The sequence below is a fragment of the Ambystoma mexicanum genome, chromosome 3q (genome assembly GCF_040938575.1).
Source record: "Ambystoma mexicanum isolate Mex_15411 chromosome 3q, UKY_AmexF1_1, whole genome shotgun sequence".
Taxonomy (NCBI): Eukaryota; Metazoa; Chordata; class Amphibia; order Caudata; family Ambystomatidae; genus Ambystoma; species Ambystoma mexicanum.
Genome location: NC_090926.1, coordinates 1,263,069,359 through 1,263,646,074, shown reverse-complemented (window position 1 = coordinate 1,263,646,074; position 576,716 = coordinate 1,263,069,359). Strand labels below are relative to the sequence as shown.

The window sequence follows — 576,716 nt, the reverse complement described above, 5'->3', positions numbered from 1 at the left end:
AATTGCATGTAATCGATCCGGATTATCAGGGCTAATGAGGACCATAGGTATCACGAAATGCGAGGTCACGGAACTGGTTTTCACGCTCGGCAAGAGGACCTCTATTCTTGTCGGGCGAGGTCGTTTCCCTGCTCAGAGTTTGTAACTTTGGTAACTGCAGCTCCTACTGCCTTCTTGGCAGGTTTCACCGGACAGTCTCGAAGAAAGTGCCCTGAGTTTCCGCAATAGAGGCATAATTGCAACTGTTTTCTCCTTTCCCGCTCCTTTTGTGTTAGAGGACCTTTCAGATCCCCTATTTTCATGGGTTCCCCGGAGTCTACTCCTTTGGAAGGAGTTGGCGGTTTGGAAAATACTCGAGCATCAAACTTGGAACGATCGGCCTTCCTGTTCTGTAGTCTGTGATCTATTTGAACGACTAAGTCTATATAGTCCGAACAATCTTGTGGGGGATTCACTACTTGGGCTAAGACATCTTTGAGCTCTCCGCGTAGACCTCTATAAAACAGCGTAATCCTTTTGTCCTCAGGCCAGTGAGTTTCCACTATCAGTCTGTTGAAAGACGCAATATAAGCCAAAAGGTCTTGATTACCTTGTTGCAACGAAAGAAGCTCATTGTCCAAGGCCTGCCCCTGTGAATGTCTTGCGAACAGTTTTTCCATACTGAGCTGAAAAGCTTCAAAATCATGGAGGACCGGATCATCTTGATTTACTAGAGGGATCGACCAGTCTGCCGCATTGCCACTAAGGTACGAAAGCACGAAAGCTACTTTAGCTTGATCAGTTGGAAAGGCTGCTGGCCGGCATAAGAAATGCAACCGGCACTGATTGATAAATACTGCAAACCTCTTTGGGTCACCAGAAAATCGTTCGGGCGGAGCCAGAGGTACATTCCCAGGTAGGTTGATCTGCAGTGGATTCATAGAGGGTGTAGAAGGAAGATTTCCCCCAGATGCGGGTAACGGGGTCTGTCCAGCTTGTGACTGTAGCAATTGTCTAGCGAGATCATCTGTTCGCTCCTTGGAAATAATCAGTTCCCTTCTTAGAGCGTTAGTTTCCTGATGGGCTGCATGCACTTCTGCCCTTAGTTCCCCAAGTAACTGGGCTAGCTGGTCGGTATCCGAGGTTTCCATAGCGCCTGGACGGGAGTTTTGTGGTAGGCTTTGCGTTCTGTAACGCTCACCTGATTCCCGTAGAGGCGCCGGTCTTGACTGGGCGTATACCGTATCTTCAAAGGTGATGTGTAACACACGGCTGGCTATTTGGGCTGGACCTCTGTGCACTGTATGTCTGGCTCGAAGGGTAAGATGTCTGCAGATAGAAAATGTGGGATTAATGAACTGGGTTATTGAATGTCTCTCTCTTCTTCCCTTTCTCTTCTCCTGTAGAACCCCAAAGGTTAACGCTCTCACCTTAGGTAAGTGAACGCCGTGCTCTCCATCTGCCTCGAGGCAGGGTGCTGTAACCAGTTTCTTCACTGGATAAGGGGAGCAGGCCTCTTGACTTCAGAGGACTGCTGTCCGTCGTTTACTGCACGAACAGTAAGTTTCGAGTAATTCTAATGTCTTTAAAGTCTTTAGTAATGATGTCTCTTGTTTTGCAGGGTTCCGGCGATGGCGGATGGCGGGCTGAAGTGAGTTGAAGATGGAGCCCGTGTGATGAATAGAAGCGCCTGGAAGCACGTAAGTAAGCGCTTGTTGCCTGCTTCACGATGCGCTCTAACTGTCTTTTTATTTTGCAGGTAAAAGTTTGGGGGGGCCTGCGTGGTGCCGGAATACCCACTGGGTTAGATGTGGAAAGGGGTAATGGCACGTGAGTATTAAAGTTCCCCAATGTCTTTAAACGCACCTTGTTTTGTCTTTCAGATGCGGGATGCAGCGCCGAAGGCCTCCGGAGCGTGCGAAGAGTTGGTAAGCTTTTGACTTTCAGATGCCGGAATGCAGTGTGAAGACCTCCGGAGCGCACGAAGAGTAGGTAAGCCTTTGTCTTTCAGATGCCGGAATGCAGCGCGAGGCGTTGGTGACAGCCGATGGACCAGGTAAGTGAAGAGCTGTCACTGAAGACTGTAATGCTAACCTGTTCTTTCTTGTCTTTATAGGTGTTGCTGAAGACTGGATTCAGAATGGTAAGCCTTTTTCCTTAGGCCCAGGATCAGATGCAGAAGACACGATGAGCGTTCTGCTGCTGAGGATGCAGAATAACGCAAAGCAAGATTCATCCATCGGGTGTGGTTTAAATAGCCTCCTGTAGTGCTTAGGTGTCTCCTTCCACAGCCACGCCTAGGTAAGAAAAGAGTTCCTGCTTTCCAGAAGAGTTCCAATGTTCTGAATCTAGGGAGTGGCTCCTGCCCCACCCAACAGGAAAAGTAGTTCCAAACAGAAGAGGATCAGAGACTCAACTGGCAGGCAAGTAAGCAGCATGGTCTGCTGCAGGTAAGTCCACCCAAGCATTATGAGCCCGGCGCTTCCAGCGCTGGGACTGGGCATATTTATGAGCCTGGTGCCACTGGCGCCAGGACTGGGTCCAAAAGGTCCCAATAGGGACTGGTTGGCACTCGGAACCTGGGTTATGGATCTGCTTCCAAGGGAGTTGGGAAAACCCTGACCTTTTGGAAGCAGAGATCATGACAATAAGACCCTCAAAATCTCCAGCGGGTGCTTCGTTGTTCTTTGTTCCCAAGAAGGACACCAAGGAACTCAGACCTTGCCTCGACTATCGTGGCCTAAATCAATGCACCCTCAAAGATCGGTACCCACTGCCCCTGATCTCGGATATCCTGGAAGCTGTGAGAGGCGCCGTAATATTCACGAAGTTGGACTTCCGGGGTGCCTATCATTTGATCCGTGTCCGGGAAGGAGACGAATGGAAAACAGCCTTTAGAACACCCTTTGGTCACTATGAATATCTAGTCATGCCCTTTGGACTAGCTAATGCCCCCGCAGTTTTTCAACGTTTTATGGATAGGGTGTTTTCTGACATGTTATTCCTTTTCGTCATTGTCTATCTGGATGACATATTGATCTTTTCCAAGGATCCTCTAAAGCATGAAGAAATTGTAAAGGTAGTATTACAACGACTCCGTGAACACAAACTTTTAGCCAAGCCCGAAAAATGCTTGTTTCACGTTACTTCTGTTCACTACCTAGCATTCATCCTTAGCCCAGAAGGAATTGGTATGGACCCTTCAAAGGTAAAGGCCATACTGGCATGGCCCGCTCCCACATCCGTGAGACAAGTTCAATCCTTCCTGGGGCTTGCCAACTTCTACCGGAAGTTAATTTCTACCTTTTCCGAGATCGTTCAGCCGATCGTTGCCCTCTTGAAGAAAGACACCCCCTTTATCTGGTCTACACCGCAAGATAAGGCATTCCAATGATTAAAGACAGAGTTCACACAAGCCCCCATCCTGGCCCAACCCGACATAAATCGCTCATTCCTAGTGGAAACGGACGCCTCTAACTACGCCATAGGAGCGGTCTTGAAGCAGGAACTTGAGGATAAACTGGAACACCCCATTGCATACCTCTCACAAACCCTGACTCCCAGTGAGACACACTATTCCGTCCTGGAAAAGGAACTGTTAGCCATTCGCCAAGCCTTCACTGAATGGCGACATCTACTTCTGGGTGCTAGATATCCAGTTCAGGTCCGCACGGACCATTGGAATCTTCAAATTCTACAGTCGTTGGAGTGCCAGAATAGTCGTCAGGCGCGTTGGGTCTACTTCTTTGCCCAGTACCAATTCCAAATCACTCATGTCCCGGATCACAAAGCATGATTGCTGACGCCTTATCTCGACTTCCTGACTATGTAACTACTGAAGACAAGGCCTATCCTAAAATGTTTCCCCACACGATGTTTGTAGCTCAAGCAGTCAACCTCCTGGAAGAAATTTGAGTGCAAACCCAATCCTCTGACCTCTGGAAGGATATTTCAAGGAAGAATCCATGGAACCTAAGAGTTAAGGAGGGATATTTATTCAAGGACAATGCACTGGTCATTCCTGCACAGAAAGGACAACAAAGAATAATAAACCTCTGCCATGATACCCTTCACTCCGGACATCGTGGCATAACCAACACCCTCCGTCTCATACAAAGACAGTTTTGGTGGCCTGGAATGAAGACCAACGTACAGCAGTACATCAAAGCTTGTACTGTCTATAGTCAAAATAAACATGATAACAAGAGACCGGCGGTTCTTCTACTGTAACCTACACTGCCAACAAGGCCATGGGAATTCATTGCTACAGACTTCATTGTGGAATTACCACCTTCCCGAGGATACACGACCATCATGGTTACCATAGACTTGTTCACTCATATGGCTCATTTTACACCCATGTGTATGCTGCCATCCTCGTCTGAGCTTGCTGGAATGTTCCTGGAACACATATTCCGTTTACATGGACTTCCTTCCAAGATCATATCTAATCGAGGACCTCAATACGTCTCTCAATTCTGGAAACATCTCTGTCGCATTTTGGGAATCCAACGCGCCCCCTCGTCTGGTTATCATCCTCAAACCAACGGGACCACAGAACGTGCTAATCAGACCCTGGAGCAGTATCTTCGATGTTTCGCCACCAAGGTTCAGGATGACTGGTCGCTCCTGATACCCGTGGCTGAATTCGCCTACAACAATTCTGATCATTCAGCACTTAAGACCAGTCCCTTTTATTGTAGCCAAGGTTTCCATCCATCGGTTCTACCCTCTATTCTCCCTCATCCTACACCAGTACCTACTGTCGACTCCTGGATAGAAACCCTCATCAACATACCCCAGGAGGCCAAAGAAAACTTAGAGAGGGCCAGAACACAGACTAAGAGGTATGCTGATTTAAAAAGAAGACCAGGTCCTTCTTATGCTATCGGTGATCAAGTCCGGTTGTCCTCGAAATTACTACCCTGGCATCTACGGCCAAACAAGTTGGCCCCTCGGTACTATGGTCCATTTCCCATCAAGGAAATTATCAATCCAGTTTCATACCGGATCAGACTACCAGACTCTTGGAAGAAAATTCACCCAGTATTTCACACATCCTTATTAAAACCCTACACCCAATCCTCCGGGAAATCCTGCCGACCTCCTCCTCTACTAGTCGACAACCAATTGGAATATGAAGTATCCCGAATATGTGACTCCAGGTATAAACGTGGTCAGCTTCAATACCTGGTTGAATGGAAACGATATCCTCCTAGAGAAAGAACCTGGGAACTACTTTCTTATCTCAAGGCCCCTCGACTACTCAGAAGATTTCACCTTATACACCCGGGCAAACCCGGAGGAACGGGCCTTCGGAGGAGGCATGCTGTCATGAACTACAGAACACGCCCCTTTTGGACTTCCTGGTCCTCGTCTCAACGGGGCTTACACTCCCTTGTACTTCCAACATGGCCATCCACTGTGAAACACCTTCCTCGCTCTACACCTTGGACGTAGCGTGTTCTATTAATAGACCACGCCTCCCATGCGTCTCAATGCTATTGCGAAGTAGCGACCAGACGTGTGCTCCGTAGCTCGCGGTATTGTTTCCCTTGCTTCTTCCAGCCTACCCCTTTCCTAGTTCCTTTCCTTCCCTTCTTGACTCCTGGACTCGTGTGCTAGTTGCGCACTCAGTTTATTTCCCGGATTCCTGGATCCTTGCATCCCGGAACTTTGAACGCACGCTGGAGTCGGAAGAGACTTGTGCAGCCTTATTCAAGACTCGATCAGTCCGCAAGAAGGCATCGATCAAGAAATCCAGCAAAGACCGAACTCAGGTGAGAAGGGAGGAACTCCTTGACAGACACTAGGACTGCCTTATTTTCATTTGATGGTCGACGCTTGTTCCCATCTTAGATTTAGGTTTAGATTAGGCATTTTCCCATCCTGCATACAGAAACCATTGTTCAATAAATACCCTTGAACTGTGATCACTTGTGTCTGTTTTACTTGTTGCCACCAGGAGTTCCTTACAGCAGTCCACTCCATAGGGGATGTTAGGCCATTGGTCCCAGCTTTGTTGTCCATCGCCGTGGGTGCTACTGGGCTTGTCAACCACAGAAAAACAGAACTTAATAAGCAATTAGGTACCTTTTAAAAGAATGCTGCTCTATTATAGAAACGGTGCACCTGCCAGATACAGATATGCGCCCAGGGGGAGAGCCGAGGTCATACTAACTCGCATACTTCACTCATTCCCAGATGCGCCAACACCCTCCCAAGCTCTTCCACCCACGTTTCGGGCTATAATTTCACCCCCACCCCTAGAAATGAAGGAAAGATAGCCTTGCTTTCTGAACTCGTTGATTGATCGGGGTCTTACAGCTCTATGGCCGGTGGTCTGGGCCTGGCTGACACCGTGGTATGTGGGGATCTTGGCATCAAAGCATAGGAGGGCTGCTGCTCTGACACGGAGGGTTGTTAGGGCTGATGGGCCATGCTATCTGTATCGTGGGCTGGTAATTGCCAAGAGGCGCTCTGCCCGCTTCTCGTGGCTTTGCAGAGCACATTCTTACTGGGGCACGAAGGCCTACAGCCCCTGAGACAATGAAAGGCAATGTTGTGAAAATAGACATTGTTTTAAAGATCATTAACCTATTAATTGGCAAACATCAATGCACGTGCGCCAAAGGTGATTGTTGGCTATGTGCAGCAAATGCATGTAACCTATATAGAATGTCAAGGAAGTCACACAATTGAATGTCTGTATGATGCAATATTCCAAGTATAATACAAAATAAAACCAGACAAAGGAAATATACAATTCATGGTACAAATTATTTGCCAAGACACAACAAGACAACAATCGCAATATTGTGGGGGAGAACAACCATTTTGTACTATATTTCAATTTGACTGGTAAGGTGTTCCAGTCTTCTCCACACCTGCTGCAGACAGGTTAGTCCGGACACCAACAGACTCCGAAAACAGCTACATAGGATTGGCGCAATTACACCTGGCAACACAGACACATAACACCCTAATACTAACACGTTTGGTGCTTTCGCTGCGCTTGTGCCTACATTCCAAAATGGCCGGCAATAACTAAGATGGCATTTACACTTGCCTCTACTATATAGCTCCTAATGCATGCACTACGAGATTGTGCACTGCTGCGTGCATGCCCCTCTACCCCCTGCTCTCTCGAAGCACGGCCTATTGTTTGTTTCTCAGCCGGAATTGCCTAGGGGGGTGAAAGACTCTCTCGCCTTCCCAACAGGGCTTTAAGAATTCCTTCCCAAAATTGATCAGTCTGTAAACTTAGGACATTATGTACAAAGTGGAACAAGCACTCCCTTATTTTTTAAGACAAAATATGACATTCAATAAGCAAATGTTTTAAGGTTTCCACATGGATATTACCAAAACAACACATCTAGATGCTCTCAAGATATTGATTCTGGTGCCTACAATTTAATTTCTTAACCATAAATTCAGTGTATTTTTAACAAATGAAATTGTTACGAAAAGCTTGTGAGGGATACCACAATAGATAGCGAGAAATATTGTTAAAATATTTCACTTCGGCCAGAAAATAGAAAATCAAGTGATACTTCATAATGTACTCTCTGGTGTCAATCCAACCATAGGACCACAATATTATTTGAATTCCTCCTGGATTTTGGAGTAGATTAGATGTGTCGGATTCCAAGGATGCTAGCTCGTTTGAACAGGACAGTAGCCAGAGATTTAGTACCTAACAGGTTTTATTAATTGCAAGAGAGTGAAGCTCGGTAAAAAGGGATCTTGAAGCGGGCGATAAGATACGATTTTATAAAATAACTGCAGCCTTTTGCAATCTACTAGGGATTGAATTGATAAAAGACTCCATTCTTGTCTAATGACACTCATTGGCACCCCATTCGGGAGGGATAAACATCGCCTGCAAAGCGAAGCCTTTAGTTCGTCCCATTTCATGTCCAATAACAGATTCTCTGCTCCAAAAGTTAGACTCAGTAATACCGTAGATTTATAAAATCTCAACACCGGAAGTATAAAAACAAAAAGAACAAATCTCACATCAATTTTTTCTTTGTGCTGTCAAAACTCTAATAATTGGGTATAATTATTTTCCTGTTTATTGGCGGGTTTAGAAGTAATTCTGACCCCCAGTTATTTAAAGTCTTCAAGGATTTAGATTTTCTGGCCCTCTATAGGCCAGCTAAAGCATTTTATTTCCTTCTTCGTAACAAGCTTCAAAATCAATATTTCGGTCTTGGATAGATTGATTTCCAGATGCAAGTCCTCTGGGTATCTTTCTAGTATATACAGCCATCTCTGTAGATCTGTATGTGGGTCATCATGAATGAAAGCCGGACACAAAGGTGTCATGTTTTCTGTAAAAGGCAGTAATTAAACAAAATAGATTGGTAAAAACTAAAAACTAAGGATCTGTCTCTGTCAGGATGTCAGTAACTGAAAAGCCGTCCTTGTGTCCAAAACGACCTATCCTGACCCTCACACTATAAACAAAACAATAAAGGGTGCAAGGAAATGCCTTTTAACTTGGTGTTAGCAAAAGTGTTTGAAAACAAAAGTATAAGAATGACTCCCTTCCACTGGATTCTTAAATTGGATGGCAAAAATGTCCCTTTAGTTAACAGTTCCTTTATGTCTTCCTTGGACTGGTGTTAAAGCGTCACGAGGGCGCTGCGTACCTGTTCGTCCGGTTTGGGGTCTCGAGGATGATGCCAGACTGTCTGATGATCCGTGGAGATGTAACTGGTGACGCGGGAAACCAGCCCAGCCCCAGCCCGAATGGAACCGGATTGGAGGTGAACCGGCTCCCACCGCCACGGGTTCGCTCACCCCTGATTAGCGTGGCGTCGGGACAGTGCAAGCACTGACAGGGGGAGCCTCCTTGTCGATAGTTCTGGGTTCACAAATGGCAATAGGATCCGGATGGATGTAGACGAAGACCAGAAGGCTTGTGGTAGAATAGTTCTTCCAAGAATCAGCAACTGGCAGCAAGTGACAGAGGCAGGCAGGCAAGGAGAACCAGAAGGAGCAGTAGAACCCTGGACCAATAGGAAAAAGGCCTGCAGGGGGAACCACCCCAAAACCAGAATGAGAGCCAGGAAGAACAAGGGACCCAAACCCCAGGAATGAAAGGAGAAGGGAAAAGGGAAGGCAACAAGAAGGGAACCAGAAAGGATAAACAGGCTGGAACTGGGCAAGGCAGAAGGACTCAGGAAACAGGTAAGTAGAACAAGGAACCAGCGTAGACACGGTCCGAACCAAACCGCGTTGAGACGCGGTTTGAATAAGGGCCGGGGCTCCTTATATGTGGCCACCAACACCTGGGAGGCTTGCCACGCAAGCCGTGCTGTCTCCCAGGCATTGGTCTGCCCACAACGAGGCTTGGGCCGCAGGATCCCCCGAACCGAGCACTCTGCGCACTGCGCATGCGCGGAGAGCGGCCGCCCGCGCATGCGCCGAGCAACGCGTACAGAAGACCCGGAAGCGCCCGAAACCCAAGAGAGCCCCGGGCCCCGAAGACGGAAGCACGGGTACACCCTCCAGGACGGGGAGCACCGTAACAGGTAAGGAAGCCCCAAGACAGGCGGCGTGACAACTGGACTTACAAAGTTCTTGTTAAAGCAACACATTATGTAACAGTCTTTCTGTAGTATTTCTTGTACCTTTGCAGATTGTCTGGTATACTCCCCTGCCAGGAATATTTATACAATTTCAGCTGCCTGGTATACTCACGTGCCAGGACTTCTCTTATTGTTTTTCAGATCATCTGGTATACTCCCCTGCCAGGAATTTTGATACAATTTCAGCTGCCTGGTGTACTCACCTGCCAAGACTGCTTATGCGTTTTACAGTTCTTTGGCTATACCACAACAGCATGTACGGTGAGGTGCTTGGTATATCTTTCTGAGGTAGCATTTGCTCAAACTTCCCCCTCACACTGCCATTTCATGTATATGTACCTGATTGGAGTTTTCCTTTGCACTTTGCCTTGTCTGCATTCAAACATTCTTCTCAAACCTTTCCCCATAATGGCATCTCATGCATCTGTACTGAATTGGGGTTTGCCTTTGTACTTTTCTTGCCTGCATTCAAACATTCTTCTCATTGGGTGTTGACTTTGTACTTTTCGTTGACTGCATAAGCAACTTCGTACCATTCAAACACTTGTTGGCGTGTATGTCGGAATGCCCTGGGGTCTCCAGCTGCTTTAGGCAGACTCACTAGTATCTTCCTGCATCTTCGATTCTGCTTGCGCCTCTGCATTGTGGTTCCTTCATTCACTTTACTCTTTGGAGTGTGAAGACGTTATTCCAGCCTCCAGCGCGGCTCCACTGTCACACGTTCTCTTTCCTTTGGTGAATGCTGATTTTTCGAGGGGCCCAACATCCAGGATCTTCTGCGCGACTCCCAGCATTACCATGGCCATTCTTGCTCACAATCAGCACTTCTCCTTCCCTCCCGGTGGCCTTCTCAGTTCCACCACAGCAGTCTGTGTGCCTTGTGTTCCTGAGTCTCAGCATGGGGTTCAACGTCTTCTCCTGAACTGTCCGATAGTCCAGTTGCCATCTTTAACTGTCCCACGCACTGAAGACTTGGAAAAGAAACTGGCCTACATGTTGTACTTCAGGCTCCTGTCCCTTTGCACAAACTCCCTCCTCCTCGTCTCAGTAGCTGGGTGGTTATGGGAGTTGGAGTCCATGGAGTTTATTGGACTTTTAACTCTTAGATGGTTTTTATGACAGATTTCACATACAGGCACATCAGAAACAAAATATGTTATGTGTGAGCGGTGGGTGTTCGGGTCCAAGGTGAGGGCATGACCAGAATGACGATAGGTCATTAAGAACTCGGGTATTAGAGGATCTGCCTCATGGGAAAGGGAGGAATACTGCGTCTTCTCCAATGAAGCCAAAAAATCACTCTGGTAGTTTTCTCTTCCCATGTGATGTTCCCTCATATAACCGCCCCCCCAGGGTCAGGATCTGGTAGTGGCTGCTGTCCCCTGGCCACATGGGAGGAGGTCACAGCCGGGAAACCTGTGATGACCCCTGTGAGAAACCTGAAGGTGTCTTACCCGCCGGTCACCAGGGATCTGTCATCCAGGTGTCCAGGACACGGCCGTCGCTTTTGGATCCAGCTCCTGGGGGTGGACCAGTGCGGGAGCATCACCTAGATGAGGTGTCCTCGGGGAGTGGAAGTGGGACACCGGAGGGTAAGAGACGGTATCCCCTTACCAATAACACCTTATCCCCATCCTACCAGATAGGATACCTAGGACCTCAACCCCCCACCCCCTTTCCCTACACAAATACTTTCTCACAGACAGTTTACAGTGAGCGGAAACGGACTAAAACCAGAGCCGTATACCTGAGATGTCCCAACATGCTGGTCAGGCAACGTCAGGCAATTACGGATCATTACACACACCTGACTTCCATCACACTTCCCCACACGGATAAAAGGCGGAGCACGAAAGAACACTCTGAGCAAGGCAAAACACACAAAGAAACAGCAGTTCCAAGATGGCAGTTGAGTGCAAGGAGAAAGATGGCGAGACCGGAGAGGGTTTCAAGGAGGGCAGCACCCTTGATCTATAAGGACAGTTACTTCCAGGAACCTTGGAAAGTAAGAAACCGAAGACCAGGAACTAAGGCTGATCAAACCTGCACAGTGTGTCAGAGGTACCGGGGGCTCTCCTGTGTCGATAACCAAGTCGTGGTACTGTCCTTGGCTCCTACAACAAAGCAGCATCTGAAAGAAAGCACAGCCGGAGAGATTGATACCAAACCAGCTTGTGTTTTGAACAAAGGTTGCCTGACAGCAACATTTTATTAAGAGGACAGTGTGTGAAGCATTTGTGATAAGCAACGCTAATACAATTGAAAGCTGATAGAAACAGTTGAACTTTGTAACTGAACTTTGGGAAACCAAGGAAAGATACCGTACAAGGAGTGGTCCGGCACCACGTGCGTGCCCATTCGAAAGTCTCTGTCAGGTACCCAACTGATGCTGAGTGGGAGAGAAATATTGAGATTGAAGTGGTCATGCAACGGGTCCAGCTAAACCCTGTGGACATTCGAAAGCCTTTGATAGTTTAAAGTAAACTCAAATTGGTCCGAGCCTGGCTGAGGGAGACTAATTGAACCTTGTTTATGAAAAGGGATCTGAGCCCGGCAGAGGGGGATCCAACGTTGAACATTTGTTTTCTCTTATGAAAAGGATCTGGGCCCGGCAGAGGGGGATCCAACACTGAACTTTTGTTTTTGCTGATGAAAAGGATCTGAGCCCGGTGGAGGGGGATCCAGGGTGAACACCCAAGTTCAACATTGAAGAGAACATTTAAGTGTTGTTTCTGGCATAGCAGGCCCACTGCTTTTAATTTGACGAGACTCCACTAGGACTGCATTATTATTATTTAGATTTAGGTTTAGATTTGCGTTTATCACACCCTGGCAAAAGTTCAATAAACACCCTTGAACTTTTTGTCACTTGCGTCTGTCTTACTTTTGCCAGCATGCGTTAATGACACCCCATTGGATTCATCACATATAGGAGTCAAATCGAACAAGACTATGTCATCAGCAAAGCTATATAGTCAATCAAGATTGAACCCAGCCGTGGAGGGCAAGCATTTGCAGAAGATAAGGAACTATTCAAACCTGCAATATAAAATGTAAGTAAAAATGGTGCTAAAACACACTCCTGCCGAAGACTGGAAAACGCATTGCTAAAATGCGTTTCAGAGGTAGTCCGGACCAGGGGCCCTGCAGGGCTTACACCTATTACGTAAAGCTATGACGCCCTCTACAGAAAAGTCTAAGAACCACTCACCCCAGTATCAAGTATCAAGTGACAAACTATGGTCCATCTTATCCAAATTGCCATAGAGCATTTCAAAATGGTCCACCCATCACAACTCAGAAATAGACTGAAACCACATATAATGACTGTGAGGATGGCATTGCATTGATTTTATTTTTAATTATTTATTTGTACAATTTACATAATAACAATAAGCAGTCCATAAAAGCAAATGAACAAAAAAAAACAATGTAACAACATGCAGAATCCAATATACATATTTACAGATAAAGAACTGGCACAAATTCATAAAGTCATCCCAAATCTTTGCATGTAATGACAATTTCCCTTGTCTCTTGTAAATCATTCTTTCCATATTTGCAAGACTGGAAGTCCCTTCAATCCAATCCGCAGGAGTAGGTGCAATCGGAGATTTCCAGCCCCAAAATACCATCTTCTTGCCCACACCTGCCCCTCGGAGCAAGATATTTTCTGAGAGACAGAAAGGTCCTCAAGCAACTCACCACCTCCCAAGATCATTGTTTTGAAATCCAATGCAACATCCAAATTCAGAATAGGTAAACACATGCAACATACATCCTGCCAAAATCCCCATACTCGCACACAGTCCCATAGTAAATGTTCTAAACTACCCAATCCATTCCCACAACACCAGCATTCATCCGTATCCACCATACCTCTCTTGAACAATCGTTCTGGACTCCAAAACACTCTGTTGAGGATCTTCATTTGTCTCAAGCGTCCCTCCAAATTTATAGAACAAAGCTTGACATTAGCACACATCTCGAACCACATCTCAGGCGTAATCTCACACCCCAATCTCCTGCCACAATCGGCTCTCAGCTCAGAATTTTCGTTATATGTAGACACAATACGATTGTATATCCTGCTAGCAATTGAACCACAACCTGGCTCCCTCTCCTTAAGAAAGAGATTAATTATTGCACCCCCTTGCATTGATTAATGACCATAGGGCACAGGGATTCTTGCTGGCTAAAGCAATGACCATATTCTCTACATCGTGGTGCAAAAGGAGATAGTTATGGGTTTAGTCCAATTTTCATGGATATCCGTGAACATTTCAACAAAAAAAATGAATGTAGAAATGACCTAATTCTTTTGACAGAAAAACGAAAATTACTTTGTGCTTTTTGTACTTTTTTTATAATGTGGGGGGAGACGCCTGCACTCCCCTTTCACCCTCATAGCCTAACCTATCCCTTACCCCATCCCCCACATTTTATTTACTGTACATATACAAAAATACCTACTATTTTCCAGTAAAAATAATTTGGTCATTTCTCCTTCGGTTTATTTTTCATCAGTTTGTTTCTATGGATTCAAATTTTTATAGCCTTGTAAAAGTTTAACTTCCTTCATATAAAGTACCTAATCCTGATGAGGTAAATGTCTAAAATTGAACCGCAGCTTTTTTTTTCTTGCTTGTATATCAAAATCAAAACAATGATTATGGGTGTTCCTAGGATTAGTTCTCAAGTTCGAACTATCTAGACCCTGGGGTTCTCTTGCTCAGGGGGCCAGGGCACTGCCATTGCCTTTGGATTCAGACCCTGAGGGTAGACAAGTGCGGGAGTGGGGGTGAAACATCCAATGGCATGATGCAGTATCCCCCTATTCACAACACACCCCTAACCAACCCTTCCACCACCTTTTATAGGTTGTTGTAAGTCTTGTCCCGTTGTTCCCTCCCCAATTCCAACAGGTACCCACATAAAAGAGAGGCATAGGAGAACGAACACAACACCCTATATCTCACAACAGCAAAGTAATTCCCCTTCTTCTGAAATTTTTACCACCTCTCAAAAAACAACTCCCACAATTCCTACCTCCACTCTAGAAATCCCATTTACCAAACCACTGCGATGAAGAAGAGGTGAGAGGGAGCTATGAAGATTACCCATAGAACCCAATGCCCATGGGATTCCTATGGGCAGTCACTGTTTTGTCCTGGTAATGAGGCCAGGCAAGGTCAGGCCTCCCTTTACAATAATTCCCACCTGAAACCTGTTAACTCTCCCAGGAAGTATAAAAGGTGGAACATGCAGACACACTTTGAGCAAGCTGGATGGTTCACAGAGGCACAGAGGAAAGAATTCGAGCTGGAGAGGCCCTGGAAAGCCTGGAGGAAGACGGACTGCCTAATTGCTGGGCCTGTGAGTACAGGGGAGGCTGCAGTGTGGCGAGGGAGTTCTAACCCCAGGGAGCCAAACTAGGGTCACTGGGGTTACCTGGCAGTGCCCACAGCAGAGCTTCTCCCTGGGCAGAACAGGAAAGCCCAGGCCTTTGAGGGGCAGGTGGCAGGACCCTCAACAGGTTATCCCCTTTACCTCCTGCAGCTCCTAAAACCCCAGAATGCTGTGCAGGGGAGCTGACGAAATGGGAGTGAAATAAGAAAAGTGCATTCTGGGACATGAAGTTCAAAGACTTTAACACTTTGTAAATCAAGAAGGGCCTGAGCCCAACTGAGGGAGACCAGTGTGAGAAACTTTAAGGAGGGTACGAAGGCCGGCTGGGGGTGCCCTGAGAGGACAGAGAATATGGAGAACAGTGTCTCCAACATTGCATTCAAAATACCAGCAACCCTTTCGGGTGAGCGACAGAGTTGGGCTTGAGGCCAAGGCTGTGGTATTGTCCTGGGCTCCCAAATCAAGGATACGAACAAAGAAACCAACACAGCCAGGGCGTTGAAGCAAACAAGTGACGAATAACAGCGATATAGTATAATAGAGTGGTCCAGCATAGCGACAGTGCCCAGTCGAAAGTCTCTGTTGAGCGAGTACTGATGTGAGCCTAAAGGATGTGAACTGTGTTTGTTTTCAAGGTAAGAGAAGCCCAAGGAAAGTGAATCACTTTGAGTTGAAAAGTGAGAGTTCCGAGTCCGACTGAAGGAGTCCTGTGATGAACTGTGAGTGATTGAGAGGTCAGAGCCTGGCAGACGCAGACCTGTAACGAACTTTGAGAAAGTTGAAGTGGTCCTGCGGAGGTCTATAGTAAAAGCCTCACACATTCAAAAGTCTTCGACATCAGTAAAAGGTCTGAGCCCAACTGAGGGAGACCGGAAGTGTGATAAGTTAGGAAAATGGGATGTATGTGATTTCACCAAATTTACTTCACCTAAAGGTGAAATCTTCGAATTCTTTTTTTTTTGAATTTTTTCTTTATGCAGGGTGAGACCCCACGCTCTCCCACCACTCCCCCCTAACTTATCCTATCTCCTTACCCCACCCCATCCATGTCTTAAAATGTACCCACTTACCCAACCAAATTTGAAGAAGACATTTTGAAGATTTCACATAAGGTGAAAACGGATTTGGTGAAATGCACTGATACGAGGGGAAGGGAACCCCTCACAAATGTGAATTAAGCTCGGGGAAGGGAACCCTTCAAGTGCTGTGATTGCGAGGTCCGAGCCCGGCTGAGGGAGATCTGCATTGAACCAGGTACTCTCCCTCCAGATCTCTGCGTTCCTCCAGCACCAACTCACTGTGTATCAAGCCGGTCGCTAAACAGTGAGTTGATGACAACCGTTCTTTTTCCTCTGCGGGCTCCCTCCTATGGAATAGCCTCCGTCTTGAGTCAGATTTCCTGAAATTCCAGAAGCTACACAAGACCCTCATGTTCACCTCCTCCTTCCCTTCCTCCCTCTTCTGCTAAAACCTTACAGTTAATGAGATTGGTGACCATGGCCCTTATGTGTCCTCCTGGGTCCTGGCCTCCCACACCCAATCGCCTTCAGCCTCTGCCCTCTCCCAGCATTTGCCTTGGCCCCTTCCGGCCTACGCCACCACTGACCTGCACTTATTTATTGGCAGCTGACCACTCTCACCAATTCACTTAGCATCTGCTTACTCCCTAGCACTTCCCTCTTTGGTACACCTAGCACGTACCCCCCACTTCCTCATTCCTTCTCGCTCGCTCCACTTGCACGTACTGAATACTCACAATGCCAAGTAGGACCGCCTCTATCTTTCATTGTTATATTTGCTTCTAATTTCTGTGTTTCCTCCCTGCTGCCCTGTGGGCGCTTTGGAACACAATTTACTTGATGCACAGTATAACAAATAAAATAAAATAAGGGAAAGTAACTTATTGATCTCTGAATGAAACAAACCAAGTTACTTTTATTGAATATCGAACTAAATGAAACAAGTAAAATTAACTTTATTGAATACTGTATTGAATTAAATAAGTAAAAGTAACCTTTATTGAATGCTGCATTGAAGGAAACTAGCAAGGTGGTATTTAGTTGAATGCAGAATTGAAAGAAAGAAGCATAGGTATACTTAAGTGAAAGCAACATCTATGGAAAACTGAACTACTTATCTGAATGAAATGAAGTAAGATAAGTTACAATTGATGAACAATGAATTGAAATGAAAGAGGAAGCTAAACTGAATGAAAGACTTTACATAAAGTAGAATCCAGATTAAGAAACAACGCATGTGGTAAAGCTGTGAAGCTGCACTTTAAGAAACTGCTTGTTGAGCTCAAAAGTGAACTTTGAAAGAAACCTCGACGTTCCTGGTTGCGTGACCTAATGGGTGGACTCTGTGGTGTAAAACGGCACTAAAACCAGAGAACTACTACATGTGAAACGTAGGATGATGGAAAAGTTAATGCTAGGTTCCTGGTTGCGTGACCTGTAATGGGTATGTATGTATATATATGTATATATTTATATGTGCTGAAAACCTGCAGGCAGCAGGGTGCAGGTGCACACACAAACAAAACATAGACAGCCATCAGGCTAAATCAAGGAACAGAGAAAAGGCCCCAGCAAAAGAGCAGAGTTTTCAGTCTCCTCCTAAAGAGGGTCAGGTTTTCCTCTAGACGCATTCTTCTTGGTAGCCTCTTCCTGGCCAAAGCTGCTTTCAATGGGAAAGAACGATCCTTGCCCCTCCTACATTTACTTTTTGGACATATCAGCACCATTGCATCCATAGGTCTAGTAACATTATCCAAGTGCTGGATCACAATTCGATCACTCAGATAATTAGGTGCCTGTCCATACAGGCACTTGCGTGCCTTGGTGTTGATTTTGAAATGTATTCTGGCTTCTATTGGAAACCAGTGCAGCTCTTCTCTATAGTCTGAAATGTTTTTGCGTCTGGGAACATTTCTTATAACATGAATGGCATCATTGTGCAGAATCTGCAATTACCTGATACACGCCTTGTTGGCACTGCCCATCTGAGCATCACAATAATCTATTCTTGGTAAAATTAAAGGTCTAAGCAGTGTAGTACAGTTTTCTTCTGAGACATAAGGCTTAACTATGTGGATAAGTCTCATATAATATTGAGAGTTTTGAACTAAACTCACAGTTTGTAATTCCGCATTTAAGGATGCTTCAAGAATGCCACCTAGACTTTTCAGCTACTTTTATGGTGTGTTGATTTATACAGAACTCTACATATGATGCACTTAACTTCCCTCGTGCTTGGGCTGCCCCAAATACCAGGAACTCTGTCTTATTACCATTAAGACATCAACCATTTTCTGTAATCCAGGCCTGGATGACTTGATATGCAGACGAGATATATTCAGAATCTTTATCATAACCACTGCTTAGCTAGAAAATGAGCTGAGTATCGTCTGCATAACTAGTGAAATACATCCCTAAGGAGTCCAGGAGATCACATAAAGGCCGACCAAAAACGTTGAAGAGGGTGGGGGACAAGCAGGCCCCCTGCGGCACTCCACGCACCACAATTTCTGGTCTAGATGCAGCATTTCCCCATGCGATCTTTGCCATCTTGTCACTGAAGAAAGCCCTAAACCAAGCCGCTGCGCCTGTGGAACATGAACTAACTGTCCTCAATCTATCTACCAATCCTTCATGTTCCACAAGAACGAAGGCTGTTGAGAGATCCAAAAGCATCAGCAGCCCTGATTTGCTCTCGTCCATTATATCAGCATTTCCGTCTGCAGGTCGAGTAATGCAGTCTACGTGCCATGAAATGACCTGAAGCCAGATTGTCCGAGGTGTACAATCTATGCACTCTCAAGGTGTTTTTGAAACTGAATAGTAGCAACTTTATCCAAGACCTTTAAGAGTAGAGGAACATTCGTAATAGGTCTCAGGTTTGAGTGAATATTATGGTCTACGTTAGGTTTTATTATCAAGTGAGTAACCGTAACTCTCTTTATCCGATCTGATACCTTATTATTACGAAAAGACGCATTTATAAATTGCGTAAAGAATGAGGCAAACAATTCTGGATGCTCTAGGACAGTTTTTGATGGAATGATGTCGGTCTGGCCTGTTGTAATATGTATTCCTTTTAGGATTTTCAAAAGAAAATAGTTACAAATGAGAAAAGTCTTTTCGAGTGGCCAGTTGGTTTGTCTATCGTAGTCTTGAGTTGCCGGTTTGGTTCATCCTTTTAGACTATTGCCAATGCCAGACTGTGCTTTGCAGATTTTGTTGGCAGTGGACCATGTGGTCTAAAACGGCCCCTAGACCAGAGAACCTCTGTGTGCCAACAAGGGAGTTTGCTGTGGTGAAAGCCGGAAAACAACTATCGATGAGCAGCAGACTTCGGAGTTATACAGAATTGTAAAAATCCAGTTGAAAGACAAAGCCTCAAGATACTCCTTTTTGGTGTTGGCATTAAGCTTGGGGAAGGGAAGCCAAAGTTTTGTTGCCATGGAAATGTGTTACCCTGAAACTGTGTTGAACTTGGGGAAGGACATCCTGACCTTCACAAAGGTATGAAACTGCATTTCTTCTAATATTCAAAGACAGAAAAATTGAACCTTGTGGTTAACCTATTGACATTTGGGAAAAGAAGCGGAAGAGTAAGCCAGAGCTGGACAACAGCTCAGAACATTATGTTTGGAACACTGTTTGATTTATGGTTGATGTCCCTACACATTGTTTTGTATCAGTTGTGAGGGCAAGTATAGGGTTTGGACACAGACAGACTTCTTAGTTGAACACATTGACACAGACTTTCCTTAGTTTCTTTAGGTAGGGAAATCCCTCCTTGGTATAGGGCAATTTAGGCCTTACTCCATCCTGACATTTTCTTTAATAAAATACTATTGTTCAACTTTGAATCTGTTGTCTGTGTCTCCTTCCATGATGCCAATTTCACGTATAACCAGCTGTGTTTTCTAGCCAGACCATCTGAAGTGGTATCGTGCTATGCAACAACCCACGATTCACAAAGAAAAATGGTTCTCCTCTCTCACGGCCCTCCCCATCTCTCTGAAATCTTTGTCATGCATTTATGTTATTGCAAAACCTTAATACCAACAGCCAAGGTAAGTACAATCCACCAACCTGTAAGTCTTGCAATCCTGCTGCTGTGAGAATCTACCTGCTACGCTTCTGTGCCCCGAGTCTAACTTAGGAGCAGCAAGAGGTCGCCAGGGAAAACCTTGTGGGGGAGAAAACTCTGTGTGGCTTGGGAGCGTGGAATCAAGAAGTCAGGTGAGTCATCCGATGACTCGGTGAACTTCCCTTCAGAGCAGCGTGTTGTTACTAGAAAGAAATACACACAGTAAGTGGAGAACAGGACTTCAGTATTTAGCGTGTGTGCACTGTTCAGTAATTATGCTGCTAGTAGTCCTTCGTAGGTTGTTTCAGTATAGAAAGGGCTGGTGCATCGACTTTCGGTAGCAATGCCTTAATGAGAATTGGGAAGAGGATATAGATCAGTTTAAGTCTAGCTGAGTCTAAAGAAAGACAGAGAGTGTAGATAGATTTGTAGACCTACCGGGTGTTGAGTGCCGTACATGCCAAACAATGAAGCTTGTGTAAGTGAGCCTCGCGTAGAAATGAAGACCGCTGGGAAATATAGTCTGGAAATAGGTCTGCAGTGTTCCTGCGAGGGGCGAGGCTGAACTTAGTAAGTAAAGTATGTGTAAGTAATGAATGTATGTGATTACAGGCTAAATATGCCGAACCCCCTTCCTGTGAAGGGAAAATGTTCCGTTTCAGAAGCGTTCTGACGCGGAGTGGAGTGAGTCGGAGACGAATGTAAAGCCGTATCTACAGAAGGAAAGAATCAAAGAGGGGACAGATGTTGAAGCAGAGATCTACTGATGTACCCTGATGGAGATCTAAGAATCTATGGTAAGAGGCGATCACTTGCGTAGCGCGGCAACTATAGGTGTAGCAACGCACTGTTGCACTGGCCGCAGCACCTGAAGTACAGTCACCGGCAAAGGGGGAGGAGCCAAACCCGCTGGTCCGGGAGAGATGCATGGGCTGCTGAGTGGAAGATCCATCGCCATCTTGCGAGTGCCAAACTGTACACCCAAAACACGGCGCCAACGATGCCACAAAGACCAATGATGACGTCTCATCATCACACTCTGGAACAATCTGTAGGAAAGCTTCTGCTAACCAGGATCCCTAGCTTCCCCAGCTCACACAAGCTCTTCGGCACTTGCGCCTGTCTACCAAGTCACCTTCACTTAGCTCCTCTTTGTCAGCCTCTTGACTTTAGGTGTAGATTTACACTCCTCTGGCTTTTCCTTGTCAGCCTCTTGGCTCTGCCATCACGTGTCATACACCTCTTGCCAGTATTTGTCCTTGCCGCACTGCATTCACTCACAAAAGTTCACTTTGAGGGGATTTTGTTCACACCCCGCCTTACTATGACACTCGGTCACATTTGCACCCTTTTACATAGTTTGTTTTCATACCTTGGCTGTCCTCTTTATTTGCTTGGCCCATAAAGTTTTATTCCATTCAGTATTTAATATGCTTAACTTCAGGGTTTCATTAAATTTGGTGTTCAATATGCATTCATGTCGCTTAATTTTAAGTTTCCATTCAGATCAGTATTCAATATGCACTTGTTTTGCTTACTTTTGGGGACCAATACTTATTTGCGGTCTGCTATGTGCACCCCAGTGTTCAAGCGCCCTCCCAGACACTCACCGGTTCTTTGCGTCTCCTGCTACTTCTTCTCTGCTTCTGAAGTCGGGAAGTTCACCTTTTCAAGCCCTGCTCGCCAGCCGGGTGTTTCTCTCTGCACACAAGCAATATCAATGCCTCTTTACAGATGCCAGTGGTGTCCTGACGTCTTTGTGCTCTCTCGCAGCTCCTGCTGCTCGCTCTCTGTCACAGAAGCTCCCAGACCTGCGGCAAGTACACAGCCCACTTGCTTTGGAGCCTCCAAGTCCTCTGGGATATTTGCTGGCATCCTGGTTCCTTCTCCGCTCCCACCTCTCAAACAAGGTCCCCTTCTGTTCTCTCACACATAGGCCTCCCTGTTACTCCCTGGTCTCTGCTCCACTGGTCTCCCTTTATTAACCTGCAACTCCTTGCTAGGCCGCAGATGTGGATGCTTAACTAGACTTGCCTGACCATAATTAAAGGGACATGTCTGACCCTCACAGCACTTTGCAGACATCTTCTTCATCAAAGTTAAAGTGGTGAAATGGTGTAGTGTTTATTACTCTTAGTCGTCTTGTTTCTCGTCCCAGTACTTAAAGTAGTGAAATGGTGAATTGACCATTAATCTTATTCGCCTCTTCCTCGTCCCAGTGCTGTTAAGTGTCAAATGTGGGGAAATGTGGGAAACCTCTTCATAGAAACTCATAAAGGTCGGGCAAGGGTTTGGTTGGTCCTCAATAGGAAAAGTGGGATACCATGTCTCTCCTGTAGGCACCCCACTCCCAATCCCCAAGGACCCTCCACCCAGGTGATCATCCCTCGCTTCTCCACCCCAGGGTCAGGATCCAAGAGCGATGCCCTTTCCCTGGCCACCTGTGCAGAGGATCCAGGGGGTTTAGGAGTGAGAATACCCTCAGGTTCCTCACAGTGGATTGTCAGCTTCCCCAAAGCCCCAGTACCCCACTCTGTCACCTCTCTTCCGGCCTCTTCCTTTACCCTAAAACATTGCCCTCTCAATCACTCCTTGTGCAATACTGCCCCCTTGATGGATCTGAAAGGGTTCTTTCACGTGATTCTGCAGTAACACCTTTATGTCTCCTCTGATGTCCGTATCTATCACCCTGGCTAATACATCAATCCCAAACCTCCATGCTAACCCTGACTTACTCTGACTTGGGAGCCAGTCTGATGTATGTATGTGGGGGTGCAATCGAAACCAGGTCTGAGGGTATCAATCTTCCTTCACCTGGGGGAATTACTTCTTCCCTACTACTACAAATGTTAAACACAATAGAACCTTCTGTGGCTACTGAGGGGTCCGATGCTTTGGAACTCAATTTCTCAAACTTAACGGGTCCCCAACTTGTATCGGGTGAGCCGTATCCAACTCCTGACACCATTTGTGAAGGCAGCATGAAGCAGACACAGACAACAGAGTAAAGTGTTGGGCTACAAACTTTTATTAAAATCACAATGAGGTTAGGGTGAGGCCTACCTTGCCCTATGCTAATGTCAAGAAAAAGAGGATGGGGGCATATTTGAGTGTGAGTAGAGGTGGCAGAACCTTTGTGAACTACAATTCCCAGAGAGCCCTGGGAGAGCGTGATGCACTCACGCTATCACGGAACTGCTGTGGACATAAAAAACACTGTCCGCTCGTGCCAGGTGCAGATTATTGAAGTAGATTACTGCACAGGCAGATGCGGCATGAGCAGAAGATTCCAGGAGAGCAGATTACGGAGACCCATGGCACTGGCAGTGACTATAGTATGCTTCAGTGGGCCCAGGGACACAGCAGTGATGGCGTATGCCTCAGAGGTCTGATCGAGGACGACGTCAGCAGTGTCTGGCGGCCTTGTGAGCCTCCTGGACTTCACTGAAGTCATTGCGCTACCTTAAAGCATTCACATCTTTCCGAAAGGGTTCCGTATGTTCACACACGTGCAGTTATGGTTTTTCTGTGATAAACTCCCAAGGAAACTTTACATGTGGAACCTGTGGAACTACAGTGCTCTGGGGTTTTGAGTGAATCTGAACTTCACAGGCAACCGTGTGGAGCTACCATGGGTCTGGACGTGAGTGAGCGTCCCGGGAGGATAGCTCAGCGGCAACGTGCGCGCCTTGGAAGCAAGACGACACGAAGCAACACAGGTTCGATCCCCGGGTCCGCGCTTAAAAACCTCTGTGTGTTTAAGCGCGTTATAAATACACAACTAAGACGAAAAAAAAAAACAATTACGCAACAAAGCCAAAAACAATTCCTGTAACAGCGCCTCGATGCCCGCGTGCTGTGTGAGCGCTTTAAAAAAAATGTAAATAAATGAGTAACACCCTATCGGTGCTTCGGAAGGAGTGCTTGGGAACATTATTTGTTGTTTGCTACATGTTTTGTGTTGCATGTCCCCCATCGGTTCATCTTGCCTTTCAGGCCATTAGTCTTGTGAACACATTGGGGAGCAATCCCCCCATTTGTTTGTTCCATGGCACTAGCCATGTCCACGCCATGTCTATGTGCTCAGTATTTATCATGTGTCTATCATGCGTAAGGTCTATCAGGATGTCTGGAGATATGTTCAATTTAACAGGCATATGAGTTACTAGGTTAGGTGTGTGTTAGGAGGTTTTAGGCAGATTATCAGGGTGTAGGTCAGGCAGTAGAGTAGGGAAGCTTAATACAGTTAATGTATTCAAAGGTACTAGTGTGTGTTTTTCCCCAAACTCTCCTTACCAACCCAATCTTGTTTCCTTACCCCTCTTTCCAGTTTTCCTAATTCCCCCTTCCTATTCACAATCTCTCCCTAATCCCTCTTCCCCCGCACTGGCTACCACGTGGTCACCTGTAGGTTCTACCATTAGGAACCCGTGGCAACCATGGTGGGAGGGTCGGACTCAGTAGGCTTCTGTGGTTCGGGAGTGGGTGGCGATACCCTTCCCTTAAGTTGCGACAAGGATATTCCGTGTCAGGAAGTCCAGAGGGCAGACAGGCCCCTTATCGAGGACACCCTTGTTTCTTGTCAACCCTTCACTTTCTCCCTCTTCCCCCCAGACGGCTCCTGTTCTCCTCTCTGCCTTGATTCCCCTGCTTTACCCTGGCCTCTCTGTACTGCCCCCACTTGTCTCCCTCTCTCTCATGCCCCTGTGCACTCTCTCTCTATCTCTTGTGCCCCTGCGCTCTTTCGCTCTGTTGTGCCCTTGTGCGCTCTCTCCCATGCCCATGTGCTCTCTTGTGCCCCTGCCTCTCTCTCTATTTCTCTGTGCCTGCTCGCCCATCTCTCTCTCTCTCTCTCTCTCTCTCTCTCTCTCTCTCTCTCTCTCTCTCTCAGTGACTGTTCCCACTGCCTCCCTCACTATGTGCCTCTCTCTCACTGTGTGCCTCTCTCTCACTGTGTGCCTCTCTCTCACTATGTGCCTCTCCCTCACGGTGTGCCTCTCCCTCACTGTGTGCCCCTGACTGTGCACCTCTGGCTGTGCACCTCTCACTCACTAAGCCCCTCTCACTCACTATGCACCTCTCACTTACTATGCACCTCTCACTCACTGTGCACCTCTTACTGTGTGCCTCCCACTCACTGTGCACCTCTCACTGTGCACCTCTTGCCTCTCATTGTGTGGCTCTTGCCTCTCGCTGTGTCTCTCACTTCTCCCTGGGCACCTCCTTCACTGTACACCTCTCTCACGCTCCCCCCCTTTCTCTCTCCCTTTCTCTCCCTCTTCCTTTCTCTTTCTTCTACCCCCCTCTCAGCCCTCATTTTCTCTACCAGCCCCATCACCTACTCCCTCTCCAACCATTCCCCCTGCATCCAAGGGTACTACCCAGGCCCCCGGGTTCCATGCCAGTGGGTGTGCCTAGCTAGTATGCCTGCTATGAATGCACCATCCCAGTGCAGACAATCACCTGTGCCCAGTGTGTCTTGTTTACTCTGCTGCAATGAGTCTACTTCTCTACATGTAATAAATATGTTACTGATTTCTGCAAAGACTTTGGTGCCTTCATTTATGTTCCCACTTTTCCATGTGGCCTGCCTGCTATTTGCCAGAGGGGGGACCCAGTTCGCATACACAAGGCACCCGCACTGGGGTCTGTTAACTCCTTGGCCCAAAACTGTAGCCCTGCCTGGGGTCTCCCATATGGCCTTGCCACATTTTGGCCTGCCTCCCACTTCTGCAGTTTTTTGGTGCCTGGGACTCGGGTTCAGAACCAGGTCTAAGTCACTAATCACCGGAAGAGCATCTTAACCTCTGCACCTTCTCTGACTAAACTCACCCCAGCTCTGTGGCCTGCACTCCTATCCTCTGTCCATTTTCATGCCTTCAGCAACAGCAATTTCTACGTGGATTCTAACTTTTCTCCTCTTTTAGAATCTACAGACCAGTCCCAGAGAAGAGGAGTTCCTGCCCTAGGAGTTGCCTGCTCTTGTCCTGGCTGACGGACTCATTAGTAAGTGTGAGGGGTCAGAACTTTTGGATGACTTTTTGATCAAAATATGCAATTTTCCTAAATCATAAATGTCATCAAACACCTCACTATCCCTACTATGATTAGGATTTCCCTGCCTATCAAAACTAAAGGAAAACACTCTTATATAGGATGTCTGGCCCTCAACTGAAATATTAAATACATAAAGAAATATATGGCAATTCATAGTAGAATTAATGATGATATTCACAGTCTATCTTGGCAACCTGTGTGAACTCCCCTTACCCAGGTTTCAAGGTAAATTCAACTCCAAATGTTCAAAAAAAGAAGAAACAATAACATATGTATGTGTAATACAGTCTTAGTTCAGTTCTTGGTTCCTTCAGTGTCAAAGTTCAGTTCTGTCAACCAAAGTTCAAACAGAAAGGTTTCTCTTCTTGGTGAAATAAAGACTTTCCATTTTATTCAAATGCATCAAGGGCCTTACCAACCACAATGCTTTGCTACAACATACAGTTGTCCAAGAAGAAATACCACAGTTCTTTGTTTGTTCAAAGTAAATACAACATCTGCAAATGTTAATGAAATACGCTCCGTGGTTAACACTTAATATGTCTTTCTTCACAAGATTAGGAGTCATGGTAGGTATCTTTGTCAGGATAGTTTCACAGCACTTCTACTTCACTTCAACAACTCTCAACTTCGAGCAACTTCTACAGGAGTTCACCATGAGGGTCTACTCCTCTGCCCCATAGTAGTTCAACTTAATTTGTGCTATTGAAGTCTCAAATCTACTGACACCCAAATACACCACAGCTGCCCCAGTACTTTGTAACTCTTGGAACAATTGTCAGATAGTACAGGATTCACTTTCTGGTACTTCAACACCTTCAAGTAGGCAAGACACTCTTCCCCTGAACAGATGTGCAGCCTCTTTGCCTATTTTGTGTAAGGGTGTCCCTAATTACGCTCACACCAGAATAAATACACCCATCCGGGGAAATAAAACAAAAGAGCGATCTTGTAAGGATAACAAGTTTAATCTTACAAAATCAGGATGGTAGCAAAGAACTCTGTTGCCTGAATGGTCTTCTCATGTCCCTCTTCCGTTCCTTCCTGCCAAAGTGGTTTGAGGCAGGGGTTTATATAGGCCTGACTTGCTGTGGTGGCGTCACTGGATATGGATCATGGCTTCATCCCAACCTGTCCCTTTTCCATAATAGGGATGCTCCAAAGCCTTCTTTCTTCATTGTCAGCAGTTTTGTCAGAGCATGCTGTTCAACATTTTGCTACCTTATTCAAAAACACCCTGCAGCTCTGCAGATTTTCAGTCATTCTCTCCATATTCCACTCATCCTCCACACTTTACTCTTATAATTTGTCCCATTCCTCATTTTGTCGCACAGAACATGAAATTCCTATTTTTAACCTGCATGGACCCTTGACGGACAGGAGACAGCTGCTGAGTCAGTTCGTGCTGCTAGTGCTAGCCACCGTGACTAACATCGCATGAGCGCCTGTGATCAATTTTTAGAATCCCACAGGCCGCATTTCTTCTGGGAAGGAGCTTGACTCCTCTATAGTACTAAGATTTTACAATGCCTAGGGTCTGACATTACAAATCTATCCAGCTAATAGTTAATTGTGCCTTATATTTAGACAATAACTACCTTCTTCAGTGCTTGCCCATATCTGTGTATATGATTATATTTTCATAAGAGAGCCTTCACAGTGCCCCTCCTACTCCCTAGTCCATTATAGTGCGTGCAGGCTTATGGCGCGTTATAAGCCTAAAGACATAGACATAGACAAAGAGGTCTTGCCTAACTAGAAAGCGCTTTGGGGTTCGGGAGGACCCTGGTTCCTTCCCAACATTCCCTCCTTTCAATACTTCTACAGTAACAAACTCATCCCCACATGACATATCTACAACCCCAAAAATATTAGTTTAAGTTTCGCTGTTTATTGTATGGCAAGGTGCTTTAGAACCCCCAATTGATACCATCATCTTTGCACTACTAGGTACTACATTGACACAACATCGGAGAATCAATTGGCACATGCAGAAGAGGACCAAGAAAAATACAATAACAGGCACCAGTATGGTTACTGCTGCCCCCAGCCATGACGGGACCCGATTAAAAGCAAGCGATATCCAATCCGTTTTCTGAACTCTACCTTCTTTCTTCATTTGAAGACCTAGATTGTGCACAGCCTCGATGATGTGGGACAGTGACCCATTTTCAGCATCCGCCGAGGCTACAAAAGTGCTGCAGCTGCTTCCCAACTTTTTACACACTCCTCCTTATGGCTGTTAACAGATCCAGCATGTAGCGGTCCTGCACCGTCATGAGTCTCAATGCACGGAGCTCTACTTTGTGTGTTGAACCCATTCTCTGTATTATTGGGGAGTTGGACTAGCTCCCATCGAATGATCTGAACCCACTTAGCGTTAGCAGCTGCTTGTACCCCAGGAACCAAAGAATATGAAAAGAAAGTCTCTGCTAAGCTAAAACGTCGATACTCGTCAGGTATTCCTCTGAGCAGTGCGGAAGAGACTTTTGAGATATAGTTCGATCTCTTCTTTCTTTTCAGCTGTTGAAATTGTTCTTTTTCTGGTAGCATACGAAATTCTTAAGTGATCTGCAAGTCTCTCTCTGCTTCTTTGGGTGCTGGCGTGGGTGTTGGCACCTTGACAGGGATCACAAGAGTGTGGTTGCACTGTGCGTTTGCGCTAACAGGGACTGTTCCTTCATTGCTTAAACAAAGTTCATGGTCCATGTCTCTATGTATTCGCACTGGCTTCTCCATTGTTACAATCCATGCCAGCCTTGTGATGTATTGGGACCATATTTGTGCACACAGTCTCTACTTTGGCTATTATTTCTTTGCTGTACTCGATCAGTCCATCTGCCGGGCACATCACTGTGGTGCCCTGCCATTTGTTGTTGACATGTGAGTGACCTCTCAAGGGAAAATATGGTGCTTGTAGATACTTGCTGTATTTTGTACTGCCATTGCACAGCGCTGGTTATAGAGCAATGCTCCTCAACTGCACGCTGTGTGTCTGGAATGTGTCCATTATCCTACATAGTGTAGGATGTAACAGGCATTGTGCCTCTATAACTGGGACTGGATGTGGAACTAAAACCTTAGGAGCCCCTGACGCATGAGGGATGAATGCTGAATGTCAGAAATGGCATCAAAGCCCAAACCCTTATATAAATCATATTTCATTCGTACTTCCTGTTTTATTCCTCTAAGAATATCTGTTGGGGTGGCCGGCAAAAAGTGAGACATTGTTTGATTCTTTTTTATCATAGACATATTCATACTAGCATTATTATCCTTTATATGTAACTGTCCACCCCCCTTTAGTTGGCCACCCCATATAACAGACATACCTTCATACACTCCGACAACCATGACCAGTGTCACACAAAACAATATAATACCGAGAAAACATAATGCAAAATTCCTAGAACTAATTACATTCATTTAATCACTATCCCTACATAACAAAGAGGTTTGAACACACCAGTCAGGCATCCTTGCTTATCCCATGAGAGGAGAAAAAAAGTTACCAAGAAAGAGAGAAAGAGAGAGAGAGAGAGAGAGAGAGAGAGAGAGAGAGAGAGAGAGAGAAAGAGAGAGGTAGAGAGATAGAGAAAGAGAGAGGTAGAGATAGAGAGAGAGAGAGAGGGGCGTTTTGGGGAGAGAGGGAGAGAGAAAGTAAGAGACCCTTTTCCCACCAGGGCTGACTGGGTCCGAGACCTTCAAAAATAGAAAAAAAGATAAAAAAATAAAAGAACAATAAAAAATGAAAAAATGAAAAAAGAAAAGTAAAAAAAGAATAAGCAGGAGTGTGCCACTGCACACCACCCTGGCATGGATCATTTACTAAACATCTTTTTCATCAGTTATGCCCTTAATCTGTCAATTTGAGCTTTGCAAGCTCTCAAGGCCTCAATGAGAAGGACAGTTTCCGCTGCCTGAGCTGAATAGTGCCCCAGAAGAAGTCATCAAGCCAACCAACTCCAAGTACCCACTGTAAAAAGAGCCAAAGCCGGCGGCATTGGCTTCCCTCACATAGCACCTAAGCTCTGGAATGCCCTCCCCAACTCGCTCAGAGCAGAACCATCCCTGTATCTCTTTCGCAAATCCCTCAAAACCACGCTATTCAACTAACTCCACCTTCCCTTCACCCACTTCAGCTCGCACACATCTGATACGAAAAGTGTTCGACACGAAATGCTTCCTGTAATGAAAATTGCTTTGTAACCATCTTCCTTCCATTGTAACCAGACTATGTATGTATTCATGTAACAGCGCCACGATGCCCCCGGGCTGACGTGCGCTTTAAATAAATCCGAATAAATAAAATAAAATAAAATAGGTAATCTTTTCATGATCAGAACTTCATGCTCCCTCCCTTTACCATGCACCACTACCGCCCCTGTGTGCCTCCATCCCATCTCCTGGTCAATTGTTGATGATGGATCAACATATAGTATATCTCCTTCCATCTCTAGCTTTAGATTTACCCTCCTCTTGGTATGATATGATAGGTCATTTATAACGTGCTTAATACCCAGAGGTTTCTAAGCGTGGAGCCGGGGATCAAACCCATGTTGCTCCGTGTCGTCTTGCTTCCAAGGCGAGCACGCTGCCGCTGAGCTATCCTCCCTCGTATGTAGCACAGTTAAGCGTTTTCAGGTCATCATCAGTGGATGCCTCTGCCAAAAAATGTGGTGGGATTCACCGTCCTACACCTTCCTATATGAATATGAGGTTTGGCTATTATAATCTCATACGCAGAGAATCTCTGAGTCGTCAAGGTCGATATGGAACTTTCCAAAATGGCAAATAGTGAATGTTCAACAAACAATGTAACAGAGCACCCCATGACATCGTGGAACTTTTCTCTATTGCAAATGAAGCCGCTGCGAGTGCTTGTTCACACGCGACCTGTCCCTGCATGACCGAGTGGAGCGTCCCACTATAATAAGCCAATGGCTTGTGGCCCATTGTGCTCTTTTGGGTCAAAACTGCTGCCATGAGCCGTCCATCAGAGTGAGAAAATAAATAAAACTCCTGTGTATAATCCGGAGTTGCTAAATCAGGGGCCGTGCAAATAGCCTCTTTCAAGTCCTTAAATTGTCCATTCATTTCTTCAGTCTGTTCCAATTTACTGTTTTTTGTCTTCTGCCCTTCTCTAAGACTTTTTAACAGCAGCCTTGTGTAGCCTGCGTAGTCTAGGATTCATGCCCTACAATATTTACATAAGCCCAAAATCTGCTGCATTCCCTTGACAGTACTGGGCCTAAGGGTGGCGCGTACTGCCGCCGCCCTAACTGATAGCATTTTTTTCCTGTCTGCAGAAATAAGTTGCCCCAAGTATAGTACCTCCTGTTGGTAGTACTGTAGCTTCTTTGTACCCTTTGTGAGCCAGCAATTGCAATATCGCAATACAATCCCTCCTGCACCATTGACCATGCTTAAACGCAGTGACATACCATGAATCAGGGTGCAGTGGGATTGAGAAGAAGGCATTCTTCAGATCTACCACTGTGAAGTACGTCGCTGTCTTGGGAATGCTAAATAGGATCATTGCCGGATTTAGGACTACTGGAAACTCCTTCTGCACCATGTCATTAAGACAACGTAGATCCTGGATCATACTCAAACTACCCCATGTTGCTTTCTTGACTGGGTATATAGCTGTATTACATGTGGTCGTGGATGGCACAACGATCCCTTGCTCTACTAGAGCCTGTATAGTGCCTTTTATCCCTTTCTCTGCTTCCCTTGACAATGGGTACTGCTGCACCCTCGGAAGTACTGCTTCTGACTTCAACGTAATCTGTACTGGAGTCACATCTCTCAGTAACCCAACATCATGTGGATTAATAGTCCATAATTCTGCTGGCACATATCGCATGTCTTCTTCAAAAAATAAAGACGGGGTCACCACTTCCATCAGGGATCACCACTGCCACCAAAGGGCACTGTACCTTCCTGTACTGCACCATGATATCACAGGTGATGCAGATTTCATTTTGCTCACTGTCCTCAAATAACTCATCAGTCATTTCCTTCAATTGTACTGTCGGGTCTACACATTACTATGTGCGCCACTCGCACCCTTCCTGGTCTGTTCCAATCAGGACTACTCTTAGTCCTTTCAAACCTAATGACAATATTGTCTCAGCCACCACATTGGGTGGCACCATGGGTAAGAAAATTAAATCTGTGAGCACTCGCCAACATTTTGTTGCAATTTGAGGCACTGCTTTTGCTCGTACCTTGATGCCATAGAAAAATATGTCCGGGACCACAGGAGCTCCACGGACTACTGACTTCCTTGCCAATGCATTGATTATTACCATTGCTCCAGCTACACACATCCCTGGAGTGGAACACACTACCCATTGATCTGTGAATGATATAGTTACATTTAGTTTACTGAGCAGATCCCTAGCCAACAAGTTAACAGGGGAACTCTCTGAATATAACAAGAGGGCTCAAACTACCTTCCCTCCCACTTGTATATCCAGCTCCTCAGTGTATGGAACCGTAGAAATTGCCCCAGAGAATCCCTGCATGTCAAGAGTTTTACCTGCTAATGGAAAGTTCCCCTCCATAAGGCATGATTTGGTTGCACCTGAATCTACAATAAATATAAATTGCTTGTTTCCAATTTCTGCCTCCACCAAGGGCTCCTCTTCAGGGTGTGAGGTTGTCAATAGGATTGGACACGCAAGTGCTCTCTGTGGGCTGTCCTAATCAGAATATGTATTCATCCTGGGGAATGAAAAAGGGCCGCCTCCGCCATTGTAACTCCTTGGAACAGGGCACCTGTTCCCCCTGCCATCCTGTTAAACTGTGTTCCCTCACCCTGATGCGGTTGCTGCCCACATTGCCCTAGCCTGTCAGTCCCATAAGGGAGCTGATTTTGACCCCCTCGCCTAAATTGTGGGTGTCCCATTCCTTGAGGCCCTTGAAATCCCTGCCCTGGAGTTGATGACCCATAATTAAATCCCATCCCATCCCTGCTCCTGCATTCCCTTGCAAAATGCCCCGATCTCAAGCAATACCAGCTTGTGATGTTTCAAATCCTCCTCCCTGGGGCCCTATCCACCCCAAAGCCTCCTGTTCTTGCTCCTGGAAATCCTCCTCTTCCCCTTGGTGCTCCTTCATACTGCCACTGTGGGTTGGGTACTGTCCTCTCACACACCCCATTGTCCTTCTTTGGACCATAGTGCTGCAATTGTGGCATTTACAATTTGTTGAATATCTCCTGTCCTTTCCCCCTAAGCCAGTGCTGTCACCAGTGCTTGGGCGACAACCTTATTTAGATTCTTGACACTAGTTTTGCCTTGTTCGTCTGCCACTTCTGGGCAGTTTCCCTGTCCCGGTCCTTGATTCTCTTACAATGGTGGACTATTATACGTTGTATCTCCGCCCACCCTTTGGCTTCAACTCCCACAATTGTATCTAGTGCCTTCTGGACCTCTTTAATGTTGATGAAAGAAAGTGATCTGCTTTACTGCAACTGCTGCACACAATGCTGACATCCCATAGAGAGTTCTATGGACTGCTTTTTCCTGGACAAATCATTCCAGCTCTTCGTGAATTAGTCAAGATATCCTTGCCATGTGTCTTTCGCTTTCTCCATATTTTGCACTTTCAGCACCTTTCCTTTCCTTTGGCTTTGAAAATGCAGGGCCTTATATTGGACCTTATGTCTCGCATCCCAGGGCTGTTTCACCCCACAATCTCAGGTCCGGCCACTCAATTAAGGACCCCCCCTTCACAACCACTTCTCGCCACAGTCTCTGGCACGATCTTGCTGCGCAATCTCTGCAATCAGGCTCACATGTGGAAACGCCATCTTGCTGGACACCTTCCGCTGCTCAGCCTCTGCACATCAGAGTTTGGGGAAACAGGACCCTCAAAGGACAAGCAGGTGAATTTTGCAACAGAGTCCTGGTGTCCCTTTGGTTCTCCCCCTTCTGCCTGTATTACCAACACTGTGCCTTCTTCCTTCTACTTCTACTACTGCTTCATACATGCCAGCCGCAGTCCAGCTCCTTCCGATTTCCTGTACCTGAAGGGGCCTTTTAAGCCTCTCAGTGTCCCTCAGGTGTGGGCTATCAGGCTTAATTGCCTGACTACTACTACAACATGCCTCTTCAACCCCCTTCCTCGTGCCAGTATGTATGGGATTATGGGACTTGTAGTCCTCAAGTACAAAATCAGTTCTTTTTGGCAATTTCTGGTTTTCAATGGTAGATTTGTTTCCCTTAAAGGTATTCAAGGGTGAACCAATGGAATTCATTATTAAGGAGGAAGACAGTTTATTTACGGCAAAATTTTTAAATTCCCTTCCATTATACCTTTGGGAGTAAGGAGGATTTGTATCCTTAGCTGCCTTGAATGAGCTTTCTGTTCTTAGGGTTCATTCAGATTTTATGTTACCTATGTTTGTAGCCACAGATTTTATATGTGGTTTGGATACATCATGATGACAATAGGCAATTACATGCTTTGGCAACTGTAAACGGTTCTCCCTTTTAAAGGTGAAATACTGTGGGCTCATCCCATGGAATCTCCTCACCTCCCTAGGCCTTGTCTCCTCTCAGGTGATCCTCCTGCAGAACACCACCCCCAATGTCAGGATCAGGAAGCGTCTGCCATTCTCTGACCATCTGGGAGAATACTTTAGGCAGGGGTTTAGTGAGGGGCCTACAGAACTGAAGTATCAGTCACGTGCCCCGGAATTGCCAGCTTGTTGCTTGTGAGGCAGGCTCCTGGTCGCTGAGGGGGGTGGTAACACCGAGGGTAGGTCAGTGTACCGATCCAGTCAACCCAGGTCCCACTCCCACAGTGGCACAGTGCTAGTGTATTGCCACTGTCAGAGGAGGATCTGCAGACATACACAACATCACAGAATTCTACTGCCAACTTGTAGGGTGTACTTTTCCAGATAATCTACCCAACTAGTCATAGCCTCCAGTTCTCAACCCCTAACTGTATCCGGTGTTTGGTTTTAACACTGAGAGTTCCTCAGGAGAGGGGAGTCACCTACCCCTTAACAAACTCACCTTCTAGGCCCATACTGGAGGGTGAAGAAGGGTAGCTGAGACTCATTGTTCCCACAGAGAGTCTCCTTTTATAGAGCACTACCTGTCGTTTAATTCAGTTTACTAGTCTGCCTGAATCTGGGTACAAAGTGTACAAAGTGTGGTGAGGTGTCATCTTAATAGTAAGTCTTTCTGTAGATACCTTTGTGGAGTGTGCCCTGATACCCTTCAGTTTGCTTGTCTGGGCAGCTGGAGCCCTCACCCCACCAAAGCACCTAATTCAGTTTACTAGTACCAGAGCCTCCTGGTCTGTAACAAACTCATCTCCTAGACAATCACTAAGAGTGAACAAAGCTAGTAGAGGGCCCAACCTCACCCACCTACCCATTTTTATTGTGTCCATATCCTGGTTGTGAGAGCCGTGTATTTCTTTAGGAACACGAGAGTGGGTCTCTAGAGATCGTTTTTGCGTGGAACTCTTTTGTGCGAGGTGCCTGCCTGACCTGCCTGCCTGAATCCGAGTAATTTTCCAGGGACGCCTGGGAATTGTATTTCACACTCTTTTTGGAAGCGGACCAGTAGCTTGTCATTACCGTGCTCCCTGTCCTACAACAGGTTATCACCCGACCCCTTCCCTAGTTGAGCGCCTGTGAGTCTGCATCTGTGCGTGCTTGTGAGCGATTGTGAGTGTACTAGAGTAACCCAGGTTGACAGACCTGGATAGTAGGGACTTGGTGGTGCTTACCTACGCCCTGTAGTGATTTAGTATTTGTCAAGACATTTTAGTTTGTGTACAACATCTTTTTGACTGTCAGAATGGGAAATTCTGCAAGCCAGGAAGCCTGAGAAAGGGCAGGAGAAGGGAGACATTCCACCATCACTTGGTGAACTGTCCGAGAAGCCTGAGAAATGCCAGGAGAAGGGAGACATTCCACCATCACTTGGTGAACTGTCCGAGAAGCCTGAGAAATGCCAGGAGAAGGGAGACATTCCACCATCACTTGGTGAAGTGTCCGAGAAGCCTGAGAAAGGCCAGGAGAAGGGAGACATTCCACCATCACTTGGTGAACTGTCCGAGAAGCCTGAGAAAGGCCAGGAGAAGGGAGACATTCCACCATCACTTGGTGAACTGTCCGAGAAGCCTGAGAAAGGCCAGGAGAAGGGAGACATTCCACCATCACTTGGTGAAGTGTCCGAGAAGCCTGAGAAAGGCCAGAAGAAGGGAGACATTCCACCATCACTTGGTGAACTGTCCGAGAAGCCTGAGAAAGGCCAGGAGATGGGAGACATTCCACCATCACTTGGTGAACTGTCCGAGAAGCCTGAGAAATGCCAGGAGAAGGGAGACATTCCACCATCACTTGTTGAACTGTCCGAGAAGCCTGAGAAATGCCAGGAGAAGGGAGACATTCCACCATCACTTGGTGAACTGTCCGAGAAGCCTGAGAAATGCCAGGAGAAGGGAGACATTCCACCATCACTTGGTGAACTGTCTGAGAAGCCTGAGAAATGGCAGGACATTCCACCATCACTTGGTGAACAGGGTGAAGTGTCCGAGAAGCCTGAGAAATGCCAGGAGAAGGGAGACATTCCACCATCACTTGGTGAAGTGTCCGAGAAGCCTGAGAAATGCCAGGAGAAGGGAGACATTCCACCATCACTTGGTGAACTGTCCGAGAAGCCTGAGAAAGGCCAGGAGAAGGGAGACATTCCACCATCACTTGGTGAACTGTCCGAGAAGCCTGAGAAAGGCCAGGAGAAGGGAGACATTCCACCATCACTTGGTGAACTGTCCGAGAAGACTGAGAAAGGCCAGAAGAAGGGAGACATTCCACCATCACTTGGTGAAGTGTCCGAGAAGCCTGAGAAAGGCCAGAAGAAGGGAGACATTCCACCATCACTTGGTGAACTGTCCGAGAAGCCTGAGAAATGCCAGGAGAAGGGAGACATTCCACCATCACTTGGTGAACTGTCCGAGAAGCCTGAGAAATGCCAGGAGAAGGGAGACATTCCACCATCACTTGGTGAACTGTCCGAGAAGCCTGAGAAATGCCAGGAGAAGGGAGAGAGACATTCCACCATCACTTGTTGAACTGTTGGGGAAGATTGTGAACAGTAGACCAGAGGGTAGGGGATGGCGCCAGCCCCCTGGTCGAGATGATTAAGGAAAGCAATACATGAAGGGCCAGGGAAAGGAGGTCCTTACCCCTGGAGACTAGCCAAGAAGAACCCAATAGTGAAGACACCGATGGACAAGAAGGAATGCTGATGTTTCATTGAACTGTGCTTTGAGAACCTTGAAACCCGGAACTTTGTTTTTCCTCAAAACTTAATTGCAACCCGTGGAAGGGAGGCATTCCCTCAGGACACGGTCTCACTTTGGAACTCTTGGAGACTCGTCATTTCTTTAGTTTAGTATTTAGTGACACAGGATTGTGGACCCTTTATTGTGGCCATCCTGACAGACTCCGTAGTAGTTTTAGTTGAGGCAGGGAAACCCCTCTTAGAAATCGGGTAAGATAGGTTTTCATTTTATCCACTTAAATAAAGGTCTTTGGCAACCACCATGCCATTGTGTCAGACTCGTACTTCTGCAGCCTTACATTACTCAAAAAAGTATATCTTGTTGAGGGTCCTTTTGTCTTCCCCTGGATCAAAGACACTCCCAAACTCCATGTAACCTTCTCGAATACAACCAAGGAATGGGAACATTCCTTCGATGTGAAAGGGCCCATAAACTAGAAATCGCCCAGATAATGTAACAACTGCTGGAATACAGATACCACCCTAGCGACCCACTCTAGAAAGGTACTGAATATTTCAACGTATGCACAAGATACGGAACAGCCCATCGGCATGCATTTGTCATAATAGTAGTGCCCTCCAAAAGGAAACCGCAACAGGTGGTGATCCCGCGGATGTACCGGCAGTAACCTGAAAGCTGACTCTGTACCTGCTTTCGGAATCTATGCTCCTCAAACATTGCAGTGCCTGGTCACACGATGCATATCTCGCAACCCATGTCCTAGCATCCATTCCGTCATTCACTGACGCCGCCCTTGGAAATGATAGGAGGCGAATCAAGTGGAACTGGCCTTTCTCTTTTTTGACACCAAGCATAAAGGTCATCAAATGAAGTCCTGCAAAGGTGAGACTGGTAATGACCAGCCACCCTCCCAAGGACACTTCCTTACGCATCTTCCCTGCGACCACAGTGGGGATTACGAGCGCCATAGTCTGCTCACGCGGAAAGCATGACGCCTCAGCCCCCACCGCTAGGATGCAGGAAAACCTCCTACAAAAACTGCTCGGGTAAGTACTCAGCCGCTTCACTAAGACACTCAAACTTCCTGGTGGAGAGATCAGGCCTCCACTTTGCACTGTCACCCCCAACAATCTCCTCCTCATTTGTGCCCACTGTGTGCCCAGCCCCACTACTTCTGGTCCTTGTCTTTTGCTTTCCTATGGCATTGTGCCTCAGGATGAGATCCCAAGCCACAAAACGAACTCACGTGGCGAAACGTAGTGGTCGCTTCCGACCTAGAGCAGGCCGGCACTGGATTGGCAGGAATACTGGCACGGCGGAAGAGCGGGGGCAACTGCCCTCCTTCTGCTCCTTTTAAACCCTTGTTCCACTACACCACACCCCCAAATCTGTTGCTGCCAATCACCAAAGTTGCTTGGGTTGACGAGAGTACTTCACAACAGTCGAATGAGTGGAACTCTTTAATATGCCCTGTAGCGTTGTGGTATTTATTCTTGCAGTGCACCCCTTCTGCTGTTTTCATGGGTTCTTGGTGTTTTATGATCTGCAAGAGGTGGGGTGGGGGCCTGGCACAGGACTGGGGGAGCAGGCTACGGTGAATTGTAGCAATGTTGATACGTGCAGATCTGAACATATAGAACTTTCTCTGGTGTGCAAGTTTTAAATATTTTGCAGTTACCTGGAGCAGTTTTATGTACGCTTCAGGTTGCTAATGTAAATTGTGTGGCTATCTGTGGTGTCTGCTAGAGTGGTGTTTAAGGAGTGTGGACAGTTGTGATGGTCTATCTGTGGGGAGTCATTGTGCTGCATAGGGAAGGATAGACGCGGCGTGCCTTTAGGTGGCGTTCGTTCCATTCTGTAACCAGAGCCGTCACGAAGGGTCTGCGGGTGGCAAACTGCCCCGGGCCTCGCGCTTGTGGGGGGCCTCGCGTCACCCTCTCCCTAGTAGAAAGCAGCACAGTCCACCCATGTCCACTACTCAAACACGCAACTGTGTTGTCTCCTCTCTGCCCCAGCAATGATTTTCCTGTTTGTTGTGAAGCCATTTGGCTCCGCAACAAACAGCAAAATAATGGGAGGCAGCAGGGCCCAGAAGTGAGCTCTGCTGCCTCCCGTAATTCAGCTGACAACATAGACAGGCTGCATGACAAGAGAGGACTCCTCTCCTGCCAGTCAGTGTGTTCACGTTGCTCAGCGTGACCACGCGGACTGAGTCAGTGTGTTCACGTTGCTCAGTGTGACCACGCGGACTGAGTCAGTGTGTTCACGTTGCTCAGCGTGACCACGCGGACTGAGTCAGTGGGTTCACGTTGCTCAGCGTGACCACGCGGACTGAGTCAGTGGGTTCACGTTGCTCAGCGTGACCACGCGGACTGATGGGAGAGGACTCCTCTCCTGTCAGGCTGCCTGTCTGCGTGTTGGCTGCATGGATGCTTTTGAAGGGTGCATGGAGGTAAGGTAAGTGTTTTTCTATTTTAAATTGAATGTGTATGTATGTGTATTGAAATTGACTATGTATATGTGTATGAATGTATGCGTGCATGTTGATGGTTATGTTTGTGTCAATGCTGTTTTGGGTTTATGTATGCGTGCATGAAAGTTGTGTGACTGGTGGATGAATGCATGGGTGAAAGTGTTGAATGTGAGTGTGTGTGCCAGCCCACCCCTAATACAGGCTAAGGGGTAGGGTCATGGCAACAGAGGTGCACATAGGCTACAATTTTGGGGGGCCTGGAGGGGTGCAGGGGTGGGACTAACACTTCAAATGTTGACAGAGGCGCTAACTTCAGAGGCTATGGGGGAGGGGCAAACTTACTTGTGTTGCGGTATCTAACATCATTCCACATTCGAATGAGACTATTCTGGTGAAGCTTCAATGTTACAAGCAGCTAACTCTCTCCTTCATTTCTGAAACGTCACACTTAAGGACTGCTGTGAACATGAGAGGTCTCATGTCACCAATTTCCTTCTAATCACTCCCACGGCATGCAAGTGCTAACCCCATATCACAATTTCAATTGCCTAAAAATGTATGCATATGAATGCAGGTGCTAAACGTGAAATGTTTTATGTTAGTAATTGCAGGGCGTTCGTTAAAAGAGAATCCCAGGCACTGTTTAATGTCTGTGCCCTGTTCTGTCTGACCCACAACTCTGTTGGTCAGCCCAGCACGAGGTGGATGACTGTTTTGAAAGCAGATAGTGAGTGGGTCCAATAAACCCATTGCGCTGTCAGTCTCCCGACTGAGGGATGGAGTCTCGGTCTTTCACCGTTTGCAGTTGACATGCCCCCCATGTTGGCAGTCTTATGACGCAGAAACCTACTGATAATCTGCAGCTTTGAACCTCCTTGCTGCATTATTTTGACTTCATTATTGATTTGAGCACTCCACAGATGCCTTGGACCATTGTTCCAATCAGTAAGGGGTGCCCCAAGCATCAAAAAAATAAAATGGGACCCCACCAGCCCTGACACATCTTTACCCAGCCCTGCTCCCATTTCCCTCTGAATTCCCTGAGCCCAGCTAGGAATCCGAATAGCTATTGCGCCTTCCCTTTGGTCACTAGTCGTACCTTTCACCCCAATTCAGCAGCTGTTTACTTTCATAATGCTGTGCTAATCTCTGGAGAGGTGGGCCACCTAAAAGCTGAGACCAGAAGTTAAGAATTTGGGCCTCATTACACGTTAGGCGGTAAGGGAATAACGGTACCGGTAAGGGATTACCGGTATTGGTAAATTCCCTAGCTAATCACGACCCGGACTGGCCACTATTAGCGGCACCGCTAAGAACGGTGCCACTAATAGCGGCCAGTTCGTGGGCGCGTGACCCCTCAGGTCGGAAATAGCGGCATGGCGCTAATAGCACGCCATTACAAGGCATGCAGACATGCAAATAGCCGCATGGTATTGGCCGAAGAAGCCCATACCGGCATGGAGGAAATACCGGCATCGCGAGCCACACGTTAAGAGAGCTGAGTAGTGTCCCCACCTGCCACGGGTGGCCACAACAGCACAGGTGGAGGAAATGGAGACTGTGGCAGCACAAAAGGAGCACACCACACCCCTTCCCACACCGAGATGGTTCCAATACTTGCAGCATTACATGGGCTGGAGGACATGATTGCATTGCAGCACCAACAACAACAGGCAGCACAGAGGAGACGCAGGGGGAGGAGTATGGTGATACTGGCCCAGCAAGCCACACCAGTGCACCCAGTCATACCACAGAGGCAGCCAGCAATCCCCAGGTTTCTAGCCATTCCATTCATCCTAACCACTGAGCAGATACACACCCTGTGCCGCCTGGACCGGGATACCATCACCACCATGGTGGACATGAATCACAATGACATAGTGAGCCACATAGACATCCGTACTGCCATCCCCCCTCTACTGAAGGTGGTAACTGTGCTCCACTACCTGGCCACAGGCACCTACCAGCATACGGTAGGGCAGATGCATGGCATTTCACAACCAGTATTCACACGCACGCTGACCCAGGGGCTCGATGCCCCCCTGAAGCACACAAGTGAACACATCAAATGAACACATATCCCTGCCACGGACAGCCCAGGAGATCTCCAACGACAAAGTTGGCATCTTTTAACTGGCATGCATCCCAAGTAGCATCGGGGCAATCGACTGTACCCATGTGGAAATGGTGCCCCCACATCACAATGAGGCTTTCTACCAAAACAGAAAGCATTACCACTCCATCAATGTCCAAATGGTATGTGACTCAAAAAAGAGAATAACACATTGTCGTGACCAATACCCCTGATCAACCCATGAATCAATGGTCCTGCGGAACTCAATGATACCACGCAAGATGGAGCGCCATGCTGGACAAAGTTTGTGGCTACTTGGTGAGTAGCAGGGCAGGCACATGGCAGTGTGATGTGGGTTGTGTTTGGTGGGGGGGTAGAGATGCATACTCCAACTGGTTGTGGACTGTCGTCCGTACAATAAAGGGACATACAGATGTGCGCCAATGTCCACCAACGCAGCCCACAATGGAGAGGACACGAAACCACATGCAAGTAGTAAACTGCACAACAAAGACATCAATCCATAACGCAATGCATGACACATCTATCCACATGCACATTGCACATCATATCATACCCTACATGACACAAAACTGCTACATGCAGCCAATATGCATAATGTAAATGTGCGTTGAACAACATCACAACAGATATGCGCCCTTGTGTGCATGCAAATGGATCACATGTAGCCATTGTACAGAACCACACCCGTACACCACTACTGAGGTGCCGCTTCACAGCATGGGGATATTGGAATCCTAATGGCAGTACACTAGCAGTGTCGTACAAAGGTTGTCCTCGCCCATGAACACCTAGGACCTGTCCACACCCAGGACATGGGAAATACTGCCGGAGGCATGCATGCTGCACGTCCACTTGCGGGGACTAGCTTACCTTCTCACATTGCAGTTACACTGATCGTCTCCATGCATGCTGGGATTCGTGGATGCCAGTCAGAATGCTAACATGTCCCGGTTGCAATTGAGGTGACCAGTAACAAGGCCCCATTGTTCCACCCATGCATGTGATGCTGGCTATCTCCTGAAGAGGTAGCTCCTTACCCCTATATGGAACCCACAGAACAGGCACAAAGAGGAATACAACCTTGCACATAACCGTACCCGCGTCATGATTGAGCAGGCATTTGGCCTTCTGAAGACACGGCTCTGGTGCCTAAGCTGGCCGGGTGAGGCTCTCCTGTATGGCCATGACAAAGTGCCGAAGATAACCATGGCATGTGTCATGCAGCACAATATGTGTGTCAGACGGAATGTGCCTATGCCCCCTGACATTGACATGCAACCACCAGATGAGGATGATGTTGACGGGGATGAGGATGGGGGAAATGGGCCGGCAGGACATGCAAGAGGCGATGGCCAGGAGGGACACGATGTGCGTCAGCATCTGACAAATCAAATATTTTGAGAGACAAGGGTCAACTCTTTTGGATGGAGATGGGCATTGTTGCCCTGCTGTATGTGGTGAGGCGCACAATGGGCCCTGTCCGCAATAAAGTACACATACACAATGATGAAGACCAAGCCTGTGTTTCAACTTGCCAACAGTGTATTATGAATAATTTGTGAACAAAAAGTGTATGGCCCATCTGTGCAAACACCCTTTACCCCCTCCCCCAATACACTCCCAAAAACACCTTTGCCCCCTCCCCCAATACACTCCCAAAAACACCCTTTCTCCCCTCCCCCCACAACACTCCCAAAAACACCCTTTTCCCCCCTCCCCCACAACACTCCCAAAAACTCCCTTTCCCCCCTACCCCCACAACACTCCCAAAAACACCCTTTACCCCTCCCCCACAACACTCCCAAAAACACCCTTTCCCCCCTGCCCCCACAACACTCCCAAAAACACCCTTTCCCCTCTCCCCCACAACACTCCCAAAAACAACCTTTCCCCCTCCCCCCACAACACTCCCAAAAACACCCTTTCCCCCCTCCCCCACAACACTCCCAAAAACACCCTTTCCCCCCTCCCCCCACAACACTCCCAAAAACACCCTTTACCCCCTCCCCCCACAACACTCCCAAAAACACCCTTTCCCCCTTCCCCCACAACACCCCCATGTGTGGCTTGTAGTGCGTAGGTGTCCTGCTGAACATGTGCCAGCTAGTTCTTGCTGGCCCTACTTCTCATGGCCTCCACCGCCATTGGGAGGTTGGGATGGCGTGCGCCTAATGGTGCGCAAGGAGCGGCGGCGGGGGCTTGTCTGACGTGAACTCGCAGATGAGGAGGTGCCCGGTTGATCCTGTGGTGGGGGGGATATTGTCGCTCCATAGCGTCCGCTATGCGGGTGAGGACCTGCCTCAGTTGGGCCATCTCCTCGCACAGCCTGTTTGTGCAGGCCTCCATGCCCTCTCTTGTCTGGCTTGCATTCGACCTAACCTCCTCCCTCAGACAGGCTGCCTCTTCCACACGCTGGCCAACCAGCGCTTTAATTTCCACCTGCCTCTGGCTGATGGTTGACAGGTCATGGCGACTGCGTCCAGCTCTTTGGGTGGCTGCTTCGCCCTGGTCCATGCCTCGGCCATCAGGTGAGGACACCTGAGGGCTCCAGCGCCCTTCCACGGTGTCGTTGCCAGATTGTCCATGGCTACTTGATTGCGATGGTGGCCATGGGCTTGGCTCAATGGATTGCGGGGGGCTGGGAGTCTGCCTTTGCGTTTCAAGGTCAATGGTCTCCTCCACGTCCGACAGCGGCGCGGTGGCTGCTGCCTCACCAGTCGAACTGGTGGCAGCAGAGAGCGGGCCCTCCGTGCTTGTTTCCAATGACGGGGGGAACACTGCCGTGGGTGCAGCAATTGTAGCAGCCATGGTATCAGGCCGTGTTGAACTGGCGCTCTTGCTGCCTTTACCCCTCTGCTGGTGCTCACTCCATCCTGTGCCCCTTGAGGTGATGGCGGTGTCCCCTGTCTCCTGTGTCCTGGCCTTAGTCTTGTCTGGGGGAGCATGTGTCACAGTGCCCTGTTCATCACTGTCTGTCTGTGATCATGTGGGGGACAAAAATAGGGAATATCATCAGTGATGGTTCTATGTGCCTTATGCAGAATGATTACGTCATGCCGCTCTATGCATTGGGACCTCTTTAGTTGGGAATCCGGTAATGGGGGTGTCGGGTGGGTCATGCCTGAATGGGTCTGTGTTGCACGTGTATGTGGTGATGCGTGCATGTGTGTGTGTTGGGGTGTGACACTCACATTGGCAGGGTTGTGTGCATGTATGTTTGTGGCTGGATCCATGGGCTGATTCTGGACTCAGATTTGGGGGGCCCCTCACCCTTCACAGTGCATTGTTTAATGTGTACACTCACCTCCATCTCATGAAGTGGGCGCACCACGCTCCATGTCTCCGACTCCCTCGATGGATTCCACGCCAATTGTGCTGGCGCAGGTCTCCTCCCACTCCCGGAGTTTGATTGGTGAATCAGTGCCACCTCCTGTGGCCATGGCCAGGTTGCGATTTGCAGCCAGAATGCTGCGGACCCGGAGCCGTAGATCGTCCCACTGCTTTCTGCAGTCCTTGACAGTGCGGGTGGTGGTGCCCACCGCACTGACTTTGTGGGCCACCTCTGCCCAGATGGCCTTTTTCTTCACAAGGGTCTCACGCCGCATGTCATTGGCGAATACAACATTGGCATTTGCGGCAAGGGTCTCGGTTAACATGATCAGCTCCTCGCTGGTGAATTCTTCTTTGTGCTGCCGATCTGCGCTTTCTTGATGGCCTTTGGCATCGTCAGGGTATCCGGGATGAGTTGGTGTTGGAGTTGTGTGGAAACAGGTCCTGGGTGCTGAGTATGGCAATGGATTGTGTTTTTAAAGATGGCCACCGTGCTTTTTCCCGTTGCTGTGCGATGATGCTATTTCCAGTTCTGCAATTTTACGGTCACCGCTAATAGCTAATTTGGCTCTCCAGATACTTTGCACTACAAATACCGTCAGCCCTTGCTGGCTTACTCAATGGTGAGAGATTCTGGTAATCATAGATCAAAATATTTAGAGAGCCGCAGGTTGCAGACCCCTGGTTAAAGGAGATCTCAGGGTTTCCAATGTCAGTTGTGAAACAATTCACCACTCCTAGCTCTTAGCCTCATACAAGAGAAAACGAAGTATATGTTTAAAACGTGTGTTGTTGTGTATGCATTTGGCTGTGCATGTGTTTGGTGCAAAGATGCAGCCTGCGGCCAGTGAGAGCCAAATAGTGCACAACTTGGGCAGCAGTGGCATGTATTGAAACAGATTGCCGCACTTTATTTCACCACTAGAATGAAAGGTGGGCATTGCTGGCATATATTGTTAAGACGGGTCTTTTTTTGGGTACTGGCAGCATTTAGCCATGTATTTATTTTTGCATTTATAAAGCGCACTAAGCCCTGGGGCATCGAGGCGCTGGTGTGAACGTATTTCACAGAGGCAATGATGGCATGTACTAATTCAAGACCAGACTCATTCCTTTCTTTGGATACAGAACGCCTTAAGACGCTGCTTGAAATTGGGGCAATGCTGGCATATCTTGTTGGGAGAAGCCTCCTTTTTCTTTAGGGACAGCCAACAACATGGTCCTGAGTAGTGTTGAAGCGTTTCACGTGTTGCTCTGCAGAACGGAGCGTACATGCTACGTTGTTTCCACATTATTTTGAATTGTTTGCTGTGAAATGCACGGCTTCAATGCACGGCTGTCGGGCAATATTTTATAACATTTCAAATGGGAAGCAGCGACCAAAACCTCACTGTGTTGCTTTTAGGTGTGGATACTTGGTTAAATTCCAGGGGAACATTTGCACCCCTCTATTTACCAGCTGTAACTGCGCTAGACTGTAATGGATTCAGAGGATTGAGGCATGGAAGCCCATTAAGATGGCTAGTGAGCTCTTGCTACCTCATAGGATTGGGGCATAGAAGCCCAGGACGATGGCTAGTGAGGTCTGGCTAGCAAGGTCTTGCTACCTTATAGTATTGGGGTATGGAAGCCAATGAAGATGGATATTGAGCTCTTGCTATCTCATAGGTTTGGGGCATAGAAGCCCAGGACGATGGCTAGTGAGCTCTTACTACCTCAGAGGATTGGGGCATGGAAGCCCAAGAAGATGGCTGTTGAGGTCTGGCTAGTGATGTATTGCTACCTGAAAGGAATGGGGCGTGGGAGCCCATGAAGATGGCTAGTGAGCTCTTGGTACCTCATATGATTGGGACATGGAAGCCCATGAAGATGGCTATTGAGCCCTTGCTATCTCATAGGATTGGGGCATGGAATCCCATGAAGATGGCTAGTGAGCTCTTGCTCCCTGATAGGATTGGGGCATGGAATCCATGAAGATAGCTAGTGGGCTCTTGCTACCTCATAGGATTGGGACATTGAAGCCCATGAAGATGGCTATTGAGCTCTTGCTATCTCATAGGATTGTGACATGGAAGCCCATGAAGATGGCTAGTGAGCTCTTGCTACCTCATAGGATTGGGGCATGGAAGCCCATGAAGATGGCTATTGAGCTCTTGCTATCTCATAAGATTGGGGCATGGAAGCCCGTGAAGATGGCTAGTGTTGTATTGCTACCTGATAGGATTGGGGCATGGAAGCCCATGAAGTTGGCTAGTGAGCTCTTGCTACCTCATAGGATTGGGACATGGAAGCCCATGAAGATGGCTATTGAGCTTTTGCTACTGTCATGACCACTGGCGCCTGGAGGGTTTGGCGAGGGTGGAAGTTCCGCCGCCATTAGACTGTTCCGCCACGTTTTTGTTCCAACGTACGGCACAGTCTAGTGTTTCTCCAACATGGCTGCCCGCCGAGTATTTCACCATTCGAATCTCGGCGGGTCGGCGCGTTGTAACTTGCATTCCCGTTTGTTGCGTGCGCTCAGTAGCGTTATTCTTTTCTACGACATCCCACTCCCGTACCTTCCAGCTCTCTCTCTCTTGCTCTCTCCCCCCTATTCCTCTTCCTGCTTCCATCGTGGATTAACCCCCGCTGGCCGCCTCTCCTGTTTTGTTTTCCCGTGTGTTCCCCGCTCCGCAGCGTCCACTTATGCTAATTCTGTTTCTTCCTGTGACCTGCATTGTGTCATCTTGGAGTTGCTTTCCTGGATCCTGCTTTAGTATACTCCACACTTCTAAGGACCTGCTTCAGGAGTCATCCTTCATATTCATGGGGTTTTTTGTGCCTCGGAGGCTTTTTCCCCTATTAACAACTGGCTGAGCGCGAGGGGGTCATCGTGAGTTTACTCTGTAGAGATTCACGGTGGCTTCTTTCCGAGGCAGACCGTATCTGCTCTCCAAAAAGAAGTCTCAAGGGCTAACACCGCGACAAAGGAGAACCCACTACTCTTCTACATCAGGTGAGGAGGAGGAAGGCACTTTGGGGAACCCTTCGTATCAAGTGAGGTGGAGGACATTGCAGACCCTGTGGTCAATACTGTAGGGCAGTCAGTACTTCCTGATAGCTTGCAACGCCTAAAAGAGGAAGCCATGACCACGCCACAGCAGTTACAGGAGCTGGTGGCAGCAGTCCAGAACCTTAATGCTGAGGTCCAAAGACTCAAGACCGACAACGCAGCACTCCAACAGAGAGTAGCCGCTAGAGAACAACAGGCTAATGATCTACCCCCTTTACCTTTAGTGTCAGGGAAGTTTGATGGCACTGAGAGAAAGCTGAAGGAATTCCTTGAAGCCTGCAATATTCATTTCACCTTTAGACCCAATGCATTCTCCACAGATCATGCTAAAGTGGGTTTCATGATCACACACTTAACTGGGAACGCATTGGCATGGGCAACCCCATTGGCGTCCCAGTCCGATCCTGTGTTACAGGATTATGCTGCCTTTAAGGATCTCCTTAAACAGACCTTTTTACGGATGGAATGTGCCCACATTGCCAGTGAGGATTTACTGGATGTGCGGCAAGGAAACTCTGACCTATTGTCCTACATTTCTACATTCAAAAAATTGGCTACGGAAGCTGGGTGGCAAGAACAGGCTCAGTATACGATCTTCCGCAGAGGTTTACGAGAAGAATTAAAGGACGAACTCGCCAGGATTCCTCGTCCTGACTCCTTCTCGGATCTACTAGCAGCCGTACTATGAATTGATTTCTGCTTAACCGAACGAAAGAATGAAAGAAAGAAGAGCCGTAGTTCAAACCCGTTCTCGGACACTCACACCCCAGCCTCCTCACCTGCAACTCGAAATGTCCGAGACGAACCCATGCAAGTCGGGACACTAGGCCTCCCTTGACCGCCGAAGAGAAGAAGAAGAGACGTGATGAGAATCTTTGTCCGCATTGCGGTTCAGCTGCCCATCTGTTGAGGGATTGCCCTGATGTGCCCCCCAGAAGGTCGGGAAACGAGCGCCCTCGGTAGTTGGTAGGACGGACTACCGAGGGGCGCTTCCCTGTTCTTACACCACACTTTCCGTTACCTCTGCCAGAACGCCTGAAGACCTCCGCCTGATGGTGATAGGCATCACACTCCGCTTCATAGACAAGGAAATAGACACGCAAGCGTTGTTGGATTGCAGAGCCGCAGGAAACTTTTTGGACACCTTGTGAGCAGATAAGGTGGGTCTACTCAGAATTGCCAAGAAAGAGGACCAAAAGGTGGAAGGAGTGGACGGAACACCCCTATGTTCCAGACTCATAACTCATACCACTGAAGCAGTACAAGTATCTATACAGCAACACAAGGAGCAGATATTGTTTGACATAATCCGAGCTGCTCACTTCCCTGTCATCCTGGGTATCGGTTGGCTCCGGAAGCACAGCCCAACGGTGGATTGGACAAACAACCTGCTGAGCTTTCATTCCAAGTATTGTCAGAAGCAGTGTTTACCGGAACCCCAACATGAAATGGTAAAGACGGTATGTGCTATGGAACAGAATACCATTCATTGTATACCCAGTTGTTTTTCCAAATTTACAGAAGTGTTCCAAGAGCAGGTACCCATTGAACTTCCACCGCATAGACCCGAAGACTGTGGTATTGATCTGGTCCCTCAGGCGTTGGTTCCTTTCGGTAGGATGTATCCCCTCTCATTGTCAGAAAAGGCAGTCCTCAGGTGCTACCTTGACGACAATCTCGCCAACTGACTGATTCGCTCTTCTAAATCACAAGCAGGCGCCTCTTTGTTTTTCATTCCTAAGCGCAAAAGCAAGGAGTTGAGGCCGTGTATAGACTACACGGGTCTAAATAAAGTGACCGTCAAAGATAGTTACCCGATGCCCATCATCTCTGAGATTTTGGAAGCCGTTCAAGGCTCTGTAATATTCACCAAGCTCGATCTACGAAACGCCTACCATCTGCTTCGGATTAGAGCGGGTGATGAATGGAAAATGGCTTCCCGCACTCCTTACGGCCTTTACGAATATCAAGTGATGCCGTTTGGCCTAGTGAATGCACCCTCAATATTTCAAAGGTTCATGGACCATTTGTTTTCGGATCTATTGGGCCAGAATACCGTGGTTTACTTGGATGACATCCTGGTGTACTCTCGCAATCAAAAAGACCACGTTCCTCAAGTTGAAGAGGTCCTACGTAGACTACAACAACACCACCTTCTAGTAAAGCCAGAGAAATGTACCTTTGCCCAGTCTTCCTTATCCTATCTAGGATTCATTTTATCCGAGCAAGGGATTACTATGGACCCCAAAAAGGTCGAAGCCATTCTTGGTTGGCCGTCATCCACCTCCGTCAAAGAGATACAACGGTTTTTTGGACTGGCAGAATTTTATAGAAAGTTTATACCCAACTTCTCACAACTCACTCTACCCATAACTTCGCTGTTAAAGAAGTCTTCTGAACCCTTTGTCTGGTCAACAGCCGCTGAGGACAGTTTTCTCCGCCTGAAACAAAGTTTCTGTTCAGCACCAATACTTAGGCAGCCCGATCAGCTAAGTCCCTTTATTCTGGAGACCGACGCTTCAGCGGCAGCCGTAGGAGCTGTTCTTCTGCAATCAGACCAAGGCCAGGAACACCCTGTGGCTTACTTCTCAAAGACACTAACCACGAGCCAACAGAACTATTCAGTCATCGAGTGGGAGCTTATGGCCATGAAGCTGGCTTGCCTTGAGTGGAGACATCTACTCCAAGGAAGCTTTCATCCTTTCCAAATACGCACCGATCATAAGAACTTACAGGTCCTCAGACAACAAGAATGTTACAACACCAGACAAGCCAGGTGGGCTCATTTCTTTGCTCAATTTCATTTTTCCATTTCCTACATCCCGGGTACTCAAAATCAGATTGCTGATGCCTTGTCCCGCAGAGACGACTTGAACCTTACCTACAGAAAAGAGTTATTGTTCCCGCATACCAAAATTATCTCAACTGTGTCCTCTTTTATGCAGGAGGTAAGAGAAGCCTCTTTGGATGTTCCTGCTCTAGACGCCAGTAAACTGCCAGTCAGTATGAAGGATGGTCTATACTTCGTCCAGGGAAAACTGTTCTTGCCCGCGCAGAAACATCACCAACAGGTTCTTCGGTGCTGTCACGACTCCAAGACCGCCGGACATCAAGGAATTAGAGGAACATTGGAACTGTTAAAACGTTCATTCCATTGACCTAACATGAAGACAGATACGAAGACCTATGTACAGTCTTGTTTTGTGTGTCAACAGAACAAGTATTCTACCCAAAAACCGCTGGGATTGTTACAACAAGACTCTGTTCCTTCGGGTCCTTGGAAGTCCATCTCTACCGACTTCATTGTTGAACTACCTAGTTCCCAGGGTTGTACTTGCATCATGTTTACTGTAGACTCCTACTCCAAACTTACTCATTTCTCTCCCCTGTCCAAGCTGCCTGCAGCCTCCATCATGGCTGAAGTATTCCTCAAAGATATCTTTAGGTTACACGGCTTACCCCAGAAGATCGTGTCAGATCGTGGTACCCAATACACCTCCAAATTCTGGACGGCCTTGTGTAATCTCTTGGGCATGGAGAGGGCTCTCTCTTCTGGTTATCACCCTCAAACTAATGGCCAGACCAAAAGACTCAATGGTACGCTGGAACAGTATCTAAGATGTTTTACAAATCAACAACAAGACAACTGGGTAGCCCTGCTTCCCACAGCTGAGTTCGCGTACAATAATGCGTTACATTCCGCTACGGGCATCAGCCCTTTTTTTTGTACTTATGGGTTCCATCCTCAATCCATCATACCAACAGCCTGGAATGAGACCAACATCCCGTCTTTGGAGACCACTCTCAATCGACTGAAAGAAGCTCATGACACAGCGGAATAAAGTTAAAGTGAGACCAGCCGACGGTATAAGGAACTATCCGATAAGCACCGAAGACAAGTGCCTACCTGGGAGAAGGGTACAGAGGTTATGTTGTCCACCAAGTTCCTACCCCATTGGGTCAGCACTTCTAAATTGTCCCCTCGTTTCATTGGTCCTTTCAAAATAGAGTCAATGATCAATCCTGTTGCCTACCGTTTAAAGTTGCCAAAGACCCTCCGACGGATTCATCCGGTGTTCTATTCCTCCCTCCTTCGACCTTTTGTACCTGATGCCAGGATACAACCTGCTCCCAGGTTAGTGATCCAACCTACTTCTACCTCGGAGGAATACGAAGTCTCCCGAATTCGAGACTCTCAGTACCATCGAGGACGCCTTGAGTACCTCATACATTGGAAAGGCTACCCCTCTTCTGAGGATACTTGGGAACCAGCTACACAGGTTTTTGCCCCCGGTTACTTCTTCGATTCCACAGTCTTCACCCGGGTAAGCCTGGAGGAAGGGGTCTTCGAAGGGGGCATACTGTCACGACCACTGGCGTCTGGAGGGTTTGGCGAGGGTGGAAGTTTCGTCGCCATTAGACTGTTCAGCCATGTTTTTGTTCCAACGTACGGCGCAGTCTAGTGTTTCTCCAACATGGCCGCCCGCCGAGTATTTCACCATTAGAATCTCGGCGGGTCGGCGCGTTCCAACTTGCATTCCCGTTTGTTGCGTGCGCTCCGTAGCGTTATTCTTTTCTACGACATCCCACTCTCGTACTTTCCAGCTCTCTCTCTCTTGCTCTCTCCCCCTATTCCTCTTCCTGCTTCCATCGTGGATTAACCCCCGCTGGCCGCCTCTCCTGTTTTGTTTTCCCGTGTGTTCCCTACTCCGCAGCGTCCACTTACCCTGCTTCTGTTTCTTCCTGTGACCTCCATCGTGTCATCTTGGAGTTGTTTTCCTGGATCCTGCTTTAGTATACTCCACACTTCTACGGACCTGCTTCAGGAGTCATCCTTCATATTTGTGGGGTTTTTTGTGCCTCAGAGGCTTTTTCCCTTATTAACAACTGGCTGTCGCGCGAGGGGGTCATCGTGAGTTTTCTCTGTAGAGATTCACAGTGGCTTCTTTTCGAGGCAGACCGTATCTGCTCTCCAAAAAGAAGTCTCAAGGGCTAAAACCGCGACGAAGGAGAACCCACTACTCTTCTACATCAGGTGAGGAGGAGGAAGGCACTTTGGGGGAACCCTTCATATCAAGTGAGGAGGAGGACATTGCAGACCCTGTGGTCAATACTGTAGGGCAGTCAGTACTTCCTGATAGCTACCTCATAGGATTGGAGCATGAAAGCACATGGAGATGGCTAGTGAGCTCTTGCTACCTCATAGGATTGGGGCATGGAAGCCCATGAAGATGGCTAGTGAGCTCTTGCTACCTCATAGGATTGGAGCATGGAAGCCTATGAAGATGGCTAGTGAGCTCTTGCTACCTCATAGGGTTGGGGCATGGAAGCCAATGAAGATGGCTAGTGATGTATTGCTACCTCATACGATTGGGGCATGGAAGCCCATGAAGATGGCTAGTGAGGTCTTGCTTCCTCATAGGATAGGGGCATGGAAGCCCATGAAGATGGCTAGTGAGCTCTTGCTACCTCATAGGATTGGGACATGGAAGCCGATGAAGATGGCTAGTGAGCTCTTGCTACCTCATAGGATTGGGGCATGGACGCCAGTGAAGATAGCTATTGTGAGCTCTTGCTACCTCATAGGATTGGGGCATGGAAATCCATGAAGATGGCTAGTGAGAACTTGGTACCTTATAGGATTGGGGCATGGACATCCATGAAGATGGCTAGAGAGGTCTTGCTACCTCATAGGATTGGGGCATGGAAGCCCATGAAGATGGCTGATGAGGTCTTGCTACCTATTAGGATTGGGTCATGGAAGCCCATGAAGGTGGCTGGTGAGCTCTTGCTACCTTATAGTATTGAGCACCAAGCCAATGAATTTGGCCAGTGAGGTCTTGCTACCTCATAGGATTGGGGCATGGTAGCCCATGAAGATGGCTAGTGAGGTCTGGTTAGTGATGGCTTCTACCTTATAGGATTGGAGTATGCAAGCCCATGAACATGGCTGGTGAGCTCTTGTTACCTCATAGGATTTCGGCATGGAAGCCCATGAAGATGGCTAGTGTGATCTTGCTACGCTATAGGATTTGGGTATGGAAGCACATGATCTTGCTACCTCATAAGATTGGGGCATGTTAGCCCATGAAGATGGCTAGTGAGGTCTTGCTACCTCATAGGATTGGGGCATGGAAGCCCCTGAAGATGGCTAGTGAGCTCTTGGTACCTCATAGGATTGGGGCATGGAACCCCATGAAGATGGCTAGTGATGTATTGCTACCTCATACAATTGGGGCATGGAAGCCCATGGAGATGGCTAGTGATGTATTGCTACCTCATACGATTGGGGCATGGAAGCCCATGAAGTTATCTAGTGAGCTCTTACTACCTCATAGGATTGGGGCAGGGAAGCCCATGTAGATGCCTAGTGAGGTCTTGCTAATGAGGGCTTCTACCTTTTTTTTTTTTAAACAATTTTCTTTATTTTCATTTAACAACAAACAAACACAAAACAAATAAACAAAAACTCTCAACATTTGCTCTTGCACTTTCGGGTTTAAGTTCATAATGTACGTTATCCGCTTGGGTCACGGTTAGGCGCCCTCCTCCCCCGTCACGCTGTCCTCGTCCCTGTCTGCGTGCTGCGCACGGGTGCGGGCAGGTCAAGTCTCCTCTCCTCCTGGCTCACTCGAGTCAGTTGCGCTGTTTTCCTCGTCGCTCCCAAATAAGTCTTATACCAAGGTATCTCACGCTAGTATTCTGGCCCCACTGTTCTCTTCTCCCCTCTGCGAGGTTCTGGTCCAGACCGTAGTTTCTGCTATTGGCCATTTTTGTAGGTTCGCCCACCAGCCTTCTATCAATGGCCCTGCGCTTGCTTTCCATGCCATTGCGATGCAGCGTTTCGCCAGAATTGTCATCAGATCTATCATCTTAGCTATATGGATCCTTTGCTTCTCGCCCCTCGGGAACAGGCCCAGCATGTAGGACGCCGGCGACCAAGCTCACATATGGATTCCTGCCATCAACGCCCTTTCCTGTATCGTATTACAGAAGGCTGTCACACCCGGGCATGTCCAAAACATGTGTACCATATCTGCCTGTTCTTCCTGGCAGCGTGGACAACTCCGTATTTGACTGTCCCCCATATTTGACATTCTTTTAGGCATTAAATATGTCCTGTGCACTATGTAGAACTGTAGCTGTCTGAACCGTGCATTTCTGGAAACTTTCTTCGCATATTGAAGGGCTCTGTTCCATTCTTCGTCCCTGATGGGTCGCTGCAGTTCCTCCTCCCATTTTGTCCGGCTGTTCAGTGTCCGAGAATTGATGGTCCCCAACAATTGTTCGTAAAGTTTGGACACGGTGTGTCCCCCCTCCGATACATCATACCAGGCGTCCAGCGGCCCATCCACGTATTCCTCTTCCGGCAGGGTCTCCCACCTCTTCCTTATTCCTTGGACCATGCTATTATACAGCATGAATTGGCCACTGTGTATGTCCTGCTCCTCCGCCAGGGTCTGAAATTCTACCCAATGTCCTTCTTGCCACAGGTCACCTACTTGGGCCACTCCTTTGTCTTCCCACTGTGTTCTGAACGTTGCTATGCTTGCTATATGGGTGTCTACCAGTCCCGCCAGGGGAATGTGCCTTGAACAGGGGTCTTTTATGTTCTGCACTTTCCATGCTCTCTTCCACAGTGCTTGGCCTAGTTGGACTGTTCTGGGAAGGGTTTTTGCTTGGGTCTCGTTTATCCACAGTAGTTCTTTCAAATAGTATCGCTGGAGCGATGGTCGAAACAGTATTGCATCTATGGAGGTGTCTTCCCCCAGCCATCGGACCACGAATTGAAGTTGTGCAGCCAAGTAGTAACGCTCAAAGTCCGGGAGCTTGATCCCTCCCCATCGTAGCCCCTTTGTAATGTGCTCAGTGCTACCCTGTTGATCCCTCCCTCCCATAGAAAGGACCGTGTTATGGAGTGTAATCGTCTGAAGAATGACCTGGGGATGTTATAGGGGATATTGGTGAAATAATATAGGAGTCGGGGTAAAACTATCCTCTTCATTAGGGCCGCCCGGCCCACCATCCCCAGCGGTAGTGTTTTCCAGAACTGCATGGCGTTCTCTGTTTTGTCTAGGGCTGCCTGCGTATTGGCCATGTGTGTTTCCGCGGTGTCGTGATATATGTCTACCCCTAAATATCTGAAGGTGATTGGGGTCCATGTCAGGCCCAGGCGTGGCAGCTGGTCTGACGTCGTCGCCCTCAGGCGCGCCAGGGGGAACAGTGAGGACTTCCCCTTGTTGATGGTGATTCCTGATAGCCTGCCAAACGCTCCCAGTGCCTCCAATAGGTCTGGTAAATGGGTTTGTGAGTCCCGGACGTAAAGCAGTATGTCATCTGCATATATTGAAATCTGGTGTGTTTCCCCATCTATCACTATGCCGGTGTCTCCGTACTCCGCCCTTTGGAAGTCCGCGAATGGTTCCAGCACCAATATATATAGCATCGGAGACAGCGGACACCCCTGTCTCGTACCTTGCCCTATGCTCCACTCCCCTGAGACATGCCTCCCCGTCTTAACTCTGGCCCTCGGGTCGTTGTACAGCAGCCTTATCCAGCCTAGGAAACCCCCGCCTATCCCGAAGTGGGTGAGCGCCCCTAGTAGCCAGTCCCAGTTCACTGAATCGAACGCTTTAATTGCATCTAATGACGCCACTGCGTATTCTCCCTCCTCTTGGTTCGTCCTGTCAATGACGTGATGGAGTCTCTGGAGATTCCATGCCGTGTTGCGTTCTGGTACATACCCCATCTGGTCTGTGTGTACCAGTGTGGGTATCACCCTTTTTAACCGATTGGCCAATGCCGCTGTCAGTATCTTGGAATCCTGATTTATCAGAGAGATTGGCCTGTAGGACCCGCACTTGAGGGGCGGCTTAAGTATGGGGACTATTACAGATTCTGACATACTGCTCGGGAGTCGTCCGCACTCGTACGCCTCCTCCAGTGTCTCTAGTAACCTCAGAGCCAAGCTATCTTTGTATCTTTTGTATCTTTTATAGAATTCCCCTGGCAACCCATTGCACCCCGGGGACTTCCCTGTCGGCAACTGGGCAATAACCTCTGTCAATTCCTCCACAGTAAGGGGGGCGTCCAACATCTGGGCCTGCTCCTCTGACAGCCCTGGGAGTTTGATTTCCGCAAATGCGTCCTCAAGGTCTCCCTCTTCTGCTTCCTGTACTCTGGTATATAGTTCCTCATAGAATTGCGAGAACACCGTATTTATACCCTCCTGGGACCTTTCAATCACCCCCTGTTTGGTCAGCCAGGTGAGAAGTCTACCAGGTTTATTCCCTTCTGCGTGCAGCCTTTGTATGTACTTCCCATAGTCTAACCGCCTTAATCTCTCCCAGGCCGCCATACACTGTTGTCTCAGAGTGGTGGGGTGACCCGTTTCCCCCCCCTTGCCCTGCCTGTGCTTCCGCCCTCTCTATCTTGCCTTCTATCTCATCCAATTCAGCCAGGGTTTCTCTCCTAAGGCCTCCCGTTTTCCCAATTGCCGCCCCCCTGATCACCACCTTAAAGGCTTCCCATGTCGTTCCCGTACTGTCTACACTACCCGTGTTGTGCTCGAAGTAGTCGTCTATTGAAGTTTGGATATGGTCTTGGAAATCCCCCTCTAGGAGTGCTTCCACGCTAAGTCTCCACGTGGGTATGGGGGCTTTCCTGTATGTATGGGCCCATGTTGCTTCCAGTGGGGCGTGGTCATATAGGGTTCATGCGTGAATGTGTGCCCCAGTGAATTCGCCTAGTGTCTCTTTGCCCGTGAATAAATAGTCAATGCGGGTAAATGTCCCGTGTGGGGCGCTACAGTCCGTGTATCCCCTCTCACCCCCATGTACCTTCCTCCAGACGTCCTCCAGCTCGAGCTGGTCCAGTGTCTTCTGCAACATCCGCGCTGGTGGTGCGGCCCTTTTGTGTTTGTCGTCCGACCGGTCCAGCCTGGGATCCAGTGTGCAGTTCAGATCTCCGGGCCAGATGGTCCTGGCGTTCCTATATGGGGCCAGCCAGGGTGTGTGTGGTTTAAATAAATCTGTTGCATCGTGGTTTGGGGTGTAGGTGTTCACCAGACACACTTCCCGGTTCTCCAGCATTCCGTGCACAATGAGGACCCTGCCTTCGGCGTCTCTCTCCTGTTTGATGAGTTGGAATGGGATACCCGGGGCAATCCAAGTCGCTACCCCTCTCGCGTAGTTAGAGTATGTGGAGCTGTATGTCTGGCCGCCCCATTTCTTGGCCATCTTGGCTTGTTTTTCTGCCGTCAGGTGGGTCTCCTGCAGCATTGCGATGTGGACTTTCGCTTTGTTTAGCCATGCGTAGACCCTCAGTCTCTTCACGTAGGCGTTTAGCCCCCTGACGTTCCAAGTCACAACTTTTAGTTCATCTCGGTTCCTGTATCTACAGTTTCCTGCGGCCCGTTCGTTCCCATCGGCCTGTTTAGTTTTTCTTTCCTGGCCTGCTGGCCTGGGAGGTCTGTCTATCATCTTCTCCCAATTATTCCCATGGTAGCTTGCAGGTCCGCCTTCCCTCTTTACTTCCCCTGTCCTGGCGGACCGCCCTGCCACCCGTCTCCGCTTCTCTCCACCTCCGCTCTTTGGTGTTCCACGCCGGATTCCCGCACCTGAGTGCCGCCTCACTTGCGCCCTTGTGTTCTCTTTGCCGTGTCCGTGACCTCCTCGTTCATTATGTTTGACTCCTCTCGTGCCTTCTCTTAACAAACTTAACCACACTACTACAACTACTATAATCCAATGCCCAGCCTCCCTCCCCCTGCTCGGGCCCGGCCGCATTCCAGGTGCCACCTTCGATCCGTGGGCACACTCGCCGCGGCGTAGTGCCTTAAAAACTGACACGGCTAACTAGTCGCTACTTGGGGCCCCCTCTGTGGGTCTTGGCGGTCCAGTGCCGGAGGCCACAAGCTCCCGGGTTGATCCATTAATTTATGCCGCATCTCGATTCGGCATGTGTCTTCAGTGTTTTGTCCGCACCCTCATTCCCTTCCTCGCCGGGGTGCCTCACGATTCCCCTCGACCCTCTCTCTTCGTTGTGGGATCCCCTGCTGGTCCATCCACTCCTGGGCGTCTGCCGTGGTCTCAAAGATCTGTGTCCTCCCGTTGTGCAGGATTCCGAGCTTGGACGGGTAAAGAAACATGAATTTCACTCCCGCTGCCCGAAGGCGCTCTTTGGTCGACCAGAACTGGGCCCGCTGTCTTTGCACAAGTGCCGTATAGTCAGGGTAGATGGTTATCCTGGCTCCCTTGCACGTTATCTCCCCGCCTTCCCTTGAGAATGTCCGGATTTTCTCCCTGTCTTTAAAGTTCAAGATCTTCGCGATCATGGGTCCTGGTGGCGCGCCCGGGCGGGGTTTCCTGGTCAGTGCTCTGTGCGCCCTTTTCACCACAAAGCCCTGGGACAGGGTCCCTGCACCTACTTCCTGGATCAGTAAATTCTCTACGTAGTCTGTGGGGTCTCTGCCTTCCACCTCCTCCGGCAGCCCCACAATGCGCACATTGTTGCGCCTGGCCCGGCCTTCCGCATCTTCGGCCCTGCGTTCTAGTGTTTTAATCCGCTCCAGCGCATCCGACATTTGTGACTGAGAGGTGGTCACATTTGCTGTATTTCTCTGCACCTGTTGTTCCACCATTGTCACTCTCTCCGCTAGGTTCCTAGTGTCCTGCCTGAGGAGCCCCACATCCACGATCACTGCATCCAGCTTGGGCTCTATTGAGGCCCTTAGCCCTCTATGGCCTCTAGGATAGTGCCTTCCACTTGTTTCTTGTTTGAGCTCCCCTTGCATGGCGTATGATGTGGCCGTGTCCGCCGCCGCCATCCCAGGTTGTGAGTCCTCGCTCTTGCGGACAAATGTCTCCATGCTTGTTTGCCTCCCTCTGCTGCCTTTCTGTTTCTCAGGCATGCTGATGTTTGTGGCCTTGTATGTCTGTGCTTGGATAGGGATGTTGTGCCCCTGGGTGGCCTCCACTTTGTAGTCGGTGTTCTCCCTTCCCTGCGTGGGCCCTGCCGCTCCCCAGCACCTCCCTGGGCCCGGTGCGCAGCAGCTAAAGTCACTCTGTCCAGCTGCAGCCTCGCCGGGGCCAATACAATTTCCTGCCTCTGCTGTCTCGTCCTTACCGGGGGCTCCGGTTGCATCTCCGCTGGTTGCTGCTGCCCGCTGCGCTGCACCGCCGGTAGCCCGCTTGCCTTCTGCTGTCGAGGGTCTCCCCCTCCGGGCTGTTGCTGTGTGGGCGCGCTCCGGTAGGACTTCTGTGTCGGCCCTCCGCTCTCCTCTGCCGCTATCTCGGTTGCCAGCTCCCCCTGCACGCTGCGTGGTGGTATGCGCCTCGTTCCACATCCCAGTCAGGGAGGGCGGTCGGGTTTGGGGCCACTCTCGATCTTCCACGGGTGGTGTGTGGGTATCCGGTGGGCAGACGTCCGCACCCCCGTGCCCAGCCATCAGCGTGCTCAGCTTCCACTGCCTTTCGGAGCGCTGGCGGGTCCTCAGTGGGCCGCCATTTTGTGTGGTGGCCCCGCGCCTCCACTTCACCTCGTTTCTGGTCTTTCTGACCTCCGATTTTGTTCGGGCTTTCGCCCATACGTGCCCTGGACCCTCCAGGTGCCGTTCCTTCGATTTGTTCAGGGTCTCCTGCCGTTTTTCTGCCGTTTTATAAGGATCGTGTAGCGGATCACCTGTGAGCTTTCGATGACTCGCTCACGCTCGCATGGTCGCCAAGCCACGCCCCCCGAGGGCTTCAACCTTATAGGATTGGGGTATGGAAGCCCATGAAGATGGCTGGTGAGCTATTGCTACCTCATAGGATTGGGCATGGAAGCCCATGAAGATGGCTAGTGAGGTCTTGCTACCTCATAGGATTGGGGCATGGAAGCCCATGAAGGTGGCTAGTGAGGTCTTGCTACCTCATTGGATTGGGGCATGGAAGCCCATGAAGATGGCTTGTGATGTCTTTCTACCTCATAGGAGTGGGGCATGGAGGCCCATGAAGATGGCTAGTGAGCTCTTGCTACCTCATAGGATTGGGGCACGGACACGGAAGCCCATCAAGGTGGCTGGTGAGGGCTTGTACCTTATAGGATTGGAGTACTGCTGCTCCTGACTCCGGTGATTCTAACACACGCTGCAGTGCCGCTCGGTGAGGCTTGAGCCTTCTCTGTGCCTTTCTTCACCTTTTGGCACCGTGGCCTTGTGGTAGGTGAAACCTCCCGCATTCCTTCGTGTGTGCTTGTTTATTTTATTGTTCCCTCTTCCCCTGTTTTGTTGCCCCTCCAATCTCCTCTCCCTGTCCCCTCTTAACCCGCCTCCCATCCCGCCCAGCTCCTCCCATTGGCCTGTTGGGCCCTCTTAGGAGCCCTTTCAAAGCAGCCCTCTTCCCGGCAGCCCCTGTGGCTAAGGGCCCCTAGGCAAAGGGCGGCTCCATCAGTGGCAGCCCCAGCTTGCTTCTGCAGGTGTCAGCAGGGGAAGCCAGTGGCCAGCCGCCCCTCCCCTCCCGGCAGCTAGTCATGAAAGTAGTAGTGGCCTGTGTTAGGCCAAGACCCTCCTCTACCAACAATCCTGTCCTAATAGTTAACTCTCAAACTTGGGTGTGTTTTTCCCCTGTTTGAAATGGCATTGTGTAAGTACTCAAATCTTAGTGCCAGCTATCTTGCTCATTGTGAACTTTCTCTTCTGTTCTGACTGTCTCGTCTGCGTGCTCTCTGACCATGTTTCCTTTCCTAGTGTTCTCCCCTTCTCACTCCCTTCCTCTTCTCTCCTCTCCCTACCTACTTTATGGTGCTCTCTGTCTCTCCCATCTTTTCCAACTGCTTCTCTATCGACTATCCTGCTCTACTTACTAAATCTGGTAGGAAGAAGTTTAAAAAGGACATCCTGGTCTCCAACCCAAGCCTCCCAATCGCTGACACCTATACCAGTGCCTCCTCCAGGCAAACTTTCACAGACATCGTCTTTGTTGTTCCCTCACCAGACCTATGGACTTTTCATATAGTCTCTGTGCTCTCTCCTTTCTCTTCCTCTCCCATTAATGGAGGCACCCAGTGGGAGGCCCTCCTGTCCTCCTTCCACTCCTCTAAGGTCATCATTAATGTTTATGTGAATGGCACCATCTTGGTCCAAGCCCCTCAAGCCAACCTTCTCCTCTTTGATAGACGCTTCCCACGTCTCATCAATTTCCTTTCTTCTCCTGCTGTCCCCACTGCCCCCTCCATGGCTTCTTTGCCTGCTCCCTCCTCCGCAGGGCGTACCTCTGATATGTACCCCCCCCCGGAAGTCTTTTTCTCCATATTGCCACCCTCAACTCTCGCTCAGTTGCCAAACACTCCTCTGACATTTGCCGCCTCCTGGAAGAACTTGACCTCAATGTCCTCGGTCTCACTGAGACATGGTTCGAGGCCAGCTCTGTCACAAGCTTTGACACTCTTCTCCCTGGCAGTTACATGATCCTCTCCATGCCCAGGTCCAACCGTCCCGGAGGGGGTGTAGCCCTGATCTTCCCCGAGTGGATACCTGCCTCTGTCATTCCTACGCATGCTTACTCCTCTTTCGAATGCCTCGTCTGCAGGCTCTATCCCTCTCCTAGCCATTCCCTTACTGTGGCTACTATCTATCTGCCACCTGGTCAGATCTCCTCCGTCCTCTCTGAGTGGGCGGACCTCTCCTCTTCCCTCATGGTCTCTCTCACAGAACTCCTCCTTCTTGGAGACTTCAACATCCATATGGATGCTCTCTGTCCTTCCTCTGGACTCTTCCGCGACCTTTGCGACTCTCTCTCACTCAATTCTCCCCTCTGGTCCGACTCACTCTGCAGTGCACACTCTGGATGCTCTGATCTCCTCAGACCTTCTCCTTTCTATCCCTCTCACCACTCCTCTCTCCTGGAGTGATCACTTTCTCCTTTCCTCCCATCTCACCCTCTCTACCCCTCAGGCCAAGCCAATTCCAGCACTGCTACCTACCTTCTCTGTTATCCGACCCATGAAACGCGTGTCAGTTGAGGCTTTCACCGCCACTTTCTTACCCCCCATTCCCCTTTGGCTGACTCACACCGTGACAAAGCCCTTTCCATGATCCACTCTGCTGTATCTGATACTCTCGATGTTCTTGCCCCTGTCAGAGGATCCGCCTGAAGCCCACAGCCAGTAAAATTTGTTTACCAGAGGTGTCAGTGGTGGGATTCTAATAAGGGATCTTCATTGGGAAGAAGGGAGATAGATACAGCACAACCTACAAAGGTTTCAAAGATCTCATTCTCATCTCCTTCTTCCTCAGTGTAATACCACGTTTCACCTGGGGCTTTTTCCAAAGCACAACCCCGGGCTCCCCTACCCAGGTGATCCACGCTCGCTCGTCCACCCCCAGGGTTGGGATCTGGCAGCACCAGCCATCCCTGGCCACCTGAATAAGGGATTCCCAAGGTTTACTTGGGAGAATACCCTCAGGTTTCTCACTCCGCATTATAAGGTTTAGGAAAATTATAGCAGGCCCCAAGCCAATAAACATGATACGAGCCGAGCTGACTCAGGGTGCACCAAAAGCAAGACGTGCAAGACAAGCTCATAGCCAAGGTCAGAGATACAAGGACACATTCCAATCCCCTGACGACAAATGGACCAGCTGCAGAGAAACAGAATAAATCCTCAGAAATGGGAGCTGCAGAGCTCAATTTTGTGGTCTCCAAACATGTGGTACAGCCGACTGAGACAATGGACAGTCTTCTGTGGTGCGAAAGAGCCGAACCCAGCAAGCCAGAAGCAGATGCAACAAGTGTTGCGACGTAAGGAGCGTATTCTCATAGGCAAAGGTGGTACACACAAGTTACAACACAGGCACATAACCGTTCACATCACCTTGAAGAGGTGCACAGCGAGCTGAGAACTTGATCGAGTCACAGGCTTGGGGGACCATTGGTAGGCCCACTACTCCACTACTAGTCCTTGGTCTCAAGCCCTGGGATCATATCTCTCCGCTCTGAAATCTCTCCATTGGCTCCCAGTGGATGCAAGGATTAAATTCAAAACCCTCTGCATTGTCCACAAGGCTTTTTGGGGCCTGGGTCCAAAATACCTTCAGCTATCCCTCTGCAAATACCTCCCCTCTAGAGCTCTTCGCTCCTCTACCTCTAACTCCCTCAGGGTGAGTTGTTTTTCAAAGAAACGAACTGGGGGTAGATCCCTGTCTTTGGCTGGGGCCTCCCTCTGGAACAGCCTCCCTGCCACTCAAAAAAACTCAAACTTGAGGAGAACCATCTCTGGTTCCAGAAGCACCTCAAGACCTTCCTCTTTTCTTCTGCCTTCGCTCCCCCTCTCCCCTGCTGATCTGTTATCTCTTGGCACCGTGCACCTGGCCACCCTCTGTCCTCCAGGCCCAGGTAACTTTTCCCCCTGCCACCCTCCCGCACTGCCTCCGGGCCACCCCTTGCACTGGGGTCTGTATCTGTACCCATACAGCTCCCCCTTTATCTTCCTGCACTTTTCAGACCTACCCTGTCTGCTGCCTTAAACCTAGAACTTGCAAATTGCTGGCTGTGCTACCACGGTTTGTTGCCTTTATTATTTATTTATTTATTTATTTATTATTATTTATCTGTTTCTCCTCTGCTTCGCACTTTCCACCTCTCCCCCATCCATGCACTTTTCCCCTTCCCCTCTACCATGCACTTGCGCATTCTCAATGTCACAGGTCCTAGTAAGATCATTGTTGTTCTCCCCTGTTCCCCTCCTTTGCCTTGTCGCGCTCTGAAACACTTGTGTACGAGCGCGATAGAAATAAAATATCAATATCAATACTCTGCAACAATGTAATAGATAGTTGCTTGGGGATGGGACAGGCCAGCCAGCTGAAATTTGAGCACCAGTAGGATAACTTCTATAGGAGACTGTATAGGTTATACAACTCTCGATACCCAATCCCTCATGTTCAGGTTTTTTGGAGACAGGCCCAAGTGATGATGCCAGAGTCGTACAAAACCGGCCTGCGCGCTGTGGAACATTGAGATGTACCAGCATTTTTCTGAGTTCTTGTATTGAACTCTGTTGGTTTTATTTGCAATAAACCGCAGTTTGTATTTGCTGTTGACTGAGTCCTCCGTTTGGTCTGGGAGGGTGTTGGGCCTTCGATATTTGCAGAATATTTTGTTAGACCAATTAAGATACTCTACTTTAGCAAAGGGTTGTGGCAATATTTTCCGCTAACGCTAAAACAGCCACAAACACTTTGTATGTTTTACACCACGATTACCATTTTTACGGTATAATGAATCTGAAAGGGTTCCTGGGGGCTAAACATCTCTGTCAGCACCGCCACCACATTTACAAAAACAAACACAGACACAGTTGTCAGTATCATGGTTGCCTGTGTTTAAGAGAGAAATGTTAACCGCTTAACGAAGAACCTGCAAAATGTCCCAGTCTCTCACGTTCAAGAGGGCTCGGGTCTGTCTAGACATAGACATTCAGAAAGCAGCATCTGAGTCGGTCACGTGCAAACTGCCCATTGACTGCCCTGCCTGCAAAACATTTCTCCCCGAGAGTCACAAATGTAACGGGGCAATCTGTCGAGTGTGTAAAGCTTCGGTTGTCAACACGGAGGAGCGCTTGTGTTACATGTCGGCCGGTAGACCTCAAGGTAAAAGTGAGGACTACATAGTGTATGATATCGATGCCCATCAAGAGAATGTAACACGTGACAGCTATTGTGGATTTACAGGTGACTCTTGTGCGGCGACCTTTTTCATCACTTTGATAACAAGCAAATAGCACATAATTACAAATGCTATGATGGCTACTTTGTGTTGCGACAACTGGTTCTGGTGTAAGGCTCGTGGCTGTCTTTGTGGTACCTCTGCAGATCTGCTTTATTTTAATTTTTTTTTAATTTTATTTTGGTTGGTTAAATTAAATTAACCTTTCAAAACAAATTTTTTCATAGAACTTCAAATTACAAATCGCATCACATCGCATTAGGAAGAGACAAATGACAACTTAAAAAAGAATAAGGATATGCTTTATTGACTCCTTGAACTTTTTACCCATGAAACTCCCAAGAGCTTTTAGCTTCCCTTGTTCAAAGGGTTTCTTTCTCCATCTTTTCAACACAGCGGTTAACCAGAACTACATAGGCTCGGTTCCACCCCCAGACCAATACGGCGCTCAATACATGATGCCTAGCGAGAAATATCAGTTCATGGCGTGGTACAAGGCGAATGAACACGCTGTGTTTGATGTTCGCCAGGAGTTAAGGGCCTACTGTCAAGAAGGTGTCAATATTTTAAGACATGCTTGTAATTTGTTCAGGGACGGATCATTAAGATGACTCGTTGTAAAACACCTAAAAAGGGTAGGACACACGTGTCATAAATTGATCCTTTTCAAAGCACGACGTTGGCTAGTTGCTGTATGCAGATCTACAGACAACTATATTTAAAAACTGAAACAATCTCGCTGCTCCCCCAGGAATCATACCATGAACGACAGAAATGCTACTGCACGGCATCAATTCAATGGCTCTTATACATCTCAGAGACCGAAAACATCTCTATACTACACGCCATAACCGGCGGCAGTGAGAAACGCTTCGGCAATATTGGTTGGATGGCTATGCAATGGTTCAGGGGGTGGAAACAGTCTACGAATTCAGTGGCTGCTTTTATCACGGTTGTCTCAATTGTTACCCCGCTGAGGGTTTCAATACTTTGATGTGCACTGCTTATGAACAGCCGAGGTGTTCGCAGCATCAGTATCTAGGAACACGAGTGGCATGCGATGGTGCAGAACAATCTTGATGCTCCATTTTCTCAAGGAGAGAGATTTTATTTATGTATTTATTTAATTTATTTATATTATTTATAATACGCTAAAAACGAGCCCAAAGGCATGGCAGAACCAACAGGACACAGCAAACACACAACAGAGTATCCGTGGGAAGCAGAAGACGGAAAGATCGGTCATGCGGACATGCAGTGTCAGATTATTGAGCAGCATTTATTCAAATAGATGAGTTTTCAATCTGCACTTGAAGAGCTGCAGGTCGGTACATGACCTCAATTCTAGTGGCAGCAGGTTTCACAACCGTGGAGCAGCATGTGGAAAAGAACTATGCACCACATAGGACAAACGCGCTCTCAGCGTCTCTAGTAAACCGGTATTATTTGACCTCAGAGTACTCTGCGCACCGATAAACCCTGTAAACTCACAAGATGCGGCATACAGCAGCAACATGCTTTAAAGCTGCATCATTGTATCTCAGAGGGTGAGAAAATACAGTAACTAGATTTTACCAGTCTATACCCCTCTGTGAATAATGACAAAGCCTATCCTGTGGACACCCCTGAGATTATCTATAGGAATGTTGGCAATATCGACCAGTATTTCGGACTAATCAGGTGCGAGCTCTACCCACTCGTGGCCTTTACATACCCGTGTTACTCTATATATGCAACGGTAAACTAAAGTTTCCACTGTGCCGTACATGCGTCAAGCTAAAACAGACTGGGTGCGGCGCACAGATGAAGGGCTGCGGCTGACATGGACTTGGTGCACAATCGAGAAACAGGTGGCTTTGAAACAGGGATGTCGAGCATATACGCATATACGCATATACGAAATATGGCATTTTAAAACAATCACTCTCGATCTCTTCTGTGATTCTGTGATTATGTCCACATGTTCTTACAGCTGAAATAGGAAGCCTCTGGCTTTCCTGTCGGTTGTGTGGATGATGCTGCTAAACAGGCCTACATAGATGATTATTTAAAACATCAGTCAGTATGAAGGTAAAAGGTATAATGCTGAACATTAACAACACTGTTGCAATGCATTTTGACAGTTTGAAAGATCTGGTGCACCCTTTTGTACAGGAAGCCACGTGTAACAACCCCCAATCTATCATCGTTACACACCTGGGTATAGTGCACGCGTTACACACCCGGGTATAGTGCGCGATGAGAAACAGTGGGAAATTAGCACCGTCACTCTACATGAGATGCTCAGTGTTGTGTTTAATAAAAAGAACACTGGCACCGGACGGATTGACGCACCCTTATGGCTTTGGCTATTGAATATTTGGGATATTAATCTCTTACCCACTGTCAGGATCGGTGGGTGGAAAGCGTGGGATTACTGGCGGCATTAATTCTACGCTTTGGTTAGCGCTCTAGTCCTCATCCAATATGGTGGCCTGCACTATAACTTCCGACTCCTCCCCTTCAGCCGGTGCGTTGTATCTGTGTTTCTCTTGCTACTTCGCTCGCGCTCCGGTGCTACTCCTGTGCATTTATCTTACGATTATTCCTTTGAATCCCGGACCCTCTTGGGTCCATCTGATTCGGTATCTGTGTTTTCTATTCTTTGTTGCCTTTTGTACGTACTTCTTCCTGTTCTACCGCTACCCTTGTTTCTGTTGCTTCTGTTGCCTTTCTTTCTTCCGCCTTGCTGTAACTCACGGTGCTCTGCCATTCTAACCCTGCCGCTTTTATTTCCTATTCGGGACGCGAACAACTCTCGCGACTTCCATTTCATTTTTTCTTACTTGCTTTCGGCAACTAGCCGTTCCAGCTTATCTTAGTATTTCTTCGGTATTGGGGAATTCTTTACCACGGATTATACTTTTCCATTTCCTGTCAGCTCCAGTACTTGTTCGGTTCATAACATTCTTCTGTGTGATTGAGCCATTCACATCTTGCAGTATTTGGAAACAACATCTACGTTCTTCTGCAAGACTTCAATACCAGGGTTTTTTCTGCCTACGGGCTTTTTCCCTGGGGCGAGGCTGGCCCTCCTGGGGGCCTCTCTGGGCAGTATCTCATCTCTGTCACGGTGGCCTCTGGAGGGGCCAGACCTTATTTACACGAAAGAAAAGGTCGGAAACTGAAGGAAAACCCACCCAAGGATAAGAAGAAGGTCATTAAGAAGTCCGAAACTGTACATAAGGATCGTTCCTCTAAGGACTCAGGTGAGGAGAAGGGGGAGTTTGAACCTGAACCTGACAGCATACAACGCCCTACTCCCACTATGGCATCTTTGGAGCAATACCAAGAACTGTTTGCGGCTATGCAGAATTTAACTGTGGAGGTTCAAGCTCTGAGAACGGAGAATATTGCACTCCGACAACAGGTTGTTTTACGTAGGGAGGATCATGGTGACTTGCCCGCTATGCCACTCTCCTTCGGCAAGTACAACGGGGACCCTGGAGGGCTTAAGGACTTCTTGGATGCATGTGAGGTGTACTTTGCCTTCAGGACCCATGCGTATGAAACGGCCAGATCAAGAGTCGGTTTCATCAACGCAAACCTTTCCGGAAACGCATTATCCTGGGTCACACCGCTGGTTACAAATAATGACCCATCCCTAGATGATTATGACCGTTTTATGGAACTGTTCAAGGAAAGGTTTGACCGACCGGAGGTTTTCTACTCCTCCTTGGAAGCCATGCTGGATGTTTGTCAAGGCAACTCGGATCTTCAGACCTACGTTTCCCGCTTCCAGAAATTAGCAGCTAAGGCAGACTGGCCAGATTCAGCCCAACAGACCATTTTCAGACGAGGTCTTCACGACGAAATCAAGGATGAGCTGGCTAGAGTTGCCAGACCAGCATCCTTCCGAGATTTGGTAACATTGTCTCTCCAGATAGATTTCCGCCTACAGGAAAGACGACAAGAAAGAAGAGAAAGAAGACGAACCTATGGAACTCCTCAGACCATGAGTCTCCCTTCCCCTTCTCCTCAAACACGAACCTCAGCCGGGGCAGAAGAACCCATGCAGATTGGAGCCACGCGAGGTCCCCTGACTCCAGACGAGAGAAGAAGACGACGGGACACAGGATTGTGTATGTACTGTGGGTCTTCCAAACATTTTTTGAGAGACTGCCCGGAGGTACCCCCTCGACGGAAGGGAAACTTCAGCCCCCGCTCTGCTGCAAGGGAAGTGTCGGGGCACGTGATAAATACCCTTGCAACAACTCAAGAACCTTAGACAACACGGAAGAAAACAGTCTGATGGTGTTCAAGGTGAAACTGTGGCTGTCTGATTCGGTTCCCATTGAGGTATTAGCCATGTTGGATTGCGGAGCAGCAGGCAATTTCATGGACCTTAGATGGGCCAAAGAACACCAGGTGGCTACGAGACTCAAGTCAACTCCTATTCCTGTAGAAGGGGTTGATGGCAGGCCTTTATCATCTGGACCCATCACCTTAGAGACTTTCCCGCTGAAGATGGAGATGGACCACCATGAAGAAATTTTGGTGTTTGATCAGATCAGAGCCGCTCATTTTCCTGTGGTTATAGGGATCCCGTGGTTAAGAAGGCATAACCCGCAGATTAACTGGACAGAAAATAAGGTGAGCTTTGATTCACTGTTTTGTAAGACCAACTGTATGGACCCACCCATTACCCAAACCACCCACGCCAGATCGGAAGAAGGAGGATCTACCCACAATTCCAGAATCATTTCTTCTATCCCTCTTCAATATCAGGCGTTTTCTGAAGTATTCCTGGATACCATACCCAAGATTCTGCCTCCTCATAGGGCAGAGGACTGTTGCATCGATTTGACACCTGAAGCAATAGTTCCCTTCGGACGCATGTATCCGTTATCGCTTCTTGAACGGAAGGCTCTTAGGGAATACTTAAATGAAAATCTACAGAATGGCCTTATCCGAGAATCAAGGTCTTCTTGTGGGGCTTCGTTATTCTTTATCCCTAAGAAGGATACAATAGAGTTACGTCCTTGTATAGACTATCGAGGCTTGAATAAGGTTACTATTCGTGACAGGTATCCCATGCCACTCATAAGGGATATATTAGAAGCAGTACAAGGATCAGTCTATTTCACTAAACTCGACCTAAGAGGTGCCTATCACCTATTGCGGATAAGACAAGGAGACGAGTGGAAGACGGCATTCCGCACCCCATTTGGTCTATATGAATATAGGGTCATGCCATTTGGCCTTGTAAACGCTCCAGCGATATTCCAAAGATACATGGACAAGGTATTTTCCGATATGTTGTTCATATCAGTGGTGGTTTACCTTGATGACATCTTGATATATTCCAAGACACTTTCTGAACACAGAAGACTGGTGGTACAGGTGTTGCAGCGCCTTAAGTTCCATCAGCTGCTGATCAAACCGGAAAAATGCCAATTTGAAGCTACATCAGTATCCTATTTAGGATTCATCCTATCTAAGGAGGGTATAGAGATGGACCCTATCAAGATCAAGGCTATCAGAAGTTGGAAGGAACCTACCAATATAAAGGAGCTACAGAGTTTCCTGGGTTTAGCAAACTTTTATCGGAGATTTATACCCAATTTTTCTAATACTGTCCTTCCGCTTACCTCTCTGTTGAAGAAGGGTGTAAGATTTGTCTTTGATGAGGAACCCAGAAGAGCCTTTCTAACACTCAAGGAATGCTTCTCTAAGGCGCCTATACTTATCCAGCCAGATCCCACTAAACCATACATTTTGGAAACGGATGCTTCCGTAGGTGCTGTTGGGGCTATTCTTCTACAGAAGTCAGAGGACGAAGTGGAACATCCTGTGGCCTATTTTTCAAAGACCCTTACAACTAGTGAGCGCAACTATTCAGTACTGGAAAGGGAACTGTTGGCAATCAAGTTAGCCTGTCAAGAGTGGCGTCATCTGTTGCAAGGGGCCGCTCACAGCTTTGATATCAGAACTGACCATCGTAATCTTAGGGTCTTACAACAAATGGAATGCACCAATGCACGCCATGCCAGGTGGGCCTATTTCTTCCTGCAATATGATTTTAACATTACCTACATTCCGGGTACAGAAAATTTAAGGGCGGATGCCCTGTCTCGAAGTCAAGGGGAAGGCTCTGGAACCTACAGGGGACACGAACTGGTCTTCCCAGGGCTTAGGATTGTTGCATCCACTCTATCCTTTCTTCAAGATTTGATACCTCAATATCAAACAGGCTCAGATCCTCCATCCTCTATCGTCCAAGGCAAGGATGGGTTATATTATCAGGGTGATGCCTTGTTCATTCCCACCAAGAAACTTCAGACTCTAGTCCTGTCTTGGTGCCACGACTCCTCTTTAACAGGACACCCTGGAGTCAGGAAGACTTATAACTTGCTACGCAGGGGTTTTTGGTGGCCTACACTGCGGAACGATGTTTGCCGGTATGTTTCTACCTGTTCGGTTTGTGCCTGCAACAAACATCGAACGGGAAGACCGCTAGGATTACTACAGCAAGAAGCCTTACCTGAACGGCCCTGGGAACATATTTCCACTGATTTTATCGTGGATCTCCCTCCTTCGGAGGGCATGTCAGTGATCATGGTAACGGTCGATTCTTTCAGTAAGTTGGCTCACTTCTCCGCTTTCAAACAGGTGCCATCTGCCTCAGAGACCGCAGCTGTATTCCTTCGGGATATAGTCCGCTTACATGGGCTGCCTCGGACAGTGGTTTCAGACCGAGGACCTCAATTTACCTCAAAATTTTGGGCTTCTCTTTGCCAGTCACTGGGAATACACAGGGCGCTTTCCTCGGGTTACCATCCCCAGAGTAATGGACAGACCGAGAGATTGAATGCCAGTCTGGAACAGTATCTAAGATGTTTTTGTAGTCCCCAGCAGGAGAATTGGTATCGCTTCCTCCCACAGGCAGAGTTCGCCTACAACAATGCCCTTCATACTTCCATCCAGATGAGTCCTTTTTTTTGTACCTATGGGTATAATCCCCAACATTTGCCCTGGCTCAGTACCCCTTCCACCAAGATTCCTGCGGTGGACGGGGTTCTGAAGGACTTACATGAGGTACATGAACTTGCGAAAAGAGCACACCTGGTCAGTCAACAGGCTCAAAAGAAGTGGGCAGACAAGAGTAGAAGCCCCAACCCTACGTGGCAGGTGGGACAATTAGTCTGGTTGTCTACCCGTTTCCTGCCCAGGTGGGTCCATTCTGGTAAATTTTCCCCCCGATTCCTCGGACCTTTCCCCATTGTCCAACGGATTAATCCTGTTGCTTTCAAGATCAAACTCCCTGATTACCTCAAGAAGGTACATCCGGTCTTTCATGTCTCCTTACTCAAAGAATACAAGGAGGATCCTTTCAAAAGACCAGTCCACAGGGTACGGGCTCAAGTTAAATCAACACCTGAAGAATATGAGGTGGCCTATTTGGTTGATTCCAGGTACCGCCGGGGTAAGTTACAATACCTAGTGCATTGGAAGGGTTATCCGTTGGATGAGAGATCCTGGGAACCGGTGAGCCATATACATGCACCCCGATTGGTTAGGAGGTTTCACCACTTCCACCCGGGCAAACCAGGGGGACCCCCGAGGAGAAGGGGGTATACTGTCAGGATCGGTGGGTGGAAAGCGTGGGATTACTGGCGGCATTAATTCTACGCTTTGGTTAGCGCTCTAGTCCTCATCCAATATGGTGGCCTGCACTATAACTTCCGACTCCTCCCCTTCAGCCGGTGCGTTGTATCTGTGTTTCTCTTGCTACTTCGCTCGCGCTCCGGTGCTACTCCTGTGCATTTATCTTACGATTATTCCTTTGAATCCCGGACCCTCTTGGGTCCATCTGATTCGGTATCTGTGTTTTCTATTCTTTGTTGCCTTTTGTACGTACTTCTTCCTGTTCTACCGCTACCCTTGTTTCTGTTGCTTCTGTTGCCTTTCTTTCTTCCGCCTTGCTGTAACTCACGGTGCTCTGCCATTCTAACCCTGCCGCTTTTATTTCCTATTCGGGACGCGAACAACTCTCGCGACTTCCATTTCATTTTTTCTTACTTGCTTTCGGCAACTAGCCGTTCCAGCTTATCTTAGTATTTCTTCGGTATTGGGGAATTCTTTACCACGGATTATACTTTTCCATTTCCTGTCAGCTCCAGTACTTGTTCGGTTCATAACATTCTTCTGTGTGATTGAGCCATTCACATCTTGCAGTATTTGGAAACAACATCTACGTTCTTCTGCAAGACTTCAATACCAGGGTTTTTTCTGCCTACGGGCTTTTTCCCTGGGGCGAGGCTGGCCCTCCTGGGGGCCTCTCTGGGCAGTATCTCATCTCTGTCACGGTGGCCTCTGGAGGGGCCAGACCTTATTTACACGAAAGAAAAGGTCGGAAACTGAAGGAAAACCCACCCAAGGATAAGAAGAAGGTCATTAAGAAGTCCGAAACTGTACATAAGGATCGTTCCTCTAAGGACTCAGGTGAGGAGAAGGGGGAGTTTGAACCTGAACCTGACACCCACTGTGAGAAACCTGAAGGTGTCTCCCTGGCTAGTCCACAGGGATCTGTCATCCAGGTGGCCAGGACACGGCCATCGCTATTGGATCCAGTTCCTGGGGACTAGTGAGGGAGGATCATCTGGATGGGGGGGTCCTTTGGGAGTGGGACACCGACAGGGGAGGCACAGTATTCCCCTTCTTTCAACACCGTTTCCCCATCCTACCACGTAGGGTATTCTAAAACACTGCCCCACCCCTTTCCGACATGAACACTTTCGCACAACAAGAAAGACAATGGACTAACGCCAGAGCCGTTTACCTGACATGTCCCAAAACAACGGTCAGGAAAAGTCAGGCAATTGACCAGAAGCACACACACCTGACGGCCCTTTCCCTTCCCCACAGGGATAAAATATGGAGCACGAGGGCACATGAGGAGCAAGGCAGACCGCACAATGTTAGAGCTAACTCAGCACAGCAGTTCAGGAGGACAAGAAGGATGGCGCATACTGTGAAGGTGACAAGGAGATAAGTGACTTTGCCCTTTCTGACCAAGGGCTGTGAAACCTCTGCAGAAGGAATTATAAGACCGCAAACAATAGCCAGCATGTGTTGCAGCAGAGGTCTATGGTACGCGAGAGCCTCCTCGGCTGATAACCAAGATGGAGAAGGATGCTGTTCTCAGTGGTACAAACCTTGACTCCAAGGATAAAAAAGGCAAGCGATTCATCACAGCCGGTGAGTCAACTGGAGAATCGTTAAGAAACCAAAATGTGTTGAACAAAAATATATGATTGAGGAAAGAGGGGAAAAACCAGCAACAGAGGAGGCCGGCACCACATGGGTGTTCTGGCTGGAAACTCTGGGCAATTACCCGATGGTAGAAACTACCGTAACTACCGTAACCAGTATAGGCCCTTTTATTTTGCCACGACAACACTATGACTGCCTTATTTTTATTTTTATGGTCGACGCTTACTCCCATCTTAGATTTAGGTTAGGCGTTTTTCCACCCTGCATTTATAGTTCAATAAACACCCTTGAATTGTGATCTCTTGTGTCTGTCTTTACTGTTGCCACCATGAGTTCCTTGCACCACCCCCAAACTATTCCACAGCGCCGCTGACATCTCTCGACCTCTAAATCATCCATGCCACACAGGTGACGCATCCGTTCTACCTGAATGTCTGAGAGTTGGGCATTTGAATGTGCATATTTATTTTTTCCTTTTGTATTAAATTGCTTTTACACATAACATGTTCCTATTTGCACTGAACTGTTTCTGCATAAGCTTTTTTTGTTCCATTATGTGTTCCTTTTTATTATGTATAATAACACCCATTGCTGGTTGGTTTTAAAAAAATGTTATTTTATTCAGAAGTGTAAAGCTGGGCTGTGACGATGCAACCTTTTTTCATAGAAATAGTTTCTATGTTTTTAATCACCCATTGTAAATTAATACACAGAGTAGAGCTATGTTGCTGTTCCAGAGGCAGGCTTTTTTATTTTCACAAATGTTGCCACAAGCCCTTAACGGCCCTTTGTCTTAGTATATTTCCAACAACTTCATGGCCGGGCATGTGCGCCCCATAACCATTGAACATAAAGACACGATTGTGTATTATAAACAACACATTTTCATTAACATTTAAAACAGTGATTTTTATTCTGATTTTGTTCACAATAGTTATCAGATGCTGAACGATGATCCTATTGGCTACAAATTCCAATGTATCAGCAATTACTTTATAGACACACTGTGCCTCATTTTAAATTTGCTGGTCCGGAAACAACGGTGTCGGTAAGGTTACTGGCACTCATGTTTCCAGACTGGAAAACTACGGGTTTGCCTGACGGAGCCGCTGTGCCCGACAGGTCTGACCCTGCAGGGCACAGCGGTCAGGGCAGGCAAAGCCGTCACGGAAGCACCGGCACAGTTAACAACGGTGCCAGTGCTTCTGTGTCCCCATTCCCATAGAGTCCTACTGGAGTCCTACTGGACTATATGGGAATGGTGATTAACAAAATTGCTGGCCGCCAGACTTGGAAAAGCCCGGTGGAGTCAGGCACCAGTAATTTATTACGGGTCCGGTGGCAACCCACCGGTAGCACTGACACAGTTACCACCGGACCCGTAATGAGGCCCACCGTCTTTCTCTGTGTCGATAAGCAAACATACATAACAGAGAAATGGTTGACAAACCATTCCTAAAGTTTCCCATCAAACAGCCAGTGTCCTTCAACGCATCGAAAACTCTGTTGCAGGTTGGCCAGCTTCAATCGCATTGAGGGCCCACCAGTGACCTTAAAATGCATAAAAGAACCTTTGTGTTGCTTTTGCTAATAGTTGTCCATTAGCGGGGGCTGGTGTTGGCGCCTATATTTGCTGTACATAAAAGATTGTTACATTCCCTTCTGTATATCTCTGTTGAAGCTTCCAGATAACACTGCAGCCTTACATATAGTTACAAATGTTCCTTAAGTAAATCCAGCAATAATCGTTGGACACATCCAATGGCGGGTTTCATATTAAATTGGTCACTTTCCAACAGGTGTTCATTTTTTGTTTCCTGCAAATAAGCGCAAATACATATAAAAACATCTACAATCTCAATCCTCGTAGGTCAGTTTACGGGGCCCCATGAACGTTGCTCTACCATACTGTTCTTGATATACTTTATCCCCCCGCTTGAGAACTGTTTTCTCAACGATGCTTCTAACACACAACGGCCACCCTTCTAAACTACTTCATTTTCAAAAGGAGCTTACGCGCCGATTGTATAGCCCATAATGTTTGTAGATACGCATCGTTCCGTCCCTACACCGACCCTTAGCTGTGTTAGCGGCTGTGTCACTTGCATCATTTCTACAAGGTGTTTAGATCTCAACATGTGGCATATGTTATGTAGCAAATTATCCATATAAGATATTTCCAAACATTCATGAGCATCCTGTTGGGGGTCATCAATTTTATGTCCTATGAACCATCTGTAAAAGTGTTATTTTAAACACGTTTTCACCATAATGGCCATAAAACCTTGTATGGACAGAATATAAATCCAGGTCACAGCCGATGTGACTGTGTCATCTTTAATGCTGCCTGTCTCCATTAGTGAAACACAAGCCTTACACAGGCTATTAACGTGATCCCCTGGGTTTTCAAATTGGATTAAGCAGCAAACACAATAAATATTGATAGTTTCTGCTACAGCTTCGTTCTCCTCTACGCCGTCCACTTTATCGGTTAGCGGCTGTAAACAAAACAGAGACACATATAGTTAGTTCTTACGCCCGGCAAAATAAAAACTCTTGCTTTAACCCCTTAAGTGCCAAGGGAGAGCTATCTCGTCCTTGACATCACTCTGTGTTGCCAAGGACGAGATAGCTGGTCCTTTTTGGCACCTTGTTTTGAACGATTCCTACAGAGCAGGGATCACTCAAAACAGTAATCCAACCCTATGTGCTATGTGATGGGGAGGTCCCTCCTCATTGCCCGGGGGCTGCACGCCGACGTGAAAGTAATTTTCACCGCGGCAGCCATTTCGGGCTGCTGCAGTGAAAATGAAAGGTGAGTCTCCACCTTTCTCCCCTGTATTTCTTCCGGCTGTATTTCAAGCCGGAGATCAAGGGAGGTGTTGTTGGAAAGGGGAGATTCTCCCCTTTCCAACAACACCTTTTGTGAAAGCATTGCTGGGCGCGGATCGGGCACAGAACGCTCGATCCCTGCCCAGCAAGGCTCACTAGACCACCAGGGATTTGTTTTGAAAGTGGGGGGGAGGTGGGGGCTGCTTACAGTAAGCAGCCCTCTCTGCCCCTTGGCCCCCAAAGCATGGGGGCACTTATGGATAACCCTGGGGGCAGATGGCTGATCATCTGCCCCCAGGGAAGGGAGCAAAATAAAAACTAAAAAATAATAATGAAACGCAACAGGGATGGGGGTGGGGGTTGGAGGGGCACTAGGCACCAGGGATTTTTTTGCCCCCCAAAAGATTGGTGGCCCTCTCCCTCCCACACCAAGTGGAAAGGGGGGCCACCCCTTGTAGCCCTCCCTGGAGGCAGATTTCTGCCCCCAAGCAGGAGTACATCAGGTGGCCCTCCATCCAATTGGGGGAGGGCTACCAGGAATAAGTGTGCAGGCCCCCCAAAGGATGGGGCCTGCAGGTGAGGGCCCCCTGGGGGCAAATGGCTGATCATCTGCCCCCAGGGAAGGGGGCAAAATCAAAAAATAAATAAAACAAAAACAAAAAATCAAAAGGGAGATTTGGGTGGTGGGCCACTAGCCACCAGGGATTTATTTTATGGAAAAGGGTGGTGGTCCTCTCCCCATCACCCCAAGGGGAAATGGAGACACCCCTTGTAGTCCTCCCTGGGGGCCGTTATCTGCTCCTAGGAAGGGATACCTTACCCCAGGGCAGAGGGCATGACAGCCCCCTTATCTGCCCCCAGGGAGGGCTACTCCATTTGGGGTGGGGGTGGAGAGGTGCACCCCCATTACATTTCAAAATGTTCTGGCGGTTTAGGGTGCCCCTCAGCCCCCCCTAAAGTGCAGCCTGACATTTTCAATTTGTTTGTTTGTTTACAAAACTTGCCTTGGCGCAGATGGGCACATTGGTGTGCCAATCTGCCCCCAGGGTGCCCAAACCTTACTGCCCCACCCACTGGAGGGCCTGTTATGTTATGTTATGTTATGTTAGCGGTACTTGTATAGCGCACCGTCACCAACGGAATTGATCCCCAGGTGCTCTGGTGGATCTGTAAACAAGAAGGGTGGGGTTAGGGTTAGTCGGGAGGATGGGAGAAGGAGAGTGGGAGAAGTGGTGTGCTGTTGGCAGCTTCAGCTCGGTATACACCGAGTGCTGGGCTTTTGTGCCTGTCGCACATTTTTTGGTGGCCCTCTCCCTCCACACCCCAAATGGAGGTTGGGCGTACCTCACACAGCCGTTCGTAGGAGGCCCAGGGAGGTCTGCATGAGTTGCCTCACCCATTTGGGGTGGGGGTGAGACGGCCACCACAAAATGTTAGACAGGCCCCCCAATGGGTGGGTCAGTAGGTTTTAGGCACCCTGGGGGCAGAATGGCACACTATTGTGGCCATCTGTGCCAAGGGGAGTTGGGTAAACAAAGGAAAAAGTGAAAATGGTAGACAGCATTTTAGGGGGGCTCTGGGGCACTCTGGCTGTGCTACGTTACAGGTGTCACCTCCGGGGAGGAATGGAGATCCTGTCGGGGATCCCTGGAGCTACCGCTGTGCTTAGGGGACGGTACACCCAGATGGTACATGGATGTCCAAGGCCGGGGACATCACCTCCAACCGTCTTGGAGTTGCGGCTGGGCTGCATTACATCTTTTCCCTTCGGTGAAGTATTGGCACACTGCCAGGACTCCCTGGTGTGGAGAAGCTGTAACGCAGGCCAGCCAGAGCTCCAGCAAAGTCGGCGGTAATATCCCTGGCCTTGGGCACCCTTCTCCCATGTGGGTCTTTGGCGGGGCTTGTGGGTAATATATTCTGGGGAGATTTGCGCATGTCAGACATCTTTGGATTCCCACGGGTGTCTTCTTTTCAGAAATGCATGGGGTTCCCTGTTTTCCTTGGTGGCTTGGACACCCAAGGCCCAAATCTGTATGAACCTTACTCTCCCTGGCTGGTGCTTGGGAACGGAGGTATAAGTTTACCTGGGAAGACCATCAGTATAAGAACCACACCATCCCCATTCCAGGGCGCCATTTCCAGATTAGCAACTGTTATGGGCACATGCTCCTTAATGTTTTGAATGCAGTCTCCAACAGAGCGCCCCACAACCGCAACAGTGAACGGTGGCTCTCTGCCGATAGTGAGTGTAGACATGTTCTCACAGATGCTCACCGGCCTCGTGTTGCACCATCAAGTCCTGCACATCTTCCAGCTCATCACCCCCATTAGACAATAAGGGGTATAACTATCCTCTGAACCCCTGGGTCTTCAGGGGGTGTTTTCCCCTCGTCGTAACTGTAGCAGTTATAATTGTTGTTTCCTGGATAGCCCCTGCCAAGCTGAAGGAGTGCCCATGATTCCCAGACCTACCACAAAAACTAAATATCCGGGTTGTAAGCCCCTCCCCACCACGCCATCCTAGTATTAGGGCCGTCCCTTAAAATCATATTATATATCAAACATTCTTGGAATTGTTGAAATATATCAAATGTATATAAAAATTATTGGGGTTCAATAAAATAGCTATCAAAAACATTGGGGGGCTTGATATAAAATGTAGAAGCACTTCCTATCACACCAGGGCGGAACCCCTCTGTGACGTCATCACTGCGTCACTCTGCAAAACCCTAGATGCACAGTCCCTGTCTTTAGAGCTCACTTCGCATTCGGCGCTCGAACAAGAAACATCGGTGAGCGCCTCTCCCAGCCGCTACCATCTATATATAGATTTTATATCAAATGTACATTCACTTTATATAAAACATTATATAAAATAGAAAACACTTTATAGCCAATAAACATTTGATATAAAATCACTATCAAACATTTTTTATATCCTTTGTGAGAAACCTAAGGGTGTTCTCCTGATTAGACCCTGAGAATCCCTTATTTAGGTGGCAGGGAAGGGCTGGTACCCTCAGATCCCAACCCTGGGGGTGGACAAGCGAGGGGGGAATCACCTGAGTAGGGGAGCCCGGGGTTATGCTTGGGGGAATGCCGCAGACGATACGCGGTATGGCACCAGGGAAGAGGACGAGAAGGACGAAGTCCCTGAGGCTTTTATAGGTGTTCCAAATCAACATCCCTTCCACCCAATGAATCTCCCTTACCAGAATCCCAAAACCCCTCCGCATCTGGTAAACCAATTAGGAACCCAAACCCTGTTGCAGTGGGAAACTACATCTCACAGACTCCCTATTTTCCAATTGCCTAACGTAGTACTCGCAGTCATTCTTCTCCCCGTCCCTCTGATTTGTATTTCCCAAACTCCCAGGCTGCTTTGACAAAACACTATAGTTCCCACAATCACCCCTATTCATTTCATGTCAATAATCCCGGTCATTCCCACAACAGACCTCCAAACTATTATTTTTCAGATGCTTCCCATTCATTCCACAAACCCTACGATTCTCACCCTTCCGGGTTTACCAACCACCCTAGGATGAGGGTTGATGAACTAGAAGGTAGAAAGAATCCCCATGGGAATATGAGGACTATAATGCCCTATGAAAGCCTGCCAGGTTGTCCCAGTTTTGAGGCCAGGCAAGACCAGGCAATTGCAGATAACTACACACAACTGACTTCTCTTCTGTTTCCGGATAGGGATAAAAGGCAGAGCACAAGAGCACACAGGGAGCAAGGCCAAATGCATGAGGAAGCAGCTATTCCAGGATGGCAGTTCAAACGGAGGAGAAAGGCGGCGAGACCTGAAAGGAGGACGAGAAGGGAATTGTCCTTGCCCTTTTCACCCCAAACCCACACAGCCTCCGAGAAGGGAAATGTAAGACCGGGAATCGCAGCTGGGAAATGATGTGAAGGATGTCAGCGGTACATGGGACCCTCCTGCACTGATAGCAATGGCGGGGAGAAGCGATTGCCATCGCGGTACCATCCTTGACTCCAGAGGCAGGAGATGCCAACAGAGTTTGACACAGCAAGTGAGTCGGAAAGTACAGATAATAGACCGGACAGGGTTGGGCTCAAAATTGCGAAGAGTAACATTGTATGAAGAAATATGACTAAAGTACAGAGGTCTTTTATGAGCAAAATTGGTTTTAGAGTTAGAGTGGTCCGGCGCCATGCGGACGCTCATTCGAAAGACTCTGACTGATGCCCGCTCCCAAATAAGGAGAATGTGTTGAACTGGGAAATCAAAGTGTTCTTGCAGCGGGTTATGTTGAATCCCATGCATAGTCGAAAGTTGTTGTAGAAACTACAAGTACCAAGAGGCCTTAGGGGAGGCTGGCAAAAGGTGTCAAAGTGGTCATACGAGGTTCAAGCCAAACCCCTTGTACACTCAAAAGTCTTTGGCACGTTGTGGAAGCAAATTTGACCCGACTAAGGGATGCCCGTGAACGGTATTAACCCCGAGAACCTTGGTGATACAATGTATGAAGCCTGACTTGAGGCCTTAGGGAAATCCTGACTGGGGGCTGAGACCCAGACTTGGGTAAGGGAAGAACCCAAGGAGTATAGAATGACTTTCTTTTGAACTGCATTAAAATGGCAATGTGAACCCAACGGAGGGATGCCAGGGGAAAGCTAAGGGAAATTAATCCTGCATTGTTAGAAAACTAAGTAAACTGTGTATCTTGGCAAATGTGAACCCGACTGAGGGATATCAACAGTGAGTGGTTGGTCTGAGCAAGACTGAGGAAGGCTAAAGACTGAGAGAAGGATTGGAGCCCAGCTGATGGGTCTCCAAGGGTGAAGAGTAATCCCCTGACATAAAGATTAGCAGAAGGAACTTTTGTTTTGTGGTTAATGTGGCGTTATGTACCCGTTCCACGGGCAACACTGGGGGTAAAGGCCTGCGGCATTAACGTGGGCCCAGGGCTTTTACCCCCGGTGTTGCCCATGGAACGGGTACATAAGGCCTTTAGCACACCATGTTACCAAAGTGGCAGCCCAGGGTGCTAAAAGAAAGGATTTTCCTTCCTACAACGGGACACCCCTGCGCATTCCATTGTAGCAAGAAACATCCTTTACCAACATGGCCACCATGGAAAGGGAAGACGGGGCCCCATTGGGAGTCCCTTTTCCCTTTCCATGGTGGCCGTGGAAAGCTGGGAGGAAGGTGCGGCTGTGAGGGCCGCCACAGCCAGAATAAGGTAAGTAGGGGTGCAATGGGTTAATACAGGAAAAGAAAAAGGGGAAAGAGGGTGGGGGAAAGATGGTGGCGGGGAGATCCGGCCATCAGGCAGCTTGGAACGCGGGCTTGTACTGGTGGTTGAAGCCTGCGTTCCTAGCCACCTGATTGGCTGCCTCCCCCGCCCAAGGTGCTAATGGAATATCAGGCCCTCTGAAGCAAGAGACTTTGCATGAAAGAGACTTGGACACAGAAGGTACTGATATTGAGAAAAGGAACTGTAACCTCGGGCCGCAGAAGCCCAGGAGTGACTCCCTGGCAATGACTGTGAGAGAGCAATACCTGTGATAGGTTTTATATTAACATATCCAGCCGAAACCTATGCAACGATGGTAACTTGGACATGCGATCCCAACATCAGGCAAACCAGGTGTGTACATAGGCCTGTGATCCTAGTACCTACAGTAGCAAGAAAGAAAACCCTTACACTAGACACAGGTCAACACTGTTGGCTTTGCCATTCATTGTTGCTACAATGTTGTTTTCTACACTTTTTCACAGTAAATAAAACACACACACACACCATTAAAGAAAGGAAGTAATTCCCTTAAGTGCAATGTCCTCAGCTTTCAAGCCTAAAGGGCAGCAACAAACATAAGGTTTATTATTGCTTGTATCCATAGTCACTCAAACCAGTAAAAAGTATAGACTCCATGTCACCCTAGCATGTGTTATCCAGTCCTGGGCTTTGTGCAACATATTAATGCATTCTGGGAGGTGTAGTCTCGTTTCAACTGGAGTACCATTCTAGAAAACAATGATTTTCAAAAGAAACCCCGTTGGTGTTGAGATGACATGGAGTAACTAATATGATCGCCCGAAAACATCCCACAAAGAACATGAGCCTCGCCACCTGCTACACGACCATAAATGAATGCCAATATCTAACCTCGTCATATTACTTGGGTCCCCCACTCCAGCCCCCCACAGCCACCTACTCCCACAGGCTATCTCTGGCCTTTTCGATTAAGTCGGCAAAATAGCGGCCCTTTCAGTCCACGGTACCCCAACCCTCTATTCTGGCAGCCAGAAAAGCAGCTCTTTCAGTCCACCATACCCCAACCCTCTATTCTGGCAGCCAGAAAAGCAGCTCTTTCAGTCCACCATAACCCAACCCTCTATTCTGGCAGCCAGAAAAGCAGCTCTTTCAGTCCACCATAACCCAAACTTCTATTCTGGCAGCCAGAAAATCTGCCCTTTCAGTCCACCGTAACCGAACCCTCTATTCTGGCAGCCAGAAAATACACCCTTTCAGGCCACCATAACCCAACCATCTATTCTGGCAGCCAGAAAATCCGCCCTTTCAGTCCACCGTACCCCAACCCTCTATTCTGGCACCCAGAAAATCCGCCCTTTCAGTCCACCGTACCCCAACCCTCTATTCTGGCACCCAGAAAATCCGCCCTTTCAGTCCACTGTACCCCAACCCTCTATTCTGGCACCCAGAAAAAGCAGCTCTTTCAGTCCACCGTACCCCAACCCTCTATTCTGGCAGCCAGAAGCGGGACAGTTCACAAAGAGATGCCAGCTTGGAAAGTGGGGGGACTTGTTATAAAAACCTCTCAGCAGAGTATTCATCCATGGGATAAGGGCGGGCCCGGATTCTCTCCAGTGCCACTATCCATGCAGTGCTCAAGGTAAACAGGCTGCCAGTTGTGCCCCGGGCGCCGCCCGGTCTGCACGCCCGTAGAAACATGCCCTTCAGGGGAGACTTTTCCGGGCAGTTTCTGGGGCAGATTCGAAGCTCTTGCTTAGTGAGCTTCCTGGCTGAGGCCGGCGACACCGCAGCTCAGTGCTCCCCGCCAGATATCAATTATGCACACGAGGTAATCGCTGACGGAACTAGATCTGTTGGCACTGAGCCCGAGGGCTCCTCTGGGCACCCGCCAGCACCACACCTTGCCGGGAGCCAAGGGGAGCCGACAGGCCGGGACCTGGGACTACTGGCCTTTCAAGAGTACTTACCGAGCCGCAACAGCTCACGTTTTCCTCGCTCAGTGGCATTCAGACGTTTCCGTACCGAGCCCTCACTTGAATGAACATAATGTTTCTGCCCACTCCCCCTCCCCCTCACCCAAGGGTTGGAACCCCCAGGGCGTCGTCCCAGAGGATGTCCAGGGGGAGTGAGGGGAGCAGGCTCTCTAAAATATAACCAGATGTGTAATGCTTGCTTTCTATTAAAAGCAGCGCGCATCGCGGAGTGCATGTCGAGTGCTGTTAGCTGTGGGGTACTTCCTTGCATCGACGTTGCTTCTGTGAAGTTTCTGCACTTTTGGCAGCCTCTACCTGCTATTGCCGTGAGAGGACTTACTTTGCTGATTCTGTCGCCACAAGAAGCCACACCCCAGCAACCCGAAACAGCCTTAAGCCTGGGACACGCGCATCGCGGAGTGCATGTCGAGTGCTGTCAGCTGTGGGATAATGCCTTGCATCGACGTTGCTTCTGTGAAGTTTCTGCACTTTTGGCAGCCTCTACTGCTATTGCCGTGAGAGGACTTGTTACTCTGCTATTTCTGTGGCCAAGGGAAGCCAAACCCCCAGCAACTCTGAACAGCCTTAAGCCTGGGACGCATGCATCGCAGAGTGCATGTCGAGTGCTGTTAGCTGTGGGGTACTGCCTTGCATCGACGTTGCTTCTGTAAAGTTTCTGCACTTTTGGTAGCATCTACCTGATATTGCCGTGAGAAGACTTACTTTTCTGATTCTGTTGCCACTAGAAGACACACCCCCAGCAACTCGGAACAGCCTTGAGCCTGGGAGGCATGCATCACGCAGTGCACATCGAGTGCTGTCAGCTGTGGGGTACTGCCTTGCATCAACGTTGCTTCTCTAAAGTTTCTGCACTTTTGGCAGCATCTACCTGCTATTGCCGTGAGAGGACTTGTTGATCTGCTGATTCTGTCGCCACGAGAAGTCACACCCCCAGCAACCCGGAACAGCCTTAAGCCTGGGACGCGCGCATCGCGCAGTGCACATCGAGTGCTGTCAGCTGTGGGATAATGCCTTGCATCGACGTTGCTGCTGTAAAGTTTCTGCACTTTTGGCAGCATCTACCTGCTATTGCCGTGAGAAGACTTACTCTGCTGATTCTGTCGCCACGAGAAGCCACACCCCCAGCAACCCGGAACAGCCTTAAGCCTGGGACGCGCGCATTGCGCAGTGCACATCGAGTGCTGTCAGCTGTGGGATAATGCCTTGCATCGACGTTGCTTCTGTAAAGTTTCTGCACTTTTGGCAGCATCTACCTGCTATTGCCATGAGAAGACTTACTCTGCTGATTCTGTTACCACAAGAAGCCACACCCCAGCAACCCGGAACAGCCTTAAGCCTGGGACGCCAATCGCAGAGTGCATGTCGAGTGCTGTTAGCTGTGGGGTACTGCCTTGCATCAACGTTGCTTCTGTGAAGTTTCTGCACCTTTGGCAGCCTCTACTGCTATTGCCATGAGAGGACTTGTTATTCTGCTGATTCTGTGGCCAAGAGAAGCCAAACCCCCAGCAACTCTGAACAGCCTTAAGCCTGGGATGCGCGCATCGTAGAGTGCATGTCGAGTGCTGTTAGCTGTGGGGTACTGCCTTGCATCGACGTTGCTTCTGTAAAGTTTCTGCACTTTTGGCAGACTCTACTGCTACTGCCGTGAGAGGACTTGTTACTCTGCTAATTCTGTGGCCAAGAGAAGCCAAACCCCCAGCATCTCTGAACAGGCTTAAGCCTGGGATGCGCGCATCGTAGAGTGCATGTAGAGTGCTGTTAGCTGTGGGGTACTGCCTTGCATCAATGTTGCTTCTGTAAAGTTTCCGCACTTTTGGCAGCCTCTACCTGCTATTGCCGTGAGAGGACTTGTTACTCTGCTGATTCTGTGGTACGCTTTCCTCTTGGACTGCTGAAACTATTTGAGCCAATACTGTAACTCTTTTCCTTTTGCCATTAAACTTCCATCTATCTCCTTTAGACCACGAGAAGCCACGTCCCAGCAACCCAGAAAAGCCTTCAGCCTGGCCTGCGCACATCACACTTGCCCATCACAGAGTGCATATCGAGTGCTGTTAGTTGTGGGATACTGCCTTGCATCGATGTTGCTTCTGTGAAGTTTCTGAATTTTTGGCAGCCTCTACCTGCTATTGGCCTGAGAGGACATGTTACTCTGCTGATTCTGTGGTACCCTTTCCTCTTGGACTACTTGAACTATTTGAGCCAATACTGTAACTCCTTTCCTTGTGTCATTAAATGTCAATCTATCTCCTTTAGGCCCCCGAGAAGCCACGCCCCCAGTGTTAAGATGGATTTCTGAACTCTGACCTGGTGGGCAGAGGTTCAGAAGGCCAGCCTAGTTTCTTGGAACAGGGTAACCTTCTGGACAAGCCAGACCAATCAAGGTAGCATTGGCGGCGGTCAAGACAGACAAGGTCGCAGGACGGGTGAGGGTGACTGAAAGACCTCAATGAGCACACAGAGTAAAGGACACTTACAAATCACTCCCAGACAGGTTTATCTATATAAAAAATATAAGCACATTTATTCAAGGCCTTCGAAGTTCAACACACAGTACTAATCACAGAAATACGTTTAAACCAACACAATCCTACTAAAATACATATACACAAGATCAAGTGGCCTAAAGGGTTAAATGCACAGAATGCGTCCACATGCTAAACAGGGAATGAAGCAGGCAGCGCAAAGAGCTCTTTAGGCAATTCTGCAGTAATCACAATCCTAACTAGAGGCAGTCCAGTCCCTAAGAGGAGGGGGGCCTATTGCTCAAATGTACTTGCAATGCTGGCGAGCGCGGTAGTAGGCCAAAATGGGGTCTCTTGTAGGGTCTGTAGCAGCTCAGGAAGGTGGGTGAGATGATGCAGAATAAGTTCCCACTTTTCATGGAGGGTCTCCCTGAGAAGGCAGAACAGGTTCCAGGAGTTGGGAATAGCTTGATGGCTCAGGCTATCTGTGGAAAGGAGAGTGGCCCTCATGGGACACTCGTGCGTGAAAATGGATGGATGCGCTAGGGGCCACCGGTAAGGGTTGCAAGTACACACCGACCCCCGGCGCACTCCGGACCAAACTTCGGCAGTAGACTCCACTTTGGTTGCAGGTTCGAATGCAGCAGTTGTGCGACTCTGCGGCTTTCAGTGGCGAAGATACAGTGATGATTCCCCCATGGGACAGTGGCGATTTCTCCGCTCCTGGTGGATGGATCAGGCCAATTTCACTGTGGCAGGTTTCAGGGCAAAAGGGGCACAGCAGCAAGGCACCTGCGAAGTTCGTCACCACGGCTGGGTGACACAGTAAGCGCATGCCCTTGGGTTCAAGCGCTCTCTCTTTACTTCAGACCTGGGAATGCCAAGTATATGAAATTCGGTGTGAGTGCCCTGAACACAGAGCTTGGGATGTACCAATTTTTCAAGGGTCTCTGCAAAACGGCGGCAGTGTCAGAGCAAGGTTCCTGCGCAAACTGGTCTGCCCACTGATTGGCCCAGGGACACTTCCCAGAAGGCTTACTTGCAGGGTTTGATGAAGGTGACGAGAATAGTTGATCCCACTATTCCAATGGGTCGAAGCGTCTTCGCAGATCTTCTAGTTCGATCAGATGCAGAGGGGTCCAGCAGGTCGACAGCGGTGTGGGCTCAGGGTGCCAAACCTTCCAGCGGGTCACCAGCGGTTCCTCGACTCGGCTTCTTAGTTTCAGGATACTTGGATGCTATCCTAAGTTCAGCGAGAACTCCAGAGATCGACATGGTATGGGTGATTGGAGCCTTCTCTTATCCAGAATCTCCTTCATGCCAAAACTAGGAGGGCCCAATGGGAGATCTGATCACATAGAGGCACACTATACGTGGACCAATAACGGACCACGGTGGTCCCACTCATTCACAGCATACCAGACTTTCTGGCACCCAGGATGTGTATTGGAACCAGACAGTCCAGCCCACATCCCGGGGGCACACACACAAGGCATGCAGAAGCCTGCGAAAGCTTGGCATTTTGTGGGAGAATGCATGCCCAAATAAGGACTCACCTGGGTCGGCTCGACCTGGGGAAGGTGAAGGGGCAAGATGGCCAAAGGACAGGACAAAGAACCTCGTGGCATGGCCATTTTGGAGCCAGGCCACCTTTCTGTCCAAACGCGGTAAACGTGGTTTGCATGGCAAGAAAGTGTTAAAAATAGTTGAAAAGATAAGCTGCCAACTGACCTGTCCATGGCACATCTGCACTTCTCCTTACAAAATCGTTTGAGGGGGCTAAGGCCCTGGAAAATGACAGGAGGACCCAAGCGCACTGTATTGTAACGTGCATTGTGCACTAGTAACATTTTGCAGAAAAGTTGCAACATTGGAAAGGACTAAGGGAAACAACGTCTCCTAGTACTGACTGTCTTTAAGGGCATATCAGTTTCCTCATAACAAAATGAGCAAAAAAGCCCAGGGGAGTGCAGCTGAAGGCTGTGCTCCACTGGCAAGGTCAGACAATGGTGTAAAACAGCAGCAAAAATTTGGGGTGTTACACAACTGGAGGGAAAACTTCACATAATTGTGAATCTTTCCTAACACCCAGCAACCTGGAACAGCCTTAAACCCGGGTTGCGTGCATCGCGCTCGCGCATCGCTGAGTGCCCGTCGAGTGAGGTTAGCTGTGCAGCTGGAAGCACTCACTGTACAACCGACTATCACACAAGCTCATTAGCACATAGCATTCTATACGCTTAAAACAGCAATGCCGGAATCTGCGGGCTCCCTAAGGAGCGATTCTCCATATATACCAACCTTAGCTGTCACCGCGGGCTGTACAGCCTCTCCTGAGATCACACTCAGGAACACACAGTTTCTTTAATGGGGTGGGTTAGGAAGAGTACAAATCTTTTTCTGAGCTTACAAGTGCATGTGGGTGTACTCCAGCGTGCTAAAACCACATTTTTGGCCACTCCGGGCTGCTTATGTGTCTGCACCGCTCCCGACCGCTCCCGCTCACTTCGACCACTGCCCTGCTCACCTGACAACAAGATTTGGTGTGAAAACGTCTGTGTGCAGCGTCATCCACAAGCGGCTCAGGCTTGCATCAGACCTCATCATCCAATGTACAAAAGCCAAAGCCGCAAGCAATGACAGTACCGCCTATTTGTCATACGGCGGAATCGGCTGTGAATGTGGGTCCGGATGCAAATGTTAGTAACACACAGAAGTAAGATCACTCAGTTCGACAGGGCCTGCAGGTACCCTTCCATAAGATCTCTCGATCAATCTTATCTCAGTCCTCTTTATCGTATCCTGATTCAGTGGAATCCTTGCCGAATTAAATAGTTACATTGCAAATGTCATTTAACAAACCCACTGCGAGACCCTCTTTTGGCTTCCAGCCGCATGCTCCCATAGCGTGGGAAATATCTTTGGGTGCTTTTATTACTGGAATTCTGACCTTAATAATGAAACACTAGAAAAATAAGTGGATTCCCAAACACATTTGCTTAATCTGGTAACAGCCAAAGTGCACTGGGTGGCCTGTAAATTACAACAATATCCGTCACCAGCAGTGCCTGGCGTGATTAAGCTACAGCATCTCCCACCCACCCCATCTCCAGCAAAGATTTTGAATGAGGAGGAACCAACTGAGGTTATCGCGGTGGGTAAGATATATTTGGCAGAAATGGTTGTTGATCCAGATCGGTCAAACTCTGCCCATGATATGCCTAATTTGAATGACCCAACAGTGAATGCTGTCGATGTGATTGTATCTTCAGTGTACAAAATTTTTCAAGCTAACAAAAGAAAAAAAGGAAAAAAAGACCAACAAAGGTTTAAGCAGCCAAATTACAACCAAAAAAACAAAAAATCTAACTATTTGCAAGAAGGTTGCAACAAATAAGTCAAAAGATGTGTAGGCAGCTTAACAATGCCCACCCAACACAAACAACCTCCTTTGAAAATACAAAAAGTCATCTCTAAGGCTCAACACAATGAGAAGGAATCATTGAAGGGACATCACCAAGTCTCTGAGAAGTCATTGATGTGCGAGAAAGCGATAACATCACCAAACCATGCTTGCCCAGTAGACTTAGACGAGCTAATGAACCAGTCCACTAACTCTATGACGTCCCTAACAGAAGACGTGATCCCTTGCGATACTCCGACACCAGGTAACTTATTGCTACTAACCGAGTGCATTAATCAGGAGCATAATAATAGCGACTAGTGACATTTTATAACATTAGAAGAAAAAAGATCTCAGGAGGCAGTGAAAATAAATAATTCCAAAAGTGCACACCCTAACGTTGACAAACACGCCAGAGTGCATGACAGCACAAATAATCATAGAAAAAGCTCAACAAATAAGAATGCAAATTCACTTAATGCAAACGATGATCTCAACAAAAAGGCAGACCTTACTACAGATGACATCTTAAGCCTAAAAATGTTAGATAGACAATGTTACAATCCCTTTCCAAGCAGAACCCTTACAAAATATGAATGATACGCATATGGACACAGTTGAGATAAGGATCACCTTCATTGATCATTAAAGACATCATTTGGACGTCCAAAGAGAAAGTAAAGGAGCATGGACTGACAGTTGATAGAAAAATTAGATATACTCCTCATATTCAGAGAACCAGGGTACGATCAGAAATCGAACCAGAAGCTACATCCAATAATTTGCACTTTCAGGCTATGACAATCAAGTGTCCGGGTGACCTGGTCGCTTGAATAGAGAAGTTCTAATAAAACTATCTGAATCCGGGTCTAACACATCCAAATGGGCTTGGCTACACAAAAACACCAAGGATCCAAAGCAATAGATGAATATTAATGCTCGAAGACTCCGGACAAGCCACGTAGGAGGATGGCTATACGGAACACTAGGGGTTTTAACCTTTTAACTTGCATGGGTCCCCCCCTCCCCCCAGTGCCAAGGCCTTTTTTGGTGATTTCAGTATTTCACCATGCAAAGCCTTCTAACATTTTCTCCTTCATTAACCCCTTAAGTGCCAAGGACGAGCTATCTCGTCCTTGGCACTGGGGAGGTAATCCCAAGGACGAGATACCTCGTCCTTGGCACTTAAATGCACAGAAAATCCGCTAAATGATTTTGATATATCAGCTCTCCAAGAAACATGGATAAAGAATCAACCTACTTTGCCTTGCTGTGAGATATGCCGGTGTCGGCTGCCAAACATCAATAAGGGCGACCATCGGCAGGGATGTTAACGGCAATTCAATTATCCACTCGCGCGACCCTGTGCCCTTGGGCGTCCCCCTGTTCAGGCATACAATTGACCAAATTAAGCTTGCCAGATGACGGTACTTTCCCTGGACACAATATAGCTATTCTCAAATTGTACTGGAATACAAAAGTTATACGTGATGATGTGTTCATAGGATTGGTAAATTATATATATGCTAGACTTCGTAGCTAGTCATATCGTGATTGTAACAACACTAATTGTGGGTGACTTCAATGCTAAATGTTTGGTCTCAAATGAATGTATGATGTTAGATCCAGGGAAACACCAGATGCTCACAATGGATAGTAGAGATTGTGTCATGTCAAATGGCACAATCAAAGGGGATGTGCCTCCGGCCTCCATGTGGCATAGGGAGCAATCAGCATCAGTCCTAGCTTATGCATTCATATCTCATGACAATCTGAACATAATAGACAATTTTCCAATAATACCCACAGCTCAAAGTGACCCCAATATTCTAGAGGTGTGCATAAAGTTGGGAGGGACACAAGTGGGTGAATATTATAATCCCCAGATCCCCCTCACTGAAGGATGTAATCGAATAAGAACGTCCGCACAATATGTGTGTCGTGCCTGTGCCACTGGCGCACACATTGGCGACCGTCATGGACGATTTGGTACTCATTTATCTTCATAATACTCTTTAAACAACCCTTATTCACAATTTGGTCCTTAATTTCCATTTGTACGACTTTGGAACTTTCTTATTTAATTCAGCTAACTACATGTACCATAATGCACCTTGCTAAAGCTATCAATTCCTGGCTATTCCCATTCGTCTGTATTGGAGGCATAATCCCCAGGAGCCCTAGCGATCAGTGCTGCTTCCACCATCTCGGGACCAGAGAGGGAGGAGGCAGATTACCTTCAGGTGTGCTGCTCCAGGTGCTGCCAATTAGCCTGCCTCAGTACAGGGCAGTGCTGTATTTAAGCAGCTACCTGCAGGAGCTCAGTCTCTTGCAACAAGAGTTCTCCCAGCCCCTTTTTGCCTTGAGCCTATATCTATTTGCTGTTCCTGTTGCTGAATCATCCTGCTTCTGATCCAGTGCCTCGCTGCCCTGCTCCTCTGGGCTCCCTGTCTCGCTGCCCTGCTCCTCTGAGCTCACTCCTTGCTGCCCTGCTCCTCTGGGCTCCCTGCCTTGCAGCCTGCTACACTCTGCTGCCTTCAGCCCTGGTCCTCTGGGCTCCCTGCCACGCTGCCCTGCTCCTCTGGGCTCACTCCTTGCTGCCCTGCTCCTCTGGGCTCCCTGCCTTGCAGCCTGCTACACTCCGCTGCCTTCAGCCCTGGTCCTCTGGGCTCCCTGCCTTGCTGCCCTGTTCCTTTGGGTTCTCTGTCTGCCGCCTACTACAGCTCTCTGTCCTGCTCCTCTGGACTCCCTACCTTGCAGCCTACTACAGTCCTCCGTAGTCCACTACAGTTGCCTGCACCTTGTGTCATCCATTACTGCAGCCTTTCTTCCCTGTGTGCAGCCCCCCTGTTTCCTGGATGCTGCTCCTTTGCTCTCTTCCTTGTTTACAACCCCCTGTTCTTGATCCCTGTCTTTCTCTTCCTTGAGTCCTCTGTCCTCCCCTTAGGTTAACCATTTCAGTTATACTGTTTTTCCTTCATTTCCTTCTGCTAGTTTGCTCATTGACTTCCTTTTCTCTGGATATTTTTGTTCTTGTCTTCTCTTGCGTCTTATGTAAATCCCTTTGTACAGAGCTTGACTGTTGGTTTCCGGCAGGCAACCTCTGCCCTTTCCCTCGTCACGTTTTCAGTGTTACAGACACCCACTGCTGTTGTTCCCAGCCATGAGCATACAGCGTGGGCCCATGTAATAGCAATCTGTGCAGAAGGCTGGAGTTTCCTAAGGTTCGTGGAACACTCTTTCCCATTTCTGCATACACCACCAGAAGGGAATCCAGTTTGTTTGTACCTTTTGTATTTCTGCTACAGTTACCTACTCTTCTTTCTTGTTGAGCTTCCCGCTGTGTGTGCTTATCTGTCACCTTACATCAGCACAGCCACCCAAAACATACCTGGGGGCCCTGTGCCACTCTTGACAGAGTGCCATCCCTGACAATGTGCAAAGAATGTTACATCATTTTCAAGATGTAGACATCTCTGGAAATAATGTAGTAGAATACAATGAGACATTGCAATTCTATAACGAACCGAAACCATCCATGAGGAGCTTGACAATAATCAATACATTTCCTTTAGATGGAATAATTAAAAACAGGAGATTAGCCAAAAAGAGGCACGTTTAAGTAACAATGAGGATAGAGGTAAGTTAATAAGATTTATACAGACAAGATATCAAAATCGCATAAAACAATATAAAATTTTAAAAATCCAAATTGATGCAGAACGCATGCTAGCCGCAATTAGATCTGAATCGAGTTGTGATGTATGGAAATGTTTAAAACACACCAACAATAATCTAACCGCAACGCGACTGGTTAGCATTAGCGAATCCACGTGGATGATACACTTCTCTACGCTATATGCGAAAGTGAAGAATGCGCCCAGAAGCCCCAAGTCTAGCAACATAAATGGCCATCTAAGATTTGATTGTGCAGAGATAGTTGCACTAATTAAGAAATTGAGCTCCTCAAGTGGCCCGGGCCCTGACAGGTTGGCCATTTCCACATTGAACGCACATACAAACTCCTGGGCCAGAATTTTTGCAGTAGATTTAAAAAAATGATTAAGACAGAAGAAATTCCAGCGACTTGGAAAAGATCAATAATTATACCAATATTTAAAAAAGGGCAATAGGGAAGATCCAGTCAATTACAGACCTATCGCTCTCCTTGACATACCGGGTAAACTTTTTGCATGTATGATTCTTCGAGATTTCTGTAACGCTCACCTGGTTCCCACGGGGGCGCTGGTCTAGTCTGGATTGCTGTGGCCTCTTCTTGCGTGATGCGCAGGACCCGGAACACCGATTGGACAGGACCTCCAAATCGTGCTTGCCTGGCCCATAGGAATATCCTTCTGCAGATGAGAAAGGGGATTAACAGTCTGCAGAATAGTGTGCTAGCTCCCCCCTTTCCCCCTTCGTTCCTCTCTAACTTCCTCCAAACCCCGGTTTAAGCTCACCTTATGGTTTGGAAGGATGAACTCTCCATCCTGCTTCCGGTGCAGGTGCGCACGTTCGTCCAGTTACTTCACTGGTTTTCAGAATGGCGCTGGCAAAATCCACTTGACTTTCCTGAGCGATGTGCCGTAAGTATAAAAGTTCAAAGTTCAAGTGAGGCCCCCTTTATGTTGTCTTTCTAACCTGTGATCTGTCATTTATTTCAGGTGCAGAATGAAGGCGATGCGTCGAGGGGTTAAACTGCCGAGGTGAGTAGTGATGAGGGCGATCCCTCTAAATGTCCTTATCATTCCCCAGAAATGTCTCTTGTCCTTTCCCCATAGGGGCCGGAGTACGGTACCTGCCAACGGAGCGGCGCCGACCCGAAATGTGGAAGAAAAGCCGGTAAGTATTATGGCTGTTAATCAGGCTTTCCTTCTGTGTTCCTTCTGCTCACCTTTTGTTTCTTCCTCTCTCCCCCAGGTGCAGAGATGTGGCGTCCGATGCTGACAGCCGCGATGGAGCCGGGAGATGTCTCGAGGACAGGTGAGTGAAGCGTGGCGCTGCAGCGAGCAACGCAATGCTTTTAAATGGAAGTCTTTCTTCAGGGATGCTGGCGAGAAGATTCCGGATGCAGGTAAGAAGTTTGAAATAGTCCTTGGTTTTCACCTTTCTCTTCTCTTCCTCCCTTGCAGGTCTTCCAGGTTCGAGGCGGGCGTGGCTGGAGTCCAGGAGCAGGAGCAGACACGGTGAGCGTTAAGCTGCAGGAACCAGAACAACGCGAAGCATGAGGTGCTGTCTGGGCGTGGCTTAAATAGCCTCCAAAGAAGTCCCAGGTATGTATCCTTCCCCAACTAGGTATGTATCCTTCCCTGGCCACGCCCAAGTGAAAAAATAGTCCCTATGAAAAAATAGTCTCTTTCAGGTCTCAGGGAGGCCTGAAGCGTGCAGCATGGTCTGCATCAGGTAAGTGCACAAAACACCTCCCTTTATGAGCCTGGCGCCTATGGCGCCAGGACTGATGTCCAACATGAGCCTGGCGCCAAAGGCGCCAGGGCTGAGTCCAAAGAGCCCCTATAAGGGGCCGCTGGGCTTTTACCCGAGGGCATGATGCCTGCTTCCGGGGGTGCTGGGCCTGGCCTGGTGCTCCGGGGGTAGGCATCATGACAGCACTCCCCCCCCACGGCCCCTCCCAAGGTCGTTCCTTCTGGAGGTTTCGGTTTGTTTGGGAAATTCTGATGGAACCTTTTTACCAGCCGAGGTGCATGTACGTGATCACTGGGTTCCCAAGACCTTTCCTGAGGCCCGTACCCTTTCCAATCAATTAGATAGAAAAGTTTTGATTTTGAGATCTTAGAATCCAAAATGTTCTTCACCTCGAATTCAGGCTCCCCATCTATCTGAATCGGTTCTGGTGGCTTTGTTAATCTGGTTCCTGGGTGCACTGGTTTCAAAAGTGACACATGAAAAACGGGGTGAATCCGCATGTTTGCTGGTAGATCGAGCTTGACTGCCACTGGGTTGATTATAGCTTTGATCGAGTAAGGGCCTAAATACCTTGGATTAAAAGTTCGAGGCCCCTTGAGTGATAGGTGTCTGGTAGCCAACCATACTTGATCCCCTATTTGGTATGGAGGCGCCTCTCTTCGATGCAGATCCGCATTCTTTTTGTATTTCCCTTTCGCATGTTGCAAATGTGCAGTTGCATCCTTGATGGCTTGAGTAATCGTAGAATGCAAATGGTCCACTGCCGGCATTTCAAGGCTCAGAGGTGAGTCCAAGTCTGAAGTACGAGGGTGATGTCCATAGGGTATAAAAGGGGCTCTGAACAGTTCCAGAGTGTATCGAGTTATTGTATGCATATTCAGCCACCCATAAAATGTCCTTCCAATTACCCTCCGATTGGTGCAACATACATCGTAGATATTGTTTAAGGGTCTGGTTCGTTCTCTCCGTCTGACCATCGGTCTGTGGGTGGTGGCTGGTCGAGAGTCTTACGTCGATTTGGGCCAGTTGACAACACTTTTTCCAAAAATGAGCAATAAACTGGCTTCCCCGATCGGAGACTAGTATGGACGGGAATCCATGCAAACGGATGATATTTTCGAGGAATTCCTTGGCAAGGACAAAGGCTGAAGGTAATCCTCTCAACGAAATAAAGTGGGCCATTTTGGAAAATAAATCCACCACGACCAGAATAGTATTGTAACCATTACAAGAGGGCAGGTCCGTGATAAAATCTAGTGACAGGGTGTGCCAAGGTGCTGGTGGAATGTCTAAGGGCTGAAGAAGACCGGCGGGTCTTGTCTTTTGACCTTTGTTTTGGGCACAAACTCCACAGGACATCACGAAAGATTTAATATCCTTTCACCAGGAAGGCCACCAGAATTGTCGTTTAACCTTTTCCTCTGTTTTGGCAATGCCAGGATGTCCTTCCATCAGGGTATCATGATGACGGGAAATAACCAGTTCTTGCAATTCCTTTTCTGGCAAAAATAAGCGTCCTTGGAAGTAAGGTAAGCCATCCTTGACTGAAAATTTAGACCCTCTTTTGATCCAATCCTGCAAGGTTTGTAAAGTGGTTATCCCCAAAATCCTTTGTTCGGGAATTATCGGCACAGGTTCTGAGTTTGGGTCTATTTCTTCCATTCCAATTCGGGATAGAGCGTCCGCCTTACCATTCTTATAGCCGGGGCCGTAGGTGATTACAAAATCGAACTCAGCAAAGGACAATCGGAGCTGTCGAGACGATTGAGCCTCGGCAGTTTTTAAATATTGTAAATTTCGGTGATCAGTGATCACGGTGATGGTATGCCGGGCGCCGAGGAGATAATGCCGCCAAGCCTTAAAGGCGGACTTAATGGCTAATAGTTCCTTATCGGTGATCGCATAATTTATCTCCGGCGGCGAGAACTTTCTGGACCAAAATGCTATGGGGTGCAGTTGGTTGGTTTCAGGGTCTCTCTGAGACAGGACAGCTCCCATGGCTAAGCTGGACGCATCGGTTTCGACTATATATGGGAGATCGGGACGTGGGTGCTTCAAAATAGGTGCGGACGTGAACTTAGCTTTCAACTCCTGAAAGGCCTGTTCGGCTTCCTCGGTCCATTCAAAACGTTTATTTTTTCGCAAGAGTGCAGTGATGGGTTGCACCACACGTGAAAACTCCGGGATAAACCTGCGATAAAAGTTGGCAAAACCAAGCATGATTTGGACACCTTTCACCGAACTAGGTGATGGCCATTTGAGGATGGCATCCACTTTCCGTGAATCCATTCGGACCCCTTTAGGTGTCAGGATGAATCCGAGAAACTCAACCTCGGTGGTATGGAAAACACATTTTTCCAGCTTGGCAAACAGTTTTTGCTGGCGCAGTTTCTCTAGGACGGCCCTGACATGCTTTCTGTGATCAGATTCCGAAGAGGAGTACACAAGAATGTCATCGATATACACGATAACACAGACATCGATGAGTTCCTGAAGGGCATCGTTCATGAAGAATTGGAAGGCTGCAGGCGCGTGCACAACCCGAAAGGCATCACCTGGTATTCGAATAGTCCATATTTTGTACGGAAGGCCGTTTTCCATTCGTCGCCTTCTTTTACTCGTACCAGATGATAAGCCCCCCGGAGATCTAACTTGGTGTATACGCAAGCGTCCTTCACCTGGTGAAGGAGTTCAGGGATCAGAGGCAGAGGGTAACGATTTTTAACAGTTATCTGGTTCAATGCGCGGTAATCGATACGAGTTCTAAGGTCGCCTTCTTTTTTAGGCACGAAGAACAAAGCTGAGGATGCCGGGGTCTTTGACGGGCGAATGAAACCATTGGCGAGGTATTGATCTAAATATTGTCTCAAATGCAGATTCTCTGGTTCAGTAAGGGCGTAAATCCTGCTACAAGGGGGTTGTGCACCGGGCACCAGATCGATTTGGCAATCGTACGATCTGTGGGGAGGTAACGTGATGGCCTGTTCCTTTTGGAAGACGTCCTGAAAGTCTTGGTTCTCTGGAGGTAGTTGCACGGGGACAGAGGTTACTGATGCCAGATTAATCTTTGGATTTTCTGGGTAGCAGGTTTGTGCACAATCCGGGAAGGTTATTCTCTTCGCTCGCCAATCAATTCAAGGATTATGTCTCTCTAACCAAGGGATTCCGAGAATAAGATGAAACTTTGGAGCCTTGATTACATCAAACACAACTGCCTCCCGATGGCCATCCGGACCTACAAGTGTCACCTCAGCTGTGGAATGTGTTACCGGTCCAGAGGCAATTTCGGTTCCATCTACTGTGGTGATGACATCTTTGTTGGTTTTAGGATGCAGAGGGAGGTTTATCCTAGAGACCAATTCTCGATCCACATAGTTTCCTATAGCCCCACTATCGATGTATGCCTTTATAGCATGCAACAGTTTAGGCTGTTCCGGATCTACGAGGACCATTGGCACAATGAAATGCGAGGTCTGAGAGTTCGTTTTCAAGCTCGGCAAGCGGACCCCTACGCTTGCCGGGCGTGGTCGTTTCCCGATACAGAGTTTCCATGGATTTTATCAGCGGCTCCTACCACCTTCTTGGGTGGCTTAACCGGGCAATATCGTAGAAAGTGTCCAGAGGACCCACAATAAAGGCATAATTGCATCTGTCGTCTTCTTTCCCGTTCTTTTTGAGTTAGGGGTCCTTTAACCCCTCCGATTTGCATAGGCTCCGAGCCATCAGCCCCCTTGGGGTTAGCGTGGGTCTTGGCCAAAACCCGGGTTTCAAACTTGGACCGATCTGCTTTTCTGTTTTGCAGCCTGTGATCCAATTGGACCACTAAGTCTATATATTCAGTGCATTCTTGGGGCGGATTTACAACTTGTGCCAGGACATCTTTAAGTTCTCCGCGTAGACCTCGATAGAATAACGTGATTCTTTTATCCTCTGGCCAACCAGTTTCCACAATTAGTCTATTGAAGGTTGCAATGTAGGATAGAAGGTCTTGATTGCCCTGTCGCAGAGATAGAAGTTCGTCATCCAGAGCCTGTCCCTGGGAGTGTCGAGCAAATAACATTTCCATGCTTGTTTGAAATCCTTGAAAATCACGAAGAATCGGGTCATCTTGAGTTACCAGTGGGACTGACCAATCGGCAGCACAGCCGCTGAGATATGACAACACAAACGCTACCTTGGTCTGATCATTAGGGAAGGCCCCAGGTCTGCCTAGGAAGTGCAAACGACACTGATTCATGAATACGGCGAATCGTTTGGGGTCCCCAGCAAAGCGTTCAGGTGGGGCCAGCGGCATGTTTCCAGGTAGATTAATCTGCACCGGGTTACTGGAAACCACAGGAGCGGGGTTCCCCCCGGAACCGGGTAAAGGAGTTTGTCCAGCTTGACCTTGCAAAAGCTGTCTAGCCAGGTCATCATCTCTATCCTTTATTACAATCACTTCCCTCCTGAGGGCACTAGTCTCTTGACGAGCGGCGTGTACTTCAGCCCGTAATTCCCCCAGTAATTGGGCCAACTGGTCAGTTTCGGAAGTTTCCATAGCGCCTGGGTGGGAATTTGTAGGAAGGCTTCGCGTTCTGTAACGCTCACATGGTTCCCACGGGGGCGCTGGTCTAGTCTGGATTGCTGTGGCCTCTTCTTGCGTGATGCGCAGGGCCCGGAACACCGATTGGACAGGACCTCCAAATCGTGCTTGCCTGGCCCGTAGGAATATCCTTCTGCAGATGAGAAAGGGGATTAACAGTCTGCACAATAGTGTGCTAGCTCCCCCCTTTCCCCCTTCGTTCCTCTCTAACTTCCTCCAAACCCCGGTTTAAGCTCACCTTATGGTTTGGAAGGATGAACTCTCCATCCTGCTTCTGGTGCAGGGGCGCACGTTCGTCCAGTTACTTCACTGGTTTTCAGAATGGCGCTGGCAAAATCCACTTGACTTTCCTGAGCGATGTGCCGTAAGTATGAAAGTTCAAAGTTCAAGTGAGGCCCCCTTCATTTTGTCTTTCTAACCTGTGATCTGTCATTTATTTCAGGTGCAGAATGAAGGCGATGCGTCGAGGGGTTAAACTGCCGAGGTGAGTATTGATGAGGGCGATCCCTCTAAATGTCCTTATCATTGCCCAGAAATGTCTCTTGTCCTTTCCCCATAGGGGCCGGGGTACAGTACCTGCCAACAGGGCGGCGCCGACCCGAAATGTGGAAGAAAAGCCGGTAAGTATTATGGCTGTTAATCAGGCTTTCCTTCTGTGTTCCTTCTGCTCACCTTTTGTTTCTTCCTCTCTCCCCTAGGTGCAGAGATGTGGCGTCCGATGCTGACAGCCGCGATGGAGCCGGGAGATGTCTCGAGGACAGGTGAGTGAAGCGTGGCGCTGCAGCGAGCAACGCAATGCTTTTAAATGGAAGTCTTTCTTCAGGGATGCTGGCGAGAAGATTCCGGATGCAGGTAAGAAGTTTGAAATAGTCCTTGGTTTTCACCTTTCTCTTCTCTTCCTCCCTTGCAGGTCTTCCAGGTTCGAGGCGGGCGTGGCTGGAGTCCAGGAGCAGGAGCAGACACGGTGAGCGTTAAGCTGCAGGAACCAGAACAACGCAAAGCATGAGCTGCTGTCTGGGCGTGGCTTAAATAGCCTCCAAAGAAGTCCCAGGTATGTATCCTCACACACTACCAGCTGCACCTCCTCAGAGGTATTCTTCCCTTCCTCTCCTTCCCCCAGATGCTCACTGTCTCCCGAGCCCTGGTTCTCTCGAAGCTGGATTACTGTAACAGCCTCTACCTTAATCTGCCTGCCTCCACTCTCCGCCCTCTGCAACTCATACAGAACAGAACTGCGAGACTTGTCCTTGGCCTCAAGCCCAGGGACCGTATCTCTCCAGGACTGAAATCTCTACACTGGCTCCCAGTAGCTGCGAGGATAAAGTTCAAAACCCTCTGCATTGTCCACAAGGCCTTCTGGGGCCTTGGTCCTATATACCTTCAACTCTCTCTTCCCAAATATCTTCCTTCCCGAGCCCTTCGCTCATCCGCCTCCAACTCCCTCAGGGTCAGCCGCTTCTCGAAGCAACGAGCTGGGGGTAGATCTCTCCCCGCGGCAGGGGCCTCCCTCTGGAACAGCCTTCCTGCCTACCTGAAACTTGAGGAGAACCATCTCCGGTTCCGGAAGCACCTCAAAACCTTCCTCTTTGCCTCTGCTTTCTCTCTCCCTCTCCCCTGCTGAACAGCCAATTATTCCTCACTGATACTGCACTGATTCTGCAACTGGACCACTCTTAACGGCCTCGGTCCTGAGCCCAGCCACTCTCCACTTGCACTGATGCCCTGGAACCCCTCTGCACTGCGGGACTGTCTCTGTATCCCTACAGCCCCCCCCCTTTTCCAGCACTTGTTCTGCACTTACCTTGCACTTGCCACCAGCTGGCCCTATTTATTTATTACTTTACGCCACTTACCTTTACTGCACTTCCCCCCCCTCCCCTTCCCCTTGCACTTTTCCCCCTCCCCCACCCATGCACTTGCGCGATCTGAATGACACCTGGCCTAGTAGGATCGTTGTCTGTTTCCCCTTGTTTCCTCCCCCCTCCCTGCCTCGTCGCGCCTTGAAACACCTGTGTATAGGCGCGTTACAAATGCCATATCATATCATATCATATCATATCCTTCCCTGGCCACGCCCGAGTGAAAAAATAGTCCCTATGAAAAAATAGTCCCTTTCAGGTCTCAGGGAGGCCTGAAGTGTGCAGCATGGTCTGCATCAGGTAAGTGCACAAAACACCTCCCTTTATGAGCCTGGCGCCTATGGCGGCAGGACTGATGTCCAACATGAGCCTGGCGCCAAAGGCGCCAGGCCTGAGTCCAAAGAGCCCCTATAAGGGGCCGCTGGGCTTTTACCCGAGGGCATGATGCCTGCTGCTTCCGGGGGTGCTGGGCCTGGCCTGGTGCTCCGGGGGTAGGCATCATGACAATTTCCAAATATGGTTAAGAAACACCTCTCAGGCGGACAAATATCAAGCTGGCTTTGTTGCAGGTCTTGGGACCACTGTAAACATATTAATACTAACGCCCATAAAACATCAGTCCTTCATTTCCAATCAATTGGCTTATTTTGCATTTATTGACTTCAAACAAGCCTTTGATTCAGTCTCTAGAGGGTTACTATGGGCTAAGTTATCTGATGCATGGTGTCCATCGTATCTGCTTACATTAATGCACCAATTTTACCAGACACATCAATTCAGATAACATTGCACCAGCAAGGACTGCTTTCTCAACCTATATCAACGTTTAGAGGCCTTAAACAAGGGTGAATTTTAGCTTCTACACTTTTACATTTTTACATAAAAGACATCATCTGTGCCCTAGAAACTACTGGAAGCTTCCCGCCCAATGTTGGAGGCCAACCTATCTCATGGTTACTTTTCGCTGATGACCTTGTTTTAGTTGATCTAACCCCGATAGGCTTACAGAGGGAACTAAAAGCATGGCAAGTCTCTGCAGAGCAGAATTTCCTAACAATTAACATAAGGAAATCAACCACTTTCGTGATCTCCAACACCAAACGGAAAACTCCCGCCTTCCAATGGAGCATAGGTAATATACATCTTGAAAGAGTCCTCGAGTTCAAATATCTTGGACAAATCATTCACAACAATGGAAAAGAACTTGCATATAACAGTGAAATAAGACACAAAATGGAGACTTTAACATCGCAAGCGAAAATAATACATGAGAAATATGGCAAATTACGTGCAAACCAATTTGAATGTTTTCTAAACAGAAAGTTATTCCCATTGTGACATATGGCAACCAGACTAAGGAGGCAGCTGACCAACCCAATTGGAATTTATTAGAGGGAATTTATTGGAGATCACTTCTAGCCTTACCGAAAGGTTTTCCTATCAAAATAATTAGATTTGAATTGGGTTTCACTTCCATTCAAACAATAGTCACCTGGCAGTATTTAGCGCTATATAGGAAATCCTTACTAACTGATGCTGAAGCTCCCACATTACTTACGGTACTTGCTAAAGCCCTAATTGAAAAGCATGAGAAAGCACTAAAAAACTGGTAAAATGAGGGCAGAACCCTGTCGAAAATTGCCGATATAGAACCCTTACTCCTCCTGCAGAATCCAAAGCTAACTTTTGGAACACGATTGGATTGAGCTATGGGAAACATTCCTAAAGTATAAAACCTTCAAGGACGGTAAATTTAACATGAAATTAATGCATCAGGTACCAACATATATCTCTCAATTCCCAGATCAGAAACTTAATGCGGGTGCATTTTGACCGATAGCCAACTAGAGCCACCGAGGCTCGGAGGAATCCATCTGGCAATGGTCATGGTGCATACCAGCTGCAGATACTAAAGCTCTTGTGATCACAATGAAACCTTAGAACATCTCTCAACAGAATGTACGAATCTCGCCGTCTGGAGGAAGGAGTGTTTCTATAAACATCTAGGGAAGCTAAGAATATTTAGCCCAACAGACATCTGGTGCATGATATTTAATGCCGAGCATATTTCTCTAAATATAGCAACAATCACATTTCTACTCAAATGAAACCTGGAATATGACCTATACCCAGAGGAAGTGCAGTCGGCAGTAAAGCAATTGGGTGGAGCAAAGGCTAGTAAATTCCAATCACCATAAAAGAAAATCAACTTAGTGATGCTGTAAATATGTGGTTGACGTAAGCCTGCTAATTTGGCAAATGTCCATCTTCATTGATGCAATCATTGAAGGGCTTTGCACCTACACTTTAGGGTAATGGATGATTCATCATTATCATGGAAGATTATAATCATTTGAATGCAATATTTGTGTAAATGCATGTAATGATCCAGGTTTATGTAATTTTGTATAATCTCATTTAATGCATGGCACTGGTTGCACAGATGTTGTATGTATGTATGCACCTGTAGTGTATTTTATGTATGTTATGTAATGTCATGTAATGAATTGCACTGGTAGCACATATTTAGTATGTATGTATGGACATGTAGTGTGTGTTATGTATGTTATGTAATCTCATGTATTGCATTGCAGTGGTTGCACAGATTTAGTTTGTATTCACCTGTAGTGTATGTTATGTATGTTATCTAATCTCATGTAATGTTTTGCTCTGGTTGCACAGATGTAGTATATATGTATGCACCTGTAGTGTATTTTATGTATGTTATCTAATCTCATGTGATGAATTGCTCTGGTTGCACAGATGTAGTATATATGTATGCACCTGTAGTGTCTTTTATGTATGTTATATGATCTCATGTAATGCATTGCACTGGTTGCACGGATTTAGTATGTGTGCATGGACATGTACTGTGTGTTATGTATGTTATGTAATCTCATGTAATGAATTGCACAGGTTGCACAGATTTACTATGTGTGTATGGACATGTAGTGTATTTTATGAATGTTATATAATCTCATGTAGATTTAGTATGTATGCACCTGTAGTGTATTTTATGTATGTTATCTAATCTCATGTAATGAATTGCTCTGGTTGCACAGATTTAGTATGTGTGTATGGACATGTAGTGTATTTTATGAATGTTATATAATCTAATGTAGATTTAGTATGTATGCACCTGTAGTGTATTGTATGTATGTTATCTAATCTCATGTAATGAATTGCTCTGGTTGCACAGATTTAGTATGTGTGTATGGACATGTAGTGTATTTTATGAATGTTATATAATCTCATGTAGATTTAGTATGTATGCACCTGTAGTGTATTGTATGTATGTTATCTAATCTCATGTAATGAATTGCTCTGGTTGCATAGATTTAGTATGTATGTCTGCACCTGTATTGTCTTTTATGTATGTTATGTAGTCTCATGTAACGCATTGCACTGGTTGCACAGATTTAGTATGTGTGCATGGACATGTACTGTGTGTTATGTATGTTATGTAGTCTCATGTAACGCATTGCACTGGTTGCACAGATTTAGTATGTGTGCATGGACATGTACTGTGTGTTATGTATGTTATGTAGTCTCATGTAACGCATTGCACTGGTTGCACAGATTTAGTATGTGTGTATGGACATGTAGTGTATTTTATGAATGTTATATAATCTCATGTAGATTTAGTATTTATGCACCTGTAGTGTATTGTATGTATGTTATCTAATCTCATGTAATGCATTGCACTGGTTGCACCTATCTAGTATAAATGTACCTGTGGTGTATTTTATGTATGCTGTTTAATCTCATGTAATGCATTGCACCGTTGCACAGATTTAGTATGTGTGTATGCACCTGTAGTGTGTGTTATGTATGTTATTTAATCTCATGTAATGAATTGCACTGGTTGCACAGACTTAGTATGTATGCGCCTGTAGTGCATGTGTCATGACCTACAGAACGCGCCCCTTTTGGACTTCCTGGTCCTTGTCTCAACAGGGCTTCACTCCCTGGTACTCCCAACATGGCCGTCCAGCGTGAAACACCTTCCTCGCTCTACACGTTGGACGTAGCATGTTCTATTAATAGACCACACCCCCGCGGCTCTGCGCGTCTCAATGCTATTGCGAAGTAGCGACCAGACGTGTGCTCCGTAGCTTGCGGTATTGTTATCCTTGGTTCTATCCCAACCAACCCCATTCCTAGACCCTTTCCCTTCTTTCTTGCTTCCTGGACTCGTGTGCTGAGTAGTGCACTCTCTTAATTTCCCGGATTCCTGGATCCTTGCATCCCGGAACTTTGAACACACGCTGGAGTCGGAAGAGACTTGTGCAGCCTTATTCAAGATGCGATCCGTCCGCAAGAAGGCATCGACCAAGAAATCCAGCAAAGATCGGACTCAGGTGTGAAGGGGGAACTCCTTGACAGTTTGAGACGCCACCCGACCGAACTCGATATGGACATGGAAGCGGCCGTTCAGGACCTGATGCGTGGCATGCAAAAGCTATCAACCGAGGTACAGAATCTAAAGGCGGAAAACGCCACTCTCAAACAATTAGTTCTATCCCGTGATTCTGCCACAAAAGAAAGTGTCTTGCTGGGCGACATAGTGGACAAATATGATGGGTCGGCAAAAACCCTTCGTGGATTCCTGGATTCATGTTTGGTCCACTTTACTTTTAAGCCCTACTACTTTTCGACTCCCAGTGCTAAGGTGGGTTTCATAATTTCTCACCTTTCTGGAAATGCCTTAACCTGGGCTACGCCCCTCGTTAATTCTGGCGATGTTCTCCTAGATGACTATGATGGGTTCATACAGGCCCTGAAAACCATGTTTGACTGCCCAGAGCAGGTCTATAGTGCCCAGGAACGCCTGTTAGACTTTCAGCAGGGATCCCAGGATAGGCTCACCTATGTAACCCGATTCAAGCAATTAGTCAAGGAAGCTGATTGTCCCCTGATGCGAGTTTTAACCTTTTCAGGAGAGGACTGAATGAGGAGATTAAGGATGAGTTGGCCAGAGTGGCTCACCCAAACCCATTCCAGGCACTAGTGGACCTTGCCATGCAAATAGACTTTCGTATCCAGGAAAGGAAGGCAGAGAAGAAGAAATCCAGAGGAACTCCTCCGAAGGTGTCCTTTGAGAGAACCACCAAGACGGACACAAACCCAGGCTCAGTCACTGAACCAGAACCCATGCAGATAGGAGCGTTCCGTGGACCTATATCCCCGCAAGAAAGGATGAGAAGGATTCATACGGGGTTGTGCATGTATTGTGCCTCAGAAAAACACTTGGTTAGGGAGTGTCCTCTAGCCCCTCCTCAGCGTTCGGGAAACGCCAGCTCCCGATCCTAGATGGAACAGAGCTTCGGGAGAGAGATGTTTGCTCCACATCAATTCCAGCCTTGAACTCTCCTAGACAAAACAATTTAGTGATACTACAGGCCTCCCTATTGCCCTCCAAGAATAAGACCTATTCCATTCTGGCCTTGGTAGACTGCGGAGCTATGGGAATTTTCATTGATCAAGATTGGGTTGTTAGTCATCATATTCCATATGAGACACAAAGCACCATGCAGCCGGTGGAAGCAATTGACGGAAGACCCCTCACTTCAGGACCCATAAGCCTGCAGACAAAAGAGATCCAGCTTTCTATAAACCATCACCAAGAGCGGATTAGATTCAACATCATTAAGTCAGCTCATTGCCCCGTGGTATTGGGTATGCCCTGATTACAGAAGCACAATTCGTATATCAATTGGACAGCAGGATCACTATTCCTAGGCTCAGAGTTTTGTATGTCTCACTGTCTATTCCTGGATCACTCCTTGACACCCCCTAAAGAACCACCAAGAGACCAGCAAACACCACTCATGGTTTCCAATATCATACAAGTCTCCGAGGCCTATCAGGGATATGCTGATGTATTTTCAACTGCCATAGTCCAGGCCTTACCCCCTCACAGACCTGAAGACTACGCCATACATACAGATCCCTCAGCAGTGATTCCCTTCGGCAGAATGTTCATCCTTTCCGAACCTGAGAAAAAGGCCCTCCGAGAATACCTGGATACCAACCTTGAAAATGGCACCATAAGACCTTCAAAATCTCCAGCATGTGCTTCGTTGTTCTTTGTTCCGAAGAAGGACACCAAGGAACTCAGACCTTGCCTCGACTACCGTGGCTTAAATCAATGCACCCTCAAAGATCGGTACTCACTGCCCTTGATCTCGGATAGCCTGGAAGCTGTGAGAAGTGCCGTAATATTCACGGAGTTGGATCTCCGGGGTGCCTATCATTTGATCCATGTCCGGGAAGGAGACAAATGGAAAACAGACTTTAGAACACCCTTTGGTCACTATAATATCTAGTCATGCCCTTTGGACTAGCTAATGCCCCCGCAGTTTTTCAACATTTCATGGATAGGGTTTTTTCTGACATGTTATTCCTCTTCGTCATTGTCTATCTGGACGACATATTGATCTTTTCCAAGGATCCTCTAAAGCATGAAGAACATGTAAAGGCAGTATTACAACGACTCTGTGAACACAAACTTTTAGCCAAGCCCGAAAAATGCTTGTTTCACGTTACTTCTGTTCACTACCTAGGATTCATCCTTAGCCCAATAGAAATTCGAGTGCAAGCCCAATCCTCTGATCTCTAGAAGGATATTTCAAGGAAGAATCAATGGAACCTAAGAGTCAAGGAAGTATATTTATTCAAGGACAATGCACTGGTCATTCCTACACAGAAATTACAACAAAGAATAATAAACCTCTGTCATGATACCTTTCACTCCGGACATCGTGGCATAACCAACACCCTCCGCCTCATACAAAGACAGTTTTGGTGGCCTGGAATGAAGACCATCGTACAGCAGTACATCAAAGCTTGTACTATCTGTAGTCAAAATAAACATGATAACAAAAGACCGGCGGGTCTTCTACTGCAACCTACACTGCCAACAAGGCCATGGGAATTCATTGCTACGGACTTCATTGTGGAATTACCACCTTCCCGAGGATACACGACCATCATGGTTACCATTGACTTGTTCACTCATATGGCTCATTTTACACCCCTGCGTAAGCTACCATCCTCTCCGAACTTGCTGGAATCTTCCTGGAACACATATTCCGTCTGCATGGACTTCTTTCCAAGATCATATCTGATCGAGGACCTCAATATGTTTCACAATTCTGGAAACATCTCTGTCGCATTTTGGGAATCCAACATGCCCTCTCGTCAGGTTATCATTCCCAAACCAACGGGGCCACAGAACGTGCTAATCAGACCCTGGAACAGTATCTTCGATGATTCGCCACCAAGGTTCAGGAAGACTGGTCGCTCCTGATACCCGTGGCTGAATTCGCCTACAACAATTCCGATCATTCAGCACTTAAGACCAGTCCCTTTTATTGTAGCCAAGGTTTCCATCCATCGGTTCTACCCTCTGTTCTCCCTCATCCTACACCGGTACCTACTGTCGACTCCTGGATCGAAACCCTCATCGACGTACACCAGGAGGCCAAAGAAAACTTAGAGAAGGCCTGAACACAGACTAAGAGGTATGCGGATTCCAAAAGAAGGCCAGTGCCTTCTTATGCAATTGGTGATCAAATCTGGTTGTCCTCGAAATTATTACCCCTACATCTACAGCCAAACAAATTGGCCCCTCGGTACTATGGTCCATTTCCCATCAAGGAAATTATAAATCCAGTCTCATACCGGATCAAACTACCAGACTCCTGGAAGAAAATTCACCCAGTTTTTCACACATCCTTATTAAAACCCTACATCCAATACTCCCGGAAATCCTGCAGACCCCCTCCTCTGCTGGTCGACAACCAACTGGAATATGAAGTGTCCCAAATTTGCGACTCCAGGTATAAACGGGTCCAGCTTCCATACCTGGTTGAATGGAAGGGATATCCCCCTAGTGAAAGAACCTGGGAACCACTTTCTAATCTCAAGACCCCTCGACTGCTCAGAAGATTTCACCTCATACACCCAGGCAAACCTGGAGGAACGGGTCTTCGGAGCAGGCATGCTGTCGTGACCTACAGAACACACCCTTTTTGGACTTCCTGGTCCTTGTCTAAACGGGCTTGCACTCCCTGGTACTCCCAACATGGCCGTCCAGCGTGAAACACCTTCCTCGCTCTACACGTTGGACGTAGCGTGTTCTATTAATACACAACAGTAGAGCTGAGGTGTACCAGAAAAGTGGAAGCGCTTGAGCTGTTATTATTGAAACAATGACCTTAATTAAACTCAAAGGACAGGCTGCTGCACCCTGGGGGAACAAGCGGGCACCTCAAACCCACTTAACAAAGCAAATAGAGCACTGGGTATTCCACCATTTGGATGCGCTGCCGTCTCACAAAGTTAAGACAACTTAATAGCACAAAGTCCTCATGCACAATCAATGTGCAATATATGTTACAAATAACACGCAAGTGAAAATTGTGTAATTTAATGATCTTCGTATCCAATATGAAGTAGCAAATGATAGAGTGATGTGCCAACACGTGTTTCGACCTCTCTCCTTCTTCAAGGCAAAACTCTGTTCAACAGTTATTGTGTACAATTTTTCAATGCATGTTAGTATCCCCATGTACAAACCAGGGTGCATGAAATACAGGAAACACAACAAACAAGAATTTTTTTGTGTAGGTATACATTACCAGATGAATTAGTAAATCAACATGTCATCGGCAGCACATGGAAAAAATTGAAATAATAAGAGAAATAAAAATATACATGTTACAACAATAAACAAACTCAAAAAGTACACAAATTGTACAATAAATGTGCTGATACTCATCCAGTGGATTCACACGTGCTACCGCCCGAAACCCTGTGTCACCAACAACAGCAATTGTCACACATGGAGTGAATATGATGTGCACGGTGATCTCCGTGAACTATTTGCAATTGCTGCCTATTCTATGTTTAAATTCATGTGTGCCACCGCCAGGAGCCAAAAGTCACCAGTTCAGCACCTCTCACCGAACCCATTGGGTCAAAACTTATAAATATGTCAAAGCAACATTTGAAAAATCAATGTGGAACCAATTAAATCTAGTGAGCGCAATATGATTCCAGCACCACATCAACATCGTGCAAAGTTGCCAAATTGCAATTTAGCAAATTACCGTTTGTTTAGGATCCCACTAATTAGGTGTCTAAAGGTGATAACCAACAGATTGATGTTCATCGTAACATTACCGTAATTTATTACTCCAACTCGGAAAATCTGGTGAAACATATAGTGAATAGATCCCAGTTATGAAGTGCCACTAAAAACATATGTAGGAAGTGAGATCCCTGATAAAAGGTAAGACATTACCTTCCTATTCGAAACTGTAAAATTGGTCTAATCAGACATTCTGATTCAGTTTAACATCCTGCCTTGATTGGCATACCTATTAAAGAAACCGATACATATTTAGGGTAAAACAAATGTCCAGTACAGAAGCCCATAAGTAGTGTAAAATAACCCATATATAGTGAAAAAATCACTTACAACCATAATATGCCGTCTGCATCCATCCGTTATAATCGAAACATGTCTAAACGCGGTTCAGCCCGCGAACCGTATAAGAAGATAAAGAAAGACACCTCACGGTCACGTGATAGTTAATCACGTGTTCGACGCCGATCAGATGAAACGCGTGCAAGGAAGTGGAGAGTATGCTGTGGTCACGTGATAATTAATCACGTATTCAACACCAATCACATGAGAGGCGGACAAGTAAACAAGAAAATACTATCTGTCAATCGACCATGTCAATCTGAAATGCGACTGCTTCAGCATGTATAAATGTAAACGCCCGGAATACTGAACCGCACATTTTAGAATCGCTTTATTCGTTCTTCCATGAAAATAGCAGTTAATTGGCAATTATTCTAAAACCAGCCCAATTATAGTATTTGTGTTAAAAGAATAGATACCAATCTGCCAACGTGTTGTGGTATATGACAAATCGAAATTAGTGATTGTTGTGACATTGAACCTAGTGCAATGTAATGGCAGTGTCAACTCTAATCCTGATTAATCTATACCTGGAAGCACCAGATCGATAACTGCCACTATAAAGAATGGAGTATTATATAGATAAGTCGATTACCTAGACAGGGAACCAATGATCAAGAAAAAGTCAAGGCATGTGCAGGAATATGGATTAAGTAAAATTGAAAATAAACAAGATGAAATGAGAAATATGGCTGTAATTGAAATTGTATTATTACTAATGAATTTGGCCCATGGATACTGCGACGGCGCCTTGCCGGTCCGCTCAACTCCTGCAGTGACACACATGAAAAATGCATCCAACGATTGACACATTTTGCCTGACCATCTACAAGAAAACATGTAATTCCGTGTCACTATTGAGTCCCAAAGTGGTGCAACGTAACCTGCAGATGATTCGTACTTCTAATTGTCGCAATAATGCAGAACGGTCCCCACCTCTAGGGAGAGGTCTCGCTTGCATTAAGCCTATAAACCTAATGTCACTCACATTTTAAATTTGATGATGTTTCCTGCAAATGTATTGCTAGGGGTAATTTGGAATCAAATTTTCTAAGACTTGCGAGATGTTCCCTGATGCGTATTCGTAATTCCCTAATGGTCGAACCCACATACACTCTACCACAAATACAGCGAATAGCATACACCACAAATTTCGTCTTGCAGTTCAAAAAATCACATATTTGGATTGATAAACCATTATGACAGGCAAGAATATCAGACTGAATAGCGAATTGACAGAAATTACACGTCCCACATTTGAAAAAGCCCTTTGGCTTAAGAGGTAGCCACGATATGGAGTTGGCCGAATTAATTGATGGAGCTAAAAAAGAAGGACACAGATGCCCCTTAAGTGTGCGATTCCGCAAAAAAATAAATCTAGGTTGATCAACTATATAAGGTGTGATATTAGGATCAAGTTGAAGTACATGCCAATGCTTATTCAGTAGTTTGTATAGCATCTCCGAGTTATGAACATATTTAGTGATAATGCGTACATCAGAGAAACCAGTAGGCCTTTTCCTCCCCTGATCCATCAACATATCCTTGCGTGATATAGCACTCGCCAGTTGTATACCATTTTGAATACTGCGATTAGAATAACCTCTCCATTTAAACCTTGCTCCAATCTGTCCCACTTCATTAGTGAAGTCCACCAAATTACTGCAGTTGCGTCGGGCACAATAAAATTCCACGAACGGTATATTCTCTATCACTGAACGTTTGTGGCAACTTGTGGCTTGTAAAATGGAGTTCACAGCTGTTGGTTTTCTGAATGTTTGAGTATGTATTTGACAATTTACAATACTAATGACGAGATCCAAAAATTCCATTCTAGTGGGGCTCATATGTCCCACAAATTCAATGCCAAATGTGTTACTGTTCAAATATTCTGTAAATTGTTGAAAAGTTTTTGGAGACCCACTCCAAACCAACAAAACATTGTCAATATATCTCTTCCATACTACAATATGATCTTGAAATATATGAGTACTGTATATGTAATGATGTTCAAAATAACCCATGAAGAGATTGGCCAATTAGGGGGCATACTTAGCCCCCATGGCCACTCCTCTAGTTTGTGCATAATACTGACCATTGAATAGAAACTGGTTATGTTGAAGTGTGAAAGCCAAAAAATCCTTAATCATAGATATGTGATCTGCATAAGAGGCCGAATGATTTCTGAAGGAAAAATCAATGGTATCGAGCGCTAAGTTATGCTGAATAGCAGTGTATAGTAAGTTGCTAACGAAAAATGTTCTAACCACTTAATGAAGGTTAAAGTCTGGAGAGTGTGTGTAGTATCTCGTAGATAGGCAGGCAGTGTGGTGACCAAGCTTTTAATGGCAGTGTCTATATACTGTGAAAGCCCTTCTGTGGCCCATCCTAAACCACTTAGAATCGGTCTGACCTGTGGTAGCTGAGCATATTCTTTATGAATTTTGGGTAAAAAATACATGGTGGGCATAACTGGAGCCGTCCGGTACAAAAAACGTTGTTCATCATCAGTAATAAGTCCACGTGAGTGCCATTTTTGAATAAGGTTAGATAAATTAGAGACCGTTTGAAGAGTTGGATTCCCTGGCAATAATTGATAACAACCTGGAGTAGCAAGATGATCATTTGCCATCTGAATATAATCGTCTCTGTTGAGTAGAACTATATTTCCGCCTTTATCGGCTTCCTTAATAACTATACTCAAATCCATCATCAAAATGTTTAAAGCTTGTTGTTCTGCGTGAGAAAGATTATTGTAATGTCGCAGTCCATTCTTCGGGTGATCAATAAGATAGTGTAGATCTTGTATAACAGCCTGGTGAAAAGTGTCTATTACACTTTCATTATGAGATGGCGGTACAAATTTGGATGCCTTCTTGTGTTCTACGAGTTTAAGATTTAATTGTTGTATACCCAGTTCCTGTTGTAATTGACCTTCCTGATAGCCTGGTGCCTCTGACAAGGACAACAATAATGCCGTATCTTCTATATCCGATATCGTAAGCTGACTGGGAGAACTGGGAATACTCCTGGGTATAAATTGCTTTACCTGTGTATGAAAGAATTTTTTAAGCTTCAACTTGCGTATGAATTTGAACAAATCTATTTGGAAATCAATAAAGTCAGGTTGGCGACTTGGTGCAAATGACAAACCTTTATTCAAAAGTGACAACTCAGCCGGGGTAAGAACTCTAGAAGATAGATTATGCACTACGTTTTCAGAATCGATTTAGCTTGAAGATTCCTGAGACTGGCCCTTGTTTGGCGTTTGTTTGAATTGTGCCCTGTATCTAGCCCTGGATCCTCTTCCTCTTCTTCCTCAGATGATGTGTCCGGTGTTGCAGTAGCTCCCCCTAAAGGGACAGTGAATCTAACGTGTTTATTTGCAGGAGCATTGTAGTTCGAGAAGTTACCTTTCTTATACTTTTTAATTTCTGCCATGAAACCCCTTCTGCGATGGGTTGAAGAAGTTACCGGATTCTCTCCCACTGTACCCTCTGTTCTGTTCATGGGTTCTTCCTCAGAATCAACCTCTGAGGAAGCCGGACTTCCAGTCGGTGTTTTGACTGATGGACCTGTATTGTCTTTATCATACTTGACCTGAAACATGTATACCCGATCATTATTATAATCTCGCTCGTCCCGGAAAAATTTGCAAAATTTGCGAATTTTAATCTCATCATGGTAGTCTTTCAATATACTATGCATTGTGGTGTAATTCTTTTCTTTAACTGCCGCTGGATTACCCATTGCTTCTATTTCTTTATGTAAAGTCTCAATTTGAGTTGAAACTCTTTCATGTTCACGTTCTGCCTGTGTTATCAAATGTTTTAACTTTTTATCTGAACTGACCGTGAGATTTTCTTCCCACTCTCGAGCAAGATCCTGGTCAGCATCATTGGTAAAATCAGGAAATATGAGAATTCTCAGTCCTCTGGGTACCATATTGTGCTCTAAATAATTAACAAGTGAGACTTTTTCCCAATACTTATTAGTTCTCGCTTAGCTAATCTCTCTAATTTGACAAATGTATTGACTAAGGTCTCTGCCTGTGGGCTGCTGCCCGTAAAGGCATTACCTGGGGTACCCTTGGGGGAGAACAATGCCACCCTATCTCTTTCTCGGTTAACTAAGTATTCGGCCATGTTAAAGTATATTTAAAAGAAAATAGCAAATCGCAACGTTGCTCAGCTGTGCCCCACCTGGTCTAATGCAGAAAACACAACAGTAGAGCTGAGGTGTACCAGGAAAGTGGAAGCGCTTGAGCTGTTATTATTGAAACAATGACCTTAATTAAACTCAAAGGACAGGCTGCTACACCCTGGGGGAACAAGCGGGCACCTCAAACCCACTTAACAAAGCAAATAGAACACTGGGTATTACACCATTTGGATGCGCTGCCGTCTCACAAAGTTAAGACAACTTAATAGCACAAAGTCCTCATGCACAATCAATGTGCAATATATGTTACAAATAACACGTGAGTGAAAATTGCGTAATTTAATGATCTTCGTATCCAATATGAAGTAGCAAATGACAGAGTGATGTGCCAACACATGTTTCGACCTTTCTCGGTCTTCTTCAAGGCAAAACTCTGTTCAACAGTTATTGTGTACAATTTTTCAATGCATGTTAGTATACCCATGTACAAACCAGGATGCATGAAATACAGGAAACACAACAAACAAGAATTTTTTTGTGTAAGTATACATTACCAGATGAATTAGTAAATCAACATGTCATCGGCAGCACATGGAAAAATTTGAAATAATAAGAGAAATAAAAATATACATGTTACAACAATAAACAAACTCAAAAAGTACACAAATTGTACAATAAATGTGCTGATACTCATCCGGTGGATTCACACGTGCTACCGCCCGAAACCCTGTGTCACCAACCACAGCACTTGTCACACATGGAGTGAATATGATGTGCACGGTGAGCTCCGTGAACTATTTGCAATTGCTGCCTATTCTATGATTAAATTCATGCGTGCCACCGCCAGGAGCCAAATGTCACCAGTTCAGCACCTCTCACCGAACCCATTGGGTCAAAACTTATAAATATGTCAAAGCAACATTTGAAAAATCAATGTGGAACCAATTCAATCTAGTGAGCGCAATATGATTCCAGCACCACATCAACATCGTGCAAAGTTGCCAAATTGCAATTTAGCAAATTACTGTTTGTTTAGGATCCCACTAATTAGGTGTCTAATTTCATCTTGTTTATTTTCAATTTTACTTAATCCATATTCCTGCACATGCCTTGACTTTTTCTTGGTCATTGGTTCCCTGTCTAGGTAATCGACTTATCTATATAATACTCCATTCTTTATAGTGGCAGTTATCGATCTGGTGCTTCCAGGTATAGATTAATCAGGATTAGAGTTGACACTGCCATTACATTGCACTAGGTTCAATGTCACAACAATCACTAATTTCGATTTCTCATATACCACAACACGTTGGCAGATTGGTATCTATTCTTTTAACACAAATACTATAATTGGGCTGGTTTTAGAATAATTGCCAATTAACTGCTATTTTCATGGAAGAACGAATAAAGCGATTCTAAAATGTGCGGTTCAGTATTCCGGGTGTTTACATTTATACACGCTGAAGCAGTCGCATTTCAGATTGACATGGTCGATTGACAGATAGTATTTTCTTGTTTACTTGTCCGCCTCTCATGTGATTGGTGTTGAATACGTGATTAATTATCACGTGACCGCAGCATACTCTCCACTTCCTTGCACGCGTTTCATCTGATCGGCGTCGAACACGTGATTAACTATCACGTGACCGTGAGGTGCCTTTCTTTATCTTCTTATACGGTTCGCGGGCTAAACCGCGTTTAGACATGTTTCGATTATAACGGATGGATGCAGATGGCATATTATGGTTGTAAGTGATTTTTTCTCTATATATGGGTTATTTTACACTACTTATGGGCTTCTGTACTGGAAATTTGTTTTACCCTAAATATGTATCGGTTTCTTTAATAGGTATGCCAATTAAGGCGGGATGTTAAACTGAATCAGAATGTCTGATTAGACCAATTTTACAGTTTCGAATAGGAAGGTAATGTCTTACCTTTTATCAGGGATCTCACTTCCTACATATGATTTTAGTGGCACTTCATAACTGGGATCTATTCACTATATGTTTCACCAGATTTTCCGAGTTGGAGAAATAAATTACGGTAATGTTACGATGAACATCAATCTGTTGGTTATCACCTTTAGACACCTAATTAGTGGGATCCTAAACAAACAGTAATTTGCTAAATTGCAATTTGGCAACTTTGCACGATGTTGATGTGGTGCTGGAATCATATTGCGCTCACTAGATTTAATTGGTTCCACATTGATTTTTCAAATGTTGCTTTGACATATTTATAAGTTTTGACCCAATGGGTTCGGTGAGAGGTGCTGAACTGGTGACTTTTGGCTCCTGGCGGTGGCACACATGAATTTAAACATAGAATAGGCAGCAATTGCAAATAGTTCACGGAGATCACTGTGCACATCATATTCACTCCATGTGTGACAAGTGCTGTTGTTGGTGACACAGGGTTTCGGGCGGTAGCACGTGTGAATCCACCGGATGAGTATCAGCATATTTATTGTACAATTTGTGTACTTTTTGAGTTTGTTTATTGTTGTAACATGTATATTTTTATTTCTCTTATTATTTCAATTTTTTCCATGTGCTGCCGATGACATGTTGATTTACTAATTCATCTGGTAATGTATACCTACACAAAGAAATTCTTGTTTGTTGTTTTTCCTGTATTTCATGCACCCTGGTTTGTACATGGGGATACTAACATGCATTGAAAAATTGTACATAATAACTGTTGAACAGAGTTTTGCCTTGAAGAAGACCGAGAGAGGTCGAAACACGTGTTGGCACATCACTCTGTCATTTGCTACTTCATATTGGATACGAAAATCATTAAATTACGCACTTTTCACTCACTTGTCATTTGTAACATATATTGCACATTGATTGTGCATGAGGACTTTGTGCTATTTTTTTTTTTTTTATTTAATTAAAGTGTTTATTGGTTAATTAAAACCTTATACACTACAAAAGAACAAATGTTATATCAACCAAACACAAATACATATTACACATACAAAAGGCATACATCATATTACTCGCTTCCAAATATAAAAGGCTGCCCCAATAAAAACCTTAATCTCTCCATCATAGATAACTGACCAAAATTGGTCAGTTTCAATCCTTTGCATGTCCTCTACGAAATGTGCATACCCTTTAAAATAATATTCCCTTAGTTTGGTGCATAAAGTTAAAATATGTCTTGCTGTCTCCACCTCTATATTACAGTGCCTACACAATCTTTCTGCACGGGGAATATTTGTTCTTGCCCCGATAATATCATTACACGGGAGAGTGTTCAGACGTAATTGCAGGATAAATCTTCTCAGAGCTCTGCTTCCCCTGTTTAGCAGATATTGTCTTGGGGTGGCAGGTTTGAGGCCTTGGAGAGCATAAACAGAGTATCTAGACTTATTATAGAGATAGGATTGATTTTCACATAGATCCCAAATAAAAGCCTTGTCTTTAAGACTTTTCTTAATACATATTCTATTATCTTTTTCCATGCATTCATTATAGCCAAAGGCTTCTAGACAAGACAATACTGTTTTTTGGAGATTAAGCATATAAGAATTCTTAAATCTGCCTTCGCTTTTATTTTGTCTTATAAGGTTAAGCACGCTACCTTCATCCCCATCCCTGAAATTATTCTAAAATAGAGTTTACAACATTCGATTTTCCACAAAGTCGAAAGGGATATAAGACCCAGTTCGCACCTTATAGCTTGTATTGGTACTGAGTTGGGGAGTCCTAAGGCTGGTCTCCAGATATTCCCTTCTAGTAAGTGTAGTTTACTCAGATATTTACTTTCTACTGTTTCCAGCGCATACAGAATACCAGGTATAATGCAGCTTTTGTATATCTCAAGTAAACCTTCAATTGAGTGGCCGCCTTTACTGGTCATATATTTCCTTATGACTTTCCATTTCTTTAGTACTTTTAGATTAACCGCCTCCTGGAAAAAATGTATGCAGGGATTGCTCAGAATAGGCATCCCCAAATAAGGATAGGCGTCAACAACCTCCAATTTAATAGAGTTTATCTGCCATCTTGAGGAAAGTTTTTTCTTTTCTAACTTTGTGGCTCCGAATACCATTACCTTAGTCTTATTAATATTAATACTAAGGTTATTTGCTTCAGAGTAAGCTAGTAGGCCATTCAACATTCTTTGTAACCCTATCGGAGTCTTATCCAAGAGGACGGTGTCATCTGCATACATAAGGCCACATATGGGTTTCCCCGCCACTATTGGTGGAAAGTTATTTATGGTGGTGAAGCTTTCCCACATATCTGAAACATACAAGTTATACAATATAGGCGATGTAACACATCCCTGCTTCAGTCCAGTATTTGTAGCGATCTCCGGTGATAACATCCCTCCTTTGCCCAGGCATATGGAGACAGTAGTTTCCCTATACATTTCTTCCAAAAAATGCAAAATGTTGGGACAAATCTTTTTCTCTCTTAATTTCTTCCACAGAAGTCCCCTATTAACACTGTCAAAGGCTTTCGAATAATCAACGAAACACACATAAAGTTTTTCCCCCTTATCCTTAGCCCCTGCTATAATGTGTTTCAACATTATTATATTATCGATGGTTCTATATCCTTTACGGAAGCCAGTTTGGAAAGCAGACAGAAGCCCCTTTTCCTCTATCCAGTTATTTAAGCTGTCAACTAACAATGAACAGAAGATCTTACAGCTACTGTCTGCCATGGCCAGTAATCTATAATTATCGGGCAATTTTCTGTCCCCTTTTTTAAAAATAGGGACTACTATAGCTTTCCTCCAGCTATCCGGTATACGGCCTGTTTCCCATATAGCGGAAAATAGCTGGAGCAGAGTCATTGCCCATTTCATGGGATTTTATTTTATGACAGCATTGGCTAACCCGTCTGGGCCGGGGGCACGTGATGCTTTCATTTTAGAGATCATTTTAATTATATCCCGAATACCAAAGGGAAATGTATTATAGCTATATGGATTTATACCAGTAGGGATAGCAGGCATATAACTAATCTTGAAGTAGAGCTCAGTAATATACTGTTTCCAAGCCTCCTGGCTCACATTAGTATTTTCCCTGCAATCTTCCTCCATCAGGAATTGTCGGTATAAGTACCAACATTTTTTTGAGTCATGGGTTTTGCATATCTTATATAAGCACCTCCAATTGACATTATTAGTACTATACTTATAATCCTTTAGCCAGTTTTTATATTGTGTCTTTATATTGCTGATTCTCTTACTTCTTTCTTCGTCATCTGAGTCACATGTCTGTTTTAGTTTACGGATCTCACCCATCATTTCTTTTTTCCTGTCTTAAATCACTTGATCAAATTTATGGGAATGTTTTTTCCCTTTTTATTTTTCACTATGAGGTTACTCTTTGTCCTCCGTCTAATTTCCCAACAAGTACGTTATCAAATTGAGGCCGTGACGCGCAATAGCCAGGTCATCAATGATCAGGCGATCAAACAGCTCATTAAAGATAATTAAATTTTTATCCGACCAAGTGATCCTATTTCCACCTGCAGAAAATTGAATATCCATCACTTTGCCCACATCCCAGCTTTGCTTTATCGGGCCATTGTTGAATTTACCCCTAATGGGTGTGTGGTCACTCAAAAAGATATCTATATGTTCAAAATGGATCATAGATTGGCTTAGTTTTTTATTTACAAACATATAGTCTAACCTATAGCCTACCTTCCCATTAGTCCAGGTTGCCCCAGTGCCTGGTCCTATATTAGGTTCCAAATATTCTAACCCCCAGCTAGACATAAGGTTCATCCACCGGCATCCGTGCACGGAGTGGGTATTTAATCCATCAACCAGGTTACCCTCCTGTGTTACCAATGATGCGGTAATGAACGTTTCATCCCACAATTCTTTGCACCTATTCATCTCCCTTACAGCAAAGTCACAGTGGGCGTTAAAATCGCCCACTATACAAATTTCGGACTGAGGAAAGTCCAGGGTCCAGCTTTCAATGGTGTGATTTAGAAACTCCCCAATCTCATGAAAATTATCCCCCCCTGGTTGAGAGTAGATGTTAATGAGAAGGAGGTTCCCTGATGGCCTTCCCCTATCTATGATTGCACACATAACATTAGGTAGGCTCCCATGCTTTTCATAAGGTTTAAATGAAAGATGGTTTTTTACCCCAATACATAGCCCTCCATACGGCCGGCCCTTTTCACCTTTGGAAGCAATTTTACTCCAAATATTATATCCATCGAGTAGAATTTCCCCAGTTACCCAAGTTTCTTGTAAGACAAAAACATCACTCTCCATCAGCAATTGGATACCATCCTTGTGTAATAGGGAATTAAAGCCTCTTCTATTCCAAGAGAGGAGATTGAATTCATTAATACACACCTCATCTCAATTTTGAACAGTAGTATTTCTCTCCAAAGAATTTGCTTCTACATTTTTATTTCTTAATTCCATAGTAGAAGGTGAAGCTCCCACCAAATTCATATTTTTATTTTTCCGATCATTATGAGTTGCGGAGTGGCATATCACAATTTCATAGTTATTGCCCCATATTCCATTAGAGTATTCCCTAATGAGGTCAACAAAAACTGCGGATCTAAAATGGACAATGACCCAGTTATCCCAGCTTCCATATTCCGGCAGGATAATAGATTCAATATCCCCTGAGTTAATATTTTGTAGCTGTGGAATGTGTGACAGTTTATTCAGTAGCCAAGTCCGATTTAAAAATGGGCTTTCATCCAAAGTGGATTTTTCTATAATTTTAATACTTTTCCCCACTATAAGTTGGGGTTCTTCATTAAATCCCACAGAATTTGCCATACTTGTTTTTTGGTTACTATGCATAGCCAATCGCTCCATCTCTTTAATATATATTTCCCTCTCCCTTTTTGTGAGAGGCATGATATTATTATTATATGGAATTTCAACATATTTAAAATTATTTTCTATAGATACCATGTCCTCACAGTCACTTTCTTCTATTATATTATCCTTACCATTTAGCCAGTTTTCTAGTCCCTTACTTTTAGTTACCACTTTATTCCCACTGTCCGACTTCCGCTGGTGTTCAATAATTTCATAGTGGTTCCCCACTTCAACACATTCAGAGTCTAAAGGTGCTGTATTTGCTAAGGCCAGGGAATTTTTCTTAGCAGTCTTAGTAGTTTTGGTCTTGTCCATCACCATCCTCTTACGGGTGGATTTTTTATTTTTTCTATTTCGCCTAATGCGCCTCCTAGAGCCTTGAGCTGCCCTTATTTCTACCTCTCTCTCACTAATACTAGTCTTATCAGCCGAGTTTTCCCTTAGGTTAAGTTGTTCCGTGGGGGAAGTATTAGTTTGTACAATGGTATTCTCATTTTCTTTTTCAACCGCCAAAACCAACTCACTCAAGTCTCCTAACACCTCATTAGACCCCATAGTATGCCTTTCCCCCTTTTTAAATTCATTTCTACAGCAATCTTCTATCATAATCCCAAGAGATCTTGTATTATCAATATTCTGCAATACCAATAATTTTGTGTCACTCTGTTCTTTAAGCAATTTAGTACAAATGGTCAAGACGACATCCATCATGGTAGTAAGGGCATCCAATTTCTCGCCGGATTTAAGTGAATATTCAATTACCCTACTTCTATCACTGTTGGCAGAGATTTCAGAGAGGTTACCCATAGAATTATAAGACTCATCGCTCGAATTAAGTTCCAATTCTCTCTCGGCAAATTTATCCAAATCTGGAGAAGCTGACAAATTTGTACCGATAATATTATTCATATTGGTATCCTCAACTGCAGAAATTTCCAGATTTGTTCCTGTTCCCATAGATTGACGCCTGAATTTATGTACTAATGTCAAAAGCGAATTATTATCACTCATAGAGCTATTAACGGAAAGAGGGGGAGGTAATAGATTGTCAATCCTCGAGCTATTAAGGGGGGGAGGGAGGGGGAGTACATTGTCAGCTGCCGATACTTTTTCTTTTATAGTAAAAAAGCTGGGTATCTTAGGTTGTTCCAATACACCATTAGTCTCACATATAGGCTCATTCTTACTTCCCTTTTTTTTGTTTTTTTGTTTTTTCCCTTTACCAGGCTTCTCGATTCCTAATTTGATATTAGATGTGGATACGCTTTTCTTCCCCTTTTTAGATCTCAGATTGTGTGAGCATGGACTTTGGGCCATGGTAATAGAGTGTTAGGGGGGATATATATTAATAAAATGTGAAGGATTAGTACATAGGATTAACTATTAATCCCTAAGGAGGCAAATCACCCAGAGATTAAAGCAGTCCTATCACCAAAAAATCTATTATAAATGTACCTAGGGCCTAATCAGTTCAGTAGTTAATATACACTCCGTTTCTCAGAAATAGACGGGGAGAAGAAACCTTCTCAGCCCCTCAGATAAATTAAGCTAATATCAGGGATCAGCAAATGATAAAACTACAAAATGAGCAGCCAATACCTTCAATTAAAATGGGAGCGAATAAAAACCGAAGGTATACAATTTCGTAAGAAGAATAGTTAGTTTGTTAAGTTAAAATTATCATCATAAGTCATATGAAAAAAGGTTAGTTAATGGTTGAAAAATAGAGTTAAAATATCAATAAATGTAATATCAGAGTGTCAATCCAAACGAACCGCCCGGAATGGGAACGCCCGACAGCTTGAGGAGCGGCCTTAGTCCGACTCTCCCCCCCAGCCAGGTGGTAACAATGAATATTACACTGAGATAGCTGGTTAGCTTACTTAGGATCCTGCAGATTAATCTTCCTTCGGCAACTTCGGCACAACACGCACAACAGCCGTATAACAGCCAGAGGGCTTAACTCCACAGGGCTTTACGCCGCAAGGGTGGTTTAGGGTTGATTTTGATGCCCGGTGGGTGTCACGTGATTCGTCACGTGAGGCTGCAGCGCCCCGCCTCCTCCAGGAAGCAGGCACCAATGTAGCAAGAGCAAGAGGCTCGCAGTGCTACTCAAGCGCAATGTTAGGCAGCGGAACGTTGGCGTTTGAAGAAACGCTTCCACACAATTCAAGCAGCACTATATTGTGCTATTAAGTTGTCTTCACTTTGTGAGACGGCAGCGCATCCAAATGGTGGAATACCCAGTGTTCTATGTTCTATTAATAGACCAGGCCCCCGCGGCTCCACGCGTCTCAATGCCATTGCAAAGTAGCGACCAGACGTGTGCTCCGTAGCTCGTGTTATTGTTATCCTTGGTTCTATCCCAACCAACCCCATTCCTAGACCCTTTCCCTTCTTTCTTGCTTCCTGGACTCGTGTGCTGAGTAGCGCACTCTCTTAATTTCCCAGATTCCTGGATCCTTGAATCCCAGAACTTTGAACGCACGCTGGAGTCGGAAGAGACCAGTGCAGCCTTATTCAAGACCCGATCCGTCCGCAAGAAGGCATCGACCAAGAAATCCAGCAAAGATCGGACTCAGGTGAGAAGGGGGGAACTCGTTGACAGTATGTTATGTATGTTATCTCATCTCATGTAATGAATTTCTCTGGCTGCACAGATTTAGTATGTGTGTACGTACCTGTAGTGTATTTTATGTATGTTATGTAATCTCATGTATTGCGTTGCACTGGTTGCACAGATTTAGTATGTGTGTACGTACCTGTAGTGTATTTTATGTATGTTATGTAATCTCATGTATTGCATTGCAGTGGTTGCACAGATTTAGTTTGTATATACCTGTAGTGTATTTTATGTGTGTTATGTAATCTCATGTATTGCATTGCAGTGGTTGAACAGATTTAGTGTGTACGTACCTGTAGTGGTAGTGTATTTTATGTATGTTATGTAATCTCATGTATTGCATTGCAGTGGTTGCACAGATTTAGTGTGTACGTACCTGTAGTGTATTTTATGTATGTTAGGTAATCTCATGTATTGCATTGCAGTGGTTGCACAGATTTTGTTTGTATGTACCTGTAGTGTATTTTATGTAATCTCATGTATTGCATTGCAGTGGTTGCACAGATTTAGTTTGTATGTACCTGTAGTGTATTTTATGTATGTTATGTAATCTCATGTATTGCATTGCAGTGGTTGCACAGATTTAGTGTGTATGTACCTGTAGTGTATTTTATGTATGTTATGTAATCTCATGTATTGCATAGCACTGGTTGCACAGATTTAGTTTGTATGTACCTGTAGTGTATTTTATGTATGTTATGTAATCTCATGTATTGCATTGCAGTGGTTGCACAGATTTAGTGTGTATGTACCTGTAGTGTATTTTATGTATGTTATGTAATCTCATGTATTGCATTGCAGTGGTTGCACAGATTTAGTATGTGTGTACGTACCTGTAGTGCATTTTATGTATGTTATGTAATCTCATGTATTGCATTGCAGTGGTTGCACAGATTTAGTGTGTACGTACCTGTAGTGTATTTTATGTATGTTATGTAATCTCATGTATTGCATTGCAGTGGTTGCACAGATTTAGTGTGTACGTACCTGTAGTGTATTTTATGTATGTTATGTAATCTCATGTATTGCATTGCAGTGGTTGCACAGATTTAGTTTGTATGTACCTGTAGTGTATTTTATGTATGTTATGTAATCTCATGTATTGCATTGCAGTGGTTGCACAGATTTAGTTTGTACGTACCTGTAGTGTATATTATGTATGTTATGTAATCTCAGATTTAGTGTGTACGTACCTGTAGTGTATTTTATGTATGATATGTAATCTCATGTATTGCATAGCACTGGTTGCACAGATTTAGTTTGTGTGTACCTGTAGTGTATTTTATGTATGTTATGTAATCTCATGTATTGCATTGCAGTGGTTGCACAGATTTAGTGTGTGTGTACCTGTAGTGTATTTTATGTATGTTATGTAATCTCATGTATTGCATTGCAGTGGTTGCACAGATTTAGTGTGCGTGTACCTGTAGTGTATTTTATGTATGTTATGTAATCTCATGTATTGCATTGCAGTGGTTGCACAGATTTAGTGTGTACGTACCTGTAGTGTATTTTATGTATGTTATGTAATCTCATGTATTGCATTGCAGTGGTTGCACAGATTTAGTGTGTATGTACCTGTAGTGTATTTTATGTATGTTATGTAATCTCATGTATTGCATTGCAGTGGTTGCACAGATTTAGTTTGTATGTACCTGTAGTGTATTTTATGTATGTTATGTAATCTCACGTATTGCATTGCACAGGTTGCACAGATTTAGTTTGTATGTACCTGTAGTGTATTTTATGTATGTTATGTAATCTCATGTATTGCATTGCAGTGGTTGCACAGATTTAGTATGTGTGTACGTACCTGTAGTGTATTTTATGTATGTTATGTAATCTCATGTATTGCATTGCAGTGGTTGCACAGATTTAGTTTGTATGTACCTGTAGTGTATTTATTTGTATGTTATGTAATCTCACGTATTGCATTGCACAGGTTGCACAGATTTAGTTTGTATGTACCTGTAGTGTATTTTATGTATGTTATGTAATCTCATGTATTGCATTGCAGTGGTTGCACAGATTTAGTATGTGTGTACGTACCTGTAGTGTATTTTATGTATGTTATGTAATCTCATGTATTGCATTGCACTGGTTGCACAGATTTAGTATGTGTGTACGTACCTGTAGTGTGTTTTATGTATTTGTATTGATTCATAATAATTATAATCAATTTGTGTAAGGTTGCTTTGCAACTAATATCACAATAAAAAATAAATATATTAAAAGCAGTCACCTTAATCCTTTTTATATTAAAAGCAGTCATCTTAAATGCTGCTTTAAAGGGTCTGGGCCTCCCCTGGACATCCTTCGGGCCCCCAGCTCGAAGGCCACTGGCCTAGTTTAATCAGACTGGTTGTCTGCTCTTGTCTCCCCTTCTTTGTGCTTGGACAGGGAGGGATCAGAGAGACGAGCACAACTAGCCCAAAATTCATCAAGCAGCAACATGGGACTGCGGCACAAGGCTGTCCCCATCACAATTCTGCCACCGTCACAATGCTGCCACACAATACTGATGCTGTCACAATGCTGTCCCTATCACAATGCAGACCCTCTCACCGTGCTGAGCCTCTCACAATGCTGACCCTGTCACAGTGCTGCCACTGTCACAATACTGATGATGTTACAATGCTGCCACCGTCACAATGCTGAGCTTGAGGCTGTCACAATGCTGCCACTGTCGCAGTGCTGCCACTGTCACAATACTGATGATGTCACAATGCTGCCACTGTCACAATGCTGAGCTTGAGGCTGTCACAATGCTGCCACTGTCGCAGTGCTGCCACTGTCACAATACTGATGATGTCACAATGCTGCCACTGTCACAATGCTGAGCTTGAGGCTGTCACAATGCTGCCACTGTCGCAGTGCTGCCACTGTCACAATACTGATGATGTCACAATGCTGCCACGGTGACAATGCTAACACGGTCACAGTGCTGTCCCTGTCACAATGTAGACCCTCTCATAATGCAGACCCTCTCACCGTGCTGAGCCTCTCACAATGCTGACCCTGTCACAACGCTGCCACCATCACAATGCTGACCCCGAGGTTGTCACAATGCTGTCACCATTACAGTGCTGACCGTCTCATAATGCTGACCCTCTCACAATGCTGACCCTGTGACACTGTTACCACCATCCCAATGCTGTTGCCATTACAGTGCTGACCCTCTCTTAATGCTGACCCTCTCACAATGCTGACCCTGTCACATTGTTACCACCATCCCAATACTGGCACTGTCACAATGCTGTCCCTTTCACAGTGCTGATCCTGAGATTTCCACAATGCTACCACCGCATAATGCGGTCCCTGTCACAATGCTGTCCCTGTCACAATGCTGTCACCATCACAATGCTGACACTGAGACTGTCGCAATGCTGCCACTGTTACAATGTTGACCCACTGACAATGCTGACACTGTCACAATGTTGTCACTGTCACAATGCTGGTCCTGAGACTGTCACGATGCTGCCACCGTCACAATGCTGATCCTGAAACTGTCACAATGCTGCCACTGTTAGAATGCTGACCCACTCACAACGCTGTCACTGTCACAATGCTGTCGCTGTTACAATGCTGCCACTGTCACAATGCTGGCCCCAAGACCATCACACTGCTGACCCACTCACAATGCTGGAACTTTCACAATGCTTCCATCGCCACAATGCAGACTCACTCACAGTGCTGACCCTCTCACAATGCTGACTCTGTCACAATGCTGGTCCTGAGACTGCCACAATGCTGCCACCATCACAATGTTGACTCCGAGGCTGTCACAATGCTGCCACCATTACAATGCTGAGCCCGAAGCTGTCACAATGCTGCCACAGTCTCAATGCTGCCACTGTCACAATGCTGTCCCTGACGCAATACTATCGCTGTCACAATGCTGATCCACTCACAATGCTGGCCCTGAGACCATCACAATGCTGTCCCTGTCACAATGCTGCCCCTGTCACAATGCTGCCACCGTCACAATGCTGAGCCCGAGGCTGTTACAATGCTGCCACCGTTATAATGCTGACCCACTCACAATGCTGTCCCTGTCACAGTGCTGACACATTGTGTCTGTTATTTGTAAGATAATTATATATGTGGATATAAGAGAAGGTTATAGCCCCTTAACAGCAGAAGAGGCTTTGCCAGAAGTCAGAAGGTGCGGCCTTTGGCTTCTAGGGAGAGCTTGACTGGGCTGGGCTGGGAAGAAACACAGGGAGGACACTTCTGCCTCTTGTGAAACATCCTTTTCTAAGAACAGTGTTGAAAGAATGTTTGTGTACTACAGAAGCAAGGTGAGTGTGTATCTCTGTAATACTTGCTCTTAGCGACACATTTTGTTATTCTAATAACATACACGCCAGCATGCACATTCCATTCCGGTGATATGAGTCCAGTCCGGGTATTTGCAATAAATTATGGGGCTTCCAGTACTAGATTTATACTGGCCAAATGCAGGACTACAAGTCCCACAATGCAACGAAAGAAAACAGGACTTGGCAAGCACCTCCGGAATGGAATGAGGTATGCTGGCATGTATGTAAACATGACAATGGTTTTCCAAAGGAATTACGGTGTCTGTGGCATAAGAGCAAAGACAGAGCTGAAGACTATGCAGAGTCCTCCTACTTGCAGTAGGCCGAAAAGAGGTTGCCTGGATGCCTGTGGGATTGTCGGGGGGGGCGCCTTGTGCGTGGTCAGTGTTTGTGGATCCATATATCGCGACATGCGCGCAACTGCTGTCTTGCACGGTTTCCAGCAAATCTGCTCCTTGTAACAGTGTCTCCGCTTATAAGGGGCATGTCAGACACAGCCCCACTGTCCTCGCAGCGGCCTCCTTCATGGTTTCGCCTTCTTTTGTGTTTGTAGGAAGCTGCTGTCTGTGCTCTTTGGATGTTCGCTCTTTGATGTTCATAGGAAGCTGCTGTCTGTGCTCTTTGATGTTCATAGGAAGCTGCTGTCTGTGCTCTTTTATGTTCATAGGAAGCTGCTGTCTGTGCTCTTTGGATGTTCGCTCTTTGATGTTCATAGGAAGCTGCTGTCTATGCTCTTTGATGTTTATAGGAAGCAGCTGTCTGTGCTCTTTGATTTTCATAGGAAGCTGCTGTCTGTGCTCTTTGGATGTTAGCTCTTTGATGTTCATAGGAAGCTGCTGTCTGTGCTCTTTGGATGTTCGCTCTTTGATGTTCATAGGAAGCTGCTGTCTGTGCTCTTTGATGTTCATAGGAAGCTGCTGTCTGTGCTCTTTGATTTTCATAGGAAGCTGCTGTCTGTGCTCTTTGGATGTTGGCTCTTTGATGTTCATAGGAAGCTGCTGTCTGTGCTCTTTGATGTTCATAGGAAGCTGCTGGCTGTGCTCTTTGGATGTTCGCTCTTTGATGTTCATAGGAAGCTGCTGTCTGTGCTCTTTGGATGTTTGCTCTTTGATGTTCATAGGAAGCTGCTGTCTCTGCTCTTTGGATGTTCCCTCTTTGATGTTCATAGGAAGCTGCTATCTGTGCTCTTTGATGTTCATAGGAAGCTGCTATCTGTGCTCTTTGATGTTCATAGGAAGCTGCTGTCTGTGCTCTTTGATGTTCATAGGAAGCTGCTGTCTGTGCTCTTTGATGTTCATAGGAAGCTGCTGTCTGTGCTCTTTGGATGTTCGCTCTTTGATGTTCATAGGAAGCTGCTGTCTTTGCTCTTTTATGTTCATAGGAAGCTTCTGTCTGTGCTCTTTGGCTGTTCGCTCTTTGATGTTCATAGGAAGCTGCTGTCTGTGCTCTTTGGATGTTCGCTCTTTGATTTTCATTGGCAGCTGCTGTCTGTGCTCTTTGGATGTTCGCTCTTTGATTTTCATAGGAAGCTGCTGTCTGTGCTCTTTGATGTTCATAGGAAGCCGCTGGCTGTGCTCTTTGGATGTTCGCTCTTTGATTTTCATAGGAAGCTTCTGTCTGTGCTCTTTGGCTGTTCGCTCTTTGATGTTCATAGGAAGCTGCTGTCTGTGCTCTTTGGATGTTCGCTCTTTGATTTTATAGGAAGCTGCTGTCTGTGCTCTTTGATGTTCATAGGAAGCTGCTGTCTGTGCTCTTTGGATGTTCGCTCTTTGATGTTCATAGGAAGCTGCTGTCTGTGCTCTTTGATGTTCATAGGAAGCTGCTGTCTTTGCTCTTTTATGTTCATAGGAAGCTTCTGTCTGTGCTCTTTGGCTGTTCGCTCTTTAATTCTTATATCCATTTGCTGTCTGCCATCTTTGCATTCTCCACTTTCTTTTTGAACAGCCAGCTGCGGGCTGTACTCTGCACTTTCTTCTTTGTCCATAACCACTAGCTGGTCACTGCTCGTCTTAGGCAGGGGGGCACAAGGGGGGCACATGTTTTCTCAGAGGGGGCCTGGCCCCCAGACCCCTCCTAGCGACGCCACTACCCCGACATGGAGTAGCCTGCCAATGCACACCAGATTGCCCCCCTCAACACCCTGCTCTTCAGGGGGCGCCCCATCGCCCTCTGATTCCCCAGACTACTCGCCCCTCTACTTCACCTTCTTTCGCCATACTCACCCCTTCTTGTGCTGTACTCAGTTGCTTCACAGCTAGGTTTGCGCCATGCAAACTCCGAACATTTATAGGGGTGAAATGCTACCCCTCGGCTCAGCAGAGCACCCCAAGCTAGCCCTTAGCCACTGTCTTCAAACAGCACTACAAGCGCTGCTGCTCCCAAGGAGGGGGGCACACCTTGAGTCTGAGGAAGGTGTTTCATGGGCCCTCGCCAAGGCGTTTCCCGCCTCACTGCCACTCTCGGTGATACAATCTCACACGATTTCACGGCCACGAGCCCTAGTGCCCAAATCGCTAACTACCCCCCTGCCCCCCATCTCTACACTCACATGCCCTCCACCTCACCTCTTCCTACCCAGGGCCCGATTCCGAGCACATGATGAAAAGTGTGTGGCAATGCGACACTCTCCCCTCCAGTGTCCAGCACCACAGCAGTGGCTGGAAGGATTGGCGGAGAGATGTGCTTCCCAGCAGCAAAAGCTGCTAGAATCACACGGTGTTTGTGCTTCAGTGACATTGCGAGCATTTCCCAAGAGACTGATACTTTTCTAGTTTAAGAAAGTTTTCTTAAACTTTCATTAAACTGTAACAGTGGTGCTGCAGTCTAAGAAATGCTAGGTTTATAAAGGAGAAAAGTGTGCAGAGGAGTTTAACGCCACCTCAGAGGTGCCCTTTATTGACGTGTTACACCAGTGCTGCTGGGGGAATCCCCGCCACGTGGCTGCCCGGAGCTTTCATGCCCCTACACCACAGGCTTTCTTTATCAGTATACGGTGTTTGTGAGGAAAATGTTCCTCCTTGATGGTTGAACACTTTCCGACGTTTACACGCACCTCTCGGCCATCGTCCTCTCTCTCTCCCTGGACACAGAGAGTTTCGCTATCACAGGTAATGGGTGCTTCCCACCTGCACTCATCCACGTGACCTTTTTCTTCACCCACTCTCCCTCTATCCCACTAACAGTCTCCCCTGCAAGTCTTTTTTTACAGAGCCACGCGTAGTGAGATCAAACATGTTTGGCAGGAGGGTGGTTTACAAGAGTACTTGCCTTGCACATGCCAACAACCACGATTCCAACCTGTGGTTCGGAATCTATTCGCCGGCCTTTGCAGAAGGTAAGGTAACCCGCCGAGCTATCTTTCCGCCTCCGGAGACAAATGTTCCATTTGCGAAAGTCATTGTTCCATTCCCTGTCTGTTATCACCCAAAAAAGCGCGCCCACCCGTATGTATTCCAGAAACGCCGTTCTGCTGATTAAATCCAAAGCATGGAAAGTTGTCCTCATCAGAGTGGAAAGTTGTCCTCATCAGAGTGGAACGTTGTCCTCATCAGAGTGGAAAGTTGTCCTCATCAGAGTGGAACGTTTTTCTCATCAGAGTGGAGAGTTTCACCAGGCAGGTCAGTAAAGGGGGTGCTAGCACATATACGGCGCACACCATGATGTTGGGCTAGTAAGATAGGGCCGTAGGTCAGCGCACCTGCTGCGGAGAGCTGTCACAACATGTTAGTGTGAGAGCACGCAGGCGACAGGATTGAACAGTTGTCATGCGGTGTCCCTGGCCTAAATAGAACCCGAGAGGATCAGGAGAGCAGCCAACATTTGCCCCAAAAAAGGCAGGTACTAATAACATTTTTGGCAGACTCAGAATGTATTTTATTTCCAGATGTTTTCAATTTTGGTCAGGATAAAAGGTACGCACCTTTTATTCCGAATATGAAGTATCTGATGAATAGAGCAGTGTTTAGCAAAAAGGAAAACGTGTGTGTGGTAAGGGGCCGAGGGTGGACTAAAGAGAGCACAGGGTGGGGTGAAACATGGCATCCAGTCCGTTTTAGGGTGGCGCTGTCACTTTAAACGCCTGCATCCTGCCTGGCCACGGCCCAGGCTTGCCCGGAGTAGCCTAGCAGTCGCCAGCCCCCACCGCCCTGCCATTGGCAGGCGGGCCCTTCAGTCTCTCTTGCCTGCCATAGCGTTGGCCTGTGCGTGCGCCTTATCCCGCCCCCTGTCTGCTCCTCAGTGCCTGGGGCTGTGGATCCTCAGACAGGCTGCTGGGCAGGAGGGGAGCTGCTGCCCTGGACTCCGCGCGAGCACTGCCCTCTGTCCCGGGAGAGCCATGGTGGGGGATGAGATGAAGAGCCTGGAACTGCAGGGGGTGCACGGTAAGGAGCTGGGGGTCCTGGGGAGGGGTCGGGGCTGGTCGGGGCAGTGATGACATAGCTGCTAGAGTACAGATAGCATGGTAATGCACTTCTACCCTGTTGCACCGAAGCTGGAAAGCATGTTGTGGGGAATAGGAGCGAGAAAGTCGTTGGAAATGAAGTTATCTAGCGGTCTGCGTAAGAGGGGAGCCCAGTACAGTTATGTCAGCTCGGGGAATCACGTGCGGCTGTCTCGAGGCAAGCAAGGATCTGTAGCCTGTGAAGAATGTGTTGGCATCCAGAGAGGGAGGACTGCCACGCAGTGTGCAGTGTGTGTACAGGCAGCAAGGGGAGGGTGTGGGACTGTTCTGTGGTCCCTGCCTGCGCTCCACTGATAGGAAGGGGCAGGATGGGGTGGCGAGGTCAGGGTGAGGTGGCGAGGGTAGGAGGAGGTGGCAGGAACAGGATGGAGTGGTGAGGGCAGGATGAGGTGGTGGGGGCAGGATGGAGTGGTGAGAGCAAGATGAGGTGGTGGGGCAGGATGGAGTGGTGAGGGCACATTGAGGTGGTGGGGCAGGATGAGGTGGTTGGGGCAGGATGTGGTAGTTGGGGCAGGGTTGGGTGGCGAGGGTAGGAGGAGGTGGTGAGGGCAGGATGGACTGGCGAGGGCAAGATGGAGTAGTGAGGGCACCATGAGGTAGTGAGGGTGGGGATCATGTGGTGAGAGCAGGATGAGGTGGTGGGGCAGGATGAGGTGGTGGGGGTGAGGACAGGATGGAGTGGTGAGGGCAAGATGAGTTGGTGGGGGCAGGATCGAGTGGTGAGGGCACGATAAGGTGGTGAGGGCAGGATGAGGTGGTAGGGCAGAATGGAGAGTGGTGAGGGCGGGGTGGAGTGGTGAGGGCAGAATGGAGAGTGGTGAGGGCAGGATGAGGTGGTGGGGGCAGGATCGAGTGCTGAGGGTACGATAAGGTGGTGAGGGCAGGATGGAGTGGTGAGGGCAGGATGAGGTGGTGGGGGCAGGATCGAGTGGTGAGGGCACGATATGGCGGTGAGGGCAGGACGGAGTGGTAGGGCAGAATGGAGAGTGGTGAGGGCGGGGTGGAGGGGTGAGGGCAGGAAGGACTGATGAGGGTAGGATGGAGTGATGAGGCAGGATGAGGTGGGGGACAGGATGGAGTGGAGAGGGCAGGATGAGGTGGTGGGGCAGGATGAGGTGGTGGGGGCAGGATGAGGTGCTGGGCAGGATGGAGTGGTGAGGGCAGGATGAGGTGGTGGGTGCAGGATGGGTGGAGAGGGCAGGATGAGGTGGTGGGGCAGGATGAGGTGGTGAGAGCAGGATGAGTTGGTGGGGCAGTATGGAGCGCAGTGGTGGAGGATGAGGTGGTGGGGGCAGGATGTAGTGGTGAGGGGAAGATGAGGTGGTGGGATCAGGATGGAGTGGTGAGGGCAGGATGAGGTGGTGGGGGCAATATGGAGTGGTGGCGCAGGATGAGGTGGTGGGGGCAGGATGGAGTGGTGAGGGCAGGGTGAGGTGGTGGGGGCAGGATGGAGTGGTGAGGGCAAGATGAGGTGGTGGGGAGGATGGAATGGTGAGGGCACAATGAGGTGGTGGGGGCAGGATGGAGTGGTGGGGCAGGATGCGGTGGTGGGGGCAGGATGGAGTGGTTAGGGTAGGAGGAGGTGGCAGGGACAGGATGGAGTGGTGAGGGCAGGATGAGGTGGTGGGGCAGGATGAGGTGGTGGGGGCAGGATGTAGTGGTGAGGGCATGATAAGCCATGGGGGCAGGATAGAGTGGTGAGGGCAAGATGAGGTGGTGGGGGCAGGATGGAGTGGTGGGGCAGGATGAGGTGGTGGGGGCAGGATGGAGTGGTGAGGGCAAGATGAGGTGGTGGGGGAGGATGGAGTGGTGAGGGCACAATTCGGTGGTGGGGGCAGGATGGAGTGGTGGGGCAGGATGAGGTGGTGGGGGCAGGATGGAGTGGTGAGGGTACGAGGAGGTGGCAGGGACAGGATGGAGTGGTGAGGGCAGGATCAGGTGGTGGGGCAGGATGAGGTGGTGGGGGCAGGATGTAGTGGTGAGGGCATGATGAGCCGTGGGGGCAGGATGGAGTGGTGAGGCCATGATGAGGTGGTGAGGAGTGGATGGAGTGGTTTGGCAGGATGAGGTGGTGGGTGCAGGATGGGGTGGAGAGGGCAGGATGAGGTGGTGGGCAGGATGGAGTGATGAGGGCACGATGAGGTGGTGGGGGCAGGATGGAGAGTCGTGAGGGCAGGATGGAGAGAGGTGAGGGCAGGATGAAGTGGTGGGCACAGGATGAGGCGGTGAGGGGAGGATGGAGTGGTGGGGCAGGATGAGGTGGTGGGGGTGAGGGCAGGATGGAGTGGTGAGGGCAAGATGAGGTGGTGGGTGCAGGATGGTGTGATGAGGGCACGATGAGGTGGTTGGGGCAGGATGGAGAGAGGTGAGGGCAGGATGAAGTGGTGGGGGCAGGTTGGAGAGTGGTGAGGGCAGGATGGAGAGAGGTGAGGGCAGGATGAGGTGGTGGGGGCATGATGGAGTGGTGAGGCCACGATGAGGTGGTGAGGGGTGGATGGAGTGGTGGGGCAGGATGAGGTGGTGGGTGCAGGATGGGGTGGAGAGGGCAGGATGAGGTGGTGGGGCAAGATGGAGAGTCGTGAGGGCAGGATGGAGAGAGGTGAGGGCAGGATGAGGTAGTGGGCACAGGATGAGGTAGTGAGGGGAGGATGAGGTGGTGGGCACAGGATGAGGTGGTGAGGAGAGGATGAGGTGGTGGGGCAGGATGGAGTGGTGGTATTTTACGATACAAGTAGGTGCATTCCCCCTATCCTTTGAGGCTGGTCCTTGGGCGGGGGCTTCCTGTACACCTGCAGGCGACAGTAAGTATCGTGGGCGGGTAGCATGTATATTTGGCAGCTCGGGTTCTATTTTTGGAGCTCTTTGGCGACATAGGTCCCTTCTCCATGGGTTATTCCCATATCTAAGGCCATTGCTGTTTTTGAATATCAATAAACATAGCTCTTGTGCCAGACTGACCCCACTTCTAAACGCTGCTCTGGTGTGTGCTTCTATCGCTCCAGAGGTGCTGAAAAATTGCCTCTGCCGGGGCCACTGCGGTTGATGCATGAGGGGTAGCTCTGTATTCCCTCAGGAATTGGTACAGTGCCCCCTGATGACATTGGCCCTGTCCGTGAGCAATTCTGAAGACTTTGTTGAGGGTCATCATAAATCGGTCTGCATGGCCGTTCGCACGCGGCCAGACGGGTGTGATCTTCCAATGACGGATCCCATATTCCTCCATGAGCTGTGCAAAACTGTCCCCTTGGAATTGTGGTCTGTTGTCCGAGAACAAGGTCTGGGGCAGCTCATGGGTGGCAAAGATCTTCTTGAGAGCTACAGCTACCTTGTCAAATGACACTGACTTGACAAACTCGACTTCGGGGTACCGGGACCACTCCTCCATCATCAACACAAAGAAATGAACGTCTGAGCCAGTGGACCCAAAGTCTGCAAGTATGATTTCCCAGGGTTGTGTTCCTTGGGGCATGGCTTCAATTAGGGGCTCCCGCTGTGCTGGGGAGGCTGCTTTGCACCACACACAGGCTGAGACAAAATGTTCCACCTGCTTTTCGATATCAGGGAACCACACCCTCTGCCGCAGCCTGGCGTTTGTCTTAGCCATACCTTGGTGTCCCTGGTGTGCCAACTCGATGACTTGCTGAATCTTGATTGCCGGCACCACAAAGCGGTACCCACAGAGCAGAAGCCCTGAATCTACGAACGTTAGTTCATCCCTCACTCTCCATATATGTTCTAATGTTGTCCGCGCCTCAAGGGTTCTTCTCCCTAGGGTTTCCACCACAGACCTCCATTCACCCTTTCAAAGTGCCTCCTTGAGGACCTGGAAGCACTCATCCGCCTCTGCAGCCCTCTCCAATTCGTGCAAGGGCATGGAGTTCGGGGTCACAGATTCAGTGAGCAACTGCACATGCTCGTCAGCCTCGTCTACACTGATGTTATCTCCTTCTTTGACCACACACTGCGGATGTCTTGACAGGTAGTCAGCCGCATTGTTGGTACCAGGGCGATATACCAATGACAAACCGTATTTGAGGAGCGCCAGCATCCACCTCTCAATGCATGCCAGGGGCTTTGAGGAGGATCCAGCAATGATCGGCAGTAATGGCTTGTAGTTCTGTCACCACAGTCACCGGTGGCCCAGCACATAGAGCCAACAATGCCGACATCTCCATAGCACTGCCAGAGCTTCCCGTTCTATCTGAAAATAACGTTGCTCAGTCTTCGACAGGGTTCTACTCGCATATGCAATCGGCCTGACCTCCCCTTGGGCATCCTTTTGGGTGAGGACCATGCCTAGACCGAATGGGCTGACGTCCACTACCACCTCTGATGATAGAGAGGGGTTAAAAAAGGCCATGGTGTCCTCTGCCGTGAGGGCCCCCGTCACATCCTCAAACGCAACCTGTTCTAGTGGGCCCCGCTGCCACATGGCATCCCTTCTGGTGAGGCTCCACAGGGGTCTCGACCTTGAAGCCAAATCCCTGATGAATTGTCCATAGTAGGTCACCATCCCTAAAAAGCTGCAGACTTCAGTCACATTTTCCGGTGGTCTCACTTCCATAATGTCTTTGACTTTGCGATGATCTGGGGACATCCCTCTTTCCTTAAACACGAACCTGAAGAATTTGATATTAGTCTTCAAGAAGTTGCAATTATGCTTGTGCAATGTCAGTCCAAGCTCCTGGAGTCGCTCTAGGGTCTTCATCAGGCATGCCATATGTTCCACCTCTGTTCTGGCGAATACCAGGATGTCATTGCTGATATTCAGAATGCCGTCTAGATTTGCCAGGGCTCCTCGGATGATGTTCTGAAAAATGTCTGCTGCCGAGGACACACCAAAGCTCAGACGCTTATACCAGTACAACCCTCGATGTGTAGTGAAGGTTGCAATGTACCTCGAGTCAGGATGCAGCACAACCTGGTGGTACACTGCCCTCAAGTCCAGTTTCGAGAAGAACTTGGCACCTTGCAGCTCTGCAATTATGTCATCGATCGTGGGTGTGAGGTGTCTCTCGCACTTGATCGCCTTGTTCGGTAGCCTCATATCTACACATATTCTCACTGAGTCAGGTTGCTTTGGCTTGCGAGCGATGACTATGGGTGACACCAAAGGCGTGGGCCTATCGACCTTCTCTATGATGTCCAAAGACACCAAACTGTCCAACTCCTTGTCCACAAGATCTTATAACTGGAACAGGGCTCTGCAGTGCTTGAGGGCTATCAGTTGAATGGACTTGTCGATGTGTAGCCTCACTGGCTCACCAGCGTTCTGTCCAATTCCTTCGAACAGCCGACCATACTTCTTGAGAAACTCTTGCACATCCTTTACACACACCCAATAGGCAAAACTGACAATGCCCAAGGCTTCAGCTGCTGCACAGCTCAGTAGGGTGTTATTGATTATGTCAGGCACGTAGAAACAGACCTTGACAGAGGTGACGCCATGCTCCAACCTTGCTACGAACGATCCAGCCAATGGGATGGGCTGCTCACCCCCAAATGTGAAGATGCGCGCCTTTGGCTTGTGCAACATGGGCGGCACGGCCATGGCGTCATAGTGCACTCTGGCCATCACATTTACCGATGCACCCATGTCTACCAGCACCGCCACTGTCGATTCATTTACATGGACCGGGCATTTCAGTTGTCTTTGGGTGCTGGCATGCAGTGCACTTACAATGGAGATGAAAGAGATGTTTTCCTCATCGTCCTCCTCTTCCACTTCCTGAGCTAGCCTTTCTTCCTCCTGTTCCACCAAGGCTATGTTGGGCGGGTGTTGTTGCCGGAAGAATCCTGCCCGGATTGGTTCTCTTTGTACCACCCCTCATATTTGTGCCCTGCACATGTGTACATAGTGGTCCACTGTTCTGCACCTTCCACACGCCTTCCCTTGTGTGAGACATTCCGCAGGATGTGGGAGGTCGTACCCACTGTTCAGACATGACATGGGCCACCTCTCAACCGACGAGCACCTCTCCCCACTTGTGCTCGTACAACGGCACACACCTCCTCTGTCTTTCATGGCCGAAAAGCGCGTCCATCTTTGGCGCCCTTACTTCTGCCACCTCATGAGAGCGACCCAACTCCAGTATGCGAGGTAATGTGAGACCAGGTTCACGCAGCACCTGACTTATGAGATTCCAAGATGAACAGCCCGGTATAAGCTGGTTCCTGATCATGAACTGTTAGTTATCCCACTCTCTCGAGACGGCCATGTGCCAGAGGCGGCCATAAAATGTGTCCAGGGCTTCATCGTCTTTTTTGTGTTGCACTGCACATGATGAAACGCTCGTAGTTCGAGTTGGCAGGGGCCGTAACAAGTTTGCGCAAAGCATTCTTGGCCTCTACATTGGAGTCATTGACTGGTGGCAGCGACTGATAAATTTGATGAGCCACCGGGCTGCAGAGTACAGCTCTCCTCATCCGTCTCACCCATGGCCCTGAAATACATGTCCAGATGTTCAATCCATAGTTTCCACCTTGGCCCTAGAGTCGCTGGGTCCCCAGAAACGTCAGGTTCGGAAATCAGGGTTAGTGCCCTCTGCTGGCATGGGACACGGCCTCCGACTAGGGCTACTGGTCCTGGCTGCGCATTTCTGCCAGCTGCACCACCATCTTGCTGCACCACCATCTTGCTGCACCACCATCCTGCTGCACCATCATGTTGGAGTTAGTGCACGAGCAGCGCTCGTAGCCACCGGGGCAGCAAGTCACACTGGAGTCCCAAAGAGTTCAAGAAACTCCCACAACAAAATTGAGCGTGATGACAAGCCACTCTCCAAGCAGTGTTCAAAAAGAGACCAGTAACCTTGCTCTTCCCAGTCCACTGGTCACTTTGAAAGAAGAAGAAAATATCTATATATTTTTTTCTTACTATGCCTCACCCCTTCCCCTGTCATCTGATGAGTAATGGTCCAGAAAACACCAGTCCCTCCTCTGCAGGTGAACAAAATAGCTGCAACCTTCTCCACCATGTGTTCACAAAATGGCGGCCGTCCGCGTTATGTTCGCCGACCCCACAGCATGATGCTAACAAAAATCACAGCTGCACTGGTCCCGCGGTTTCATTCAGCAGAGCGACCTCGTTGCCAATGCTGTGTTGTGCCGTGATTCTTCTCAGACACCCCGTTACCCCCCAGCCAACAGAGCACACAGAACCCACTGCTTCTTGTCCGGTCTCCATGGGCGCACTAGTGCTCACAAGACACGCAGCCCTTGTTAACCCACACGCGGTGGAGTTACGTAACTCCGCCGCGTACGTAACTCCTCCGCGTGTTTCTCCTTAAAGGTACAGACACCACACCAACGACCGTGGGGTGAGATGAGAAGGGCACAGCTCACATGGTGCCCTGCCTGGCACTCGGCTCTGAGAATATAGAATGGTGGTGTTTGCCACACAGAGGATAAATCGAGCCAGGCATGCGGTAGAAAACCCACAATATTGCCCATGTTGTGCCCAAAACACCCTTGTTGTCTGAAGGGGTGTCTTAGACTTGTTATTTATTCAATATTTTCAATTTAATAAAGTTACTAATATCTTTTATTTGCCCATACAAAAAGCAAACACAGCACCTCCTGTTTATGTGGCTCCCTGAGTGACTGTTCTCATACTTGGGGGCAAACATGTGTGTGCGTGTTTGTGTAAAGTAACAAAGGAAGAAAACAGTTTGCGCTGTGTTGGTGCACAGAGTTTAGACAGGACTTGTGCAGCGTTTGTGCACTGTTTGTGCTATGCATGTGCAGTGTATGTGTAGGTCCCTTGATATGCGGTGCAGTGGTGTCTAGAGTCTGTGCAGTTATGCAAATGTTTTGTTTTTATGGAATGCGTGCACAGTGGGGTGTGTGTGTGTGTGTGTGTCCGTGACTTTCTAAAGCCTGTCTTTTATCTGTAGACTCTCTGAGCCGTGACTATGCTGTGCCTAAGCATGGCCAATGCAGTGCTGTAGGAGGGCCTGAGCATTGCCTATGCTGTGCCCTAGGAAGGTCTGTGCAGTGCCCTAAGAAGGTCTGTGCAGTGCATATGCAGTACCCAATTAGGGCCCGAGCAGTGTCTATGTGGTGCCCTTGGAAGGCTGAGCAGCGACTATGCAGTGCACTAAGAAGGCCTGAGCAGTGCCTGTGCGGTGCCCTTGAAAGGCCTGCACAGTGCCAATGCTAGAAATCTACAGAAGCTCACCCCGGAGGCCCTCAAACCATGACGTTCAACTCTTGTTCCTGAACAGGAGAGTGATATGGCATCCCGCCGAAGGATGCCGCCTGGCGGTGTGCATTCATCCAGGATGCCATGATGGGCATCCTGGAGAGCATCAAAAAAAAAGATATTGGGCCTCATTACGACCCTGGCGCTAAGTGACCGCCATCGTTTTCCGCCAGGTCCGATCATGACCCGTGACCGTTAACTATGATGCCATTAGCGGCATCGTAGTTAACGCTGCCGCTAACTGCGCTAAGGGTGCACGCACGCGACCGCCCACACCGTACTTAGCGCCATGGTGGAAAGGTATGCAAATGCCGACCCAAGCGGACATGCACCTAACGCCATCACCCAGCCCGTTAAGTACCTTACCACCATGGTGCTAATAACGCCATCGCGAACCAACCGTAAAGGGCCATGTTAAGTGAATGCAGCTGCCACAGGTGCACAGAAACAGCACAGGTGAAGGCAATACAGACTCAGGAAGTACAAAAAGAGCACACCCCACCCCTTCCCACACCCAGTCACACTCCACAATGATACCAATACGACTAGCAATGTTGGGGCTGGAGGACCTGATAGCAATGCATGTGCTACAACAGCAACAACAACAACAGGCAGCACAGAGGAGACGCAGGAGGAGAAGGAGGGCAAGGCAGGTCCAGCAAGCCCCACCAGCACAGCCAGTGCCACCACGCAGGCAGCCCCCAATCCCACGCATCAGAGCCAATCCATTCAACCTCACTGCTGAGCAGATCCACACCCTGTACCGTTTGGACCGGGACACCATCACCGCCATCGTAGACATGACACACGACGACATCGTCAGCATGATAGAAACTCCAACCGCCATCCCCCCCCTACTGAAGGTAGTGTCTGTACTCCACTTCCTGGCCACAGGCACCTACCAGCACACAGTGGGGCACCTGCATGGCATTTCACAACCATTATTCTCACGAACACTCATCCAAGTGCTCGATGCCCTCCTCAAGCACACAGATGACCACATCTCATTACCACGGACTGGCCAGGAGATTGCAAACACCAAAGTGGGTTTCCATGCACTAGCCGGCATACCCGGTTGCATTGGTGCCATCGACTGCACCCATGTGGAATTGGTGGTTCCACGTGCCATGGAGGTACCGTACCGCAACCGGAAACAGTTCCACTCAATCAACGTGCAAATGGTCTGTGACTCCAACAAGATCATCACACATTGTTGTGCCCGATTCCCCGGATCAACCCATGATTCTATGGTCCTGAGGAACTCCACAATACCACGCTACATGGAGCGACATGCAGGGCCAAGATCCTGGCTACTCGGTGAGTCCAATGTCATGGAAGTGGGCAGGTGAATGACGTACCGATGCATACTCCACCTGGCTGAAAGGGGGGGGGGATGATGCATACTCCACCTGGCTGAAAGGGGGGGGGGTGATGCATACTCCACCTGGCTGAAAGGGGGGGGATGATGCATACTCCACCTGGCTGAAAGGGGGGGGATGCATACGCCACCTGGCTGTGAGTAACACAGAGAACGGAGACAGAGGATGGGCACTCACAATGCACACAACCCCTCTGCATACATTGGGTGATGGCATGCAAAACAGGCCATGGGAGCCATGAGCATATACTGGTTGCATTGTGTGAATCAATTAGTGCATGTAGAAGTGAGCCAAAGTAACAGTTGGATGCAAGCCATGGTGGAACATCATGTTCTTGATCAGACAACATGACTGACACATACATTCTCGCCTACATACAGGTGATGCAGGCTATCCCCTGAAGAGGTGGCTCCTTACACCAGTCCGGAACCCGCAGAACCAGCACGAGGAGGGCTTCAACCGTGCACATACACGTACTCGTGTGGTCATAGAGCAGACATTCGGCCTATTGAAGGCACGGTTCCGAAGCCTCAGCAGGTCTGGTGGGGCACTCCTGTATGGCCATGAGAAGGTGGCAAAGATCGTCATGGCATGTGTCATGCTACACAATATGTGCGTCAGACGGAATGTGCCCCTGCCCCCTGACGCAGAACTGCAACCACCTGACGATGAGGATGAGGAGGGTGCAGATGGGGCGGCACCCCATGGAGGAGGCGATGCACAGGAGGGGCGTGCAATGCGCCAAAGTATCATCGACCACTGCTTCTAGCACACACGGCTGGTGTGTATCACATGGTGACTGCACTTGGGGCACTGTGTGGCTCTGGGACATGCACACTGTGGACTGTACACCAATAAAGCACACATACGCAATGAAAATGTCCACACATTTCTTTTTCGGAAAGAAAAAAGTGTATTCAAACTATGAAACGTCGTGACACACCCCCTCCCACCTCCCCCCTGCACACCCCAACACACCCCTTCCCACCTCCCCCCTGCACACCCCAACACACCCCCTCCCACCTCCCCCCTGCACACCCCAACACACCCCATGTAGGTGTCAACAGATGCCTGTGACAGTGGCCACAGGCTGTTACAAGCCCCCTCTCCCGGCCCCCGGGGCACCGCTGGCTGTGGAGCGCAGGTTACGTCCAGAACGTCGGACGGGGCTGCTCTGTTCAGAACTGGCAGTGGAGGATGTCCCTGCCTGCCCCCGTGCATGCACGTCCTGTAGGGTGTGGGTGAGCTCAGTGAGCGCACGACGCAAGCCGGCAAGTTCAGCACAGATGTCCCTGGACATGGCCTGCATGGCATCCCTCAGGGTGGCAGTGCTCTGCGCTACTTCGGCCCTTAGGGTCTCCGTGGCCTGTTCAATGGTTGCCCTAGCCCCCACACATTCCGCGGCATGCTCAGTCACCATCGTGGACAGTTGTTGCTGCCGTTCTGTGATGTCCTCGAGGGACTGCTGCCCCTGCTGGCCCATGGCCAGTGCTGGTGGTGTGATGGAGGGGCTGCTCCCCTCCTGTGGAGTGAGGACTGGGCATGGGGTGGAAGGCCACTCCTCTACCTCTGTGTCCCCCTGTGTGTGATCCTCATGGGGGCTGGCGTCTGAGAAACAGGGGGAATGTAGTAGGTCAGTGGGGCTTCTGACCTCGGGCTCCATGTCTGAGTCTGAACATGCAGCTATTGCAGCTGTCTCACCGATGTTGCTGCTGGCCGCTGACCCGGTGCCTTCTGTGGCAGGCAATGTCGGTAGAGGTGGAGCAGCTGCTGCTGCCCTGCTGCCTACAGGGGTGCTTGCAGGTGGGACGTCCGGTATGCTCGCAGTGGGTCCTGCTTGTTGTGGGGTCTGCCTCACTGCAGCTGAGGTTGAGGGTGCGGGGACGGTATTGATGGCCTTCTTGGCTCTCTTCGTCGCAGGGGTGTCCTGGTCCTCGGGGTGTGAATCTGTGCCTGTGGTGGAGCAAAGGAGGGAGGGCGTTATTGATGGGTCTGCGGACTTTGGAATGACAATGATTGACATTATTCTGGTCAGTAGATGAGGCAGATTTCAGGCAGGGCCATGCAGGTTGTCTCCTTTTAGTGTGGTATGTGGATGCAGGTATGCGGGTGCCAGCAGTGTATACAGGGTGGTGCTCGCATGTGGCTATGGGCAGTGTTGAAATGTGTTGCATTTAAAGTGTAGGGCAACCTTGTGCTACACATGAATGGACTGCAGTGACTATGGCATGTCTTGTTTGAGGCACCTACCTTCATCGCCTGATGTCGGAGCTCCCCTTTCCATCCCTCCGACGCCTTCAATGGATTCCATGCCAATCGTGGTTGCACAGATCTCCTCCCACGGTTGGAGTTTTAGTGGAGATTCCGACCCTCCACCGGTACCCAGGGCAAGGTTGCGGTTTGCAGAGATGACGCCTCTGACCCGTATGCGTAGGTCATCCCAGCGCTTCCTGCACTGCTGTGGGGTGCGGGGTACGGTCCCCACCGCGCTGACGCGCTCGGCCACCAGGGCCCAGATGGCCTTCTTCTTCGCTATCGCTGTCCTGGTCATTTCCGGGGAGAAAACGACACCTGCGTTGTCTTGCAGGGTCTCCGCAAGCATGCAGAGTTCCTCCCGGCTGAATCTCTCCTGGCGCTGGCGGTCACATGCCTTCTTTACAACTTTAGGCATTTTCGGGTACTTGGATGGGTGGGTGATTGGTTGGGACAGGTGTCAGGGTTGGATCTGGTGTTGTTCTGCAGGATGGCAATGGATTGTGTTTTTAAAGATGGGCGACGTGCTGTTTCCCGTTCCGGCGTGATGACGCTATTTCCAGTCCTGCTTTTTACGGCCACCGCAAATTACGGTGGGCGCTAATTACGGTGGGCGCTAATTACGGTGGCCGCTACTTACGGTGGCGGAAGTGCATCTTGCTCGCTTTACGATGCCGGTAGGGGCCTTTTGCGCCATGGCGTTAATTGCATTACCGCCATGGCGTAATGCTCGTGCGCGATGGGTCGTAATGTGGCGCTCTTTACGCCATCGGCCCACGGCGTAAACGCTCATTACGCCATGGCGGTAATGACGGAAGATTACCGCCTGGGTCGTAATGAGGCCCATTGCATCTAAAAAATCAGTCTCAGGCATGCCAACGGGAGTGGGGAAATCAGAGATACATGGAGAGACAGTCTCACTGCAGCAGTTTAATGTCTCCCCAATATCAGAGACGGAGCTGGCCAGTGTTATTCAGCATCTTAAACCACAGGATGTTAGGGTGACCCCAGTTCAGCAATGATAATCACATCCTGCTGTCCCAGGTTCATCAATGCCTTGTGCAAATGTGTGAATGCCTCCTTCTTGGAAAATCTTGTCTCGGAAGGGATGAAAAGGCCTGGATAACTCCCCTACTATGGAAACTGGGATTATGCCCTAACACAGCTGCCAATACCGACCTATCACGAACACACCTTTCCTGCTAGAAATCCGGGATCGTGTGGCCTATGTTCAAACGTCAGCCCATGTGAATAAACACCTGATCTTAAACAAATACCAATCTGGTTTCAGACAGGGCCATGGGACGGAAACAGCGATTTTGGAGCTGAAATCTACGCGTCTTGACTCCATGGATAAACGCCGGGCATCGCTCCTCGTGCTGCTGGATTTATCTGCGGCTTTTGAATTAGTTGATCACTCCATTCTGATCACTAAGTTGAAGGAAGCTGCAAACTTTTCAGATCTCGCCGCTCGGTGGGTTGCCTCCTTTTTGAGTGAGAAGCAGTGTAGAGTGTATAGTGGAGCGGCGGAAGAGATGCCAGCTGATCTGGCTTATGGCGTCCCCCAGGGTGCGTTTGTGTCCCCTTCCCTCTACAATAGTGTGATCCATTGGAGCTGAATGATGTCACTTTCACAAACTATGCTGATGACACTCAATGTGTCATCCTGCTGACAGGACCTCACAGAGAGGACGAACTCAATATGAGTAAGGTATACAACCTCATGCAACCCTGGATGCTGCAGAATGGCCTGGTGTTAAATAAAGAAAAGACGGAACTTATGTTAGTTGGCACACAGCAAGATAAAGAAGTTGTGACCAACTGATGAATGCTCTTCGATTACAGAGTGCAACACTGCCACAAAAAAGAAAGTTAAAACCCTGGGCATAGTACTTGACCAGAATTTAAATATGAAGGCGCAGGTTAGTAGTCTGGTCTCCTCTTCAGCCTACTACATTAAACTGTGATCCCACCTCTGGCCATCTATCACGCAGACAAATGCCGAGATGATTGCAAGGGCCGTTGTAGGGTGGAAGATTGACTATTGAAGTGGTCTTTTGATTGGGATTCGGAAATCTGAGTGTAAGCGTCTTCAGGTGATCCAGAACAGCGCCGTCAGAGTGGTCCAATGCCTTAAATGGAGAAATCACGTTTCGGAGGCTAGACGGCGTCTATGCTGGCTACCAGTGGAATCAAGGGTACAGTATCGTCTGATGCTGGTCACGCACAGATGTCGGGTTGGACCCATGCCAGTCCACTTGAAGGAGTTACTCTGGGAGAAATCTAATGCCAGATCTCTTTGGTCTAATACCATGCATCAATTGACGATCCGCACAAGTAACACCAGTGAAGCATCGAAAGGGGCCTTTTATCAAAGCTGCCCCAAGGGCGTGGAAGCCCTTACGCTTGACTCACGAGAGACGAACTTAACAGAAATCTTCAAGAAAAAACTGAAAACGCTTCTATTCTGCTAGTTCCACTCTCTATTTTATTTTCACAGTCTGGCCTTAGGTGGTTCCGCGTCTAGGCTTTGTTTCTGTCCTTCATGTTTGTTTTTGTCTCATTACTGTGCGCCCTTAAGCCTCCGGGTTCCTGGTTGCGCGTTACAAATGTTATAAAGTAAAGTCAAGTATGCAGTGCCCTAGCAAGGCCTGAGCAGTGGCTATGCTGTGCCCTAGAAGGGCCTGAGCAGTGCCTATGCTGTGCCCTAGGAGGGCCTGAGCAGTGCCTATGCTGTGCCCTAGGAGGGCCTGAGCAGTACTGATGCGGTGCCCTGGGAAGGCCTGCGCAGTGCTTATGCGGTGCCCTAGGAGTGCCTGAGCAGTACCTATGCTGTGCCCTAGGAGGGCCTGAGCAGTGCCTATGCTGTGCCCTAGGAGGGCCTGAGCAGTGCTGATGCGGTGCCCTGGGAAGGCCTGCGCAGTGCTTATGCGGTGTCCTAGGAGTGCCTGAGCAGTACCTATGCTGTGCCCTAGGAGGGCCTGAGCAGTGCCTATGCTGTGCCCTAGGAGGGCCTGAGCAGTGCTGATGCGGTGCCCTGGGAAGGCCTGCGCAGTGCTTATGCAGTGCCCTAGGAGGGTGTGAGCAGTGCCTATGCTGTGCCCTAGGAGGGCCTGAGCAGTGCTGATGCGGTGCCCTGGGAAGGCCTGCGCAGTGCTTATGCAGTGCCCTAGGAGGGCGTGAGCAGTGCCTATGCTGTGCCCTAGGAGGGCCTGAGCAGTGCTGATGCGGTGCCCTTGGAAGGCCTGCACAGTGCCTAGGTGGTGCCCTAGGAGGGCGTGAGCAGTGCCTATGCGGTGCCCTAGTAGGGCCTGAGCATTGCCTATGCGGTGCCCTAGGAAGGCCTGAGCAATGCTGGTACAGTGCCCTTGAACGATCTGCACAGTGCCTATGCAGTGCCCTAGGAGGCCCTGGGCATTGCCTATGCAGTGCCCTAAGAAGGTCTGCACAGTGCCGATGCAATGCCCTAGGAGGGCCTGAGAAATGCCTATGTGGTGCCCTGGGAAGGCCTGAGCAGTGCCTATGCGGTGCCCTAAGAAGGTCTGCACAGTGCCTATGTGGTGCCCAAGGAAGGCCTAAGCAGTGCCAATGCAGTGCCCTAGGAAGGCATGTGCAGTGCCTATGTGGTGCCCTAGGAAGGCCTGAGCAGTGCCTATGTGGTGCCCTAGGAGGGCCTGAACAGTGCCAATGCTGTGCCGTAGGAGGGCTTGAGCAGTGCCTATGTGGTGCCCTAGGAGGGCCTGGACAGTGCCAATGCTGTGCCCTACGAGGGCCTGAGCAGTGCCAATGCAGTGCCCTAGGAAGGCATGTGCAGTGCCTATGTGGTGCCCTAGAAGGGCCTGAGCAGTGCCAATGCAGCGCCCTAGGAGGGCCTGATCAGTGCTGATTCAGTGCCCTAGGAAGGCCTGATTAATGCCTATGCGGTGCCCTAAGACGGTCTGCACAGTTCCTATGTGGTGCCATTGGAAGGCCTAAGCAGGGCTGATGCGGTGCCATAGGGAGGCCGAGCAGTGCATATGCGGTGCCCTAGGAAGGCCTGAACAGTGCCTATGCGGTGCCCTAAGAAGGTCTGCACAGTGCCTATGTGGTGCCCTAGGAACACCTGAGCAGTGCCGACGCGGTGCCCTTGGAAGGCCTGAGGAGTGCCAATGCGGTGCCCTTGGAAGGCCTGAGCAGTGCCTTTGCAGTGCCCTTGGAAGGCCTGAGCAGTGCCGATGCGGTGCCCTTGGAAGGCCTGAGGAGTGCCGATGCGGTGCCCTTGGAAGGCCTGAGCAGTGCCATTGCGGTGAGCTAGGAAGGCCAGAGCAGTGCCTATGCAGTGCCCTAAGAAGGTCTGCACAGTGCCTATGTGGTGCCCAGGAAGGCCTAAGCAGTGCCAATGCAATGCCCTAGGAAGGCCTGAGGAGTGCCAATGCGGTGCCCTTGGAAGGCCTGAGCAGTGCCATTGCGGTGACCTAGGAAGGCCTGAGCAGTGCCTATGCAGTGCCCTAAGAAGGTCTGCACAGTGCCTATGTGGTGCCCTAGGAAGGCCTAAGCAGTGCCAATGCAATGCCCTAGGAAGGCCTGAGGAGTGCCAATGCAGTGCTCTTGGAAGGCCTGAGCAGTGCCTATGTGGTGCCCTAAGAGGGCCTGAGCAGTGCCAATGCGGTGCCCTAGGAAGGCCTGAGCAGTGCCCATGCGGTGCCCTACGAAGGTCTGCACAGTGCCTATGTGGTGCCCTAGGAATGCCTGAGGAGTGCCTATGCGGTGCCCTAGGAAGGCCTAAGCAGTGCCAATGCAATGCCCTAGGAAGGCCTGAGGAGTGCCAATGCGGTGCCCTTGGAAGGCCTGAGCAGTGCCTATATGGTGCCCTAAGAGGGCCTGAGCAGTGCCAATGCGGTGCCCTAGGAAGGCCTGAGCAGTGCCCATGCGGTGCCCTAAGAAGGTCTGCACAGTGCCTATGTGGTGCCCTAGGAACGCCTGAGCAGTGCCGATGCAGTGCCCTTGAAAGGCCTGAGGAGTGCCAATGCGGTGACCTTGGAAGGCCTGAGTAGTGCCTATGCGGAGCCCTAGGAAGGTCTGCACAGTGCCTATGTGGTGCTCTAGCAAGGCCTAAGCAGTTCCTATGCGGTGCCCTAAGAAGGTCTGCACAGTGCCAATGCGGTGCTCTATGAGAGCCTGAGCAGTACCTATGCAGTGCCCTAGGAAGGCCACCAGGATCACCAGTCTCAGGTATGGTGGAGAGTGGACAGTGTATGGACCTAGTAACCAGGAGAGGAAACAGTGGGGATCAGATCACCCGTCTCAGGTATGGTGGGAAGTGGATGAGATATGGACCTAGGCGTTAGGGAGGAAACAGCTGGGATCAGATTACCCAGTCTCGGGTATGGTGGGGAGTGGACGGTGTATGGACCTAGGAATCAGGGGAGGAAACAGTGGGGGTGAGATCACCCATTCTCGGGTAGGGTGGGGAGTGGACGGTGTATGGACCTAGTAATCAGTGGAGGAAACAGTGGGGCTCACATCACCCAGTCTCGGGTCGGGTGGGGGGAGTGCACGGTGTTTGGACCTAGTAATCGGGGGAGGAAACAGTGGGGGTGAGATCACCCATTCTCGGGTAGGGTGGGGAGTAGACGGTGTATGGACCTAGTAATCAGGGGAGGAAACAGTGGGGGTCAGATCACCCAGTCTCGGGTAGGGTGGTGAGTGCACAGTGTATGGACCTAGGTGTCAGGGATGCATTTGTCCCGCTTTCGGTTTTTCAAATCTTAGAACAAATCATTAAATAGAGGACCAATTAGAGAGAGTCTCTGGGGGAATACAGTTTAACTGCTTAACTGAGGATATGGTCCACACAGGAAGTTCATCTATTTGCTGCTCCAGCTTTAAGTGTGGGATGCACTGAGCCCCATTTCAGATGCGTCTGTGGTGGTCCACCACTGGAAGGAGAATTTTAAGCACACTGCAATCTCTGGGAGCCTGTGACTGCCCGGCTCCTATCCTGTGAACATGTTGAGGCTTTTTTAGATTTAAATAGAGGTAGAAAAGGCACATGTGAAGTGGGGAGGGGGCACTGCCCACCCAGCGGTGGGAGCAAATGTGTGCAAAGTTGTGCTGCATAGCTGTTCACCAGTTTTCATGCGCTTTTATATCTATTGTATATGTGGGTTTTATGAGCAGGTGAGTGTGATCGCTCAGTGGGGTCGTGCACCTGATGTAGATCTGTGTGCAAACTTTTCTGCCACCGACATGCAAATTATATGTTTGAATCCTGGTAAGCTAGCTCAGCGGGTTCAATTGCTGGTGCAGGCCAACACATATATCCTGCAAGGTAGCGCCTTGAATCCTGCTAGGGCTGGCTCAGCCTTTCCTCCTTCTGAGGACAATAACTATAGTGCCATGAATATGGCTAATAACATGAATTGTTGTATAGGGCAAGCAACTATAGTTTGTCAGTAATCCGATATAAATCTTTTTTTGGTATTAGTAGTGTCATGGTGTAAAGCAAATCTTTCACTGTGTGAGGATGACATTAGAAGAATGATATATTACGCGCACTCCGTGCACGTAATGCACCTACATGAGTATGATACGTATTCAGAAGAGAAACTGGACAAGAACCTAAAAGTTGCCAACATAAAGGAGGGCCAGATTCCAGATTGCGACCTACGCCAAAACCCGCCAGAAGATCTAACAGGAGGGGTTCTGGACGGAAGGTCCAAGATCTACAGGCGTCAAAGCATCCACTTATTTGTCTGTTGAAAGCTCTCTGTGCGTGCATTGCCTTTACGAAGTCTACATGTGTGCGCCTGGCAATCTATGTTCAGTCGCGGACCAAGGACTTGGAGGGTTGGCAACAAATGAGTAACTATCTGAATAAATATCCAACTCGTGCACATTGGAGTGACTGTAAATAGGTGGGTGTAGTCCCTGGTGTCTTCTCTAAGTGGAGGAATTCTGAGTAAGAGTTATACCTCCTAGAGATGTTAGCCCTGTTTGGCACCAACTGTTCATCCAGAGAATTGTCTTCAGCAACTGGGTGTTGCCATAAACAGCAGGACCAGAATTCTCCATTAAAGCTCAGGTGGCTTCTCAATATTCTGCAGGTCTGTGTGCTTGATTCGATGTTCCTCCTTCAATGAGTCGCGTAGATTCAATATGCAGAGAGCTGGAAGGGGTATTCAGAATCTTAGAATAAACTAGAGGAGAGTCCTCCATGTTACTGTGGCTTGGATTGGGAGCAGCCCGTCTCTGGATGTAATCACTGATGACAACAAAATTCCATCCAGGCCCTTTCCATTCCAGGCCTCCACCACCTTGGGTCACCTTCATTTTGTAAAAAGTAAAAAACGTAAGAAGTAAGTGGCAAACAAGAAACCCTGCAGGAAATTTTCCTTTTTCTTTTCATTTGAGCAATTTCAATGAAAACCTTGAGTCATTGGGTCAATAGCCAAAAGCGAAGCCCAGGTAGGCGAACTGTTTCACTGTTTCACTGTTTCACTGTTTCACTGTTTCACGTAAGGGCAAATTTCTCTTCCACCTAAAGTTCATAACCTTTTAGGATTGCAAAACATTTCGAATGAGAGTTTTTGAAATGTTGATCATCAGGTTTTTTTCTCAACCGTAGCTGTTGAGCAAATGGGTTAGGCCTAAAGTCATAATGTCGTCCGCATAGGCTAACCAGCGAAGCTTTAGGATGCCCAACTTCAGAGGAAAGGACCGTACGGGCTCCAAAATCTCATCCGGGTCCAACAAGTAAAGGTCAAGGAGACAGGGCGCTAAGACACAACCCTGCCTGGACCCCCAGCGGGTTCTGTATCACATTGGTTATTAAGACTTTACTCTTCAATCTAACCCGAATTCTTGCATTGGAGTGTAAAACAATAATACATTTCTATACACCCTGTGGAACCACTTTAGGGTTGGTCCTTTAATCACCTTAACCCAAAACAGGCCCACCACTTAAGAAGTGAACAAGTGAGTACACAGTTGTACATAAAGCACGTTTGTTGTACAAAAGCTCAGAGGAGCGGTTAGATGGTGTTGCAGGACCAAACTAACCCAAGTCTCAATAATACATCAGTTGGCGGTTTATATATTTTTTGCAACCATTTAAAACACTCCCAGATACTTTTATTACCCTCAACCCTCCAAATATGATTGGACAAATCCTCTTCAAAGAAATCCCATCTTTCCCCAATTCTTCCATTTTCATTGGCCAGGCTTATCTTCAGTATTATCTTCAGATCATATTCAAAACGCACCTCTTCTTGGGATTGGTTTTAGTAGGGCCTGACGGTGAATGGTTTAAACAGTAGTACTGAAAATATATTTCATTGTTAGCAATAACTGGCAGAAGACCTTTAACTTCATGTATGATTGCACATGGTCTCGCTGGCGTATTTTAGCAAATAGATTAAACATGATTTTCCTTCAACTGTAGATGGCCACCTCCATTCCACAGACATCTGGTGCCTTAATCTAATTTACCCGGCCACATACAACCTCCAATGACCTGGAGAAATACTTAACCGTCAGACCCTGGCCTCGGGACTTGTTTACTACCACCAAACAAATGACTAATCCCTCCAAAGATTTTAATACAAAGTGCCAGATAACATCTGTTCCCTTGAATACACTTTGAACCTTGCCCTGTTCGTACAAACCTATTACTAGATAACCAATTCTATTTCCCATCAAGAATGTTCCTGCTACTTTTAGAATGCCTGTGTAACAACTAATCTTGGAAAAGAAAAACCCACCCCATTCTATGGACTTGTGTTTGTGTTGCATTCACAGCTTTAATATTGTATTTATCTACGTGCGTGAAGATCTAATGTGTATAAACTCTCAATGATTGCTCCCATCCACAATTAATGCAACTTGACACATATGGATTTGCAACCTTTCCCTAGTTTTGCTGTCATCTGCCTCCTGCCATCAGTATAGTGTGCGCAACACAAATCCCTCGCAATAAAGGGGTCCCTCCTTGACCACCACGACACTACTCGGACCTTTAATTCATTTCTCAAATTGGACCTGTCCATCCGGTCAATGTCTGCTGAAAGAGCTAAACGCACTGAGCAGACAGGCCCAGATTGTGGAATACACCTCTTTTGCTCACTGGCGTAACGGGGACCCCTGCAGCCTCCGCGGTGTGGGTGGCTCCTCCGTGCCATTCCCCGGGGGAGCGTCCAGCCTCCAGAGGCTTCTGAAAGAAATCATTTCTTTCAGAAAGAAATGTTCCGGTTGCACCACAGGGTGGAGGATCCATTCCCGCTGTGCAACTGGAATGTTTCTTTGTTATGGACAGGAAACCGTGGCTTCCTTGTTCCTGTGGTCATGGAGCTCGGCCAGATGCCTGCCTGGGAGAGGAGTCCCTCTTGCCAGCAGCAGGTAAGAAACAAAATGTTTTTATGTAAACATATGCGCAGGCGTGCCTGCCAGGGAGCGTGTTTTCATGTGTATGATGGATTTATGAATGCGTGCATGTATGGGTGAATTATGCAATGTAGTATGTGAGTGAGTGAGTGAGTGAGTGAGTGAGTGCATGCTGTACGGTGGCTCTATGCGTGCATGTATGGGTGAATTATGCAATGTAGTATGTGAGTGAGTGAGGGAGGGAGGGAGGGAGGGAGGGAGGAAGGAGGGAGGGAGGGAGTGCATGCTGTACGGTGGCTCTATGCGTGCATGTATGGGTGAATTATGCAATGTAGTATGTGAGTGAGTGAGTGAGTGAGTGAGTGAGTGAGTGAGTGCATGCTGTACGGTGGCTCTATGCGTGCATGTATGGGTGAATTATGCAATGTAGTATGTGAGTGAGTGAGGGAGTGAGTGAGTGCATGCTGTACGGTGGCTCTATGCGTGCATGTATGGGTGAATTATGCAATGTAGTATGTGAGTGAGTGAGGGAGTGAGTGAGTGAGTGAGTGAGGGAGTGAGTGCATGCTGTACGGTGGCTCTATGCGTGCATGTATGGGTGAATTATGCAATGTAGTATGTGAGTGAGTGAGTGAGTGAGTGAGTGAGTGAGTGCATGCTGTACGGTGGCTCTATGCGTGCATGTATGGGTGAATTATGCAATGTAGTGAGTGAGTGAGTGAGTGAGTGCATGGTGTACGGTGGCTCTATGCGTGCATGTATGGGTGAATTATGCAATGTAGTATGTGAGTGAGTGAGGGAGTGAGTGAGTGAGTGAGGGAGTGAGGGAGTGAGTGCATGCTGTACGGTGGCTCTATGCGTGCATGTATGGGTGAATTATGCAATGTAGTGAGTGAGTGAGTGAGTGAGTGCATGGTGTACGGTGGCTCTATGCGTGCATGTATGGGTGAATTATGCAATGTAGTATGTGAGTGAGTGAGGGAGTGAGGGAGTGAGGGAGTGAGGGAGTGAGTGCATGCTGTACGGTGGCTCTATGCGTGCATGTATGGGTGAATTATGCAATGTAGTATGTGAGTGAGTGAGGGAGTGAGTGAGTGAGTGAGTGAGGGAGTGAGTGCATGCTGTACGGTGGCTCTATGCGTGCATGTATGGGCGAATTATGCAATGTAGTATGTGAGTGAGTGAGGGAGTGAGGGAGTGAGGGAGTGAGGGAGTGAGTGCATGCTGTACGGTGGCTCTATGCGTGCATGTGACTGAACAAGTGTTTGGTTGTCGGTGCGAATATGAGAGACTGAATGTTGTGGGGGCGGCAGATTGTCAGTGCTGCATGCGGCTGGGACAGAGGGGCAGAGCTGGGTGTCCAAGAATGTGGGTGCCCCGAATATAGGATTGGAGAATGCCTCAATGCAGATGACATGCGGCATCCATAATGGAATAAGAAAACAAGCCCTCCAATTGAACTTTAACTGTCATTGTAACAAGCACATCTGAAAATATTTAAAAGAACATACACTAAAAACGGTTCAAATCCAAAACATGATTTGGGTGGAGGGATGTTCTCTCACCAGTCTAGTGGTATTTGTCAGTGGTGTGGCTGGGACTGAGGAGCGGAACTAGGTGTGAAATAATGTGGGTGCCCTGAATATAGGATGCTGGCTGCTTTGCATAAAAATCAAAGTGTATTCTGGGTACATAATAATGACCACCAATTTATCAACCATGCATGTGAAAGTTTATTAAAATGTGCATTCCTTCTGAGCATGCAATGCACACTGGGTATGGTGCTCATTTGATCTGTCAGAATAGTCACCCTGACAGTAAAAAGAGACGTATATAGAGCTTTGTACTGTTTCAATGTGTGAATTTGGCCTGTCCTGATGAGCAAAGGATGGCTTCCAGATGCAGGTTGTGAAGGCGGTATAGCTGCACGCATTGAGACTCCAAACGCACAGCGTTCAGGAGACTTGTGGCAGTCAGGGGCAGAGAACCTCCTCAACTTGGGGGCTTTGGGCCTCGGGTCTATACTGAATGGTGCTGCGGCAAGACAATTTTAACTGCAGCACAGCTCCGTTTTGTTCTGGCCCAATTAATTCCCTGCGTGCATGAGTGAGTTTTTGCTGGGATGGGCATTGAGGAGCTGATTTTGGTGGGTGGGGGGGGGTGAATGGGTAGGATTCGGTGGCAGGGAGGGGAGGAGTTGGTGGGTTGCAGGGGGTTTGTGCATTTTCGGGCATCCACCCATGAAAAGGTAAGCTTCAAGCATGATAAGTTATTACCTGGCTAGACTGGCATTTGAGTGAAGGCCGTCTAGCCATTTCTTACTGTGGCATGGCATTTCTTAATGGACAGCCATCCATGATTAAGCAAGCATGACATGTTATTACATGATAAATCTTATTACGTGAGTAGACAGAGAGACTGCACATTTTCTTTCTTTGGCATGGTATTTATTACTCACATCAGGGGCAAAGCCAACATGATGTGTGTTCTTACATGGGAAATTTGGGGGCATGTGTGCAGTCAGCAAGTACGTGTTTTCTTACTGTGCATTGCATGTTTTATTGGTGGTGCGGGGGTTGGGCAAGCAATTTGTGCTGTAGCAATAACATGTTTTCTTCTTGTGGCAGGAGAGTTTTACTGGCATTAAGGGCAATGCCAACAAGAGAATCTTCATACTACATGGGGATACTAGCAGAGCCAGCATAAGTATATTTTCTTACGGTATTATGACTGTGCATAACATAGAGTTGGCTGGTACATTTGGGAGCCAGGACTCAGGAGCCAGACGCAGCCCCCTTGTTTCTATGCTAGAGGAAAGATTTAAGGTGCGATGAAAACACATGCTTCCAACTTCCGCCTCGTGCAGTGCAGGGCATTTCCCTGCAGCAGCCCGATCAGCATGCACATTGCACATGCGTGGTGGTCCAGGCATGCCCGGGGTGTGGCGCAGCCCGTGCTTTGTTGCAGAGCTTGGGTGGGCCCTCAGCATGCTTCACAGGGGAGCCCCCACCTTTTCGGTGTTGCTGTGAAGAGGTATTAAGCCATTCGAAGAGGTCCCAGTAGGGTTATTTTACATACCTGTCTCGGCCGCCCAGGCTTAAGATGTTGACTACTTACATCCAGTAATTGGTTGATAATTCAATGGGTTAAGCTCATCCCCTTTTGTATAGATCGGTACTATATAAGCACTGTTCCAAGAAGATGGTATATTTGAGCACCTTATGGTCGGAAGAAATATGCCAGGGCTCAGGACTTTACCTTAACGTGAGTTAGAAAGGCCATCAGGCCCTGATGCAAGGGGTTTCTTTGAAAAATATCATGACGGTAGAAACATATCGACACTCCAGGAACACGAGTCCCCATTGACCTGCATAGGGGCATAAACAAGCTGTGCCCCCCCCTCAGCGGCAATGGGGGTCCAACCGAAGGCGAGGTGGATGCCTGTCTTCTTGTTGCTGACAGATTTTATCCATCAGCGGTGATTGTTAGATACCGCGGCTCGAGCCTCACTACGCCATCCTCTCGGGTTGTGATTATTGGATACCGAGGCTTGAGCCTCACTACTCCATCCTCTCGGGTCATGATTTTTGGATACCGAGGCTTGAGCCTCACTACTCCATCCTCTCGGGTTGTGATTCTTGGATACCGCGGCCTGAGCCTCATTACTCCGTCCCCTCGGGTTGTGTGTGTAGCTCTGGGTTTGGAATCGTCTTGGTCTGTGTGGACTTGTCACAGTAGAGCTGGTTTCACAGCCCCTTCGCCGTGATGGGGGCGGTGAGGTAGATGTTCACAAGCCTGAGACAGATAGGCCAGGAAGCTGTAAGCGCAGCTGTGCCCGCTAGCGTCCTTTTTCCGCTGGCTGTCCTGCATGTGCAGACGGTGTTTGTGGGCGGCCATCTTTGCTTAAGCGGCCATCTTTGTTTAAGCTTTCTCGTAGGAGGGCTCAGACTAAGACGCAAGTTCTGCTTTTCTAGCTGGAAGGGGGCCGAATGCAGGGCACCCCCCGCTTTCTGACTTAATCCTCTACTATGTAAACACATTATTATTGTTAAGCCCAAGACGCTGCTTTCTGAAATCTAGGTAAGTAGGTATGACGGTAAGTGCGGGCACTGGCCTTAGTTTTGTCCATTTTAAAACGCATATATATCTCTCATAGTTTCTGGAAGTACTTTTGGAAAAACAGTCCCTGAATAGTTTTGTGCTTTCTAACCACAGCAGATGGCGCCCTGCGGGAAGCGTAATTATAGTGGATTTTGTTTAAAACATGTGCTCAACAGTTTCAAGACCGAAATGCTGCTGAGCGTCTGGGAATAGAAGTTGCCCTGAGCAGGATGCCAAGGTGGCTGGCTGAGAGGAGCCCCAGAAATCTGTGTACCAGGTTTAGGTCACAGTTTTCAGGAATAATAATAATATATCTCTGCGGGTTAATGCACGTGCTGTAGAGACCTGTGTGCAAGCTGTATGCCAAAGCATCCAATCCTGGTGAGATAGCTCAGTGGGTGCATTTGCCTGCCAGAGAAACTTGCATATAATCTGCAGGTTAGAGGTCAAATTCCAGCTAAGGTAGCCCGTGGGGCTAATGCTCTCGGTGCAGAGATGTGTGTGTCGCCTGCAAGTGACAGGTTCCAGTCGTAATAAGATGTTCCCTTGGGTTTATACACAGGACCGTCCCAGGGACAGGGCGTAGCTTGTAGATGACAGACTGCAGTCATGGTAAGGTAAACCAGTGGGTTGTGTGTTTGCTTCATACATCCACGTGTGCCCAGCAGGTTACAGCATTAAACCCCTCTAGGACAGTCTGGGCTTACTTTTCATGCTGCAGATGTTTCTGACCCAGGAGAGCTGTGCCCCCTCCCTCCCCACCACACCCATTCCCTGTTCACGCTGCGCAGCTCACAGGCGTCAGAGTTGGAATTAGATGTAAAGCTATAAATGGAGTTATGATGCACGCGCTGCTTGCTTGGAGCTTTGCTCGATGTGCGCAGACGCTATGACCCGCTGCTTGCTGGAGGCTGGGGCCTGGGCACGCCCTGCCTGTGGTGAGGCTGCCACACTGGCTTAGGCCCAGGATGAGTTCCAATGACAGGCCTGCCTTCACTTAAGGCTAAATGCAGTGCTTAGAGCATTAACAGAAGAGTGAGTGGGGAGGGTGTACGGTCTCCCAAGTACATCCCGAGAAAACAGAACACACATCCGCACAAGAACAGATCTAGCTGCAGGGTGTTGCTAGGTCTGGAAAAGACCAGGGCCTACACTGATGTCGGAACTGTCGGGACTCGGGACGAGCTAGCCTTTTGGTTGTAGCTCCTGAGATTCTATCCGGGGCTACAACCAAAAGATCCGGGGCTACAACCAAAAGATCAGGGGCTATAGCCCCCCAGCGACGCCTCTGTCTAGATGTATTCCTCACACAGCGAATGTTTTGAATCTAGGGGCATTCCTCACACAGCAAATGTTTTGAATCTAGATGTATTCCTCACACAGCAAATGTTTTGAATCTAGATGTATTCCTCACACAGCAAATGTTTTGAATCTAGATGTATTCCTCACACAGCAAATGTTTTGAATCTAGATGTATTCCTCACACAGTGAATGTTTTGAATCTAGGTGCATCCACCACACAGTGAATGTTTTGAATCCAGGCGCATCCCTCACACAGCAAATGTTTTGAATCTAGATGTATTCCTCACACAGTGAATGTTTTGAATCTAGGTGCATCCCTCAGGTTGTAGGTCAAATGGTCGAATCTAAATGGTCGACAGGACAAATGGTCGACACCAAAAGGTTAACAGGTCAAATGATCTAAATTTATTTTTTTGTTTTTTCACATTTTTTTTTTGGGGGGGTCCCCCGCCAACCCCCCTTTTTTGCTAAAAACCCCTTTTTTTCCCTAAATGAAAACCTAAAAAAAATATATATAACTAACAAAAAAATTCGATCATTTGTCCTGTCGACCAAATTGTGTCGACCATTTGTCTGTCGACCATTTGACTAGACAGTCATCCCTCACACAGCAAATGTTTTGAATCTAGATATATTCCTCACACAGCAAATGTTTTGAATCTAGATATATTCCTCACACAGCAAATGTTTTGAATCTAGATATATTCCTCACACAGCAAATGTTTTGAATCTAGATATATTCCTCACACAGCAAATGTTTTGAATCTAGATATATTCCTCACACAGCAAATGTTTTGAATCTAGATATATTCCTCACACAGCAAATGTTTTGAATCTAGGCGCATCCCTCACACAGCAAATGTTTTGAATCCAGGCGCATCCCTCACACAGCGAATGTTTTGAATCCAGGCGCATCCCTCACACAGCGAATGTTTTGAATCCAGGCGCATCCCTCACACAGCGAATGTTTTGAATCTAGGTGTATCCCTCACACAGCAAATGTTTTGAATCTAGGCGCATCCCTCACACAGCAAATGTTTTGAATCCAGGCGCATCCCTCACACAGCGAATGTTTTGAATCCAGGCGCATCCCTCACACAGCGAATGTTTTGAATCCAGGCGCATCCCTCACACAGCGAATGTTTTGAATCTAGGTGTATCCCTCACACAGCAAATGTTTTGAATCTAGATGTATCCCTCACACAGCGAATGTTTTGAATCCAGGCGCATCCCTCACACAGCGAATGTTTTGAATCTAGATGTTTCCCTTACACACATGTTTTGAATCTAGGTGCATCCCTCACACAGCGAATGTTTTGAATCTAGATGTATCCCTCACACAGCGAATGTTTTGAATCCAGGCGCATCCCTCACACAGCGAATGTTTTGAATCTAGATGTTTCCCTTACACACATGTTTTGAATCTAGGTGCATCCCTCACATAGCGAATGTTTTGAATCTAGGTGTCGTAAATCTCCCCCGTCTCACCTGGGATCGCTTCTTGTTCTGTTCCGCGGGAGGATTCCTCTTGTGGACGGATCGGGTCTTGTATAGGCTCGCTTGAGTCTCGTCCGTCTCCAGCGCGCGTTCAGAGTTCCAGGAAGGTCGCAGTTCCAGGATGTCCAGGAAGAAAGTAGCGGTCGCTAGGTTTGAGGATTCCGGCAGCAGATTTAGAGGGGGAAAGGTGGAAGGAAGGAAGAAGGGACCAGGAAACTAGGAATAGTGGATTCGCTGAACAGCACACACACCAATCTTGGTGTCAGATGAGTACAAAGGCAGCGAATATGGCAAGGGAAATGTGCACAAAATCACACAGTGAACAGCCTTGAATCAAACAACTTGCACACAGGAACCAAGACTCATGTATGCTAAAACCCAGGAGTTCAAATAGAGTGTGACAACAATACAAATATAAAAAAGGGATGTGGGGTAAGCACTTAGAAACTCCTTATGACTGCAAGGAAAGTCGGCAAGCGCCTTACCCCTAATTGCTGTTACAGGTACTGACAGCGCTAAACCCACGTGGGGGGCAAGCAATGACAGGATCTGTGAACTAACACTCTTGAAGGTATAAAATAAGGGAACTTAAAAACAGTACTCACGAGGACGAGAAATACCTCTTGAATGTCGGCAAGCCCACGAACCCTGTTGATCGAACAGGGACCCAGAAAGGCTATAACAGCAATGGGAGGATAACTAAATACATAAGACTCCAGACAAGGGGCAAGTAGGAATAGTGATTACAGAATAGTGAGGAAAGCATAGGCATTCACACAGGAGCTAGCTACAACAGCACACCACACCTAATAATCAATGGGAAATAAATGCAGAAGTGCAAGGGAAAACATGGAATGTATTCCAGGAGAAAGTAAGGAACAGGAGCAGGGAAAACGAAATTACCAAGGCAAACGTCCCCCACCCATCCAAGGAAAAAGACAGGAAGCTAATCTATTAAGAGGAAAGACTAAAGCATCAAGGTTTACAGCAGCAAAGGACAAAGTCAAAGAAATATAGAACACAGGCAAACTGGGCTGCATCAAAAAGGGAAAGCACTGAGAAATGCTGCCTGCAAACAGAGGAAGTTAGAAAGGGAATCTAGGAAGCAAAAATCAATTAAGCACAATAAATTCGAAATCCAGGGTTAAGGAACAAGAAAATAGAAACTTGGAACTAGGCAAAAAGCTGAGCACCAGGAACAAGGGACCAGTCACAAACAGGGACACTGCATCAATGACCAGCGCTGTACAGAAGCAAACTGAGGCTTTTAAAGCTGCTAAACGAGCACACGCCTCAGGTGTGCTGATTGCTGCAACTGCAGCCACAGGTGTTGCCTATCCTCCACCCAACCTTGTCCTGCAAGGGTGGAGATGAAGCAGTGGGCCAGGCATTCTGGGAAGCATAGTCATTTGATTAAAGAAGCACGCTGGCTGCTGAAAACCTGGAATGGATCCGGAATGGAAGTAGCTTGGAAAATAGGGATTTAGCGCTCCCAATTCATGACAGCACTGTAGAATAAGGTTCGGAGGGAAAGTCCAGTAGGGGATAAACCCCAATTCATGCCCCCAAGTGGTGGGAACGGGAGCGAAGGGAGCGAGTCGTGACAGTATACCCCGTCCCACGGCCGTCTTCTGGTGCCCGCCACCCGCACGAGACATCTTCTTTCCATGATGGGAGTGCTTTTTCTTTAGAGGTGGCACTGATGGAAATGGTGGCCTGTGGGCAAAGGCAGATGGACAGGGATGCATAGAATCAGGTTGCAGTCTAGAAGAGTCATAGGCAGGCGTCTGGTGAGGAAGATACTCATGGGTCGAAGAAAGGCATGAAGGACTTGCAGGATCTGAAGCCGAGTTGGAAGGCCCAGGAAACTCAGTCACTGGGAGCGGACACTTATAAGTCTTTGAGGAGGGAGGCAGGCTAGTGCAACATGCATTAGACAATGGTAGAAGCTCTGTTAGCCTTTCTACCGAGAGCGGACATGCGGGAGGTTTCAGGAAATGTTTATGTTCGGCAATTAAAGAAGGTGGTGGCAGAAGTAGAGGTTCGGATTTTCTTCTGTCATCCATCTAGGAAAAGGCTTGTGGTTGAAAGTGACTAAGGTTTGACTGCACATGTTCTACGCCTTGGAGGCCTGGAAGTCTGTTAGGCAGAAACCTGTGCAGTTCCCTTAGGGAACACTGCAAAAGATTTAAGACTACAGATGTTAGCAGTAAACCCACTTGGTAGCAGTCTGTACCACCCAGATTTACCTGGTAGCTGTGGCTCAGCAGTCAGACTTCTCTCAAGAAGAGTTAGGCAGTATGCAAAGTATACACAATAGGCACTCGGACACACCAATACAAGCAAACACTGACCAGAGCTTTGCTATCAAAGTATATAATTATTTATTTAAAAACACACTGTTTGAAACACTCCAGCACTCTTATTATAAAATATTCTAAACACAGTTACTATTGTAATATATACACCCCTTTTCCCTTATCAGATAACTCACAGTAAAACACCACTTATTTTTATACAGAGGTGAGCGCTTAACTAGATGGCACTCCAATAAGTTTGTGAGAAAGGGAGGGAAAAAGACAGAATATGGAAAGGTACACCACTCTAAGATTCAGGAACCCTGTTAGCAAGGCAGAAGAGCAAAAAGTCACTGGTGAGCCAAAGTCCACAGGCTGGGCCCACTCTTGGAGAGAGCAGAGTACAAATGCGCCCAAGTTCACACAGTTACACTAGGCTTAGAAAGTCTTGCAGAGAGTTCCAAAAAGAGTTTAGAGAGGCTTAGGAAAGTTTAGCCAGGGTGTCACAGGCTAACCCAGGTTCGAAAGCCGGGGGCTAAATCTACCCCGTACAGTTGGTAGCAAGGGAAGCCAGGCGGGACACGGTACCTTAAGTGGGAAGGATCCTCCAGCGGTGGCAGTTGTTCCTGGCAGTGGGTGCAAGTCACGTCGTCGTCCAGGGGAAGAGAAGATCTCGACTTGGAGGAAAGATGAAGGCCGTTGCACTGCCAGGGAAGAAACCAGCTGCGGAGTTTTCCGGTTAAAGGTGGTACCTTTGTTTTGCGGTCGTGGTAAAACGTGCTATCCCGGTTGCCGGGGTGCTTGGCACAGGCAAGGCGGCCACGAGGTACGTCGGGAAGGCGAAAAGACGGTGAAACTGGTTATCCCCACCAGTCAAAGGAAGAAGACTCTCCGGCGGGAGATCTCCTCTGTCGTTGGGAAAAGTGGTGTGACGGTCCAGCAGGGCTCCACCGGTGGTGGTGTCGTGGCAGGTCGGCTCAGCTTCTCCCTCGTCGGATTCTTAGGTCCTGTGGCGACTTCTGAAGTTCCAGTCCCCAAAGCCCTGCTTTTATGCAGAAAACCCCCATTCACTCAGCCTAGCTGTCACTCAAACATGCTAAGTGGTGAGCCAGTCGGCTCACCACTTGCGCCAATCAGGACGGAGTGCGACTTGAGTTGCCTAGGCAACTCAGTCCAAGGGTGCCTAAATCCCCCTCCATCCCTCCTAAGTACCCCAGACAGAGTGGCACCACTTTGGAGGGCTTCTGTGGAGAAGCCCGCCAAAAAGTGGAACAAAGGGCTCGACTTGGGTTGGAGTCACAGAAGAGAACACAAATGCCATCTTAGAATCAGGTTTTGGCAAAAAATACCAACCAGAGAATTAATATTAATTAAATAAACCGGCGGTATATTCGAGGCTACCGTATATAATTAAATAAAGATAGTAGCCTAAAACAATGGGAAATCCCATAGGAAAATATTTGCGGTTGAATATAAAAAGTAGTATCCACTGCCACCAGCCAAAACTCGATCAGGGGGAACGGAGACGTGCCCCTTCGACTAACAGACCACGGAGCAATTGAATTGCCCCAACCAGTACGTCCACAATATGATGGTTTGTACTGGTTCTGTTCAGAATTTAAGACTAGTAAAGTCAATGGTGACTTTACATGCCCTGGGAGACAGTAGTCAGTCCCAGGGTATGGAGTCTATACTGGGGGGTCACTAAGACACCCCTGTGTTACTGCACTGAGGGTGCTGTGTAACACACATCACAAAAACACATGACGCCCTATGGAGTAAAAGACCCCATAGCCCATTAAACACATCTAGATTCAAAGAAACACACTCAAATCATGTCCAAGAGTGAGGGTAAAAGAGTCTCACTCTTGGCAGGAGAAAAAAATAAACCCCAAAAATCCAGCAAAGCTGCTGGGGGACTCACTAGGTTAGGAAATTCAGCCTAAACAGAGAATTCTCCCTAACAAAGTCCAATGGGTTGTACGAGGCTGGTACTCCTGGTGACAGCCATGCAGCCACTTTGTTGCACGTGGGATACAACAGCAGGGACGTTTGGAATACTGATAGGAGTGTTAGACGCAGTACTTGGTACATCAGGCACACTCGCAGAAGGAGCAATAACAGACACATCTTGAACTGCAGCAGTCATTCCCTTCCTTTGGCTACTAGCACCCGACTGGTGCTTCTTGGCGGAATTCTGTTGTACAAGTCCTGCAGGTAATACGCCAGTCTGCACCACCCCCTGTGCACACCCAGGTGAGTGGTTCTGACCCGTCACTTGGTCCAGCTTGATGACTCTGAAGTGGGAGCTGGCAAAAGTCTCAAACTGTGATGCTGCATATTCAGGAGGCTCTGGTGCTAAAGTGAAGCAGTTGGGAGAATCGTCTTGTGTAAAAGGCAGGCATTCTGGTGCTCCTCCTGAAGCATAATAAAGGGTGGCTGGACGTTCATCGGCAGTAAATGGTTGGGATTCAGGAGGAATCTCTAGAGCAGTAGAAAATACAGCAGGATCTGCTGGTGTAGACCGGTATCCCGCTGATATTGACAGCGAGGCTAAGCAGGATACCGGTGTCTCATGAACTGAAGGCAAACAAGCGATAGGCTCTGGGACTGAAGACATGCACTTATGATAGACTACCAGAGGCTCTATGGCTGAAGGATGATCTGCTGGATGAGTCACTGTAGCTGAAGACAGGCACTTAGGATGGACTACCAGAGGCTCTATGGCTGAAGGATGATCTGCTGGATGAGTCACTGTAGCTGAAGACAGGCACTTAGGATGGACTGCCAGAGGCTCTATGGCTGAAGGATGATCTGCTGGATGAGTCACTGTAGCTGAAACAGGCACTTAGGATGGACTACCGGAGGCTCTATGGCTGAAGGATGATCTGCTGGATGAGTCACTGTAGCTGAAGACAGGCACTTAGGATGGACTACCGGAGGCTCTATGGCTGAAGGATGATCTGCTGGATGAGTCACTGTAGCTGAAGACATGCACTTAGGATGGACTACCGGAGGCTCTATGGCTGAAGGATGATCTGCTGGATGAGGCACTGTAGCTGAAGACATGCACTTATGATGGACTACCGGAGGCTCTATGGCTGAAGGATGATCTGCTGGATGAGTCACTGTAGCTGAAGACAGGCACTTAGGATGGACTGCCAGAGGCTCTATGGCTGAAGGATGATCTGATGGATGAGTCACTGTAGCTGAAGACAGGCAGGCCAGAGGAAACTTTGAGGCTGAAGGCATGCAATCTGGAGCAATCTCGGTAGCTGTATACAAACATGTCAAGGTCTTTGGGACTGACCACGTGCATGGTGGAGGCTCTTGAGTAAATGGCAGACATGGCAGTGGTTCGTTGCTGGAAGACACGTGTGCCAAAGATGACTGCAGGGCTGTGGATTGGATCATAGAAGGGTCAATGGTTGTAGGAGGACAGACAGAAATCTCAGAAGTTGACAGACACATTTGTGGCTCAGGAATGGAGGGCACCTCTAGTGCAGTAGACTCCTTGGCACCAGTAACCAAAGACTGAGCTGTACCCTTGCAGTCATTTTCCTTAGTGGGTGACACAGAGTCTCTTTCTTTGTAGAAGTCAAATTCAACCAGTGGAATCACCATAGTAAAGTCTCTGTTAATCAGGATTTCGTCAATTGTCCATTCCTCTGTCTTAGCTTCTGAAAGTGGCAGATTAACAATCAACAGTTCAGGAATCGCCTACCGGGTTTTTGGTTCTGTATACTGTGGAATGAGTCCATCAGAACATGAAATCGGTACAGTCTCTGACCGTTCGTTGTGATCAGAATTGGCAGAAGGAAGAGTGAACCCAGAGGTAACATCGTTTTCCACATCAGCTTGAACCTCTACTTCAGTCTCAGCAGCTGGATCAAGAGCAGGGCCTAAGCCTACTGTAGTGACTGAATCTGTGTATGTCACCATTGTGGATTGTGTTTGGAAAGCAGAAGCTTGCATGTGTGCTAGCTCAGGGTTATGACGAGCTGCTACACTGGAAACCTTAGGTAAAGGAGTGGATTGTAAATCTTCAGCTAACTGCAATCCCTGACAAACAACAGAACCATTGTCAGAAACTGTGCCCAGATTAAGCGCTGTGCTAGAAGAAAGACTTTCACTCCCAATAGATCTAACATATTGACAAATATCATGGTTTACCAAAGTCTCTGCACTCAGGGGCTGAACAGTGTACACTTCATCAACATCAACAGATAAAGTCTGAGGTGTATTCAGTAAAGAGTGCAGGGTCTTATTCTCCTCAAGCTTAGCTCTTAGCATGCCCTGCATTAACTGTACATCACTATCAGTAGGCACAGGGGGAGGCATGGTGGCATCAGGGCTGGATCCTGCACTAGCAATCTGGATGTGCACCGACTGTACATTGTCATCTACTGCTTGCAGGTTCTGGGATTTATACTCTCTCTTACCAACTTGGTCTGTGTTTCCCTTAAGCAAACTATTGACATTAGACCTCTTGGCATTAGGGACTACAGTATGTACTTGTGCGAAGGATTATGCTCTAGACTGAGGGTAGAAAACAGAAGTTATGCAAGGAACCCCTCCATTCTTTATGTTTGTATCATGAATTTGTTCAATCTGAGGTAAAGCCCAACTGGAATCATGGGGTTCAACACCAGAGGTACTCTTGTGTAATAGGTCTAACCGTGTGTTGTTTTCTGCTGCTAAGGCGTGTGCTGACATAGAATCTGGATCAGAATAAAAGACAGAACTAGGATCAGGCAATTTAAGATGGGCCATCCTGTGGGAAAATACTCTGCACGTAAATGCCCATTCGTGACAAGGAGTTCATTTAAGTCAGGACTAGTGATTTGATTGTCACAGGTAAATGTAGGGGAAGCTTTCTGTACAGACTTGTTAGAGGCCTTGCTGCCTTTCTTTCTTAAACTTGCCATATTCAATGGGATAGTGGGCTGGTCATTCTGTCAGATGAGGGCTAAGGCAGCGAATATGACAAGGGAAATGTGCACAAAATCACACAGTGAATAGCCTTGAATCAAACAACGTGCACACAGGAACCAAGATTCATGTATGCTAAAACCCAGGAGTGCAAATAGAGTGTGACAACAATACAAATATAAAAAAGGGATGTGGGGTAAGCACTTAGAAACTCCTTATGACTGCAAGGAAAGTCGGCAAGCGCCTTACCCCTAATTGCTGTTACAGGTACTGACAGCGCTAAGCCCACGTAGAGGGCAAGCAACGACAGGATCTGTGAACTAACACTCTTGAAGGTATAAAATAAGGGAACTTAAAAACAGTACTCACGAGGAAGAGAAATACCTCTTGAATGTCAGCTAGCCCCCGAACCCTGTTGATCGAACAGGGACCCAGAAAGGCTATAACAGCAATGGGAGGATAACTAAATACATAAGACTCCAGACAAGGGGCAAGTAGGAATAGTGATTACAGAATAGTGAGGAAAGCATAGGCATTCACACAGGAGCTAGCTACAACAGCACGCCACACCTAATAATCAATGGGAAATAAATGCAGAAGTGCACGGGAAAACATGGAATGGATTCCAGGAGAAAGTAAGGAACAGGAGCAGGGAAAACGAAATTACCAAGGCAAACTTCCCCCACTCATCCAAGGAAAAAGACAGGAAGCTAATCTAAAGAGGAAGGCTAAGGCATCAAGGTTTACAGCAGCAAAGGACAAAGTCAAAGAAATATAGAACACAGACAAACTGGGCTGCATCAAAAAGGGAAAACACTGAGAAATGCTGCCTGCAAACAGAGGAAGTTAGAAAGGGAATCTAGGAAGCAAAAATCAATTAAGCACAATAAATTCGAAATCCAGGGTTAAGGAACAAGAAAATAGAAACTTGGAACTAGGCAAAAAGCTGAGCACCAGGAACAAGGGACCAGTCACAAACAGGGACACTGCATCAATGACCAGCGCTGGACTGAAGCAAACTGAGGCTTTTAAAGCTGCTTAACGAGCACACACCTCAGGTGTGCTGATTGCTGCACCTGCAGCCAAAGGTGTTGCCTATCCTCCACCCAGCCTTGTCCTGCAAGGGTGGAGATGAAGCAGTGGGCCAGGCATTCTGGGAAGCATAGTCATTCGATTAAAGATGCATGCTGGCTGCCGAAAACCTGGAATGGATCCGGAAGGGAAGTAGCTTGGAAAATAGGGATTTAGCGCTCCCAATTCATCACAGCACTGTAGCATAAGGTTCAGAGGAAAAGTCCAGTAGGGAATAAACCCCAATTCATGCCCCCAAGTGGTGGGAACGGGAGCGAAGGGAGCGAGTCATGACACTTGGTGTATTCCTGAACACAGCAAATAATTTGAATCTAGGTGCATCTCTCACACATAAAATGTTTTGACTTTAGGTGCATCTCTCACAAAGCGGATGTTTAAATCTAGGTGTATTCCTCACACAGTGAAAGTTTTGAATTTAGGTGCATCCCTCACACAATTAATGTTTTGAATCTAGGTGCATCCCTCACAAAGCAAATGTTTTGAATCGAGGTGCATCCCTCAAACAGCAAATGTTTTGAATCTAGGTGCATCCCTCAAACAGCAAATGTCTTGAATCCAGGCGCACTCCTCACACAGTGAGTGTTTTGAATCTAGGTGCATCTCTCACACAACAAATATTTTGAATTTAGGTGTACCTCTCACACACATGTTTTTAATCTAGGTGTATCCCTCACACACATGTTTTTAATCTAGGTGTATCCCTCACACACATGTTTTGAATCTAGGTACATCCCTCACACAGCACATGTTTTGAATCTAGGTGCATCTCTCACACAACAAATATTTTGAATTTAGGTGTACCCCTCACACACATGTTTTTAATCTAGGTGTATCCCTCACACGCATGTTTTGAATCTAGGTACATCCCTCACACAGCACATGTTTTGAATCTAGGTGTATTCCTCACACAGCAAATTTTTTGCATCTAGAGTGAATGTTTTAGATATAGGTGTATCCCTCACACTGGGAATGTTGTGAATCCAAGCGCATCCCTCTCACAGCAAATGTTTTGAATCTAGATGTTTCCCTTACACACATGTTTTGAATCTAGGTGCATCCCTCACACAGCAAATGTCTTGAATCCAGGCGCACTCCTCACACAGTGAGTGTTTTGAATCTAGGTGCATCTCTCACACAACAAATATTTTGAATTTAGGTGTACCCCTCACACACATGTTTTTAATCTAGGTGTATCCCTCACACACATGTTTTTAATCTAGGTGTATCCCTCACACGCATGTTTTGAATCTAGGTACATCCCTCACACAGCACATGTTTTGAATCTAGGTGCATCTCTCACACAACAAATATTTTGAATTTAGGTGTACCCCTCACACACATGTTTTGAATCTAGGTGTATTCCTCTCACAGCAAATGTTTTGAATCTAGGTGTATTCCTCTCACAGCAAATGTTTTGAATCTAGGTGTATTCCTCACACAGTGAATGTTTTGAATCTAAACATATTTTGCACACAGTGTATGTTTTGAGCTTAGTTGTATTCTGAGAGTATATGTTTGTATTCGGGTGTATTGTTCAAACAGTGCATATTTGAAGCTAGGTGCACTTCCACACAGTGCACGCTCCGAATCTACAAATCACAAACTCATGGTGTTCCCACTGTGCTCTGAAAGGCACTGGATTACGCCGTGCCACACGCGGAACTCTAGAGGGCATCCGAAGTATGGAATTAAGGGGTTTGCTGGGGCCTGCCAATGTACAGAATTTAAATGAACCTGATAGAAATGTCCACAAACCCACTAACAACCCTCAAATATTCTGCCTACTCACCCTAAAACAGGGAACAACATGCTACATACCTCTACCGCAACAAAATACAAGGCCAACACAAACCACAAAACCGAACAGAAAACTAAGCCACCCACACAAACTGCGCACACATCTGCACAACATGAAAACCACCAAACAACAAAAATCTGCACACAGTGACCATTATTTCCAAAGTGAAGCTAGCAACAGCACATCAAAGCTCTTGCGCTTTTCCCCCTCAATCCTACTAGCAAAGCCCCCTCCCACACCAGCCCTCCTTCAGTTTCAGATCCGCCTGGGTGCCAAGAGACCACACAAGTGGCAGTGGTACGCGGTACAAGAGCAAATAACATAACATAACAATCCCAACACCAAGGCCCACAATGGCACAGCACCAAAACGGATGCAGCGAGAAGTTGCTAATGACAGGCTTCGTCCAATCGTAACAAGAAGACAGGGCTGGCATGGGTGTTAGGGAAGAACCTTGAGCAAGACGTGGGCCGCAATTCCACCCCATCCCCCGAGGAACACAAAAAGATACACACTGGCAAATCCCAAAACCTCCTAGTCACGCACTAAGCTCTAAACACACGGCCAGATCGCTTTTCTCGTATTGTTATCAGGGTATTTATTCAGTGCGGGCCGAGCTTCAACAACATGGTGAGGGAAGCCGAGAAACAAGGGGGCGGGGAGTTACCACAGGGAGCGGGCACAGTCCGGAGTAGATCACCCAGTCTCAGGTAGGGTGGGGAGTGGAGGGTGTGTGGACCTAGGTGTTAGCCCCTAGCTACATCAGCCGGTCAGATAGCACAACGAGCTGAGCGCCCGTTTCTGACATCTGTGTGCAGCCTGCTGATGCAGGCCCGAATCCCGGCAGAATCAACTCAACCTTTCATCTTTCCGAGGTCGATAAATTGAGTACCACGCTGTGGGATAATGATATCAACTGTTATCTCAGCGCTCAGATGCCTGCGGGCTTGTAGCGCTATATAAAACCAGATATTATTATATTATTTATTAGTCCTCTTGTCAAGGTGGGACTGCACATTAAACACACGGATACAGGGCGGGCCCCACAAAACTAGGGGAGTTGTTATTATTTTAGTGGACTGCTTTCTATCGAATGAACTAGTTAAAAGACACAATTCAATCACATGCCTGTTTCTCTCGGTCTATAACTTAAAGCAATGTGGACCCCAAAAACAAGCTCCTCTAAAATTCTTGACCGTACTTTCAAGACACACAACAAAATACACTGCGTTGGAAGGATACCTGCGCGTAGTTATTGTTCAACAGGGGCATGCAGCTTGTTGTGGGAGATGTCCTGAAAATGTGTAGCTTTGGAAAATGAGTTTGTTCAATGGGGTGCGTGAGGGCTTTGAGGTCAGATGGACCTATTGCAGGGTGAAGGGCTCAAACATTCACACTTACCAGAAATAATTGTCACAGGCAAAGGAGTAAAATCAACTGCTGGACAGTGGCAGAGTGTGAGGGAGTGTTCCTTGTGTTCCAAACGCTACTGGATTGCCGTGCTGCGCTGAGGTTTGAGTACCTCTACTATCTCCATTGGGAAGAGTAGGAGTAATTCCAGTTAAGAACTCTCTACTCATGCGGAGCATCGCGGAGTGTGAGGGAGTGTTCCTTGTGTTTGGCGTGGGTGTTGAGAGCGGTGGAATGGAGACTACGCTTTCAATACACACTTTTGAGTCCCGCATCGCCTTTGACGCGAGCAAGATTACGGCGGTTGCAGTCAGCTCCTGCTGGGTGCCGTCATGAAAAGGCACCTGCAGCTAAAGACGCTACGGTATGTAGCCTATTTGAGGTGAAGAAAAACTGTTCTAAATCTCTGTGAGACCTTTGTTCTCACCCCTCCCCCCGCCCACACTACGGTACCATCATCGTTTTCTGCGCCGCAGGCGCCAGTTGACTTTGGTGACTTTGCCGTTCCGTGCGCAGATGCTCTGGCACCCCCGGCGTCTGCTGGAGTTGGTTTGTGGGGTAGCGCCGTTGCTCCAGTTGCTTCGGGCGCTCACCTTTCCCGAGTGGGCGGGCAGAGGTTGAGCTCTTGGGAGAGTGCGCATGTGTTTGGGCGGCCCGTGTGCATAGTGGCCGAGGCTGCCTGTGCTTCTGATGGAAGCAGGGCAGGGCAGGGCAGGCGGTACATTGGGGAGGTGCAAGTGCCTCCGAAATATCAATTCCTGGACAATTAGCTACAGAACAGATGGAGGGTTGCAAAAAGGTGGCAATGGTGGACTCCCACCTTAGAGAAGGTTATTTGCTTGAACAAGCTGAGACTGCGATCCCTCTAATAGTATTGTCCCCTTCACTGAGAGTACTCGCATGGCGGGTATTACAACTATATAACAAAACGCAAAGTAAAGAGAAAAAAAGAGAATGGAGAAATAAAGGATTTACTAACAACAGATCAGCAGAAATGTCCATGTGTAGAAACGGATGACTGTGCAGACAATAACTTAAGTGCACAGGTTTGCCCGGACCGACAAATAGTATGTCATGTAAATACCACCCCAGAATTAGACAAAGAGGTTTTTGCGGAAGCTAACGAGCACATTTTTGTTCACTGTGATCGAGCAAATTCAGCACTGCAACAGCCAAGGAAGCCCTTGATTGAAAAGCGAAATTCACTGTTTTTGGCAGATAAGCCAAAAAGGTTCAGTTTGAAAAAATGCCAAAGGATTCAGAAGGAGATTTTGATTTGAACTATGATGAAGTCAGGTCTGAACCAAAAAAAAAAAGATCAAAATCACGTTTGCATGTAAAGAAAAGACTGACTATACTCAAGGTTCCATCGGCAAAAGCGAGGGTAAACAGGATGATCCAAAAAGTTGGAGCTGGGTGTCGGCCTCACTGAACTCTCACATAACAAGTTGGAGCTGGGTGTCGGCCTCACTGAACTCTCACATAACAAGTTGGAGCTGGGTGTCGGCCTCACTGAACTCTCACATAACAAGTTGGAGCTGGGTGTCGGCCTCACTCAACTCTCACATAACAAGTTGGAGCTGGGTGTCGGCCTCACTGAACTCTCACATAACAAGTTGGAGCTGGGTGTCGGCCTCACTGAACTCTCACATAACAAGATGGAGCTGGGTGTCGGCCTCACTGAACTCTCACATAACAAGTTGGAGCTGGGTGTCGGCCTCACTCAACTCTCACATAACAAGTTGGAGCTGGGTGTCGGCCTCACTGAACTCTCACATAACAAGTTGGAGCTGGGTGTCGGCCTCACTGAACTCTCACATAACAAGTTGGAGCTGGGTGTCGGCCTCACTGAACTCTCACATAACAAGTTGGAGCTGGGTGTCGGCCTCACTCAACTCTCACATAACAAGTTGGAGCTGGGTGTCGGCCTCACTGAACTCTCACATAACAAGTTGGAGCTGGGTGTCGGCCTCACTGAACTCTCACATAACAAGTTGGAGCTGGGTGTCGGCCTCACTGAACTCTCACATAACAAGTTGGAGCTGGGTGTCGGCCTCACTGAACTCTCACATAACAAGTTGGAGCTGGGTGTCGGCCTCACTCAACTCTCACATAACAAGTTGGAGCTGGGTGTCGGCCTCACTGAACTCTCACATAACAAGTTGGAGCTGGGTGTCGGCCTCACTGAACTCTCACATAACAAGTTGGAGCTGGGTGTCGGCCTCACTCAACTCTCACATAACAAGTTGGAGCTGGGTGTCGGCCTCACTCAACTCTCACATAACAAGTTGGAGCTGGGTGTCGGCCTCACTCAACTCTCACATAACAAGTTGGAGCTGGGTGTCGGCCTCACTCAACTCTCACATAACAAGTTGGAGCTGGGTGTCGGCCTCACTCAACTCTCACATAACAAGTTGGAGCTGGGTGTCGGCCTCACTCAACTCTCACATAACAAGTTGGAGCTGGGTGTCGGCCTCACTCAACTCTCACATAACAAGTTGGAGCTGGGTGTCGGCCTCACTCAACTCTCACATAACAAGTTGGAGCTGGGTGTCGGCCTCACTCAACTCTCACATAACAAGTTGGAGCTGGGTGTCGGCCTCACTCAACTCTCACATAACAAGTTGGAGCTGGGTGTCGGCCTCACTCAACTCTCACATAACAAGTTGGAGCTGGGTGTCGGCCTCACTCAACTCTCACATAACAAGTTGGAGCTGGGTGTCGGCCTCACTGAACTCTCACATAACAAGTTGGAGCTGGGTGTCGGCCTCACTGAACTCTCACATAACAAGTTGGAGCTGGGTGTCGGCCTCACTGAACTCTCACATAACAAGTTGGAGCTGGGTGTCGGCCTCACTGAACTCTCACATAACAAGTTGGAGCTGGGTGTCGGCCTCACTGAACTCTCACATAACAAGTTGGAGCTGGGTGTCGGCCTCACTGAACTCTCACATAACAAGTTGGAGCTGGGTGTCGGCCTCACTCAACTCTCACATAACAAGTTGGAGCTGGGTGTCGGCCTCACTGAACTCTCACATAACAAGTTGGAGCTGGGTGTCGGCCTCACTCAACTCTCACATAACAAGTTGGAGCTGGGTGTCGGCCTCACTGAACTCTCACATAACAAGTTGGAGCTGGGTGTCGGCCTCACTGAACTCTCACATAACAAGTTGGAGCTGGGTGTCGGCCTCACTGAACTCTCACATAACAAGTTGGAGCTGGGTGTCGGCCTCACTGAACTCTCACATAACAAGTTGGAGCTGGGTGTCGGCCTCACTGAACTCTCACATAACAAGTTGGAGCTGGGTGTCGGCCTCACTGAACTCTCACATAACAAGTTGGAGCTGGGTGTCGGCCTCACTGAACTCTCACATAACAAGTTGGAGCTGGGTGTCGGCCTCACTGAACTCTCACATAACAAGTTGGAGCTGGGTGTCGGCCTCACTCAACTCTCACATAACAAGTTGGAGCTGGGTGTCGGCCTCACTGAACTCTCACATAACAAGTTGGAGCTGGGTGTCGGCCTCACTGAACTCTCACATAACAAGTTGGAGCTGGGTGTCGGCCTCACTCAACTCTCACATAACAAGTTGGAGCTGGGTGTCGGCCTCACTCAACTCTCACATAACAAGTTGGAGCTGGGTGTCGGCCTCACTGAACTCTCACATAACAAGTTGGAGCTGGGTGTCGGCCTCACTCAACTCTCACATAACAAGTTGGAGCTGGGTGTCGGCCTCACTGAACTCTCACATAACAAGTTGGAGCTGGGTGTCGGCCTCACTCAACTCTCACATAACAAGTTGGAGCTGGGTGTCGGCCTCACTCAACTCTCACATAACAAGTTGGAGCTGGGTGTCGGCCTCACTGAACTCTCACATAATAAGTTGGAGCTGGGTGTCGGCCTCACTCAACTCTCACATAACAAGTTGGAGCTGGGTGTCGGCCTCACTCAACTCTCACATAACAAGTTGGAGCTGGGTGTCGGCCTCACTGAACTCTCACATAACAAGTTGGAGCTGGGTGTCGGCCTCACTGAACTCTCACATAACAAGTTGGAGCTGGGTGTCGGCCTCACTGAACTCTCACATAACAAGTTGGAGCTGGGTGTCGGCCTCACTGAACTCTCACATAACAAGTTGGAGCTGGGTGTCGGCCTCACTGAACTCTCACATAACAAGTTGGAGCTGGGTGTCGGCCTCACTGAACTCTCACATAACAAGTTGGAGCTGGGTGTCGGCCTCACTGAACTCTCACATAACAAGTTGGAGCTGGGTGTCGGCCTCACTCAACTCTCACATAACAAGTTGGAGCTGGGTGTCGGCCTCACTGAACTCTCACATAACAAGTTGGAGCTGGGTGTCGGCCTCACTCAACTCTCACATAACAAGTTGGAGCTGGGTGTCGGCCTCACTCAACTCTCACATAACAAGTTGGAGCTGGGTGTCGGCCTCACTCAACTCTCACATAACAAGTTGGAGCTGGGTGTCGGCCTCACTGAACTCTCACATAACAAGTTGGAGCTGGGTGTCGGCCTCACTGAACTCTCACATAACAAGTTGGAGCTGGGTGTCGGCCTCACTCAACTCTCACATAACAAGTTGGAGCTGGGTGTCGGCCTCACTGAACTCTCACATAACAAGTTGGAGCTGGGTGTCGGCCTCACTGAACTCTCACATAACAAGTTGGAGCTGGGTGTCGGCCTCACTGAACTCTCACATAACAAGTTGGAGCTGGGTGTCGGCCTCACTGAACTCTCACATAACAAGTTGGAGCTGGGTGTCGGCCTCACTCAACTCTCACATAACAAGTTGGAGCTGGGTGTCGGCCTCACTGAACTCTCACATAACAAGTTGGAGCTGGGTGTCGGCCTCACTCAACTCTCACATAACAAGTTGGAGCTGGGTGTCGGCCTCACTGAACTCTCACATAACAAGTTGGAGCTGGGTGTCGGCCTCACTGAACTCTCACATAACAAGATGGAGCTGGGTGTCGGCCTCACTGAACTCTCACATAACAAGTTGGAGCTGGGTGTCGGCCTCACTCAACTCTCACATAACAAGTTGGAGCTGGGTGTCGGCCTCACTGAACTCTCACATAACAAGTTGGAGCTGGGTGTCGGCCTCACTGAACTCTCACATAACAAGTTGGAGCTGGGTGTCGGCCTCACTGAACTCTCACATAACAAGTTGGAGCTGGGTGTCGGCCTCACTGAACTCTCACATAACAAGTTGGAGCTGGGTGTCGGCCTCACTGAACTCTCACATAACAAGTTGGAGCTGGGTGTCGGCCTCACTGAACTCTCACATAACAAGTTGGAGCTGGGTGTCGGCCTCACTGAACTCTCACATAACAAGTTGGAGCTGGGTGTCGGCCTCACTGAACTCTCACATAACAAGTTGGAGCTGGGTGTCGGCCTCACTGAACTCTCACATAACAAGTTGGAGCTGGGTGTCGGCCTCACTGAACTCTCACATAACAAGTTGGAGCTGGGTGTCGGCCTCACTGAACTCTCACATAACAAGTTGGAGCTGGGTGTCGGCCTCACTGAACTCTCACATAACAAGTTGGAGCTGGGTGTCGGCCTCACTGAACTCTCACATAACAAGTTGGAGCTGGGTGTCGGCCTCACTGAACTCTCACATAACAAGTTGGAGCTGGGTGTCGGCCTCACTGAACTCTCACATAACAAGTTGGAGCTGGGTGTCGGCCTCACTGAACTCTCACATAACAAGTTGGAGCTGGGTGTCGGCCTCACTGAACTCTCACATAACAAGTTGGAGCTGGGTGTCGGCCTCACTGAACTCTCACATAACAAGTTGGAGCTGGGTGTCGGCCTCACTGAACTCTCACATAACAAGTTGGAGCTGGGTGTCGGCCTCACTGAACTCTCACATAACAAGTTGGAGCTGGGTGTCGGCCTCACTGAACTCTCACATAACAAGTTGGAGCTGGGTGTCGGCCTCACTGAACTCTCACATAACAAGTTGGAGCTGGGTGTCGGCCTCACTCAACTCTCACATAACAAGTTGGAGCTGGGTGTCGGCCTCACTCAACTCTCACATAACAAGTTGGAGCTGGGTGTCGGCCTCACTCAACTCTCACATAACAAGTTGGAGCTGGGTGTCGGCCTCACTCAACTCTCACATAACAAGTTGGAGCTGGGTGTCGGCCTCACTCAACTCTCACATAACAAGTTGGAGCTGGGTGTCGGCCTCACTGAACTCTCACATAACAAGTTGGAACTGGGTGTCGGCCTCACTCAACTCTCACATAACAAGTTGGAGCTGGGTGTCGGCCTCACTGAACTCTCACATAACAAGTTGGAGCTGGGTGTCGGCCTCACTCAACTCTCACATAACAAGTTGGAGCTGGGTGTCGGCCTCACTGAACTCTCACATAACAAGTTGGAGCTGGGTGTCGGCCTCACTGAACTCTCACATAACAAGTTGGAGCTGGGTGTCGGCCTCACTCAACTCTCACATAACAAGTTGGAGCTGGGTGTCAGCCTCACTGAACTCTCAACATAACAAATAATGCCGGGATAAAACTCCATTCCATGTGACATTGATGGGTACTTGGAACACAAGAGGCTTTACCCATCTATTTAACAATAGTCCTAGCGGCATTGGAAATCTGCACATAATCTGCCTCCAAGAAACGTGGCCTCTGACTCAACCTACAGTGGAAGGCTATGAAATAGCCTGGAATCCTGCCATCAAGCAGGCAAAAGGAAGACCGATGGCAGGCTTACTGACACTTGTAAAACTAGATCATGGTCTGAGAATAATAAATTCAATAAATCTGACACCATACATGCAACACGTGATCATTGCAATTACGAAAGAGAAAGCAGAAGATAACGTTAAGTTACACGTAATTAATTAATACACAATGCCTCAGATGAATGGCTATATTTGGATGCAATACGAGACCTAATGGACTCAATACTGTCTAGTGAGAAGAGGCCGCATATTATACTCTGTGGTGACCTCAACATGGAATGTCTAAGAGCACAAAAACCCACTGACTCATCATGCACAAAACCCGTCTCCAGGAAAAATCGTCTGATAACCATGTGGGAAGAGGAGATGGAAGCCCGAGGAATGTCTATGTTAAACGGAAATCTGAAAGGGGATATTCTGCCTAAATCAACCCGGCAAAATGAAAAATACGAAAGTACCCTTGATTATTTCTATGCTTCGGAAAACCTGCTGAGAAATATTACAGAGTTAAACGTAATTGACATGCAACACAGCGATCACGACCAGGTTAAAATTACTCTGCAAGGATTAAAGATGAGTGATGAGCAGACATGGAACTATGACATTTCTATTACCCCGAGAAGAAATCGCTTGAAGCTTGAAGAGAGACAGATCATGACAATGACAGAATTGTTGTCTGATGGGAAACCAAAGGAAGATTTGGATCAAATAGAAAATCCTGCTTTATTACAAGCCTATAGCGAAATTCCAAATGAGGGCAAGAACAAAAACTTTAAGAAAAAGCACGTGTATGATAGAGCAGTTGTTGAAGAAAAACATGAACTACGGAAAACCATCAGATTGTTGCAGAAACATCCGATGACAGATTATTTTGAACAGAAAATTAAAGGGCAAACATCTTATAAAAATTGGCTACGCTCGCATAAAAGTATTATGATCCAGAATGATGCTGAAAAAATGCTGCAAATTTTGTCAACTAAAAATGCCCGCTCATTCTGGCAAGTAATTAACACGTGGCAGTCCCACAACAAGCTATTCAAAATAATATGGTAACAGAAGCCAAATAGATAGAACATTTTGGAAAGCTGTTTACTAAAAGCATGGATAGTGTATTTCAGGAACAAAAAAATACTGATAACTTGGGACATTACCATTGCCAAGACAGATATCTTGGAGAACATCAAAAGATTGAGCTTGTCGAGAGCCCCTGGCCCAGACGGGCTCACAAACCAGATATTAAATCTCCATCCTGAAGCGTGGGCCGAATTTTGCTACATTTTGTTCAGAAATATCATCAAGGAAAAAAGAATTCCGGAGTCTTGGAAATCTGCTATATCCGTGCCTGTATTTAAAAAAGGAGTAAGAACTGACCCAACACAAAAATACAGGCTGATTGCCCTTTTGGATGTTGTGGGGAAAATCTTTGCTACACAACTACTGATACAACTGACACACTGGATGAAAGTGAAAGGAGTTGCTGATAAGCGACAAACCGGTTTTGTAAAAGGAGTCGGATGTGGACTAAACTTATTGCTAATCAATCTACTAAAGATGGAGGCCATAAGGAAAAAATCTAAAATATACTTGGCCTTCATAGATTTGGCCCACGCATTTGACACCATTGATCGTGAGCTGTTATGGATCAAATTTAGCAAATGGGGATGCCCAGATAGCTTGCTTGCTACAATTAAAGAACTGTACTAGTAGAATTGGACCTTACGGAGTCCTCCACTTCGCTTTCTGTGACTCCCCCACCAAAGAAAAAAAATTATAAATCAAGATCTGGACCAAAGGCATCTCACTCAGCAGCGTCAAAAAAAACAAAAACTACCGAACAAAATGCCCATAACAAAAAAAAGCATCTGCTCTGAAGACTTTGTCTAAAACAGTGATATGCAATTCCCTGAAGGAATACTTCATGAGCCAAGGGAAAAGAAAATATGATGTCCTAAAAGAATGCACGCAGACATACTAGAAGTTACCTTCGAGCACCCAACAGGTCCAAATCAAAGCCTGCCTGCTTTAACAGAATTCAGCGATCTCAACAAAGAAAAATGCCCTTTTAGTCTTCCGTGTTCAGGTGCTGTTAATCTGACGCCTTTGCGCCCGCTAACCCCACCAGCCCCCGAAAACGTACCATCTCCTACTAACTCTACAGATTACATTAACAGTAAAGACCTGGGGCACGCCTCTCCTAACCTCCCTATACAGAGCCCCTTGCCATTACCAACTCCTACACTGCCGTTGCTGCCGCAATCTATCTCGCCTAACATGGGACAAGCCGAGAGGGCGAGGGCACTTCAATCACAAGCAGAAGTCCCCTCCGCGTCCTTAATCCAGGGAATCGCAGAGGGAATCCAGACCAGTTCCCCTTTAAGCCTCTCACCACAAGAAGTGAATTTATCTCCAATCACTAAGGACTCAAGAAGGAGGGCAAAGAAAAAGAGTGGGGAGCAAAACCCCTCCCCCTTACCACTGCCCCTAGCGACACCAACACCAAAAAGAAAAAGTAAACCAGGTGAGCGACAGCAAGATGAAACTCAGAAAGATTCACCTCCAAAACGACTAGATATAGCAACCCTATTGTCTGCAATTACCATCGCTCTTGCCCCGTTCGGCAAACTATACGAGGCAATAAGTGACTCACTCATAGATCAAACAACCTTGCTTGCAATGACTCATACGAAATTGATCTATCTGGAAGGGTATATCGCAGCAAAAGAAAAACTGGACTCCGAACTGTTCAACAAAATTCTGCTTACGTCCACTAGATCGACCCTAACACCAAAGCAGTCAAGCCAGAGAACCATTGAGATCAAAGATTCCACAGATCAAGGGTCCCAAACAGAAACCGCCTTTTGTTTGGCCAACAGTTGCCATCCAACCAACGAGCGGCGGATAAAATGTTGCTTTTCGTCAATTCCCCTGATCTTCAGACCAAACAAAAAAAGAGCCTGTCTCTCCCTGCTCTCCCGGTCCTAACTGACCCACCTCTGATGGAAAATGGCTTACGGGGGTCCACTACCCCTCTCTTACAATCAAAAGGGCAACCCTCCAAGCAACTTGAAACCAAGACCCAGAGGAAGACCTTGGATGGAGTACCAACGGCTTCAAAGAGGATGGAGACAGTAAAGACGTCTCTACAGACCGACAAAACCACAGAGCACTGTGAAGGTAAGGATTCAAAACGCCAGTTCCTCCAAACGGGCCCCTCAGTCAGGCCTAAAATGAAAGAACCTAAGGAAAATGAACTTTTGAGACCAGTACCATCCAGTATTCCTCAAGAAGAAAACTTCAACCTGGTAAATCCAAGAAAGTCCCCAATCACAGCAGAGGACTTTATGAGAGAGGAAAACCTCATGAACTTAACCATCCACTTATCCCCGACGAGCGTTGTCGAACCACAGAACTGGCACTTTGGCAAGCAAACAACGCCAAATAAAAGTAACAAGCTCTTCTCTACTCTCCCGAAAAAACGCAGACGACAGAGTGTCCCACGCAAGGAAGAGGACCAAGCCGTCAACCCCAGACACCCGAGAGGCCCGCAAGCAACGAGAAACCTTCCCTCACCATCAAAAAATCAACAAAAAGAATTGGAACCAAAGGACTACGAGTACCAAAAGCAAAGAAGCAGAAGAAGTCTGGTTAGCCCAAGAAGACGCTATAGCCCGAAAAAGCAAAGAAGTCCTAACAGACAAAAATTCTCCTCTAAAATCCACAGGCCTCAGCAAAACTTGACTCTGTCTATTATTTTCAAGATAGAACAGAGTCCACAAAACTCAGAAGCAATAACTTTGAACAGAGACACTGTCTTAAAAATTCTGAAACTCACCAAAAACTTCAAACATTTGACAACAGGAGACTTAACACTAGTGGAACCTTACCACAAAGTACACAGGGCTAAGGCTTTTCTTCACGTCAAAGCTCACGCGGTGAGGAGGGACTCAAGAGATGACGCCAGTGACCTCTGCAAAAATGGGTACACCATCACAGAATGGTCAAGTTCAGCAGAAAAAGAAACCAACCACGCGTTGAACTTGCGGTCCACTCAAAATCAACATATAATGGAAACAAACTGGAGCACCCACGATCACGTTAAACCTACAAGCCACCGGACGGCCTCCTCCCACGACTTCGGCAAAGAGGACACAGGTTCAAAAAGAAAAGCAACCCAACACTCCTCGGGGAGGAAAAGAGAAAAAAAGAACCCAAGCCCAGTTCCACATCGATTACCTAAAACATCAAACAGCGACACAAATGTAAACTTAAATGAAGTGACGAGCGAGAGGTCACCGCCAGAATCCTCAAATATTTCGTCATCATTCGCTCCTATCAAACAACTGCTAGCGTGGCTGCCCAAAGCGCCAAAGTCCTCAACGAAAAAATAGCAATCAACATCAGTGAGTCTGCCAAAAAGAGAAACGATCCAACTTTCAACTTCAGCAGCCTCACATCACACAACGACTCAAGACCGCTCTGGTATCACAGTGATGTCGTGGAACACAAGAGGATTCAGCCACCTTACAAGACCAGGTGAAGTCAACCTTGCGGAATACAATATTGTAAAGCTGCAGGAAAGATGGCTCCTAGACAAACCAGGAATCGATGGCTTCTCAGTCATGGTTTCGCCTGCCAGCAAAGGACGACTGGGACGCCCGTCTTCCGGTCTTTTGGTTGCAGTCCAGAATGGAGTCGGTCTGTCAATCAATGAACGACCTGCCGCTACTCAAAACCACCTAGCAGTGCTAGTGGAATGGGCTCCCTCTTCTGAATCAAAGACCGAGAAACGCAAAAACAGAAAAAAAAAACAAAAGGAGTCCCAATGGCTGGCCATAATCACTACGTATTGGAACCCGCAGTCTATCACTGACGAGAAATTTCTTAAAATCATCGAAACAGAGATCGATGGAATCCTAGCAGCTCAAGAAGAAGTGCATATCAGAATAAGTGACGACTTAAACGCAATGTGCCCAAAAAATGGACAAAAAAAACATCCAGAGAGAAAATATTAAGGCCGAGTCTTGAGGGGAGAAATGGCAAACCCTAATGAACACCAGGAACCTTCATAACATCGAGGATGCCCTCCTCCCAGCAAACCTCATCCTGACTTGGGAAAGAGGCGCGCAAAAGGGAACTATCGACTACATCTTTATATCTGAGGGCATGTTAGCCCGGATTGCCTCATTCGAAATACTTCGGACCTCTGCCAGCGACCATAACATTCTGAAAGTCAGCTGGCCGTTGGAGTACAACACAAGAGCATTCCTGTCGGAAGTCCAGGAACCTACAGCTCAAGGAAACTGACTCAGACTGAAAGGATCAGAGAACTGAAGAGAAACTACGAAAGACAACAGTACAGGGAAACTGGGCCCTTAATCCATCTTGCAGATTACCAACCTCTGCTAATTCCATATTACTCAAAAACACAAATAAAAGCAGGGTTTTCAGTCAACCATTTGCACGAATACAACTTGGAGTTGGTAATCAAAAGGCGAGAACTGCGGAAATTGAAGAGACAAGCGACAAATTTAAAAACAACCGACGCAGTGAAAATCTACTTGGAAGAGCAAAAAAGCTACATGTCCTGGCTAAGATTCCACAGATCAGCCTTATACCAACAAGATGCCGAAGAAATGCTAAGGAAATTGGCAGACAAAAACTCGGGAGCCTTTTGGCAATTGATAAAAAAGAACGATAACCCTACGTCCTCCTCAACATCAAACTGTGTCGCAGAAGAGGCCTGGACAACTCACTTCTCTTCTATTTTCAAGCTCCCCAAGGCGAATTCTCTTACTACAGGCACGCATTCGGATCATACCGTTTGGGAGGACTTCTCCGACACTGAAGACATTATGTCAGCTATAAAAAGGCTAAAATCGTCAAGAGCTCCGGGTCCCGACGGAATTACCAACATCGACTTAAAAAACCATCTGCTAGAATGGGCCTCCTTCATCAGTCAAGTCTTTAAGAACTGTACCATGTCCAGATCAATTCCAGTTTCATGGTCCACCTCAGTGGTCGCCCCCATATACAAGAAAGGAGACAGGTCGGCTCCTGTAAATTACCGCCCAATAGCTTTGCTGGATACCATCGGAAAGATCTATGGTTCGTTTCTACAAAGGAGTTTCCAAACGTGGGCTAAATCGGCTGAATGCAATGACCTTTTCCAAGCTGGCTTTATGAAAAACTGCGGAACTCAAGTGAACATCCTGATCCTCAGTATCCTGAAGAGCAAACTCATGGAAGGGTCTGGGAAGATCTTCTTAGCCTTCATAGACCTTACCCAGGCTTTCGACCTAGTCGATAGAGAGATGCTATGGTCCAAATTGTCCTCTTGGAACTGCCCGACTGCAATACTAGAACCCATCAAAACTCTCCACACAGGAACCTCCATGAGAGTTAAACTGAACCATCAAGGCTTACTCTCTGAAGTCATACCAACATTCCGAGGGGTCAAGCAGGGATGCCCTTTTGCCCCGGCCCTGTTCATCTCTTTTCTAGGGGACTACAAAGAAAGTGCAAATCAAATAAGATCTTTTCCACCAGAAATTGGCCAAACACCACTAGCTCGACTCCTTTATGCTGATGACATTATCCTCCTTACCAGACAGAAATAGGTCTCCAAAGACAACTGGATAATCTGGCCTCCTACATATCAGCAAATAATCTGGAGATAAACAAGGAAAAAATGAAAATCTTGATAATGGAAAAACCACCTGGAAAGAAGTAAAAAACAAATCAGTTGGCACATCGAAAAAGCAGCCCTGGAGGTCATCAAATACTTTAAATACCTCGGTGTGATGATTGACAGCACCAAATCAGAAGCTGCAATGCAGAAACAAACACCTGTGGGAAAAAATACGAAAGCTAACAACCCAGACTCGGATCATCGACAGGAAGTATGGAAGATTTTCTTTGTTACCGGTCCTGAAATTCTATAAAGGAAAAGTGGTACCCTGCCTGGTTTACGGAGGAGAAGCCCTGCCCACTATCCCAATGAAAATATGGGAAAAATTGGAGGGGTACTTCTGGCGGAAAGTCCTCCAATTTCTGAACTCGACATCGATCGCAGGCATCAGACGAGAACTGGGGCTCCGATCCCTGAAAGCAGCAAAAGAGGCAGGAGAAATGTCACTCTTCAGGAAAATACTTATGCCTGAATCTCCTCTGCTATACAATCTGATAAACACAGAACTGAACAACGACAGCTGCAAGATGCTGACCACTTGGGCAACCAAACAAAGATCTAGCCTGGACAACATCGCATGCACAGAAGCAACACTGATCCAAAACCCAACAAAAGTAAAAAAGAAAATGGACCAAGAAGACTGGATTGAAACTCAAACAATTGCGGAAATAAAATAACCTCTAAAACACCTGTCTTCCCAACCGAAAAAATTGGACGCAACGTCAGAAATAATCAAAGGATTTCCAGATAGAGCGCTACGCTCAACCCTTCTTAGGGCAAGGCTTAACTTACTGCCAACTAACGAAGTCCGGGCCATAAGGGGCCTCTCTGCTACAAACCACTGTCGTCTGTGTAAATCTCAATCAGAAAAGGAGTCAGTGAAACATCTCCTCTTAAACTGCCCAAAGACCATCAAATGGGGCAGAGCATTTATCGGCCCCCTATTGGAACCATTTCCTCAGTTCGACGAAGAAGTGTGGTGGTCCCGTTTAATGAGTGGCTCAAGGACTTCATGGTCCCTAGCAATGGCAAAAATATTAAAAGCCGCCTTGGCTGAATGCGAAAAAAAAGAGATAGAACTTCTAACAGCAAACTCGGCCGCCTAAAGCAATGGTGACGAAACAACAACCAAAAAAAAAAAAAGAACACGGAAATGAAGAGTAAGGAGGAAAACGATTTTGCAAAATCATAAAATTGATAAAAGCAAAAAAAAAAAAACTGTACTCCGGTACCACGATAAAAGTCAGATTAGATCTGCTGGGGACCCTCTCATCAGCCATTATAACAACTAGAGGAGTGAAACAGGATTGCCCGTTAGGAGCAACTCTATTTAGTTCATTCATCTCTGATATTGAAAGATCTCTAGAAACAACAAGATCATTTGCTCCAAAAATAAATGGAAATAGACTTGGATATATCCTATATGCTGATGACATTGTGATAATTGACGTAACTCTGATTGGTCTGCAGAGAATATTGACTGCATTGAAAGAGTACACTGATGCTAATGGTCTCGTGATTAATCCAACAAAAACCCGAGATATTAGTCCTTCAAAATCTTGTGGGAGCAAGCAAGGTGTGGAAATTCACCTGGAAAATAGATACAAAACCCATTGGACTCACAATGGAAACGCAATATCTGGGAGTTATGATAAACTCTTAGATTAATGACGACAACATGGTTGAGAAAATCCGATGGAAATGCAAACTCTTCGCAGCCCAGGGGTATACTATAAATAAGAAATATGGGAAGTTGCTGATAAAACCGACAATTGAATTCTATAAGGCTAAAGTTATCCCTGCATTAAGCTTCGGTGGCGAAGCAATGTTGGGATGCCTGGCTGGGATAGGGCCTTGGTGTGAAAATACATTCTGGAGCAAAGGGCTATCCTTACCAAGAGGGACACCAACTGCTTGCATCAGATACGAGCTTGGACTTATTTCACTGAATGTAAATATTATATGGAACATGCTGACACAGGAAAGGATTGGGAGCAGACGACCTTCCACAATATCAAATCCTGCAGAGTGATGTAAATCACTCTGATGGTTCAATTTTGAGTATGTGGAAACAAAGTTGTGCGACTATATTGAAACAACTACAAGTGGACTATCTTCTACTGATCCAAAAGCCAAACGCAGTAAATAAGAAATTATGTAACCAGGATTGGTGTGGAAATCAGGCTCAAAGGTCACGTCACAGATGCATGGACCAAGTTGCTCCTGAGGTACGGGAAATGAATACCCCTCCCAAAATATTTCCAAAAATGTTCATGCAACAAAAAAAGGCATACTTTTTTGAAGTTTCGTATGAATCTGCGTCAAACAAAATCAATCATGAGCCTAAGAAATAAGGATAAAGATCTAGACGAAGAATGCAGGTTCTGTAAAACAGAAAAAGAAACGCTAAAACATCTGGTGTTATATATTGTAAGAAATGACGTGATCAAAGGACCACCCATTGGGACCGGAAATGTTAAAGAGACCACATCTAAATGGCGAAGATTACTGGATTGTATTCTCAGAGGGATGCGATCTGAAACTAACTTTTGCTTTAATATTTTATTTGGAAAAATTAGAAGCTATAATGGCTGAACACCATCGAGTCTGATATTGTTGAAGTCCTAAAAAAGTGGTATTGCACGCCACTGTGTGCTCCTGCGCCTATTGTACAGTTACATGTCATGATGATTCATAGCGCACACCACTGCCCTTTGCATGGTCTCCAGGCGCTCGCGACCGAAGAACTGATGAATTATTTCACACCTGACATGGCACAACTCGAGATCTCTCCAGACTGCCCTGTGTACGGCTGCACTGCATTCAGGCTTGCACACAACCCAGAGGAGGCTGTGTGATAGTCACCTGCTCTTAGTCATTGCTTGACACATGCAACCTTGCAATAAATTGCTCATCTAAGCCTTCTGCTAAGTTCAGAGCTGGGAAACACGACTATCACTTGGCTGTTTGTGTTCCTGCTGTGGCTCCCGGTGTTTTCCTTTATGGTTAAGGGCCCGATGGTGATCATGGGGCCTCTGGGAGTGGTCATGCAGCTGCTGGTCCGGTATCAGACCACCCAGGCCATCACGGCGGGCTTTCAGTCAACAGTCCTGTGCTCCTTCAATGTGGGTCCCAGTCACCCGTTATCACCTCAACCCACTGATCCAGGTTGATGCCCTCATGTAGCCCATCGGGTCCACTGGAGCCCTTCGATCACTACTCACAGCCCCCTCAGCTCACGTCTGTTGCACGCCTTATCTCCACCAAGGGAGCGCCCTCTCTCCAGTCTCTGCTCTGACTGTGGCCACTTAGCCCCCACCCCACATACCAAGTTCTTGCCAGTGTACGCCACAGCAACATCAATACGGGGCCACAGAGGCAGAGGTGAGGTCTCACATCCCAGACTTCCCTCATGGGGGCAATGTTACCCCAATCCAGAGTGGCTGCATTGCAACAGTCAGGTCACACCCCCGCCACCTTGTATGGTAGAGTCCTGACAAGCATCTGCGAACCTCTGGGTGGGTATCATTCATAGCACCACTCTATTGCAAGGCTCCTCACTTTGCCATGGAATGTGCCATCTTCTGGGCCGCACCATGGTCTGCCTCGCTCCGTGTGCCATTTTGCATGAAGGATCCGGGGTCTCCCGAATCGTGGAATGCGTGGCGGCCCGGGGTGCATGGCACATCCCTGATGGATGAGTAGATGTGGTTGCGATTGGCCAAGTCAGCAGCATAGTCTCCGTTCAGGTTCATTATGAGTTGGAAGACATCAGCATAGTTGGTGAACTGGAGGCCCTTTGTCTCCAGTTGTTCGCATGGGGGTTTAATATATATATATATAAATATATATATGAAAGAGTGCAGGTGAGATATAAGCCCCCTGCGGAGCTCCGCACTGAATAAGAACTGAGTCGGAGCATCCGTTACCCCAGTAGATCTTAGAACTTCTTCCACTCAGGAAGGAGCGTCTCCACTCAGTTCTGTGACTGGAGCAGTTCCTTGTATTAGCAAATGTTTTGAGAAGGCGTGTATGGTCTAACAAATCGAAAGCTGCTGAGAGGTCTAATAAAATCAGCAACGCCGTCTTGCTTTTGTCCAACCTCTCCAGCATTTGGGACTATAAGTCCAACAGGACCCTTTCTGTCCCCTAATTACTTCTAAACCCTGATTGCTTCGGGTGGATAGCCATTGACACCCCAAAATGGGTCTGTAGTTGAAGCATGGCCACCTTATCTAGGATCTCCAACGGGAAAGAAGTGTTGGTGATTGGCCTTCAATTTGCTGAATCCTTGTGGCTAAGCCCAGGCTTTATCCGAAGGGGGTTCACTGCAACTTCCCTAAAAGCAGTTGGAATATTTCAGTGTGATAAGGAAGCATTGGAATAATAAATCTAGTAAGAAAAGGAGCGAAATGCCTGCTGTTCTTTAGCCGAATCACTGATCGCTGAAGATGACATGATCGGCAGGGATACCAGCCGACCGCACCTAGACACCGCTCAATCCTCTGGTGGTTGGAGCACAATAAATAGGCCACTTAACCCTTTGCGGGACAGGACATGTGTTTGGCGGCTCCTTGGGCGTTGTAGCAAAAAAACAACCCTGTCAGGCTGAAAACATCTGGTATGAAGTCATTTAAATGACGTAGCTTTAACTGAAATTTCATATATGTTTACTCTGCATAATCCCATAGTGAAAGGATGACAAGCAAATGTTTGCAAATTTAGAAAGGTATATACAAAACAAACAGATTAACACATAACAAGGAAACACATTTGGAACATCCAACAATGGTGTTACAATTTGTGGCAAAACCAAAACATAACACTGATATTCTGAACAAAAATCACTGACACAATAGGGCCCAGCAGGGCTGCATATTGGGAATAAAGTAAATGTTATACATTTGAAACTAATATTGAGAACAAAGAACATACAGGAGGGTTCTAATAGAAAACGAGGCAGTTTATACATATATTTAATAATGGGGTGTCTACTTAAGACCTTAGGTTTCGGCTCTACAAGCCGGTGGGTTGGGGACGAGCCTTCATCAGGACACTTGAATAAGTTCATAGGCTCTCAGCAACCATCCACGAGTGATAGCTCCCAGCAGGGATGCATGAAGCAATTAATGTAATATGCGCTTCAGATCACCCAACGTAACTTCTGGTTCATGCCCAGAGTCTTGTAAGTTTCATTCAATGAAGACCCCCATGACGCCGTGCTGTTCTTCCTTCAGGCATGTGTAACACCGTGACTACGCCTGGAATACGTGTCAAAGCAAGCGGCGGCAGAACGATATCTCTCGCTGGTTTCCTTCCTTGCACCAGCTGCCTGCTCCTTGGCCATTACCTGGTGAATGCTGGAGTTGGGGTGGAAAACTATGGAGAAAAAAACTGGGTGGTTTTTATGGGGGAATCTGGCTCTCCCACCCAATATGTGGTCAAAGAGGGTAGCAAAACCTAACTAGCCATCATCACCATGCCTTGCTCCGGCAATATTACTACAGTCCAGGGCTGCGGCAGCTGGTGTAAGGGTGTAAAGGTTTTCCATAAATTAGACAGAGCAAGCACACCTGTACTAGGCCACTGAGGTCTTAGACTTAGAAAGGTTTGCAATAAAGGCCTGAAAACATGCATTTCTCAGCAGCAAATGTATGAGAAATTGGGTGACAATAGTCCCAACGTCACATGCCAGCACTGCCCTGCTTTAAAGCAAGTTCTACCCAACAAATAATGATATATTTCTTATATAGCGCTACACACCCGCAGGCCTCAGAGCGCTGAAATAACAGACGACCGTATTACCCCACAGAGCGGTGCTCGATTTATGGACCTCAGAAGGATAGAAGGCTGAGTTGACCCTGCTGGGATTCAAACCTGTAACGGCAGTCTGCACACAGATATCAGGGGTGAGCGCTTAGCTCACTGTGCTATCTGACCCGCTTATGTTAAGTCCCCCATTTGTGTGGCTGTGTCCAAAGAAAGTAATGAAGCTGGGCACAGTAACACATGCCAGCATTACAGTGTAAAACACATTTTCATTCTGCCAGTGGGCACAGAAGGCCTTTCTGAACTACAAATGCCTGCGCTGCCCACCGTCCTATGGCATGTCGCGCTCAGTGCTCACAAACTGCACCTTTACCCGTGATCCCCTTTGGATAGTGCCGGAATTAGACAAAGTCAAGAAGAGGAGACGCTGCACCCTCTCTATGGGAACCCCGGAAGCGGATTCGGGAGCAACTGAGGCTCCAGGCAAGTGTGACAGCAAAAGGTATTTGCTGACTCAGCATGGGGGAGGGGCGAACGCCGGATATTAGCATGGCTGTGGAAAACGGAGACAGGTGCCAGGGCCATTGCTGGAATCCAAGCGGAAGTAGCGCAGGTCGAATGACGACTCTTCAGGAATTGCGGCTGGCCACTGAGTCACTGGCAAGTGAAAGCCTTCCTTCCAGGGGCCTTGCTAGGTTTGTAAAAGACCCGGGGCTACGCTAATGTCGGGACTGTCGGGAATCAGGGCTTGCTAGCCTTTTGGTTGTAGCCCCTGAGCTTCTATCCAGGCTACCCGGAGCTATAACCCGCCCCCGCCCCCAGGCCACCCCGCAGCGACACCTCTGCTTCAGCAGAAACTTTACAAGGCATACGCCAATTTACTTGCCCTGCTATTGCTAGAGGTGTTTCCGGAAGCGAGAAAACAATGAGAACGGCCATCATAATAATGACAATAACAATGGCCTGACCTTGCGGATTAGTCTAGGCCATGGTCGCTCGGGCCTGTAACCTTGGGCCCCGGGGGCATTACCTTATGCAGTGATGGCCCACAGTTCGGGGCATATTGCCTAATTATTGCCCAGCGGATTCTGTCCATGATAGGCTCTGTGCTGCATTGGGACCAATGTGGCTTCGTTCATGAGCTCTCAGTACCAGTGTGCGTCTCTGCGGGCTGCCTGCAGTTCTGGAATGCAGCAGGGTGCCTGCCGGCTGCACCTACTGATGGCGCGAGCTAGTCAAGGTGCAGAGAAAGCAGCCGACTCCCAGAGCTGGGAGTTCTTGCCGCAAACACTCCTGACGAAGGGGATTAGGCTCCTGTATGTGAATCTACCGGCACGGGTGAGAACTGTGATAATATAGCCCCCGGAGTCGGAGATTGGAGGGAAATGAGCAAGGGGGGTCCCCTTTAGCCCCCTCCCAGGATTGGGCTGACTATAGGGCAATGCCCATACCAGAATACAAAATGCTGGTCTGAGCCAGTCTGTTTGGTGAAAGTGGCCCACTTTTTGGGCCAATGTGGGCCACTTTGATGAGTTACTTCACTCTGCGGCTAGTAGTTTTGACCAGTGTTGCTGACCAAATATTCTTTAAAATGCACAATTTACATTAAATTTCTATGAAAAAAATCTCCCTTGGGTAATATTCAAACAGTCTTTCACAAAAGGAATGAATTGCCATTTGCAACGGTGGGCCACTTTTTAATTGGTGCACAAGACACTTTTATGCCCCAGTGCGACCCTGGCCCTCCTATTTGCTCTGGCAATGGAGCCATTGCTTTGAGGTTGAAACTGCAGTACGCGGTATACGGTCGCCTCTTAAAGAGACCGCTCAGGAAACACTGCCTAGAGACAACCACAGGCCGCGCCAGAAGCAGGAAGTCGCGGGTCGCGAGGGAGCAGGAACTGCACGGAATGGCTGGCAGTGGGTGGTGCAATAACCAAGACAGATCAGAGGAGGGGTTGGAGCAGGAAGGCCGCGTAGAGTGGGTTCAGGGGTAAAAACCCCTGGATGGAGGCCAATATGGACAACTGGAGAGGCCATTGCCATGGGGGCTTCAGGAGGCGAAACCCCCCCGAAGGCAGCACGTTGGAGTCTTTTATGGAGTAGCCTCTAACGGGTGAGCTAATGACTCCAAACCCAGTTCACTTACAGAAGGCAGCATTATATGTACATGGTCCCTTGTTCTATACAAGGCCCCCGAAGTATACATTACCAGACATACCAGGGGACATACAGAATTTTGGAATCACAGATAGGCTGCATATTAATTGGGCCAAATCGTAGAGGTTACCGGTTGGTCTAGTTAGGACTCTGCCTCAGCTCCGAGAAGGGACACAGTGGACGGCGCTCAGCGTACTTGGTCCTCAATGTATACCATGACCCAACAGATCGTCTGCAATATAATCAACATCTATTCAAAAGCCTGGTGGAATTTGGGATTAGAATGCTGATGGTCTCAATAAAATGGGGCTCTTGCCCGTGTATTGTTCGCAGTCCAGCGCCATCCCTGGGTAGTGCCATCAAGGGGTAGTGCCATCCCGGGGTAGTGCCATCCCTGGGTAGACCCGCAGAGTTTTTTCAGGGAATTGGATAAGTTGTTCTCACGACCTTTCTGGGTTGGGAAGACAATGCAAATTCGCTCCCGGGGAGGGTGAGCCAACCAATCAGGTGGCTGGAACAGCGGACGAGAATACTAAATCCCCGCCCCCTGTTCCAGCCTCCCGAGGCCCTTCCTGGTGTGGTGCTTTTTTTTTTTCTAATGTGGGGAGGCACCACAGAGCCTCTCCTTGTTGCCACCCCTCTCACCCCCCACCCAATCACCCGATTCCCCTTACCCAACCCATATTACCTGCGGGACCGGAGCCTTGTGCTCCATCCCCTATCTCTTCCAGTCAGGCCGCCATTGAAATACAAAAGGGGCTAGGTTGCTTTTTGGATGACGGCAGCCATTTTGGAAAAGGCCAAACTCGAGCTGGCGGGCCGTTAAAGCCCATGTCCACTCCCCCAGCCGGCCGTGAAAGCTATATTAGTCTCGCCTCCAAGAAGCTGCCACGAGGCATGGAGGCCGGCAATAATTATACTGCGGCACAAGCACATTATACGGTTGAATGGTTATCGGTAGGGGCAACTTCTCTAGACAGGCACAGGGCACAGAGACTGGGCCATGGGTGGTGTCTGAGTAGGTCATTGAATGAGTCTGCAGGTCAAAGGGCGGGCATTCTGACCCCTCTCCAGTCTGAGTACCCATAAGAGACTGCATCTGCACCCTGTGGCTGTGCTACGTTTCCCTGAGGGCACGCTCCGGGGGTAGTCTGGGAGTGAGGGAAAATGCTCCCTTGGAAAATGGCCGAAAGGGGATCGTGGAGCGCTCTGTTTAGCAAAGGTCCATTTTTGGGGCTTCATGGACCTCTGGAGGAAAGAGAGGGTGCCAGCTGGTCACGTGTTGGTGTTTTGCAAGATAATGACAGGCATTATCAAAACCAACAGTCGCGTATTTTGTGTAGGCATTTGCCAGGAAATGCCATAATGAGCGCTAACCTGGCCAGGAGATGGTAACAGCTGGAAAATGGAGCGAGTGCCCGTGCATATGATGTCAGTGCCCGGCAAATGCCCATCTAATGTCTATACTGTTGTCAGAGCCAAAGCTTGTTTTTGACAGGCCTTCAATGAAATCACCAAATGTAAGCACACATTTAGTCAAGACATTTATTCACCAGGAGCTCGTTTTCAGCTGCGATTGCGCCACTTACTCTCAGAAGCTTGCTCGTTAATAACGCTGGCAGGCCTTACGCAGCCCAAAAGTTCAGGTTTCTGTACGATGGAGCTAGCTCAGATTGATCCCAGGAAGACGTGTTTTGGACAGGGAGGGGCAGGAAGTAGGTGAGGATGGCCATAGGGATTAGCATGGCCATGGGAGGTCAATGGGTGGGTAAATAACCAAGCACCGCCTGCAGGCTGAGCCTGTGTGCCCCTCCCTCCTCACATCCCATCTCCGCTGCCTGTTCACCAGTGCAATAGTTTCAGGTTATATGGATGCTGAAAGAGTTCAAAAAAGGATTGCCTGAGCAAGGGGTATGCAAAAAATGAAACTGAAGACAGACTGTGGGTACATCCCAGTCGTGTCCTTCTGAAATTGCAAATTGTAGTGGGTAGAATTTGTCGCACAAGCTTCTACCCCACGTAAGTGAGGACTGTGCCATACCTCGCCACTCACACGCTTTTGGCAGGTGTCACTAGCCATGTAATTGGCTCTCTTTCCAGCCATACAGGGCTGGACTGGCCTATAGGGAACTCTGGAGATTTCCTTGTGGGCCTCTGCGCCCTGGGCAGGAGTGGACTGGCCTACATCGAACTCTGGAGATTTCCCGGTAGGCCTCTGCACCCTGGGCTGGACTGGCCTATAGGGAACTCTGGAGATTTCCCCATGGCCCTCTGCACCCTGGGCAGTGGTGGACTGGCCTATAGGGAACTCTGGTGATTTCCACATGGCCCTCTGCACCCTGGGCAGTGGTGGACTGGCCTATAGGGAACTCTGCTCGCTGGTGTGGTGTCACGTGCCCTTACGCAGAGGGTCACGTGACACGAGCGAAATAAAGGAATCACCGGAACTGGCTGCGAGCGCCAGTCCGGGTTTAAGCACCGTATGAGTAAGTAGTGTCGTTCTTCGCGCTGCGGCCTCTCCCGCGCAGCGCACCCAACAGGCCCGCCCGCGCTCACTGCCTGAGGCCGGACGCGAGGGCAAACATCACAGCTGGTACTGTGGGGACACTTTGAACATTATTTCCAGGGCCTCTTTTATTTTCCAGTCCCCCACCCCCCCTGCCAGTCAATCCCCTTACACGCCTATATATGTCAATGGGCACTCGCTTGCAACAACAAAAAATGGAGTATTTTTACCCAGCATGGGATGGTTGAGAGTTCTGCTGTGACGAGGAAGATGAATTGGGAGGTAATGAAAAGTCTGGCGATTAAAAACAGCAACTACGTTTTTCAAAGCATATAAGAATGTGATTTTAATGGTAAACAGCGTGCACAGTTCCAGGCGCAGGCACTGGCAGGGGCTGGAAAGATCTAATATTGTAAATGCAGCTCGCATAAGGGGCCCCTTAAACCAAATGCATTCTGGGAATGAAATGTTGATGTACATTATGTCGTGTTTACATGACACGCGCCCCATGAGGCCTCAGGGAGGAAGCGGCCTGCTTCCGAGCCGCCTGTCAAGCTCCAAAGTGGCAGGTGTGGGTCGATGCAGCGATGGAGGAAGTTTCCAGAACTACTAATTAAACCCCCATCGAGTGAGAAGACAAAACGCTGCTGCGCCAGGCCCGCTGGGACCAATCGGCTGTCTCCCCGGGGCAGCGTGCCAACGTCTCCATTGATTGGCAGACCAGGAAGGGTGGGCAGCCATTGGGGATCCAGCAAGCCCTCAAGTACATCGTTGCTGTACTGCTGGGATCAGGGCGTCTGCCCCTCACCCTTTCTGCAATGGTTGGGGTTCTCTGCAGAGGGAGAGAAAGTGGTCATTTTTGCCGTACAAAATAAACCTTGCACTGACTTTGCACTGCAAAAATACACTTTGCACAGTTCCATGATTCAGGGTTTGTGTCGGCAGTGCAAAGTCACTTTTCAGCAGTGCAAAGTCACTTTGAACCGTGCAAAAAATTCCATGAATTGGGCGCCAAGAGCACTGCTGCCCGCGGTGCGCACGCGCCTCACAGCACTTACAAGCACTATGCATTTTGCCTTCGCCCCTAGGTTGAGAAAGGGGACATATACAGTCAACCACACTCATGCCTAAGTAACATTTAGTTTGCTGGAATCTGGGCATATATACTGCAATTGCAATTTAATATGAGCCTCTCTCATTTATTGCCATCTGTTTTATTAATGATTCAAAAAAACTGGACAAGTGTGTTCTGTTTAATTATTATATCATCTATTGAGGGGAAAAGCCGAGCCTACACTTTTTTCGTTAGAAATCCATAGATAAGGTACGGAGAGATAACATGATTTGCCCAGGATCGCACACTTTGGCAAGTAGTAAAGCCGGGATTTGAGACAGGTCTGCAGTTCAGCACTTGACCGCATTTCTTCTCAGGTCTAGTTGGTAGGAGCATGTGGTCATATTTGGCTTTGACGAATACTGCAACAAGATTACTTGTTTATTGACTTTACCCAAGCCTTCTGAATATTCAAATTGCGCATTCTCAATTCTTCATAAACGCAAATAATAATATTGTCTCAAATAAGAACACATAATAGAAAAGGAGCAATTAAATAGCTAATGTCCCCTCCGGTTTTACGGATATGAAGTACGATAGAGGCGACATATTGAGAAGGAGCGAGCACAAGGCTCGTGATTGTGAGCGGGGGAGAAGCAAGAGATTACATGAGTGGAGGCGAAGGGAAAGTTGAGGCATTTACAAAAACGGGTAGAGAGCGAGAGACCGGCACACCAGAGCCATGCAGAGCAATAGAGTTTGCTGCGCATGTGGCATCCAGTCCAGGCTTTATTCCTTGCCTACCGGGACCATTGATCTTGCTGGGAAGGAAACACCTGGACTGTATGACCTACTCATGGACTGCAGGGGGCAACGTCAGTGCTCTGGAGAAGGGGAGTAAGAGAGAGGAAATACAAAACAGGGGGTGAAAATAGAGCAGACCAAAAGCAAGAGAAAGGGGGACACAGAATGGGTGGAAGGGAGGAGAGAGGACATAAGAGAGTGAAACAGAAGGAACATGAGAGCTGGCCAGAAAGAATGCCAGGAACATGATACAAGCGATCGAGAAAGAGTGAGTGACGCGGCAGAATGGAAGTGAGGAAGAAACAAGAGACTGCGTAGGAGGGCGAGCCGAGGGAGTGGAAAGGGAGGAAACTACACACAATGGAAAGTCAAGATTGGAGGAAAAGGAGTGATACAAAAGCACCAGGAAGGAGCGACAAAGACAGAGGACACTAAATAGGAAGGGAACGGAGGTGAAAAATGACCAAGAACACAAAAGGGAGTGTGAAAGAGTGAGTAAGAGTACAGACGGGCCAGGAGGGGGCGAGAGAGAAGGGTGACAGAACATTGGACGGACAGAAAGAACAGAGGAGGGAGGGTGAAGAATTTAGAGATAGTGGAGACAGTGAGCAGGGGAAGGCGAGTGATGACGGAGAATAGAAAGCCTGTCGCATCATCAGTGGTCATCCTTTGGATCTTACACATTGGAGACATACACCCGGAGACCCCCCTCCCATCCATCTGCAATGGGAGACCCCCCTCCCATCCACCTGCAATGGGAGACCCCCCTCCCATCCATCTGCAATGGGAAATCCCCCTCCCATCCATCTGCAATGGGAGACCCCCCTCCCATCCACCTGCAATGGGAGACCCCCCTCCCATCCATCTGCAATGGGAAATCCCCCTCCCATCCATCTGCAATGGGAGACCCCCCTTCCATCCACCTGCAATGGGAGACCCCCCTCCCATCCACCTGCAATGGGAGACCCCCCTCCCATCCACCTGCAATGGGAGACCCCCCTTCCATCCACCTGCAATGGGAGACCCCCCTCCCCTCCACCTGCAATGGGAGACCCCCCTCCCATCCACCTGTAATGGGAGAACCCCCTACCATCCATCTGCAATGGGAGACCCCCCTCCCATCCACCTGCAATGGGAGACCCCCCTCCCATCCACCTGCAATGGGAGACCCCCTCTTCCATCCACCTGCAATGGGAGACCCCCTTCCATCCATGGGAGACCCCCCTCCCATCCACCTGCAATGGGAGACCCCCCTCCCATCCACCTGCAATGGCAGACCCCCTTCCATCCATGGGAGACCCTCCTCCCATCCACCTGCAATGGCAGACCCCCTCCCATCCACCTGCAATGGGAGACCCCCCTTCCATCCATGGGAGACCCCCTCTCCCATCCACCTACAATGGGAGACCCCCCTCCCATCCACCTGCAATGGGAGACCCCACTTCCATCCACCTGCAATGGGTGAACCTCCCTTCCATCCACCTGCAATGGCAGACCCCCCCCATCCACCTGCAATGGGAGACCCCACTCCCATCCACCTGCGATGGCAGACCCCCTCCCATCCACCTGCAATGGGAGACCCCCCGTCCATCCATGGGAGACCCCCCTCCCATCCACCTGCAATGGGAGACCCCCTCTCCCATCCACCTGCAATGGGAGAGCCCATCCCATCCACCTGCAATGGCAGACCCCCTCCCATCCACATGCAATGGGAGACCCCCCTCCCATCCTGGAGACCCCCTCTCCCATCCACCTGCAATGGGAGACCCCCTCTCCCATCCACCTGCAATGGGAGAGCCCCTCCCATCCACCTGCAATGGCAGACCCCCTCCCATCCACATGCAATGGGAGACCCCCCTCCCATCCTGGAGACCCCCTCTCCCATCCACCTGCAATGGGAGACCCCACTCCCATCCACCTGCGATGGCAGACCCCCTCCCATCCACCTGCAATGGGAGACCCCCCGTCCATCCATGGGAGACCCCCCTCCCATCCATCTGCAATGGGAGACCCCCTCTCCCATCCACCTGCAATGGGAGACCCCCCTCCCATCCACCTGCAATGGGAGACCCCCTCCCATCCACCTGCAATGGGAGACCCCCCTCCCATCCTGGAGATCCCCTTTCCCATCCACCTGCAATGGGAGATCCCCCTCCCATCCACCTGCGATGGGAGACCCCCTCTCCCATCCACCTGCAATGGGAGAGCCCCTCCCATCCACCTGCAATGGCATACCCCCTCCCATCCACCTGCAATGGGAGACCCCCGTCCCATCCTGGAGACCCCCTCTCCCATCCACCTGCAATGGGAGACCCCCTCCCATCCACCTGCAATGGGAGACCCCCCTTCCATCCACCTGCAATGGGAGACCCCCCTCCCATCCACCTGCGATGGGAGACCCCCCTTCCATCCACCTGCAATGGGAGATCCCCCTCCCATCCTGGAGACCCCCTCTCCCATCCACCTGCAATGGGAGACCCCCTCCCATCCACCTGCAATGGGAGACCCCCCTCCCATCCTGGAGACCCCCTCTCCCATCCACCTGCAATGGGAGACCCCCTCCCATCCACCTGCAATGGGAGACCCCCCTCCTATCCACCTGCGATGGGAGACCCCCCTTCCATCCACCTGCGATGGGAGACCCCCCTCCCATCCACCTGCGATGGGAGACCCCCCTTCCATCCACCTGCGATGGGAGACCCCCCTCCCATCCACCTGCGATGGGAGACCCCCCCTCCCATCCACCGGCCGCAGAAGCATACTATTCGATTCTCATGGAGTCCTCATTGGTATGCAGTTTCACCCTCCTAGCAAGGCAAATGTCACCTGGACCTCAATAGGATACCCCTCAAAGACATCCAAGCGCGTCCCCCCCTTCAAGGCTTAGCAGATTTACTGGCATGCATTAGTGTGGATGAAGGTGACATCCTGGCAAGGGGTCACCCACAGCCAAGCCCTTAGTAAGGTACCAGCTGACTCCAGACCAGGGATAGGTGGGGGCTGCAAACAATGCGTCTTCAATCGGCGTTGGCATAAAAAGGTGGGAGACCAGTGCCCTATGATGAAGCTAAAGGCTTAACTGTGGGCTCAGCTTTCAGAGGGTCCACGCCTCCCATTATTAGCATCTTTGTGAAACTAAATAGCCACGGAACTGGGGTGAAAGAAGCATTTAATGGGCTAAAGGAAGCTGACATAGCTGTTCAGACTCCGGGGAACAGAGGAAGGAGGGGCCAATAGCGCAATGGGTTCCCACTCACTACCAGCAGGGAGGTCAATTGGGTGTCGCCATTGTGACCCCTGACAATTCCTGTGCGGCCCCTGGCTCTGCCTCTGCGGCCCCTGGGGCCTGCAGAGGCAGAAAGAAACTGAAAGTAAAGAGGTTCATACATTTTTTCAGGCAGTCAGGCTTCTAAAAGAAATCATTTCCGTAACAGAAATGATTTCTTTTTGAGGTTTGACTGACTCAAAAAAGAACCCTGTCTCCCCACCCCCCACAGGCCATGGAAGGCTCTGCCTCCCCTGTCTGCGCCTGACAGGAGCCCGTGCTGGTTCCTTGTGTGCGGGGAGCATGGGAGAGAGGCCTGCCTGCAGAGGAGTTCCTTGGAGCAGCAATGGATTTGGAAAAATGTAAGAAAGTTTTTTTTGTGTAAATGTGTGTGTGTAGGTGCTTGAAAGAGGTGTGGGTGTGTGTGTGTGCATATGTGGGTTATGTGATCTGTGTGAGTGAGTGCATGATACATGGGTGGCTAAGTGAGTGAGTGAATGGTGGATGGGTGCCATGTAAATGAGCATGTGAATGGTGTGCTTGTTTTCAACACCTAGATTACTTACCTGTAATCTTCATTACTCCTAGTCCTACCCTTCCTCGTCCCAGTATCTGCGCACAAAGCACCTTGCTTCATACGCAAGTGCTGGGACGAGGAAGAAGGATGTGGAGGTAATGCTGGGCCGAAGAGCTGAGTTTGGGGTCAGAGGAGGAGAGTTGGAGGGATGGGGGCCGTTTCAGGAGGGTGGAGCAAGTGGGGGGGTGCACTATCACGTATTGGGCATCCATGATAACGTGTTATTAGTGCCTAGACTTGCATTTTGTTATAGTGAGTCTAGTCATTTCTTAATGTGGCATGACATGTTTACAGGACATCTATAATAAAGAATGCATGATAATTGTTATTACCTGTCTCGATTGACATTTGAGTTCAGCCAGTTTAGCCATTTCTCACTGCGTCATGGCGTTATTTTCTGGCCATCTATAATGACGTTAGCATCATAAGTGTTATTATGTGTCTAGACTAGCATTTTGCCGCTGCCAGACTAGCCATTTCTTACTGTGGCTTGACATTTTGTACTGGGCATCTCTGATAAAGCAATCATAAGTTTATTTACCTGGCTAGATTGGCATTTGGATGCAGCCAGTCCTTACTGTGGCATTGTATATTTTTCTGGAAAGTTATAAAAGAAAAAAGTAATCATGATAAGTGTTATTACGCAGTTAGATTGCCATTTTGTGCTGCCAGTCAATGTATGTGCATCATCAAGTCTACAGCAAACATGATAAGTGTTTTTACGTGTCTGGCCTACATTGTGCAGCCAGTCTTGACATGCTTTCTTATGGTGGTATTGCATTTTTAATAGTAAAGCAGTAAGATAGCTCAACGGGTTGGGCGCTTGCTGCTGCAGTTTGTGTGTGATCTGCAGGTTGCAGGTTAAATTCCTGGCAAGGTCAACTCAGTGTTTCATTCTTCCAAGGTTTATAAAAGAGTACCAACTTTGATTGGGATGATGTAAATGCATTATGTAAATATGAGCGATGTACAGCGCTTTGGCGAAAGTGCTATATAAATAAGAAATCATTATCATCAAAGCATTCATGCTCCTGTGCACGGAAAGTGACTTGCATCTATTGGATATTGGGATTCTGTATTATCACAACAACTGTCGATGCAGAGGATCTACTTTTCATATAATGATAATACCGGATATGCAGCTGTAACTGGCATAATATGGAAGTAACTGGCCATACAGTGCTGAAGTGGCATATCTATGGCAGTGCCTATTTCATTTTTTGTGTTTACGGTTTATTAAAAACTTTAACACATTTTTTATTATATCCTTCACAACACTTAGTTTATTACAAATGGCAATAAATTACTTCAGGCACAACATTCTAAAACAAACTTTACAGACATGAATTCATACAACACAATATAATATCATATCATATACTATATACCTGTCAGGGCCTCCCTTTCTAGCCCCCAAGATTACATTTTCCACCTATCCGACAAATTACTCCCTGTCCTACTTCATTATGGAGGACTAATCGAGAAAACAGTGTTATCCCCAACTTTTTGTGTATCACTATTAAAATATTCAATAAAGCAATGGTCATTGAGTATCCATACAAGAGTCTAGACCACATGACTTCACTCTTTAAATCCTCTAATCTCCTTATTAACTTTCCCAACCACATTTTCCATCAGCCAATGTTTAGTGTTTCTGCCTCCCCCGGCTTCTTACTGAGCCTATCATTTCTTTCTTTCCAAGCAGCGTAGGGAATGGGCCGGAACAAGACAGACCCGAACTCCGGCAAACCATTTCTTGCCGAAGCGCCACTCCATCCCCCAGACTCAGGGGCTAAAACATGACTGTCCCAGGTCCTGTCCTCTGAAAGTGGTCTGCTTGTCGAAGCACATGTTGCTCAACACACATATAACATGCTCTTCAACATGTTTTCAGAAGACTCTGCACTGGAGACTGCATACAGAAACTGTCTAAGCCTCACATACGGTGTTGCAATTTACAGGCATCTCTTTATTAGGGTGTATATTGTCACTAATCAAAACAGAAGTCCATCATTCGCTTAAAAGGGTTTCTTACTGAACCACTATAAAACATGTTTACCATTTAAAATTGTGGACATTATGATGTTCCCATAATGCTCTTTGCTTTTATGCAAATCGCCAGGATTGAGTTCTATGAAGAGACACTGCGTTGTGCAACCTGGCCAGTCCATGCGTCTTGGCCCCACCCCCTCCATCCAACAACACCACCGCTCCAAAGAGGTGAGAGCTCCACCAGTACATATTTTCTCTATTTTCAGCACTGTACGCCAAGGGGTCCATTTTATAGGACCCCACCTTTGATTGGAGCCGAGTAAGTTAAGACGAAAGCTCATATAAACGTAGCAATATTTGTGCCCTGGGAATCTCATCACGGAGGACTGCATCTCCTTTTGTGTCCTCGGGTGTCTGGTTGGCTCTCTTTGTAGTTTATACAATGACATTCTCTGTATATCTTTCCCCGTTTTACAATGTTCATTTTACTGTACATCTTCGCCTGGCTTTCCTTCAATGTAAGCTTGCCCAAGTCCATTTCAGCAAGAATCGGGTCACAGCACTTACCAAAATTGCTCAATTCTTCGTCATAATTATTGCTTAAAGATATATTCAAATCTTCAAATAGTGAATCTGATGGTGGAACCAACATTGCCTCGGCCTATGTTGTGCTATTGGGTCTAACCCTACTATATCGTGACCCCATCCATGGCATAGGAAGGCAGCACCCTTGTTAAAATGTTGTTGGTATCTAAAATATTCTTGTCTGCTTCAGTACGTAGGTGGTATTTTAAAATGTTTGCGTTTATGTACTTTGTTTACTCCCGAAAGGCACTTCCGGTGATGTCACCAGGGTTAAAGAGAAACTGATGCCACCCGGGTCAAACTCCAAGGGACATCCCTTCCTGTGATGTCATCAGGTCTGTGATGTCACTTCCACTGCCCCTGGCAGTGTTGCCAGGTCTGCTTATTATAAGCAATTTAGGGCTTGTTTTTGCCCAAAGTCACTTATAATGTTTTCAGGTCGCTTGTTGCAGTTTTTGTCTGCGTTTTCCCTTAATTGTGTGCCTATTGTTCTGCTTGTCTGCCAGTCCCTGTCCGATTTGGCCCCATTTACGAAAAAGAAAAAAATGCATATGAAAGGCGAACATCCTGTCTTCCCATAACCACTTAAGCACACGCCGTGAGGCTCGGGCTGATTGTCATTCTAATGCGAAGACACACGCATCGTCCTGGACTGGGCTGTCTGCATCCCCTTAACGACCTGCAAGTACTCCTATGTTTTATTACCAGTGCTCCCATTGTAGGTTGTGTGGAGGCATTTTGCATTGATGGGCTCTTTCAGTAAGAGAGATCCTTTGAAGACGCGTTACCTAGCAAAGAGGTAAACACAGGGTATGTCCGGCAACACTTAGTTTAGTCATGATGATGGAAACAAGCATTGGCAATGCCAATAGTTTGGGGTTTTGTGTAGGAATGGGAACAGCCCTTGGTAGGCACTGCTGTCTGTAGTGGTATGAACAGGTCTCCACTAGAGTGCAGGGTGGTTGTCGGAAGCGGCCAGTGTAGAGCATTGGAGTGTGGCTCTGAGTGATTGGAGCTGGTGCGGCTTGACGACCAGACGCTGACTGGGTCCCTTACTCTAACCGGTGGAAGCCGCTGCAGCTGCGGGCTGCGTGGCGAGTTGCGAGGCGCCGAGACTGTCTGCCTTGCCACGCCAAGTAAACGCTGAATACACCGGGGAAAACATTTGTGGACAGCCTGGGCGAGGACAATTGGGAGCCCTAAGACCCCCGGACCCACGGAGGCTTGGGAGCAGAGCCCGGAGAGCCGCCGACAAGGTTGGCGAAGACGCCTCGTTCACTTCGGCGTGAGTGACCGGTAGGCGGTGTGGCTGTGCTCGAGGAGCGGTGAAGGAGCGGAAGGCACGGGTGGGGGTTGGGGGGCAACGTTGCTGAATGGGAGTTTGATAGCATGCTCAGTGTTGGCGGTAATTTGGCTGCCTGCCTCTCTCCTCCCTTTGCCCATTCCATTTGCATTTTCTGGTGAGTGGGGGAAAGTAACTGGGAGACTGGGCGGAATGCCTTTGATCCCAGACTTATAACCTACCGTGCGTACCTATACCCCCTGGGGGGTAATTGTTGTGGGGTCTTGCTGCCCTGCTATTTTTTTTTTTCTCATTTTTTTAAAGTGGAAAGTAAAACTCTAAGTAATACTCCCCCCCTATTAGGGGCTGGGACTGTAATGCCAGTGGGAAGAGGAGCTCCTAAGAATCTATACCATCTCCGCAATTCACGAACACAGCTAGATAAGGAGAGGGTGGAGGAGATAACCACGACGAACAAGACCAAGACGAAAAAGAAAAATAGGAAACCTATGGCAGCAGGTTAAGGTACTATAACAGGTTTTTTTCCACCTAACCCTCCAGCTGATATCAATCTAACTATAATAGAGGAAGACGAGGTACTTGAAACTAGAAGCAGTGTGCTTATGAGCTCACTTAACCATGAGGATATTGACAACAACTCATTGTTGGAATTGTGTTTAGGCATACAAAAGGAGATGTCCTCACAAACCCGAATGACAGTAGGAAATGAAGGACGACATCAGACAGCAAGTGTAATAGGTGCGTCGCCTGACTTACCTATGTTTACCGAGAGTATAGGGAGACTATCAGCCTCCCGGAACCTCGTGATGTCCTCTATGGAGGATGCAGCTGATAAAGAAATAGAAGAGTTGGTCTGTCAAACAAATATGGCAAATGAGATTGCGGAGCTCCAGTCCTCAGTAGCGGCATTACAATTTGCACTTAAGATTCTTTTTCAAATGTCTGGACGTATCTTGGCTAATACCGAGTCCTTGACCGTGCTACATGAGCATAAGGTAAAGGAAAGTGAAGAGATTGAGGCCAGTTTGACGGAAGCAATACAGATAGCTAAAGAATATGAAGAACAACTAGTTAAAGAAACTGAAACAATAATCCCTACAGAGGTGAAGGAACAGCTAGATAAAGAGGTGGCGACACACTATGAGAATAGCCCACATGTCTTCTTCTCGCGGAAACAGCGAAGACTGGCAAAGAAAGCTCAAAAGCTCACCAAATTGAATACTCAACCAGTGTTGGTAGAAGATTCACCTGTTTACGAATTGCGTTCTAAAAAAGCAAGGAAAAGAGCGATTAAAGCTAGGAAAAAGAATCTATCAGCTAATGGTCAGCTCACTAGCTGGCTATGTAAGGAGTCAGAAATGATGCGAGCGCTGGATGAAAAAGATGAAGATCCAGAGACTGTCGACCAAGAAGAAGATGCGAGAGAAATAGGATCGCCCGAACAACTTATGAAAAATGTTGACGAAGGAAAAACGATGAGAACACCAGTTAAGTTGACTGAAAATCAGGAAGACCCCTCTGACAACAGGGTGTGCCTGATAAAGAACTTGTATCAAAGTGGTAAAAATAAATGGCTAACACGCTCAGAGCTATTAACTAGGCTCAACTGTGTTCCCCAACTTCGAGTGTTAACATCAGAAGATTTTCTATTTGTTGAGCCGTTAAGCGGTCTCAATCCCAATGTCTCTGCGCTACATTGCACATTTCTAGCTACAGCAAAGTTCATACGTAAATATAAAGAAGAACTGAGAACAGTGGATATTGAAATTGAAGTGGATCTGAACGAGAGAGATCCGAACGCTGTACAAGAACAATGGATTGCCCTAGAAAGTTTAACAGATAATGTTAAGACCTTGGAAGGGAATAAGCTTGGACTTGCTGATGCGCAATTAGTTTTAAAATGGTTGATGGATTCACTGCCAGGGGTTTTGAAGAACCATTGAGATTTTACTGTTTTGTCTTGGAATTGCCATGGTTTCACACATTTATTAAGAACTGAGGGATCTACTGCCCTTTTAGCAAATTATAGTTGTTTCTGTTTACAAGAGACATGGGCAGTTGACCCCTTGGTATTAGATGGCTTTGTGGTTCATCAAGCATTTGCAAAAAGGGGCACAAGAGGTCGCCCATATGGGGGATTACTGATAGGGGTGGCAAATGCATTAGTCTCCAAACGGCTACATGGTTACTTAGATGACTACCTTATTGCGGTGGAGGTGGAGACGGGGAGAGAGAGTAGCTTTGAAAGATTTCTACTCATTAGTCTCTACAATCCTCCGGGTGCGGTAGTTACGGATCAAATCCAAGAAGCACTCCATGAACTAATGACAAGCTGGATGTTACACTCAGGGAACGCAGCGGTAATCGTCTTGGGGGACTTTAATTGCCATATGAAGAGTGATGGAAGGGGTGTGCAGTATCCAAATCTAAAGGAGAAATGTATTGTGACACATGTGAAAAAGAGCGAGGAAGGACAGAGTTGGATTAGTCTGTTTGACTGTTGGGAATTAGAAATGATAAATGGACGTACTATTAGTGATTCCCCGGGTAAACATACTTGGTCCAATGGTGTCTCCGCGAGCACATTGGACTATATTTTTATGAGCCCAATATTATTACAACAGGTGATGGACATGGAAGTGATTAGTAACAGCTGGAGTGATCATGCGATCCTCCGGTGCGTGTTTAATATTACCAGGGATTTTACCCCTCAGTCCAATATGGGTAATATCAAAGTAAACAATGCTGGAACACGAATAAGCTGGTCAGATAAGAACATAAGATTAGCAACTGAATCTTTGATCCATTCTGATACTTTACATTCTTTGGATTTTGAGGGTATGAACATTAATGCTATTGAAGATTGGATCTTGGCCTTTTCTGGCAAACACGCCTCCAGCCCTATGGGAGCAATGCTAAGAACAGAAGGTAACATGAGAACCTTTAATAAAGAAATAAGAGATGCTAAGAGGGATCTCAGAGCCGAGCATTGTAGAATAAAGGTTTTGAAATTACCTATGCCTCAATTTGGCGAATTGACCAGGAAAATAAAAAACAGATATAGGTCAACTATTAAGAATATTAAAAAGGCTGAGGAAATCAGCTCATATCAACGAATGGTCCAGACAATTGGGTCTAGACATTCGCGTAGCATATGGGCATTGCTAAACGAGGCTAAGGCAAAGAGCAAAGGCCAACTAGTCAATCCCATAAGTGCGGCAGTATGGGTAGAATTTCTAGAAACCCGCAACTTAAAAAGACAGGTAGATAAAGTTACCCCAGAAAGACGGATCCCACCGGAGCCTCCGTTTGAATTATCATATGAGGTTATATATAGTAAAATCAAAGAGTTAAAAGTCTCAAGAGCCCCTGGCCCTAATGGACTGTCTAACGCCACTATTAAGAACTACCCAGAGTTCTGGACTACTTTGTTTATTATTTTGTTTAAGAAGATCTTGGCAGTAGGGGAAATTCCTAATACTTGGCAAACAGCGATCCTGATTCCTATTTTTAAAAAGGGAAACAGATTAGATCCCCATAACTATAGGTTATTGTCTATGTTAGACATTACCGGAAAACTGTTTGCTTCATTACTGCTTAGCGAAATCCAGAAGTGGGTAGATGAAGCTAACATTCTGTGTAAATTTCAGAGTGGATTTCGACGGGGCTATTCTACAACACATAATCTGATAATTAAGGACATTCTGCGGGCTAGAGCATGCATGAAAGGGCAGCCTCCTTTGTATGCATTATATATAGATTTTAAGGCAGCATTTGATACTATCCCTAGGGACCGGTTATGGGTGAAACTCAAAAGTATGGGCTGCCCAGAAAGGCTACTTTACTATCTTAGACTTTTGCACCTAAACACCTCAGTCCGACTTAAACTAGATCAGGAAGGCCATCTAACTAGTAGGGTGTCACAAAATAGGGGGGTGAAGCAGGGATGTGTCACGGCCCCATTGGTCTATAACCTGTATGTCCATGATATACCAATGGTTCTAGCTTCCGTGGTAAACTGTCCCCCCAAAGTTGGAGAATCCCCTTGTGTGGTCCTAGCCTACGCAGATGACCTGGTTATATTAGATAATACCATAAGCGGACTACGAAGGTCGCCCATAGCATTATGGGAATATGTTAATAATAATGGTTTGACCATTAATTTAGAGAAAACTAAAGTTTTAAGATATACCCATAAAAGAGTTTCTCGGGGCAACCTCGTGGTGGGTAATACTACTATTCAATACGCCCCTTCGTATCGTTATCTAGGGGTAGAATTTGAACCTGATGGGGATTATATATCTTGTAGGCAAATACGTACCAACAGAGCTGCCCAAATGACGGCTTTAATGGCCAACTTCACTCGGAAACGGGGTAACTTCACTCTGTGGGCAACACGTCAACTGTATGTACAAGTATTCATCCCTACGATTACCTATGGGCTGGAGGCTTTGTTAACCCTCAATTTGACTTGGTTACAAGTCATTGAAGGTAAATTTTGGAGACGGATATAAGGGCTCCCTCCTGGTGTACCGATGGCCATTGTAAGATTAGAACTAGGACTACCCTCTTTAAAAGCAGTGGTGCTAAAAAAGAGAGCCATGTTCTTTTTAAGAATGATGAGCAATACTTCTAATACCCTATTAACTGCTGTTCTCCAGGAATTAAATAAAAGCTATACTATTGGTAAATTATACAAACCTATGACGAAATATCTAGCTGAGATAGGTTGGAAACATAGAGGAGCTAGTATCTCAACACCGGTTATCAATGCATTGGGAAAGAAAATTGACAGGTAGGACGGGCTTGAGAACTTTACTCATTTAAGTACACTGAAGAACTATCATTTTGTTCAAAATAGAACCTATACCTTTAGGCAACCACAGACCTATCTGAATCTCTGTCCAGCTAGAAAACTTAGACGGTTCATCATTCTTCTTAGAATGGAACAGTTACCAACTATGATGACCCTGGGGAGCAGATTTAAGATACCTATTAAGGATCGTACCTGCCGTCTATGTAAACAAATGGACAAATTGGAAACAGCTAGACATCTATTAACTGCTTGCCAAGAAATGGACAATACTGTTCATCTACTGCTTGGTAAATATGTTCACAATTTGGAATTTTTGAAAGAGCCATCATTCTGGTATTATTGTATAAATTCAGGTAACATGTGTTTATTAATTGCCCTCTATAATGTATGGTTAAAGGTGGAATCTAAGATAGAAACGGTAAAGCGAGGCATGGATTTGAAGGAGACAAATACGACAAACATAGGGGATGAGAGATGGATCTGTGACAATGCTTGATGATGTGATGTTAACAAAAACTGTTGTTAGGGTGTAAACTTATTGGTGATTTAGTAGATGTTGGATTTAGTTATAAATGCGTGTGATATTTTTGTATAATATGTGTAAAGTTTGAGTTTTCTCAGACTAAATCACATTAAATAAATAAATAAATAAATAAGTAGTGGTATGAACAGTAGCAGGTCCAACATGGTGCAAGTACCTGGGCATCTAATGGCAGTGCCTGGCAAATGCCTGATACATTTACAAAAGCCATAAACTATTAACAGGACTTCACTGAAGGACACGCACAGTGCTTGTACCTTGATTGGCTGAAGGCAGACCAGGTTAAGACATTGTTATTATACCAGTAGAATTTACAGCTCAAATTAAGTCATCGTCGAGTGGAAAGTTTGATGTTAAGGCTTGCTTAAAGAGAGCTGAAAGAGTTCCCATGAGAAGGTGTTTTGGGCGGGGAGGGGCAAGAACGGGGTGGGGGATTAGCATGGCAATGGGCAGTCAGTGGGTGGGCCACCTACAAACTGCGTGTCCCGCATATGCGATTTCTCCCTATCTGTACTCTAATGCAATAGTTTTGGCTTATAATAAACGAAACTAAAAAGGACAGTTACCTTTTAAGCAGAGGAGGCTAAATGGGGGTTACAGCTTTACATGGGCATATGAGTGATGTAGCTACATTATGACGGTACCTGGGCATGGGAGACTTTCACTAGCATGTGAACCAGTACCAGGCACATGATGGCAAAGCCTGGGCGTGTGCCGCTGTAACAGGGCATACGGCAGTAGTACCTGTGCTTACTTATGTAACCAAGGGCTACACTTGGACGTTTGATGGGAACATCTGACCACACCAGAGCCATATAACAGCTTTACCTCTTCATGTGATGGCTGTGGCTGGACATGTGACAGTGTGCTGGGTTAAGATGCCAGTACATGGTACAAAAGGCCAATATCTGCCATAGGCCGCCCATGCATACAAGTCTACAGACGGCAATGTGACAATTCTTGTCCTACGGGCCGGGTATTATTCTATCTTCTTATGTGTGCGTGTGTTCATATCTTGTTATTTTTCCTGTAGGTTTAATCTTCCTTCTTGCTCAGCACATTGACGGGCCGACTCTGGCGTGAACCGGAAGACTGAGTCTGTTCACCAGTACTGCCATAGCACCTGGCTAGTGCACATGGGGAGTACAAGTCGACACTTTGCGAATGGCTATTCTTTTTCTTATTAGGCCAACAATTATCCTCGGTAACAACCCGTTCATTTTATCATTACATCAAAATGTAAGGAGTGATTTACTAGAGGAGCAACTCATGAGGGAGCCAGTGACCAGAGGTGCGATGGACCATATGAACTAAGGACCAGAGGAGAGCGATCAACCAGATTGCCCAATATCAGAATGAACAGAAGAACGACGGGGGCGGGAGGGGCATGTCGCGCGTGTCGCCATGAGCCAGTCCTGGATTTTGACTTTGTATACTGGTACTTGTAGGCCCATACTTATGATGGGGCGGAGTAAAATACCAGTCCTAGCATTTAACAGGAAATGGCTGGACTGGCTCAGTGTCCTGAAGGGCATGGGGCTACTCGGCAGGTACCAGCAAAGGAGTCAAGGCCCAGAGCAGCCAAGGATCCAAAAAGCCAATGATGTGGTTTTATAAGTCGCACACATACAAGAAATTAAAATACACACCAATTGTGCTTTTTCTTAGCATATTATGTTTGTGTTCTCTGTATGTATTCTTTGCGTTATAGTTATTTTTCAACTTCCGAGACCTGTCCACAGTGTTGTAGAGGGGTGCCTGTTTTTTCAGCTTATCTGGTTGGGAGGCAGCTTGTTTTGGGCTTGTTTTGAAGGGGCATTCCGCTTATTTGTTCCTTCTGACCTGGCATTTTGGTGAATCGAGGTCCCTGACTACCAGCTTTCAAAGTCCGGACCCCCACCCCCTAAATGCTGAAGCTGGCTCCGCCCCTGCAAGCAGTGCGCGCAATTATCCTGGTTCACTGGTAGGAGGATTCGAAGGCAGATGTGAAACCGCAGGAATCAGCAGTCAGGAGTCAGGGCATACCAACAGTCTGTCTCACACACACACAAGACCACGCATGACTCCCTGTGTGGGCCGGGGATCCTAGCAACGGGGCGCGGCCTGGTGGCTGGGGCACGTCTCGCGAGCGCGCCCTGAGCGGTCACCCGAGCTGAAATGGGACGGTTTCTAGAGAACTCTCTGCCGAGTCTATTCTTAGAGTCTATGCTAATCCTGGCAGGGTGTGGCCGCATGGCAGGCAGGCCAAGTGCCGCACTGAGTGCCAGCATGCACAGGCAGTGTGTGCTCACTGCACTCCTCCAGGAGTGCCAGCATGCACAGGCCATGTGTGCTCACAACTCCAGGAGTGCCAGCATGCACAGGCAGTGTGTGTTCACATCACATCTCCAGGAGTGTCAGCATGCACAGGCCATGTGTGCTCACAACTCCAGGAGTGCCAGCATGCACAGGCCGTGTGTGCTCACTGCACTCCTCCAGGAGTGCCAGCATGCACGGGCAGTGTGTGCTCACTGCACTCCTGCAGGAGTGCCAGCATGCACGGGCCGTGTGTGCTCACTGCACTCCTCCAGGAGTGCCAGCATGCACGGGCCGTGTGTGCTCACTGCACTCCTCCAGGAGTGCCAGCATGCACGGGCCGTGTGTGCTCACTGCACTCCCCCAGGAGTGCCAGCATGCACAGGCCGTGTGTGCTCACTGCACTCCCCCAGGAGTGGCAGCATGCACAGGCCGTGTGTGCTCACTGCACTCCTCCAGGAGTGCCAGCATGCACAGGCAGTGTGTGCACAGGCCATGTGTGCTCACAACTCCAGGAGTGCCAGCATGCACAGGCAGTGTGTGCTCACTGCACTCCTCCAGGAGTGCCAGCATGCACAGGCCCTGTGTGCTCACAACTCCAGGAGTGTCAGCATGCACAGGCAGTGTGTGCTCACAACTCCAGGAGTGCCAGCATGCACAGGCAGTGTGTGCTCACTGCACTCCTCCAGGAGTGTCGGCATGCACAGGCACTCTGTGTTCACATCACATCTCCAGGAGTGTCAGCATACACAGGCACTGGGTGCTCACTGCACTCCTCCAGGAGTGTCGGCATGCACAGGCACTGTGTGTTCACAGCACATCTCCAGGAGTGTCAGCATGCACAGGCAGTGTGTGTTCACATTACATCTTCAGGAGTGTCAGCATACACAGACACTCTGTGTTCACATCACATCTCCAGGAGTGTCAGCATGTACAGGCACTGTGTGTTCACATCACATCTCCAGGAGTGTCAGCATACACAGGCAGTCTGTGTTCACATCACATCTCCTGGAGTGTCAGCATGTACAGGCACTGTGTGTTCACATCACATCTCCAGGAGTGTCAGCATGCACAGGCATTGTGTGTTCACATCACATCTCCTGGAGTGTCAGCATGCATAGGCACTGTGTGTTCACAGCACATCTCCAGGAGTGTCAGCATGCACAGGCACTGTGTGTTCACATCACATCTGGTGTGTCAGCATGCACAGGCACTGTGTGTTCACAGCACATCTCCAGGAGTGTCAGCATGCACAGACACTGTGTGTTCACATCACATCTCCAGGAGTGTCAGCATCCACAGGCACTGTGTGTTCACATCACATCTCCAGGAGTGTCAGCATGCACAGGCACTGTGTGTTCACAGCACATCTCCAGGAGTGTCAGCATGCACGGGCACTGTGAGTTCACATCACATCTCCTGGAGTGTCAGCATGCACAGGCACTGTGTGTTCACAGCACATCTCCAGGAGTGTCAGCATGCACAGGCACTGTGTGTTGACATCACATCTTCAGGAGTGTCAGCATGCACAGGCAGTGTGTGTTCACATCACATCTTCAGGAGTGCTAGCATGCACAGGCAGTGTGTGCTCACAACTCCAGGAGTGCCAGCATGCACAGGCAGTGTGTGCGCACTGCACTCCTCCAGGAGTGCCAGCATGCACAGGCCCTGTGTGCTCACAACTCCAGGAGTGCCAGCATGCAAAGGCAGTGTGTGCACACTGCACTCCTCCAGGAGTGCCAGCATGCACAGGCACTGTGTGTTAACAGCACATCTCCAGGAGTGTCAGCATGCACAGGCATTGTGTGTTCACATCACATCTTCAGGAGTGTCAGCATAAACAGGCACTGTGTGTTCACATCACATCTCCTGGAGTGTCAGCATGCACAGGCAGTGTGTGTTCACATCAGATCTCCTGGAGAGTCAGCATGCACAGGCACTGTGTGTTCACATCACATCTTCAGGAGTGTCAGCATGCACAGGCAGTGTGTGCACACTGCACTCCTCCAGGAGTGCTAGCATGCACAGGCCCTGTGTGCTCACAACTCCAGGAGTGCCAGCATGCACAGGCCCTGTGTGCTCACAACTCCAGGAGTGCCAGCATGTACAGGCAGTGTGTGCTCACAGCACTCCTTCAGGAGTGCCAGCATGCACAGGCACTGTGTGTTCACAGCACATCTCCAGGAGTGTCAGCATGCACAGGCATTGTGTGTTCACATCACATCTTCAGGAGTGTCAGCATAAACAGGCACTGTGTGTTCACATCACATCTCCTGGAGTGTCAGCATGCACAGGCAGTGTGTGTTCACATCACATCTCCTGGAGTGTCAGCATGCACAGGCACTGTGTGTTCACATCACATCTTCAGGAGTGTCAGCATGCACAGGCAGTGTGTGTTCACATCACATCTCCTGGAGTGTCAGCATGCACAGGCACTGTGTGTTCACATCAAATCTTCAGGAGTGTCAGCATGCACAGGCACTGTGTGTTCACATCACATCTCCAGGAGTGTCAGCATGCACAGGCACTGTGTGTTCACATCACATCTCCAGGAGTGTCAGCATACACAGGCACTGTGTGTTCACATCACATCTTCAGGAGTGCCAGCATGCACAGGCACTGTGTGCTCACTGCACTCCTCCAGGAGTGCCAGCATGCACAGGCACTGTGTGTTCAGCATGCACAGGTACTGTGTGTTCACAGCACATCTCCAGGAGTGTCAGCATGCACAGGCACTGAGTGTTCAGCATGCACAGGCACCGTGTGTTGACAGCACATCTCCAGGAGTGTCAGCATGCACAGGCAGTCTGTGTTCACATCACATCTCCAGGAGTGTCAGCATACACAGGCACTCTGTGTTCACATCACATCTCCAGGAGTGTCAGCATGCACAGGCACTGTGTGTTCACAGCACATCTCCAGGAGTGTCAGCATGCACAGGCACTGTGTGTTCACAGCACATCTCCAGGAGTGTCAGCATGCACAGGCACTGTGTGTTCACAGCACATCTCCAGGAGTGTCAGCATGCACAGGCACTGTGTGTTCACATCACATCTCCAGGAGTGTCAGCATGCACAGGCACTGTGTGTTCACATCACATCTCCAGGAGTGTCAGCATGCACAGGCACTCTGTGTTCACATCACATCTCCAGGAGTGTCAGCATGCACAGGCACTCTGTGTTCACATCACATCTCCAGGAGTGTCAGCATGCACAGGCACTCTGTGTTCACATCACATCTCCAGGAGTGTCAGCATGCACAGGCACTCTGTGTTCACATCACATCTCCAGGAGTGTCAGCATGCACAGGCACTCTGTGTTCACATCACATCTCCAGGAGTGTCAGCATGCACAGGCACTCTGTGTTCACATCACATCTCCAGGAGTGTCAGCATGCACAGGCACTCTGTGTTCACATCACATCTCCAGGAGTGTCAGCATGCACAGGCACTCTGTGTTCACATCATATCTCCATGAGTGTCAGCATGCTCAGGCACTCTGTGTTCACATCACATCTCCAGGAGTGCCAGCATGCACAGGCACTGTGTGTTCACAGCACATCTTCAGGAGTGTCAGCATGCACAGGCAGTGTGTGTTCACATCACATCTCCAGGAGTGTCAGCATGCACAGGCACTGTGTGTTCACAGCACATCTCCAGGAGTGTCAGCATGCACAGGCACTCTGTGTTCACATCACATCTCCAGGAGTGTCAGCATGCACAGGCACTCTGTGTTCACATCACATCTCCAGGAGTGTCAGCATGCACAGGCACTCTGTGTTCACATCACATCTCCAGGAGTGTCAGCATGCACAGGCACTCTGTGTTCACATCACATCTCCAGGAGTGTCAGCATGCACAGGCACTCTGTGTTCACATCACCTCTCCAGGAGTGTCAGCATGCACAGGCAGTGCGTGTTCACATCACATCTCCAGGAGTGTCAGCATGCACAGGCACTGTGTGTTCACAGCACATCTCCAGGAGTGTCAGCATGCACAGGAGGTGTGTGCTGTGAGACAGGTGTGGTATCAAGAGAGATGACACAGACAGCAGAAGTGTAATTCTAAACATAATGCTATTAATGATCAGGGTGGTGTAACGTTAACTAACACTACACTATAGTGGGATTTTCCCTCCTTAAAGAAACGTAAAGGAAGTCTCTGTCTATAAATCCAAAATGAAAGTCTGTCTGTGTCAAAACCTACGGTTGTCCTCACAACTATAATAGAACACGATGTGGGAATCCTTCTCAACAAAATAAAAGTGTTCAAAAGTAAAGACTGAGTCACCCTCAGCTTGAGGTCTTCATGGGTTCCCTGTTTCAAGTTCAACACAGTTCCAATAAAGCTTCAATTCAATAATGTTTGATCAAGATCTGAAAGTGCCTTCTCCAGGCTCAAATGTATCACAGTTCATACACAACGAAGGTGCTGGGGCTCCCTTCCCTAAGACTTTAGCATAACACTCATGTTGTCGTTTTAGCAAGGCAGGAGTTGATCGTGGCGGGACTTCCTTTCTCCTGCGCACCTCCTCTTTTCTTGTTTCCGAATCTGACCAGCAGTTTGGGTCCTGGTTTGTCGAGGAACCAACTCCGGGGTTCCCATTTATTTGTAAGAATTGTGGGGATGACAAACTCTGGATCAGTTGGGCGCTGGTAGGGTATGGTGGTCCAATGGTCGCTGTTGAGCGATTTGATAAATTATATGGTCCAGTCAGGTCATAGTCATTAATGTGTTTATTTCTGGTTAGTTAGCACCAAAGAAAACATCATTGTAGAAATGAATGAATCCTTCAGCACACGGATTTCCGAGAACGCTTGCACGCAACGAACTCGCCGGACCCGGCCAACGATCGGCTATCCAGCCCCCCTGGAGCCCTTATCTGGGAGGACCAGCTTACAGCATTTTGAAGTCCACCCCTTAACTCAATTGGCCTTGAAAAAGACTTAGGTTGAAACGCGTGTCGGCTGTGTAGCAAGTTGCCATGTCAAAAACTTGTCATTCATTTCTACAAGGATGTTTTCTTTGGTGCTAACTAACCAAAAATAAACAAATTAATGACTATGACCTGACTGGACCATATAATTGATCAAATCGCTCAACAGCGACCATTGGACCACCATACCCTACCAGCGCCCAACTGATCCAGAGTTTGTCATCCCCACAAATATTAACACTTATGTTGGTTTCATCTGCTTGATGTCCAAAAGAAAACACTGGGTCCGATTGGCACCCCGTCGGGTTTGCGTCACCAAGTATTTGACAGTTCCCTGCAGCTGGTTCATTGTTCAGGGTTTCCTGGTCCAGGCGCAGTTGTCGGACTGCACGGTCCTCCCATCACAGGTCATGCAACCCTGCATATTAAGAGACTTTCTGGTCTAGGCGCAGTTGTTGGACTGCGCGGTCCACCTCTCACAGGTCACGCAACCCTGCATATTAAGAAACGTTATGGTCTAGGCGCAGTTGTTGGACTGCACGGTCCACCCATCACAGGTCACGCAACCCTGCATATTAAGAGACTTTCTAGACTACGCGCAGTTGTCGGACTGCACGGTCCACCCGTCACAGGTCACGCAACCCTGCAAATTAAGAAACGTTCTGGTCTGGGCGCAGTTGTTGGACTGCACGGTCCACCCATCACAGGTCACGCAACCCTCCATATTAAGAGACTTTCTAGTCTAGGCGCAGTTGTTGGACTGTACGGTCCACCCGTCACAGGTCACACAACCCTGCATATTAAGAGACTTTCTGGTCAAGGTGCAGTTGTCGGACTGCACGGTCCTCCCATCACAGGTCACGCAACCATAACTCCCCGAAGCTGTTGGATCCCTTTTGGATTTATACTTTCCACACTTGTCTTCCTTGTAACCTCTTGGAGCAGTCTTTATCATTGCACACATAACGCTCACCACAACTCTTCGTTCCTTCATATGCCTTTGATTCTGTCCATACTGCTCTTAAGTGACAGTGCTGATTGACATATCTATAAGAGCGTTCATTCACCCTTCAGCAGATCGTAGTTTATTCGTTGGGCAGTTTTGTTTCAGTGCGGCATTCATTATAGCCAGCATTTGCTTGTGTTTGATCAATTAGCGGCTTTACTTCAGTTCGGTATTCAATGTGGGTAGAATTCACTTGTGTTTACTTTATCAGCAGTTTTCTTTCAATTCGGCATTCCATACAGCTCGCATTTACTTAAATGTAGGAACCAACACTAATTTCCGAGTTCCTTCGGAGGGTCCGGTCTCCTCACTGTCTGCTGACACCTATAGGCTTTCACAGCTCTTCCCAGCAACTCTCTCAGAACGCGAAAAACTTCAGCTCGTTTGCTGGGCGCATTACCAGACACGGCCCGGCAATTCTGCTCTGCTCCACATGCGGACCGCGCCCCCGGGCGTCCTCTGCTGCCCAGCTGCACCCGGCCTGCACATGGACAGCTCAGCTCCGTCCTCTGCTCTCTGGCAGCGTCTGCTGCCTGCCTTCTCATTAGAGGGATCCCGGTCCTGCAGAGTCCCTCTGGCAGGTCTCAGGGAATCATTGCCGGCGTCTCTGCTCCTAGGGTTGATGCCAACACGGCATCTCCAGGAGTGTGAGCATGCACAGGCACTGTGTACTCACATCAGTGCCCACAGCACATCTGCAGGAGTGTATGCATGAACAGGCACTGTCTGCTCACATCAAATCTCCAGGAGTGTCAGCATACACAGGCACTGTGTGCTCACGGCACATCTCCTGGAGTGTATGCGTGCACAGGCACTGGGTGCTCACGGCACATCTCCTGGAGTGTATGCGTGCACAGGCACTGTGTGCTCACATCAAATCTCCTGGAGTGTATGCGTGCACAGGCACTGGGTGCTCACGGCACATCTCCTGGAGTGTAAGTATGCACAGGCACTGTGTGCTCACATCAGAGCCCACAGCACATCTGCAGGAGTGTATGCGTGAACAGGCACTGTGTGCTCACATCAAATCTCCAGGAGTGTCAGCATACACAGGCACTGTGTGCTCACGGCACATCTCCTGGAGTGTATGCGTGCACAGGCACTGGGTGCTCACGGCACATCTCCTGGAGTGTATGTATGCACAGGCACTGTGTGCTCACTTCAAATATCCAGGAGTACATGCATGCACAGGCAGTGTGTGCTCACAACTCCAGGAGTGCCAGCATGCACAGGCAGTGTGTGCTCACGGCACATCTCCTGGAGTGAATGCGTGCACAGGCATTGTGTGCTCATGGCACATCTCCTGGAGTGTATGCGTGCACAGGCAGTAGGTGCTCACGGCACATCTCCTGGAGTGTATGTATGCACAGGCACTGTGTGCTCACTTCAAATATCCAGGAGTGCATGCATGCACAGGCACTGTGTGCTCACATCAAATCTCCAGGAGGGTCACATCTTCACCAACCACATCCCCATAGATCTCCACAAGACTGCCCTGGCACTGTATGCGGACGATGTTGCAGTCATCTCCCAGTCATTCAGCGAAAAGCAACTGGCAAAGAACTTGCAAGCTTCATTGGAAACCATCTTGATGTGGTACAGCGACTGGTGGTTAGAACTCAACACCAGCGAGACAACTGCAACGCTGTGCACCAGAAAGAAGATCAAGGAGCACCCGCACATCAACCTCAACAGGGATACCATCAAGTGGGAGAGCAGCAGCCGCTACCCCTGTGTGACCCTGGACAGCAAACTCAACTGGGGAAGCCATGTCGAGAATACTCAGCAGAAGGCAACAGGAAAGATGGCAGCACTGTACCCACTCCTGAAGAGCAAGTCCATGCCCCTCCGGACAAAGATCAACGTCTACAAGGCGATCATCAGACCCACCCTGACGTATGCCTCCCCAGCATGGATGACCTGCCATGAGAGACACCGGAAGAGTCTTCAGATAGTCCAGAACAAGGCCCTGCGAATATCGTCTGGAGCTCCAACCTTCACAAGGATAGCAGACCTTCACAGAGACCTGGACATCGAGATGTTGGACGAACATCTAGCGAAGCTGAGTAAGAACTTCTGCCAAGGACTGGATCAAAACCCAAACCCTCTGATCAGAAGACTCCCTGCCACCACTGCAAAACCCTTCCACTGCTACCCATGGCCCATCACTGCAAAGACCCTGTGAAACCAGCCCTACTGTGACAAGACCACACAGACCAAGAAGAATCCTCACCCATGACTACATACTCAACCCGAGAAGATGGAGTAATGAGGCTCAAGCCTCGGTATCCAAAAACCACAGCTGATGGATACATTTTATCAGAAAGAAGAAGACAGCCAGCTGGGGCACCCTCCTTTGATCCCGCTTCCTATCGAGATGGTAAGGCTGAGAGGAAGGTTGATGCGGTGTGCGAGGGAGGGGTTGATCCTGCTTCCTATCGAGAGGGTGTAAGGCTGAGAGGAAGGTTGATGAGGTGTGCGAGGGAGGGGTTGATCCCGCTTCCTATCGAGAGGGTGTAAGGCTGAGAGGAAGGTTGATGAGGTGTGTGAGGGAGGGGTTGATCCTGCTTCCTATCGAGACGGTGTAAGGCTGAGAGGAAGGTTGATGGGGTTGTGCGAGGGAGGGGTTGATCCTGCTTCCTATCGAGACGATGTAAGGCTGAGAGGAAGGTTGATGAGGTGTGCGAGGCAGGGGTTGATCCTGCTTCCTATCGAGAGGGTGTAAGGCTGAGAGGAAGGTTGATGCGGTGTGCGAGGGAGGGGTTGATCCCGCTTCCTATCGAGAGGGTGTAAGGCTGAGAGGAAGGTTGATGAGGTGTGCGAGGGAGGGGTTGATCCCGCTTCCCATCGAGACGGTGTAAGGCTGAGAGGAAGGTTGATGAGGTGTGCGAGTGAGGGGTTGATCCCGCTTCCCATCGAGACGGTGTAAGGCTGAGAGGAAGGTTGATGAGGTGTGCGAGGGAGGGGTTGATCCTGCTTCCTATCGAGACGGTGTAAGGCTGAGAGGAAGGTTGATGAGGGTTGCGAGGGAGGGGTTGATCCTGCTTCCTATCGAGACGGTGTAAGGCTGAGAGGAAGGTTGATGAGGTGTGCGAGGGAGGGGCAGGGAACGGGCCTGTTCCTTGTAGTGTTGGCTCTTAACGTCCTTTGTACGGTTATGGGCGGCATTCCGAGGTGGCGAGATGTGGGTCTGGTCTGCCCGCGGACTCCGGGAAGGCCTGGCCCAGAGCCCCGTGTTGTGAAGGATTCACAGTTCCGGTGTTTGTAAAGCGCTTCCGCCCACTAGGCGCTGTGAATAATTGCAGAAGCAGCGCATGCATGGGTTGCTTTGGTGTTCCCGGGGTGGCCGCCGTGCCGTTGGGCGGGGGTTGTTGCAAGGCCTATGTACGTCCTAAACGCTAAGGTGGGGAGGGGGGTGGGGGGACTGCAAGTACCATCATGCACCGCAATGGGGCATAAAGTACCTCATCCCCCCCATTTCACAGTGGGCGCAGATCACCGAGGCTTCCTGCGGACACGGAGCACGGACCTGTTGTGGTTTGGTGGAGGGGACGCTGGCCTACCTCCCGGGCATTGCAAATGGCGGCCAGTGCTGGTGACCGTGGTGGGAAAAGCGTGGAGGGAACAATAAGCAGACATTCCCCCCAGCCTGGACCCGGAGAGACCCTTAGGGGGTGTAAGGGTCTAGTAATAATGAGGTCGCCGGGTGAGGGATCTTTGGTGTTGTGAGAAGGCTGGCAGCGCTTAGGCGAGCCTATGTGCAGAGGCATGAGGTGGGAGGGGCATCGCATCAGGGGTACTTTGTGGGCAAACTTTGCTCCTATGCGCTTAGAATAGTAACCCGTAGCAACCGTGCCAGGCATTAATGACGTGTCCCTGGGGTGATACTGCTGCTCTGGCCAGCACAGGGGGCCGGAGCAGTGTGAGGTAATGTTGCTGTTCTGGCCAGCACAGGGGGTTGGGCAGTGTGGGGTAATATTGCTGTTCTGGCCAGCACAGGGGGTCGGGCAATGTGAGGTAATGTTACTGTTCTGGGCAGCACAGGGGGTTGGGCAGTGTGAGGTGATACTGCTGTTCTGGCCAGCACAGGGGGCCTGGGCGGTGTGAGGTAATGTTGCTGTTCTGGCCAGCACAGGGGGACGGGCAGTGTGAGGTAATGTTGCTGTTCTGGCCAGCACAGGGGGACGGGCAGTGTGGGGTAATGTTTCTGTTCTGGCCAGCACAGGGGGTCCGGGCAGTGTGAGGTAATATTGCTGTTCTGGGCAGCACAGGGGGTCCGGGCAGTGTGAGGTGATACTGCTGTTCTGGCCAGCACAGGGGGCCGGGCAGTGTGAAGTAATATTGCTGTTCTGGCCAGCACGGGGGTCGGGGCAGTGTGAGGTAATGTTGCTGTTATGGCCAGCACAGGGGGGCTGGGCAGTGTGAGGTAATGTTGTTGTTCTGGCCAGCACATGAGTCGGGCAGTGTGAGGTAATGTTGCTGTTCTGGCCAGCACAGGGGGTTGGGCAGTGTGAGGTAATGTTGCTGTTCTGGACAGCACAGGGGGTCGGGGCAGTGTGAGGTAATATTGCTGTTCTGGCCAGCACGGGGGTTGGGCAGTGTGAGGTAATATTGCTGTTCTGGCCAGCACAGGGGGTCGTGGCAGTGTGAGGTAATGTTGCTGTTCTAGCCAGCACAGGGGTTCGGGCAGTGTGAGTTAATATTGCTGTTCTGGCCAGCACGGGGGGTCGGGGCAGTGTGAGGTAATACTGAGGTAATAAAGCTGTTCTGTTCAGCACAGGGGGTCAGGGTAGTGTGAGTTAATACTGAGGTAATAATGCTGTTCTGGCCAGCACGGGGGTCGGGGCAGTGTGAGGTAATGTTGCTGTTATGGCCAGCACAGGGGGCAGGGCAGTGTGAGGTAATATTGCTGTTCTGGCCAGCACAGGGGGTCGTGGCAGTGTGAGGTAATGTTGCTGTTCTAGCCAGCACAGGGGTTCGGGCAGTGTGAGTTAATATTGCTGTTCTGGCCAGCGCAGGTGGGCAGGGCAATGTGAGGTAATATTGCTGTTCTGGCCAGCACACGGGGCCGGGGCAGTGTGAGGTAATATTGCTGTTATGGCCAACACAGGGGGTCAGGCAGTGTGAGGTAATATTGCTGTTCTGGCCAGCACAGGGGGTTGGGCAGTGTGAGGTAATGTTGCTGTTCTGGCCAGCACGGGGGGTCGGGGCAGTGTGAGGTAATACTGAGGTAATAAAGCTGTTCTGGCCAGCACGGGGGCCGGGGCAGTGTGAGGTAATGTTGCTGTTATGGCCAGCACAGGGGGCAGGGCAGTGTGAGGTAATATTGGTGTTCTGGCCAGCACAGGGGGTCGGGGCAGTGTGAGGTAATGTTGCTGTTCTAGCCAGCACAGGGGTTCGGGCAGTGTGAGGTAATATTGCTGTTCTGGCCAGCACGGGGGTTGGGCAGTGTGAGGTAATATTGCTGTTCTGGCCAGCACAGGGGTCGTGGCAGTGTGAGGTAATGTTGCTGTTCTAGCCAGCACAGGGGTTCGGGCAGTGTGAGTTAATATTGCTGTTCTGGCCAGCACGGGGGGTCGGGGCAGTGTGAGGTAATACTGAGGTAATAAAGCTGTTCTGTTCAGCACAGGGGGTCAGGGTAGTGTGAGTTAATACTGAGGTAATAATGCTGTTCTGGCCAGCACGGGGGTCGGGGCAGTGTGAGGTAATGTTGCTGTTATGGCCAGCACAGGGGGCAGGGCAGTGTGAGGTAATATTGCTGTTCTGGCCAGCACAGGGGGTCGTGGCAGTGTGAGGTAATGTTGCTGTTCTAGCCAGCACAGGGGTTCGGGCAGTGTGAGTTAATATTGCTGTTCTGGCCAGCGCAGGTGGGCAGGGCAATGTGAGGTAATATTGCTGTTCTGGCCAGCACACGGGGCCGGGGCAGTGTGAGGTAATATTGCTGTTATGGCCAACACAGGGGGTCAGGCAGTGTGAGGTAATATTGCTGTTCTGGCCAGCACAGGGGGTTGGGCAGTGTGAGGTAATGTTGCTGTTCTGGCCAGCACGGGGGGTCGGGGCAGTGTGAGGTAATACTGAGGTAATAAAGCTGTTCTGGCCAGCACGGGGGCCGGGGCAGTGTGAGGTAATGTTGCTGTTATGGCCAGCACAGGGGGCAGGGCAGTGTGAGGTAATATTGGTGTTCTGGCCAGCACAGGGGGTCGGGGCAGTGTGAGGTAATGTTGCTGTTCTAGCCAGCACAGGGGTTCGGGCAGTGTGAGGTAATATTGCTGTTCACCGGAAGTGTACGAAAGTGTACTGTTGGACTGGCTGCTGTGTCGGCGTGCTCTGCTTTCAAGAGCTGCATTTTGGACTTTCTAGCGGTGGACTCGTGGACTTGACTTGCTGACAATCACTAGTCTGCAAGAGGAAGGGTTGTGTCCCTCCAAACACGCTGCCAGCGCCGTTAGTGCCCGAGGAAAAAAAGGAGAAAAAAAACACTGCCCCACACCGTCATCAGTCCCTCCTCCCTCCTGGATTTTGATTGGCTGTGACCATTACAACCACTCCGGTCACGCGCACCGCGCGCGCACCGGAAGTGTACGAAAGTGTACTGTTGGACTGTTTGACGGTGTGGCGAGTGTCGGGTGGACCTATATATAAGTACGTTGTTTGTTTGTTGTTTTTTTTTTTGTTTTCTTTTCTGCATTTCACATTATTGCAACTCGCACGTTGTGCCTTTGGGGTCACACTAATCCTGTTGTTAGACCATGGTTGGGAGCTTGCATAATGGAAAGAGTGTCTCTAGAGATAAAACAGATACTGCACTTGATGGTAATGCACCTATTCAATTACATGACTCTATACTAAACAAATCTGTTCCAATATTTTTCAAGGAACATGGGAGGAAAAGGGTGATGGATGTTAATACGGTACCCTATAGCCTCCAGTCTTTGTCCGTCGAACCTAATGATGATACGGACACAAGACTGGATGCAACCTCAGCAACCGCTTTTGGAACTGCACAAAAAGGGACAGCTCCTAAAATGCCAATATATGCGACTCCTTTTAAGGGGAAAAATCCCCCATCCTCATCTTTTAAGATAGCTAAAAATGAGCTGTCAGATGTTTCTATTATGGCACCAGCTTTAATGAATGAATGGGAAAAACGCTGTTGCATCTCCCTAGGGCCTTCTTCACCTGCATTAATGCATCCTGGGGACATCGAAAGCATCTATTTGCATAATGAGGAAAATATGTCACATGTTGCGTTCTCCTCTGAGCATGATATCCCGTTGATACCACCACTTATAGGCCCCTCCACTAGTTCACCAACAAACCAAACTATGGGGGAAATTTCTCGAATTGGGGTTTCGGGGGCTCATGAGCCCAGAACCCCACATGTGAATAGTGGAGGGGGCGTCGATGAAATCGGTCAACCAGCCGAAGATAAAATGAATAATCAGTCTGACACAGTTCCAAACAGTACTCTTAACTCACCAATTACAGGTAATGAAAATGCAGCATTTCCAGTGATCACCTCTATTTTGAACCTATTAGATAAGGGTCATGACCTTACACATGCTCATTTAAACACGATCAAGAATAATTTGGCAGATTTGTCGGGAAAAATATGTAAAATTGAGGGATTTATGTTGGCCTATGTTACGTGTCAAAACGAAAAAATTATGCTGATTGATTCTCAGCTAACAAATATGGCCAAACCCATACAGACACGAAAACAGGATACCTCCTCCCAGACTGAGGAAGCATCATATGCAAAGATTTTGACTTTAGGGGCAAATGTTCAAAATCTAGCACCTACAACATCTACTAATGTGCTTTTAAAACTAATCCAGGCAAACTCTGTAAAAATAGACGATGTGTTAGATCGTTTAACAGTACAACAATGTCTTGCGCGACAGGCCTGTGAAATGGATATTGGTGAGATATCCCCAACGATTACAGCTGAGGCAAATCACGATGTGGACGTTAATAGTCCTACGCCTCTTGTCGACCTGATAATGGGTGATGACTCAGATCATGGAGAGCTAGTGGGTGACAAATTGAGCACTGACACAATTGTATTTCGAGAAAATGACTTAATTAACCCGGAAAGCAAAACTAAATTCAGTGAAGAAAATCCAACAACTTTTATATCTCGAAAGATGAAACGTGCACAATTAAAAGCCCTAAGAAAAGTAAATAAAAAAAAAAAGAATTCTTGCCCAGACTATTCAAGAATCCGCTAAAGTGCAAAAAAAAAATAATTAAAAAAAAGAAAGCAATCAAGGACAACAGAATATTCCTAATGATGGCCAAGATGACATTCATGTGATGAATGAGAACGAGTCAGTCAACGAGTTAGTGATTGATCTATTACAACTGAACGATGAATCAAAAGCACTGCTAAATCTGGCGCTTCCAAATGAACAGAAATTAAAAGGTATGGGAGGGAAGAGTATTGAAAAAGATACGTATGGCCATACGGTGATGGTTTCTGACAAATCTAATGCTCAGAAGCAAGGGCTTCTCTCAGCTTTCTACCCTGTTATTGAAATAAAGACGAGCAGAATAGATTCTAATCATGATGTAGTAACCAACACACAACATAAAGAAACCTCATACTCGACTGTGAGTGAACTTGTTGCTAAGGAGCTGCAGAAAACTAGAGAGGATACTCGGATAATTACACAAAAGAATGATGCGGATAGTGAAATTAAGCAAAGTGATGAAAGAACTGAATTGGTCAATGCGATAACTAAAAATATTCTGGAAAGCATTGAAAACGCTCCCTCTCACCAAGAACAGATTACCCACAAATTGAGTAACATATTAACGAACAATATACAAGAAGAAACTGAGTTGGAAAACCAGGTACATCAGGCACATATAAAGTTAGAGGTAGCTAGGGAACAGTGTTCCTTTTCAAGGGACACACGCTACATATTGGGTTGGCAGAGCGATCCCCAGATGAATGGTCAGCAAAGATTAAACAGATCATTCATGTTTCATAACATATTCAAAGGGAGTCCGCAACTAAGAACCCTAAACTCTAACGACATTGAATGGATTAGGCTTGCACATCATAACAATTTGCGTATGATATGTGCTCCTCAGTCACAAATTATTACGAAGCTATTATGGGAACACAGGCAGGACTTTGAGCTGCGTGGTTTGGAACTATCCCTATTTCGATCTATTGAAGAAGCAGAGGTTTTTTTGGATGCGCCATCTGCATTGGATGTGAGCAAATCTGGTGATAAGAGTCCTGCTGGTAGTCAAGAGCAGGCAGCAGACCTTATCACACAGATCACTACACTTGTAGGTGTGGCTTCCAATATAACCTGGCTGGGGCCCCTAATGACATCTATCATCGACATGGCGACAAATAAAAAAAAATCCTAATGAGGATGAACTTAGATTCACCTCTTGGAATTGCTGTGGGATGAAAAACCTTGGCGATTGGCTTAAAGTGTCTGTGGGTATACAATCGCCTATGGTCATATTCTTACAGGAAACAATGTGTTTAGATACATTTTTTATTGATGGATTCAATACGATTAGTGTACCTGCTCGCAAAGGACTAGCTGGTCGTCCTTCGGGAGGCGTGGCAATCATGATTGGTAACTCTATTGATCATAATTCGAAAACCCTAACCTACTAGTAATTGAATTTTTTGTGTGTGAACACCCCAAGCATATGTATCTTTTGGTTTGTGTTTATTACAATCCTGCTGATTGTCTCTTAGAAACACTTTTGGAACTAATAGATGGGATCTTTTTGGCTGCTATGGAACGAAACCCGAATTATTCGATACTGATTGGTGGGGATCTTAATTCTATTTGCATTGATTCAGGGTTACTTGGCAGACAAATTTGCATTTCTAAGCATAAAACCACCCTAATTAATAGGGGTGATAAATTGTTGCAGTATTTTAAAGCGTGGAACATTATCCCGGTGGATTTTGAATCCGGGGTATTAAATGGTACCTGGAGGAGGGGCGGAGCTGAATCTTATCTTGACTATTTCTTGTCTCAGTCAACCTTATGGGGCGCGTGAGTAGGGTCACTATAACGGATACACCATATAGTGACCATGCGCCTATAAACTTGACAATTAAGTTAGCTTTTTCAACTCTGGAAACTAGTTCTATTCTTAAAATGATTAACATCAAGAGAGTCCAACACTCAGTCAGGTGGCATCCCTCCTTATGTAGAAGTTTGAACTTCTTGGTCCATAGGGACCTATGGAGAAGTCCCAAAGGAGAGGATGCAAAACAGAATGCCAGTCTTCGTGAGGGATGGAACAACTTGATCATAAAAAAACACCTTCAATCAATTATAAACGATGCAGGGACGCATAATCTTTGTAATCCATACACGTTTAATGTTGAAATTGCTTCTTTGAAACGTGAAAAAAACTGGTGTTTGAGAAAATTGCGTAAACTGAATTTAACTATCCATCTGCATTTACTATGCAAAAAAAAAATCTGTCTAAAATACACAAACAAGAACAAAAGTATTACATTTAGAACTAAGCTAATGGAGAATCAGCAAATCATGAAAGCTATTATTCGAAATGACACCCGTAGGCTCTGGTCTATTATTAATGATACCAATGGACGAGAGCAGCATGATTTAAGTTCCTCGGTTTCTTCTGAAACTTGGAAATCATTCATGATTGAGAAATTCAAATTACCACTAAAATTTCATAAAATCATCTCAAACATTCATACTGTAAAGTGCACTGATAATCTAGTACTAACTATGGATGAGATTCTGGATGCTATTAAATTACTTAAATCTTCAAAAGCTCCAGGTCCTGATGGGCTGCCTGCATGTGTTTTAAAGGATGATCCGACCTTCTGGGCTACAATCCTTTATACCAAATTCTCAAATATTTTGGAATCAAATTGCATTCCCAATTCTTGGCGGAATGCGATAATTATTCCTATCTATAAAAAGGGTGATCCGACCGACCCTGCAAATTTTAGACCGATTGCCCTTATGGATGCTTCCGCAAAGGTCTTCCCCATTTGTTTACTAAAAAGGCTACAATCTCATATTGATAATAATGATATTTACTCAAAGTTCCAATCTGGATTTAGAAAGAACATCGGAACATCCCTTAACGCTATTATTCTTGCACACTTTATTTCGAAATCTAAATTACCTGAGTCTGGACCAATATACCTTGCATCGCTTGACTTAACTAGTGCATTTGACTGTGTAATTCGCGAAGTGCTTTGGAAAAAACTGGTGAACTTAGGTTTTCCTTATCGACTTGTGCAACTTTTGGCAATGCTACACACTAACACGTCTTTCCAAATCAGAATAAACAGGGAAGGTGCTCTTACGTCCCCCATTAATACCGAGACTGGGGTAAAACAGGGCTGCAACTTAGCTGCAATCTTGTTTAACTTATACCTCTCCAATATGGATAGATTGTGGACAGGTAATGGCATATATCCGATAAAACTTGGTAGTCTTAAATTAAATTGGCTTTGTTTTGCCGATGATATTATTCTGTTTGACAGGACTCCCTCGGGACTACAGCAAAAATTAAATCTCTTTTATGGCTATGCTGCTGAACACAATCTCATGGCAAATTCTAAAAAAACTCAGATCATCATTTGCCATAATAAGAAAAGAATAAGATCATATTATTGGACTATTGCTGGTGGCAGGCTTGAAATGGCAAATTCGATTAAATATTTAGGATATCCTCTGACTAATAGTTATACCCTGAATTCATGGAAGGAGTTTTTAACTTTAAAATCTCGCTCTCTCCTATCAATGATGAAGATAATCCATGCTAAGCACTGTATGTTTTCGATCCTGCCCTTGTTGGATTTCTACTTGTTAAAGGTTGAACCTATCATTCTCTATAGTTTAGATATCTGTCTAATGAATATCGAACAGATTCTAAATGGGATTCAGGGATTTCTTTGGAAAAAAACTTTGTGCTTGTCACCATCAATACCAAATTCGATAATTTGCCATGAACTGGGGCTATCTACATTAGCGGCAAAATGGAGATGGCGTCAATTAATGAGTTATACAAAAATGCGACTGCCACCCAGAAACTCATTATATGTAGATTTGCACATCTTATTAAACAATGGTGGTGTTAAATTATTGGACTTGTTTAAAAAACAAATGAATACCCTTTTGGACACCATTGAAGTAACAATTGAGGATTTAGAAATTGGTTTAGCTAAAAATAAACGCAAAATGTATGAATGGGACTGGAGGATGATAATTGAAAAAAATCAGCAGTATGTCTCATTTACGAAGTGTGCAAGTAGACTCCGGAAGAGGGGCAATTGTCCCCTATATCTTTCTAAATGTCCTGATCACAGAATACGTAATATCTATCTAAGATTCAGATTAAATCAATTCCCTACTCTGGAACGCATTCATAAATGGAATCATGGTAGCAAACTGATTACTCATCCAAATTGTCGGTTTTGTAATCCGACTTCCCAAACTGAATCAATAAGACATCTGGTGGTATACTGCACATATTTTGAGGAAAAGAGATGCTTGTTATTAGGCGAATTTAATCCAGGCCTAACCTATATTGCACGGGCCGCCTTTTGGGAACGTAGCATGCAAGGGGATAGTATTCGTTTTATTCTTGCTTTATCAAGGTTACTATTTAACATTGATGAAGATTTGAAAATTAAAAATCTGGATTTAAATATGCCTGTAGTTGATGAATGACAGAAAAGTAATTGATATTGGTGAAAGTAGGATGCAATTGATGTAATATATATACTCTACTTATTCAACTGCATTACAATGCTACTTCAATTATTGTGTCTGAATGTTCTACCGATAAGAGTGACATGGGTGTTCTCTTTGGTCATGCATTAGGAAAAGGTTACCTGCAAGACATACAGTCATGGAAAGAAATCATGTAAACCTCAAAACGTTACCTTGTATGAACGATGAAAAATTACAAAATAGAAGTGAAATATGTTAATTCTATTATGAAGTGAACAAAGAAAGAAAATGACTTTTGTATGATGTTTTTAAGAAAACAAGTGTTTTAAAGTTGAGGAAATAATTGTAAAAGTTTATAAATTTGATGTAAACTATAAACAATTTTAATAAAAAAAAATATATATATATTGCTGTTCTGGCCAGCACAGGGGGTCGGGGCAGTGTGAGGTAATATTCCTGTTCTGGACAGCACAGGGTGTCGGGCAGTGTGAGGTAATATTGCTGTTCTGGCCAGCACAGGGGGTTGGGCAGTGTGAGGTAATGTTGCTGTTCTGGCCAGCACAGGGGGTCGGGGCAGTGTAAGGTAATGCTGAGGTAATAAAGCTGTTCTGTTCAGCACAGGGGGTCAGGGCAGTGTGAGTTAATACTGAGGTAATAATGCTGTTCTGGCCAGCACGGGGGTAGGGGCAGTGTGAGATAATGTTGTTGTTATGGCCAGCACAGGGGGCCAGGCAGTGTGAGGTAATATTGCTGTTCTGGCCAGCACAGGGGGTTGGGCAGTGTGAGGTAATGTTGCTGTTCTGGCCAGCACAGGGGGTCGGGGCAGTGTAAGGTAATGCTGAGGTAATAAAGCTGTTCTGTTCAGCACAGGGGGTCAGGGCAGTGTGAGTTAATACTGAGGTAATAATGCTGTTCTGGCCAGCACGGGGGTAGGGGCAGTGTGAGATAATGTTGTTGTTATGGCCAGCACAGGGGGCCAGGCAGTGTGAGGTAATGTTGCTGTTCTAGTCAGCACAGGGGTTCGGGCAGTGTGAGGTAATATTGATGTTCTGGCCAGCACATGGGGCCGGGCAATGTGGGGTAATATTGCTGTTCTGGCCAGCACAGGGGGCCGGGGCAGTGTGAGGTAATATTGCTGTTCTGGACAGCACAGGGGGTCGGGCAGTGTGAGGTAATATTGCTGCTCTGGCCAGCACATTGGTCGGGCAGTGTGAGGTAATATTGCTGTTCTGGCCAGCACAGGGGGTTGGGCAGTGTGAGGTAATGTTGCTGTTCTTGCCAGCACAGGGGGTCGGGGCAGTGTGAGGTAATACTGAGGTAATAAAGCTGTTCTGTTCAGCACAGGGGGTCAGGGCAGTGTGAGTTAATAATAATAATAATAATAATAATGTTGTTCTGGCCAGCACAGGGGTCAGGGCAGTGTGAGGTAATATAGCTGTTCTGGACAGCACAGAGGGTCGGACAGTGTGAGGTAATATTGCTGTTCTGGCCAGCACAGGGGGCCAGGGCAGTGTGAGGTAATGTTGCTGCTCTGGCCAGCACAGGGGGTCGGGCAGTGTGAGGTAACGTTGCTGTTCTGGCCAGCACAGGGGGTCGGGTAGTGTGAGGTAATGTTGCTGCTCTGGCTAGCACAGGGGGTCGGGCAGTGTGAGGTAATGTTGCTGGTCTGGCCAGCACAGGGGGTCGGGCAGTGTGAGGTAATATTGCTGTTCTGGCTGGCACAGGGGGTCGGGCAGTGTGAGGTAATATTGCTGTTCTGAACAGCACAGGGGGTCGGGCAGTGTGAGGTAATAGTGCTGTTCTGGCCAGCACAGGGGGCCGGGCAGTGTGAGGTAATGTTGCTGTTCTGGCCAGCACAGCGGGTCGGGCAGTGTGAGGTAATATTGCTGTTCTGGCCAGCACAGGGGGCCGGGCAGTGTGAGGTAATATTGCTGTTCTTGCCAGCACAGGGGGTCGGGGCAGTGTGAGGTAATACTGAGGTAATAAAGCTGTTCTGTTCAGCACGGGGGGGGGGGTCAGGGCAGTGTGAGTTAATACTGAGGTAATAATGTTGTTCTGGCCAGCACGGGGGTCGGGCAGTGTGAGGCAATATAGCTGTTCTGGACAGCACAGAGGGTCGGACAGTGTGAGGTAATATTGCTGTTCTGGCCAGCACAGGGGGCCGGGGCAGTGTTAGGTAATGTTGCTGTTCTGGCCAGCACAGGGGGTCGGGCAGTGTGAGGTAATATTGCTGTTCTGGCCAGCACAGGGGGTCGGGCAGTGTGAGGTAATATTGCTGTTCTACCCAGCACAGGGGGCCGGGCAGTGTGAGGGAATGTTGCTGTTCTGGCAAGCACAGGGGGTCGGGCAGTGTGAGGTAATATTGCTGTTCTGGCTGGCACAGGGGGTTGGGCAGTGTGAGGCAATATTGCTGTTCTGAACAGCACAGGGGGTCGGACAGTGAGAGGTAATATTGCTGTTCTGCCCAGCACAGGGGGCCGGGCAGTGTGAAGGTAATGTTGCTGTTCTGGCCAGCACAGGGGGTCGGGGCAGTGTGAGGTAATATTGCTGTTCTGGCCAGCACAGTGGGCCGGGCAGTGTGAGGTAATATTGCTGTTCTGGCCAGCAAAGGGGTTCGGGCAGTTTGAGGTAATGTTGCTGTTCTGGCTGGCACAGGGGGTTGGGCAGTGTGAGGTAATATTGCTGCTCTGGCCAGAACAGGGGATCGGGGCAGTGTGAGGTAATATTGCTGTTCTGGCTGGCACAGGGGGTCGGGCAGTGTGAGGTAATATTACTGTTCCGGCCAGCACAGGGGGTCGGGCAGTGTGAGGTAATATTGCTGTTCTGGCTGGCACAGGGGGTCGGGCAGTGTGAGGTAATATTGCTGTTCTGAACAGCACAGGGGGTCGGGCAGTGTGAGGTAATGTTGCTGTTCTGGCCCGCTTATGGGGTCGGTGCAGTGTGAGGTAATGTTGCTGTTCTGACCGGCACAGGGGGTCGGGGCAGTGTGAGGTAATGTTACTGTTCTGGGCAGCACAGGGGGTCGGGGCAGTGTGAGGTAATATTGCTGTTCTGGCTGGCACAGGGGGTCGGGCAGTGTGAGGTAATATTACTGTTCCGGCCAGCACAGGGGGTCGGGCAGTGTGAGGTAATATTGCTGTTCTGGCTGGCACAGGGGGTCGGGCAGTGTGAGGTAATATTGCTGTTCTGAACAGCACAGGGGGTCGGGCAGTGTGAGGTAATGTTGCTGTTCTGGCCCGCATATGGGGTCGGTGCAGTGTGAGGTAATGTTGCTGTTCTGACCGACACAGGGGGTCGGGGCAGTGTGAGGTAATGTTACTGTTCTGGGCAGCACAGGGGTTCGGGGCAGTGTGAGGTAATGTTGCTGTTCTTGCCAGCACAGGGTGTCGGGGCGGTGTGAGGTAATGTTGCTGTTCTGGCCAGCACAGGGGGTGGGGGGGCAGTGTGAGGTAATACTGCTGTTCTAGCCAGCACAGGGGGTCGGGCAGTGTGAGGTAATATTACTGTTCCCGCCAGCACAGGGGGTCAGGACAGTGTGAGGTAATATTGCTGTTCCGGCCAGCACAGGGGATCCGGCCAGCGTGAGGTAATATTGCGGTGTCGGGGCAGTGTGAGGGCGCACCATAGATGCAGCCTGCTGTGCAGTGGCTGGCAACCACTGGTGGAGCCGCATGGCGCCTAGGGCAGCCGCGGGCGGATAATACCCTGCGCCAGGAGCATTGTGCACGCTGCGTTGCAGTGCTTGCACATTCGTGCAGTGCAGTGTGTGCCCTTTTCGGTTGGTCCCGTGTGTTTGCTGCATTTGTGCAGTATCCGAATTTGGCTCATGCCGGAAGTTGGATGCATTTGACACATCAAAGCCGTTTTCCCGCCAAAATCTGGAGCCTCGGCACGTGAAAATAGTGAACGTGGTCGAGGCAGTGCTACAGATGAGGAGATGGAGTTGAGCGGTGGGGGTTGGAGTGAGGCGGGAGTGAGGCACGCGGGCACCGGCATTGAAACCGCGCGCCACAAAAGATGGAAAGGCAGCTCAGCTGGTTGGGTGTTGCTGCGGTCAGGGTGCAGGAGTCCCTGTGAAGCGCACTTGGGCCCGCCCTTCTTGTTTTGGCGCACTTCAGTTATCGCGTTGTTTGCAGCGCTTGCAAGTCAGATGTTTTCAACAGAGTACTGGCATTGCCAGTCTTGGTGGTGCTCACAACAGTAACAGTAATGGGTTATTTATAACACGCCTAATGCCCAGAGGGTTCTAAGCAGGACCCGGGGATCGAACCCGTGTTGCTCCGTCGTCTTGATGCTCTATCCTCCCGAGACAACGTGCCCATGTATGCGGCATTGCCACTTCATCCTGTGCATTCAGATGTGCAGTAAAACAGTGAATTGCTACAGAGCGCAGTTTATAGTCCACCAAAATCTGATGTTGGAAATATGACAATTCGTGATACAACTCGAGGAGAACACACATCTCCGGTTCCGGAAGCACCTCAAGGCCTTCCTCTTGGCTTCTGCCTTCTCTCCTCCCCTCCCCTGCTGATCTCTTGTCTGATACATGCACTGGTCACCTGGCTACCCTCTGAATTGGGGCTCAGGTCCCTGCCCGCCTAGTTGCACACCTGCACTGCCTCCTGGCACCCCCTGCACTTGTGGACTGTAACTGCCACCCTACAGTCCGCCTTCCTGCACTTTTAGACACCTGTTGTCTGCACTTCTAACACTAGCCACTTGCCTCCTGGCACCCCCTGCACTTGTGGTCTGTATCTGCCACCCTCCAGTCCACCTTCCTGCACTTTTAGACACCTGTTGTCCGCACTTCTAACACTAGCCACTTGCCCCCTGGCACCCCCTGCACTTGTGGTCTGTGTCTGCCACCCTCCAGTCCGCTTTCCTGCACTCGAGACACCTGTTGTCTGCACTTCTAAGAGTAGCCAGTTGCCTCCTGGCACCCCCTGCACTTGTGGTCTGTATCTGCCACCCTCCAGTCTGCCTTCCTGCACTTTTAGACACCCGTTGTCTGCACTTCTAACACTAGCCACTTGCCTCCTGGCACCCCCTTCACTTGTGGACTGTAACTGCCACCCTACAGTCCGCCTTCCTGCACTTTTAGACACCTGCTGTCTGCACTTCTAACACTAGCCACTTGCCTCCTGGCACCCCCTGCACTTGTGGTCTGTATCTGCAACCCTACAGTCTGCCTTCCTGCACTTTTAGACACCTGTTGTCTGCACTTCTTACACTCGCGCTTGCCTCCTGGCACCCCCTGCACTTGTGGACTGTATCTGCAATCCTACAGTCCACCTTCCTGCACTTTTAGACACCTGCTGTCTGCACTTCTAACACTAGCCACTTGCCTCCTGGCACCCCCTGCACTTGTGGTCTGTATCTGCCACCCTCCAGTCCGCCTTCCTGCACTCGAGACACCTGTTGTCTGCACTTCTAACACTAGCCAGTTGCCTCCTGGCACCCCCTGCACTTGTGGTCTGTATCTGCCACCCTCCAGTCCGCCTTCCTGCACTTTTAGACACCCGTTGTCTGCACTTCTAAAACTAGCCACTTGCCTCCTGGCACCCCCTTCACTTGTGGACTGTAACTGCCACCCTACAGTCCGCCTTCCTGCACTTTTAGACACCTGCTGTCTGCACTTCTAACACTAGCCACTTGCCTCCTGGCACCACCTGCACTTGTGGACTGTGTCTGCAACCCTACAGTCTGCCTTGCTACACTTTTAGACACCTGTTGTCTGCACTTCTTACACTCGCGCTTGCCTCTTGGCACCCCCTGCACTTGTGGACTGTATCTGCAACCCTACAGTCCGTCTTCCTGCACTTTTAGACACCTGCTGTCTGCACTTCTAACACTAGCCACTTGCCTCCTGTCACCCCCTGCACTTGTGGACTGTGTCTGCAACCCTACAGTCCGCCTTGCTGCACTTTTAGACACCTGCTGTCTGCACTTCTAACACTAGCCACTTGCCCCCTGGTACCCCTACTTCTAACACTAGCCACTTGCCTCCTGGCACCCCCTGCACTCGTGGTCTGTATCTGCAACCCTACAGTCTGCCTTCCTGCACTTTTAGACACCTGTTGTCTGCACTTCTTACACTCGCGCTTGCCTCCTGGCACCCCCTGCACTTGTGGACTGTATCTGCAATCCTACAGTCCGCCTTCCTGCACTTTTAGACACCTGCTGTCTGCACTTCTAACACTAGCCACTTGCCTCCTGGCACCCCCTGCACTTGTGGTCTGTATCTGCCACCCTCCAGTCCACCTTCCTGCACTTTTAGACACCTGTTGTCTGCACTTCTAACACTAGCCACTTGCCTCCTGGCACCCCCTGCACTTGTGGTCTGTATCTGCCACCCTCCAGTCCGCCTTCCTGCACGCGAGACACCTGTTGTCTGCACTTCTAACACTAGCCAGTTGCCTCCTGGCACCCCCTGCACTTGTGGTCTGTATCTGCCACCCTCCAGTCCGCCTTCCTGCACTTTTAGACACCCGTTGTCTGCACTTCTAAAACTAGCCACTTGCCTCCTGGCACCCCCTTCACTTGTGGACTGTAACTGCCACCCTACAGTCCGCCTTCCTGCACTTTTAGACACCTGCTGTCTGCACTTCTAACACTAGCCACTTGCCTCCTGGCACCCCCTGCACTTGTGGACTGTGTCTGCAACCCTACAGTCTGCCTTGCTACACTTTTAGACACCTGCTGTCTGCACTTCTAACACTAGCCACTTGCCCCCTGGCACCCCCACTTCTAACACTAGCCACTTGCCTCCTGGCACCCCCTGCACTTGTGGTCTGTATCTGCAACCCTACAGTCTGCCTTCCTGCACTTTTAGACACCTGTTGTCTGCACTTCTTACACTCGCGCTTGCCTCTTGGCACCCCCTGCACTTGTGGACTGTATCTGCAACCCTACAGTCCGTCTTCCTGCACTTTTAGACACCTGCTGTCTGCACTTCTAACACTAGCCACTTGCCTCCTGTCACCCCCTGCACTTGTGGACTGTGTCTGCAACCCTACAGTCCGCCTTGCTGCACTTTTAGACACCTGCTGTCTGCACTTCTAACACTAGCCACTTGCCCCCTGGTACCCCCACTTCTAACACTAGCCACTTGCCTCCTGGCACCCCCTGCACTTGTGGTCTGTATCTGCAACCCTACAGTCTGCCTTCCTGCACTTTTAGACACCTGTTGTCTGCACTTCTTACACTCGCGCTTGCCTCCTGGCACCCCCTGCACTTGTGGACTGTACCTGCAACCCTACAGTCCGCCTTCCTGCAATTTTAGACACCTGTTGTCTGCACTTCTAACACTAGCCACTTGCCTCCTGGCACCCCCTGCACTTGTGGTCTGTATCTGCCACCCTACAGTCTGCCTTCCTGCACTTTTAGACACCTGCTGTCTGCCCTTCTAACACTAGCCACTTGCCCCCTGGCACCCCCTGCACTTGTGGACTGTATCTGCAACCCTACAGTCCGCCTTCCTGCACTTTTAGACACCTGTTGTCTGCACTTCTAACACTAACCACTTGCCCCCTGGCACCCCTGCACTTGTGGACTGTATCTGCCACCCTACAGTCCGCCTTCCTGCACTTTTAGACACCTGTTGTCTGCACTTCTAACGCTAGCTACTTACCTCCTAGCACCCCCTGCACTTGTGGATTGTATCTGCCACCCTTCAGTCCGCCTTCCTGCACTTTTAGACACCTGCGGCTGCACTTCTAACACTAGCCACTTGCCTCCTGGCACCCCCTGCACTTGTGGACTGTGTCTGCAACCCTACAGTCCGCCTTGCTGCACTTTTAGACACCTGCTGTCTGCACTTCTAACACTAGCCACTTGCCCCCTGGTACCCCCACTTCTAACACTAGCCACTTGCCTCCTGGCACCCCCTGCACTTGTGGTCTGTATCTGCAACCCCACAGTCTGCCTTCCTGCACTTTTAGACACCTGTTGTCTGCACTTCTTACACTCGCGCTTGCCTCCTGGCACCCCCTGCACTTGTGGACTGTATCTGCAACCCTATAGTCCGCCTTCCTGCACTTTTAGACACCTGTTGTCTGCACTTCTAACACTAGCCACTTGCCTCCTGGCACCCCCTGCACTTGTGGTCTGTATCTGCCACCCTACAGTCTGCCTTCCTGCACTTTTAGACACCTGCTGTCTGCACTTCTAACACTAGCCACTTGCCTCCTGGCACCCCCTGCACTTGTGGTCTGTATCTGCCACCCTACAGTCTGCCTTCCTGCACTTTTAGACACCTGCTGTCTGCCCTTCTAACACTAGCCACTTGCCCCCTGGCACCCCCTGCACTTGTGGACTGTATCTGCACCCCTACAGTCCGCCTTCCTGCACTTTTAGACACCTGTTGTCTGCACTTCTAACACTAACCACTTGCCCCCTGGCACCCCTGCACTTGTGGACTGTATCTGCCACCCTACAGTCCGCCTTCCTGCACTTTTAGACACCTGTTGTCTGCACTTCTAACGCTAGCCACTTACCTCCTAGCACCCCCTGCACTTGTGGATTGTATCTGCCACCCTTCAGTCCGCCTTCCTGCACTTTTAGACACCTGCGGCTGCACTTCTAACACTAGCCACTTGCCTCCTGGCACCCCCTGCACTTGTGGACTGTGTCTGCAACCCTACAGTCCGCCTTGCTGCACTTTTAGACACCTGCTATCTGCACTTCTAACACTAGCCACTTGCCCCCTGGTACCCCCACTTCTAACACTAGCCACTTGCCTCCTGGCACCCCCTGCACTTGTGGTCTGTATCTGCAACCCCACAGTCTGCCTTCCTGCACTTTTAGACACCTGTTGTCTGCACTTCTTACACTCGCGCTTGCCTCCTGGCACCCCCTGCACTCGTGGACTGTATCTGCAACCCTACAGTCCGCCTTCCTGCACTTTTAGACACCTGTTGTCTCCACTTCTAACACTAGCCACTTGCCTCCTGGCACCCCCTGCACTTGTGGTCTGTATCTGCCACCCTACAGTCTGCCTTCCTGCACTTTTAGACACCTGCTGTCTGCACTTCTAACACTAGCCACTTGCCTCCTGGCACCCCCTGCACTTGTGGACTGTATCTGCAACCCTACAGTCCGCCTTCCTGCACTTTTAGACACCTGTTGTCTGCACTTCTAACACTAGCCACTTGCCCCCTGGCACCCCCTGCACTTGTGGACTGTATCTGCCACCCTACAGTCTGCCTTCCTGCACTTTTAGACACCTGTTGTCTGCACTTCTAACGCTAGCCACTTACCTCCTAGCACCCCCTGCACTTGTGGATTGTATCTGCCACCCTTCAGTCCGCCTTCCTGCACTTTTAGACACCTGCGGCTGCACTTCTAACACTAGCCACTTGCCTCCTGGCACCCCCTGCACTTGTGGACTGTGTCTGCAACCCTACAGTCCGCCTTGCTGCACTTTTAGACACCTGCTGTCTGCACTTCTAACACTAGCCACTTGCCCCCTGGAACCCCCACTTCTAACACTAGCCACTTGCCTCCTGGCACCCCCTGCACTTGTGGATTGTATCTGCCACCCTACAGTACGCCTTGCTGCACTTTTAGACACCTGTTGTCTGCACTTCTAACACTAGCCACTTGCCTCCTGGCACCCCCTGCACTTGTGGTCTGTATCTGCCACCCTCCAGTCCACCTTCCTGCACTTTTAGACACCTGTTGTCTGCACTTCTAACACTAGCCACTTGCCTCCTGGCACCCCCTGCACTTGTGGTCTGTATCTGCCGCCCTCCAGTCCGCCTTCCTGCACTCGAGACACCTGTTGTCTGCACTTCTAACACTAGCCACTTGCCTCCTGGCACCCCCTGCACTTGTGGACTGTATCTGCAATCCTACAGTCCGCCTTCCTGCACTTTTAGACACCTGTTGTCTTCACTTCTAACACTAGCCACTTGCCTCCTGGCACCCCCTGCACTTGTGGACTGTATCTGCCACCTTACAGTCTGCCTTCCTGCACTTTTAGACACCTGTTGTCTGCACTTCTAACACTAGCCACTTGCCCCCTGGCACCCCCTGCACTTGTGGACTGTAACTGCCACCCTACAGTCCGCCTTCCTGCACTTTTAGACACCTGCTGTCTGCACTTTTAACACTCGCGCTTGCCTCCTGGCACCCCCCGCACTTGTGGACTGTATCTGCAACCCTACAGTCCTCCTTCCTGCACTCGAGACACCTGTTGTCTGCACTTCTAACACTAGCCACTTGCCCCCTGGCACCCCCTGCACTTGTGGACTGTATCTGCCACCTTACAGTCTGCCTTCCTGCACTTTTAAACACCTGTTGTCTGCACTTCTAACACTAGCCACTTGCCCCCTGGCACCCCCTGCACTTGTGGACTGTAACTGCCACCCTACAGTCTGCCTTCCTGCACTTTTAGACACCTGCTGTCTGCACTTTTAACACTTGCGCTTGCCTCCTGGCACCCCCTGCACTTGTGGTCTGTATCTGCCACCCTACAGTCCGCCTTCCTGTACTTTTAGACACCTGTTGTCTGCACTTCTAACCCTTGCGCTTGCCTCCTGTTCGCTGCACTACCTGTTGTGATGATTCCTTGACCTGCACTTATCCACCCTCCCACCCACCCTCCTTTCCTGGCACTTCGCCCCTCCCCGCTCACCTGCACTTGTGCCATCACAATGTCACTAGGCTTACTAAGATGCTTGTTTTTTTGTCCCCCCTCTGTTTCCCCACCCTTGCCTCGTCGCGCCTTGAAAAACTTGTGTATAGGCGCCTTATAAATGCCATATCACATCATATCAGGACCCTTTAAATTGATCTTGACTTTCATACCCACCCCTTTTCATTTGGGGAATGTCTTTACCAGCTTGTGAGGCTTGGGTGCCCCTGCACGCTTGGTTCCCCCATTTCATGCTGACACGTTTGAAAAGACAAATAGTTATGCATGTTGTATGTTGGTTGTAACGTGTGTTGCTCTGTGTGGTCTTACTCCAAGTACAGGCGTGTTGCCCCTGAGCTACCCCCCACCCCCGGCCTCATAAGGTGTAACTGCTAATATCGGGCTCCCCGGCAGTGAATGGGGGCCATAAGAGAAGGCTTTAACAGTCCACACCTGGTACCGGTCCTTACCTAAAGTATATGAACATCTGTATTTTAGAGCCCCTTGTAATCCCCCTGGTTTATTTGTTGTGCTACTGCTTCAGAAAATCCACCATTTCAAGCTGGTATTCAAAAGGAGATCATTTCATTGTGGCGGGTTAATGATTCCCAGGGCAGTCCCTGCCCTCTCAGCAGATGGCGCAAAGGGGCGGGAAGGGCCTCATGGCGCACAGTAGGGTTGGGTTGCAGTGTTATATGGCAGCCCAGGTAAATGTGCAGCGGCAACACAGGAGATCCGGGCTAGACTCTTGGAAGGTGGTAGTGGTGGGGACAGAGAGTAAAGGGTGCTTAAGAACAAGGTGTTTAGTGTTTAGTCTCGGGTGGATAGCTCCGGGGCAATGTGCTCGCCTTGGAAACAAGACGACACAGAGCACCACAGGTTGGATCCCGGGTCCACGCTTAGAAGCCTCTGGGTATTAAGCGCGTTATAAATAACCTATCATATCATATCATTTAACAAGGTGTGCGTTGGGCCCAAAGAGCCCGGTAGCCAAACGAGGGGGGTTACACGCGGCAGCCTAGCCCTGATCTCCCCATGGAGACTACAAATACCAGAATGCAATGTGGGTAACTGTAGGATGGCCTTTTGGTTGGTTTCCTGACTGCATCAGCTGGTCTTCAGGATGGGTTGGTGTGGGAGGGGCAGTTAATGGCCAGTTCCTCGTACTCTCCGGCGCCCGCCCGGGTTTGAGCCGGTAGTGGTATGGGGTTTTGGGAGGGGGATCAGGCACGTAGGCGGGTAAAGTTGTGAGACCTTGTTCGGCCAGCCGCAAGGTGTTGCGATTGTTTACAGAGAAAAGAGTGCCTCTCAGTGGCCATTAACGTTTTTTGGCCACGGCTATTGACAAATGGGGAGCTGGTCCATGCATCCACGCCCCCCCACCCCCGCATTGCCGAAGACCCCGTTATAAATAGGAGCAGCACGGTTTTTCTTTAATGCCCGGCAAGGGGCGTGAGCTAGCGGTGCTCGCCATTTAGATTTCAGCCACCAGGGAGGCGCCGCCTGTGGATTTAGAATATCAGGGGCAGGGGAGTTGCTAGGTCTGGAAAAGACCCCGGGGCTAAGCTGATGTCGGAACTGTTGGGACTGGGGGCTAGCTAGTCTTCCTGCTGTAGCTCCTGAGATTCTATCCGGGGCTACAACCAAAAGATCAAGGGCTATAGCCCCCTAAGCCCCCCCCCCCTAGCAACGCCCCTGATCAGGGGTCATCGGCAACTTTAGGAGTAAGGAATGTGTGGGGCGGCGCAGGATGAGGTTCAGAGCAGCTGCGGGCTGCCCCGATTTAGGGGGTACTTATAATGCGCCTACACAACAAATGGCAGGCAGTAACCTCCAACGATGTATTTCCCGCCTACATGGGGTGATGCACGACTGGGGTAGGATGGAAGATTATCGGTTGCAGGCGGGAATTCGGGGGGAATCGGGTTAGGGAATAGGATAGTAAATGGTACAGGGAACCAAAGTGGGGGAATAGGATAGTAAATGGTACAGGGAACCAAAGTGGGGGAATAGGATAGTAAATGGTACAGGGAACCAACGTGGGGGAATAGGATAGTAAATGGTACAGGGAACCAACGTGAGGGAATAGGATAGTAAATGGTACAGGGAACCAACGTGGGGGAATAGGATAGTAAATGGTACAGGGAACCAAAGTGGGGGAATAGGATAGTAAATGGTACAGGGAACCAACGTGGGGGAATAGGATAGTAAATGGTACAGGGAACCAAAGTGGGGGAATAGGATAGTAAATGGTACAGGGAACCAACGTGGGGGAATAGGATAGTAAATGGTACAGGGAACCAAAGTGGGGGAATAGGATAGTAAATGGTACAGGGAACCAACGTGGGGGAATAGGATAGTAAATGGTACAGGGAACCAACGTGGGGGAATAGGATAGTAAATGGTACAGGGAACCAAAGTGGGGGAATAGGATAGTAAATGGTACAGGGAACCAAAGTGGGGGAATAGGATAGTAAATGGTACAGGGAACCAACGTGGGGGAATAGGATAGTAAATGGTACAGGGAACCAAAGTGGGGGAATAGGATAGTAAATGGTACAGGGAACCAACGTGGGGGAATAGGATAGTAAATGGTACAGGGAACCAACGTGGGGGAATGGGATAGTAAATGGTACAGGGAACCAACGTGGGGGAATGGGATAGTAAATGGTACAGGGAACCAACGTGGGGGAATGGGATAGTAAATGGTACAGGGAACCAACGTGGGGGAATGGGATAGTAAATGGTACAGGGAACCAACGTGGGGGAATGGGATAGTAAATGGTACAGGGAACCAACGTGGGGGAATGGGATAGTAAATGGTACAGGGAACCAACGTGAGGGAATGGGATAGTAAATGGTACAGGGAACCAACGTGAGGGAATGGGATAGTAAATGTTACAGGGAACCAACGTGGGGGAATGGGATAGTAAATGGTACAGGGAACCAACGTGGGGGAATGGGATAGTAAATGGTACAGGGAACCAACGTGGGGGAATGGGATAGTAAATGGTACAGGGAACCAACGTGAGGGAATGGGATAGTAAATGGTACAGGGAACCAAAGTGGGGGAATGGGATAGTAAATGGTACACGATAACGTAAATTGGAATGGCGGATTCCTAACGAGATTACGGACCTTCCGGTCGTAGCAAAACATGTAATAGGAGGGTTTTGCCGCCACTGAGTGTGGTTAGCTTGGGACAAACTGGTAGGGACATGCCCGACATTCAAAGAGCAACCTGAAGGTCGACACACATGAGGTAACGTGCTACACGGTGATGTTTAGGGTCTCGAGGCGCTAGAAAGGAATATTTATTCAGCAACAATGCAGGTCTAGAAAGGGAAACTATAAATTGCCGCGTGCAAGGGGGCGGGGGCAGTGGTAAGGGCAGCAGGCTCTGAAAACTGCTCTTCGCCTGACCAACCACTGTACTAACCACACATGTCTCCATACTTAAACATATAGAACCAGCAAATGTATATATAACCTGTGCCTAAACTGCATAAATGGAAGTCTTGTAAATGTATACTTAACCTGTAGTAACAACGCCACGATGGCCAAGGGCTGTTTGTGCGCTACACAAATGTAAAAAATAAATAAATAAAAATAAAGTACAGTGCAATATAGAGAATAAAAACATGGCTCTGGGGCATCTGTAAAAAGAAAGGCTTTGTAATAGGTGTCTGCAGACTAATGGCTCATTTAAACACAGGTTGGCCAGGAGGAACGCAGGGGATTAAGTAACAGGCACGCCATGAACACAATAACTTCCAAGGCGGAGTGTAAGGGTGTTCTCGTCAGAACCGAACAGGTACACCTGAAAGGAATGGCGGATCTACGGGCCTGGAGGAGGGGGGTAGACTTCGGCATGTATCTGGGGCTTTCGGTGGATTACACAATGGAAATGACCATTGCTTTCTTAACACGGTTCCATTGATGAGTCAAGATGCAGAAGGGCTCCTGATTTAAGGGCGGGCGTACGGACGAGGAAAGCGAGATTGGGGGGACAAGAATAACTGGGATGCCCACTGGATCGGGATTGCACAGGGCAGTGGGGCCATTGCGTTGTGAATTCCCCAAAATTGGCAGGCAAAAAAGACATTGAGATTAAATTAGGAACCCAAGCAATCCACACACGTCATGTCACCAAAATGTCAGGGGTAGCGGAAGTGACATCACACGACCCCTGAGCTCTGATGACATCCCACGAAGTGATGTCATTTGACCCCACCCCAAAATGGCATCACAGGAAGCACGGGACACACTTTTCACCCCTTGACCAAACAGGAAGAGACATCACATAGCATTGTTTCCAAGTACACTACGAAAAATATGGTTATGATATCAAAGTAAAGTGATATACATTTCATACGAGAATGGATCACCCGAAGTATCGTTAAGATCAGTGCGTATAGGCCCATATTACCAAATCACTGAATGCAGGCAGACGTCTAAGGCCAAATGATAATGATGTGCTATTATATAGCACTTACGCTTAAGCGCTTTATATAGAACAAATATTCATACAATGGACCTCATTATAATTTTGTCAGTCCAGAAACAAGGGGGCCGGTAATATCACCGGCACCCTTGTTTCTGGACCGGCAAACTATGAATCTGCATGCCGGAGCCGCTGTGCCCAGCAGGTCTGATCCTGTCGGGCGCAGCGGCCACGGCAGGTAGACCGGTCAGGAAAGCACTGGCGCCGTTAGCAACAGTGCCGGTGCTTCTGTGTCCCCACTCCCATAGACTCCTACTGGACTCTATGGGAATGGGAACTTACATTGTATCGGCGCTTGACTTTCCGGGCCGCCGGACTTGGATTCTCCCGGTGGTACCGGGAAGTCAGGCACCAGTAAAATGTTACGAGTCCGGTGGCAAACCACCGGCAGGGTTACCGCCGGACTCGTAATGAGGCTCAAAATCACTCAACCTGTGTTGGTACTCATTTATCAACCTCAGCAGGATGAAAGGCTGAGATAACCTTGCTGGGAGTCGAACCTGCAACCTACAGATCACACACACATTGCAGCAGCAAGCGCTCAACCCACTGAGCTATCATACTGGCTATAGCTATCAGAAAACCAGCCACTGCAGAAACAAAGAGCAACATGCTCCTAGCCACAGCCCAGGCATCTCAAAAGTTGTTTTCCCGTTTTTTGTAGGGGTAGCAAGGAAGACCACAGGAGTAGCAAGTGGGACCTCAGGGGTAGCATTCGCGACCCCTGGCGACCCTTAAATGACATCCCTGATTAGTAACGGCATGCCCCTGCACACTACAGCACGCCACCGTCCACAGACGGGGGCCCCTCCTAGTACGGGGCCGATTTTGTATATGGTCAAACATAGTCGGTTACGCTTCCGTGAAGGAGCTGGGAAGCCCCACTGAGCAAGTACATAATTGTAAGCTTTAGCACAGAGGGAGTGTACTGGTTTCACTGTCGGGGCATTACCTATGATTTTGAGTGGCAGCTCTCGTGTATCGCAGACAGCCCGGGATGGGTTTTACATCAGCAACTGGTACAGTAGTTGCCATGCGTTGTCAACTCCCAAAGGTTGCAGGCAATTAAACAGTGAGGTTAAAGTAGGAGCCCAAAATAACGATAATAATGAAATGAATGCATGATTTGCAATGACTGAACTTCAGACGCCCACCCCCTTGTGGGGTTCTGTGTCCCTCGATGTTGCAGCACACCACCGTCAACGGACGGGGGTCCCTCGGACTACGGAGCCTAATGGGTACAAGGTCAAACATAGTCCGTCACGCCACCGTCTGAGAACGGAGGGCCCTCCGCGTAAGGAGCCAAGTTGCATCAACGTCAGAATCAGAGACGCCTTAGCGCAGGGGTGAAGGCTGGGGACTTCGTTGCACATGTATGTTGTGAAGTGGTTGGTTTATCAAGAGTCCCTAGTGCTAGGCCGAGCCACGACCAGGTGTCTGGGGGGACCTCTCTGCCGCCGGCAACCAGCAGAGGGTCATGGCGGAGTCGCAGGTGATCCCCACAGAAAGCACTGGCAGATACCACAAGGGGACTGCGCAGCCATCAGCTTAGAAAGAACGGCACCCAGGAGTATTAGGCTCAGGGGAGAGCCCGCTTAAAGGGGAGGTCAAGGGGGCTTGGAAGACCTTCCACCCCAGCACGCGGGTGAGGGGTTTGGGGGTGTATCAGAAGGAGGATAAGAGAAAACAAGGAATCTGAAACAAGGGGAGACGAACTAAGGGGGATAGGGGAAAGAGGGCTCTGGGAAGTGGTGGGGAGCCTACGATTGGGGTAGGGATGGAATTGGGACTGGAACCTGGGAAAGAGGGACGGAAAGCATCGGGGATAGGAAGGAATTGGGGAACTGAAAGAATGGCGGTATTGGAATGCATTGGGAATTGGGCCAAAGAGGAGCAGGGATTGGGAAGAATTGGGGAGCACCATTAGGAACTGGGAAGGGGATGAAAATGGGGAAGGTGGTGGGTAACGGGAGTGTTGGGGGGCAGGACCAGAGTCGAAGGCCGAGGGAGTGGAGACAAGGGGGGGTAGACCGGGGAAGGGGATAGTAGTTGGAGGCTTCTCCAAGGCTAGATGGTAGGAAGGACTAGGGGAAGGGACAGAATTGGGGAAAGCAAATGGTTGGGGGGTAAATGAGGGGAAATGGACAGTACTGCGAGGAAAATCAACAAACGGGAAAAGAGGAAGTAAGAAACGTAAAGTCGAAAAAGTTAAGTTGAAAAAGGTAAAGTGAAAAATGGCCATGGGTAGAGAGGGACAGCTAGGGAGGGAAGGGGTCCCCAACAGGGTCCTCAAGGACCCTAAGGCGGGGGGGGTGTAGGCTGCCACATTCCGCGCAGAATCCTGAGCCGTGGTGGTGAAAAGGAGCACCAGTAAAATAACTCCTGGGTCTATGTATGTTCAATAAGCTTGCTGCAGCAATTTCAACGTGCACTCATCCAACCGGTCCAGCCTCTTTAGTTAGGGCACCGGTGGGTTTGTAAGGGGAAGGAGGGGCGGCGGGATAATGAAGTGTGGACAAGATGGCGTGGACACAGTATGTGTGGATGGGCCCCTGATGTGGGCTGGCGGCTTCCAGTCACTAGTCACCTCCTGAGACCACCCTCCTCGGATTGTCTGAACCCGCACTAGCTCCTCTGGCAGGCGCCCATAACGCAGCCCTTGAAATAAGACCCTCTGTCTAAGGCGCGCTGCCTAATCTACAAACGGAAATGTTGCGACTAAGCCAACAACAGACAAAACCAACAACGTACTGCTACAAATCAGCAAACAAAATACAAGAACAGTCCCGGGTCATGTAAATCACAGCGTATCACATCTCCCGCTACCCTGAACTGGCTAAAAAACGTCATTCCCACCCAGCGCACGCTAGGTAAAATAAACGGAAGCGCAACGTCTAATTGGCTTTTAGGAAGCAGGATTAGGCGTGGGATAAAACTGTTATATTCGTATACGTTTACGCAGAAATTGAGAAAACTTCAAAAAACCTGGCTCTTCAGCTCCCAACCGGATACAGATGACTGTACAATATCCACGCAACATAAAATGAGCACACAACTGAAAAGGAGCGGGGAGTAGGCCGGACCGGAGTGGAGGGCAGAGGAGAAGAGAGGCGCCTTAATGGGAAGGGTGGTTTGAGACCTGAATGAACTGATGGAAACAGGGCGGGGAGCGGTGTTTGACTTTACCTGACCACTGATAAAGGGCCTAAGGTCGGACGGAGAACTGCCCCACTTAATCAAGCCAATGAGCGTGTGAAACGCATCACACATCAAAAAATAGGCTTAGACGCAGAATCCAGGCAACCCACGGGCTGATCACAGGGCAAAGGGAACACACCTGCCCTGGAGGAAATCATGGGGGTGGTAATTGTTATAATCTAGAATGATCGACAGGGAAAGGGGTAGGAATCGCACTTGGTCAATACCGCATGGGTTGGTAATGTACTGTCACCAACATACCCGTACTAAAAACTCCCACTTCTGCAGACACCTCTCAAACTCTGAACTAAACACAACCATACGTCTATAGCACCACAAACTACACGTACTTCACAACACCACAACAACAAAACAAACCTCACATAATCTCCCCCAAAACCACACCTACGCTCGGTGAACGGTGTCACTGAAAGATGCCAACAGCACATCACAGCTCTCATGTTCCTTTTCCCGCTGAATCCTACTAATCCACCACCGCCCTTGCCCATTCTTGCATTACAGATCCGCCCGAGCGCCAAGAGACCAAGCGGGTGGCAACAGTGCATGGTATGAGAACCTTTACCATAACATAACAGATCCTAGGGTCGCATTGGCTGCCAGCTCGCAAAAACGTCCTCAACTTTCCTGAATGCATCAGGAAACTCTGCAGCACCCAGCAGGGCCTCGGTGGTCCCCAGGCTTGTCTGCCTTTTTTGAAAGTGCCTAATTCCTCGCTGCGCTCATTCATTCATCCCTTATTTCCAAAACCAAACAGGCAATCCATCACTTGTACCAGCCTTAGGCTCCCAAACGCAGATTGAACCCGCTTTGTGACCCATTACCGGTTTGACGGTATACACTGTTACCGCCACTTGTTCTGGTGGAATGACCGTATGGCGGTGTTAGTTCTCATTTATGGAGACTATAGGACTCTGTGGGGATTTCGGCAGAATTACCGCCAGCAGTAGTTCCACCTGTGGTAATTCAGCCGATTTGGGCTTTTTTCAGCGGTAAGGCAGCATTACCTGCAGCATTTTGCTAGAGGTTTTCCTTCAACCTCACCAGCAAAGTTGCAGTACGGCGGTGCAGTAATGCAGTGGTATCGTAGTTGGCAATACATTACCGCATTCCGGTACTCCTAAGTGGCCCTTTTTCTCCAAGTTTCCTTATTCTGTATTGTGAATGGTTTGGTCACAGGAATAGGCAATACATGTTTCCTGTCTGTGATTCCTTTTATTGACAACTGTAAAACTGCATAATAAATCCAGGACCACAAGTACCGCCACACAGTAGGATGCAAGACTGAAAGCCGGGACTACCGAATTACTTCATACCGCAGACGACACAATCAGGCCTCTCTGTAAACTGCCCCCAGAGTTTTCACACCACCACAGTCACTCTTCCACTCAATTATTCAAACCCTGACCACAATGTGCCACCGGCTCTGAGAAGCACTGCATGACAGACAGCACCGCATTCTCAAGGTGGCACCAGCTTTACCATGTTTATGGGCCCTTGCCAGTCATCTGAGACATGGCAGAGAAGCAACATGTTGCCACTCTGCCTTTCACAGGTGTGTAGACCCCACCCCCAAATGAAAGAAAAGGGAAATAGGCTGCTTAAAAGAAAGAGGCGCTGGTGGGGGAAAGAATCTGTACTGCTATGTGTTCTGTGACACCTCTCAATCAGTGCTGATCTGTAGCCAAAAAAAAGGAACAGCCCTTATTTGAGAGAATATGATGCAGGCAGCAGTGATTTGCACTTCAAAACGGTTTTCATCGATGCAGTACTTAATTTGTAAAAATATAAGTGCCAGGGCCCAAATATTTTCTAGTACTCCTGTGACACTGCGGATGGGCTGTTCCCCAGCACTGCTGCCACCACCCATAGCTGCTCCCCACAGTGTAGACCTATTTGGGGTTACGCAAACAGCTCGCACCTGCTCATTGTGGTTAATGGATGCACTAACTATCACCACTGAGTGTGAGGTCTGAGAAACCTGAATGTGTCTCACCCGCTGGTCCCAGGAGATCTGTCGGCCAGGTGGCCAGGACACAGCCATTGCTATTGGATCCAGTTCCTGCGTGTGGTGGAAAAGTGGGGAGGATCACCTGGGCGAGGGGTCTTCAGGGAGTGGAACTGGGACACTGAGGCTTGAGACGCGACATCCTCTTCCCTGTAATACCTTGTCCCACTCCTACCCTGTAGGATAATTAGAAGCTCTACCCCCGTTCCCCTTTTCTCACATGAACACTTTCTTGCACAGTAACAGACAACAAACTAATACCAGAGCCGTTTACCTGACGTGTCCCAGCACTCGGGGCAGGCAGAGTCAGGCAATTAACAGTAATCACACACACCTGACGGCCCTTCACCTTCCCCACAGGGATAAAAGGCGGAGCACAAAAGTACACTTTTCGAGCAAGGCCGAATGCACGAGGAGAACGCTACACCAAACCGGCAATACAAAGGGAGAAGAAAAGCAGCTAGATCTGAAAGGACAACAAAGGGGGAATTGCCCATGCCCTTTTCAACTCTCAGACCCTTGAAGCCCCCAGAAGGGAAATTGTAAGACCGGGAATGGGAACTACAGCTGTCGTGTGGAGCTACAGAGGTTAATGGTACACGAGGGCCTCCCGCTTTGATAAGGCAGGCGGAGAGGCAAGCTGGCTACCGTGGTACTATCCTTGACTCTAGAGAACAAAGAAGCCAAAGGGTTCAGCGCTGCCGGTGAGTCAGAGGAAGCTGATATCAAACCGAACTGTGTTAAGCCCACGGTTGCGAGTAGCAACATTTTGAATGTAAGAAGAAAGTACTTGTGTGTGTGTTTTAAACTTTAAAGAAAGCCCAGCTGAGGTCCAGGTACAGAAGGGTCCAGTGCCAAGTGGGAGCTCATTCAAAAGACTCTGACCAGGACCTGTTTTTGAAACTACAGCAACCAGAAGGCCCTAGGAAAGGGTGGCGTGAGGCCTCAGAGTGGTCGTACGAGGTTCACGTCAAATCCCTTGTGTATTGAAAAGACTCGGACCCGTTGCCAGAGGAAAGCTAGAGTAAGTGAACCCCACTTTCCACTACGATTGTGACATTTGATAATTGGACCCGACAGAGGGATGTTTAAAGAAAGCTAAAGAGAACGGAACCCTTCTTTCTGATAAAACTGAGCAATACATGAACTGTATTAGAAATGCATGAACTGTGTAGAAGAAAGGCCGTAGTGAACCCGACGGAGGGAGTCCCGTTTTTGTAAAGAGGATCCAAGCCCGGTAGAGGGAGAACCCAGAGGTGAAAAGCAATCACCCAAAGAACATTTGTTTGGTAATTTGTTTTCCATTCTACAAATAGGAGTGAAGAATGATACACCCGAATTAAGTGTCACCTTGTAGTTTGTTTAAACAGACAATAAGACTCCTAAAGATTACAAGCGATATCTGAGAGGCCGTAGTGAACCCGTCAGAGGGAGCCCCGGTTTTGGCAAGGAGGGTCTGAGCCCGGCGGAGGGAGATCCTAGGGGCGAAGAGCAATCGCCCAAGGTGCAAGAACACAGAGAGAACTTATGTTTGTTTGTTACTTTCAATCAACAAACCTTCTAAGGCGAGAGACTTTTACAGGAAAGAGACTTAGCCTCTGAAGGGATTTTGATATCGCTGAACTGAACTGTGAACCTCGTGCTGTCGAGGCCCAGGTGTGTGCTGTACTCGAGACTCCCGCCTCGACTTGTGCTTCCAACATGGGGAAGGGAGACCCAGCCTTACCATCCTGACTTATCACTTTGTGAACACTTCTTTCTTTTCTGGTGAACATTATCCCACGCTCAATTTAGTAGTGAGAATTGGCAATAGTTTTTTTTTTCGTATCGGCCCTTTTATTTTGACAAGACACCACTAGGACTGCCGTATTATTATTTGAAGGTCATAGCTTGCTCCCATCTTAGATTTAGGTTTAGAGTAGGTGTTTATCTTACCCATTATAAAGTGCAATAAACACCCTTGAACTGTGATCACTTGTGTCTGTCTTTACTGTTGTCACATGAGTTCCTTAAGAGGCAACACATTTAAAAGGACACAACTGATTCCTACAATAAAACATCGGTCCTTCCCATTTCCCCATCTCATCAGTCCTTAATAGCAGTGCTCTGTTCTCTGGCTCTGGATCTGTTCTATGTTATTACATCAACAGTCTTTTTTTCTATCAGTAGTGTTTTGAAAATCTAATAATTTTAAATTATTTTTGGTGGTCTTCCCCACATCCCCCTCGCCTATTGTTTTTTTTTTACCTATTCCCAACCCTTGCTACCCTGTATATGCCCTTTCCCACCCCCCCCCCACTTAAATTATTAGATGAGTTTTTTCATTAAAACGTTTTAAACAAAAAAACATCGCAAAAATGACCATCGCTGTAACACTGTTGTAACTACATTATACCCTAGAGATCACCAAGGAGGCCGTGCTGCGTCCCTGGTGGCTCTCCAAGCCGGTGAATGATGGGCATAGGGGAGGGATGAGGAGGGTCCCTGGTCACCCACCCTTGTACCCCATCGTGTGGTAGAGGACAGTCACAGAGTACCTTCTCTGGACTATCTTCCCGACTAAGTGATCCGAAAGCTCTCTCTAGCCAGACTGAAAGGCTTAGATAAGGCCGCCAATGTGTCTCTTTCACGCTAGACGCCCAGTGCCCACGAGGGGCTACAAGAGAAATAACCGCACGAGAGGGTGCCACACGGGCCTGAGAAGCCCAGAGCTGGTTAGGGGCTACGCAAGAGATACCCCCACGAGAGACGCCCAGAGCTGGCGAAGGGCTACACAAGAGATACCCCCATGAGAGACGCCCAGAGCTGGTTAGGGGCTACACAAGAGATACCCCCACGAGAGACGCCCAGAGCTGGCGAAGGGCTACACGAGGGATACCCCCACGAGAGACGCCCAGAGCTGGCGAAGGGCTACACGAGAGATACCCCCACGAGAGACGCCCAGAGCTGGTGAAGGGCTGCAAGAGAGATAATCCCATGAGAAGGTCCCACACAGGCCTGAGAAGCCCAGAGCCAGCGAAGTGCTACACAAGAGATACCCCCACGAGAGACGCCCAGAGCTGGCGAAGGGCTACACGAGGGATACCCCCATGAGAGAAGCCCAGAGCCGGCGAGGGGCTATACGAGAGATACCCCCATGAGAGACGCCCAGAGCCGGTGAGGGGTTACAAGAGAGATAATCTCATGAGAGGGTGCCACACGGGCCCGGGAAGCCCAGAGCTGGCGATGGGCTATACGAGAGATACCCCATAAGAGAAGCCCAGAGCCGGCGAGGCGCTACAAGAGAGATACCCACATGAGAGAAGCCAGAGCTGGCGAGGGGCTACACGAGAGCTACCCCCACGAGAGAAGCCCAGAGGCGGCGAGGCGATACACGAGAGATAACCCCACGCAAGGACCCCAGAGCCGGCGAGGCGCTACACGAAAGATACCCACAGGAGAGAAGCCCAGAGCCGGTGAGGGGTTACAAGAGAGGAATAACCCCATGAGAGAGCGCCACATGGGGCCAAAAAGCCACAGCGTCCAAGGCGTCACAAGAGAGAGAAGCCCAGGCATGGAGTAACTGATAGGGGTATTTTGGTCATTCCTACAGGCGGCGATAGGCTACACCAGAGAGATGACCCCAGGAGAGAGGCCCAGAGCCGGCGAGGGGCTACACGAGAGATACCCCCAGGAGAGACGCCCAGAGCAGGCGAGGGGCTACATGAGAGATACCCCCACGAGAGACACCCAGAGCTGGCGAGGGGCTACAAGAGAGATACCCCCACACGAGAGAAGCCAGAGCCGGCGGGGGTCTACAAGAGAGATACCCCCCTGAGAGAAGCCAGAGCTGGCGAGGTGCTACACGAGAGATACCCCCACGAGAGAAACCCAGAGCCGGCGAGGGGTTACACGAGAGAAATAACCCCACGAGAGAAGCCCAGAGCCGGTGAGGCGCTACACGAGGGATACCCCCACGAGAGAAACCCAGAGCCAGCGAGGGGTTACACAAGAGAAATAACCCCACGAGAGAAGCCCAGAGCTGGTGAGGCGCTACACGAGGGTTGCCCCCACGAGAGAAGCCCAGAGCCGGTGAGGGGTTACACGAGAGAAATAACCCCATGAGAGGGCGCGACATGGGGCCACAGCGTACAAGTGATCACAAGAGAGAGAAGCCCAGGCATGGAGTAACGGATAAGGGTATTTTGTTCATTTCTACAGGCACAGGGAGAAGGGACCGGGGCCCCTTATGCTCCCACACACTGCCTCTGGGGTAGAACTGGCCTTCCCCCCCCCCCCACAGGGAGAGATCCCTTGACCGGTCATGCCTGGCCATAGCCTGCTGCAATGAAGGGCTCCTTCATTTTATTGAAAGTCAATTATTCTGCACGCGGCACCGATAGCGCCTCCTGTGTTCTGAGGCACTAGCCACACTGAAAACTCTCTCCAACTGTACACTTGCGGGGGAGGGGGGGGCAGGTTAGTGATCCCAGTGAAACCCTCGCAAGTGCCGCCGGCCATACGTATGGCTTGCTGTTCAGGTATTGTAATGGGCAGCCATCCCTTCCTTCCCACAGGAGAAGCGCGCAAGATACCAGAGCCAGTGAGCGAGGAGAAGGGTGTTACATCCACCTTGCGTCCCGCTACGTGGTGACGCAAGGCGCATACAATAGAGGCCCCGCCCCCGCTCTGCGGGAGCAGTTCCGGGGCAGGACAGCACCGCACGAGCGTCCGTGTCCTTATTGCTCCTGTTGGAGCTGTACAGCTCGGCCCTGCAGTCTGGGCCTATTCTCCTGATTCCCCGCCGACCCATCGGACGGAATCAGGGGACATAACAAAGGGAGCCCTACGTCATTTCCTCTCCATGAGCTGGGCCTGCACTGGCCTGGAAGCTTTCATCTTGTGTCGGCGATGTGGGGGCCGTTGGTGCAGCCAAGCTGGGCATCCCTGGTGTTGTTGGCAGAGTCAGTGGTCCTTGCAGCTCTGCTTGCTGCCTGCGGTCTTCCTCCAGGCGAGGCTGCAAACCTTGTAGGAATGCACCCTTGCATGCTGTGGATGCTCACCCTCCTTTTGATACTTGTTGCAACCCCCCCACCCCACCTGCCAGAAGGTGATTTAAGGCACCTTACCCTTGAAATGTGGCTCTAGAAATGAAGCTCAAAGGTTCTTCATGTTATATTTTATTCCGTCAACCTGTGGATCACCATGCACGGTTGCAGGCCTTTCCTTCGCCAGTTGTGCCACCTTGTCGTCACCTGCCAAGTCACGGTCTGCCAGAAGGAGAACTTCACTGAGAACCTCGCTGAGTGACGCATTGCCATGGTTAACCCTCTCGGTAGCCTTCTCAAATCCATTGGCTGCCGTGGCTAAACCACAGCTACAAGTGACCAGGCCTTGGCCACTTTGCCTCCACCTTCTCTACCTTCTCCCAGATATCTACGCCCGAGGGGCTTCTATTTATTTATTTATTTATTTATCTATTACATTTGTATAGCGCACAAACAGCCCTTGGGCATCGAGGCGCTGATACTTGAAGGGAACTTCGTTGCAGGGACGGTGCAAGTGGGTTATGCATTTACATCTTGTACATTTATACATATTTGAGCATAGGTTATAAATACATTTTGCAGGTTAACAGGAGATGCAACACGCATCTGTCTTGCAATCCTTGCATGCTAAGTGTAGCCTGGTGTCCGGCGATCTTGTGCCCCTCCCCAGCATTATTCCGGGACCCCTCTATCCTGATGAATAATGGAACAGCCGCCCAGTGTGCACCAATGGCCATGCAGTGAAGGCTCTGACCACCGATCCACATGTTCATAGTAAGATGTAGTTATAGACCCTCTGGCTGATGTAATACCTCTCCCACTGTGGCCATAATGTGGTTGTAGAATTCAGGTACCACCTTGCTTGAGAAAAAACGACAGCTGGGAATTTCCCCGCGGTGATCGGCTATTCCCAAAAGCCGCCGGAATCGAGGTTCTTCAACATAAGAGCAGTGAAAGAGGTCGGTTAGCAACATAATGGCAGGTTTGCCTTCAGCAGGCGCTGTAAGTCACGTGACTGGTCATATTTGTATCCACGCTGAAATACTTCCACAACCCTAGCCTGATGTAATGGGGTGCTACTGGTTTGTATCAGTGGGGTCAAGCTTGGTGTTCCACTCCCAGGCAGAGCAACAGCAGGAGTCTTTTCCGGGGGTCAGTGTGCGGACTTGTGCTGGTATGCCGTTTGCCACTTGGTATGAGGAAGGATGCACTTCGGAGATGTGATGGAGCCGCATTAAATGGTCCGGAGAGATGAAGTGGCAACTCGGTCCCTGCCTTTGCATTTTATTCTGTGTGATGTACCGCCACACTTTGAATTTCTGTTGTCGAGTAACAACACGCAGGCTGGGTTTTTCTGAACGCAGTGCTGTGGTACTGATGGTAGGGGGTGGTGGCAGCGTTCCTGTAGGTGGCACCTGACGCAACGTTGCACTACCTGATCTTCTACTACTTCTGCCTCAGAGGCTGGACCGGCCCCGTATGTAATATGTGGCTGGGACCGTCCCAAGTTTATTGTTTGCTCCAAATAAACCTGTGACCTTGTATATTCCAAAGAACCTTACAAAAGTTGTCTGTGGTTATTTCATCATGTGTGTGTGTTATACTGGCTACAGGAGGTGGGGTCTCTCCGCTATGTGTCTGTGGTCACATTCTCCTCTGCTCATCTCCGGCTGGTGTCGCGGCTTTCCAGCAGCGATGCGCGTGCCTGTCCTGACACTGATGGATCGTCGCCTGTATCATGTCGTCCCAAACATCGTCATTTTCATCGGTCTCCTCCTCAGTGGATGGGAGTTGAGGAAACAGACCTTGGAACTTTCAATTTCAACCTGCAGTTCAAATGCACTCTGTGTTGTTCTGACCCAATGTCAGTTACATGAGATATGCTCCGCGGCCCTTGTGGTCTCGGGTGGATAGCTCAGGGGCGATGTGCTCGCCTTGGAGGCAAGACGACGTGGAGCAACACAGGTTTGATCCCCGGGTCCGCGCTTAGAAACCTCTGGGTATGAAGCACGTTATAAATAACCCATCATATCATATCAATAGTGGATGGAGTTAAACGTGCAACCGCTTCTGAAAGTCTGGGTGCACAATCATAGTCGTGCAATTCCTGTGCAGGGACGTGTACTGCACGCCCCACGGAATGGCTTGAGAGGGGTGGGGTGCAATGTGTGATGACCTTCTATTGGCCTTTGATATTCTGGCATCACCAGTGCACACAGCAAGTGCTTCAGCTGGTGTAAAGAGGCCACGAGCAGCACCGGTCTCCCTACCTCTAAATTGGGTCAGCACCGCAGACATGTGTTCTGCACCTGCGCAGTTGGAGAGATGTCTGGTCACTTGTTATCACTTGCAGCTCAGGAGGTCTGTAACTTCTGGCACCCAAAGAGTGATGTCACTGTCTCAACACACAATAACACAAACTGTGCTAAGGGATTGTGTGCTACTTCCTGCACGGCAGTGTCGCCCACGGGCACTTGCGCAGTTCCCTCAGTTAGGGAGATGGACAGTCACTCGTCGTTATCTCCCGCCTGCCAGGATGTCTCTAACTTCCTGCCACCCCGGGTCACGTTTTATGTTCACAAACTCTTCTAAACACAGTTCAAGGGTTTTAATTGAATTTCTCCCAATTTGTAAAACTGCAGGTTGTTCCGGCTAAAAGGTGTCCCTAACTGGTGCCTGAACCTCCCAGGGGCTGCGCCTGCCCTACCCCAGGCTTCCCTGCTCCCCAATGGGGTGATGAACCAGCAATCGTGATCCTCCACTGTCCAGGCCATCGTAATCTGGTGGTGAAGGCCTTGCCTACTCTACTCTCTCAGGGGGTTTTCCAAGAACGACCCCCTCCCCTGGCACCGTAAGTGTGCTCAATCGAAGGACTCTGCGAGGTATCCAGCCAAGAAGTGGCAGAAGTGAAACTAAAAGAATGAGAATGAGGAATTAAGTGAATCGAAGTGGTCATGTGATTAAGTAAAATCCATCACACAATCATAAGTCTTCGATTTTTTTTTTATAAAAAGGTGGTCGGAGCGCAAACGAGGGAGACCCATTGTGAACATTGTGTTTGATGGGTCCGAGCCCGAATGAGCGAGACCAATTGTGTCAGTACCTTACCTGCACGCATATCCAACACTGACACAGATTTATCAGCACTTCTGCCTGGTATCCCGGTCCACCACCACACCCCGTGACCACACCCTATCACTTCTCACTTTGTCTTGTTTCTGCTGTCTTTTTATACCTGTGACTTCCTGTTTTTTTTTCCTTTTCCGCTCTTCCCAGTGGTTCTGCGTCTCACCAGACTCATTGGGCCCTTCTAGCCTTCTGCTCTCCCTGGGGGTTGGCACACTGCTTGGTTTGAAACTCCTGCCCACTACCCATGCAGTCTTTGAAATCTGCTCCAATCATGTGTTTTTTTGGCATCTTGTTATTCTTTCCCCATGATAAATTACCTTTCATGCCGAGTCGCTGGAGGGTGGCGTGTACAGGAATCTCATGGTCCTTGTCATGTTCTCTCGCTCTCTCTCTCGCTCTCTCTCTCTCTTCTCTCTCTTCTCTGCGGTTCTGTGCCACTGCATTGCATTCTGGATTGTGCGGTCCTGCAAGTAATTAAAGAGAACTCTGGACAGAAAAGAGGTTGGAAGTCATTGAGTGATTGACAGTGGTAGCATTATCAAGAGTTAAGGGACTGGGAAGCCCCCAACTCCATCACCCCACCAGTGTAGTAGGATCCGCTCTGGCATATACCCTGGTCGGCCGCCTACCCAGTCAGGAGGGGTCCCTTTTCTCCTTTACCCTGCCACAAACATCACAACACAACACACAATAGCACAAGCTGTGCTAAGGGATCTTCTGCTCATCCCTACACCTGAGTGTCACTCACGGCCACCAGCGTAGTTCCCCGCAGTTGAAGGGTTGCATCTGGTGTGGTTGTGACTTCCTGTAGATCTGCACCTGAGTGTCGCCCTAGTGCACGTGCGCCGTACGTTCGTTCACTTCTAGACTCTCGATATCTTGCCTCCTCGTAGCTGTCCATTTGCCCTGTGTGGCGCACCAGAAGAAGGACGTGTACTGCTGTGCTGCAATATGTATACTGGAGACTAGAGGGTATTCTTAATTACCCCACCAATCAATCACTCATTTTCAAAACTCAAATTACTCAAATGTGTTTGGGTGGTCATTTGTCGTTCATTCCATGGTGTGCAGAGATTGTCCTTAGAGAAAACGATTTCCATTTCAATGGAAAATTTTATAAACAATACAAAAGGGAATTAACCTCCCACTACTAAATTAAAGTAGCAATTGGTACAAATAAATTGTGCCTAAAGGAACGTGAAATTTAAATCGTTAAAATATGTTGTTGCAGGTGAACACTGATTGATTAAACTGTGTAGAAGAAGGATCATTGAAAAATAGAAGTCCAGTAGACCAGACGAATGCAATCATTAGAAAACTAATGGCAAATTCTACAGAACAAAACAACCAAAAAAGTGCGATTGTTGAGAAGCGTTGTAGTGCGCCCCCGAAGATTTTCCTGATGAATATGTTTTAGTGAATTGAGAGGAGGAATGAAACATGTTGGGTAGAAAGGCACTAATGCAAGGAGCATTGAATGTATGAATGAAGGAACAGTCTTAATAACTGTACAAATATGTTCTACGTAATGTGAATAGTATTTCTTTTAAAATAAGCTGATGAATATGGCCTTAATGCACTACAGAGTGAAAATCCACTTAACCCTTTTAACGTGGTCAATTTATGAATTGTACTTATGCAAATATTTAATGAAATATTTAAAACATTTTTCCACTAAAAATACTGTACAGACAACGTTGGTATGATACAGTTGAAATGTATGCTAGAGTGTGGTTTGTTATCCTGTGAAAAAGAGATTTGAGGTCCATTAATCAAGTGAAAACCTTGTACTGCTGTGCGCCATGTTCAAGGGATTTTATTTAAATTAAAAGCAAACGCTTATCTCGCCCTGCCGCTATGAGGAAAGTTCCCTACATAATAAAACTAAGGGTGCTCATCAACGTCTGAAACTAAAGAATCCAAATCCTAGACGCTAACTTTCCCCTATCACTTGCAATGCAAACAACAAAAAGAAGGAGGCCGGAGCAATGGCCTCTGCCTTCGGCTTCTGCCTGGCCCAATCACTTGGATCTCTTTTTTCTTATGTACAAAGTTCATCAATGCCCCAAAACACAGTCCATAACCTCTCTGAAGGGTCGGTTGTCAAATGTCTTTCATACGATTTCCTCTTCTTAAGGAAAATGTAGATACGTTACCCTCCGCATTTCCAACTTGAGGCTGGCCAACGTCCAGGTTTGATGTTCTATGATTGGAACCCTGCAGGTGCTCTATTTCTCCAATTATTCAATGTCATGGTTCTCTGACTCTTCAAAGTCCCCTGATCCTCAGACAGGCTTTTTTTTCTCACTGTCTTGATGGGGCCTCCGATCATTTGGGTTACTTGGTTCACGCAACCCACTTGGCTCGCCCAATCTTGAATGTTACAATCTATTTGTTTCTCAGGACTCCCCAAAGTCCTCTGGCTTTCTGTTTGCTTTGTTGCAACTTGGTTTAAATAGGGCGGCTGCCCACTCAGATTTGTCCGGCTCCCGTAACCTTGTCGGTCTTGATAGTCGTTTAATTTCTCTGGGCTCTTGTTACACTTCAGACTTCCCTGCCGGCATCCTTGCAGAGTACAACTTCTTTACAGGCTCCTCTATGGTCCAGGTACAAGCTACCATGGCGTCTGTACAAACGTTGACGCACTCCAGGTCACCTGACACGCCTTGTACGTGGAAGACGTACAGCAAGCCACGCCCCTCTTACGACTATAAAACCACCGTCTTCCAAGGGGCTCGTTGCTGCTAATTAGCGTTACCAGCTACACGCGTTTTCTTCCGTTTCCTCTTCGTGTCTCCCTACACGAATCCTTATCTGAACTCCTGGTTTTGACCTTTTGCCTGAATTTTGGATTGCTTCGTCTCCTCCCTTGTTCTTGTTGTGATCGTCTGGTTGTTGGACTCGGAACGCTACTGGATACGGCTCTCTTCTGTGTCTTGCGGTTCTTCCCTGGTTGCCGCTCTGCACATCAATTTTGCTGTTTACATCCGGATCATCTCAACAGCTACTCAACTATACTCGTGTACTCAGGTACATATCTCTTGTCTTCCATGGACATTGTTTTCTGTTGGATTCTGGGACATTGAGTGACTTTCCTGTGAGATTGCTCTTCAGTGCATATGAACGCTTTCCTGAACTGCACCAACCCGACCCTAGTGCGTCCCTCGTGCCGTTCGGGGTTACTTACCTATACTAACTTCCCTGTTTGTTATTTTCTCCTGTCGTTGTCTTCAGAATCCTGAACTCCTCTTACAATCCTGCACTCCTCTTACTCCATTTATCTTTACTCAGGTCAGTTGTTATCAATTCTATAGCTAAAGTGGGAAACGATACTGGTTTAGATTTATTCCACTCATTCGTGTTATTCTTTGTAGATTATCCCGGGAAAACGCAATTCCACTTCAATATCCATATAGGTAGTTGTCCAATCATTTTTTACTGTTCTAATCACTTGTTTAACATCAACACATCAACACTGTCTAATATCTTGGTATTCTTTTGCAGCATTGGCATTGGGGGTGTGTGTTCTCCCCGCTCTTTTATTCAATTGACATCTCTGTCTGTTCTAACTGAAACAGCAGAGAGGTACATTGTGGAAAAGAGCCCTTCTTTGAGGAATCCTGAGTCTTGTACTCAGGGGAGCTGGGATGGAAGGCTGAACTCGGAATTCTATACTACCAACATCTCCAAGGTCGTGTTCTCCGCATCTTCGGAGTGGTGAGTAACAGCTCTCTGAAGCTCCATGGCCCTCTGATAGGTGCATTTTCTCACTTCTTTGTTTTATCAGGCTCCCGTAACATCGTCAGCTTCCCCAGCCTTTATAGTCTCTTAATCTCTCGGGGCTCTCTGAAGCCAGTGGTCGAAGTGAGTCGGAGCGGTTGGGAGTGGTGCTCCTCTACTTTTTAAAATTACATTTCACCATTCCTATACATTTATTTTAAAAAGAAACCTTTACAGAATGGTTGTGTTTTAAAACAAAAGTGTAGGAACAAGTTGAAACCTGCACTTCAGTGCACTGCACTGACTTAAACTGAAAATACTGCAGGCACACCTGCACGTACAGTTAATTGGTAAATGGGAGGAGTGGCTTTAATCTTTAGCATGCCCCTTAAGAGGTGTGAACGGTGGGTTATTAGAAAGGTATGGGTTTCTTTCCGTGTGGGAGGAGGCAAGGCAATGGGGTTTGTGGGGTGTGGGGGTGGGCCCGCAGGGAACATAGTTCCACTACGGCTTTTCGGTGTCCAAAGCCCTATTGTGCTCTGATAGGCTTGCTTTCTCTCTATTCTGGTTTATCAGGTTCCCGTAACCTTGTAGGTTTCCCTGCATTGATTATCAATGCCTGTACCCCTCAATTGGATTTTCCCCTCGGGAGCGTGCACTTCCCTTTAGTTTCTCATCTCAGAGGCAAATACTTCTCATGGTCTGGTCTCAGCGTCATTTACTAGGCCCACCACAGCTGCGCCACCAGAAGAGACGGTTACTTTCCTGTCTCTGTCTCTCTTCTGACCTTGGTTTCCCGGTTGGTCAGGACGCCAGCTTCCTGGTGTCAGGGTAGGGACTCTCTCGCTTTCCACGCCACCGCTGGCTCTGCGGTCAATGTGGCTCCGCTTCTCCAGGATGTCTTCTCGTCAGAGGCTTGTATGATGAATCCTATGGACTACTAATTAAAACCGTGCCTAAAGTTGTCACAGCATGTACCTTCACAACATGTAGACTCTGGAGTACCCTCCCTTGATCTCTCCTCACCTCCTTCTCCAAATGAGCAGTACCAGTCCTCAGTGGAAGATTTGTAGCAAGTCTTTCTTTGCTCCTTAGTTTTCTTGACCTTCCTTTCCGTCTTGGTGTGAAGGTAAGGTGTGGCTCCTCCGGAGGCCACCCTGACAGGATCTAGAGTCCAAGCCAAAGGGGAACCCCGGGAGCCAACCCCAAATGCAGGGAAAAAAGCTTGAAGCACCAATAAAACCTGCAGTTGTTATAGTCCTGGGAAATGCCTTGAAGAGCTGGCGGTAATGTCCACTCCTTGTCGATGTCGGTCAGGGACGCTGCAGGAGCAGGCAAAGGGATCCTCCCTTGACAAGGTGTATTCGCGAACCAAAAGGAGACGGGCCAGGACGTAAGAACGTAAGTATCAAAGGGCTGCAGATAATACGTAGAAAGAGGACTAGGTAAACAGTATACCTTGATGGGAGAAAAGAGGTGAGGAAGAAACGCCAGAGTGGCTTTAGGATGTACAGATGTACAGAAAAAGTGAGGAAAGACGGAACAGCAACAGTGCAAACCAGAAGAAGACTGCCCAAAGCCAGAACACATGGAGACGGAATCAGAGAGAGTACCCATCCAAAGTAATAGGAAGAAACAGTCCGATGAAAACAAGGAAGAATCACAGAGCGAGAGCAAGGGAGGAACGGAACATGGGGGATGCAATCCAGAGACAGGAAACCGCAGAGTGCAGTAGCGGAATACCCGGAAGAGACGGATACAGCGCCCTGCGTGTACCGCGTAAGGCATTGTTATATTGACGTCGGACGGCCATCTTGGGTGAGGACTAGTCCGTTACTGTCACTTCTGGTACCATTGTATATGCTTTGTACCGTTTGAAGTTGGAACTTCCATCGTGGCCACAAACGCCACGGCTGGCGCATGACAAAAGTCTCCTCCCATGTGGCCAGGAAAAGGCAGACGCTTCCTGATCCTGACATTGGAGGTGGTGCACTGCTGGGCGATCACCTGGGAGGAGACAGGTGCCTGGGTGGGAGGAGATCCTGTGGGATGAGACACAGTATTTATCCTTAAAAGGGGAGAATCCTTTAAACTCGCCTAAACATGTAATGGCATATTGTTGCTATGGGGTATCTGAACCACACATAAAACCTGTGGATGCGGGCACAGCAAGTATAATATCTGATGAAAGAAAGACCATTTGAACCTATAAGGATAAGAATCGCCCTTTCTCCAAAAGGAACCTATAAATGTACTGTCTTCCTCTTTACCAGTGAATTCTGATAATGCATCCCTTAACACCTTTTTGGAAAAATAAATATACCCTTAAAATTAAGACGTTGCCTAAAAGACTTAATTTTGTTGTTGGGGACTACAAATCCAATAATCCCATAAGTACCTGGAAGAGGGCTGAAGAGCAATATTGTAGTAGTAGTCAGGTAATTAAGCCTGATAGCCCACACCTGAGGGAAGCTGAGAGGCTTACAAGGCCCACTCACATGCAGGCCATTAGAAGGAGCTGGGACTGTGGCTGGAGTGCAGGCAGCAGTAGTAGAAGTAGGAAGAAGAAAGCACAGTGTTTGTAATCCAGCAGAAGTGGGAGAACCAAAGGCACACCAGAACTTTGATTAAGCAAATTTCACCTGCGTGTTCTGTGAGGGTCATGTTCCCCCAAACCCTGATGTGCCTGGGTTCTGCAGCAGAAGAGGTGAAGGGAGACTGCTGTTCCCCATCTCCATCTGTTTGCAGAGATTGCACAGCAGGACGCATGCAGGAGACCATAGCCAGACGTGAGTCTCAGGAGCGAGAGAGGCTCCTTAATTGCATGGCCGCACCAGAGACGCCTTCAGCAAGGAAGGGTGTGGAACCAAATTGAATCCAGAAGTCACAGAAGTCCTGCAGCCTGCGAAGGAAGGAATTCAGAAGCCGATGAGTTTGAACGAGCGTTCTAATTCCTTGTGCGAGCACTGCCGGCAACAGTATCCAGAAATACAATCACTCACGTATAAGCAAAGTGATGCAGAACCGATCGTTGCTTGTTTAACAATGGAACACTTCAAAAGGTAGCACTCGCGTATGAGCAAACATTCTGTATTTCACTCGCGTAAGGAAGAGTTGCAGTGAATGTTTGTTGTTGAACTTTTCCTTTGTGAAAACCCATAAAGGAATGGTCGTGTGGGCCTAATTAAGATTCTAGAAGGAAGCGTGGCCATTAAATCTTTATTAAGCCGCAAAACACATCTAATGACAGAAGTTAAACATAAAACCATTGACATTACACGTTGTAAAGAGCAAGTATTGCCCAAGCCGCGAGTGAACAGCGCGTTTCCCAAATTATGATTGAAATCAGCCTTTCTCAGAGGCAAAGGTTGGTACTGTGAGCCTAAGCCTAATTGAACACAAGCATTGCCCAAGCCAAGTGTGTGCAAGCATTACCTGAAGCCAAGAGAATGTCAATAAAGCTTTTGGGTAATTAACCTGGCTAACAGAATACAGAGGGATAAAGGCAAGGTTGGGAAAGGGAAACTTGCTACTTGTAAATGTTCTTTGAACTTGATATATCCTTTATTGCCAAAGCCAATCAGAAAGAGAGAGAAGAGTGTCCTAAAGGCAATTTTGGGTTTTTATTGTTGCAGACAGACAAGAGTGGCAAAGAGGCTGTCCCTCTGGCGAAGGGATATTCAGAGGAAGAGTGCCTTGCTTACTTGAAGTTGAAGTACCATAAAGTGAATCATGTGTAGAGGAGCAGATGGACATGTCATCCCTATCACACACCACCTAAACTCCATCATTTTGGAACAGCAGGAGAAGAGCCCTATGTGGGATACCAGGTATCATCCCAAAACCACATTGAGTGTATGAGAGAAAATATGCGCTCAGGCAACCGTATCGAATGTGCCCTCGCACTGAGAGGGTAGAAGGATGTCTGCACACACCATTGGACATCAAAGAGCTATAAGTGAAATTGGGCAGGGGCAGAGTGGTGTCATGAAAGAAAGACACGAAGATGGACTGAAACGATATGTAAATACTTAAAGGATAAAGATGTAACTGTAAGTGATAAGAGAAACATGTAAATCGAAGAAATCATGTGCAACAAAGAAATAAGTGAGAAGAGATGAAGTAAATGTATATAGGCAGAAACGCAAGGTAGCTGAGACATATAGAAGCTTGCTGAAGAAGAAAACATAATGTGGCTAAGGCGGCCATGATGAAAAAGATGGACGCCGGAGTCGTGTTGAACCCAATCAAGCCATCTCAGAGATAGACCAGGGCGGCAGAATCAGAAGATGCTGCAAAAACAGCTTTGTGTGATGTAAGGAAGGCATGGTATCAGAGTAAGACAGACACAAGTCGTCACAGTTCAAGGGTGTTTATTGAACTGTAAAATGGGTGAGATAAATGCCTAATCGAAACCTAACTGTAAGATGGAAGCAAGCTACGATTAATCATAATAATAGTCCTAGTAGAGTCCTCTCAATTAAATAGAGTTTATACTAAAAAAAACATATTGCCAATCCATACCGCTATGCTACAAAATAGTGTGCGATAATGTGCACAAGAAAAGAAAGAAGTGTTCACAAAATGATAAGTCAGGATCTTATGGCCGGGTTCTCCCTTCGTCACGGTTTTAGCATGGGACAATGCGGAACCTCTGAAGCCAGCATACTCCTGGGCCTCTCCAGCATGAGGTTAATAATAATAATAATTTAGCATTTATATAGCACTACGAACCCTCAGGCATCTGACCGCTGCTCATTATTACCCACGGTGTGTGGTGCTCATTTATCAACCTCGGAAGGATGAATGACTGAGTTTGGCCCTGCCGGGATTCAAACCTGCGTCAGCAGGCTCTGCACAGATGTCAAAGCAAGCTCTCTACTCACTGTGCTATCGGACCGGATGGTTCACAGCTCCAGTTCAACGCTATCAGAACCTTCAAGGGCCAAGTCTCTTCTAATGCAAAGTCTTTTGCTTCAGAGGGCCTGATATGCCAGAACAACAAAACAAAAGATCCTTCTGTTAATCTTCACGGCGGGTGATTACCCTTCACCCTTGGATCCCCCTCAGGCAGGCTCCGATCCTTATCGCAGTTGTAAGCCTCTCTCAGTCGGGCTCAGACCAACCACTCACTGTGGCCATCCGTCAGTCGGGTTCATACTTGTCGTCACAATGTAGTTCACTAGGCTTCTTCACAGAGTGGGATTCACTTCCCTATGCTTTTCTCTTGACGTCCCTCAGTCGGGTTCACTGCCGCCTTTCAATCACAATCTCCTCGGGTGTAATAGTCAAAAGTCTCAATGGACATCATTCCGGGTCCGGCAGTAACCCTGCTGGTGCTACCGGCAGGTTGCCACCAGACTCAGAATAATTATCCCGGCGCTTGACCTCCTGGTGCCACCGACTCATTCCGAGTCTAGCGGCCGCAAAGTCAGGCGCAGGTAAATTGTTAAACCCCATTACCATAGAGTCCGTTGGGACTCTATGGGAGTGGGGACAGGGAAGCACCGGCACCGTTGCAAACGGTGCCAGTGCTTCCATGACAAGTCTGCCTACCGTGGCCGTTGCAGGGTCAGACCTGTCTCGGGTACACGGCTCTGGCAGGCAGACTTGTAGTGTGCCGGTCCGGAAAACAAGGGTGTCAGTGAGCTTACCGGCATCCTTGTTTCCAGACCAGCAAAATTGTGATGAGGCCCATTGTCTTTTTAAACAATCTCACAAGATTCAAGTGAGGTCCCACTCATCCGGGCTCAGACCAAGCCCTTGCCAATTGTTAAACAGAGACTTCAGAAGTGTGATCACGTCTCGCCGGGTCACTCTGTTAGCCTATTGCAAGTGCGGGCTCAAAAACACCTGTTTCACTATTCCCTCAGTCGGGTTCACAATTTCACAATCATCAAAACTTCTGTAATACGTCAAGAACTTTCGATTCTATAAGTGGTTTGACTTGACCCTTGTATCACCACCTTGACACCTCACGCCGGCATTCCCTATTGTCTCTTAGTACTTGTTGTTTCCATACTTTTGTAATTTCATATTCTCTGTATTCAGGAGAGGGGTACCAGCTAGAGACCTTCCGATGCGTGCCCTCGTGGCGCCAGACCACTCTATCTCTGGTACCAAGTTCGTTCACAAGAAGGACCTCTGTCTATTTATCTTCTTAATGTTGTCACTGCAACCTTGAGCCTAACAAAGTCTGGTCCACTATCAGGTTCTTCCGACTCACTGCTGTGCTGAACTCCCTGGCGTTTCTTTTGCCGCTGGAGTAAAAGACGGTACCTCGATGGCAACCGCGTCTCCCCGCCCTTGCTATCAGTGCAGGAGGGTTCCATGTACCGCTGACATCCGCCAAACTATTCGCCAGCTGCAATTCCTGATTTTATGTTTCCTTTGTCGGAGGCTTTGCTGGTCTGGTTTGATAAGGGCAAGGGCAACTCCCTCTTTGATGTCCTTTCAGGTCTCGCCGCCTTTCTCCTTCGTTTAAACTGCCGTCCTCGTGCGTTCGGCCTTGCTCAGAGTGTGCTCTCGTGCTTCGCCTTTTATCCCCATGGGGAAGGGAAAGGGCAGTCAGGTGTGTGTAGTTGTCGGCAATTGCCTGACTCTGCCTGACCTTTGTGTTGGGACATGTCAAGTAAACGGCTCTGGTATTAGTCTGTTGTAGCTTACGGTGAGAAAGTGTTTGTGATGGAAAAGCTAGAGTTTCTAAATATCCTACTTGGCAGGATGGGGGAAAGGCATCATAAGGAATGGGATAGCGCATCTCACTCTTTGGTGTCCCACTTCCACTCCCCGAAGACCCCTGTGAGGAACTCATGGTGACAAGTAAGACTGACACAAGTGATCACAGTTCTAGTGTCTTTATTGAGCAATTAATTTTGTATGAAGGTTGAAAAAACACCTATTCTAATCCTAAATCTAAGATGTGAGCAAGCGTCGACCATCAAATGAAAAATAAGCAGTCCTCTTGATGTTGTGTCAAATCAAAAAGGCCTATACTAAGAAACCTAATGCCAAACTCACAACTAATATAAAAAGGGGTGTGCGATAGTTCGCAAGAAAAGAAAGAAGTATTCTTAAATATGTTAGGATGCGGTAGCCTGGGTCTCCCTTCCTCATGTTTTGACCATGGGGTAGGATGGGAGCTTGGAGCACAGTACAGTCTCGGGCTTCTCCAGCACGAGACGAATGTTCCAACAGCAGCTTGCAGGACCGTCGATGGCTAAGTCTCGTTTCCATTGAAAGTCTCTTGCCTTTGAGGACCTGGCATCTTCAGATAACAAAAAGAAAAGTTTCTTTAACAAATGAAAGTTTGTTTCCAATGCTTTATGAGGTCACCCCTGGAGCCCCTCCCTCTATTCTGGGAGCTGATCCTTCTTGACTTCACATTCACTTTACTCTCATGTGTTATGGGATTCGCTTCTCTAGCTTTCCCTCGATGCAGGCTTCACGTCCATTGCGTTCTCTTAATGCAGGGTCCACTTCGCTTGCTTTCAACGTGCTAGCAGATCAAAGTCTTTTGATTGTACATTTTGCCTGGCCCTCTCTATGACCACTTTAACTTATTTCGCTGGCCTTCCTACGGCCTTCTGGTACTTGTAGTTTCTCTCATATGGGGCTCGACCAGAGTTTCTTGAATTAGCATCCACGTGGTGCCTGTTTCCCATACAAGCTGGTCTCCCATTCTCCCTTTTTACAGTTCATTCAAGGTTTATTAAACTTGGTTCAAACTTGCCACTTTGCACTTCTCATTCAACAGAGCCCGGCTCTTGTCGGCTCTCCCCTCCACTCACCGGCTGTGATGAACTGCTAGGCTGTTGCCTCTCTGGAGTTAAGGCAGGTATCGCGGGCACAGGAGCTTCCCTCGCTCCTGCCTATCGGCATAGGTTTGCCCATGTACTGTTGACATCCGCTGCAGGACACTTGCGCTATTGTTCGCCAACTTAGGCTCTCTTCCACAAAGGCTCTGCGGGTCTGGGACGAAAAGGGCAAGTTCACTTTTCTCCTTGCCACCCTTTCGATTCCTGACGCTTTTCTCCTTCTTTTGAACTGCTTCATGGTAGCCGTCTCGTTGTGATATCTGCTGTACTCATCTTGCTCAAACTGTGCTCTCTGGCTCCCCCTTTTATCCTGGTGGGGAAGGGAATGGGCCGTCAGGTGTGTGTGATTCTGATCAATTGCCTGAATTTGCCTGGCACTTGTATTGGGACATGTCCGGTAAACGGCTCTGGTGTTAGTCTGTTGTCCTTTGTGTTGTGCGAAATTGTTTGTGTTGGAAAATGGGGGCGGGGGCAGTGGTTTGGAACATCCTATGAAAAAGAATGGGGAAAAGGTGTTAAAGAAAGGGGGATACCGCATCTCACCCATCGGTCTCCCACTCTCAGTCGGCCTCCCGTCCAGGTGATCCTCCCTCACTGGTCCACCCCCAGGAACGGGATCCTATAGAGATGCTGTGTCCACCGGGATGACAGATCCCCAGGAAGTAGCGGGTGAGACACCTTCAGGTTTCTCACAGTGAGGAACACAGAGGAGTCTATTGGCCTGGGATCAGGATGCCACTTCAAGGTATAATTGCAAGGTACAAAGGGAGTCAAGAGGACAAGACATGTACGTAAAACATATTTCTCCTAGATTAAGCTAAGAAGTAAAAATCTGCAAGCGCCAAGTAATGGACAATCAAAGATGCGATAAGCCTATGCAAGGTGGAGTGAGCAGGTGTCCAAAAGCCAAGAGAAGTAATGACACCCAGCTTAATTAAATCAAATAGCAGTAAATAAATGGACAAAATTGACAAAATCGTGGTCTCCTCACACGTGACTCAGTAGTCGAAAACATGGTCTATTCATTAAGCTCCAGATGAAGATAATGGTGTGCCTACACTCCCTTGAAAGTCCCAGATCAGAGAACAGGCTGCAAGGTCAACTCTAAAGTAGAAGCCTTAGCTTGCAAACTGAGCGATGAGAGATGATGGACCAATTGGGCAAGTGGGTAGTAGTCTGATGTTGCTCTCTGCACCAGAGTTTTGTTTTGCTTATGTGCTGCTAACGCGCCGAAAGTCCAAGGTTAGGAGAGAATGCCAACCAATCCGAGGGTCTATGTAGCAACATTTTATACAGTGTTGCAGGGGCCAACCCGCTGCTATTATTCTGCTATAATCTGTTTTAGGAGCAAAACCCGTACTATGGTCTTCTCAAAGGGGAGAATGGGGAATAACAAAGTATGGAAAATAGGTGGTGAAAATATAATCAGAGCAAATAAAATAGTCTATCTTGGTTATTTGATTTTGGCCCAACCCTCGGCGATCGAACTTAGACGATTCCTTAGACACAAATTGCTCCCACTCATATTCCCAATCCCTTAGACTTGACAATAAATATGGCATGTTCTCCCTTAAGCCTGTAGTAGACTTCTTTAAGGGTAAGGTTACTCCAAAGCTTCTGTATGGAATGGAACTCCACTACTCGGCACTTCTGATTTTCTGGGACTCTCTTGAGGGTATTTATTGGAGGAAAATTCTGAAACTGCCTAATTCCATTCCAACAGTGGCTATTAGGTATGAACTAGGGTTAGTCTCATTCCGAGCCAGGATTCTCTGGAGGGTTCTTTCACTTTTTCAGCTTTGCTCTCTCCTAAACCTGATACTCTCTATGCTGATGTGGGCCACATGATTGCTTCTCAGGGACCTTTAGTCCAGAATCTATATCTTAACGCTTTTAGTGATCTCTGTGACAAGACCTTGATGGATATTTCGTCTGATAGGGACACCCTACTAACGAATCCCAACAAGGTCAAGGAGTGTCTTTTCAGTCACGACTGGAGTAACACTATTGAAAAATTACATTCGTAGCCCTCTTTGAGAGATTTACAATTTGACCATAAGAAAAGAGGCCTGTTGTCTTTTATTCTGAATCAATTTCCCAACAGATATTATCGCTCCCTTCTCATTAAACTCAGATGGAATCTCCTTCCGACTCGGGAAGTTCTACATAAAAGGAAGGAGTTTTCTGATTTAGATCCTATCTGTCGTTTTTGTCAAACTCTGGGGGTGATTGAAACTGCTCGGCATCTCTTTTTAGACTGTACTGCTTTGACATCTTTAAGGGACACATATTTAGGTTGTTTTAATGTAATGGGGCAAATGGGGGCGGACAATCTGATCTGGTCTCAGTGTCTCTCTATTTCAAATATTAAGGATGGACTTGCTGTGGCTGGTTTTATCAAAGCTTTAGATTTATATGCCCCGTTGTATTGATTATGCCTGTTATGATTATGCTTGTCTTTATGAAATGTTTTTAGTTTTTGCAGGTTTTTTTTTTCTTTTTCTCTATTAGGGTTTTTTTCTATTAGAATCTTGAAATTTTTAAAATTTTTAATGTCGGTATATTCTTGAACGCTGCACTGAACTTCGCACTGAACCTTTCAAATTTAAATTAAAATTTGTCCCTTATTCTCTGGAAATTTTAATTGGAAATTGGATCTATGTTTCAATGCTTATTAGTATAATTGAAATTTAAATTTAAATGTAATGAATGTCTTTTTGCTTCTTAAAGTCTCTTTTTGTAAAGGTTTCTTGCAAACCATATACAATAAAAAAAAAAAAAAAAAAAATCTGTATTATACGTATTTAGAGGTGGTTCAAGGCGTGCCTATTAGATAAGGGGCATCCAGTGATATAACTGACACCTATACATACTATAGGTACATATGTTCCCTTAACCAATCCCTCCCTTGAATAGGTTTTACAGTTTGCCACATAGGATGACGTCATAAATGACGTACATTGAGGTATAAAACCTTTGTGTAATTAAAATTGAAGTATGAGTGCGTGGACTACACTTTGTGTTGTTCACCAGATTGCCCTACTTTATTGAAACTGGCAATAAAGTAGTGCTTTGACATATTATTTGAGACTGTCCGGTTATTTGGGTCTGAGGTCAATATTGGTAATTCCATCTAGCACTTACGACGCTTCAAGGTCCTAGAACACATGTTGCATATCTGAAAACTTCTTAAAGTCACAAAGTACTGAAGCTGTGGTGGTATAGTTGGTTGTCAGTACATTTGATACTTCAATAGCTCAATTGAAGGTGGAATACTATGAGGCAGCAGGACTTAACCCTCATGGTGAAGTCGTGCAGATGTTACTGGAAGTTGAGAGTTGCTAAGATGAAAGTAGAAGTGTTGTAAAGTCATACTGACAAAGATACAAACCTTGTTTCATTAATATTACCAGAGGTTGTGTTTTTCGTTAACCTAACAAAGAACGGTGGTATCTCTTCTTTGACAACTAGTGGTTGTGGCAAAGCATTTTGGCTGGAAAAGACATTAATGCTATTTGAGGAAGTGCAAAGTCTTTGAACTTTGGTTCTGACACCGAAGAAGCTAAGAACTGAATTAAGACTGTATAACAAACCTGGGAAAGGGGAGTTTACCCAGGTCACCAAGAAGGACTGTGAATATCATTACAAACCCGGATGTCCTTGTTTCCTTTATGTTGAACATTGGAATTGAAGTTACTGTGAAACCTGGGGAAGGGGAGTTCACCCAGGTTACAAAAAAAGACTGTTAATATCATTGCTGGTGTTACTGTCAAGTGGCATATATTTCTTTGTGTTTTTTCGTTTCGTTTTGATAGGCAGGGAAATACTTGTCACAGATGGGATAGTGAGGTGTTTGATAAAAACATAGGATTGAATAAAATGGCATATGTTGAGAATCATCCAAAATTTGTCCTCCTCACATTTCTGACTCCTCACACTCGGCTCTGAGTAGGGGTTTCTCCCCGATTCAAAGTTCCTATTGGTTTTATGCACGTCATCACAAAAGCGGTTGAGGAAATGTCACTATTCAGTGAATCCAAAACAATATCACAACTAAAAGGGTTTCATTGATGCTGTTTGACTGTGCAGTTAAGGCGAGATCCAGCATTACCTGAAGCCAAAGAGTTTGCGGAACCGCCGCTATTCAGTGAATCTAAAGTGGTATCCCACATAAGAGGGTTCTGTTGATGCTCTTCGATTGTAGAGTTTAGCGAGATCCAGCATTACCTGAAGCCAAAGAGATAGAACAAATGTTACTGCTCTGGTTTCAAAACAGACGTAACCACAGTCTTTCCAGTTTCCATTTAGGCAGTTAATGTATGTTGGACCGGGAGTTCCTTATCAGAATGGGAGTCCCTGTCCCTGAGAAGGGACTCCCTCCCAATAAGGTCCCACTTGCCCAGACTCATAGGGAGGCTCTTGCCCTGCAGGATCACATCACCAGCCTCAAAGGGGGTGCCTCTCCGCCCCCCCGGGGAGAATGGAACATGTGGCCAAATTCGTCACATCTGCCAAGTGTCACTGTCATTTTCTCCAGACATCAATCATGCTCGCAAAAAAATTGAAACACTTGTCCTTGTATCCTATACAGACGAACTGATCTCACTCTCAGATACTCTGTCCACGTGTATGTAAATGCTTTGAACGCGTTTTTATAATTTCTACTATTTCAAGATGGGAAAATCTGCTTAATAGGAGAGCAGCAACATGCTGTAAAGAAAGGCCCTGAATAAACCATTTCTTTTACCAGTCTTTTTAAACCCGATTAAACCAAAAAAAAATCTTTTCTGAAATAAAAAGATTCAGCTACAAAAATGAAGTAACATTTGTAAAGTGAATGCAGGATGACATAAAGGCTGGCTATGGATTAAGAAAATCTCCAGGCATAGAAGGCTCCCTCTGCTGAGTCTGCAAAGCCAATGATCCAGGCAGGAAGGGCAGGTCCTACGGCACAACCTCTCTTAAGCTCCAGTATCCCAGAATGCAGTAGTAATGCCAGCTGAGCCAACTTCAAACCATCTCAAACGTCTCTTATTACTAACGGTTTGAATTTGGCTCGAATCGGCTCGACCAGCTAAGGAGAAATCCTATGTAGCTGGTGGTATCAAACTTTGCATAAATTCGACCTTGGTCTGAACCTTTGGAACCCCATGAAATACATGGATGTGGGGCGGCTAAAGATGATATGGACAATACCTCTAGTAAGGGTGCAGAAGGGGGAGACAGACACACAAGTGGCATAGTGGCTGCTTCGGACTTGCATCAACCAAGAACAAAAAGAGAAAACCGAACTCCCTATTCAAGGGTCTGTCAGAATGCCCTTGTAACTTAAAGTGAGCCTGCCGTCCTGTGTCGAATCTCTAACTCTGTCCCTTGCAGTTATAACTAAACTAGAAGGTTGCGTCAATGTTCTTGGTCCAGGAAAATGACTCCCTTCTCCTGGACGAGGCAGCAAAGTTCTGGTTGCAAGCTCTTAACTAGGGGGAATGACTCCCTTCCCCTAGCAAAAAGTGTTCACCAAAATACTATCAAGTTCCAATGGTTTTCTCCAGAAAGAATGCCTCCTGGTTAGAATGTCCTCAAAATTATACTCCAATGTTCTAACACCTAGTATCGGAAAGTTCACCACACATGCCAGGGGGAATGACTCCCTTCCCATGGTTGAAGACTTTGCGATCGGTTTCCATTCTAGCCAAGAGAATGACTCCCTTCTCTTGGCTCTGGCTTTTCACGCTCTTTGGTCCTTTTCTCAAGTGCAACGTTAACAGGAGAATGACTCCCTTCTCCTGGTATCTTCGATTTCACAGTTCACTGTGCCCAGGGGGAATGACTCCCTTCCCCTGGTCTCTTAGATCCACCTGTAGTATTCTCAGCAACACAGTTCACATACAACTAGGGTCCCCAGACCCAGGCTTCTCCGTTTCTTGAGTTCATCCCACTTGGTTCATTCTCCTGCCAAGTGTGGCAATAGGGAAGGTGGCTTACATCTTTCTCCTGGTTTGGGTGCGGGTCCCAGACGCATATTTCTCTGTCCTTCTAATTTGCAGACTTGGTTCACTCTCCTGCCAAGTACTGCCACGAGGAAGATGACTTGCCTCTTTGTAATTGTTAGGGTCCTAGATCCTGCTTCTCTGCTTGTTGGGGTTTCCCCTATCTTTGATATCTGTATCATATGCACCTTTAGCACCTTTCTGCCCCTCTGGTGAGCTGTAGCTGACTGTTTACTACGAGGCCGCGAGGGAGCTGCCATCGCCCACCTGGCGACTGTCCCTGTGCGCCCTCTGACTTCCTCGTACCACCCATTACCTTGCTTATGGACTCAGTACCTTGCCCGGGCTACCTGGGGCTGAACTCCACCTCTCTGCTTCACCAGGCTCTCATCAGCGGCATCTGTGGTCGTCCCCAGTCTCCTGTTTTCTGGCTGCTCAGCTTCCCTTCTTCTGAGATGTTGACGTGGCCCCGCTCCTGCGAAGCCCAAGTCTTGCGGCTCTCCATCTGCGTCCTCTGTGCCACGTCGTCTCCCGGACCGGATTGGGATCTCCTGTGCTGGAGATTCTTTGCTTCTGATGCCTCCTTCAGCTGGATTCAAACACTTTTGCCTTCCTTCTTTGGTTTTTATTTCCAGATCCTCAATTGCTGTTTGGTAACCACTAGAACGCTCACTCTTAGTTCTTGTTGTGACCTTCATGGCTCTGCACCTCCTCCTCATCTCAGTACTAGTACTGCCAGTCTCTAGAGGGTAGTTTGGACTCTTCTTCGTCCCAGTTATTATTATGTCACTGGCTCTACACTTTTACATGGGGTAACTTGGTATGGTACTGGTGTATACAATATGTGTAAGGTTAGGAGGGGTGTTTGGGAGGGGGACATACCATGTTCTCCCCAGATGTTCGTCCTTGTCCCCATAGGGGAAGTCTCTCCCCATGAGATCCTCACGCTGTGTACCACCCCCACAGGGACTACTGGGTAGCGACCTCCCCATCCTGGCCTCATGGCAAGGAGATCCCCGTCGGGAAGAAGTGACGACAACTAGGGATTCGTCACTCTCTGTGTTTTGCTCAATGTAATGATGAACTTTGTACCTGTTTGTTAACATGTTGTGAACAATACGCCCCCTCTCATTACTGATGCAAGAATAAAGGACCAACGACCCCAGAGTGGAAAAGGAGAAACGATACGCAGAGGCGAGCCTCCGACGTGAGTATGTCGGTGAGGGGCAGAACCACGTTGCACAGCAGAGCAGGCTGTGGCGCGGATATAGGTGAATGCTGAAGGGAGACGCTGCTGTCTCGATACGGAGGCGCACTGAGCCTAGACGAAACAAAGCAAAGTTTACCTGGAGGTACGACCACGCCAAGGACAAGAACGAATGGCAAAACCAGTGACCGAGGGAGGAGTGAATCCTCTGATCCCAACAAGAGAGAAGAAGGGCGAGAGAATGCAACAACGAGCAGAGTCTGAAAATTGCGCGTATCCATCCAGAAGACAGGCAAGCTGTTAAGAACGCCACTGCTGCCAAAAAGACACACCCTCACTGCAGTCGACCCTGCAACGCAGAAGGTACGGGGGTTGCCCAGGATGAAGGGGGGCAGAGAGAGGACATAGCGAGTGAGTGGGGAATAGGAAATGAGTGCCCTAACCCTGTACCAGTGTCACAGAGGCCCAGAGAGAAAGACCGAACAAGTGAAAGAGAAGGGTTATGGGAGCCCAAGAAACCCAAAGAGGATAAACCTCCAGAAGGGTCCCAAAGCCCCCCAAGAAGAAAGGGGTTACCGATACCCCAGAGAGTTAAGTGAATCATTCGGACAGAGAACCCCAAGGGAGGCACAGGGGCCCAATAAAGAAAGTGATGAACAGACACGAAGGGAGTCCGGAGGCACCCAAAACCCGGAATCTAGTGGGGAGAGAGGAACCCAAGTGGTGGAGGGGATCAGGGAAATATCCCTTCATCCAAAGAACTTTGGACGCTTTGGTGTTTTCTGGGTTTTTTGTTGTGGAACTGGGGAAACTTGAGGAACTTTGATAAACTGCCAAGAACTGTGAAATAAGGAGAACTATTAAACGGCGTATTCCAGAGCCAGAAGGAATTCCTGGAATAACTGGGAGATGTTCCAGTGTCCAACACTGAGTGCAGGGCACTCCACATAATCGTATTCTATTTTGTCTAAGGAGTCGGGCCAGTTTAGCAGACAGCTTTGAACAGGTCCGGACAGGTCCGGACAGGTTTGGACGGGTTTGGACAGGTTTAGACGGAGGACTATTTTTCTTTCGACCATTGATGAGCTCCTTAGTTTAGTTTTATAGAAAGGGACCCCCCCTCCCCCTCCCCCTTAGCAATAGGGTTAGGAGGCGTTTTACTTTTAAGTTGAACAAAGTTACTTGAAAGGTATGTCCTCTGGTCTGAGTCCTTCTTCTGGCTTGCCACAGTGCACACACCTGGCCATGCATGCACTGCCTAAGACGTCCGTTCGTGTAGCTGCCTGATCTTGGGAGCCTGATACCTGTGCTGTTCACACCTGGCAAAGGCTGCTTGATTTCTCTGTGCTCTCACACACACACGACACCAGGAAATCCCTGTGCTGGGAGAGCTGCTCACACCTGGCACGGGCTGCCCGAGGGATCACTGTGCTGGGAGAGCTGCTCACACCTGGCACGGGCTGTGTGAGAGATCCCTGTGCTGGGAGAGCTGCTCACACCTGGCACGGGCTGCCTGAGGGATCAATGTGCTGGGAGAGCTGCTCACACCTGGCACGGGCTGCCTGAGGGATCACTGTGCTGGGAGAGCTGCTCACACCTGGCACGGGCTGACTAAGAGCTCTCTGTGCTGGGTGAGCTGACCACACCAGGTACGGGCTGCCTGGGATCCCTGCTGTGGGAGCTACAGCACGGGCTGCCTGAGGGATCCCTGTCCTGGGAGAGCTGCTCACACCTGGCACGGGCTGCCTGAGGGATCCCTGTCCTGGGAGAGCTGCTCACACCTGGCACGGGCTGCCTGAGGGATCACTGTGCTGGGAGAGCTGCTCACACCTGGCACGGGCTGTGTGAGGGATCTCTGTACTGGGAGAGTTGCTCATACCTGGCACGGGCTGCCTGAGAGATCCCTGTGCTGGGAGAGTTGCTCACACCTGGCACGGGCTGCGTGAGAGATCCCTGTGCTGGGAGAGTTGCTCACACCTGGCACGGGCTGCATGAGAGATCCCTGTGCTGGGGGAGCTGCTCACACCTGGCACGGGCTGACTAAGAGCTCTCTGTGCTGGGTGAGCTGACCACACCAGGTACGGGCTGCCTGAGAGATCCCCGTGCTGGGAGAGTTGCTCATACCTGGCACGGGCTGTGTGAGGGATCTCTGTACTGGGAGAGTTGCTCATACCTGGCACGGGCTGCCTGAGAGATCCCTGTGCTGGGAGAGTTGCTCACACCTGGCACGGGCAGCTGCGTGAGAGATCCCTGTGCTGGGAGAGTTGCTCATACCTGGCATGGGCTGCCTGAGAGATCCCTGTGCTGGGTGAGCTGACCACACCAGGTACGGACTGCCTGAGAGATCCCCGTGCTGGGAGAGCTGCTCACACCTGGCATTGGCTGAAGGAAAGCTCTGAGTTGCTCACATCGGACATAGCTGAGATGTCTGTGCAGGGTGAGCTGCTCACACCTGGCACGGGCTGCCTGAGATCTTTCCATGCAGGGTGAGCTGCTCACACCTGGCACGGGCTGCCTGAGATCTATCCATGCAGGGTGAGCTGCTCACACCTGGCACGGGCTACCTGAGATCTATCCATGCAGGGTGAGCTGCTCACACCTGGCACGGGCTGCCTGAGATCTTTCCATGCAGGGTGAGCTGCTCACTCCTGGCACGGGCTCCTGAGATTTTCCAGTGCAGAATGAGCTGCTCACACCTGGCATGGGCTGCCTGAGATCTCTGTGAAGGGTACGTTGCTCACACCTGGCATGGGCTGCCTGAGATCTCTGTGAAGGGTAAGCTGCTCACACCTGCCATGCGCTGCCTGAGATCGTTCCGTGCAGGGTGAGGTGCTGACAGCTGCCATGGGCTGCCTGAGATCTCTGTGAAGGGTAAGCTGCTCACACCTGCCATGCGCTGCCTGAGATCTTTCCGTGCAGGGTGAGGTGCTGACAGCTGCCATGGGCTGCCTGAGATCTCTGTGAAGGGTAAGCTGCTCACACCTGCCATGCGCTGCCTGAGATCTTTCCGTGCAGGGTGAGGTGCTGACAGCTGCCATGGGCTGCCTGAGATCTTTCCATGCAGGGTGAGCTGCTCACACCTGCCATGCGCTGCCTGAGATCTTTCCGTGCAGGGTGAGGTGCTGACAGCTGGCACGGGCTGCCTGAGATCTTTCCATGCAGGGTGAGCTGCTCACACCTGGCACAGGCTGTGTGAAAAGCTCATGGCGACAACAGTATAACAGACACAAATGAACACGGTTCAAGGGTGTTTATTGAACAATGAAAAGGTATATGCAGGTTGGAAAAAGGCCTAAGCTGAACCTAAATCTACGATGTGGACAGGTGTCGACCATCAAATGAAAAATAAAGCAGTCCTAGTGGTGTCGTGTCAAACAGAAAAAGGGCCTATACTAAGAAACCTATTGCAAAACCTTACAAATACTACAAAAAGGGGGTGTAGGATGGATTTCAAGAAAAGAAAGAAGTGCTCTCAAATAATAAGTCAGGATGCAGCAGCCTTGGTCTCCCTTCCCCACGTTTTGGACACGGGTTAAGATGGGAACTTGGAGCACAGTACAGTCTCGGGCTTTGCCAGCACGAGACAACAGTTCCAAAGGCAGTTCTCAGGACCGTCGATGGCCAAGTCTCATTGCCTCTGAAAGTCTCTTGTCTTCGGGCCTGATGTGTTCAAACAACAAAAAAACTAAAGTTACTTTGATAAATGAAAGTTGGCTAGGGTGGTATTTATTCACCCCTGGGTCCCCCTCTTCGGGGCTGACCCTTCTCAATTATATTCCAATGTTTAAACATGGTGATGACTTCACCCCTGGGGTCCCCTCTTCTGGGCTGACCCTTCTCAATTATATTCCAAAGTTTAAACATGGTGATGACTTCACCCCTGGGGTCCCCTCTTCTGGGCTGACCCTTCTCAATTATATTCCAAAGTTTAAACAGGGTGATGACTTCACTCCTGGGGCCCCCTCTTCTGGGCTGACCCGTCTCAATTGTATGCCATAAATCTTAATGTCTTTTTAAACAGTGCCAATACACACCGTTACTTGGACACTAGACTCAGCCCTTCCTGTGAGTCGTTTCCCAGATTTCCTCTCGTTGTGGGATTTCCCTTTCTTTCATACAAGTGCATGAACCAAAGTCTTTCGAATCTACGGGGCTTTTGGTTGACCCTTACGTATGACCAGTTTGCGTTCCTTCAGCTGCCTTCCTATGGCCTTCTCGTTTCTGTAGTTTCTCAGTATGGGGCTCGACCACAGTCTCTTGATTCGGCACCCACGTGGTGTCGGTTTCTCTCTCGCTACTGGTCTCCCCATCATATTAATTACAGTTCATCAGTTTACTTCAAACTCACCACTTTGCGATTCTCTCTCAACACAGCCCGGTGCTTATCGATTCACCCCTCGACTCACCGGCTGCGATGAACCGCCTGGCTTTCGGCTTTCCTAGTGTCAAGGCCAGTATCACGGTTGCGGGAGCCTCACTTGCTCCTGCTTATCGGCATAAGTTTGCCCCGTGTACCGTTGACATCTGCTGCACAACACTCGTACTATTATTCGCGGTATCAGACTTTCTTCCATGAAGGTTCAGCGGGTTTGAGATGAAAAGGGCAAGGTTACTTCTCGCCTCGCCACCCTCTCAAATCCTGCCACCTTCCTCCTTCTTTTGAACTACTGCGTGGTATTCGTCACGTTGTGCTGCCTGCCGTGCTTGACTTGCTCTCCTTGTGCTCTTTTGCTCCAGCTTTTATCCCTGTGGGGCAAGGAAAGGGCTGTCAGGTGTGTATGGTTTAAGTCAATTGTCTGACTTTGCCTGACTCTCGGGTTGGGACATGTCAGGTAAACAGGTTTATTACAAGTCTGTTGCCTATTATGTGAAAAAGTATTTGTGTCGGAAAGGGGGGAGGTTGGAGTCTCAGAGTATTTTACGGTACAGGATAGGGAAGGTTGGTACAATGGACGAGAATGACCAGGATGTAGAACAGAACACAGGGGATTGTGAGAGCGGTTGTGTTCTGTCATATTAGATTGGGTGCTCGGAAGATACAATCAGAAGGACGGGATTGGTAGGGCTTGTTGGGTAAAAAGGAATAGCTGGGATCGTGAAATTAACAAAGGGGATTGTGGGAATCATAGTGTTTTTTTCTGATCAGTTTGGAAGTGTGGAAAATTATAATCAAAGGAACGGGGAGAAGAAGGATGGGGAGTGTTCGAATGGAGACCGTGAAAAAAGGATTCTGGGAATTATTGGGTGCAACCGGGTTTGGGACCATAGAGGATTGGTAACGTATGGAGGGGTTGTTGGATCTGGGAAAGAGAGATCTAATGGGAGGAGGGGAGGCACCTGCCACGGGCTGCCTGCGATCTCCATGCAGGGTAAACTGCTCACACCTGCCACGGCTGCCTGAGATTTCTGTGCAGGATGAGCTGCTCACACCTGGCACGGGCTGCCTGAGATCTTTCTGTGCATGGTGAGCTGCTCACACCTGGCACGGGCTGCCTGAGATCTTTCTGTGCAGTGTGAGCTGCTCACACCTGGCACAGGCTTCCTGAGATCTTTCTGTGCATGGTGAGCTGCTCCTACATGGCACAGGCTGCCTGATATCTCCGTGCAGGGTGAGCTGCTCACACCTGGCACGGGCTGCCTGAGATATTTCTGTGCAGGGTGTGCTGCTCACACCTGGCATGGGTTGCCGCAGATCTCCGTGCGGGGTAAGATGCTCACACCTGGCACGGGCTACCTGCAATCTCCATGCAGGGTAAGCTGCTCACACCTGGCATGGGCTCCTGAGATTTTTCAGTGCAGAATGAGCTGTTCACACCTGGCACGGGCTGTCTGAGATCCCTCAGTGCTTAGTGAGCTGCTCACACCTACCATGGGCTGCCTCAGATCTCCGTGCAGGGTAAGATGCTCACACCTGGCACGGGCTGCCTGAGATCTTTCAGTGCAGGATGAGCTGCTCACACCTGGCACGGGCTGCCTGAGATCTCCGTGCAGGGTAAGATGCTCACACCTGGCACGGGCTGCCTCAGATCTCTGTGCAGGGTAAGATGCTCACACCTGGCACGGGCTGCCTCAGATCTCCGTGCAGGGTAAGATGCTCACACCTGGCACGGGCTGCCTGTGATCTCCGTGCAGGGTAAGCAGCTCACACCTGGCAAGGGCTGCCTCAGATCTCCGTGCAGGGTAAGATGCTCACACCTGGCACGGGCTGCCTGTGATCTCCGTGCAGGGTAAGATGCTCACACCTGGCACGGGCTGCCTCAGATCTCCGTGCAGGGTAAGATGCTCACACCTGGCACGGGCTGCCTGTGATCTCCATGCAGGGTAAGCAGCTCACACCTGGCACGGGCTGCCTCAGATCTCCGTGCAGGGTAAAATGCTCACACCTGGCACGGGCTGCCTGTGATCTCCATGCAGGGTAAGATGCTCACACCTGGCACGGGCTGCCTCAGATCTCCGTGCAGGGTAAGATGCTCACACCTGGCATGGGCTGCCTGTGATCTCCATGCAGGTTAAGCTGCTCACACCTGGCACGGGCTGCCTGTGATCTCCATGCAGGGTAAGCTGCTCACACCTGGCACGGGCTGCCTCAGATCTCCGTGCAGGGTAAGATGCTCACACCTGGCATGGGCTGCCTGAGATATTTCTGTGCAGGGTGAGTTGCTCACACCTGGCACAGGCTGCCTGAGATCTAGAAGGGAGCTACACTGGCTGAAACTCGAAGATAGGGTACACTTCAAGGCCTTAACACTTGTGCACAGATGTATCTTTGGTAAAGCCCCGGCCTACCTAAAATCCAGGATTCAACCATATATACCCAGCAGAACACTAAGATCATCCCACCTGGGTAAAATCATAGTGGCTCCACATAAACTCAAATGCGGCTTAGGCAGATCCTTCCCGCTACTCGCGGCCGGCATCTGGAACAAACCATATAAGATTGGAAACCAACTATATGTGATTTTGCAAACAGGTGAAATCCCACATCTTCAAATAAAACTCTATCCGGATGTCCCCACCTAGCTCCTGTATGAATCTGTTCTGTCAGTCCCGTGTCATGTAGTCACTGTCTATCTGTTTTGTGTTCTTGTATCTGCGCCCCGAGGCTTCCGAGCTACCGGCGCAATAGAAATATTAAAATAAATAAATAAAAAATAAATAAATACGAGTGCGATAGAAATAAAATATCAATTTAAATACCTCTTGGCCTAACAAAAGGTAAGCACGCACATCCAGGGGTGCACCTAGGCTAAAATGTAGGCTGGGGCTAACCCTTCAAATGTTGGTAGAGGTGCTAACTTCATAGATAGTGGAGGAGTGGCAAACATACTTGTGTAGGGCATCTAACTTCTTTACACATTCTAATGAGACTATTCTAGTGCAGCTTCAATGTTACAAGCAGTTAACTCTCTCTTACGTCTGAAAACACCCACTTCTTGTAGCAATATTGTAGCATAACAGGACATAGCAAAGTGTTGGGCAGTACTCTGAAAGGTGCACGCAACTTCAGTAGCTGGGAGCAACAGGGGAGAAAATGTAATGTTGGTTCTACCACAGTCTGCTATACTAGAATCTCTGGTGCACTGACTGGCTGGTGAGACTGTCTGCCTGTCAAATCAAGTGATACGAGACTGGTGGAGGGTGTCATCCGCCATCACGGGCGAAACCGCGAATGGCGAATGTTTCCGCGATGGAGTTGGCGAAATAGAGGTAAAGGGATTTAGTCCCTTCTTTGTGTCCACATCCGCGGCTCCATTAGCTCATACGCAGCGCTGCCGGCTGTATTTAATCCCCGCCCCCGGCAGTACATTGCGTTGCAACCCCTCGCCGGATGCTTCCTGTTCCGGGTTTCCTCGCTCCTGACGTCTGGCAGCTCTCTTCAGATCAGCTAGCGTTTTTCCAAACGCTCCTGGGAGCTTAGTGCTTCTCCAGTTCTTCTCTCTGTTTCTGCTCCTCGGCTCTCGGCGCTCTGCCGTGCGCTTCGTTTTCTTTCTTTTCTCCATATTTTCTCCTTCGGGGTTTTACCTTGTTCAACCCTGCGCTCTCTCCTCTTCCCTCGTCCTCGTGACATCTTTCTCTTACCTGCTCTCCGTTTTCCATTTCCGGGTTCTCGTGCCCTGTTTCTTTTCCCTCTCTCTGCTCTCTGTCCCCGTGGATTTCTGTACAACGGAGAAGTTCATCTACTTCTGCATAACCAGGCGGCATCTACTTCAGTATTGACAAACTCCTGTCGCCTACCTGTTGTCGGCTCCTTGCAACATCTTGCCGCATCCAGCCACCACGCTTTGGGACATCGACACCGTCCAGAGTACGCATTCCGTCAATGGTTTTTCTTCCCTCTTGGGTTTTTTCCCTTACTCCGGCTTGGTTCCGGAAAGGGAGCCACAGGACAGCTGTTCCCCAGTGGTCACTGTGGCTTCTCTCCGTGACAAGCACGTACATCCAAAAAAAGAAAGGGACTACCTTTCCAGGCGACGCCTTCAAGAAGCTGACGACACCAACAGTTCAGGTGGGGGAGGAAGGCACAAGGGAAGAAGCATCGTCACAGAGGGCCAGTGAGCAATAATGCAATTCTATGGGACAGTATTGGAGCTACTAGCAGTGGGACCCCAGGGTGTCCCTACACTTATTAGAACTGTCCTACTGTAAAGGTGTAAACGTAATCACTTATAAGCACTCACATTTTTGCAGTTGAAGTCCGGGTGAGATTACATGATTTGCCCGGGATCACACACTTGGGCTAAACAGCGAAGCAGGGATTTTATCCCACTTTCCAATTTGGGCACGGCCACCTTCTTCTAAGCTTTACTTGGAACAACTATTTAAGTTTTGGGTGTCAAGGCCTACAATAATACTGTCCTGTAGAGTATACTTGAAAAATGCACAAATTGCACAGTAAAGCATCATGACAACATGTAAATCCTTGCCATGTTGAGCCAAAATAATACCAGTGGGCCTTTTATGTTCCACATCCTGAATGTGTGTTTGTTTGTTTGTTTGTTTATTTGTAGGGCGAACCCAGAGCTAACTGGACGCACTATAAGATACAAAGGGAAAAATATCTATTTACTCACTTTTTTTATTTTCTGCGCTGTAAGACACACAATAAAATAGGTTGTGTCATAACCTCACTTATGTTTGGAGATTTGGCACAAACCCCCAGCGTGTTATGTATGGTTTAAGAACATTCAACTAAAGACATCAAAGCAAACTTTACTTTTTAGCATATGCAGGTATTAGATGTTATGTGCATGAACACCTTTTCAAAGGGTACTTTATTGTGTTTGCTCGCTTTAATTGTTATGTTATGTTATGTTAAAGGTACTTATATAGCGCACCGTCACCAATGGAATTGGTCCCCAGGCGCTCTGGCGGGTCTGTAAATGAGAAGGTGGGCTGGGTTAGTAAGGTGAAGAGGGAGTAGGATAGTGAGAGGAGTGGTGTTCTGTTGGCAGCTTCAACTCGGTAGACACCGGGTGCTGAGCTTTGGTGCGAGTATTGGATCGGTGTTAGTCCACGTGTGCTGTTGGTGCGGCTTATGTGTTGTTGCGGTGTGGTGAACTGCGTGCAGCTTGATGTGCGCGAGATGGTTGTGTGAGGTTTTTTTAGATGAGTATGCAGAGAGTTTGAGCTTATATTGGTTAGTGGGCTACATGACATGTAACATGCTAACATTCACAGTTCTGTCTAAGTGTAGAACTTGCTGAGCTACATGATTCAGTCTGAGTGTGGCACTCGCTAACCTTCACAATGTTATCTAGATACAGCGCAGACTAATGCACTCAATTCTAAGTGTGGCACATGCCAATGTCAGAGCTTTGCAAGGTGACTGGTGGTCTTTCAGTTGGAAATTCGCCATCATGCATAAGAAAGGCTCTGCTGCTGATGACAAAAGATAGCCAGTGCTGTCCAGTTTATCAGGGATGCGTGTGGGGGGCTGTGACTCTGGGAAACGGGCAGGGCTTGATCCTCAGGCTCCGAGCCGAGCAGGACGTAGATTTGCCGGGAAAAAACAAAATGCGCCCAGAAGCATATCACTGATCCTTTGAACTGCTACACTTCGCGGGGGGGGGGGGGGGGGGTTCAGCCCGGTCAGCTCAGGCTTTTCACGCCTGTGCAGGGGCTGCCTGATGTTTGCGTGCAGGGTGGGCTGGCCACACGTGCTCTCGGGAGTCACGCAGCAGGGAAGGGCTTCGTGCTGTAGCGCTGCGAGGAGGCACGGCGGAGAAGAGGCGCAGGAAGAGGGTGTGGCCCAGGGCGGGGATGTGTTTTTCTCGCTGGTTGAGGCCACCTGCGAGCCTTGTGGGAGACCCGGCTCTGCCCATTGGAGGCCACGGCACCAGCTGACAGGGCGTAGGGGGTGGGTAGGGATGTCGAGCTAGGGGGTGATTGGAGGGCCCAGACCAGCTGGTAGAAAGAAGAGGGCGGGGACCAGAAGCTGATCTAAGTAAGAGGGCGAAAGCAAGCTGGGAACCCGGGTGCAGCCTGCAGCCACCATGGGGGGTGAAGACGAGAACTACTATGGAAAACACGGTAGGGGGCTCGGGGGGCTCGGGGGCGTCGGTACCTGCACATTACTTGGGGAGCTCTGCCACTGCTGCATTAACCCCTCGGCTATTCCGTCAGAATACACACCGAGACGTGTACACAAAGTTATTTGCCGGAAGCCCCAAACCCGCCAGTCTATCTGACCCCAATCATAACATGTTGTCTGGACGGGGTTCTCTCAACAGGCTTGTGCCCGCCCTTTCCCGCACGGGGGAAGGGGGGAGGGGGGTAATAACGAAGGCATTATACATTCCGCCAGACGGAAGGGAAGGGGGGCAGGGGCAGTATGTCTCCTGGAAATGGTAGGGTTCTGTGGGAATTAATGCGGAGGGTTTGGGGGCCTCCGCCCAGTGATGTTTTTCCCTCGTGTAGTCGGCCTCCCACCCGCCATATATTAGGGTTCAGTCCAGAGAGCGGAGCACTGCACCCATCCTTAAACCCAGCGCCGAGAACCGCACCAATCTCCCGCTGAGGCACGGCCGTCCCCCCTCCTCCCACCCCTGCACAGCTGCCTAGCAGTTACCCCAACCCATGCCAACAGGCCTGCATGCTCATCCATAAAGCAACCCACCGCCCCCCCACCCCTGGCATAGCTGTCCATCAGTCACCCCAACCCATGCCAATGGGCACCCATAACCCACCCCACACCCTGTGGCATAGCTATCCATCAGTTACCCCAGTCCATGCCAACGGGCACGCATGGCCATCCATAGGTAAACCCAACGCACCTGATCCTCAGTCCTACCTGCCCAAGGTGGAACACTTAACAATGCTCTTGAAACCTAACACTAAGCCCTGCCCGCTCATCGCTGCGCCTTACCAACCCGAAGCCTACTTTCCCATTGCTGTCCCCTGTCTATCCAATCGTGTGTCCTGCCATTTTTGGATGCTACCCACGTAACAATGGGTCCTTCCCATTGTTGGACCCATCCCGCACAAGTGCGGAACTGTCCCCCCTCAAATGTGAGCCCTGACCATCCATTAAGTAACCCATCCCAAGCACCACTGAACCCTGCCTAACCATTGTTGGACCCAACCCGCCCAGCATGTAGCCCTCCCCATCCGTTGTTGAACTCCTCCCCTGCAAGGTTGGGCATTGCCCATCCATTATTGAACGCACGCAACTTTGAGATCCGCCCATCTATTGTTGGATCCAACCCACCCGCTATTGAGCCCTCCCCATCCATTGTTGGGCCCATGCTACCAATCGCTGATCCCTACACGTCCAGCAATGAACCAACCCAGCGCTGTTACCCGAGGCGTAGACCGGTTAGGGCCGGAGCGGGCAAGTTCCCCCAAGATCTATAAATACCCTCTCATCAGTGTTGTGTGGGCATTTACAGATGTGAATGTGTCTGTGCTGGGCACAACTACATCCGCTTCAGGCCCCACTTGTTATACAATCCTGGCTGCGCCTCTGGTGCTGTACCCCATCATAGTATTCTGCCCATTCGAAGATGAAACCCTGCCTGGCTGTGGTTCGGCCCAGTCCACTATCAGTGGCCCAGCTGGCCATCATTTGGAGAAACGCACTGCCCCCAAGCCGTAGCCTGTCCCTTGTTGAGCTCTCCTCCGTGCAGGCGCATGCATGGCTTTGCCCGTGCAGGGCTCCTGGCAGGTCTGTGCCCAGGCCTCTGTAGTGGGCCAGGTACCAGTTTTTCCCGCTAAAGCACTTTCCCCTCTTGGGTACTGCGCTACTGTTAAGATACCAGCCCAAATGCTGGCGTCCCACCCTCTGTACATTGCTCGGCTGCTCTTGAACTAGGTTTGCATTTTAAATAATAAAATAGTTGTGCCAGTGCTCAGCTTTTCCACGCAGTGGAGCTTTTGGGGCACACCGCGGCCCCTCCAGCACATTTGCCTGGTAGTGTTAGGAACGCATCTTTTAACCAGTTACTTAATCCAAAAACCTCGAGGGTATTGCTCACCACTACACCCCAGTTTTCTGATTCCCTTTAAGGGATCTAAAGTGTTTGTCTGCCATGCCATGAAATGCCCTTCCCCCGCCCTGGTTGAATGCTTTCTTGACACCAGCTGTTCAGTGCCACCTTTGCAGTGTACGAATGATACTGTGCCCTGCAGAACTAGCCCGGCCTGGTTGACGACAGTTACCCGGCTCTAGCGATGACTTGGAAAACTCCAGATTTATGCAGAGGTACAACCAAAGGATTGCCGATCTCAGAGCTCTTCATTCGAAACCTCTTTTTCATTTAAATAAACGTGATACGAAACCTAAGGGGATTTGACTACATACATTTTCTATATGGGTTAAAGTTTTAATTGGATAATGCTTAACTGATGGCTCCTCCGAAGACCACTTCTAAGTTGATGACAACAGCGCTACATCATTTATATGTTGAGCTATTGGTGAATACAATACGTAATGGGCGTATTGCCGCTAGGAGTTTTAATTGGCTGGCATTGCACTGGCCAACCTTGGCCAGGTCATCAAGTCATGAGCCAAATAGGAATAGGGAAAGAGATGTCCATGGGATCCTTGTCTTGATTCAAGAAAAATACCACCCCTCATCTTCTAGGCCATAGGCAAGGGTGAGCACCTTTGTAGTTAGCCTTGTACAATGTCTCATGTCTGGGACTATGCATAAGGAGTGAGGCAGGTGTCCTATCTGTGTTTCTTGCTAATGGATAGACCATCTTCTTCAATTATGGATCACATGTGAGAGGACTGTGTTTGGATTTAATTCACCCTGCATTTATGAAGGTTTTAGCTAATATTAATGCAAATGTTATGGTCTCCCCTGCCTCTGGGGACTCCCTTGAGCTTGGTCTTCGGACTTATAATTACCCTGCACCTGGCTCACAATGGTCGGCTGTACTTTTCCAGACTTTAATTAATTTGGGAGTATTCCATCTATGTCCTGGCAACACTTGTTCCGTGTCTTCTCTGTGGCGCTCAGGCCCTCCCTCATTTCTTAGTAACCTTGGCTCGATCTGCATAGCTACTGTCTGAGCTTTGCACAGATCTGTATTTCAGTAAATTCAGCATTTTGAATTCTTGTGAAGCCTTGAGGCCTTTAGTTTACTTGAAGCGTATTACAGCTTCCATTTTTAAAAAGATGGCTGTCCGTTAGGGTTGCATTTCCATGTTGGTGAGCTATGCTTGCATGTCGTTCGTGTTGCAGTCGGCTTATATATAGCTTATGTTATATTCTAATATCTTTATGGTTGTTGTTTTCTTTGTGTGTAAATGCAAGCAGAGCAGAAACCATTTGCTTTTTCGCAGGATGAAGCAGTACATATATTAAACTTAATCAAAAGTACTGACCAAGACCTGTGCTGCACTAATGTAAGTGGTTTCAATCCGGCACTCTAAGTCAATGCCTAGTATGGGATGCCCAATGGAAACCCTTATTTATATATTTTTATTTCAAAAGTTTGTTTAATTCTGGATGATGTACCCTAACGCCCCGCTCTTTGAATTCCCCTGGTCTCACTGAACCAAGAAATAGGTTTGTTTTGCAAATTAAAAGATTTATTTGACGAATTGAACAATAGATCGCTTACACCCTTATGAATAATATCTGAATATCACACTTATGAATATGAACAATGATCAGCAATGGGTAATATTATAATATCAACAATCTCTTTAATCAATTAGGAAAAGGAAGAATAATGTAGCAGAGAATAACTTTGTGTGGTTCAAGGAAATGCAATGATGGGAATGAAGGCAACACAGAAATAAACTTGATATGTCTATGATCACTCTTTCCCCTGTGACTACTCACTCCAAAAGCATGCAATATGGAATGAGGGCACGCAGGTATCAGGAATAACGGTCAACAATGCAGTTCAATCCCAATTCCCCCCAACCCTCCCCCCTCGCCCCCAGCAAGCTCAGAGAGAACAGGAATGCTTTAAAACTGGTCAAAATGATTTTGAATGTGATTTGCAAGGAATGGGAAAATGCTAAAACTGATTTTAATTTGCTAAATGGATTCAGAATTAGTTGGGTCAGGTCAACACTAGCAATGATTAGCAGATTGAAAACGAAATTCAGAAGTTGAAAGCAAGAAATAGCTATTTTTACATGTGAAATTGCGCCAAATTACAAATTCGCTGCAGTTTTTCTATTGTACTATCGGTTTGGGTTTGTTTGAAAGCTGAGGATGTTAGCTTCAAAATGACATTCAAATTTCGTTTCTAGGACGTACGGTTCAAAAGTTACAGAGGTTTTAATAAAGGGAGATTTTTCTTAAAACAAAGTCAAGATTTTAAAATGAAAGATGCGCTGTTAAAGATTTAGAACAAAGATTTCATAACACTGAAGAGTTTATGGAGCCGCAAACTACACGACAGCCCAGCCACCTATCCAGAGGCGTCTCCGGATGGTTTCTGTCTGCACGAGACGATTGCCTTTCTCCAGAAAATATATATTAGCGCCAAGATGATTATCATTACAATTTCAAGGATTATGTGGAGGAGAGAAGAATTTAGGATAGACAAGAAATTCAATAATGCAGTTATGGATAGGTTGGAATGGATTGAATTGGGTTAGTTAACACTAAGAGGTTGGTTATGGTCAGATCTACACTAAATACTTACAACTATGGCGGATGGAATGGGCCCGTCAAAGATCTGGTCAAGGGTTTGGAATTCACTCGCCACTGGACAGGTCTCAGGCACTTTAACTCTGCTCTCAGCAAGGCACTCTGGTCTGCGCGGCCTCTTGGACTGGATCTGGCGGGTTCTGGGTTACAGCTCTGTGGGTCTGGATCTTGGTTTTAGCACATGGTTCTTAGCTATAACAGCAAAACAGCTCAGCCAGGCTGTTGGATTTTGTGGTGCCCCTTGGAAGTTTAGGGGTTAAAATCAGGTTTGCAAGATTTTTAAAGGCCGGCTGAGAAGAGTGCAGCTTTTTGGATTGGGCCTTTCTGCTTCAAAGTTCTAGAGTCTGGATTCTGGATCTGTCTGGAGCCTGGATCTTCCTGCAGGGTGCTTCGCCAAGGAATCAGTTGATGAGTGGAAAGTGTGGGTCTTGTCTATCCTCAGCAGTCCCTATTCATCCATTTCCAAAGTAGGTGGGGAGGCTGATTATCTATGCCCAACCATCTAAGGATCTGATAGGTCAGAGAATTTCTCCTCTCCTGATTTGAGACAGGAGTAGTGTTGTCATATGTGTCGGAGTGACACTGTGTTTATGGTCCAAAGGAAATCCCTCCCCTTTGCTTTTACTTAGGAAATATATTTTCCACAAAAAACATATTTCCCAGATGCACAACTTGTTAATAATACATAATTACATGACAGATTGCTTAAGGTACATTGCTGTCCAACTCTCATCTTCCTGTGAGCTTTAGTTCATAAATGACAACTTTTTTGCACTTTTGGTGGGTTTCTCAATGTTATTTCTGCAGAAATTTGTATACATGCATACACATCCCATCTGGGCATATTCCTGTAAATGTTCATGTTCCTAACATAAACACAATGGCTGGAAATATGAATAATTTCCGGGGTTCAGTCTCAGAACATCGCACAGATTCCAGATTAGTCTTAAACCGTGAGCACATTTTTCATTTTGCAACCTATAAGTTTCATATTTTTGTCAGTTCAGTACAATTTGCTATAAGCATTTTTCTAAAACACACATTTACTTCCACATTTTCAGTCTGGCCCGCCTCCAAAGCTGGGCTGAGTCGGAGGGTCACATGGCTTGCCTTCCTGCCAGAGCAAGTGTTGTCAGTCACACCCAAATTAGCATTTTCTATTCAGTTCAAAGAACCCATTGTTTCTTGCTCAGGGCAGCAGAGGAAATCTCCTCCCCTTCTGATTAACATGCCAATGCGAAATCCTCTCCTTTTGGTGGGAATGAACAAGGGGGGAGGTTTTCAGGGAAAGAAAACCTTTCAGAAGTTTTAGCTAAATCGTGTTACCTTGTTGTCAATTGTAACATAGTTTCTTGTGAAAATATTACATTTATAAATTTAAAATAAGCAAACATACCTTAATTCCAGTATTTTTCAACATGAAATCAATGTGTGGCCCTCTATATGGCATTTGATGAAATCCCTTCTTTGACACATTTAACTTTGAAAACACAAGTTTCTCCTGTCAGATTTAGAGAGTGCCAGCGTCTGTTGGAGGCGAGTAACGGTACTGCAACCATTTTGACAGATTTCTTTCCATCAAGTATCCTTAAAAGTGGATTTTGTTCTGATTACCTATGATTCTTGGTGACATTTTATTGATGTGGATTCTTGCAGTAGCATGATGTGGAACACCCAACAAGGAGGTTGGATCTTTTAGGTGGTTTGTGAGCCGTGATATTTGCAACTTTGATAACCAAGACAAACGGATTTCCAAACAGCTCTGTGTTTCTTTTGGCAATCAGCATTGCTTTTTCAAGTGGTTTCAGGCTACTTGTAGGTAGCCCAATAGTGGGTTTTGGCAGTGGTCTCCTGTGTTCACTGAGATAGGCAAAAGTGGATGGCGGCCTATTTTTCGGATTTTTACTGCGCTTTTTTGGGTGATTTTTAGCGAGCAGCATGCTTTCCATGGGCCACTTCTGAGGTTTCTGCTGCCAGTAATGCACAGTAATGTTGCAGGGCCTGGACCAGTGGGTTGAAACATTCCACACTAACTAACCCGAAGAGTTGGTTAATCAACTTGAAAGACTAATGCGTAGAGAAATGAATGAGAAACTTCAAGCCACCACTCTTTCACAATACTATAGAGCCCAACGCATTCGACGAGGACTGAGGATTGATCTTGAACCTACTTTATGCAAAGAAAATCCAGAATTTATCAGAAAGTGGACACTTATTCTCAATAAGTGCTCCCTCGACTTGATGATCTTAACGATGGAGGAAGTCGATTTAGAAGCCATTAAGATCTTCACTTATTTCCAAAGAAGATTTAGTTACCCTCCTAGAAGATATCAATGCAAAACTAGATGGCTACAAAAAGATAGATAGAATATTAAAAAAATTAGGACATTTAGACGAGATGCTCTCGACTACAAGTTGGACATACTCTAAAATTTGAAGGAGTACTATTCACAAAGAGACAACACACGAAGCGGCAGAACTCCCTATAACGAGCAGAAACGGACACCCAGCTCAGATAATTCATCCTCTGAAGCATCCAGTGCAGAAATAGATGTTGCTGACGAGGCACCAGACCGAGAAGTTGACCCAGAATACAGCTTCAAAAGCAACGTGCATCAGCATTGAAAGTCCCTGCAACACCAATCACCACTCCTTCCTCTTTTTTTTTTTTAGATTGGGTCCGACAAGAAGAAAAACCCAGCCAGAAAGTTGAACATCCCACAAAAGAAGGCTTAGTTATAAACCTCCAGTCACAGATTGTCTAGATTTGAACGTACCACTCTTCAAAAAGGGATCTCTTTTGTCCCACATTACAACAGTTTTCTGCTGAAAGAAAAATTACTTTTTCAAACTTGCTACAAAATTTTTTTCTTTGACTCTATAATGAATTAACTGATAATAGAAAACAAGTTTTGAATTTTTGGAAATGAAACCTTAAGAGTTAATTTACTCCACATACCCAGAATTCCATTCTGGAGGCATTCCAAAAATAAGCACTGCAGGACTTTGAAAAACTAAAATTTCGCAAACATTCTCGCTCAAAACCTCGCACATCGTGAGCAACAAGTACTTGACAGATTATGGAAGAATCCAGCCATTATTATCAAACCCGCAGACAAAGGAGGTCTCTTGGTCATTTGTGACACCTTCAGAAATTGATACCACTGGGTGATCAAGACACTTATCTTGTACTGTTTAATGACCCAACTGAACAAGTGCAAAATATGATCAATGGTGTCCTTCAAGAGTAAGCAGCAGATGAACTGATCACCCATCGCATGAAGGTTTTTCTTACCATTACATCCATCAGTGCCAGTGATTTACATTTTTGCTAAAGTTGATAAAAAATCTCCGAATCCACCTGGACGTCCTATTATAGCAGCTAACAGTCTATTGGAACCCTTAGCTTAATACTTTGATCAAATGATACAACCACTCACTCATGGATTTATTCCTATATTAAAGACACAATCACTTTTTGACAAAACTGAATGGTATCGTATTTGAGAATACTGAAATTTTGTTTACTTTGGACATGGGAAGTGTTACTCACCAGTTGCTGAACTGGTCGGGGCGTTGCTCGACCTTGGGATAACCGAAGAGGGAGCAGCTCCGGAAAGTATTCAGTCTAAGCTGGAGTGTACAAAGGTACGATCCAGAACCAGACCTCCTCAACTCGAGGACCTCTTTAAGGCAATATACCCCTCTGCTGAATAACAAAACAGTCAGAGGAATCGATTAACCAAAAGAGTGGGGAGAACCACACCGCCAAACCCAGGCTGTAAGAAACAAAAGCACAATATTACGTCACTGACTTGGAGACAACCTTGTAAATTCAAGATCAGACCAACAAACAATACCTGATAAAGGTTTGATAGGACTCTAAGGCAATTTAGGATGGTTTGTCTGGAAACAAGAAGACTGAAAATAAGGAGAGACAGGTAAGAATGGTATTCTAATGATTATCAAGAAAACAAACGCCAAATGACCAAGGGTTTACCCAATAGGTGTTTTCGGGTAGTGAAAGTACTAACCAACGGGAGGAGAAAATAACAGGAAGGTTAGTGTAGGAAAAGTACCCCGAAAGGCACAAGGGTCGCAAACTAGATCCGGGATGGTGCACTACAGGAAAGCGTTCAGAAAGTGCACAGTTGCTGATTGAAAAGTTCCAAACGCAGAAGTTCACACAATGGTTCCAGGGAGATAGGAGTTGGTCAAAGAAGACTGTTCATGTGTTCATACATTCCCCCTAAACGGTGACTACCAAAACGTGGAATGTTGCAGGCTGAGTATAGTGAAGTATAATAAAGCAATGTGATGGTAGAACCGAATTCCGAACACTGTGGTGGTCGGTTGAAGGGAAGCGGGCCAGCAAGAAGGCTTACCTTATGAACGAAGGAGGCGTGAGGTCTCAACAGGTAGGCGGAACAGCTGCTGAGGAGACCGCTACAAGGAGCGGCGCGCCGGCAGAATGGCTTGCCAGAAGGAACGAAGGCAGTGAGGTGTATCGGCACACAGGAGGAACCGCTGCCGAAAAAGCTGCTGCAAGGATGCTGCAAGCCAGGATGGTATGTCAAATCCAAGGGGTAATCCAATAGAAAGGTCAAAAAACGTTCCGAGTTCAATTGTGGAAGAGATTCTGGATCAAAGGAATTGAAGTAATAATGCTAATTAGAAGCCGCGTTTACTCCTTTGGCACTCGAATTTGAAGAGGAAAAGGAGGCGTCACCGTGCACGTATTGCGTGTAAACGTTGTGTCACGTGACTACCCGAAACACGGGCAGCGGAAAAGCCACGTCTCCATGGTAATCTCCAGCGTTGCCAGATCGGAGATGCCTGGAGACGGGGGAACGCGGCGGTGGTTCACAACAGGAAGTCTCTACACTAACATCGCACACAATGCATGTCTGGAGGCAATGTAATGGTTGTGAGGAAGTCCCAAAAGCTGATCAGCTACTTGCACTGAAATTACTCCCCATCGTCGTTAGCAACAGCTCCATCATGTTTGTAGATGGATACTTCGTTCAGATCTCCGGCACCTCAATGGGCACGGCAATGGCCCCCAGCTATGCTAACACATGCATGTCTTATTTGGAAGAAGCCCATGTTATCCACAATAAAAGATGGGAGAAACATCTAAAATGTTTTCTAAGATATATTGATTATCTGTTTGCCATATGGAAACACTTGAGGAATGTTTTGAGTTCATGGACTCACTAGCTCCAAGAATAAAATGTACTCATAAAACCAGCAAATCGATTGACTTCTTAGATGTACTGGTTTTATTTCAAAGCAGAAACTACAAACTGCCATCTACACGAAACCCACATACAAGAACAGGTGATTGTTTGCCAGGAGTTCTCATCCCAAAGAAAACATCAGGAGCATCCCTCTGTCTCTTCCTGAGATATAGACGGATTATCTCTGAAGACCAAGACTTTTCATCCAAAGCTAAATCACTCACGGAGAAATTCCTCAGACGAGGTAACAAACCTGAATCTGTACAAACCAGTGCAATTAAGATTATGTATATACCCAGATCGGAAGTGTTAAAACCCATGGAACGTACCGCCAACGATATCTACGTCACCACATATTCGCAACAACGTGGTCAAATCAAGAAAATCATAAAGAAACATTCCATCATCTGATACGATCTTAGCTAGATGTTTTCAAAACCTCATCTGTTCGCGCATTGCAAAAGCAAATCCCTACGTGACTTCCTCATCAAAGCCGATTTTTCGGTTAAAAAATGTGAAGGAACTCGGAGAAGGCGTTCGACAGGGTGGAGTGGAGATTCATGGAACTTACCCTCCAAAAAATGGGCTTTGGTCCACACATCAGGGAATGGGTGGCGGCTTTATATAGGGCCCGGAGGGCCAGGGTCCAAGTCAATGGTGGGTTGTCGGAGCCCTTCCCCCCCTGTCGCTGGGGACAAGACAGGGATGGCCACTCTCCCCTCTAATCTATATCCTCTCCATGGAACCTCTAGCCATAGCAGTCTGAGCCCACTCAGAGATTAAGGGGATTAAGAGGGGGGAGGTGGAATTTAAGCTCTCCCTGTTTGCGGATGACATCCTGGCTTACTTAGTAGACCCGAAATCCTCGCTCCCCCCGCTCCTCTCCTTGATGGCTACCTACGGGCGTTTCTCTGGTCTCAAGATCAACGCGTCCAAATCAGTCCTGCTCCCTATGAGAACCCGGGACCCGGGCTTGGACGCCCTCGCCAGCCTGGAGGGAATATCGGTGGGAAAGGCCTCCATTTGATACCTGGGAGTCCTCCTTACTCGGGACCTAACCAATCTAGCCCCTGCTAACTACGATCCCGTTTTGGCAGGAATCACTGCAGATTTGAGGAGGTGGTCTATGATTCTGTCTTGGTACGGCCGCATGACGGCTGTGAAAATGAACATTCTCCCGCGACTTCTATATCTTTTCACCGCCCTCCCATCTGTAGTCCCTGACCGGTCCTTCAGAGCCCTTCAGAATGCAGTGCGGGAATTCATATGGCAGGGTAAGACCCCGAGAACTGCCAATAGGGTCCTGACCTTACCGAGGGAGGAGGGAGGAGGGAGGGTTTGGGTTACCAGACTTTCAACTCTATTTCCGGGCAGCCCAACTACGCGTCCTCCTAGAACATATGAAAGAGGGGATGGGCACTTACTGGTCATACCTGGAGGACATGGACGCCCACCCACTGAAGATTCGGGACCTCCTTTGGGCCCCTAGCAAGTTTATTCCGAACAGACTCAAATCCCACCCAACCCTGGGAGTCCTCTGGACGATCTGGATGGAGGGTCCCCAGACGGCACACCTAACATCATGGCCATCACCGATGTCCTCTCTTTGGGGTCACCCCCTCAAACTGGGAAGCGGGGGGTTCCGCAACGCCCAGTCGTGGTCAGACAAGGGAATGGAGTGGGCGGGGCAGATGTTCAGAGAAGGAGAATTCCGGCCATATGAGGAACTGAGGGACGCCCTCGGTCAGGGGTCCCTCTCCATATTTGAATACATCCGCCTGAAGGGTATTCTATGTGACCAGGCCTGGGGCCAGAACCTGAAAAGACAGCTGACCCCTTTCGAGAAGCTCCTGGACTCGGCAACCTCCAGGAAGACTGCGGTATCAGGGATGTACAAGCTACTGAACACGGTCAACCTAGGGGGGAGAAGGGGGTTCCGCTCGTTCTGGAATGACTTAGCGGGGGATGAGATCTCGGAGGACGCCTGGGCGAGAATATTTAAAATAGCCTTCCATGGGAACTTATTCACGGCGGATATGGAACACAACTTCAAGATTTTACTGGGGTGGCACAGAGATCCAATGAAGTTGGCTAAAATGTACACGGGAGTGTCCCCCGCATGCCCAAGGGGATGTGGCCAGGTCGGTACGAGAGGGCACATGTGGTGGCACTGCCCGAAAGCCCAGGCATACTGGGAGAAGGTGAGGGGCTGGATCGCCGAAGTTTCTGATGAGCTTCTCCCCCAGAACCCCCTGACAATGCTGCTGAGCCTCCCTCCGGAGGACTCGGACATTCCCCGATACCCTAGGATGTGGGAGACAATGCTAAGGGCGGGAAGGGTAGCACTGGCCCAGAAATGGAAGAGCCTGGAGACCTCATCGAAGGAGAACTGGCTAAAAAAGGTAAAAAACATGCACCTGATGGATAAACTGACGGCAATGATGAACAATAATTTGGGCTCTTTCCACGCAAACTGGTACTAGGCACAGCAGACATGGGGTTAGGATGTGCACTGATCCTCAAGGGGGACAGGGAGCGGACAGGGCCCTCGGCCCGTGGGACGATGGTAGTTCATCAGCCATTTCTAATAGTTAATGCTCTCGCTCTTCCTGGAGCTCCAGACTCTCGGAGCTTACATAGTGGCTCCCCAGCAGAACGGTTCTATGAGGACTACGTTTTTTTTTGGTTTTTCCCTTTTTGTGGGGGGGGTGGTGGTGTTTGGGGTGGGTCAGGGGGAGGGGGGGTTTGGGCCTGTTACTCGCACAATTTGTGAAAATGTTCTGCGCCCTTTTGTTATATTATGAAAATGCCAATAAAACAAAGTTGAAAAAAAGAAAATGTGAAGGAACAAGATTTCAAAGGCACCATAACATGCAATAAACTGCAACAATTGTCATAATGTAATCCATGGCAATTTCATCACTCCCTTACAAAGGGAATATCGCCTTACATCACACTTAAACATTTGTCACAAAATCAAATGCCCATGTGAAATGTATTACGTGGGCATGACTAGCAGAAAAGTCCCAACACGCTGGGTAGAACACAAGTCTTGCGTCCGAGAAGTCTCCTGTAGCGCAACATTTTCATTCCCTTACACATACCATAGCACAGGTGCAAGTCATCATTTTAGAACACGTATGTCTACCAAGAAGAGGAGGATACTTAAATATACTTCTGCAACAACGCGAGATCCGCTGGATAAACCAACCTGACTCCATGTCACCACGTGGAATGAATTTGGAATGAGACCTTGCTATTTGTAATGTTGACTACTGAATTTCCCTTTTTCCACCTCTCCTCTTCAAATAGTTTTCAAACATCAGTTTTACAACCGGTTACTCTTCTGCTATCACCGTTCTATGGTGCCCTCAATTGTGATGGATATCAACTTCTATCGCCCAATCTGTCACGTAAAGTACATATTGTTCGCTATATAGAGCGGCATCACTTCGAAGATTCCTTCTTGCACCAGTCGGTGTAACATGATTTTCATCGTTCACAGGACACTCGCCCTGTTCAATTGGTGCACTGCTACCATTGGCAGTTTGATTCCATTCATGTGAATCTCTACATTTCCGTTGCATAACTGTTACCGACTTGCGGTGCACTCATCATGATCAACATTCATTTTCGTCATTTGGACTGTTACTCATTGTTAAAGCATGTACTGCTTTCTATTCCTTGCACATGCATAGAGACATGATGTCAAAGCATGTTCACTGTGGTCTGCACAACATGCCCTCTACAGTTAGTGGGGCTTTTGATCCTGTTTAAACGCATCTACAAAATGGCGTGCTGCTACTGCGGGCAGTATGGCTCCTTTCATTACAAGTATCCCATAGGCATGCGTCTGTTGCTTAGCGACCTAGACGTCTGGTCTGAATGCGCGTTTGCAGCAGCTACCCAGCTTTCTTCCAGCACAACGCACCAGCATTGGTAAGTTATTACCGTAGCGTTATTCACGGGTTACGCTAGATTCGTAGAACCACTTGTGTTCTATACACAATCACTGGCGCCTACCCGCACTAGCTTCCCCTAACTCTCTACAGGACACGCAACGCGGACAGCAAGCGGTCTGGTACTAACAGTTGGAAACACAGATATTACACAACGAAGGGTGAGTACGTCTCACCTTTCTATATTACATAGATCTGTGCAAGTTTCTGAATTGACGGTCACTTACGTGCGACCCAGCCCTTTCCGCTAACGACTGGTCCCACATTTGATCGCCACCCAATTATCCACGTATCCATATCTCTTACCTCGCGTCCTTTTGTCAACAGACACGCTGAAGCTCTATCACCGCGCAGCAGCTAATACTGTCTTGTGGCTTAACCAAATTAGAATGAAACAATGGGTCTGGCACCAGACACAAAGTAATCGAGGTGAGTGCTTCTCACTTTATATATTCCACTTGGCAACTCGTGCGGCTGGGCTGTGGGACAGAGCTTAGCCCGTGCGACTGGTCCCATGTCAACTCGCGTCACATATCCTATCTGTGGATCATTACTGATCTAATTTTTCAACAGATATAGGGCGTAATCCTTTTTTAAAAATGTTTTTTTTCCTCGAACCCCCCCCCCCGACTTTGAAGTTTCACCGAACACCAAGATTTGTTATCCGTGAGCACAGGACACTCATTTTGTATTAAATGCTACAAAAAAGGAGCCATTTCGTTATACTTATCTTATATTACCTTTCACTTGTAGGTGGAACGCGCAATTCCAGGTATTGTTTACCTGATGTAGGGCTTCCATTTGCCCGAAACGCATCGTAAATGGATGGGAGGCAACTCGCAGAGACACAATATCTCTTCTAAGTCGAACTCCTCCTCTGCTTGAAATCTGTGCCAAAGATTGTGTTTGTTTTGTAACATGTTTTTCTACACCTGTATGTAAGGTACTTGCACAACTGGCCACAAAGGCAGGGTCTTCCCCACCTGATAGCCAGCCGAAATGTTGTCTTGTTTGTGTGAACAACATATTATATTGTCTGGAGACTTCCCAGTAGGCCTCTGCACCCTGGGCCTCTTTGAACATGCTCTCCAGGGCCTCTTTGGGTTCCCGGCCCACCCCTGGGGGGGGATAACCGGTACAGCACTCTCGGGGTGGTTGTGACGTCCGGTGAAGAGATGGGCTCTGCTGGGTTGGACAGCCTTGGGTGCGGCTGGAACTCCAGTAAGCAGGGCGTTGCCCCTGGCTGGGGGAAAGGGCCGGCGCCGGGCGGTCTCGGGGCTTGCTACAATGTGTCTCTGGAACTGGAAGGCTAATGTGTGGCTTGCTGCATGGCAGCAGGATCGCCTAATGAGGGCGTTTGTTTAAGGTACACTACCATGTTATATGGAAAGAGGTTTTCTAGAGCACCCTGTTGTGGTCTTGGCACAAAAAAATGGTGTGATGCTGTGGCTGGCTGTGGCAACTAGTGCCGGCGCCCCAGAGCCGCACAAAAACCTGGGACATGACAGTTTGCATAATGGATTAACCCCTCGCATATTGCAAAGGATGGGGGGGGGGCAGTGTTTACGTTTTGTGTTTTTATGCCTCACATTTCAATGTACATTGCGACTTTCAATCAGTCCGTTCTATCTCTTCAACGAGAGCCGCTTCCTTCCTTTTTATTTGGGTTTCTTGGCTGTTTCTTTAGAGTTTAGTAGTCATGAACTTGGCAGGTTCTGTGCATTGTGGATACAGTTCATGGCTCTGTGAATTGTGAGTGCACTTCGTGGATCCTGACTGCTAGCACACTTGCCAGGCTGCTTCTGGAAATAGCAAGTACACTTCATGGCTCTAATTGTGAGTACACTGCATGGATCCTGTCTGCAAGCACACTTTGCCAGGCAGGTTCTGTGATTTGTGAGTACATTGCTTGGCTGTTGAGGTATTAGCTGTCTAGGACTATACCTGTCCAATGCTTTAAGTGGGCCCCGGCAGTCTCCAGAAATGGCTCCCGAGCCAGGGCCCACCCCCAACTAACCCCAGCCAGCCGACACCTCAGGCAGCCAGTGTAGAGGCTGCACGGTTATACGAGCTGCCTGCAGGTGTCAGCACTTCGGATTAGAAAAAGAAAAGTCATCGCCTTTTCTTTTTTTTCTAAACCGAAGTGCTAACACCTGCAAGCAGCAGGCGTAACCGTGCAGTGCGGGTTGCCTGATGTCTCTGTACTCGAAACAGGAGGAGGGCTGGACTGCCCAGCTCTCCTTTTGTTTCGAGTAACTGTTGGGGGCGGGTCGGAGCCCCCACGCGGTCCCGTAAGCCCCCGCCACATGAAGGAGTCAACAGACACCAGTCCTTCGTGTTCGGGCTTCCCGGTCGCTCTGATGCGGCCAGGAACGCCCCCTTTATTTATGCTTAGCGCGGCGGCGTGAAACGTCACGCCGCTGCGTAGGCCCGTCATCGGGCAGCGCCACACTCCTCCTTTTCCGGGAGGAACACGAACATAGATTAACAGTAACTTTATTAACCAGGAAAACCACACATCTAACATAAACACTACTGCACACCCAAAACAAAAACCCCTTTAATGTCATCCACCCAGATCTTATCACCCCAGTTCACTAATCAAACGTCCCACAACATATTCGCTGAGGTAGGCAGGTTTCTCTCGCCCAGCCCTCTGGGGGTACCTCCGGCCTACCTCCGGCACGTGACGTCCTTCCGCCGCGTCTCCCCGGACTGGGGATTCGGGTCCTTCGTCCCAGAGACCTCCGTCAGCAGGCACGTCTGGTGGATCAGGTTCGGGTGGGGTCTCAGTTCGTGAATCACCCAGTTTCTTGAAGAAACTCACGTTTCGGGTGACAGCCGACCGTCCATCCGAGGCCGTCACCATGGATCCTTTCACTGCCACTACATCCAATGGCTCCGGTTCATAGGGGAGCGATAGCTTCCCGTGAGGGTGTCGATTACGGATAAGGACCTCATCTCCCGGTTCAAGTCTTTGAGGTCGGAGACCCCTGCGCAGGTTTTCCTGTTCCGTTCGGACTCGTCTTTCAGCCTCCACCCGCGGACTATCGATGACCCCTGGTTCTTTCTCCCCCACTTCCGGCAGCAGTCCTCTGGGGCACCTCTTGAATAACGCCTCTGCGGGTGCCACTCCGTGGCGGCATGTGGGGTGGTGCGGTACACCCGCAGAAACTGATAGAGGGCGCGTTGTAAGGATTGCCCCTGCCCCTGAGCAATTCGGAATGTTTTATTCAGGGTCCTCATCAGTCTCTCGGCGTCCCCGTTTGCGCGGGGCCATAGGGGGGAGATCTTCCTGTGTTGTATTCCGCAGCTCTCCATCAACTCGGAGAACCGCTCACTTTGGAAGGGCGATCCGTTATCAGAGCATAGAGTGTGGGGGAAACCATGGGCCGCAAATATCTTCTCCATGGCCACCACCACATGCTCAAAAGCCACCGATTCGACAAACTCAACCTCCGGGTATCTCGAGTGTTCATCGACTATCACCAGGAAGTGAGTGCCCACTGATGTTGAGCCAAAGTCAGCGTGGACGATCTCCCAGGGCCTCGTGCCACGGGGCATTGCCTCAATTGCAGGTTCTCGTTGCAGAGGAGAGGCCGCCTGACACCATACGCAGGCCGCCACAAAGTCGTCCACCCTTTTCTCCAACTCCGGAAACCAGACATTCGAGCGGAGCGGCGCCCTGATGTCCATGATGGGCGAGACTGATCACATCGCTCACCTTTGACCGTGGAATGACGATCCGGTCACCCCGGAGTAACAGCCCTGAGTCGGAGAACGACAACTCCTCCTTCACCTTCCACAACTGCTCCAGAGCTGTTTTGGCTTCCTGGGTGCGCCCGGACACGGCTCCGAGGACGGACTTCCAAGACCCGTTGTGCATTGTGTCCTTCAAGATTCGAAAACACTCGTCCTCAGCCGCAGCAGCCTCCAACTCCTCTAGGGACATCGCATTTGGCGTTGCCGCCTCCACCACCATTCGTACATAACTGTCCGCCTCTTCTCCGCAGGTGTCATGTCCATCTCCCCCACCTACTCCCGGATGACGAGACAGGTAGTCCGCGGCATTGTTGGCCCCCGGCCTATATACCAGGGTGACTGAATACTCGAGGAGGGCGAGCATCCACCTCTCAATTCTAGCTGGTGGCTTTGACGATGAGCCCACTAGAATCGGAAGCAGCGGTTTGTGATCAGTCACCACCGTCACTGGACGTCCCAAGACATAGAGCCAGAAATGTTTGCAGCCCCACAGCACTGCCAGGGCCTCCCGCTCGATCTGGGAGTACCTCTGTTCCGTTTCGGTGAACGCTTTGCTCGCATATGCCACAGGTCTAATAGTCCCGCTGTGGTCCACTTGAGTCAGCACTGCCCCCAACCCGAAAGGACTCGCATCAACCACAATCTCCGATTCCAAGGCGGGGTCGAAAAACGCCATAGTATCTCCCGTTGTGAGGGCACCCTTAATGTCCTCAAAGGCGGCCTGTTCGAGAGGGCCCCAATGCCATGGTGACTCCTTCTTGGTCAGCGCCCGGAGCGGTTCGGATCTTGAGGCTAAGTTCGGGATGAACCGCCCGCAATACGTTACCATCCCCAGGAAGCTCCTCACGTCCGTCACAGACTCGGGGGCCTCCGCCGCTTTGATGTCCTGCACCTTCTTCGGATCTGGCGACACCTCCCCCTCCTTGAATATGAAGCCAAAGAATTCAATAGAGGGGCGCATGAACTCACACTTCTCCCTGTGCAGGGTGAGGCCCAACGATAGAAGTCGTTTCAGAGTGTTCTCGAGCCTCTTCATGTGATCCACTTCGGTTTTGGCAAACACCAGAATATCATCGCTGATGTTGAGGACGCCCTCTAGAGCTAGATGCTAGGGCGCCCCTGATGATGTTTTGGAACACTTCAGCGGCAGACGATACTCCAAAACTCAACCGCTTGTATCGATATAGTACCCGGTGGGTGGTAAACGTTGTTATGTACCGGGACTCTGGATGAAGGACGACCTGGTGATACCCGGCTCGGAGGTCCAGCTTCGAGAACACTCGAGCCCCTTGAACATCAGCAATGATATCATCGATCGTTGGAGTAAGATGGCGCTCCCTTTTGATCGCCTTGTTGGGGAGCCTCATGTCCACGCAAATGCGTACCGAGTCGGGTTGCTTGGGCTTTCTGGCCACCACAATCGGGGACACCCAGGGGGTTGGGCCCTCAACCTTTTCGATGATATCCAGGCTCACCAAATTGTCCAGCTCCTTATCGACCTGCTCCCTTAAATGAAAAGGTACTCGTCGGTGTTTCAATGCGATGGGCTGTACTGACTCATCGATGTGTAATCGAACTGGTTCCCCGATCATCTTTCCGATCCCACTGAAGAGTGCAGCATATTTGTCGAGGAGATCATTAATGTCCTCCAGGTGGACAGAGTATGCAAAGCTGACGATACCTAAGGCCTCCGCAGCTGCGCAACTGAGCAGGGTATTGCTGCTCACCGGGGTCACATAAAAATCGGGCCTTGATTTGTGAGCCATCATGTTCCACGTCTGCCACGAAAGCACCGTCGAGCGGTAGCGGTTCCTGACCCCCAAAAGCAAATATGCGGGCCTTCGGTGCGACCAGACCTGGAAGGGGTTTGAGGGAGTCATAATGCCCTCTGGCCATCACATTGACAGAGGCGCCTGTGTCAACGAGCACTGGGACTGGGGAGTGGTTGATCTCGACCATACATCTCGGCTCTCTCCGGCTTCTTCTTTGGAGTACTCCCACGCTTGAGACGAAAAAGATGTTCTCCTCGTCTTCCTCCTCGGCTCCTTCCGGATGGGACGCAACTTCCCCTTGTTCTACCTGGGCAATACTGGGCTGTTGGCTCTGGCGCGGAGCCCATGTCCGTGCCTGACCTCTCGGCACCATCACCGGCATGGCTGCCCGACATACTCTCGAGAAATGATCGGCCAGTCCACACCTCCCACAGGTTTTTCCAGCCGCCGGGCATTCTGCCATGTGAGGGAGGTCGTACCCACACTTCTGGCACGACTCCCCGGCTCTTCCAGCCCTGTCTCGGGGTCCTCCACCCGGGCGTCTCACTCCTCGGCCACCCCGCCACACGACACACACCTCCTCCGACCTCACCGACCGAGACCCAGCTTCCATCTTGTTGGCTCGTGCCTCTGCTACCTCGTGGCACCTGCCCAGCTCCAGAATGCGGGGCAGCGTGAGGCCCGGCTTTCTCAGGACTTGCCTCCTGAGCTTGCCGGAGGAGCATGCCTGGATTAGCATGGTGCGTATCATGTCGTCTGCATCCCCCCCATGCACAACCGAGGGAGAGGCGGCGTAGGCGACCATAAAAAGTGTCCAGCGTCTCCTCCTCCTCCTCCTTCTGCTTCGCCGAGAGCATGACGAACCTCTCATAGTCCACGTTTGCAAGGGGAAGGAAGTGTGCGAGGAGGGCCGCCTTGGTCGCATCATAAGAGTTGTTGATAGGAGCAAGCGATTCAAATATCTCCTGGACTGTCGGCCCTGCCGAATACAGCATGGTGGCAATTCTGCTGTCATCATCCGTCACCTGAGCAGCCCTAAAATACATGTCGAGGCGACTCACCCATCTTCTCCATCGGGGCCCCATGCTCGAGGGTGGGCCCGACGCATCGAATTCCGGAATCGGCTGCAAGGCGGCATGGGCCGCGGGTGCTCTTGCTTGAGCCATAATGGGGAAAACCCGGTTGTCCAGGTGGCGGTCCTGCAAGGACTTGAATCACCGGAGGTAGGGCGGCCTGTTGTTGAGCCGCTGCCTGGCCACGATCGCGGGGGAGGGACGCTGCTGCACCACCACTGTCCGAATCCTCAGTCGCCCATGGGCTTGAGTGCACAGGCACCCCCACCTACTGTCCTGAGGGCCGCAACTCAGACACCCACCGACACAGTGCGACTCACCCCTCCTTCCCGGGTACACAAACAGTTCCAACACGGGGAGATATCCGGATGAGGCACCAGTGGATGTCCAAAAGACACAGTTATCCAGAGCAGCCAAGCTTGATGATGAAGAGGACAAAGAGGAAAAAACCCACGGCACTCTGATGATGAAGGGGACAAAGAACACCGTGGATCCACCTTGCCGCTATCCAAATGGACTTAGAAGTTCCAAAAGTAGTGGATTGGCCCTGTCATATCAGTCCTCTCCTGGCTTTCACACGACGTAAAAGACCCAAAATCAGGTTAAAATCCACAAATCAGACATGGGCGTGCAGGGTATACCTCCTGCTATTAATGCGTCCAAAAATCAGGCCGGTCTTAACTCCACGCTCCAAACCGGAGCCTCGTGAAGTTTCACGGCCTCTAAACAAAATGGCTGCCGGCCGCGTGTGCGTCCCGCGACCCGGCATGAGACGAAACGAAAGTCCGTTCCGCTTCGTTTTGAAAAATTAATCGTCCGTAGATTACACCACCGGGCCCGGGTCTCCCTCACCGCTCGTCGCCACTGTTGGGGGCGGGTCGGAGCCCCCACGCGGTCCCGTAAGCCCCCGCCACATGAAGGAGTCAACAGACACCAGTCCTTCGTGTTCGGGCTTCCCGGTCGCTCTGATGCGGCCGGGAACGCCCCCTTTATTTATGCTTAGCGCTGCGGCGTGAAACGTCACGCCGCCGCGTAGGCCCGTCATCGGGCAGCGCCACAGTAACTAACTATTATGGGTGATGACTTGTTACTCGAAAACAAAAGGAGACACTGGGCCCTTGTGCCCTCCTCCTGGACGTTTCAAGTACAAAACCTTCATTCAAGGAGCCCGTGGTTAAAGCCGGCTCCTTGAATGAAAGGGCTGCCTGCTGCGTGCGAGCTGGGGCACACTGGTGTCGCACCTTTTGGTGCGCCCAGCCCCTGCCCCTGCTTTTGTTTAAAAGGAGGGGCTGGGTGCATCAAAGGTAATAATGACGGTGTGCCCCAGCTCCAACTTTTACCAGCCGATTCCTCCCGCATTAATCGAGAGGGGCTCTCGTTAAGGGGTGTCTTTAAGCCACACCCCCTAACTAGCCTCCCCCCACCACCCCCCCTCGATTTCCAATCCCACTTAAAGGACTGCGTCCTGTCCACTAGCACACTTGCCATGCAGGTTCTGTGAACTGTGAGTACACTTCACGGCTCTGTTAATTGTGGGTACACTGCATGGATCCTGTCTGCTGGCACACTTTTCCAAGAAGGTTCTGTGATTTGTGAGTACACCGCTTGTCTCCTGACTACTAGCACACCTGCCGGGCGGGTTCTGTGAATTGTGCGTACACTGCATGGCTCTGTTGTGAGTACTCTTCTTGGCTCTGGTCTACTAGCACACTTGCCAGGCGGGTTCTGTGAATTGTGAGTACACTGCATGGCTCCTGTCCACCAGCACACTTGCCAGGCCGGTTCTGTGGATTGTGAGTACACTGCATGGCTCTGTGAGTGCTCTACTTGGCTCTGGTCTACTAGCACACTTGCCAGGCGGGTTCTGTGGATTGTGGGTACACTGCATGGCTCCTGGCTACTGGCCTCCTTGCCATAATTGGGGGCACAGGACTATTTCTGGTTCACGTTTTATGTCGATGACTCTGAAATCTTTCCCTCCTTACACTGGTACAGGTGAGCCCTGTTCCCAGCCCTTTAATAGTCATAACAAAAATACAAGCAAACTACCGTTTTTCTACTAATGGGGTAAGGCGTTAAAATGGGTTGGGATGGGGTTGGGTTGGCTATGTGAAAAAAGTGGGGCTAGGGCAAGGGACTGATCTAATGGTGGGAGCTCGCCATAAGATCACAACAGCTGGAAAACTGGGCAATTGTCAAATGCCAGTACCTGGCAAATGCTAATCTAATACCTCAAGCCAAAACTGTTGGCTTTGTAATTGCTTGTTTTTAACAGGATTTCAGTGCACGGATGAGATCTAAATCGAGTGGCTAAAGGTACACTTGGCTAAGACATTTTTATTTTTTTACACCAGTAGCCATTAAATATCAGCAGCGGACTGCTTAGAAAGTCAATTTACCGGCTAAAGTTCGATATTACTTCTTGATAGAGCTAGCTCATATCCCATGAGGATGTGATTTTGGGAGGGGCAGAAGGTGGGTAGCAATGGCCATAGCAGGGACGTCATTTGGGGGTCGTCGGAGGTCTCCCTTGCGACCTCTGTTAAAGGAAAAAGTAATTTAAAAAAACGTTTTTTTTTTTGTAATGCAGCCTTCTGGGCTGTGGCCAGCACCATGTGGCTCTTTACTTCTGGAGTGGCTGGCTTTCTTTTTCAGGCCCCTTTAAAAATTAAAAGAAAAATAAATAAGAACAGGAGTGCCACAAGTCACTTTCAGCACTAGGCCTAAATAAGACAGAAAGGAATACAAAATAATTTGTCTTTCTGGAATTCTATACAATAATTGCTAGGCTCATTACAGGTTTATTTCAGGCACATTTCAGGGGGTGAGTCACTGATTGAGTCTGTTCTTAAACGCCTCAACTCAGCCCTTCATCCTTCTGAGGTTGATGAGTCCCAACACAGATTGGGTGATATTGGGTGTATATTTCTTCTATGTAAAGCGCTTAAGCGTAAGTGCTATATAATAACACATCATTATCATTTGGCCATGGACGCCTGCCTGCATTCAGTGATTTGGTAATATGGGCCTATACACATTGATCTTAACGATGCATATGGCGATCCATTCCTGTATGAAATGTACATCACATTATAGTGATATCGTAACCATATTTTTCGTAGTGTACAATGCTATGTGATGCCACTTCCTGTTTTGTCAACTGGTGAAAGGTCGTGTTCCATAGCTTCCCGCGATATCACTTCGGAGTGGGTCAAAAGACATCCCTTCCTGTGATGTTATCAGGGGGTCAAGGGTCATGTGATGTCACTTCCGCTACCCCTGGCATTTTGGTCAAATGACGTCCCTGGCCCATAGGGATTAGCACCGCCATGGGCTATCAGTGGGTTGATCAATGACTAAACGCCCGCAAGCATGCGTCCGTCTCACAAATCGTCTGTCTTACTTGCACTCCAACGCAATCGGTTTGGCTTGCTGGTGGTGCTTAAGCGCCACCGAAACCTGGCTCCACGCAGCATCAGGCCCATCGCTCACCCTAGTGATATCACTACTTACATCAGATCGCCAAGAGGCCACTGGAGGAGACGCCATTATCTACAAAACTCCTCTCCACTTCAGAAAATGTAAAACCGAAATGTTACCAGGCTATGAACTCCTAGCTCTTAAACTAGCCATAGACCCCATAAGCACCGTTCATTTCTTAATAGTGTAAAGAGCTCCCAGCTCGGCCACCAACCCAGAGATTGAACTACCCCGACTCGTCTCTCCACCCCTCAAACCCAACACGAAATGTATCCCACTAGGAGACATTAATCTGGGTTACAACGACCATTCAGATCTTAAAGCCGCAGCATTTCACAATGCCTTCCTAGAAATGCAATTTCAACAAATCGTTAACGCCCCAACTCGCACAAAAGGACACTTCCTCGACTGGATTCCACCGCTGAATATCTCGGTCCCTCTAGAAGACATCACAGAAATGTCCTCGACCGATCACTTCCTCATTAGATTCAATATCGACAAAATCGGGGACCTCACTCCTCCCACCACCCCCGCGTTACCCACCTTGATGAGGAACTCAAGGAAACTCGCCACTGAAAACCTAACTAAGCTAATTAATACTCAACCACCAGTAGATCTAACCCGGACGATGTCTCATTACACTATCATACGTGCCTGAAGACAACTACTGATGAAATGGCCCCTCTCGGATCTAAACAACCCAAACCTAAGCACAGTAACATCTGGTTCAATGACTATCTCATCGAACAGAGAAGGGGGGTGGGGGAAGAGCTCTAGAACATCCCTTCAGCACCCCCCCACCCTTAAGAGTAAAAACTAAAACAGAACTTCATCTAGCATCCAAATCATAGAAGTTAGAAGTACATACCCAGAAAGCCAATTCCCTAAACCTACGCATTACTAATTCCACCTCAAATAGCAACGAGCTATTCGCTCTCATCCTTCCACCCAGCACAGTCAAAGTAAACAAACATGGTGTATTGGATGATGGGATCCCCATCACCAACCAAGTAAAAACTTGGTCTATCTGGACTCCAGTCTTACTATGTGCAAACATATTGGTGCACTTGCCTCCTCCACAGCCTATACCGCCAACCTCATTGCACTCAGTCGACTCTTCCTTACACAACTAAACTGCATCACACTCACTAGAGCCCTCATCCTAGCTAAGATTACTATTAGGAACCTAATAAAAATAAAATGCAACTTCTCCAGAATAAAGCGCTAAGAGCACCACTAGGCATAAAAAATAAAAAAGGGAGCACATATCTCAACTCAGGAGAGAAGCACATTGGCTACCTATTCAAGCCAGGATACCCCACAAAAACTCACCCTTTACACACAAATGTGTCTCGGGCAACGACCCCAGCTATCTCAACAAAAGCCTAAGCATTAAAACCTCAACCAGAACTCTTAGATCTAACTCAAACGCGCACCTACTCGTCCCTCGATTCAAGGATGCAATAACTGGCCGCTCCAGTTTCCCTGTAGGAGCACCCAGAATTTGGAACTCACTCCCAGTAAACGTTATCAACGGGCCTTCCCTCAACAAATTTAAGAAACTACGCAAAACTTGGCTTTTCAACAAATACTAAACTGCTCCGATTATGTAGCTCTGCACGGTATGTCCGCGAATGCTAAATTGTAATCATTACGATTGTAAATATGTCTGATTAGTAATCCAGCACAACCGTAATTCTAGACCTCTTGCAACAAGTGTATTATTTAAGTAACAAAATTTCTATATTGTATACAAGCCAATAGTACTATGTAACGAAGCATTTATTTGCCTATGACACCAGTTTCAACAATTGGTAGAATCTTTTTGTACATGTAACCCCTAAGACCAAGTATACTGTAAATCTACGCCGTGATACCCTTGGGTTTGGGCGTACAACAAATGCAAAAAATAAATAAAAAAAATAATAGCCCAAACTAAAAATGGAAGATTGCTTCAACGGGATACAGCTCTGGGGGCGGGGCAGGGCGGGGCGGGGGGTTCCGCTTCCTCTGTGACAGACCGCTGCTGTCTGCAGTCATCTTCGGGCAGTGCCAGGCTCCTGATGAGTTCCGCTTGCAGGTGCCCCCATGGAGAGGGGGGTGTGTGTGTGTGTGCGCCCCATGGAAGGGGGGTGGGGGGGGGGGTGTGTGTGTGTGGTGTGTGGTGTGTGGTGGTTTACTTTGCTCAGTCCAGGCGTTCCTTAGTTACAATCTGCGGTCTCTGCTGGGCATTCATTGGTTAACCGTGGTCCAAAGAAAGTAGTGCGACTGTTCCCCAGTTGTGGGACAGAGTAGGCAGGAAGGGAGCAATGCCCAAAACATTTTTCAAGGGTTGCAGCCATGCTGGCTCAGGGGCAAGTAAGTCGAAGCTACGTTCAGTTTAGCTGTACATGCTCGGGTGGTAAAGCGGTTAAGGGTGCTTTAACTTCATAAGGAACACTTCCGGAATGGTGAAAATGGTTTGCAAAAGTAGTGGGAGGGGAACTGTTGATGGTAAAAAATGAAGTAGTGGATCGCCGCTCCCGACCGTTCCCGCTCACCTCGACCACTGGCGCTAACAGCGATTTTTTTAATGTCTCGATTCTGAGTATTAGTCACTTTGCACCTCACGCCCGTAGGTGTGGGGGCAATATGCTCGGCGGGGAGGGGTTGTGCAAAGGAGTGGTAACTGCTGCTTGAGGTGAAGGCAAACTGGAAGCAGTAGCAATTAGCTGAAAAAGGAAACGTGAGAGCAGTGTTTACAGGAGGGCGGGAAACCTGAGCCGCCGGCAGTGGGCAGGAGTCCAGTGGAGTTCAGTGCTTCGGGCATGTCTCGAGGGCTTTGTAAGAGCCATGTCTTGAGTGGTTTCCTTCCCCTTTGAGGAGGAGGAGGAGGGTAGGTTGTCCGCCATCGCGGCACCAGCAGTGCCCAGAGGGCTGCAGCACGGCTCCTTTTCCCTGGCAGGGCCGAGGGCGAGAGACCTGGTGCCGGTGGCCCTTGAGTCACACGGGCAGTCATTTTTCATCTTCCTCTCGAGGTAGTTGGGGCCTGAGCACCAGAGGCCCAGGTGAGTGAGGGAAAGTCAGTGACGTCATTTCACCAACATGCCAGGGGGTAGCGGAAGTGACATCACACGACCCTTGACAACACAGGAAGTGGTGTCCTTTGACCCTACCCCGAAGTGACATCACGGGAAGTGATGGAACACGACCTTTCACCCCACGAAAAAAACAGTACACTATGAAAAATATGGTTACGATATCACTATAATGTGATATACATTTCATACAAGAATGGATCACCATTTGTAGCATTAATATCTGTGTGTATGGATCCATATTGTCAAATTACTGTGAATGCAAGCAGACGTCCAAGGCCAAATGATAATGATATGTTATCATAAAGCACTTACGCTTAAGCGCTTTATACAGAACAAATATACATACAATATCACCCAACTCCTTATCAACCTCATCACCCAACTCCTTATCAACCTCCGCAAGAAGAAAGCCTGAGTTGACTTTGCTGGGAGTCGAACCTGCAGATCACACACACATTGCAGCAGCAAGCGCTCAACCCACTTGGTTATCTTACCGGCTATAGCCATCAGAAAACCAGCCACCCCAGAAACAGGGGCACATGCTGCTGGCCACAGGCCATGAGCCTCAATGTACAAAATCAACCTTTATTGGAGTTATTTATTTATTTTTAGGGGTAGCAAGGGCGATCCCTAAATGACGTCCATGGGGAGAGGATTGGAGATCCACAGGGGTGCCGGCGTGATCAGGCCTCAGCCGGCGGATCCTTTTCGGCGGCCATTTTGTGGGTGAGGCCTTTGGTGAGGTCTAGGTTTAGACTCTTGCAGTAATGCAGCCAGGCGAGGACCACGCCTCGAGCCACTTCTAGTTGCACGACGTTGAGAAAGTGGAGGGGCTGTGCTGTAGGGTATCGGGTAATAATGGCCCCATACATCATGCCCCCGCCCCATAATGTCGCGGAGAAAAGCCATTGGCGACATTATATATGGTGACATTATGTCTGGGGACGGGTGGCGGGGATGTCCCCTGGAGAGTGAGCGCAGGTGCTTGTGGAGGAATCTAGCGGCGAAGGAAAGGCCTTTAGAAATGATAAGCCGGGGCAAGGGTGGCTGGGGTTCCCACGGAAACGGGCTGGCGGGGGCGCATGGATGCAGTCTGGGTGAAGGGTGGGTAGAAGCTTCCAGGAGGGTGACTTCCATTTTGGCATAGGTATGGGCAGGTGGCTGTGCATGCCCCACTGTCATTATGCCAGTATATCCGGTGGCACCTCCTAGGGGGCATGGAAGGTGCTGGAGATAGGAGCGTTGATGCCAGCCAAAGGTATCAGATCTGTATTGCGCAGCCAACTGGAGTGGACAGGACAGGCCCTCCGGGCACTCCCGTCCTGTATTCCTGCCCCAGGGAAAGGACCAGGCCTTACTTTAACCTCCGTCCCGGGGCAAGGTAGAGCTCCATGTACCCCCCTTGAGTGCTTTTGTATAGGCGCTTTATAAATAAACAATACCATACCATACCATATCATGTCAGGGCGCTTCAGGCAATCCGCTAAGGTAGCCTGGTTAACCGTGCTGGGATCGGCAGGTAGGCATGAGCACAAGGATGGCACTGGCCGGAGCGGTCCAGTCATCCCAGACGCTCGTGTATAAAATGGTGGCGCTGCCTTGATCTTGTGATGCTAGGATGGTCTGAGGTGGCCAGCAGTGCCGGACAGCGCTGCCTTGCTCTTGGGATGCAAGGAATGTCGGAGGTGGCCAGCAATACCGGACAGCACTGCCTTGCTCACGATGCAAGGATGGTCGGAGGTGGCCAGCAATGCTGGACAGCGCTGTCTTGCTCTTGGGATGCCAGGATGATCGGAGGTAGCCAGCAATGCTGGCCATTGGTACTTTGATCTTCGATGCGCGAAGGCCTTGTGATGGTCAGCAATGTTGGACTGCGTTGCTTGGACTTTGGGGAGGACATGCTGTGGTCAGCGTGGTTGGACTGCGTCGCCTAGATTTTATGCTGCAGCAGCGATATGAGGTGTCCCAGTGATGTTGGACTTTGACCTTTGGAAGCGCAGAGGCCTAGAGTCTGTGTGGGCGGGACACACTTACTTGTGGTGCCCCGTTCCTGTTGCCACAAAGGGATGTTTGTGGAACTGGCTGGTGTCGATTCAGCAGCCATTGGTGCAATTTAATGCACGCGGCGCCAGTTACATTGCCCAAAACATGATCGTTTTAAATACAAAATGCATGTTTTGATGGTACCTGCTTCTTGCTGTTGCTGCGGTTGTGCATGGTGTTGCTGTGGTTGTGCATGGTGTTGCTGCAGTTGTGAGGTTGTGCATGGTGTTGCTGCGGTTGTGATGTTGTGCATGGCTGGATTTGTTATTTATTATTGTTACATTCTTCCACGCTTCATCCTTATTCCTTGTTATTGCTGCTTGCCTTTGGTTATGGTTATGGTTTGGCAACTCTCTTGTCTATGTCCCAGAATTCCTGATTTGGCAACAGCATGTCCATGTAATTTATTACTGCACAGACTAGCTGTATATTTTCGCCCGATAACAGATTTTTCCACCATCTGTCGATATCATTCCTCAACGGAGTGAACTTTTCCAGGTGTATTTTGCGCTGAGAGATTGTTCCTGTGCACTCTGTTATAAGGTGTTTGGTGGTTTCAATCCCGTCTTTACAGAATCTGCAGGAACTGTCCTTTATTTTTGTTTTTTTTGTCTCTTTAGTGTTTCTTTTGTTCTTAATATGTTTAGTTTCAATCTTAGAAACTGCATACGATGATACTTTGAAGGGCATCGTGTCAGGAATCGAGCTGGCATGTTTAGTTTATTTTCGATTGGCCCTAGACTTGCCATTGATTTGAGTGAATCTCGCGTTTCTTTGTTAATTATCCAGGACCATCGTTCAAACTTTTTTTTTGCGATTTGAGGTGTATTCAACAGTTCTGTTTCTTTAATATCAGCTGCGGTTAGGATTTCCATTAATTTGGAGTTCCATTTAGTTGTCAGATTTGTTTGAGTTCCAGTTTCCATTTTGAAGATCTCATATGCTGGAATTGGGGGGGTTCAGATTCATTTTCCTCCATGTTGTGAGCGATTTCCATATAACTTTCGAGTGTAACGAATTCAGTGATAATTCGTGCCTTACTGCAGCAGCGTGGACACTTTTGGGTAGATTCAACACTCTACGCCAAAATATGCTTTCCAGCAGGTGCCATGTTGTTTCTGAGATGTTCCACCCAGCTTCCGCTCCGAAGGTTATTGTTGGTACCACTTTTTGTGCATAGAACAATATAACGGGAGCCAACGAGAATTTACCATATTCTCTCTCTAGTTTTGCTCCTTGCAGCGCCAGCCTTTTCATGCGGTTTTTTAGATCTTCAATCCATGGTCCTTCACTGATGGAGTTATTGAAGCGTATTCCTAGATATTGTGGAAGTTACTCTTTCTATTTTTTCGCCGTTTACGGACCATGAAAAATCTCGGTCTTTTCTGTTACCTTTTAGAGCCAATTTCTAGAATCTTGGTTTTGGCCGTGTTTATTTCGAGGTCATTCATTGTCAGGTAATTATACAATTTGTTTAGCAATCGTTGCAGTCCGACTTGTGTACGATCCAGTAGTACTAAGTCATCGGCATATGTAATGCAGGAAATTGGTGTATTGTTCAGTTTTGGAGGAAATGAGTTGACGTCTCTCAAGTGAATTGGTAGGTCTGCTATAAACAATTTAAATAGCTCTGATGCCAGAGGACACCCTTGTTTTACCCCCTTCTCAGTTTCGATGGTTTCTGACATTTCTCCATTATTGCTTAATCGCACACGTATTGATGTATTAGTATGGAGTGCTATGATAGGTTCAAGTAGATTGGCCGGACATCCCCATGAGATAAGTTTTTGCCATAGCCTTCTGCGATTTATTCCGTCGAAGGCCTGTTTCATATCAATAAAGGCTAGAAACATCCGTTGACCTGCTTTGATGGTTTCCATTTTTAATATGCTTAAGATGCAAAGATTTGCGTCCACTCCGACGCCAGCAGTGAATCCCGTTTGTCTTGGGTCTACAATCATTTCATCATTTGCCCATTTTGCAAGTTTCTTTCTCAAGAAAGATCCACAAACCTTACCTATGGTGTCTAAAAGAGCGATTGGACGATAGTTATTTGGATTGTCCCGGTCGCCCTTTTTATGGATTGGCACCACTATGGCTTTTGACCAAGACTCGGGTATTTGTCTGGTTGTAGCGAGTCGAGTAAAGAGAATTTCGATAAAGACTGACCATTCCACAACGTTTTGTTTTAACATTATGTTTGTGATCAGGTCTGGACCTGGCGCCCGGGAATTTTTTAATTTGGTTATTGCATGTGCGATCTCGTGTGCGTCTATTTTTAAGTCCCAGTCCTTCGTTTTAGTGTTAAGTTCTATTGCTGGTTCCCAATAAGATCTTTTATATACCTTTGTAAAATGGTCAACCCAAATGTTTCCTGCTAGACCGTTTACAATTGTTGGTTGGAATTTCAGGGATCCAGCATTTAATATTGACCATATGTCTCTGGAGTTTTTCTTTAGCATAAGTTTCATTATATTTTCCGCACGATCTTGGTCAATGATTGCTTTCTGTGATCTAATCCAATTCCTATATTGTTTGCGCCGGTCTTTTATACTTACTCGAACATCACCCGTTTTGTGATTTTTTTTTTTTTCAGTTTTCTCACGTCACTTCTTAGTACTTTTTTAGCGTCTTGGATCACTTTGCTGAAATTATATTTGTGTGTTTTGCCAGTCGTGCTTAAATGGTTTTTCACAAGGTTTAATAATAATGGAGCATAATCACATGTACCTTGGTCCTCTTTTCTACAGAATGTTTCAGTAACTTGTCGTATCTGCGGGCCAGTTATTCTCAGTCTGTTGCCAGTCGAGTTTACTGTTAACTGGGCTATTTTCGGCTCGCTCATGTTCCAAGAAACCCGCCAATTTAGACGCATCATCTCGTGATCACTCTTTCTTGTTGTGATCACTTCTATGTCAATTAGTTTTCCATACATCTCTGCTGACGTCCAGATATAGTCTAGGGTTTTCGCTGCACCTTTGAAGATACCTCTCCAAGTGCATTTTGCCGGAATGTCTCCTTTGATGTTTCCATTAATCATTCCCAGGTCTCGATTTGACATCATATTTTGCCAGGCATTTGCTCTTTTACATAATTGTTTTTTTGGAATTCTTAGATTAGTTTCTGAAGTTTGGTCCCATTTAAACCATGCACAATTCAAGTCTCCACAGCAGATGATCCATACTTTCCTATGATTTAGAATAACATTGTCTATGAGCTCCAGCACTGACTTATGAATTTGTCAGTTGCAATTTTAGCTGGATTCCAATAGCAGTTAATTATTAGCATGTATTCACATTGCTCTTTGGTTGGCAGATGGTATTTTATTAGTGTGCCTTGGACAAAGGGATTTGGGTTATGGGATTGTACTGGTGTCCATCCTTCGTTAATTCGAATCATGGTCAAGAGTCCCGAGAAGGGGCGACCGGTTCTGTTTTTTCCAGCAGGATTAAGGAATATGCTAAAACCATCTTTTGATGGTTTATTACGTAACCAAGTTTCCTGCAAGCAAATGAATATTGTTTTTTCGGACGAGACAGGAAATTCTTCAAACAAGTGTGTAAAGCCACGTGTATTCCACGATAAGAGGTTTCCTTGTCCCTCTTGTCTTTTCAACCATTGCTAATTTGGCTGTCTTTGTATTCCTTGCTTTGTTTGAATGTTGGCCAATGACTGACGTAGTGCGTTGATTTTAGATTCCATTGTAAGGGTGTCCTGCTCGTCATATTGGCTTCTTTCCTGCTCAGTGCTTTCTGGAGGTTCTACCGTCAAGTCAAAGCCAAATGCCAGAAGTTCGTCCGAGGCATGTAGAATTGTGGATCGCACTGCATTTGAGATAATGTGCAGTAGCACCTGATCGGTGGAGTTTTCAGAAGCATATTCCACTATTTTGATGTCATCCGTATGAATGGTCCGTAAGGAGGGTATGCATTGGAATAGTTTCAGCACATTTGTCCGCCTATACACAAGTGTTTCAAGGCATTCCAGCATAATCCCTTGTAAGACTGGGGGGTGCTGTGCATCTTTGAGGTGTCCGTTTGCAGTCAGGGGGGGGTCCCAGGGAGTCGATACTGTGGTCCTTAAGTAGTGTCACTTGACACAGCATCACCTAGCTTAAGGACCCATATCAACGCACAACTCCAGCAGCAAAACAAGATGGGTTACACAACGAAGCATTAACCAACTGAAGACCAATGTCTACACTAGATTTCCCTAAAACGCCACAAACGTACCACATTTTCCACACACCACTCTCACACAACAACCCCCACAAGCCGCTTCAGCCACCTGGAGCACACATTCACCAGCGCTTTAGACAATATCTAACCCTTGTACACACTACAGGCGGCCTCCTGCCAGATCTGCGCAGATCAACAGTTCAATGAGGCGTCCTCGCCCTAGCCCACCGCACACAGATCCTGAAGCTCCTGTGCAAGACTCCATACCGTGGCATAAATGGGCATAGCAGAGCTTCACTCCTAGGGCCCAGGCAACTTGGCATACTGGCAGCAAGAGGGCAGGGTGATAATGTCAGTCTGCTATGCTATAATGTCAGATGCAGTGACTGGATGCTGAGGCTATGTTTCTGCCCGTCCTAGCGGGGCCATCCCTATTATGCCCCCTCCCCCCCCTGGTATCCTAGACATGGATGCAATGATTAACTTTCCAATTATAATAACCACAGAAACAATGTATATTTTTGGAAACAAAAGATCACATTTATTGGAGTCGAGGAAACAAATTGGGGTGGCGCCAGCATATAAGCAAAGCAATGTCCTACAGCACCTTTATAAGGTAGCCCTTCAGATTTCCCGGGCTTAGGCAGTAATAGACCCGGGACCACTGCATTCAGTTGACGACGAGTCGCAACTGTCTGTAAGGGAGTCGGTGCCCATCGGCCAAACCTGGATCAGGTGCAGCCAGCCATCTGGAACCGCTCGTGGCAGAAACCGCAACGTCAAAGCTCCTCCGCAGCTAGGACCGCCCCGTAACTCCGCCTGTGACGGAAAAAGAAGAGTGGGCAACAAAAATGAGACAATCTATGAACGGAAGCAATCGTTAACTCATCAGGGGGTACCTGCCCATTAGAGTCCCCATCCAGGCCCAACTTTTCTGCCTATGTGAAACCAGCTCCCGGGTGCATGAAACAAGGGAGACGGAGGGTGGGACTTAGTGCGAGGGCTGCAAAAAACTGAGTGGACTCAGTAACCCCCAGCCTTATTGTACTCCCACTGGGGCCCGAAGCCGGATACGGGCGGCCCACAGGAACGCCCCTTCCTCCTGCCAGGGAGGAGAGGGGAGGCGTTGGATACCCCAGCATGGGGTGGCCAGAGGGGCTATGCAGGCTGCCCCTCTAGCTCCCCCTCTGGGGGCTGGCGAGCCTCTTAAGTGACCTGGCAAGGGAGGTTTGCTCCCTGAAGAACGCAATTCTAGGTGATGGTCTTGGGGGGGGGGGGGGGTTTGGGTGTTTACACTGACGAGGAGGCAACGTTTTGACCCTGACATCATGAATCTGCCCCATTGTAGGCAGTTTGTTTGTAGCGTGAACTTAATCACTTCTAAGGAATACACTTTTTGTCGTTCACTCGCAGCGACAATAACTAATTTGCTCATGACCATATGCATGGTTTAAGCAGTGACCCCAGGATTTGAACCCACTCTGCAGTTCAGGTATTGGGTTTACATATCGTCTGCTCTTTACTATATGTAAGTTTTTGCATCCAGCAGTACAATAATATGGTTTTATAGTGTTCAATTAAAAAAATATACAAATCTCCTATTAAAGCAACCTGTCAATATGTAAATAAAGGACCGCAGTATCTACTCCGTTTCCTGGGATAGGATTGTGGAAAGATCACTGTACTTTATTTTCCATATGCAGAATGGAAATCTACAAGCTCTAGACTAGGAGGAAAAGGAGGCTAGTCCCGAAAATGCTGGTAACTGTCCCCAGTTGGCCTTAGGAAAGTTCCCATCTCTACATTCTGATCTATTTAATTGTATTGGGGGCTGATACTCCAGGCCACATGGCCGTTTCTTGGCCCAGCTGAAGTGGGAGGCTGCCTGGGGCTGAATTTCCCTGGAAGGTGCATTTGCCTTGGGAGGCGAGATTTCCCTGTTGGGGGCGATTGCCCGTGGGCGAGTAGAGGGCAGCAGGTGCTGCCTCTGCCTCTCTGAACCCGGGCCACCGTTTCGTTGTAGTGTTGCACGGAAATCCTTCGTGATGGTTTCCGGAATCCGACACTTCAGCCGCATTGATCAGTCCTCCAGCGCCATGACGTTCCTTTCCGAGGAAGTAAGTGGATGCTTTATAAATGATAATGACGTTGAAAGAGAGGGGCTGGGAAGAGCTGCGCGTTGGTTTGAAAGTGTTTAGATTGCACTGTACAGAAGACGGAACTGCACTGATTTGATGGTAATCAGCACTTTTCAGAGAGCGCTGCAAACAGTTTTATATTATTAGTGCTGAAAAGGATGTGAGGTTTTGGCTGTTTCTGCATTTCGTCTTGCATGCTGAGTCTTCTGAAGCGTGGGCAACTCCTGTGGCAACCGATCTGGGGGTTTCCTAGGCTCACCCCCCAGCCTCGTCTCTATCTTGTTCCGGCCCATTTCCTACCCTGCTGCCAAATGCCCCTTACATGTCGGGTGTTTCCTATTAATGGAGCGCACAACACAACCGCTTTTGGTGCTTACATGATGATTGTTAGAATGTGTTCACTCTGTGGTGATCACTTCGTTAGCCTCCATGTGGTGGAAGGCTGTGGTTCAAAACGGACCCATTGTTACACGCAGAACAGATCGGTAGCGAGCACTCGCCCGACAAAGCCATCTTCTGGCTAAAACACGAGTGCTCTAGTAGGATGGACCTGTAACAGTGCCACGATGCCTTGGGGCTGCTGGGCGCTTTATAAATGTTATTAAATAAATGGCTCTTTGCCGGGCATACTGCGGTGGCCGCAATGCTGCCTTATCCTGGGGCAGCTTCTGGGAGCCTTGTTGCCAGTCAGATAGCCTTCGCTGTGATCCTACTGCTGTTCTGGGTGCCCCTCTACGGGCCCTGTTGCAGTTTAAGGTGCCACCTCAGGAGTCCTGCTGCAATTCACTGCTTTTCCTCCGGTCCACTGTCGCGCCAGGAACCCTGTGGCTGTGCATTCATTTAAAGCACTAGTGCTGTTGAGGCACTGCTGCAGCTCAAGATGCCAGCCATCTCCAGCCCTGGGGACAAAGTTTCCTGGGAGTGGGGGGGGGCGGGGCTATGGAATTGCTTGCTTCTTACAGTGGTGCATGTGGGCCATATACGTGGGCTGTGACAAATCTGTGAGGAATGGGTATTGTGTTGATATCTTTGTATTACTTTTTTTACTTGATCATTAAAAAATCTTTTGAGAGACCGCTCTGACACCATTCAGAGCGGTCTTTCTAAAGAAACCTGTCATGCCCCTGGATGCACACCGGTGCCCAAAGTGGTAAGGCGCCGTTTTGTGTGAGAGTGTGGGGAGGAGAGGAAAGGTTTGTGATTGAAAAGGGAGAGGCGGCGGAATGGCGGGTGAACGCCAGTGTCTTTGCAAGTTTGTGTGTGTGTGTGTTGTAGGGGTTGAGGGGATTTTTTTGGGTGGGGATGGGAGGCGGCAGGAGAAGGGCCGCTCAGGAGGTGAAACCTGCTGCATTTTTTTCAAAGTAATTCCTTCAGCGTGGGTTGTGGCGGGCGACGTGATCAGCTGCCCATGGGGCTGCGCGGAGAAACCACTCCCCCAGAAAAAGTCATCGTTATGCGTTTTTAAATCCGCACAAAATGGGCAAAAATAAATCTGTCTTTTTTTGTGTGCGGACTTTAAAAAGCTGAATATCATATGGAACCTGGGAATTATGTAAAGTAACACAGTTCCCATTTAATCTGATGCCCCTGAGCAGGGTTTTAAATGTAAGATGGCAGGAGCTAAACCCGCTCCTGGGTGTCGGGCATGACGCAGTAGGGAGGAAGTGCCACTAGGGAACCAGGAGCGGGGACCCAGCGCACCAGGAATCCAGTTTCCATTAGTACCCGGCAAGAGTCAGCAAGAATGTAAAACATTCTGATTGGATCTCGCCGAGTCGTTACCCGGCCGGGAATCCCTCAGCCGGGATTCCACACCATTGTTCCCGGCGGGGGGCGTGGCAGCCCCTCGGCCAATGAGGAGGCTTTAAGCGGGGCTATTCCTGCTCCGAGCATCCACACGGCTGAGAGGCTGCCATCGTCCCTCGCTGGGGATTCAGTGGTGTGGTGTGTGTGTGTTGTGTGTTTTTTTTTTTTTTTTTTTTTTTTTTTTTTTCACTTCTGATTTCTCCTTATTCCGGAGAGAACGCACTGGGAACACTTAATTTTCCCTTTACCGCCATTTCCTTGGACTTTTTTATTTTCTGTTCCGAAACGCTGCCACGTTGGGGAACCGAAAAGAATGCTATTGGACCCCGGTCTTGCAGGCTGGGGTACTAAAGGCAACATGCCCCTTGTCGCGGAGGCATTAATGAGTTAGTTAATGTCCCGGGGCCTTCATTGAGGTCCATAACTATGGGCCCTGGGGCATTATCCGACTGTAATGCCCCCGCGGCTCGGGGGCATATTGCTTAATTTTGTTTAAATGTGTCCTAATTCTTCTTTTTATTAAAATGCTCACATTTTCTAAGTTAATGTCACATTTCCGTGTCTGGAAGGCACCAGTGGGCGCGGAGAGCCAAAAGTAGTCCCTGCTCGCTGTTGGTTTCAAGCTAAGCGGGCTCTCCTAGGCTGGACGTGGGAGTCTTTCTGGCTTGGTCCCATGGCCGAGGGAGTCGAATGCCGCTGATCCAGCAATGAGGACAAGGGCCCGCGGTATGCGCGCATCGACATTGCCTTTTTACTTTCCAAGACGGGGGAGTAGATGCCGTTTCGACAGTCTGGATCTGTGTTATGATTCGTGTGCGGGAGGTTGTTGGTTGCCACGTGATGGCAGAGTTAATGATGGGTTTTGGGGGCTGTGCTTGGGATGGGACTGTAGCTGGCCATGTTCTTTGGGGGTGGCTGTCTTCGTGTGATGCCATTGTTGGTACATACGGCACGAGGAAAATGTCGCCTTGGGCTATTCTTATTTCCTTTTTGTGCGCATACATGCCAACGCTCCCGATTTAGGTGGGAGACTCCTGATTTTTCTGTGAAAAATGATATTTTTCACGTTCTCCCGCCTAAAATTAATCTTTGCCCAATGCATTTCTATGGGGAAATCTTTGTCTCCCGATTTTTCTGACGTAATCTCCTGCACAGGTGGGTTGAAATGTTGGCATGTATAGTCGGGGGCAAAGGTATGGGGGGGTCCCTCGGAAAGGAAACGTGAGATGGCGCAGCTGCTGTCCTTACTTCAAGTGGGATGAGAGCTATTTAGGGGGTCTCCTAATGAAGGGACCCAAGATTGAGTAGGTAATGCACCTTGTTGAAGTGCTGTAGCCCGTGTAGTGAGCGGTGTCCCCATACAGCGCACCGCTGCCATTTGCAAGGCTTCCAGGCGCTGTGGCTGGTCTGAAATTGAAAGGGGTGGGTTAGGTTAGTGGAGGGGAGGGGAAACGCAAGATGGTGTGGCGTTTGGAGGGGCACGGCTACTGTGCGCAGGCCTGTGTCGGGACCAGAGTGGTGTTTTAGGGTGTCTAGCGCTCTGTTTGATCGCTGTAGGGGCTGGGGGGGATTTTAAATTGCCATCTGCGAGGGGAAATGTTGAGTCTGTGTATCGTGTGTTTGGGTGCGAGGAAGCGAGTGTTAGTGTTGGGAGGGTGAGTGGGCAAGCCTTTAATCTAGGATTGTAAGGAGCAAAGCACAGTGGGGGACAAACCACGCCCACCATGCTAAGGAGCACAATACAATGGGGAACAATGTACCTAGGGTAAACCCTGAGCCCATGGGGCAACAATGCACACTTGGGGCAACAATGAAACGAGTAGCAATCTTTCTGCTAACTGGCCCCAGAAACAGTGGTGGAACAGACTCTCTAGAAATGTCAGTTTATTACAAAAAATACCCTGAACGAATAGAGGAAAAAGATCTGTTATAAAAAAAAAAAAGGGGGGGTGTGGTGTTCCACCCTTTGAAGACCATTCCGATTGGCTGCGTGTTATCTCTGAAGGAAGTACTCAGTGGCATACCTTGGAACACGCATTTGTAGGGATAACGGATGCTGGCAACTTCTCATCTATTCATACTTGGAGAACTGCTGGAAATGGGGGGGGGGGATCCAGGGGGCATAATAGTTACTTTGGCAACCTACCTCCTGTGTGGGAGTGACTTCAGTGATGGGCCTTGGGCTGGGGCTTGAGTCCGGGCAGGCAAGCTAAAGGCTTGTAAATGGCCTAAAGGCAGGTCTAAAATAAAGCTGTCCTAATAGTGATGACTAAAAGTAAACCTCACATAATAAAAGAACCTGACAATATACAAATTGTTAAGCAACGTGTCTGCACAAAGAGTATGATTGGTTTGTTATGTTTCTTCCCGAAAGGAAGATTACTAGTACCAGCTTGCAAAGTAATGAGTTTTGAAACATTCGTTTTACAAGTATTATCAAGATTTAGAGACACCCGGAAAAAAGCATGACTTTACCTCTGCACTCCTTGTTCTACACAGCGTGTAATGTCAAGCACTTTGCACCCCGCCTCACCACCGCCATTTCCAATCAGTCAGCATTCACACATGTTCCCACAAATTACCTACAGAATGCTGTGTCTGCGGCAATCTGTTTTAAATAAGCTGCTGAAGCCAAGAAATGCATTTAAAGGGTGTTTGACAGACCCTACAATGCCACTATTTGTGCTTGAAATGCAAAATGAAAACCAGCATTAACAATGCCAACAGTTTTGGCTTTTGAGTAGATATGGGAAAGGTATTTGCCGGGCATTGCTGTTAGAGTACTAACCGGCCCTTAATGGTAGCGGCTTGAAAATGGTGCACTTACCTATGCTTATAGCAGTGCCAATACCTATACACAACCGGAAACTGTTGGCTTTGCTGATACGTTTTTTATCAGGATTTCCGGGAAGAACAGGCAGAGTGCTTATAAATCAAGTGAATAAAGGCAGCTGTCGCGATTTATTGGGCGGTCACTCTCCTCTGGGAGTTCTCCCCTCCCCCCCAGCCAGATTTCTTGCAATTGAACACATAAAAACATTGATTGCTTAGTTCTGTAGTTTGTTACCACACTCTTCCAGCCACCCCCCAGCCTCCAGGCATCAACCCCTTTGGGGTGAAGGCGAAGTACAGGGAGTGGGAATACGGTGGGGAACATCGTTTTGGCTTTTTATTAGAAAGGCATGGTGTTAAGGTTACTTCTTTTTGAGATTAAGGACACCCCCTCCTGTACAGGAGTCGGAGGTTTCAGAAAAAATAGTCGCCCAAGTACTTATTGTCTATACCGGCTCTAACACACTGGGTATGAACTTTTAGTTTCAAACTCTTAACACTCATCCTGTGATTTTTCTATATGGGAATGGGTTGATTCAACTTTAATTAAATGTGCTAAGGGTCTACACAGTTTCACGCCTGTCCCCCACAATTTAATGGAAAGGATTAAGGCAAAGTGTGGCTTTCTATGGTGGAATTTATTTGAGTTAAATTTAATAAAAATGTGCCAAGGGTCTACCCAGTCCCCCCTCCCCCCCCAACCCAATATGTGACATGGAGAATGAGGCTGGCAAATTTCCCTCCCCCCACACTTTTGTTGGCATTTGGATTAATCTACTTGGGGAGCTCTTGGTTATGAGGCATCCGGGGAAAAGGGCTCCTCTGAAGACAGCACAGATCTAGTCAGTCTTCGGTCAAGGATGGAGGCCCTTCCAGGTAAACCGCTTTTCTCCTGGCACGGTTTACCCTGATGGCCTTGGTAGCTCTCCTTGCCTCTCTGCTAGTTGTTCCTCGCAAGAGTCCAGCAGTATACTACCTCCAGCAATAGAGTGGAACAGTCAGTCAAGTCCACCTCTCAGATTGAAAACTGATCTCTTATAGGGCTGGTGATACTCATAATATCATAATTCGCACAATACGTATTGGCTATCTCCCTCCCTCCCCCAATACACCCACTGCCTGCTGATAGGATAAGGAATATGGAGGTGTAGATTGAGGAGGCTGAGGGAGGAGAAAGATTCATCATCCCAAAATGACTAGTGGGTTTACCTCTTCAGTGGTCCTAAAAATCTCGCACATGGCAGCTACCTTTGGTAATTTTTCAGTTAACTGCAGACATATATATTTGAGTTCTATATTTTATGGCGAGTTGAAAATACTAATCTCAAAATACTAATCTTATTTAAGCATGCCCTTCCTGGGAGGAGCTACTGTGTTTTTTTTCTTCGATTTAATCCTGAGCTGAAATAGTTAGAAATCGGACACTTCAAGACTGCAACATTAATTTCCCACTCTTGTCACCTCACCAACTTTCCATTTCCTCAGAATTATGAGAAGGCCTGTATCATCATTTTCTTCATAACTCAAATTGTATACATCACACACAATTCATATTTGCACTGCTTCTTATCTCCTTTAATATAAGTCCGGGATGAGCTCGCTGGGACACGCAATTCTCTTTTTATTAAGGAAAATGTATTAAAATATGATATGGCATTTATAACCTGCCTCTATGCAAGTGTGACAAGGCAAGAGAGGGGAACAGAGGGAGAACAAAAAAAACGATCTTACTAGGCCTAGTGACATTGAGATCACACAAGTCCATGGGAGAGAGGAGGTAAGAAGTTCCAGTTGAGGGGGTGTGGGAGGATGGACAAGTTCAGGACGAAGAATCAACATAACAAATGGTGCAGCCAACAGGTGGCAAGTGCAAGTTTTAGAAGTACAGACAACAGGTGTCAATAAGTGCAGGAAAGGGGGCTGCAGGGTTACAGATACAGACCTCAAGTGCAGGGGGTGCCAGGAGGCAGTGCTGGTATGCAGCTGGACTGGTAGGGACCTGGGCCTGAATTCAGAGGGTAGCCGGGTAACCAGTGCAAGTTGCAGACGGGCAATCAGCAGGGGAGTGGAAGAGGGAATGTAGAAGCAAAGAAGGTTTTAAGGTACTTCTGGAACCGGAGACGGTTCAGCTCAAGTTTCAGAGAGGCAGGGATGCTGTTCCAGAGGGAGGCACCAGCCGAAGGAAGAGCTCTTCCCACCCCCCCCCCCAACTATTTGCTTGAAGAAGCAACTGACCCTGAATGAGTTGGAGGTGTGAAAAGCTCAAGTAGGAAGATATTTCCGTAGAGCAAGTCAGAGGTATTGCGGTCCCAGGCCCAAGAAAGCCTTGTGGACAACCTATGTTAATCAGCCAATGCTTCACATGTGCCCCTCAGTTTCACAATAGCCCCCACCTTTCCTTAAGTTCATTTCACTTATGTCACATGACGAGGACATCTGCCTGCCTCATATTATTCTCCCCTCCCCTACTTTGCTTCAAAAGCCCATGTTGGGGGCTAATGGACAGTTAATGGGGAGGTTTGAATTTAAGGTAATTTCTGCTGGCCATCGCAAGCCTCAACAATTCTGATCTAATCCTCTGTAATTATTGGCATTTAAACTGAAAACCAGGCCTGCATTGCCTGAGGGGCCCAGCCCAAAGGTCTTGAGGTCAATGTTTCAGAGGCACAGACACTTCAGTTCAGTGGGGAAAGCATGCTACATACATATGTCTCACAGAATAGCATTTTAAATTGAAAAGATGTGTTCAACATGACCACCTGTATCGCATCTGGTCAAGCTGTTTAAAACTACAGTATGATATTTAAACAGATATAAGTTCACTTTTATTATTCACACACAGGCCACAGTTACATAAGGAACCAGTGTTCAATTTTACACAAAACGAAAGCGGCCTTTCCCTTTAAAAGTCATTTTATATGATGAAAATAAGTCTTTTATCATGAACAAATGCAAAATGCTTGGCTTCACTTTGGATTTCTGCATCACTGTCTTGTGCTGTACAGAAGTCCATGTCACATGCTGCTATCAGTCTCTTTAAGTTGAAATTGTAACTTTTCATTTTTTAGGAAAAAACAGCAGCATCACCAGCCACACATGTCCTTTTTGTTTCCAGGCACATTCAGTAATTTTAAGCACTCGGGCATATTTTTCTTCACTTGAGCGCCTGTCCATTTTAACACAGTGGAAGGAGGCCCGTTTCTTTCATTTCACTAGGCCTCATGTTGGAAATCACTGTTTTGTGCTGGGTTTTATATTTCAAACTGACTCCATTAGCCAGCTTCACTCTCACAATAGGGGCCTAGCATGGCCTCTCCATCTCTATCACACCAGTAGCTTGTTTACTGCATCAATTAAACACTTAGCTCTCGGAAGACTGCTTTGAAAAACACCTGGCAGGAACTTGGAGTGCAAAGTTTGTTTTAACGCTTGATAAAGTTAGCTCAAAGAGATCCCAGTAAGGTGTGTTTTAAGTGTGGCAGGAAATGGGTGGCAATGGCCATTTGTACCCAGTTAAAGGGTGCTCAGCCAATCTGGTGGCTGGAACAGCGCGAGAGTATGTATTTTCCACCTGCTGTTACCAGCCACCCAAGGCCCTTCCCCGTGTGGTGCCATTTTATTCATTTTGAATGTGTGACTGCAACAGGGAGCCTCTCCCCGTGGCTTCCCCATCCCACCAAAACAAACCATACCCCTCCCCATTTACCTGCTGAACCGGATATTTGTGCTCCGGTCCCGATGCGCCACCTGCTCCCCTTCACTGCCATAAAAATTGAAAAGGGTCTGTATCCCTTTTCCCTATTACGCTGGCCATGATTTTCCCTCTGGCGATTGGTGTCGCACAACCAATCTCGCAAGGAAAAAAAGATAAACCCCAGGGTGTGAATGGTAACCGCACCCAGCCCTTGCCGAGGCCTTGCTCTGCCTACCTAAGACAGCTTGGGCTGTCCGGCCGTACCCCACCGCTGGGCTGCATGCCATAAACGCCACCTTATTGTGTCCTTTTACCCCCCCCCCATATGCCATCTCTCCATAGCTGTTCTCCAATGCATTGGTTTTGGCTTTTAGGTCGCACTAAAAAGACACGTGTCTGCGGCTGTTCCAGTCTGAGCTCGGAACCCTGGCCAGCCTCTTGCCCATGTAACCGAAACATGGGCTTTTGCTTTCCATGTGACCAGGATCCGAGAGGGAGGTATGTTCTGTACGAGTCCAGTTCCCTGGAAATCTGGCCCTGTTTCTATTGTGCTCTAGTGTCCTCTCCTCTTAATCCAGCGACCTTGACACACCGAGTAGTTTTGCCCTCTGCTGCTTCTCCACAGCCTGGATCTTCACCAGCCCCAAGATGGGTGGCTGTGTGTATGTGTATATATATATATATATATATATATATATATATATACCTATACCTTCTCTGGATTGCCCTTGCAGAAAGCCACCCTTGCAAAGCAGTTTTGATGTCTGTGTTTAGAAATCCTGTTTTTCATGCGAAAGGGACCTTTGAATTTCTTCTGCCTTTTTGTGTATGCTGCTTTCCCTTTGGTAATGGCAGGTGAGCCTTTTTGACATGGCCCTTCAGTTCCGTTACTTTGGGCCCTTTGATTACATCCCACGTGATCGTGCAGCTCTTAGGCTATATGGCTGCCTGAGAGGGGTAGTGTTGGGGGTCGGTCGGGCCACCCATGCGGTCCCGTAAGCCCCCGCACTGCACAGACACACACGTCTTGTCAGTTCGGGCTTCCCGGTTGCTCTGCTGCGGCCGGGAACGCCCCGTTTATTTATGCAGCGTGCGTATTACATCACGGGGCAGCGCCACACTCCTCCTTTTTCCGGGAGACCACGAAAACACTTTGAACACACACTGCAAGCCACACAAACTGTTTCACTTAACAACACAACTTGCCCAAACCTCTTTATTGTCAACCACCCGGATCCCCTAACTCAGGTTGGTTAACCAACAGTCCCAAAATATAATCGCTGAGGTAAGCTGGTTTCCCTCGCCCAGCCCTCTGGGGGTACTTCCCGCTAACCTCCGGCACGTGAAGTCTTTAAGCAGGCGTCTCCCGGGCAGGGGACGCAGGGGTGCTGGAGGGACCTCCTCCGGTATCTCCCCCACATCCGGTTCCAGCGGCGGTTCAGTTTGTGAGTCATCCAGTTTCTTGAAGAAGCTGACATTCCGGGTGACAGCGGACCTTCCGTCGGATGCCGTTACCATGGATCCCTTTACGGCCACCACATCCAACGGCTCCGGCTCGTAGGGGAGCGACAGCTTTCCGTGGGTGTGTCTATTACGAATGAGGGCTTCGTCCCCCGGTTCCAGCTGCTGTGGACGGAGCCCTCTTCGCAGGTTTTCCTGCTCAGTCCTCACCCGCCGGTCTGCCTCGAACTGTTGACTGTCAATCACCCCGGGTTCCTTCTCTCCGACCTCGGGTAGTAGTCCGGGGGCATCGCTAGAACAGGGCCTCTGCCGGAGCGACCCCCCCCGTGGATGCATGAGGTGTGTTGCGGTGCACCCTTAGAATCTGATACAGGGCTCGCTGTAGTGACTGTCCTTGTACCTGGGCGATCCTGAAAGTCTTGTGTCCGCATCAGTCTCTCAGCATCTCCGTTTGCGCTGGGCCACAATGGGGATACCTTTCGGTGCTGGACCCCGCAGCTCTCCATGAGTTCCGCAAAACGCTCACTCTGGAACGGCGATCCATTGTCTGAGCACAAGGTGTGGGAAAAACCATGAGCTGCGAACACCTTCTCCACGACCACATGCTCGAAGGCCACCGATTCGACAAACTCCACCTCCGAATATCGTGACTGTTCGTCCACGATTGCCAGAAAGTGGGTGCCCACAGATGTCGACTCAAAGTCCGCATGGACGACCTCCCACGGCCATGTGCCCCGGGGCATTGCTTCAATGGCGGGCTCTCGCTGTAGGGGAGTCGCCGCCTGGCACCATATGCAGGCCACCACAAAGTCATCGACCTTCCGCTCCAGTTCAGGAAACCAAACCTTCAGACGCAGCCTGGCCTTAAGTCTTGGTGGTGCCCATGGTGAGCCAGAGCGATCACGTCTTGTACCTTGGACTGGGGGACCACGATCCGGTCACCTCGCAGCAGTAGGCCAGATGCTGAGAATGAGAGTTCTTCCTTAACCTTCCACAGCTGCTCTAGTGCTGTCTTGGCCTCCTGGATCCGCCCCGCCAGGGATTCTAGGACAGACTTCAGGAGCCGTGCTGCATGGAGTGCTGGAGGATCTTGAAGCACTCGTCCTCGGCAGCTGCCGCTTCCAACTCTGAGAGAGGCATGGCCGCCGCCTCCACCACCATCCGGACGTGATCATCGGCTTCCTCCTCGCAGGTGTCGTACTCCCCTTTCTCCCACGCACTCCCGGATGTCGTGAGAGATAGTCCGCTGCGTTGTTGGCCCCTGGCCGGTACACCAGTGTCACTCCATATGCGAGAAGGGCGAGCATCCACCTCTCGATTCTGGCCAGTGGCTTGGAGGATGACCCTGCCAGAATGGGCAGCAGGTGCTTGTGGTTCATCACCACCATCGCTGGATGCCCCAAGACGTAGAGCCGAAAGTGTCTGCAGCCCCAGAGGACCGCCAGAGCCTCACGCTCAATCTGCAAGTATCGTTGTTCAGTTTCAGAGAGCGCTTTGCTGGCATAGGCCACTGGCCGGATGCTCCCGTCCCGGTCCACCTGAGTTAAGACAGCCCCTAGACCAAATGGACTGGCGTCCACAACGATCTCCGATGTTAGCGCCGGATCGAAAAACGCCATGGTGTCCTCCGCTGCCAGGGTACTTTTGATGTCTTCAAAGGCCGCCTGCTGAAGCGGGCCCCAGTGCTAGGCTGAGTCCTTTTTCGTCAGAGCCCTGAGCGGTTCCGACCTTGAGGCAAGGTTCTGGATGAAGCGCCCACAGTATGTCACCATGCCAAGGAAACTCCTAATGTCAGGCGCCGACTCTGGAGGCTGCGCCTTCTTAATGTCCTGGACTTTTCTCGGGTCTGGTGACACACCCCCTTCTTGAAAAACAAATCCGAAGAATTCAATGGAAGGGCACAGGAACTCACACTTGTCCCTGTGGAGGGTGAGACCAAGCGATTTGCAGTCTCTCAAAGGCCTTCCCCAGCTTTCTCAGATGGTCCACCTCGGTCTTTGCGAACACCAGAATATCATCGCTGATGTTTAAGACACCCTCCAGATCAGCGAGGGCACCTTGAATAATGTTCTGAAAAACCTCTGCAGCTGATGATACTCCGAAGCTGAGTCTCTTGTATCGGTAGAGCCCCCGGTGAGTGGTGAAGGTGGTGATATACCAAGACTCCGGATGGAGAACGACCTGGTGATATCCCGCTCGGAGATCTAATTTGGAGAAGAACCGAGCCCCTTAAGAACCGAGCCCCTTGCACTTCCGCAATAATGTCATCGATGGTGGGGGTGAGATGCCGCTCCCTCTTGATGGCCTTGTTGGGGAGTCTCATATCTACACAGATGCGGACAGTCAGGTTGCTTGGGTTTCCTAGCCACAACAATCGGACACCCAAGGAGTGGGGCCCTCCACCTTTTCAATGTCCAAATTCACCAGGTTGTCCAGCTCCTTATCTGCCCTCTCCCTGAGATGGAACGGTGCCCTCCGGTGTTTCAGGGCAACGGGCTGCACAGACTCGTCGATGTGTAACCGCACCGGGTCACCAGTCATCCTTCCAATGCCCTTGAAGAGGGCGGCATATTTATTGAGCAAGTCATTGAGATCTTCGAGATACACCGAGTATGCGAAGCTGACAATTCCGAGGGCCCCCGCAGCCGCACAGCTTAGCAGAGTGTTGTTGCTCACGGGCGTCACGTAGAACCGGGCTTTGATCTGCGAGCCCTCATGCTCCACCTTCGCTACGAAGGCACCGTCCAGTGGTATCGGTTCCAGTCCTCCAAACGCAAATATGCGGGCCCTCGGTGTGAGCAGCTTCGGGGGGGACTCAAGGGTATCGTAGTGCCCCCTGGCCATCACATTGACCGAGGCTCCCGTGTCCACCGGGACAGGCAAATGATTGATCTCAACCACACACCTCGGCTGCCTTCTGTTCTTTCCTTTTAGGCCCTCCACACTGGAGACAAAGAAAGAAAATGTTCTCTTCATCCTCCTCTGCCTCCTCCTCCTGGGCATCCTCCCCGCCCTGGTCCACCTGGGCCACATTCGGTGGACGGTTCTGGCGCGGGACCCAAACTCGAGCATGTCCTCTCGGTACCAACACGGGCAGGGCAGCCTTGCATACTCTCGAAAAATGGTCAGGCAGGCCACACCTACCACATGTCTTTCCAGCTGCCGGACACTCTGTCGGGTGAGGGAGGTCATATCCACACTTCTGGCACGATTCCCCCGCTCTCCCTGCTCTGTCCCGGGGTCCCACCCCAGGTCTTCTCACTCCTCTACCACCACGCCACATAGCACACACCACCTCAAACTTTACTGAGGGGGATCCCGCCTCCATCTTAGTTGCTCGAGCTTCTGCCCCCTCATCGCAGCGGCCCAGTTCCAGGATGCGGGGCAGAGTGATACCCAGCTCTCTCAGGACCTGCCTCCTGAGGAGCACGCCTGAATTAGCATTGTGCGAATCATGTCCTCTGCGTCTCCCCACGCACAGCCCTGGGAGAGGCGATGCAGGCGTCCATAAAGTGTCCAACGTTTCATCGTCCTTTTGCTTGGCCGACAGCATGACAAACCTCTCATAGTCCACGTTGGCAAGGGGCAGGAAGTGGGCCAGGAGTGCCACCTTGGCTGCGTCATAGCTGCCATCCCCCGCAGGAAGCAACTCAAAAATTTCCTGGACTGACGGCCCAGCGGAGTACAGCATCGTAGCCACCCTGCTGTCGTCATCCGTCACCTGGGCGGCCCGGAAGTACATGTCGAGACGACCGACCAACCTCCTCCACCTAGGCCCCATGCTGGACGGCGGGCCCGATGAATCAAATTCTGGGATGGGCTGCAGGGCTGCATGGGCTCGCGCTTGGGCCATGATAGTGAGATCCTGGCTGGGCAACTGGCTGCACGACCGGTGGCCCCTGAGGCGCAGGAGCTTGACCGCCTACTTGGGGTTGAGGGTGTAGCTGTGGAGCAGCCACTGGCTGTAGAGCTGGAATCACTGGAGCCTGAGGAGCTTGTTGTTGACCTCCCGCTTGGCCGCCGTCCTGGGGAAGTGGTGCGGCTGCAAGGTGCCCACCGCCTTGCCCACCAGCGCCACTCATGGGCCTGAGCGCACAGGCACCCCCACACTAGGACCTGGGGGCCGCAACTCAGTCACCCACCACCACCACACACCTGGATACCTCTTACCCAGGCACATCGACAGTCCAACCTGGGGAGAGTATGGTGGAATCTTGCCTTCGGCTTTGATGAATTAGAAAAAGATGACTGCCCACTTGAGGATCCGCCACTGCAGTACTCCGCCCTGATGATGAAGAGGACGAAGAAGAGGCCACAGCAGCCTGATGATGAAGAGGATGAAGAAGCACAGTGCCCCTCCACTGCAGAAACACCAGTGGTGTAAAAGTTCCAAAAATTGGCTGAAGAACAGAAGAAGAAAAAGAAAAACTAGGCTAGGCAGGCCATGCCATTTTAGCCCTTCTCCTTGCTCTCACTCGACGTCGGAGGCCCAAATGTGAAGTAAAAATCAAAAATTGGGCATGTATATGCAGGTTAGACTGCCTGCAAGCAGTTTGTCCAAAAATTAGACCTGGATCACCTTCCCCATCCAAACCGGAGCTTGGAGAAGTTCCACGGTCGTATTGACAAAATGGCCGCCAGCCGCATGTGCGATCCGCAGCCACGGCGTGAAACGAAATTTCCGTTTCCATGTAGAAAAATTATGACATTGATCACTGCCGGGCCCGGGCCTCCGCATCCACTCGTCGCTGCTGTTGGGGGGGGGGGGGGGGGCGGCGGTCGGGGCCCCCATGCAGTCCCGTAAGCCCCCGCACTGCACAGACAGACACACACACACACACGTCTTGTCAGTTCGGGCTTCCCGGTCGCTCTGCTGCGGCCGGGGCGCCACGTTTATTTAAGCAGCACGCGGCGACGTGCACCGTCACGCCGCCGCGTGCGTATTACATCACGGGGCAGTGCCAAAGGTAGGTGTAACTGGGGCTACTCGGGGGAGACTGGCAGGCTCTGCCCTGGCTAGCCCCAGCCCACTTAAAACCTTGGAGCAAAGGTGCGGTCGGGGGGAGATGGCACATGGGGGTGGAAGTAAGGGAAGATTGGGAGGAGAGGGTGGAGGCTGGTGGGAGACTGCCCCCCCCCCCCCCCTCAAACCCCTCCTCTCCCCGCATGAGATGGGGGGGGGGGGGAGGAGAGTAGGGCGCCGTCGGGAGTTGTGGGGGTGATTTCCCCCTCCTCAGAGAAGGGAAGCTGGGTGTAACGGTGCAACGCAAAGAGTTTTCCTGTAGCGCCAAAGCCCGGCCCTGGAAAAAGGCTTTGCCAAGAATGGGTCTGGGAGGTAACACATGGAAACGAAACCGGCTAATAGTACAGTTCTGGGTCACTTCTGTGGGGGCTGGGGCGAGGGCACTCAGAAAACTTGGGGTTCCAAGTTTGTCATTTTTGTTAATGAGCGTAGAGAGCCAATGAGCTTGCCGTGGTATTCAGAAATAACTTTGGGTACCTTCTGTACTTTGAAACTACTACACTGGTGATTCTGCGCAGTACAAAAGCATTTCAACGTGAGCAGGTTAAGTCGTAGTGCTTGGATTGTAAGTCGGCGCTGTAAAAGGCACTACAATCGCTCTCAGTGAGCTGTATGTGCGAGCCTCGCTTGGCCGCTTGCTTCTCACGCTGGTGGATGAATTTGAGGTGGCTATTTCGGGGGAGGGAGGGGGGATTCTTTATTATTTATGAATTCCTTTGGCAGAAACTCCACCCTTCTGGGATTGCCAGTGTTCTCCCAGGCAACATGAATTCCAATATGTCTTGGCGCCCGGCGTGAACGGTGCACATGTCTCCAGACACAGGAGCATGAGCCCAGGTGCCGCAGGCACTCAACCGACCGCGCCTTCTTTAAGGCTGCGCGCCTTTTCCCGTGCCCCTCCCGCCCCCATCTGACACCCGATCGCCTGGCCCCTCTGGCGATGGTGGTGACTCATCCCTGGTGAAGTCCTGCTGCTGGCCAGGGTGTCACATAGGAGGGGGGGGGTTTGGAGGAATCTGTCTGTGCACGCGTGCTGGTTCACAGCCCTACAGTTGCCCCCCCCCTCCCTCCACCATCTTCTTTTGTAGTGCTGGCATCTTTTGCCTGACCCCACCCGTCACTGACTCCGCAGCACCCCTCCCCCCTGTGGTGTGGAAGACGGGCACTGGCAGCGTCGTGACGTCAGACCTTTGTACGTGGCTGAGACACGCGAAGCAGCTCTTTTGAACTCGTGGAGTGAATTACTGGATTAGACAGAAACGGCGCGATGTTTTACGAGTATTAAGATAATTGGAATGCAAATTTCAAAGCTCAGAATGTTGTTTAACATTTTAAAAGCATCCGTGGTTTTTAACCGTGAATACATTGCTGCAACATTTATTTTTATATAAAATTGGGGTTGGGAATCCTTGTGCCCCACTTTGCTTAATTCCCATTAGCACTTGCTCCGCGCGCACTGCTGTACACGTCATCTGCACGCGAAGCCTGTGTTGGGCCTATAGTGTTAGGCCTGTTTGCGGCCGGGTACGTAGGTCGACAGAGAAAACACTGTCAGCTTAGATTGGAAATCTAGTATCAGAAGGGCAGTTGCTTGGTTTCCGGCAATATAATGCCACGGGAATATGATAACGCCACTGTGAGGAATTCGACCATCCGCACTCACTTGAGCTTTTTTTTTTTTAAGTTATGTAATGAAAATGAATGATATCAACCTCAGAAAATGTGTGGGGCCAATCTCGCACAAATTTTCCTCTGCTCACCGCACAACCATCAGTCATGTGTACTTCGGGGGACAAAGCCTACAGGTGCAGTCCTTCCACATTTAGCTGGAATGTGACAGCTGTAAGTACATCAAAGCATCTCAGGAAGGGGGGAAGGCAAGACCTTCCTTCGGCCATGACCAGCCTAATTAAAATATCAAAAGCTCCATGGATCTGCCCTCTCTATTGTCTAAATTCTGCTGGTGGCAGCGAGTACCGATTTTAATTGAAACAGGCCTACGATAGGCCTGATCACAGAACTGACAAAACGGGACAGGAACAGCAACACCTCTTTGATGTGCACATTTTCAACTTGAATCAAACTCCCACCCCTCTGTAAGAAGGGCAGTGAATGGCATGTCTGGGACAACTGTTTACAGTAGGCAACCGTTGCAGGGATATCCCCCACCCCCTTTCAGAGGGAAGAAGTATTTGATTTGATTGAGTCAGAAAGTCTGTTCTTGCCACAAACTTCAAGGGCGACCTGCGCTTTGATCAGGAGTCACAGAGAGCTCAATTAAGCAGAGAAACCTTCTAATCCACAACAGACCGGAAGATGGGTGGGTCTTAGTAGTACATGTTGCCATCCCTTACCTTTCCTGTTGCAAAGCACTCTGGTTATAACCTCACGCATAACAGAAGATTGTTGGTGGGGTCCCAGGATTGGTTCATTAAGGGTAGGCTTAGCCTGCACCACTGGAACCCATTTGGCTTTAAAAGATGGCTGAGCCCCTCACTTTGTAGATCATCCGATGACTTTGAAAGGAGTAAGGTCTCATTTGGACCCTGGTTGCCTTACAGCTTCTGCCAGTGAAGGAAGGCTTTCCAAGAGGGAAGCAAGTTCCCTCTCCCTAAACATCTCCCAGGGCATAGAGGGAGATACTGGACTCGGAGGACCCGTCCAGCACACAGTGTGCCCTGCTAGGTTCTGACAGCAAGCTTCCTAGGTGGGAAGTGCCAGAGAGCCTCTGAAGAAAAGACAACGCCATTGCCTGCAAACACTCTCCTCAGCTTTTGGCCGTCCACCTTAAAGGACGACACAAACCCTGCGAAGAAGCTAGGAGTGCCACAACAAGCATAAACCAGTGTCCATCTTTTAAGGATATTTTCAAGGCAGTCGGGCACTCGAACAGTGACCGGCTGCACCGCTGACTTTTGTCACGCTGCATTCACTAAAGCCGTCAGACACTGCGACCAGTGTTCCAGATCCGCAAACCAGCACCGAGACGATTCTTGACCCCAAGTCGCTGTGTAGGCCAGCCTGCAGCCGTACGTCCAGCCTCGCTTGCTGAAGTGCCTGCCACCTGATACCTGCAGCGGTCTCCCATCTTGAACTCTGTCGCAGGAGCTGCAAAGCATCCTGGAACCGACTTGATGTCATCGAGCATCGAGATCATCTCAAGCAGCAGGTACATTATGGGTCTGTCCATCGAGGTCCTTCTCTGATGGCCCCTAGAGACATTTACGATCCCTTGCCCCCTTGGTGCTGAAACCAAACCGTCTTGAACAGGTAAGACCACTTGCTTTACCGACTACCCTTCTGTCGGTATCCAGAGTGCATCAGTTTCCTACGTGAAACTGTCTGTCCTCTGTGTTCCTTTACAGGGTTGGCTGTATTTTGTAGTGTTGCTAGAACTGTATATTGTAGTAATAATAATAATGTAGATTATTTGTATACAACCTTGAATGGACGGTCCCTTTTTTATTATTGGGTAATTTTATTTTCGCTGTCTTACAACTAACGATCCACGACCTTGCAGAGATAAGCCTGTTCTGTCCACGTTACCAAAACTGCACAGGTTTATAATTTACTTGTGTTTCCAGTCTGTTTGGATCCCTTCAGGTGTACTAGAGTTGTGGGACTGATTGATGGGTTAGAAACCGATATTCGTGCCCGGAAGTTGATTCGTCACAGCCACTTTACTGGAATTAAATAACTGTTGCGGCAAGCTCGCTCTCCGTGCACTAAACAAAATGTTATTTGAGGTTGCAGACGGAGTTGCATATTAATGGCGGTAAATCTTTACTTTCTGCAACTTTGGCATTGACGGCTGCTCGGTTAAATGTTACGTCGTCAGTTACGTATGCAACTGAAATGTATGAGTTTGAGGCGCAGGAGTTTGATATATTTTCCATCACTCAGACATGGTTTACTGACACTTCACAGGCATCCTTTCATAGCTTAGTGCTTCAGGGATATTCAATACAACTTATTACAGCCGGGGTTTGGCTTTTCGGACATGGAACAATACCATTATTTGCGAATAACGCACGCACTTCGCATACAGTTAGCAAAGAAGCCTGATCTACCACGGTGCCCCCCCCGCCCGCCCCCCGAGAGGAACGTTATGCTAGAACACATAACTACCAAAGTCACTTCCAACTTCTACCAGGCCATAACCGCTTTCGCGACCCCAGAGCTCTCCAACCTTAAAGCAAATTGGGAGGTGGAGTACAGACCCATTGAACCGGAAGGTGGTTGTAGGTGCAGCCGCCCCAATGGAAAATCGGAACAATGATAAAATAACAGCACGAAGGGACCACAGCTATGCCAGGCTAGAAGAGAAGGGCCAGCACCTGCTACAAATACAGTCGTAGAGAGATGGCAACACATTCCAACGATCCCAGAAGTGAGAGCCAAAACACGTAAAATGTCAGAAAACCAGCAAAGGACACCAGCCAGGGCAGTAGCCCAGGAGACATGCATGGACAAGGACCTAACCCGGAGTGGCCACATGGTTAGACTCGTCACATGGCACTTTTATGAAACCATTTGACCAGGGGTGGTGCTAGGTCTGGAAAAGATCCAGGGCTATATCTGGACTGTCGGGACTCTGGGCTAGCTAGCCTTTTGATTGTAGCCCCAGAAATTCTATCCGGGGCTAAGACCAATGACCCAGGGCTATAGCCCCGGTTTCCCCCACACCCCCCAGCAACGCCTCTTAATTTGACCTGAATGGAGAAATGGCTCCATCGGATGGGAGCTGTGGCTACAGCAGTTCAAGCTCCCTAAAAAGTCGAGGAAAATCGCAGTACCGGCGGGCAAACGCACATTCCTCGTGCTGAACCTGGGGACTCTGGTGCTTAGTTTGTCTACGCCCTGCCTAATCGTGGCCTAGAAAACTACTACGAAGCTACCAAGACAGCCCTCAAAAATCTCAAACCCAGATTACGAAAGTTCACAGTTCAGCTTGGCGAGACAAAGGCCAAACGAGAAAATGGATTTCACTGCGGGAATACGAGAAATGGCAGTAGGTTGCGAATTACCTGACGAGGAGTTCGCAGTCCGGCAGCAGATACATGGAATCTCGTCATACAAGATTTCCAGAGCCATCCCATCGGAACTAAACCTGGCCCTATATCGAATCCCAACGATGAGTCAACAAAGAGAAAGGACTGAATCAAGTGGCAGCCACGGGAGCATCCATGAGCCGCCTAGCAATTTGATGCAGAGTAGCCTGAAGCAAGCATAGCGGCCATTGACGCTCGAGCGGGTAACTGAGGAAGACATTCTAACATGCCAAGACGCCGGAACGAATGCACGAAACCTGCCAATGGTGTTGCGGAGTGTGGCATAAAAGAGAACCATGCCCAGCCCTAGGCGTGACGTGCCGGAGTGCAGCAAGGTAAATCATTTTAACTCTGTCTGCTTGAGCTTCAGGCCCCAAAGAAAACCAGACGTAACAGCCCTGAAAAGTTATCAGAAGAAGGGCAAAGGAAAAGCGGGGGTCATAGCCCATGAACAAGACCGGGGTGACAGCGAAAGCGACGACAAACGGCTGTCCCCAAAAAGGCAGGCAGGACGGCGCAAGAGACTAAGTGAGAGAGTGCACATGGTATCATCTGTGAAAGCCACAAAATGCAAAAGAAACAACAAACGCAAGTCCCCTGGCTATCGGAAGTGTACTGGTTCCTCCGATCTTATCGTCAAACACTGCACTCCTCAACGCAAGTGATTCCCAAAGCCTTGATGTTCAGGGTGAAAATACAAGTGGGGCTCCCTCTACACTGAAACTAGACATCCCCAGTAGTCGATCATGATGGGGAGGAGCGAATAAGATGGACACGAAATGAGAAAGAAAACCTGACCCGCCCCAGTAACCCATCTAATTTCCAGAAGGTAGACTTGACAATGTGGAAAGAATCCCCTGGCGGGATATCTGATGCAAGTACAAGCGAGAAGAGAGGTCCCGGAGACGGTGCAACACCAGCCGCTGACGGGAGGCACAGCAACCGAACTACACCCGATGGAGCCCAGCAGTGAAAACGGTCATTCCCGAAAGCTCTCCGGTTGCCAACAGAGGGAGCAAGTCGCAATACTCACTAAGAGAACGGCCACAACCGTCAACGAAGCGGAGCAGTTTCGTCCTCCACGCGTATACCAACAAACTGTGAACTGAATACAATACAGAACTTTTTATGGTTCATTTTCATCCAAGTTTGGGAGGGATGTGGTGTAGATGAGGGACTGGAAGCGTCATGACGTCTGCCATCATGATGCGAAGAGAAGGCCGGGTGAGAGAATCGGGCACAAGCCCAGAACAGTGGGTCTAGCTAGTGCACTACGATTAACTGTGTGGGTGTCCCTTATTGCAGCACGCAACCTAGCATACTCCCCCGCCCCCCTGTTAGGCCCCATACGTGTCACTGCCCACTGCACCCCTTGGCCCAGAGGTCTCCAGTTTCCCATAACTCTGTGAGAAGGCCATATAGGCCCGGCTTTGCTTGAATTCGGGGCCGTGCACTTTACCTAGATTTCCAGTGGGATTTGTTTTACAAATAAGACTGCAAATAGAAAGTGGGCAAACCGGATAGGATGACCTTCTCACGCATGGGAAAGGCAAACTGCGGTGACCGTGCCCTGTAGGGTGTGGTGGACAGTTATGGGTGTGGCTGAGCAACTGTTCTTGCAGCAGTGCACACAGGCCTGCATATTCCAGCATCTCTCAGCTGCCGCATGCATCCATGCACCCAGTGGAGTAACTTTGCTGAAAATGTTGGGGGGGACATTATGTCTGAAGAAAAGGTGCCCCAGCCAAATGAATGGTGACAAAATGGAGTGCCATGAAATTTGGGGGTGGGGGGGGGGTACAAGCACCCCTGTGTCCCCCCCCTAAAATGACGCCCATGCATGCACCTTTCCACACACGTGCCCGTGGGCGCGTTGCCCTCTGCCTCGTGGGAGTGTTTGTTGCATGGATGTGCTCGTGCTGTCACAGCGTTGGCGTTTTTTTTTTCCCTCTGAGGGGAATCTCCTCACACTTTAGCTCGGCGCGTCGTCCTAGTTGTTTGCTTCGCTTCCTTGGTGTTCTCGGCTTGCTTTGCCGCAGCTGTGCTGAGGCGGGGGTTTTCCCGCCCTCCACAGGGCGGGCCGGGGAGCCCCATGAGGCGGCAGCAGCAGCAGGGCCTGTCACTAAATACACGCGCCCGGAAACGCGGGAAATCCCGCGGCGGTGCGCGCGCAGCCCCCTCCCTCGCCTTTCTTGGAGCCGAGGGAGGGGGGTGTGCCCCCCCCCCTCCCCCTGAGCTGATATTCCCCGCGCATTCCTCGGATAATCCTTTGTTTCGGGCTTTCCCTCCGACTAATCCTGCTTTGTGATGGTTGATTTCACCGTGCCAACGCCCGTCGCAGAACAGACGCCCATCCCCCCACCCCCCTGGACTTGATGTATCCTAGAAAAGTCCACATATAATGGGCAAAAAAACGGAAATCCAAACGACAACTATATAACGTTCCACAATATTCTCCGCCCTAAATCATTACAAATAAAAAAAAAAAAAAAGCTGCTATCAAACGCTCCTTACATAATTACACGAAAGATGACGAAAGACGTTTTTGGTGCCAACGTCGCATTCCAAATTTACATTCAGACATGATCGAATTAAGTTCATTTTCCAATAGACCTGGGTGTGGTGTGAGGCCCTTTTAACTATGGGCCTGTTGCCCCAAAAGGTCTCTGCTGGCACGTGAGGGGCACTGCAGCAGAGCCCCAGGAAGCGGCAACTCGTGTCTGTGTCGTTGTCTGCCGTGTGACCACGGCCTGGTTCTACAGCTCAGCCTGGGTGCCCCCAGAGCCGAGGCTGCCATCAGCTGGGTGCCCCCCCCCCCCCCCACCAGCCACCGTGTTGTGCCCGGTGATCCGGACACTGTACAGGGTGTCCCCTGGGTTTGCTGCGCTACTGCAGCACGATTGGTGAGCTGGGTGATCCCAGCGTCTGGTGTGGCCCACCACACAGGGAACGTTCCAATGACGGGTACCTCGTCTCTGGGGAAAGTTCTTCTGAAATCCACAATAATATGGCCAAGGAATTTCTTTCTAGTTCCTGCAGACTACCACATTCACTGCAACGTGCCTTAGCGTTTCAATTGCTTTTGATTTACAAAATCGACGTGATCTCTCGGCTCGTGGGATAATTTTTTTCGAGCCCCCCAAATCTCAATTGTGGGTAGAAGGTTTAGCCTTTAACGAGTATCTTCTCCGTTGTGCATCTGGTAATTTGGTCGCATAATTGCGGAGCTTTACCATCCAGTATAATCTAATGAGGCAAAGAGTACGATTTGCATTCGGCACTGGTGTGGGACCAATCCGCCAACCATAGCCGCTTCTTAACCGCAGAAGGGTTATTAACTAGGCGTTCCATTGTGGCATCAAGCCTAGCCCGTCTTGCTATGCATGCCTTTACCCAATTAGTAAGAAGGGATATTCTATTCAGCGCTGATCATTTTCCTCCGCATTGACATGGTTAACTGCGGGTAATGACACTTGCTTCCAAAATGAGTCTTCAAACATCTCCCACAGTTATTTATTCTATTATTCCATGTACTGCACTGTTCCCCCCCCGTACTTTCCCACTTCCCCCCCCTCTCCGTGCACTTGCGCAATCTGAATGACACTTGGCCTAGTAGGAGCGTTGTCTCGGTCTTCCCTCTGTTCCCCCCCAATCCCCCTCCCTTGCCTCGTCGCGCCTTGAAACACTTGTGTATAGGCGCTTTACAAATGCCGTATCCTATCATGGAACTCTCTCCCAATGCAAAATGGTTTCCGATCCATGTTACAATTTTAGATTTGTAGAATTTTAGACAGGGGGTGGGGGGTACAGAAAACCTCCCCTAGTGCCTGTCAACCAATTTGCTTGAATGGTCAATACTTTGAGCATATTTTTAAGGGATGACGCCTGCGTCTGCAGATTGGGATATTGGATATCAAGACCCCCCCAAGTACAAGAATTCTGAAACCACCTCTAGCTTTTCACTCCCCAGCGACCATTCCCCAGCGACCATTTGAAAGACGGGACACGTTTCTTCTTTCGAGGTTTGATAATCATCACCTTGGTTCTACTTGTGTTCAACTCGTTGTTGGAAGCATACTGCCGCAGTGCCTGTATCTGGCGTTGCAGCCCGATCAGTGTTTGTTCGAGTGAGACAAGATTGCTTGTGTACAGTTGACAGCAAGGGAGTCTACCTTTTGGAGGAAAGAGTGTGCCTTCTGAAGAGCCGCGTCCAGGTCGGCAATGAACAAAGAGTATTGGGGCAGGACACATCCTGTGTCAAACCTAGAGATGTTTTAATAGGCGACGATAACCGTCCCTCTGCATTTAACCTCACTCCAATAGTGGTTTCTTCGTGGAGTTGCTTAATGAGCGCAATGGGATGAATCGGGCATTCCCAATTCAAGAGTTTTAACTACAAAAGAGTTTGATTTATAGTATAGAGGGCCATTGAAAAGTCGGTGAAGCGGGCGCATAGATATGTGCCCAGTTCAAAGAATCTCACCCTCAATAAGTTTATCAAGAATGCATTTAACGGGGGGCGCTGTTGCGCGGAAAACAAGATGGCCGCTTAAACGTCTCGCTCCGGACTGGCAGAGCGATTGATCCTGCTTAGCACCGCCCGACGCTGCATGCGACCCTCCAGGACTACCGCCGATCCTTCGTGAGCCTTGCCGCCGTGGCTGTGTGAGGTCTGGAGCCTCTGCGTGCCCCAAGGACGGGGCTGCGCCTCCTTTTCCTGACTGCGGCTGTGGCCTCCCGCTCTCCCCGCCCCGCGGCTCCGGCGGCGTCGGCTCTCCTGTTCACCTGAGGCCGCGGCGCTGCGGGCCGCCTTGGGGGAGGGGCGCCCGCCCGGCGAGGTGCGCCGGACCATCGCGGCCGGCCGGGCCTCTCTCCGCACCTCTACACGTCCCGACCCGGATCGTCGGTGACTGCTGGCCCCTCCATCTCTTCCGGCGGCCCCCGCCGGCTCCGGCCGGCTTCGGGCCCTCGAGCCATATCCCGAGGCGCCCCGACGACACCGGAGTGCTCAAGAGGTAGGGGGCGTGTGGGGGGGGGGGGTGTGCCTGGCTGCTGTGGCCCCGGACCGGACACTCACTCTCTCTCCTGTTTCGTGAGCGGTCTCCCTGCACACGGGCCGGCGCCGCCGCTGGGCCTGATGCGGCGCTGACCCCCCCCCGCCCCCCACGCCTGCCTGGGTCCTGCCTTCCTGCTGACATTGCTGACCCCACCTGAGGCCAATTGGGGCGCCCCGGACACCGAGACCCGCCGGGCCGCGGCACATTATTCACGGCAACACACCCTGTTGTTGTTCTGCGTCCTGGTGCTGCAGAGTCGTGGCACACACAACACTAATGCCCCCACGGGCTCAACTGGAGCACCGCACCTGCCACTGACTTTCATCGCCTGGTTACGCTTGGCCTTACATGGGCGGCCCTCCAGCCCCCCTCCTGCTGTATTCCCCCTCGCCACCAATCTCAGCGACATCTGCCTGCCAGCCCCCAAGGGGGTCATAGCCTCTTCTACTCCTCACCTCCCGGACTATTGGTGGGCCCACTAGTTGCCCCACGCCTGCACTGACCCTGTATATACATCGGTCCCGGCGATCTGGGGAGCGGTCCTCACACTAATATCAAGTTCTCATATCTCCCCCTTCCTTTTCCTCGACCTCCGATACTGCCAGGATGACCAAAGGGGGCGCGAGGAAGCAGAGCTCCATCAATATGTTCGCGAAGGCTGCGGTGAGATCACCTGGGGAGGCTGCTGAGCAGACCTGTACTGCCTCGTCCGACGCAGCCCTGGAGTCCCAAAATATGATGGACTTTATACGGGAGGGTTTCACTGCTCTTCACTCCAAACTAGACGATATGAACGGCACCATATCTTTTATCAAGGCCCACATTGAGAGGACTGACAGCCGTGTATCGGAGGTTGAGACGCGGGTCGGCTCCGCTGAGGATGCGCTGGGGGCCCTACGTACCGAGGTTGCCGCTCTTTCCAACCGTGTCCTCGAGGTGCAAAAGTAAAATGAAGATTTGGAACCCCGCTCGAGGCGCAACAATCTCTGCATTATCGGGGTTCCCGAGGATGAAATCCACAAGCCAATGGAGGACTTTGTTCAGCGCACACTGCTGTCGCTCCTCGACGAGCCCGAGCTTTCTCCACACTTCGCAATTGAGCGGGCACACCGCGCTCTGGTGGCTAAACCTAAGCCCGGCGCCCCACCTCGGCCCATCATAGCTCGTGTGCTGAACTACCGCGACCGTGACGCCCTCCTCAGGGCCACAAGACTCAAAGGTGAGCTATTACTGGGCGGCGCAAGGATTCATCTTTACCCGGACTTCTCAACGGCCGTCCAGCGGGAACGCAAGACTTTCCAGGCGGTGAAACGCAGGCTACGAGACCACTCAATCAAATATGCTATGCTCTATCCCGCCAAGCTCCGCATAGAGCATGCCAACCAGGTGTTGTTCTTCACGATTCCAGAGGAGGCCTCCAAATTCATTGACGAACACTTCCCTGGCTGATCCTTCTCCTCTGACCTCGGTTCAGCAGTTATCCTAGGTTCCCGACGGGGGGCGCCCGGACCCTTCCGCCTTCCCGCTCCGGGGCCACGCTGATCCTCCATCCCGTAGCCTACTTGTTCAGTTCAACTTAGTGTCCGCCCGGATCGCCATGTGCGAGTACTTTGCCCAAGCTACATGTGACTTCTATTGTGGGCATCTTATGTTCAACTTGCTCTGCTGCAACCCGGAGCGATACGGCCAGTCAGGCCTACAAGCCCCCAGGCGTTGATGCCTTTGTTTTGGTTTTGTCTGCAAGGGGATGGGAGGGAGTGGGTCATGTTGGGGTTAGCGCTGGCAGCGAAGGCGGACTGTGCTGAGGCACTCTGGAACTGTTGTCGTAGGACCGCAAATCCGACCCTTTGGTCATTGACATTCTTCTTATTCCAGACGCCACCATACTGTGATTGAGAGTGCCCTGACCTTTATGAGCTGGAACGTACGGGGACTGGGTAATTATAGAAAGATGAGGCAGCTTCAGTTGCAGGCCGAGCGCCATGGATCCAAGATTCTCTTTTTACAAGAGTCTCATGCCCGTTCTGTACAATGCATGCGTTTCGCCAAATCCTGGGGCCCCCATAGGTTTTTCACCGACTACCCCACTCAAAGCCGGGGAGTCATGACCCTCCTTCACAAGAGCCTCCATTTCACCCTCATCTCCTCGACAATCGACCCACAAGGTAGATATGTACTGCTCCACGCCATGCTACACCACAAGGAAGTGGTTCTTCTGAACATCTATGGCCCTAACCTGGATGACCCGGATTTTTATGTGCAAGTCACCTCCCTTCTCGATGGCTTTCCGCTTGTTCCAATCCTTTGGGGTGGGGACTTCAACACGATCTTCGATGTAGCTCTCGATAGATCAGGCTCCAGGCCCCGTCACCTCTCCAGGGCAGCTTACGCTGCACTGTCTTCCCTACCCCGTCTGGCCATGGTGGATGCATGGAGATTCTTTTACCCGGATTCTCGCATCTACTCTTTCTACTCCTCTGTTCATGATTCCTATTCTCGCATCGATAGATGGGTGATCTCTAACGAATTGGTTAAGAGTGTAACACAATTAATGATCCTTCCTAGAACCCTGTCTGACCACTCTCCTGTTACCGTCACCGTCGATTGGGGCCTCGATCCCGCCCGCACCCGATACTGGAAATTGAAACCCCTCTCCTTACTGGACCCGGAGTTCTGCTCCGAGCTCGAGCTGTCGATTGAGGAGTTTTTCGAGACCAACACGGGCTCAGTAACGTCTCGGGCCACTTTATGGGAGTCCTTCAAGGTTTATATTAGAGGGATTGCGTTGTCCAAGGAGAATGGGGTCCTTAAGTCGATCCGTAGAGACCTTGCCACCAGCGAATCTAGACTCTCGACCCTGGAAGCTACATGCTCGCTTCACTCTACCCCGGGCAACCTGGCTGACATCGGGATGGAATTGGACACGTTCCGTTCCCTTGCGGACTGTGAGCAGAGGTTCCTGGATAACCCTGGCATGGCAAGGAGGTATGGGGAGGGAGAGCGCCCCGGCCGTTTTCTGGCTCGGTTGATCCGACACGAGACGGGGTCCCCACACATCCTTGGGGTTGAGAGGCCTGATGGCTCTATGGCTGTCTCTTCACAAGATGTCAACAGGGAATTTTTCACATTCTACAAAACCCTATATTCCAACACTGATGAGGTATCGGTGGCGGAGATCGACTCCTTTCTCGATGCCCTTCCTCTGTCAACTTTGTCTGCGGAGACCGCGGGTTCCCTCGACTCCCCTCTCACGCGGGAGGAGCTGTCGGACGCTATTGATTCCCATCTTCGGGCCGCGCCCCTGGCTCGGACGGTATCCCGGTCGAGTTTTACAAACATTTCAAGTCACAACTGCTCCCTCATTTGCTGGCTCTTTGGGAGGAGTCCGTGGAGGCCGGGGTACTCCCCCCCCCCCCCCCCCTCTTCTCTCCGCGAGGCCACAATCACAGTACTAATTAAATCCGGTAAACCCCCTTCGCAGTGCGGTTCGTATCGCCCGCTGTCACTCATAAACTGCGATGTCAAGATATATGCTAAGGCTCTGGCTCTCCGGCTGGCTCCCTTCTTGCCATCTATCATCCACCCGGACCAGGCTGGTTTTATCCCGGGTCGCTCTACCTCCCTGAGCCTGAGGCGCCTATTCAACATTATTGACAGAATCAGCCCCGAGATGCATGCAGTGGCTGCTACCCTTGACATGCAAAAGGCGTTCGACTCGGTTTCATGGAGGTATCTGTGGCGGGTCCTCCAGGGTTGCAAATTCGGCCCCTCCTTTCTCTCCTGGGTCAGACTGCTTTACTCCGATCCGGTTGCCAGGGTCCGCACCGGCGACCGTTGCTCCCCCCTTTTTAAGATCGCCAGAGGGACGAGACAGGGGTGCCCCTTCTCTCCCCTGGTCTTTGCTATAGCAATCGAGCCTTTCGCCGACATGCTCCGCCAACTCCACGCTCATAGGGGCCTCCGCTCCGCGGTACAGACGTACATAGTGTCCCTTTATGCGGATGACGCATTGTTGTTTGTGCGCTCTCCTTCCACCAACTTACCCCCTATACTAGAGGACATTATTCGGTTCGGTCGAATTTCGGGCCTTAAAGTGAATTGCTCGAAATCCACTCTTTTCCCGCTCACGGAATGCACTGCTCCTCCCCCCGACACCCTCGGTTTCACATGGGCCCAATCCACATTTACCTACTTGGGGACAGTGGTGACTCGCCAGCGGGTGCTGACCTTCCAGGAAAACTACCAGAAGTATCTCACACACTTGACAGCTACGATCCAGGTCTGGGATAAACTCCCGATTTCTTTGGCTGGCAGGATAGGTCTGCTGAAAATGGTGGTGTTGCCCCAGTGCTTTACAGGTTCACTAACATACCCTTGTGGCCTGGGGTGGGCTTTTTTCACGACTTGACCCGCACCGTGAATTCCTTTCTTTGGCACTCGGGGGCGGTTCGCCTTAAAATCGGTACCCTTTCCACTCCCATGTCTAACGGGGGCTTCGGTGCCCCTGACTTTCTTAAATACTGGCTGGTGTCCCAAATCCAATATACCTCTTACTGGTTTAATACTACGGATCCCCCCCTGCACGTCCGACTTGAGAGGCTTGCGGTATTTGACCGGGACATCCGCTTCTTGGTGTTACAACCCGCTCCCCTGGTACAGGACTCAGAGCCCGGTCGCCTGCACAGCCATTGCACTGGCGAAAATGTGGAAGCTGACGGGAACTGCCTATGCCTTCCACGGTAATCTCCCTCTTTGGAATTTTCTCCCTGGGGTCCCGTGGGTTCCACCGGGCACGGTTCACCGATGGGCGGACGCGGGCTTCGAGCTGCTGCGCGACGTGTTTGACCAGGGTATATTCGTTGAGTGGCCCGACTTCCCCTTCCCCTTGCCCTTGAGAAGCGACCGGAGTGTATGGCTTCAATACGCATCCCTTCGTAGGACCCTTAAGCGTAATTACCAAACGTTCCCTGCATTGCCACCAGACGACCCTGCCATTGAGGAGCTCTTCTCCCCCGGCCCCACGAGGGGTAAGATCTCTAGATTATATACTACAATCCAGATCTGTCCCAGACTTCGCTAAACTGAAACGCGCTTGGGAGCCAGACCTTGGTGTTGAGATGTCGGATGATCGCTGGACACACCTATGCGAACGCACACATCGTGTTTCCTTTAACTCCCGGTTTAAACGTATTCAATTCAAAGTGCTTCACAGGTTTCACCACACCCCGATCAGACTACATCGTATGTCCGGTGATCACCCTGCCAGCTGCTCCACATGCGGCCAGGATGATGCCGACTATATCCACATGATCTGGTCCTGCCCCCGCCTCTCACAATTTTGGGAGGCTGTTTGTTCGACAGTATCCGCTGTGATTGACCACCCCATTGCTCTCTCCCCGGTGGTATGCCTCTTTCACGACCGCCCAGGCCTCCCCCGTGATTCCAAGAAACTAGCTGGTCTCTGCCTGCTTCTCGCGGTGCGCTCCATCCTGCTCTGTTGGCTTCCCCCCCTCACCTCCTACACACGCCCAATGGCTGAGAGCGGTCACGTGGGCCTCTGATTCCGAGGAAGCCTGGTCCCACTTACAACCCACCCACTCCAGACCTAGAAACATCTGGCTCAGGTTCCGCTCCTACATGTCTGACCTTGTTGAGACACCGGATACCTCCTCCCCTCCCGCTTCCCCCCCACCAGCTTGGGTCCTCACCCCTGTCATAGTTTCCTGTTGTCCTTTTTACGATGTGACTGTGTTTTTTCTTTGATTGTTTCACCATGTGTAGTAACCTCTGGGCACCTACTCTATGTACGCTGTTTTTACACTGTAACTGCCTGACGCTGTTCGCCTGTGTTTTGCTGCCACGCTTATAATAAAAAGAAGTTAAAAAAAATAAATAAAAAGAGTGCATTTAACGCAATGTTAGTCCCTTTGGTAAATCCGGTCTGAAAAGGATCCAAGATTCCTGCCTCGCGGCCCAGCTCTTTATGACACTGCTTATCGGGTACAGTCCTAAGGGAAACCATCCTTCTGAAAAGAATGAAAAGGATATGCGTCCATAGTAGTGGGTTACATTTTAGAGTGACGTTAGCGAGGTCATCCAATCCCAGTGCCCTTTGCTCTTGTTAATTAAAGTAAGAATATCCTCTTCTTCAAACTGTATACGCCACCTGACCTTTACCTAAAGGCTCCTTAACTGAAGGGAAAGCATTATGTTGGGTATATGCCTTTGAACAAAATACGATCCAGGCGCATTCAGGAATTGGGTTTGCCTGCATATGTATCTGTGTATAGAGTTGATTATTAATGTTCCTCCAACTGTGCTATGTTTCGATCGCAAGCTCAGCGTCATGTTGAGCTAAGCGCTATTTATATTGCTGCAGATAGTTCTTATATTGAGGTCTAATCTGATGTGTCATCAGCTGTGGCAGCAGTCGTCTTAGTAAGCAAAGTTTCCCTTTTCCGAGCTATATTTTTTGGGTCAAAACCATGCCGGTGACTAGGTCTCTTAGAATTCGAAAGAAGGAGCAGTTTGTATTATTCATCGGAATACCTTCGTACGCGTGCTTTTCTAGTAAACTACCTAAATCGGATTCATCAAGCACTATTACAAGAGAATTAACAGGCCGATTCATGTAATTCCTCACAAAAGTGTCGCACGCGGCTGGCGCACAGCGTGCCCGTGCGAATGTCTGCGCCAGCCGCGTGCGATAAAATCAATTTCCGCGCACAGCGTATTCATGGATTCTCGCCTCCAAAAGCAGACGTGGCGCAGCGACCCTGCAGCAGCGCCAGTTACGCCCCCAAGAACGCCCTCGCGCAAGGAAAAGCCATCAAGATCGCAAAACCATCGCAAAGGGCTGCACCAACCCTGTACCAGTCTACCGGACTGGCAAACAGCAAAGCGGGGAACGTGTATTACGGGTTCCGGGAACACGCGTGCGCGAGAAGTCTCACACGCGATCTGGCCTGGGGGAGCGTGTGCGTGTATTTCAGAGGTGCGCGAGAAGTTCCACACGCGATTGGCCTGGGCGCGTGTATTTCAGGGGTGCGCGAGAATTTTCACACGCGATTTCAGCAGGGTACGTGTATTTCAGGGGTGCCGGGGAGTCCTACATGTGATTTGGCAGTGTGGGTCCTCCCAGGTGTCCCCTGTACACCCTCCACGGCCCCTGCAGGCAGCCCACACCACAGGGGACTACCCTGCATCCCTGGTCATGTCCCGCAGGCAGCCCACCCAACATGGGCTTGCCCCCCAGCAAAGGCACATGTCTCCTTGCACTACTGATCACCAACTCATGTCCCCTTGCACCCCCACCCCCAGCATTGCGGGGCACCTGCCAGCAGGCCCCCACTCATGTCCCACTCATGTCCCCCTGAACCACCACCCCCCAGCATTGCGGGGCACCTGCCAGCAGGCCCCCACTCATATCCCACTCATGTCCCCCTGCACCCCCACCCCCCAGCATTGCGGGGCACCTGCCAGCAGGCCCCCACACATGTCCCCCAGCCAACATGTCATCACAATCTAGATCCCTGGCCCTGATGGTCAGCCTCCAAATGCAAAACACCCACTCGAGTATTGCATCCACCCACTTAGAAATGGCAATGACATGATAGAACCCCAATAGCAAGTTTGGAAATGAACACATGGTCCTCACATACACCCAATGGGTGTCAGTGAATCTGAAAACCCATATCATGATATGCATGATACCACACATTGAAGTTTGATGAAAAAAATGTATTAAAAACAGCATAAATGGAATTAAAAATAAACAAATGACAATGGGAATCAAAAACCAAAAGCAGCATGTCCGTAAAATAATGAAAAACGACAAATCATAATCCAAAGGAAAGGTGTCCAAAGTCACAGTTCAAGAAAGTAAATCCAAGGTAAAAACAAAACCGAAAACCATTGCTCCATGGGTAAATCAAAAAAAAAAAAAAATCCAACAGTCAACTATATACAGATAAACAAACCAGGGTCCATGATCCCAACAGAAGAAATGAAACCTGCATAAAAATACTACCTAATAAAATAAAAATATATACAAAAATGTGGCTCATTGTCCAAAAGGTCCAAAATAAATAAAAAAGCAAAGCAAACCTAACACTAACTACATAACTATTTACATGGGCTAGTCTGACGGCTCACTGGTTGTTGTCATGGGCCAGGGCATCATCAAACTCCTGTTCAATGGCTTGGAGGCGGGCATGTTCCCTGGCCCCGAGGTCCCGCCGGGATAATGCAGTGTCCAGCTCCAACTCCCTGCGAAGACCCTCGTGGCACTCAGCCCGCCTCAGTGCCCTCCGCATGGAGTTCTCCGCCCTGACCATTGTGAGCCGTTCCTCCTCTGCCCGCTGCTGCTCCGCACCTATCTGCTGGCCCAACCGCTCCCACACGGAAGCCACTCCCATTCCAGGGTTCTCCTGCCCTCCGGCCGATGCCTGCACCCCCTGATGTTGATATGCCTGCACCCCTGATGTTGATGGCCCCAAGCCATGATGCCTCCCACATCGAGCCTGCCGCTGCCTCCGATGCAACTGCCTGTGCCAGCACGACGGCATCCAGGCTGATGGAAACCACTGACGCCGTCGTGCATGTGCCCTGCCCGATGATGCCGTCACATCCTCCATCTGCTGGGGTCCAGTTTCTGGTGTGTCCACCCCTGCTGGACCTCTGACTCCCGACTGTGGCAGGGATGGGATCCCCACCGAGGTGGCTGCATTGGTCGGGGTAGGTCCACAGGGGGCCCTGGTGGCATCTGGGCCGAAAGACGGCATGGAGTACGACTGGCGCATAGCCTCCACAGAGGAGAGGGTCGCCAGAGTGCCCGACACATGTACGAGACCCCCGACCATGACCGCTCCCAACTGGGCCACGTTGGCACGGTGCTCTTCGTGATGACGTGCGTGCTCCCCCCGGGAAGCACGCACCTCATCACGAATGACAGCCGTGCGCAACGCGACACCAATCAGGACCTTCTCCATACGGCCAGGGGTCCCCTCGTCCGCAGGTGGAGGGGAGTCAGATGACATGGACATCCCCCCGCCCCCCTACCTGCGGACGGGCCTGGAATGGGGCATCCCTGCTGGTGCATGGTGGTGCAGTCACAGTGTCGGGGACAGTGACATGCACAGGCACCTCCACGGCGACCTGTGCTGCCTCCTGCCCCTGGACTGCACCACTTGCACCAGCAGGGATGCCCCCACCAGGCCCCATGTGCGGCTCAGTAGCGGCCTCCTCCTCCTCTGTGGAAACCACCAACCTGGATGGCTCCACCCCGTCTTCCGCCGTTGCAAGCCCCTGTGGGGGCTCACCCACCCCTTCTGCTGCAGCCGTGGGGGCATCCCCGCCGCTTGGCTCCACAGCGCCGTCTCCGCCCTCTTCTTCACTTTGCGCTGTGTAGAGGGAGACATAGAACACAAGCATCAGGGTACTGTACAATGGTCCCCTAGACAGGAAGCAATAGCAGATGAGTGGCACTGTCAAAGATCACTTCCATCATGTCCCTCCACAACACATGGGTCAGTGCAGGCAAAACGCATGCAGTAACAGGCATGGCGCATGCTATGGACATAAGCAAACATGTCCAAGGGACTCTTGAAGCATACAATGTTGTTTTTGGACTCGCATGCATCATGGGTCATGCCTATCACATGCACACACTTCAACGTACTTTCATCCATCTGGACTCGTACACCCCAGACACAGTGGATGCAAGGATAACTAGGCTGCATCAGTGAATCTGAACATTGTCACAGACTTGTGTCATGCATCCACAAGTCACAGACACGCAGGTCAGACACAGACACCATACATGTACATGGCATCAGCACCCATCCCTCATCCACACCCATGTCCAGGAACAGAGACTGGCATGCTCTCATGTGTCCATTCCGCATAAGGCTCCCCATGTAGCATTTAAACACATAAACCAACCGTGTGCTTCACACATTACTGGTCTCACATGCATGACCATGATGTCCCTGCACACACACACACGCGTACATGGCCTATGTCGCACATACAGGCAAGTATCAGACAACCAGCACGCTGCAACATGCCCTGTCTCACACAGCAATGCTTGGCCACTTACCGCTCGACTCCAGACGGGTCTGCCTCTCAAGGATCTGGGCATGGAGCGCTGGGTGTACGCGTTCCAGGACACTCAGCTGGATGGTACTCATTCTGCCCCGGCCCCCCTCCACGAGGCGCCGGGCCTTTATGAGGATCCTGGACCTGAAGTCCTCCCAGCGCTTCTTGACTTGCTTGATGTTGCGGGTTGCCACCCGCTCCGCATTGATGGCAACCACAAAGTCGTCCCAGATCCTGTCCCGTCCTTCCTTGTCGGCGCGTGGTGATCCGAAGAGGGCATCATAATGCCCCAGGACAAGCTCCACCAGGACACCAACTTCCTTCTGACTGAAGCTGGTGGCCCTCTGCCCCTCTGGCTGGGGGTCGCCAGTGGTCTCGGATGGTGTTTGCCCCGACATGGCGACCCCCGAGGCAGGCGTGGGTGGGCAACTGGGTCCTGGGGCTGGGCTGTGGAGCGATGGTATCCCAGACGGGAGTGTTCTGTTCCAGCAGGGGTGGACACAGCAACTGAACCCCTGCAGATGGCTGATGTGCAGGCACCAAATGGCAGGGCACGGTGGCAGCAGGCAGGCAGGCAGCAGCAGATGGCTCGTGGGAGGCTGCTCGGGGCTCTGGGGGGCAGTAATTCGGCCTTTTGGGCAGGAGCGTGGTCTTCCGTGTGCTTACGCGTGGCCAGCTTGATACGGAGTGATTTGGCACGTGAAAATTCTGCATGTCAGTGTGTGAATCGAGGAAAGGCCCTTAGCGCGTAAGCGCGTCAGCACGCATACGCGATTCCATTGGACCAAAGGCCCTTAGCGCGTATGCGTGTCTGTGACGTATCGCGCACGGGCGTTGCTTTTCGTGGGGTGGGGTGGGGTGCGGTGCGTGTGTTTTGCAGGCGTTGGGGTTCACACGCTATTACTTCACAGCGGGTGGGTGTTGGCTACTCATTCTTCTACACGCAAGGCAGACGGTGAGTTGTACCCTGCTCCCCCAGGCCCGATCGCGTGTAAAAACACCCACGAGCCCCTGAAATACATGTACCCCGCTCCCCCAGGCCCGATTGCGTGTGAAAACACCCGCGAGCCCCTGAAATACACGCGCCCAGGCCAATCGCGTGTGGAACTTCTCGCGCACCCCTGAAATACACGCGCCCAGGCCAATCGCATGTGAGAAACTTCTCGCGCACCTCTGGAATACACGCACACGCTCCCCCAGGCCCGATCGCGTGTGGGCCTTCTCGCGCGTGTAGAACTTTGGTGCACATTTTTTTTCCTGCGCAGGGACGCTACCGCCTGCTTTCGTGTGGCGGACATGTATGGGCCTGTGCGCGTCTTTGGCTGTGCGCTGTTTTTCCCTATTCGATTCCATGAATCCGTGTTGTAGGCGGGCGTTCTGGGCACTTGCCTCCTGTACTTCCACCGTGACGCCCACATTTTCACAAGTTGTTCCCCATTCTGCGTGTGACGCCCCGTGTTACGCCTACTTTTGTTATGTGCGCCGCGCTATGTGCGAATTCGCTGTGGCCTTATCGCACGGCGTTCGATGACCTGTGCGCCAGCGTGCGCCGCGCACTTTTTCAGCACACATCTCACATTTTGCACGGACTTCCATGAATTGATGTGCAATGTTTTCTGTGCGATAATCACACTTGCACTGCGATTTTCGCTATTTCACTGCGAATCGCACGTTTTTGCACGCGTGCGCCGTTTTTTCGGCGCACATTAATTCCATGAATCGGCCTGTAAATGTATACACTGTTCTACCGTTCCATGATGAGCTATTCTTGGAACTCTTTCAGCTTCCTTCCTCATTGTAATGGCCGATAGTCCTCATCTGGGATGTTACATTCATGTCTAACCACAAACAGCAGTGATCACTAACTGCGGTTTTCACCACTGATAATGAGACGACACAGTCGTGGAATATTCGCTGGGAGACAAAAATATACTCAATTGTAGAAGCGGACCGAGCACTTTCCTAGGTTGGCGTTGGGGAGGGGGGCTCTCACCTAATAGGTTACCCCTATGGAGCCCCCACACAAACAAATCATCCCATTCCAGTCCCTGCTGAACAGACCATATCAAGTGGGCAGAAGTCAACCCCCACAGTGCCCCTAACCGTCAGACAACCACTGTTAGTAACCACACATAAAAATCCTATCTTTAGAGCAACTAGTGTCTTCCACGACTTTCTCAACTGTGGTTAACATTTCAGAAAGGGGAATTGCTGAAGAGTTCCTGTAGATGTTAATAAGCAAGGTTGGAAGTCTGTTAGACTAGAATGGGACACAAATATTTACTCTAACAGTTGGACAGTAGATATCTAAATAGCACGCATACCCATCCCATTTCGTACTGCTAACAATCCTGTTGAGGGACGACCCCCTCATAGTATAGCAAGCTTGCTTCGTGAGAGTTGTGAATCCATCTACAAACGGTTTCTGTAAGGGCCATGTTTCTTGTAATGCAAAAAATGTCACCCCGGGATAGAGTGAACGAGGCCCTCGTATTCCGATCTAGAATCTGTCTAGTATCTGAAGCAGAAGATTGAGCCAGCTATTCTTTCACGGCTGGTTTAGTAATGCCTTAGCCAACCACGACCAGTCATCTACTCTCTCATTCCGCGTAGTTTCTCACCATCATAAGTAACTTCTCACCATCATAAGTAACTTCTCTCAAGGTGGGGATAGCTATCTCTCGAGCAGATGATGATGATGATCCTACCTACTTCAGGTGGAGCCCTGGGAGAGCTATCCTTTGTGTTCACATATCTTGCTTTAGCAACCGCTTCCCCTCCTGCGATCTATATACATTAAAATCATATCCTGGTTTAAGAAGTTGTTCCGTGGCTTGTAGGAGAGAATTGATGACCATCTTTGACCTTCTGTGAAGGATTACCCTGTCCACTGCAAAGTCATCGCAACATTCCACCCACTTGATATCAGTAGAACGAATGTCACACCAATTAGGAACAGATCCCAAATCATTTGACCTATTGTTGGGAAAAATGACCCTTTCCCCAACAATGGGGAGTTTCTCGAATAGCAGACAGTTTGTCTGAGCAAGGTCCACCTTTGCTGTATTGGAACCCTCTCGGGCTTTCAGAGTCGGCTTGGATTCCCAGACACAGATCCTTTAGTATTTTTAATGTTAGTGCGCGGTACAAATATCCTTTAACATTATCACCACTGGAGTGGTCACCTAGCGCTCTGGCGGATCTGAAGGAAAAGGGGAAGGGTGGGGGGTGAGTTAGTGGGAATAAGCTGGAAAAGTGCAAGAGAGCAGTGATGTGCTGTTGGCAGCCTCAGCCTGGTGGGTCCGTTGGCTGGGCTTGGGGTGTTTTATGGTCGGTATCGTGTTCTGTTGTATGACTGTGTGGTTTGTTTTGTTGTTGCAGTGTAGTGAAGTTTGTGTGGATTGTTGTGTTATAGGATTGTGGTTGTGTTTGGTTAGAGTTTGAGAGGTGTATGCAGAGGGGTGAAATTGGATCGGTTAATTGGCATTGCTGTCCTTGCAATTATGTCTAGGTGTGATGCTTGCTATCATTCACTATTCCATCTCACCTGCTAATCTTCAATATCCTATCTAGGTGTGAGGCAGGCTAGTGATCACGATTCCCTCCAAGTGTGGCACTTTAACATTCACAGTTTCATCTAAGTGTGGCGCATGCCAACCCTCACATCTCCATCTGGATGCGACGCAGGCTAAAGCTCAGAATGGCATCCAAGTTTGGCAGATGCCAGCATTCACAATCCTATCCAGATGTGATGCAGGCCAAAGTTAAGAATTCCAACCAAGTGTGGCGCATGTTAACCTAACTTCAATACAATAACTTAATTCCCACATAGCCAAATTACACTAGGTGATTTTGTTGAAATTTTAAAGTCACACTATTGCTCCCTGTGTGGATAAAATTATAGCATGTAAAGGAATTGGGTACTCCTGTTTATTTTTGCCAACACCAAATTCCCTAAGGGGATTGGTGCATTAAAAACGAAATTCCCCACCGCTTCCCATTCGCCTGACCCATGCCTTCAAGCAGAGGGGTCCCAAAGGACCAACTGGATGCTGGGTTTTTGTGTGCTGGACGGTACTGTGTTTCCAGTTACAGAGTGGAGTCACTGAGTTAAACGCATACCTTCTACTGAAAGTGAGAAAGTGGCTGCCGAGGGAACAGAGATGTTGCCTTGCAGTGATGAAAGAAAAAGGGTTTGAAATATAAATGAAAAGTGTTGGTTCTGAAAGTTTTGCTGTGCTATAAAACTGCCAGCATTGCTAAGGGGGCAGCACAAATTAAAATTATGTTAAACATAACTGCTAGCATTTCCGAATGTACAGGGAGAGTAAAAAGACATAGCGCTGCATGTGTGATTGTTTTTGCTAATGAAAAGTCTTGCAGATTATTAAATTAACGTTCATATAAAGTAGGGTGTCAAGCTTCTGATCTGGTTGTGTTTCAAGGTGCTACATGCTATTAAACGTCAACTCCAGGCAAAGTGTTTGGCCTGTACATGTTGTGGGGCGAAAGAGTTTGCGATATGTGTTATCCTGAAACAACTAGTGGTGTGATCTGGGATTGTGTCCAATTCTGTAATAAATATAGATTCTTGCTATACGCCGGCCTGCTTCTTGGCTTACCTGTGGCAAAAGTTTGAGGAACCTATGCAGTACTAAATGAGTCACAGACAGGACTAGATTGCACCGAAAAGGAATATTGGCGTGATGCTTTTGATTGGGGAAGGAAAGAATTTCCTGCTTCGTGGGTTGCCGCATAAATATCCCTGATACTCTGGTAAGTAGAGCAGGGATCCAACCCCATGACCGTTTGAACGCCTTTTGCGGCGGGGCTTTCACACCCATACTGATCGGTACAAATCCACAGACTATCTGTTCTGCCAATTGGCTTGACATGCTCTGCCGATAAATCCAAGATGTTGCAGTTATTGTCAATATCGAATACCCAGAAACCAATATATCGTGGCCTATCCAAACCCTACAACTTTTAGAACATACCTACTGTTGAAATTTAACAACTCGAGGCTCTCGAAACGAAGGGGGCACAACTCCATCTGTGTCGTGAATTGAGAGTATGCCGCCTCTGTGGTAGTGAGGCTATAGAATCATTGCAGCATTTAATGATAAGCTGTGAAAGTCTCACCATGTTGCGCACTAAATATCTTAAATCGTAGGATAATATGATAGATCCTTGCAATATATCCATGTTATGGGAGCTCTTCGTGAGTGATGACGACTGTAATCTGATATATTTTATGTGCTCATTTTGTTTTTGTATTGTTGAAATTTTAAGCGAGTATAATATATAACGATGAAATTGTACAGTGATTGTATTTTATCATACTTAATGATTTTGATAGTATTCGAATAAAAAAAGTTTTAAATTGCCATTTATGGAAACTGTGTATATGTATGTATTAGTTGTATATACAAAATCCGAAAGGCTGAAAGTATATTAAATCAACTTCATAAACTTTGTTGCACACATTGATGCGACTTTATAAATCAGTCTACTAATTCAACCAGGTTATTTTCATACTTCGCGTAATGCCAGCCACTTACGGCGCATAGAGTTACTCTATAGAAGAAGTGTCTTGAGGACGACCGCTGTGGTCGAAACACATGTCGACTGAATCACCTGGAATAAACAAAAAATCTAAATATTTTCTTGAAATACCCTATCAGAATATCCTTTCACTGAAGTCGTGAACTTCTAGTTAGACAGTACGTGAGTCACTCCTTTCCAATTCTTACCCACTATTGTAAAATATCGAGGCCCTGGTTTGGGTGGACCTTGTGGAAGGGAGAATGCTGCATGTCCAACTGTAACTGTCCACCTCTCCGAAGGTGGTTAATAAGCGCACTGGTATATTTTTTTCGAACCGATCCACTCATCACATAGAGACTCTGGCAAGTAGTCTATCCCTGTGTCTGTCTGAAACCTGACTCCTATGAAGGTGCCGGGGAAGACTCTTTCCAGTTCAGCAGGATCCTGTGCAGAATCGATCGTACTTCCTGAATGCTGCTCCCTTGCTGTTTGGCGCATGGACCATCCAATCGCCCAGGTATGGGTGACAAAGTATGCCCTTCACATAGCGCAGATCTATCTCCGGAGCAAGAGTCTTGGGGCGCAGACTTGAAGGGAAGCACTTGGCACTGGAAGACCGTTCACTGAAGCGCAAAGAGTACATTGGGATGATGTTTTGGTACAATCGGAATATGAAAATATACGTGTCCTGTATATCGAAGTATCTGAGGAGCAACGATCGTCTCTACTGCTTACATTGGGGGATCGTCTGCTGTAGTGGTCTCCTCGGAATCAAAGGTTCTTGATGGAACTTGTTGCAGTGTTTTTAGGTCCAAGGCTGGATGCCACTTCCTGCAGGCGTTTGTGCCCAGAAGAGAATTGAAAAGAAAGCCACCGACCTGGTGATGGCAGATATCTTGTGTATTCTCTACCTGGCATGACTGCCAGACCAGAATAACCTGTGAATACCAGCCGACAGTGCCTTCTTCTTTCCTGGGTAGCTGTGTCCTTCAAAACCTTGAAGCTGGTGGGGGATGAATAGATTCCTATTGTGTAGCCCTCTCTGAGACTTTAGACTGGCAGCCCTCCATGATTTCTGCTTCCCATGTGACAGCCGGTCGCCTACTGGGTCATCGAGCTCTGAATGATGAGATTGAGTTATGAGGGGGCAGCTGCTAAGATTTTAGTAGGTTTACCTGAGGCGCTGCTCTAGGCTCCCTATGGCCGATGGTCTGCTGAGAAAGATGTCTCAAGTTCTTCCGGGAGGCCTGGTTGTTTGATGCTGGAAGCTTCGGTTTTGCCTGGAAGGTTGTGGCCCTCTGCCGATCCTTGGCTCTTTTCAGAACTACATCCAGTTGCTCGCTGAGAAACTCTTGACCGAAGAATGGATCAGGGTGGCTCTCTGGCAGGGTCCAACCCTTTGTCCATAGCTTCCTACGGCCTAGGATAGAGGCTCCTGGAGCGAGAGCAGTGACCCTCATGTTGTCAAATGCTAGAACAGCCGTCTATTCCGCTTGTCTGGTGTTAATTCGAGCTGTGCAGCCCTCGTGTCACTCTACAGGAACGATTCGTCTTCAAGGACCAAATTTGCTGTATGTGTGAGCTGCTGAATGCAGCACCAGACTTGAACCTATGAAGGCCTCCTCTATGTTGTAGCTGCCCCGAATATGCTGGATCAGCCGCCACCGAGGATACCTGCTTGTTCGATCAAGTCTAAAAGCTGTTGATCCACCGGGACTGTTGTGGCCAGCACCAAGGTCCTCTGCCTCCGGGTCGTGCATCTTAACGAGCAACGATGAAGGGCTTATCTACCTCTGCCTATGCTTGCAGGATGACCGCTCCTACTATTCTCATCAAGCGACGGCCATGCCGACTTCTTCCTTATCTAATAATGTCTAAGCCGGGAACGAGGCGTGTTAGCTGGGCGGAATCAAGATCCCCCGAGATGTGTAATGATGTCCAAAACTATATCCTTTGGCGCATAACGTCCCTGTATTCCTCTCCCCAAGAACTGGAAGACTCTGTGGAAGGTCTTGAGCAGGAGGAGGAGTCTTCTATGCGACTCCCTCCTCTTGCCCATTTTTAGCCACATGTCCATGATCTTATCGAGCTGTCACTGGGACACCTCCTGCCAGTGGGATCTGTGAGACCTGTTGCTGCTCTTTCGGTCTCTTCGACCGTCCATAGTAAGACCAGAAAGGAACTGCAGCTTGGTATTGCTCAGCTTGAGCCCCAAAATACACCTTGCACGCTCAGCAATGTTGCTTCCCACTGCTCTTTTTATCTGCCGTCTCGCAGGAAGTCGCCCTGCCCCTTCCTGGCAGCGGTAGAAGTATGTTCCCTACTGCCTGCCCCCGCCCGCTTCCCCCCCCCCCCTCCCCTCCGTGCAGTACAAACCCACAAACGCATGCGCCTGCTGTTTATGGGAACGTTCAGTGCAGTGAAAGGGCAAGTTTCAACTTCTTCCTTCACTTTTATTTTAAAATGAAACCATTTCAGAACTTTTTTTTTTTTTATACATATATTATTCCTGGCATTTTTTTGCATTAATTCACACAACATTAAACCTCTCCCCCTCCCTAACCAGGTTCGATGTGATCTTCTGTGCCAGTTTATTCGGGTTTATCACTCCCACCTTCCCCTTTCGGTCCTCATTGTTCGTCGTGAAGGCCCCTCCCCCGCTTCCTATATGGGGCGCTCCTCGGACCAATTCCAAGAGCTGCACCTTCCTTGGGCACCACGTTCTCCTGGAGTCTTTCAATAGGAATTGTACCACCAAGTTCCAGTACACAATGAATTTGATGTGCGCTCCCCTGATCTCGTATTTTACCTTTTCCATTGTAACCAAGGACCATTAGTTGCCCACCCATTCGTGTTCTGTGGGAGCTACTTTCGCTTTCCATTTTCGCACTACCAGTTGGGCTCCTGCCATTCCCAAAACTATATAGACTTTCCTCTGGGCCTTTGTGGCCAGTTTTTCTAGTTCTCCGTCGATTCCCAGTATGAACAGCCCCATATTCAGCTTTTAAAATAAAAGTATCGGAACAGTAAGCCTTAAAAGTAGAGGAGCGCCGCTTCCAACCGCTCCCGAGACTGCTTCCTGGGTTTCCTCCCGGGACTGCTACGCCGCCCGGTCTGGGCAGTAGGGGAGGCCAGCACAGCTGAACGAGTTCCCTCTCGCAAAGTAAAATCTATGGCCTTTGTCAAAATGTATTGGGCTGTAGTGTAAGCACCTCATAGGAAAATAAATGATGGGTCACAGCAGAAGGTTCAAGTGTCACTGCCGAAGTTGGTAGGTTTTGGCTTTTGTTTATAGAGCAGGCTTTCCGCACATCCGCGTACTGGGTGTGATGATGGCCCCTGACCAGTCCGTCTGGGACCGGTCGGTCCAAGGAACAGATGGGACTCTGGCACCACTTTACAGGGTTGCTCGCACTGTCCCGTTTTCGCGGGCGGTCTGACCATTTTCCTTGCGTCATAACGTGCATCCCTATGACACATCTATGGCCATTCCTCTACACCATATCCCTCCCCAACTTCAATAACGAAAACACCCAATAATAACTTGGAGGATAGATCAACATAAGCATTCAAATAGCATTTAGCTCACAGTTTGTTAGATGCCGTGCAGGACAACACGCCTCCGCTTTGTGGGTGGTTGTGGCTTCTCCCTCAGTGAGTACTTGATTTCCTGGGGGGTCCTCAGCGGGACCTCTGGGGTTTCTGGTTGCCTCTGGCAGCATTCTGGGGGGCCCTGGCTCAGACACTGAGGACTGGACATGGGCTCACCGATCCTGTGGTCCATCGGTCTCCTTGGTTTCTCGGGAGGGCTATCCTGTCTTTGGCACCAGCTCACTGGCTGGGAAGTTCGGTTCTTGCCACAGCGTGGGTGGCACACTCCAGAAGTGCGATGCGTTCCTTTGCTCCGTCTTCTGGTCTCTCCTTGCTGTCACCATTCCATGGTCATTATCCAAGGAGTTGGCTTGTAGGACAGGGCCTGTATTTTTTCCGGGGTGATCAGTAATTCACCAATACCATATCCTCTCGGGCTAGGCTACTGGGGACAGCTCGACGAGCCCTGCTCTGTCATTCCGGGCCCGTCTGTTCTTTTCAACTTGTTCCTTGTCTACATCCGGGTTGGTCCAGCTGGGGTGTACGGTGAGTCCCACTTGTATGGGAGATCCGAACATTAGGGCTGCTGAACATGCATGAGTCGAGGAATGGGGTGTCTGGCGATATGCCCGAAGGAATTTGTAGACCTCTGGTACCAACGGGGACTTGCTGATCTTTTGCAATCCGGATCACTTTATTCGGTGACTGCATGAAATGCTTGGCGTCTCAATTTGCCTCTGGCTAGCGGGGGCTGGGTGGAGGGGGGTGATTCTGTGGTGGTGTATGTTTAGGTTGTGTAGAAAACCTTGCAGTTTCTGTCCCTTAAATGTTGGGAATGGGATGTTGTTGCTCTTAATCCAGTTGAGTATGCCATGTACAGCAAAACAAATTTTGAGCACGGTGATGATTGATATTGCATCGGTGGACCGAACAGGTTCGATTTCAGGATACTTGTTGAATTCGTCCACAGCTACGAGTAGGTATGCTTCGTCTGCCACCGAGCAGTAGTCTATGCTGACTGCGTCTCGCCTCTGCTGGCTGCGTGGATGACTTGTGATTGGTACTGGGGGGCCCGTGTCGTTGTCGCTTGACACGTGGCACATGATGCCACAAGTGTCACCACTTTTTGCTGCATTTTCGGTATTGACGCACATGATTTTAGGAAATGCCTCCCGTAGAGCAGCACGTGGACGTTGGGCCTCCCGTAGAGCAGCGCGTGGACGTTGGGCCTCCCGTAGAGGAGAGCACGTGCAATGCCACAGGTTCTGGGAGTAAACCAGAATGTACTCCCTCTTCTATACGACCCTTACCCCCTTCCCCACCCCCACCCCTCCTTTTGTGATCAAATTGTGGATTCAAAATTCCATATTCTGCACCTCCTTCCCCCTCAATCCTACCCCCTCAACGAAGGTTTTAAATGTTGCCATGCATCAGATGACCCCTAACAAGGCAAACGGAATGTTCTAGAAGGGGTCCTTTTTAAACCTTGCACAGCAGTTTTAGAAAAACGGTCTCCATCTTTGTCGGTTTGTAACAGTTTTAAAATTCGAATTCTTTTCCTGAAATTATTTTTTGTGATCTAGTTTAAATCAAACCTTACACAAACATAGCAACGTTTCACATCCTTCTTTAAAATAACGGCAGCAGAACACAAATGGAGTTAATCCACATCTCTACCTAGAAGTAAGTACGCACTTACTCTAGTACTCTACTCCAACAGGATTATAAAAAGTGACAATGAAACGAATCTATATACTTGCAGAATCGTCAGGGATGTCGGTTGGCCAGAGATGAACTAATTTATATCATTTTTCTAAAATTCTATTTTGGAAATAAATGCCGGTTTTGTACGTTCTTGTGGTGAGAAAGCCATGTGTGTCTACAGAACCGAGTTTGATGCTGGGAAACCAATGAACTCGCCCCTGCTGTCTGGGCCAGAGGCGTGTGCTCCCTTGAGGCCCCAGCCTCTGTGCGTGATTAGTGGGTGCTCTGGAACGCTGCACTGGGTGCAGGCCCTTGCAGGAGCTGCGTTATGCAGTTTTTCTGCACGCCTGGATGAGCACAGCCAACCACACCCTATCGCGAATCAAGGGCACAAACAACCCGGGTGCCCCCTCCGTTGTTGCCATGCCAGCCCCTCGCCCTGTGCCCACGTTTCCCCTCTCTTGCCTACAGAGCGCTTTGGTTCCTGGGCAAGGTTTCTGCTAATATATATATATAATCGAATAACATGCCTGTCCAAAACGAAACCAAGTATTGTAGATTTGATGTGCCTTGGTGAAACGGAGGCTGTGTTGGGATGTGTGCCTTCTCTAGCAGTCCTTGGGTTGATGCTCCATACAACATTAACCCCTTAAATGCTGCGCTCTGTGACCTTCTATGCGAGTAGGGTGCGCAGACTCCTCCTTGGCAAGACACTGGCGCCCTTCAGAGGCTGGAAGAGAAGCCCTGTAATCGCCATTGGAGCCGGTTTTATTTCGGCAAAGTGTGGAGTGGCGACTGCATTGCTGATCGCAGCCTGCAGGCACCCTGTCCCCGCCTCTCCTTTGGCAGCTCTCTAGCCAATCAGCGAGCTTGGAATGGGGGCTCTAAGCTCCTGGAAAAGGCTGCATCCCAAACTTGCCTTTGTGATCTCAAGAAGCCACAGAGGAGGCTCCTCTTTGTTTTAGCCACAATAGCTCAGGCGCAAGGCGCTCGCCTTGGAAGCAAGATGACACGAAGCAACACGGGTTCGATCCCCGGTCGGCGCTAAGTGCGTTATAAATAAGCAACTAAGACAAAAACAATTACGGAACAAAAAACAAACGATTCCTGTAACAGCGCCTCGAAGCCGGGCTATGTGAGCGCTTTAAAAATAAATGCAAAATAAACCCCTAATGGCAATGGGGCCCTTCTGGTTGTCCTCTCCGCCATTCTGGGCAACCTTTGCCCACCACCCAGCCCCGCACTTTCTACTCTGACCTCGGTCACCTACCAGTCAATAACGCCCCCCAGTGCAGGCTTTAGTTTAATGGGTCATCGGAGGAAAGGTTAGGCGAAGCAAAGCCCCCAGGCCCCCCACACCCTGCTTCAGGGTTTCCAGGTCTAGCCTGGATGTACACTTAGGGTGCCAGTGTGTTGGCAGTTACGAGAGTGAGGCTTGCACTGGTAGAGAAGTCTTCGAAAGGTACAATGCCTGGGGCGGCCATGCTTTCTTGCCAACCGGTGGAATAGGTCCTCAACGAGTTTGCATCAGTTTTATAACTTAGCCATTTTATTTATTTGTGACCTGTGTGTAGCGCACCAGGCCCAGAGGCACTGAGGAACTTCGCAGATTCTGGCAGTTGAAAGAAAGTTGATCTTTGCGGGCGGGGCGCAGGTGGTTGTGTAGGGTGTAAAATGCCGAGACGGGCTACTGTTGGCACCATTCATGACATTGTTGGCAGGAGCAGCATGCAAAGGTCAGTAGCCGTGTGACTGTAATGTCTCTTCTCCACTCCGCTCTTCAAGCAGTTTTTGCAAAACCCTCTGTTGGATCTACAGCCACTGACCTTAATGGAAGCCAACACACCTGACCGTAAAGGGACCATAAACGTAAAGGGACCATAAACGTCTTACAGGTAAGTAGCGTGGACCGAGCGGCAGGGCTTAACTCACGGGAAGGGCAGCAGGCCGACACACCACTTCTCCACAGAGCCTACCCCCCCACCCTCCAGCCCCCCCTCTGGTCTACTGAAAACCATATGCAATTATTGAGTCTCACACACACACACACATCTTTCCCTGTCAAGTAAATAGTGGAACATAACACATAGTATAAAACTAGCATTGGCAATGCCAACTGTTTGGCCTTCTGTGTAAGCATGGGTAAAGGCTCCTGCCATGCGTGGACTGGCAACCAAAAGAGACCCTAGACATCATTTTCAAAGTTTGCCCGATATTACACATTGAAGCCAGTCCACCTCTGTGCACTGCCGTAGTGGTATTAACTACCCAGTGTTGGGAGCAGGTGGAAAATGGTGCAAGGACCTGGGTATTTAATGGTAGTGCCTGGCAAAAGCTTAACCTGAAGCACAAGCCAAAACTGCTGGCTTCACCAATGCTTGTTTTTAACAGGACTTTGGTGAAGGAAACGCTGCATGCTTCTAAATAAAGTGGCTGAAGGCAGACCTGGTAAGACATTTTTACTACACCAGTATCGTGTTTACAACTGCAATTTAGTCATTAACTCTAAGAAGAGTGCTTTGGACCAACACTGGCAGGCACTTTAAGTGCGAAGTCTGATGGTAAGGCTTGAATAAAGGGAGCTAAAGGAGTTCCCACGAGGAGGTGTTTTGGGAAGGGAGGGGCAGGAATGGGTGGGTTAGCATGGCCACGGGCAGTCAATGGGTGGGTAAATAACCAAACGGCACCCACAGGCTGTCCCCCTCCTCATATGCCAGTCCCCCCCCCCCCCCCCACTAGTTGTACTCAATTGCAATAGTTTCGGCTTACATGTGATCACCATTCCCCAAAAATCCCTGGTGTGTCGCAAATCCCATCCCTGGTGCACCTCTGTAGCTCCCAATGCCCCGCCAAGACAGTTGCTGGCCAGACTCAACCTGGGAGCGACACAGAGACCCCCCGACTGGCTTCAAACAAGGAAGAGAACCGTGACACCCCAGGAACGTAGGAAGGCTCCTTCAACAGGCCGGAAAAGGGGCTGGCCCCACCACTGCCACTCTGTGTCTTAGGAGCGTCCCAATACCAGACCCCTTAAGCAAGGTCATGGCCGGGAGTCCAGGGAGGCCTCGGGAGAAGTCTCTCTGGCCATCACGAAAGCCAGGGCTCCAAGAAGGGGCGGGGTCTCTACAAACTGCCTCCGGAATACCCCAAAATAGCAATTGTATCTTAATCTGCCAAAAAAACCCTCCTCCGCCCCCCCCCTCCACACCAACCGATACATTAACATGTCTCCTCTTACCAGCAGCCAAAAAAGGGGCCGCTTTACTTTTAGCTGCGTGTGACTTGACGCCAAAATGCGTGTGTGTGGGTGCTGGGGAGGGGTGGAGCTACACAATGTGCTTGTGATGGGGAGGTTATCTGTGCTCTTTTGGATGTAACCCAAGGAGTGTTTCTTTCAAACTGATGCGTGTATTCTGCCATTGACATAGCAGTGGTGGTGTGGTTGCATGGCAAATCATTTTCCTCACAAAAACCCTCCCTATGTTTCATTTCCATTAAACAGCTCTGCGGTGTGTCGCACGGTGGGTGAGCTCCTTAAATGTCCAACAAGAAAGGGTGGAGCTGACGGGAGAGTTAACAAATGCATGCACTCTAGAACTCTCCGTCAAGGGAACTTTCCTGGCTATCGTATCTTTTTGATCGGTGTGTAGCAGTGCACTCTGCACTCATCATGCATGCAGAAATTGGCTATGCTGCGCAGTTCGCGAGCTTGTGGTCTGTAACATCAGACTAAGGTCCTATATTATGTTTTTATTACTCGCTCAATGCCAACCACTGGTTTCTAAGCTCGGGATTCGAACCTGTGTTGAGCTGTTTTGTCGCACTTCCAAGACGAGCGTGTTGCCCCTGAGCTATCCTCCTCCAAAGGCTAGTCTTCCCATACCGGCAGTCGCACCCAGGCCGTCTGAGTGAAAACCAGGAATCCTAATAAGCTCTTCAGTGCAGACGTCCCATGAAACGTTCCCTTCATGAGGAACTCTAGAACGCATTAATTATATTAATTGGCACCTTGCAGCCGCAGAGCAGTGGTTCTCTGGCTGGGCCATCCTGTCCCACCTCACCCTCCTCACCCTCCTTTCTCCGGCTCCAAAGCATCCACAAAGGTTCATTTCAGCTGGAGGCTGCGTCCAACTTCCCACTGGGAGACCTGTTTACAAAGGCTCTGGAGGGAAAGGGAAGCCAAGACATTGCAATCTAAAGTATACACGTTTACAGGCCCCACACACACACGATTTGATTCGATGGAGTGTGTTTGAAACTGAATTTTGCCTTGTCTGGGACCGCGTGCGGCCGGAAAAGGCGACGCAGCAGCCAGGTGGTTTAGCAGCCACCTCACAGCCGGAGCGCACAACGCACCAGAGGACGCTCTGTGCGCCATAGAGGGCCTGCACCTAATTGGCATTAGGCAAGGGCATTTCAATAATGGCAGGCATTCTTGGCCCCCACTTCCCTTGAGCGGCGCTATGCAGGCCCATCCGCTGGCCCTTTTGCGGAGGCGGCGCTATGCAGGCCCATCCGCTGGCCCTTTTGCGGAGGCTGCGCTATGCAGGCCCATTCGCTGGCCCTTGTGCGGAGGCAGCGCTATGCAGGCCCATTCGCTGGCCCTTGTGCGGAGGCAGCGCTATGCAGGCCCATTCGCTGGCCCTTTTGCGGAGGCGGCGCTATGCAGGCCCATTCGCTGGCCCTTTTGCGGAGGCGGCGCTATGCAGGCCCATTCGCTGGCCCTTTTGCGGAGGCGGCGCTATGCAGGCCCATTCGCTGGCCCTTTTGCGGAGGCGGCGCTATGCAGGCCCATTCGCTGGCCCTTTTGCGGAGGCGGCGCTATGCAGGCCCATTCGCTGGCCCTTTTGCGGAGGCGGCGCTATGCAGGCCCATTCGCTGGCCCTTTTGCGGAGGCGGCGCTATGCAGGCCCATTCGCTGGCCCTTTTGCGGAGGCGGCGCTATGCAGGCCCATTCGCTGGCCCTTTTGCGGAGGCGGCGCTATGCAGGCCCATTCGCTGGCCCTTTTGCGGAGGCGGCGCTATGCAGGCCCATTCGCTGGCCCTTTTGCGGAGGCGGCGCTATGCAGGCCCATTCGCTGGCCCTTTTGCAGAGGCGGCGCTATGCGCTATGCAGGCCCATTTGCTGGCCCTTTTGCGGAGGCGGCGCTATGCAGGCCCATTCGCTGGCCCTTTTGCGGAGGCGGCGCTATGCAGGCCCATTCGCTGGCCCTTTTGCGGAGGCGGCGCTATGCAGGCCCATTCGCTGGCCCTTTTGCAGAGGCGGCGCTATGCGCTATGCAGGCCCATTTGCTGGCCCTTTTGCGGAGGCTGCGCTATGCAGGCCCATTCGCTGGCCCTTTTGCGGAGGCTGCGCTATGCAGGCCCATCCGCTGGCCCTTTTGCGGAGGCTGCGCTATGCAGGCCCATCCGCTGGCCCTTTTGCGGAGGCTGCGCTATGCAGGCCCATCCGCTGGCCCTTTTGCGGAGGCTGCGCTATGCAGGCCCATCCGCTGGCCCTTTTGCGGAGGCTGCGCTATGCAGGCCCATCCGCTGGCCCTTGTGCGGAGGCTGCGCTATGCAGGCCCATTCGCTGGCCCTTGTGCGGAGGCAGCGCTATGCAGGCCCATTCGCTGGCCCTTTTGCGGAGGCGGCGCTATGCAGGCCCATTCGCTGGCCCTTTTGCGGAGGCGGCGCTATGCAGGCCCATTCGCTGGCCCTTTTGCAGAGGCGGCGCTATGCGCTATGCAGGCCCATTTGCTGGCCCTTTTGCGGAGGCTGCGCTATGCAGGCCCATTCGCTGGCCCTTTTGCGGAGGCTGCGCTATGCAGGCCCATCCGCTGGCCCTTTTGCAGAGGCTGCGCTATGCAGGCCCATCCGCTGGCCCTTTTGCGGAGGCTGCGCTATGCAGGCCCATCCGCTGGCCCTTGTGCGGAGGCTGCGCTATGCAGGCCCATTCGCTGGCCCTTGTGCGGAGGCGGCGCTATGCAGGCCCATTCGCTGGCCCTTGTGCGGAGGCGGCGCTATGCAGGCCCATTCGCTGGCCCTTGTGCGGAGGCGGCGCTATGCAGGCCCATTCGCTGGCCCTTGTGCGGAGGCTGCGCTATGCAGGCCCATTCGCTGGCCCTTGTGCGGAGGCGGCGCTATGCAGGCCCATTCGCTGGCCCTTGTGCGGAGGCGGCGCTATGCAGGCCCATTCGCTGGCCCTTGTGCGGAGGCGGCGCTATGCAGGCCCATTCGCTGGCCCTTGTGCGGAGGCGGAGCTATGCAGGCTCATTCGCTGGCCCTTGTGCGGAGGCGGCGCTATGCAGGCCCATTCGCTGGCCCTTGTGCGGAGGCGGCGCTATGCAGGCCCATTCGCTGGCCCTTGTGCGGAGGCGGCGCTATGCAGGCCCATTCGCTGGCCCTTGTGCGGAGGCGGAGCTATGCAGGCACATTCGCTGGCCCTTGTGCGGAGGTGGAGCTATGCAGGCCCATTCCCTGCTATCGCAGAAGGCTGCAAAAATCCACAGACAGCATAGTGTCTTTAAATAAATATTTGTTTTTTCAGTACAAAAAATACATTTACACAATTTTAATGCACTAATAGTGCCTGGACACACGTAAAATCAAATGTAAAACATCAAAAGAAAATGATTAAAATGCATCCCAGCAGAGGTTTTTTTATCATGTTTATATCCACATTGTTTCAAAATCTGTCTTGTTGGCATGCTACATGCAATGAATAGCATGCGGGGCTCCCGTGTTTAAACCTCATCGATCCCAGCAAGAGCAGTCCCACCCTGCTCCAATACTTGGTCTAGTTCTGAACAGATCACCCTTGGCATCCAGCATCCTGCCCAAATCTATTCGAACCAATCGGGAGTCTACCTCATGAATCCTGAGTTAGGATCTGGGAGGTCGAGTGGAGGAATCGCCCCAGACTCGGGGTTCTCGGGTCCGCAAAACAGGGTACGCTCATCACGAGAGAAAATGGTCTCAACAAAACCCAGGCCACATACTCTACAGCTTGGCATTTCGCTGGGAATGCCAAGCTTTGGACCCTGTGGCGTCGCCAGGAATCAAATTTAGGAGGGGCACAGAGGGGGTCAAAGACAGAAATAGGGGAGCACAGACAAAAGTAGGGGGAGAACATGGTTACTGCTAGTCTTAGGTGGGGGGGCACAGGGTTTGGGGGCCTGTCCGCCCCAGACTACCCCTGACCCCCCCCTCCCACCGCCCATCCTCACAGTGACGCCACTATTTGGATCGACGAACTCCAGTTACGAAGACGTTAATTTCGGATACCAGTGCCGAAATGTCGCTGATGGACACCCAGCTAGATAAGATCTTAACTCGGTTAGCAGTAAATAAAAACATTCCTTACCAGAGTAGAGTTTTAATCTACCTAGATCGTGGAGATCCGTCGCTGATCCCAATTTTGTATCTCTTTTTTTTTTTTCTCTCCAAGATACCATCTGGCTCCAGGCCATTATAATCTGCAATCACACAGAGACTTTGACAAAATGATTTATTATTTTTTTTAAACATTTTTTTTGGTTTGGATTCCTCCTGAGAGTAGTGCCATCACATAAAAGCCAAGAGCAGATTTTCTTGCATGTTCCAGATTAGTTAATAGAGGGACTCCTTTTGATATACTGCCAATCCCAGCTCCAATCTGATGCACAGATTAGAACTGAGATCAGGAGCCCCAGTGCGCGTTTTCCTGTCACTAAACCAATATATAAAGGGGTGTGTGTGTGTGTTTGCGCGCGCATGTGCATGTGCGCGTGTGTTAGTTCGCCTACAGAAATCCACACCGTTCAACCCACTGCTACCAGATTTTGCATGGATTCGTCATTTGTCTGGGACAAGAGTCTTCAATGTTTGTATGTTATTTTGCATTTATATAGCGCCTTATATACCATTGGCATGGTCTGAAGGCGCTGGTAGATTGAACGCCCTTGGGAACCGAAGTTCAGATCAGTAGAGGGAGTAGGGAGAGTCAAAGGTGCGTGTGAGCACCAGGTATTTGTGCAGCTTGAGCGTGTAATAGCTGCTTCTTAGCAGTAGGTGTGGTGGTTGCGGGGTCAGGAATATGTGTTCGTTCTGGCAGGATTTATCCAGACCAGATGTGGCTGCGTTAGGCATGAGGAGTACGCTTGGCTGGGGGTGTGAAACCAGCAGTGTTTACATAGTGATGTGGAGTATGTGGCGGTTGTTGGTATGAGAACAGTTATACCGAATGGTGTCATAGTATCTGTGTTCTAGTTGAGTAGTGGTGTAAAGGAGAGAGTAAGCATATGGTGGGTTATGTGGTCATTCGAACGTTTTCAGCATTCCAAACTATCCTATGTACTTCACAACATCTGTTCCATGCACCCTATCCATTCCATATGCCCAGTCTGTTCCCTACATTCCGGTCAGCTCCACGTACTCATGCATTCCAGTTCGCCCTGCACCTTCTAGTCCATCCCGTGCGTCCCAGTCTGCCCCACGCGCACGAGTCTGGACCACACAAGCTCTACGTCGTCGTCCGTTCTACGCAACTCGTCTGCTCTACGCAGCACGTCCATTTGTTCCAGGCACTCCTTTGCTCCTGGTACGGCACTCCTTCGCTCCACATACTGCGCGCCCGTCCCCTCTGCGCGCCCGTCCCCTCTGCGCGCCCGTCCCCTCTAGTCACTCCCGGCGCACATCCGCTCTCCACACTCATCCATCCTCATCCGCTCTCTGCCCTCATCCGCTCTCTGCCCTCATCCGCTCCCCGCACTCATCAGCTATATCTCTGCATACCTGCCCCGTGCTCATCCCTGCCCCGTGCTCATCCCTGCCCCGTGCTCATCAGCTTTATGCACTCATCATTTTCCACGCATTTAACAGTAATATCCAGTTCTACATATTCAGCTCTACCCACTCATCCGCTCTACCCACTCATCCGCTCTACACACTCATCCTCTCAGCATTCTTCACATTTTTCTGCAGTCACTCGGTCTACAGACTCATCTGCTCTACGAACTTCTGCATTCTACGCACATCTCTGCACTTATGCACTTATCTGCTCAACACATTAATCCGTTCTGCACATCCAGCCGCTCTACACACTCATCCGTTCAACATATTCATCCGTTCTATACACTCCTCATATCTATACACTAATCCTATCTACACACATCTGCTCACTGCATTCATCTGGTCGGCGCATTCATCCGTTTCACATGTTTCATCGGTTCTATCGATTTCATCCACTCGATTCACTCCATTCATTCATCATGCATTATATCCATTTCATTGATTTCAAATCTGTTTTTGTACGATTTATTCTTATTATTCACTTCGCTGCTTTGCTCTACTTTACTCATTCTGTTCTGTTTGTCTTTTCAGTTTATATTAGTGGTTATTAGATGTCGATTCTCACATCTGGTAGTTTGTTGGGTTGATGTCATTGAGGTGCTTTTATTCTGTTTGGGTCATTCCGCGTACGGGTCGGTTCTAGGGGAAGAGCCAGGTTTTCAGCAGTTTGCGGAAAGACACTAGATCCTCAGTAAGGCAGATGTGGGTGGAAGTGTGTTCCACAGTGTGGGGGCCAAGGCTGAGAATGATGATCCACCTAACCTGACTGAGTTTGTCTTGGGGATGATTAGGAGGCCGGCTGAGCTTGATCTTCGTGCGTTCAGGGTGATGGGGTTGCTTGTTTTGAAGATATTGAGGTTCGGTTTTATGCAGTGCTCGATGGGAGATGCGTAAGGTTTTGAAGGTCACCCTTCAGGCGACTGGAAGCCAGTGCAGAGTCTAAAGGGCCGGGGAGATGTGGTCTCTTGGGCTGAGCGCAAGTAGCAGTTTGGCTGCAGCGTTTTGTGCCCTTTGAAAAGTTTATTCAGTTGGTATGCGTGGAGTCCGAGGTAGAGGGGGTTTGCGTAGTCGAATCTTGATATAACAATTGATTGGACCGCTCAGAGTCTGTTGGGAAAGGAGAGATATGGAAAGATGCGCTTAAGGGTTTTAAGGTGGTAGTGGCATGACTTTGAGACGTTGACTTGGTGCGAGTGTTGGGTCAGAGTCAAGCGTGCATCCAAGGTTCTTTACTGCGTTAGAGGGGGTCGGTGGGTTGCCCATGGCGGATGGCCAGGGTAGTGGGTCTGGAAGAAGTTCGGAGTTGCCACATACCATGATTTCAGTTTTGGAGGGGTTTAACAAGAGGTGCTTTGGGTAATCCAGAGCTCTATGTCAAGGAGGCGAGGTCAAGTCGGGAGTTGGGTTTTGAGTTCAGGATTTTTAGGATTAGTTGAGTGTCATCAGCATAGTTGTAACACAGGATGTTGTGTGAGTGAATTATTGGTGGGAGGGTGATCAAGTAGAGATTGAACAGGAGGGCAGATGGGCATGCACCTTGTGGGACTCCCGTGTCGACTGGTCAGGCTTGGGAGGAAATGGTGGAGAGTATCGTTATTTGGTACCTATCTTTGAGGAATGAAGCTATCCATTTAAGAGCGGTACCACGAATATCTAGAGAGTGGAGGCGGTCAAGGAGGATTGAGTGATTGCTCGTGTTGAAGGCGGCGGATAGGTCAAGGATTAATGCGGCGCATCATGTGGAGTCGGCCGTTATTTTGAGGTCATCCCAGATTGAGGTTGGGGTGGTTTCGGTTCCGTGACGGGCCCTGAAACCTGATTGTGCAGGATCTAGGCGATTGTTGGCCTCGACAAAGGCATTTATGCAAAAAGATTACTCCGTAGACACCCGCATTTACTGATGCTCACCCCGATTCACTACAGTTGGTACTAGGAGGCAAAATATGGAAAAGTGTCTGAAGCAAAATGTTAGATATGCTGGTTATTGCTTGGAAATGTATTACTACTGGATAGAGTCGAAGTATTCTTCGAAGCATTTTTAAAGGTAATTCAAACTATTTTAAAGAATCTTTTATCACGCCACCCAAATATGGGAAGTTCATTCACGAGAAAGAGAGCAGAATTAATCAATCCTTCTTGGACAGTTTATCAAATGTGCTGAAGCCATTTAGTGACTGAAACATGGCGCACACAAAACGAACAACACTTGCAAAGTTCCATCTGATGCAAAGTGAAAATCAATATCAAGAGCTCCTGAAACACAACAACAAACAGCAGCACGACTTGCTGACCAGAGGACAAGAGCAACATCCTCCAGGGCACACGAGACACCAGAGCAGACTGAAGCAAGACCTGCCGACCAGAGGACAAGAGCAACTTTCTCCAGGGCACATGAGACACCAGAGCAAACTGAAGCAAGACTTGCCGAAAAGAGGACAAGAGCAACTTTCTCCAGGGCACATGAGACACCAGAGCAAACTGAAGCAAGACTTGCCGACAAGAGGACAAGAGCAACTTTCTCCAGGGCACAGGAGACACCAGAGCAAACTGAAGCAAGACTTGCTGACCAGAGGACAAGAGCAACTTTCTCCAGGGCACATGAGACACCACTCGATCAGGACACGGGCAACGCCGGGTACCCCAGCTAGTGTTCCATAATTCACAGCCATAAAGAATCCTTGGTGAAACCTCCGATCTGTAGAGCTCGATGGATGCAAGTGACATCATTTCATTTTTGTGAGGTTCAACAGTGAAGAAAATGAGTGAAACCTCTCATCCAGTCTTAATATCTGATGTTCGCTCTGTTTATTATTTTTTTTTTACTGATATTGTGAAGTCCAAATAGCAAACTGTTTCTACTCTATGAATTGGATTGTTAGTTTCCATTCTAATTTAGAGCTTTTCCTGCATGTAGTGCTCACCATTACGTACGATTTCATGGAGTTGATCTGAAGTTGATTTTGCATTCAATTATTTTTCCACACCTATAAACTGAGGCTGTAATCCCGCTGGTGTATACTCTACTAGGGCTAAGTCGTCAGCGTATGCGATGCAGCTCATCCTTGGACCCTGCCATATAGGGACATAACCCCCCACCCCCGTTCACTACTCTTTGCCCACAAATCGGCAAGATCTAGTTTAAATGGGGTGGGGGGTGAGGACGCACCCTTGACACACTCCCTTCTTCAAATAGATATTTCTCGACTGGTCACCTAGTGTATGACCTGAATCAAACTAAGCAGGCGCGGGTCTATTTCCCCCATCTAGACAGTTTAGGCCATAGCAATGAAACATCTACGTTGTCGAAGGCTGAGGATAGATCTATGGTCGCAACATAAAGTGATCGACCAGTAGCAGACCCGATATCCGACAAGCGAGCAGTCAAAACGAGTGCACTCGCCACTGTGCCGCTACCTCTTCTAAAGCCTGTTTGTAGCGGGCTTCAGCGATTGATCCCCCTCCGCCCACGCAGTTAGTTCCTGAAGTAATAACATGGCAAAGATCTTGGAAGTGTCTATAAGTGAAATGGGGATGGTAACTAGCAGGATCGTCCCTTTACCCTTCTTAAAGATCAGAATCCGTGGCGATATGACCAGGAGGACAGGCACATGGAGTCCATGAAGATATTGCTAAACGGGTGATACAGGATGTCGGACCATAGAGCTGGATTGTACATGTATACCATTTGTCACCCTGTCCGGACCAGACGCTCTTGAATTATTTCATTTCTTAATAATGAGCTCAAAGTGAAGTCGATCAAAAGACTGGGACCAGGATGAGGAACTGGCATTAGGCATTCTCCATGCATTACTGATGTTACCCTTTCTCATAGTTATCTGGGAAGTACCTAACCCAGACTTCCTGCTTCCCTCTGGAGGGTTGGGAGTGGGATTGATTCTGATCTTTATTAAGCGTCCTCCAGATAGCGCCTGTATCCTGGGTAAGGATTTTGCTCAGTATATCTTCATGATGTTTTTTTGGGATATATTTTTGATGTTGATATACTCCACACCAATTTATGTAGCGTTGTTTTATTACATTTTTTCCTTTTTCCTCCCAAAGTTTTGAACAGACCTCATCAGGAACCTAACTTTTTTCCTCATTTGACATTTTTTATTTTGAATCCTTCTATTGAAATGACTAAGTTTCCAAAAAGGGAAATGATGTGATGGCCCGTTGAACTGGCCGTTTCTTCGATCTTTCGATCTTTTGAACTTTGGTAGCGGGTTGGTGAATGCCTCTGGCACTGAGTTGATGCATTTCTCCTCCTCAAGGATGGTGTCTTCTCAGGGAGGCTTTGGTGGCTCTGAATTTGGGGAGACCCTAGGACTTTCTGAAGCTCCACGCAGGCTCCCTCCACCCTAGCGTCCCTACTCTCCACAGCGATGCTTGAGGTTTGGACTAATACACCCCTATCTGAAACGAGTCTATTCTAAGGGACCTTGCTCTAGCTGATGTTAATACTTCTGTGTTCTGATGTTTCGTTTCACCTCCCTGCCTCCTGATCTTAGTGGAATCCACTCCTTCTTGCTACCTTCTTCACCTCTTTTCCCCTCTGTTCTCAGTCCCCCGCTCGCCACTCTCCCTTCTTTTTTTTCTCCCGCTGTCTTTTTTTTCTCACACATTTCCCCTCTCTATCCTCCCTTCTCCTTCTGCCACCACGCTCCTCCTGTCTTCCCCTTTTTTCTCACTCTCGCCTCGCTTATATCTCTCTCATATTAACACTCTCATACTCTTTGCACACTACATTAATTCATTTGGTACCGCATCCTTTCACACTGAACCTCACCTGTGCGGTCACATCCCCACCATAGTCTTTCTTTCACTCCTCTCCAGAGTTTGTTCTCCACTGCCTGGTCTCTTGGTCCCCCACTCACCTGAATACCCCTCATCCATATTCTGTCTGTCTGGACATGTATAGCCCAGCCGATCCTGCATCGCTACCCGCCCCCACCCTTGTGCCCATTGGTCGCCTGCCCTATGTGGCCGATCTATCCCTGTCTTTACCCAAGAGGCTTAGGATTTCCTTCAGGCGGCAAGTTCCAAGGACCCTGGTAAGCTCTGCCCCCTTTCTGGTCTCTGGTATCTTCTCCGCCATCTCCAGCAAAACTGTTTTTCACAGCACCATTTCCCCGGCTCAGGTAAGACTGTGTTTGTTCTGCTGTTTCTCTGTCCTCTGCGGCAACGGGTTGCAGTCCAAAAATGAGGTGTTGAAAGTTGGTGACGGTGAGTGCTGTGCGAAGACCCATTTGGTCTTCTGGCTCTTCACCAGGTTCTTCTGGAATGTGTAGTTCTGGGAAGAAATTATGGATCACGGGACGTGGATCTGGTCTGCTTCCTGGAACTGCTCCTTTTGCTCCTTCTGGAAGTCTGCATGAGCTGGGCTATCCCATGGCCTCTAGATTCCGTCTTGCTCCTTTGCCACTCTATCTCGTGGCTCTAGTGCCCTCAGTTACTCATGGATGCCTACACCTCGTGCACTCTGCGTGGGTCTTAGGATCTGTTGCGGGCTGCGGCCCCTGTAGCCTCCCAAAAGGCACTGAAAACGAAGCATCCTTTTTCTCCATGGACCCGCCAAGGAGGAAAAGGAAAGCATGCCTTGGCTAGTCTGAGTCGGAAGGGTATGTGAAAAGCCGCCAGACTTTCCTTGATAGTTTGAAAAAGGAAATAAGGATGGTATTGAGTCAAAATGTAAAAACATCTTGAGCGTCGCCCCTCACTCCTGGCTACCTGAATGTGGTGGATGGCGGAAGCAAAATGCGGATAGGTATATGGGAAAACGGGTAGGGAACAGAATCCGCCCCCACGAGAATTGCAGGTGAGCCACGTAATGGCGCTACCCGGGTTGCACAAGGACGCAACGAGTGAGGGGTATGGGGAACGAATGCTATGGTAGTCTGTGGCAAACCAAAAGTAAGGTTTCGGAACAGAGGACATGGGTGACTCTAATAAAATAAAGAAAAAACGCCTCTCTAGCCCTATTGCTAAAGGGAGTTCCCTTCCTACCAACGTAAAGTTTGGTGCTCAGCGGGAAGTCAACTAACACAAATATTAGGCCTCCGTCCTAACCGGTCCCAACTAACTGGCTCGACCACTAGATGGAAAAGGGAAACCAAATGGAAAGGGTTTTCAAACTGAAGGCCGTCTATGCCTCCGGGTGGACTCTCCTACCCTATGCCCCCGGTAACTACTTTTCTTGTTACAAAGTCACTCGGCTCAAAAAGGTTCTCAAATGTAGAAAAGGAAGGCCGCTCCATTCAGAAAAGGTTTGAATGCTTGTATCCAATGGGGTGCTTGAACCAGCCACCCCCTGCCCCCCAACTCTGCTGTAACTTGAGGTACAACCTGCTTGCGCGAACCTTCACACTCCATTGTACTTTTCAAACCACTTCTATGGCTTTAGCCTTAGTATCAATCCGTGGGTCCCGATGGGCACCTTGGCCCTTGTACAGGTTGTTCACTGTTTCTCGAATCCCTGGGCTTCTCCTGTCTCCACTAGGGGTTGCGTCCCTTTCTCCTGGTGGGACTTTTCAATATGGCTCTGTTGGCCTCCAGCCAGCGTTCTTTTGTTTCCTTGTGTCTCTGGACACTTGGCTCCTTATTTTAGATTGTTCATTAGCTCACTCGCCGGCTCAGGGTTTGGATTTACCTGCATCGTTCAACTGTACACCCCCACCCCCCTTTCTTCCTGAGCTCTTGCAGCACTTTCGCCAGGGAGGTGATTCTGCCATCGGTTGGGTCCGTCTTCACCTGCCGTGTTACTGCTTCTTGCTCTGGTTAACTTCTCCGGGCCTCATGGGTACTCGTCCTTGTTAGGAAAGATTTCCACTTATGGGTATTTTTCCCTCCAGTTGTGCACCCCCACAACTTTTTGCTGTTGTCTGACCATCCTAGCCTGCCTTTTGCCATTGGAACCCAGCCTTCTGCTGTACTCCACTGGGCTTTCTGCTCACTTTTTATTGGGAAACGACAGTCAGTACTGGGAGACTTTGTTTCCCTTAGTCTTTCACTTTAGCATTTGTTGGTAACATTTTGTCAGTGCTCCATGTACCTTCCAGTAAAGAGCGCAGGGGTCTCTTTTTCATTGTTAAGGCCCTACACACCGTGGAAGGATTTTTGGTAAATGTACAAGTGTGTCCAGGACAGAGCTGGTGGCAGCTGTTACTTTGAAGCATTTTTTACTCTTCTCTATGGTCCAAACCGTGTTTACCGTGTTTAGCCCAGGTCAGTGCCTAAGATGGCCATGCCACGGGGTCCTTTGGCCATTTTGTCCCTTTGCCTTCCCTACGTTGAGCAGATCTGGGAAATTCATTATTTGGTCATGAAGACCCCCACGCAAACCAAAGCTTTGCAAGGCTTCTGCATGCCTTGTGTGTGTGCACGTGCGCAGGATGTGGGCTGGAGCTGTCTAGTTCCAATGCACATCCTGGGTGCCAGGATGTCTGGTGTGCTAGGATAACTGGCACCACCGTGGTCCGTGATTGGTCCACGTCTGGAATGGTTGAATGTGAGCAGATCTCTTATTGGTTTCTCTTTGTTTTGGCACAAAGGAGATTTTGGATAAGAGAAGGCATCTTACACCCATTCCAGGTCGATCTTCTGAGTTCAAACCGAACTTAGTAAAGGAGCCAAGTATCCTGAACCAAAGAAGCAGTTCCGTGGAACCACTGGTGACCCGCTGGAATGTATGGCACCCTTACCCCGCTGTTGTCCCGTCAGAGCCCCTGTTTCTCAGCGATCACAGAAGGCCTGAAAGGGCGCTTCGACCTGTTGGAGTAGTGGGACTAACTACTCTCGACGCCTCCTGCTTAACCTGCAAACAAGCCTTTTCTGAAGTGTTCCTGGACTGCCCTGTGGCCTGACCAGCTGGTATGGGACCTTTACCTTGGAACCGCCACTGTGTCGAGTTTCAACCTGAGACTTTGGGAACCGTAAGCTCTTGGTAGAAGGCAGTCTCCCGCCGGGTTTCGTATACCTAGCATTCCTAGGTCTGGAATTGGGAGAGTCCGCCTGAACCAGAGCCTATGCGGTACCTGTGTCTCCTCGCTGTGGTGACTCGCTTCGTGGGTGCCTTGCTGCTGTGCCCCCCTGTGCCCTAAGATGAGCTGCAGTAGAACTGGCCCAATCCCTTCATCAGAAGTGGAGAAATCTCCACTGTCCCACCACAGACTGAGGTCCCGGAATGCAGCCCCTGAAAGTGGTAGTGACGCGCAACTGTGAGATTCGAAACTGCTAGCAAACTGGACTTGACTGGCAAAGTTTGGTCCAGAGTGTGTCGAGGGTCGGTGAGTCCTTGCATCACTTACTGGTGGCCCCTGGTGCATCCATAGACTTTAACGCACGTGTCCCCCCCCCCCTGCCAAGGGCCACTCTCCTTTGTTAGGGTAGACTCTGCTACCATCCTATTCCTGATTCCCGGAAATCGCTCTGCCGTCTGGTGGAGACCCTCCTTGAACAGTGTAACTTTATTCTTCACCACCTTACCCCCCCCGCCCCCTTTCCTGCGACACTACATCCCCTTGTGTACTTTAACAATCGAGCGCTGCCTCAGTGAACATACCTTTGATCACAAGGCTCCATACTTCGTAGGGATTGGACTACCTCTCAGTTAGAGTTTGAGTTGTTGGACTGCCCAAGTATATTTGCACTGTATGAGCCCTTTCTGTTACAGGTTGTGGATCTCTACTCATTGATTATTCCTTTAGGCCAATAGTTACTGGCCCTCATTACGAGTTGGGCGCAAAGGGATACCGGGCACTGGTAAGGACACCGGTGCTGGTAATCCCTTTGCACCCTATTCCGAGCTCCCTTTGTGGGTCCCGCTAAGGCCGCCATGTTTTCCCAGGCGGCCTTAACGGGAGCTGCAAAGGGTCCAGGGAGCAAATAGCGGTACCGTTATTTGCGCCCTCCCCATTCCCATTGAGCCCTATGGGGGCTCAAATGGGAATGGGAATGGGGAATGATATTTTCAATGGGGACTTACCGGTCCCGCAAAGTCCGACTAGACCGGTAAATCCCCATTTTATGAGGGCGGACTTGGTACAGTTATTGGAGGCAGCCATGGCACTATTCGCACCATGGCTACCTCCAATCTCGGAATGAGGCCCACTGTATATGTGTTTCCTAGTATAGTGTTATTTGTTAATATTGCTGTGGTTTCACTTTGTGCTTGATTTTAAAAGGACTTTACTAAATGTATATGTATTTTTGATATGTACCTGACTGAGTAATTTGTGGGGTTTGGTGTGTGTGCTCCTCGTGGACTTTCCCTCACCCCTCCTGAGGCCTAGTCTTGACCGCCGCCAATGCTCCCTTGATTGGTCTGGCTTGTCCAGAGGTTACCCTGTTCCAAGAAACTAGACTGGCATTCTGAACCTCTTCACCCCCCCAGGGCAGTTTTGTGTCTCTCGGTACGGGGGCCTGTAAAGCTTTCACACCTGACAGTTCTAGATGTGGCGTTTTGTGTGCTCCGGGTCCACCGCGTCTTCTGTGTTGTCCAGACTTTCTCCGTCCTGCGCTCCAGTGGCGTGTCCGCTCTGCGCGTTTCCTCCCCTGCTGTCTGGGTCGGCATCTAGAAATCTCCTCCTCCAGTTGAGGACTTTGGTGGTTTTATAGTTTTCTCTTTCTCGATTATAAGAGATCAAGTCTGAGGAGGGCTCAGCAGTTGTACCAGAAAAACTAAAAGGTCTTTCTCTCTTTTGTGGCCCCTATGTAGGTAGGGGGGGGGGGGGAGAGGTCGGGGAGTAGAGTAGAGGGGGTGGTGACGAATGTCCCATATTCATCACGAGTCCCAAACAAACACAAATTGTGTGCATATATTAAAAAGGTGGCATTATGCAAGTTCAGAGTAAGTTCAAGAAAATAAAGTTTACTTCAAGTTATTAGACACCCTAAACGTGTAAATTCTGTTCAACATTTGCAAAGGGCCCTGGAAAACGCTTTGAAGGTCATTTGGTCTGGCACGTGTTTTACTGCGTGCTGCAGCTTTAAATGAAGTAATGGGGACAAAAAAATAAATAGTAGAAATAAACAGCGTAATCAACCCTCCCTCTTCCTCATCGTGTACCTTTAAGCGCTAACCCACAGCGCCCTCTAGGGTACCCCAGTCAAATGTACATCATACAATTCCAACTTGGCAGCTCTTCCTACTCGATGCTTTGAACGGATAACCCATGAAATGGCCTTTCTGAGCTTTCGAAAAGGTGCCAAGAGGCAATTCGTCAGCAATGGCGTTCACCCTTGTAGTGTAAAACTACTCGGGTAAAAACATTAAAAAAAAAAATCTGCATATTCATGAGATTCTGGTTTGTAGTATGTATTAATTTAACATTAATGTACTTGACATAGAAAAAATACTTTTGGAGGGAAGCTGCCGGTCCTCTCGTCGCATAAGACCTGTGTGGACCGGCCAATCATTCAAGACTCCCTCTTAAACCTTAAGGTGGGTGGCCAGGCCACGCGGGCAGCGGCAGTCGGCATGGGGCTGGTCTGGGAGGAGGGAGATGGCGGGCTGAACAGAGAGCCCAGAGGGCGGGCTGAATAGTCCCAAATGCAGAGGCTTTGAAGATTGCCATCAAGAACACTAATGATATGATGGGTATGATAGGTTATTTATAATGCGCTTAATACCCAGAGGTTTCTAAGGGCGGACCCGGGGATCGAACCTGTGGTGCTCTGTGTCGTCTTGCTTCCAAGGCAAGCATGTTTCCCCTGAGCTATTCTCCCGAGCCAAATGCTATGACATCTCAGAATGAATATTTGCGCTACACGGAGGCCGACGTCTCCGACGGCATTTCCTGGGAATGTGCACACCGGGATGGTGGCGGACGCCAGATAACATTTATTATTAAATCTATGTTACGTTTGATAGTTTCCCCAAATACACTATATTTGAATAATAGTGGGGCCCACTTCCTATTCTCAATCCTCTATCTAAACTTTCACCATTATTTTGATCTTGCGCTTTATGGCGGATACTCCCCTCGTCTACGTGTTCATTTAATGGCAATGTACATTCGTCGGATGTGGCGCGTCTCTGAAATGTATGGTGGCGGTGGGTTCTAAGGCAGAGGCAGGTGCGACGGCTGTGTTGTTGATCATTGTCCTGACTGCCACTGTGGCTCTATATGGTTTGTTGCATCGATGCTTTGGTGTGTGTGTCCTATGAGAGGGCAAAACTTGCGCTCTATACTAGACCAGCGCTAGGGCACCGTATGGGGGTGGGGCCAAGGCTGATTTTCATATGGTCTTCCCCCTCCTGTCCTGGCTTGGCAGGCTGAAGATCGATGGCTTTCCCAGAGCAGTACCAGAGGTTAAGATTCATTCTCCACCTCCAACCATCGCCTGGGGCATTGTATGTGACGGCTAAAGATGTGGTGGGCCGTGCGATGTGCTCTGAGCTGCTCCCCAAGGTTCCCGGTGACTGAGGTAGAGCTAGCATGCACCTAGTTTAAGGGTGCTAGTAGAGTGAAAGGTGAGTCGCGTAGTAGGGGGAGGACCGGGGCGAGGAGTTCCATTATTGGAATTGTAGGGCTACACTGTTGCAGTAGGGTTAAAGTTGTGTTAGCCATCGAGATGAGGCTGTTCGTGGTTGCGTTTTATGATTGTGAGGTGCTGCGTGTGTCCGATTTTGGGGGGCTCTGGAGACTTAACATTACTAGGTTCAAGGTATTCTTGAAGTGTTATTTCGCAAGCCAGTGACAGTCACCCCAACGGTCCTGGTTCACGAGGTTGGTGCTCCGGTAGCTATTGCATTGTTAAATTCTCAGTGGCCCATCCCATGGGAGACGCAGGACCATGCTGGTTCAACTGAGTCTTGCCATTCCAGGGTGGGGTAGATAGAAGTTGAAGGTTCTTCCTGGTCTGGTCTAGAGAGGGCGTCGTGCTAGTTTGCCCCTGGACTAGTAAGTACCATGTTTTGAGAGATTTTCAGAAGACTTCTCCTCTGTACGGAGTCACCTGGGCATGTAGTCCATAGCTTGCTTGTGTTAACGAGAAGGAGTATCTTAAAGGTACTCGGGGCAAGTTCACCCCCCTGCCCCCAATGCAAACGTGTGCAGCGTCGTAGATGGCAACGCATATCGGAGATGAAGAGTACGGTGCTTTAACATTTCTGCAACTGGTCTGGGAAGACTGGCTCGCTTGAAACGAAGGCTGCCCATACAACTCTCCACCTTCCTGTGGCCTACCTCCATGCTTGCACGGGCGTCCCTGGCTGCCCGAATGTCCACAACATATTCTAAAGCGCGGTAGCCCCTACCATCTAGATCTTTGCTAATTTGGAAGGAATACCCATAGCCTCTGGCCTTAGAGTCTAGCTCCCTCGGGGAATTTCAAAATGTTCTTCTCGCTGTTTGCAGCAGACAAGTTTCACCGGGCTTTCTCCGCTTGTCTCTTCCCCTCATATGCGCTCTCCCTGTCTTTCTCCCCCCCCCCGCCACCTTAGCTTCCTAGTTTCTCTCACTTCTCTTTCCCACTATCCATGCCCCTCTTCTCTCCCCACCCCTCTCCTTCTCCCTTCCTGGACTTCTCTCCTCTGTCCTACAGTGACCATCTACTGTCTGTCTCCTGATCTTATAACACTGTGTGTCTCTCCCCACTACCTTCCTCCTTCGCTCTACTATTACTCCTAGTACCACTGTGACGAGGCCTGCTTTCAGGCCTTGTCAAAGGAGGCAAGGGTGGGAAATCCGACTCCTATTTCTGCCCGGAGTGCTGGCGTGATTGCATGCAGCACCCCAAACGTGCCTGTGAACCACCAAGCCAGCCAGGGAGCAGGCATGGTCATACAGTGGGGGCGGAGGCCAGCGCATGGTCGGCGGCAGGAAGTGGAAAGAGAAGGCCGAGGCGGAGGGCGGAGTATGTCCCCGCTGATGAGGCTCACTGCAGCAACGCCAAGGAAGGAAAGACCGGCCCCAGCGGCAGTGCTGCCTCCCAGGGTTGCGTGCTTCCTTAAAAGCCAAAACTATTGTCATTAACATAAGAGGTTTAATTATGGGCTTTTGAAAGTGGGTCTGTGATGCTTTTCCAATGGGATTGACATTTGAGGAGGGATTCAGTTATAATCCGACCCATTCTCTGCCCCCAGCCAATGTAATCCCTTTGGCTAATCCCACCAATTCCTGCCCATCTCAGAACTCTTTTGGTTTTGAGTGAGCTCCACCATGGAGGCAGCCATCGTGGATGACTGTCTCTAAAGAAGCTCTCTGAAAACAAGCCAGCCATCTTTAAATGGTAAATATGCCATGCATCTTACTATCCGGTGGGGAAAACTGTTGGCTTTGCCAATGCTCGTTTTACAGGATTTCACATGTCTTCCTAAAACATGTTTGGGAATATGAACTGTTTGTTACTATCGTATTTCGTACTCACAAATTGTTTGTATAGGGGCTCTCATAATTTGTGCTTAGAAGTTGGCACCTGCGTTTACATTCTAGCTTGATTGTATTTCACGGACATTCTTTTTGTTATGGACGGCTTAGCCAGGTAGATTGGTTTGATAGAAGCGATACACTGGTTGGCTGCGATGGTGCGCTGCATACATGACTGTTCTTTACAGATCAAGCTGATGCTGGAGTATTGTGGTTCTCCAGCCTCGTGTTGGCGGGGTCTTAAGGCAACATTTCCTATTTGGTAATTCCTGTTTTGGCCTACTTCCTTTTTTAATTATTTATCAACAACACCTGTTTGCCAGTCAGGGGGGCTTCTACTGCAACCTTTTTGACTCGCTTAAGTATATGCTTCCATCGGTGCCCATGAGGCTCATGGGACAGGGGTGCTTTCTAGGGTTATTGTCGCCCTACATTGGTTTCAGGCAGTCAGCTGGTTTTGGCTTGACCAGAAGTGTTGGCTGATCTACTGCACTGGTAGCCCAGAGTATCTTTTTGTTAGCCATTGTGGACCCAATGTATTTTCCAGCCGTGCCCTGGCCCACAGCACTGCCTGCAGATCGCGGACACCTCGGCTGTCCGCGATCTCCACTTGCACCTCGTCCTCCAGCAGAGGCTGACTTTGGTCCCTTGGTGGAGCCACACGGTCACCATGATGCTTTCTTCTGAGTTCAGGACCTTCATCCGCTGCTAGAAAGAAGGGCGATCATGCTGAGCTATTACGAGTGGCAGGGGTAGGTGGGGGGGGGGGTACCGGCTTTGCAATGATGGATTCCCCCTGGCAAGTCTAATGACCTCTTGGACAGTGAACAGGTACACAGGGCAGGCTGCTGTGGAATCCATAAGAATTCCTCCATGAGAAGGGGCGGTAAACAACTGGTAATTGGGGACCTTATTGTCCCCGATTAATCCAGCCTACTGTCCCCAGTCCGGGTTGGTAACCTGGTCCCAGGAGCAGAGGCAGGAAGTGGTGGTGCTAGCGAGTCGGAAGGACTGGTACAGATCTGAGAAAGATCAGGGACTGGTAGTTTAATGAGAGCTGTATCTGAGACCCCAGTCGGAGCCAGAGATCCAGGCAGAGAACCGAGAGCCCGTTCTGGGCTGCAAGCTTTGGCACAAGTACGGTGACGCGTGGATGGCTGGTGGGTGGACAAGAATATCTCAGCCTCACAAAAACCCAAAGCGAATATCTCAGCCTCACAAAAACCCAAAGCGAATATCTCAGCCTCACAAAAACCCAAAGCAAGGGGAAGGAGATGCTTGCTAGTAGGAGTGTGCCCACTGCCATAGGCGATGCCCTAAGCAAGGGGAAGGAGATGCTTGCTAGTAGGAGTGTGCCAACTGCCATAGGCGATGCCCTAAGCAAGGGGAAGGAGATGCTTGCTAGTAGGAGTGTGCCAACTGCCATAGGCGATGCCCTAAGCAAGGGGAAGGAGATGCTTGCTAGTAGGAGTGTGCCAACTGCCATAGGCGATGCCCTGGGGAAGGAGATGCTTGCTAGTAGGAGTGTGCCAACTGCCATAGGCGATGCCCTAAGCTAGTAGGAGTGTGCCAACTGCCTTAGGCGATGCCCTAAGCAAGAGGAAGGAGATGCTTGCTAGTAGGTGTGTGCCAACTGCCATAGGCGATGCCCTAAGCAAGGGGAAGGAGATGCTTGCTAGTAGGAGTGTGCCAACTGCCATAGGCGATGCCCTAAGCAAGGGTTTTTGGTGGGGGCGGTTCTTGCTAGGTTTAGTTGGCAATAAGCAAGTTGGGTTCTATGCCCCTGACAAACCAGCCAGTGAGCTGGGTGCTATAACCCCGTGCCCACCCACCCAGCGTTTCACCTCCTTGGGTGAAACTGCAGTTCCCCCTCTTTTTTCATTACTTTTTTATGGGGCAGAGGATTGTCGGGAAAGGGTAAGTTTGAATTCTGATGATTAGAGTAGTGTGGGGCACATGGGGGTGCGGGGGGGGGGGTGCAGGTGCAGCTGCCCCATATAAAAATGCAGTAAAATAACCAGCGACATCAGATTCTAAAAACCCAGGACCGCCCTACCAAGTAGCAAACCGTTTGCTATAACCCCAAGACGGAGCTCTACTAGGGAAATCCGATATAGTCCTTAACATGGGCCTTGCAACATTTTGGGAAACCCAACCATCACATTTAGGACAATTGGTTCCTCTTGAGCTTCAGTTAAGACCCTCGTCCCTGTTGTTCGCCAAATTCCATCAATGTGTTGACCTTTGCTTTGGTGTTGAGTGTTCTGTCCATCCTTTGTCACACTGTGTAGCCACTTTGTGGATGCAATGGCCATTTTTATTAATTTATTTATTTTGCATTTTTAAAGCGGTCACACAGTCCGTGGGCATCGAGGCGCTGTTACAAGAATTTTATTGTTTTTTAGTTGCATATTTTTTTTGTCTTAGTTGCATTTTTATAATGCGCTTAAATACCCAGAGGTTTATAAGCGCGGACCCTGGGATCGAACCTGTGTTGCTTTGTGTCGTCATGCTACCAAGGCGAGTACGTTGCAGCTGAGCTATCCTCCCATTCAAGTGTTGGGTAAGAAAAGATTTGTGGGTTCGGGAGACTTCAGTGAGTTGACGAAGAGTACACCTAGTGTAAAATGAGTGAATCCCTGGTGTAATACTCCTGAGCCGTCGCACCCATTGGATTAAGACCTTGGAGTGGTAGTTGTATCACCGTCTTCTTACTATGAGTGAAAGTGAACCTCTCCTATTTTTCTTCCAGGAGAACCCCAGAAATATGATCCGAACTTCAAAGGTCCGACGAAGGACAGGTAAGAGATGCACGGTCCGGCGGGGCACGCTTCACAGTTCGGTGGGTGAAGGTACTGGGGAAAGTCACCTTTTTTTGGTGGTCACTAACTGAAGTCCTGCTCATCGGGTACCCTAGCTGTGAACTAGGTAGGGGAAGGAGGTGAGGTGTTGAGGGCTCCGCTGTAAAAGGGGGTGAGGTATTTTGGTGGCTGGGTTTCGGGCCACAAGAGGGCATGGGATGATTCAGAGGTTTAGGGGTTCGACCGGAAAATGGGAATTGGGAGCATTGGTCGGAGTGTTCTGTATGTCGCAGATAGTGCATAGGCTAAAATGTCACCTTGTGACTCGGTGGACTGGAGTTCTAGTCGCAGCTCCCCCGCCCCGCCCCCTAAAATCGGGCTGAGCCCTAGGAATGGAGATTATACTAGTAATCGTTGACTGTGACCAACATTGTGCCCAAGGCTATGATGCCTTGAAGCTCTGCACATGTTCAGTGTTCCCTCTGCGGGGTGGGGCTGTACGTGGACGAATCTCCGTGGCGGGCTGCTTTTGAGCCGAGGTCCCCTGGGTTGGGTGCTGGTGTGGTGGTGGTGGTGGTTGTGGTGGCGTGTGGATAGCTGGAGCTTGCGTTTCTCTTGCAGGGGCTGCACCGACATCATCTGCTGCATTCTGCTGTTCATTGCCATCATCGGCTACTTCGCCGTGGGCATCGTGGGTACGTATCTGCTGTGCCCAGCCTGCCCAAGTGTGTTAAGAAGATCAGTCTAGTGCCCAGTGGTGAAGCGCTCCATCCTGGGCTGGACATTCTCACTCCCCCATTGGCTGAACATTTTGAATCCACACTGTCCTTGGAGTTATTGATTTCTGTTTTTGTACAAGAGGGCTCTGCAGTCTGTGGATCTCCAGATGTGTTTGACTACTACTCCCATGACCCCTCACTATTGACTGAGCGCTAGGGTCGATTTATTTATTTGAAGATTTATAAAGCGTGCCTGAGCCAGACGTATCTAGGCACTTGAACGTAGGCGTTTGGTTATCGACATATGATTAATCTTCTACAGGAAAAACACATCATGTATTCATCACTTACATTCCATAGGAAAGCAGACATTTTACAAGCTCTGGTTTGTTGTGAAATCTGTGGGATTTATATTTTTCTACAAGATGACACATGTTAGCTATAGGCTTTTTTGAAATTCTCAGCGGTTGACTTACTAGGAGTCCTGGTTGAAAAACAAGGTATTTTGGACCTTTACAGAAGGACCACAGGGATGTGTCGTTCCTCGGTGATAATGGCAAGGTGTCCCACAGTTTGGCCATGATCACTGGGAAGCTGGATACGCCCGCTTTCTGTCTCCTGAATCGCGGTCTAACTGTTAGGTTGGAGTAGGAGGCCCGGGGAGGTCTGTTGGATTGGTTTTTGGCAATTTGATGCATTGTATGAGAGGCATTTCTGGGTGAGTGAGATGACTGATTTATTTCTATCTTTGACTGGAAGCCAGTGAATAAGTCGTCTCGTTGACGAGATGTGACGGGAGTTGCGGTCAAACACCTGGAGAGCCAAACGCTGCAGACCTGTGTTCCGTGTGGCATGTTTCATAAAGTTGTGCATAGGGCTGTGTGCGCGCCACCGCTGGCAGTCATTTCTGGACTGTGTGTGGGCTTTGTACTTTTTCATGAATTGACTGGGGCAAATGTGAAACCTATATTGGTTCAGTCCTCCGGTGAAGTAAATCGCATTGGTACAATGTCTACAGATGGAGCGTGGTGGCAGACCCATTCTGCATGTGTCCAGACCCCTTCGTTTTGGGTTCTAGGACTAGGATTTGGGAGAACTTGCTGATCGCCAGTGGGGGGCGCCAGAAATATTGCAATGCATGGCATGTGGCGTGCAATGGACCAGTGCAGAGGCCTGGGAAATGCAGCTCTCTGCTGGGGTGGGGGGCCAGGGGGTCTTAATAATACTAATGTACTCTTTCTTTTCTCCAGCATGGACACATGGGGATCCCAGGAAGGTGATCTACCCCACAAACAGCCGAGGGGAGTTCTGTGGCCAGGCCGGAACCCCGAATGAGTGAGTAAGGTTTTTTCATGGGGACCAAGATGGTGCTAGTTCCTCTCTGGGAGCCATGTCCTGTGCACCCTTTTGCTGCCTAAGACCAGTGGCTTTTGGCTTTGGGTGTGGGGGAGGGGTGGATAATACAGGAAGGCAAGAGTGGTAACCAACATATGTTAGTGGTGGAAGGCATTTGCGCTTGACTCGGCACTGCCAAGTCTTACGTGGCTTGCCGAGCGAGCAGCGTGGCTGTGCCAAGCCGACGTCGGTTCGTAGGGCTTCCCCGCGTGCAGGAGAGGGCGACCCTCAGGCTGCGACTCACCTTGCAAGTTGGCTTGCATTTATTTTGCTCGGTTTTAAATGTTTCCTTGAGCAGGCTGTAGAGGGCCGTCCTGTGTTTGCAACCTAGAAAGTTTCACACCTAAACCTTGCTCTCTGCAATGGGAAGCTGGGAAGCCATGTATAGTGATGGCCTCTGCCTGCCCCAGAAGGGTGATGACGTGAGAAGCCAAAAGCACATCTGCTCCGATACATAAGGTGTGGCTTCCACTCAGACTCTGAGTGTCTACTCAGGAGGAACGCTTGAATGTGGCGACGGTCCCTGAATGAGTGGCCGCCAAGTGATTGCATGGATGCCCTTCTTACCGGAAGTGGCACTCAATCAGATTCCAATATTACTATTTAAACTGTTTACTTCTACCCTTGGGTCCCAACTGACCATTGCAAGGGAACCCAGCTGCTGCCTTTGCTGATAGCCATAGGATGGTGAAGCGCTACCAGGGTCTATAGACACTGGACTTATCAAGAGACCATAGGCAATTGGTGGGTCCGTGTTCCCTGCCTCTTACCTGAATGCTCACAGCTGGGTTGAAAGCCTCTGATGACTCCTGGTCGCGTCTGGATCGGCCACAAAGCTGAAGCATCGAATGCCCAGAGTGCCAGCTTCTGGGGCACCCAAAGCCTATCATTGCAAATGAAAGAACTTCAGTTTCATTGGGACCATGAGGGGTGCATCAGTGGCCGGAACTCGGTCCAAACAGCGTGCCCCTTGTTGGAACTCTGCAGACTCATTTAACCCCTTGGTGCCTTCTTGTGTTCCCTCCAAATTCCACAGCATTATTGAACCATTGTGTAGGTGATTCCCAGTGTCCTCGCATGGGGAACCAATAATTGTCGATTGTGGCCTTTTGCGTATTGTATAGGGCCTCCAGCTCCATATCTGGCGCCCTGAGCCAAAAGCAGATGGAGCTCAAGATGGGTATAATGACCTTCTCTTTCTGCCCCTTTTCCCACGGAGTGCCACAATGCCAGAAACAAAGTACACCAACAGCATACAAATCGCACTCCACTGCAACGACTCATCACATACACATGTATACGCACACATGAAATCAATGATCTCATCAACATGCAATCCCCCAGACACGCCCTTTCTCACAATGCTAAATCTCACACACTCGCACTCTCCACTCAACAGCTACACCCCACATACACCCACCTCCTTACTGCACCCCCAAAACACAACCCCAACTTCCTCACTGAATGGTTCACCTTCACACACATTTACCTTGTCGATTTCAACCTAGGTACTCCCCACTCATACAACAACCCCACATTGAACAGCATCCTCACCCCACTTCCCCAAAACCTCACCCAGTACATCCCCTATCCCATACGCCTAGCTGGCAACAACCTTGTGTAACCAGTGTGAGAAACCTGAGTGCACTCACACCTACTCTCCAGGGATCTTCAGTTCAGGTGGGCAGGGAAGGGCCATTGCTTTTGGATACCGACCCTGGGGGTGGACTAGCTAGGGAGAATCACCTGGGTGGAGGGTGCTTTGGGCGGTGGGTGGGAGACGATTGGGGAGAGTGCGCCAGAGGGCGAGACACAGTATTCACCCCCCCTTTCCTTGAGCTTGGGACGTCACGTCTGCAGCCTGTTAGAGGCTCAGAGGTGTATAAAAGGTGGCGTCCATAAACAGCAGGGCGAGCGAGAAGCCTGTGGGGTGAGAGAGGAGCAGGAAGGCCAGCACAGCCCACGAGAAACCGGTGAACAGGACGCTGAGACGCACTATAGCAGATTGTTACTTCGTGGCGAGGGAGCCGGAGAGGACGAGAGAAAGGGGGTCGTGGAAGCAAGCGGTTCCTGTGCTGTAACCGAGAGGTGCTAATTCCCCTGACTGCAAGCAACCGTGTAGGGGTGTCTGGTGGGCAGACAGCGAGATCCTAACCATGAGAACCAAGAAACTGGGAAAGAACCGTTTCGCAACCTATAAGTGTCAATGAATGCAAGAAACCTGGTGCGCTTAGGAACATTCGTGAAGCTACGTTGTATCGGAGTGGTCGCGTGCAGGAAACATGTTCCCGAAAGCGTCAGATGAAAACCGAAGGATGAAATGGCAAGGCCAACAATGGGCTAATGAATAACAAGCTTTGATTGGTCATGTCTAACAGTTAAAGGACAAAACGCGAGCTAGTGAAATTATGAGTTTTCTGTAAGTGAGCAGTCGAGGGGAGCAGTGTGCAAAATGCTGAATTGAAACTTTAAGCTGCATTTGAATTTTCCAAGTGTGAATAACTCAACAACCCTAAGTTACGGTGATAAAGCGCTTGGGCAAGGGCAACTGGTTGCGCGACCTGTAGTGGGTGGACCGTGCGGTCTGTCAACTGCACCTAGACCAGGAAGTTCCAACAAATGAAAAGGAACTGTAATGAAAAGTAACTGTAAAAGCAATTTAGAAACCAGAGAGAGTGGAATATTGGTTTTGGATCAGTGCAACAAACGTGGGAAAGAGAAACCGAAGCTCCTTCTGAACACTGAGATTATTTGTGAATCCAGACTATCATCAGCTTGGTGAAGGAAGTCCTGAGCTTCTTGGGAACGTTATCTTTGGAACTTTTTGTTTTGGACCAGCACCTGCGGCTTGGGAAAGAGCCCTGAGCCCTTTTGGAACATTGTGTTGTGAGCTAGTGCTTGAAGCTTGGGGAAGGGAATCCTAAGCTTCTTGGGAACACTACCCAAGGAACCTTGTTTTTGTGAATCCATGCGTGAAGCTTGGGGAAGGGAATCCTAAGCTTCTTGGGAACACTACCCATGGAACCTTGTTTTTGTGAATACATGCTTAAAGCTTGGGGAAGGGAGACCCGAGCTCTTTTGGAACTTTGTTTTGTGAATCAGTACTTGAAGCGGTTCTATGTTCTTTCATCGTGAGGCATTTTTATGATTACCTTTTAAACGTGTACAAAATAACGAACCTTCCACCACCTATTTTTTTTAAATTATTCCCGGTTTTTATTTTATTTCCACCCCAACATTTCAATAACCTTTTTCGTTATTTTGTACACGTTTAAAATTCACTCGTCAAAAATGCCTGCCGATGAAAGAACGTTCTACCCTTGACGCTTTGGGGAAGGGAAACCTGAGTTTCTTGAAACATTGCCTTTGGAACTGTATCCTGAATTTGGGGAAGGGAGCTAGGGACTGCGCCAGACTTTAATTTGGACACTATTTTGAGTTAGAATATCCCTGCACTTCATTTAGGTATTAGACGTGAGGGCAAGCATAGAGTTTGACACGGACAGACTTTTGTTTTGAACGTCTGGACATAGACGTTTCTTTATGTAGGGCCTTCCCTGCCATAGCTGTAGGGCAAGTTATGCGTTACACCCATCCTGGCATTTTAATAAAGGTTTTCAAAACCGACCTGTTTTCTGTGTCCTGTCTTGATACCAGGCCTGTCTTACAACAGCCGTTCACTGCGACCACAACCAGTCAACGGTAGCCGTGCACTGTGACCCTGAAGTACAGTGTGGCACACACCCGTTTCCTCACCTTCTGGGAAGAGCCGCAGCGCAGCACAGCTGTAATGACCATCCCCTGGTGTAAACCACCCCACCCACAGCAGGCTAGAAGTAATGCAGCGTCTTCACCCTCCATTGTGTGGGGGTGGGGAAAAGTGGGTGTTAGTTTCACGAGTGCTCGGCTGCTTAATTTGTTTTTTCTTCCTCTTGCAGGAACAAGCCATTGCTGTTTTATTTTAACATCGCCAAGTGCGTCAGCCCGCTGGTGCTGCTGGAGTTCCAGTGTCCTACGACCCAGGTAATCGAGTGGGCGGGGCTAGTGATTATTTTCTATGCCATTCAAGAGGAAAATATGCCCTTAACACTTAAAGTTTTAAAATGACCCTAGGGCGTGAAAAGAACCCCCTCAATCAAGGTGTTTGATTGTTTGTCCTTCAAAACCATTCCTCGGCCTTTGCTATGTCCACTCAATGCTACATATTTGCTTGTGCCTGGAAAGAGCATTTTTGTTGTGTAACTAGTTTTTTTAAACATGCTTCTTTTAATACATTTTATTTTAACATGGATGAGTTTTTAAAGTTATTTTGTCATTTGAAAAGTCAACTGAGCTGTTTATGAAATGTTTTTCGTAGGGTATTTCGTCCAGGGGAACTGTCCACCCACACCAAACCAGGCGCACCCACATTTCCTTTCTTTAATAAAGTTCCTTTTATGAGCTGGGACTCCCAATTCAATAGCTTTGGTTCCTTACAACTTCCCTTCCTCCCCTTTCGTGAAAAGACGCACGCCAGGGTTGCACTGAAGATCTGTTAACAAAATAGAAATAATTGAATCAGTTTAAAGATGAACAAGTTGGATTTCCATGAGAATTTCAAGGCAATGAAGAGACCTACTCGGCACACGCTTCACTGCAGTTTTCAATGCTACAGTTCTAGCAATAGAGACTTTTATCACACACGCATCACCATAGGCATCTATACATTTAATTCACCCTGAGCACGCCTGCACCATGGATTGAATACATGAGTGTCCAGGAGGAATCCTTCCCTTGTGAAAAACAACAAATGAGTTTTTAAAATGTCCCTGCCTTTCAAATTCTCGCTACTTCACCTTTTTTCGAAATATAGCACCCCCTTAATCGATAGACATGCTAAAGGTTCAGCAGTAGTCCAAGAATTCAATTGCAACAGGCTTCTAGACCTTCATGTATGTAAAGGGTTTGTACAAAAAGAAAAATGTATGTTCAACATGTATGTAGGCTAGATTCCCTTCAGTCATGTTTCTTTTTAATTACTGTGTAAAATGGTACAACTCTCACTGTCAATGGACGACTTAAACAGCAGTGAGTAGCACTTAATCACTCTCTCCCTTTTCTCTGGAACAATAATATTGTGCTGGATGGTATACCCAGGAATTACCTCCATTTATATTGTTTTTCTAGGTATTCTGATGAATCCTTGGGTATTGTCACTGCTCCCATCTGGGTGTGTCCCATGAGGCCACGGAGGTAAGGCTGCTACCAAATACTCCCCTTGGGGGTGGTACCCAGCGGGTGGATCTCATGGGGGCGGGTAACCCTCCATGGAACCAGTGACGACTATCCTGGGAGAACATGGAATGCACCTCCTCCTTCTGTCTCCTCATTTCTGTCACCCAACTTCCCCTTCTATATATCCTCACAAGTCCATTTAATGCTGTAAAATGGGGAAACCCTTCCTACTGTGACCAGGAAGAGTAAGAACTACCCAGTTGGAATCCCTCTTACTACTGACACGAAGAAGATTGGGCAAAGAGGAAAAATCCCACTGTGAAACCAACATACACTGTAAAGTCAATCAAACTCAATCCCGATCATAAAAAGGGAAGAAGGACTATACGGATGGGCTGATCCTCACTGGAGGAAACGGAGAACTGGTGAACGGCTTACCACTAAGAGCAGGAAATGCTGGCAGAATCTTGCTGAACACGGTGTTCGGAGCTGTCATGGATGGTGAATCGGAGGTCTGGGAGACGCACCACGTGATTGAGGCAGGAGGTGTGAACCGAGACAGACCAGACCTGGAAGCATGGCGGGGAGACGTTGAGACGGACGGAAGGTGTGCGGAAGCCCACAGCAAGCAGTGACGGTTCCACGAAGACACCCACGGCAGCCGGTAAAGCCATGAAAGGTACCGGAGTTACCGTAACAGCTGTCGGGGATCACAAAGAGCAAACGATGCAGTTTGAGAAAGCAGAGGAACCCCTTCTCCCTCATCTTGTGGAATCAGAAAAAGTACAATATTACGGCTGTTACACCGAGCAAAGGAAAATACACTGACACGGGCTTATAAAGATTCCCAGAATCTTTATTACAAAACTGAACAATATTCAACAAAGTACACAAATAGCTATTTGGCCGTCAATACATCAGAGACCACCAGCAGGGTTCAATATGAGCAGTGAGGGAATTTCCTAGCTGGACATCGACGCATTCATACAATTTGTAAAATGATGTCCAGCCCCTTTACAGGTTAATCATGCACTGGGCTAGGGTCTCGCCAGGTTCACTTTCCTAATTTACATATCTCGTGCTTGTGGTTTACTTTTTCAATACATTTACTAACACACTTCATTATTCTTCAATTTAACATTTACACTCTTTATATATTGCTTTACTACAGACCAAACAATGTTTCGCATATTCTATTCGGATAGCATTACTGTTCTTGTATACTTGTAGTTTAACATTGCTAATTCAAGTAATCCCCTGCTCCCGAGGTCAACAAAGGACAAGGTCTACTTGACCCTAACATGTAGCCTGAGGGCAGGTTCGACATTAACTCCCCTACAGAGGTTGGAGAGGTTAAGGCAAGAACAAGGACACACGAGACGGCCATTTTAGATTACAGGGTGACTTTGTATAAAACCCCAAAATGGCGGTTTCTAACCTAAAATGGAGGCTTGATTCAAGATGGCAGCTTACATCAATTTCTAAGGTCAAGACCTTGCCGCAGAGAGTTATTCGCGTACAATTTTTAAGCAACTTGGCGTAGGCCAATATACATACAAATCGTTTGTAATAAGTGGCATAATTTAATATCTGGTTTGACAATCTCAGTCCATGGAGAGAAATACAGAGTGGACATATGAGAAACAGCACCTGGCAGGTTAGTAAACCAGGCCTGGCAAAAAGGGACTGCAAACCTGAGAGTGGGGTCTGGGACCCATATGAAACTTGGGAAGGCACGAGTACAGAAGGGTAAGGGACCCACTGCAGTCTAAGAAAGCACCCGAAGGGTGCTGGGCTACAAGGCAAATCTGAGAGTGGGGTCTGCGACCCATCTGAAACTTGGGGAAACTGCATAAGAAGAGTACAGGAGGGTCGAGGAACCATTGCAGTTTAAAGAAGCGCGCAAACAAGGTACTGAGATTCGAGACCAGTCTGGGAAGCCTGGAGAACGCATAAAGGGGTCTGGGACTCACAGAAATGAGGTACAAGATGCAGAACAAATTGGGGAGGACCCAAAACATCCTAGAAGTGTCTGGGCCCAAACAAAAGTAAGCAGAATGAAGTAATGCTAAAGGGGCAAGGGCCCATTTCTAAACACTCTTTGGAACAGCAATGAAGTCGGACAGGGGAGTAACCCAGACTTGCTGCATTTTGTGGACTTTCCTTTTGATTGTTTTATTGTGAGACACATCTGCAGGTTAAGAAAGCAAGAACTACAGTCCAATCTGGCAGGAAAGTGTACCAGATTTTCAGTGTGATATTTGTTTTGAGAAAGTACAACCATTTGAACAAGAGGACTTGCAAATCAAGTCTGGTAGGATCAGGACCAGACTTGATAGTAGGGTGAAAAAATAGGAGGGGAAGGGACACCCCCTGATATTTGGTAATTGTCTTTTCTCATAATGATTTGAACATTAAGAACTGAACATTTTAGTTGGGGTCCAGAACAGGAGAAACCTTCTGGATCCAGAAGGTCACAGTTTTCCTTAGTTAATTTAGTGTGTAAGGGACAGGAATGGGTTTAGACACAGGATGGTGGGTGTTTTATGTTTTCGGACTTCCTGACACAACCCTTAGTCTTTTGGTTGAGGTAGGGAAATCCCTCTTACAAAATAGGGCTATATAGGTTTTTCCTTTTGTCTTTAATTGAGGTATTTGCTAATACATATGCCTCCTCTGTGACTGACTCTTACTTCTGCGCCCCTACAATAGGCACACAGTGAGAGGTCAATTTAACTCACTGAGAATTTTTGTGCTAGACGTCCTTGCACAGAGAGGGGACTCTCACTGTATACGCACCATGGGCATAGTCTATAAAATATTGTTTTTGTAGAACCACATACACTTCTGATATGTCCCCTAACTTCTCAGGATGCACAATCTATGTATATATTCCCCCCCCTGCGTACTGACAAATAACAGGGCCAGGATTATTTTCCCTTTAGATCATACTCTCATATTCATTCAGTTTGGCTTTATCAGAGAGGTGGGCACCCTCTTACCAACTGGTGCAATTTTCTCCTCTAGGAACAAGTGGGCATCAGCCAGTAAGATGGGATCAGCTACTTCCACAGCCTGTCTATTTCCTCCACTGAAGAAGGCATGGGGCTTTAACTTCCGGTAGGCCTCACTTAAAGGCCCTTATTCAGACCATTTTCCAATGGGATTGCGCCATTGTAAAATGCTTCCATGTATTAGGCCCACGGTCTCTACTAATAATCCATCAAGGGGTCCAATAGGAGAGCAATCTATTCCTTCTCCTTGTTATCAATTCTTCTTCCTCTCTGTCAGTGAGTGAGCCTGCCATCTCTGTCGCATTTGTGTGCCCTTTATAGAGCAGTAGCCCCACCTATTGTGTATACTTTCCCCAATCTAATTGGTCAATGTAGGTGATGGAACAGTGTTTGAAAAAGTGACCGCACAGTAGACCTACACCTCTGCAGTCATTGAACATATTAATAAGAGGGCAGACTGATGGGAGTATTTATAGACCCAGTTTCCCCCCCACCCCCATTTCATGTGCTGTCACCTCAGGGATTTCTTGAATTTTATATAGTGCCACACATTTGACTACTAAAAGTCTCACCAGATTTTTCTCTAGCGCAAATCGGACAACACAATTTTCATCAAGATATCACAAATGACTACTGAGTTACAGATTTTTCTGTTTAATTCACTTCTATATTTATATTAAAATTATTTTCCCATCTAAAAGCCACTGGCTATGAGATATCTTAATCCACTGGCATGCGACATTTCTGTGTTCCAAAATACAAGTTCGCCTAATTTACAGAATTAAAAATCACATTTGAACAATCATTTTGTACCACTAAATAGAGCATCGCAAGCTGAACACTTAATAAAAGGAATTATTTTGCTACAACATTCTGTTCCAGAATTATGGGTGAGTGAAATAGTATGTACCTATGTAACATTTAAAATATTTCTTTATAAATATTCCAATTAATAACAGGCATCCTGCCAGTTGAGGGGTAATGTTGTTTATTTATTTTTCAAGGTATCAAGATTTCTTCTTTGAAGAGAGGCTTGAGAAATGAAATTTACAGATTAGGAAAAACAGATCAGCTGATTGAGGTGAACCCCCTGCCCCCCATTAGTTCATTATCTTATGCCCACCATACACAGTTGATATGAATTGATAGGTTATTTATAACGTGCTTAATACCCAGAGGTTTCTCGGCGCGGTCCCGGGGATTGAACCTGTGTTGCTCCGTGTTGTCTTGCTTCCAAGGCGAGCACGATGCCCCTGAGCTATCCTCTCGAGACGATAGTGCTTGATTCAGTTGGTTTCTGCCAGTTGCCTTTTTTAGTTACATTTTTCTTTGCCCCTAAATTTGATATTTTCAACAAACCCATCCATTTATCCATTGCACTGGCCTATCAAAACTACCATCAAAGGTCCACATTTTCCAAATCCTGTAGTTTTCATAACCATGACCCCTGATCTCTGTAAAGGGAAAAAAAATGCAAGCCCAAATCCGTTTTTTCTGTCACTTTACTGTTTGTTCTTTTTCTCCGCCGATTAAGCAGTTCCCCCATTTTAATAAAGGTTGCAGAATGCTTTCTGGTACTTGAAATGTTCATCTCGGGCATTGTCACTATATTTTGATGTAAGGAGTCTCAAACATTGCACATGTTTTTTAAACTGCCTCCTGCGTACATGTTTGTTCTTAAAATAGCATGTTGCTCTGCATCTTACCATTGACTTAGATTTCTCAACAATATTAACTGTCCTTTGTTAACCACCCTTCTTCCTTTCCGGGTGGGGGAGGGAATAACACCGCAAGGTGCCTTCCAAGGGCTTGTGGGCCAAAGCAGTCACCTGTCCTGCTCAAGGTCTGCCTGTTTTATGTTGTTGCATTTGCTCTGCAAGGCCAGAGATCAGACCTCGGCCGTTGCAAGGACGGCCAAACTGCTGGAACTTCAAGTGTCTGCTAGGACTCTGAAAATCTGCAGGTCTGCCCTCCATCAGAAGACTTTCCAGCAGGACGACCCAAGTTCGGCTGCTGAAGGCCTCCTGGCCCTGTCTGGTGATGCAAGAAGTGCATCCGTGAAGATCACTGCGAGGGTCCTTTGAGAGGGCAGAAATGTGAGGTGGATAACATTTCTTTTTGATTTCTCAATAAATGCCATTTCATTAACTAACTTTCAATAAACGCCTCACTATCCCTTCCCTGGCGAGGATTTCCCTGCCTAACACAAACTAAAGGCTACCCATCAAAGAACATCTATGGCAATTCACAACAGCAATTGTTGCATTTGTAATATTTACAGTTGCTCTTTATAACCTGGGTGAACTGCCCTTCCCCAGGTTTTAAGTTGGTTTCAGTTCCAAAATTAAACTGAAAAAAAACAAGGAAATCTAGGTTTGTAACACGGTTCCAACACAGGTCTTTGCACCAAAGCACTTTAGGAGCAAGAAGAGCTCCTTTCCCGGTCGGCGAGAGCCATGGGGAAATGACTGAAACAGTTGGTCAGACAGGAAGCAGATTTGAATACAGCAGCAGATTGAGCGGGTGAGTATGAGGAATCCAATAAGTTTACTGTTGCTAGGTAACCCGCAATGCTCCGTAGTCGACCGCTTGCTCAGTTTCCTTATTTTGAAAACCGACCTAATGAAAGAGAATTATATTTGAATTATAACAAGGTTGACAAAGGAGAAGTTACCCAAGCCAAGAATATTGCCTAAGCAAAGAAAGAACGAACAATATTAAATCCAAATGGAAACCTACATTGCCAAAGTCAAGAGAGGGCAATAGTGACATCTGCTAATTGTAACCGTTATTGCCAGAGTAAAAGAGGCAATAGTTGTGAAAGATCAACAAGCATTACCTAAGCCAAGAAGCTGCCATTGTAACACTGAAACCTTGTCAAGAGTTGTTTGATGTAAAAGTGGGAAAACAAGTGTGGCCATCCTGATCGAAAGTATCAAAGAGGAAAGGAGAATGACCTGTATTGCCTGTGGCAAATACAACAGTGGAACAAACGGCAGCAATGCTTCTCATGTTTTTTGCAGATGTTGTGAATTATGATGTTGAAAGTCTAAGACTTTGAAGTGGTTTGCTGCAGACCTCACCACAGAGTACTTGTAGTGGTGTTGGAAGTTTTTTGTCCTGTCAGGTGAGTATACCCGGATAGGTACCTTTTTTAGTGGTAGTCCTGCAGGTTAGTGGGCCAGGAAGAAATTCTTGTAGTACTTCATTGAGGCTGAAAGATGTGAAGAGTTTGATGAATTGCGGTGGAATCATCCTGACAAAAACATTGTTGTCGATACAGAAGAATTGTGGAAGTGTTTTGCTTCTTAAAAACAAGTTGCGTTGAACTTCTGTTTATACCTGGAGAGATAGACTTGCCTATTTGATCTGTATGTTTAAGTGAAAGACTGTTGGAGCCAGACTAACTTTATGATCAAAACCTAGTTACAGAAATGAACTTTATTAGACCATGTCATATAAATTACTGCTTTGAATCTGGGGAAGGGGTCCAACCCAGGTTACAAGGATACAGAGTTATTAGATTTACGTTGAATAGAACTGTTATTTTCATTTGAATTGCCATTGTTTACCTTTGAGTTTGATATATGTATAAGTGTGAGGCACAGATTCCTTTTTGTTAGTGTTTTTCTTTAGTTCTTTTTATAGGCAGTGAAATATTTAATATTTAATATTTAATATTATACTTAAGGATAGTGAGGCGTTTTTCAAACCCTTAAGTTAATACAAATGGCTACTTGTGAGAAACCTTTCCAGGTTGTCCGCCTCACATTTCTGACCCCTCATACACTTTCCAGAAAGCCCCCAAAGGCTCTCCTGTGTGCGTGTGAACTGGCAGGCAAGTGGGGGGTGTGGGGGGTGCTGTCTTTGCCGATCCACATTCCTCCAGGGATTTGGAAGCTTCTGAAAGGCTTGGCTGTCCTCATTTGAACGATCACCTCCAGGTTTGAATGTTGCACTGTGTCCTTATTGGAGGGCTGGGATGAACCCCCAGCCCCTCCTTTATATAAGGAGATGAGCTGGACCCAGGAACTAAGTTGGGCACTGCATCTGAAGAGATGCAAAGAGGATGACGACTGAGGAATGCCAGAGGACTGCTGCAGTGACCAGTACTGGCTCAGTAAGAACCACTGCGTCACCCACCTCGACCTTCTACTCGACGGGGAATACCACTGCGAGGTGCCTTCCTCCCAGGACTTGTGGGACAAAGCAGTCGCCTGTCCTGCTCAAGGTTTGTTGCCCGTTTTACGTCACTGCATTTGCTCTGCAAGGTCAGAGATCAGACCTCTGCCATTCATTTCAAGCACTTCCGGCTGGCCAAACTGCTGGAGCTTCAAGTTTCTGCTGGGAGTCTGAAAATCTGCAGGTCCACCCTCCATCAGCAGACGTTCCTGCAGGATGACCCAAGTTCGGCTGCTGAAGGCCTCCTGGCACTGTCCGGTGTCGATGCAAGAAGTGCATCCGTGAATATCTCTGCGAGGGTCCTCTGAGAGGCCAGAAATGTGAGGAGGGCAACTTTTTATTTTTGATTATTTCTGAAAGTGCCATTTCATTAACTAACTTTCAATAAACGCCTCACTATCCCTTCCCTGACGAGGATTTCCCTGCCTAACACAAACTAAAGGCTACCCATCAAAGAAAATCTATGGCTTTTCACAACAGCAATTGTTGCATTTGTAATATTTACAGTTGCTCCTTATAACCTGGGGAACTACCCTTCCCCGGGTTTTAAGTTGGTTTCAGTTCCAATATTCAACAGAATAAAACCAGGAAATCTAGGTTTGTAACACGGTTCCACCACAGGTCTTTGCACCCTCAATTCATCCAAAGAACATCCCAATAGTGCCGTGTCCAGCGAAAGAAAGATTCTTTCCAGTCCATCAAAGAGCATCAATGATTTTCTTGGTCCGGATGATTTGCCACAACTTTTAAGATGCAAAGAAACCCAGCCTCTTCATATCCACTTTTCTTGGCTCTCCTTTCGATACCATAAATCAGTTTAGATCTTTGTCACGATAAATTCACAGCACTTCCACCTGGTTTACTCTCAGACCCGGCCTCGTTCTACAAGTATTCACCATGCGGGTCTACTCTCCTGCCCGATAGCTTTCCACAATCAACGGTTCTTTTAAAGTTCTAAATGTGACAACCAAAAGTTCACAACAGCTCCAGCAATTTGCAGTTTTATGACTTTCAGCGACTTTTCAGAACAGTCAAGATTCACATTAGTGCTCTTTAACACTTCTATGGAAGCAAGGTACTCTTCCTCTGAGCATTCCCCTTCCCGAAAAGGAGCCTCTTTGGCACTCTTCTCTTTCTGGCACAACCGCTTTGAAATACCCTTAAGGATGGAATTCTAAGTTTCCTCCTGTTGGCTTTGGCAATGTGAGTTTTTATACCAGATCTTTCTATGGAACTATCACAATCAACAAGCTTCACCTTTGCAAACGGTGCATCTGCCCCTTCTCCTCCTGTTGGCCACAGTAGCTTAATCATATGCCTTGTTAGTCGCTTTTGGCAACGGCCGGGTTTACTGCAATTTCACTTGCACGCAAATGATGATTCTTTGCTATTGTTGCCTGCCTTTGGTACGCGCAAGGGATTAGAATGCTTGGTAACACTCACCGGCTTCTATCTTCGATCCCTTCGCTTGCTGCAGGACTTCCACTGCTTTGGTTTCTTCAGAACGGACACACTTCCTTGCTGAAGTTGCTTTTGTTCCCGCCAATTAAGTACAGAGGTCGGCTTGCTCCCGAGACCCTGTGGGGCATACCAGGCCCCCATCCAGGGTCTCCAGCAAGTTTCCTGCTTCAGTCTCTGCAATTCGGTTCACATGGTGGGGAAAGCTGCCTTCTTTCATGCTTCTCGCTGCGCAACCTCTGCACTTCAGACTTAATGGGGGGGAAAAGGACCCTCTTGAGGACTGGCAGCTGAAATCTGCCCTACAGTGGTCCCGGCGCCCCTTCTTTCTGACAAACGTCTGCTTGGACTGCCAACAACAAGCCAACTGCTATTACTGCGCCATCTCCAACTCCATCTAATGGCGTGCCCCACAAACCTCAGGTGTGGGACATTTGCCTTAACAAGCTGACCATGGTTTTGTAAAAAATAAAAAACGAATTTAATTGACCTATCAACCAAATATTCTAAAAATAAAAAGGTACAACCAAATGACCTACCCTCCAAATTGTTCGACTAGCCTCTTTAAAAAAAAAAAAAAAAGGGGGCTGCAGAGATTTCCCCCCCCAAAACTCCTGCTCACTATACAGTGAGCAGGGGTTTTGCGGTTGTCCCGCGAAGCTGCCCCGAAGTCACAAAAAATAAATAAAAACAGAAGGGACCCTGCAGTGCCGGTTCCCGATCACAGAAATGAAAGTGAACAGGCGTTGCAGGGACCAGAGCGTTAAGGGCAAGGTAAGTAGGGGGTTGGGGTGTGGGTGGGGATGTGGGCAGGGGTTTGGCCAAGTCAGAAATGTTCCGGGGAGAATAGGCCGAAGGTTATTTCTCCCTCAAACATTTTTAACTCAGTCTTTCAACCCCAATCCGCTGACCACTCCTGTTGTAGAACTCTTGACCCCTCATCCCAACCCATGGGGAATTATGGGTCTTGAAGTTCCCAAAAAACCGAATGAGGTTTTCTCGTCTGATTTCTACTTTCAAACTCGGGTTCATTTCTTTTAAGTGTATTTGAGGAAACATCACAAGAATTTACTAGAAATGGGGAAGGCAGTTCACTTAGCCATTATTCACAGGTTTCCTCTCGCTGCACCCCTGGGAGTCAGGATGCTGGGGAAGCTTTTCTTCCTTGAGGTCTTTAGGGAGTTTCCATAAACGTTATCCACATTAGGATGTTCAATTTGTGGATTAGACAAATCAGATCGACAATAAGCTATTACATGGCGTGGGAGGTGTAAAAGGTTCTTCCCCTTTAGGGACAAATACTGTCTCATCCCACATGCTCTCCTCACCTCACCTCCGTGTGCCTCGTCTGCTCCCTGGTGATCCTCCCCCAGTACACCACCCCCAAGTTCCGGGTCGGGAAGCGTCTGGGAGGAGACTTTAGGCAGGGTTTAGTGAGGGATCTGCAGGATTCATCCGTCCGTTATTCACAGTGGAATGGACTCTGTGTATTGTCCCTACAATCTGAGCTCTCCAGAGGAGTCTGAAAACGACCCGGGATTACCCACTCGAACCCGCGACCAGGTGACCCTGCACAGCGACAGCGGTGAGCATCGCTTCAACCAGCGTCTTGTCGCCCGGGACTATGCCTAACTTAATAGGGGATTTGGGGCTTGCGATCCCCCCTCTTGAGGTGGCCCCCTCCCCATTGAGGTTGTATTGGGTGCAACGTCCTGCTTAGCGTAATGCTATTTGGGACTGACCGAAGGCAGTGGTGTGCAGGACAGTACTTCTGTGGGTCCTCGTCAAGAGTCCCAGGTGTGATAGGTCCTCCTCTTCACACTGGACCTGTGCTTGAGGCGTCTGAAGTCCTCATTGTTGCATTGTTACAATTGGTCTGCATTAACTAAGCTTTGTACAATGCCGACACTAGTTGAATGTGTCCTCCTGACCTGACCACTCGCCTCCATCTGCGGGAGCCGTTTGGAACCACTAGAAGACTTTGAGACGTGGAGTAGACTAGGGTTGGACTTCCAAAGTTAGTATATGGTGTTGGGCTTTCTCTTCCAGTAGCATCAATTGCTCCCTGCTTTAAAAGATTGCATTTCATGGATGTATTTTATGCCAGAGTATTGTAACCCATTATGGACGACCTAAACTGGGAGTCCTATATATTCTAATGTATTTTTGCTTTCCATGAATATTTAAAGTGTGCCTTAGTGGCGTATTGTAATAACTTTGCTGTTTTGGTCTGCCAAGTGTTACCTGTACTACACAATAGCGCCCCCTTCCTCCTTGGTTCCGCCTTGCTGCCTGCTCATGCAACTTAACTTTGTTCATGCTGTGGTTGGAAGAAACCCTGCTAACCCTAGGTTGGCTTTTCCAAGTCTTTGAAGAGTCCTTCTAACATGGAGGGATAGGTCTACACCCTAACTATGCTCCGTATCGAGTGAGCATCTAAATGCCTGTCACTAAATCCTGCCTGCAAAGCACCAGTCGTAAAGATAATGGGTGGGTTACGTGCTGGTACTCAGTACTATGCCGAATCAAGGGGTTCGTCCCGTCTCCCCAGGAGAGAGCCTTCCCCTTTGAGGCTAGCGAGGCAAACCCACTCCGCAAGACCCTCCCTAGGAACTTTGTGACTGTGATAAACAGAATAGGAAAACGCCTGAAAGAGAAGCTTTTAAGAACTGGGCACAAACTCCCTGGGAAGAGGGAGCAGTCTATAAATACGAATGGGAAGTAAAATCAAGTGAACCAGAAGAGGTAATCTGAGCAACCCCGGGAGAAGGGGGGCGGTCAAGTCTCTACAGAGGATACCCAACCTAAGAAGGGCTGGGTTACAAGACTCAGAAAGGCATACAAGCCAGGATCAAAGTACAAGAAATGGGATCAAAAGAACTGCGCAACCAATGTCCCAAGAGGGGAGCCAAAAGCTAAATGCAGTCTAAAAGAGTTGCACGATCCTGTCCAGAAGGTATCTTACCGAAGGGAACGTTTTTATTAAAAAAGAAACTTTGCCATAAGAAGTATACTTGCAGAGGTATAATTTAAGTTAGTTAAAATTGTGGTAGGTTAAGTTCTAACTAGTTTTGGAGCGTGGACATATTGATTTGGGACTTCCTGACGACTGCCGAGCACCTTTAGTTATTCATACAGGCCGGAAACGCCCTTAGCAATAGGGAAATGTAGGAATTCTCTTCAAACACCCGGAATAATGTCCTTCAAGTGTCCGCCTCCTTCTTCCGACCCAGCAGCAGTTTTATTTGGTGAAATAAAGTATCTTAATTAACGGTGCCTTCGGCAACTTGGTTTTGACGCATTATGGTGCACACCCTCTGAATTAAAGAGCAGAGTTTGTTTGGGATGTTTTTGGTCTAGCAAATGTAAAAACTAAAAGTAACTTTATTAATTGTATAGGGAGGAGTTCTAGATCAATTATATATAGTTTATATTGTTAAAAATATCCAAGTTCGGGAACCTGTTTGCCTACAGAAAAGGCGACGCTGTTGGCTTTGCCAACGCTTGTTTTCTGGTTGATGAACTTGATGAGCACGGAACACTGGCATGCTTTAGACCCATGCTCTTTTATACTCCTTTCCCTAAAAATCCAATGGGTCCAAGAGGAAACTTTGATCTGGCCAATGTTACTAAACCCATCTGCGTACCTGGCGGTGGTTGGGTGAATTTGGGCCGGGGCGGGAGCCGGTATTTGATTCCTTTTGACACTAGTATTGGGGATCTGTAGTTCTGGATGGAAGGGTTATTTGACCCCTGCAGCGTAGTCTGTATATGGATTTCACATTCTGCATATTTTGGCCATCCATGGCTGCAGCCTCCAAAGGCCTAGCTAGGCATGAGGGTTACATAGAACCAAGAGCAATTCCTTCTGCACGCTCTCCCACCAAGAGAGTGAAAGTGTCGCCCGTCTTTTATGTTGAGCCTGTCTAGATGTTTGAAGTGAGAATTTGGTGCTAATTATAACCCGCGTTGACCCATCGATGTTCCTTGCAGATATGTGTGGAGAAGTGTCCGGAACGATACATGACTTACATCGCTGCTAGTTCACGAAGAGCGCCGGCCTCAGACCTCGAGTACTACAAGCAGTTTTGTGTCCCTGGCTTCAGCAACGCGGGCAAGGTAAGGCCAACTACACTACATCTGCTGACACTCCTGCACTGAAAGCCACTGCTGACTGCAAAAACACTCCTATTTTCTTGTAATTATTTTTTTAATTCAAGCGTTGGGGCAACTGGGTGTTTTAATTAGGTGCATTCTTGGAGTACACACGTGCATGTATTAAACATTGAGGTTATCTTGTAAGATGCCTCAGCTTAGCCGTGCATTCTCCCTTCTCTATTAAACCTTTGCCATCAAGATGCCACCTTGTAACTCTGCCAGAATTTGATAAACCATGCAATCCTAGTTTAAGGTCTGCCTGTGAACATTCTGGGCTCGTTTGTGAAGGGACTGCTTCTCACTCCGTGTTGGGCGACGGTTTGTCCATCTGTTGGGTAATCCGGTCGCGTCATGATTGTCAAATATTTGGGAGTACGGCTGAACTTGGCTCCCGTTAAACTACTGTGTTGAAGCCATGAGCGAAGATGCCATTCGGTAGATGGAACTTGTTCAGACTGCTCTCCAGTTTCACAAGTGTAGTTGGGTGGTCCGGAACTCTATCTCCTAGTCTGTGCTATAGAGGGAGTCCAGTCGCTGAAAGGGTGGACTGGACATCCCCCGACTCAAATCCTGTTTACTCAGATGACCATACTGACCGGTTTCGCTCTCCTGGCCTGCACAGAATGCTGGGAGTGAATCGCAAGGCCGTTGCACATCAGTGGGGTGGAACTCGCACAGCTGGAATATCTTTGACGTGATTCTTAAAGCTATTGCCCTAAATCTGTACAAGACGAACACCAAAATGCTGCGTGACCATAGAGTGACGGACATGGTCTCCACTTGTTCAAGTAATCGCACATAACCTGGCCGTGGTGTCCACGGAGACTTCGCTCTGATGATGGAACGCGTTCTTTGAGCACCATACCACATTGCTGACCGTTGCCAAGAATGTGTGAGACCCACTACTGAGCATGTGTAAGGACACAATGGCCCTCCTTCCGAGTATGGTGGTAGTCATGGCACTATTTGCGCCATGACTGCCTCCCATACCGGTACTGACTCTGGTTTGGTTCAATGGGGACTTACCAGTCCATTCCGACCTTGGAGGGACCGGTAAGTCCCCATTTACCAAACCATTCCCCATTCCCATTTGAGCCCCCATAGGGCTCAATGGGAATGGGGAGGGCTGCAAATAACAGGCCGGCGTATGCCAAGCCCATTATTTGCGCCCAGGTCCCTTAACGGGTCCCGTCCTTACTACCTGGTCAGACCAGGCGTTCAGGAAGGGACCCGCTAAGGGACGTCGTAGTATGGCGGTGAGGGATTACTGGCACCAGTCTTCTTACTGGTGCCCGGTATCCCTTACCGCCCTACTCGGAATGAGGGCCAATACCTGCCATATGGGCTAGTGGCCAATTGCTAGGACAGTTCTTCTGAAGTCCAGCTAAGGGCTTAGTAAAACCATGCAACTGAGACAGTACAAAACTCCACTCTTAGTATAAGGCTGTAACAGCTGAGAACATTTGATAGCGTAGACGAAGTAGCCAGGCTTATCTTAGGACGGAGAGAGGGCTGAAGGAAACTTCAAAGAACCTGTAGCATACAAATGGTTCAAAAGAAACACTAACCCCCAGAAGTATTATTAAAAAAATAAAGGTTTATTATAAATACAATTAGGCAAAGGTAAACCTTGGTGGGTTAAGTACTTAAGTCATAGAATCATAAACACAATATAAAACCCAACACAATGCTGAAGGTCCACAGACCAAAGCATAGACCTTGTACAGAATCACTAACATGTATTCCTAGGCAAGTCGACCCCAATCATACACATAGAACGCACCTGTTCAGGGGGAGTAAACCCATTACTTGCAGTTATTCAAGGGAAGTAGACCCAGTCAGTCATGCAGTGATACTCCGTTAAGGAATCGCATGATAAACTAACCCTGTTACCAGGATACGTTTCTGAATAGTGGAACACAAATTCATGGAACAGTATAAACCTATAACTACATTCAGGATAACACAGTTATACTAGGTGAGTAAGGCCTTATGTTGTAATAAACAATTAGTTGCTTTACAGATCAGTGGAGCACAGATTGAGGTAAGCAGTAACTCTTGACACTAATTTAGGATGGCACAAAGCAGACCAAGGTTAGTAAAACCGACAATAGACTTATTGAGGATTGCACACAACTGTTCAAGGTAAGTTAAACCCAAGGCAGACTTCTTCTCGACAGGCTATACAGCAGGTCAGGGGAAGCAAGACCCAGTTGGTGAACGTACACACTTTTATTCTGAAAGGAATAGTTGGGTGAAGCCAACAGCATTACTTTTGTGAAGTGGGGGACCCAATTCACAGGCTAGTAAAATGACCTTCTACTTTTAAGAAGGGCAAAACAAGAATAGTAACCTTTTGTAACTGCTCATATTTCAGAGGCTTGGTTACCATACCAACTCTATTACAGGTAAGTAACCTTAAAAGACTTGTTGCATTTTCTAGGCAACAGGCCCAGACCTTATAAGTCCTTCCGTGTTCTTGGAGCATGAGTGTTTTCAGTGGCAGGAGGGGGTCACTAGGTCTCTAGTGGCCAACAGGCAGACTGGGTAGGAGTCGTTGCATTCGGGACCTCCAGGTCAATTGGAAAGAACGGTTGCTGCAGGCTCTGGTTACATAGCAGGCTCTCTGAAAGCTGGAAATCGATATGGCCGCCGTTACTTCATCTTCCGTTTCAGCTCCAATGGTCAACTTGTCAGCAGCTTCCAGGTTCAGAGTTTTTAGCAGGAACTACAGCACAACTTCTGCATTCTCTCCCTGCATTTTACAGCAAGGGGCGGTCTGGTTGTCCAATCAGGACAGCCAGCCCCCCCATCCCCCCACTGGGAGTTGTTCCCTTTAATCCAGGGTGGAAGACAAAGGGCTGCAGAGTTTTGGGTTCCTCCCTCGCTTCCTGCCTTCTCAGACACTCTGGAGCCTGGGCGGGGATTCCAAAAGATTCCCGCTTAGGTCGTTCCAACCTAGAATGACAGGGGAAGTGATCAGAAACAGCAAGTACACAAGAAATGGCGAAAGAAGCAAAATGGTGGCCCTTCTGTGCATTACTGAGGCTGAATTAACAGCCTGCGTCTAATAAAGGTTAAAGGTTAAAGGTCCCCACTGCCACCAGCCATTCATGTAAACTTGTAATTGTAACACAATGTTACCAGGGGGATACATTGTATCCCCTCAGCACTCCACATGAGGTGGAGGCTCACTTATACAAAATATGTAAAGGGGGATCAAAATCCCTCTTTACTACTTGGGAACTGTAGGGAGCCCAAAGTGGCAACCCAGGCTAAGCCCAAAAGTCATAGGAAGCTATAATTCCAATGGAGAGACATGAAAAGGTCACCCATAAAGAGGAAAAAACTAGGTTGGGGGTGGGGGAGGGGAGGTGATTCCCCTTCACCTAGGGACAAGGTAAAAGCAAAACGTTCTTGGGAGGGCACGGTTCAGGACGATTTTATCATAAATATGAAATTCTTACCTAACCAATCAAGTACCTTTTTTAGGCAACTGTGCAGAGCAACACCCGACTATCGTGTGGTCCTAACCACAAGAACACTTCCAATGCATACACGAGTATGTGTCTAAATGAGTGCAATGCTGATCGTCTGTGTTTCTTTCCCCCCTTCCTAGAGTGTTCCAGAAGTGCTGCGAGATAAAGACTGTCCAGCCATGCTCATTCCAAGCAAGCCACGTATGTACCACATGGGACAGGGCGGGGCAATAGTATGTGTGCTCTTGATGTTCAAATCTGGGCGTTCTAGGCTGAGGGTTGAAACTCACTGGGTGGGTGCGAGGCCCGGAGCTAGTGTGCTCTGCTCCCAGCAGTGGCAAAGTTCCAGTGTGCATGTGAGTGGGCACTGCCTAAGCAGGGACCCAGAGAAGTGAGCCATGATGTGACTTGTTCTTCTATTTGTGTTTGATTTTGGACACCCCCCCCCCACCTTCTTTCGCTCACATGCCTGTGACCTGGGAACAAGAATGTGCATGTCCAACCGAAAGGGTGCTTCCCACTGACTGAACAAGGTGCCTTGAAGGGTTGGGGCCTGCTCCATGCAGCAGGATGCCCGATGGTAGACCTTGGCGCACAGTCAATCAGGGGTGTCTATGGACACTAGGGCACGTCCACCCGAGGGGGGGGGGGCAGTAGGTGGAGCCCATTTACCAGTCTGATAGTCCCTTGTCTGAGCCCTTAAACTACCTTTCTGGAGCTTGTTTAGATTCACATGCTTTGCATAGGCTGCCATCTAGTGGTTGATATGGAGCATTACATATGTCTTTTTTTGAATTTGACAAAAAGGGACATCGACAGGGGCATACCTGTAACACTATCCCTATCCTACGGCTACGCATCCTCCCTCACACATCGGCATCCTCCAGATTCGTCTTTCTTTCCATCATAAAGGTTGGATGCTAAGCATGGAGACTCTGTCGAGGCCTAAGCTCCCTGAAATCTGCAGCAGACACAGAGATAAAATCAGCAGTGCTTTGGGCAAACGCCAAAAGGCACAACATGTTGAAAAGGAGATGCAGTAGGGAGAGTGGGGGAGGGCTAAAACCTGTTCAAACGCACATAAAATGTAGACTGCCTCTAACCCCCATGGCAGATGTACGTACATCTGTTATACTTAAGTCGCTTGTTCCGAGCCTTGGAAGAACACACACTACGTGTGCAGCAGCTACCTTCCAAGGGTTCACGACAAATCGCGGTTTGAGGCTTGTAAGCTTCTTGTTAGCGAGAATACTCGGACATTTGCTAATTCCCTCCACCTTAGAGGCCCCCAGTAACTTTGCTGGATTTTAGAACTTGATTTTTGTGACAAGGAGAGAGTGAGACCCTTTTCCCCACTCTCTCATGTAATGTTTTGTGATTTGAACTCTGTTTCTTTTGGTTGTGGAGTCTGCCAAACTCCATAGACATCATCCTTTATATTGTGTCACACAGCACCTTCAGTGCAGTGGCACAGGGATGTCTTTTAGACTTCCCAAAGGTTTAAATACCTTCTCTTGGATAAACTACTGTTTCCAAAAGCAGTGAAGTGAAATTCACTTTACTTACCATTGTAACTTTCTAGACCCAGCACACCCCATTTTACAATAGGGTTCTGGAGGGGTTACCTAATATCCCCTTTGTCTAGTTTCTCATGTAACATTTTTTTATTTTACCCTTTTCGCACCGAATGGCTGGTGGCAGTTTTTTTGTTTGAGCTACCATGGTGTGCATTTACCGCGGGCTGCGTTCGCAGCTACAGTAAAGCACCCAAGGGTGCCATCTTTGTGAAAATGGCCCAGTCTTCTTTTTTTTGCCATTTTTTTGTGGAAAGGTCCTTCTTGAGATTTGCTCTGCGCACCAAGCCAGGTTTGGTCTCTTTGTTAATTCCGCCTTTGGCGGGATTCACGAGTGAAGCCCGCCTTTGGCTGCATAGTGTCTGTGGTAGGCGGGAAGTGAGGGAGGTGTCCGAAACTCCCTGTGCTTAGTTTCCTAGGAGACCCAAATGCACTCTGTGATGATTGGCCGGCTGAATGTCCGGCAAGGACAGCCACCCTGCTGGGTGAGTGACAGCTAGGCTTGAATGAATGGGAGGGAACTGAATAAAAGGCGAGTCTTTTGGCTTGGAAGGCAGTCGACCACAGGACGAAAGAACTGAAGAAGAACTCGAAGAGGACGCCTGCTGCAACTCCTGGACCGTTTGTTTGCCTGGTGAAGCCATGCTGCAGTGCCAAAACGCCAAGTTCACATCGACGGAGAAGCCCCTGCAAGGGCGACTCCTCCCCTTGAGTTGATGGGACCAATCTAAGCTACCTAGACATCCATCTTGGAGCTGGTTGAATTCCCACAAGTTGCTGCTGGAAACCGTATAGCCAGGGAGAGGAACATCAGATTGTGTGTTGCTTTTAAGCTGTCCTAGAGCTTTTGGAAGATCCTCCGGACCCCCAAGGAAGTATTCTAAATGCCAACAGTAAGATATTAATTTCCCCAGCACCCTAGTTATTGAAGTCACCTGTGGGTGTAGGTTGTGTCTGTGGGCCATCCCAAAAGGGTCTTTACTGATTTAGAAACTAAGAGTGTACAGTATTGAGGTGTATTTGTGTGTTACTATTCTATTGCTCCCTTCTGAAGAAGGCTTTCTAACTGACTGATAAATAATTGATAAATTAATAATTGTTTATCCAAGAAACCTTGAGGGTAAGTGTTTATTTTAATGCCTGTAACTGTGAATCTCTGTAAACTCCAATACAGCTCACATTCATCCCTCTTGAGATACGCCTGGCTGCTCAACACGCTACCAAAACTGTGTAGTACAAGCTTATACCAAAGGTTGGATTGCCTATACCTGTGGTCAGAGTTGTGTGTAGTGGTGCCAGAGGGTACTGCATACAAACTTTGCCTAACACTCCTCAAGCCGAAAACGTTAATAGTGTTGTATGCTATTGTTAGGAAAGAATTGATGTAGTACGCCTGTGGGGGACTACACCAGCCTTGTCCTTTTGGTATTAGGTAACCCACCTATTGGTATAGGTCTCTACTACACAAGTTGGTAGAGTGAGCTGTAGCATTGAAATCCACAAATGCAAGTATCCAAATAACACTTGCAGTCAAGGTTTTCTAGTAAAATAATGATTTATTTAACGGTCAGTTTTAAATAAGCCTCCTTTAAAAAGGGCAAAATGCAACAATAAAAATACACTTCAAAATACTCTCAGAATCAAGTCGAGCAGTTAGAGATGCCTCCTACACACTTCCTACACCCTGAGGTGACGTCACTAACTGTATTGACATTTATATATCACTTTTGTACTTGGTAAATTCTCAGGCTTGGTAAAAAGGAAAGGTTAGAGAAAGGAAAAAGGTTAACCGGTTCTCGGGGCATGTGAGCTCTTGTAAATCCCCCGATGAAGTCTAGATAAAAACCTTTCCCAGCAAATATTGGTTCAAAACCAATGTATCACCTGTGAGGGACAGTTAGAATCAAAGTCAATGGGTTGGGAGAGTCTGCGGGGAGCTGAGGCACTTCTTAGATAGCAAAATGTCTTGCACAGAGTGAGTTTGTTGTAGAAAATCACTGTTGGGCCACAAGCTTTTACACTTGTGGAAAGTTAGAGCTGAGATCAACTCTGGAATGCAGCTACTTCAAATCTCAACTGAGAAACGCAAGCTGCAAAGAGGTAAATACCCCTTGATCATAACAGTAATTTAGGTTAGAAGAAGAGGGTCCAGCTGTCTTATTTCCTGGTTGCAGATCCTGTATTCCTGGTAGTTCCTCATTTTCATCCTACCCTCCGATACGATATATCGCCCATTGCCTGGGGTTCAATTGCAGTGAATCTAATGCTGGCTAACGTGGGTGTTTTCTTTTCTTCTCCAAAGTAACTCAGCGGTGTCTGCCGGCTGTCAGCAAGCAGAATGGAGTGATCACAGTAGCCAACAAGACCACCTACGAGGACGGCGAGGCGCACACGATGAATATTACAGACCAGGTGGAGGGGGCCAAGTGAGTGCTTCCACCAGAAGTGCAGTGCATCTTCTCGACTGCTGAAGTGTGTGTTGTGTGTTTGTGTGTGTGTGTGTGTGTGTGTGTGTGTGTGGTGTACAGCCACACGCAGCAGAAGTTCATTCTCGGAGCACATTAAACATATTGTTTTTTCCAAGACCTCATTTGGGTAAGCACCTTACTGAAATGGCACAGGGTTCCACGGGTCCAGATAGAGGCGCATTGACAGAGCTGTGTGCTATTTAGTGAAGATGCATTTAGTAATAGTCATGTCCAATTTAGTGGATTCGTGTCAGTGGACTGTTCTGCCATGTTGCCATGTGCAGACTGACTTGGTGTGTGCGTCTGTGCTGTGCATGGTGGTTGGTAAATGGATGTGTCACCAGAGGGAGTGTCTGGTTTGCAATCAAGTGGCAGGTGTGCTTGACCACTGTGTATCTCATCTGGGATTGCATTGGTGCACTCTGCACTGACTGCAGTGTTCTGGTGCATGTTGCCCGTTGAGGTTGGACACCGCACATACCCTGTCCAATCAGGTGGTTCGGCTTTTCCCCGGTAATCGAGGCATGACATTGTGCTATTAGTCTTATGTTGTACACTCTAAGTGAAAGTGGGCGCTGTTGTAGAGGACATCGACGTTGCATAAGAGTGCAGTGCAGGTGCTTCTAGTTTGGCGTTTGCCCGAACACTGCGTTGACCATGTACAGCTGACAAGCTGCCCACCCCTCGTACAATCCCCACACCCAAACAAATGAACACCCCCGCTGTAATAATCGGTGAGGTTTCCAAGTAACGACTATCTGGGAGCTCCTCTGTAATGGGCATCGGGCTGCCCACCTGCCCGTCGCCCATTATGGATGAGCCAAAGCCAGCCCGGGGAAAGGGCTCCTGTGCTGGCTTGAAGTGTCAAAGGGAAATGTGGATTCACCCATTTTGTTAAGTGGCAGCTTGGGATTTTATTTTAATTTTAATTGGAGGGGTGCAAAAATGCGAACCAAGCAAGAGGTTTTGAGTGGGTCCGGGGTTCTCCCCTGAGAAACCTTTTCAAATAATGGGTTAAAATGGTGCATTTTACAACACTACTTTTTTGAAAACATTTTGGTAAAAAACATAGTTTGTAATTGCTTTGGTTTGGTACCAATATCTGCCAGCATTCCTATATCCGAAACATATCCGGTTTGCTTGGTACATAATGCCATTAAAGCTACTTTAAGAAAACGTGCCCATGGTGACTCTATGCCAGTATTCGCATGTAAGAACATACTCCTGCCAGAAGAAAGGCCATGCCACAACAGTAAAACCTAGCCATACTGGCTGCACCATTATAGGCCAGTCTCGCTACATAAGAAGACTCGCCCTACTGGCTTTATCCCTGATAACCATGCAAAATGTAATGCTGCATCAGATCATATATTCAGACCGGTTGCACCAAAGTCGGCCAGTCTAGTCATGTAAAAACACTTATCGTGTTTGCTTTAGTCTTGATGCCCATTAAATCTTGCCATGCCACAGTAAAACATATATCCAGACAGTCCCACTATCGTAGGGCAGTCTTGCCGCGTAATGAAGAGTAGGTGGGCCAGTCTAGATCTATTTTATTTTCTGTACCACAGAACCTGCCAGGAATCCAACATGTGACCAAGAGGTCCAGCACAGGTCCCTGTAGTGGGTGCACTTGCCCCCAGAGCTACTGTGACTGCCACAGGAAACTATTCTCCCGCTGTACCCCGGGTACTCCTAATTGCTGTATACTCTTTCGTTCTCCCACCGTCCAAATCCTCCAGGCTTTGCCTGTCCCAAATGTCCTCCATGTAACTCTTGTGAAGCCTGTCCAGAGGAGTGAGGGATCGTCCATTTGCGATGATTTGTCGGGTCCATATTTACTGATATTCAATTATGCCTCTTTGGGCAATGAGATTGTGCAGTGTTGGATAGATTTGCCGCTGGTACCATAGCCCTTTGATACCTGCTTTGGAGTGAAGGGCTCAGTCGAGCGGTTTATGGATCCCAGATCTGGGCTGGTGGTGCTGCTTCAGGTCTGGATTGAGGGTCACTGTCGGAGCTGTATGGGTCCTAATAGCAGTGGGTGTTAGGTTAGTAGGCACTGTGTTTGTGCGGGCCCAATAGCTGGAGGGGTTGGTTGCTTGTCAAGATAGAGATGAACTGGGTGTCACTGGTGCAGCTGGTCCGAGTTGGGGGAGGGAGTACTAGCATATAATTGTGTGGATCCTGGGACTGGAATGCCTGCATTGAGGTGCATTGGTGGAACAGTGGGCACTACCCTATGCTTGGATGAGGGTGCATCAAGTGATATGCATGGGCAGCATTACAGGCGTGTTTGCAGCGATGTGTGTGAATAGATTTGTGCACTGGGCCTTGCTAGTTGGTCATAAGCCGGGTGCCTGTTGCGGACCTCGCTGGATTGAGTCTGGCTTCAAATATTTGTGGCTGCAGCATAGATGAGGGGTTGTCTGGTTGAGGCTTCGAGTCGGAGGGTCCACAGAAGTGTGGGGGGTACAGGATGTGCACCTCGTCATTCTGGACGGTGTGATGAGTCGCTGCAGAACATAACCTTGACGTCATTGTTTTTTTTTTTTTTTCTGATCTTCACAGAAAGGCCAATGTGGTGCTGGAGGCGCGGCAGGTGGGCATGAAGATCTTCGAGGATTTCACGGTGTCCTGGTATTGGATCATCATGTAAGATTCTCTGGGTGCAGGTGGTGTGGATCGGGCACCAGGTGTAAGGACCTAGTAAGGCTTCTGGTAGTGCAGGGGTCGGAAGCAACCTTTTGGGCAGTCACTGGGGATCAATTGGCAGAGGTAGGAGGAGACACAAGGCAAAGGCAGAATAGGAATGATTGGCTTGTGGTTGTGACGCCTGGTTGGGTGGGGCTATGTGAGATGGGGTGTGGGGGGAGGGGGGCTGTGTGGCTTTGGGATGTCCTTGTTGGAATCTGCAGTGGAGTTGGAAGGGAGGGGGTGGGGGATGGTCTGTGAAGGTCCTGTGTTTGATGCTTTAAATGGCCGGATGGGATCGGGCTGCCCGAGGCCTTAGTGGGACCTGTTGTGGTCTGTGAGGCCTTGGTTGGGACCTGTGGTGGAGGTAGGGGAGGATGCGTGTAGGTCTCCTGGCTGATGCCTTAATAGGATGGATGGGTTCGCTTGGACTTAGGCCATGGCCGTCTGGTGGGTTCTTTGGGGGGGGATCCTGGAGGCATTGGTTGGGGTCTGTACTGGAGGGGTTTGTGTAGGTCCTCTAGTTGAAGCCTTGAAGGGCTGGGAGGGTTCGCCTGGCTGAGGCCTTGATGGTTCTGGGTGGGACCTTTGGTGGAGGTCTGGGAGGTGATGGTTAGGACCGGGGGTAGAGGTAGGAGAGGGAGTGTGCAGGTCTCCTAGTTGATGCCTTGAAGGGCTGGGTAGGTTCGCCTGGCTGAGGCCTTGGTGTGGGGCTGGGTTGGGAACTTTGGTGAAGGTTTGCGGAGCTTACTCATTTTTCTTTCTCCACTCACTTGCTCCCACCCTATATTCCTCTGTAATAAATCCGTCTGAGCCTTTAGGAGGGGCCTGCTCATGGGAGTCTTTCTTCACTTGCTTTAGTCAGCTGGTTCGATGGGCAGCTCCGCTACCACCTGAATAGGACCAATAGCAGAGGAGGGCGTGGTCTTCATCCACCAGCCCTGGGGTGTCTGGTTGACCTGAGCAGGAGCAGACAACTGCAGCAACAACCCCCCCACCCCCCAATGGAGAACCCAACCTCAACCTCCCACACCCACTGGACTGACCTACCAGCACAGCCAAGTATAGATGCCCCCCCCCAGGTCCGTCCTGATCTGGGACACCAAACCCATGGAGTGTGAAGGTGACTGGGAGCACCCTTGCCTGCCTTGGAAAGACCAGGGAGATGGAAGCACTAAGAGGCCAGTGGAACCAGAAAGAGAAGGCTGCTGCACTGCTGCCAGTAGCATTGTCTTTCTGCTGGAAAAAACAAAGGCTTCTCTATTTTTGCAACGTCTAGCATTCAGAGCTGACAAGGGGCTTGTGCTGGTGCCCGTGTGCTTCCTGGAGGAGGCGGGGCTTGGGCTGCACACGTGTCAAGTCACGTGATTTACATCGCCTGGAAAAGGCAGACCCATACACCCTCGCGGCGTTAAGCCCGGAGGAGTCAAGCCCACTGGCTGTTGTGCGGCTGTTTGGTGGATGGTAAGGAAGCAGTCTACGGAAGCAAAGAGGTAAGGAGGCATGGATTTGCAAGCGGACCCCCTACTTCCTAGACCTGAAAGTGTTACAGATAACTCAAACTTTCCACCCTCTATCCCCAAGTAAAAAGCCCATCTGGTAGGGTACTGAGGAGAATCCCGTAAAATTTACACGGCAAAGAAAAACTGTGAAATTAACGCTAACTCTGGCACTATGCCAGTGAAAAAAGCGCTACCTTCAGGACCCTCGGTGCCCCCCATCCAAACGAACGTTAGCCACCTCGAGAACCCTCTTGAGAAAGCGTCCTGTAAGGTTGTAAGCCCTTGGACCGCTCAGAAAACATCAAACGACATTTCCTACGGTACTTTGGAGAACGCAACGAGTGAAAGCTCGGAGGAGGATTCTATTAACGTTTCCTGTGAAACATTGTATCCGGCACCGCTACCTCCCCAATCCGACGCCGTGCTCGCTGAAACTGACCCAAGGTTGGACGTTGGGAGGCCGCTGCTCAGTACGAACCCGCCGCCATCGCCCGTCGGCACCCCGCAGGCCTCCGCTGCAGCGAGTGAGAGTGAGCCAAGCGGAGTCGTAGAACCCTGCGCGGCTGATCTCAGCTGGCGGGTCGCCGCGCCGGTGGCGGTGTTTGCTTGTGGCTCCCACGTCCCTCTTGCCCCATCGGTGAGGGTGAAGGGGCCACCCGCTACTTTTGCCGAGAAATCAGATATCCAAGACCACCAAGTTCTTTCACAGGCAGAAGCTGTCGCTGCCATTCATCAGCCTGTGTTAAACTCAGGCGACGCCACTACGGAGCTTCTCTCCGCCGTCACCTCGTGGCATAGCCAAGACTTGCAGCAACAGGCTTCCTTGCCTGTTATTGAGAATGGGTTCACGGACGCAACCCCAGATCGCCCAACCCAGGGAAATGGACAAAATGCCGTAACTGGCGAGCTCATTGCCCAAAAAAGAGAAATTGCAATGGCGCTATTAAAAAAGAAAGAGCATCATTAAGAAAGAGTGGAAAGGAACTGGGGGAATACTTGGAGCATAGCTCCCAGCAACTAAAAAGGGCTCCAATTCAGAAATAAAAAAAAATGTGACTCGGTCAAATCCACCTTTCAAAATCTTCCGACACCACACACGCTCAAAGAATTATTTTTTTAAACAAACAAAGAGGATACCACAAACAGACACCGAACTTTCCGATGCAGAAATGCTCGATGTTCCGCTGGAATTACCTCCAGTGGCGCAACAAAGAGAAAGAATAGCGGATTCCACTCATAGTGCAGTTGAGGCCCAGTGTGGCAACCCCACCACCCCACTATTCAGCTGCCGAGGTGACGGGGAGGTGCAAGGAAACGGGATCAACCATTGTCGAACGAGAGCTCAAACAGAGACAATAAATCTGCTTGATGAAGACGTCCCCCCACATCATTCGGAGAGAGCCGGACAGGAGGAAAATGTTCTAATACCATAAACTATTTCCCCACCAATGAAAGTAAATATTCAAAGAAAGACTTTGTCACCAATACCAGCCCAACCGGATTTGGGGAACAAGTCCCTTCCTAGAACGTTCCACCTGTGCTGGTTACGCATGGACAAAAGATATTTCCACCTGACCCTCCACCTGGAAGACAGTCTTCATATAATGACTTTCTAAAAGACACCTCAACACCAGTCAGAAATAGAAGATCAAGTGACATGGTGGGCCACTTTCCCAAAGAAACGCCAACAAAAAAGCTAGACTTACTCACAATCATGTCCGCCATAACAGTGGGGCTGGCACCCTTTGTAAAATTGTATGAATCAATTAACGATTCAATGAAGGATTCTTTAACTCTTGCTTCGGCCCTGAATACAAAAGTAACATTTTTGGAAGGTTTCATTACTACCCAAAACCAACAAAACATGGAGAAAGAGAAACAATGGGACTCAAAGCTTACCCGGCTTGAATCTTTAATTACCATACTAACCACTGCAAGAAATCTTGGGAAAACAGGCAAAACCCCCAGTTAGAACATCTTCTGTCCTTAAACACAAAGGATCCACAAACACAAGGTGCAAAGGCAAATCAAGCCGTTGGAAGCCAAAGCACAAACTCTACGCTTCAAAACGGGAAGAAAAGCAAAGAACATCTAAAAACGCCAGCAATGTTTAAAACTCCAAAAGCAATTGCTTCGACTCAGGAAAAGATTGCAACTACCCACGCGCCACCTCAAGCCCCAGTTGGCAGTAACTCAGAAATGGAACAAACTATAATCGAACTTGACAATTCCAAACTAAATGAGCAAGGCTCAATGGGGAATTCGTCACTTATTGACCTGACGGTCCATCTAAACGAAGAGGAAACGAACTTGGAGCTAAAGGTAAATGACGGTAGAAGAACCACAAATCGTGAGTAAATCCCTGCCTTCAAACACAAATAAAACAAAAACTACAATGTGTAAAGAGTGAAAAACTACTAGCGGATCCATCGATCAAAAAAAGGGAGGTGCGGCTAAAGCAACATGAAAAAATACCTGAAAAGACAAACTGTAAATACTACAAAGATATCGGGGGAGACAAGGCGTCAGTGCGATTCTAAAGTAACATCTACCAGAGTTTATAAAATGCAACAACTCGCAGACGGGAAAAATGTCCTTGTCTTGAACAGAAAGACGGTCCTGAAAATCTTAACCAGCATACCAGCATTGAAATCTTTAAACACATCAGATCTTGTATTGGTGGAGCCTTACCACAGAGACGGGAAGGATAAAACCTACCTTCATGGGAACAATCTCGTGGACTTGGATGGTGGCGAAGATGTGAGCGCCGCCTTAATCCAATTAGGCTTCTCGATAGAGGAAGTCCCGATGTCTGAAGGTGCGGAAAAGGCTGTTCCTCTGCGAAGCAATGCGACGGTGGACCCTTCGGAACGCCACCTAAACACTACAGATCTGCCGGTGGGCAGTAGAAGAGTTGCTTTCAGGGAGAAACCTGAACTTAGCAGAGGGAGATTCAGATCGAGATTATACTCGTCGAATACCAACACAAACCATCGAAAATTTCAATATGAAGGTAACTGGAGTTCAAATCCCAGACGGGGGAAAATCCATAAGCACTCGAGTCCACTGACGAAACTGCTGAGTGGGCCCATAATAAAAAGCGTGAACCGTCGGGGTCTTGGAGATGGTTAAAAAAGGTTCTGAACCCAAACCAGCAAAAATAACAACTAAAAGATTCAGCGACGCCCACGGGACCTCTAACATCGGAATGTTTACGACGGAACAGGAGTATCATGTGTTCTTGGAACACGAGGGGTCACGATCACCTTACTAAGCCAGATGCTTTTGACTGGAGTGACTTTGATATTATCTGCCTTCAGGAGACGTGGCTTATGGGACCACCAGTACTAGATGGATACGATATACACATCTCTTCTGCAGTCAAAGGTCTGTTTGGAAGACCATCATCGGGCCTCCTAACGGCAATTAAAATTGGATCGGGCATTTCTAGTAAAAAGAAAGTGGCCGAATCATATAGCATGCTAGCTCTACTAGTTGAGTGGTTCCATATAGAATCAATACGAAATCCAACCTCGGAATCATCAATGTCTATTGGAACCCGCAAAGAACAAGTAACATGGAATTTCTTGATACCATCGGGGGAAACCATAGATACATTTCTTCTTGAAGAGAAAACTGACTAAATCATAATCTGTGGCGATCTTAACGCAAGAGTTGATCAAACTACTGCAGCACCAAGTCTCTGCCCCTCGGCTCTGAGAGGTGTGCTTTGGACCAACTTTATGGACTCGAGAAAATTTTACATTGTTGCACCAGCTGGAGGCCATTTACCCCGAATTCCAACTTGGGAACGTGCCAAAACATCAGCAACACTGGATCATATTTACGTCTCTTATCTGTTCCTCCCCTTTGTTGACTATTTTGAGGTATACAGAACAAAATTCAGCGACCATAATCCTCTGATAATGACTCTCGAAACTGAATCATTTCCAAAGCAAATATATCCTTTTGAAGTAGAGGTAGCGCGAAAGTCGCCGCAAATTCAACTTACAGCAACTAATATCAAGGAAATCGCCGAGCAATTTGATGTACTCAGTAAAACAAAGATAGACGCAACAAGTAGACCAAATTACATGCCCTTGTTGTTGCCGTATAGGAAGGAAAAGGGTCACCGACCCAATGGAAAAGGAGTCCACGAGTATGATAAAGAACTTGCCTTGAAAAAAAAGCAGATGCGTAAATTACACTGTCTAGCTAAAGTCTCCAATAATCGGGTGCAAAAGGACTACGCTAAAGCGGCCACAAGATCCTACAAATCTTGGGTCAGACACCATAAAGCAGCAATGTACCAGAATGACTCAGAGCAAATGCTAAAAACTCTAACAAAAAATCCAAGAGAATTCTGGTCCCTGATCACAGACAAAAATGATGTGACAAACAACCAACTCTCGAACGCCGTCTCAGAACAGGCGTGGATAACCTTTTTCTCAGCAGTTTGCTTCTATCTCGCAAACCTCAAACAAATCTCTATGCTGCACAACATCACCTTGGGAAGATCTGGCAGATCACGACGAAATTCTGGCAACAATCCTGAAATTAACCTCTAGGGCGCCTGGCCCTCATGGCTTAACCAACATCGATCTAAAGCAGCATCCAGAGGAATGGGCCGCCCTAATCACAAAAATCTTTAAGCAATGTACGATCACTAGGCTAGTACCTAAAACTTGGACTGAGGCGGTAATAGTTCCCATTTTCAAAAAGGGAAATGGAGAAATTCCAGCAAACTATTGCCCTTCTTGACATCATGGGGGAAGATCTTTGCCATCCTTCTATTAACTAGATTTCAAAACTGGACAAGATCAGCGCCCTGTCTAGATAAATTTCAAACAGGCTTTGTTAAAAACGCAAGTACCAGCATAAAAATCCTGATTTTGAATATCGTAAAGGACAATGTTAAGAACGGTGCGCCTCCAGTCTACATTGCGTTTATCGATTTAACACAAGCCTTTGACAAGATCAGCCGTCAAAGGCTATGGGCGAAATTAAAAACGTGGAATTGCCCTGAAAAGATCCTATGCCCGGTGATTGCATTACACACAGATACTAAACTAAGAGTACGCTTAAATCGGCAAGGGATGTTATCGGACCAATTTTCATCAGAGCGTGGTGTTAAACAGGGCTGCCCGCTCGCTCCGGCCCTATTCATTGCCGTCATGGGAGCCTTCAAGCATACACAACCAGCAGTCGGAGCCTTTCCACCTAAATTGGGCAATACTGAAATCTCAAGATTGTTATATGCTGACGACTTGATCCTGATGGATCAAACCCAAATAGGTCTCCAACGCCAACTTAAGAACCTGGCAAGTTACATCAGCGATAATGACTTGGAGATAAACATCTATAAGTCAAAAATGTTGACGATGAGGGAAAAGTCGTCCAGCAACGATCCATCAAGACCACTGGTATTTAAACAACACAAAACTTGAATCCGTGTCTACTATAAAATACTTGGGAATCATGATAGACTCAAAAAGGTCAGAAAGTGCGACCATTTCAGCGCTATGGACAAAGACCAAAACTCTGACAATCCAAATGAAATTAGTAGATCGGAAATTTGGTAAATTCTCGCTTCTTCCAGTGATCCAATACTACAAACAAAAGGTAGTTCCGTCTATAATCTACGGCATGGACGCTGCGTTGAACATCGATAACGCCATATGGACCAAACTGGAAGGCTACCTATGGAAAGCCGTGTTATGGCTGCCTAAATCCTCTGCAATTGCTGCCGTTAGACGTGAACTGGGCTTACTATCATTACAAGCATCAGTAGACCAAAGCAAGATGCGTCTTTTTCGGAAAATTATTCTTCCAGATACCATTCCAATTTACAAGTTGGTTCAGATAGAGCTTAACCAAGGACGTTGCAGAGCACTAAATAACTGGGTTCAAAAACTTACAAAACAACTAGCAGATTTGGCCTGTTCGGCAGACGATCTGATCACGAACCCCAACAGAATTAAGACAAAAATAGCGCAAGCAGATTGGATCCAAACCGGTGAAAAAACAATAGGAAACAAACTCCTGGCTCATTTACCAGCAACAACAAATAAACTCAACCAACCTATGAGCTACTGCATAAAATTCCCCAACAAAAAAATGCAGAAAACTTTTATGAAAATAAGATTCAATCGATTACCAACGCAGGAAATCATAGCAATCCGTAGGAAAACGGACGCTCGTACTTGCAGATTCTGTCTGGACCCTGAAAAAGTGGAAACTCTGAGACACTTACTTATGACTTGCACTAGAACCTTATTTTTGCGGGAAGCTCCACTCCGTGAGGAAAACACATGGTGGTGTCGTCTGATTGCTGGAGACAGAACTAAGTGGTCGACAGCGACAGTAAAGATTTTAGAAGCAGCATTGAGTCTAAACGAGAACTAGTCAAGTGCAATTTAAAGGACAGTGACTTCCTTTTATGTTGAGACACAAAGTTTCTGCAGTGAAGTGCCTAGTTTTCCGGTTCCAATTATTCCTCTGTTTCTTGTTATCCACTTTTTGTTCTATCTTTATCTTTTTTTATCTGCATCCATGATATCTATTTTTTACAAAACGTGCTTTTTTTCTGCTTTTCGTATCAACATCTTGTAAAAATCAAATGTTTTTGATTATAAACAAGTAAATAAAAAAAAAAAGAAGGCTGCCCCAGCGTGGAAAGGTGAAGTACTGGAAAGCAAGGCAGCGGCTGAAGCACGAGCCTGAGCAGAGAAGAGCAACGAGAGGCTGGCTAGAGTGTAGACCCAGTGGACCTCGGAGAGGAGAATTGATGCAAGATTGAGAGCAAACACTTAACACCAGCCAAGGAGTGAAGCCAAACAATGGGCTGGTGGGAGGAGGCCTAGACCCCCCCTCACCCCCCACAAGGCGACGTTTGACGAAGGGAGTTACAATGGGCTGGTGGGAGGAGGCCTAGACCCCCCCCCCACCCCCCACAAGGCGACGTTTGACGAAGGGAGTTTTCAAAAGCCCAGATGAATGAGAAACGGATCCACTCTCCGCACCAGTGCATGCTGGGAAAGTGAGCAACAGCGGCCATATTGCACAGGCAGTATCCATCGCTTGAGACTTCCCATGGTGGGTAAATAAGTCTTGGAGCCGAGGCGGCAGATCCAAGATTTTCCTTTTCCGAGGACGCGGCCTATTTTGAAGAAGACTCAAAAGCCGCCCAAAGTTCTTGACTTGCTTGTTGTGCAAGTCGCCTACTCCTTCAACAATCATTGCAAAGACCCTCTGCAAGAAGAGACCGTGAAGGCTGGACCGCAAAGCGGAGAGGCAGCCCCCGACAACCGAAAATCTTCCAAAATAGAAGCTTGACACCCAAGCCATTTTTCTAGCAGACCAGTCTGACCTCCCACTGCCTCCTTTTTTCCTTTTTTTTTTTTTGTTTGTTCCTTGTATCTTTCTCCTTTTTTCCTGAAATCCTTTTTTCTTTACTTCTGTCACCCTCTTCTCTTGCCCTATTCTCTCGCTTTCTTTCCTCCGTTCTCCCAAGGAGCCCACCTGCCATTGCACGCCCCCCCCCCCCCACTTGGCTCATGTGTGCTCTTGCTCTTCTCCTTTCAGAGCGCTGGTCATTGCCATGTTGCTTAGCCTGCTCTTCGTGGTCCTGCTGCGGTTTCTGGCCGGCATCATGGTCTGGGTGATGATTGTACTGGTCATCATCGTCTTGGGATACGGTGAGTGCTCTACGCCCCGGTGCACCTTGTTAACCCTTTCTTACTGGCATGGGGCACGAATGGATCTCCTTGACAGGGCTGGCGGCTGTGAAGGGGGTCATATTTTGGAATCCGTAGATATGATCGGGGGAAAAAATGCGAATGTGAGATTTGATCGAATTTTGGCTATGTGAAAATTACGTATAGCGGAAAATGTCGACTAAGTCTCCCATTCAGTGCCGTTGATATGATATGGCATTTGTAACGCGCCTATACACCAGTGTTTCAAGGCGTGACGTGGCAAGGGAGGGGGAACAGAGGGGTGTCCCTCGCACCCTGTTCACTGTAATGGCTTTGGGGGTCGGAGGGGTGTCGCCTGCTTCCCGAAAAATAAAGTTGTTTAAAAAAAAAGTACCTTGCGGCATCGGTTCCAGATCACGGAAGTGAAGGAAACGGCCATCGCAGGGAGAACGCGAGTTGGCAGCACACAGCGAAGTGTGCCCTCGAAGGGTAATTAATGGGGTAGGTGGGAGTGGGTTATCTGAAATGGCAGCGGGAGCTAAATCCAGAAGTTATTTTTGAAAAAAGAACTTTCGTTTTTTTCTCCCGCTGTCATTTCGGAACAGAACGATTCATGGTAATCCTATATTGTGCTGCATAGTCGCCCTGTTTGGATGATCTTGTGGTGCAGATGAACATTGCTGCTGCCAAGGCTCATCCATATCCATGCTGTTACTGCTAGAACTCCGCTGTGCTGGCCTCCCCGCTAGTCTGAGGAGAAGGGGCATTCTAGCACTGTTTATGCTTCAGACTCTGCAACTACACCCGAGGGTCGGCACAGTATCCTGGCGCAAGGAGGCTGCATAAGGGGCAGCACAGGGCCTCTCTCCTCTCCCTGGAGGCAGCCTAATGGGCAGCAGCACAGGGGGGCGGGGAGCTGACACATGGAGGAGCCTAATGGGCAGCACAGGGGGGGGGGCTGACCATGGATGCAACCTAATGGGCAGCACAGGGGGCACGGGGGGGCCTGACCTATAAAGACAGCCTAATGGGCAGCAGAGGGGGCGTCTGATGCATGGAGGAGCCTAATGGGCAGCAGCACAGGCGGGCGGGCTGACCATGGAGGCAACCTAATGGGCAGCACGGAGGGGTGGGGGCTGACCTATAAAGACAGCCTAACGGGCAGCACGGCGGTCGGCTGACCCATGGAGGCAACCTAATGGGCAGCAGAGGGGGCGTCTGATGCATGGAGGCAGCCTAATGTGCAGCACGGGGGGGTGACCCATGGAGTCACCCTAATGGGCAGCACAGGGGTGTGGGGCTGACCCATGAAGGCAACCTAATGGGCAGCACTGGAGACCCTGAGCCATGGAGGCGGCCTAATGGCCAGCACGGGGGGGGAGGGGCTGACCATGGAGGCAACCTAATGGGCAGCACAGGGGTGGGGGCCTGACCAATAAAGGCAGCCTAACGGGCCGCACAGGAGGGGTGTGGGGGCTGACCCATGGAAGCTACCTAATGGGAGGCACAGGGGGGGCTGACCCATGGAGGCAGCCTAATGGGCAGCATGGGGGTGGGGGGGGGGGGCTTACCCATGGAGGCGCCCTAATGGGCAACACGGGGGGGGGGCTGACCCATGGAGGTAGCCTAATGGGCAGCACAGGAGGGGGGGATGCTGACCCATGGAGGCAACCTAATGGGCAGCACGGGGGTGGAGGGGGGCCTGACCCATAAAGGCAGCCTAATGGGCAGCACAAGGGGGGGGGGGGGGCTGACCCATGGAGGCAGCCTAATGGGCAGCACGGCGGGCGGCTGACCCATGGAGGCAGCCTAATGGGCAGTGGGTTCGGGGGGCTTACCCATGGAGGCGGCCCAATGGGCAGCACAGGTGACCCTGGGCCATGGAGGCAGCCTAATGGGCAGCACTGGAGATCCTGGGCCATGGAGGCGGCCTAATGGGCAGCATGGGGGTGAGTGGGTTTACCCATGGAGGCGGCCTAATGGGCAGCACTGGAGACCCTGGGCCATGGAGGCAGCCTAATGGGCAGCACGGGGGACCCTGGCCCATGGAGGCAGCCTAATGGGCAGCACTGGGGACCCTGGGCCATGGAGGCAGCACTGGAGACCGTGGCCCATGGAGGCAGCCTAATGGGCAGCACTGGGGACCGATGTCCATGGAGGCAGTCGACAAACTTTTTTCTGTGTTAATGTGTTTCCATAAAAGTGTACACATCACAATCTTCCCAAGACAACCTGCCGTGGGAACTGGATGGTGAATGTTTAAAGTGCTTGCGCACAACACAGCCATGCGATTGCCTTTTGGAAAACAAATTACTTTGTAAAAGTGAACAGGGACCTAATTACAATCGGATTACCTTATCATTGGTGTAAACCTGTAGCTCGAGAAGCATGCTTGGGTACAGAAAAATAGGCCCAGGCATAACCAGAATGAACACTGCATGGGGATTTCAGTGTTTACATCACAATTAGTTTATATGAATATCCTTGGGTTTTAGAAAGAGAGAGAGAGGGGTGTGGCAGTGTGCACTTCAGATGGAGATGGGCCACAGAGAGAGGGGGACTGTGATGAATTGAGAGGATTCTCCCCGGAGGACAAACCCCTTTGAGGCTAGAGAGGTGAGCCTGCTTCGCAAGACCCTATCTAGGGGTCTGGTCAAGTGGGACTTCATTGGGAGTGCCCCCCCCCCCTCACCTTAACCAGGACACTCATTCCCACAAGGATGTGTAACCTACCTTATCTGCTTATATATCTACAACAAGGAATAAACTACCCTTTGTTCCTTTGGCTACAGGCAATGCTGGTTTCATTAAGAATCCTGAAGCAAAGAGGACTTTCTTTAACAGAAAACCTGTATGTAAAGAAGACTAGTGGAGGAGGAAAGATCCATATGCAGGCGAACGTGCCATGTCTTGGAGGGGTGTCAAGCAGCCGAGCCAACTGCATTTACCGAAGCGACTAAAGCCAAGCAGAGAAGCCAGCAACGGGTGAACTGTTGCTTGAACGGTGGACCGTCCAAACTGGAGGCCTGACCATGGAAGCACCATGGTGGGCCGGGCACCCGCAGAACTCTGCCTACGTAAGCACCTGCAGCTACCTCCAGTCAGTGAGCAGTCGCTGAACCATACCCTGCACAGAGACACCGAGAACAGGTCGGAGATGAAGCCAGATACAGAGAGAAAAGAAACTGTAGAAGGAAACCCGAGCAAGCGTCGCGCCCCAGAATCACACCCAAGGAAGGTACCGGGGAGATTTGTGGAAAGGGGGAGGCCGCTGGGGAAAGTTAAGAAAAGTGACGAAAGTTATGAAGACTGTTATGAGGTTTGGAACACTGAAAAAGGCCTAACCGGGTTTGGTATAAAATGCCTATGAACGCTAAATGTAACCTGGAGACTGAAACTTTGAGAAGTGGATGGTCTTCCTTGGTAAGGCGAGAAGAAGCCTCCAAGATTATACGAAAACCAAAGTGGAAATCCGTTAAAGAGAAAGTGAGAAATAAAATGTATCACGAAATATCGGGAATCCAGAGACCAGAGGTATGGAGGTGTTGCGTCCCAGGCTAAAACATAATAGATGTTAAAGACAGGGGGCTTGAATGGAGAATGAGTAAAACGCTCAGAGGAAGGACTATACGAGAATATCACCCGAAGGCTATTAAAGAGATCTCTAAAAAACTCTAAGACATCTTATCAAGTATGGAACATTAAACCCATGAGCCTCTTACAGGAATGGATCGTTAAGGTGAGGAAAATAAAATCTCCTTTGGGAGCTGGTATCTGGAGAGTGACGTTGATACAGACGATAAAAACACAGACCAAGCACCCCCTGAAGAGAAGCCAAAGAAACTGGCGGCCGAAGGGAAGCAAGGAAGAGCGTTAGGAGACATTCTTTTGGCCCATTCCTTTAGTACCTATTCATAGGGTCCGGTAGATTTAGGTTTTGGACTGGCCATTTGTTATTTGACATCTTGACGACTGACTAGCGCTTTGGTTAGTTTTGATAGGCAGGGAATACCCCTATAGCAACAGGGCAAGATTGGCTTTCTTATTATTTTATATAAAAGTTGGTGAAATGTCCCAAGTGTCCAACTCCTTCTCCTGACCCACCACCGATGATGACCAAAAAGTTAGATGGCAAAAATGAGGCAGAAACGGGTTTTTTTTGCTTTATCGATTCTTTTGACCTTTTTGCACCTTTTATTTTGCAAATAGATAGGGAGTGGGGTAGGGGACTAGATTAGGATAGGGGGATTGTTCGGAGTTGCAGGGGGTCTCCCACCGCATTTCCTATACAAAAAGTGCAGCATCTTTTATTTGAAATGTTCACGTAGATGCCACACACCACCGGGCCCAGAGCGAGAGAGAGAGCGAGAGAGGGAGATGGGGCTGTGATGAATCTGAACAATTTGTCCCTTCTTGCCAGGGGGGGCACCCCCTCTGAGGCTAGGGAGGTGAGCCTGCTAAGTACGACCCCCCCTAGGGCTGTGGGAAAGTGGGACCTCCCTGGGAGTGACTTCCCTCTAGGGGACAAGGACTGTCATTCCTACAAGGAGCGCACTAAGGAGAATACACTGCGTATGTGGGGATATATTTTTACTTCTGTTCTACATCCAATGAATAGGGACATTGCTTATATCTCTTTGGCTTTAGGTAATGCTTGATTCTACTTGAACTCTTCAAGCAAAGAGGAACGGCATGCCCCTTTTAAAAGATGGCGGTGGAAATGGAGACAACGAACCTTGAGAGGAAGAGCGAATCCTACGCAGAGGCGAGCTTCTGATGTGCAGACTTGCTGTAGGGGCAGAGCAGCGCTACACTGCAGAGCCAGGTGTAGTGTGGAGACGGACCGGGAAGAAGCGGAGACAATGGGAGCGGTGATACAGTGGTGATAGAGATGGGGACCGAAGGACCGTCTTACCTGGTGGCGTGACTAGGCTGCAGCCGAGGTGGGTTTGGGACCCGCAAACCTACGCCAACCAACCTGGTGGCGTAACTACGCTGTAGCCAAGGTGCATTGGGGACCCGCGAACCTAAGCCAAGACCTGGGTCGAGCAGAGGAATGAATCCTCCGTTTGGACCGTGAGAACACAGAGAGGAGAGTTGAACCTGAATACAAAAGTAACCGCTTATGAGCCATAAACGCAGAGGACAGTGGCAATCGGCAACATCCCTGCTGGACCACCAACTCGCTGGAGTGAACTCAAAGACAGAAGAAGGTATCAGGGTTGCCAAAAAGAAGAGGGAGGCAAGTAGAATCGAGGAAGGCGAAGGAAACCAATATGGAGGATTACAGGACCCCTAGAAACATGAGCATTAAATATTGCCATAAAAGACTAAAACTAGTACCAAGGACAAATAAACCAGGAAGCCAGAGGGGTCTAGAGCGCCCTAGAGAACTAAGGCAGTTGTGAAAAACTACAGAGGAGGCAACCTAGAGGGTTAGACCAATTTCCTCAGAATAGAAAACCAAGGAGGAGAAAGTGACGAAAGTGGTGGACAAGGGATAAAGGAAATCTTCCTCCACCCAAAGATCGCGACACACTGGATTCCGAGATTTGCCACGCTGGGGAAAACCCGATCAAGGGAATAATTCCTGCCAGTAAAGAACTTGGAGCCTTTAGTTTACGGAAAAACATGTGGATTCTTAAGGAAAACTGAAACCATTTCATTTGTGAACTGTTTTTGCACCATGAATCTCCTAAAGCGAGACCCATCGAACATTGGTCGGGAAAGCCTGAGTCGAGAGGCTAGTAATCGGGCATATTTTTAGGGTTTTCTTCTACGGTGGTAGGGCCAGGTAGTCCATGTTTTTGGATTGAGGACTTCTTTTAATTTGGACAGACGAGCGCCCTTGGTTTCATAGGTAGAGAAATCCTCAGAGGGGGGAGGCCGCGGAGAGTGAGGAGGCAGAGATGAGGGAGAGTGAGTCAGGGGGTGCAGAAAGAGGGGGGCAGAGCGGGAAGCAAGGGAGGGGAGGGGGATGAGGTGGGTGTGAGGGAGAAAGGGGGAGTTGTGAGGGGGGGTCGGTGAGAGAGGGAGAGAAAAGGGTTGGACGGAAAGAGGAGCAGCAGAGAGGGGGCAGTGAGAATGAGAGAGGGGGAAGTGTGAGGGGGCAAAGCGGAGGGAGAGGTAGCAAAGAGAGAGTAAGGGTGCAGAGTGAGAGGGAGGTGGCAGAGAAATGTAGGGGCAGAGACAGAGGTGGGGGGGGGTGTGAAGGCATAATGAAGTAGACGCAGACAACCGGTTCAGGTTTTGTTCTCAAATGTTTTATTAAAGTAAAATGCAGGGCTGGAGTGAGGCCTTACTTGCCCTATGCTAAGGTGGGATTTCCTTTCCCTATAGTCTGTCAGGAAGTCAAAATTAAACTTCTCTTTGTGTCTAAAACCTATACTTGCCCTCACAACTAACTGCATACAATATTGTTGGGATGTCAGCAGCAAAATTAATAGTGTTCAAAATACATTTCTAAGCTTCTTTCAGCTCTTGGCTTTTCCCATTTCTTCCACCTCCTTTCATATGTATTGGGCCCAGACCACCAGCTCTAGGGCTGCTACATACACTAGGGTTGGGATGTGTCATTGGGACACTCTAGTTTATGGTACATTCCCATAGAGTACTTGCCTGCTTGTACACACCCCCTTGTTTTATGTTGGGGGCCCACCTCTGGTAGGGTTCCTACACATGGATCTTGGGAATTACTCAAGCCATTGTATTGGTATTATGAGATGACATTTATAACGCGCCTATACACCAGTGTTTCAAGGCGTGACGAGGCATGGGAGGGGGCACAGAGGAAAGACAGACCACGATCTTACTAGGCCAGGTGGCATTCAGATTGTGCAAGGGAAGGGGGGAAGAAAAGTGCAGGGGTGGGGAGGGAAGTGCAGTACATGGGATAATCAAATAATAACATGAAAAGAAATAAGAACGGCCAGCTGGTGGCAAGTGCAGGGTGGGTGCAGACATAAGTGCTGGTTTGGGGACTGTAGGGATACAAAAACCAGTCTGGGGTGCAGCGCAAGCTTGCAACTAGCAGGGCTTGGGCCTGAGATCAGAAGGGTGGTCGGTAACCCGTGCAGTCACCGTATCAGCCAGGACTTCAGCAGGGGAGAGGGGGAGAGAAAGCAGAAGCAAAGAGGAAGGTTCTTAGGAGCTTCTGGAACTGAAGGTGGTTCTCCTCGAGTTTCAAGGAGGCGGAGAGGCTGTTGCATAGGGAGGCCCCAGCCGAAGAGAGAGATCTACCACCAACTCGTTGCTTGGAGAAGCGCCTGACCCTAAGGGAGTTGGAGGTGGATGAGCGAAGAGCTCGAGAGGGAAGATATTTAGGGAGAGAGAGTTGAAGGTATTTAGGCCCCAGGCCCCAGAAGGCCTTGTGGATGATGCAGAGGGTTTTGAACTTAATCCTCGCAGTCACTGGGAGTCAGTGCAGAGATTTCAGTCCTGGAGAGATACGATCCCTGGGCTTGAGGACAAGGACAAGTCTCACAGTCCTGTTCTGGATGAGTTGCAGAGGGCATAGAGTAGAAGCAGGCAGATTTAGAAAGAGGTTGTTGCAGTAGTCCAGCCTGGAAAGAACCAGAGCTCTGGAGACAGTGAGCTTCTGTGGGAAGGAGAGGAAAGGAAGAATACCTCTGAGGAGGTGCAGCTGGTAGTGTGACGTCTTAGATGTGAGGTGAGAAAGAGTGTGGAGTCGAAGATGACACACAGGTTTTTTGCCTTGCCGGTGGGAGCAGGAAGAGGGCCAAGAGAGGCTGACCAGAGGGCTACAAGAAAAGAGGGAGTGGGTGTGCCGATGAGGAGAATCTCCGACTTATTGGCATTAAGGCAGTGGTCATTGGCGGCACACCACTCCTGGATAGCAGACAGACAGTCAGAGATGAGGGACGGGAAAGAGGTGGCCAAAGGTAGCCTGAAAATGAGCTGAGTGTCATCCGCATAGCACTGAAAGTTGGGGCAAAGAGTGGCAATGGGGTGGTCAAGAAGTGCCAGGTATTGGTTGAACAGCCAGGGAGAGAGGTTAGACCCCTGGGGGACACCCCAGGTAGAGAAAAAGTTAGCAGAGAGGAAGGACCCAAGTTTGACCTGGGAGGGTCGGTCAGAGAGGAAGTAAGTCATCCATGCCAGGGCGTGACCGGTGATGCCTAGGTTATCATGGAGACACTTTAGCAGGATGGCATGGTTGACCGTATCAAAGGCAGAAGAGGGATCAAGCAAGATGAGGACACATGGGGTGTTAGAGTCAAGGTTTTAGAGCAGGTCTTTACAGATCTTCAGGAGAGCAGTTTCCGTGCTTCTGGCAGCTCTGAGACTGATGGTCATGGAGACAACCAACAGATTCAGTGTGGAGATTAAGCTGGGAGATGGCCAGTTTCTCCAGAAGCTTTCCCAGAAAGGGGGTGATGGAGATTGGGCGATAGTTAGCCCAGCAGGAGGGGTCGCAGAGGGTTTCTGGAGAAGAGGGTGTACAAGGGAGTGCTTCAGGGGGGATGGGAAGACTCCAGTGGCGAAGGAGTGGTTGCAGAAGTCAGCCAGGGAGTTGATGTGGTGCTTGATGGTTTTGGGGGAACAGGGGTGAACCTGTTTTGATGAGACTTTCATAGATCGGACTTGTCTAGAAACTTCATCTGCGGAGAACGGGGGGAAAGGCAGAGGAGGGGAGTGAGGACAGGATGTCCTGAGTTTTAGAGATGAAGTGAGAAGCCAGGGCCATGCAAAGGGCCTGGAAAGGCACAGGAGAGTTACACTGCAGCAGGATTGGCCAGTTCCCTGCAGATTTTAAAGAGTTGCGCTGACTTGCTAGATGCCTCAGAGATGCGGGCTTGGGTATGAGCTCTCTTCTTGGTGAGGACAGAGAGCCGGTATTGCCTTTGGAGCAGGTGACGGGCCAGTTTGTCAGAATATGTGCATGAAGCAAGCCATTTCCTCTCGGCCACCCTACACTTGCGTTTAATGGTGGCCAGGTTGGAGTCGTATCAGGAGTTGCACTTGGCTTTGGGCTTCAGGCGTATTCTCATGGCAGGGGCAAGGATGTCCTGAGTAGAGTGGAGCATGGAGAGGGCTGTGTCAGGGTGAGAGTCAGCTGGAGGGGGAGAAGGGGGTGAGAAAGTGGCGCTGAAAGCCTCAACTGATGAGCGTTTCATGGGTCGGATGATTGAGAAGGTGGGTGGCAGTGATCGAGTTGGCTTGGCCTGTGGGGTATAGAGGTTGAGATGGGAGAAGAGGAGAAAGTTATCACTCCAGGAGAGAGGAATGGTGAGACGGACAGAAAGGGCAAGGTCTGAGGAGATCAGAACATCGAGTGTGCCCTGCAGAGTGAGTTGGCCCAGAGGGGAGAATAGTGAGTGAAAGAGAGTCGCAGAGGTCGCAAAAGAGTCCAGAGGGAGGACAGGGGGCATCCAGGTGGATGTTGAAGTCACCAAGAAGGAGGAGTTGAGTGGTCGAGGCCAAGAGTGAAGAGGAGCGGTCCGCCCACTCAGAGGAAGGAGGAGATCTGACCATGTGGCCAATAGATGGTAGCCACAATAAGGGAGTGGCTGGGGGAGAGCGAGAGCATGCAGACGAGGCATTCAAGAGGAGTAGACCTGCGTAGGGATGACAGAGGCAGGAATCCACTTGGGGAAGATCAGGGCTAAACCCCCGCCGGAGCGATTGAACCTGGGTGCAGAGAGGATTTTATAGCCATCCGAGAGGAGCATGTCCAAGCTTGTGACAGAGCTGGCCGTGAACCAAGTCTCGGTGAGACCGAGGACATCGAGGTCAAGTTCTTCCAGAAGGCAGCAGATGTCAGAGGAATGTTTGACAGCTGAGCGAGAATTGAGTGGCAATGTGGAGAAAGTTGCTGTTCTTCAAGGACCTCCGGGGAGGGGTACAGATCAGAGGTACGCCCTGCAGAGGTTTAGAGGGTGGGTGAGAGGGAAGGAGAGGGCAAGGTAGCCGAAGAGGAGGCTACAGGGGGAGGCAAGGGAGCCATGGAGGGGAAAGCAGGAGAAGAAAGGGAATTGATGAGGCGCGGGAAGCGTCTATCAAAGAGGTGAAGATTGACCTGAGGGCCTTGGACCAGGACGGTCCCATTCGATGTAAACATTAATGATGACTTTGGAGGAGTGGAAAGAGGCCAGGAGGGCATCCCACCGGGTGCCACCATTAATGGGAGAAGAAGAGAAGGGAGAGAGGGCAGAGACCATATGTAGGGTCCATAGGTCTGGTGAAGGGACGACAAAGAGGATGTCGGTGAGAGTTTCTTTGGAGGAGGCACTGGTATAGGTGTCAGCGATAGGGAGGCCTGGGTTGGAGACCAGGATGTCCTTTTTAAACTTCTTCCTACCAGATTTAGTGAGGAGGGCAGGATAGTCAATGGAGAAGCAGTTAGAAAAGATAGGAGAGACAGGGAGCACCATAGAGTGGGTGGGGAGGAGTGAGGTGGAGGGGAGAGGGAAGGGGGGAGCACTAAGGAAGGGTGCAGGCAGACAAGACAGTGGGAGGCAAGGCAATTGAGCAATAGGACAAGATGACAACACACTGGATTAAGGAATTATTACCTAAATTTGAGAATCCTGAATAGAGGGAGAAAGGCCTAGATTTCACAATACAATTTTAGATACTGATACAGTGAAGATAGTAGGCAGCTGGGTGGCAACGCATCCGAGTATGAGAGTCTGTAGGGTAGAAAGGGGGGTGAGCGGAGAGGCCAGTAGGACTGGCGTCCCTTGCGGACACCTGCAGACACAACCAGGAGCCACCGATGGGGAGCTGCCCTTTGCCTATGGGCCCTTAGCTGTGGGGCTGCCGGGCAGGGGCTGCCCAGGGAGGGTCAGTGAAAAGGAGGAAGGAGCCAATCAGGGGGGAGGGCGGGCCGGGAGGCGGGAAGGTAGGAAGGTGGAAGGGGAGCGAGAGAGAACAGTGAAAAACAGTGGTCGAAAGGCCCACAATGAAATGCAACACATGCAGCAAGATTAAGTGTTCAAATGCGCAGGGGGGCTTTCACCAGGAGATTAGTCACCCGCTCATCCTGGATGGGGAATTACAGCTTTTATAACATGCTTAGAATAATTTAAGTTTGTATTATTACAAAAGTACTCATTTGACCTGATAGTTTTATGTATCACTTATATACGTTCAGTGTGGTGTATTTTCTAGGGATAAGTGAGTGGACTAATTGTACCTTTGTGCCAGCCTGCTACCCCTACCTGAGCGGAAATCCTGGCCACTCTGTCCACATCAAGTGAGATTTTGCTTTCTTTTCTTGTCCACCTTCCACCTAGGGATAGTGGTTGTAGCATCCTAAGCAGAAGGTGGTACAAACACTACATAAACACCACCTGAGCCTAGTGTGCCAGATCGTGGCAACTGAACCTTTACTGAAATGGTGGAATGACACCATTAAAACCAAAGAGGGTACAGTGTAAAGTGAACAGCCTTTCACTATGCATTCTTCTGTCTGCACACAGGGAAGATTTCTTCCAGCGAAATGGACTGTGGATGACTCTAAACTGTCTTTGTTTTCTTTTTCACCCACTAGGAATATTCCACTGTTCCATGGAGTACGTCCGGCTGAAGGGTGACCCAGGGGCTGATGTCACCCTGAAGGACCTGGGATTCCAGACGGACCTGCGGGTGTACCTTCACCTGCGGCAGACCTGGCTGGCCTTCAGTAAGTAAGACGGATGTGCATGGGAAACTAAGATTATAGTTGTTGGGGTATTTATTAAGTGCAGAACTAGCTTCCGGAAGCAACAGAACACTTTAAGTCCTAGGACGAATGACCCGGTGAGTGACGCAAAGGTCCAAGGGCGTGTGGATCTGACTGTGGGTGAAGGGGAGGGGGGGTCATTTGGCATTAAGGGATCCACAAGCCACCAGGGGAGGAATCCTAGGAAAGCAGATCGCCCAGTGTCAGGTGGGGTGGGGGAGACTGTAGAGCATGTGGACCTAAGTGTTAAGGGGGAGCCATTCCTTCCGGGCTTGAGCTCCTTCATGAAATGTTGAAGTGAGGGGGCGCGTCTGGTGTTAAAGGGGGGTAGCTTCACACTGTCTTTTATTTGCTGCTGGATCATGAGCATGTGAGTGGGGTACCATAGGGACTGTAGGGTAACATGATGCAACAGTACCTGATGATGACCCAGTGGAGTTCAGCAAGCGTCAGGCTGGTGTTGTCTAAGCAGTCGAGTCCTTTTGAGTCGTGCTGCAGGACACATCTCAGGGCGGCCATAGTAGGCACAAAATGACCTTCCAGAGGGTCATCATCCACATGGGATTGGATCAGGACTTAGACAGCAGATTTGAAGTTGTTTTCTGGGATGAAGGGCTTGATTTTCCGCAGGAGGGCAAGTTCGTACCAGGCCATTTGTATTTTCCTTGCTATCTGCTGCTTGAAGAAAAGGTGTCTGTCAATCTCGAGCCCAAGGGACATGGCGCAGGTGGGCAGCAGGGGCGTGAAGCCCCGGAGGTTCATAGAAGAGAGCCAGATTTAGATTTCACAGTATTTGGTGGTGGTGTTGGTGAGTGTTGGTGGAGTTTTTCTAAAATCCACTTGAGGTAAGACTTCATAAAACTATCCCTTGCCATACAGGTCACCAGCTCTTAGTATAGGTCTGTACTACTCATGGGACCTGGGTAGAGCAGCAGAGCAGCCAGGCTTATCATAGGAGGAAGATGTGAGCTGTAGATGAGTACACTGAACCCAGTCATTAAAATATTCCAAAGAAACACTTACATAGAGAAGTTTACATTAAAATATACCATTTATTATATTTACTCAAGGAAGTTAGAAAAATACATATTTCACTTAACCAACACACAGGGATTCTTAGTAATACTTTTAAAAGGCCATTGCTTCGATGGTAGTTGCTTGCAGTACAATTGTTAGTTTGACACTAATGGTAGCCGTTTCTGTGCTGTATCTGAGTGTAAAGCCAGATTGGTAGGACTGAAGGAGGTTATTGGCTTCGTTGTGTTGGAGGAGTTCTGTGCCTACTGCTCTCTCAAGGATTTTACCTGGGATGGGAAAATGGGTGATTGGGAGATAGTTGCTGATGTTGTCGGGGTCCAGTGTTGGTTTCATGCAAAGCGGGAGGATTTGTCCAGGGTCGAGGGGGGAAGGTGACTTGGTATAGAGCTACTGATGATTGTTGAGTAAGGGTGGTGCGGTTTAGTTGAATGGGTCTTGCGTGCAGAATCATGGAGGAATTATCCACATACAATGTGGCCTTGAGGGATTCTAGGGTTGAATGAGGTCTTCCAAAGTGAGTGTCTTAAAAGTTGGCCATGTAGTGGTGATTGTGTGAAATGGGATGTGTGGTTTCAGCTGTGGTGTGGGTGGCTGTGTTGGTGGATCATGCTGACAAAGAAAGCATTGATGGTAGTGGATTTTATTTATGTGGTACATGTGGGTTGGCCAGAGGGTTGATGCATTGCATGATGGCTTTGAAGAGGCTTCTGATTTCATTGATGGCCTTGGCTACAGTGTTTTGGTAGTAGTTGCCCTTGGCAGTGGTGACCAGTCTTCTGTATGTAGCACAGAGTTCCTTGAGCAGGGCGAGGTGGGAAGCGCTGCATAAGTCTTTTCTTGTTTTCTGATGTTTATTTTGTTGGCGTTGAGTTATTGAGTGTACCAGGATACAGATGGTTTAGGTTTGATAGGGGCATGGCAGTTGTTGGTTTTGCAGGTGGGGTTTTGAAATGAGTCAAGGTCCCAGTTCACCTGAGGTATATCGGCCCATGTGGCATGGAGATTGGTGAGTTCTTCCATGAGAACTTCCACTGGGAAGTTCTTGAAATCAGCTGAAGGCGCGTTTGCTTGGTCTCCAATGGGTATGCTTGACTGGGATGGTGTAACTAATGTCAAAGGGGATTGCCAGATGGTCTGATAAGTAGAGTGGAATTGGAATGCTGCGACGAGGGTGGGCAAGGAGGTGGTGTGGTCTGTTATTACCTTTCCTATGTGCTGTGTGAGGTTCTCTGTGTCCAGTAGGCAAGGGAGATCTTCCTTCATTGACTTTGCTGCTGGTTACCAGGTGCGTGGAAGTTGCTGAGGAAGATGTTGGCATGCACGAGAGACATGGTGGTGACCCGTCTGATTCCCTAGATGAAGGAGGTGTTGGGTTACGGTGGTCTGTAGATGAGGTTAAAGTGACTGTCCATTGGAGAGAGCGGAAAATGGCAGGAAAGGTTTCTGAAGGAGCCGATGGTGATGTTGTCCAATTTGGAGCATCGCCCTGAAGCTTTCTGAATGAAGGAGAGGCCTCCAGCGGTCTTGCTGTAGCCAGTTCGGATGAGTATGTCTAGGAGGCGGCTGGAGGTGGATGCCATCCAGTCCCCTGTAGTGAAAATGGTACCCACGTCATGTGTGGTGATGAGGTTGACGATGTCTGCTGCTCGGTTGATCGCTGAGCGGGCATTGGCGATCATCCGTTTTGTGTAATGGCGTATGGAGTGCTGATGAGGTCTACAGTGATGCGGTTGGGGTTGGTGCGATGCAGCGTCTATGATTTTGCTGATGGGTGTCTATCGTGGCTCAAGCGAAGTTGCGGGATGGGCTATTGGGAGAAATGGGTGAAGCAAATATTCGGGGGAGCTTACTTGATGTTGGAGGAGCATGGATTGGTAACCCGCAAAAAACATCTCGCAAGGAAATGACATGGAACCCATGGATTCTGGTACCGGGTCCTTCCTGTCCAAACAGGAATTGCTCTTTTCTTTGTCTGCCTTTTGCTTCGGACTCCCGGGGAGTGTGACCTTTGATCTAAACGTTAAGAAAGGGCAGGGCTAAGCAGGTGGGTGGAGCTTGAGTCACGTCACCTAGATCCACTTCAACCAGCTCACGAATTGCAAAAGAAAAGAGGCTGGTGGGCTGCTTAGTTGGGGAACAAGGACAGCAAAAGAAGGCACCAAAGCATGAGCAGTGAATGACCAGTGGGTTAGGGTCTTAGGGTCACATGATCTAGACCCACTTACACCAGCTCGCCAACGATGGCTGAAACAGTGCAGTTGTCCTGTTGGTCCATTCACCAGCCCAGTGACCGCCAGATCACCCCCCCGCCCTTGCCTGTTACTAGCTGCTGAGTGTCTATCGTCGCTCCTTGAAACACTTGTGTATAGGCTTGTTACAAATAACATATATATGATATCATATCCTATCCTGTGGTTTGCTCTGCTGTTTCCACCCAGTGAGATTTCCAGCCGTTATCACTTCATAAGTCCTATTTTCATTGGAAGGTTGGCAGTGCTGCTGCCTCCACCCAGAGGGCAGCATACTTGTGTGTTTTACTCTCTAAATGCTCTAGACAAAACAAACAGGGATTAGCAACCCTAGGAGGTGCCTGGTCCTTGGAGCCATCTGCACTGTCATGTGCCCAGAACAGAGGCATTAGCAGCACAAACTACAAAGAGAACCCTACTATTGTGTTATGGGGGGGGGATCTCCCCGCTGCACCCGACTTTCACACAGAGGACAATGACCGTTATGGCTGTAGACTTGACTATGCCCACAGCCTCTGAGTTGGACTCCCTGAATATCTACTTGGCAGACTCTGCTGGCTCCAAATCAAAATAGTGGATACGCGTAAAAGCTTTATCGGTCACCGCTCCTACTACGGTAGGATCCTGGAATCCATCCCAATGTTTGCACCTCCTACCACCAAGGACGCGAGGATCCAGCAAGAACTCACTAGTGACGGTGCCAGGTGTCCACCCGAAATGACAGGAAGGCACCACTGTCTCCCTCCTAGCAACCAAGCCATAGTCCTTCTTGCCCAGACGTCCCCTCGGGGCTGTTGCTAGGTCTGGAAAAGATCCGCGGCTACGCTAATGTCTGGACTCTGGGCTAGCCATCGTTTTGACTGTAGCCCCTGAGCTTCTATCCGGGGCCACAACCAAAGGTCCCGGGGCTATAGCCCCCTCAGACCCCCCCCCCAAAAACGCTTCTGCGTGCTCGTGCAAAAGATGAGCACCTAAGCGTGGGAAAGCAGCCACAAAGCTGGCCCTCTAACTGCCCGCCCGCACGAGATTACTGTCCGATCCTACTGCCACTGTAAGCCCTCGTACACCTCACGGACCAACATAGTGCAACCTACACAGGTGTGGCGTCAGGCGACCAAGAAGGAACCCAACACATTGCCTTGTTTGCTTCGTAGACCGAGCTGACCATCCAGGCCATGGGGAGTCCTTTCTCGAGGTTTACTGCGTCTGCTGCTACGCCACCTCCCCAACCAAGTAACCACCCTATGAAAAATCGCCCCACACGTGACCCGTCCCCGACTGATGGGCCATTGCGTGCCTCACCAATCTCCCAGAAGCACCCTCATAATAGGACTAAAGCTCCTCTCGTCATACCGGCCCCCCCCCCCCCAATCACACACATTAACTGACAACAGTGTCCTAAGCGCTCCTCAGTCTCTGGGCTCTTCCCTCAGGATAAAACATTCTCAAACCACTCCACCAATCGCACACAGGCAGAAACGCATGCCGCCCGGGTTCTTATGTCCTGCACCCATCAACACCATGGGTGTCGCACCTGCCTCTCCCGCTGTCCCACTAACAACCACCACCACTGCTGCTTCTGTGACGTAGCAATGCACAGCGAGGCCACCACATTGCAGAGGAAGCTACACAAGACTGTTATTGTAATCTGATCTGAAGAGAGCCTATAAGATTAAACAAGCATTGGCAGTGCCATCTGTTTGGGGTTTAGTGTAGGCAAGGGAAAGGCACTTGCCAGGCACTGCCATAGTGGTATTAACTTCCCATTGATGGTAGCAGCTGCAAAATGGTGCGAGTATCTGGGCATTTAATAGCAGGGCCTGGCACATGCTTAATACTTCTAAAATTGTTGGCTTTGCCAATGTGTATCTTTAACAGGAATTCAGTGACGGACACGCAGAGTGCTTATAAACGAGTGGCTAAAGGCAGACCTGGTTAAGACATTTTTATTACACCAGTAGCACGTTCACAGCTGCAATTAAGTTATTAACTTTCAGAAGGCTGATCTGACAAAACATTGGCAGGCACTTCACTGTAAAGTTTGATGGTAAGGCTTGATTAATGCGAGCTCAGAGTTCTCATAAGGCGGTGTGTTGGGCGAGGAGGGGCAGGATCCGGGTGGGAATGGTAATGGGGATTAGCATGGCCATGGGAGGTCAATGAGTGGTTTACTAGCCAAAACGCCACCTTCAAGCTTTGCATCACTCCTCATATGCCATCCCCCCCCCTCCCCCATTTGATAGTGAGCAACTTTTGCAAAGCCTTAAACTTATTTAACTCCCAGCTTCCAAAAGTAGAGCGTAAAATGCTCCCACGTTAAAATCTTCTCTGGATCCGTGCGCACCCCCTCATTTCATCAGGTAGCAGTGGGGGCGCAACCCGTTTTACTACTTGCGAATTGCACTGGGTACAGAAATGGTTTCCGTATCTGCCTGGTGGCGCCTGTGACCCTCCTCTATTTGCTCACCGCAGCCTTGCTCCTCATGGGCCTGCATTTGCTCATCTAGAGTGTGCCTGCACTTTCCCTGTGCACTGGTGTAAAGGCCAGCATATGTGCTGCAATGCTGCCATCTGCTGGCCACTAATCAGAATACCACCCCCTCCATCGGCCCCTCTGTCTGAGTCCAGTGTCTTCCGCTTCCGGCGCTGCACTATTCGGTGCATCAGAGTACATAGCTCTCAACTCACACGCTTTTGGCGGGTGTCACCCGCCTTGTAAACAGCTAGGACACCCGCCAAGCCTCCTGCATGCCCATTCAAGCCGGTCAAGTGGCACAGCGAGTAGAGCGCCCGCTTTGACACCCGTGCAGAGCCTGTTAACGCAGGTTCGAATCCCGGCGGGGCCAAACTCAGCCTTTCATCCTTCCGAGGTCGATAAATGAGCACCACACACCGTGGGTAATAATAAGCAGCGCTCAGATACCTGAGGGTTTGTAGCGCTATATAAAAGCCTAATTATTATTATTATTATTATTATTATTCATTTCAATGGGCTCTCACCCGCCAAAAACAAAATCGGGTGTTTTCACCCGCCTTTGCGACAGAAATGGTTGAGAGCTGTGTCAGAGTATTGTTTCTGGTTTGCCATTATTCTGGCGTGTTTCTCGCCCTGTTAGTCCTGTATTTTCAGCAGGAGCCGCATGGGCCTATTTAAGGAGGGGAGTTTGGGGGAGGACCTGCCCCTGTCCCCCTCAACGTTGGTGACACTGCATTCTGGTACCATAGCTCTCAACCATTGTCTGGCAAAGGCTGGTGAAAACGCCCGATTTTCTTTTTGGCGGGTGAGAGGCCCATTGAAATGAATGGGTGTGCAGGAAGCTTGGTGGGTGAGTCAGCTGTTTACAAGACAGGTGACGCCCGCCAAAAGCATGTGAGTTGAGAGCTATGCTGGTACCCACCATTAACCAGCGCTTAGCAATTTTAAACAAAGTACGAATCAGTTTGCAAGTTGCAAAAGAAATCGTGCTTCAGTCCCCTTCACTGTTCAAGCTGTTCAGAGTGCCCGCCCCTCCCTTACTTAACCTTGGGGTGGCCTGGTAAGATTGAATGTGTAACCCGCCGCAGATGTGGAAGGGCCAATGAACTGAAGCGGGGGGCTATGAACCGGGACCGCAGGGTTGAGAAAGACTGCTGCAGATTGAGGGACGTCTGGAGCAAGAGAGCCAAAGCAGAGCCGGCGAGCATGGAGATCTGCTATGGACGGTGCTTAATTTGTGGGGGGGGGCTTGCCCCGGCACTTATTTCTGAGCCCGGCACTTATTTTTAAGCCCAGCTTGATTACGCTGTGATGTTATGGCAACTTTATTATTTTACCTGTCAAGTCAGTCATAGTAACATAACCATCAACCACAGTGTGCCCGGGTCTCTGCACCCTGGGCACTGGCAGGGTCTTTGCATCCTGGGCACGGGTCTGGGTCTCTGCACCCTGGGCACTGCTGGCAGGGTCTCTGCATTGTGGGCACGGGCCCGGATCTCTGCACCCTGGGCACTGGTCCGGGTCTCTGCACCCTGGGCACTGGCAGGGTCCAGGGACGTCATTTCACCAAAACGCCAGGGGTAGCGGAAGTGACATCACAGTGCCACGCCCATAAGAGTGACATCACAGGAAGTGATGTCATTTGACCACACCCCACTCGACATCACAGGAAGTGATGTCATTTGACCACGCCCTCCACATGACATCACAGGAAGTGGCCTCATAAAGCATTATCCCCTCAGTACACTAAGAAATATATGGTTACGATATCAGTGTTTTGTGACATTTCATACAAGAATGGATCATCATATGTAGCAGTGTCAAGGTCCATGTTGCCACGCGAAGTGTATGAACCCAAATCCCCTCTTAATCTGGATCTGCCCTGTTAGTTCAACAGGACTACAGAGCGAAATCACATTCTGGGGGGACAGAGACGGATAGGCGGGTATGGGGATAGGGGAAAGCCAGGATAAAAGGCGAGAGGGAGAATATTTCACCAGAAAACATGTATGGCATCCACAGTTTTTAATAATTCTTCTTCTTGTGTTATTTTGGCTGCCAAAAGATTAGTTCAAAATGTGTTCAAGGTGTACAGTGCATTACTGAGCGATGCCACCTTCAGTACCAAAAGCCTCATAAGTCATGTCCCCATATTTTACGGGGAAAAAATCCTGGCTGCATTTTGCATTACTCCCACACTCACCAACACTCTTTATATGCCTAGGTTTCTGTTCCTACATGTTCATTGTCCTCCACACCCCTCACCTCTCCATAATGGTACACATTCCAACAATTAGTACTATTGTATAGATTTTGGGATAATGCCCAACCCTTCACTCTGATCATAAGACTTAAAATGTAGTTTCTTACCAGATTGAGCAGAACAGTGGCTTGACAGATGTGTCCGAGGCTGCTGTTTCAGTGGCATGTAAGGTGAAGATTCTGACACAGAAAGGAAGGAACTCCACATGAAGATGCAGGTCTGAAAATAAAAAACAAATTATCAGAATGGAAGAATCATTTGTACAACAGCACACCAGAATATCATTTGTCATAGAGACAAGATACTGACTGAACGCACTGAGGGGTGTGCTTTCCAGACTACCATTAACTGCAGTGCCCTGCTTCTGACCTTGCAATCCGGTCACCCAGCAGCCTATTCCACCCTCCGTTTCCCAGCATCCCTGGAGCCTGTGGTACCTCTCATCCCGGCACATCTAGCCTCCCCTCACTCACATGAGCACTTGGGGTGACGTGATATTATCGAATTATACTCCTGAAACTGAATACCCTACACCCAGTGACCCTAATGTGGCTGGGAAGAGGTGGATGGTGACGTCCCATCACCATGTGAGGTCATACACTGGGAAACTGGGGCGTGCAGCGTAACCCCTCACTATTTACCCAGAGGCAGAACTGATTATTGTGGCAGATATTCATTGGCCCATTATTTTTATGATGATCATATTTTGAATGCACAGAGCTGGATTCCAGCGAGCACTGAGCAACTCAATATGATCTCTGCTGCATAGGAGGCATTTCAATGAAGATGCAGGAAGGACAGTTGTCTCAGGTAAGGAGCGATTGTGCTGCGAAGTGACTCTGTTGAAAAGTCTACATGTCCCCTTTGTGTGAGGGACCGGCAGGGTTCCACGACTCCCACCACACTTGCCCAGTCAAGGAGGCGTGAGAGAAGGGAGGCCACAGAGAGACAGTACACCCTGCACTCCAGACACACCTCCACAGCACGGACCCAGGGGCCAGAGAAGCACCCCAGGCACAGGGGTCCCTTCCAGATACCAGGGAGCGCACAGACCACACAGCTAGGGGGCCGAGAGCGCAGCCCGCAACACTCCAGATAAAGCCCCCTGATTTGGGCCAACCAAGCCCTGCAGCACTCCAGATACAGGCCCCCCACATCCCACAAACGCACACACAGACTAGAGCAAGCAGACATTTGCATGCATGCACACCCCCACCCCGAAAGCAGAGCTCCCTGCCCTTGGCCACAGGCACCCTGCCAGTGGAGTGTGTTTGGACCCTGATTACATTCTGCTTGAGGAATCAGATTTTAGGCTTTTAGCTCCAATTGTGTGTAAGTATTTGAGGTATTACAGATGTGTGCAGCGCACTTAGTTGCTGTATTGAATGCATGCTCCTTCGCCAATGAGGTAAATTCACAAAACCCCCAATTCTATGGAAAGAGGCAGAGAGAAGCTTCATCATTCTCCAATGGTACTGTGTTTTACTTTGTGTATAGGCGCGTTATAAATGCCATAGTATATCATATGTTGACATTCCTTGCCAAAGACATTTTAGAATATTGCAAGGCCGGGACACACATGATACTTTATAAATCGGGGCCACTGTCTATATTCTAGGGACTCTAAGGGGGAGAAACTGGGGTGGCTAAACCTTAGCAACTCGACAGTCCGTGGGGCAGATTCCTAGCTCAGGGGCAACTGGAAGCAAGACGACGTGGGAGCAAAACAGGTTCGATCCCCAGGTCCATGCTTAGAAACCTCTGGGTATTAAGCAACACGTGTAGCTGTTGTCGCCTGAGGTGCCAAGCTATCCGCCTGCGGCCGCAGGCGGGTAGTGGGCTAGCACAGCACACACGCAACCTAGGCTCCACCTGGTCCTGGCGGCCGCAGGGGAATGCCACAAGAGCACACATCTGACCTCAGCCTGGGGCAGGGCTTTAAGTGGGCCGGGGCCTGCCGGGGCTGGGCCCCGGCAGGTTCCGAAATTTCGTTTTGAGGCGGGGCCCTGCCGGGGCCCACTAATCTCCCCGGGCAGCCCCGGCCACTACACGAAAAGGCATTTTTTTCTACAGCCTGAAGCTCTCGCTCGTGTGCGAGAGCTTCAGGCTTCAGAAAAAAATGCCTTTCAGCTATAATGGTGGCGCCGCACCTGCGAGGCATCCCTTTAATCAAGGGATGCACGTGGGCCGGCGCCACCATTATGGAGAAACGTGAGGCCGCTGGAAGCAGAGGCCTTGCTTCCTAAATACTGAAGCTCCCGCGGATTCGCGGGAGTTTCAGTCTTTAGGAAAAAGGCCTCTGCTTCCAGTGGCCTCACCCTTTCAGCCTTAATGGTGACGCTGCCCCTCCCCAGCTGGCGAGGGGCAGCACCACCATTAAGGCTGAATAGGCGAGGCGCTGTCCCCTGCCAGGCAAGCCTATACAAAATAAATGCAGAGATCAGCACCCTCTCCCCCATAGGGGAGAGGGTGCTAATCTCTACAAAAGGCTGCCTGGCAGGGGTGCCAGTAGCCCATTGAGCCGGGGCTCGTCAAGGGGGCGTGGCCTAACGGCCCATCAAGACCACGTTGTTGGGCCACGCCCCCTCGATGGGCCCCGGCTCGATTTGTAGTGCCACTTAAGGCACTGGCCTGGGGCCTACGGCGGCACACGCCAGCAACATTAATCCACCCAGCAGCTCACACACACCCGCTCGCCCCCGACCTCAGTCACACACACAACACAGACTGACTCACCGCTGTGTGTTAGCTTGGAAGAAGTTAGTTGGCCTGGACTTTCTGGCACCAAGAGAAACCACGAAGCTGCTGCTGCACGCTGGCTTCGCTGCAGTGCTCACAAAATGGAGGACCACCAGCACGCTGCACCGCTTGAGTGGTGGCCACGCCCCCTCCTCCTCTGATTGGAGGAAATGCCAGAGGTCGCAAGAGAGTGACAGAGGTCGCTGGCCAATCGGCAGCGGTCGCTCTTGCGACCTCTGGCGACCCCCAAATGACGTCCCTGGCAGGGTCTCTGCATCGTGGGCACGGGCCCAGATCTCTGCACCCTGGGCTCACTCGTTGTTGTTCACAAACATGACCCAGGTTGGCACGGCAGGACTATTTATCAATTTTCATGGAAAACAATGAGATGCCAGGCGACAACACTGGGCATTGATGCCGGCCACGTCCACACGCTGCTCCACTCAGCCTGCATGACATTGCTGCAAACTATATAGTGTAATAACCAGCAGGGTGGTTTGACGACAACGGGACAGTCACCAGCCCCAACACAGGAGCAAAATCATTGAAAAGACCCAGGACGAACAGGAGAGCCAGTCATGAGTGCCACTCGGTTGAGTAATGGTTTCGCCCACGTTCGTCCATCATTTTACCATAGGAGGAAAGCATTGTTGCTCTTTCTGCCTGTGGTGAGATGGTTAACATGCTTCACTTGACACTGATTGGATTAGAGAAAAATGTTGTGTTTGAAAGGAAACCTTAAACATTTATTTGATTTCAAGATGACTAAAATGTCATCTGGATTTCACCCTCAATGAACCAGTGGGAGTTGAAGCTTTAACCCCAAATATGTTCGTGTGACACCTTATGGAGCAGCCATGCGACACTGTGGCAACAGTGGGTGGTGTCAACAGTAGACTGGGAGCTGCCCCTACCTCATGCAAGATCATATCTGGGCCCTGGCACTTCTTTTCTCACGTATTAAGCACGAACCCCTGCTGTGGACCCCCTTCCTCGTGCTAACCCTAACACTGCTGGTCAGGTTGATGCTAAAGAGCAAGCATTCAGTGTTTGCCCCGTGTGTTACTTTTGTTGCTGAAAGGTGCCATTTCCATATTTTCTGTATTGTTGTTGTATTTTTACCACTTGAGAGTGCGTTGAAGTTGTGTTCATTTTTTGTGTTTGCTCGGACCATTGTAACTGTTTTGTAATGAAAATGATTTATTTCCATGTGCTGTGTAATTTCTATGCACAGTGTGAACCCTTCACACTGCTCTGCAGCTGTTCGCGCTGCCCACCACAAGCTCCTCGTGCACAGTGATGCTCCTTACAGCACCTGCCAGTGCCCCAGCTCTTGACGCTGCAGATCCCTGCACTGTCTGGAGTTTGAGGCCATTTCTTGACCTGCATGAACACAGATCTGTGGTGGAGGTGCTCAGCCCACTGAGCATCGTATTCTGCCAATGGCCATCGTAGGCCTAACACAACAGCGGGCTCCCCAAAGACCTTGACCTGAAAATGCGCCACTTTATTCCATAATGTCCTGTGTGGTATGGCCCCTCCTCTGCCCACTTCCCCCACCGCCCATCATGCCCCTGCACCAACTTGCCCAGCAAATGAAACAAAGGGGGGTCTAGGAATCTCTCTACCTGCACGAACACAGCCCAATGACCTGTTCTTGGGTGAATAACCCCTGGGAGAGACTCTACCAAGTCTTTAGCTCACTGTCCTTTTCACAGAGAAGAAATTTCCCTGCATATCAGCCTTTGTCCTGCCCAGGGGCAGTCCAGCGCCGAAATGCTAGGCAATTCTCCTCTGAACAAGAGTACCATCAGTAACCCCATACACGTGTTTCAGCCTTGTTGGGCATCATCAGTGAGGTGAAACTGTTGCCTCTCTAAGAACAGTGAGCAAGGGGTCCACGTCTGGATTGCCCTGTTAACTTAGGGTGAAACCCAAAGTTAATGTATGCAAACAAAGGGGGGTCTGGGAATCTCTCTACCAGCACAAACACAGCCCAATGACCTGTTCTTGGGTGAATAACCCCTGGGAGAGACTCTACCAAGTCTTTAGCTCACTGTCCTTTTCACAGAGAAGAAATTTCCCCACATATCAGCCTTTGTCCTGCCCAGGGGCAGTCCAGCGCCGAAATGCTAGGCAATTCTCCTCTGAACAAGAGTACCACCAGTAACCCCATACACGTGTTTCAGCCTTGTTGGGCATCATCAGTGAGGTGAAACTGTTGCCTCTCGAAGAACAGTGAGCAAGGGGTCCACGTCTGGATTGCCCTGTTAACTTAGGGTGAAACCCAAAGTTAATGTATGCAAACAAAGGGGGGTCTGGGAAAGATGATTCATCAGAGGATCAGCCTTGGAGACACATGCCCGTTAGCCCCATCCACAGAAATGGGGGTAGCAATGTGTTCCTCATCTGTAGGGATTGGGGTAAGGGGCTGTCTCTGAGTGGCATGCACGTTCTCAGGCCCCCAGCATATCTCTGGTGGTTAAGGAGGGTCCCTCTCCTTCAACATCTGGGGAGGGGGGGGCAGCGCATGTTTTCCTCCTGGTACCCACATCAATGCGATCTCTGGTGGCCTGTGCACACAGAGAACCTCAAATCTTCCCTCCCCCGCACACTCGTGGTTTCCTTCGCTTGTCTATATGTGCATGATCCTGTGTGTGCACACAAAACCTTCTCCCAGTGTGCATGTCACTCTTTCTCGGTGGCCCGCTACTCTCCCCTGCTCAGCTTTTCCACCCTCTGGTTCTTATGGTGTTGGCGAGTCCGTCCGGGTCCCATTGAACACAGTGCCCATCCTTGGCTCTCCTGCCCTCCTAGTTTTTGTGGGGCTGTCTGGATCTCCTTGGTGCCCGCACCCATTCTCTGATCTCCGGCCCTCCAATCTCCACGGGTCTCTGTGCCTCTGCTTTGGTGCAGCTTTTGTTCTCTGGTCTTTTGTTTTCGACCCTGGGTATCTCTGTGCATGTGTCGCTCTCATTATGTGCAGTGCAGTTCAGCTCACCTGCCTGAAGGGTCTCTGCGGATCTATCTGATCTCATTGGGCACAATGCCCATTCTCTGCTATCCTGTCTTCTTTGACTGTTTGGGCTCTCCTTTGTAGAAGTACTTGATGTTGTTGTTTTTTTTGTTTGTTGTTGTTTTGCCCCTGGTTATCCTTGGGCTTGCATGACTCTTTGTGAAAAGTACTAGTTCTCAGCCTTATTGCACCAATGTCGCTATGAACCTACTTGGGGTTCATTTGGCACAGTGCCCATTTTATGTTCTCCTGCCTCTGTGGGTCTATCTGGGTCTCCAGACTGATTCTCTATGCTCTACTCATGCTTCATGGGTCTCTGTGGCTTAGCAGTCCTTTTCCTCTTTCCTGGTTTACCCCTGTGTCCCTCTGGGCGTGTGGGGCTCTGCTTGGTAACCACGTTCTTCTTTCTCCCCAGTCATTATCCTGTGCATCGTGGAAGTCCTCATCATCCTGCTGCTCATCTTCCTCCGCAAGCGCATCCTCATTGCCATATCTCTGATCAAGGAGGCCAGCAGGTGAGTGCAAGGGCTCACCGTGGGTGCTTCATGGACCATGCGAGGGTGGAGGTACGAAAGGATTCGCCTTTGGAGCAGAATCCTCTTCAAATGGCTAGATAGCCTTTCTGAAGCTTCTTTGTCGCATGGGCGTTTTTGGGCAGGGGGCGGAGTGAACAGATCCATGTGCATTTGGGGGGGGGTATAAGGGACATCCGATTCCTTTGGTGGGTAACTTAGAAGGCAGATCGTTTTAGGTGCGCAGTTCAAAGGGGTTCAGCTTCTTTGGGTGGGTCCAGTTTGGGGTTGGGGGGGTAGTTGTGTTTTTTGAGTAGGGGGGGGGAATTGATTCATTCTCTCCTCCCCTAGATATGGGAAGTGCCCATAATCGCCTGTTTTTTTAAATTTTCTTGTTCTATCCACCACAGGGCCATTGGCTACGTCATGTCCTCCTTGTTCTTCCCGCTACTCACCTTCCTGCTGGTCTGCCTGGTCATTGCGTACTGGGCAATCACCGCCGTGTATCCTTAACTCTGCAAGCGGGTGGCGAGGGGGCCTGTGGTCCGAGGAGGACGTTTGCTGCAAATGTTGTGGGGTGGTAATGACCGCCAAATCTGGTGCTCTGAGGAAGCGAGACAAAGGCGATGAGTTTGGCACCGAAAATCCTGGTATAAAGGGCGGAAACATTTAGCAAGTGCCTTTACTGCAGCGTCGCAGCCATGCGGGGGGGGGGCTCTCACAATGTTACTGGCCCACATCCGATTTATGAGCCTCAGGCAAAGGCTCATAACAAGGGTAATGGATGGTAACGGTTGGAGCCCTCCCGCCAGTGCTTTAATGGCGTACAAAAACGAGAGCGCAGTTGAAGACAGTCCTTGGAACCTTGGATGTCCGGGTGCTTTGTTGTCGCAGGAAGATGCAAACGTTAACACGAAATGTTGGAAGGGAAACAGCAGGCCTTTAACAGTGGTTAATGCCCGCTGCTGACCCATAGTTTACAATAGCTGTCAACATTACAGTGTAAACTTAAGCCTTACTGACCAAGGGAGGGGGGTCAAGATCATAGGATAGTAAAAGGGCTATATTGGGTAAGCTTTTCATGTGTGTGTTAGGCAAGTTTGTATGCAGTACCCTGTGGGAGACTGCACCAGTCTTGTCCTCTTGGCAATAGTTAACTTAACCTTTGGTATAAGCATGCCATAGCTCTCAACTCACACGCTTTTGGCGGGTGTCACCCGCCTTGTTAACAGCTGACTCACCCGCCTCGTCTCCTGCACGCCCATTCGTTTCAATGGGCCTCTCACCCGCCAAAATTAAAATCTGGTGTTTTCACCCGCCTTTGCGACACAAATGGTTGAGAGCTATGGCATGCACTACACAAGTTGGTAGAGTGACTGTGCAGCCAGGCATATCTCAAGAGGAGTCAATGTGAGCTTTAGGGTTGTAACAGAGTTTCACAGTGACAAGTATCCAAATAAACACACTCGAGGTTTCTTAATTAAACAATTATTTATTAATTTAACAGGCAGTTCAATAAGCCTTCCTTAGAAGGGAATAAATATATTTAACACAAAAATACACTTCAAAATACACACTCTGTTTCTTTAAATCAGTAGGTACCCATTTGGGATGGCATACCGACACTTCCTACACCCTGAGGTGACTTAAATAACTAGGACACTGTGGACATTGATATATCACTGGCACATTTAGAGCAATACTGTGTTTGGTGTCAAAAGGAAAAGGTTTTGGGAATAAAACAGTGATTAACAAATATTCTTAAGCAGGTGAATACTTTTGAAACCTTCAATGCAAAGTAAATTTAACCTTTTCCCAGCCCCACACTTTATCTGATGCGTGACATTTGTTGAGGGATAGTTAAAGCACATAGTCAGAGGATGCAAGAGTCTTTCAGGGAGCCAGGCCAGCCAATGTTAGTTGAGCAAAAAGTCTAGGTGAACTGAAGCACTTAATGCAGGTAAGTAAAAGTCTTGCACAATGTTTAAGAACTCTTTGTAGAAAATGAAATCGCTGTAGAGCCACATGCTGGGATGGTGAGGGGCAAAGCTGTCCGCAACTCTGCAAAAGCAACCAAGACACGTTTCAACTGAGACCTAACATGGCTACATGACGAGAGGTAAGTCCTCTTAGTTTTACAGTACTTTTAATTAGGAGAAATTTGTTCCAGCTGGCTTCAGTTCCTGTGTAGGTCTGCGATTCTGTGTTCGGGGCCTCAGTCGTGGGGACAAAAGGGAGGATGTCTGGGGACCCCTGCACTACAAATGGGCGGTCGACGGCTGCAATTGGCAAACTTCAGGTCAGCGGCACTTGGCGGTATCAGCTCCTCGCGGCTCTCGGATATCTTTATGGACTTTCCTCACATCTGGGGTCCCGCACTCTGTTGGGGTGGCTCAGGCTTGGTCAGTCCTGCTTCCTGGAAGTCCGGAGGATCCTCCTGGAGCTCCGGTCCGACTTAAAGACAAGACGCTCAATTCTTGTGTTCCTCTCCCTGGCAATTGGTTCCTGCAGCAGCAGTGGAAGTACAGCCCACTCCGAGAGGATGTCCAGATGAGTTAGCTTTGGGGCTGATTGGTCCCACCAACCCAAGGGGAGAAGTCGTCCTTTGCAGGGCTTCTCTAGTCGAGGCAAATTCGGAACTTCAGCACAGCAGCAGGGCTTCTCCTGGAAAACCAACGGTCCAGGAGTTACAGCAGTCACTTCCAAGTTCTTCTTTGGATTCCTTCGTCCAGTGGTCGACTCTGCCTTCCAAGCAAAAGACCTCGCCTTTTTATGCAGGTTTCTCCCATTCATTTGCAGCCTAGCTGTCAGTCACACAGCAGGGTGGCTGTCCTCCAAGGAGAGCCCCTGTTTCTACAGTCAGTTGTTTGGTTTTTCAGGAGTGCAGAAGGTTTTTTTTTTACCTGCTGGAAGAGTTTCACCATTTCAAAGCCATTGCTGCATTTTTAGTGCCATCACTGGCTATACTGGTTGGACTCTGTGCCCTAGTCTTAGCTCCTCTTCAGATTTTCAGCTGCTGGACAGCCTTCCTCGCCCCCGCCTCCACCCCCCCCCCTCCGCTTCCTGGTTCGCCACACTAGCTGTGTTAGACTTCCCATCCTGGGGGACTGTTTTCTGGGTCCTTGACCTACTGTTTGTACTGAAGAGGTGTCCTGCCTCGGTATTGGGACCCCACAATCCCCTCTCATCTGCTCATCTGATGTGGCAGGGTCATGAATAGGATCCTGCCAAGGGGGACCAAGGACGCCGCTCATCCTGGGGTAGGCCGCCTACCAGGGAATTTGGAGCCAGGCCTACCCCAGAGGTGGTGCAGGAGAGCTGAAAGGCTCCCTTCCAGCCCTGGCTCCCCGTGCAAGGAGCTGCACATGTGCATTGATGATGCGGTCCATCCTGATGCCATCAGCCTCTGTCCTGACCTTTTCTTCTACTCTTTCACTGGCCAGCATGCACCAGACTCTTCTGATCCCTGGAATGGATAACTGTTCCTGGAAAACTGCAACGTCTGGAGAAAAACTGCAAGTACCACAATGCACCTAAGCATAATGGCTAAGACTCGTCCTGGAGTAAGAGGAACAGACTGTTTGCCCAAATTGGAATGGACTGGGCTTCTCCATTCAGGAGCTGCATGGGAGACCAAACACCTATCCCACAAACCCCGGACAAGCTCTTTGGGGGGGGGCAGTCTCCGCGGAACTGGAATGAGCATGGAGCCTCCCAGCACACGCGAGGACCTCGGAGCCCTCCCCAAAACCTTTGCCGACAAAGGCAGGGTGGAAACTGAGAACAAAGAACCACAATGGCCGCATATCAAAGATGGAGGCTGAGAAAGGGGCAGAGGTAAAGGTCCTTCTGAACACTTCAGGGTAAGTCCCAGTTCAAAGGGGTAAGCCCATGGGAGGAGTTCGGCTAGATGGACAGGAATTGGCCCAGTGAAGCTGCTGGCTCTTGCCCAAACGGAACATGGAGAAAGGGTGGTCTATAAAAAGGCAGCACAATTAGTCTGCAATGAGCAATTTTATGTGGTTTATTGAGACTAGAGAAGGACCATCAAAAGAACATTTTTTTGTAGCGAGAGAAGGCAAGGTGTGAGTGAGAGAGTGGTTGGAGGTAATTTTAGAGTGAGAGTAGGAGGTGAGATGAGCAGGGAAGAGAGAGGAAAGGTGAGAGGCAGGAGCGTGCAGGGGTTGAAGAGGGGAGAGACGAGAGCAGGCATCAAGAGCTGGAGATGTAGAGGAGAACGCCCAGGAGGGAGGAAGAGAGCAGAGGGGAGGGGAGAGGAGAGGAGAGAGAGGGCATCAAGCCCTGGAGATGGAGAGGAGAGCGCCCAGGAGGAAGGAAGAGAGCAGAGGGGAGAGAAGAGAGAGGGCATCAAGACCTGGAGATGGAGAGGAGAGCGCCCAGGAGGAAGGAAGAGGGCAGAGGGGAGAGAAGAGAGAGGGCATCAAGACCTGGAGATGGAGAGCGCCCAGGAGGAAGGAAGAGAGCAGATGGGAGGCAAAAGAGAGCGGGCATCAAGCCCTGGAGATGGAGAGGAGAGTGGCCAGGGAGGAGGAAGAGAGCAGAGGGGAGGGGAGAGGAAAGAGAGGGCATCAAGACCTGGAGATGGAGAGGAGAGCGCCCAGGAGGAAGGGAGAGACGAGAGCAAGCATCAAGCCCTGGAGATGGGGAGCCGCCAGGAGGAAGCAAGAGAGTGGGAAGAGGGAGAATGAACAAGATCAGGCCAGGAGATGGAGTGTGGACAGGAGAGCCGACCCGGACCCGCTGTGTGGAAAGAGAAAGGCGAGGAGAGTGAGGAAAAGGTTGAGATGCTATGTGGAGGTCCACGCACCTCTTCATTATTCTACTGTGTCAACTTAGTTTCCCGGGAGGAGTCCAGAGTTGGCAAAGCGGTGCTACGCGCACTGTTTGTATGAGGTGAGACTGTTCCAAGGGTTAAGGGATTGTACTTCTGTTGAGTGTTGCCACCGCCTGTGGTTGTGTAATGTTGTGCTGCTGGGTATTCTTTATTCACGAGCATGTGAATCCATGCTGGAGAAGGAACAAGTTCCTTACCTGTTACTGCTGTTCTCCAGCATGGGTCTGGCATGGATTCATATGCAAACCCACCCTCCTTCCCCCGTGGTTGTTCTTCTTGGTTCATTCTGTCACTTCATATGCTTTCTAATCTGAAGATGGCCTCCGTGGGCGGGGCTTAGAGGAGACGGTCAGTTAAAATCAGTTTTCCATATGGTGAACGAATAATTATTTGGCAAACCTTTCAGACAAACATCCTGATTTAAGAATTCGAATAAGATGGAAACCACTTTACCAGTCCATATTTCAAACAAATCAATAAGGTTAACCAATTGAAGATGACACATTTCGCCTGAGTGTTGACTATATGAATGATAAGCCATTTCTTTCTACACTAATGTAAATCGCTTGTCGCATGGACAGCCACTGTTTCATCCCTCTCGTTCCCAATGTCTGCTGAGCCACCGGGAACCGGCTTCTATGGGTTCTTTCACTTCTGGCTGTCCGGTCCCACTCCAAGGAAGAGCCGCTAGTGTTCTTTGTGGCTGTAGGGGGTTGTCATTAGTCCTGGGTTTAAGTCCGTGGGTGACCGGATCTCTTAAATCACACTGCAAAAGCGCTGTACTCGCTGGGTTGTTTCGGACTTCCAGAACCATATTTTGGGGAATACTCAGAGTTAATGTTATTGGGCACGTGTCTAGTGTTTTCACCATTGGTATGATCACAAAGCCCTGTGGGTTGAACACCCTCTGGGGACCGTAGTCTGGTCAGTGTAGAGTAGGGTACTAAGTAGTGCTTGGATGCAATCTGAATGTGTTCAGCCACATCGAATGTTCGTGGCGTGTAGCTGCACACTAATGGTGTGGTGGTTGTGTGCGATCAGTATTATGTGAGCAGTAAGGCCAATTTGACTTGTGGGGGTAGGGAGGGGGGCGGGTGTAGCTGCATGGAACTGGTGCTTGTATATATGAATTGTCCAGCTAGACTGATTTTTCCATGGAGTATAGCTGCGGTCTAAAAGATTGTTCAGGTGCTTGTGTAATTGTGTGTAGCTAGGCCGAATTAATCGAGAGGTATAGCTGCACTCTAGAGAGAGAGTCGGCATATTGGTGTTTGTGGGTATGAGTGCAATTCGAGGAGGTACCTTGTTCCTGATTATTAATGTCAGTTTCCATACCGTCCCGGATTGTCCGTTTCCATACCGTCCCTTCATCTGCCAACTCGCAGGTGCTTGTTTTGTTCTTCGTGGAGCAGTGAATCTACTTGAGACGGCGTGCGCAACAGAGAAAGGGAGAGAGGGAGAAGTGGCATTGGGTGCTAGAGAAATGGGAACTGTCTGCAAATGGCCTTGGGTAGGAGTGCATCATTGCTGGTTGTTTGCATTTCAAGGCCTTCTCCCACCTTCCTTAGATTAACCGACTCCCCTCTAAGATCTCCTACCACCTTACATGACAGATGGGTACCCCCACAGATGGCCAATACAGGCCTAGCCGTTAGCATAACCAAGCCACGACTGAGCTCTGCTCTTTAGTCCTGTCAGACTCGCCCACATCAGCGGTTACCAGACCCAAAACCCTGTAGTATATCAGATCTTTGCGTCTAATCTACTCCCCATTTTCTCCGCCCAGTCCATAGAGAGCAGATTGGCACTCGGAAACGGGTACTTCTGAGTGTCACCTAGCAACACTGGTTTTGCATCTTCCTTTCCCACTGTCCCACTAATGAGCCCCCACCCCTCTTCTCTTACAGCGCCAAGCACAGATAGGCCACCAATGGTGGCAGATAGGCGCTATACAAGTCCACGCACATTACAATGCATTATTTAACTGTTGTGTTGGCCGAAACATGGAACATTAATTAGTTTAGTCGCTTTGGGTGGCCAGGGGGCTAACCACAAGTTTAGAGTAGGATTGAGACTTTTTCTGTTAGCCACATCATTTGTACATTACTTTTTAGAATAGGCCTGGATGCAATCGCGGACTCACATCTGCGCGCTACATGCAGCGGTCTTCTTGTGGGCTGGCTTTTCAGTCCACGTGCTCTGGAGCAGCGCACATGCGAGGTATAGGGCCTCCATGGGAATATGTTTGCACTTGTGTTACCCTTCCGCTTAATGGACACACATGTGGGAAAGACCTTGACATGTTCTCAGATTCCTCTCCACGTCTCAGGAGGCCGTGTACAAAGTCTTCAACGAAACCACATGCGAGTATGCCAGAACGACATGTAACCCAGAGGTAAGATACCGCTTAGAAACCTGAGTGCAGAGCTAATCCAGTCACATTGGTTTCATATTTAGACAAGACTGTGCAATCCCAACACAGGAGAGAAAAAAGCACCTGTACAGTCACATAAAAGGTAAGTCGCTGCACATCTGGATCACAGCACATCATCTTGATAGAAAAGGCCAGATGCATGTTTGTCTGATGCTGTCATGCGCAGTAGAGGCTGCATGCTCCGCTAGAGGGAGCTGTTGCCTTAGGATGTACAGCGGCCCAATTTGCCTAGCTTTGCCCGTTTTCAACACTAGAGGGAGCTGTTGTCTTGGGGATATATACTGGGTGTACGGTTAATGAAAACCTGCCCTTTGACCCATGTACACTGGCTAGTACACTAGTCATTCATAATTAATTTCTATAAATGATCCCATAGATGACATCCAACGCATTCAGCTCAGGTCAGGTTATCCCAAGGAGCGAGCGAGCGAGGGAGGGGCGAGAGTGTCTGGGGGCACTGCCAGCTACTGCTATGAGCACATTCTGTAATAATAAAGCAGCTCTCCCTTGTTCCCTCGGTGTGCAATCCTGCCCAGCTATAATGACTGTGGCGAATCACACCCACTGCAGCCCTTCAGAGATGCAAGTCTTTCTTCCCTTTCTAGCGTCATGTGACCCAGTCTTTGGTGAAGCAGAGTTCACGAAGCTCACTGGGAGGAAGTGAGATTTGTATTCTGCGGGCATTGCTGAATCTGTCCCCATGAGTAGGGGAGAGCAAGGGAAGATGTGGGGGAACCTCGCCCACATGAGGCTGCTGTAGAAGAAATTGGAATTTGTGAAGGATCCAGTGGATCCCACCAGTGACCAGGCGGGATCCACTGACCATGGATTGGGCAATGTAAAACCCTGACTGGAGAAGACGGAACGATTTCAGCTCTGAGAACAAGGTCTTGTGCTAAAGCAGTCTGTGAAAGAGACTGAAAAGGCCAGAGCAAGCGCGCTCACCGGCCTTGCAAGTGCCTCTGAGCGCCAGTGCCCAGAGGAGCAAGTGCAAACTGCAGAGCGCTCCTGCCAGGCAGATTGACCAAAGCAGGTGGACTACAGCTACTTGGTAGGTGCCATGGAGCACAGTGAGGGGGAAAGCATTTGATCCCTGAAACACTGCATGTTGGTGCCACCAAGTGTTAAATCCCGCAGCGGACTGTGAAGGGGCTTGAGCTCTGAAGATTGTATTTCATAAAAACTCAATGTTCGAGCCAACAGAAATGGGGAACCGAGATAAAATCCACAGCAAGCCAAGATGCCCCTTTTCTAGAACTGAGATCTTGGTTGTGCGGGGGATGGGGGGGTCCGTCTACCATCCACAAGGACCTGAGAGAAAATGGGACAATTGCCAGAGAGACCAAGACTGGTCAATGGGAGGGTTTTCATAAAGACTCCTCCGTCATCTCTGTATATTGCCACTGAAGGCTCTCCCTTAATGCCAGGCGTCTGACCTCGCATGCTGCGATGACCTGTAGAGATGGGGGGTGGGGGGGGATTGTTTCTATTGCTCCGGAACTTCTTTGCTCCCCCGAGTAGCGACACAGATGAATGGTAGTCAACTGGTCCTACAGATGGGTGGGACTGAAGACCATTCCTGGACAGAGTCATCCAATCCGTGAGCCCCAGACCCTAACCTCCTCCATGGTGGCTGCTGGTAGAAGCAGCAGGGTGCCCCATAGGATATTAACCAACGTGGGAACCTCAGATCGAGACCCTCCATGTGTGTGCATATCGCCTGGTGTTCGACTCGAGCACATGTGCGCATCCTTGACGCGCTCTGTGCCGTTGGATGAGTCGGACGCCTGCTCCCAAGAGGAAGGCTTCACTTCCTCCTCCCATAGATGGGCTTGGAGTGGTGTCCACCTGGACCGATCTTGAGCAATCGGTCATCTGACTTGGCTGGTTCTAATACTGCAGTTGTGTACACATTTGCCCTGGCTGTGTACTGGGGGATACACAGGCATATATGCTTAGAATACCCCTGGCATGGTTAGCCCTTCCCCATTTCGGTGTGTGTTGGGGGATGCCAATGGGTGCCCCTGTTACAGACCTGTTGCAGTGATATTCTAACCCCTCCCCACCCTCAAACTATTGTGGAGGTTTTCCGAGACCTTTTGGTAGAGTCGATCCAGTTGTTGCCCCATTCCTACTGGCTGGCAACCTTCTTAGCGGCTGCAACCTTATTTCTAGGACTCTGCTTCAGGCGCCTTCACCCACATCACCTGCATTTACATGTTTTTTTTTTTTTGTTTTTTTACCCAGCACGCTTTCTCCCACTTGTGAACTGCTTTCTCCGCTTGCATTTCTTGCAGACGTTCAACACTACCAACATCACCAAGACGTGCCCAGATGCCCGCTGCCTCTTTGCCTTCTACGGCGGCGAGAGTTACTACCACAAGTACCTCATCTTCTTCCAGATCTACAACGCCTTCATGTTCCTGTGGCTCGCCAACTTCGTCATCGCCCTGGGGCAGGTCACCCTGGCGGGGGCCTTCTCCTCCTACTACTGGGCCTTCAACAAGCCGGACGACATGCCCGCCTTCCCCATCTCCGCCTCCATGGGACGCGCGCTCAGGTAATGCTTTCTCGGGAAAGTGGTCCTGGCTGCCTCGAAGTATGTTGACAACCTAACCGGGCTTGTTCATTGCATGTGTGGCTGAGAGACTGTGCACTAATGCCTGGCTCCTCTGTAGCTTTGGCTATACGGTGACTGGCCACTGGGTGTCGCTGCTGCGCTGATATGGCCCGTTTCCTGCAGGATCTACGCCATTGTCATACAGCAACTGTCCAGAGGGTGTCACTCTATCTCCATTGTCCTTTTCCATCAGGACTTCAGCCAATGCCATGCTCTAGCAGGCCACTAGGTGTCACTGCTGTGATAGATGGGGTGGTGTCTTAGATATTTACAAGTTTTAAAAGACCCCTTCAAACACTCTGAATGGGGGCATAGATACAAAAAGGGTTTCTTCCAACCCTGGCATTTCAATTGCCCACCTTTCTGCTTCAAAGGGCCAATTATGAGTTCAGTTGTGTTTTTCTATTTAGCATTGTATCCCATGTACGTATTTCTGAGACCTGACGCGCGTGCGTGCGTGCGTGCGTGCGCCAGAAGAAAATGCTCTCGAGTCTAGCTCCTGGCATGGCAGCCATATTGTTTGTAGCTTTCAGTTGGAGGGTTGTTCAACTCCAAGCCTCGATGGACGGATCCATGTCAGGTTTTCAGGATACCCCTCATTAATATTCATGATAAATGTGCATACAATGATTCTAAATGTATGCAAAACCTCTACATTTGAAGATGCACCAGGTTTAGTTCACCTGTCACCGTGTTACATGCTTGTAGTTTACAGATGGCATCAGAACATGGCGCCGTTGCCTTCATGGGGGCATATTGTTTTGCGATTACTGCACATTGGTGGTGGCCATTCCAACCAAACGAGCGTATGTGTTAGCTTGTCTTGCCCGTCCTGAGTATGTGGGGGACAGATAGAGTACTGCTACAGGTAGCAGGGTGCTAAGCAGTGATGGAAGTTTACCCAAAAAGTAGCGGAACTGTCCCCCCCCCTCTCTTCCCCCCCATCCGTTCCCTCTCACTTCGACCACTGGTGCCAAGTGTTCTACTGTTCCTCTCCCTTGTCCTGTGCAGGTATCACACGGGCTCGCTGGCCTTCGGCTCCCTCATCCTCGCCATCGTGCAGCTCATTCGAATCATGCTGGAATATCTGGACCACAAGCTGAAAGGTAACAGGAACCCCCTTCCCCCCCGACCCCCCTGTGACACACATAACCGTGAGAAATGGGGGACATGGGCACGTGCGCCGCAGGTTTCGGAGCCGGAAGCGCAGAGCTCTGTAGTGCGGTGCTACACTACTCTCTGTGCAATAGCTGACGTGCATTTTGGTTGGCAGCATTAGTAAATGGAGCGATGGCCTGATTGTGCCTGCTGCTGCACTGTCACTCCCACTGCACACCCAACTATCACTTACTGCTCTGAAATGGCTTCACAGACTTGGGACCAACCGTTTCCGCCAGTGTAAGTTGTTTTAGCCGAACAAAGTATGGATACCACTGCCGGAGGGAGGGGCAGAGGGCTTGGCCTCATGGAAGCAGGCTGTCCTCATCCCTTGCTTGTGAGGCTGGCAGTTGGTAGGTAATGCCCCAGGGGAGATCTGGGACACTAAAAACATGGGTCAAACATAGGGGTATACAATAGCAATTTTTGGTAGCGAGGCTGCACCCTCAGCCTGGACTCTGTAGGAGGCAGATGAGCGATCGCGGATTACTCCAGTCTGTGGATGCAGCCAGCATGCGGTCTGACCTGGATCCGGTCTGCGAAAGGGCACAGGCCTCAATGCATGTGTTTGGGGTGTCATCAGTTGTGTTTTTTTTATTTATTTATTTATTTTTTGGGGGGTACCAAACATTGATGAACTTGTGCCCTCTGCTCCCGAAATGCGGAATTTGAGGTCATGGCATAAGACGGTGAGAGGCGGGTTCTTAAAATTGAGTGGATCGAATTCGCTGACTTTTCTTTTTTCTTCTTCTTAATCTATTTTTTTTTGCTTGGTTTCTGGGGTTCCCCTCCCCAAGGGGCTGAAAACAAGTGCGCCCGGTTCCTCCTCTGCTGTCTGAAGTGCTGCTTCTGGTGCCTTGAGAAGTTCATCAAGTTTCTGAACAGGAACGCTTACATCATGGTGAGTGTGGGAGGAGTGCAGCGGTGCCTTTCAGGCCTGCCTGGGGGGGGTGGGGGGGGGTGTGTATCTGCATGCTGGTGCGGGGTGCTGTGCATGGGCAAAGCCTGACCGGTGGTTTGCATTGTCCCAGCATCCTAAGCAGTCTCGCTCTACCTACGTTTTTCACTGTAGTTGTGGGTTAAGGGGTAAAAAGGGACTGAAGTGGGGTTTGGGGTAGTAGTGAAGGGGCTGGACGGAACCCCACCCCAATATAGAAAAATGTTGAAATAATCCATTTGAAGCAAATTATCTCGTGACATCGGATGGAGTGTACATGGCCTATGTGGGTCCCAGTACACCCTTGGATATGTTGGGGAAACGCAGAAGCAACCGTTACAGCCATGTGCAGGGATATCCTATAGAGTGAGCAGCCGTGATCTATACACTAAATTCCCTGGTGTATCACTGGTGACTCCTAAAGTCACAGCTCTGGGCATGAAACTCCAGGGACCCATGTTGGCACCATGCAGTAGTTGGTAAATACCAAATATCACTAGGAAACTGGCAAATATCCCATAGACAAGCAGAGGTTGTGTGTTTATTGGAATGCTCGTCAGCGCTACCATTTAATGGACGTCGGCGCAGTTGCGAACGCCTGACGAATGCATGGCAGCCGGCAGGAAAGAGGACAAGCACAGCATGCAGAGTTACCCAGATTGTGTGAAGAATGTCCATGGCGACTGTCCAGTTCCAACGCCTGTGAATCTCCCTTGCGTTTGATGAAAAGTCAAACCTCGCAGCGAGAGGCAGTCGCTGCGCTGTAGCTGGACATTGGAGAGGAATCGGCTGGACGGTGTCCTAAAGACACAACTATTAGGACTGCTTTTCTATACTTTGACCTGGTGGACAGATGTATAGAAGGCCAACCTATATTGTGACAGGGACAACTCTGGGGAGCTGTAGCCAAACCAGTTCGAGTAACAGTGACGGGCGGTCCAGGCTAAGTTCTTCAGAGGTGGTGAGCTTGTCCACAATGAGGTCGCAATGGGATTACACTTAGGATGTATAAAAAGACCATTATCATTTATTGTCCAAAACACACTATAGAAAAATGACTACTAGCAAGTAGAGTTCTCACACAACACTGATAAAAATAGATGCATGTATACATTCACTTATAGGGCACAATATATATCACAAACTCCTGCAAGGGAAAGGTTAGAATAGTATTATGCACTCATGGTCCACAGAGAATGATCCCAAATTTAAATTGTCCAGCCCCAAGTTGTCTGGGGCCTTCTACCCAATAGTTCAGGTATGTTTGCGTTTGTGAATGTGGAGCTACAATGGATCAGGGCCGCCCCACGCTGCACACATCTTCCCCCGCTAACCCTAGCTCTTTTTATTCCAGATTGCTATTTATGGGACCAATTTCTGTACCTCTGCCCGGAACGCCTTCTTCCTGCTGATGAGGAACATTATCCGGTGAGCAGGGGCCGGGGGTATTCAGACACACTGGTGCGGAATGGAGGGGTTCATCTTGAGAAGCATCAGAATGAAGATCCCCCGTGTCACAGGGGGGAGGGGTTCAAGAGTAATTGGAGGAGAAGAACTGCCCAGGGCTGTTAATGGCAAGAGACTCAAACATCTGGAAGGGGGGGGGGTGCTTCAGCGCAGGTCCCATGCGTCGTGAAGGTAGTGGGCTCTGGGGGCGCTATCGGGAGCACAGTTCATGGTGAGAGGTTTTCTCTCCTAGATGAAGGTCCCCAGTGTTATGAAGTGAGGGGCTTCATGCGGAGGGGGGAATCGCGACCTGGGGTTCAGAATGGATGGGCCCAGTATTCTGAAGGGTGCTCCATCGAGAGGGAGGTCCCATCTATAGTGAGATTGGGTCTGGTGGAAGGTGACTTTCAGACGGAGAGGCCCGAATGTCCTGAGGAAGTGGGGTCTGAGGGCTTCCGGAGAAATGAGTTATACGTAAGTAACAATACTTGGAAACGTCATCAAATCTATTCATATGGTATGATATGTCATTTATAACGCGCCTGTGCACAAGGGTTTCTAGGTGCGACAAGACAAGGGATGGAAGACAAACGATCTTACTAGGCCTTGTGCCATTTGGACTGTGCAAGTCCGACAATGCTAAAAGCAGGGGGCAAACTCTTAGCCTAGAGGATTAGTGGAAATGGGTGCAAATTGGTGACCAGGCTCGATTGGTAATTGCGGCTATGAAAATGTTGGAATTTGTCCTGTCTGCTGATTAAGATTTGGAAACTTTGCTTATTAGGATCCCATTCAAAGGGAATCATCCTGACCTTTGCTGTATTTGAAAGGATCCCATTTTTGACATTTGACTTGCCCAATTCCCTAATGCACAAAGTGAAACTGTGGCGTGTTCGTCCTTCCGGGTCCCAAGTAGAACCCTGCAGCAGCATATTGTGACTGGATTCTGAACCTGAAGAGGGTTCTAGCTCCTGGTGCCATCATTGGCAGAAGGAAGAGGATCAGAGAAGGCGTGAACCGCGTTGTCGCCTATTTAGTCTTGAAACATCTTTGTTGCCTTTTATGGGGTTGTGTGTGTGTGCGCTTCTCCCTTTTTATTTGCATGTGGGGTGCAAGATCAGTTTGCACTGATCACAGCAGTGAGGGTCTACTCCGTGCAGACCACCCACCGTCTTCCTTTTTATTACATTGATGTCGACCCTTGGCGGTGGTCGGAGAATTTCTATTAAAAATGTAGTGTCTTGCTCTGGCAAGGGTAGGCAATGTTCAGCTCGCCAAATGGGTTAGCCTAGGACTCTCACGCCATGACCCCTCATCATTGGCTCCACTGGATACAGCTGGGGGGGGGGGGGGGGAGTTCTAGGTCCACCGCATGTTGCCCAAATGTGTTCAATGTTGTTGGATGTCATTTGTCTTTTGCTATGAACCTTTGTCGCGTATAGTGTGGCTGTAGATGGCTGATGTCGCTTTATGTTGCTTGTCCAACTTCTCCCCCTTTAACAGCTGTGTCTACTGGGCTCTGACTCTTCGTTTTTCTCTTTCAGGGTGGCAGTCCTGGACAAAGTAACGGATTTCCTGCTTTTCCTGGGGAAACTCTTGGTTGTGGGATGTGTGGGTAAGGAATCCCCTTTGCTTTATACTCTGACACACAGTAGTGTAAATAAAAAGTCATACATACCCCCCCTTCATTCCGCTTCATCCAGGATAGTGATCCCTAAAACCATTCATTTAAAGAGGCTCCATGGACCTCTGAATCCAATGGCAGGATTGGCTGGTCACAGATCTGATGAGGAGTGAAGGCCCCTGGAGGCTGGCGCGCCCCACGCCTGTGAGCACCTTATATCCCCAATTGCCCCGTGGTGGTCACGCCATTGTGTCTCGGGAAGCCTTCAGCATCTTTGACACAGTCGATTGATACGTCCCTGAATCACCTTCAGAACAGCCTTCATTGCATCCAAGGCTGTGGCCGCTCCGGGTGTACCGTTCCTAGCGATTCGATGGGATGCAACATTGCGAGCCTGGAAACCAAAAAATGAGAACCTGATGGAGTAGGCTTTCTCTTCTTACACTCCTTACTGTGGAATAGATTCCCACCAGACATCCGCACTCTTCCAAATCTCTGAAAGGTCAGGATTGAACAGTTCCTCCGCTAGTACCGCTAACCACAGAGCACCCGCTTAACCAATCCACATGTCTTGTCAAGACGGATCCCATCTTGCCAGTACCATCCTCCTACTGTGTACCTTTGCCACCTTTAGGGTTTTCCTGCAGGCAAAGATAATGGGCCTATCCATTGTTTGTTTATTTTATTTATATAGCGCTCCAGACCCAGGAGTAAAAGGGCGCTTAAGGACAGGTTACAAAAGTACAATATACATAGAATTTGCAGTTATACATTTAACGAAGAGAAACATGTACAATAAATACAGTCAAAGGTAGTTAGAACTAGCAGTTAAACATTTGTGGCATCTACAGTGTATACATGGGGTTTCCTGTTTTAGGGGTTTCTTTTTTTTTTTTTTTACATCCGGGGGTGTTTTTCCAGTGTTTTCAAAAAATTTCAGAATCTGTTTATCAGTGTTTTCCCGTTTGCCCCTTTCAAAAAATCACGGATACCTGTTTTTTCCGGTGTAAACACAGAAGTGTTCTTTTATTGTTTCAACATTTAAAAGAGTTGACGATGGAGGTGGGACTTGAACCCACAATCCCCAGCCTTATCCATTAGGCAACTCATTTATATTATAATTTATATTCTATAAAACACAGTGCATAGAATTTACGCAATTGGCCAATTCAAAGCAATTGCTAAGGATTGGTGCATGTCAGGACTATTGGGCCTATTTTGTGATCATCTTCATTTCCATCTGTACAAAGCACCAGTATAAACAAGTTATTTAGAAGACAGAACATCGGAGGCCAAACGAAAACTGTTACAATACACGATGGCGAAGCGTAGCAACCCCCACACTGCATACCCTCTTCAGTTAAAAGGGATAAATATGAACTGCGGAAGGGTTTGTGTTGCAGGAGTTTTTCCTTTCTTTATCTTCGCTCACTGCAACATCATATGTAGGGTGTGTTCTCCAAACTCAAAGACCTGCTTTACATGTTGACCTGGTGTCTTCATGATTTTGTTGTTTTTGCCTTGGGGTGTTCATTTTGTGTGTGACTGGGTGTTCACTCAATCTATCACGGTCAGATCAGAGCTCACCCATCAAGTGGCCCAGTCAGTGGTCGAAGTTGGTGGGAGCGGTCGGGAGCGCTGCTCCTCTACTTCTTTTAATGAGGTTTTACTGTTCCTATACTTTTATTTTAAAAAGAAACCGTTCTGGTGCGGCACCAGAGGCAGTAACAGTCCTCCCCACATCCCGCTACAAAGCCACGGCCCGGTTTTATTTATTTATTTGGGCAATGTTGGACAGGTCCATGGACCTGATTTATTTCTGCAATGCAGAAATAAATTAATCAGGTCCACGGATCCGACCAACATTGCCCAAATAAATAAAGCGGGTCGTATTTATTTCTGCAATCAACATCGCAGAAATAAAGTAATCGGGTGCCCAACACCAAACCCAGACGGCCCGCTCAGGAGTTTAGCCCCGCCCCGCACCACTTCTACTGCCAAAGAAAACACAAGACTAAACACAAGGCAGCACCCTCAGCACTTTCCCCTGCAGCCAGTTGGAAAGGAAAGATAGATGTGTGGGATAGATTTGGTTAATTCAAACTTCTGCCACAAGGTGGAATAGTGATTAATAATATCAGTTGAAACAGCTTGCTATAGCCAGGGCTCATTGGCAGTGCATCTGTCTTGAATACAAAACAGTAGTTTGAATCCCGCTCCTGCCACAATTATGTTAAAATTATATAAAATGCAGGGTTTATCGGATTCCCCCGGGGAATAAAACCGGACTCCCTATATATATATACAGTTTGTGATGGGCTTAGTCTAACTTGCGATTGGTTTTATTCAGTAGTCAGCCAATTACTTGTTTCCTAAATAATTGGAAGGATTCGATCGATTTGATGTTCAGAGGCAAGGTATTCCAGAGTTGAGAGGTGAGGACTGTGAAGCTCGAGCCACCGGCTTTTTTTAGTGGTGAATCTGGGCACTGTGAGGCATGGAGTATTAGAGGATCTGGTGATTCTGGTGTTCGGCTTCAAAGTAAATTTGTTAGTGAAGGTATGGAGGGGCTAGGTGGTTTAGGGCTTTGTAGGTGAGGCAAAGAGTTTTTAGGTTGATTTTTTTATTTTTATTATTTTTTTTGTTGTTTTTTTGTTGTACAAAGAGCCATTTGCAGGATATTCTGATGGCAGAAATGTGCTCTCGCCTGGGAATGTTTAGTGCTGCTCGCAGCGCATTGTTTTGGAGAACCTGTAGTTTATGGACTATAGATTGGTTGGCGCCTAGGTAAAGGCTATTGCAATAGTCTAGCTTCGATTGTATGAGAGCGCTGGCCAGCGTGAGGCAACTGTTGGTGGCTAATAAAGGTCTGCAGGCCCTAATTAGTTTCCCGGTGTAGGCGGTGGTTGAAGCAGTCATGTTGACTTGTTTATTGAGGTTGGTATTGGCGTTGAGATAACCTAGGGTTTTCACATTTTTAACAGCGGGGTTGGTGTTACCATCGATGATGATGTTGGTGTAGTCCGGGCTGATCTTCTGTGAGTTGTTGGGTGATCCGACAAGGAGGAGCTCAGTCTTATCATCATTCAGGCATGGATGGCCACACATGGCCTCTGCTTGAATGGAGAAGATTTAGTTAATCCTGGTGACGTTGACACTGTAGTTACCAGTGATGGTGAGGAGTATCTGGGTGTCATCAGTGTAGGCGACACCCAGATGGTCCAGTTTGTCAAAGAGCGGCTTTGTAAAGACGTTATATAAGGTGGGGGAAACACAAGATCCTTGTGGGACACCACAGGTAATGGGGATGGGGTCTGCTGCTGCCGCAGATGAAAAAAACCCTCATGGTTCTGTTGGCTAGGAATGATTGTATCCACATGACAGCAGAAGAGAAGTGGGCAGCAGCTGAGAGGTGGTTGCGGAGTATTTTATGGTCGACCAAGTCGAAAGCTGCTGAGAGGTCTAGAAGTAGGATAGCGGCTTTACCTTTGTCTTTGATGTCATAAATCTGACTCTTGACGTCAACAAGGGTAGTTTCCATTCCATGTTGAGGTCGAAAGCCAGATTGACGCAACCCTAGCAATTGATTGGTCTCTAGGTACTCCTGAATTTGCAGGTAGGCAACTCTATCGAGGATTTTTTGCAGGAAGGGGACCGTAATGATGGGCCTGTAATTAGTGGGAATGGCAGGGTCTAGGGATTGTTTTTTTAGGAGGGGGAGAACCCATGAGTTTTCAGGTTGTTGGGTACAGAGTTGGTGGATAAGGATAGGTTTATTAGCTTGGAGATGAAGGGGGGAAAGGTCTCTCGCTGCATCTTTGATGATCTGGGCGGGGCAGCTGTCTCCTTTGCAATTTGAGGGCTTGAGGGATGTTATAATTTTTTGGACTTCTGGTATAGTGACCTTTTTGAACTTTAAGCTAGTGGTGATATTGGTAGGGGTGGCTATGATGGGGGTGGAGGAATTACTGTTGGAAAGTTGTAGTCGTTTGGCCTCGTTTTTTAGTTTGGAGGCCAGCGATTTTGTTGGCAAGGGCATTTTGGATGCTAGTGCATCAAAGTTTGTCTTTCAAACAAGTGTCCGTCGGTGGGTTAGGATTTTCTAATTCCTTCAGAATGGTGAAGAGTTCCATGGCACAGGATCCTGCATTGTTTATTCTGACATTGTAAGCTTCCATTTTAGTACGGATTATCTCTTTTTTTGTAAAGGGAGGAGATATTTGTGTGATTGGTTTTATTTTCAGTTGATGTAGTTGTTTTCCATAAGGTTTCCAACTTGGCTTTCCTTTTTCTGAGTGTTTTGAGTTCAGGTGTATACCATGAGTTCAGATGAGCTCTGGGTTTACCTTTGCATAATTTTAGTGGGGCAACGGCATCAATGGCGTTCGTCATGGTGTCATTGTAGGTACTGACTAGTAGGTTGAGGTCAGGAGGGGGAGAACCAGAGGTGTAAGGGTATCCGCAGTAATGTTGCGCTTATTTCTGGTTAGACAGGCTGGTGCGTGGGGACACTGTTTGGGGTTAGGGTTAGTAATGCTGATGTCGAATGGTATGCGGAAGTGGTCAGTCCATGCAAGAGGTTGGGGGGCTTTTCAGATGATGTTGCAATTATGGGCTGCGACCCAGTCAATGGTTTGGCCTTTCTGATGGGTGGGTCGAGTGTAGTCATGCTCAGATAGTGCATTAGCATGGTGAGGAAGCAGGGGTGTCGTTAGGGTCATTGTACCCTAGATTAAAGTCTCCTAGAATATTTTGTGAGAGAGGTTTGGAGTTCTCGGCTATTAGGGAGGTAATGTCTTCCTTGAAGGTACCTGTGGGACCTGGGGGCCTGTATATTAGTTGCAGGGTAATTGTACTCTTAGGGGTAGTTTGTATTTTGATAGTGAGATGCTCACATGATTTTAGTGGAAGGGAGCTAACAGATCTAAAGTCTAGTGAGGATTTAAATTTGAAAGCTACACCTCCTCCGCGAGCATTGGGTCTATCGGCTCTGAGGATAGAGTAATTGTCGGGAACAGCAAGGGTTAAATAGGGTCCTGCTGCCTAATGTAACCAATTTTCTGTGGTTGCAAGGAAGTCGAGATCTGCTGAGAGGATAATGTCAACGATTTCGGTGGGATGAGCAACAAGGGATCTGACAGTAAGTAGAGCCCCTTTTAGAGAGGCGGTGTTGGCTGTGTTCTTATTGGTAGCCTTAGTCATAGATGTTGCAGGTGACTTGCTAAGTGTAGTGTGGAGTCTAGAGCCTAGTCTGTTGTTACGGGTAAGGAGGTTAGGGTTGGCTGAGGGCCGGTATCTTGGTGGCTTGGGAGGGTTAGGGTTAGTGTCGGTGTGGTCATCTTTAGAAGGGTTGTGAGTGTGGGGTAGGGTGCTGTCTGCGATGGCGCAGACTTTTGCGGTGTGGTGTCATTAGACACTGTGGGGGAAGGGTGGCAAGGTAGGCAGGAAAGGTGTGGGACAGGGGATGGGGTGGTGTCTTGGGCAGCCAAGTTTGGCTAGTCCATTACTGAATGATATGCAACTGTTTCCGCTGCATGGTGTAGGGTTGTTCATGACACAAAAGGGAACATGATAATGAGCCAAGAGAGCATAAATGTGAATACAAAGTAGGCAGGGCTGTTAAGCTGTGGAAGGTAAGAGGTACTGTGGGCTGGATTTAAGCAGGGAAGCACAGTAGGCACTTACAGGTATGTCGGTGTAAGCAGGTTTGGCTTAACTGTAGTTAACAGAGCAGTTAGAATAGAAATGCTAGTGGTCTGAGAGGTGGGCCTATTCAGTAGTACAAGTAACAAGCAGGAATAGGCTAATTCGAATTTGCTGATAGTATGCAGAAATGGGCAGATTCAATTTTGGTAATACAATGCAAAAATGGGCTGATTTGAGTTTGCTGATGGTATGCGGTGCAAGAACCACCGAGTATAGATTTAAATCAAGCGGAAGAAATATCTAGCAGAATTACAAGATACAAATTATGCGTTGACATTATAAGACCGTTTGTAGGCACAATGCGCCGAGCAATGGGAGCAGTAAGACAGCAGTGCAAGATACTGGGGTATTGGAATTGCATAGAGCTGTTAAACTTAGATCAGCGAGTTTAGTGATTGACTTGATGCAGTAGGGTGTGGTATGGTAAGTTGTTTGCTTCTAGTCAAGTAAGCGACCTGTAGTTCGGAAGCATCGGAGTCTGGGGCAAATGAGGAAAAGAGTTTGTGCTGTGGCTGGAGGGTGAGGTTGGAGGTTGCAAAGTTAGGTCAGGCAGGGATAGAAGTTCAAAAGTGGTCGGGGGATAGTTCAAGTCTGCGGCTGCAGGAGATGGGCAGTATTATGGAAGAGAGCAGCACGTTTACCCTGTTAGATGGAAGAACACATGGGAGAGGCAGGGGTCGTGGCCTTAGGCTCGACGGCGTATACAGGCTCGAGACAGGCACTGTGCCTTCGTTGTGTGCCTTAATTCATGGGCCGGCTCCAAGCCTGCCGTCTCGTGGCTGGCTACAAATGTGGGAGAGGAGCCAATCACATTGCGCGCAGTGCTTTGGGGCCGGATAGGTGGTTGTGGAGATGGCGGTCGGCCATCTTGGAAGGTGGAAAACCTTGTGTCTTCAGGTGGAGGATAGATGCACTCTCAGTGCAGCAAGAGGGCAGATCCTGGTGAAGATGGGGTAGCTGGGCAGCTGTGAACTGACCAGCTGTCCAGTATAGACTGTGTTCTGTCTTATGAAGCGCAACTTCTTGTGACCTGATCCGCTCTCCTCAATAGAAGTCTGTGTGAATGAGGATAGTCACTTTTGGACTTTTCTTGATGTTTGTTCTGCTAGAACCCCTATTTAACTACAAGAGTGCTTTCAAGATGGCCAGAAGGGGCAGTGGTCGGCTGTGGTCTGTTGCAACAAATCTACCTGCTCTTTGCGAAGGCGCTGTCCTTTTTTTTTTGCTAACCATTTTCTTTGAAACCATAGTGATCAGTATTTGATTCCTGTTGCATGATCCCTTGCTCAATCGGCCCTTCCCAGAAGCCTTAGAAAGGCAGATTTCTTTGTCATGAGATTTTCTCAGGGTTTTCAAATTCTTTAAAACTTACCTAGACCTGCAGGTCGAGTAACTTAGTTCAGTTACACAGCCTGTGAGAAAGGCACTCATGCCATGGCGATGGGTGACACAAACTTTGCCACTGAAGTGCTGCGTGACACCATAAGCACACTTCATGTTTGGCGCACTGCTGCTCCCCAGAGACCAGCTATGCACAGTGAAACCTTTATTTGACATTTGTCCAAAACCATGCAGTAAATGTCAAATAAGTTTCAAACATCCTAGAGCTTCACTGCATTCACTAGCAAGGTTGAGTCTAAACTGTGCCATCGGTCGTGTAGATTTTGGACGGCCTGTCTCTGATTCAAGATCTTACAAATTCCAGGTAGTAAATCTGATGAGGGAACCATGTTGGAGAAATTACAAACCTGGATGTTTGACAAAAAGTGTTTCGAGGGGATTGGTTCCTCCGACGTATTCCTATATATGACAGGTAATCACCACAGCTGTGCTGCTTCGGAAAAATGTCCTGCGTCGATGACGTCTATATGCTGTCCTCGAGGGCCTTCGTCGAGCCGAGCTGACGTCACCGGATGTTATAAGTAGGACGCACGACGCCCGTAGCCTCAGTTCCATTTTCTCCGCGAACATGTTCGCTTTGGAGATCTCGGTGTGCCTCGGTTCTTCTGTTTCTAACGATTCTTCAAACTTGGTGTTTGTGAAGATATCAGGGCTTCTTCTTCTACCCCGCGGTCGGCCTTCAAGAAGTGTCGGAACTGCGGTTCCAAGATGTCGCTTACGGACCCGCACAACGTCCTCCCCTGGTGCCTCGGCAAGGACCACGCTAACGATGACTGTGACGATTGCCAGTCTTTGACGTCGAAGGCCTTGCTGGAGCGGAAAAGCTATCTGTAGGTAGGGTTTCCAAACTTCAAAAGTCGAAATCGGCTGGGCTTTCGACCGACGATTCGAGGGGCGACTCTCCGCGTCAGCGTAAATCCAAGGGGTCTCGGTCCCGGAGTGGTTCCCGCCATTCCTCTGCCTCTTCTAGGCACTCGCGAAAGTGCCGTCACTGGTCGCTTTCCCGTCCTCATCCGAGGACTCCGCCAGTCAGCAGGTAGCTTGTCCCAACAAGCATTTATCTCCGGCGGAATGGGATGCATTTCGCAAGGAGATGATGGTGATTTTTGAATCGCAGGGCTCTGTTCTGTCTGCGCCTTCGAAAGAAGTCGGCAAGGAACGTGCTAGGGCCACTGCTCGCACGCCTACAGGCTCGGGCGGTCGGCGCGATCATCGGGAGCCGTCAAGGTCCCGATCGGACAAAATCGATAGCTCTAGACATGCCCGTTCCAGATCCCGGACCTCGACACCATCAAGACCGTCAGAGCCTGTGAGGTCTTCTAAGAAGACATGTCCGCCGAAAGACACGCTCGGTGCTCCGGCCTCGAGGCCTGTGTCGAAGCCGTCGGCACCACACTCCCTCGACGCCTTTTGAGGAGGCTTTACCAGAGGTACCCCGTGCATCGGTGGAAACTCTGAGGAAGGCCCTGTAGAAGTCGGTGAGGCCTGTATCTGAACCTTTTTTGTGCCCTCATCCAGAGATTTATTTAAGCCTCTGGATTACATCTCTGAGGTGGATGAAGGGTCTGATGATGGTTTGGTTCCGGTTGAGGTTCCTGACGAACTATTGTCTGGTCATAGCCAGATGGAAGACCTGCATCCGTCTTTGCACAACACCAGTGGTCTGGACACCTTTCCGGAGGTTGAGTTAGTTAACATGAGCCTGGCACGCACGCCGAGTCTTCATACCGGCGTCTCATGTCAAGGGTGACAGAGTACTTGGGGTGGTCTGCGCCACCAGTGGATTTTCTGCAGGATGACCTGACAGATATCTTGGACCAAGGTCCACCAACTGACCCGGTACTGCCATTTCATATGGCCTTGCAAAGAAGGGTGGCAGCGGCTTGGACTGCTCCAGAGAGTCCCCCGGCGGTGAATAAGTAGTTGCTGAAAAAATAACGTCCAGCCAGTGGCGACCCCGGCTACTTGACTTTGCACCCCACAACGGAGAGTTTGGTGGTGCAGGCGGCTACAGCCCCAGCAAAGCAGGCGTCGTACCCTACCATCCCTCGTGATGGGGACGACAAACGTTCTGACGGTTGGGCGAAGAAAGTATTTTCTTCAGGGGGTATGGCTTTGAAGGCAGCCAACTCTGTGTGTGCCTTAGCACGTTTCACTCACACTCTGTGGAATTGTGTATCTTTGGCGGCTGAACATATTCCCGAAGGGGAGGAACGGGATGGCTTTCTTGCCCTTGTACAAGATGGCAAGGATGCCATGTGTGAATCCGTTCAATCGGGTCTGGACGTGGCAGACTGTGTCAGCCGGTCCATGGCAGTGAGCACCGTGATGCGCAGATTTGCATGGTTGCAGAAGTCGGGGTTTGCTCCTGATGTACAAGCCTGGATTTTCAACATGCCCTTTGATGGTGACCATCTTTTTGACAGCAAGGCTGACGAGAGCCTTGAGAGGTTGCAGACCTCAAAAGCTGCAGCAAAGTCGTTGAGCGCTGCAGTTCGCCAACCTCTGCCTTTTCGTCCTAGGGGACAGCAATGGAGGGGAGGTTCCTTTCGATGCGACTCATCCTTTGGTAGATCGAGGGGAGCTGCCAGTCAAAGGGGCCAACATAGGAGTACCAGAGGTGGAAAACAATGGACTCGAGGTACCAAAGTGGCTCGGGCAGTTGTCTCTTTGCCCTCTCTTTGCACTGCCGCAGCCGCTTCAGCTCAGTCATGAAGCCATGTCCCATGGTTCGCCGGTTGGGGGAAGGCTGGCACAGCAACTTGTAGAATGGCGTGCCATTACTTCAGATGTGTGGGTTCTGGAGATTATAGCCCACGGCTACTGTCTTCCTTTCTGGCAGAGGCCTCACGACAATCCACCAGGGAATCTCTCTTTGAAGAGTCCAGATCCGCTCCTTGCGCAGGAAATCAAATCCCTGCTGGAGAAGGGCGCCATAGAACTGTTGCCTGTAGCAGAGAGGAACAATGGATGGTATTCACCATATTTTTTGATCCTGAAAAAAGACTGGGGATTGAGACCCATCATGGACTTGCGTGGTTTGAACAAGCTCCTCAGGAAGGACAAGTTCAAGATGGTAACTTTCTCAAGTCCTCCAGGCCCTTCAACTTCAGGACTGGTTGGCGTCTCTCGACCTCAAGGACGCTTACTTTCATGTGCCGATTCATCCCAGGCACAAGAAGTACCTGAGGTTCGCGGTTGGCGACTCGCACTTTCAGTTTTGGGTCCTGCCGTTCGGATTGACCTCCGCCCCGAGGGTCTTCACCAAGCTCATGGTGATGGTGGTGGCAGCGTATCTCAGGAAAGGGGGGGATTCACGTCTACCCCTACCTGGATGATTGGTTGATCAGGGAGCGCTCTTCCGAGCAAGTCCTGGATCATCTGTCAGTCACCTGCCACTCCCTTCACAAGCTGGGCTTCTCCCTCAACTTAAAGATGTCCCACTTGACACCTACCCAGCGGCTCCAGTATTACGGAGCAGTGCTCAACACATCCCCGGGGCTGTTTGCCTCCCCAGATGAGGGCTTCTCACATTCTGCAGTTTCAACATGCCCAGAGTCTCCCGGCGTTCGAGTTCTTGAGGTTACTCGGCCTCATGGCATCCTGCATTCTTCGGGTGCCAGAGGCCAGGCTGCGGATGAGATCTCTGCAGTGGGCTCTCAAGATGCAGTGGTCCCTGTCCTCCAGCGGGATGTTGGATCCTGTTCAGGTGCCGCCCTCGGTTGCCCAGGATCTTCTGTGATGGGCCATCGAAGGCAATCTGATGAAGGGGGCTCCATTTTGGCTACCCTGACCGGAGGTGACTATCGTGACGGAGGCATCCCTCACGGGATGGGGAGCTCATGCCAACGAGTTGACAGTCAGCGGCCGTTGGTCTCTGTCAGAGTCCAGACTCCATATCAGTATGTTGGAGCTGCCGTCAGGCTTGCCCTGAAGGCTTTTCTGCCGGCTGTGTGAGGGAAGAATGTCCTGATTATGATGGACAATACAGTGGCCATGCACTACCTCAACAAAAAGGGGGGGGGGCAGGGTCACTTCCTCTGTGCAGGGAGGCGATGCAGCTCTGGTTCTGGGCCATTCAGCAGGAAATTTTGATCTCGGCGGTTCATCTGACCGGAGACGAAAACGAGGCAGCGGAGACTCTGAGCAGGCAGAGCACGGTCTCTCACGAGTGGGAGCTGGCTCAGATTTTCCTGGAGATCTTTGCCCTTCGGGGGACCCCACAGGTGGATCTCTTCGCCACCAGTATCAACAGGAAGTGCGTAAGATTCTGCTTGCAGGAATTTCCTCCAAGAGGAGCCTTGGGGGGGGGGGGCGCGTTCGTAGTGGAGTGGTCCTTCCCACTGCTGTATGCGTTTCCCCCAGTCCCCGTCATTCTGCAAGTGCTGCGGAGGTTACGGGGGTTCGGTTCCCGAATGAACCTCATTGCTCCGGCATGGGCCAGGAGAACGTGGTACCCAGACCTTCTCGACATGTCCATCTGCCCTCCACACCGTCTTCCCTACCGAGGCGATCTGCTCTCACGGGAGGGGGGGCGGGGTCAGGTTCTCCATCCAGTGGTCAAGTCTCTCAACCTTCATGCTCGGCTTCTGAAAGGTTGAGGTATAAGGATTGGGACCTCCCTGCAGACGTGGTGAAGGTGTTGCTTTCGGCCAGAAGGCCCGCAACAAAGTCCCTGTACCGTTGCCATTGGAGTAAGTTCTGTGACTGGTGCAGGGTTAGGAATGTAGATCCTTTTTCATGTGACATTCCTGTGGTTCTGTCTTTTTTGCTTTCGTTGGCCTGCAAGTGGGTACCATTAAAGGTTACCTAGCGGGGCTGTCCATATTTAAGTGCTTGTCTGAGGAGTGTTCTTATTTTAAGATTCCCTTTGATTTCTCAGTTTCTGAAAGGGCTCACTAATGTGTTCCCACCGTCACCTTTCCAGTTGGGATTTGAACCTGGTTCTAAAATTCCTAATGGGAGCTCCATTTGAGCCTTTATATTCTTGTCCTTTGAGACTATAGTTGCGGTTACTTCCGCTCGCAGAGTGAGTGAGTTGCAGGCACCATCCGCTAAGCCACCTTTCAGTGTTCCATAAGGACAGGCTTGTCCTTAGGGTTCGTTCTTCTTTTCTTCTGAAGGTTGTGTCGGAATTTCATTTGAGCCAGAATGTCATTCTTCCGGCATTCTATCCTCCTCTGCATCCTGGTAAGGAAGAGGATAGGCTCCATAGGTTGGATCCTAGGAGAGCTTTAAGTTTCTACATCTCACGCATGTCCCGGGTCAGAGTGGACAATCGGCTCTTTGTAGGATATGCTGGAAGGTGTTTGGGACAAGCTGTTAGATGCATTATTTTGTCTAGATGCATTATTTTGACAATCTCTGAATGTTACCGTTTAGCGGGTAAGGACCCTCCGGTAGGCTTACGGGCCTATTCTACTAGGGGTGTGGCCGCCTCTACTGTTATGCAGAGGGGTGTTCCCATTCGTAACATTTGTGAAGCAGCCACATGGGCCTCTGTCCCTACTTTTGTCAAACACTACTCCCTGGATTCTATCCATGGGCAAGATTTGGCAGTCCTCTATTCTGCAATTTGATTGGGCATTCTAATATTCTAAATTCTTTTCCCACCTCCATACATTGGTACTGCTTTGGGAGTCTGTCATAGATGTGGAATATGTCGGATGAACCAATCCCCTTGAAGAACAAGTTACTTTCTTACCTGGTAACGTTCTTTCGATGGGATGTTCTGACGACGTATTCCACATCGAACCCTCCCAGCCTGCCCCTCTACAGAATTTCTTATGCGATTGCAGCTTACGTTTCCGCAAGGCTTTCTGTAGTCATTCTGGGAAAAAACTAAAACTGATGCTACGCGCGTCGTGCATCCTACTTATAACATCCAGTGACGTTGTCTCGACGGAGGCCCTCGAGGACAGCGTATCGACGTCATTGACGCAGGACACAGGAAATTTTCCGAAGCATCACAGCTGTGGCGATCACCTGTCATAGATGTGGAATACGTCGTCGGAACATCCCATCGAAAGAACATTACCAGGTAAGAAAGTAACTTGTTCTTTTAATGCCACACTACTCGGATATGTGTAGGGTGTGGCTTTGTTGCTCATATGCCACGTTAGACTAGTTTCTTGTGAACATTAATGACCCTGTATAAACAAAATCTTCCCTCTACAGAGCCAAGTTAGAAACGGGGCAGCAGAGCAGTGTGCTCTACCCAGACTGTCCACTAAATTGGGCTTGTGTGAGGTTATGTAATTGGTTTCTAAACTCAGAGAAAAAAAGATAAGTGATGCCATGCTAGTGTGCTTGGAAAACTAACAATGTGTTGCAAGTTGTGAGCTCTGTCTTAACTACTGTGATGATTCTGGGGATGTCGTCCCTTCTCCCCTAGCGGGAGACCATTCCCTTGGGGCCAGGGCGGTGCATCCTCAGTACAGTAGTCCCCCTGGGGCTCGTGAACCGAGCGAGGATCACATGGGGAAGGAAGCCCCTTATGGGATCGAGGACGACCATTCTCGGAGTGCGGTATACCCCAGCTTTAATGCACCCAACCCCTTCTCCAATGCCAAATTTTCCTTCCCAATGTGTTCTACTGTCACGTCGGCCAACCTAATATACTTGACAAGACTAAAATACCAGAGAATACAACACATGTTACATATGGTTTAAAATAAGTCATGTGAAGATGACTGCGAGTCCAAGGATCACGATATGCGATTGGGTGAAAGCAATACAACAGCCCGGCGCAGGAGTTTAAAGGTAGCTCAGCTGGGACGCTAAGAGATACCTATCCTCTGAGGAGTAACTGCGGGAGCCCTGCACCAGATGAGCAGAGGAGTGCTGAAAGGGAAGCCGTGAATGGAAGAGGGGAACCCGAATGTGTTCAGGGATGGAAGTACTACGAGGAGTCGCAGCAGCGAGAGTCGGACGTCTACAGGGCCGCTGCAGACCCCGCTGGTTATCTGAACACTACCAGAGCCTAGAGGGGATGCAGCTGCTTGGGGGGGGGGGGGAAGCTGGTACCTGCATGGAAGAGACAAACCGGTACTCAGGTTAACTGGGAGGCGCTAGAGGTCCTGGGAATTGGGGGGGGGGGGTGAAAGCAGAAGATGGAATGAGGGCCTGGGTGCCTGAGAAGAAATTAGGAGTTTAGAACCCGCACCCATATGGAGGTCAAAGTATAAGACTCTGGGACCCTGAGAAAATGACTAAGCTGGAGACAGAGGAATCGTATGTCTGGCAGGAGAGTGAACCAAGTAGTTGCGATAATGAATTGCGAATCTGGGACCCGCACCCATATGCAAAGCCGAGAATAAGAGCGTCTGGGACTCTGATTGTAAAAGTAGCAAACCAGGAGGAGTTGTATGCGAGGCAGAGGAGTGTAAACCAAGTGGATACAATGCGAGTCTGGGAACCGCACCCATAGGAGAGACATAAGTCTAACGTAATGAAGAATAAGAGTCTCGGATCCTGTGAAAGGAGACAGTCCATGAGAGGGCAGTTGCTTAGCAGGAGAGTAAACAAAACCATTCAGAATATTGCAAGTCTGGCACCCGTACCACATCGGAGGTTGAGAATAAGTGGGTCAGCAACTCTGGAACTGAAAAGGACTAATTGGAAGGAATCATACGCTTGGTAGGGAAGTAGTGCCAAGTTGGTGGGATAAAAAACTGTGAATCTGAGAAGCATATCCTTGTGATTTGTCCAGTGACGTTTGCCTAAATGGATACAGGGCTCAGGAGCCCAATAGGAAGGAAAGTAGAATAAGGACTCCAGGGGAAAGGCGCACAACCCTAATCTTGCAGTGTTATATTGTTTATTTAGTCACTTTCGATTACCCAGAGACTGGGAACTTTATAGTTGGTTGGAGCCACCATGAACACTTAACCTTGGGAAGAGATCATCCTTGCACAGTTGATGTAAATTGCGAGTGTTTTGGACAGAGGTAGGCTTTTTTTAGTTTTCAACCTCCTGACAGTTTCCATAGGTTTCTTTGAGGTCGGGAAACCACTCTTCACTTCATGGATAGAGGGGCATTTTCCCAACCCTTTCTTGGTCAAGAAGTTTGTACCCAAAAATATAAAACCATTGTGTCTGAGCCTTACCTCTGCACCCTTGCACTACTCGTAGCAGTAAAGCGGTGTAGGAAGTAGCACAGCCTCCACTGCCCCGGTCCCTCATGAAGTGCTAGGAAGAATTCTCATTTCTGTGCGAATTCCCTTCTACCTTAGAGACCCCCAGCTCTCTTGCTGGACGTAGGACTTTATTTCTTGCCTGGAGAGAGACCCCCTTTTCTCACCCATGTATTTTTGATCTGATTTGGACTCTTTCTGTGACTTTTGGAGTTTGACAAACTCCATAGGCGTCACCTTTTGTATTGTGACACACAGCACCCTCAGTGCAGTGTCCCAGAGAAGTCTGTTGGATTTCTCATAAGGTTTAAATACCTTCTCTTGGAGAAACTGTTTCCAAGAGGAGTAAGTGGACCTTACTTACCTTTTCCCTCTGTGGACCCAGCACACACCGTCTTATGTGGAGTGCTGGGGGGGGTTACTTAGTAGCCCCTTTTCCTACTTACTCATGTAACATTTTTTATGTTACCCTCACGTCTCATGTATTTTTCATTGATTTGAACACTGTTTCGTTTGACTTTGGAGTCTGACAAACTCCACAGACATCATCTTTTTACATTGTCACAAAGCACCTTCAATGAATTGACACAGGAAAGTCTACCAGATTTCCCAAAGGTTTAAATGCCTTCCCTTGGTGAAACTGTTTCCAAGAGCAGTGAAGTGAGACTTTACTTACATTTGTAACTTTCTAGACCCAGCACACACTCATGTGTTTTCCCGACTTTGATTTTCTGTTTGTTACGGTTTTATCGAGTCTGGGAAACTCGATAGGCATCTGCTTTTGCATTGTGACACACAGCACCTTTTGTGCAGTGATACTGAGAAGTCCCTTGGACTTCTCTTAATGTTTAACTACATTTTCTTGGGTGAACTGCTGTTGCCAAAAATATTAAGATGACCCCTGTCTTACTTAACTTTACTTTATGGGTCCAGCACACACCACCCTACGTGGAGTGCTGGGGGTTACATAGTGTTGGGGAGAACTCTCAGAATGTGCTGATTCCCTTCTACATTAGAGACTCCCAGCTCTTTTTGCTGGACTTTAGGACTTCTGACCTGGAGAGTGAGACTTTTTTCCCCACTCTCTCATGTATTTTTTCTTTAATCAGAACACCGTTTCTTTTGGTTTGGGAGTCTGACAAACTCCATAGGCATCTTTTTACATTGTATCACACAGCACCTTCAGTGCAGTGACACAGGGAAGTCTCTTAGATTTCCAACAGGTTTAAATACCTTCTCTTGGATGAACTACTGTTTCCAAGAGTAGTAAAGTAAAATTGACTTTACTTACATTTGTAACTTTCTAGACCCAGCACACACTATATTACAATAGGGTGCTGGAGGGGTTACTTAGTATCCCCTTTGTCTAGGTTTTCATGTAACATTTTTTCTCCAGCATGGGTCTGGCATGGATTCACATGCTCATGAACATTCCCCGTCGTCCGGCTGGGAATCCTCGGTAAAGAAAAAAAACCAGTATCAGTTTTGTTTCTGATCTGTCTTTCGTAGTAGTAACCAATCACTGATCTCTGCGTCATACTGACCACAGCCAATGACTGCCCTCTACCTAAGCCCCGCCTCTGGCAGCCATCTTCAGATTTTTACCGCACGTTCAAGTGTTGGGATCCTCGTGTTATTGCTCTCGAGCGTTAGTGCTATTTTTTCGCGTTTTTTTTTCTCAAAAACTTCGATTTTTCGGTCAAAAGAGCCTCGAGCTCCACCGTTTCTTCATCCGATCAACAGGGACCTGTGTCGGATTCGTCTATGCCCCTCAAGGGTGAAGATTTCGTCGAGCCACGCTTTTGGAGGACTCCAGAAGTTTCTCAGGCCCATCTCGGACATGGCTCAGGAGAAGGGAAGCTCGACGCCCGGAAAGCTGTTCAGGGTCTGCCCTGGATGCCAGCTTCAGAATGTCTTTAAGGAGGACGAACACTCCTTTTGTCTTTACTGCCTACATAAGGACAAGACGCACGTGGAGAAGGACTGTGCGTTTTGCGGCAATATGTCGGAGTGGACCATGAAGGACCGCCATCAACGTCTCGCCAACTGGCTGGAAGGGAAGAGCCCGTCAGGCGAGAAGAAGAAGAAGAAGAAATCCGAGCCGTCTTCTAAGACCTTTGAGGACGCCCCGGTGACGGGGGTCCAACACAAGGCCAAGCATCGCGAGTCCGCTGGCACCGGGAGCACCGAACGGTCGGGCTCTACGGGCGCCAGGCAGGGCGCATCCTCCCCGGCACCATCAACCACGAGCCAACGCTCTGGTTCGGGTAAGAGGAAGGCCGAGCACCCGGCAAAGCTCCTGGAGAGGCCCCGGTCGAGCTCGAAGCCCCATCGGAGGGAGAGCGAGGCAGTGTCCCTCCCCCCAAGGAGAAGGCGGTGAGCGCACCTAAGGTGGTGAAAGCCTTAATCCATCCGGCCAAGGCCTCTATCGAGACAGTCGCAGCGGCCCAGGCTCAGCCTTTGGAGGCTACATCAGTGGTGGCGACCTCGGGGCTCAGAGTCTCCCTGCCACCGCGGAGGGAGTCCTCTTTTATGCCCATCGACAGGACCCCCGTGAAACCTCCGACAGAGAAGAAAAAGGGGGGGCAGGAGGTCGTCGTGGATTCGGCCTCAACCTCAGAGGAAGAGCTGATCGAAGTCTTAAGCCACGGCGTTGGCGTGGAAGAAGACCAGCCCGTCGGGAGGGATCCTGACGTAGGGGACGACGATAACGTCGAGGGTGCCGACGGGGCCCCTGACCGCCCGTCGGACTCCCCTCAACCAGCGCCGCAAGACAACTCGGCGGCCATTTTGTTGGCTATACACTCCTTATGCTCGGAGAAAGGACGAGACTGCCGTTACCACCAGCGGAGGAACCGCTCACGACGGGGGACCCGGAGCCAGGCCCTGCTGGGAGCCCTCCCCCTAAGAGAAGGATTCATCCTCTACTTCCTTTTCAGCCATCGCGCCCTGTTCAGCCCTCCTCCCCGTCCACGACTCGTGGGGATGATACAGGGACTGACACGGCCGCGACGGGTACGGACGACGAGGTTTACGACGAGGATCTGCCGTCGTCACCTCCCACCCGGGCTTCCCCGCCCGACGAGATTGGATCGTTTCACTCCATGATCGCCAGGGCATCCGAGCTTTTCCAGCTCTGCCCGGAAGAGAAGAAGGAGGAAGGTTTCCTTTATCAACGGCGCGAGACCAAGAGGAAGACGGTCCTCTCCGTGCCTCTACTGGACGATATTTGGGATGAGGGCCTCGCCCTCCTCAAGAACCCATCCACGACGCCGGCTAGCAGGGATCGGTACGAGAAGAAGTACCGGGTCCCGGACGCGGCCCCCTTGTGCCTTCGGGCACAGCCGACCCCGGACTCGGTCGTCTCCGCTTTCGGCCAGGAAGAAAGCGGGGGGGGGGGGCCCGGCCTCTACGTCGACCTCCCCGCCGGACGGCGAGGGAAAGAAATTGGATACGATGGGACGCAGGGTCATCTCATCTGCAGCGACGACGATTAAGGCGGCCAACGCCTTGGCTATCGTAGCCCGCTATGACAGGGAGTTGTGGTACAAACTCCTGCTGGACTTCCTACCGGACGACAAGTGGGCGGATGCCCTAGAAATCTTGCAGGAAGGAGAGGTGGCGTCGGACCACGCCATTACGATTGCGACGGACATCGCTGACACTGGATTTCGCCAGTTGGGCAACGGCGTGTGCCTTAGGCGGCGTGGATGGCTCAAGGCTACTGACTTCCGTCAGGACGTGTAGACCAGAGTCTTGGACATGCCGTTCGACGGAAACAACCTGTTTGGGAAAAGAGTGGACGATTCCCTTCAAGCCATCAAGGCAGACACGGAGACGGCCCGGGCTCTTGGGGTTCTCCAGCAACGGCGGCCGCCCTTTCGGAGCGGCAGAGGCAAACAGGGTGCCTCCAAAGGTTCCGGCAGCGGATTTTCCACCTACCTTCAAGCGGCCTGTTCGTCGTCGCAGGAAGCTTACAGGGGACGAGTCAAGTCAGGCAGACCCCGCCGTCGTCGCCAGAGAGGTCAAGGCGGCAAAGCCTCGTCGAAGCAGGACTGAACCGGCCGTGGGGTCGGGCCCCCACCGAAGCACCCCGGTGGGAGGCCGGCTGGCGAGCTTCGTCAGCGTGTGGGAGTCCATCTCCACCGACCGTTGGGCGCTGGACGCCCTAGCCCAGGGTCACGCGCTCGAGTTTCTAAAGAGGTGCCCACGCGTCCCCCCTGTGGCCAGGAAAGAACATCACGTCCCTCAACTTCTCTTGGAGGTAAAGGCGATGCTCAAGAAGGGCGCTATCGAGCTCGTCCCAAAGAGGCTTCGGGGCTCCGGAGTTTACTCAAGCTACTTCCTCGTGAAGAAGAAGACGGGAGGATGGCGTCCCATCCTGGACCTACGACGACTGAACAAATTCATCAAGGCACAGAAGTTCCGGATGGTCACCCTCCAACACGTCCTGGGTCAGCTGGAGGAGGGCGATTTCCTGTCGTCGTTGGATTTGGAGGATGCCTACTTCCATATTCCCATCCTAAAGGGACACCGAAAGTTTCTCAGGTTCGTGGTCCAAGGGCGTCACTATCAGTTCAGAGCCCTTCCCTTTGGACTGAGGTTGGCACCCAGGGTGTTCACCAAGTGCCTCGCACCGGTGTCGGCGCAGCTGCGCCGAGAGGGTTCCACGTCTACCCCTACCTGGACGACTGGCTCATCCGAGCCAAGACGAAGGAGCTCGCCATGGAGCACACGGCAAGGACCGTCCAACTTCTCACGGACCTGGGATTCTCCATAAACTACGCCAAGTCCCACCTGGTGCGCGCGCAAGACGCACTGTTTCTGGGAGCCAAGCTCGACACAGTGTCGCTTCTGGCCTCTCTGTCGGAGAAAAGGACGAGGGCCATTTTGGGCAAGGTGCAGCGGATGCTGGTTGCGGACGCGGCCAGAGTGAGGTCCATCAAGTCCCTCCTCGGAAGAAGGTCTTCTTGCATTTACCTCATCCCCCTGTGCAGGCTCCGGATGCGCCCGTTGCAGGAGTTCCTGGACGCGCGCTGGATCCAGACGACGGGCTGCTTCGAGGAGAGGATCACACTCGACGAGAGTTTCCGATGAGCGATCCGGTGGTGGGGCACCCGCGCACATCTGACAGCGGCATGGACTTCCAGACCCCCGGCTACCAGGAGACAGTGACCACGGATGCCTCCCTGGAAGGGTGGGGAGCGCACACCGAAAATCTGCACGCGAGAGGCCTTTGGCTCCCGACGGAGAAGTCCCTCCATATCAACGTCCTGGAGCTCCGTGCAGTGTTTTGGGCCCTCAGGTCCTTCCTTCCGTCCCTCAAGGGTGGTGAGGATCTTCACCGACAACACCACCACCATGTTCTACATCAGGAAACAGGGCGGAACCAGGTCCCCAGCCCTGTCCAGGGAGGCGCAGGATCTGTGGCATTGGGCCGTCGCCCAAGGGATGTTTCTGGTGCCGTTTCATCTGGCAGGGATAAAAAACACCATCGCCGACTCACTCAGCAGGGAGCTGCGCTCGTGCCACGAGTGGGAACTACGACAGGATCTAGTGGACCGCCTCTTCCGACGGTGGGGCACACCCCAGATCGATCTGTTTGCGACGGCGACGAACTGCAAGTGCCGGAGGTTCGCCAGCAGGTTTCCCCAGCCGAGGAGCATGGGCGATGCTTTCTCGTTCCCCTGGGAGGGCCTGTTTCTATACGCGTTCCCTACATTTCCATTGCTGATCCGGCTCATCAACCAGCTCAAGAGGTCACGGTGCAGGATGATCCTCGTCGCACCTGCGTGGCCGAGGCAGATATGGTTCCCGGACCTTCTGGACTTGTCAGCGTCCCCGTCAATCAAGCTGCCAGTGGACGCGGATCTTCTCTCCAGGGAAGGAGGCGCCATCCTCCATCACGACCCGAAGTCGCTGAACTTGCAGGCCTGGCTCCTGCAGCATTAGAGTTTGGAGGATACGACATACCGGCCGACTGCAGAGAGGTTCTTGCAAAGGCCAGGGCTTCCTCAACTCTTAAATGCTACGGACACAAATGGAAGAGGTTCTCTGTCTGGTGCCACGCACAGAAGATTAACCCTCTACGGATTACGGCTCCCCAAGTACTGCCGTACCTACTGACGCTGGCCAAAGCTGGACTGGTGCACGCATCCATCAAGATTCATCTTGCTGCGATCTCCCGATACACCAGAACCACGGGGCAGACGTCTTTGTGGTCTCATCGTCTGGTGAAAGAGTTCATGAAGGGACTGTTCAGATCGTTCCCGCCGGTGATGGCTCCGGCCCCGGCGTGGGAGCTCAACGTGGTGCTGACCAAGCTCATGGGACCTCCGTTCGAGCCTCTGCACTCGGCCCCGTTGAAGTTCTTGTCGTGGAAAACAGCGTTTCTTGTGGCCATCACCTCCGCACGACGGGTGGGAGAGATCCAGGCCCTTTCCTGCAAGGCCCCGTACTTGACTTTTCACGACACGAGGGTAGTGCTCAGGGTGCACCCCATCTTCATGCCCAAGGTGCCGTCGGACTTCCACCTCAACGAACCCTTGGTGTTGCCTGTTTTCTTCCCGTCGCCTTTGTCGCCGGCTGAAAGGACTTTGCACTCACTGGATGTGGCTAGAGCGCTGAAGTTCTACGTGGACCGCACAAAGTGTTTTCGGAAGACGTCACAACTCTTTGTGAACTTTGGACCTGTCAATCAGGGGAAGGCTCTCTCGAAGGCTTCCATTTCCAGATGGCTCTCCGGCTGTATCATGTACTGTCATCGGTTGGCAAACCGACCGCTGCCTGGCCGTCCGAGAGCCCATTCCACCAGAGCGATCGCAGCTACCACGGCGTTCCTATCTGGTGTGCCCTTGCTGGACATCTGCAGGGCTGCTATGTGGAGGTCGACGCACACCTTCACGAAATTCTACTGCGTCGATCGGGATTCCAGGGAGGAGTCCAGGGTCGGCCAAGCAGTGCTGCGCAACCTGTTCGCCTAAGGTGAGCCTGGTGAGGAGGTAAGATTTGCTTAATGTTGAGTTTGATGTAATGCTTAATGTTGAGCCTTTGCCACCTCCCGTGATTGTGCATGTGTGTACTGCTATGTATTCTTTATTCATGAGCATGTGAATCCATGCCAGACCCCATGCTGGAGAAGGAACAAGTTACTTACCTGTAACTGTTGTTCTCCAGCATGGGTCTGGCATGGATTCACATGCGAACCCTCCCGCCTACCCCTCTGCGGCTCTTCACTTGGTCATACTGCCACTTCACGTGCTACCAAATCTGAAGATGGCTGCCAGAGGCGGGGCTTAGGTAGAGGGCAGTCATTGGCTGTGGTCAGTATGACGCAGAAATCAGTGATTGGTTACTACTACGAAAGACAGATCAGAAACAAAACTGATACTGTTTTTTCTTTTACCGAGGATTCCCAGCCTGATGACAGGGAATGTTCATGAGCATGTGAATCCATGCCAGACCCATGCTGGAGAACAACAGTTACAGGTAAGTAACTTGTTCCTTGTTACCCTTTCTACGATTAATGGCTGGTAGCAGTGGTTTACTTTTTCCTACCATTGTGTTTCTACCGCAGGCTGCAATTGCACCTGCAGTAAAGCAACCATGAGTGCCCATTTTGCCAAAATGGCCCCGGTCGTCTTTTTTTTTGCCATTCCTTGTTAGAAAGGTACTTCTTGAGATTTACTCTGCGCGCCAAACCAGATTTGGTCCCTTTGGTCCCTTTTTGTTCACTTTGTCTTTGTCCTCTGGCTCCAGCGAGTCTGGTAGGGTAGGAAGTGAGGGAGGTGCCCAAAACTCCCCATGCTTAGTCTCCTTGGTTACAGGAATGCACCCAAAGGTGATTGGCTGGCTGTCCGTCCTTGGAGGGCAGCCATCCTGCTGTGTCCGTGACAGCTAGGCTTCAAATGAATGGGAGAAACCTGCATAAAAGGGGAGGTCTTTTGCTTGGAAGGCAGAGCTGACCACTGGACGAAGGAATCCGAAGAAGAACTTGGAAGGGACGCTTGATGCAACTCCTGGACTGTTGGTTTGCCCGGTGAAGCCCTGCTGCATTGCTGAAGCTTTGAAATTGCCTAGAGAACAACAACTTCTCCCCTTTGGTTGGTGGGACCAATCGACCCCAAGACTAACTCATCTGGAAATCTTTTCGAAACTGGCTGTACTTCCATTTCTGCTGCAGGAACTGATTGCCAGGGAGAGGAACACCAAAATCGAGTGTGTTCTCTTTAAGTCAGACCTGAGCTCCAGGAAGATCCTCCGGACTCTGGACTCCCAGGAAGCAGGACTGACCGAGCCTGAGCCACCTCAGAGTGCTGGACCCCAGATGCGAGGAAAGTCCACAAGGTGTCTGAGAACCACAGTGGTTCTATTCGCGAGAAGCTGAAAATGTGAAGTGCTGCTGATCTGAGTTTGCCCATTGTTTCCGCCGACCTTCTTTTACCCTTCTAATCTTCCCATCTCTGCCCACGCTCGCAATCTAGGCATTCACTTTGACTCCTCACTTTCCTTTTCCCACCATATCTCTTACCTCTTGCGCCTGTTGCTACCACCTTTTTAACATTTGTAAAGTCCGCTCCTATCTCACCTTCCACACCACTAAACTTTTAATCTCCTCCCTCATCTTCTCTCGCCTCTTCTAGTGGTGTTCTATCCTCTTTGGGTCCCTGCCTCTCATCTCACCCCCCTTAAATCCCTTTATCACTCTTCTATCCATACCCTCTGTCTCCTTGCTCCTCACAACTCCATTTCCTTTTTGCTTTCTTACCTAGGCTGACTTCCCTTTCATTCCCAACTTAAATTTCATTTCCTCTGTCTTGTCTTTAAATCTTCATGACCTTGCTCCCCCTTATCTCTCCTCTCATCATTCTACACCCCTTCCCGCTCCCTCCATTCTGCCAACCTCTTCCTACTCTGTTCCCCCGTCCCCATGTGCCTCTTCTCTCGCTTTTGCTCCTTTCAGCTCCTAGCTCCGCTACAATGGATCTCCCTACCTCTCTCTATCTGCTCCATCCCCATCTTTTCTTCCTTCCGTGCTTCCTTGACATCTCTTCTACTCCATTCCCCACCCTGAAACATCTTTCTCTCGCCCCACATTTCTTCCTCTACATACATCTCCCTACCTACTTCTTTTCCTCTTATGCTTACCTGTCGTTTATCTTTACAGGCCAATTGCTCTAAACACTGTTTTGTTGGTTAGACTTATGTTTTATAAATTGCTTCTACTGTTATCTTCTATATATCTTGTTACAATGTGAAGCGCTTTGGAGTAAAGCACTATATAAACACAATAAATACAAATACAACTGGAACAGAAGCCAGCTGGAACCAATTGCTTCAGACCTAAGGTGCTGTAAACTAAGGGGTACTTGCCTCGTGTCATGTAGCCTTGCTAGCTCTCAGTTGAGACGTATCTTGGTTGCTCTTGCAGAGTTTCTTGCAGCTTTGCCCCTCACAAGCCTCCCAACTTCTGGCCCAACAGTGATTTTATTTTCTACTAAGACTTCTAAAACATTGTGCAAGACTTTTTACTTGCCTTCAAGAAGTGCTTCAGCTCCCCTAGACTCAGTTTACATTGGCTGTCCTGCCTCCCTGAAAGACTCTTCTATCCTCAGACTTTGTGATTTAACAATCCCTCAACAGAAGTCACACATTCTATAACTTGTGTAGCTGGGAAAGGGTTAATTTACTTTGCATTGTGGCTGGTGCAGGAGGGGGTTTCAAAAGTGCTTAGCCGCTTAAGAATATTTGTTAAACATTTTATTTCCTAAACCTTTTCTTGTTGACACCAAACTCAGTATTGCTCTAAAGGTACCAGTGATATGTTAATGTACAGAGGATCCTAGTTATTCAAGTCACCTCAGGGTGTACTAAGTGTCTGTGTGCCATCCCAAATGGCTATCTGCTGATTTATTGAAACTAAGTGTGTATTTTTGAAGTATATTAAGGCTTATTCAACTGACTATTAAAGTAATAAATAATTGTTTAATCACGAACCTTAAGTATAAGTGTTTATTTGAATGCTTGTCACTGTGAAGCTCTGTTATAACCCTACAGCTCACATTGACCCCTCTTGAGATGAGCCTGGCTGCTCAGTCGCTCTACCAACCTGTGTAGTACATGCTTCTACAAAAGGTCTGGTTAACTATTGCCCAGAGGACCAGGCTGGTGCAGTCTCTCACAGGGTACTGCATACAATTTGCCTAACAAGGTCTTTCCTAGGTTTCACTTTTCGCACCAATCGAGGTCTGACCCCTTTGTTCGTTTTGTCTTTGGCGGGCTTCAGTGCTGAAGCCTGCCTCTGGCTCTGGCTCCGGCTCCAGTGTGTCTGGCAGGGCAGGAAAGCGGGGGAGGTGCCCGAAACTCCCTGTCCTTAGTCTCCTTGGTTACCTGAATGCACCCAGTGCTGATTGGCTGGCTGTCCGTCCTTGCAGGACAGCCATCCTGCTGTGTGAGCGACAGCTAGGCTGCGTATAAAAGGCAAGGTCCCTTGAAAAGAAGGCAGTCGACCACTGGAAGAAACATCCGGCGAAAGAACTTAGAAGAGAAGCTTGCTGCACCCTCCTGGACCGTTGAACTGCCCAGTGAAGCCCTGCTGCAGTGTTGAAGCTCCAACTTCATATCGACTAGAGAAGCGCGGAACGGATGACTTCATCCCTTGGGTTGGTGGGACCAGCTGACCCCAAGACTAACTTTGCTAGTACCCCTCCCACTGCTTGCTGTACTTCCTTGCTGCTGCTGGAACTGAGTGGCAGGGGTCAGGTACAACAGAAACTAGTCCATTGTCTTTAAGCCGGACCCAAGCTCCAGGAAGATCCCAAGGACCCTCCGAAGCGGGACGGCCCAAGCCTGAGCCACCTCAAGAGTGCTGGACCCCAGGAACAAGGGGAGCCCACAAAATGTCCAAGAACCACGGCGGTGCTATTGACCGGTAGTTGAAACCGCGAATTTCCACTGATTTGGAAAGAGTCCATTACCAACCGCCGACCTTCGAACTGCAGTGCAGGAGTCCCCAGACATCCTCCCTCTGTCTTCAGGACTGAGTCCCAGGAACTGCAGGGCTGCAACAGGAACAGAAGCCAGCTGGATCCTCTTCTTCCAACCTAAGGTACTGTCTTGACTAAAGGGGTACTTACCTGTTTGGTCTGCAGCTTGTTTGTTCTCAGTTGAGACTTAGTAACTACTTTTTCTGCAGAGTTGCGGGCAGCCTTGCCCTTCACAAGCCTAACAGCTTGTGGCCCTACAGTCCTTCTTTTTCTACAAACTCTCTAAATAACATTGTGCATGACTTTTGTGCTATCTGAAGAAGTGCACCTGCTCTCTAGACGGTGTGCAAATTGACTTTGGCTGTCCTGGCTCCCTGCAGACTCTTCTGATCCATTGACTCTGTGTCTAACTGTCCCTCATAGGTGGTGCAGAAGTTAAACTTGTATTGTTGGGAAATATCTAATCTAGACTTCATTGGGAGATTGGAAAGTATTCACATACTCTGAGAACCTGTTAACCTTTTTCCTTCCCAAACCTTTTCCTTTTCCACAGCCTCAGTTTTGCATTGAAGTATCAGGTGATATATCAATGTCTTAAGTGTCCTAGTAATTGAAGTCACCTCAGGGTGTAGGAAGTGTGTGTAAAGGGTAGCTAATTGCTTAACTGAAAGCTGAGGAAGTGTTGTGAAGTGTAATTTTGTTATTTGTTGCATATTTCCCATTCTAAAGAAGGCTTATTTAAAACCAACCTTTAAACCATTATTTTACTTGAAATCCTTGAGTATAAGTGTAATTTGGATACTTGTTATTGTGAATCTATGTTGCATATCTACAGCTCACATTGAACCCTCTTGAGATGAGCCTGATTGCTCAGTCACTCTACCAACTTGTGTAGTACATACCTATACCAAAGGTTGGGTTACCTATTACCAAGAGGACAAGGCTGGTGTAGTCTCCCACAGGGTTACTGCATACAATTTTTTTCTAACAAGCGGTATAGGAAGTAGCAAGGAAGCAGCAGCGCCTTCCCTGCACCGGTCCCTCATGAAGGATTCAATCAGCTTCAGGTTGGTGGTGAGCACAGGTCTTGCGGGTTTGGGTGTGATCTGTCTTTCTATCAGTGCCAGGCTACTTCAAAGTATAACAAAAGACGGGAAACAGATAAGAAGGAACAAAGGAGGGTCCACACTCCCTTACCACCAAGAAGTAAAAGAGCACTGATGAACACCAGGAACCAGCTTGGGGGCGTGGGCCGGGAGGGTGGTGCGGGCAAGGCTATCATTTTTGCGGTGACGTGGCAGGGTCTTCACTCCGCGATGGTACCCACTTCTCGTGGTTGAATGGCTAGGAGTATCAGCTGTGGGTATATGATTTTTTGTGTCCGTGTGTGCTCACCTCCAAGAAGTATTTGTTTTATAGTTCAGCACCTAAATCTGATTATCTTATTGTGGAAGGAAAATAATTAGAGTTTTGATGCTTCAATATGAAGGATGTTTTGGCTATTGGACCACAGATGTAATAATTCAAATTCATCGTAAAGCTTTACAGAGTATGGACCATCATTGAAGCTGAAACGCTCCTAATGGATTCCTTCCTTGTACAGATTTCTCATCTGATAGTCTCTTCAGTGGAACAGATATTCAGAAACTTTACTGCTTCTATGGTGTGCAGCATGGCACAGCATCAGCTCTGCTCGACGCCTCCAAGCACTTCCTTGCCAGACTTGTTGTCATAGCCAGTGTATATAAAGGCTCCAGTCCCCGTGACCACGCTTGAGGAACACCGTCATCTACCAACTTTGCCAAATCTGGCTAAGGCTTCAGGCTTCATCACTGCGCTGACAGTGGCCACCACATGTCTTTATTCAACCCCCACAAAATAGGTTTGTACTGTTTGTGGGAGAAACACAAGCCACCAGATTGCAGGTCGTGTTGGTCCATGCATTCAAAGGCACACAGGGAATGTGCCACTAAGTGCTTCATCTTTTACCACAAGGATGGAAAAAGCGATGACCAAACTCGCTTGAGATCCCTAGGCTTGAGGCGGAGGAAAGGAGCCTGACGCCCAACCCCAGAATGAACAAAAGAAGCACCATGAGGGGTCCCGCTCCGCTCTCCCAGCAGTTCCTCTCAGTACCATTCTTCGTTCTCCTCGATGAAAAGTACAGTTCCAGGGACTCCTCTGAAGAGACAGTGTGCAGGTACTATTTCCCACCGAATCCTCCTCCAGAGTGCTCAACATCTTCACCAAGGCACTGACTGCATCAGCCTCAGCACCCACCATGCTTGGGTGAGACTAGAACCACATGCTTACGTACTTGACACCATCTCTCATAGACTCTGATCCAAACCCGTTATGACCCGCTCCTCCCTCAGGGAATGAGAAACCAACACCAGCTCTTCCTGCACTAAGTGGCGCGTGCAGCATCAGAGTACACTCTTCTCCTTATGAATGTATATATGTCCGAGATATCTGAAATCATTAAGGAGGGTGGCCCTATACCTTTTGGGCTAGATCACCCCCCATGCGCCTTTGAAGTGAGGGATATTGCAGAGAACGTTTATGGTAATGGTGAGGATCTATTGGAGCTGGCCTGAAACTTGCAAGTGGCCAGTGGCCTAGACATTTACCATAGCCAACCCCAGGGAAGCCTCATGCTTCTTTCCAGAAGTGGGTGGCTAAATTGGTTGAGATGTTGGGCTTATTGCCCCTTACCAGAGTGAAATTTCAGTCTGAACTGACATTCTAGATGAGGGGCCACTAAGCAAGACCCTACTACTTTTAAACCCGCCAGTGGAGGCCCCAGTGTTCAACGCTTGAGAGAAATTGGCATCTGTTCTCGCAGTGGACTGAGACCCTACCCAGAAGCAATGTCTGGTATCATCTGATCCGGCCTTGCAGTGTGCTCATGCTCCCCGGGGAGCTTGGTGGACCAGGCTGCAATGGCCAATCTAAAGACATCCACGTTTTCCTCTTTGCCCCCTGACAAGGAGAGTACATGTCTGGATGCTGGTGCAAGGACAGTCTTTTGCCTCAGGTAACCTTGACCTATGGGTGGTGTGAGAAACCAAAGGTTGTCCCACCCCTTAGTCCTCGGGGACTTGTCATCCAAGTGGCAAGGACGTGGCCACCGCTTTTGGATTCAGTTCCTTGGGGTTGACCAGTGCTGGAGGATCACCTGGGTGAGGGGTCTTCGGGGAGTGGAAGTGGGACAGCGGATGGTGAGGCACAGTATCCCCCCTATTTTGTTTATCAAATCCAGCCTATTTTTTAGGATTCTCGGAGGTCCCAACTCGCCCTCCCCCCCCCGCCACCAAGAAAGAGGGTGACTGAGAGTAACAACATTAACTTTCACACATCGTACTGGACATGTCCCGCTAATCGGGTCAGGCAAAGTCAGGCACTTGACTCTTAAGTGCATACACCTGATACCAATTAGCTCTCCTCACACAAGTAAAAGACAGGACCTAGAAACACACTCGGAGCAAGGCGGAACACGAGTATGAGCAGGGCTTCTGGGCGAAGGCAAACCTACTGGAGCAGAGCGACGGACCAAGGGACAAGAGCAGTGGGTCGAAAACGCTAAGAGTTCCCTACTGGAGGTTGTTACCTCCGACATGCCACGAAATACACATGGAGAAGGCCAGACCCTACAAGCGAAGACTGCATTGTGTTTCAATGAGGCCAGTGACTCTCCCGGGTGAACAGCAGAGTTGGGGAGGCGAGGCCAAGCCTGTGGTACTAACCTTAACTCGTGAATTGGAAATTGCAAAACCAAGAGACTCTCACAGCCGGTGAGCTGGCAAGCGACCTGGGAGACGGGTGTTAAAGTTTGAAGTAGCAACATTATATTGCAATTGAAGGCTGCACGCGTGTGGATGAGACACGAGGAAAGGTAGATCTGCGAATGAACTTTGAAGTAAAGACCACTGCAAAATCAGTGATACTAAGTAGCAGAGTGGTCTGGCGAAAGGAAGTCTCTGTGAAAGATTGTTTGACGCAATAAAGTGAATGAACAGCAAAAGTGAAATAAAGAAGGTTCATTCCTAGAGAAGGGGACACTGTATTCCCAGATACCTAATGGCATGTTATAAATGTACAAGTCCCTCCATACAACTACTCCATGAGCTGGTCATGGGAAATCATCTAGACCGAATGATGTTGGTGCTTGAGGTGTTCAAGAACTAAAAGTTAAACCCTTGCATTTTTGTAATTCCACTTTAAATATAAATTCTCACTCTGAGGAATAACACTTGTCACAACTGCTCCTGTCTCTAATCATTCTCAGTAAATAAAGCCATCTAAATTAGCTAAAGGTAAAACTGAACAAACTAATATCACACCATTTCAAATGGACTTCATTAACCATAATGCTCATGGTGCTGGGTCGAGGAAGAAGGGTCCAGAGGCAATGAGGATTCAAAGTGATGTTTGTCAAAAGGTGATGTCTAGTAGTTATAGACTAAACCACTTGAGCAGGACATTTCAATCCCAAAATAAGGCCCAGCTGAACAGAGGGCAGGAAGTTGAAAGCTGTGCAGGAGGTGTAGCTGCTGAAGCTGAGGTCATCCGTGGTACAGGAGCAGTCACTGAAAGAACACCAGTGGAAGCTCTCATGAAGGGTGAAGGCAAGCAGACTTGCAGAGTATGCGCAGTGGGTAGCAGCGTCTCTAGAGGCCCAGTTGAGGAGGAGGCATGCTCCCCACTCAGCATGTCGGTGAGAAAGAAGCTGCAGAAGATCAATGGAGCTGCCGGAGGTACACAACTCACCGAAGGTACACAGAAGTAGGAAAGAGAGCGGACGGGAGACCGAAGACCTGCAACAATACCTCACTGTGAAACAGAGCTACAGAAGGAAACCGGTGAGATGGCCAACTGTCAATTGTGACATCGGAGCGCTCAGCATATGAAAATCATTGGTGTTTAATGATTTTGAATACTGAACAGTTTGTGAAAGAACGCTGAAACTTCCGAATTGTGAATTCCAAACAATTAAAGAAGAGCAAATATGGCAAGAACATGAGTTTCCCTCATAGGGCACTGTAATTGGGGAAAGCGTACATCCAGCATTGCCAACAGCAAAGAGGTAGTAAGAAAACTAAAATAAACCGACAAAGGTATCAATCCCCCTTTTTTAGACACACATTGGGGAAAGCATATATCCCACATTGCCAAGAGACTGTAAAGCCATACAGAGGCAACAAGGCTGCAACTCACTTTATGGGATATCAACTGGGGGAAACTTGGTAACTCAAACTGTCAACAGTCAAATGGTTGGCCAGAAGCATTTAAGAGACACTTTGAAAGTGACTTCTATTTTAAGTTGATCAGTTTGGGAAATACTGGAACACATATAACCAAGAGTCAAAAAATCCGAACAAAAGGCAATTATTGTGCAGCCGTCCTTTCAAGAGGGATTGGTGTGACGAATCTTGGAATCAATATTGCCATCAAAGTTGAAAGTGGTTGTAGGAGTCTTCTTCCTGGCAGGCTAGTATATCAGGAAGATTATTGTAGTAGGGCCTGGCAGGTGAGTGTACCAGGAAACAAGAAGATGGTATGATAAAATATATCTGTGATGAAAAGGTGTGGTGGAAAGAAAGTTGTTGAAATCCAAGAACCATTAATTTTATCATTTGTTTTTTGATCTGTGCTATCCTGACAAAAAGTAGTTTATTTGAAGGTGTGCCAAGAGAAGATTGTTGTGCTATCCTGACAAGTGATTCCTTTGAAGAAGGCGTAATCTACTTATAATTGTTGAACATTTTGAGCAGGACAATTGCTTTGGTTTTTGATCTTGTGTTATGGAAGAAAGACATTTACCTTTCGAAGAAGGATCTTGTGAATCAGTTGATTTGAATTCTGAATAAATACTTGTGGGAAAGACATTTGCTGTGTCCCAAGCAGAGACCCAATGGTGGTTGAAAGACTTTGTGTTACCTTAAGTGGAACTCTGTTAAAACTGATCTGTGCTCAAAGTATTCCTGGATTGCTTTCAAGAACCTTTAAGTTTGAATTGATCTATTGTTTTGTTGAACTAAAGCTAGCCATTCCATTCCTACTTTTGTTTATACTAGTGTGAGGGTCAGCGATGTTTTGACACTGGGCAGTTATTCTTTAGTCTTACTTTGCCAGGCAGGGCCACCTTTGTTAGGTTAGATGGCCATTTCTCTCACCCCTCTTGATTTAATAAAAATGGCACCTTTTGAGAAAACTAACTTTTGTGTCTGTCTCGCATTTCTGACTCCTAACAGATTACAGGGGTTCTAGTCTTCCAAGACCACGGCTTAGTCCTTGTGTCTGGCTGTCCAGCAGCTCTCGGCATCCACTTGTAGAGGGAGAGGGTTTGGCCCTTTTTACCTTTTACACCTGCCATGCTAGGGGACAAACGCCCCCCAGGAAGCAGCAACCATGCCATTCTGCATGGGGAAGAGGCTGTGGTGCCTTCACCTTGGCGGCACCCTCTTAGCCCCTGGTGCAAAGCTTCTGTGAAGACTACTTTATTCCCCACTCACCAGTAATGGGGCGGCGATTTCACTTTTCAGAAATGAGTGGTTAACACCATGTCCGACACTTGGGCCTTGCAGGTTGTACATCAGGGTTCTTGTTGCCCCCTTTAGTCATGCCCTCCAGACCCTCATCCTACCAGCCCTCTTTTCCCTCGGGCCCCTCTGGTGTTGGAGAAGGTTTGCCAGCTTTTGATACAAGGTACAATAGATGCCACAAACTGGTTCTGAAGAAAAACTGGACCTTGGGCCTCATCTTAGTTCAGCGCCTAATAAACTAGTTACTGCGCAAGGACAAGTTCAAGATGGTGACTTGGCCCAGATCCTCCAGGCTCTCGATCTGCAGAATTGTTAGGTGTCCCTGGATCTTCAGGATGCCTACTTCTATCTTAAAGATGGTTCATGTCCTCCATTCCCAGGAGCAAGGTCCGGGCTCTGCCTTCCTACGCTTGCTGGGTCTGATGGCTCCCTGCGTTCTTGTGGTGCTGGAGGCACGTTTGCACATGAGGTTGCTTCGGTGGCTTTTTCACTCAGTGGTCTCGGTTTCAGGGGAACCTGTCGGACCTTTTTCAGTTCTCGAGACCTCGCATGGTGGTCCCTGATAGACAAGTTGAAGGAGGGCACTGCTTCAGCAACACTGGTCTCAACTGGCAGTGTTCATGGATGTGTCCTTGGAAGGCTGTGTTGCTCACCTGTTAGATCCGAAAATGAGCAGACTGCGGTCCCCCTTAGAGTCTCTGGAACACATCAGCTTGCAGGAAGTGAGGGTGATCAAGCTAGCCATGGTTGTCTTCCTCCCCGCTGACAATGGCAAAGGGGTACTGGTCCTGACAGGCAGCACAGTGGCCATGCATTACCTCTAAACACGAGTTGGTATATGGTCCTTTCCTCTATGCAGACAAGCAATGAGACTGTGTTTCTGGACTATGAAGGACACGTTTAACAGCAACCCATCTAGCTGTGCTGGAGAACGGCATTGAGGGTGCCTTGTGCAGGCAGACCTTGGCCTCCTATGAGTCGGAGCTATGCCAGGAGGTTCTGGAGAATAGCTCCTATTGGGCGACTCCTCAAGAACACTTTCTTACTTCCAGTATGAACAGGAAGTGTGAGTTCTACTCAAGGTAGTTGTATTTGTTGGGAAGCTCGGAGGGGACAGTGTGGTACCTGAAGCTTTTGGACAGGTCTATCCTCCCCCATTCCCCATGGTGCCTCACATTGAGTGGACCTGCTCTTAGTCAGAGTGGCAGGTTCTTCACCGAGAACTCAGCAGCCTGAATCATGATTGGCTGCTGAGAGGCAAAGATACAAGCAAAGGGACTTGTTGGTTGACGTCCTGGATGAACTTCTTTTAGCTGGGAGACAGCCACGAACTGCATTTTTGCACACAGGTAGTGTAAATTCTCGGCCTCGTGTCGGTAGATGGATCTGGACTCTCACATGTCCCACTTTTTCTGTTTTAGATTCTCTGCAGTTTTTTGCCCTGGGCGGGTGTCTAGAATTGGGAAACCTACAACTGTGCCTTTATAATGCCGACTGCACATTTAATGTGCAATCTGCATTATAGAAAATTCTGACTCCCATTACTGTGACCAAGCGGAGCAGGGGTTGCGGGTGTGTCCCCCCCCCCCGCTCCCTTTGGTCGCTGTAATGGGCGTTGGGATTTGCAAGGGTATCCCCTGCATATACTGCTGTGGTAAGCGGGGGACAAGACCGTTTTTAGAAAAAGATAAATGACCCCGCAGTGTCATCTCAGACCCACATAAGTGGGAGGAACTAATGTCGCAGAGATAGTGGGGAGTCGGCGGTGCACACAGAATTGTGCCATCGTAAAGATTAGTGGGGGTGGGAGCGGGTAGGGCAAAGCGGGCCTGGGCATGCAGGCAAAAGTCTATCTGGTCACTGTGCCGTACCGTAATTGGAGTCTGCGTTTTCATCAGTGGAATTACGGACAGCGCAGTGATCACATAGATCCGAGATTTGCACTGTGAATGCGTACTTGGATGCCGGTTCAATCTTTAAAAGAACCTCTGAGGAAGGCTCTTTATTTACGACCCCCACTGTTATGCACTTATTGAGGGGATTGGACAACGAGTTCCCCCAAGCGCGTTTGTTCCTGCATGGGACTTGAATTTAGGGATGACTTTCTTGATGGATGCTGTTTGAGCCCCTATGTTCATATTAGTTAAGGTTGGTAACGGTGAAGGCGATTTCTCTGGTAGCCATGAATTCTGCAACGTGGGTAAGTGAGTTCCAGGCATTTTATGTTAAACGACCCTACTTGATTTTTGCCAAAGAGAAGGTGATGTTGAGACTGGGGCAGTTCTTTCCTCCTAAGATGGTCTTGGTCTTCCTTCTCTCTCCACAATATCCATCTTTGCAGATTTTTTTCCACTGCCTCACCCTTCCAAGGAACGGGAGCGATTCCATAGGCTGGACCTGGTGCATGCTCTCAGTTACATCTCTCAGGCAAGGGACATCGGGAAAGATGACCAGTTTTTCATGGGTTGCGCTGGGGCTCGTGGTGGTACGGCTGTGAACAAACAGAACCTGTTACGGGGAATCATTCTCTACATCCTACAATGCTATGATCTGGCTGGGAAAGATGTCCCTTGGGCTCATTCAGTCAGGGGGCTATCTGCCGCGGGCGGCTATGTGGGTTATGCTGCACAGGTTTGCCAAACATTACTTCTTGGCTTCACTGTCTGGGCAGGACGCTTGTTTCGGCAGAGCGGTCCTCCATAGTTTTTGGGCCTAGGTGGCGTCCTCCCACTCTCCTCCCTTCTTCAGATCCACATACTAGTATGACAGTCAATCATAAATGAACCATCCATGGGATGAAGTAATTTGTTAGAAGAAACGTTATTTGCCTCTCTGAAATATTCTTGTGGATAATGTCCCCCCCCCACAGATTCCTCATCACCCTCTCTACCAGCACCCCTGAGACATGGCTCGTACACCTCACCTGGTCTGCAGATTCCCCAGCAGTGATGTGCTAGAATAAAAGGCATAACTGGGTGTCATGGGGTGCGGTACCTCTGTAGATACTGGCCCGCCGTCCAGTCCGACGCATGGAGGCGTTGAGCTGACTGAGGCATACCATGCACCAAGGCGGCAGAAAGCGTTCCAAAGATCGGTTGCGCTGGAGATGGAATATCATAGATGAGAATCTGTGGGAGAACCATCATAATGAACATTACTGACCGGTAAGTAATTTTGTTCTTCACTATCCTCTGCTATAGTCCTTGCGGCAGAGTAATACTATCACCATTATGACCGGTTCCTTGCAGGTTTATAGTTCGATTGTAATGACTGATGCATGTAGTGTGTGTTTCTGGTTGTGCACCTCATAACTACCCATCACTTATTGTGCATCTTTTTTGTTTCCAGGAATCTTGTCATTCTTCTTCTTCACTAACCGGATAGACGTCATCAAGGACACCTCTCCACCCCTTAATTATTACTGGGTCCCCATTCTGGTGAGTACTTGCTCCGGGTTATGGACCATCTCTAAACCCCTTTGCTTTTCAAAACTAAAATTGCAAACCATAAAGTGTGGAGTTGGTTTTGGTTCAATCGAAATACAGACTGGCAGCATGAATCTATTACAGATGTGCGTGCTGTGCGTTCTTCCACCATTCCGTGTCTGCAACTAGAATTATTCTATTTTCTGCGATGGTCTGAAAATTGTGCGCACCACTCATGAGTGTGCCATAAATACCACTCCCTTATGACCTCACGCGGAGCCCTACATCAGCGGATGCCACGACTTCCAGAAGTACATATCACAGGGGAGAGGGCTGATGCTGACCTCAGGCTGACTTGGAAATCCACTCTACTGATCTCCAGATCGGCACAGTGGTAAGCCAGCTTTGGGGTTCAGATCTCTTTAGCGGGGACCCTTCGTCCTCTTCAGGGTCGTGTTTGGGCTTCTCCATTTCCCGGGGCCCACATGCAGGCCTTGCACTTTTTTCACTAGCTGTATTGAACCATTGGCCTCTGTTCGGTCAAAAGACTAATATTGTGGTTGATCGTTATTGTTAATTTTGGGGCCCGTGAACCTCACAAAAGGTGCATTTTATAAATGCATTTCTTTTTTTTACCATACCTGTAATCTTTGTAGATATTACTTTACACCACTTTGCTAAAAAAGTACATTTGTACAGATCTAATGGGTGGACCTTCCTTTGTCATTTATTTATCTGAGCTGTTTACTGTACCTTCAAACGTCCTTTACGTTCGGAAGAGTTGCCCTGACTGCTCAGCTGTGCAACCTCTTGTGAGTCTGGAAACCTCAGAGGAAACTTGGATAGGATTTTCATATTTATGATAAATCTTCCTGACCTGTGTCAACCCCAGAACCTTTTGATTTGACTAGGTAACTATTTGACCTTGTCCCTAGGTGAAGGGGAATTCCCCTCCCCCTCACCTAGTCTTTTACTCTTTTTATGGGTGACCTTTTTATGTCTCTCCATAGTGTATGGTTGGAGTTATAGTTTCCTATAACTTTTGGCTTAGGCTGGGTTGCCCCTTTGGTCTCCCTTGTTAATTTCTCTTTCATGTACCTATGTGAACTACTGTTCCCAAGTAGTAAAGAGCGATTTTCATCCCCTTTACATGTTATGTAGTGATCCAGCACCCCCCACCTCATGTGGAGTGCTGAGGGGATACAATGTATCCCCTTTCATAATTACCTGGTAACATTTGGTTAAAATTGCAAGCTTGCTTGAATGGCCGGTGGCAGTGTAACAACTTTTCTGGAGCTTGTGGATCTGCTTAGATCACATGCACTGCGTAGTCCGACCTCTAGTGGTAGTCGCAGAGTATTACAAGATTTGTCAAAAACGGACGTCGACAGGGCGTGTTAGTAATACTATCCCTAGTGTGGTGTGTACTATACCCATGGTCCGTCACGCATAGAGGTTCCTCAGATTTTTTTTAGTTCTGCCAAGTTAGAGTTTCTTTCCAGTCTTATGCCTTTCATTACCTGAAAGTTTGTTTGTAGACTTCACTTTCTATTGCCTGCTCTTGCCACAGAGTCAACTAACTGCTAGAGGGCCTTCGGACAACTCATTCGTCGACTACCTGACTGAATCAGCCCTGACAGTAGGGAGACGGGCGGGGGGGGGGGGGAGTGGTCTTCATACTGAATTTTTAGAGAATGCATATTCTGCCATCCCCTTTACTCGCCTAACTGCCCTTTCCATTAATAATGGACAAAACACTAAAATTCTGCTATACCTGCCATTGAAAATTCCTGTGGAAAGACCTGTACCGAGTGTGCAATTACTGTCTCCCTAGGGATCACCCCGAAAAGCTTTGCAAGTCCTGCAAACGTTTCTGCTCAAGAGAAATGCACCAATTGTTGGGCCGTTAACGCGATGGAGGCCGAAGCCTCCATCAACGTGACGGAGGAATTCAGCGATGGCAGTATGTGTCCTTCGTGACGCCGAAGGTGAGCAGGGTTCTTTCGAACCCCATGTGCCGGCACCTGACAAGATGACCTCCGGTGGCCATAGCACACACATATCCAAGAACATTAAGCACATACCCCATAGCTGACATTCGACAAAATCGAGCGTCGAGGACCACGCGGTGTCCGCGGAAAAATCCTCAATATCTTCTGTGTCGGACACAAAAAGGCCCTCCTTTTGCATGCCGAAAAACAGGCGGCGAAAGGCGCATCAGTGTCCCCCAAACAAACGCTGAAAATTAAAAAGCACATCCTTTTTAAACACCAAGTCTCCAAAAAAGTCAAAACTCTCAACGCCTTTGTCCTCCAAAAGCATGCAGGCTTTAGATTTGTCTTCCCCTGTAGACAAACTCTTGGGCTATACATCACAAGGGCCAGGCACCCTCCCAAGCCACCCCTACCGTGTCAGGCTTTCCATCTTCATGTGACTATACTCCTCAAAAGTTTAACAGAATTTTAGAGGATGTCCTGCTTTGTCGACTTTATGGACAAGCATCCAGAAGAACCAATGTCCCTTAGAACCAGGGGCTTCAACACATCAACCCTCTGCCCAAAGACCAAGTCTTGAGCCACAGCCTAGCAATTCTGCCCTAGGCCACCCAGGTCCACCTACCAAGACCCCTCAGGTCATATATCACATGGGTGTCTCAGGGTCACAAGACCCTGGCTCTCAAGGAGACCTATGTAGTTGGGACCAATATTACAATGATGTCATCTACGTCATCCAATACAATTAACTGCTGCTTAAGTTTTCCCAACACTTTTGTATTGACATGCAAGAGGCACAACTGAACTAGTACTTTGTGGAGGACACTGTGGGATGCCGGAAGGCCGCCACTCAGTCCATCGTGCTGTTAGTCTGTACAGGGCTGCGTGACTTGTCTTTGGCCTCAAGCCCAGGGATCGTATCTCTCCAGCACTGAAATCTCTCCATTGGCTCCCAGTGGCTGCAGGGATCAAATTCAAGACCCTTTGCATTGTCCACAAGGCCTTCTGGGGCCAACATATCTCCAGCTTTCTCTTCTGAAGTATCTTCCTACTCGAGCTCTTTGCTCTTACACCTCCAACTCCTTGAGGGTCAATCGTTTTTCCAAGCAAAGAGCTGGTGGCAGATCTCTCTTCAGCTGGCGCCTCCCTCTGGAACGGCCTCCATGCCTCTCTGAAACATGAGCAGAACCATCTCCGGTTCCGGAAGATGCTCAAGACTTTCCTCTTTGCTTCTGACTTCTCTCTTCCTCTGTCCTGCTGATCTCCTGTGTCATTGCACTGGTTACATGGCTACCCTCTGAAGTCGGGTCCAGGTCCCTGCCACCCCAGTTGCACACCTACACCGCCGCCTGGCAACCCAACCCAGAACTTGGGGCTGTATCTGGTCCCCTACAGTGCCCTTACCTGCACTTGCACTGCCACCGGTTCCCCGCACTTCCTTTTTCCTGTTTTTTGTTGAGCATATGTTCTGCACTTCTCGCCCGTTCCCCTCCCTGCACTTGCATGATTTCAATGTCACTGGGCCTGGTAAGATTGTTGTCCTTTTCCCTTTCCATGCCTCATCGCACCGTGAAACACTTGTGTATCGGCGCACTATAAATAAAATATCATAACATACAAAGACGTATACAGCCCTCCCTACTTGCGCCTAATCTCACAAGGTGGTTAACCCCAGAATAGAGAAATTATTCAGGCCAGTGCCCACAGACCTTCTGTACATTAGGGGTCAGCAAAAACCTGATACTAGTTGTCGCCACTTACAGAAAGAGGACGGGCACTCTTCTGGCATCGGCTGAAGCCCCACCAGAAAAAGAAAGCAAATAAATCTATACTTTCAGAAGGAAGATTGCCTCCTCAGCAGCATATCAAGCTAGAATCGCTAGCAACACTACACTTCTGGCTAGTTACAGCTGCCACAAGTGGGATGACGTGGAGCACCAGGTTGGAGTCGTTCCAGAACCCCTAAAATCGCAATTAAGCACTATTGCAGAGGGCAAGTAGGTATCAAACTGCAGCCTCAGAAATAATCTTGATGCAGCAGATAATGCAGGCTGCATCATCGCAGAAGGCACGCTCATCAAGCTCCATGCCTGGCTCAGTCTGGTTTTAAGCTCGAGACTCGGGCCACCCACCATAACATGCCGGCGGAGCCCAATGTACTTTTCGGTAAAGCTCTCGAAGACGCCCTCAAAAGCACAAAGGATTATGATGCTCTTAAATCCCTTGGCCCTTTAACAAACAAACAAGCCCTATATGCAACGGGGCTCCTCAAACTCCAGAAGGTTTTGGGGTCAAGGTTCACAACGCTCTTCCGGATACACTCAAGTCAGACATCTTCATCTTGCGGCCCATCGCAAGGACAATCTTCCTCTTCCGGTTTCCAAAGAGGAAATAAAAGCTCTAGAGGACGAGGCAGATCCTCACCTGGGAGAGGCTCCACCCCTCCTAAACAATGCACCGGTGCAGGTCCCCGCCCATGCCACTCCAGTAGATCGAATTTCACACTTCAGCCACGAATGGGAGGGAATGACGTCAGCCAAAAGTGGGTGTTGCCCACCGTGGCATGCAGGTATTGCATCTAACTATTACAGAAACCACCCAACCGCCCACCAAAACAACGAAAAATGACATCGGAAGAGACGCACATACTGTTAGAAGTAAAGGCAATGCTGGAGAAGGACGCCCTAGAGATCGTCCCAGCAGATCAGGTAAACAAGGGTATTTATTCAACATACTTCCTTATGCCAAAGAAAGACCTTTCAATGCGCCCAGTACTAGATCTGCGCCCTGCCAACAAATATGCCAAACCCCAAATGTTTTGAATGACCACGCTCCAAGAAGTAATCCCCCTCCTAAAACGGGGGCACTACATGGCAACATTGGATATGAAAGATGCATACTTTCATATTTCAATGCTCCCTGCGCACTGGAAATATCTGTGTTTTCAAGATGGTGGGAGTGCACTACCAGTTCAAATTACTCCCCTTCGGCATCGCCTCAACGGCAAGAATATTCACAAAGGTGCTTGCAGTAGTGCCAGCACACCTGCCCAGAAAGTCCATCCCAGTATACCCATATATGGACGACTGGCTAGCTACCGGGGGAATCGCCTCACATTTGTAAACAAAATACACAAAGAACAATAGACCTTCTTTTCAATTTCTGCTTACCCATCAACAAAAAGAAATCTGCTCTAGTGCCCAGCCAAATGAAACAATTTCTGGGAGCAATTCTAAAGACAAAAGAGGAGCTTACTTCCACGTCAAACAAGAGAGTACAAAACATGCTGTTGAAAGTACCTCACTACAAGGGAGGTTGCCAGATAACTGTACGCAAAGCAATGTGCTTGCTCAGGATGATGACCTCATGCATTCACTTGGTTCCACACGCGTGCCTGCGCATGTGCCCAATGCAGGAATGGTTAGTAAAACAATGGTCTCGGGCAAGCAGTCAGTGGGCGATCTTGTGGTGGTTTCGCTAACCCTGGTACAGGCTCTTTGTTGGTGGTCCAGGGACGACCTGCTAAAAGGAAAACAGTTTTGCATTCCACCTGCACAATCGATCCTAACTACAGACGCCTCACTTGCCGGATGGGGGCTCACTTCCTTCACCACACAGCCCATGGCCAGTGGACACGTGCTACAACCCAAAGACTCATCACTTTCCTGGAACTTTTGGCAGTCCTCAAGGTTCTTCAAGCCTTTCGACAACATTTTACAGGTCAAACAGTGCAAGTCCTTACAGACGTCGCCACTGCCGTGTTCTACATTAACAAGCCGGGAGGCACACACTCTGTCCAATCTATGCCAAAAGATAGGGAAGTGTGCACTCAAGTGGAACATGTTCCTAACCTCTCAACACGTTCCAGGGGAACTCCATTCTTTGGCCACAAGCCTAAATGCTCAATACCCAGACTTCGCATCCAGGTTTCCCCAACCAGGGTCCAAGGGAACACCCTATGGATGAACTGGTCAGAGACATTTGCTTACACTTTTCCTCCTACATCAATTCTCAGCAGGATTGTGCACAAGATGCACCAGGAACAAGCAACTCTAATTCTGGTTGCTTCTATGTGGGCGACACAACCTTGGTTTCCACTTCTGCTCAAACTGCGTTGTGCGACCCAATCAAGCTCCCGTGCCTGTACAACATGCAAACACAACCCAGTGGAGCATCCCTCCACCCACGCCTACCTACAATCAATGAACTTGGCACTGAAGTCATAGAATTTGGTCACTTTAATTTTCCACAAAGGTGTATGGATATCCTTAAGAAGGCACTGAAACCCAACACCAGACACTGCTATTTTCACAAGTCAGAGGTTTGTGATATGGTGCACATCACAATCACTAACCCAACAGAATGTTCCCCAGCTACCATTCTACATTACATGCTTTGCCTACTAGACTCCGGCCTCGCATTCAGCTCCATCAAAGTACATCTGGCGGCCCAGTCAGCTTAAAGCACTTCACAAAACAAGGATTCCTGGTGGAAAGTTCCTGTCATTAAAGCATTTATGGAAGCGGTAAAGAGGCGATACCCTCCAATTTCCAACCCTCCTCTAGGTTGGGATCCTAATGTCGTGCTCTCAAAGCTCATGGGTCCACCTTTTGAGCCTATGCACAAGGCCAGCCTAAAACATCTGACTTACAAAACTGCATTCCTAGTAGCTATTACCTCTATAAAACGAGTCAATGAGCTACAGGCCTTGTCTGTACAAGACCCTTTCTTCATAATCCACAAGGACAAGGTTGTCCTCAGAACACATCTTAGGTTTTCACCTAAATTCATCTCAAAATTCCATGTTAATCCATAGAACTTCCTACCTTCTTTCAAAATTCAGCTGAAAGGAGCCTCCATACACTTGATGTATGGAGGGTGGTCTTTCACTATGTGAACAAAACTAAACCTCTATGTCATGAATCGCAGGGTGAGCCCCCTATTGGGCCTCATGGTCCCTGTCACAACGGACTTATACACATTAATACCTCCAATATGGCTGTCCAACGCATTCCCTTCTCGCTCCATGCGTTGGACGTAACCTTTCTCTATTTCTAGACCACGCCTCCACGGCTCCGCGCATCTCCATGCTATTGCGAAGTAGCGGTTCTTCTCCTTTCCACTCCGCTTTCCCTTCCTCGAACCCCCCCCTCAACCCCCCCATTTTCGTCTTCCTCCTGGATTCTAGTTCTAGCGAACTTACCTTGCCTCCTGGATTCCTAGATTCGGCCTCCTGGAAAACTGAACGCATTCTGGATTCGGCAGAGACACAGGCTGCCTTCTTCAAAACCCGATCCATCCGAAAGAAGAAGGCATCCAAGGACACCGGAAAAGAATGGATTCAGGTGAGAAGGGGGGGAACTCCTTGACACTCTAAGGAAAACAAACCAACTCTTCGTTTCCATACACCTGAGAAAAAGGGTGATCACATCAAAAAATGCCTTTTCAAAATGGATAGTCAAATGCATACAGCTCTGCTATTCCCCATCCAAAAGAGTGTTACCTTTCGCTCCCAGGGTTCACTCTACCAGAGGTACAGGATCTAGCTTTCGTTGCAAACGTCCCTCTAGATGCCATTTGCAAAGCTGCTACATGGAGTTCATCCATACTTTAAACACAATATTGTTGCATTGACACTCACTCCAAAACAGATTCACAGGGGGGACAAGCGGTTCGAAAACATCATTGCCGCTTCTCCAGATACCGCGTGTTAATCTATGCAGAGCATGTGATCTAAGCAGATCCACAAGCTCCAGAAAGGATACATTACTCACCGTAATCATATTTCTGGTGCTTGTAGCTGCTTAGATTCACATGCACCCACCCCTCCCGCCCTACTGGAGTAGAAGGCGCATAAATGTGGTTATCACTGTTTCTGCTTAATCACATCTGTACTCACGCTACACTTCATGTAACCTCATGTCAGAAAAAAACAATCTGAGGGACCTCGACGCGTGTAGGACCATGGTTACAGTACACGTCACACTAGGGATAGTATTACTAACATGACTTTGGAAAACAAATCTTGTAATACTCTGCGACTACCACTAGATGTTGGACTATGCAGAGCATGTGAATCTAAGCAGATGCAAGCACCAGCAAGAGGATTACGGTGAGTAATGTATCCCGCATGAGTTTGTCATTATTACTCGCAGGCTGTAAATTCGGCCTCGGCAATGCATAGAAGGGCCACCGTTTTTCCTCCTTTTTTTGCCATGTCTTGTGTGCTTGCTGTGTCTGCAGTCTTCTCCTGCCATTCTAAGTGGGAACGACCTCAGTGGAAGCTTTGTCTTCGCCGGAAATGGCCCTCCACCTCTGCCAGTCAGTAGAGAAGAATGAATGATAGTTCGGAGCCATGTAGGGCTGCCAGAGTGGCAGTGTCGGATGAAGAAATCCAGGTTTCAGTGATGGCCAGAAGGTCTAGGGGAGGAGAGCTGGCGTGAAGGCAGTCAATGATAAAGGAGGTTTTGTAGCTTACAGACTGAGCATTCTAGAGTGCAGTGTTCAGTTGATGGGGTACAGAAGAGTAGCGTCTGAGGAAGAGAGGCGAGGTGGATGTGTGTTGGAGGAGCTATGGTTTCCTCGTCAGCTTTGTTTGTTGTAAGTAGATGGAAGAGAGATGGACTAGTGGGAGTTTAGAAATGTGAGTCTCTTTTTAGGAAATGAGCAAGTTTTAGTGTGATTGGAGAAAGCGTTGGGAGTGGTGAGTAGGAGGAGCAGGAGCATATGCGTTACAGGTGAGTAACACAGTGGGGAGATGCAGTACAGTAATTAAGAAGCTTGAGATACTCACCGGTGCAGCAGTGGGGGAGGCAAAGGCTCAGGCAAAGAAGCAAGGAAGCTGGTCAGCGACAGGTCGGCTCAGAGGCAAAGAAGCTGGTCAGCGGCTGGTTTTCACCCTTCACTGGGACACCCCCTATTCAGAAGTGATGAAGCACGGTTTTCTCACCTCGTCGCCTAGTCCATCGGTGGTTACTCGCTCTGATTTTGTCCCTGTTGTTGCTGTGATGAGGCAATTACTTTGATTGGTGTTTCCAGAGGAGTTCCTGGGGTAGGACCTGAAAAGCCAATTTAGGATTAGCAACGTTACTCACAACCACAGCAACTCTCATAAGTAGCATAGACTAAATGGCAAGGCTGAACTAATGCAGAGGGGGGGCAGTGTTGTGCAGTACAGTTAACGCTTAACAAAACCGATAAACAAAAGTCCCACACAGGTAAGTTATAACAAATAACAATTATGAATGATGTTTCTTTTTTTTATATAATTGTTTCTTTTGAAAATGTTTTAATAATTTTGTAAAGACTTGCGAGTCATTAACAAATAAAAATAAAAAAATAACAAAACAATCATTTATTAATAAACTACAATAAGGCACATTTTAAAGATTTCACAGTAAATAAAAATACTTTTACACATATATCCAACTCAGTTTGGTAACCCACTGTGGGTGGGTGCCGCCTGCTCCAAAGGCAATACCGGCTCTCCGTTCTCACTAAGAAGAGAGCCCTTATCCAAGCCCGCATCTCTGCGGCCTCTAACAATTCGCCGAACTCTTTAAAATCTGCAAGGAGCTGGCCAACCCTGCTGCAGTCTCCACCTCTCCTGTCCCCTCCCAGGCCCTCTGCACGGCACTGGCCTCTCACTTCATTTAAAAAAACTCAGGACATCCTGTCCTCACTCTCCTCCTATCACCTCCACTCTTCTCTTCCCGGCTCTTCCTCTGGCCCTTCTGCAGCCATCCCTCCTTCTCTGCCTTTCCCCTTTTTCTGCTGATGAGGTTTCGAGACAAGTCCGATCTATGAAAGTCTCGTCAAAACAGGTCCACCCCTGTTCCTCAAACTATCAAGGACCACATCGACTCCCTGGCGCCTGCCCTGGCTGACTTCTGCAATCACTCCTTCACCTCTGGAGTCTTCCCATCCCCCCTCAAGCACTCCCTTGTGCACCCCCTTCTTAAGAAACCCTCTTCCGACCCCTCCTGCCCGGCTAACTATCGCCCAATCTCCATCACTCCCTTCCTGGGCAAGCTCCTGGAGAAACTGGCCATCTCCCAGCTTAATCTCCATGCTGAATCTGTTGGTAGTCTTCATGACCATAAGTCTGGCTTCAGAGCTGCCAGAAGCACGGAAACTGCTCTCCTGAACATCCGTGAGGACCTGCTCTCAAACCTTGACTCTAACACCCCTTGTGTTCTCATTTTGCTCGACCTCTCTTCTGCCTTTGACACTGTCAACCACACCATCCTGCTCAACCATCTCCTTGATAACCTGGGTATCACTGGTCAAGCTCTGGCGTGGCTGACCTCCTTCCTCTCCAATTGACCCTCCCAGGTCCAACTGGGTTCCTTCCTCTCTGACATCTTTTTCTCTACCTGTGGTGTCCCCCAGGGATCTAACCTCTCCCCCTGGCTGTTCAACCAGTACCTGGCCCTTCTTGCTCACCGCATCGCTGCTCTGTCCCAATTTTCAGTGCTATGCGGATGATACCCAGCTCATTTTCAGGCTACCCTTGGCCTCCTCCTCTCCTTCCCTCATCTCTGACTGTCTGTCTGCTATCCAGGAATGGTGTGCCGCCAGTGACCTCTGCCTTAATGCCAGTAAGACTGAGATTCCACTTACCGGCACACCCACTCCCTCCTTCCCTGCAGCTCTCTGGCCGGCCTCCCTTGGCCCTCTTCCTGCTCCTACCTGCAAGGCAAAAGTCCTTGGTCATCTTCGACTCCACACTCTTTCCCTCCTCACATATCTGACGTCTCTAAGAAGTCACACTACCAGCTACACCTCCTCAGAGGTATCCTTCCTTTCCTCTCCTTCCACCAGAAGCTCACTGTCTCCAGAGCCCTGGTTCTCTCGAAGCTGGCCTACTGTAACAGCCTCTATCTAAATCTTCCTGCCTCTTCTCTCCGCCCTCTGCAACTCATCCAGAACAGGACTGCGAGACTTGTCCTTGGCCTCAAGCCCAGGAACCGTATCTCTCCAGGACTGAAATCGCTACACTGGCTCCCAGTGGCTGCGAGGATTAAGTTCAAAACCCTCTGCATTGTCCACAAGGCCTTCTGGGGCCTTGGGCCAAAATACCTTCAACTCACTCTTCCTAAATATCTTCCTTCTCGAGCTCTTCGCTCATCCGCCTCCAACTACCTCAGGGTCAGCCGCTTCTCCAAGCAAAAAGCTGGGGGTAGATCTCTCTGCAGCAGGGGCCTCCCTCTGGCACAGCCTTCCTGCCTCCCTGAAACTTGAGGAGACCCATCTCCGGTTCCGGAAGCACCTCAAAACCTTCCTCTTTGCCTCCGCTTTCAATCCCTCTTTCCCCTGCTAAAATCACTGAACCTGCACTGAATCTGCAACTGGGCCACTCACCGATCTCGGTCCTTGGCCCAGCCACTCTTCCCTGCACTGCCTACCTGCACCACGGGACTGTCTCCCGGCACTTACCTTGCACATGCCACCAGCTAGCCCTATTATTTATCTTGTATTCTACTTACCATGTACTGCACTTTCCTTGCATTTGCCACCAGATGGCCCTATTATTTATCTTGTATTCTACTTACCATGTACTGCACTTTCCTTGCATTTGCCACCAGATGGCCCTATTATTTATCTTGTATTCTACTTACCATGTACTGCACTTTCCTTGCATTTGCCACCAGATGGCCCTATTATTTATCTTGTATTCTACTTACCATGTACTGCACTTTCCTTGCATTTGCCACCAGGTGGCCCTATTATTTATCTTGTATTCTACTAACCATGTACTGCACTTTCCACTCTCCCCTTCCCCTTGCACTTTTCCCAGTCCCCCTACCCTTGCACTTGCACGATCTGAATGACACCTGGCCTAGTAGGATCGTTGTCTGTCTCCTCTTGTTCCCCCCCCCCTGCCTCGTCGCGCCTTGAAGCATTTGTGTATAGGCGCGTTACAAATGCCATATCATATATCATATCCTAACACTCTACTTTAAAATCCAAAGCAGTTATTCACACAATAATTACATTAATTAAAGTAGGAAGGACAGATGTTAAGCACCTTAGATTTATAAGGGACCCAGCATCAGAAGTCCAGCCCTAACCTTTACAAAGTCTCTGGGAGTCTTTTAGGTGTCTCAAAGGGTTCCTGAGGAAAGAGGCGCGTATTTAGGAGGGCCCACTCAGCAGGTGTGGGTAAAGTACTGAAGCTCAGTTAATGCAGGTCGAAGGCATTATGTGAAATGGGGACTGGAAGGGTCTTAAGTCACGTTCCTGCAAAAGGAGGAGCACATACCGCCACTGTGGTTCTCAAGGATGACCCACCGCCCTCCTGGACAGCCCTGGAGAGCACTACAGTGAGAAGGGCTTTATACCTAATGGGGAAGGGGCAGTTCAAGAGATGTGTGGTTTCTCGGGCACCTCGAGAAATGGTTCCAGTAAATCACTGAGGAAAGCAAGTCTCACCCTACTGATAGTCATGCAGGGTCGTCGGGTCATGAGTTTGTGGGTTTTCCCCACCCCTTTTCTTTAGTTTCATCTGGAGACCGTAGACTGTAGCGGGTGTGGTGGTTCGAAAGAAGAAGTCAGACACTTTGAGGACATTTTGGTGTTCTTTGTATCAAATTAAAAGAATAAGGCCCATCTCTCCCTATGACTAAAGGGAATACTGTACCCGTCTAAATTACAGGTGATTGTCCTATGTCGGGAAGTCCAAAGTAACTCTATCCTCCGTCCAAGCTTACTCTCGTTGACCCTACCACTAAATATAAGTAAAGAGAAATGGGCCACGAAAATGTCTCTTCTTGTCATGCCACTTACCTGGGGTGCGGGGCGCATCTGCAGGTCCCGGCGCTTCCCGTCCTGGCGCATCTACCCCCGATACAGGTTGGGGGGATCTCGGCCATCTGCGGCTCATGCCGCTTCCGGGTTTTCCCGTTCGCATGGTTCGCGCAGGCGCGGAAGGCCGTGTTTCGCCCTCCGCGCATGCGCCTTCCACAGAGCGCTTGGGAAGTTGCAAGTTTGCTTCCCAAGCCTCGTTTTGGGCGTGTCAGCACCCGGGGACAGCACGGATTGCGTTCCAAGCCTCCCGGGTGCTGCCTGCCCTATATTAAAGGATAGTTCCGGGACTTTTTTTTTATTGTTCCTACGGTTCGGCCATGTGTTTTTAAGCATAAATCGGTAGATCGTAGAAAACTTTCCTATGGACCTTACCCGACTTTTCGTCCATTAACGCACTCGAAATCAGCCGCCATTTTGTGATAATCCTATCATTTCCCCCCCATCGACCTGGCTCACCTGCGTTTGCGGCACTAAATCATATCCCCCACCCCTGAAACAGACTTTATCAAAACATTCATATTCCCCGCCTCTATCCGTGACGTGACTGTCCTGCGTAGGCAAACGCGCCCAGGCGTCTTCTACGCGACTCCACACAGAACCCGGAAACCAACACAGATCAGCTCACAACACAGCGCGCCACAATTCGGAATATGAAACTGTACTTTTAAATCAAACCGCAAGATTGTAAATTTGGTAAAGTACATTTATTTGACATCAAATGTTTAGAGAATATTCAGCGATTTGCATTTTTCTTTGCTCTCGATCCAAAATAGTTTGTCTTGAGGCAAGCGATGTTCGTGTGCAGTACACAGGGTGTTGGTTTACGATAAAATAAGCTCTTCGGTCGCACTGATAATCGCATGGCTGTTCCAACAACGAGGCACTAGGCCACCACAACGGTATGTATGTTGCATCTAGCCATTAGTACCGCGTAAGGGCATACTTGTACTTGGCGATCGTCCCATAAAATGGTCAGGGTGGTAACGTTGTTCACGCGGAGAAGCAACTGGCGGTTGTAAAAGCCATCCGCCGGTGTCTGGTACTCGTGACACATACAATAATGAAGGATGTACCCGTTTTAAAAACATAAAAAATGAAATTAGTCTCACCATCAGATCTTTATTAAAATTATTCATTTTATATATTAGGTCGGGAAATTATTTCATAGCTAGGACAGTGCAACTGGGTATTATACGTCATTTCCAGTAACCCACCCCCTCTCCTCCGCCTTTTTCAGAGCCGCCTGAGCGCCAGTGGACCACTTCGTCACTGATGATATAATATGGCATTTGCAACGCGCCTATACACAAGTGTTTCAAGGCGTGGCGAGGCAGGGAGGGGGGGGGGAACAAGGAGAAGACAGACAACGATCCTACTAGGCCAGGTGTCATTCAGATCGCGCAAGTGCAGGGGTAGGGGGAAGGTAAAAGTGCAAGGGAAGGGGAGGGGGGAAGTGGAGTACAAGGTAAGTAGCATAAAATAATAAATACATAGGGCCAGCTGGTGGCGAGTGCAAGGTAAGTGCAGAACAAGTGCTGGGAAGGGGGGGGCTGTAGGATACTGAGACAGTCCCCCAGTGCAGGGGTTGACAGGGAGGCAGTGCAGGTGGAGAGTGGAAGGGCCCAGGACCGAGGTCGCAGACAGTGGACCAGTTGTAGCAGGGGAGAGGGAGAGAGAAAGCAGAAGCAAAGAGGAAGGTTTTGAGGTGCTTCCGTAAAAGGAGATGGTTCTCCTCAAGATAGTGCGCGGTACAAAACAATATGCCACATAGAACGAACAAGTACAACTTAACCCGTCTTTAAAGCTACTGTATAGTAATTAAATTGCGGTATAAACTCATCTAAAGAGTTACTTACATTATATTTGCATTTTCCATTGTGTCTGTGCGTAGGGCAGCCCCGAAATACCACTCCTTCTATGCCGACGTTATTTCTTCTAATGAACAAACATTAAATGGCTTTCGTTTCTGAAATTATATTCATTATCGTTTACGTTATTGCACCACACCCCCAAAAAAGTCTTTCGGGATGGTCTCGGCCTGTCAAGGTCAAATAACAATAGAACCTTATACTGAGTCGTGGGCCATTCCGGCACCCGAGCAAAAAATCAAAGCAGCTGACCTTCACTTTGAACGAGCACACATTCCTAGTTAGCTACATTCAGTGTAAGGCCATCTCACAGGACTTGAAATTTACACTCCATCTTTGCATTTTGTCTGCGTGCATTTGCAGCCCCAGTGAACCATAAATACAGAGACATTCTATATTTTTTGAAAAATGATTTATATTACTGTTTGGTTTAATTTAATGCGCAAATGAACAAGGTTGGATAGACACATTGCATGTACACTGAGCAATCACTTTTATTTACACAATACATAGCTACACATATTCAATGGGCCTGCGACATGAGGAGACTCCAGAGCAAAGTCACAGGTGACACCCGGGTGGTTCGCACAACTGCACGGTGAAGGGAGGGGCAACGGTGGAGAGACACATTGCATGTACACTGAGCAATCACTTTATTTACACATTACATAGATACACATATTCAATGGGCCTGCAACATGAGGAGACTCGAGAGAACAGACAATCAAATTACAATCATTTAAACCGTGATGTGTATTTCTCAATGAGCTCTGCTTTAGGTGGACATGGAACAGAGGCAATGTTGGGTGGCAATGCAGTTGTCCCCTGCACAGGTTCGTTCACAACTCCATGTATGTGCCTATCTAGGACATCAAGAATAAGTCTCTCAATAAACTCATATTGCATATCCTGAAACACTGGTTTGATCACCCATTGTTTACTTCTTTTAGTGAAGGCCTTATTGTAGCGAAGCGTCCCTAAAGTTCCGGTCGTCCTACTTTGTTGACGGCCAACATTATGGTTATGTGCCAAGACTGCTAGAAGAGTCCGATTTATCATGCCCTCCATGCCAAAATGCAATCGTTTTGGCCTGTACTTTAGGCACATATTGTGGAACACCTCCAAATCTCCTGTGTGGCAGAATTCCGTGAGTCCCCTCAAATCTCTTGTTATAGTGTTATCAAATACAATCTTTTCAATGGCTTTGTGAGTGTGTGATGAAGGAATCAACCACTTCTTCTTCCGTGCCTCCTCCTGTGGACAAATGGCCATGTTCACAATTGTGGAAATGTTGGTTTGTGGTCCAGCGGTGAACGTTGCTACAGTGTAGCATTACTGACCGCCATTTTTCCAGTAGAATTTCCAACGACCCTCCACATGTTTTTGAGCTCCACCAAAGATGGTTGCTGATTGACTTGGACCACTGTGAAATACCTTGCATATATTTTTTTTTACCTGCAGCCGACATTTTTTTATTGATTGTTTGTTTTTGCAAGATGCCATACGTCAAATTGGTGATTTATATTTTTGTACTCTTCTCTCATTGTCTTGTGAATTGAAACGTGTCTGTCCGTGGCTATCAGGTCGATCACCATTCCCCGCGATTGTAGTTCTTGCAATGATGCTACAAAGCCAACTTTCTCCATGGCCACTGAGGATGTACTTTGTGACACCTGCACGACCACCGAACTCACAATTTTCTTACTTTCCATGTCCTGAAAGTGGTAGGTGCAGTACTTGGCTGAAAATCCTGGGCTGTCGCACTGTCCATCACCGGCTAGCCTGAACCGTTTGCCCGCGAATGTACTATCAATAGACATTTTTTCCATTCTCCAAGCTTCGCTAATGGCTGGAAATAGATAATCGATTTGGTATTTGTAGAACTGAGTTTTCGCAATTAAATGGATTCCCACAAACTGAAAGAAATACTCAAAACTTGAACCACTAAAAAGTGCGGCCGCTGCACAAAGTAGATTGCCTGCTGGCAGTTGCCCCAGCATGGGTTGTGCAGACCATGAGAAAGGATGATATTTTGTACAGGTGGCATGTATTTTAAGGTTAGTGCCTCGAATTGCACGAGTCACATTAATCAATGGCTCCCCACATACTTCCCCACCAACCGAATGCCCACATTTCATCCTAATAATATCAATCAAACAACTATCGAATACAATGAATTTGGCCTCTTTCCTTATACTGTCACTCTGCATCCCAGCTGGTTCGGCCTGTAACGTTGAGGACATGTCACTCACATGAAAGGTAGAATCTCTGATATCGTCTTCCGCTATGTTCAGTGATATTGATGGTGTTTCATTGTCGTCCACTTCATTCTCTTCCATTGCAACATCTGTTCCTTCTCCGGCGATGGGTGAATAAAACAATTTCTTCAACTTTCTCGCGGTCTTAGTTTTTGCGGGTGTGGATTCTGTGAATTGATCTCCGACTGCATCCGAACTACCAGGAGGACATTCACTATCAATGGCTGGTGGTGGTATAGCTCCGTTGTCAATCACTTCATATTCTTCCCATTGGCACGATGCATCTCCAGTCTCAAGTCCCTGCCAAAAGGTTTGACAAGCAACATCTCTCGTTCGCTTCACTGTCTGTGTAGATCTAGTTCGTACACCCACTCGCAACTAGAGGACAGATTGGAAAAGGGATGTTCAGTTTAAACACAACTTACAGTATTGAACTATTAACAGTGAAAAACAACATAATATAGTGACCAGGACACTAACCTTCTTTTGCTTTCTTTTCTTTGAAACTTTCTTGCCTCAAACTTCAACATCAGGACGCTGTTGCTCCGACTCGTGTGTGCATGTCTCCACTTCCTCTTGCGCTGCAACGACTATATTTTCATGATAAGCACATCCATCACGCACTGACGCTCCATCGACTCCCTGAAACATAGAACTTTCATTAGTATGTATAATAATATTGAAAACACAAAATGTACTTGGGGACCAATATCCACGTACATCTCAATAGCAAAACACGAATGAACGCATTGTGTAGAACATTCAAGCGACAATTATTCACGCATTGTTGATCTATCTGATTCTAGTTAGATGGAACTGTCAAGATCCATACCTCGGGCTCCGCATAGACTTCCATTGATGATATTATTGAAGATGACGCTTCAGCAACTCCCTGAAACACAGTAATTGCATTAGTATGGTTTTCTATTTTGTTAAAAAGAACAAACTTTGTGCAGGCGTCAACGGCTCATCTAAATAGACCTGCACAAATGATCAGTTGTCTAAAATAAGTAATGGATATCTAAATATGATTCGATTTGCTCGATCGTTGGAAGTGTCACCACCCAGAGATCTGCATCAACTACTAGGGGTGATGTTCTTGTAGAACATTGCGCCGACCCGTAACTGCATGCTCCCCCTTCTTCTTGGACTAATGCTCCATCGACTCCCTGAAACATAGGACTTTCATTAGTAATGAACACAATATTGAAAAAAGAAGACACATAGGAGGGCGACGACAGAAGGACATACCAATGGCTAAAAACGAAAGAAACATTGTGTGTAACAATCACGCTACAAGAATGCAAGATCTGATGATCTCCATCGATGGAACTGTCCGGAAACGTACCTCGAGCATCTGAGTGACATCAACGGTTGTCGTCAATGCGTTGGACTCCTCAGCATCTCCCTGAAAGACAGTACTTGCATTATTTTGGATAACAATAATTATAACTGAAAACAAAGACTAGAGGACGAGTACTAGGGTGTACCATTAGGTAAAATAATTACACGATAAATTAAAACTATTGATTTACATGCCCAAAACAAGTCAGTGGCAGAATAGCTAAGTAAGATTACCCGATAGGCGCTTGAAGTGGCTGATGACTGCAATAACGACACGGATGGAGAATCTTCCGCCTTCATATTGAGTGGATACATAAATGGGGAAATTATTGTTAGCTAATGCTACACACTACCGCAAGGCCGAGAGCTAAATCCGTAAACTTGACTCACCAGTGGAGGGATGTGGACGAATAGAGTGGGAATAGCGGTTGAGAGCAATTTTCGCTTCGCTCGCGGTGTGTTCTTCTTTATTAGCAATGATGTGGAGTACATGTCTGAGCTAAAGTGCCTGCTGCAGATGCGGTATCGATCACCCCTCTTGTCCGCAAAGACTTCTAGGACTCTACTTTCAAGCTCAGACGGTGGATATCCGCAATATCGGACCCATTCTCTTATCTGATCTATTGTCTTAGGGAAAACATGCATTATAGTACCTTCAGATTTTTTATGGGTCTTCGAAGGGCAACCGCCAATGGAACAGGCAGGCATTGTGGAAAGTTCTGAAGTAAAGATCAACAATTCTCTATGAATACCAATGTGTTAAATTAAGTGACACATAAAAGGTTCAATGCAAGGTTTGTTTTGGTTCTTGGAACTATACACGTTCTTCACATGCGGATAAGTATTTGAATAACTTTAAAAAAAATAGAAAAATAATTTGACTAAACTCAGAACATGTGACTAGTTCCTTGCATGTACTGTCTTGAACGAAAAGAAATTGGACGCAAAATGATTATGGTACATGGCCTTACCTTGACGAACAAACAGTTAGATGCAGGGATCAGAGTAGTTTCTTGTCGTAGAACAGGGAGCAGTTCACAGGTTGCAAACTGACGAGTTTGCTCGAAGTGGTCACGGAAGTTCACAAAGACGAAGAGCAGATAACCAGCACCTTCACGGGTTGACTAGCAAAGCGCAAATAAGTTCTCATTAGAAATATGAAGTGGGTTATAAAGAATTCGAAACAGGGGTGTGTTTGTGAATGAATGACGTGAATATGTCGTGGCATTATGCGGTTTGCAGGGGGGTGTCCAGCGTGAGGGGGGATGCTTGGCAGGAGACACGGGGTCTGGAGGTAGACATGGGAACAACAACCCATGCTCTATAGACCACTTTGAAGTGTACATGGTCTTTGGCACCTCTTGGCCTTTATCGCTCCCTGACAGCTCCACTTGCCAGCGCAAGTACCCCGGTGCGAACTGCCTTTGATAGGGCGGGGGGGTGGATTGGGGCTGTGGTCGTGCAGACAAGACACAGGAAGACTCGTGAATGGAGACACACTTATGTGGATTGCAGGGGGGCGTCCAGCGTGAGGGGGGATGCTTGGCAGGAGACATGGGGTCTGGAGGTAGACATGGGAACAACAACCCATGCTCTATACACCACTTTGAAGTGTACATGGTCTTTGGCACCTCTTGGCCTTTATCGCTCCCTGACAGCTCCACTTGCCAGCGCAAGTACCCCGGTGCGAACTGCCTTTGATAGGGCGGGGGGTGGATTGGGGCGGTGGTCGTGCAGACAAGACTCGTTTGCCGCAGGGCCTCACCAAGGAGAGGCCATCTAACTGCATGTAAGAGGCAGGCTGCAGGATCTAGTACATGGAAGGCAGGGGGGTGAGTTTATAAATACCTCACCCTCCCAGGAGAATATATGGGTGCAGTTCACCCTGGAGACCCTGGATGCCTAGGCAGTTAGTCAGCAGCAGGCTGGCCTGTGGTGGCAAGGCGGCACGGGCCAGAGGGGGTCATCTCTGTACCCGGTGCCCAAAAGGATGATTTATTATGATCAACCATATTGATTATTTACCTATAACCATGTTTTGTATCAATAAAATCCAACGGCCTTTTATTGCCAACGCTTGAACAAAGCGGTGTGGTAAGTATTTTTGGGGGAGGAGGCAAGGCCGGGAGGCTTGATGCCAACCCGCAAAATAACATATGTATGTCTGCTGCATATGGGTTCAACGGTTATGTGGATTGAAGGTGGGCAGCCAGCGTGAGGGAGGATGCTGGCCGGAGACATGTGGTGTGACAAGACAAGGCACAGGAAGACTATTCAATGGAGACACACTAGATTCATTTAAAAAATCAAAACAACCATTGTTAAAATATATGTTGGGTTTTATTTTAGATCTTAATTTCAATTGAACATAAATAATAAACATTACACATTGTAAAGTTCCGGTTGCAGCACATCCAGGGAAAATCTGCGGTATTGTCCACTGTCGCTGGGGAAATGTTGTCTAATGGCAAGTACCGCACAGGCAGGTATTACTCTCCGAACGCGGTGTCCGAGCCTTCCGTGAAGCCACCAAGTGAAGCAACGATAGGCCACCAGCCTGTACCACCGGTGAAAAAGAAAGATGCAAACGGTATTAAAATGACAAAACTTTCTTATCAATGTCGATGAAGGTAAAAAATGTCATTCTGCTTTGAAAAAAATTCTATCTAGAAAATGCACAATATGGAACCAATTTACATGCGTTCGAATGATATGTAGATGTAATTTTATATGTGGGAGACGACCATGAAATAGTAGTGGCATCACTGACATCACAACCAGAGTATACTTACTCGTTACTCGGATTACGCGGACGAACAGTGCCGCGAAGTTCGTGCATAAGCACCATCATCATCCTCAACACGGTCCGTGAGAGGCAGGCTTCCCTGAACTCTGGCAGCTCGGTGATGCATTGCGGACTTGGCTCGCCTTCCGAAATGTAGGCCAAGCACCCGGAATTTTCACGGCAGCAGCAGTTCTCCTCCTCAGTTGGCATTAGCTCGCACCGATTGCACGTGCACCAGGTGGAGACGCCGTCCATGCGACATGGTCCAGGCTCTTCATCCGTTGACTGGTCCTCCCAACTGCCGTCCGAATCCCCATCGTTTTCGCGTGCTTGTCTTTCCAGTAGTTCCTCCTCTGTGTACTCGGGCTCGTACATATACGGCATTATTGTAGCCATTGTGTGGTAAAGAAAGTAAAATAATTTACAGAGATGGTACAGGTGTTCACAAGGCCTAGAAGCGGCGAAGGTAGCTGACCAGAGCACAGAAACGAGTCACAGAATACTCAAAGTAACACAGAGAGAGTAATGGAATCGAAAATCTGCTGCTGTGTGTTGTGAAACGGTATGTTTATACTTATTGAGGAAAGAGGCGTCCTGCCATTTCCATGGCGACACTTCATTAGCTGAGGCGCAGCGATTGTTGACACGAAACGTGCTTTGGCGTTGGGAAATGGGCGGTACGCGTCTGCTGATGTCAGGCTCACGGGCGGGGGATTTCATTTAGTGCCGCAAACGCAGGTGAGCCAGGTCAATGGGGGGGAAATGATAGGATTATCACAAAATGGCGGCTGATTTCGAGTGCGTTAATGGACGAAAAGTCGGGTATGGTCCATAGGAAAGTTTTCTACGATCTACCGATTTATGCTTAAAAACACATGGCCGAACCGTAGGGACAATAAAAAAAAAAAGTCCCGGAACTATCCTTTAAGGTCTCAACGCGTTTTGTTTCCTGATCGCGTCCTCGCCTGTGTTACTCTTTAGTAGCACCTTGTCAGCCTCTTGTTCCTTGTCCTTCCCTGCTGGTGTTCCTTTCCTTGTCTTGAAACACTTGTGTATAGGCGCGTTACAAATGCATTATCATATCATATCATATCATTGTCTGCCTCTGGGAGTTTCTTGCCTCATTCCTTTCTTGACAGTAGGTTCCCTGGGCCTCCTTTTTCCCACTCCCTTCCTGCCTTCTTACTCATCTCCTTGTTCTGCCCCAGGGTTCCTAGTTTCCCCTGCCTCCTTGCCTGTTGGTTCTGTGCCTTGCTCCTGCCTTCTCTGGAGTTCTCTGCCTACTAATCCATCCTCAGTACCTGCCAACTTCAGTTCTCTTCTTCAGTCTACTGATACTTCTGGAGCCTTGCTGTTGTATCATGCTGTGGATTTTCCATCCAGTCAAGACCCACCTTCCCTGTCAGTGCTTGCACTGTCCCGACGTCACGCAAATCAGGGAAGTGCGCATCCGTGGCGTTGGGAGCTGGTTCACCACTGACCTTGTTTTGAATTCAGGGTGGGTGTTGCGCTGGTTCCTCGCGTTACACAGTCAGCAACCATCAGTCGGACAGCCTGGCTACTTCACCACGACCATCAACTGGAAGTTCAGGTACTCAGCGCCCACGAGACGCATTTCTTAACACTTCTTCCCTTGGTCTTTATTATCCAAGTTTCTGGTTCTACAAAAAATGTCCATTCTGATAGTCTTTCTTAGTAGGTCTTGTAGTTCTTCAAGGCAGCTTTTAGTTCTTGACCTTTCTATTTTTCTCTCGGTAGTAGTTTCCCCTACAATCGCTCCTCCTTTTATTGGTATCGCACATATGCTCTTCACAATCTTTCTGTTTATGCTTTGCAGTATTTTTACTGCTATGTCTTTGTCAGTTGCTCTCTCTCTGGGACTTGGTGAGCCTCATCTTTCCTGTCTCGTTCTACGTTTTAGGCTTTTCCTTCACACACGCACTTCATTTTTGCACATCTAGGGTTCTTCCTTTTTCCCCCAGGGTTTCCGTTCCCAGTCTTAGTTCCCCACCTGGGTTGTTTAAATGTCTCTTGTGACTTGTTCACTTCCTTTCTTATCTGGGCTGTTCCACAATCTTTAACTGGATTATTTTGTATGTTTTCCCTTCCATTTATACAGCATATACATGGCTATGCTAGTTTCTTCAAGGAGGGCCTCACAGGAACAGGAGTCCCTGTCCGCAATGAAGGGAGTCTCTCCCAGTGAGGTCCCACTTGCATTGACCCCTAGGGAAGGTCTTGTGGAGTGGGCTCGCCTCCCTAGGGGAGAAGAGACGAATACCTGTTATCTGTGACTGGGGATTCCCCCTCTCCCCGATTCTGTTCACGATGAAAGAGCGATCTTCACAGATGTGCTTCATGCCTGCACTGAGTCAGGAGGCACTCTACAGCTTGCGGTTGAACTTCGCGCTTCCTGCAGGCTCATCCCCTGCTGGAGGGTAGTACAGCAGATTTCCAGATCACCAGCAGAGCCTTGGACATCCATGATGATTGCCAGTCTTTTGGATGGCCAGAAGTGCTTGCAGTGGTGATCAGCTGGTTCCGGGCCTTGCAGATAAAATGCAAAGATGCACGCTCAAGCGACCGAAAACTGCGATGTATCTCAAGCAGGACGTGTGACTGGCTGATCACACATGTCCTGGGGAGGAAAGCACCTCATAAATGTCTCCCCAATCATTTAGAAAGAGGTTCACAATGTGGTGATATTGACTGAGCCAATGCTGTTTTCTGTTGCAGTCTTCTGGCATCCCTCAGTCGTCACCTTGATTCCTGTGTCCATCTAGTCTCCCAGCCAGAAAATGGATGGTGGCGACCCCAGCCCTCCAATAAGGATATTTTGCAACATTCAAATTTGGAAGTGGCTATCCAATGATTGAGAGGCAGCCTACCAGAATCTGCCCAGCAACATCCCAGCCCCTGAAAGAATGTAAATTGGAGGCAGAAAGGCCCCTCCTCACACATGCAGCTAAGATGAAAAGTAGAGCCTTTGTCCCTTCTTGCAGGAAGCCCACCAAGGTGCCTGAAGAGGAAATCCCTTCTACACCTGGCAAGTTAGGATGGCCAACCAAGGATTGGTCAACTTGAACAGGACTTAAAGCACAGGGAGGGGCTGTTTTGAGTATATGGTTCCCTTAAGTACAATGTTGTGGCTGTGAGATCAGCCCAGGGCAATGTATCCAAAATATAGGTAAAGAAAAGTTACCGCGCCCACTAGCATGTTTAAATGATCCCTGGAAATTAGAAGAAAATGCTACCTGGAACTTAGAGGGGGCCCAAAGAGAAGGCGGCGCAGAGTCTCCACAGCATTCCAGGTAAGAAGGCTTGTGCTGCAAACCGTAAAATACAAACGTCATAAAAGGCACTTGCCAGTGAACCCAAAATGATTGTATTTGGTTTAAAAAACCTTAAACTTTTATTTAGTACAAAACAACTTCATTTGAAAGCAATCCATAATAAATCATAAAACAGAAGTAGAAAAAAAAATTAAAGAAACTTGGAAAATGTACAAATCCGTCATTGCAAGGGACTCTATGGGTCCCAGGCAGCACACTACATGGGCTGGGGGTGCTGCGTAAAGCAGCAAGTCTTGTGGCTCTCTTACGCCATAGGAGCGTAAGAGCCACAAGTAAGGGGGAAGTATCCCTCTCCTTCAAAGTCAATGAGCAACTTTGGAGTGAGTCCAGCAGTAGGGCTGGGAGGCTCAGGACAGAGAAGGTAAGTTTGCAAAGAGAAAATCTCCCTAACAAACCCCTTCACTGCCTCTGCGTTGCACTATGTTGGACTTACCTGTAGACGTACCTAATTTTACTGTGTTAGAACATGAACCGACAGAATATTTCACAAAACATCTAGCACTTAGATTCTAATAATGTCCGTGTTAATGCATTCTATTCAGGTCGAGGGATCCATTCTAGCCCGCCGCCACTCTTTAGGCAATATAATGTTCAGGGTTTGCCACCAGGTTATGGGAGTTGTATTTAGCTTAGTGGCCTACACTAATGCCCCCTTTACTGTTTTTATATTTACACCGTTTTTAATGTGTTGTGCTTTACTCCAAAGTGTAGTGTGACGATTCATTTGATGCTACAATTTCTCCCTGAGGGGGCGCCCATTCCCATGAGGGCAGGGAGCGGAGGCTGCTACCCGATAGTCCCCCTGGGGGTGGTATAATGTGGGAGGATCTCATGGGGAGGACGCGGGTTGGCTCAACAAGAAGTCACCCGCAGTTGTCCCTAGGCCCCTTTGCAACCATGACACTTAGAAGGCACGGCCGAGGCAGAAAGCCTATGGACCTTCTCATTCTAGTGGTGCAATGAAGACCGTTGACCACCCGGGAAGGGTGGAGAACCCCAAGTAACGGAAGAGACTTTGAGAGGGAAAGTCCCTCACAACAGTGGCAGGGATAAACCCGCTGACAGAGAAACCAGGATCTGGGACCCAAAGCAAGATTATGAGTCATCTTCCTGGTCATAGGACTTGGCAGGGGAGTGAACCATGTGTGCCAGGCCAAAGAAGTAAAGCCAGGATTGAGAACCCTCCTAACCCGTGTTGTGAATTGTAGTGTAAAGAAGACCAGGGGAAGGGAGTCATTCCCCCGGCTATCTTGAGACGGAGCGTCTGGGGAAGGGAACCATTCCCCTAAGATTTGAGAACTGTTTCTACAAACCAGGAACCATGACCCAGGAGAAGTGAGTCCTTCTCCTGGGGCCAGAACAGCACTGCCGTATTCTTTAGCTTCTTGTGTAAGGTGCAGGAGTAGGGTTTTCTTGACACAGGACGTTGGACGCTTTTGAGTTGACAAGACGGCCTGACAGACACCTTCTTAGTTGAGGCAGGGATCCCCTCTTAGGAATAGGGCCAGATAGGACTTCTCTTGCTTTCTTGTTTAAAGAAGTCTTTAGCCCCAAACATGCCACATTTGTGTCAGTCTCCTCCTTCTGCACCCTTATAAAAGTCAATGTGTAAACCTATAACCAGTCTATAGTTTTCAGTATAGTAACTTCGGTTCCATGTCATTTCATTGCGGGATCTTTTTTTACTGGGTTTTTTACTGCAAATTTTTTAACGAAAAAACCCATCAAATTTTTGGACAATTTTATTTTACTCATATTATATAATAAAATGGTATGGATTTTTTCATAAAAAACTTTGAAGTAAAAAACCCAGTGAAAAAACGTCCAGCGATGAAAGGACGTTGTAACGTAATTTCTTGGCATCGAGAGGGACGAACTGTACCCATCCACCAGTTTTCTGCCTTCCCGGAAGAGAAGCCAAGACTGCTCTGAACCATCTAATAGGTGAGTCTGGGCTACCTTTTATGGTAACGCTGCCTTACTCCTAGGATAGATGTTAACCCACTCTGGAGAAACCTGTGGACAAATCCCCCTGAAGGATATTGGGAGGGGCATCGGGCAAGGGTGTATGTAGCACTCCAGAATAATAAGTAAAGTGTTGATGTCTTTGTGGTCGCTCTTGTACTATATTAGGGGGCACCCGTGGTGCCTAGTGTTTGATTCTAAATATGTTTCTTCTCATTTCGCAGACGGTGATCGTTGGCTCCTACCTCATCGCCCATGGGTTTTTCAGCGTCTACGGGATGTGTGTCGACACACTCTTCCTGTGCTTCTGTAAGTATCCCGCCAGCAAGGAGAGTGGTAGGCTTTGTAGACTGAGGGCCCTAGTCCTGCTGACTCGTTCAGTGGAGATGGGTTCATGGTGAGCGGAGAGAAGAGGGTGAGAATTTCCCCGTCACTGCAGTTGAAAGAGCAGTGTTGGTAGGTACCCTTTGGATTGGTCGTGGAAGGGTCAGAAGTGCATCTCCCAGCCTTCAAATGAAATCCATTAGGAAAAACAAAGAAAAAATCCTTAGAATATTTCAAACTGCAGAAAAGGTCATATCCTTTAAAGATGAAAATCTAATCTTCTAAGGTTAATGTAAAGACAAACGGGAACGTTTTAAAACCTTAAAACTGGGAAAATTGGGAATATTTCATAAACTTGCAATTTGCAGTAATTTTGAACAATATTTTTAGTTCGAAAAATAAAGCAGTCTTATCAAATTTATTTAAACTTTCACCTCTCCGCCACCAATGACCAATCTCGAAATTAAAGCCGAACAAATGTGGTTTCTTCAACATGTCACCTTCCAGGTACATAATAGAGAATATGTATGAATTTTATTTGACAAAATAAGTTTAGATTGTGAAGAATATTTTATAACCTTCTCTTGTCTGACATAATGGGAATTATTTTAGCGTAAAAAGCACACCCAGCGTGAACTTGCATTTTAAGAGATTTTAAAACTGAACTAACATGCGTCAAACCGTTTTGTTTACCCCTCATGCCGGACATGTTGGGTAAATGTATAACTGAACAACAATGAGGCCAATGGAAACATTTTAAAAGTGCCTTATTTTTCAATATTAAAATTAAGCCCAATTGTGGCAGATATTTCATAAACCTTGAGTAAGGCTGTTACTGGGTAATATTGTATAAGATGAGGCTTTTTGGTGCTAATTCCAGACATTGTCATTTGAACGAATGAGTCCACTTTACTTGCCAGCAACATTGGTGGTGTAGCTAAGATTACCAAGCCAAATTCTAAAGATAAATCCATAGGTGATGCCCTGCCACCCCCCATTTCCTCCTGGCATTCTGTGTTGACATGCCTCACTGCGATGACCCATGACATTGGAAGTGTTAAATGGTCTGTCCCAGCAAAATGCATCGATACATGTGACTAAAACCTGTCCTCCCTTCTGTATGCTAACCCAATCTAAGCGTGGATTCTCAGAGTGAGTGAGGGTTTCAATGCTCAAGTTCCCACCAGGATTTATACTCGGACCTGCTCCGGGGGGTGCTTGAGCAACCGTAGACTCTGACTTGCCCCATGGAACTGGGCACTCAATTGTACAAGGGCGTTCACGCAATACTGTCACTAAGCAGCAAGTCTTAGCGTCCACCTAGAGTTACTGCCGTGGCTTACCATAGATGGTTGTTTGCCCTTTATATGCTCTTGACTCAAGTTACACTTTGAACCATATAACATATACTTTTCATAATTTCCTTTTTTCTTTGCTTGTACACTTCCCCCCCGTCTCCAGCACCAGAAATCAATTTTCTCCTTGCAGCCAGGTGCATGTTGTCACCCGGTCTCCATCACCACCGCTGGCACAGCGCACAATGGCGTCGGTGCTACCGCAGTGGAAGCCTACAAACACTGAGCAGCGCAAGGTACCTGGCCTACAAACACTGAGCAGCGCAAGATATCTGCAGACATACACAAAAGGTCTTGATCACTAAGAGATGCCCCTCTCTCTGCGCCCTCCACCGCCACAAGGATGCATGCACTGATGGTGTGTACTCTGTCCCAAAACCCTTCCACAGACTGACCTTTCTGTCCAACTGCGGAATGGTTCCAGATGATCCAGGACCACACGGAGGGCCTCTGTTATATTCTGGCTACCTGAAAGGAGAGCGAGTTTTAGCAGCGCTCCGTCACTCCATTATGCATGATGTTCCTTGGGGGAGGAGGGGGGCCTGGGCCATGGTGGCAAACGGGTCCATGTGGTTCTCTTCAGCTGGACATAGCACCTCTTTCAAAAGTTCACTCATCCTTAGCCTGCCAGTCTACATGGAGGGGGGGGTGAAGTTGCTAATATTTCTGATCTGGTCAGGCTCCTCCCCCTTACCCACCTCCTCCTTTCAAATCTTACTGTCCTCTGCTCAGATGGAGCACCCTGGAATTTCCTCACAAACCCGATTTCCCTCCATTGAAACAAATTCACGTAGATCTACTTGTGTTTCACAAGATCCTGGATTGCCTTTGGCACCTGGGCTTCCTCGGCCTTTAAGTGATGCAGCCCTACTCCACATGTTCCATACCATCTTCTTTGCCCCCCCCCCCCATTCACTTTTAATGCCCTGCACCTGTTTTGGTCTCTAGCAAACATTGTCGCCGCCTTCTGCTTTGTGCCCACGCCATCCTGCCCTCCCCCCGCCCTTCTATTAGAGGCACTTCTGACCCCAGAGAGGTGTTTTTGGGTCCCAATCTTGAATTAGCCTCCATGCAGAGCAGAATCTGTTTCTTTTGGAGGTAGTTTACTTGGGCAATATCAGATTCTTTTGTGCCCTAATGAGTGCCAGGAAGAAGGTTGACTCATCAAGTTAAGAGGTTGCCTCTGACCTCTGTGTGCAACCTAGAGTTACACGTTTGAAACCTGTAAGTGACAGGACATCACTTTATCCTGCCACGGTTGTTGCATTCTGTAGCATTATATTTAATATTTCACAAAAGGTAGCAGGTGCTCCTCTCCAGAAAGAACATGGCATGATAACCTGTTCTGAGGTGAGAGTTTGCAGCACACGCTTTTTGCTCACTGTACCTTTCACAGATGGGAAATAGCCATTTGCATATCAGTCTTTGTCCCGCCCACATGGGCAGTCCAGCACCGAAATGCTATGGCAATTCCTCTCTGAACAAGAGTACCGACAGCAACCCCATGCACGTGTTTCAGCCTTGTTGGGCCTCATCAGTGAGGTGAAGCTGTGGTATATATATTTGGTAGTTATTGAAAATGATCTCTTCTTAGCGTTGCCACCATTGATTTAAATGGGACCGCCCAGCCCATTTGCCCATGTTATGGAATCCAGGCTGACCTTGGAGGTTAGTAAAGCCTTTTTAGCTTCACTCACCTGCGCAACTTTATTTATTTTTTACTTTGAGGCATAGGTCAGTCCGTAAGGCTGCCAGTGTGGGGAGACTGTCCCCATTTGTGTTTCCTGTGGTGTTTTTTGTAACGCCCGCCACCTTATGTGGAGTGCGAGTGGCATACGTGTACGCCTTTTTCCTGGCAACATTCCTGTGCCCGCTGGTATGTGCCTAGGACAGGCTGGTGGCAGTGAAACATGGATGTGCTTTTTCTGCTGCACTACAGTACATTCTCTTTTTGTAAACGCGTATTACAGATTTGAGAACCCTATACAGAAAATCGCTTCCAAATGTGGTGTGCGTCCTGTCTTCTGTCCTCAAGTCGGAAACTCCCACATAAGAGCATGCACTTGAGCGGACTCTGGCCAGAACTCCCTGGCAAAGTGCGTCTGAACTGGTTTAAACTGCCCGTTGGACCATCTGGTCCCAATTCACACTTCTTGGAGATGTTTGATGCTGGGCAGATCTGGGGTGAGCGAGGGTGACTGATTAGACAGCCCGGACCTATTTGAATGGTGCCGAGCCTTTGCATTGGTGGGCTGGGGCAATCCCCCCCCCCCCCCAGCCTGGATTTTGAATAAAAGGATCTCTGGAGGTCGCTCACTGGAACCAAGAATCCAAAGACCGACCTGGAGGGTTAGGTACGATTTTCATATTTGTGATAAATCTTCCTGACCTGTATCAACCCCAGAACGTTGGTGATTATTTTTCCTTGTTCCTAGGTGAGTGGGAATCATTGCCCACTCCCCTCCACCCCCCACCTTGTCCTTTACTCTATTTATGGTGGTGCGTTTTTATGTCTCTCCATAGTGTGTGTATGGATTTATAGTTGCCTTTTACCTTTAGGGCTGTGTGCAATTTACTATGGCAGTACACAACACCGCCTATCAAGTGCTGTGTTGCCGTTGGGCTTCCCCTTTTTAACTTCTTATATCTTGGGTGAGCCACAGTTTCCACTGCTTTTTATATGTGAGACCATCGCACCCCACCTTATGTGGAGTGCTGGAGAGATACTGAATCCCTTGTCTTAATGACCTGGTAACATTTGTGTTACAATAGCAAGCTAACTTGAATAGCTGGTGGCAGTGGTTATACCTTAATGACTTTTTACTCTCAGGCAGTCAAATCCACTGCAGTGATGTACAGGAGGGTCTCCATTCTGCTAGAATGGTGGCTTCCTTCTTTTTTGCCATTTTTAGGTATCCTTGTTGCCTTCCAGAATGCTTCCACAAGTAAACGTTCTTCAGATTTGTTGATGCCCTCTGTTTTGTTCACGGAATAGAATGACACAGGATTTTCAAAAACGCTCCAACCCAGAACCGCGATTTGATTTCAATGGCCAGTGGATATGCAGAACTTAAAGACCATGGCTGTAAGCAGACTTGTGTGATTGAGAGGTTTCCATACCTGGTTCCGTTGTATATGAAAATGTTTGTCAACCTTTTTATTTATCTATCATTACATTGTTTTTCGACACTAGACGAGACTCCAGTTTACGTTTCGGTCGGAGTATGATTGATTCCCTGTGTTACTGCACGGAGGGTGCTGTGTGATCATTCTACTACAGAATCAATACAACCCTGCGAGCATTGCTCGGTAGAGATTTTAGCCAAACATTGTATGTTGGGGTACACGTTCTACAGAGGTTAGATGTTCTACAGCTTAAGAGTTGATGGAAGGCTCTGAGGAACTGGCGGCCCAAAATGGATGTGCAGACCAATGTTCCGTACCAGGAACCTGGATTTAGATAATGCCCAAATAAAACCAGGTTCCTGACGTGCAAATGTTAACTATGCCATCTTCAAAACTCAATTTCAAGACACAGGCATCGCAGAATAACAGTGATGTAGATTGTGACTGCGCAGAATCGCAGTCACAATCTACATCTGCATCGAATATGTCTAGGACTCAATAAGGGCATGCGCCAGGCCAAAACCAAATCTAGGAGCTATGGATTAAAAAATAAAACCATGCACAATTGTCCTTCCCTTCAGCCCAGATAATTTGAGTGGCATCTATTTGAGTGCCGGCAATGGTTGTAGTTGATATTTCTTTATCCTGGACTCTGAGGCTTTTTTACAGTTCAATGCAATGGTTTAGATGTTACAGAACCCGTGACCTGAGGTGCTTCGCAGCCACCATATACGCATGAAGTCAAATCATTTGAATTTGATTGTTTGCCAGGGACCCATCACAACACACTCAAAATATAAAACCTACTAATATCAGGACATTATTCGTGACATCAACAGATGTAAAATATTTGTTTTACCTTTTACTGTTAGTAAATCTCTTTAAAAGGGCATTTTACGAATTAACCGCTTCTTGGAGACCGGTAGAGGGTGTGGAAAGATGGCTGTATGAGTACGTAGCTCCCGCTTCCCCCTACTCCCCCAGCATTACAGAGACGAGACGGTGCTTTTAGAACGAAAAACATTCAAAACCCTGGTGAACGAAAGTGTGCAGTAACCCGTGGTGGGTGAAGAGCGATAACTGAAGAGGACCGGTGAGCCGCTGGGCATAAACACTGAGGCAATGTTGCGGCGAGGCCCACGAGCAAACATGGTGGCGAAGTGGCCTGTGCCTGGGGAAAGAACGAATTGGAGCAGGGAGCGTAAGTGAACGGGGGACCTCACTGAGGATTCAGGACCCGGGGGCCACCCTCTGCTCTGAGGCGTAGGACAATGGCGGACCAGGCAAGCCCCAGGAGCAGCTGAGGGCTGCAGAGTGCAGTGGAAGAACGCACGTGCCAAAGGAGGACCTGCACACAGCACAGGCTAAAGCTAACCTAGGGGCCTGAAGCATAGCACACATTTGTGATCACCCTGCAGAGCTGCAGAAAGACTTGATAAGGGGGGGTAAGGACACAAGCTGTGAGGGTCGTATGGGCAAACGCAGCTGTGCATAGTATTGCCTCCAGATAGATCGGAGTGCGACCAAACTGCAGCACACGCGAATTGAGTGCAGCCTCACTGGAACTACTGCATAGGGTGAAGCAGTGGTAGTGGGAAGTGAAAAGCAACAAAGGTGGACCAAACCAGAGATGCACAGAGAAGGGGATAGAATAAAAGGCACAGAGAGCTACGACACAGGCAGGTCAGAGGGAGTGGAGAAGACGAGACTCGAAGAAGTAGAAAGAAGGGACAGGGTGTCGCCAGAAGGCGCTGGGATGAGCCCTCGGAACCGAGTAAAGGAGGACTCTGGAAGGAAGGTGTAGTACCACAGGCTGGGTAAACGGGAGCAACAGGGAAGGTGCCGGATGTGAGAAGAGACATACGGGCCTCGCTCACTGACCTAACCAGTAGAAAGCAAGAGGAAGGCCTGGAGCACAACCAACTGAATGCATACGCCAGGATGACGGAGCTAGAGCTACGTGAAGAGGAAGTGATCCTGAAAATAGATGACTAGGAAAACCGAGAAAGAGGGAACAACATACGGATACTGGGACTGAAGGCGACCGCAAGAGAAACTGAGAGGCAAGTGGAGAAAAAAGGGACAAGCGCTGCTACACCACTTGTTCGAAGCAGACGGGTAAGCAGGTGCAACTCGAAAGGGCACAGCGGTAAACCATACGGAAGTGGCCCCCGCTCCATAGTGGTGCAATTTCTAAGCTACGAGGACAAAACAGAAGTCCTGAACAGGGCCAAGCAAAGAAGGGAATTGGATTTTGAAGGCTCCAAAGAGGCGATATATCAGGACTTGTCTAACCTCACTCTTTCCCGATGCAGAGCTTGTGTAGCCCTCACAAAATGGCTCCAGGACAAAGGTATTGGGTACAGGTAGGGATACCCGTTCTCATTGCAGTTCGAGGTAGACTCGGTGGACTACCTTATCTCAGCGGAGGAGGCAGAACAGGCCCTGTGTCCACTCACGGCGGGAGCTGATATGAACCGAGTACGAGCAGGGACAGACCGTGCACCGAACCTGGTACACAGCGGAAGAGAAGAGGACAAACGGGCAGAAAATACATGCAGCTGAATGGGCCATCCCCACATAAGACGCCTAAAATCCCAAAACATTCGCAAGATAACGATTCGAGATGGAATCCAGCGTGAAATGGGGAAAAAATGGATAACGTTCGCTCCAGAAGGAAAGCACAAAAATGAATAAGGATAGCCAGAGGGAGTCGTATATCTCCTCCCTTAAGTGGCCCTCAGTGGGAGAGAGAGCATCTCCAAGACTCAACATAAGTTTCAGTTACAAGCAGTTATAATGTTGTGGGGTTGTTAAGACTGGAGTGGAGCCAGGGGAAGCAGCGGTGGCTATGAGGGAGGAAGCTCCCGGGACTTAGCAGAGGAGGACAGGATAGAGTCATTGTCTAATTTTAAGAGATGTGTGATGAGCTGCAATCAGAATTGAGAGAGGTAAAGTAGACGGGCTCTGATTTTGGGTTGTCTTAATGTGAAAGGTCTGAACTCCCAGACGAAGAGATCCCTGGTGGTCAGAGAATTTCGTAAATCATTCCCGGATGTGCTTCTCCTGCAAGAGATGCGCCTAATACAGGGGGAAGAGCAGGCATTCAGGGGAGGAGTGTTAGGCAGAAACCTGTGCAGTTCCCTCTGGGACCACTGAAAAAGATTTAAGACTACAGGTGTTTGGCAGTAAACCCACTTGGTAGCAGTTTGTACCACACAGATTCACTTGGTACCTGTGGCTGAGCAGTCAGACCTCCCTCAAGAAGAGTTAGGCAGTATACAGAGTATTCGCAATAGGTCAAGAGCACACAATAGAACAAGTAAACACTGACCAGGGCTTGGTGTAAAAGAGATATAATTATTTATTTAAAACCAGATCTAATAAAACACACAGGCACTAATATTAAGCAGTTCAAAAACACGGTCACTAAAAGACATACACTCCCTTAAAAGAATATTCAACAAGTCTTAAGTAAAGGTCCACTTATTTTCAGACAGCGGTGAGCGCTTAACGCAGATGGCACTCTAATAATTTGTTTTAAAAGGGAGAGAAAAGCAGGATATAAATTGAAACAGATCCCAACACTTTCACAAGAACACAGCAAGAGAGGAAGGCAGAGTCAAACCGTGAAGTTAGAGTTCAGAAAGCCGGATCCACTTTAAGAGGATCAGAACGAAATGTGTCCAAGGTCACATGGTTAAAAAGTGCACAAAAGTCTCAAAGGTTCAGAAAGAGTTGGACCAAAAGAAAGGGGACCAGTTAGATGGTCAAGGCGGCCAGCCCAGTCCAGAAGGTTAAGGGATTATTATTACCTTGTAGCAATCTTTAGAAAGGGAGGCCTGGCTGACACAGTACCTTAAAGTGGTGAGAATACTCCAGCGGGGACAGTTGTTCCTGGCAGCGGATGCAAGTCAGTGCTTCGTCCGGGGGAAGAGAGGATCTCGTCGGGGAGGAAGACGGAAGTCCGTTGCACTGCCAGGGAAGAAACCAGCCGCGGAGTTCTCAGTTGCAAGGAGCGGTCCTTTGGTTCGCCGTCCAGTGGTAAGTGGCTATCCGGTTGCCGGGGTGCTTGGCACAGGCAATTCAACCACAAGACGTCCTGGGATGCGAGGAAAAGAAGGTAAACTGGTTGTGCCCACCAGTCAGGGGAAGAAGACTCTCCAGCAGGGAGATCTTCTCTGTCGTCGGGAAGTGGTGAGTCGGTTCCGCAGGGCTCCACCGGTAGTGTCGTCGTATCAGGTCGGCTCAGCTTCTCCCTCGTCGGATTCTCAGGTCCTGTGGCGACTTCTGAAGTTCCAGTCCCCAAAGCCCTGCTTTTATGCAGCACACCCCCATTCACTCAGCCTAGCTGTCAATCAAACATGCTAAGTGGTGAGCCGACCGGTTCACCACTTGGGCCAGTCCCACAAGAGTGCGACTTGAGTTACCAAGGTAACTCAGTCCAGGGTGCCTAAACCCCCTCCCACACCCCCAGTGGTACCCAGACAGAGTGGCACCACTTTTGGAGGCTTCTGTGGAGAAGCCCGCCAAAAGTGGAACAAAGGGCTCGACTTGGGTTGGAGTCACAGAAGAGAACACAAATGCCATTTTAGAATCGAGTCCTGGCAAAAAATACCAACCGGCGAATTAATATTAAATAAATAAATTGGCGGTATGTTCGAGGCTATGAGAATTAAATAATTAAAGTTGGTAGCCTCGAACAATGGGAAAATCCCATAGGGATATATTTGCGGTCGAATATAAAAAGTAGTATCCACTGCCACCAGCCAAAACTCGATCGGGGGGGACGGAGACGTGCCCCCTCGACTAACAGACCCCGGGGCAATCGAATTGCCCCGACCAGTATGTCCACAATATGATGGTTTGTACTGGTTTCTGTTCATAATTTGGGACTAGTAAAGCCAATGGTGACTTTACATGCCCTGGGAGACAGTAGTCAGTCCCAGGGTACGGAGTCTATGGTGGGGTGTCACTATGACACCCCTGTGTTACTGCACGGAGGGTGCTGTGTAACACACATAGGAAAAACACATGAGACCCTATGAGGTAAAGGACCCCATAGCCCATAAAACACATTACCAGTCCAAGGAACACCATAAATCGTGTCCAAGAGTGGGAGAAAAAAGAGTCTTACTTTTGGCAGGAGAAAAAAAACAAACTCCAGAAATCCAGCAAAGCTTCTGGGGGACTCACTAGGTTAGGTAATTCAGCCTAAACAGAGAGTTCTCCCTAACAAGGAGGAATAGGACCAGTCCACTGGGCATCGGGGAACTCCAAAAGGGAGTGCAGGCATATTGTTGATATTATGTGGAATTTTAGAAGGGGCATGGGTGCTCATGGCGCCGATGTATGCACCCAACCAGTGTCAGGTGCACTTTATATCGAGTGTGCTCAATGCGATACAGGAGCTAGATGCGATTGGTACATTCTTGGGGGGAGGAGGGGGATTTTAACTCCTGGGCAGATGGAACATGGGACAGACGAACTGTGGGGAGCAATGCGCCGGGGAAAGGGGTGGATGAACTGGGACGCACCATTGAAACACAAGGTCTAATGGATGTGTGGAGACAACAGCACCTGAGGTATAGATGGCAGTGGGATTCAGCTAGGCTTTCAAAGATGTACCTGGGAGTAGATCCCCCACTGCTGGAGGAAATGCTGGTCGATAGCGGACTATTGGCACATGGGGTGTGTGCGGAAAAGTGGAGAGTTACTGGAAGGAAATTCTGGGTTGGATAAGGAGCTTAGATGGGGTAGACAGGCAGCTGGACCCCCTTCTTGGGTTGTTCGGGGTGGAGGAAACGGGGCGGGACTGGGTTAAGCTCCCACACATGCCAAATTCTTTGCTTCTGGCAGCCAGGGCCTGCATAGCAGAAGGCTGGAGAACTCCCCAGTGAAAGACAGTGGGCCTTCAAAGCCCTAGACATATATAGGATGGAACAATTTATAAGGCAATTGCATGACCAAACTCCAAGGTCAGTGGAATGGGCACCCTTCCTGGGAAAGTATGACCCGGTGGGATCCCAGCTGGGGGAGGGGGGGTAACTGATGCCCACAGGCGGCCCCATTGGGGGCGGGGAGAGTGTGCCGGAAAGGGAAACTCAAGTGGTAAGGGGAAAGGAGGAAAGAGAGTGACTTTGGTTGAAATAAACGAGGGAGAAGGGGACTGATGTTTATGAAGCTCGCCCCAGACCCTTGAGGGGGGTGGGGGGGGAGCGGAAACCCATACAGAATGCAGTGGACAGATCCAAGTTGAGAGTGGAACTAATGATTGGGGGGGTGGAAGCCTGACTAAAGCAGGCTCGGTTGAAACTGCTGTGGTGCTGTTTGTTTGAGGGAGGGTTGAAGTATGGGAGGGTGGTGGTGGGGGTTAAGTTAACTCCCACAGTTGAGGTGGGGGGTAAATTTATTCTTTTAAAAACAAGATATGGTATGGTGAAGTATGTAATATGCAAGTGAGAAAATGCCTTGTTCAATTTAATCTGGGACGACTCACCAATAAAGCTTATTTGAAAAAAGGGGGCATTTTACATAAGTAGCTGCTTACACCACAAACCTGGTCAACTTCACGTGGTGGAAGGAAACAGAACTAAAGGCATTCATGGAAGCATTAAAACTCATATACCCACCAATGCATCGGCCATCACAAACCTGGGATATAAATAGAGTTCTACATAGGGATATGATGCCTTTCGAACCACTACGCAATCTCTATCGAGCATCTAATTCTTAAATTGCCATTATTTCTCGCAGTCACTTTGATTCAGAGAGTGAACAAGCTCCAAACTCTGTCTGTGGAAGAACCTTTCCTTACAATACACAATGACAATGTAGTCTTCACGACTCCTCCAAAGTTCTTAGCAAATTTCATATTGCAGCAAAGTGAGCTGTTTTGCAGTGATTATTGGCGTTTTTGGATGGTGTGTGGACGAAAAATTACAGGAAAATCTGTGGACACCAAATTGAAAAAGAACTGTATATAAAGATCACTCATGCGTGCGCTCACAGCAAAGTGAGCCCAAGTGAGGGGTTTTGCGGTTCGGCGGGCTCAGGTGCTGAGGGCAAGAGGTTCTGGTAAGTTTCAGACTGAACGACTTCTCCCCTCGGGTAAGTCCTATTAAAACATTTTGTAGCGGTTTCAAAGCAGACGTAAAACTTGTAAATGACTGGAACGTTCACATATATCGTTACGTGGCAAGTTGTACAATTAAACATCAGGAATACTGACTCAAACAAGTCTGTGTGAATATAGAGATCTAAAAGTCACACAGCGAAAATCATTACGCAGATTATTCATGAGTGTGACTGCGGGTTTATACCTTTGAGCACTGCATAATTTTACTAACCAGTGTGTTTTCCCAAACGCGCTACTTTCCTCTTCCGTGTGTAGCTTTGTACAAATGCGTACTAACGGCCTGCAACACTATTCTCTTGAGTTGCTGTTCTAGTGGGAGATCTGCCACAGCGGGTTGAACTACGTGAGTTTGAGTCCATACTTCACTCACCCACCACTATATTAGCTGTTTTACTGCACCCTCATGTCCCGACTCGTCGGCATGTCAAAATTGTGCAGCGTCAAGAAGTGGGAAAAAGGGAAAGCAGTGGCTGGCGACAAGTGTGAGGAAATAAACTATCTTCGAAGAGTTTGCTGCTAAAAAACGAACACTGATCACAAGAGTATCCAGACAAAACAAACAATCAATCTAAAGAAATGAAGGATGAACAGACTGACCAAGTCAAGAATATAGGGATACTAAAGCTTTCAGAAGTTATATGCAACCTAGTAGAAATAAAGGAGTAGAGTCGGAATATGAAAGTGGGTGATCAGAATGACCGGGTGAAAAAACGAGCGCCTATCGGTGTTGCCTCCCCCTGCAAAATGCAAAACATATCCTCGGAAAACAGACATGAACCAACTTCAAAAATGGAAAATAAAAAATTGAGCTGCAAAAATTGGCTTCCAGGTTCCTCTTCCGCTCTCAAAGGAGCTGACGCAGTGTGCTCTCTGTTCGATGCGGGAAGGGAGCCAGGTGATAAACAGGATTTTAGACCCCTTGGGCTCTCCCTCCTCGGGATAAAATGATTCTATTTGAACACAATGAGGGCAGTACAACAGCCTAAGCACATTGAATACCTGCCCGCCTCCCTGTGTTTGAACCGTTTATTAAATCGCAGAATAATATGAAGGATTTGTTCATGAAGTTCGGGGCTAGAACCACCACGGAACCTGTGTTCGGCGTCTCAGACCGAAGTCTCCTGGAAGCTTTACTGTTGACAGAAAAAGAAGGGCGGCCTGTGGGGGACCTGAAAACTAATGCAACAGTGGGGGTTAGCGATATTAAGCAGGTGGAAGGGGCCGGAATTGTTATGTTGGGAGGCCATGTCTCTTGATTAACGCCTCACTTACGACTCAATGGAAGGAACTTGTATCAGGAAAATGTTTATGAAACGCTGAAAGAAATGGACGACAAAGTAAAGCTGTCCGTACCCTCGATATCCGCATTGAATATAGTGCTGAGCTCCTTAGCTTACCTTTTATGTTTTCAATCTACAACAGTGTTCCAATCAGCTGGAATAAAATTAGAACTGGAAATAATGAATGTAGTGTTTAGAAAAATACACAGTAATCAAGCACTGCTTGAGATAAAAACAACCTCTTTAGATGGACTTACTCAAAAAATAGCCTCTCAGATATGCTAGAAAAACAGCATTCTGTATTTATTAGCAGGCTAGAAACACAAGGGGCTACGGCTATCTTAATGAGTGATAAAGTAGGTGAAAAAACAGCAGAGACTGAGATTACTACAACTAAAAAGAGCAATGTTTGATTGTCCCAGGAAGAACATTGCTAAAGAAAACAGCAGAGAAGCAGTGGAAATAACAAAGGGTAATGACCTTCTGTCAAAATTTAATGTCAACCAGATTATGGAACTGATGGTGTTCAAGCAATCAGTCAAATGCTAAAAAGTCCCTTCAAACAATAGATGTATAAAGGGCAGTTAGTTTGTATATTGACAGAACAAAGGAGATCCAAAAGACTAGTAAATTCTTGGTTGCTTTCGGCATTGCAATAAAATGCACCACAATCGACATAGATGGCATTGCTAGACAGATGGTGCAACATATTCAAGTGTTCTACCTTAGCAAACAAACAGTTGATGGCTACATCCAAAGCCCACTCAACAAGGATGACCAGGGCAACTGACTTTTACTTGCCAACGTTCAATTAGACTCCTGTGCAAAGCAGCGATGTGGAGTTCTGTGCACACATGTATCAAGCATTACTGCATTTTACTCAGACTAGCTGATTCTCAAGTGGTGTAATCGATTTTCCAGAATGTATTTTCCTACATGCTTATAAATCATGCATTTTTCCAAGCGGAACATGTGCTGCTCGCTAGTATGTCTGTACAGGATGCAAATCTAAAACCGATTCCAGGCTGCAGATGAAAGATGTTACTTGCCAGTAATAGCATTTCTGCAGCTTGATCTGTCTTCCCTGCAGTAAATATTAGGAAGAAGAGAAAATAGATGTGAAAAAGCCCATGTAAGGTGTCATGTTATAGATTTATAGAAAATAACTGTAAAGTGTAGAGTGCGTGTAGAATACAAGAGTGCCACAACATTTTAATTGCGTGATTTGCTTTGTCGGAACTTGTAGATTTATGAGAATGCAGGAGGGCGTTGGCTGATGGAGCAGTGTGTGTAGTAGAACCATACCGTGCAGAGTTCTTGTTATAATATTACTGCTGTTGATGCCCACACTAAACCAAAGTTAAATAATCTGGGACAACGCCTAGATGGCAGCTAGAACGGATCAGCCTGCAGAAATACTATTACTTGGAACATTTCCATCGTCTTCCCGGGCTCTGCTTGCTGGAGCGAGCAAAAGACTATTAAGCAGACGGCTGCACGGTAGCCACTGGTCACTGCATTACTAACTCTATGGCACTGATGGGTAGAAAAGACCACAGCAAGTGAGACCAGATCAATATTTCATAAAGAAGTGACCAAGGAGGTAGGAGGTTGTGCTAGAAGGGGCAGTGCCTGAATGCAATGGTTAACCCTAGTCTGGAGACACAGAACCACCCGGCAGACAGTCCACTACTGTACTAGAAATACAGAGAGACTCCCGATTGAGTGGGAGGCTTCAGACTAGTTATGTCCAAGCAGAACTCCTTGATCTGCCGTTTGATGAGCACACGTTATTCAGAAAGGCAGTGACTGACACATTGGACGAGCTATAAAAGCATAATAACTGCAGCTTCTATGGGGGCTCTGTCCACTTTACCTTTTAAAAGGAGGGCTATGGCAGTTAGCCGGAGTGGACAAAGGCTGAGCCCTTCAGCACAAACCTCAGTGCAGGCCATGCAGCATCCCCTTTAGACAAAAGCACAAGAGGAAAGGCCTAGAGGGGGGCGGGGCAGAATAAAATGAGTCCAGAGGCATCAAACACGCTGTTGCCCACACCAAAGGGCTACACAGACGAGGACAGGTTCCGTTTGGTAGGTCATAGGACCACCCACTCTGCCCTATGACCCCTAACATCCATTTTGCCATCAATGCAGAATTGCAAACTACCACGTGGAGACTCATTTTCTAAATCTGTACAGTCACTGTTTGGAACCTCACCCATTGCATGCACCAACTGCATCTTGAGATTACATTTCCTGGTCACCTAGGGCAAAGTGTTTTTGTTCCTTTTTTTGGTGGCCTAGGACCTGTGGTCTCCTTAAAACCTCACCATCGCTTATCTACCATGCTCCCACCAAACCTGCTCTTCCTCTCACTATTCTTTCCCCATCTTCCTCTCCTGGGGCCTCTGCCCACCCTGCCCCACTTTCTTCCACTCCCCATGCTGCCCGTTCCCTTTCCACATCGCCATTCTTCACTCACCTCCCACTCTGGCTGCTCCTCTGGCTCCCATCCTGCCCACGCCTACCACTTCTATCCTACCCACTTGCCTTCCAGCAACGACCACTGCTCACCCTGATGGCCCAAACCCTCTGCAAAATAAAAACTCCTTTCTCCCAAATTAATTTGATTCCCATCACCCCAAACATTTGTTGGTCGATATCCAAAAAGTGGATTCCCACCCATGACACCCGCAACATCACAACAGCCCTGCACATCAACTTTTTTTCTTTCTCTCACTATCTGGTCTCGGCGAAAAAAAGGCAAGCTTTGTCTCATGAGCAACAGCATCCCTTCCCCCTCCTCTGATTTCACCCCGCTCTTCCAGTGAGCATATCTCAGCCACACTCCCCACCCCTCTTACTATCCTCATTTACCAGGCAATCTCTGCTTCAGATCTTGACCTCTTACTCAAAACGTGATCAGCTAGTGGCCCTGAGATTGCCTCAGCCTCTCCAGTGTGACTAAGGCCCAACAGCTTCAAACTGACTCCACCCTCTATTTCACAACTCACTAGTCCCCCTACATAACGTTTCAACCCATCGCCAAGACTTTCTTTTTCTCCTATTGTTAACTTCCACCCTGGTCTGCTCTGCTGCCACAATTCACCACTCTCCTATTCAAACCACCTTCTCTACTTCTTCCATCCCCCATTCACCTGTGACAATCATAGTTTTAAGCCTGACTCTATGGTCCTATACCCTAACCAAGTCTTGCTCCAAGCTCTCTCCCTCCCCCACTTTATCATTTAATTAAACTCATCTTTACCAAATTCAATTCTGCATTACATACCCCCTTCAATGATCTCTACTGTGCCTGCAGACCTCACTCCCCTACCCTCAGCCATGGATCGTTGCAGACCTGCGGCTGCTTAGGGCAACTAGCACCTCTGCTGACTGCTGATGCAAAGACCAACTTTTCCCCCACCCCCACTCTTCTCATTGCCTACAAATATACTCTGACCATGTCCTCGGCTCTTGACACCGACATATCCTCTCATTATACCAATCGTGTATCCTCTACGCTGGCAACCTGGCAAACTATCCATCACCCTCCAACCCTTGCTTTTCCCACTAAATACTGCTCCATTTCCTCCTCTCTCCCCCACCAATGGCTTTGCCTCCTACTTCTCCACTAAAATCTCCAAAATACAGGGCAACCTGACCACCCTTCTCTCCTACACACACCTCCCTACTCCCATCTTTCTCACACTCTCCTCTCAATCGCGATTCTTCCCCATCCCCCACATTGAACTTCGACCCATCCTTCGCTCTGTTAACCCATCCTGTGCCCCAATTGTCCCCTTTGCCCCACAAATTAAGGAACCTCTGCCCTTCACATTCACTCAACTGTCTTATTCAACCTCTCTCTCTCACTACTGGTGTCTTCCCAGCCTGTTACAAAAATAGCCACAATAATGCCTCTTCTAAAAGTCACTGCTGACCTGAACAACCCTTCATTCAACTGACGTGCCTCTCTCCTTTCCTACCACTCTTAATTCCTTGAGCGGGCGGTCTTTAACTACATTGTCAACTATTTGGAGATACTCGCTTGGTGGCCCCGTCCAATCTTGTTCCCAGTCCTAACGCTCCTCTGAGACTGCCCTCATCAGGGTCTCCTATTTTCATATCTGCCCACCACTCTTGACTCCCTTTCACTTTCATCTTTCAGGTTCCTTTGACGCTGTGGGTCATACCTCATACCATCCAACTCTTTCCCTCCTTGGCTTAACTCCTAGTTCACTGACCTATTTCTCTCCATCTCATGGGGCACCAGCCCCTCTTCACCAACACACTTCATGTGGGTGCTCCTCAAGGATTTGTCCTAGTGCCACTTCTCCATCTATTACACCACCTCCTCTGCAACCCCATTACTCCCTTTGGATTAATCATCACCTTCTCAATCAATACTGATTCTTCTCCTCCCCCTCATTCATGCCTGCAATCCCTGAATGCACAGCCAAGTGCCTAATCACCCTCATCATGACAAAACCCCCTTACTGTGCTATGAAGGCGGGGAGAGGCATTATAGAGGGCAGGAAGATCCAGAATCACCAGGGCCGAACCCTTTGGTAGGGTGAACAGGGGGGTCGGCGGCATGGATGTTCCAGGGGCAAAGAGAACCAACATGGTAAAACCCAAAGAGAAGTACCATCCTGACGTTTTGGGAAGATCCCATTTCTACTTTGTAGGCCCATGTTTTACTATTATTCCTCTAAAAGATTTTTAGTTTTGGTGTGGTACTTGGTGCAAGGCAACCCTGTGATGGGCATGAAAATGTAATCTGAAAATGGTTTCTACTCATGGGAGCGTTGTGAAAGGCGCATACCTCTGAGCATCAAGTTGCTTATATACCTATTTCAAACCTTTGAAAAACAAGTTGTAATATGCTGGACCAGCCACTAGATGGCAACCAATGCACAGCAGCAAAATACTGTTACTGGTAAGTGATGGTTGCTTCATGCATCATCTGAAGGGATGCCCTGTGGGTGACTGTGGCATTGCATTGCCTACGAGTGTTGGATCAGATGATCCATTCAAGCAACCAATAGTTTGTCTAGATAACCTGTCCTATCTTTATTCTGCCTTCTCCTCGGTTGCTCAGGATTTATTCTGATCTGTATGGGGGAAGGGACTGGGACACTGGCTCTAGTAACAGTTACTCGTCATGGGGATTATTGTACTCTGGTACGCGTTCTTCTATGACCAGAGATACCAGTGGCAGAAGCCACCCAATGTTCGACCTGCTCACAGCCGGTCTAGAATTTAGCCGATTTCTTTCCTGAACCACTACCCATGTAATGATTCAAAGCCAGTGGTGCAGGAGAGGGCAGGTCAGATTGGCATGGGACGCCCCCATGCAAATGCATGACCGCTTGCACTGCATCTGCGGGTGGTTTTGTGAAGATACTCCTTCCACGTGGCTTTTTCCCTGCCGGTGGGTCCCCCCACCCCCACCCCCACCAGTAGTGCCGAGTCTTTGTAATGGTCAGAACTGGGCATACAGCGATGACATGACTGTACAATATGCAGCGTCCCTTTTACGCAAGTCTAGAAATGAGGTATGTAACCTTTGGCTCTCCAGATGTTTTGGACTACAACTCCCATCCGTTCTAGCCAGCAAAGTTGATGGTGAGGGATCATGGGAGTCGTAGTTCCAAATTTCTGGAGAGCCAACTATTGCAGACCCCTAGTCTAGAAGTACAAGTCCTTATGGTGAGAAACTCTACACCTGCCATACATCCACTGGGTCAGACACTGTAGCCTCATGCTTGGTATATCGCACTCTGCCTCCATCCCACATTCTAGACCTTCTCCATACATGGTGACAGTGATTTGCTAATGTGTGTTGGAACTGATAAAATAGTAAGTTCGTGCTTTGTGAGTTACTGATAGTAGAGGGGTTATGTCGTTGTACAGTTGCTTGTCCACCAATGCACGGAGTGTTCTGTTACCGGCCGGAGAAAGGGGAGCTTGGGATCCAGGCTTGGGACAGAATCCCTTATCTTATGGTCCTTCTGGACTACTTTGCTAATCTTATTGCTCTTGCTCTTGGTGGTTCAACCTCCAGCTAACCTTTTTTCCTTCTTTCTTTTCCTCTCTTGATAATATTGTTGGCCTGCTCTGAATCTCCTCGTCTGCAATCCTCTAACGCCCCCTCCGTCTCTTGCTGCCTCTGGATCTGGCTGTTCCTCATCCTACTTCCTCCTCCACTGTTACTCATGCACGCGTAACCTCAAACTGTCAGGCGACGATCTGGAGCGAAACGACGGATCAACGGAGCGGCCTTATTTCATGTCTCCTGAGCTGCGCGAGATTCTGCTGAAAGACTCTGATACTTCAAAGGCTTCCGAGAGTCAAGGATAAGAAAGGGGAGGTAGTGGAAGGTCCGTGGGTGGGGAAGGACACCTGTCCAAGGAAAACGTCCACATCGGAAGCCTTGCTCATTAAGAAGCTTCTTTGGTGATCAAGGCCCATTGACCTCCCTTGACCATGGCCAAGAATACGTTGTTCACCTCTGTCCTTATATTGCTCCATTGTGTAATTATCCTGCACCAAAGTGGATTTTGGGGTAGCCAAGGAGTCTTTGCCATTGCGGAGGGCAATGGGGGACACTGTTGTGCTGGAGTACAGACACGTGTGCTACCCCTGTGGCTTCAGAGTTATTAATAAAACCATTGTACTGCTTTCCTGTGGTTGTCCATAGTTGACTCACAAATGCCCCTTGTTTGTGGTCTGCAACGTGCTGCATCTTTGACAACTCCCTAAGCCTGCTGGAGATGATGACGTGCGCAAGCAGGCCAATGTCTACTGTGCACCCTGTAAGCAGAGGTTCGGGACACCCTGCTGCAGCAGCGGCACGGAGTGATTGCTCCAAGATGTCATTGGCTGAGGTCCAGGGCGTGCCTGCCTCTGCTTAGTGAATGGGTTGGTCATCTACCGCCTCCGATGGACTCTCTTGGAGACTGCACACAGCTTCTCTGACCCTAGTCCTGCTATACTAGTGTAAATACCCTGGCCAAGCCAAGTCCTGCCTTGCAACCCAAACCTCCAACCTGCGAGCCATTACTTGTTCCCTCCCAGCACCTTACCTCTGCCAATAGGGCACCAGTGGCCTTGAATTATAAGAGGAGTATTCTGAGCCTGCCCATCCTAAATGTACGTGTGGCCACCTTAATCGCTAACCTGGCTACTGCTTGTGGAACCCAGCATTGTGCTGCCGCTGGCCGGGAAGGATCCATCTGCGCCCCACCCCGTTCATCCATTGGGTGGGGGAAAGAGGGAGGTGTAATGCGTTCTTCTGTTCATTGCTGTAAATCGATGCTTCGCTCTTGGTGGTAAATCTTAGCGTGCTTTCAGCTTATATTACCTTGTTAAAACATGTCTTCTGTTTCAAGAGTGTGTGGCAAATCTGCATAGACTATAGGCCTCTCCTTGCCGCCCGTACTATGGATAATGAGCATGACTTCTTTCCTAATCTGAATTCCAGTGCCTTCCACCCCCCAAGCTATATATGTTTCTGATGCTTGTGAAATCTGCTTAGATCATATGCTATGCATAGGCCAACATCTAGTGGAAGTTGCAGAGTATTACGGTGGTTTTCATTATTTTATATTTTTGCTGGGTGTCTCTGTTTGTAGTGGAAGACCTGGAACGCAACGATGGATCCACCGAGCGGCCGTTCTTCATGTCCGCTGACATGAAGAAGCTTCTCAACAAGAAAAATGACGGACTGGTCCCAAGCAAATAAGCCGCCTCAATCGCTCCCTTCTGTTCCGTTCCTTTCCAGCTAAAGGTGAACCAAAGCACCCTTCCACCCCACCATCCATCCGCCTGAACACCAATTGGTTAGGCCAAGAAAAAGTACTCGACTTCTGAAAGGCGTGCTCCAGCAGATTTTAGGCTAAATATGCATGCAGATTACGCCCCTGGTTTGCACGTACGTATTCTTCCGGATTTCATATTTGAGAACTGGCGATGAAAGTTAAACCTCTGAACACGCTGTTGAGTTGGGTTCATGTTCCAGTAAGTGTTCTTGGAATAAGGTCACTAGCGGGCAGATGGTACTGGTTCTGTAACTGGGTTTGGTTAGGAGGGGAGTCTCATTCTGCATTTTTACTGCATGAACGGGTGGATATGGAGTGGGCTGTTGTATGGGCCGTAGTGAAAAAAGGCCGACCTTACATTTCTAATTTGGTTAATCCAGAGTGGGATCAATTTGCCAAGGTTGTGTAGACTTACTTTTTGGGTTATTTTTTCTTCATCGCCCGCCCCCACTTTTCCCGCATATGTGGGCGCAAGCTTTGTGATTCAATGATGCTGGCTCGGAAGCCAAATTCACAATGTGCCGATGAAAGTTCTGGACAACGAAGCTGATGTCTGTAATCTCCAGACCACAAACAAAAATGTGGGGTAGCGCCATTTGAGTCCTTAATTTGCCCTCCATAGAGCAGCGTTAAAAGGTGAGGAGACGAATGACCCGCCGCCATTGACCGTCGGGCTTGAATGTTTTCTTCTGGGGGGTTTGAGATATGGTGATAGAACTTTTCCCATCTACCTTTTCTTTCTAAGGACTTCTACGTCCTTCTAAGAAAAAGCATGTGGTTCTTAACAAATCAAGTAGTAAGCGGCAAATATACCTTTTGACATGGTTTACGATCCCATGCACCGAATCAGAATTAAGATGGCCTTTTTTCCCCCTCTCTGCTTCAGTGATAAACTTCCCAATTTTGAATATTGGAAATGTGTGATTTGGTACAAATACAACCTTTAAAACACTAAAAGAAATTACTTTTAAAAGCCCCACTGGTGATGTATATGCCACGATTGTTCAAAACGCAGTATTTTTAATAAGCGTCATTACTTCCTATAATGAGATGCAAAATGTCTGCCACCAGGTGCAACCGAAACATTTGTTTAAGCAAAATAAAATCTAGGTAGTTGTTGTTCTGTGGCCATCTGGAGGCTTCCATGTTTCTCCTAGTTGCGGAATGAATCTGGGCCTCGCTGGTTTGTTCCGTCGCTGACCTTGCAGAATCACTTTTCACTGTAGCGTTGGGGCTGAGCCCCCCCCCTCCCCCCGGCCCTTTACAGAATCTGTAGAGTTTTGGAAGGGAGGAGAATCCGGCCAATACTAGTTCAATTGTCTGTAGTTTACAATCACTGGCAGATATTTTGGATTGCCCCCACCGCCCCCTCCCACCCCATGCGAGTTGCCTTAAGAATAATGCGTACTATGGAAGGGCCTTCCTCACTGGTGCGACTCGTTGCCTGGCACCATCTCCTGCAAAGAACCAGCAAGGAGACCACCCTGAAATGCTCAACTTTCAACGCATGGTCTTTATCATTGCTCATTCTATTATTTAGAAACGGACTCCACAAACTGTGCACAATTCCAATGGCGTATCGATTTCCTATTGGTTGTTGCGCTATGATCGTGTGGCATTCATTGGCCAATAAGCAGACTCTATGCTAGGCTAGTGAAGGATCTGTCTGAATCAGGACACAAGCCTAATTCATCTCCCCTCCAACTCCCCGCCCACTTGGCTGCCATATATGTCCTCGACCTTTTGGGATCAGCGTGGAGACGACTACACTAGCCCGGAACCGGGACGGTCACCCATGGCTGACCCCTATCAATCCGTCCCTAGGTCCTGCTTGCTCTCTCAGCTGGCGGGCACCAACTTGGCAGACGTTTGAGGTTCTTGTGACCAATGGGCAAAGACATCTTGGTGCTTTCAATGTTGTGCTTGTTGGTGCTGCTTGCAAAGGGCTGCCTGCCTGCAGCGAATGGCGTGTTCCAGTGATGCTTCTGGTGATCAGTGCTGTCTTCTAAGACTAAGCACACCGTTGAGCGTCTTGGCCAGTATAGCAAGACCCAAAGTGTCCTCTCTGGGCAGAAAAATTGAAGAAATACCAACCTGTGGGAGCAGTCGTTCAGCCAGAGCACTGAACGAGGCTTGGTAGTAAGCATAAGCTTGGGGTATACTGTACTGTCTAGAGTACGTGCTGACGCTGTACGTTTGGATACCTCGTATTCGCCGCCCGCCCAACAGACATGATGGAAGCTAACTGCAATTTGCCAATCCTTTTAGGGTGCAGCGTCTGGCTTGAAAACAGTAAGAATATCTCTTGGTGGATCTTAAATGTTGGTAGGGTTGGCTAACCCGCAAATGTGGCGCCCCCGGTCTGGCCAACCTTTTACTTCTTTGGTGCATGTCTGCCAGAACTCACTATGCACAATACGCCAAAGGTCGTGCACGCAGTCGGGTGGCAGGACAGAAGGGGGTGACCCTGCTCTGCCCCCTCCCAAATAGTCCAAAGTTTTAAAGGGCCAACCTAGACTATTCCTATAGAAAGTTTTTTTTTTTTTGTTTTCTTGTAATGTTTAGGAGTGCGTTTACTTTTTTGTTTGCAATGTTGACATGCTTTGCCTGTTTTACATACTAGCTAGCGCCACTCTGTAGAGTCTGAGACGCTGCCATACATTGGGGGAAGGGCAGGCGAGTGGGAGGCTATACTGGAGGCCTCTCCCAAGGTGTATAGAAACTGCAAGCAAGTTAGGATTAAAGGCCCAAAGTTGCGTTTTAGATTTTTCAAATAATTAATGCATAATTCTTGCTAGTATGTGTCCTTTTTTTTTTTTGTAAGGCAGAAACATCAAAAATGTGTTGTCGGGGAACTGGTGGCCCCTCCAGACAATGGTCTTAAATCTGCATAAAAACACACAGCTGTGCCCCAGTTCCTTCTGTAACTTTTTTCTGATTGAGAGCATTGTGGACCTTTTGGGTTTTGTTTTCCTTGCCTCTTCAAACTGACCTCGGAGCAAAGACTCTGGTGTATATACCAACGCGTTCCCTGGTGAAATTTGTATCTATGCAGTCCGGACAATTAATGAAATATATATCGATATGTTTGAATCTTTTTTTTGTAATAAAAGTTTTTTATGAACAATCTGTGGTCTTTTTTTTTGTTATTGCAGGCTGGGGGTGATGAGACCGTGCCGGCCTCTATGCAATAAAAACATTCCCAAAAAACTAGCAGTTATTTCAAGTACACTTTGCTCCTGCCAAACCAAGTATGTGTTTCATACCTATGAAAGTGAACATTTGTGAGTTTGTTTGTGGCATGGCGAAGCGTTCCTTATACAATTCCACACTGTTTCACCAAACTGCACCAAGTTGTGCATGGGTCCGTTTGGAGATTACTGGCTACATGTGCACTGCAACAAACTGCACCACGCTAAGGTGAGGCAACAGGTGGGGAGAGAGCACGGACGGTCCCAGTATGCAGCAGCACACCAACTCTCTTCCCCCCCACACCCCACCAACGTCTGCTCCGCGGCTTGTCCGCCCGCCACACGCACCCAGAATGCAAAGCACATAAAGCGAAGGGCGAATCGGAACAGCGACCTACATACAGGATACAGGATCATTGATTTTCAAAAATGTATGAGAGTGTTGTCATGTCTGTCTACAGAACCCGTTTGGAGTAGATTTATAAAAACAAGCTTTGTTTCATCAAAATATATATATATATATATATATATATATATATATATATATATATTTAAGTTTTTTTTTTATGGTTAGTTAATTACATCCATCCATTTCATTACATTTTTCCCCCATCCTCGAGCCTCATCGGCTAACCTTAGTTAAAAATTCATAACGTCTTCCAAGAAGAAAGAAAAGAAAAGAAATGCATATAATCTCCCCTTACTATTTACATCATTGGGGCTTCCTCCATGAATATCAGAGCCGCAAACATCATTGATGGATTCTCACTAATTAAAAACATGTCCCACCATTCATCCATTGTCCAGGTTTTAAAACGGCTTACAAAATCACCTGAATATTTAATTCTCTGTGTCTTGTACATTCTACCAGCCGAAGGTTTGATGATTCAATTACTCCTACCTACACATTGGCCCCAATGATGAGTCCCTCCGAACTGACTAACTCAAAACAATCAAATGGTCACAGGTGCCCCTCTGCGAGAACGAACACGGCTAAATGACCTGTTCTTGGGGTAGGTACCCACTCGAGAGTCCGCAGCCACACTTGAGCTCACTGTACCTTTCACAGAAGAGAAAAAAACCTTTGCCTATCAGTCTTTGTCCCGCCCACATGGGCAGTCCAGCACCAAAATGCTGTGTCAATTCTCTTCTGAGCAAGAGTATCAACAGCAACCCCAGATATGTGTTTCAGCCTTGTTGGGCCTCATCAGTGAGGTGAAGCTTTGCCTCTCCGAGCACAGTGAGCAGGGAGTCCACGTCTGGATGACCCTAGGAAACTTAGGGTGACTAAACCCAAGTCCCTTAAACTCAAAACAAGCATTGGCAAAGCCAGGAGTTTTGGCTTTCGTATAGGCATGGAATACGCATTTGATAGGCACTTCATAATAGTACTACATAAGAAGGCAACAGCTGAAACCTAGTGTACCTGGGCACATGAGATCAGTGCTCGACAAATGTTTTTCTAATGCTGTGTTTGGCATTTCTGGCTTTTATTGATCCGCTAGTTCAATTTGTTTATAAACAATTTGTCAATCTCTTAATTCAGATTTGTAAAGTCCATGTTTTAAATGTGACAAACTGATTTAACAAATTAAGCTATCAAATAAATTGTTTTGTTGTACAAAAACTGCTCTTAACTATAATTACTTGACTTACCGGCATATTTTAGGGCAGTGTGCAGCAATTGTTTAGACCGCGCAAGCGGTGTGACCACTTTTGTTGTTGGGTACACAACCAAGCGCCCACAAGCTGTGTCCCTCCTCGCACACTACCCCTCTTCTAGCTGTATTCAGTGTAATAGAATTGGCTTATATGGGGTGCTTAAGTGTCTCCTAATAGCAAAACGTTTTGGTGGAATTAGCATTAACTAACAAAATGACACTCTCCAGTGAAATAATTCTGTCATAATGAGAAGGCACGATTTTTTTCTTGGTGGGTGGAGTCCTTGTAACATTCAGGACACATTCACCACTACTTGACTTTAATAGCGGTCGCTGCTAAGGCAATCAAGACCTTCAAGCAAGAATACAACCAATAGAATCGAGGGGTGGAGCTCGACGGCTAAAACCTCCAACCAGCGGCATCCTTGGACTAGAGGCAGCAACTGGAAGGAAGATCCAGTACAGTGGACGGGTGTCGGCAAGTTATTTTATTTATTGAACATTTGTAAAGGAAAAAAAAGGGGCAAATGGGACAGAGGACAAAACCAACAATAAGAAGTCCTACTAGGCCTTGTGCCTTTGGGATTGTGCAGTGACGAGACGTGCAGGGGGAAGATCAGGGCGGAGGTATCGGATGAGGCAAAGTGGGACGTGCAAGAGATAGGGGGCCCGAGCGGCTGGGCAAGTGCTAAGGGGAGCTCAGATGGGGAAGGGGTCAATAATGCGAGGAGTGGGGTGGACCAGAGACTGTGGCTAGTCGGGGAAAGGGTGCCGGAGAGTAAGTGCTAGTTATAGGGCTGCTGGGGAAGACTGATGAAGGGGGCCTGGCCCCTTTAAGACTCATAAGGGACCAGGCAACCAGTCACAGCGCCAGGAGGACATAAGCGAGGAGTAGAAAAGGGAAGTCTTGAGAAGCTTACAGAACATAAGGAGATCTGGCCTGAGTCAGAGAGGGGCAGGGAGGCCATTCCAGATGGAGGCTCCTGCAGAAGAAAGAGATGTACCCCCACTCTGCTTGGTGGAATGTCTGATCTGCAGCGAGATGAAGCTAGAGGACCTCAGGACTATATCAGGTAGGTATTTAGGGAGTGAAAGTTGGATGTAGCGAGGTCCCAGGCCCCGGAAAGCCTTATGGATGATGCAGAGGGTATTGAATTTGATCCTTGCAGCCACCGGGAGCCAGTGGAGAGATTTTAGGACTAGACCGATGCGGCCTCTGGGCTTGAGGCCAAGGATAAGTCTTGCAGTCCTATTCTGGATTAGTTGAAGAGGGCGGGGAGAGGAAAGAGGCAGATTGAGGAAGAGTCTGTTGCAGCAACTGGGACAGCAACTCTTCTGGCGGAGATCCGGTCGCTTGTCGAGAGACAGGCCGTGGAGGACGTCCCAGCCTTCCAACGAAGCTTGGGCTTTTACTCCAGGATTTTCGCCATTCAGAAAAAGAAGCAGGCGGGCCTGAGAGTTGTGCTGGACCTTTCCACCCTCAACCTCTCCTTACCTATACAAAAACTCAAGATGGTTATGGGAGCTTTTATAGCGGAGACATTGTGCAAGGGAAACTGGATGTGCTCCCTGGATCTGAAGGACGCGTGTCTACAAGTCCTGATTTGGCAGCCCCATCGTTCTTTCTTTTGGTTCAGAATCATGGGCTACTATTTCCAATACAAGGTCCTTCCTTTCAGCCTCAAGTCAACGCCCAGGGTCTTTACCAGGCTCATGAATACTGTGGCTGCCCTCCTCAGAGCGCAGGGCCTCCACATCTACCCATTCCTCGATGACTGGCTCGTTAGGGCTACATCTCCGGAAGTGGTTCACTGCTCTTCCCATGCCCTTATGAACACACTGCACGATCTGGGCTTCTCGCTTAATCTCGAGAAGTTGCTGCTGCAGCCTATGCAGACGCTGACATTCTTGGGCCTCATCTGGGACACGTGCTCCGAGAAGTTATTTCCATGGGAGGACAAGATCTCAGCCATCAAGAGGGCCACGCACAATTCCTCAGCAGAGGGGCGACCTCGGCCTGGTGGTACCAGCATCTCACAGGTCTCTTGGCAGTGGTCCTATTAGCTGTCCCACACATGAGACTGAGGATTCAGCTGCACTTTGCAGCATCATGGAACCAGGAGCAGAGCACTCAATCCGAGATGATGTACGTTCCTCCATCTCTCCGCCCGGACCTAACCTGGGGGAACAAAGGCTGCAACCTACAGACGGGCAAGCCCTTCTGGCCTCCCACTCCGCAGGTCACCATCACAGACTCCTCGCTCGAGGGCTGGGGAGCCACCCTGGACGATCTATCGCCCCACGGCACCTGGACACGACAGGAGCCGGAATACCACATCAATTGTTTGGAGCTAAACACCATCTGGCTAGCGCTCAAAGCATTAATTCCATGCCTCAGGGGAAAGGTTGTCCTCATCCAAACGGGCAACTCAACCAGCATGTAATATTTCAACAAGCAGGGAGGCACCAGATCCCCTCCACGGTGCAGACTGACAATCAACATGTGGGAGTGGGTCCTGGAAAACGACATCTACCTCACGGCAGTCCACCTCCTGGGGGAATCCAACCTGGAGTCGGACAGGCTCAGCAGGTTGGGAGCGGACAATTACGAGTGGCAGCTAAATGACCGTGTTATTCAGGAGATCTTCAACAGATGGGGTCTCCCACAGGTGGATCTCTTTGCCACCTGGCACAACAAGAAGTGCCCTCAGTTCGCCTCCTGGAAGGGACCGGGCCCCCGGCTGCCTGGGTGACGCATTTGGGATCCAGTGGAACGCCATGACTGCATACACCTTCCTGCCCACACCACTGATTCACAGAGTGATTTGCAAGATCAAGGGTTTCACCAGCTCAATATCATTCTAATAGCTCCATGGTGGCCGGCCAAGCCATGCTTCTCGGAGCTTCTCAGCCTCTCGGAGATGCCTCTGATTCACCCCCCTGCTGGGCCCAGCACATCTTCTGGCACAGCAAGGGGGCAGGGTCATCATTTTGGATTCTTTGGAGTTTCCCTAGTTGCGATGCTGGTGCTCCTAGACTAGGCAGTTTGCATAGTCTAGGCGTGACCAGATGGAGTTGCTGGCTGAGAAATGGCGGGGATAGGTGAGGTAGGGGAAAATCTGCCTGAAAATCCGTAGGTGAAAGAAGCAGGTTTTGGATACACTGGTGGTGTGTTGGGTGAGGGATAACTCTCATCCAAGGTTTTGTTTTTCCAACAGAGGGTGCCAGTGTTTGTCCTAGTGGTTTGGGCCACAGGATTGTTTGGAGGAGGAGCGATTGTTTTTCCGTAGACTAGGATTTTGGTTTTCCCAAGGTTGAGGATGAGGTGGTTAGTAGTCATCCAGTGGTCACTATCAGAGAGGCATGGTGACAGGCCCTGGCTGCCAGATGGAAGCAGAAACCCATTCAGGGAAGACCAGGGCCACTATGAGTCCAGAGAGGTTAGGCCTGGGCTTGGAGAGATGATCGTTTAGCCCTCAGGAAGGAGTGACAAAAGCAGGGACAGAGCTTGCATTGAACCACGTCTCCGTGAGATCGAGGACGTCGAGGTCAAAGTCTTCAAGGAGGTGACAGATGTCAGAGGAATGTTTGACAGCAAAGCAAGAGTTGAGGGTAGCTAAGCTAATCTGTATGCCACCTTTTGAAGGTCTTCCGAGGGGGTTACAGGGAAGAGGCCAGAGGGGTGGCAGATGGAGGAGTGGCAGCAGAAGGGAGGAAGTTAGTGAGATGGAAGATGGCTAGCGTGAAGGAGGAGGTCGGGCTGAGTGCCCTGGGCCATGATGGTACCATTCCGGTAGACATTAATGATGCACCCGGATGATGGGAGGTGTGCCAAGAGCACTTCCCAACTGGTTCTACCATTAATGGTTGAAGAGAAAGGAGAGAGGACTGAGACCATATGGGGAGTCCATAGGTCCAGAGATGGAACAACAAAAAGGATGATAGTCTACCTGGAGGAAGCATTGACATAGGGATCGGCAATGGGTAAGCCTTGGTTAGAGACCAGGAGACCCTCCTTAAACTTTCGAAAGAGATGGAGGATAGGTAATAGAATAGCAATTAGAATAGATGGGAGTGATGGAGAACACCATAAGGGGAGGAGACGGAGGGATACCTTGCAGAGAGAGGACCGAGAACTGCGCAGTGCATGAAAAGAGCTCCCGAGACGGCCTAGCAGCAAATGGGTACAGGTGAATCCGTTACAGGTAGTCACACAGGTCGCCAAGATGGGAGGGAGGGGGGGGGGGGTTGCAGGCAATTTCAGAACGGAATCATGAAGTGAAGCGCCTGGACATTGAAGTCCATTACTGTCGACGACTGGAGCCGCTGTGCTCCTTTGCCTGAGAACATTGAAACAAGGACTCCCTTGCTCATCATTGTCAACTGTTTTCAGAACACAGCATTGTTCTCAAAATGGAGCGCAGTAAGCAAACTTACTTGTTGGCTGCTGCGGCATCTGACCCAGGTAGTGGCTGAAGCACGTGCGTGCATCTCAGCAGGCTAGTATTCTACTTGTATTCAACTAGCTTTATCGACACTGCCGGCAGCAGAGTCGTTTCTAGGTATTGTCTTGTTTAGTTACTCGGTGTATGGAAACAGAACTATTTGAAAAAACTTTGAAAAAAGAAGACTTGACAGACGTCAACTTGTTGTTAGTGAGGCCCATGCACCTTGATGGTCATAGGTGGATATGTGCCCACGGGGATGTAGCGCATGGCTAAACATAAATACGGGGCAAGTGCAGGACGAGCGTGCTATCTCGAAACACATGATTGTTTGTTGGTATCACTATAGTTGTAGAGGATTACGTCTGGTGTATAAAGGCCGTAACTTGTCACCATGTGGGGAGAGCAAATCTAATTGCGAGTATGTGTGCGGTGGCTCTCTCAGGGAGATTCAGGGCGGGCTCACGATCAGTGGTCCAACATTTTTACTCTACAAACACCTTACTGCAAAAACTGTTCCAAGCATATTCAAATGATGTCGACCTATTTTGACAAGAGAAAACAAAGTAAATAGGAGACGGAGGTCTCTTAACAGACAAGGTTCTAGTCGATGGATACATATGGGGAGAGGAAACCTCCTTAAGAGAGTTTACAGATCAAGATTAGGAGTCACAAGAGTAAGCTGTATCCCTCCAGCAGACTCAGGGCGGGATGGTAATACACATCCAGAGCAATGCAAAATTCAAATGGTGTCAACGTGTTTTTCCAGGAGAAACCACACAAAATGAATGGAAAAATAGGGATACCAAATGAATGGCTATTGTGTGAGGTTGCAGAGATGGTCAACACACTGTCGATTAGCCCAAACAGGTGCATGTGCTGGGTATATGTGCATCTAAGTATATATTTAGTTAAAGAGGTTCTATTCGATGGATACATTTAGAACTTTCTTTACAGAATCAAGGTGGAAGATCCATTTTTGTTAAAGTTTTCTTAATAGGAGGCCCCGGTCTCCTCCTAGAAATGGATTTCTAATTGTTTGGATAATTAACCAGAACATATCTGAGTGTTTGATTTTTCACCTTGAAATGTGCCACCATCGATTTGTCTGCCACTTGGTTTTTAAGGCATGATCTGTGTTCACAGATATGCTGGCGTATTTCTCTTTTATGTTTGCCTACATAAATCAGTCCACAGGGGCATTTGAGTGTTGCAATTAGTGAAGGATTTATACTTCCATGTCGTGCCATACTGATCGATTTCTTTTAGATTTTGTTGTGAGGGTGCAGTCAGAACATTTTCCACATCTGTAATGTCCAGTCACAAGTGGTAAGCTCCATAAGGTCGTTTGTGTGCTTGGTCGTATTTTAGGTTCTTCGTGCGTATGAACCAGCCGATCTTTTAGATTTTTGCTGCGTTTGAAGGCAAAACGTGGTTTTGCTGGTTTGAAGTTTGCTGTTTTAAGAATATCCCAGTGGCAGACTGTAGTTTTTCTCAATTGATTGCTCAAAGGAGTGAAGGTGGTCATGCAGGTTATTTTGTCTGCCTTTTGTTCTCTCGATTGTTTTGTGAGACACACCTGTCCATGTGGTGAGCTCTTTTGCGTGCCCTCTGTACGATCAGTGATGGGTAGCCTCTCTGTGAGGCAGTGAGTAAGAACTTTGCTGTTGTTGTCTAGTAGCGTGGTGCAATTCCAGCAGAGTCTGAGGAATTGTCCAAAAGGTAGATTTTCTTTAAGGCTCAGGGAGTGGAAGCTTGAAAAAGCCAATAAGGTGTTTTTGGCAGCAGGTTTCCTGTATAGAGTGGTTGCTATTAAATTGCAGTCAGTTTAATAGATTTCCAGGTCAAGGAAAGGTATGTGTGTTGCATCGTAGTGTATTTTGAACTTAATGGACTCATTCTGAATGTTCAGCCATTCCAAAAACTCATTGAGTAGTACTATAGGACCCCTCCAGATTAGAAAAATGTAATTGATGTAGCAATGCCAGCAAATATGGTTATTTTTTAAAGTGTTATTCTCTATGTTGATTTCTGTTCAGAATCGTCCATGAAAAGGTTACCTACTTCTGGGGCAAATGTAGTCCCCATGCTGGTCCCAAGGCATTTGTTTGTCGAAGTCTTCTTTGTAGACTAAAATGTTTTTTCCTTAAGGCTAGGTGAGTACATTCTAGGAGAAAATGTGTTGGTATTTCTGTGTTGACTCTTCTATCTAGATATGTTCTTAAAACCTCGATGCATTCTTCCTGGGGGATACTTGTGTAAAGTGACTCAACGTCAAGAGTTACAAGATTATCTTCTTTTTCGATGGTCAACTTAGTTAGAATTTTTCTCATATCTGTAGTGTCATGTATGAAGGATCTCATCTTTCCTATAAAGGGGCAAAGGAACACGTCCACATAAACAGAAAGGGGTTCTAGTACTGAGACAATGGGTCTTCCTGTTGGATTGGTTTCATTCTTGGGATTTTGGGCAGGAGGTAGAATGCTGGTGTGGTTTGGAGTCTTTTCAATAGGAAGGACCTCTCATCGTCAATTCAGCCTTCAGTCCATGCATGTGACGTTAGACTCTCTATCTCTGCTAGGAGACGAGCAGTAGGGTTTCTATCAATTCTTTGATAGAATTTCTTGCTATGTAGATGTTTTTTTACTACTTCCTCATAGTTGTCTAGACCTTAAGACGATACCACTGCCCTTATCGGCCGGTTTTATGATGAAATCATGTTCTCCTTCTAAGGTTTTGAGTGCTGATCTTTCTTGTTTCGTGAGGTTGCCTGCAAAATGGATCTTCTTGGCAAACATTGTGTCAACGTCTGTCAGAATTCTGTTTTCGAATGCCAGCATTTCAGGGCATACAATCGATGCAAGGGGGGGATAAAGACTGAGGGTGGTTTCAGCACTGTGGTTTTGGGTGTATCTTGCTCCACTGCATCTTGAAAGAAGTATTTTAATCGAATAATCCTGAAAAATGTGTGTAATTCAACTTCTGTCAAAAATCTAGCAGCATTGGTACCAGGTATAAAGCTTAGACCCTTGATAAGTGTGCTGATTTCGTCTTTAGTTAGTATGTGATCACTCAAGTTGAATATCGGAATTACCACATTTGTGGCAGTGGTGATAGCCATTCCCTGGTCTGCATTCCGTGGTGCCCTTGCTTGCGTGCTTTGCCTTTTCTTCCCCTCCCTTGAAAAAACTGCTGTTGTCCCCTTTGTTGTTGTCCAGCTCTATTTGAGGTTGGGGGGGCCTCTGTTGGTCGAATCAGATTCTCTGCTATTGAAAGTTTGGGAGTAGAGACATATTTTCTAGGATATCGTTGTTGGTTGTATCTTCCACTGTCATGATTGAGGTTTTGTTGTTGATAAAAAAAACCTTGGATCAAGTAGGGATAGGTTTTTTTTCCTTGTAATTGATTAGGTCTTTCTTCAGTTTCCATATTTTTTTAAGAAGGGTGAATAGTTTAAATTTAGCGTTGTTTTCTTCTTTTTTTTTCAGTTGCTTTTTGATGTCAGGAATCACAGATTCTGTGTGTATCTTGTCTTCTAGTAATGTAAGTTCTTCTTTTTGTATTTTTGCTTCTTCCTCTGCTGTCTTGATGACTAGAACAACCCAATCATGCAAGCATTTGTTGCCCACACCTCTAAACTAGATTTTGAATTTAGGATTGTCTTGGAAGACCCTTGGGATGTTTTTAACCTGTAGGCCTCCGGCCTTGAGATATTCCAGCATGAGCTGTGCATGAGATTCTGTTTGTACAAGTTCTTTTTCTTTTGGGTAATAGTGTTAAGATCTGTAGTTGACTTATTCTTGTCAGCAGAGGCTGTCGGAGGAAGCTGGCCCAACATGGACGGAGTATCAAGTCATTTTAATTAATGGTCGTCAGAGAAGGTTACAATATTAACATTCTCCATTTTGTGAATAGATCACACCCAATAACCGTAGGGTTGTCCTAAGGAGTTTTGAAATTAATGGGTAAGTACCCTCTTTTCTGTTGACGGGGGTTGGGGGGAGTGGGGCCCGACTCTTGAGTGTTGGATCAGCATGAAAAAGAGATGAGTCCAGCTATCCCTCCCTTAAACACACAGGTAGTGCTAGTGGCCCACAGGGGGCTAGGGTATAGTTACCTCAGCCATTTGTGATCAAACTACCAAGTTGGAGTACTGCTAAAACAAAATTCATTCTAAATTAATGTATCCACATTAAAAGCAATATAAGACAATTGCCAAAACATATAGCTGAAATAGTCATTCACAACACAAGAAACATATAACAATGTTGACTCTAAATGAGTGACGTTAGTAGCTAGAGGTGATTGTGTGCTGCAAACAATGACGGCACATTTCATCTGTCGACACTTTTGAGTGTTTTCAGTTCGGGGGTAACTCGGAAAGGTTCTGGTTTGCAAAGTTTGTTTATTTGTAGCGTGAGCCAGACTCGAAGGTATCAGGGCGTGGAGACAAGAATACTTTAAGCTTACATATAAGTTACAAGTTTACAGTTACATAGTCACTGAGCTACAGGTCAGTGCAACAATACAGCATGTAATACATATTCAGTTACAGGTATGGATCCACAGCTGAAAGGCAGGGTCTAATCTAGGTTACAAGGTCAAGTACTAGGAGTAGCCGGTAATGCTGGAGCTACAGATCGTTTTCTTTAAGCCACTTGATGATGTTTAATCAAAAGTGTAGGTAAGGTTGATCGGTCCTTAAGGTGGGTGGTAGGAAATTCCACAGTTGGGCCGCTTTAACGGGGAAAACTGTTCCCTCCGATTGTAGTTCTTTTGAAAGGGGAAACTGATACGCAGTTTGTGTAGGCTGCTCTGGTAGGTCTGGGCGTGACTCTTCTTTTGAACCTCTC

The 576,716-nt window shown here is 48.5% G+C and overlaps 1 protein-coding gene across 3 annotated transcripts; it reads left to right on the top strand.

Moving 5' to 3' along the window:
• The first annotated feature begins 134,815 nt into the window (after positions 1–134,815).
• On the top strand, positions 134,816–562,624 carry SLC44A2 (solute carrier family 44 member 2 (CTL2 blood group)). 3 transcript variants are annotated; one of them, XM_069604293.1, is made up of 22 exons: positions 134,816–134,966; positions 398,290–398,338; positions 398,960–399,033; positions 400,308–400,392; positions 404,391–404,475; positions 418,314–418,439; positions 422,098–422,158; positions 425,834–425,957; positions 428,571–428,654; positions 437,780–437,892; positions 449,408–449,539; positions 463,775–463,874; positions 464,282–464,374; positions 471,037–471,121; positions 473,458–473,720; positions 474,792–474,886; positions 475,736–475,839; positions 477,230–477,303; positions 478,866–478,936; positions 515,066–515,154; positions 541,743–541,827; positions 560,988–561,244. In XM_069604293.1, the coding sequence occupies exons 1-22, from the start codon at positions 134,921–134,923 to the stop codon at positions 561,104–561,106; spliced, it is 2,157 nt and encodes a 718-aa protein (XP_069460394.1). In that variant the 5' UTR covers positions 134,816–134,920; the 3' UTR covers positions 561,107–561,244. The 3 variants fall into 3 exon arrangements, with proteins under 3 accessions (XP_069460394.1, XP_069460393.1, XP_069460392.1); XM_069604292.1 differs by lacking the exon at positions 560,988–561,244 and adding an exon at positions 562,381–562,624 and having other exon boundaries at positions 134,817–134,966; XM_069604291.1 differs by lacking the exon at positions 134,816–134,966 and adding an exon at positions 292,040–292,181 and having other exon boundaries at positions 560,988–561,429.
• Positions 562,625–576,716: the final 14,092 nt, after the last annotated feature.

What these genes read in the sequence shown, in the direction of transcription:
- SLC44A2 (XM_069604293.1), top strand. Translation starts at nt 134,921, where the DNA reads ATGGTGGGGGATGAGATGAAGAGCCTGGAACTGCAGGGGGTGCACG. An exon ending in TCCTGGTATTGGATCATCAT is followed by an intron (nt 428,655 to 437,779) that starts GTAAGATTCTCT and finishes TTCTCCTTTCAG; the next exon opens with AGCGCTGGTCATTGCCATGT. An exon ending in ATTACTGGGTCCCCATTCTG is followed by an intron (nt 515,155 to 541,742) that starts GTGAGTACTTGC and finishes CTCATTTCGCAG; the next exon opens with ACGGTGATCGTTGGCTCCTA.